The 454,223-nt window shown below is 40.7% G+C and overlaps 6 protein-coding genes and 2 long non-coding RNA genes across 19 annotated transcripts; 3 read left to right on the forward strand and 5 right to left on the reverse strand.

Annotated features, from left to right (window-relative positions):
* Positions 1 to 12,534: 12,534 nt before the first annotated feature.
* On the forward strand, positions 12,535 to 26,649 carry LOC146507690 (E3 ubiquitin-protein ligase RNF19A-like). Its single transcript, XM_085178395.1, has 9 exons — positions 12,535 to 13,545; positions 18,450 to 18,658; positions 18,802 to 18,946; positions 19,250 to 19,412; positions 20,846 to 20,960; positions 21,256 to 21,417; positions 23,079 to 23,292; positions 23,387 to 23,530; positions 23,905 to 26,649. The coding sequence occupies exons 1-9, from the start codon at positions 12,830 to 12,832 to the stop codon at positions 24,707 to 24,709; spliced, it is 2,673 nt and encodes an 890-aa protein (XP_085034521.1). The 5' UTR covers positions 12,535 to 12,829; the 3' UTR covers positions 24,710 to 26,649.
* Positions 26,650 to 26,925: 276 nt separating this feature from the next.
* spag1b (sperm associated antigen 1b) lies at positions 26,926 to 40,569 on the reverse strand. Of its 5 annotated transcripts, none has more exons than XM_085178387.1 (19): positions 40,552 to 40,569; positions 39,217 to 39,364; positions 38,666 to 38,825; positions 38,450 to 38,572; positions 38,294 to 38,364; positions 37,981 to 38,093; positions 37,750 to 37,855; positions 37,432 to 37,562; positions 37,172 to 37,278; positions 35,892 to 36,027; positions 34,522 to 34,974; positions 32,894 to 32,993; positions 32,287 to 32,439; positions 31,516 to 31,673; positions 30,668 to 30,809; positions 29,830 to 29,956; positions 29,531 to 29,689; positions 28,434 to 28,757; positions 26,926 to 28,334 (listed from the first exon to the last, which is right to left on the reverse strand). In XM_085178387.1, exons 2-19 carry the CDS (start codon positions 39,360 to 39,362, stop codon positions 28,206 to 28,208), a joined length of 2,838 nt encoding a protein of 945 aa, XP_085034513.1. In that variant the 5' UTR covers positions 39,363 to 39,364; positions 40,552 to 40,569; the 3' UTR covers positions 26,926 to 28,205. The 5 variants fall into 5 exon arrangements, with proteins under 5 accessions (XP_085034513.1, XP_085034516.1, XP_085034514.1 ...); XM_085178390.1 differs by lacking the exon at positions 40,552 to 40,569 and adding an exon at positions 39,644 to 39,790 and having other exon boundaries at positions 39,217 to 39,332; XM_085178388.1 differs by lacking the exon at positions 40,552 to 40,569 and adding an exon at positions 39,644 to 39,757 and having other exon boundaries at positions 37,172 to 37,218.
* Positions 39,778 to 44,662, forward strand: fbxo43 (F-box protein 43). 3 transcript variants are annotated; one of them, XM_085178397.1, is made up of 6 exons: positions 39,778 to 39,901; positions 40,974 to 41,821; positions 41,900 to 42,655; positions 43,002 to 43,104; positions 43,766 to 43,960; positions 44,075 to 44,662. In XM_085178397.1, exons 2-6 carry the CDS (start codon positions 41,031 to 41,033, stop codon positions 44,318 to 44,320), a joined length of 2,091 nt encoding a protein of 696 aa, XP_085034523.1. In that variant the 5' UTR covers positions 39,778 to 39,901; positions 40,974 to 41,030; the 3' UTR covers positions 44,321 to 44,662. The 3 variants fall into 3 exon arrangements, with proteins under 3 accessions (XP_085034523.1, XP_085034525.1, XP_085034526.1); XM_085178399.1 differs by having other exon boundaries at positions 39,807 to 39,905; XM_085178400.1 differs by lacking the exon at positions 39,778 to 39,901 and adding an exon at positions 40,647 to 40,757.
* Positions 44,663 to 44,839: 177 nt separating this feature from the next.
* On the forward strand, positions 44,840 to 59,289 carry rgs22 (regulator of G protein signaling 22). Its single transcript, XM_085178444.1, has 24 exons — positions 44,840 to 45,116; positions 45,206 to 45,234; positions 45,332 to 45,394; positions 45,475 to 45,657; positions 45,749 to 45,834; positions 46,643 to 46,758; positions 46,880 to 47,606; positions 47,713 to 47,874; positions 48,075 to 48,237; positions 49,004 to 49,126; positions 49,548 to 49,649; positions 50,164 to 50,216; positions 50,607 to 50,775; positions 51,267 to 51,359; positions 51,863 to 52,035; positions 52,134 to 52,296; positions 53,691 to 53,855; positions 55,692 to 55,763; positions 56,280 to 56,438; positions 56,849 to 57,028; positions 57,114 to 57,302; positions 57,372 to 57,596; positions 57,852 to 57,948; positions 58,489 to 59,289. The coding sequence occupies exons 1-24, from the start codon at positions 45,095 to 45,097 to the stop codon at positions 58,644 to 58,646; spliced, it is 3,672 nt and encodes a 1,223-aa protein (XP_085034570.1). The 5' UTR covers positions 44,840 to 45,094; the 3' UTR covers positions 58,647 to 59,289.
* On the reverse strand, positions 58,882 to 376,308 carry vps13b (vacuolar protein sorting 13 homolog B). Of its 5 annotated transcripts, none has more exons than XM_085178380.1 (69): positions 376,172 to 376,308; positions 374,805 to 374,963; positions 373,502 to 373,645; positions 354,255 to 354,284; positions 352,650 to 352,767; positions 343,096 to 343,263; positions 342,024 to 342,205; positions 341,212 to 341,386; positions 335,970 to 336,229; positions 332,113 to 332,208; positions 330,604 to 330,726; positions 330,011 to 330,148; positions 328,050 to 328,137; positions 325,961 to 326,146; positions 323,887 to 324,056; positions 322,860 to 323,054; positions 319,537 to 319,658; positions 305,018 to 305,202; positions 292,209 to 292,343; positions 291,244 to 291,423; positions 255,108 to 255,217; positions 252,751 to 252,883; positions 241,148 to 241,281; positions 227,024 to 227,258; positions 224,071 to 224,288; positions 220,049 to 220,252; positions 215,030 to 215,201; positions 212,173 to 212,287; positions 208,163 to 208,304; positions 207,037 to 207,309; positions 206,580 to 206,736; positions 206,208 to 206,319; positions 187,442 to 187,645; positions 181,678 to 181,804; positions 180,239 to 180,382; positions 165,285 to 165,626; positions 164,230 to 164,650; positions 163,869 to 164,006; positions 157,321 to 157,716; positions 144,478 to 144,680; positions 143,053 to 143,269; positions 141,328 to 141,512; positions 131,572 to 131,768; positions 129,772 to 129,953; positions 129,208 to 129,428; positions 128,983 to 129,114; positions 104,920 to 105,081; positions 90,634 to 90,789; positions 87,416 to 87,682; positions 83,518 to 83,601; positions 83,145 to 83,320; positions 80,268 to 80,438; positions 77,103 to 77,310; positions 75,769 to 75,957; positions 74,624 to 74,770; positions 73,177 to 73,463; positions 72,206 to 72,333; positions 71,910 to 72,106; positions 70,646 to 70,764; positions 69,585 to 70,035; positions 69,182 to 69,340; positions 68,785 to 69,013; positions 66,907 to 67,083; positions 65,609 to 65,779; positions 62,980 to 63,156; positions 61,794 to 61,896; positions 60,236 to 60,404; positions 60,052 to 60,132; positions 58,882 to 59,821 (listed from the first exon to the last, which is right to left on the reverse strand). In XM_085178380.1, the coding sequence occupies exons 2-69, from the start codon at positions 374,949 to 374,951 to the stop codon at positions 59,573 to 59,575; spliced, it is 12,213 nt and encodes a 4,070-aa protein (XP_085034506.1). In that variant the 5' UTR covers positions 374,952 to 374,963; positions 376,172 to 376,308; the 3' UTR covers positions 58,882 to 59,572. The 5 variants fall into 5 exon arrangements, with proteins under 5 accessions (XP_085034506.1, XP_085034509.1, XP_085034507.1 ...); XM_085178383.1 differs by lacking the exon at positions 208,163 to 208,304 and adding an exon at positions 209,093 to 209,159; XM_085178381.1 differs by lacking the exon at positions 376,172 to 376,308 and adding an exon at positions 376,001 to 376,165.
* On the reverse strand, positions 63,522 to 65,602 carry LOC146507695 (uncharacterized). The gene is made up of 2 exons (XR_014876988.1): positions 65,314 to 65,602; positions 63,522 to 65,249 (listed from the first exon to the last, which is right to left on the reverse strand). It is a non-coding gene; the product is annotated as an uncharacterized LOC146507695 (long non-coding RNA).
* LOC146507696 (uncharacterized) lies at positions 363,842 to 373,495 on the reverse strand. The gene is made up of 2 exons (XR_014876989.1): positions 372,529 to 373,495; positions 363,842 to 372,450 (listed from the first exon to the last, which is right to left on the reverse strand). It is a non-coding gene; the product is annotated as an uncharacterized LOC146507696 (long non-coding RNA).
* Positions 376,309 to 379,081: 2,773 nt separating the features above from the next.
* Positions 379,082 to 384,477, reverse strand: osr2 (odd-skipped related transciption factor 2). Of its 2 annotated transcripts, none has more exons than XM_085178429.1 (4): positions 384,186 to 384,477; positions 381,448 to 382,131; positions 380,998 to 381,097; positions 379,082 to 380,695 (listed from the first exon to the last, which is right to left on the reverse strand). In XM_085178429.1, the coding sequence occupies exons 2-4, from the start codon at positions 382,092 to 382,094 to the stop codon at positions 380,513 to 380,515; spliced, it is 930 nt and encodes a 309-aa protein (XP_085034555.1). In that variant the 5' UTR covers positions 382,095 to 382,131; positions 384,186 to 384,477; the 3' UTR covers positions 379,082 to 380,512. The 2 variants fall into 2 exon arrangements, with proteins under 2 accessions (XP_085034555.1, XP_085034556.1); XM_085178430.1 differs by having other exon boundaries at positions 379,084 to 380,613; positions 384,186 to 384,469.
* Between the last annotated feature and the right edge of the window lie 69,746 nt (positions 384,478 to 454,223).

A 454,223-nucleotide genomic window follows, 5' to 3' on the forward strand; every position in this document is an offset into this window, starting at 1 on the left:
CATGCGATGTGTCATTAATTTCCCCCTCCCAACCGGAAAATTTTCTACCTGGCCCAATGCATTGAGCATGCGTGTTTATATACTACCAGTTAGGGGGGGAAAAAATGGCGACGGCCGGAGTTCCAGACGAGCAAGGAAACGAGACTTGCTGTCATTTGGATTTCACAAGGAGGGTGTCGAATAAAATGCGGTAATTTGCAAAACGTGGCATAAAACTATTGCTAAGAATTTATTCTACCAGCTGAAAAGTCATTCTCTGCAAAATGAAGACTGTTTTAAACTCCGCATGTCAACGTCTCCCCACACACCAAAGAAAATAAGGTTAAATAAACCTGTTGTGATACCTGTGACTGTTCTTGGTGAGTCATTTTTATAGTCACTGCTACATTTTTTTATATAAGTACAAAAGAGCAACTTTTTAATTTAAATTGTTGTATTTTGTCTTATGAATTCTTGCTTGATGTAAAAATTCAAGAGACAGACTGCGACATAGTCATTTGTGAAAAACCTCTGTGCAATGGTTAGAAAATGGTTAAAACAAAACACTTCAAATTATTCAGATTTTTTTTTGTATTCAAAGTAGAAAAAAAAAATTGAATGGTCAATTTGAAGGAGTATATCAGTGCAATTTTGGGCACCATATGGTTGAGAATAACATTTGTTTTTGGAACATTGCTTCGCTCCGTATTGCAGGACTGTTTAGGACTTAAATATAACCTACCTTTCGTCCTTTCTTTCGTCCTTCCTTCCTTCGTTTCTAATAAATGTTTTTGCTAACATTAATACTTACCAGCAGCACATTCATCCATAACAGCCGGTATTTTAAAATGTATTTCACTTTCCAATAACAGGCCTTACAGATGGACATTAACTGCAATAATAACATGAAAGACTGGTAAGCACTTGGTGAACATTGCAGTCATAATCGGTTCTTGTTAATCCCATAAAATACTGTCCAGTCGCATGCTACACCTCATCATGCACAAAATGCAGGGATTCTCTACTAGACCATCTTCTTAAAGTGCCCTGCATGGTTTGGTAGATTCTTCACAACACTTGCAAACCACTATCCTCTTGTAGTTGCACTTTTCTGTCACCATATGGCAGCGTCAAAAAGAGAAGGAAAAGTGAAACATGCTATGTTGTGGACTAATCTTTTTTGCTTCTTTAGTTTGATTTTTAATTTAAAAAAAAACTTTTTTCACCTTCCTTCTCTTTGTAATGAACTCCATTTTCTTTCTCTTTCCTGTTCAGACAATTAGCTTTCTGCCTACACCTAGCATTGTTGCTATCAGGCAGCGGCCCGTCAATGTTTTGGAGTGTATGTAAGCATCAGTGCAATGGTTACATACCCATAATCCTTTGTTATGGCAAAGCTACAGAAACGGAAAATTTTGAGAGACAGTAAATATCAGCCATATCTATATTTTGAGTAGTGCTGCTACTCGTTCCTCCGGCACATTACTTTAACATATTGAGTAATCTATTACTCAGCAGGCCTGCTGTAGACATTTGTGTTTGCTAACTATGAGTGGCTGATTGCTATTCATGATAAATGAAAATGTAGTGAAGGAGGTTATTGAAGTCGGACTCGTATTTAGATGCTCTACATATTCCTTTTTGATCTAAACATGTATGCAGTGCAGTCACAATTAACATGTAGGCCACCTCTTGGACTGCTGTGAAAGACAGATTTACATGGTTTTAAAAGAGTCGCTGATATCAGAGGTTTTTCTTGCACCTCTCTGGCATGGATTTTAAATTATTATTTTCACCCTGCACAGTATAATAGAACTATTTCCCTACTTCCACTATAATTTTGGATTCTTTTGTGTTGCATACTTGCAATTTACTCATTAATTTCTCTCCATTTCACACCCTCTTCCTGAGCTGTTAGCTCTGTCAGCTGAGCAGAAATGCCAGGATGCTTACCTCATCCTGCTCCCCTCCTTTTGAGGGAAGTCTGAGAGGTTTGGGGGGTGGGGGTGGGGGAATAGGCAGGCAGCTGGAGACTGTACTGGCTTTGTTGGGGTTGGAAACTTTTCCCTTTCTTCTCCATGTCTGCCTGCTAGCCTCTCTTTGTACATTAAACAATGCCTTCCCTGTTCACACTGCTGTTGTGATTGTTCTTTGCACTTTTTTTAATTCTTTGTATTGCTTAGTCACAATCTGAACACAATCCATTGAGTTTTTGATGTTGTACACCCCATAAGTCTTCTTTTTCCTTCGTCTTTTTAGGTGGCGTATATTACATACAATCTTGCATATCATTTTCTGCTACATAGGAAGATAGTCAAATAATCATGCTGGCATGTTTTAAATGTCTTCTCTGTTCAAATTAGTACAGTTAAATCTACCAGCTCAATACACACACCTCCAGACTTCAGCTTGCTCCACACTGTGGCATAAAGGGTGGAACTCTGTTTGACTTTCATCCCACATCACTCAGTAGTGGTTCAGCTTGTCTGCCAGGATGTTGCTCGGTGTCTGTTCATGATGTAGTGGAACTCTTAGTTCTGCATTGACTGTCCCCAAGCCCATAGAAGCCCAGGAATGTGCATAGAGGCAACATTACACATGAGACCGGCAGGCCAGGAATGCAGCTGCAGTGAGACTGACTGACTACACTGGCTCAGCTGTGTGATGTCCGTTTCTTTCCTGTCATCACTGCTAGTTGACATAGCTATATCTCAATATACCTTTTCATCCATTCATCTTTAAATCTTCTGTCTTCACTTGTCTGTTGTCTATTTCTGTCTCTTTGTTTATCTACAATTCTCAGTATACCGTGTGCCAATCAGTGAGTCCACATACTTTTTGTGTGTGGTTTTCCTTGCCCTTTCATATTAGTCCTTCACACCCTGCTTGTCAGTTATTTTAAAAAAAAACAAAAACATCTCACTAGTTAACTTCAACAGGTAAAGTTTTTTACTTGGTAGAGAATCCCAGATGTGGAAAGATTAGCATTCTTCTGCGGTGCACACAGGGTTGTCCTGTCCTTTCTGTTGCATCAAAAGAAGGTGCTTTAACCTCCATGGCCTCAATGCTTGAACATGATTTTCCTTTCACCCATTCTGACTGAGCTTATGTTTAACCAGAATGTCAACATCGGAGGAGGAAAAAGAAAACACATTGGGACCTTTCAAATATTTTGTCATTGTTTAGTTGTGTATGTATCTTGTGATGCTTGTTCTTTTCATATCAAGAATTCAATGTCATTCTTTTATGGCATAGGTTAGAGGTTACAAATATAAGCAAATGCCGCACCCGTCTTATAAATCTTAAATATGTGGAGTTTAGTCATTGAAGTATGTGCAAACAATTTGGAAATTCTTAAATCATATGGTATACAATGAGACGGTATGTCTGTGAAATAATGATGATGATTACATGGAACTGTCATCAAAGTCATATGTCTGGAGATGGTTAAATCTCTCAAGCATGAAAGGAACTTTAACACAGTTTTTAGTGAACTTTTTAGGTACATTAAACAATGCCTAGATATGTAATAGATTCTTGTTAATGCCTTTTGGGTGACTGTATCGGGATGTTTTTGCACATACATGTAAGAGATTTTAAGTATATGGGAAAACATGAATCACTGCCACAGGAAATCTGTGCTGTTGTTGAGTTTATTGTACCCATGGTTCTCAGCATGTATTTAATGTGAGGCGTACTCTCCCAGGCTGCAACAGGTCAGTTGAGGTCAGTACTGGATCTGGTCTCTCTCTCTGTGTGTGTGTGTGTGTGTGTGTGTGTGCACGTGTGCGTGCGTGTGTGTGTGTCTGTCTGTGTCTCTGGAATGCCAAATAAACTCAGTCACCAGAGAAATCTGTGGTATATCCACTATCCCTCATCTTTCTATGTGCTGTCACTTTTTTTTTTTTTTTGTACTTAATCAGGGATGTCGACATTACATTGACTAAAAGATTTTTCTAGTTAACTTGCATTGCCTCTTACTGTGTTTTGTTGCTAACAGGTGTAACAATAAAGTTAAATTTTAACAAACTAAATGATAGTGATTGTAGCAACTAATGTTATAAGCAGAAACCAGCTCAGTTTATGCAACTGTTCGTTCACTATGGGAGTGTAAACAAGATAATTTGTCTTTGTGAATGTTGTCTGAATGCTTCTGAGTCTTTAAAGTGGAACCAGTGCAGAAGTATGAACAGGAGGCAACTCTTGTTGTTGCTGGAAAAAAAAAACAAAATTGGCTCTACAAAGGTCTATGGTGAAAATGGCCCTTTGCACTGTAACTTCAACACTTTCTTGATGAGCTTCTAGTTTTAATAATCTTAATAATAGTTTTGTAGTTTTTGGTCCTGATAGGAGTCATAAAGGAGGCTAAAGCTGCACATATGTCTGAGTGTGCTTATCTTGTGAGCACAACACATAAATGCAAATATGCAATGTCTTGGTTTTACAGTCAGAGCTTCTCTTGCTGGCCACATCCAGATTCAGGACACCCAACATGTAAAGGCTCAGGTGTCCACTTTGTTTAGCATTTGTTTGTGGAAGATATATTTGTTTTCAAGTTAGGTTTTTATTTATACATCGCATAAAATGCATCTGTGATGAGACTAGATTCTCTCCATACCTTTTGTTCTGCATTTCATGGGGTGTGAATAACCTTTATTCCAAATGTGTTTAAATATATTTTACAAATCCGTTTTACTTAAGTCTGAGAAAGGATCAAGGCTGCAGAACCTGTGTGGAAAATGAAATGAGCTTGTGAAGATGTAAGAATCAGTTTTAATTTTTTTGCCTATTAGTTTTCATCAATTACCTGTGAAAACAAGATGACTAGATCCAATCAGAATTAAGTTGTGTAGTGAAATGGGAGGCAGTGATCCAACCAGAAGTAATCTCCTTGTGTAGCAAGTTTAGATTTTCCCAATTTGAACTGCTGTCAACAAACAAGGTGGGAGGCTCCCGGCTTTTTGTTTTTTGTGTTCAGGGTCTGGCTGCATGGCTGAGTTCAGCATACACTTAGGTTTAAAAATCACTCTGGGTTCTTAACTAGCTTAGTGTTAGCATGTTGTCTGTGTAGAGCCTTGCAAAGAGCTCAAGTTCTGTTAGCAGCATAATGCAGTTGTTTCTGTCCTGGATGCATTTTGCACTTTACCATTGCACATATCTCAACCATCCCATCCTTAATATAGATAAAAGTATTGTCCAAGTCCACACTGTAGACTGCACCACTATTTTCCTCCAGCACATAAACTGAAATCAGGTGATTGTAGTGCAAGTGAAATCGATAAGCGGATTGGCAAGCAGACTAACAATTCCAAGGAACTGAACTACTGGGAACCGGTTCTCTACAAGTTCTTGATTCCCATACCTATCTATAATAGAAAAGGCCTGGACTAAGAATTACTCCATATTTTTTCTGCATCAGTTCTTTCCCCTATCTCTCCTGGATTTCGCAGAAAAACATCCCACACACGGGTGTGTTTTATTGTATGGATGGAACACACACACAGAAAGTAATGAAACATAAAATAGAGATTAAAGACCAACAACCAAACACACATCAACAACAATCTGAGAACAGAGGACAGATAACAGCAAATTGAAAAGTTGGTGAGCTTGAACTGATAGAGAATAGATGTCTGTCCTGAGCCTATGAAAATGCAAATGGTCCAAGTCATTACTGAGCCAGCTCGCTGCAAAGTCGGTGTGATGCTGAATTCCACTGATGTGTGAACAGCACAGCCAGTATTCTGTGTGTTCACTGCTGGTGAGTGGGTGTCATATGTGCTTCGTTCTCCATGCTCTATCAGGCAACTCCTTCACCTAAACCACAGAGTTTTTTCAGTATTGCAAATACTTTCGAGACGGACTATGTGAGAAAGGAAATGGTGGAAAATAATCTATTTTTTCTGATATTATCTGAAATTCATGGATGAAATTATATTAAATAGGCTTTTGCTTTATTTTTACTTTCTGTTTGTTTCTCTGGGGTGGAGAGAAACCAGCTTGTTAATAAATAAAAAAACAAAAAACAAACCCTCAGACTAAAAATACACTGAAATGAAAATGCATATAAATTTAGTTTGCACATAAATTAAAAAACAAAACGGCTCTCTTTTTGGGTGACGAGATTCATTGGTAGTGTGGACTGTGTTAATGTTAATGTATTTACCGCACGATAAGGCGCACATAAAATCCTTAAATCTTCACAAAAATCGACAGTGTGCCTTATAATCTAGTTAGCCTTATGTATGAATTTTGGTTTGTGCTTACCGCAAACCACGGTACACGATGCTCAAAAATCTGTCAAAAAAAATTTTGTGCCACTTTTCGGAGCATTACGGTTACTGTTGCAAGGAGCCTCACGGAGTAATACGTGCTGTGCTTCAACACAATATTACCGTGTTGTGTGTGTGTATAACGACTTCAAAATGGCGCCTGCGAAGAGACACGCTTACGAAGCGGATTTTAAACTCCGAGCAATCAGTTATGCAGTAGAAAATGGAAATGGAGCAGCTGTGAGACAATTTGGCATTAATGAGTCCATGGTGCGCAAGTGGAAGAAGCAAGAAGATGACCTAAAACAAGTAAAGAAGACCAAAAGGAGTTTCTGAGGGAACAAGGACAAAATTGAACAGTGGGTTATTGAACAGAGAACAGCAGGTAGAAGTGTCTCTACTGTCTCTATTCGACTCAAGGCAACAGCGGTAGCACGTGACATGCAGATTAACGACTTTGAGGGGGACCTTTTTGGTGCTTCAGTTTTATGAAAAGGCATAATCTCTCAATCCGCACAAGAACTACTGTCTCACAGCAACTGCCAAACGATTACAAAGAAAAGTTGGCCATTGAACTGTACTGTCAAGAAAACCGGGACCAGTATGGTATCTATATGCACCACGGGGAACGAGAAGTCATCCTTCACTGTAGTTCTGGGCTGCCAAGCTAATGGCCAGAAACTACCACCCACGGTAATTTTCAAGAGGAAGACTTTGCCAAAAGAAAAGTTTCCAGCCGGCGTCATCGTCAAGGCTAACTCAAAGGGTTGGATGGACAAGGAGAAGATGAGCGAGTGGCTGAGGGAAGTTTATGTCAAGAGACCGGATGGCTTTTTCCATAAATCTCCGTCTCTTTTGATCTATGACTCCATGCGCGCCAATCTCACAGAGGCTGTCAAAACCCAAGTAAAGCATATTAATTCGGAGCAGGCCGTCATTCCTGGTGGATTAACCAAAGAACTATTGGTGTCAACAGCTCGTTCAAAGTTAAATTACGAGCTGCGTGGGAGCATTGAATGACAGAAGGCGAACACACATTCACCAAGACAGGGAGGCAACACTGAGCGAGTTACGCCACTATCTGCCAATGGATCGTGGATGCTTGGGCTAAGGTATCAGTCTCAAGTGTCGTCCGAGCTTTCATGAAGGCTGGAATAATCACTGAACAGCTAAGTAACAGCAACGAGACTGATTCAGATAATGATGCGGAATGATCTGGGCATGCTTGATGCTGAAATTGCCCAGCTGTTTAACTCGGACACTGAAGGTGAAGAGGTTGATGGATTTGTGGAAGTTGAATGAACTGAAAATGTAAGTGTATTGTTCAATATTTGATGTTTTACAGCTCAACAACGTTAATAGTTACTGTGAATGAGTTGTTTAAAGTTTAACTCATCTGATTGTTTTATTTTGCCGAATGCACTTTAAACGCGTTTTAATCCAGCGTGAGAAGGATCCGGGCATGCTTGATGCCGAAATTGCGCAGCTCTTTACCGTAACCGTGAAGAATTTGATGGAATTGTGGAAGTGGAATGTACTGGAAAGAGTTACTGTGAATGAGCTTAATAAAGGTCGAGTTATCTGTTTTGTTTGTCTTAATGCACCTTATAATACGGTGCACCTTATGTATGAAAACAGACCCAGTCTTCAACAGTGCGGCTTATAAACCGGTGCGCGTTATAGTGCGGAAAATACAGTAAACTGACACACAGAGAAACGCTTTAACTGCTGACCACAGTTCGGGGCCAAAAAGCTGACATAGGTGTTTGATTTTGTGAGTGTCTTACCCAAGGTCTTGAGATGAGACTGCTGGGCAAGTCTAGCTACATCATCAGTCCTCTCATCACACACATGCACACACAGCTATCTGCTCAGCAGCGATAAGCCCAGTCATTCACTCCTTGGCTGATTTAGATGCGGTGGTAGCTTTGTGACAGACACCAAGGTCAGGATAAAGCACCTGCTTTATCCTGACCTTGGTCGTTTTCCTTTTCATGGGTGAATGAAAGTTATTAGCCTTTGTCATCCAGTGCACTTCACACTGTACCCTCATTTCTTTCTGCTTTCATTTCTGCTCACAATACAGTGCACCTACATGTAGCAGTAGTAGTATGGGAGTTTGTTGTTTGCAACATATTTTAGAGTCACTGCATATGTAACTGTTTTAACAGTCTTTCATTGGTCTTACAATGGTAGAAAGCAGGGTTGCAGCCAGCTGATGTTTAAGCTGCTACAGTAGAACTGTGTTGCTATAATGCTAATTCCATGTGTGTGACAGAATAGCAAATCTTGATATTCTGTGCAGGTAGGAAACGTGGTGAAGTTGATCTGTGCCCCAGTGTGAAAAGAATGTTATGTGTACATATGTGACAGCAAATATGATTTAACTTTGTAAATATATTGAAACCATATTTAAAAGCACTGAATGGTTTAGCCCACCTTTTATTAATAGACAGAAATGTTTGGATATTGGCTAAGGAGGTAAAATGGTTATAATTCCTAACATTTGTCTGGTTCTGTAATAACTTTCTAAACTCTTTAAGATTTTCATGCTCTTTCAGGTGTAAACAGGAACAGTAGGCTAATTTACAGTTATCCCTTTTGTCTTTAAATAAATTCTGGTGGGAGGTCATCTTTTACCTCATTGGCTACTGGGCTTTTTATACATTCGTTGAAACACCGGGGGGTTTTTCTTAATCTCCAGCATGAAGTGAAGCAATATACTTAGCATAACATATATATATGTTTGTCATACCAAGTTGAGAGAAATGAAACAAATCTTCATCCAGTCCCATTTCTTTCTAACTGATGTGTCACTACTAGAGATGGACCGATCCGATATTACGTATCGGTATCGGTCCGATACTGACCTAAATTACTGGATCGGATATCGGAGAGAAATAAAAAATGTAATCCGATCCATTAAATATCAAAAAAGCACCTCACAAAACTTGCGACACGGCGTAACTCGGCTCATAACGTAGCACGTCGGAGCAGTGTGGTCACGTGATAGAGCGGCTGTGTGTATTTGTAGCCTGCTAGCAAACATTTCATCTCTGAGGAAGTTATCTCAGAGAGAAGTAAAGCAAGTGTGTAAGTTCATCTCTGAATGTTTGTAAAGCATTCCCGCGTTAAGCTTAACAACCGATATATAGAGCAACTGCCTCTCTCTCTCTCTCTCCTGCTGCTACTTCAATCGTGAAACTGCTTAATGATCAGCTGATCGGCTTTTCTGTTGTGAGTCCGTCTCTCTTCTTTGTTTTTGGCCCACTTTGCACCAGAAAGAGGAAACCAGCGGCTGAACAACAGCAGCACGTTTAAGCTTGATCAGCTGTTGTTAGAATTTATTTAATATTACTTTCTACACCAGGATCCTTTTCTAAGCAGCTGACAGCTGGTAACTGTGCAGGGGCGGATCTAGCAAAGTTTAGCCAGGGGGGCCGATAGGGCATGAACAGGGAAAAGGGGGCACAAAGACATACTTTTCTTTCTTATTCTCATTTAAAATGTCTAGCTTTTAATAAATAATTATCTGACCCCTACACCCAAAGTTTTAATCTGATGTAAAATGTATAGAAGTCCATTACTGTATATAGTAACTGTTAAGTCTAATATACCCTAGTAAGCTATAGTACTTTTTCCTTTGGGAAAATACCATCTATGCAGTCTGCAATTCTGTTGAAGAAAGATGTTGAATCTATTTAATTATTCTTGAAAAATAATTTATTTCTGTGAATTTTTTTTTCACCCTGCATCAAATTAAAGTTGATTACATTGATTAAGCATCATGAGGAAGAGGGTGGGGGGTGGTTCCCTATTTTCTTTTGCTGGGAGTTTGCAACCCTATTAGTTAGGTTGCTTAATATTTCTGCTAAGTACTCTTTAAAATACCAGAATAGGGAGGATGGAGTAGGTTTAACTTTATTAGATTGATCAGCGTTGCTGATCTATGAAATATTTTGGGTGCAGTGTGTTTTTTTTACATACAGGTATAACAGAATAGCTTTAGTGTTGTTGTTGTTTTTTAACTTGAGTATGAACTTATACAAAAGCAAGATATTAAAAAACAGTTTTATTGATTAAAAAACACACTATATCGGATTCATATCGGTATCGGCAGATATCCACATTTATGATATCGGTATCGGTATCGGACATAAAAAAGTGGTATCGTGCCATCTCTAGTCACTACAGGCCTACACTTCCTCTTAAAAAAAAAATACACAGCCAGTCCTGCCTGCCACTTCAAGATTTCCTGTTTTCTGTCCCAACTCACAGCTAGAAGAGTCAGACTTGTGGAACAGGGAGAAGATAAAAAGGATGAAATTGTGGAGAGAATGAACTGCTTATGTTTGAGAGGAGCAAGATGTTGGTGCTGGTAGTGCCAGTGGTTTGGTTGCAGCTGTGCAGCTGTTGTGCGTAGTACTGAGTGCTGCTTTTGATGTTGGGGTGTAGTGATGGTGGTAGAGATTTGTGTACTATAGTTTCAGCTCTTATGAAGTATGCACATGGATACAATGGGTGAGAAAACATACTTAGCAGCTCTTTACTGTTTAAATTCCTACTACACAACTACTGTGTGTGGGTAGTTTTAGGGGTATGTGTATATCCCCTGGCAATACTCTGCATGTGTTTCCATTCCTCTGCATAGTTCATTGCCAAGGTGTAACCAAAGACACAGATAAACAAATACACATTCAGGGATCGACACACAGCAAGCAAATTGTAGCTCCGTAGCAACACTCTCTGAAAATAACAGACATCCTTTATTTATCTTTGTCATCAACACTCCCAGAAACACATGGCATAACACACGCAGAATCAGTATGGATAACTGGTGTTCTGCTGTTTTGAACTGCGATACAAAACTATCGGGTAAAAAATTGCACCTATGCAATTTATAATGGTTGCCCTTTTCTTGCTTGTCTTACAGTTTTGATGACGTTTGGCGCTACTACTCAAAACATATGATATGCATTTTCTCTCCTTGAACATTTTTCCAGCTGGATAAATGTCTTAAAATAGACACTTTTTTCTAGCAATTTAAGATGTTAATTATAAATCAGGACATTTATTTCTCCACAAGCTGTACGAATGCACAGTTTAATGGAAAGCCTCTTTTGAACAGTTGAACAGAGGGCTTATATTGTTGGCTATTGAAAAAGGAAACTGCTTGCATAATTACAGTTGATTACAGCTGTGTGTAGCATTACAAATGAGGAAACATGCTTTCACTTACATCTGTTATTCAACAACTAGAAACCATACTGCTTCTTTTTTTAAATTCTTTTGTACATTTACCGAGGCAACGTCAAGCAAGTGCACGTTGTATCAAAACCCAATCCCAACTTCCAAAAAGCTCATTTTGGTTGCAACTTCTTTTGCCTTAGCATCTCTTTACATAATGTCTCTCAGTCACCCTCTCTTTTGGCTGTGTTTCACTCACACCTTATAAACACGCCAAATTCTTAAGGCCTATTATACTTGCCATTCTCGCCCTCGTAAACTGCACTATGTGCCAAAAGTGATGTCACAGCCACTGGCCAAGCCACACTCTGGTTGCTGCAGCTAATTTGGAAACATGACTTTGTAATTGTGTCCGTTTCTTTCCCCTCATTTCAATGCTACATCACTGGAAAAACTCAATTATTCATAGATACAAAGTTTTAAATAAGTGGACTTTCTGAAGAAAACTGAAAAATACTTGAGATGTCTGTGCTGCTTTTATTCCTGATGTGGAGGTTTTGTCTGAGTGGTAACACTCGCTGTTTTGGATAATACTGCTTTCAGATACCCATGCCTTTGTATAAATGGTTATGGTGATCACTGTTGTCACTGTGAGTGACATGACTACTGTAGTGACCATAATGGGTCCTTTAAGTCGACAAAACATCTATTAGATTAGGTCAGAAGCCATCTAAATGACTAAAAGCATAAACGCACTCAGAGGTCACATGAGTCACTTTTTACAATGAGAGAACCATCTTTGTGTTGGCTAAGGTGACCCTCTGTATTTCAACAATTATGAGAGTAACATATTGCTTAGACTATGCTATGAAAAACTACACTTTAGCAGCTGTTATACTGATTAAGCAAAATGTCAACAGGTAGCAGCTGTACAGGAATACTACAGCTCAAAAGAGCAGATTTTAGAGGAAGTTAAATGATATTAAAAATATTTTAAATTCTTAGAATTTGGACTTACATCCAGCAAGACTGTTTATCCTTTGACTGCTTATCTTTTCTAAACTATAGTATACTGTGTTGTTTTTGCTTTCTCTAGGTTCTGTTGCATCGGTTTCACACCAGTTGGCCCCCACACCTCCGCCAAAATCCGGCTATTAGATGTGACCACGAGGTTGATCAGGAGAAGCCATCATGTCTTAAACACAGAAGGGCCCTCTGGAGCCCTATCGCCCCACCGTGGCCCGCCATCCCCCTCCCCCTCTCCCTCCCCGGTCCACCACTTTACCCCCTCTCCAAGCCCCATCCAAATCCCAGACCTTTCTGCCCATGTGAGAGACAGGCTACCCAACCCTGGCTCCCCACTGGCGCATCCCTCCCCTCCCACCGGAGAGATGAGCTTGCAAAAGCACCTGCAGCTGGGGCACGGAAGTGGTGGGGTAATGGGTTCTGATCGGGACCTGCAGTCCACTGCTTCCTCCATCTCTCTGCCCTCCGTGAAGAAGGCCCCCAAAAAGAGGCGTCTCTCCCTAGCCTCGCTTTTTAGGCGGCGAGGACGAGAGTCTAAATCAGGGCGCCAAAGGTCCCGAGACCTGCAGCATTCTGGACCCGGGGGGCTAGGAGGGGTGGATGGCATCGCCAGTATTGAGAGTATCCACTCTGAGATGTGTAATGATAAGAACTCTGCCTTCTTTGCTGTGGCTGGGACCGGAGCTGCCTCGTCTGCTGCTGCTGCTGCTGCTGCCTCCACCTCATCTGCCTCGGGGCCTTGTTCCTCTACCTCCTCATCCTCCAAGGTAGGGGGTGGGGTTGGGGCAGAGCTACTGGAGTGCCCGCTGTGCCTTCTGCGTCACTCCAGGGAGAGCTTCCCTGACATCATGACCTGTCACCACCGCTCCTGCATTGATTGCCTGCGCCAGTACCTACGCATTGAAATCTCAGAGTCCCGTGTCAACATTAGCTGCCCTGAGTGTTCAGAGCGCTTCAACCCACACGACATCCGTATGATCCTGGGAGACCGCGCACTGATGGAGAAATATGAGGAATTCATGCTGAGGAGGTGGCTGGTGGCTGATCCAGACTGCCGCTGGTGTCCTGCACCAGACTGTGGGTAAGTAGTTAATTAAAATACTTGGGATTTAGTGGACCATGGAAATTCAAAGTTTGTTACCACCCTCAGTGAAGGCAAACAAATGTCCAGTGTGTGTGTGTGCGTGTGTGTGCGTACGTGCGTGCGTGTGTGTGTGTGTGCTTGTGTGTTCCCAAGTCGGCTGCTGAGTGTGAGACTTGTTTCTAATTGCAAATTACTTAAATTTATCAACAAGCTAGTTGTGCAGTTTCAGCTGAGTCTCAGTTCGCTGCTTGCTCCTGGGGGGTACCTAAATGGTAAATAGTTCTACTTTTTAAAAAAATAAAAAAGTTATCCAAGTCCAAAAATTAAGAACTTAATAATGATCAAATAAATAAATATTGGAATAGTTGGAATATTGACGTTTTTTTCATAATGTCTAAAGCTGCATTCACACTGCAAGTCATTTACTCGGCAAACATGACTGTGACCTTTTGTTTTAACCTTTTGGTGTATTTGCTAACAGGTCAGCTGTCAATCTGCTGTTTGTCATTCTTATTGTATGTCACCTAAGTTGCTCACCTTGAGATTGAGAAAGCTTATCTTGGGTCCCGCCTTATGCATAGTTGCTTGAAGTCACAGAATGTCGTTCACTTTCTGGGGTCTCTGGTCATCAAGTCACTTCCTGTGTGGATACTGCTTAAAGTACACGTGAAACACCACATATACTAAGGGTAAAATACACTGTCATAGATTTAACACTGTCTGTGAAGCTGGATTTATGAAAAAAAGCATTTAAAGTTTTTAGACCACGTCTAGCGCCATTGTGTCAGTACAGAACTGGTAACTCGGTTGAAAACAAGGAAGCTAAAACTAAAAAGCAGTACAAGGGGGTCACTTTTGTCGTGTTAAAAAACAAGTGATATACTGTCCATTTTCACGCTGTGTTGCTTAAGCAGTAAGTAGTTAATCGTTATTCGGCTAGCTGAAGAGAAACGGAAAAATCCACCTATTAGCTCTAATGCTAGGGTTTGTAGAGGACTCTATGAATGAGGTCAGTATTGAGGAGAGCCTGTTAGAGTCAAGTACACCAGTGGTTGACCAGACCAGCATTGAGCACTGCAGTTATCTGGCAAAGCAAGATGTCAGTACATTAAATTAGTCTTTGTTTTTCCAAGAACATTCAAACAGTTTGCAACATAACTATTACATGTGCATCACACCACAAACATAACAAAGCTTTCTTACTGAAGCACAATCAGAATCCTGATCTCCATCAGTATATTCATATGGGAATAGATTAAAAAATAAAAGAGAATAAAAAATTAAAACAAAACACTTGGGCCTCGGAGGAAGAGATGGTATACTTTTAGGAGCCCTAATTTTCTTGTTTAGAAATTCTTATCTCATATTATCTCACAGAGTGGATTGCTACTACTACTAGAAGTGAGAAAAATGTAGGTGAAGGAGAGTGTAACATAGCAAGATTTGTTTTCATTTTATAAATCCAGCTTCACAGACAGGGGTAAATCTGTGGCAGTTTCTGGGTATAAATTAGACTTAATACACTTTTAGGACTGGCTTTACAGCAGGTGAAGAGTGATTGGGTAACTCTAGATTAATATAAAAAAACACTTAAATTAAAGGTGTCCAAGAAAATTGAAAAATTTGGCCGATTTTGTATATTATTGTGTCAGCTTAATCTTAATCGGTCCTTTTCAAGTGTACAGGAGCATTGAAATTTTTGATTATTCGAATACATATATCTGGCAATGAAGGAATTAAATAAAAATAACTTCGAGGAAATAAGTATTGTTGCATAAATGGAGAGATTTTTTATAAAACTGTAATAATAATACTGTGGTCCTCTCTGGCAGGAAATCATTTTCATCAAGAGGATATTCTGTTCATTAAGAGGTCATGGTGGAAACTGATCATTGACTTGACTCATTTTGTATTTAATACTCCATTTATTTTGATTTGCTATGGTTAGTCATTATTAACCCCCCGTCTTTCTGTCTGAACGTATTTACTTCAGCTCTATCTCTGTGACTCGCTCCTTGTCCCTTCTCCAGTAATCCAGTGGTGCTGGACTGTTTTTCCTGTTTAATCCTCTCTTCCTGAGTGACGGCTCATTGGGCTGCTTCCACCCAGCCCCCTCCCCCCCAACTGTCACTGCGTTGTCACTTTGTAGAGGCCCTGCAGGGTCAGTGACTCTCACTCACTGACAGATCAAATCAACAGCTCATTAATATGGTTCTGAGTGGACATCTATCTACAATTTCTTAACTGCAGACAGTTCAGAAATCCATATTTGACATTTATGGAAAAATGGCTGAAATGTTAATTTCCTCGCAACGCCAAATATGTGACGTGGAATTTTGAAATACAGTTCATTTTTCCCATCTTTTTTGTATATTAAGAAGCAACGCAACAGAAGTTGTTTTAACTACTCACCTATTTAGGAAAATCATTTTCCATAAGCAGGTTTCTCTGTATCATGGTGAAAGACTCTTGCTCTCTCTCAGCCATTTCCTTTTCTTCCAGGAATTGTTTGCGGTCTGGAAAAAAAAAAAAGAATTCATCCCTTCAGACTTTCATAAAGTACTGTTTGTACTTTGTTCTGAATCCCTAGTAACCTTCAAAGCTTGGTATGTGTGTTTTCTCCCCTTGGATGTCCTGTTTTGTAAACTTGGCCATAATACCAGTTTCAATGTAGAGAAGGTGGCATGACGTGTTTGTTTTTGTTTTTTCTTCTTCTTTTTTTTAAATTGTTTTTTCCATTCACCTCAGCTAAGGTAGCAACACAAGACGCAAGTAGACTTTAATCTTGGAGTAATTTTCCTGCTTAGAAATATGTACAGCTGGACATGTGATACCGTATAGCTTTTGCCATATAGATATCCCTTTTACATCAGTGTGTGATTTATTTGCTATTGCTGGTGTTTTACTGTCATCAGCTGTGTCTTCAGCTAATGTCTCTTTTTTGTCAGTCATTAGAACAAAGTTTATTCTTTCTTTTCCTTTCAGAACAGAAGACCAATGGGCAGGAAATTATAAATCAAATCAGAATGACATTTATCAGGAGCTGCAACCTTTATGCAGATTACAGCGTATAGTGGCCATCTGGTTGCTTGGCTATTAATTCTGTAGTGTAGTGTGTGATCACTAAAGGTGTTTTATTGTCGTTAGCCACTTATTCATTTTTTCTCCATGTTTGTAGAAAAGAAATGTTTCATTCTTGTAGGCTTAGATATTTATGGGGCTTAGATATTTTCCCCCTCATTTTGGTTCAGAGGAATCTCCAGTTTCCATCCATTTTCATTTTCCCCTTTTCCTGCTGCTTTTCTATGCTCTGGCCCTTTCCCCTCCTGCAGGTTAGAGGTTATGGACACTGCTTCTGCATTTTCAGAAGAAGTGGAGATGTAGATGCTTAACAGAAACATTGATTTTGATAATGTTTAAGTGAATGCAACTTTTCATGTTGTTCCTGTGGCTGATTTAGCAGTCTCAACAGTGGTGAGATTAGTTGCATGACAGGAAGTTTGAGGCCATTTGCTGTGCTATCTCTACAGTACTTAGGCTGAATAGTGCTAAGTGCATATCATTTTAAATGAGACATGCACGTCGCTGTGATTCTGTCTGCATTGTAAACACAGTTCTAAACGGAGTACACCGATCCCCAGTAGAGGAAGTCTCCCAGGCTCTCTGTGATTGAAACTTGATCCTTGGGTCAGTCCCAGAGGGTCTGGGAGACTGCTGCTACGCTCGGATATAACCATGTCACACACTCTTGGGTTTCCCCAAGAAATTGGCTAGCTGGTATTTTGCAGCTGTCATCTTTAAGCTTTTTACTTTCTTAGTTTTTACCATCATCTCTTTGCAAGGGCTCAAGACTGTCGTGTTAAAGCATGCATTATAACACTTCCGCTGTTACTGTGTCCGACATGCATTGTTGGAGAAAAGGTTAGTAAAGAAACCAGATAAGGCAGACAACAGCTATAAATTCTGGCCCAGATTTTATACAGTAACACTGCCTGAACTACGTAAGATACTCCATCCAGCCTAAAGGGGACCTATTAGACTTTTCTTAAATTTATCTCATAATGTTTGTTTGTTTGTTTTCCCCCCTCCCTTTCTTTACTAGCAGCTTCTTGGGTGGTCTGTACCTCACAGCATTCCAAGAAACACAAACAGCATAAGGTGTAGTTAGCGGAGGTGAGACATCGTATCCAGCTGCCTGTAGTGGGACATCTGTCAGTTCAAGTTATAGGCGTTGATTCACTTTTTGACCTAGACTTAACTTTTTATTAGATAAACTGCAGTTTTTGGCACCTAGTTTCTTTTTTAGCCCTGGAGGTAACTACTTCAGTTAGTCAATAGAAGCGTTTTTCTGTGTTATATCTGGGTGTTTAAAACTGTATGAGTAAATGAAACATCAATTTAAGAAAATTGGTTAAAATATTTTTATTACAATCTTAGTGGGTTTCCTTGGGAGTGGCAAAAACTGTTGTAAGGCAACCAAACAGTCACAGATATTCAAGAGAGTTATTGAAGATGGCTAAAGCATAATTCCTGTAAAAATGTACTTGTGAGACGATGGAAATACAGGAACATACTTTTTTTTTTAAAGCCATCATTGGACTTCCTGCTGCAGAGTTCAAGTAAAAAAATGAACACCATTCCACATGACCTTTTCTCAAATGTCAGCTTAATTTTCAGCATCTTCATTTTCATCACTTTCATTTTTGTCTAAAATTCTGGTTAGAAACATTTTGCTGCTTCTGTATGATGCAGTTGTTTTCCTTCATAGTAAAATCCTTCAAGAACCAGAAGCCTCAACATTTGGCATGTATCGACTTTACATGTGACTTAAATTCAGATTCTTTGCGGGCACCATGGTGTAGTGTTTTGCCTTATGACTTTTTTTGTGCATCCCCTGGCAGGTATGCAGTTATTGCCTTCGGGTGTGCCAGCTGTCCGAAGCTCACCTGTGGGAGGGAGGGCTGCGGCACAGAGTTCTGTTACCACTGTAAGCAGCTGTGGCATCCCAACCAGACCTGTGACGCAGCGCGCCAGCAAAGAGCCCAGAGCCTTCGCCTCAGAACGGTGCGCTCATCCTCCCTCAACTACAGTCAAGAGAGTGGAGCTGCAGGTGGGCTGACTTAACGATTTTACACAACACGCTTATTAGAAGGAAAAAAACCCAAAAGAAGACAACTCTGATCATCAGTCCTCAATGAGCATTCCCTAACCCATATTTCACTGTTGTAAATCATACTTTGTTGTTACTTCTAGCTGATGACATCAAGCCGTGTCCACGCTGTGCTGCTTACATCATCAAGATGAATGATGGCAGCTGTAACCACATGACGTGCGCTGTCTGTGGCTGCGAGTTCTGTTGGCTCTGCATGAAAGAGATCTCAGACTTGCACTACCTGAGGTAAGCATCTTAACACATACAGTATATACTAATAGACATAAAGTGCATGCTGTTGGACCAACGGTTTCACTACAAGTATTTTAAGAATTTAGCAATTAAAAAAAAAAAGAAAAGATCCTGCTGTGATGAAAACCTGTTGGTCATGTGACACCCTGTAACTACAGCACATAGCTAGTAGTTGTTCCACCGTTTATTTGCTGGTTAACTTCTTTCCAGATTGGTACCTGAGATTAGAAGGCTATCCAGCGCTTGCTCTTCCTGTGAACATTTCTCACTGTTTCTGCTTGTCTTTACCTCTCTCAGTCCATCAGGCTGTACTTTCTGGGGAAAGAAGCCGTGGAGCAGAAAGAAGAAGATTCTTTGGCAACTGGGAACACTCGTGGGTGCCCCTGTTGGCATTGCACTCATTGCAGGCATAGCTATCCCTGCCATGATTATTGGTATTCCTGTATATGTGGGAAGGAAGGTAAGGCCTTGCGCACACATACCTACACAGTAGTTTGGGGTATATTTCGGTTTTCCTGCTCATAGTTTTTACTACACGGATTTTGTTTATTATTGGGATGTGTCTCTATGTAGATTTATAGTATTATAAAGTCATAATTCATTCTTAGTGTTGCGTGTACCCTTTAATCCTTTCAGAATGTCCACATGCTTGTTGCATAACTTTATTCATGTCACTGCTGTCAGCAATCAAAGTAAACATGGCGAGTAGCCAGAAACAATCACTGCAACAATCAGTAACCAGCTAGTTCTACTGAGCGGCCAATGTACCCTCAGTCATCTCATTTTCCCAGACTCTGGAGTTGATCCGAGCCAGCAACAGTCATGTGTTACTAACCTGTGTGTCTGTGCACTTGTTTTGTGTTACTCACAAATGGTAAATGGACTGATTCTTATATAGCGCTTTTCTGCTCTCTCGGAGCACTCAAAGCGCTCTATACAACATGCCACATTCACCCAATCACACCCATTCTCACAAGCACTTTATCTATACTTAGTGCTATATTTAACTACATTCACACACATTCACACTCCGATGGATGCATCGGAGAGCAACTTGGGGTTAGTATCTTGCCCAAGGATACTTGACATGCAGACTGGAGGAGCCAAGGATCGAACCACCAACCTTCCGATCAGTAGGTGACCTGCTCTACCTCCTGAGCTACAGCCACCGCCACAAGTCGGGATCTGTTTAGAATAAGAACTTCACGTTACAATAAAATGAAACCAGTTGGTCTCCAAAATTCCCCACGAAAGGCTGCCAACAAGAATCTTGAGCCAACTGACTTTTCTTCTCTGCAAACATCCAGAGCACATTCAGAAGAGATCACAACATACACGAAACATTTGAACATGAATCACTTACACTGCACAAGCTCCAAAGTCAATATAGTTATCTTTGAACCATTCTCCCAGGTGTTTTATAGGGGCTTTTTGCCACTAGCACTACCACATTTGTATTGTTTCTGCAATGAGATGCGGGCAGTGCAAAAGAAAAGAATGCAACAAAGAAAATGTCAGCCAACCTAAAGAAACAGCATTCATCAAAGAGTCGTCTCAGTTGTGGTTTCTTAAAGAGGAAGTTGATGGTAGTAAAAATTTACACCAAAAGGCAGAGAGGCAGACAAGAGTTCTGTCTCCTGCAACAGTAGCTCAGTAAAGATGTCATATTATTGCTTTACATGACCAGTGCCTCTAAAATAATTTCTGAGGAGCAACCAAAAGGTAAAAGGCAAACAATAAGCATTTTTATTGTTATTGTAGAAATCTGCTCCACAACAACACTGTGAATCATACTTTTTCAGTGGTGCCTTTGAGGACTCAGCTCATACATTAAGTGCAAGTTCACTCTCCTCTAAATGTGTCTCTCACATTTGTGCCACTTTTCTCTCTCAGATCCATAACCGCTACGAAGGCAAAGATATTTCCAACCACAAGAGGAACCTGGTGATCGCTGGTGGGGTGACTCTGTCTGTTATCGTGTCTCCAGTAGTGGCTGCAGTCACTGTCGGTCAGTCTGTGTTCTAACCTGCACCCTCCTAACTCTCTAGTTCTCTTCTCTCTGGAGATCTTTAATGACATGCTGTGCCTGTGTTTGACTTTGTTGGAATCAGGAATTCTGTTTAATGTTCAAGTTCAGATTATACAAAAGTTTATTTTCACTTATCATTTCTCATGAGCTATTTTGTAAACATGGGAAAAATCAAAGAGGGATGGTCTGTTTTGTTTTTTATTTTTATTTTTTTAGTGCTCTGACCTTATTTGACCCTGGTGTGTCTATGTCTCTCGACTCTTTCACCTCTTAGGCATTGGAGTTCCTATCATGCTTGCATATGTCTACGGCGTGGTACCCATCTCTCTGTGCCGTAGTGGTGGGTGCGGTGTCTCCGCTGGGAACGGGAAGGGAGTTCGCATCGAGTTTGATGATGAGAATGACATGAACGTTGGGAGCGGGGCAGCTGCCGCTGGTAAGGTTCGATTTCCAGTCCCGATCTGAACTAGCCCACCACCCAAAACCAAGAGGGCGTGTTATGCCAATCGACACTATTTGTAAAAATCTTTTGCTTGCTTCACTCATGGCAAGTACTCTTTCCTTCCACAGTAATCTGTACTTCCTCTGCCTCTTCACCTTTCCAGGCCTATAGTTGCTTTGAAAAGTGTACTTGGCAGTATACTTTTATTTTAGTTTTCCTCTTTTCACGCTTCAAAGGTGTGTTTGAGGATTAAAATGCTAGTTTTAGGTAAGGGTTAGGGTTGGACAGTAACTTGTGATGGTTTAAGTTAAAGAGTTCAGTTAAAGAGAATCATACAAATGTGCCTGACTGTAGAGCTGGGCGATATATCGAGTTTTTAAAAAACATCGATATATTTTTATACGAGATATAAGATGTGACAATATCCTTTATATCGATATAGTCTATGTTACGTTATAACTATACTTGTGGAGCCGCAAGTTTGCCTCTCTTTCGTCCACTTTTGTCTTTATGTAACGTTACTCGGCCTCGCCTCTCCTTCACTGAACACAACTCCCCCCTCCTTCCCCATCACTTCACCTGCAGGAAGTGACAAGATGGACACGGCAAATCTCCGTTAACGAGTTGCTGCACATCGCCCCGTGCGTGGGGCTGGACGCCGTCAACGTGTTGACGTTGCCACGTTGACGCGCTAACCACGCTAACGAGCTAACCGAGCTAACGCGCTAACCACGCTAACGCCATGCAGCCCAGAGGCGCTGCACAGCCTAAAATCCTTTCATTTTCTCAAAAGTTGACAGCGCGCCTTATGTATGAATTCTGGTTGTGCTTGATGACCGCGAACCGATTTTATGTGGTACACAGCGCTCAGCAATCTGTCAAAAAATGTTTTAGTACGACTTTGGTAAGCTACGGAGCTGCACCGCTTGATGGATTGTCGGAGCATTACGGCTACCGAGGAGCCTCGCGGAGTGATACGCACTGTGCTTCAACGTAATATTACCGTATTGTGTGTGTATAAGGGCCATAAATGGCACCTGTTAAGAGACGTGGTTACGAAGAGGATTTCAAACTCCAGGCTGTCAGTCACACGGTAGAAGTTGGGAACAGAGCAGCTGTGAAATCTGTCTTTGTTACTATGCTCAGCGTCTGTTAGTTTACATTTTGACTGCACAATTGTGAGCTTTTTGTTATGCACAAAAACAACATTGTTTTCTTTTATTTATGGAGCATTATTATTTAATAAATGCTCATAATTTATTTTTGAGTAAATTTTATGTACATCTATGCTCTATGTTAATAAAAGTGCCTGTGTGACATCTGGGACACAGCTTTGACTAAGAACTCTCTTTTTGTTCTTACTTTATGGCTTTAAAAAAAAATCGAGATATATATCTTATATCGCCGTCCAGGTAAAAAATATCGAGATTATTATAATATATTATAATAATCTATTATAAGTGCAGTGCCAAGTATCCTCATACTTGGCACTGCACTTATAATACACAAACTAAGACTGAAGAGAGTCTTCAGTGAAAACCTGTCAACAAGATAAGCAAAGAACAAACGGATGAACAAACTGATATGTTTGATATGTTTTGTTTTTTAAATTCCACGCTGATATATTATTTTGTTTTGTTTCATGTTCTGTGTAGATACTACATCAGTCGCAGACGCCAGGAACAACCCCAGTATAGGTGAAGGCAGTGTAGGTGGGTTGACAGGCAGCCTGAGTGCAAGCGGCAGCCACATAGACCGTTTGGGGGCCATTAGGGACAACCTGAGTGAGACAGCCTCCACCATGGCCCTGGCTGGAGCCAGCATCACCGGCAGCCTGTCTGGCAGCGCCATGGTCAATTATCTGAACAGGTAAATGTGTGCTGCAATATTTAAATGTGGTTGTGACTTCAGTGTGCTCTCCTGCATTGTCATTGTCTTATTTTCGCTCTCTCTCTGTTGTCAGGCTGGAGGTGCAGGCGGATGTGCAGAAGGAGCGCTGCAGTCTTAGTGGCGAGTCCGGCACAGTGAGCCTGGGAACAGTCAGCGACAATGCTAGCACCAAAGCAATGGCTGGATCCATTCTTAATGCCTACATGCCTCTTGACAGGTGAGCATCATAGGTTTGGATAAGTTGAGAAAGCATGGTCTTCTGTTCATTAGCATGTTTAATCCAGTTCTTTGTAGCTTCATAGTGTGAAACAGATGCAGTGGATTAGTGAATAATACCTGTATTATTGTAAACCTGCGCTCACGTCAACTGAACACAAAGTATTATTCCTTATATCATCATGTTTTGAACCTAGCCTAATTTCTAACCTATTGTACTAGTTGGTAAAAAATTAGGCTAGTGCTATTCAAAGATAAAATGGTCATCTAGAATCTATAGTCACTATATGTTATGAATAACAGCCCTCTGATGCTTAATTGTGCTGAACACAAACTACATGCAACTCATGTTTCCTGTGTCCTCTCTTCTCCCAGAGATGGGAACAGTATGGAGGTGCAGGTTGACATTGAATCCAAACCTGGCAAACTACGGCATCACAGCGGCAGCAGCAGCATTGATGACGGCAGCCACGTTGGTCGCTGCGGCTGGACCTGTCCCTCTAATGGCTGCACCTCTGCAGAGAGCAAAGGAACCTCCACTAAGTGGGCCAAAGAGGCCTCCTGCTCCTCCTCCTCCAGCTCGGGGGGCAAGAAGAGCAAAGGCAAGCTGCGGAAGAAAGGGGGAGGAGGCACAAAGATCAATGAGACACGGGAGGACATGGATGCTCAGCTGCTGGAGCAGCGCAGCAACTCCTCAGAGTTCGACTCTCCTTCGCTGAGCGGCAGCCTGCCATCAGTGGCCGACTCCCACTCCAGCCACTTCTCTGAGTTCAGCTGCTCCGACCTGGAGAGCATGAAGACCTCGTGTAGCCACGGCTCCAGCGGTGGCGACTACCACACGCGCTTTGCCACAGTCAGCCCCCTGCCTGAAGTGGAGAACGACCGCCTGGAGACCTGCCCCACTTCTTCATCCTCCTCCCAGGGACAGAGTGCTGTGGCCACCCCCAACTCCCCCACCTCCACCACGTCCTCCCTGGGTCACGGCACAGAGCTCCCCCCTCTCTGCTTCATAGCAGAGGAGAATGTCAACCTGGTGTGCCCCACTGAGCCGGACTCTCAAAGCAACACCGGAGAGATGTTGAAGGAAACCAACAACAACAACACCCAGCATCATCAACCACAACAGCCAGCCCAGACGCAGCATCAGCTCAAGAACTCCTGTATACAGACTGATATTTAAAATCTCAATACCATAAGTGCTGCACACGCATCGTTTCAACATCCTTTTCCTCCACTAACATAACAATCCTAGCTTAAAGTTTAACCTGCATTTTCTGTTATTCCCTTGTAAAGGGGACATGTTACTTTTGGACTGGACATCCTCGGTTGAAAAGCAGCCACTGAGTGAAGTATTAAAAAAGGCTTCTGCAGTGCAGCCGCATGAGAAATTTTAAGGTTATGAATGCTGATGTTTCTCCCTGTGCTGACACATTTTTGTCACTCACTGGCCACCTGTAACAGAAGGCAACCCACTGACTCGGGTGTGTCACATTTATCTGTGTAGACTAAAGTAAAACCACTGTGCCAGTTTTGCTAGTATTTGATTTTGGCCCTACTGTCTGGATGCAACACAATAAGAGAAGTTAACCAAGCAGGGACAAGGCAATACAACGTATTTTATTTTCCCCAACACATATTAGTTAACAGAGGGAACCTGAGAGTTCTCATCTGTATTTATTATTAGACTGGTTGTTTTTTGTCATGGATCTGTGTTTGAAATGAAATTGTAGAAGACCGAGGCCTGGGCTCAATGTCCTGAATCATTTTAGCTCTAAAACTGACTTAAAAACAACTGAGATTGTTTTTAAATCGATGCACACACAGCTATTGTCCCATTGTGGGCGATGGTGCTTTATGGTTTTTTTAGCAGCTCGCTAAGAAACGATTTGAGACCTGTAGCCTAATTCAGTGCATGTTCTAGCACTAAGGTGACTCAGGAAGCCTGGGCCTCATCTTGCTTTGTGGAAAGTTTGTAATGATATATGTTGAGGGTGTGGGCGGGGGCTATTTTTTGATTTGACAAAAGGTCTCTGGAAGGCCGTAGATGTTGAGATAATGCTTAAAGTCATTATAATAACATTAACCAATGGGTTGGTCAATTCTGTGAAATTGTACAAAGAAACTTTTTGTCCTGTTGAAAGGTGATTTATTCAGGCTGATGGTTTCGCCTCACTGAGTAAGAGAGAGCTTTGATATCTTTCTTTGTTAACTCATGGTGCCTTCAAGAAGCTGTTTGTGTTCCGTTTATCTCCACCGTGTCTTCTAGATTCCAACCAACAACCACAACAACTCATTGCAGAATGTCTGACTGTGTAGGAGGGATGCTCCTATGGTAGATCTGGTAAATGAAGACTTTTCAATTGCCTACCAAAGACAGCACTCAGGCTCTTGTTAAATCTTAAACCTTTGACTTGTCAGCTGTAGATGCAGTATTGTGCATCCTTTTGAAACCACAGGGATGAATGATATGATCCGAAATTATACAGACACACAGACTGCTGTTTTTGTACATGCTTCACAAATGCTACGCAAATAACCAGGGCTGTACAACGGCCCGAGGCACCTGCACTGTTACCTGTATTTCTTATGACATTGATGTTTTGCAATGCACAAAGGTTAATGGGGATGCAGAGGTTGGTTAATGGTTACCTTCCTTATTGATTTGTCCTGTGAGTTCCTGTTTGTGTTGCCAATCGGTGCTGCTGAGCAGACTTGAAGTTAAGTTCTTCTTTATTTCAGTGTTTGCTTAAGCCTGTGTTTACCGCTCCGTGGTCTGCTTTACTGGGGGCCACCGAGTCAGCTCAGGTGAACCTCAACCATTGAATGGTATCCTGACCCAGGTCTGTTACAGAATTAACTCTTCGGTTCGGTGGATTCGGCTTCTGCTGCACTCCTTCCCTGCATTACAGAAAAACAGTTTTGTTCTTCCCCCTTAGTTCGGTTTCTCATTCTTCACCCAAATTCCAGTTTCTCAATCCTAAATTGAACACTAGTGCCAGATATAATTTGTAATTTGTGCAGAATTGCATAAGGTATTTGTATATTTGTTTGGTAATTTGCTTTACTATATGCGTGTAAATGCATATCAAAAAAATAAAAAAAAACTATATATGAAATGTTTACGGTTTCCCAGTTTTTAAGTTAATAAAAGTACTGTAAATACACAAAGTGGACCTATTATGATCATTTAAAACTTCATATTTTTACTATTAGACTCTGTTGAGAGAGGTTTTGCATTATTCACTGTTCAAAATAATCCTTAGCTGTTATATTGGGCCTTGGTATGGCAAACACCATCATTACAGCGTATGAAAGACACAAAAACATCATGTCACTCCATCTTTAGTGTCTCTTCTGAAACTTTCAGTTACTTGTTATGAGCTAAAGAAGGAAAAACACGTTTCCCAGTTTATTGAATAGCCCTCTGTGAATAGAATACACAATTTTTACAAATCTACTGACACAATGTTAAAAGCCACTGTGAAGAGAAGCTGTGGAAAATGCAGAATTACTCCCTCCTTCCCCCAAATTTACATCCTTATGCTAAATTTTACATTCATGTAGATTTCATGAGAAAACAAAAAGTTTGGATTCAGGCAGTCTTTAGATTCACAATACAGAAAGATTGATATTTATTACTTATAACATGGACAGAATGACTTTAAATAGCAAATAAATTACACATTTAAAACAGTTCTGAGTTTGGAGCCAAGTGAATATATATGTGTGTGATAAAGTCATTAAAGAAATTTATTAAAGCTACAGAATGATATAAATAGACTTGCTCTTTACGAGTACCGATATGCTCACCACACTAAGTCGACCCCTAGACTGAAATCCAAGGCACACATCTTATAAAGATGCTGCTTCTCTCCAGTGTGCTGGCATCTGCTGTGAAGCTGATGGTGCAGGTAAACAGGCTCAACGGCACAATGTCATTTCACATGGTGAAGACAGAGACTCGCCTTTATGAATGGAATCAATACAGGAACACAGAGCTACAAATTTGCATAGACGAATTAAAGGAGAGCAAGAATTTTTTTTTCCTACAACATTGTAAGTTCTGTTGCACTCACATGAACAGCAGTGAGACATGCAGCTCTCTTTCACCCATTAAGATAACACCATACATGTGGTCATATTAAAATAGTTACTTAAGATGCAGCAAAGACGCACTTTTAAACTTGGAAGGAAATTAGCTTTTTGTTTGTTTATATTTAACATGCACTGAATAGCTTTTGGTATGTGACAGCTGGTCTTTTATAAAATGATTTCAGAAAGCGACTGGGTTCAAAGAGCAGATCAGCTCGATGAAGCCTGTCCTAAGCAAAAGCTACTGCCTGGAGTGAGGAAACACCTGCCTGCCGTGTTACACAACAGCACATTGGACCTCGTTTATTAATACAGTACGGTGAAAGGTCCACTGTGTCCCACTGTTGTACAATGCAAATGGTGCATGGTGTGTACAAAAGTAAAACTGCATAGCAAAATGTTCTGGAGAGAAAAATAGATTTTTTTTATATTGTCACAGACATTACAGACCAGTAGAGTGAATCAACTCGGTTCCATTGTATTGCTCATTCTGCAGCTTCCTGCCTTTGTGTACTCAGTTCTTGTGCAGTGTTTTGCATAGATCCAAGAGCAGTGGTGGAGCAGCTCATGCAGAGAGGGGAGGGTCAGATGTATTTGTTGGCCAGGTTCTGAACATCGTTCTTAGTGAACTGTGTGCTCTGCACGGCTGAGAGATGCTCAAACAGCTGAGTCATGTGGTGACGCTCGTCCTTCTCCAGCAGCATTAGTACAACCTGCAAACAGTGCGTCAGCGTTTGTCACCACACATCTTGATTGCAAAATCTTACAAACAAACTTCAGCTTTTCAGACCATATTTGCATGCTAATCTTACCGAGAACCTGTCAGCAGTGTGCAGATGGTTGAGGTGTTGGTAGACCAGATAAGGGTCTTTCTCCAGTAGGTGTGAGTGCAGGGCCTGCATGATGAAGTTGATGGTGTGTCCATCAAGCTGGGTGCTCAGGAACTGGGGAAGCATCTCTGGGGCCGTGGAGGCCAGTAGTTCCGCGCAGGCCACTGTGTTTCCAGAGCTACGAGCCGCGTTCAGGGACTGGCCAAATTCATAGGCGCTGGCCGGCTGGAGGTTGATGCTGATGTCTTCTCCTTTGCAACTGTTTTTGGAGTTAGGGACAGCGGTCACATTCTCGTCATCCTCAACCTGTGAAGGGAGACGGACATGGGTGAAACATTTACACAGGAAAGACAAAAATGGAAAAAATGGTCTCTGTCAGTGAGTCACAATCTGGGAAATCTGCACCACCTATTGCCTTAATTAGGAATAATTTGTCTGGGATGCAGTGATTGGATCTATAAGCTTCCATCTTTACCTACTGGTGTGCTGAACCTGAAGAAAAGGAAAACAAGAGCTTCATAACAATCTGTAGCCTTTTAAACTTGGAGCACAGCCGCTTTTCACTCTGGTGTTCCCCTGAAACTGAGACTGAGTTTTGAGACCCAGATAAGCAGCATAAGATGCATGGATACAATTTTACACTTTAGCTTTCTCCGTGTTCTCTTTTGTCTGTTAACAATAAACTGAAAATGGTACATCCAGCCCCACTCAAGCTTTAATTTGGTGCTTTTATTCTTCATTAGATTATTAATAGTAAATGAGGATAGAACACAAAGACGAACGGTACACAACAGCTGGGAGCGCTGAACTTTATGATCTGTGCTAGGCTAGAATAAAACCAGAGCTGATCAGATTTCACGCGGTATCCCAGCAGGTGTCAGGAGTAATCAGCTAAAAACACACAACTATTCAAAGGACACTTGTTGACCATAAGTCATGATTCTTCAGTCCCCATCATTATAATGCCTCTTCTTCCTAACCACACGCGTAGACTCTCTAAAGTCAAAAGTGGATATGTCTGTTGGATGCAATAAGGGGAAAATATTTATTTTCAATGAAAGTGAATAAACTGTACTCACCTCTGTGATGGGGACTGTCTTCCTGGGTTTGTTTGGTGAAGCGCTGGCCAGACTCTGTCTGAGCAGCTTGGTGGCCTCCTCCAGCTCCTTCTCAGCCTCCTGCACGTTGGGATCTTGCTGCAGCACTTCCTGCAGGTCCGAGCTGCAAGCCAGGTAGTCCTGATGGAGGGAGACACCGAAAAAATACAAAGAGAGCTTTATGTATGAAATATGTGAAAGGGATATTTTACTCCTTAGCCACCCAATAAAAAGAAATCACTCCCTTAAGGCATTAGCCATTAAAGTCCAGCTCTATTCACCTTGAGCCCTTTATTAGCCATGGCTCGTCTGTAGAAGGCCTTCTTATTGGTTGGCTCCAGTTTCAGTGCTGCATCACAGTCCTGCTTGGCCTCAGCGAACCTCTCCAGCTTCAAGTAGCACAGAGCTCTATAAACACACACACGTCAATTGTGGTTTTTATTTTTGTCACTGGCACCTAATCACATTTGACACGTAACTCAGAAGTATCATGAATTTGTGACTCACTGCGAATCAGGTTTTATAATAACAGCTGAAGTCATGCCATCAGCATTAACAGAACAGAACATTTTCCTATGATGATGAGATTTACGATTTACACCTCAGAGATGTGCTTCTGGAGCCCCTTTTCTAAATGAATCTTCATGTTTTTAATTTTTTCAAATGGCTCTCAGCAGCTGTGCACCAATGGCGTATGGATGTTTGCTCTGGTGTGGCTGTACATACAATCTGTTCTCACATCAGAGCTCCACATGCACATGCAAACACCAACACACAATAGGAAAACATTCACGTCATCAGTTTCTTCTGTGACCTGATCAACACCATCTACGTACCATTGTGTTGTGCACCAATTTACCACCAATACACACTAATTTGGCAGCAGTGACAGGTGGCGCGACTGGATAGGATTAAAAACAGAGCCGAAAGCACGGCTGACAAACAACAGCTGGGTGTCGTTAATCAGCCTTTTTTAAATTCAGTTAAACAAATTTTGGGGATTTTCAGGCTGTTTTCCCACATCAAGGTGAACCAGTGGCAGAAGATGTGATGAACAGAGGGGAAACGAGACTGCAGGAACATGTCTGTTCATATTAACGTGAGAATTAAATGACTAACCTGTTGGTGTAGATAGCGCATTCCTCTGGCTTTAGCTTAAGGCATTCTGTGTACTTTCCCAGAGCATCCTGGTATTGGTTCTTCTTCACAAAATCGTTCCCTTCTTGTTTCAAAGCTGAAAAACGGACTTCAGCTTTCCTCTCTAGAAAACAAAACAAAGTGGTGATTGCTAAACATCGCTTACTCACACAGACACGAAGTCCAGTCTCCTCCATTTCGACTTCATATATCCACACTGACACTTGCAATACATTTTAACTGACCTCGCTTTTATAAGTCTGTGCTACACAGCTGGAGGGTTTAAGCACTTGAAATTAATGCTGTGCTAGCTGGACATGAGCCACGAGAGTTAAGTCAGCAATCAGTCCCGGTGTGGACCGAGGGCTAATCAATCTGCTGCAGAGTGTCTGCAGAGCGTCTTCAGGGAGGTAAAATTATGCCAGCAATGCTATTCTTTCATTAGAGTCTAAAAATAGCATAGGTAGAAAAGCCCTGGGAGCAGAGAAACTGCATGGTCAGAGGTGACACGTCCACTTATATAAAAAATAGGCCTTTCAAATTTTCCTCCAGTCACAACAGGAAGACTTTTGTTCCTCCATCGCTGTGGTTCAAAAACCGAACAAAGGTGGCTATAATGTCAGAAGAAAGAGCTGCTCGAGAAAATGTTTGTTAATGCTGGATGTAGTCAACATTAGATTTTATTCAGTCATCATAACCGCTGTATGTATAAATGTCCCAGCTACTCTTCTCATTGTCCCAGCTCAGCGATCAACACTTCTGACCCTGACTAACTCTGTGTTTCTGGGGACAAACATTAATTAAGCATCATGACTCTAAAAACAACAGACCTGCATCCCTAGCAGCCTTCTCTGCTCGAGCTTGGAGGACCTCAGCGCTGGGCGGCTCCTCTCTACGGTGCTGCTGAGCCGACAGAGGCACCAGAGGGATCTCGGGAAGTTTCTCTCTCCACTCTGCCCCGTCTTGCTCGATGAGCAGCCGGGTGATCCTGGAGGAGGATGTGATTCAGTCATTGTTACAGCACACAGATGAGAGACATTGATAAGGCTTACATGGAGTGTTAAAGATGCATCTAATCCGCCCAGTTCCACAGTTTAGGGAGTTTATGTCTTATTGTGTAACTTTGTAGATAAATGTGGGGATGAATGATATCTTTGACCCTCTGGTACTCCTGAACACAAACCACCCAGGTGAGTATTGCGTAACAGGACACACAGTCTGAGAGACATGATTAGCCTCTAGCCGGAGCTGCTTTTGACCAGCTAAATCTGTTAGTCTCTAATAAGCCTGTGTGTAATGGTTACCATGATTTGCTTTGATTTAGTCTTCTAAATATGTTATAATTCCATTTCTGGATTTCAATTATAGAACATTTTCAAATTTTGAAAATACAGCAGGTAGATAGAGTAAGAAAGTCTCCATGTCTCATCTGTCTTTTTATTTCCTTTGCTGTAACAGCTAAAGATAGTCTGTGTCCACCTTGTTTAAAATAGATGAGAAATGCCCTGCCATAGACATGGGTGCTGTAAAATTCAATACTTGCTTTTGAGATGCCAAATGTTAATGAGTCTGTTAGCTGAGGTGAGAGGTGGACATTATACCTGTTGACACTGTCGTGAGCTGCCTGCACGCTCACGTCTATCTGCAGCACAGTTTTGTAATCCACGTAGGCCTTTCGGTAACGCTCCAGGGACTCATAAGCCATGGCACGGCGGAGGAGGGGCTTGAGGGAGAATGGCTGCAGCTCCAGGGCTCTGATTGGAATAAATAGATGCAATGAGACAAGAGCAAAGGATCGAGTCTGGTGCCCCTGCTGTCGATGCTAGGGCAAAGGATGTGTCTATACATGTTGTTTCTGAGGTAGTGAACAAGTCTAAAGGTGTGATTCACGTTTTCTATAACCCCATCTTTCTGCAAACACATCAAGTATATTTAAAGGCTTTCATATGGGAGGCTCCCTTAAGTTAGCCCAGTCTGCTGCTTATAAACCACTTCTAAAGAGATTAATTACAATCCCTTACGACACACCCAAGTGCAAATCCCCTCCCACTCATAAATGATCTGAGATCCTCTGCTGAGACTGGTGTATGATGATGCTGTCTGCAGAAATTTGTAGCAGTTTGATCTTTAAGATGAAGCGTGCATTTGCCTTCCACAACTTTTCACATATCTTGCTGAACACTGGTAGAGTTTTATCAGTTCTCTCACCTTGTGCAGTCTTGTATGCAGTCTTGACTGTTGCCATCTTTCAGGTAGCAAGCTGCTCTGTTGGAATATAGAATACAGAGATCTTCTGGACTATCAATCCCTGCATAGAAAACAGAGACCAATATCAGAAATGTAATACACGGCTTGGAAACAGCACGCATAGTTCTGCAGTTATCTTGGGGGTGGAATACAGAATATCTGCAAAGACATCATGAACTCAAAGTTTGAATCGTGTACTTATTGTCTAAATCAGACTGTTTAATGTGCTCTCTGAGCAGCTATAGAAGCGCTGTAGAAAGTACAGAGTTCCTGTCATGATGAAATAAAGAAACTTCAGTTATTGGAAGATACTGAGCTATCATTTCTTTTCTTTCAGATTTATGAATACAAAGTGGCAGACACGCATACACACACATGTATGCTTCTCTCCACCTGCCTCACACTAACTTAACAGTGTTTTCTTCACTATCACAGAGTTAAGCAAATCACACAGGTCTACGGTGCATGTTTCAAACACAGCAACATTATCCTGCTACACTAAATACATTCATGTCATTGTGCTGCCTCATCAGATGAAAACAGATTATGGATGATGACACAGCGTGGCAGTGATGATGATGCCTTAGCAACTGAGAGCACTTAGCGAGGTTATTGTGACAGTAGATCATGTAAACTACAGCAACTGTGTGCATAGCACAACTACGAGACCTGTCAAAGTATCTTGAATGTCTCGTTCAGTTTCATTTCTACTGAAAAGAGCCTTTTTCACAGATCGGAAAAAATTCTGCATGTGTAGATTAGGTCACATCTGTTGTGCTTCCCACAGTAATCCAGATAGATGATGCCCAGCGACTTTCACAGTCTTAACGGAGTAAATTGTGGCTGTCCACAGAAAGAGACACAAGGCCATATGTTTAACGGAGAGTGAGCAGAGGTTTCTCTTCCTCCATCAACTGCTCGTCGTCTCACTCTCTGTGAGAATTATTGCTGCAGTCCTACAAATTCAATTTCACAGTGAGTGGTTAGAGGTCATGTGACTTGGACAGACCTGAGCTGAGAGGCTTAGCACCAGACTAAAACAGCAACACTGTCTCCGTACAGCCACAGTCCCAGGGATAAGTCACTAAATATTAACATCGTAATGGATCTTACTAAAATTTTGAATACTGCATATAAACTGTTCACACAAAAATGTGAAGTCTGTGGACTGAGAATTTGAAATTGTTTATGAGGACTTATTTCCATAGGGAAAATGATTTGTATTGCTATCCTGTTTTCATGTGTAAGTCTCTGCAGTGTGTTAAAGTGACAAAAATAAAGACAAGCACTGACATTATAGCTACGACCCTATGACCTTTGATTTAAAGTTAAATTAAAGTATGACACCATAGAAAGCTGTTATTAAAATATGATGATGAATAAACAGCTGAGAAAACAGTCGATCAGTTCTGATTCATTTGTCAGTTCATAACACACTGATATGAGTAGAAATGTTATGATTACTGACACAGTGGCACACAGGTAACTTCTAACCAGCAACCTCACTGTATAAAACTAATTAAATATTTTTTTCTTAATATTCTAAAATATTACAAACACGATCAACAGTGAGTGCCCCTGAGGCTTACCTGAATCTGTATAGCCCTGAATGGCTTGTGAGTATTTCTCCAGTGCATCGGCAAACTGTCCATTTTTAAACAGCAGGTTTCCTTCGTTCTTTAGCCGGGAGAGGGGTGGGGGCAGGGCCCCACATGGGGCATCAAGGTTGACAGTTTCTCCAGCATTTCCTCCAACTGGAGTTGCCTTACCGCTGCCGCTCTGATCACCCTGAACCGAAGCTGTCGAGCCTCTCTTGCTTGATCCATTGGCTATCTTTTCCTTGGAGTCCTGCGGGACTTTGTACTTGTCTGAGGTGCCTCTGTTCCTCCTGTGTTCTTGGTGGGAGCTGTTGGACTCGGCGTGTGGACCCCCGTCCCCTCTTCCGTGGGGCTTTTTATGAGCGTTTCCCATGTCTCCCCTTTCGACAGGAGTAGCTGATCTCTCCTCCCCTCCCACGGGCTGGCTAGGTTGAACCAGACAAGCTGGAAGGGAGAGGGAGGGAGGGGAGAAGCAGAGGGAGAGAGACAGAGAAGGGGAAGTCACACCCACAGGAAAGAGTCAGCAGTTACATCATCGTGTGGGAGGAGAGGAGCACATGACACGGAGCCACTTCAAACAGGGAGTTCCAGGAAGTAGAGATACCAAACAGTGACTTATGAAAGGGCTGTGTGGGGGTAGGGCAGAAAACACATGCATGCACTGTTCCTTCACCCAGAGAGACAAGAGGGGAATTTCCTCTTTCTATAGGACAGCAGACAGAAGGGGATGTGACTAAAGCACTACTATTACCAGCAATGTTGGAGCTTCCTAACATGCTCTGTATAAATCGTGACTGTATTAGAGGGCAAATCCTTCAACCTTTAAATCCAGCACAGCTATAAAGACACAAAAAACTTTCTGCTATAAAGTTAAAATTTAACACCTCATTCAAGTTACATAAATTAGAGTAGCAATAGATTTTTGAGTCCAGTTAAGTCAGTGGAATGACTTAACTTGTTACTTTTCACTAAATGAGAATATATATAAAAATATATCTCCAGTAAGGGAAAAATCTCATCTGGGAAATCTGTACCACAGTCTACTGGTTTACCTCATTCACTTCCTGCTAGTCTTGCTAGTTTTTAATATGAAATCAACAGTGAAAACAAAACATGTCAAATAAAGGATCAATGCACACTTTTGACAAAAATCTAAGTTTCCTCTGAACTCATAACTTACCTAATCTTGACTATAACTGAAAAACTATTTAACTGCATGTTAAATAGAGAGTAGGCAACATTTAAATCAGTTGATTGATTTTTGGATGCAAATGGGTTATCATAAATGGCCATTAGCGCCGTTATAGTCTCTATGTCTGTGTTTAAGGATATTGATTGTTTTTAGTAGTTCAAACAATCACCAGTTTTATGAGCTTTGTTGTCACTGTCAGTCTGGTTATCTGCCTCTTCTATCTCTTGGATGAGGATTTTTTTGCCCTTGCGTTGCTTCTCTTGTTGGCATTCCTCCATCTTCTTCTCAATTTGAGACAAAAGTTGCTAAAACACAAACAATTCATCCATTAGAACATCTCATGTTTTGTTTGTCACAACTATTCATATCACAATCTATGCTAGATTACTTAGTTGTAGTGACTGGTGTATGTATAACTACAAAAAGGAACATTTTCTTCCCATTTACACCTAAATTATACTCATTCATTTTCTCACTGCACAAATTATATATAAAGCAATAAATAACCTGCTTCCTGACAATATTCTAAAAATGTTTTCTAAAAGGGAACGGGGATACAATTTGAGGGGGGAATTAAATTAAAACATCCTCGTATCCGTACAACATTAAAACGTTTTTGAGTCTCTGTGTGTGGAGTGAAGCTGTGGAACAGACTAAGTAAAGATATGAAGCAATGTCCGAGCATGGCACAGTTTAAAAAGCGGTTTAAGGATATGGTTTTTACAGGGTACAGGGACGAGGTAGAGATTTGATAGGGTGTTCTTGTCCAATATTTTCATGTGTGTGCGGGTGCACGGGTATGTTGGTATGGGTATATATATATATATATATCTGTAGGTTGTGTATCCTTTGAGGTGTTACTGGGGTTATTGAAAATGTGTATATGTGCGTATGTGTATATACGTATGTATGGATAGATAGAAACATATATGTATATATATAAAAAAATGAATAATAAAAAAAAATACACATGACATATAATGTAATTGCAAGGAGGTATTTCTGTAGTCTATTGATTACTAGATAGTGGAAAAGGGGTGGGATTATGCTTCTTCCTGCTACTTTTTGAACATGAAAGTTATTTGTAGTTGTGGTTGCTCGTTTTCCTTCTGTTTTGCTTTGTTCATTTGTCTCTTTTAATTCTATGTTGTTGTACTTTTTCAACATGTTCAAAATAAAGATTCAATCAAATCAAATCAAATAAATAGAACCAGAAGTTAAACAATGCAATTAAAGGGGACGGCTAAACACAGCACATCCTGAGCTGTTCCACTGATACAGATCTGTTAAAAAAGCCACATCATCCTCTATTTACGGTAATGACATAAATACACGAAAGACTTCCAGTGAAAGACTCACTAAATCACTCAACTTTCACAAATACAGTGACACCTAGTGGATGAAAGGTAGACTGGCGCATGATGCACATGCCTCAGTACTATCACCTACAGTCGCAGCGGTGTTCTGTGGCTCTTCCCTGAGCACCGTCCTCAGGTCTTCAGTGGCCATGTGGAAGTTGTCCATATGATTATAAACAACAGCACGATGAAGCAGGGCTAACGAAAAGAAGTGCATTACAATATGTAGCACATACACTAATGCTGCTGTAGCTAAAGTGTACCACATCATATAAATACATCTAAAAGTGCAGGTGTATTTATTCTGGAAGCATTATTGTGTTAGAAATTATAGAAATAACATTAACACACCTTTCAGATTGCCTGGTTCTAGCTCGAGCACACTCAGGCAGTCTTTCAGGGCATTGTGCCAGTGCTCGAGCTTGATCTCTGCCTGGGCTCTGTTGTTGTATGCAGCCACAGATGTTATAATGGAAAGGCTCCTGTAATGGAATAAACAATAAAGCAAGCCTCTATTTACAGTGAGATTATTGCACAAACACTTACTACTACAGCTACAATGAAAGATGACAGTCTACTACTTACAATATATACCAAGCAAAATGATAAAAGCCCTTTAAGAGGCGCTAAGTGCTTTCTGCAATGAAGGAGTTGTTTAAAGAACCTGACCTGGAATAGTATGTGACCGCCTCCTCATAATCCTTTGCTCTAAAAGCTTCATTGCCTTTGTCTTTTTCACGATTTGCCAGGAAGAGCTTCTCCTGTTGTGACAGCGCTGGATGGATCACAGGGGAAACCTTACATGTTACACAAAAATGCCAACACACCTGATGTACGTTGTATGCTTAATAATTACTGCAAAAAAACGAAGACGAACACTTTCTATCCACAATAGATTACATGAAGTGTCCACTTGAGTGTTGATTTTAGAATGTCCTGAGTTTATAATTGCTGGTGGATCAGTTTTGTCCACATCCTCCTCTATTTTCTCACATTCTTTTTCCACATCGAACCTGGAAAGAAGGTGTAAAATATACACTTAAAGGTCAAGTTTTTAAACTGTGGATCACTGTAATGGAAGCAGTTTAGCTTTAAAGCCCTTTTACAAAGTAAAAAGACTTGGGAAGCTTTTATGCACAGAGAATTCAGCTGCTGCAACAGTGGGGTCTTTCTTCTGAATATAATAGACAAATGTGGAGACAGCATGACTCACTTGTCCCATTCTCGGTAATCACGTGGTAGGGCGCATTTTGAGGGTTTCTTTCTTTCTTGTGGAACTGTTTTCTATCATGAGAAAAGACTCTGAATATTTGTCTTCTATACATATATGTAACTGGTTATGTACTGTATATGCCTTGATTTTTTTTACCTGGCTCAGAGGAACGAAGCAATTGGAACCTCTTACAGGTGGCATATTTTCTTTCACTAGATCATCAAATACTGACTGGTGTTTCAGGGTTGATTCAGTCTTTTTGGTTTCTTCTTGCCATCTCTGAGCAAAGTATTTAGAGAAACAGCCATGTGAGAACAAAGTACACAGGATTTACTTATTTTTTTAAAAGAAAGAAAAAAATGTGTACCATACTTTCAACTCATCCTCAATTTGGCTCCACTCATCTTTAGAGAGGCTGGCTGCTGTGGCTACAGGCATTTCCTTCCTAAGAGCTCGGCTCTTAGGGTCCAGTTTCTCCAGGTGACTCTCACAAAACTTGATCAGGTGAGGATAAATGCCCTCTTCGCCGGACCTTTAACCAAACAAAAAAGAAAAATAAAGAATAGCTTTTTTTGCAATATTTTTCATTCACATTTTCCAGCCTGTATTTTGTTATGACATGCACTATTATCCCTCTGCAACTGATGACAAGTGTTACGTAATCTATTTGCAATATTGCACATACATCTTACCATCTCAGTGGAGAATGAGTAAAACTTGACATGATGATGAGTTTATAACCTTCATAAATAAAAACCTCACCAACTCTATAAAGGGACTGGACTGACTGATTGCTTTATTTTGAGCATGTAAATATAAATACCATTAAAAACAAGCAACAAACGTCCATTGAACACAGGTAAAGGAAGAAAAGAGACAGTGAGTTTCCTCCAACAACACTATATCGCTCAACAGACAGTTACCTCAGTATTCTCAGGATCTTCTCGAGGTATCTCACATCTTTACATTTTTCAATGTAATCGTAGTCCAGGTGCTCCACAGGAACCTTGCCCCTGTAGTCCACAGTGGTGGAGTGACTCTGAAGGGATAAAACTGCGTCTTCACTCATTTCTGGAAAGAATTTACACAGTCATCGTGTCAAAAAGTGTTTCATAAAAGGGAGACATGGCAGTTCTGCATTATATTTGTATAACTTACCAGCTTTTTAGCTAGCTACCTTAACTTTACTGGTAATTTTAATAGTTCGTTGGAAACAGCTAAGTTCTATATTTAGGTAATGTAACATTCAGCAAAGGCAGACTTATCTCAAGTGTCTCTTGAGTAATTAATGCAAGATCACATTAATGTTAATAATGTTAAAAGTGTTGCCGTTAAGCAAAACTAGTTTACCTGCTCCCGTTTGGCTGAACGCTCATCGACAATGTGGCGTGTATTGCTATGGTAACCACACACGGACGGAAGGCTGGTAGCGCCGAGAGGAAGCACGTGACGCAGCCAACGGAGGGCTCCAAATTTGAAAACGTGGCTGGTGAACATGAGAAAACAGGGACAACAGCGGGGGACAGCTGAGGCCTGGAAAGAAGCCTGAGGAAACAACATCGCCTACGGAGGCCACGGCTTTTTGGAATAGCCCCGTTTTAACTTCAAGTAGGTATTTGTTAAATATTAAGCGCGTTTATTCCCGAAGAAGATTATTTTGTAGAGCTTAAGGTACAGACAGTGTGCGTGGAATTCACCGACATTACCTCGTATTGGTTCTAGTTTCAGGAGGCTAACAACGTTATGTTAGTAAACGTGGATGGCACACAGTCAGCCACATTTTTCTTTAATTATAACTCGGTGTTTGACGGGTGTTTTACGAGGCCCTCCGTTTTTGTTTTGTTTTTTGTTTGTTTGGTTTTTAATGGCAATCATTTTTGTATGGCATTTCAGGGCTAACACAGGTGTAACTGATTAGTCATTCACTGTGCCATTCCGGGTCCCCTTCAGTCACATTAACAGGAGGCTATTTCAGCTTTGACGGAGCATCACTGCTTTTAATTCTGGAACCGGTTTTTATCCCGTCGTGTCTTGTTAAAATGGCTGCTCTGACCCTCTGAACTAGCATAGAGGGTTACACTATAAAATGGGCACGCACTAAACGTCGTTGCGTTTTTGTTTTGTTTTGCTTTTGGATGAATTTTACTAAAATCAGTTTTGTGTGTGTTTACCAAATAATTTTGCCTTGTCATGTTTCTTCAGACGGAATTAAGTGTGAAAATAACGAGGAGTAAAATGATGTTAAAGGTGGTGTATACCGTCAGTCGGGCTCTGCCGGTGTCTTTTGGCGGTTATCGAGCTCTTTAAAGCGGCTATCACAAAGGGCACGAGACTGGGGGATTTAAATCGGCAGCACGCGCTCTCATAGCAACGCGGATGAAACAGCTGAGAAGGATCAGAGATAAATCAGTTGTCTGTCGCTTTCTGATATACAAACTACTACTTTTATACACTGAAAACCACCGTAAGATTCGGGAGATAACTTTTATTTTACTATGATAAGGGAGTCCAGCATGAGACGCCTTTTAAATATATCGTTTTTAAAAGTATTTAAGCTAGCGTTGCTTAACTCTTGTTTAAAGTTATAATCTGTGACACTTGTTTATGTATTTACGGTCTCTTTAAGTTCATATTTGCTGTGCTGAAGTAGTTCTGTTTATTATATTCTGTTTTACTCCAGGTGACTTGTAATCCCCCGGAGGCCAGGCTAAGGTTTGTTGGCGCACTCAGGAGGAAGATGCAGTGCACTCCTGAATCTAGTCTTTATCTTGATGGCTATAAAGGGCAGCACTGCTACGATGACTGCTCTGACAGTGGATACTCAGGTTTTTTCCAGAGCCCACACAGCACCAGTGGAGCTGATTCATGTAGATCTTTGTCTCCGGTGGAACTGGATGAAACGCCCAAAGAGAACCTCCGGGTTTCTGTCACGCCAAAGAAGAAGATCCGAGAACAAGTCAGATTTTTGGGCAGAGACTCCAGGAAGGTTTCAGCCGTAAGCTGGTGTGAAACTCCTAAAATATGCAAAAGGGATACCTTGCTGCGACAGAGACTTCTACTGTGTAAACCCACTGCAGATGTCAAAAATGACAACACAAGATCACCGTGCACCAGAAGGATTGAATCCCCTGTCAGTGGGTCTGAACCCTATTTCAGTACATCATTTGACTCTGTAGACACTGAGATGGGGGCAGCAAGCGCTTTAAAAGTGGACCAGGACCTGCCACTATCAGGCAGGAAGCGCCGTGTTCTGTTCATGCAGGTGAGGACCTCAACTCTTGAAGATGGCAAGCATAACTGTTGTCACCTTCCCAGTTTTGAGAAAGAAGCCTCACTCACAGATCTAGACATGAGTGAACACATCTTTGCATTTGGTCAATGTAATGTCAAGACTCCAGGCTTCAACGAATTCCTGCCCATCTCTAAGGAAAACTCTCAGTCACCGTTGGGCAGCATGACAGATAATCTATATAATGGCTCAAGTGTCTTGTGCACACCATCATCTGCACATACACCCAGCTATATCAGGTATGTGTTTTATTGACGAAGAAAATAAAACTTTAAAATATTTAAACTCAGATTAACGCCTTTCTGACTTTTAAACAGGTCGTTGAGTGAGGACAGCGGTTTCAGCTCAGTGACTCTTGATAAATCGCAAGACTCCACAGTGGACCATGATGGCTCGTTCCAGGAGCTGCTGCTGTCCGCCTCCAAAGGAAACTCTGAAACTCCAAATCCAACAGAGGGAAGGCGCCGCTCCCGTTTGCAGCGTCAGCACAGGCTGTCTACGCTTAAAGAAGGTGGCTCTCAGTCTGAGGAAGACCCAACGGACAGAAAGCATCAACATCCTTATCAATGTTACAGCCATTCTAAAGAGGATGAGGTTTTTGCCGAGGATATCACCCCTCTCAGTGTCCTCTCTGTTAAATGTGGTAATGCCGTGAGCTCTGATCGCTTGGGCTCAGCAAAAAAAGATTATACCACCCCACAAAGAGTGACTAAAACCAAAGCACAAAACATGACCCCTTGTTCTACAGAACTTGGCAATCCAGATATCACACCACTCAGGATGACTCCAGTTAACCTCTCTCTGACTCCAGCGCTGCAGCTGGTTCAAGCTATTTGTCAGCACCATGCCCAGATGTTGGCTGGTCAAAGTCCAAGCCTGAAAGAGCAGCTGAAGTCTGCAGCAGCACTGACCAAGACCCCAAGCACTCTTCGGACCACTATGCCATTGGCAGGGCTGATTGGCAGGAAGATGGGCCTGGAGAAGGTGGACATATTCACAGAGCTGATGAAGAGGAACCTCAGGCACATCCTGGCTGTTATTCTTTGCCAGATGGACTCTGAGAGTGTCTATAGGTGATAAATCATGTTTCCAAATATACATTTTTATTCACACAATGTTTTACAGCGCATATCATCCATGCTTACTTGCCACAGGTTGCGGCTCCTTTCCCATTTGGTCACTGATTAATAAAATCATGACTACATTTTTAATGGAGTAAAGAATAATTCAGAGTCCTGTAGAATGATCGCAGGGTGATTAACGCTGAGCTGAAACATACATGTCGTTATGACAGTGTTTATGTTGTATAAACGATGCAATTTTTAGTAAAATCAGTGGAGTTTAGCTTGCACTACAAACTTGTGTTGTCTAAAAAGTTTAGTGAGCTGAAAATATTTCATACTTTTTTGTTTTTCACAGGTGCAGCTGTGTTTGCAAAAGCTGGAATCAAATTGTCCAGCAAGACAAGCTAGCTAGCACAATGAGAAGAAGCCACCTGAGTCAAGTGGAGGCTGCTCTTGAGGTAAGAGCCAGGCTATGGCTAAAGGTCTTATAAGCAGGGGTGCACATAAGTGGTGCGCAGGTGCGCATTCGCTGTCAAAATAAAAGACGCGCCACCAGATAAGAAGTTGCAACGCGCGTTTGCGTAAGATTTTCTGGAGGAGGACAGACATTTGTTTAGAACTCTTAAAGATGTCGAAGAAGCAAACTCCTTTAAGAAATTACTTTGGTGTTCCTCCACCTCCAAAGAAATGTCAGGAGTCCAAACCGCAAAAGAAGCGCGTATTCTCGGAAAAGTGGTTGCAGGAGGTGAGCTGGCTTCAAACAAATGATGAGCGCACAGAGATGTGGTGCAGAATATGCCGTGAAAATCCCACTCTAGCGGACAAAAACGGTGCCTTTTATATGTATGCAAACGCGCATTGCAGCAGCTTATCTTATTCGCTTCTTATTTTGACAGCAAATGCGCACCTGCGGACCACTTCTGTGCACCCCTGCTTATAAGTGTTTGTTCAGCTCTGAAGCATTTAGCTTTCTGTGTTTTCAGTTAAACCCAACATCTGTTATCACAGTCTTTGCTCTGTGGTCATCAGTGCATACGTACTTCAAAATGAGTCGGTGTTATCACAATCTCCATCACTGTCACTGAAATGACTCTGAACTTATTTGCTGTCGTCTTATAGCTTGGTGCTGCTGTCCATGTCGCTGATGCAGAGACCAGAGCCATGTTGCTTAAGCGATCAGCTCTGAAGACAGTTCAGGCCCAGTCTAGGACCTCCAGCTACTGCACTCCACAGTCAGGAAGCAGGGCTTTAACGCCACTGCAGCTCAGCGCCTTGCATTCAGACAGCAGCAGCAAACGGGATAAATTTCTGGAGGCAAGTTACAAATCCATTAAATTGCATTTTCTTGAACATGGTACAGTCATGCTTTGAGGCATTTCTCATCAAACATTTATCAACTTTATTTTAATAACTTCTTTTTCCTCTCAGGTTGCTAAAACCCTCTTCAATGATGAGTGCCTCAAGCCTTGTCCGAGATGTCAGCATCCTGCAAGATGCCATTCAGGCAAAAGAGAGGGAGTGTGCAGCAGAGCTGACTGTGCATTCCAGTTTTGCATGTCATGCTTGTGTACTTCTCACGGCTCTAGAGAGTGCGGTAGTCAGTCTGCAGGCCGTCGCAGAAAGGACATACTTCCCGGAAGCGCTCAAAGCAAGCGCAATGTTAAAAGACTATGAACAAATTATTCCTGCTTCATGAAGTCACTTTAATAATATCTATTTTTTGCAAGTTTATAGATGGAAATAAGCAGCGAAGAAACAGATGTGCAGTACGTGCACAGTGTCTGTACTCTTCAATGTTTGTTTGTATTTCTTTACTTCTCCCATCCTACCCCTTTCCTTTTTTGATATAGTTCTTACTTGTATATTTTTTTTAAATTATGCACTGAAGGAGGTTTTACCAGCAGATAAAAGGATTTTATTTTACTGTTGTATTTTTCTATGCACTGACTGTACAGCACGTTGTTTTTTTTGTTTTGTTTTGGAGCTAGACTTTCAGCTTTTACTAACATGTTTTCTAGATCGGTTTTAAAATAAACTTGATATATAGTAAAACCCTTTTTTTCCCTACCCGTGTGCTGCGTCTCATTTGTGAGGATTGTGTATGTCGCTGTAACCTGTACAAATCAGTCTTTGGTGCCACCTAGTGGTTTGACACTTTCACTGCGAAAGGAGTTTCATTTAAACTCCCCCCAATATATACATATCTTAGATACTTAGAACTTTAAAGTAATCTCTGAATTATCTCGAATAAGTCGATCCTGGGATATTAAAGAAGAAACTCTAAATTGTGTTATTTTCTCTTGTCCTGTCTGGTTAAACTTTTACTGCCCCCCTGTGTTTTGAAAATGCGTCCACTTCCATAGCAACCTGGACTCAGTTATTGAGTTTGACTTTCTGAGTAAGCCCGTCTAAAAGTACTGTCTGCCCTTTTTATTTTTAAGGAAAAGCATGTGTGGATTAATTTCAACAGGTAAGAGCAGCACTTTAAACACATCTCAGTTTACTTATGTTTTTACAACTAGCGTGTTGGAAATTTGAGCTTTTCTTTCTCTTTGCAAGAGTTTCTCCGCCTTACTGTGGACAGTTTTGTGAGTAAAAGTTTAGATTCCTCATATTTTCCCCAGTCTGTTACAGCTTGGACAGAATGTTTGTTTTTTAAGCGTTTTAATGTTGATCTTCACACAGGAGAGCTCTCTGGCCTCTGATGATGTACTGGCTCACTTCTTCAATGATTTCCTAAGTGCGCCGGTAATGTAGGCCTGACATAGATATGCAGAACTTTGACATGGCTCAAAGCAGTTTTTCTGACCTTCGCATGTTTTTGCCAGTCTTTCCCAGAGGCTTTGCGGTACAACCGGGAGACGGCGCTGTTTGAGATGGCGAGTAGAGCGGCAGCGTTTGTCTCCACAAGAATCCGATCAGCTCTTTACAACAGAAAATCACAGCTTCTTGCTGTTGACCCGTCACTGCTCACCAAAATGCCCCCAATAGACAATCATTACACTGTCTGTGTAAGTAGCTGCTAGCAAAATGTTTGTGTGTTTGTATGGAGGGGTAGAAATCTCTATACTGGATTTAAGAACTTGTACCTGACATTCACAGTGCCTGGACAGAGAGCAAGGAATGCAGTGGATCAAAAAGGAAAGATTCCCCTTTTTCCTTCAAAGTGATTGTTATCATGAATACAGGTAAAGTGTTAAATCCTGTTGAAACAAATGTGTTTTAATGCATTTGTTTTGCAGGCAAGTTTCATCTAATTTTTACCTACATTTTCTCTTTACCTATGAAATGTGATTTCTTTGCAGTATCCAGACAGTGTGCTAAGATGCCTTAATGCAGACTTTGCTGTCTCCTTATTTTATGATGAACAAGTAAAGTCTGGGTCTCTTTTTAGTGCAATTTAAAGACTACACATTAAACTTTTTTGTCAGTGATCTTTGACTGGACTTACATGAAGTGTAATAACAAAGTGTTTTAACTTCTAAAAGAAGTATCAATTTAAGATTGCTACTTTCAGATCTGAGACTAATCTCTTCTCCGTCTTTTAAGAAGCCTAAAGGCTTCAAGAATCTCTGCAGAGAGATCCATGCTAACTTATAGGCTGCACATAGAAGCAGCAATACAACAGCAGCCATGTAAAGGCCATTCTTTTGAATCTTTTGTCTTGTCTCTCTGCCTCACCAGTTGTGGCACATGACTGTGCCTCCCTGAGGCTGTTTTTTTTCCTGGAGGTTTTTACCTGTTGTAAGGGAGTTTTTCCTTTCTACTGCTGCCAAGCACTTTCTCATCAGGGGTTGTCTGATTGTGGGGTTTTCTCTGTATTATTGTAGGGTCTTTTTCTTACAATAAAAAGGGCCTTGAGACAACTGATGTTGTAAATTAGGCTATACAAATAAAACTGAATTCAATTGAATTAAAAAAAAAGATTGTTTTTAAGAAATCTTGCTTGTGTATTTTCCAACTGGCAGTGCCTCCTCTCTCTGTGATTTTCCCCAGACTAGCCAAGCTTCTGCTTCAGCGGGACCCAAACTTGTGTATTCACAGAAGGAAAAGCAGTTCAGTTCGGACCACCCTGTCAGCCCCTCAACTGCGTTCCTTAAAATTAAACACGGGTAATAATAATGTAGTAAATGTCTTGTCCTGCAGTGCAGCAAAACAAAAATGTGTATGTATCCTGTGAGTATAAAAATAAGAACTATGTGTGTCCCATGTTTTTATTTCCTCACACCTCAGGGTTTATGAGCACACACAGTCTTACATGTCTAACATCTCTGCAAAAGGAACAACTTATTCCAAAAAGCAGTGACTCAACCAGATGTTACTCCAGCTGGTCTGAGCCAGAAAGCCTGTGTTCCTTCCCCCCTTTGTCCTCATCAGGTTTCTCCTCTGCTCACCTTCAAAGTGGGGAACCTCAGGAACTTAAGAGCTCACAAACAGAGCTGGGTGTCAGCTCTGGGCTATCATCTGTTAGTAAAGAGAAACACCTAAAAGAGATCAGTAGCCTGGCATCTCATTCTCCCGAACAACACTTGGAGTACCTGGCTGTCCAAGTGACTGAACAGGTGCTTAAAGACACAATGAATGTAACGGATGGTCCGAACCAGGCAGACACTTGGGAGTGTTTCAGCAAGTCAGGAGATCAGGAAAACTGTAGCAGCACAGACAGATCCTGTAAATGTGACCTTAACCGACATCTCAACAGAGGAAGACTGGAGGGGGAGAAAGAGAGAAGTCAACGTGGCAAGAGGGGGTGTGGATGGGATAAGAAGGATCAGGAAGAGGGGAGCAGAGCCACAAACCAGGAAGATGTCCTTTATACTTGTTGCAATGATACAGGTTTCTATGGAAGCTTGGATAAGTTTAGGGAGTTTTTACAAGGAACGTCAGGAGAGAAGCTCCTTAATCTCTGGATGGATATAGAGAGACTGAAGGCTACACAGGACAAAGAGCGGAAGCACAGGTAAACACACCTGTCTTATTCTGCAGCTCGAAAAGTTCTAAATATTCAAGCAGAATTTATTGTCTTTTGTTAAGTGAAATCAATATTCAATGCGGTATTGTTTCAGGTATTTGGTTCTCATGAGAAGCTGCTACCTGCTGAGCAGCAGTCAGTTCAGTCTGAACACGGAGCTGCTCTCCAGACTGGGACTCACTACCTCCCCCTGCTGGACAGAGGACAAACTGCGCTCAGTTCAGACCTGCCTCACTGAGCCTCTGCTCCACTACTGGTGAGATTTGCAGTGTTTATCTTCTAAATGTCAGTGACTGTGTCTAGAACGCATCCATAAAAATGACCTTTACATTTACTCCTGTATTACATTTATTATTTTGTTGTCTTGTATAATTATTGATTGTGTTCTGTATAAACTGGGATTTCATATGTTATAATTTTGCACGTGTCTAAATCTTCTCCCTCTCTTTTCTGCAGGGTTCCTCGGTTCTGGACATCTCTGTGCCATCAGGAAGACCATAGTAACTCCTCTGATGTGGAGCTGAGGACAGGGTGGTGTTACAGCTCTTCTTTGGGCTCACACAGGCTCTTACGAACTGACACCTGCTCGCCCCAGTCTTCCCATACTGTCCGTACACAGGCAGGTGTATTGAGATATATATTACTATGTGCTTATAAGCTTCATGGCAGGAAATCAAGCCCACAAAAGCATCATGAAGCAACAATAGTGAAACCCAAACACATAGAGAGCTTTATTTTGGCTCTGCTTGAAAATGTGGGATAATCATTCAACTGCACAGCAATATGCTATCACAGTTAGCTTTGTGGCTGTGTCCCTCTTTGGGAGCTGAAAAACAATCCAGAGTTTTTATCAGTCAGCAGTAAAAAAGGATTAAAAGATAGATTTTAGTGAAATAAAAATGAACATGAGAGTATCAGCCAGCTCTTTTTTATACTTGTATAAATTGTACAACTTGGTAGTTTCTTCCTCTAGTCATCCATCCTCCTCCTGCATGCACTCTACACCCTGCTGGGCTCCTCTCCCACTGCCATCTCCTGGTTTGTGAACCACTGCAGGAAGTGATTTATCAAACATCTTTTCCAGTCTAAAAACATACAAAACAGAGACAAACGGGAAAACTATTCAAGCTGTGTATTTGCACGCTAAGGATTCACCTCTTTTGATAGATTTTTGTAGTGACTAAACAATGTACTGTGGGAAAATAATTTTAAAGCCAAAACAAATGAAAATCAACTAGTTTTCACTCCAGCTTTACCCAGTTATTTTATATAAACGCTATATTGCATTTAAAGTTTCAATTCAATTTAATTCAATTCAATTTTATTTATATAGCGCCAAATCACAACAAATGTCGCCTCAAGGTTTTTGTATTGTATTTCATCAGGTGATGTCCAGCAGAAGTCGACTACAGTGCAGCACAATGATGGAAAAGATGCTGCAGGCTCTTTGTGCTGAGTCTCGTGCTGGTTCATACTTCACACACTTCTGCGAACAAGCTGGAAACCAGGTACAAACAGCTGCAGATGTTAACGAGCTGTTTTAGAGAACACAAGGCAGAAAAAAAGAAGCTCGAGGTAATTTAAAAGTGGTGCCAAAGAGTTTCTTCAGCTGAGCAGCTAAGACTATTGTTTGCAATTCTCCACAGTGCTGTGCTGCTGTAGATGATGGCAGGTTGCTTTGTGCTTTTTGTTTGTGAAATGCTTTGCTGTCATTCTCCTTTATACAATTATGTGTAGCTTATGTTTTACCCTGTGCCACATAGATTAAGAATCTGCGCTCATGTATGGAAACTGTTTCTTTTTAAAGCTTGACCCAACCACTAACTTGTGCTCTAACCGTTATAAATTCACATTAATGGATTGAAGATACATAAATATAACTCAGCTGACAGCGTTTTTGACGTGTTCAACGCTGTTTTCCTGTCCCAGCTGTGGGTGAATGCACTTTACTTCTGGACTGACCTGCAGTATTACCGTAAGCTCTTCTACCAGGATGGTCTGGACCCTTACAGAGTGCAGAGAGAGGCACAGGTCAGCACACGCAAACACACAAGCTGTTATCACTGTCGGTGTGTATGCACCACACAAAGATATGACACTAATTCATTCAGTTTGATGCTAATGTTGGCTTTTTAGCACAGTTACTGCAGCAAACAAGAAGCACATGCAGTGTTTTTGCATGAAATATGAAATCTTGGGTCTGTATATTTAGGTGTATTTGGTTATATGCCGCTAATAAAAGAATAATAAAATATTGAGAGAGATAAAGAGAGCTCAATTAGAGAGGATGCCAGGAAAAAATCACCAGTTATAATAAGGTAAAGCTGAGGAGATCAGATGTCTTAAATAAGCAGCCAGTAGTTAAAAGGCAATAAAACAGAGGTTGTGTATTAGATTTTCTATTATTCTCCCTTTTACGCATACGCACGCACGCACGCACGCACGCACACACACACGCACGCACACACGCACACACACAAACACACACACCTGCCTTTGTGTACGTGATCTGTTAGCTTGCCACTCCTCTCTGCTTCTCTTTCAGCCCTCTTCACCCCCTCACACTAAGCGCAGAGATTTAAACTCCCATAAAAACAAGTGAGTCAGACCCCCCCAGCTTTGCGCCAGTCCAGTCACCCAGAACCACCGGGCCTGACTGCAGCTGGCCCAGGGAGGAAAGCAGGCAGTTCTGGTCCAGAATACCTCACAGTGAAACCTATTTTCCTTCAGTTAACCTTTAGTTCACCAGAGCAGTGACATTTAGATGATCTTTCCATAATTCTGAGGCCAAGCGGGGTCACTGACTGACATTTATGTGGTGTGAGGGCAGCAGTGATGAGCGATAGTGAAGACTGTGTGCGAGAGAGCGCAGCGGTGGTGAAGAGAAACGTTTCTGACCTTAATACAGTTTTATGACTCCTTCTTTCCTCGCCTCTTGTCTCCTCTCCTCTCTTCTCCTCAGTTCCTTTACTCCACATATCTTTTCAGCTCTGCCAGGAGGCGCTTTGGTGTTGATGAGAAGTTGAGAAGGGAGGTGTATGACAGACTGATGCCCCCGTTTGAGGAGCTGTTTGACAGGGTCGAGGAACACGCACTGAACATCCTGGTGGAGGCGTGGACCACGATGGTCAACAGGAACACAGAGTCTTTCCAGCAGGTAACCGCAGCGCTGCATTAGCACACGCTGCTTCATAAACTTCAGTTTATGTGGAGAAACTAGGCTTCCTTGAGTATTTCTGAAGGTTTGATTACACTGAGGCCTAATTAAAGGAGAGATTGCTTTAAACATGGATAAGCATCTGGCTTTTGACAAGCAAGAAAGTGACTTTCCCATGTGTGCGCTAGTGTTTATGTTGCTGTGTTTAGAAATCCAGAAAGATCAAACTGATCAGGCTTGTTAGTTTGAGGGTAAGGTTTCCTAAAGAGCCTTGCGGATTGGATTTAGATAGTTGCAACTCAGAAAGTGTCCATCACACTGTCCACTTTAATTTAAAAGCATAAAAGACGAAGAAATGCAGCGAATTCTCACATTTCAGAGCCTTGAAATATGGACACTCAGATGTTTCTGACTGTAAAAATGATTTAAATGATAAATCAGTCATGAAAATATTTAATGCTTAGTTTTTGTGTGTATGTGTGTGTGTGTAGGTAGCTGTGCAGGAGGAGGCGCGCTCCATTGACAGCTGGGAGTACAGAGAACTGCGCAGCCTGTACGAGGAATCACAGCTGCCACTGGAGCAGGTCAGATCAGCATCCAGCAGTAATAAGATCTATAAAATGCTCGCACTGAGAGTTATTAGGCAGTAAACACACCTGCGAGCGTGAAACGGCTGTGTAAACATAAATGTGAAAATGTATTGCCTAGTAACAATGTTGATTATCTACTGCTATGAGACTGCTTTACTTGGCACAGATGCATTATTTGCAATGATGTCATACCGCTGGTAAAAAAAAAAAAAATAACAAATGGTCTTTAGGGTGACTTTCGAACATCCAGGAGGCAGGATGAAGCATGGTTTGCAGGAGAAACATCATTTAGCTTTAAAGCTTTACTTTACTGAGGATTTGTCCTCAGCTTGCATTTTAAAACTGGACCTTCAGCTGGATGAATCTTTGTGTGAATGGGTGAAAATGTCTGGTGGTCTAAAGTGCTTTAAGTGGTCAGTTAGATTCGACACTATCCGTCCCACTGTCTGTCTTCACTGTTTCCATCTTCCTCTCCTCTCGCTGCATCTGTCCAGCAGGGGGAGCAGTGCAGCTCCATGCTATCTGCTTCATCTATTACACCTTCTACACACACTTCTGACTCTTGGTCCAAAGTGTCTCCAAATTACCGTGGTTACCGTTTAGGCTCCTTACTTCGTCACCGCCATGAGATCGGACACTTCATGTCTTTCCTACAAAATCAGAACGCCAGGTGAACTGCAGATTTTAGACTTTACCTGTAATATTCATAAACAGTTATAATATGAAATATATATGGAAACACCATCCAATGGATTTGCTTTTGTTTAGTATCCATCTGATGTGCTGGCTGGATCTGGAGCAGTATAGGAGGACTCCTCGGCAGCACAAGGCTATCAGGCAGGAGAGATCAGCATGGATTGCTGCCAGATACCTCAACAGGAAGTACTTCTTTGGCTCTGACAGCCCTGCCACGACAGAACAACAGAATGATGTAAGTCAGCCCATCTAAATATTTTAAAACCATGTTAAACGTACCCATGTTGGCTCAGTAGCAACTCCAAAGAATATGAGTTATTGTTATCTTCCTGGGAAAGCCTCACAGAGACAGAGGAAGTAGGAACAGGCCGCCCGTGACATGACTATTCCAAGATGGGATTTGAGCTCCAGCTGAGGATCAGCATCCAGATTTGATAAGCAGAGGCTGCTGCAGCTCTCACACAATTCCCCCATCTCCCTCCTCGGGACTCCTGCAGACTTGACGCTGACAGCTCTGACAGCGGGGTGTTGGCAGCGAGCGGGAGATGAGAGAACATGGTTGGAATTAAAAGGAGAAGAAGAGGAGAATGTTTTGGATCCAAGAAGACAGAGATGATCAGCTCCAGCAACGAGGACAGTAGGATGAAATCTGTCCTGACGTTTATAGTGGGAGATGAGGTTTCTGGGTTCTAAGATTACTCCACGAGGGTGCGGTGCGTAGAGTCAGGATGAGTAGATGGGACATGCAGCGGTTGGCGTGGTTTTCTCTTTGGGCCCACAGTGATGCTTGTTTTTCTTACGTGTTACAGGACGCAGTGAAAACTGCCACGCAAAAAGGTTGAAGTTAGATATCTTTGCCACTATTTTATCTTTTTTCTATTCATTTGTCTCATCCCTGGGTTGCTGCATACATACAGCGGTTGCAGTTAAACAATAGTCTAATGTTGTTCTTGGGTTCAGATAGGCATGCAGCGCACTTGTTGGCATGAATCTTTTGTCTGATTTTTTTCTTTAGTCACTTGTCATCCTCATCTCATAAATACCATCAGAATAAATATTTGAACTGAGGATTTGAATTAGAAAGCCAATTCCAGTGGAAGGATCGGGCCTGGCTGCCGTTCTTGCATCTCAGTGTTGGTTCTTGTCTGCGTGAGCAATGTAGAGAGACTGACAGCTTTACTGCTTTGGCCCTTCATTCTTCAGTCACTCAGTCATCCAGTCACAGATTGGCCCCCTTTCATCTGCTCACTCTCACCGCGGTGCCATGACTGGTTCTCATTTCTGAAGCGAGTGTATGCGTGCACGCGGGCCTGTGTGCGTGCAGAATGAGATGAGAGAAACTATAAAGGAGATATAAAAAGAGAGACACGGCCAAATCGATGCATGAAGACAGAAAGCAGAAAGAGGGGAGATGAAGAGAGCAGTGGGTTTGTGGGAATGAAGAAGAGCACAGCAGGAAGCAGAAAGGAGAGGCGCTGTCAGTGGGGTTTCCCACTGTGGGCAGTTTTTCTTTCTCCCGTCCACCTCGGCCGTCATGTGTTCCTCGTATAGAAATCTATAGACGTGTCCGTTCAGTCTGCTTCAAACACGTGCACTCCCTCGTGTTCTTTCCTGTGTGTCTGTGTGCAGATTTTGCATTTGGCAGGTGGAATTGAGCGTCTGAAGTTGGAGCACCTCTCAAACCCAGTCGTCGTGGAGATCCAGGACGTCGTGAGGAATCACATCGAGAAAACATGGCTGCCTCTGTTTCTGTCCACAACAGAGTTCATCGAACAGCAGAAACGCAGACCAGAGGTGGACATACTCTCACACTTTCCCTTACAAAAGACGCCAGTGAATCATCAGCTATTTGACTCATGCAGGTTATACTGAAGGTCCATTACTTGAGAAAAACAATGGTTAGTAACAGTGGAATTTATACACACTGGGAGTGCAAGGGCGAAAGTTAAGTACTGTGATTACATCAATCATAAGCTAAGGACATATTTTTCTATTCTAACTGGAATTTCTCAGGTTGGCTGCTGTGACCTCTGAAGGCATTTGAAAGATATTTTTAGCCCTATTTCTTTTCCTTTTTGCCTTTCTCAGGCTGCTGTTGTAACAGAACATGTTCTTAATGATGTAGTTAAAGGTTACATTCATTCCTGGTACGTGTTGTAGTAAAAATAGGTATTTTACAAAAGCATGGCCTGTTTGTCGCTCAGCTTCACCTGCCATCTATTCAGCAAACTGCACAGTCATGGCAGTTTGTGCACGTGCTGCTGATAACTTTAAAAAGGTTTTAAACTTTAAGTGCCTTTAATACAAAATAATCTCCAGAGTAAAGTATACAGATTTTGGTGATTCCCTGAACAGCAGGACAAAGTTTGAATACTGGATCGGCTGTAAAGACATTCCATAGGGAAGTAACCTTTGGACTTCAGCGACCTCAGCATGTTGATATTTGTAGTTTCGAGTAAAACACCTGGAAAATTCTCTTAAAGAGATCTCAAGCCTAATGAATTCAATTCAATTCAATTTTATTTATATAGCACCAAATCACAACAAAAGTCGCCTCAAGGCGCTTCATGATACAGAGAAAAACCCAACAATCATATGACCCCCTATGAGCAAGCACCTTGGCGACAGTGGGAAGGAAAAACTCCCTTTTAACAGGAAGAAACCTCCGGCAGAACCAGGCTCAGGGAGGGGCGGCCATCTGCTGCCCCTCCCTTCTCTCACCCCGGTTGGGGTGAGAGAAGGAAGACTGGATAAAAGACATGCTGTGCAACTAATGAGAGTCTAGTTGTACATAAACTCCGTCATGTTATATAATATCTGTCGTAAAGTAAATGCAAACTGTTCTCCTGAAGCCTACACTTGAGAACTGAATATTTGTTGTAATATCACTTATTGCAAAGCTTACAACATTTCCTAGTTGTCTTGTGTTTATTTGCACACATCCAGCCTTCTAATACGCTTTCATGATGTCACCAAAGTCAGCAGAGCACACTGAGATTAACGATGCTGCAGAGAAGCCTCTTTAACTAAGGTCAGGAGATTTAAGACACTGAATGATTATAAAGAGTAGAAGTGATTTCGACCCCCTTTGATCTTCTGCTTCAGCTGTACCACGTGCACGTGTTTGATTCCTGGAGTGTAATAGTGCTGAGAGCAAACTGATATAACAAGTCAGGCACACATTAATGTTATGCGAGCAACCATTATGCGCAATTACCCTGCAGTCACTCTCTCAGGTTGCCTCATCAGGTGGAAACCCATAAACCTGGGATTCTGCTTCATTATGTTATCAAGTTTAGTCACACTGATCCTCTCATTAGGTAATGAGAGGCAGACACAGGTTAGCATTACACCGTGCAGGAGGAGACGAGCGGAAGGTGGAAAAGCTGGTTAAGAGGTGACGAGGAAGACGGCGAGGTCGTCTGAGACGGATGACATCAGGGAACTAAAGAGCTCGCTAGGAGGAGATAGAAGGAAATGCAGACGTGGGGCAGGTTAAAGGTCTAAAAAAAAGAAAAAGAAGTGCAGGCAGAGCTTTGGTTACAGCCAGCAACAGGGAGCAGTCTAGTTACACTCCCTTTCTGACGTTTGACCTGTTTGCACGTGTTTGTGTTTGTGTGTGTGTGGCAGCCACAAGAGGCGGCGGGCAGGCTCTCACAGCACGTCCACCGTCAACGCAGAGCAAGAAAAGAAGCCTGGAAGGTAAGGAGAAATCCTCCAGGGGAAGCTGGATATTTTTTAAATGGATAAAAATAAGGCATTTCCTGGCCTGAAAGCATGTGCGATTTAGTTCACGACTTGGCTTTAAGCACTGGCTTTGTCAGACACCATTTTGGCCTTGGGGTTAGTTTTCTCAAATTGGATCCAGAATAAATAAGATTAAAGCATCATTACTAACCTTCCTTTAATAGTTTTTGGAGTGATTTCCACACAGCTCCGTTCCCGTCCTCTCATCGCAGGACACAGATATAAAACATGTACATTTCACATTAGGAGCAGGATGATTACAGGAAGACGTTTTCATACATGATTGTGACCATCACGTTTATGATCATGATGTCATCACTGGCAAATAACGAGTATCATTATCTCAGTATCTGTGAGCTAAGAGTGGAACTCAGAGGTCAGCCGCTGTACAGGAGAACACTGTACTGTATCGGGGTAGGTGATGGCGGACGGCGTGTCACAGATAACCCAAAGAATCATGTGTCCCTGCAGGCCGAGGGCTTGTGGATGAGTTCCACCAAAGAGATCCTGCTGTTCCGACAAATCCTGCTCAACCCTGTCACCTGCCAGCAGTTCCAGGACTTTGTCTACTCGAAGGGAGGCTTCCTGGAGAATGATGTGCTCTTTTGGTTAGAGGTGCAGAGGTACAAGGTAAAATATCTTGTAATATCTATAAGAACAAATGCTTTCTCAGTCTTGTCCTGTCTCCCTCAGCTGTAAACCAGAACCAGCCTTTGAAATGTCTGTTAAAATTTGACTGCTGTTTCTAAATGAACACTTTGCCCTGCCTCTGCTTAGAAGTCTTTATTAGCCAAACCTACTGTGTTACTGTATAGCTGAGCCAATATCTATGATTTGTGAGTCCAATTTTAAAAGCAAGTCAAAAATAATGTAAGAAATGCTTGATGTGCAGTTTGAATATGGAAAAAAAAAGCCCTAGTTTTCCTATCTCGGTACAAAAATTCCTCAATGATTGCAAACATTTGTGGAACAGTGGGAACACAGAATTGTTCCCACGTTACTTTTCATTTCTCCTTTTCCCTCTTTGCTTTTGAATGCAGGACCTCTGTCATTCCCACAGTGATGATGCCACCATCCAGCAAAAAGTCTCCACAATCATCAGCTGTTTCATCAACTCTTCCATGCCGCCGGCCCTGCAGATAGACATTCCTCCCCAACAGGCTCAGCACATTCTGGAGAAACGCCACGAGCTGGGCCCTTACATCTTTCGAGAGGCTCAGGTACTCGGGTCGCATGTGCGGGTCGAACATTTACAGACTTTTTTCTCTTGTATGTGTGCTTCAAGCTATTCTTCTCTGCCCGTAGATGTCAGTGTTTGATGAATTACTGAAGCTTTGGCCTGAGTTTCAGGAGCTTATCAGCAGCATCCAAGAGGAGCAACTTATTCCTCTGCTGCAGGAGAAACGAGTCAAGCACAGAGCCAGAGTAAGGAGACAGAGAAGGAGGGAGGAAGAGGAGGAGGAAGAGAAAAACAAAGGAAGGAGGAGAGCCCAGGTGAGGAAACGACATAAAAATCTGTGACAGGAAAAAAAAACTTAATCAAAAATCTAACTCTTTGTTCAGGAAGACATGGAGAGTCAAGAGACCAGAGTTAAAGAAGAGGATGAGGATGATGAAGATGATGAGGAGGAGGGGGATGATGATGATGAGGAGGAGGAGGGGGATGATGATGATGAGGAGGAGGAGGGGGATGATGATGATCAAGATGAAGCAAATGAACCAGAAGAAAGAAGTGAGAAAAAGCAGTCCAGCACACGGAGCAGAGTGTTGTTCACACCCACACAGACGGTGAGGAGCTGCCATGTGTTTGTCGTGCGGGTAAAGCTGAAAATGTGTTTCAGAAAAATGAATTTAAACCAAAATCAACAATATCTTTCTATGTGGGAGCACAAGATGCTAAAATAAAACTCCCTGACAACACAAAGTCCAAACAAGGCCTCGTCAGTCTCGACCACAGACCATAACGGAGAAACTCGATGCTCTAATTGAACCGTTTTTCTAATCACGTTTGATGCAACTTGATTTCTGGGCATTTGTCTTCAGCTGTCGTGGTCCTACTCCAAGTATATGGCAGGTCTGAAAAGAGAGGAGGTGCTGCTGAGACGGAGTCAGCTGGAAACCACCTTCTCCACGGCCTCAGGTACTCGCACACACACACACACCGCTTTTTCCTCTGAGCTCAGCTAGGCTTCCATATCCACGGTTTTTGACTGCTACTATCCAGATTAAATGCAGGAAACCATAACAATGAAATGACATTTTGCCTTTTTCCCACAGTAAAATCCAGGCTACATTTTCCAAGGCTTTGATATTACGCAGCAGTTGAAGCCAAAGTACTGTCAAACTGACCTGCTCCACATGTCTGAACTGTCTCATTGGGCAAAAGTTCAGCCAAAACAGCCACTTCAGCCCATCCATTAATTATCAATGTTCTGTGAACGAGTCAGTTCCAGGCCATAATGAATGAGGATACATGGAAATGAAGCATAGTGCAAATGGTGTTTTAATGGGATGGTATAGAGGAGCGATGCTGTTAGGATCACAGATGGAGATCATCACTGATGTGTGCGGCAGCCACACATGTGACACACGAGCGCTAAACACAATGTCTTTAACAGATAAATAGCCCTTCTTATTCTTAATGACTGCTGTGTTTACCGCGTCTTCCTCCCCCTGCCAGAGTCCTCTCCTAACCGTAGCATTAAGTCAGCGAGCAGCGAGCAGAGCTACCGGCAGCCCTCACAGCGCTCCTCCAGAACAAACAGCAAACAGTGTAACAGATACAACCGTGAGTGGACAAGTTGTAGAAACACTCTCTCAGCAGCCGTTTTGTCTTAGACAGGACAGGCTGGGCTTTATTTTATTATTTTTTTTAAACTGCAGGAGGTGTTAGAGCCTGAAGTGAAACCAGAGTGTGAGGAGTGACTCCGTGCAGCGTGACTTTAACAGGGGAAGGTGACCGACGCCGTCATTGGAGCGCCAGCGCTGAAAACCGAGAGCTCAGAGGCTACTGATGTATGTCAGAGTGTGTGACAAACACCACGCTGTGAAACGCAAATCTCTGACACTTGAGATAATTTCATTTGTTTAATAAAAGGTTTCTCCATTAATATATTATAGATTTAAATCTTCCATAGAGCTCAGTGGTGAAACAATACAAAAGGCAACATTAACATGTTTGCATCGTGAGGGATTGGCATCGACAAAGAAAACAGTGTTACTGTCAAACAAGTGTTACATTATCATCTTTAAAAAACATTTTGGTTTAGCATCGAACATCCATCAACAGATATATAATATTGCACTTCACATTGGCATGAGACACCGACTCATAAGCAGAATGTAAACACACAGAGCTGCTCGTGCAGAGTGAACTCTTCCAGATGGGTTAGTTAGGAAAGGCTCCGACTGCTGCGGCCTGCACATTTGTATCTGTAACGGCGACAGAGCTCTGATTGGATTTAGTGTCCACTGAAATGTTTTTCCACAATTAAAACTGATCCCGCTAATGTTCTTTGTGACTATGTGGTGATTTTTCTTTATCAGAAAATATCTTTCAAAGGCAATTTCTAGGAATTCTAGACGCGTCTAAGGCATGGTCGACCAGGTGAACACATCTAGATATAAACCCCCCTCGTTTTTACAACAAAATGTTTTGCATAAATGAGAAGAGTCAAAGTACAAGATACTTGTTTTTTTCACATTTTACATTAAATTGGAAAAATTGTTTCTGAAGCTGAAAGCCACACGTGAGTTTTCACGAATCAGTGGAATCCAATGCGTAAGGCTTTGTTCTTCACCGTGGTGAACTTGCTGACAAACACTTTTGCAAAGGCGGGGTCCACCAGGTAGCGATAACACTTGGTGACCGAGGGCGGGGGCTCTGTGAGCGTCACTGGGGGCTGCAGCTGGAGGGAAGCTGCAGAGGGGGAAAGAAACTGAGAGGCACGCATCACGTAATCCACCAGCCTCCGATACTGCTGCTCGGACAGACGCTCACGAACACCGTCGCCCTGACAGAGAGAACACACACACGGTTACACTGCTGCTGCACCTGCCAGCTGCAGCAGAGCTAACTAAATCATACATCAAGGTTTAGGAATGCTTGTGCACACTGCTGGAAGAAATTAGTCTGGTCTTAATTAACTGCGGCACGTGATGCCATTAACATCAGTGCAGGAGTTAGAGACTCTGACTCCGACTGTGTGATCGCTGCACAGCTTCATTACTTTTACAGCCTCACCTCAGCATCACTAGTAACTGTCTGCTGCTGTAACGTGAGTGTGAGCTCGCCCTGCTGTCCTGGTTCCTGCTGACACTCCACCTGGAGGCGGCAAGTGGTTTAACATTCACGTCATTATCTATAAAAGGCCCACGAGTTGTTCTCTGAGAAATGTCATCAGACTCTTTAATTCTTTGTGAGTTACCTCTGTGATGGGAAAGGCCTGCTGCTGGGTGTCCTCGCTGAGGCTGACGACAAAGAGCACCTCAGACGTGAGCAGCAGACAGCCGGCGTGCTCCTGACCTGACCCGCTTACGATGGTCACATCCAGGGACATGTGGAGCTCTGGACGCCCCAGAGACTGCAGCATTTTCCTGCAGTCAGAGAAAGCAGGGACGAGTAGACGCTATGAAACCAGCTGGGATCTTTATGTTACCCTATAATTTAGAACTATAGACACAACTCCTCCTGCATGACATTTGTGTACATGTACACACGCACAATGAAAGCCTCCATTCAGCCTGCTAACATCAGATATACACTTTGTCTATAAACACGAGACCAAATGTGTCTGCGTACATCCTGTAATTTACATCTCTGCTTGTTCTCAGTGTGGTTCCTATTACACACATACTCAACGGGGAAATATGTGAGCAGGAACTGAAGTGTTCAGTCATGTTTCTCTGACAGCGTGTTTACTTTGGAAGGCAGGTGTTCGGATTGCGGAGCAGATGTTGAGGCAAACACAGTAGGGACAGTTTGGGTCTGCTCAGTGTTACTTTGCTCAAACAGTCTGACCCCTCAAGTGTCTGGGCTACCTGTTGTAGTAAAAATAATTGATGGACGCCTGATGGAAACCAGTTTGACTTCTCTGCAACACAGGGGAGCATTATCTCAACATTTGTGTATTTTATATCAAAATATAGATTTCTTTAATCTTCCTCTAACATTAGCACAAAAAAGGCCCTCGAGTGATGAAAACTCAAGTGGAATTTCAAATTTGGAATTCTTCCTGAAGGCAGATGACAGTCGACGCTGACTGCTATTACAAGCAAATGTTTGATAGCTATGGAAACCAAACTAAATGAGAATAATTCTTCAGAAAATGCCATAAATGCTTTTTCTGCAGCTCCCGATAACCTCCTGGATACACAGGCCTCTCATAAATCTTTATGATTACATTAAGAGTTCCAGTGAGAACATACTGGAATCTTTGAAACACTGAGATCTGACGCTGTATATACAGCTCCTCGGAGCCAAAGGTAACCTGCTTGGCAAGCACATGCAACCTTTGTAAACCGAGTCTCTCCAAACTACTCAGGCATGCAAAGAAAGGTGTTCTCCCTCCATGTGAAGGTACTGGGAAACATTTCTGGATAGACTCAGAGTTAAACAACAAGAACAATTTCTAGCTGGCGGCTTTGGCAGAGTGCTTATAAAAACCTTTTAACATGGCTCGATGAGAACAAGGGAGGGCAAGCTGGCTACCATGTGTGGGATCAAGGTCAAACATCTTTGCAGGCTTGTTTGGAGGGGGGGTGGGGGGGGAGGTAATGAACTCTCCAAGGTTTTTTTTTCTTTCTTTTTTTAAACAAAACAGCAAAATGATGAGAGGTAATGGGGAGGAAAAGAACAGCAGATCCTGGTGAGAATCCAACAAAAGCAAAGAAGCAGAGGCGAGAACACATGTCCCACTTTTGAAGAAGAGCTGGGCAAAGGTAAAGGAGGAGTTGGCGGGAATAAAGAGCGGCTGCAGGTCATACCAGACATATTTAAGATGGCTGTTTGGGGCTAGAGCAGACTTTTCTTCTGTAGGCAGGTAGAGCTGTTTGGGAAGCTGCCACAGTCCTGCTCCATGAAGGATCCCTGCAGAAATCAGGACAGTTGACAGCTGAGTTTTGACAGAACTGTGGATTATACACATGCTCTGCGTCTGTGTTTCATATACTGGTAAAAACAAACACTGATTAGGATGATTTTGCGTGCGTGCGTGCATGTGTGTGTGTGTGTGCGTATTTATGCCAGTGTGAGTTCATAACCCCAGTGCGTGTGGTCAGTTTTCTTTCAACCCTCTCTAGCTGTCAGCAGAGCGATGGCAGCAGCGAACCAGTGAAGTCATCAAGTAGTTAAAACAAAGCAATAAAGAATCCAATGAGCTCCATTAATGATGTCACTGCAGTGGTACTCGGCAATGCTGCGCAGCTCTGAGTGGGTGTTTGTGGATCCATGTGATTCATAACAGAGCACAAATCAGTGAACTTGATCTGCATGTGTAACCAGATGATTGGATTTTTTTTTACTGAATATATTGTTGGAGCGAGTGCCAGTGGGTATGCTAGTGTGTGTGTGTGTCTTTCTGCTGATGATTAAGTTTGTGTGTGTGCGGAGCTCAGAGGTTTCAGGTAGATCAGAGCCAGGCCCCGGTGAGGTAGCGCTCTTTTATGGAGCTCCTCATCTTATTGGCAGTTTATGTGCTGTAGCCAAAAACTGCCAGCACACACCTCAATCTTCTATCTCCAATATAAAAAACAAACACAGGATTAAACTGGCTGTATGTAGAAGTAGTAGCATGTGTAGGCAGGCCTGCACTGTGTGTGTTTCAGCCGCTCTCTTCTGGTTCCTGGCTTTTAACCCTTAGCTCCTGCCTGAAGCTGAGAGGAGCGAGATCGTCCATGCTCTGACAAACTAACTCTAATCCACACATGTGTTCATTGTTGCTGAGAGCTCCTTGGAAGAAAGACTTAACACACAGTCTGTGCTAGTTATATCTCAATAGATCAAAGAGCTCACTGCAGGACATGATGGGCTGACAAATCCATTTGTAAATAAAGCTATCAACTTTTTCTGTCCAAAAAGTTCTTAAATCATTGGCTGGTCTTCAGAAACAAAATAAGGAAACATTCATGAATTTATTACGAATGCTGTTATCTTTGACCGTGCTGAAGTTACCGTATCCAGTCTGGGAAACCAGTTCTGCTGCTCCTCCAATGGGCTTGGTAAAAACCCCCACGATGCCTTTCCCCACTCCAGAAATCACCCCTTTGGCTTTGCTACCAGCTGAGCTCTGCATCTCCCAGTTCCTTTGGAAGTTCTGCATGGGCTGGTCCACGATGCCGGCTATTGCTCCTGACAGAGAAAATGAAAAAGTAAAAAGTTAAAGAAAACTTTAACAAAATACAAAGCGCTCAGTGACTTCAAAACACCTCTCTAGATTATTGATAAATTGGTATTAAACCAGTAAATAGAAATCACACAGGTATTCAGACATGCTTTTAACCTATAGATCGGGGGTCGGCAACCTGCGGCTCTTTAGTCCTCATAGTGCGGCTCCGTGTGGTTTGGGAAAATAAATTAGAAGTATTTAGCTGAAGTGTATTTTGATTATGTTAGTTCTTTTTTTTTAACTTGTACTTCTAAATTGGAAGATTATTGTGATAGGGCCTAAATAAATATAAAAATAAAATTATATTTTATTTTTTCATCGCTCAAAATAAGCGTCACACTCGCGGAAGCCGGTGTACCCGCAGAAACGCCGTGCATTTATCGAGACTTTCAACCCCAGGTAAGCCAGTTATGGATCTTGGGATCCACATTATGTCAGCAGCTGTTCTCCACTGTGAACTATGTTAAAAACAAACACCGCTCACGCCTCACAGATGACAGCTTACAGTCCTGCGTAAAGATGAAAGTGACTTCGTACAGCCCCGATTTGCAGACGCTGTGCGCAGAGGTTCAGGAGCAGAAGTCCCAGTGTAAACATATCACGGCAGACCCGACGATGTTTGCATGAACACGCTTTTCAGCATTTCTTTATTGACCACTTTTCACACACGGTAGCTGTACGCATTCAGCCGGCTGTAGCTTTTCAGTTCACAGCCTGACACACACCAACACAACAGCAGAGAGAGCACAGACGTAAAGGCGGCGAGGCGTGATTGCAGGTGCCGCTCAGGTGCGTCCGCCTGCCCTGCAGCGGCGCTGCAGACCACGCACCGCCACACACATTAACCTGGTAAAATACATATTTAGGCAGAATTTTGCAAATATCTATTTTCATTTTTCAGCAGCATAGTGCTTTTTTCCCAATTATTTTTTAAAAGTCAGGTCAAGGCTCCAAAAGCCCAAAGGCGATATGAGGGTGGCAACTCACAACAGTTTTTGTTTGCTGGATCATTTTAGTTCAGCTGGCTGTCTTTCCTTTTGTTATATTTCTTTAAGAGTTCAAAATGTGTTAATTACATAAATAAAATGTAATTTTCTCTGTAGCACTTCATGGATTTCATAAGCAACACACCTTAGTTGTTCACACAAAGCATAAAAGTAAAAAACAATATATACAGTGTTATCTTCATTTTAGATGTCAAAAAGTATTTGCGGCTCCCAGTGTTTCCTTTTGTGTGGAAACCGAGTCCAAATGGCTCGTTGGGTGTTAAAGGTTGCAGACCCCTGCTATGATAGATTTACAGTGCATCCACTGTGATGCAGACATGTGGGCAGCTGTTTGGTTCCAGTCAGTATATCATACATATATGAGTCTGATTTGAGACAGACTTGAGTTTTATTGCCCTCTGAATGTTTATTGTGTCCCTACTGTGCTGTCTCCACCACTCTGTGTCACAGCTCTCACCACAGTGTGAGCACCTCTTTGAGAATGTGCCAGTGGTGCCGCAGATGAAATGTGCGTAGGCAGAATGTGTTATGGCATATGAACAGTGGTGAGAAGAAAGTATTTGGCTCCCTTTTTGATTTCTTTTTTTCCCCATAAAATCTTTTTGTCACACTAAAATGTTTCAGATCAAACAAATGTTAATATTTGACAAAGATAACCAGAGTAAATATTAAGGAGAAAGAAGCAATCCAAACTGACCTGACCTTATGTGAAAAACTAATTGCCTCCTAAATCCAATACGTGGTTGTAGCAGCAACAACCGCAATCAAGCATTTGTGATAACTGGCAATGAGTCTTTCAAATTGCTGTAATCTGGTTCACACTTCTTTGAAATTTTTTTAATTCAGACACATTGGAGGGTCTCTGAGCATAAACAGTCCACACTTCGACTAGGACACTCCAGGTCCTGAAGCAGCAAAGCAGCCCCAGACCATTACTCTACGCTACCATGCTTGACTGTTGGTGTCTGAGATGTAATGTGTGCATCTCCCACAGATGCTGTTTTTGTCCAGTCTACTTCTTATTGTTCAATAATGAACTCTGACCTTAACTGAGGCAAGTGAGGCCTGCAGTTCTTTAGATGTTGTTCTGGGTAGGCTCAGAGGCCTTTTCACCTAATAAATGAAATCATCATTTAAAAACTAAATTTTGTATTTACTCGGGTTATGTTTGCCAATTAAACCCTGCAACAGACTGATGACCTGTCCAGGGTGTTCCCTGCCTCTCGCCCTAAGACAGCTGGGATAAGCTCAACCCCCCTGCGCTAACCTGACAAGGATAAGCGGAAGAGAATGGATTGTACACACACATATTGCTCATTTCAAACATAACTATGTTTTGGGGGTTCATTTATTACTTAATAAGACAGCTAACTGAGTTGTTTGAAGTTTGGTGTTCCTTCTCATATACCTAACAAGCTAATGCCGAGTCGTGACAGTCCCTGTCTCAGTCCGTCCCCGAGGCTCTCTGGCAGCTGCCGTCTCCACTCCTCCTGCCTGGTGTAGTGCTCCTCATCCAGAGACAGACGGTCCATGTTCCTTGCCAGGCTTGTGGCCAAGTTGGTGATGGAGGTTAGGGTGCCTGAACAGAAATGTGACATTCTTATGTTTTTTCAGTGTCTCTAGTGGCAAGGTAGAAGTACTTTTATGAATTAAATCACAGATTTAAAAACTTCAAATGAGCACATGATTTCCAAAAGTGCCCTTCACACTGATCTGCTGAGAAGACTGACTAAAGCTGGGCTCACACTGTGCGATTTTTGGCCCATTTTGAGACGATTTGAGTCGTGCGACCGTTTTGGTGATCGGCCCAATTTTGGCTTTTATCGTGCGTCCTGGATCGTGTAGTATACGTTGGGTAACGAGAAGCGATTAACACCTCACGACCAGCTCCCGATCATCAATCGTCGTGAGGGTGTCACCGCAGCCGCTCACACTGCGCACGCGCAAACACATAAATGTCGGTGAAAAAGACAGAGTAGCACGGCAGTGCAGCGTGTGAGCTGAACACAAGCGATGGAGGCACTTGTAGAACCTTGGAAAGCTCATCCGAGCCTTTTCCATATGGCCTCACAAAATTATCACGACCACAACAACCGTGAAAATAGTTGGATCTACACTGCTGCTCAATCACAGCTGCCTGATCAATGTTTTTCATTAGCAATTTAGCAAAGTTGATGGTGGTGTGTGCGTGTCTGTGTAAGTGAAAGACAGAGAGGGAGAGCGAGCGACAGAATTTCCGTTATAACCTTAATTTTATGGACGCACAGTGTGAGCACTCAGGTCGCATCAGAGCATCGGGCCGTATAGTGTGAGACCCTGATTGTGACCGACGAACTTCTAACCCCTGCGAGTCAATCGTGCAGTTTGAGCAGAAGCTGAATAACGCGACTGAAAAAAATCGCAGTGTTTGCCCAGCTTAATGTTGAGGTGGACACTAAATGTTGACTTGTGCTTTTAACCATGTCTGCCACAAAACAAAAGTGAAACACATCATTTTGTGCAACTTGTGTTTGTAAATGTTATTTGAGTCATTTCATTTATCACACGGGAGAAATGCCATAACTCCATGAGATAACTTAATCTGATGCTCTATAGTCTATATTTGTTGTGTTGTAAGGCTTGTGTGAGACTCACATGGAAACTCTTCCATCCTTGAGTCCACAAATAAAATAAAGAAGTAGAACAAAGACTAAGCATTTATGTTACCTTTAGAAATATGTTTGACGAAGGAGGTGGTCCCTCTGGACACTCCACTGACAAAGGCTCCAGGCCCACGTGTCAAACCCTCATATGGGAGGCGGAAAAAGTCGGATACGCCGTTACCGATGCTCCGCACCAAGCTGGCAGGACTGCCCAGGATCTCCAGAGACCCCACAACCCAGCCTGAGATAGACACAGTGTGCAGCATGGTTACATTTGTGTAGAGCAGCACTACAGCACTGCATCCTATGTGTGATGATCTGAACTAAAACAGGATATTTATCCATATTCTCATGGGTCATCCTCGTTGAACTGCATTCTGAGAAGTCCCAAAAACTCCACTTCCTCAAGGCTATGAAACATTTTAGCAAACAGTCACAAACCACCTTCATGCAGAAAAGCCTGGACTGAAAGCAAACGCTTAAATAAACTAAACTTTAACTGTGTTATTTTTGGAGTGAGTCTCATTACTCAGAATGAACATATTTTATATTTTCATGTATGATACAATTAAAAGAAGTTTTGTATTCAACAGATATTAAAAACATTTTAGACACTCGCTCTTAGGAGGAACATTCTTCACACGTGCTCTGTGGATAAAGTGTCCTGTGTTTGCCAAAAGCAATTTAGAGTGGGAGGCTCTCTCAATCACAACAAGTCACAGAGTAACTTACAAAGTATTTCACATCATGATTAGATTTTTAAGAGTTCTTATCTCAGTAACACACACACAGAGACACACACGCATGCACGCAAACTCTTGCATGAAATCACACGTGTGACACAGCACAGGATTTACAGCCTCCTACTATCTCACCTCTCTCATTAAACCATAGAGTCCCCTTCAGATGGCACGGCTCATTGATATTTATGCACTGACAACTCCATCACAAAAATCAAATAGTCATTTCTCAGGACGCCGGGCCCCGCTCGGCTCTTATTCTCTGTCAATTTGCACTTGAATGATGGACTCTAATGGTAGGAAACCTACTCTAGTGGGGCCTCGTGGTTGATTCGGCTTTATATGGTTTCCCAGTTGTGGTTTTGGTAAAGCATAAAGTCCTGACAGGAGCTGATGTTTACAGGCCTGAGTCATGCCTTTAAACACACACGTGCTAGAGTGTATGCAAAGATGGTCCTTATTGTCCATAAGGCTTCGTATGTGCACGGATTTACACATGTGGGCGCATGTCTGATCATAGCGCTGCACATCCTCATGTTAATCAGTCCCAGAATGCAATGTTTCCTGGAGCCCGGGTCTTTATGATGACTCAGGAAGAGGAGAAGGCGGTAGGGTGACGTGTTGAAATACGAGCAGAAATGAAGGTTCTAACGAGAGACAGCGGGAAGGAAGCGTCTGGCCAGAATGGTGATTTCTGATGTGGAAATGACTGGCTTAAATCAGACCATGTGTGGAGGCTTTGACTAGACAGGAGGACAGCGCAGGAGAGAGGTATGGAGCTCTTACGGGGCCTGATAAGTCAGCCTTAGACACGGTGACCGCTAAAGGATTAACCAAAACATACTGCCAACAAACTGGGTGTGAACCGTGAGTTATTGGTCAAAACTTATGATACACCACTGAATAATGACAATGACAGAACATAAGTCGTTCTCAGGACACTGGTGATTCAGGTTTTGCTTCCTGGAGCTCAACAGTTTTCCAGCAGCCCCGGGGAAAGATCAACTGTAGCTGTGCTGAGAAGAAATGGCAGAATTTTCTTACTTCATGCTGAATTCACATTTCATTTGGCAACCGACACCACAAATTGTGACACCAAGCCCATCATAAAGAGAATGTAGGAAAAAAGTGCATCATCTAGTGCGAATACAGGTGTTTGAGGGTAAGAGAAGCTTTATAACTTAGTCCTGTCTGCTACCTACCTGCTCGGAAGAGGGCTCCCGCAGCATAGTGCATGGCCAGAGCATGGACGAGCTGTCTGGCTGTAGTGCAGAATGGCCCTCTCTCAAAGAGGGAGAAGGACAGAGGAGTGTGGTCTGAAGCAATGTACAGCTTCAGAGAGGCATGGATACTAACTAGCAGGTTGACAGGTTGGATGGTCAGCTTCTGCAGCTGCACGGGGCGGACCAATGCCTGCGCTGACTGGAGAACCTGGATCACACATCACAGTTATCAAAAGAAATAATTCTCAGACATATTCCACATATCATTATGAGGTTGGATGCTGTCAGTAATATAAGGTTCCATTGTAGTTATAAAGATTGTCAGAATGTAGCAACTAAAAGCAGAAATAAAACGATCGTGTCATGAATATCGCACCTGCTCAGGGAGGGTGGAGGTTGCTCCAAGTTCTTTGCTGCACCGGGTCTCTGCAGAGGCAAAAGCATGGGTGGGGATGTAGGTGTGGAACAAAGTCTTGATGTAGTAAACAAAAGTGTCTTCGAGGTAGACTCTGGCAGGCTGGAGCTGGAAGGAGATCTGAAGAAAAAGAACCTATTCTGAGAATGGCTTCTTCACAATTGTTTGAGAGAAAGTAAAGTCATTTGGATATAGATGCTGATCTCTTACACGCCGTGACAGCTGCTGAAATGCTTTTAAGCATGATTTTTTTTGCCTCCAGTAAAAATTAAATCATACGTCAGGTAAGTTATGACAATGTGTTGGAAGGGAGAGTGCGGTTAGCAAACAAAAATGCACATCAAGAGATGGGAACTAATCGAACCTCCTCCACCGTGCATCTGTCCCCAGCCAGCGTCAGCCTCATCTGCAGAAAACAGGAGCGTTTGAACTCATTCATTGCTTCAAGGGACTCAGTGGGGTTGGCATCACGGCTCCACAGACTCCCAGGTTCAACTCCCCCTCTCTGATCTTGGCACAGCAGCACAGGGAAGTGGAAACTTGCCCGGTTATACAACTGGTTGTCCAATTGCAAACTGGAGCACCACACCTCGATGAGAGATGAGTCACACAGCAGAGCTGGGATGGCTGCTGTACCCACAGAGGGGTCAACGGCTAGCTCCGGGGGCAGGGAGATAGGCGTGGGAGCCAGGCTTAGGAGTAGTTTGGTTAATGTGAGTCTCAGGAGCTCCACCGAACTGGTGGGACTGGTGATATCATCACTTAGCACCATGCTGGCCTCACTCAGGAGGATGCAAACAGACAGCGTGGACGACCTGAAAACAAAACAGAAATATTAACCAAAAACATCAACAGGAAGAACAGAAACTATTAAAAATAAATGGTATTTACAAATGAAAATATAGCAACAGTTAAAGAAGCCATAAAATTATTTGTCATTTCTTCGGTACAGTCAGGAAACTTTTCCAGGCTGTGATTATTTGTAAAGGATAATAAGGGACCATCTACCAGAGCACTTTAACAAAGATCATTGTCTGAGGTAATTTGTTTACATTTACCTAACATGTGATTATATTAATATCCTGTTTTGCCAAAAATGACAAAGCAGCTTGCATGTGTTGATGTAATGGAATAAAGCTGTAATGCTATGTTCTACTGTACAACTAACTACGCTCATGACAACACTAGAAGCTTTTATTGCCCTCCTGTGGTGAAAATGATGCCTGTTTCTTCATGTTTTGAGTACTGCATGAAAACATAGCTGTTAACAGTAATCATAAAGCAAATGGAAGTGAACACAGTAATAGGCACAGGGGTAGATAGCTTGAGGTTAGGAACAACAACATGCATGCTTGATTTCTCGTGGCTCAATTATGTAGGGAACATAAATCGACAACAATAAAACCACTGCCTGTGCACGCATACCTGCTGTGTTGGTTGATTACAGTGTCCACGCTGCCCTCTGGTGCCAGAGACAGAACCAGGGTGCCTTTCTCATAGGTCACGTCTATGTAGAGACAGCCAAAGCCTGGCAGGAACACCACCTGAACAGCAGCAGAAAACTAATGACTAGACATTATTCGTCACATGATACTTTGAAGAAGAACTTTTACACAGTTCTAGCTCAGGTCAGTGTGTGTGTTTCAGAAGTTACACGTGTCTGACTTTAACCTATGCCACTCCAGGTTCAGAGTCATCAGACAGTCATGTGAAGAAAGGAAGCAGATCACTGCTGAACGCTTGGCTAAGCAGTCATAACAAGTCTAGCCTTTGACTTCTCACCCCTACCACACAGGTCAGACTTCACAGTAACCAGAGATACAGAGCCTCAACCACCCCACCCCCGCCAACCCACAGCTGCCTAGACACAACAGTAAACATTACACATACAGCTCCTTAACATTTTGCTAACCCTACATTACTACCCCGGACCAGACCGAAAATTCTTACCCTGGATCACCATTTAACCCCAGAACACGCACAAAACGAAAAACTAATGTTGCGTGAAGAAGGTTCAGACATACCTCTAAAACCTGATTTTCATTTGTAATGGATCAGCCACACAAGCCAAGCTTAATTGTTAACTTGTTTTCCTAATGCGAAACTAATTTAAAAGAAAAATAAGTGAAAACCTGGGTGCTTGTATTTTATCATCATCATCAGTCACAAGACTGTGACAGGGCTAATCTTCATTACCAGCAAAACATAATGAACTCTGGCTCCATCTAGCTGCTGCTGAGGTTCTGTTATCACTGACATCTGTGGTGTTAGGAAAGGTGTTTCTGTGTGTTTAGGTCAAAAGTTCAGATTGGTCTATCACTAGGAGGAGGTATGACTTAAGTCAGAGGTGTCAAACTCAAATACACAGTGGGCCAAAATTCAAAACTGGAACAAAGTTGCGGGCTAACATTAATATTTATTGAAAAAAAATCTTCCTCTAGATATAAGAATGAATCTTTTCTTATGGACTCAAACAAGTTTTGCTGAAAAACTGAATATGGAACAAGCAAAGCTTAATACTAAACAATATATATATTAGCTGTATAATACCAGTAGGCCAGCTCTAATAGTAATTTGGTATGGCTTCACGGGCCAAATGTAATTAGGCTGCGGGCCAAATTTGGCCCGCGGGCCAGAGTTTGACACCTATGACTTAAGTGGTACATTTCTTCAAATACTACTCTTTTACCTGAGTGCCAGGGCAGTTGATATCTATGGGGTCTGTCCAGTCGGTGGTGCTGTGGTCCGAGGTGTTTTTCAGCAGCAATGTGGGCAGCATCTCTTTCTGCTTGCACTCTGGGAAACTGGAAAAGTGGTAACAGAGTTCATGGTGCAGGGAACAGTTAGCAGGCAGAGCACGACAGTACACCTCAGTCCTTGGAGTTTCTGTGAAACAAAAGAGAGGAAAAAAACATGCAAGAGAAAAATTGTGAGTTTAACCACAGAGGAGAGGTTTCCAGTGTAGCCAGAAGGTGCCCTGCTTACCTTTGACATTTTCCTTTAAAAGCAGTGGGATAGGACACTTGTTGTGGATTAGCATGCGGGGACAAGGGTCTTCATTAAGGGTGATGTATGTCACTCCAAGGTGCTCCTGATAGGTCAGGACTATTGCTCTGCACGACAAAATAACACGAATAAGGTAAAAGGACAATTTGAAGAAATTGTTTGGATCGGCACAAAACTGAATACAAGTTTCATGAAGTCATCCTTTTCTAGGAAATCTTGCTGACAGACAAATGGACAGACCGACAAATCACATCTATGATGTACCTCCACCTCAGCTCTGGCCATAACAGGGGAATAAACCCATAAATAAACTGTCTCCAGACAGCTCACATCCCAGCCCTTTCTAACCACACGCAGATAAGCAGTCACACACCCGTCAACACGTCAAACGTCACATTATTGCAATGTCCATTTGCAAATCTCTAAATGCATCTAGGGGCAGAGCCTTAACTGAACCCAGGCAATGCATCATCACTGTGTGTGTGTGTCCATGTTTGTATTTGTGTTTATATCTGTGTGTCTGACTACACATACAATTATGCACAAATGAAGAAAATGAACTAAAGCTGGCCAGTTTTATCACCAAATCATACGGGTGTATCCGTAAAAAACGAAATTGTCCATTTATGAGCTATTTATCACCAAGTGTATATATCACTGTGTGTTCAGTCCCTGAAAGCCATCCAACCAGCTATCTAAATGGGCTACACTAGATTAAAAGAAGAGAAAAACAACACGAAATTCAGATGGATGAATTGCACAAGAGCAGCTGATAAACTGACAGTGGAAATGTTGAGGGGATTTCTCCTCCTGCTTCATCATCAGTGTGTAACAAAGTGTGACTAGCTACAGTGTCTCCTCTCTTTATGTCTAGTGCCAGCTGGGGTTCGGTGCCCAGCTCTAAATGGACTGTCACGGCCAGCAAACCGCAAATGTTCTGCTTCACCCACCTGCTGCTCAGGCCACCCCCTGAGTCTGGTTCCCTGGGAACAGATAAACTCTGCCTGGGGAAGTCTTGCCGGATGGGAGCGGGAAGGCTCCATGCTGCAGATCCAACACCGGCGTCAGGCCTTGGAAACAAGCTGAAGAGCATGTGTCTGAGTGGCAAAGGGAACTCCACCATTCCCTGGACGCTGGTTTGGAGGAGGTCCCAGCATGGCACTGAGCACGGTTTGGCTTGGGATGAATTCTCAGGGGGAAGAAGTGTGAACGTGGCCGTCTCTGGTATCTCACAGATCTGGGAAGAGTACATAATATAAATATTATAAGAAGGCAGTTGAGAGGAGAGAAAAAGGAAAATAAATCATGGTAAGAATATAAATAAATGACAGATGAAGGGGGAAAAACAAAAGAGACAAAAAGAGAGGGCAAGGTGACATGAGCAAATGAGAATAAAGAGGAGAAATGGTCAAACATGTGATCAGAAAACAGGATATGAGATGGGACATGAAGGCCAAGAAGAAAAGAAAGCCAGAGAGCAAAGAAGATGCAAGTGATTACAACAAAAGATACATGGTAAAACCACATTGTTATTCTACTCTATTCTTTCTCCCACTGATCTTAGAGCTAAATTGGTAGCAGAGAAGCCCTGCTGTGCTGGCTTAACAGCCAGTGAGCAGTGTGTAGTATAGGACTGCAGGGATTAGGCTCTAAGCATGATGAATAGACAAACTAGAAAGGCATTCCTAGCCTTGTTTGCGGTCTGTGTTATTGTTAAGCCCATCGCCCGCTCTTTAGTTTCTTAAGCTCTTTTTTTAAAAGGTTTTTCAGTCAATTAGTGGCAACTGGCAAGCTTTGCCATCCTTCCATAAGGGGATCTGAAAGCTTGTTAAATGACATCACAACATTGTTGCCCTCTTTAGGGACAAGCAGCAGATGAAAGCAGGAAGGAAACCTGCATCCAATTCTGGGTGTTTGTCTAATGTCCCTATGAAGTGCCATTGCCACATGGTGAGAACGGCAGAGGGAGAGAGGGGGCTGGGGGAAGGTTTGGGACATGATCTGATGGAAAACGGCTTGCAACATCCCGGGGTATGTGTGCTGGGGTAGACACACTGCGTTTGCAATGTGCATGGGGAATAAAATGTATGTTTGAAGCTTCAGGAACTTGAGCAGGCAGACAGGAGAGACATGACGCAGGACCATAAGCAAGAAAGTAGCATTGTGAAATGAAACTCTGAGTAAGAGCTAACAGTTGAGGACATGGCCAGGTGTTGTGATGTATGATGAATTGTCCTTGTCTAGTTTGAAACATACTAAAAATATACTGAATCTGCATTGCTGTGTTTCACATTTTAACATTTGTCAAAATTCTCAGCTCATTAAGTCAAAGATGATAAACAGAATTCAGAGAAACCTTCATTCCCTCCCTGTGACAGGGAAAAGCATTCAAATTACCTGGTCATCAGCTGCCAGTGCGTGGTCACTCAGCAGGGGCCTGTAGTGTATAGTGTAAGGAGTGTTGTTGACAAGAATTGTCCTGTCCTCTATCTGCAAGATCTGGATGCCATGTCTCACCACAGATGACACACAGAACTGACACAGCTACGGAGGGAAGAACAGGCAATAAGCTGTCAGCGATAAATGATTAAAGAAAGTAACAACGTTGCTTCTTGTGAGATCTGTAAGTCATCATGTGGTCACGATGACGACAAATGGTGAATAGATGGCAGGATGGATCCATGCTGTCAACGCTCCATATTCTGTGCCTATGCAGAGATTGAGACTCATCAGACAGGGAAACGTGGCCTTATTTTACAGTTCTCAGGATGGAGCGGCACTGCGTGTGCTTTTCTGTTGATGTCTTTTACCTGCTTCCAATGTCAAGGAGGTGTGTTCAGAGATGCACATGTTTTTTGTCTTTCTAATTTCACCATTGCCTCCAACTTTGTTATTTTTTCCCAGGATATTGCTAAACACTGGCTGCTTTTTCTCTTTCACATAATTCTCTGTAAACCCACTGGTGGCTGTTTGAGGAAATCCAAGTGCATCAGCAGTTTCTGAAAAACCAGTTCACTTGGCATCAATTCTAAGTCACTTAAATGACCTGTCTTCTAGACTCTGATGCTTGGTTTCAACTTCAGCAGATCCACTTGACCGTGTCTACATGCCTGAGCACAGTGAGTTTCTACTATGTGATTGGCTGATTAGACATTTGTTTCAAAGAGCATTTAAAGATGTGTATCTATCGAATTAGCCGGTGAGTTCTCATGCTGGTAGGAGCTCTGTTGATTTGGGAAATATATTACAATTATTTCTTCAAGAATTATGTATTCTTTTCCACTTGCCTCCCTAATAATTCATCAGAACTTTTTGATTTAAACCACATTATGGCTTTGTAAAAAAAGAAAGAAAGAAAAGAAAAAACCACAATGTAATTCAATAACTGGCAGAAAATAAATAAACCTAAGATATATGGACAAAACCCCCAAATTAAAAACATTTCTTGACAAATATGCCTAAACTTCACTTCAGTTTTAACAAACTATTTCACTTTCCCAGTGAGCGACTGTATATTAAAAAAGCTTTGAAGTTTCCCTCACCTTCTGTTTACCAGGGAAGGCTCCCAGTGTGATGTCTGCTTCAACATATCCCTCCTCATCCAGAGTGACCACCTCTGAGCTTGAGCCCTCCTTCCACCGAGGAGAAGTTAGGTCATGAACTAGTTTCAGGGCTGTAGACTTGTGGACAGTGTTAGTTTGGGCCCAGTAGATACCAATCTGGAATGCTTCCTGGATTGCAATGAACAGGAGTTCAGGTTAGAGAATGAAGAGACAGAGAATGAAGGAAGCATCAAAAAATTTACTATCAAATTTGAAGCTGTGACTTCTCCCCAGAAAGCTCAACTTAGTGCTCCTGTATATCAATTCATACAGTCCTCACAAAGTACTGTATGAATTCATTACTAGTAACCTCAGTGCTCCACACTGATTGTTCATCTGGCTCTGGAGCATACTGATGATCAAAACACCAGCCTTCTCCTATTAAACCAATCCGGTGTGAGAGTTGCAGCTGCAACTGTCTTCTCTCGACGTGTCGCTCCATGATAAATAGGAGGTTGCTATGGAAACAACGATGTATTTGTTTCTATTTCACAGGCTATTACACATTTACAACTTTTTATTTTGTTTCCTCGTGCTGAACCATATTAGGTCTTGTTCTTTGATACACTGCCTTCCCGCTTAGCGCTGGGTTTCTGACAGAGAAATGTGCGTATGTGTGTGTGTGTTACGTTCCAAAGGGGGAAAACCATCTGCAGGCTGTTCTTTCTGATCTCAGAAGCCAGTGAGAATGCATGCCTGCAGTATACGGTGACAGAGCTTGGCCGCAGTTAAAGACTTAGGCAGGGAATATTGTTGTAATGCAGCTCTGGTGAATGATCTCAGGTTTTGTGCTTATTAGTCGAGACTGAAGTGAGAAAAGAGCTGGTTCCATAATAATGGCTTTAATGCCACAAAAAGACATCCATGTCCTGATGTCAAAATATATATTTGCTGAATTATTACGACTATTGTCATGATGTCACAAAGACGTTGGCAAGTACAATACAGTCTATTAATGTCTTTCAAAATAAGAATGAGTATTACTGGAAATGTACTTTGAAGAAAATAAGAAATAAATGAAAGTTTGAGACTTTGTTTTGGACTCTTACTGATCTTTAAGGCTATGATACAAATCAAGGCCTGGAGACTGGAATATGAACATTAACTGGTAGCTTCAGGATGAAAAATATGCAACTAAATACAGAATCTGTGGACTTTAAGGAGATTTTTAGGGACTTGGGCTATTTTTATCTTTTGTAGCTTTGAGTGTTTAAACAACTCCCATATACATTTACATACTCCCATATGCATACAAAGATCTTGTCGCACTCTACCTTGAAGTTGGGCGGTACAATGACCTTGCCGGCTGGTATCTGCAGTACGATGGTCTCTCCCTCAAAAAGCCAGAGATCCCATTGGGAATCATTGGCCAGTAAGGCCCAGGGGAGCAGCTCCACCAGGAGCGTGTTTAGACCAGGTTTCCAGCAGGAGAGCTTCACCTGCATAGGACTGTCCCATTGTGCAAGAGGCTCGAGCACTGACCTGTTGGAGAGAACACTTCTTGGATAAATCACTCCAGCAGAATCCCAGTATGGAGAAGTTGATTTGAGGAAAATGATCACTTGAGTCGAAGGTTTGCATCATTTTACACTAAAGTATTTTAAGCACTGCTGCACCGTATAAGAATTAAATGTCTCACCCTTTCAGTCTTAATAATCAACTTTATCAAAACACTCCATAAAAATGGAAACCTTACATGGTTTAAATTTGGCAAATCTGACATATGCTGGGCAGCTTCCAAGGCTCCTGCTATTTTTAGACAGTTTCCTGGTTGTCTCATTCTAACCACTTCAACTGTGCTTATAATCAGTGATTGTGTGCACTGACTGTGATGTCACCATAGATCTCAAATTTGAGCAGAGAACAAACAAACAGGTCCAACATTTGTGTGAAGGGTTAAGGTGTGAGGTGAGGAGCGATACAGAGAGCAAGCTCGTCATTTTTCCCCAGCGTTGATCGGGTTGTGTATTATGAAGTTGACCCCCGGCTGAGACTATCGATGCAGAGCTGTAGCGCACTGAAGTGTCTGAGGAAGAACGTTCAGAGAAAATGATCTGGACTCGGAGTGGCAGCTCAGATGAACGTTAAGCTGCAGGATCGCCATTTTGAGACATGGAAGGAGTACCAGCACCCACTGCAGCTGCTCAAGTGCTGAGAGACATTCCTCTCAGTTCCACTGAGAGATCTAAAAATAGCAGCTTTGCTGAAAACAGTCCAGTGGTGTATGAGTCACTGACCTCGAACGTGAGATACGCCAAATTGAAATCTTGAAAGGCTTTTGATTTTTTTTGTTCTTGTTCTCAGAACTTTTTGATCACACCTCGTGCTGACCAATAATGTACTGACAGCAGTCACACAGGCTAAACAAATACACAGACAGAAGTGGTCTGCAAACAAGTTATGCAATACAAACAGATCCAGAGAACAGTTGACAAGACATTTGGGATCACACATGGGCATGTTGAGACACAGACAAACAGGCAGACAGACAGACTCATTTTTCCACTAATTCACTGACACGGCACTCATTTCATGGTAATCATCATCTTGTGAGCCCTAAACAGTGCTGAGTGCCAGAAGAGAACCAAACAAACTCAGACTTACTCTGAAGTTCAAAGCCATCAAAGGCGAACCAGTCTTCTCTCTCCCACAAGGCTGCCTGGACTCTGCTCAACCTACCAACCTGTCAGCTCAAACTTCTCACAAACCCAAAGACTGACTGCAGTGAAATGGGACCAAAAACACTGGGAACAGCTTTTCTTTACCATTTACTGGTGTTTATGGTAGTGTGTGTGTGGTTAAATGCACCACTGACCTTGGAGATGGGGACAAAAAAGTGCAGGGCTCATAAATCATACTGGAGAGATCACAAAACTGTAATGGAAAATAATGTGCTCAGCAGCTTTAGTCTAACCCCAGTGATTCTGGAGATTAGGGTTTTAAAAGTGTGAATTTTGAGAGGCTGCTGCTCTCAAAACCCGTACACATAGCAGCTCGAGTACACCACAAAAAGAGGGTGTTTTTTTTAAATGATTATGGAGGTGCCCCACTGCCTTTAAAAACCCAACAAAGAGAATAAAAAGAAACATTTACCACTTTAAACTTCCTTTGCCCTTTTAAGGCACAATATTTACACACTGCCTGCCAAGGAGCTTGCTTGGTGTTGGTCTGGTTTCTTGACTGTGCCAGGAAGACCGAGTACTATTTCCAAACAGCAAACTCTATCACTATTATCAGCATTAAAGAATAATATACAAATTAAACTGTGGCTTTAGCTTTCTGTCCAAGTTTTGAGTGTGTTTAAAGACAGCAATCAGAGCTATTAATCCTAATGACATCCCCCTTTTCCCTCAACATTTTTCCCGATGCTCCTTCGGAGCAGCAACTTCACAGATTAGACAAACTGCCGCTTTCTATGATGGGAAGTGAGCTTTGGCCTTGGACTTTGTCTCTCAGGAAAAATAGAGAGGCCCGATTCAAAGAGAAACCTAACACCCGATACCAGCCCTCCACACAGACGCAGTGTGTGACATTTAAAGGTGAGCGATGTGTACGGTGGTGTAAGTGCAACACAATGGTATAAGTGTGTATACACACATGTGCATAGCAACAATCTGTGTGTGTGTGTTTGCATATGTATCAAGTGTAGGGAAACCAAGGCAACCACAAGCAGACATATGGCCCACATGTCCAGCAGATCCGCTGGGACTCTTTGTAACTTGGAGCCTGTGGGAGAGCATGTGGCTGCGTCTCCTACTGCTGCTATCAAGATGATTCCCAGAATGACATTTGTAGACATATTCCCATGTGTGTCCTGCCTGACACTATACGTAAACTCATCCACGGGCCACATTTACACAAGTGCAGGCATACACATACAAGTGTATATACGATGCATGCTCTGCAGAGATGGGCCAAGCCATAACCAAATGCAAGACCCTCTCACTTGTGTGAGAAAGTGGGACTGTGACAGGATGACAGCCTTAATCTCCGGTCTGTGGGGACAGCAGTGGTATTGCTGCTAATGTCTGATGCATGGCTCTGCATTGTCTTTGCAGTTAACCGTTTTATTATGAGAACAAAGAGGGAGCAATAAAAAGAAGCTTCTTTCAATAAAGGCTCGCTTGCACAACTCTCTGCTTTGAGGAGGAATGCTGTAAGAAGCTAAGCATTAGAAAAATAACACACTGGTGGGCTGCGTATTATGAAACTTTAAATTTAATGCTAGCCACAAAAGAGCCATGACAGGGATGAAAAAAAGTTATTGATGCTACTTATTAAAAAGATCACGAGGTGTCTTGATGAACAGAAAGAAAACTGTTTTTAAGTAGAGAATGAAAAAAAAACATCTGCCAGTAAAGAAATATTCACAGCACTTTGCACCCTTGCAAACATATATCCCACATCAAATCTGCCAGGCAATGCAATGCAAAGAGTACCTGTCAGCATCTTTGATGACATAAGGCCATGGAGGCTCATTGCTTCTCTTTGGACCATAGAAATCAGCCAAGATGTTTTCTGGGTTGTCCTCGTGTCCAGTCTTATTCAGTATCTGCTTGATTAGGCTGGTGGAGATGGGCACAGCGCAGTGCGAAGCATCTTCATCTTCCCTAAAGAGAGAAAGCACAAACATAAAATCATTACAATTTCCTCAAACAGCGTGTGACTGTGACGTGTGTTCATGGAGAAAGTAGACACCCTAGATTTGATAAGAGACATGAGACAACTCAAAGATTAGGAGATATCAAGTTCAGTGAAAGTGTGATAAAAGTAAATAAATAAAGGCACTGCCTGTGACACAAAATAATTTTTTCCCAGCAAATCTGGCTTGGCAGTATGTTATTTTACACCAGAAACAATTCAAATATACTTTATTTCACTATAAAACAAGACATCCTTTGACAACATCTGACTATTCCCATTGTTCTTTTCGATGCAATTAAAGTGACCCATAGCTACACTCCACTTTTGCCCTAAAACCTTGAAGCGGGTTCAATCTGCCTTTTGTTATGGACTCCTCTTCATGACAGGCAGTCTTGTCTTACAAACACAAACTCATAAGGATCAGAGAAAAAAAGCTAAATGGCAGTAAATAACCCCACTGAATACCTAGGTCCCAGACACTGGTCAATTATGGCTTTGCAACAACAAGAGAAAGAAATCCAACAGTTTAATAACTTCTTCTCTTTATCTGGGCAGCATCCAGTTCCACTTGGCCAAAGCAAAGCAGCCCCTTACCCCAGAGCAGTAGTTTATTAATAGAGCCCATTGTGCTATAAAGGGAACACAGGGGCTATTGCTTATGGATCTGGGGCAAGACAGACGAGAGGGACAAGGTGTTGACGGGAAGCTTCTCATCCAGAGCAGTTCCTGAGGGGGAAAACTGGAAGAGGCTTCTGATTGTAACTCTTGATCTTCTAATGTGGTGGCCAGAACGAGGAGAGCAGGACATAAGAGTTCTGGTTAAGACTTGTCTGTGTCTCTTGTGCGGAGACCACAGCTCTGTTCTCTACCTCGTCCATTAAAGCCCACAACTATGCGTAATTACAGGAAGGAAAGATGAGCTGTTGACCAGCGAACAGACTGGATCTGTCCTAGGGGTTTGGGGTCGGGGGGGAAGGGGGGCCTTGTGTGCATCTGTACGAAATGTGTGTATGTTTACAATTGTGGCTTGTAGTGTGTGCTTATGAGAACGGAGAGGGATGAGGGATGGATTGAGCTGCGGGGGACAGGAGAGGAGAGTATGCAAGTTTGTGCGGTTTGAAACGGTTTAGGCAGCGGACGGATCGTAAACACGAGGAGCATTGTGGTTGCAATCTAGAAAGACAAGACACTTAGTTCTTTCTGAGCTTGCTTTTTGTACAACTGAAAAGGATTTATCTTCAACAGCAGGGGCCAAATACATTCCCAGTCACTGTACAGCCACTGCGGTTCCTTTATGGCAGCTGAAATCAAAACAAACTTTGTGACCAGATATGTAAACACAACAGTTACAGCAAAAAAAAAAAAAAAATCTCTCAGGGAGAGTCAATTACACTCAACGTTTACTCTGTTTATTCAGATCACCACCACTTGCTACCAAAAGGTTGACCCCCCCACCCCCACCCAGCACCCCCCCCTTATGTATTTGCATAAAACAACTTAAATTACATTTGGAAAGATAACAAATATAGTAGAAGCAACAACAAAACAATATGTGCATGTGGTAGCTATTTCCCTTGGGGCCACACACACTGAAACATAAACACTTCTGTTACTGAACGACACCATGCGCCAAAACACATGCCATGTACATATATATATGACATGAAATGAGGTGTAGTGGTGATGCTAGATAAAACAGATAAAATACAAATGAATTTCTTAGCATTTCTTTGATGGACTTGGCTACAATGATAAATTGCACAGTTATTGGTTTCTTACACAGAGGCTATGGGAAATATGTGCAAACACATAAGGACAAACTGGGGCGAGTAATAGGCGTAGCAATGATGTATGTGACAGCCTCTGCCCATGATGAAGTGGCATCTGTCACACTTACACTGGCACATTTCTAACCAAGACAACGACAGGCACGGACCACACACAGACACAGGGCTAGTGCGCATACATTTTTTACCTCATGCAAACATAGACATAAAAAAGTATTATTTCTACACACACAAACTGGAAAAAAACTGCTTTGCTGGGGCTTTATCTAAATGAGGTGTAACGATGGCCCCACCTAAAATATCAGAATTGAAGCTATGTGTCAGCTGCTGCCAAGGTGGCTTCCTCTGTGTGTTGGTTCTGTGTGCGTTCCCAGTCTATGTGTGAAAATTATATCTCATGCTCCCTGAACCACTCTTTCACAATTTGAGCTTGACAAATCCTGCCACTGTCATGAGAAAGAAAAATACACTAAAAAACCCTGCCATTCAGTATTTTTAGGCACATAAAGTTGCTAAACCTACACCTAAAAACCACTGGGAGGTGCTCACCTATTTGCCATGTGGTGAGGTTTTTTTTGTCTAGGCAGTGCACAATAAAGGCAGTGCAAAAGGACTAAAACAACTAAATTGGACACTGAAAATGTCCGCTGGAAGAGAATAGTTTTGGTTAAGACCAAATGACAAGAATATGAGGTTAAACTGCATCGTAGCAAGAGCCTACCACCATCATTAGGAGTGATGTCAGATGTGCAGAAATTGTAACATGTAACATGTTTGTGAAGCTGAGGTGTGTTGTATAGTGTTTCATAGATCTTAAGCATGAAAAGGTATTAGACATTACCTGAACTACTATGTCCTTTTTTGGACCAATGCATTTTTTTTTACCTGGCTTGGAAAGTGAGATGGTGGGTGAGGTCAGCTTCCGTGTTTAGCAGGGGCTCCTGGTGACCCTGTCCGCGTATTAGCTGGCTTTCTCGCAGTCCGAGGCTCCTCTTCTCTATATGAACGATTAGAGAGTCCGGCAGGTGGCTCCTCATGACAAACAGTGGACTGAAAACCACCTGGAACATGGTTTTCATACAGAACAATCAATGAAAAGACAAACTGATGAGAGCAAAACTAAATCAGGAAAAATAATGATTACACCAAACATGTAAAGTTCTTAATCTTAAGTGTTGGATAATTACTTAGTTCCCAGAGATCAAAACAAAAAGGTTTAAAATATTCTGTAACAGGAAATATTGTAACAGATGCTCACCACTCTTTGCTGCATATGAGAGTTGGGTTCGATTGTGATGAGAGTGCACAGAACATAAAGCAATGAGCCATTAGAACAAGGCACCTGAAAGGAAACAAACTAGCTGTTAGAAGATATCAATGCCAAAGAAGCCTGAAGGATTTTCAACAAACTTGACCTCTGACCTTGAGTTTGATATTTGGTCATATTTGAACTAGACTGAGCATTTTAACAAATGCTCCTATGATATGAATTTGAAAATTCTTTGTTGCCTCATTCTTGATCTATGTGTTGGGTGTTCATGCCACCCGCCTGGCTGCCTGCCCACAGAGTGGGATGATGACACTACCCCATGAGCCTTTTATGACTGATGGGAAGTTGCAACGCTGTGTAAAATGCAAATAAAATAGAAAGCAATAATTAAGAAATCTCATAATCTCATATTTTATTCACAACAGAACACTGAAAACATTAAATGCTTAAACTGAGAAAATGCACCTTTTTAAGAAAAATATTGGCTCTTTTGGAATTTAATGGCTACAACACGTCCCAAAAAAGTTAGGAGAGGGCAACAAAAGACCGGAAAACTAATTGGTACTAAAAAGAAACAGCTGCAGGAACATTTTGCACTAATTAGGTTAACTGGCAACAGGGCCGTAATGTGAGTGGATACAAAAATGCAGGATTTCTCAGAAGAAAAGATGGGCTTCGTTATGCAATCTGCAAAAAAAATGCATCAATAAAGTGTGTAGCAATTTCCGAATAATGTTGCTCAATGTGAAATTATGAAGATTATGAATATTTCATGCAGTATCATCAAAAGAATTAGAGAATCATGAGAAATCTCAGGGAGCAAGGCAAAAGGTTGAAAATCAATAATAGATGCCTGTGTTGGTTAGGCCCTCAGGACGCGCGGCGATAAAAAAAGGAGTGATTCTGTCATGGAAATCACTGCAGGAGCTCAGGAACACTTCCAGATTCATTTTCTGTGAACACAGTTTATTGTGCCATCCACAAACACAGGTTAAAACTCTATCACGCACAGAAGAAGCCATATGTGAACATGAGCCAGTAATGCCAGTGTCTTCTTTGGGCCAAAGCTCATTTAAAATGGACTGAGGCAAAACTGCTCTGTGGTCGGATGAATCTGATGGTGTGTGGGTGCATTATTACCTATAGAATTGGTACCTTGCACATCTGGAAGGGCAACATGAATGCTAGAAGGTTTTAGAGTAACTAAAATCGAGGCGAATTGTGGCTCAAGAGTTGGGAGTTCGCCTTGTAATCGGAAGGTTGCTGGTTCGAGCCCCAGCTCGGACAGTCTCGGTCGTTGTGTCCTTGGGCAAAACACTTCACCTACCGCCTACTGATGTTGGCCAGAAGGGCCGATGGCGCGATATGGCAGCCTCGCTTCTGTCAGTCTGTCCCAGGGCAGCTGTGGCTACAACTGTAGCTTGCCTCCACCAGTTTGTGAATGTGTGTGTGAATGATGACTGGGTGTGTAAAGCGCTTTGGGGTCCCTAGGGGGGACTAGTAAAAGCGCTATACAAATACAGGCCATTTACCATTATGCTTCCATCCATATAACCTCTATTTCAGGGAAGGCCTTGTGTATTTCAGCAAGACAATGCTAACTGCATATGCATCTACTACAACAGCATGGTTTCATAGTAAAAAAGTCCGGCTGCCTGCCGGTTCTCCAGTTGACAACATTTGACACACCATGAAATGAAAAATACGACCCAGGACAAGAATGGGTAACATTTCTTTCCCAAAAGTCCAGCAACTGATCTATTCAGTTCCCAGACCTTTACAGACTGATGTTAAAGGAAGAGCGGAAACTACCCTAGTCCAACGTTTTTGAAACCTGATGCAGCCATCAAATTCAAAATGACCTTTATTTTAATACTTTTTTAATTATAACCTTTTTTTCTAATAATGGCACATGCTTGTATTTAAAATTTACGCAGTACTCCAACTTCTTTTGGGGGGGGGGGGATTTGGGTTATACTATACTAGAGTGGATGTAGTATTTTAACACTTGCAATCTATTCCAGTTATTGTAAAGACTACAGACAATAGACTGAGAGATCAAGGACACTAGCAGCCAAGGACACTTTTTGTGTGGTTAAGATGTAAAATATGAATAAACTGGATAAACGTTAATACTTTTGCTCCTTTTTACGCCCTGGCATGATATTTACTGCCTCCATCAATGATGTTTTGTCCTAAAAATCTTTGTTTCTTGGCTTCTTTCAGCAGTTAAATGTTAAGTCTCCCTAAAGCCCTGCAACACAATACTATAGCTGTGAGGACTGACAACTGTTAGTGCCAGATAGTGGCCCATTACAGTCAGTTAAATCTTTGCAAGATTTAAAAGCTGAGAGTGTGCCCACCAAACACTAAGCACTCTTAATGTGTCACTGGTGTTTGTCCCATTTACTCTTCACTCCTCATTAAAGTCTTGGGATGCCAATTCACATTACAAGCGGTTTAGTTTATGACAGCCTGGGGACTTCATTTACTGGTAGGGTCAGCAGAGCAGAGCAAAGAGACAGGGTGAACATTCAGTTTTAATATACAGACCCTTGCAAAATAGACTTATTTGGATGAGGGAGTAAAACTTTGGCAAGCAGATGCTCTACTGTGATCAACTGAAAAATGCTCACCACTGGGATAAAGTCGCGATGACCTTCTGTGCTTTCTCTAAAGCTCACATGCTTAAAAAATGTTGAAAATAAGATTTAAGGATGAGGAAGATGAGATATGAAAAAGGAGATACCTCAGATGGATTACTGATACAGGGAATCATCAGGCAGAGTTTTAAAAAAAAGGAAGACAAACACTGAAAATGGAGGGATGCAGGACAGGTGGACAGGCTTGATGCCAGACGATGAAGTAAAGAAAGGAGTTAACTAGAAGATAGATGAGTGAGCCAGTGTGTGGGCGAGAGGGTAAAAGGCAGGGAGGAAACAAGCGAGTGAAATAGCAGGAGACAGGCACAGATAGAGAGATCTAAGAACCCAGCTACTAGTTCAGGCAGCTCTCTCATTTGGAGCCAGCCCTCCAGATGTGCAATGAATCGCTGATCCTACGAAAAAAGATAACAGTGCATGCTGGAGTGCAGTCAGAGATGTTCAGACCCCCTTTTCCAAAACACACACACATACACAGGAGCTGGAGTGGTAGATGGCTAGCTGTTAACAGCGTGAGGCTTATAAATAAAAAAAAGAGAGAGGCAGACAAAGAAAGACAGTACAACAAAAATAAAGAACAAATACAAGAACAGCAGGGAAAAAAGCACAAGAAAAATAAAGAGCAAGCGCAAGAACAGCAGGGATGGAGCTGGCGCTTATCCAGTGGTGTGAAAGTGCCTTCAAAGCCTTTCCCTGTGCCCACATATCAGCTAGTGTTTCCTGTCTATGGTTAACGTTGTTATGAGAGAGCATAAACAGTATTTTCTACCTCTCAACATGGCTGGGTTATGGGTTGCAGGGTCTTTGTAAGCCTATCTGAGGGGAAGATCTCAATCTGTTCTCTAACAGTGAGTAGCAGCATGGAAGCGCTGCCACTGTGGCCACCCAGGAGAAGAGGATCCGGTCACAGTTGGTGGTCCAGTCACTGGCTCCAAACATGTTGTGTGGATGGAGAGCCAGTCAGAAGTAGTGGTGTGAGCAATGTGTGAGAGAAACTCTGTGTGCGTGGCTAGCACATCCGACAGCTTGCAATTGGACACACACGCGTGCTCCAGGCACAGTGGAGCACGCGTGTGCATTTTAATCTGCTAGTATGCACACGCAACAAATTGTAACTGATGTAGCTTCTGATTGTAAAGACATGTACAGACAAGACTCTGGAAACTAAGTGGGAAGCTTTACTGGATATGTGGAAGGCTTACTTAAAGCTCTACTTGTGTTACCTGTACAACAAAGCTGCTGCTGCTCCTATCCCTCCGTTCCAGCTGAACATCCTGTGACCACTCATCGTCTCCTCGAGCCCTTACACACAGCTCTGTCATCTCTGCATCCTCCAGCACATAGGATGGCAGCTTGGCTCCTGCTTCCAGGCAGTCGCAGTATTCCCTGACTACCGTCTGGCTATCGGGCCCCACGTAGTGCTGCACCACTCGCAGCTCAATGTCTTGAGTCAGGTAGCTGCACATGACCTGCCGTCCACAGATTATTACCTGGGGAGAGGGTTGTGTGACAGAATTGTCCAAATTAGAAATAAAGATGTTTAGTGCCTTATAATTAACTTCTAAAATTATGAGATAAGTTTTACAACATGTCACTGGGAATGTCGGAAAGTCACGGTTTTCAAAAAGACGCCTTCCAACTAAGATCAGCTTTGACTTCTACCTGAATAATTTCCAATTCCCAGCGGTTTTATAAAGGGTAACTTTCCTCATTGCCTTACAGTTTAAGATCACTAACATTTCATATACATCCCCCATTTTTATAAGTTTTGGATGTTGTACTAAACGGGAATAAAAAAAGAATGTAATGATAACGTCAAAACAGAGAAGTTAAGAGGTGTGTTAAAAAACCTTTCTCTTTCTTGCAGTATTTTTACTTTAAATGATGTGTAAACCATTGCATTCACATCTTAATTTGCATTTTATTCCACATCTCAAAGGTGACATACAGACACACACCCTTACATCAGTTAACAGAAATACAGACAATCTGTACTGAAATGACTTATGTGTGAATCAATGTAAACACATATGTGCACGCACACACACACACACACACACACACACACACACACTGTACTCTGTGTGTGGAACATCTTATTGTGCTTTTTAAAAAAAACTTGTAGTATATGCATGTGCATGGAAGATCTGGACTCACAGTTAAAAAATAAATAAATCAGTGAGTTTAAAAAAAAAACCTCAATCAGGTTGATTTCTGACTGGACCAGCGATTCTGTTCTGTTTCACTCCGTCTGTAGATTGACCTGTTTCATGACCCAATTTGGGCCAAGCTTTAGCTGTTGGACAGATGACCTCACAGCTCACTGACTGTAAGGTGCCCAGGTCCTGTGTCCACAAAATAAGCCCAAATCATCACCCCTCCACCACTGTGTTTGACAGATGGTAAACCAAACACAACCAAATGTGTCATCCTGGGCATTGGGACCAGACATCTCAACATTGGTCTTCTCTGTCTAAAGGACACGACTCCAGAAGTACTGCAGTGTGTTCAAATGCAATTGAAACATAGTAACTTTGCTACCATGTTCTTTTTCAGAGAAGAGGCGAAAAGAAGAGGCTTTCTCCAAGCAACCATAACAAACAAATACGTGTTCAGTATTCTTCTAATTGTGCTGTCACGAACTTTAACCTTTAACATGCTAATTGATGTCCGTAGAGTTTGAGATACAGCTTTTGAAGGTTTTTTGTAGTTCTTCAAGCACTGCACTGGGTGAATTTGCTGGGATGTCTGCTTCTGGGAGGATTGCAGCAATGAATGCTTCGGAGCTGCCAATGATCAGTTAAACAAGACCATTTAATTAACATCACATGGCTCGTAAGTCCTGTGAAAAACTCTCTTTTCCATTTAACTATATAGACAGACTATCATATCAGCACATACCAAAAATGAGAGAAAGCTGGTTTCGTAGAGAAGATTTTTTTTTGTTTCACCTCTCTTTTTGAACACACTGTAATGGAAACAACATGAAGCTTTACTCACTGTTTCCATGTTAAAGATGAACCATTGATCAAAAAACAATCAATGGCTTAAGTGATCCTGACAGTAATTTTCAGTAGCAGGCCTAATGCACGTGCTTTTACAAGTGTTCTCCCTCTCAGGCATCCATGTGCAGACGCATGTGCGTATGGGCTTGTACGAGGGAGATTAATATAAACTGCACTTTATAAACGTTTTTAACAATAGGTGCCAATATGAACTAAAAAGGTGAAAATGAAAAGACCATAGAGAAGCAAGAAAGAGGGTAACGGAGAGGACATGGTGTGGCGCTGAGGACGAACCCCACCCTCCAAAAAGAAAACCCAGACTGAGGTATACTCATGCGTTTCTCTGTAGTGGCAGCTGCCGTCCCGTTCTGGGGTTTTTGTTGTGAATTGGATATGACCAATGTTCATACTCTATCACTGCATCCAATGGAAACAAGATGTAATCAAAGTTTGGGACAGATGGTAGAAGGAATGCGAGAAGCCGAGTCTGTTTTGTCTGGAGGATGAGTGGGAGATGTGTGTGACACTTGACACTGTTTACATAACAAAGTGTCACAGCTACAATCTGATGGCATCTCTGCATTTTCAGGAATATGAAGACTCTGCTTTTTATTTGTGGAAAAATTCCAGCATGATTCATTCCTTTTCTTAGAGCGAAAAAAAACAGACAGTTGGTGTATGTATTTGGTTTATGCTGGTTTATGATTTGCTGTGATCTTCTCTGTGGATTGATGGGACACATTGTGTTTTTGGATGGCTTAAAGTTCATAAGCTTTTGTTTTATTGCTCTAAAACAGATTACAAAAACTGACAAAGACAGTCTGTTGTTAGCTAAGCAACTACTAAATCATAACATACAAAAGCAGGGGGGAAAAAAAGGAGATTAAAAAGCACTCATCCTGAAATGAGTGCTGGGAAAAAAGCCAGGCTTTTGTGTCACATAGAAGAAATCAACAGGCGTAATGCAGCAAACATGTTCCTGCTTTCAGTGTAAATGTTTAACAGGTTAGCAGCAAGATAATCTGCAGGATCCCTATAGTCTTGATTATGTTGAGAACTCTGGTCCTGTTTTGTTACTGCGGTGTATCTGGGCCATAAATCATTGCTTGTCAATTATAAAGAGTCTTGCACCTGGAATCTTCTACAAATGAAATCTGGGGGTTGGTAATGCTGTTCACCATCTTTTCTTTTATCGCTGCAGCTAATTATAAAGATCTGCTAAAATCTATTCACATTAACTCTGACCCAACGACAAGAAAAGTAAGATGTTTAACTTTCTGGAAGCCTTTGACCTTCATCGGAAAATACCCGCCATAACAACTACATGGCCAATGAGTAATATTTCTTTTATTTAAAAACTAAAACTAAAAAAAGACAAACAAATCTTTACAAACAAAGAAGTCAGTAAAGGAGTAACTACTAAAAAGTGACAGTACCTGTTTCTGGACACCATTGAGCTGTATGACCTTGATGATGAGAGAGGCGGTGCGTCCTTTGTACTGAATGGTCCTAAGCAGAGTCCCTACGTTGTCCACGCTGAAGGCCTCTGACCAGCGCCAGTTCCCCCATCCTTCGATGCAGATGTGCAGCAGCTGGAGGACAGCACAGAGCAGAACATACACACAAAAACACAGACAGAAGTTAGCAGACATCAGAGGTTAGCCTTCTTGCCCTTTATTTACCCCGATCAAAAGGCAAGTAAACAACAGGACTGTGTTTGGGAAATTCTGGTAGGGGGGGGAAAGAACAACAAAGTTCCTGTTTACTGTTGCCGAACAGGCCTGCTGCTGCTGGAAGCACAAATGGAAGGTCGCACACAATAAACTGGCTGGTGGAAAACAGCTGATGTGGAAGATTATTACAGCAGTGTGTGTAGTGACCAGATTGTTTGTGCGTGTGTACTTGTGCGGTTGAATGTGGAAGACTCTTTTCTCCACACATCTAAATAAGAGGCACATATTTTGGCCCCCGACCATTTGAGCTGCATATCCATCACTTCAGTGTGGAGCACATCCATGTGTGTGGCTCGGTATAAACACACAGGCTCAGGATAACAGTAATAAACAGATGCTTTCCTTTCTTTTGACAGTCAAACAACTTCAGAGTGGTGACAATTTCCCCCCCAACCATTTTCCCCATAATTCCTTAAACTGTGCGCCTCGACATGGTAGCGGGGCTAAAAATATGTAAAGAAGCAGCCCGAACAGTGCTGTTTTGCTTTCACCGATACACAAAATACACACTGCAATAAGCTGACTGGGTTTTAATTAATGCATGATGCAGTGATGCAGCATTTACTGGGTGCTGCCTCCACCTAAATCCACAAACATTCAGTACAAAAACCAAGTGGTCTGGCCAAACGCCCATCACACCTGTGCTACAGTGAGGTTATTCACAGATCATCCGTCCACTTCTTATCTGAAGCTGCTCAAAGCTGCATGATAAGGAAACTCCTTTGTCAAACAGTATGATTCTTCTCATGAGATTTTGGTCATAATACAGGAGCAGAACCATAAATACAGAGGGAGATCTAAAGCCTTCTCCCCTTCCCGAGGCAGGGGGGCTGACTTTCTACAGCACCGAAACTCTGTGTCAACCCTGCTGCCAGCACAACATCAAACTCGCAACAGTTGAAAAGGAAGGGGAGAAAACATGAGAAAGACAAAGCATGTCATGGGACTATCAAGACAGATGGGGCGGGGGCAAGCAGCAGAGTGAGATTCGGGGTCAGTGATCCCCCAGAGGAGTAGCGACCAGACTGAAACACTGAAAATTTGAACATTTACACTTTGGGTAGTTGCTTCAACATGCTGAACATTTACTCAATGTGTTTAAAGAAAAACAAATTACTCCTGAGGTCAAAGGGCACGGGGGGACCTTGGTCAAGACCTTATGTGCTTCTCAGCACTGCGGTCTTTTCTTAGTGTTTGAAGACAGATTTTTTTACAATAACATTCTTAATCAAACCCTGAATTCACTCTCTACAAGATCTGTCATCCTCGCTGTCAGCTGCGTGGAAATGAGCTACATTTCTGAGATCTCCTACTTGGTGCACGTACTCAGAGGGGTCTTAACAGCCAGGTGGCAGAGGTTAAGTTTAAGCCTTAAGGTGGAGAACTATATTACCGAACCAAGCCTTTACTACATTACACACAATTTCATAATCAAGCCCAGCTAAGAATATTGTGATCTGAGGAAAATTGAGAAATGAACTGTAATGTGTTTGGCATTCTACTCCCATGACTTAATACTGATACCTTTTCACTTCAAAGCTCACCTCAGGTCCTACAGATTAGAACTCAGTATTTGTATTATAATCCTTTCATTAGAGTAGACTGGTGACAATAACGGCCCAAACCTTGCAAATCTTGTGATGGTGAAGCCACTGGAGACCTCTGCTGTGCGTCAGCACCATGCGTGAGGATGGATTTGCAATTTCAACACTTCTCTCTGCTTTAGCTCCTCTGGCCCTTCCTCCCCCTGTCTCTGTGCACTTTATCATGCCTGTGGCTCAACTTGACCTTTAAAGAAGAAGTCATAATAACATTTCTCCTCAGACTTCAAACAGTTACTGCTGCTTTTGTTTTAATTCATCATGTCTCTGAGTCAAGCAGTAGAAGAAAAAAAAACCTCAAGCAGTGACACATATGAACTGGATGTGTAGGACAACAAGAATGAAAAATAAGAAGTTGTTTTGCTCTCTCTGTGACGTATTCAACTGTTGTGACACAGAAAACCCAGCCAGCCACATGTGGCCGATTTATACACACGGATTAAGCCTCGCCTTACACCAACAGTGTTCAACTGAATAGAGACTCAGCATTTATGGGGAAAAAAAGATTTTATTTAAGGCAAAATTTTTTTTATTAATCACACTGTTCTTTAATTAGCCAACTTAGCTTAATAATCTGATTTACTTTATGTATCGTTTTATATAGAATTGTATTGGTACACATACTGTAGGGAGCAAGGTGCAAAATAAAAGCAAAAGACGACTGTAACACATGGAGATGACCCTAAATAGAGAAAGAGCTCATCTTTTATACTTTTTTTTCCATACAAGTTGTGGCAACCCCAGGCATGTTGACAAACCATAACAACTGCCTTATAATTTGAAGATCTCTGACCTCACGAAACAAAATGATGACATACACCGCAGGGCTCGAAATGAGAGTAAAGCCCAGTGATGCAAACTGACAAGACAAGGCCGGTATGCCAAGGTGAAATAAACTGACAACTGAGTAAAAGTTAAAGGGTCATTGTTAACCCTCCACCCCCCCGACATGTAACTGTCTCTTATATCTATGTCAAAAACCAGAGGTTGTGCTGTAGCCTTCAGTTAAATATGAATCTCATCTAGAAATAAATATTTTAACAAGAAACTCCAACACTAACTTTCAGCAGCTGGCCCGAAGCAGAAGATTGTTTTTTGTCCAAAAACAACTGAAGACCCATTTATTATATTGCGATAATTTCCCAAGAAAGGTATTAGGTGTGAAAGAAATGTGAAATTGAAATCTCACCCTCACTTCATTTCCCTTTAATCCTCAGGGGGAGAGTGTGATTATGGCTGATGATGGACACTGCTTCACTCCAGCACATTGGAAGGCTCCAACTATGCTAAAAGAGTGATCTTCATGGGAATAATTGAATGTTTGTGGATGTTAGCAAACTATTGCTATTTTCTGACAGCACTTTGATGTACTCTAAATATTCTGCCACGTATCACTTACGGTGCGTAGATTTTAACCACGGTAATGTCTTTTTTATTTTTTAGTTTCCAATAATAACTCTGGCTTCAAGTCACAACATAATCAAAATACAAGCAATTATCCAAATTCCTCAAATTTTATTTGACCTGATAGATAAATAAAACACTTTAAGTAAACATATTTTCTAGTCATTAAAATAATAAAACAATTACCTGTCTTGACTGTTTGGAAATTACTTTACTGTAAGTTAATCATATGTCTTTAGGTCTGACAGTACATCCCGGTTATATCAAAATGATGAGTGACATGTTTGTCCAAATATGCTAATATAACTAAGCAACCGATTATTCAGCTCGGCTCCATGGTGATGACTCATCTGACAGATATTAAAATAGGTTCAGTCACTCTTGCTTGAACTACATTAACTCTGTTTTTTACTCTGACATCTTCGATCATGCCGCTTAAATGTTTTTGTAACTGAGTTGTGCTGGTCAAATATGGTTGTTCTGGATTTTTCCAAAATGACCACACTATTTGGTGATGTCTTACGAGTTTTGGGAAGACTGAAACAGTCAGGCTTGGTGAAGCATTTTTGGGACATGACGATCTGACCATCTTCTGTTCGGTGTTTTCTTTTCTGCCTTTTTTGGAAACTTCAGTGACAGACTGGCTACTTGCTGTGTGGGGTGTCACTGTTTCCCCATATATTAAAGCTGAAGTTTTATATGGTTTATAAATGACCACCTCACCACTGTTTACTTACTTTACCACATTCAAGAAAAAAACAAAAAACAAAAAAGAAGATAAAGCAATACTTTCCATCCAAAAAATCCACAATGAGAAGTGCCAGTGCCTCTACACTGAACCGGACTTTCGGGTTAAATCTATTCAGGATTCAACCAAAGTAAATATACAGTGAGGTCCAGTGATGTTCTACCAGGGCAAGCAAGGCAGGAGTGCTTGTCCGTTGAAATTTAAAAACATTTAAAATCACCGTCATTGTCAAAGTCTACAATCAAGAGACACCTGGAGACACAGAGACCGGCTTGTATGACTTCCAGAGGTATAAGGCTACTAGATGTCTGATAAAAGTGTCAGGATCAACTGTTAAGTGTACAGGGCCATATTCTGCGCTCAGATTCATCCAAATGCTGCAAAACTGATCAGACAGCTCTTCACAGTGCAAATGGATAATGACCCAAAACTGCAAAAAAGACTCAAAAGTTTCTAAAAGCAGGGAAATTGAGTATTTTTCCATTGCCAAATCAGTCACTCAATCTCAGTCCAGTAGAACAAGATTTTACGTACTGAAGAGCTAAAGACAAAGAGACCAACAAACAGGCAGGAACTGAAGGTTGCCTAACTAAAGGCCTATCCAAGCATCTCAAGGGTGGAAACATTCCACCATATCCATGGTTCACAGACTTCAGGTCACAAACCACAATTTTTTAGTATTAAAACCAATCCTTATTTTTAAAATGACCTCAGTTCATCTGTTCTATTCATTTACTGGGGGATGATATGTAAAATATCAGTACATTTTTAGACATTTGAATTAATTAATGAATTAAAGCTGAATTTGGTTTTATAGTGAACCAGATGAGTATGGTAACATTAGCAAATATCTTGCGTTGAAGTAAATTCCCTAATGCTAAGTCAGTGCAAGTTCCTTTTCTGTTTTAATGCCACACATGGCCTGCATAAAAAAGGCTTCAAAAACTTTAAAACGACAGGTCTTCACAGTCACCGTGCACCCACTAAACTTAATAATGGTGCTTTGACATATGTTTTCAAAACAAAGAGTTTGGTGAAATTATGACTAATCTGCAAGTAACAGAGAGAGTGGACAGAAGGATGAAATTAAAAACCACACATAATATCACTGAGACCAAGTATGGTCTTAATACAAGATCAACACCATGTAAACGTTTTCAAATCACATCATCCACATTTTAGATTACCATGGAAACTAGATGCAGAAGCCAAACATATGACCAACACATTTAGTGGTGTTAACTTCTTAGAATCACCACCCCCAACTTGCTAAACTGTAAATTATACCCAATGAGTCACTCAAACCATCAGCCTCCCTAATGTGTACGATGTCATGTCTACTGCCCAGTTCATCGCTTAATCTTTTCCCAGGAGAAAATCATTACCAACCAACTTTCCTGTAAAAGACAGTAACAGATCTGTCAGTCACAGCCAAAGGACTGACTGTTAACTTCCTGGTAAACACAGACTCATTGCGTACTTCATATGGCAAACACTCAAGTGTCTGCTTTGATAATGTGGGTGTCGGGACCAACATAGGAATCAAACACAAACGGTAAAACATACATGAAATCACTCTCTCTGAGAGAGTTTTAGAGAGACATTCACATAAATGTGCACACACAGAAACACCATATACCCTATGACCCATGCGCTACTCTAGACAGAATGACTCACTCTTGCCACTATAACCACTATCTGTCTATTGTCCTCAACAGGAATGTGCTTGGGTGCACACAATACAAATTAAGTCTATGTCTGCAGCGGATATGCAATTGGCATTCTTCGATGCTACACAGACAGGCTGACAAAGCTGCAGTGGTCAATGGTTGTCTCCCCATTAATACCATTCCTTTATTTCATCTCTCTCAGACTATAATAGGAGATTTGAGACATGTGGAGCAGAGGTATCAGCACCAGTAGCTTTGCACACACGGTCCTATAAAAGGCCTGAGGAAGCTGCGGCATGTCTTAGATGGCTGATTAAAATCATGTGAATTCAATGTCATGTGACAAAAGTTTAAAAATAGCTTGACAAGTCTCTGTAGTGCCTATCTTATTTAATATAATACAGACAGAGATGAAAAAAGAGGGATGTGGAACAGAGGCCCGTCTTGTCTGGGAAAATTACTTTGGGACCAGGGAGCTAGCTGGCCACCTAACAAATGAGAAACAGGTTTCTATCCAGACAACAAAACAAAAGAATACGTATTACTTTGCCCTTTAAAAAAAGAATATGTATTAAAAGAGAATTACGACAGAGAAAGACACAACAGCATCCATGCCAGGGCAGTGAGGGCGAACCCATGTAACATGAGGGAATTATGGTGGCTTCACAGCTGTCTGTAATGCTTCTCTCCTCCTTGGCTCCCTCTTTCTGACAAAAGAAGCAAAGTAGCACAACATCAAAGCTCAGATTTGCAAGTCTAAGAAGCGGTTTGAGAGCTCGAAGAAGCTTCGGAGAAAAGGCACTGTGTGGGTCCGTGGTTGACAGATGGGACATTAAGAGATTTATGCTTGACTAACATACTTCAATAGTTTTCCCTTGGTTTTTTACTAAGGCATCTTAGACATGCAGGGCCTCAAGTCTCCAGGAGATGCAGACGCGGCAAGTGCTTGAACCAAATGAAGAGAACTGACAAAAGGAGCTCTGTCTGAGAGGAGGGGATAAAAACCGCACAGCACTGGGATATGTAAGTCAATGTTTAAAAACCCCTCAGCAGGACATAAACCTCAGTGTCTATATACACTCACTGGCCACCTTATTACTTAAAACTGCCCATTACGATAAACATCTTATCAGCCAATCATGTGACAGCAACTCAAAGCATTTAGTCATGTAAACATGGTGAAGCCAACCTGCTGGTCTACTGCGATTTTCCCACACAACCAATTCTTGGGTTTACAGAGAAGGATCCAAATAGAGAAAACATCCAGTGAGCGACGGCACTCTGGGTGAAAAGAGGCCTTTCCGAGTCTCAGGGTCATGTGTGATGTGTGTGAGGCCACTTGGATAAAACAGCCATGCAACCCAGTGGTGCTCCTGTGGGACTAGCCATAAAGCACCAGGTGCTGTCCATGGTGCTGAACCCAGAGCAGCACCAGAGGGACCTTAATAATCACAGTCTTCACCTGCACCTCCCCTATGGTCTGCTTTAGTAGAGGATCAAGACGAAGGCTGGTTCAGGAGCATTAAGCACAGAAAGAGGGGCTAACTGAGGTCAACTCTTTTAGGACAGCTAACCTGTCTGGAGTGATGTCCTCAGCATTGAAGAGCATATTAATTGGATGACGTCCTACCATGGAGGCCACATAAAACCATTACTGTTAGTCGTACAAGCGCATTCAACCAAGGAGCTGATCAAAATAACAAAACTTAGTTTTAGTGCCATTTTGTACAATTACTGCATCCAAAATGTTCCATTTCTCTAGTGAAAAAGAAAAACGAACCGGGACTCACTGAAGTGAAGGGGTTTCATTTGGTGTTTTGAGTGTAATACTAATTACATTTTTGTTTAAGAGAAGGATTTAACGCTTCTGTAATGCTTTAAACAGCATTTTAGTGAAGACCAAAGATCAAAAGTCTTTTGATACGCGGTCAACATTTATAATGGTTTATATTCTTTATCAGTGTTTAACTCCACTGTCTTGTATCCTGTCCACACCTTATAAAAACATCAGCTGTGGTGAGGAACCCTATTCTGTACCTGAAATCACAGCACAATGGCGGCTGGTATATTTGTTAAAACTGGGATCCCAAGTGAAAAAACTCTGTCATCAACATGTGGCCCAAGATAATCGAAACATACCAACACGTTTTTCATGTGATGATCAGTCAGTAACGGTTCTGCTGCACAAAAAAGGGTTGCACGCATTGCTTAAGAGCCTTTGTTGTCATTTCAAGGCCCAGGATTTGATGTAGAGGATGATATAATTTGTAAACTGCTAACACATTGGAATGTTAAAAAAGATTTACAACAGAGATTCCAGCAGCACAGTGCTCATCAACATGGTAATTAAATTAATGTCTTAATATCAGAGGAAAAGCTTCCTTTGGGACAGACTACACAGGCAGTAGAATTATACAAATATACAGTCTATACACAAAGAGCGTCATGAGAGACATTAGTCTACATGAGTGGAATCATAATAAAATCTCCGAGAGTGTCAGTAAGAATGCAAAAACAGACTCCCCTAAATCCTTGCTTGAATTTGGAAGGAAGAACAGGAATGACATATACAAAGGCAAAAAGAAAACATGTGGTGAAGGAGAAGTCCGTCTTCACTGTATTTCTCATGAAAATCTTGACTTTGGCAGCCGTGGTGTAGAGCTGATGAATGTAGTACTTTTTTCAAGTTGAACGGAGACCAAAAGGTGGGTTGCAGAAAGCTGATAATGATTCCCCAGAATATATTCAAAGTAAGTGATTTGAAAAAATTACTGGCAACCACTGATTGCCGAAACATTTTTCTTTGTCTGTGCAATGTAACGGGGTTGAGGTTCAACTACTTGAGACATACCAATTTAATCACCAATCAAGTGTGCTCCCAACAAACACTGCTGGGGATAAATGTTTCATCCCTCCAGTGACATTTCCTTAAAACAAACACTAACAAAAGCAAAACTTTCTCAACAAAAAAAAAAGGCTTCTTGTCCTGCCTGAGAGTTTAAAAAGGAGCAAGAAGGGAAATGGGTTAGAGGAGATATGTATACGGGCCTACTGGATGCTGATGCATAGAGCACTAATACGCACAGTAAACTGATATACCTTTGAGAATTATTAGACTTGTACACTGGAGGTCCAACTGTAGAAGAAACTGCTGGTGGGATGAAAAGGCAAAGGAAACTTGGAGGTAAAGTGTAAGATTTGTGGTCTGGAAGGAAATTTTTTAACCATTCAGGGAACATGAGATTACTAATCACCTTTGACCTTTAGGTGTAGTGATTAATGTAGATGTAATTCCTTGTGGCATCTAGATACAAGTAAATCCCCAAAGAACTGTGTTAAGCTGCCTTAAAGGACGCAACAGTGAATTGCTGATGAATTGAGCAAAGTGTATAACTACTAAACACATATGCATCATTATATTCACGAGTATGGATGCCATCCATACAGAGAAATTACAAGACGTTACAGCAATAGCGAGACAAAAAAAGAACCTTGCAATAAATAAACAAACTGGGAAAGTGCGTGAGTTTGGCTCGCATAGTGTCATGTTCAGTGTGGACCTGGCCAGGACTACCAGAGTATGCACAAAGCTGATCATCATGAAACCAGATAGTGTTAGTGAGCTGACATGGAAGCACGTGAATACATGTAAGAAACAGTATCTGTATATCCAAGCATACAAGTTAAAAGGATAACTTCCAGCCTGAAGAAGAAATGTTACAACATGACACTGGTTTCAAACACACAAATGTTTAAAGCACCCTGGGGAGGAATTTCAAATCTACCATCACAAATAAAGGTGGATTAAAAAAGTATTATTGTTTTACAGAGGAATGTTTAGCAATGTGCTGCAACATCTCTTCTTGTGTAACTCAGTGTTACTAAATGGATAAACTTTTTCTCATAATTCAGTGTTCATCTCCAACTTTTTATTTTCTTCTCCTATTTATATTTTAAGGTAATGGCTACAAGCAAAAGTCAGTGTGGAAAGATTACCAAACACGGATCTAAGGATAGACAAAGAGTCAGGGTTGTCTTCAGGGATTAAGACGGAGAGCACTGCCTTTTCTTTTAGTTTCCTCACGCTCAGTCTGCAAGTGGGTGAACCTGAGCGGAGCTGAGATAACCCCTCAGGGTCAACTGCAGTTAAAGTGGCAATGTTGGATGAACAGCATGACTAAACCACTTCACTTGAGGGCAGTGTTTCTTAATCATTGAGTCTTGATAGATTCCAGCAAAACACCAGACACATTTTAAGGACGAGATTTGTTTCTTTTGAATGACGAGCAGCAAACAATGAACCCTTCTGAAAACTTAAAACTTGTACAAAACTGCGACACATGAGCAACAGGGTTCACACACAGACAACTATTCATATATACATGTTCACACACAGCTTCCACTGATGTATCACTGCTCTCTCGCTCTCCTCTGCCTCTCTTTCACACACCCTCTCACCCAAAATACCACCCTGTCATGCCTGCTTCCAAAAACACGGCCAATCTCACCGCAAACTAATAGTCCTGGGCTGCTATCTTCCGCACATTACCCCTGGGAACCGCACGCACGCACGGCCAACACAACACTGACACTCCCACACAAACACTAACACATGGAGCAACACCATACATCACAGACATACACAGACACACTAACACGCAAAGACATGCATTCAGAGACACTCTACTGTAGAAGCCTGCTCGTGGAGCAAATCACAATTTATTCAAATAGGGAATATTCCTTGTAGGCACTTAAAAAGTCCTTCTCAAATCCAGGGGGCTTTTTACGCCCCTCTCCCTGCTAACCACACTAACCACAGGGATTTCCATCAGCCAGGCTGTATCCTGTAACGAGCAGCCAGATATTTCAACCATCCACACCACACGCCAGAGCCTTGAAAAACAGCAGGGTGGGGATGGTGAGTGTGTTTGTGCGAAATATAAACTGCACGTAATTAGAGAAAGATCGTGTAGTTGTATGCATGACCATCCTGAAGGTTTTTAACAGATGTATTAATTTAACTGTATGTGTTCCTTTATCCGCTTCTCTCTCTATTACGTGACACGCAGAACATAATGGTACACTGCATATAAAAATTAGGGAAATTATGTGTTTATAAACATTTTCGCATTGGCCAGGAAATGCTGGGGTGTGAAGGCATGCTAAGCTTGAAAGGGATAGACTATACTGAGAGGCCTGACAGACTCCAGGCCTTAGGAAACATTTTATTACAGTGTGTATGTATGTGTGAGTCTGAGTGTCCACACACGGGTATGAATTTGCTCAAGTGTTAGGCGAGAGCGGGCTCTAAGGACGTGACTGCCTCAATCGACCCTTTTAATAAGTCTCATGGTTATGAATGACAGGAGAGATGGGGTGGTAGAGAAAGTGGAAGGGAGAGAAACAGAGGAGCAGTGAGAGGGAGTGTGACCTGAGCTTAGGTTCATGTTTCACTACGAAAACACACTACTTTAGTGCTCTTCGGAGAAAAGCGAGATACTCGAAGGTATGACAACACCGTATGAAGTGTACATTGGTTAGATGGCTCAAGATTACACACATTAAACACCTCTTGTTCGTACAGGAACAATATAAAGGAGATTGCGGCACTTTAAATATGCCTCGCTGTCTGAGTTCAAGCTGAAACAACAGCCTGTCTAATCATATAAATGGCCTTATTCCATCTCTGACTCTTTCTATATGTATGAACTGGAGACAGGAAGGGAAGACTTCAGGTGCAGCAATGTACTCGTGATAAATAGGGTTGCTTGTGCATCATCAACAGACAGAAAAGCCAAAGAGAAATGGGAAAGGTGGGAGGAACAGAACAGATAGTGAGCAGACATGTTTTTGGCGGCGCTGCCATTGTAGAGGAGTGTTGAGAGCATGGCTCATCTTTTGCCCCTGCTTCCATTTTTCCATGTCCTCTTGTTTTTCTCAAGTAGTGCTGTGCAATATCCCCTCTGACAACTCTGTGCTACTCTCTTTTTGAATTTTTCATTTTTTCCAGGTGATCACTTCCACAATCTTTTTCTCTACCCATCCTCCTCTTTTCAAGAAGACGTCATGTCTCGTGTGTTCTCAAGGGAGCTCGAGAGAGGAACAGGCATAGATTACTTTACAAAAGCATATTAGAAGCTGTGGCTTATGAGTGTGTGACTGCCTGTGCAATTCAACTGGGACACACACATCATACCAAAACCACGAGGACAGGTCAATGGCCTTGCTCACCGACATTCCCCTGGCCTCCCAGGAAAGACAATACTGCATGTACAGATACATAAAAACTGGGATAGTAGTTTGAGGGTTGATACACTGGATTGTAAAATTAAGTAAGGGCGTGCAATGATATTGTTAGGAGACTGGACAGAGTCAAACTAGACAGAAAGATGTGACCATGGATAATGTCAGCAAACTGAGTGGAACACAAAAGCAACTGTATGGACCAAATAGAAAGGAAGTGGAACAGCCGCAAAACTGAAAAGTGCCAAGCCTTCATGAGTAGTTCCCTTCCAGAATCAACCATATCGACAACACCTACTGGGATGAGATGGAAACTAAAAGGACAAAGTTGCTTTCTGGCCAGTCACAGGACAGACAGGGAGTCAGCACCAGGACCAACGAGCTTAGCCAGTATGGATGTGAACATCAGAACAGATGTTCAACTTCAGGAGAAAAGGAAAGGGACAAGTACTAGTTGTGCATTTGGGATGAGAACGGCACAATGTCTAAGACCTACAAACAGTGTAGGAGCCAGAGACTGTGCAGGTATACTGATCTCATATTGGACTATAGAAACCAGGACTGAGCCAGCAACAAGGGAATGATTGCTAACCTATGGCTCAGGGTGTGAGGCCTGGAATGGATTTTGGGTTGTGTTTGGTGGGTCCTTGCAGAGCATGGAAAGAAGAGACACAGAACTATGCATAGCATTAAAGTATAACCAGTATGAGTGAGGTAATTGTACCGTGGCTCCCAAGCTGCAAAGTGCTAATGGATATAATTTGAAAAGTTACAGCAACAGAACATGGTGATGACAGCGCATGAAAAAGTGGAGTGGAACTGATGTATAGCGTGGTTATTTAAAGTTAAATCAAAGTGATACGCTGTGCCTCAATGCTGAGCAGGGTTAGAGTATTCGTCAGCGTGGGGGAGGGTTAGGGGATGAATGAGAGAGGATTTGGTGGTAGGATGTTATAGCTAAACAATTTCCACATTGTATATGTATACTAATCCTATAACAGTAAAACTGGACACATTTAAATGGGATACGCAGACAAGAGGACAGAAGATCTTGAGTTGAAGTCACGAGCAGACTGACAGATAGAGGAAAACTAGAAGATGATGGTTTGTGATGGTCAGAGTCGTTCTAGACGCTCCACGGCATCGTGGGACTTAAACCACTTACATCTCAGCCTGGAAACTGATTTGTAATAGTGAAAAAAAAAAGAAATACAACCCTTTTCCTTATCAGTGTCACTATTATTATAACCCCAAAATGTAATTAGGAGTGTTTGCTACAATTTGCTGAGGCGGACACATTGGCAAGCTTTTTATCGTCAAGCTCAACGTTAGCTGAGTGTTTTTGGCAAAGCTGCACTATTTCTTATTTATCTAGTTTCACAAATCATGTTCATCTTGAGAACACATATTTCATATACCACAAACACATGATGGAATAACACATGACAGAACTATCTTGGAATCGCATTCTTCATCTATGATGACATTTGGCCCATTCGGACAATTCTTCATCCAAAATATCCTTGAAAATACCGAGGTCATTTTGACTCACTGCAGGAATTAAATGTGGTGTTCACTGTGCTGATATGCCAGATTGCCACTCACGCACTGCGTGTGTGTGCGTGCGTCTGTAAGCAAGAGTGAGGTAAGAGCACAGATTAACCATGGTCGATGATTAATACAACTTGACTTACTGACTTACTGCGAGCAATTATGGCCATGTCTTTTCTCAAGCTTGACTTTCTCACACTCGCTGTGGAACGCATGGGGGTCCTGAAACATGTGTGCACCAAACACACACATATGCCACAGATCGCCAGCCCACCCTCCACTCAACCTCAAAACCACAAAGGGTTAAATATAATCAATCTTCTTTAACAATGCTGTCAGGGCACTGTCTGAGAACACTGACAGAAACACACAGATACCCGCTGCACAATGATGTGTCTGGTGTGTGTGTATACACACCTCTTACAGCTTTTGCACAGAAATTGTGTGTGAGCCATTCTTTTTACACATATGTACTGTATGTATGTATGCAGTATGTGTGCATTCAGGTGTCCATTTATATAAGGTTCAGAGTGTGTGTGTGTGCTCACTGTTTCCATAATTCTGCACAATGTTAACGCTCTGCGTTCCAAAGTAAATATCTTAATCATGTGTTCCTGTCTTTTATGACGACCGCTGATATCCAAAAGATTTGTGTGCAGGAGCATGCATGTGTGCATGGCTCTATTCAAAATCAACCAAAACAAGTCTGTCGGTCATCAGACATTTCATTAAGTATGGGCTATGTATGCTTGCTCGGGTGTGCGCATGTTACCTGAGGGGATTTGTGGGATCTCCAGCTGTACTGGTGGCTATGGAGGCTGGCCAGGAGCACGTTCTCATCAGTGTCCACCTGACCAAAGCGCAGCGTCTCATGCGTATCATTACAAATAACATAGTGGCTGTAGAGCAGCTCCTCAGCCTCTGCGTTTCCATTCTGGCAGAAAAAAGAGAGATGAGCGGATGAGGTGGGAAGACAAAGAAGAAAGGAGAAGGAACAGGAAGTACATTAAAAAAATGCATTTATTTGTGAAGTTTGCATTTGTTGTGGGTGTCAAAACACATATACATGTGTCAACAATGCGTGTATTTATAGACTTAACAATGAAGAAGGAAATTAGTGATATTATCAGAGGAGACAACAACATTTTAAATGGGGAGTGGTTCATCATAGCCTGACAGGTATTCCAGCTGGACCAATCTGACCTCTGACCTCTCCAGGAGGCCCGTCACTTTATCAATCCCTTAAATTTTTAAAAATCCTTTTTTGAACAGCTAAATGTTGCCAGTTTGCACCTCCTGGAAACGAAGTGGGCTTCTGAGTAGGCATCCCTGTTAGTAAGTATCATCCCTATACTGTGTGTGTGTTGGAGGAAACAATATGATGGAGTCTGGCCCACCTACAACACCGAGTCAATTTGAGAACCGCACAGAAATTCTTGCGAGTCATACGGGGATGCTGTCCACTCATACGTCACCTTGCATGCAAGAAGGGAGAGCTAATTGCCTGCTATTGAAAATAATGGTTTAACCAAGAGAGAGAGAGAGAGTGGGGTGTTTCTCCTGCATTCAGGAATTCAAGCACATTCAAAACAGCACAAACTATGGCTCTGAGCTGGATAGGGAACGCTTGGGTGCAAGGGTAAGCTTTACTTGAGTTCTTTCCAAAGGCTCTTAGGGCTCTGATGGGATCTCTTCTGCACACTCCTCCTTGATTCTTGACGCACATGAATGTAGTTCAGACAACTTCTCAATAACTCCTCAAGTACCCCAACAAAGAGGGACCTCAGCCTGCTGTATACTTTTAAATGGCTTGGGGGTGGGTGGGGGGGGGGAGTGATGGTTGATGGTTAAAAGAGGCTGGCAGTAAAATCTCAGAGTTTCACTGCCAAGCACGTTCAGGGTCCTGGGGTTGTTGATGCTATTGAAAACGGATGGGAAAGTTTACACCATTAAAAGAACACTTGATGATAGATGTGTGTGTGAGAGAGGTAGAGAGAGCAAAATATAGATGGGACAGCTGCAGCAGTGGCTTTAAATCCATTTCCAGTTTTATAGTGGAACACTATCTGTGCTCCCTTTCCAATGTGACACTGCGATTTACAAACTTCCTGCTGCCATCTTAAGATGCCATTGCTAAGCCCGCTCTTTGAAGGTATCGTCTTTCTCCTCCGATTCACAAGGCAACGCGATACAGACATCAGAAAAGCTTCCTCTGGTAATCATATTCACTCGCTGACTGTCTCCGAGTTAAACGGACAAATATAAAGACAAAGATATTTAAACAGTCAACATATCTTGTTAAAAAGCACAAGATGACAGCTTTTTCAAACATCGTCAACAGTATCAAAGGATCCAGTTTCCATAATCCACCCAGATACAATGACCTAGCTTTTGCAGAGCCTAACCCGGATCTGCACTGCACAACGGCTTACATATAAATAACAAGGTAACAATAAAATGTCTGGAAAACAGATTGTAAATAACGACACCCATTTAAAAGAAACACTCGTGAAACAAGACACCTTTGAGGTGATAATGAAACCTGTAAAATGAACATAATGAAACACTTATCAGTTCTAAAATCACCAATATATTTCTGTACACATGACCAGAGCCTAAGAACCAGTAACATGATCTCTGAATCGTTTTCTTTCCGGCTACAAAGACAAGAAGAGAATCGTTCAAATATGGGAAGAACCCCCCCCCCCCAAAAAAAAAAAAAAAAAATACGAACAGGGGGAAAATTCCTGTTGTTGTCTCAATTCCACATGTAACAGTCTGTGAATGTTCTGTGAGAAAGCAGAGTGTGTAAATACTACTGGGCTTTTGTGTGGCTTTCCACCAAAGCCACTTCCCTGGGGTTAGGGTCTGAGGGTTAGGGCAGAGCAAAGTCTCATGGTGGGGCTGGGGGCTGAGAATTGAAAATAGAGGGCCATGGGGCCTGAGGTTAGAGTGGTGGGGTGCTGAGGTTTGGGGCACATGGGACTACTGAGTGCAAAGACAAGAGGCAGAAATATGAAGGAAGATAATAAAAAAAATCACATTTTCCTCATCTTTGGTTCCAAGCAACCAAAAGACTCCAGTACACCTCAGTCTCTTATCTCTTTTATATTAAGACAAAACTCAGTGAAGGCTCAACTGATGTTAGAGCCAACAGCAGCTCGGTTGGGGGGATGAAAGTAAGCCTGCTTACTTGGGGACATGCAGTATTTTACAACAGCCATAACATACGTTCATGTTGATATTAATGAGACGCTATTTGGCCTGTGGACTTGCGATTGCCAGAAATCCTTTGTGATGTTATTATGGAAACAAGAGCACTTCATTTACCATGACTACAACTGTGTATTATTACAGACTATTGCTAAATGAGTGAAAATCACAAACATGTACTACACTCGAGTGCTATGCATCTGGAAGTACTCCAGCTGTTCTGGTTGCGGTGGTCTCCTATGACCACGTCTGGGTTATGAGGTTTCAATTGTAGCTGAAGAATCTTCTCTATGTTTCGATGCTAACCCCGCAGGCCACATCACAACAGGCCTGCCTGCCAGCCTTGACACAAGGAAACATGAAAATCACTGAAATAATTACACACATTAGGATACCTCCCTCTGCTGTAGAAGGACAGACACCCTTAATATTTCTGACTCTTCCTGATTACACTTTAGCTTGGCTCACGTTTTTCCATACATGGACAATATGGGCAAAGAGAATGTCTATCAAATCAAATCTTATGTTATCTTAAAGAATCTTTCCCTACAGTGCAGGATTTCACCAGTCAGAGGGTTAATTGCACCCATAAATGGTTCTGTCATCAAATACAAGACTTTGTTTCACTGGAAACCCCAAAAATGGAAACAATGCTCAATTATCAAGGAAGTTTTCAAATCTTCTGAAGTGGACAAGAACTTTTTTCTTCAAGAATCTGCCTTTCAAACTTGACCTCTGTCTACCCCCTTACTCCAGAACTACTGTAGCCACATGCAGCACATTTGCCTTATAATTACAGTGTTTTTCCCTTGTGTTCAGCAAAGTGGTGAAGGCTAGAGGTAGTTAAAAGGTTCTGTAGAAGTTACAAGGCTGCTGCTGTGTAGACCAATAAAGACAGCACAGCAAACTTAATCATTTAAGAATGAACGTGTAGATGCAGAGTTCAGTATTTGTATTTGACTAAGTCAGTCTTTAAAGCCAACATTTATGCGAGTATGCATTGTAAAGCTCGGTTTGGGGGTTTAAGTCGCTGAGCCAAGATAGCATTCACACAGTCAGTATCAAATGAGGTGCGCCTGAGATCATAAGACCAACTAATAACCCAAATAATCACACTTGGCATGTTGGGTAAAGCCCAGCACGGATACCAACATGTCTGTAACACTCCAGTAAAGCTGCAATATGACCTTTCATTCTAATAAGACTAATGCTCTCAAGTCTTATTTATGACTAAAATACTCAGCAGAAATAGGGAACATTAACTAGCTTGTGTTAAATGATGCGATCATGAAGCATTGGGTCAAATATGACCAATAACCTAACACAGTCGGTTAAGCGCTTTCGATGAGTCAGTGATGCCCCTGAGTGAAAACAAAGGTATTAAACCTGCTACACAGAACAATCATTTAATATTATGTTTTCTATATAGCATGCCTAATTTTATTTTATGCAGGTAAAAAACCTCACAGCTGTTCCTAGGAAAACAAGAACTATTATTTCTTTCACCTGGCAGTGAGTTTTTGCATGCATGTAAAACTATGAGAGTGCCTCATGTCTCCAGAGACCAGTATATGAGTCAGCACAGCGAAGCTGAGCAGAGCAATGATAGAACATACAAAGCCAGGGAAACCAGCATGTGTGTGTGTGTGTGTGTGTGGGTTTGTGTGCGTGTGGAATAGACAAGTGGGTGGAGGACTAGGGCCAGATGAAGTCTTGGCAGGTGTCACCACTCAAGTTTTACCATGTTTTAATGGGCATCACTTCACACACAAATATCCTGGCTACCAGAGGCAGTGCTGAGAGCTGGGAACTGAGAGATGACGAGGACCATAGAAGCACTAGAAGCCCAAGAACAGACACACTTAGTCAGAGTTTACACCAAACACAAAGGCAGTTCCATCCTGCAAATTTTATTACCACTGGCATCCAACCAAAACCATTCTCATGAAATCTACTTCGTTATTAGTTTGTTTAGCTGATACTCCATCTGGGACAAAGGCATAGTTTCGAAATGTACATGCATTTTCTAGAATTTCCTCTACAGACTGACTAGTCCCTGGCTCTAAATCAAATAACCCTACGCTAATGTTAGAATCAAACATCAGGGGAAATCCCTTGTTGTGTGGATGCTTTAAGGCATCCACACTATTGTTTTCCTGTTTCTCTTTATTCTTTATACTTTATTGTGTGGATGCTTTAAGGCATCCACACTATTGTTTTCCTGTTTCTCTTTATTCTTTATACTTTATTGTGTGGATGCTTTAAGGCATCCACACTATTGTTTTCCTGTTTCTCTTTATTCTTTATACTTTATTATTATTATTCTAGTTGCCACTTTTTGTACTTTTTTGGCACTTAACTACTTCCACAATTTTCAGCCGATTTTCACCGTTCAAATTTTAAACTATTTTGCTATTTCTGCTAATGTGCGCTATGACTTTTGCTATTTTTTGCTATTATACTTTTTAAAATATTAAGCTTTTTTCCTTTAATTTGTCCCATTGAAATGAATGGAAAACTTCCGCAATTCTGCTAAAACTTGCTTGTTTTTGAAACTTAACTACTTCCTCATACTTTCACCTAGAACAACCATTCAAACTTTAAAATGTTCACAAATTATTGGGCTATTCATGCATGATTCAGCTTTTTCATATCTGTTACCGTTTTCATCTTATCCCTCTTTAAGTTTTGAGTTGCAAAATTGTGATTTTTCACAAAATACATGGGTTGTTATGGTTGCTATGCAGTTGGTTCTAAGTGAGCTGCTGTACCTTTGGCAATTTTCTCTTCATGTCCGAACAACTTCTTGCTACTTGCTCAATTTTCACTAAACTTCCACAAATTATACATCAAAACGTAGGTATTTTTGCTGGCTTTCAGAAAATGTCATTATCATTGTTGTGGGATTTATAGAATTTTGTCAAATCTCCTCAGACCAACACAAAGTCTGAAAACACTCCATAGAAAGTCAATGGAAAGTTTGTTCAAAATCACCGCTTGATTTCTGTAATGAGAGGCATATTCGAATCGTCATATCTCCCTAACGAAGCGACGTTAAGACATAAGGCTTGTCCCAGTATATCTTCAGACACTCCTGACGCTCACAATTCAAGAATTATTTTCTCACCTATTACCGTTCTGAGATGAGTTAGACTTGTTTGAGGGTAGGAAATTCGTCCTTCGCTCAGATTTCTTCAGATTTCAAACTCTGGAAATGAGGCAATTTTTTCTCTCGTCATATCTTTTTTTTGGATTTCCACAGAGACCTGAAAATTTCCATGACTGTTCACCAAAGCCTGCTGTCTCTTACGGTGAAAGAATGATATCGATACTCCAAATAGATTTAGAGTTAGAAAGCGTTGTTTGAGGGCAGGTCAAGGCAGTTTTCGCTTGCCTCTACTCAGTTATGGTGCATTACAAGTCAAATATCTTTAATAATTCATATTTTAATGATAAATTGTCAACACTTGAAGATTCCCCCATCTCTTCTGAACAAAACGGTGTAAGAATGACCGTTCTAGCCCCTACGGTTAGGAAATTATGGCCATTTGTTTGGAGGGTAGTCCTCACTATGAGAAATAGACTGCAAAAATCCTCTCTCTGCTGCCTGTGTAAAAACGGCTGCACCTGTTTTGGCGGGAAAAAGTACACAGCCTCTCTGATTGGTGGATTCAAATTCAGCAGCTCCCAGGCTACTTGACTGACATACAAGCTTGCTTCTTTCTCTTTCTGTGTGTGTGTGTGTGTGTGTGTGTGTGTGTGTGTGTGTGTGTGTGTGTGTGTGTGTGTGTGTGTGTTTAGTGAGAAATAGAGAACTTTACCCTTATTTGGCAGCATATATTATAGTATTTCTGCTTTTTATAGTATTTCTGCTTTTTATAGGATTTGTGCTTAATATAGTATTTGTGCTTGATATAGTATTTCTGCTAAATTATAGTATTTCTGCTTAATATAGTATTTCTGCTTTTTATAGGATTTCTGCTTTTTATAGGATTTCTGCTTTTTATAGGATTTGTGCTTAATATAGTATTTCTGCTAAATTGTAGTATTTCTGCTTTTTATATTATTTGAGCTCAATATAGTATTTCTGGTTGTAATAGGATTTGTGCTTAATATAGTATTTCTGCTTTCTATAGTATTTGAGCTTAATATAGTATTTCTGGTTTTTATAGGATTTGTGCTTAATATAACATTTGTGACAAATACTGTTCCCTTTAGGCTCTGTGTATGTGTGTGTGTATCAATATTTCTCCCATTTTAAAGTATTACTCCTCCATAATTGTATTTCGGTTAAATCAAAGTACTTTTACTACATCTTAGTACTTCTGCTCAATCATAGTATTTCTGCTAAATTATAGTATTTCTGCTTTTTATAGTATTTCTGCTTTTTATAGTATTTCTGCTTTTTATAGGATTTCTGCTAAATTATAGTATTTCTGCTAAATTATAGTATTTCTGCTTAATATAGTATTTCTGCTAAATTATAGTATTTCTGCTTTTTATAGTATTTGTGCTAAAACATAGTATTTCTACTAAATGTAGTATTTATGCTTAATTATGCTATTTCTATATATTACTGCTAGGTCCCCAGGCAGCCAATCCTCTCTGAGGACAGACATTCAAATTTACAAATCAGAGCCTTCACGGCTTCCCAGCCAGCCAATCGTATCTGAGGGCTCAGGCATTCAAATTTGCATATTGGGGCCTTCACGGCTTGTAAGCCAGCCAATCATATCTGAGGGCTCAGGCATTCAAATTTGCATATTGGGGCCTGCAAAAATCCTGTCTCTCTGCTGCATGTGTAAAAACGGCTGCACCTGTTTTGGCGGGGAAAAGTACACAGCCTCTCTGATTGGTGGATTCAAATTTAGCAGCTCCCAGGCTGCTTGACTGACCTAAAAACTTGCTTCTCGCTCTTTCTGTGTTGTGTTATAGTATTTCTAAATTATAGTATTTCTGCTAAATTATAGTATTTCTGCTAAATTATAGTATTTCTGCTTTTTATATGATTTGTGCTCAATTCTAGCATTTCTGCTTTTTATAGTATTTCTGCTTTTTATAATATTTGAGCTTTCTGCTTTTTATAGTATTTGTGCTAAAACATAGTATTTCTACTAAATGTAGTATTTATGCTTAATTATACTATTTCTATATATTACTGCCAGGTCCCCAGGCAGCCAATCCTCTCTGAGGACAGACATTCAAATTTACAAATCAGAGCCTTCACGGCTTCCCAGCCAGCCAATCATATCTGAGGGCTCAGGCATTCAAATTTGCATATTGGGGCCTTCACGGCTTGTAAGCCAGCCAATCATATCTGAGGGCTCAGGCATTCAAATTTGCATATTGGGGCCTGCAAAAATCCTGTCTCTCTGCTGCATGTGTAAAAACGGCTGCACCTGTTTTGGCGGGGAAAAGTACACAGCCTCTCTGATTGGTGGATTCAAATTTAGCAGCTCCCAGGCTGCTTGACTGACCTAAAAACTTGCTTCTCGCTCTTTCTGTGTTGTGTTATAGTATTTCTAAATTATAGTATTTCTGCTAAATTATAGTATTTCTGCTAAATTATAGTATTTCTGCTTTTTATATGATTTGTGCTCAATTCTAGCATTTCTGCTTTTTATAGTATTTCTGCTTTTTATAATATTTGAGCTTTCTGCTTTTTATAGTATTTGTGCTAAAACATAGTATTTCTACTAAATGTAGTATTTATGCTTAATTATACTATTTCTATATATTACTGCCAGGTCCCCAGGCAGCCAATCCTCTCTGAGGACAGACATTCAAATTTACAAATCAGAGCCTTCACGGCTTCCCAGCCAGCCAATCATATCTGAGGGCTCAGGCATTCAAATTTGCATATTGGGGCCTTCACGGCTTGTAAGCCAGCCAATCATATCTGAGGGCTCAGGCATTCAAATTTGCATATTGGGGCCTGCAAAAATCCTGTCTCTCTGCTGCATGTGTAAAAATGGCTGCACCTGTTTTGGTGGGGAAAAGTACACAGCCTCTCTGATTGGTGGATTCAAATTTAGCAGCTCCCAGGCTGCTTGACTGACCTAAAAACTTGCTTCTCTCTCTTTCTGTGTTGTGTTATAGTATTTCTAAATTATAGTATTTCTGCTTTTTATAGTATTTCTGCTAAATTATAGTATTTCTGCTAAATTATAGTATTTCTGCTTTTTATAGGATTTGTGCTTAATATAGTATTTCTGCTTTTTATAGTATTTCTGCTTTTTATATGATTTGTGCTCAATTCTAGCATTTCTGCTTTTCATAGTATTTCTGCTTTTTATAATATTTGAGCTTTCTGCTTTTTATAGGATTTGTGCTTAATATAGTATTTCTGCAAAATATAGTATTTCTGATTAATTATAGTTTTTCTACCAAATCATAGTACAGTATTTCTGCTTTTTATAGTATTTATGCTTAATATAGTATTTCTGCTTTTTATAGTATTTGTGCTTAATATAGTATTTCTGCTAAATTATAGTGTTTCTGCTTTTTATAGGATTTGTGCTTAATATAGGATTTGTGCTTAATATATTATTTCTGCTAAATTATAGTATTTCTGGTTTTTATAGTATTTGTGCTAAAACATAGTATTTCTACTAAATGTAGTATTTATGCTTAATCATACTATTTCTATATATTACTGCCAGGTCCCCAGGCAGCCAATCTTCTCTGAGGACAGACATTCAAATTTACAAATCAGAGCCTTCACGGCTTCCCAGCCAGCCAATCATATCTGAGGGCTCAGGCATTCAAATTTGCATATTGGGGCCTTCACGGCTTGTAAGCCAGCCAATCATATCTGAGGGCTCAGGCATTCAAATTTGCATATTGGGGCCTTCACGGCTTGTAAGCCAGCCAATCATATCTGAGGTCTGCCGTTTCTTCTCTCGTCATATCTCAGCGACGGATGTACAAAGAGCAATGAAAATCTCAGTCAAAGTACACCAACGTCCGCTGATTCACCCAGTACAAGAATTATGTTTCTAGTCCACCTAGTTTTTAAATTACACGACGTTTTGTAACTCTCACCGCGCCTCTCACCGCGATCTAATTCTGACTGCTCATGACCCTGTTTTCCAGTCACCTGTTCTCTTCCCCAGTGGCGCAGTTGGTAGTGACACGGGCCTGCAACCCAAAGGTCGTGGGTTCAATCCCTCCTTGGTCAGCATGTTTTTTCCCCTACAAATTAATACACTATCACAGACAAGTAATTCATATTCATCATTTATTATAATTCTGCAAACTTTTATGATTTTAGCAGCTTTTTTGCCAAATCATGGTTTTTGTGCCAAATCATAACAGTTGTTTTATGTTATAGTATTACTACTAAGTGGAGGAATTTCTGTCATGTTACAGTATATGTGCTGATTACAGTATTTCTGCTAAATCATACTATTTCTACTATATTATATTTTCTTTCTAAATATAGCATTTCTGCTATATAATTGTATTTCTGCCAAATGATAGTATTTCTGTCAAATTATAGTATTTGTGCTAAAACATAGTATTTCTGCCAAATGATAGTATTTCTGTCAAATTATAGTATTTGTGCTAAAACATAGTATTCATTTAAAATTACAATATTCATAGTTCATCACAGTGTCTCTGGTAAAACACAGTATTTCTGCTATGTTGTACTATTTTTCTAAGTCATAGTGTTTCTGTAATGTTTAAGTATTTTTGGCTAAATATATTCTTTCTGTTATCTCATACTATTTCTCCTAATTTCTTGTATTTTTGAGAAGTTATCATGTTTCTGGTAAGTTACAATATTTCTGCCAAGTTCTGCTATGCTATTGTATTTCTGCCAAGTATTATGTTTCCTCTAAGATATTGCAGTTCTGCTAAGTTATTACTTTTTAGCAAAGTTCCTTTGCTTCTGCAAAGTTTTTACAATTTCTGCAACTTTTCAGCTTTTTCAGCTACTTTTTGCAGACAGCTTCAGCTTTAAAGCATCCACACTGCATTTTCGCAGGAAATGCAAATTTTTCTAGTTATTATTCTAGTTGCCACTTTTTGTACTTTTTTGGCACTTAACTACTTCCACAATTTTCAGCCGATTTTCACCGTTCAAATTTTAAACTATTTTGCTATTTCTGCTAATGTGCGCTATGACTTTTGCTATTTTTTACTATTATACTTTTTAAAATATTAAGCTTTTTTCCTTTAATTTGTCCCATTGAAATGAATGGAAAACTTCCAAAATTCTGCTAAAACTTGCTTGTTTTTGAAACTTAACTACTTCCTCATACTTTCACCTAGAAAAACCATTCAAACTTTAAAATGTTCACAAATTATTGGGCTATTCATGTATGATTCAGCCTTTTCATATCTGTTACCATTTTCATCTTATCCCTCTTCAAGTTTTGAGTTTCATCTTTGTGATTTTTCTCAAAATACATGGGTTGTTATGGTTGCTATGCAGTTGGTTCTAAGTGAGCCACTTTAAGTTTCGCAGTCTTCTCTTCATGTCCGAACAACTTCTTGCTACTTGCTCAATTTTCACTCAACCTCCACAAATTATACATCAAAACGTAGGTATTTTTGCTGGCTTTCTGAAAATGTCATTATCATTACTGTGGGATTTATAGAATTTTGGCAAATCTCCTCAGACCAACACAAAGTCTGAAAACTCTCCATAGAAAGTCAATGGAAAGTTTGTTCAAAATCACCGCTTGATTTCTGTAATGAGAGGCATATTCGAATCGTCATATCTCCTTAACGGAGCGAAGTTAAGACATGAGGCTTGTCCCGATATATCTTCAGACACTCCTGACGCTCACAATTCAAGAATTATTTTCTCACCTATTACCATTTGGCCATGAATTACGTTTGTTTGAGGGTAGGAAATTCGTCCTTCGCTCAGATTTCTTCAGCTTTCAAACTCTGGAAATGAACCACTTTTTTCTCTCGTCATATCTTTTTAATGGATTTCCACAAAGACCTGAAAATTTCCATGACTGTTCACCAAAGCCTGCTGTCTCTTACGGTGAAAGAATTTCATCGATACTCCAAATAGATTTAGAGTTACAAAGCGTTGTTTGAGGGCAAGTCAAGGCAGTTTTTGGTTCGCCTCTACTCAGTTATGGTGCATTACAAGTCAAATATCTTTAATAATTCATATTTTAATGATAAATTGTCAACACTTGAAGATTCCCCCATCTCTTGTGAACAAAACGGTGTAAGAATGACCGTTCTAGCCCCTACGGTTAGGAAATTATGGCCATTTGTTTGGAGGGTAGTCCTCACTATGAGAAATAGACTGCAAAAATCCTGTCTCTCTGCTGTGTGTGTAAAAACTGCTGCACCTGTTTTGGCGGGAAAAAGTAGACAGCCTCTCTGATTGGTGCATTCAAATTCAGCAGCTCCCAGGCTGCTTGACTGACCTAGAAAGTTGCTTCTCTCTCTTTTTGTGTGTGTTTGTGTGTGTGTGTGTGTGTGTGTGTGTGTGTGTGTGTGTATTTCTGCTTTTTATAGTATTTCTGCTAAATTATAGTATTTCTGCTTTTTATAGTATTTCTGCTAAATTATACTATTTCTGCTTTTTATAGTATTTCTGCTTTTTATAGTATTTCTGCTTAATATAGTATTTCTGCTTAATATAGTATTTCTGCTAAATTATACTATTTCTGCTTTTTATAGTATTTCTGCTAAATTATAGTATTTCTGCTAAATTATAGTATTTCTGCTTTTTATACTATTTCTGCTTAATACAGTATTTCTGCTAAATTATAATATTTCTGCTTTTTATAGTATTTCTGCTTTTTATTGTATTTCTGCTTCTTATAGGATTTCTGCTTTTTATAGTATTTGTGCTTAATATAGTATTTCTGCTTTTTATAATATTTCTGCTTTTTATAGTATTTGTGATTAATATAGTATTTGTGCATAATATAGTATTTGTGCTAAATCACAGTATTTCTGCTAAATTATAGTACTTCTGCTTTTTATAGGATTTCTGATTTTTATAGTATTTCTGCTTAATATAGTATTTGTGCTTAATATAGTATTTCTGCTAAATTATAGTATTTCTGCTTTTTATAGTATTTCTGCTTTTTATAGTATTTCTGCTTAATATAGTATTTCTGCTAAATCATAGTATTTCTGCTTTTTATACTATTTCTGCTTAATATAGTATTTGTGCTTAATATAGTATTTCTGCTAAATTATAATATTTCTGCTTTTTATAGGATTTGTGCTTAATATAGTATTTGTGCTTTATATAGTATTTCTGCTAAATCATAGTATTTCTGCTTTTTATATTATTTCTGCTTAATATAATATTTCTGCTAAATTATAGTATTTCTACTTTTTATAGGATTTCTGCTAAATTATAGTATTTCTGCTTAATATAGTATTTCTGCTTAATTATAGTATTTCTGCTTTTTATAGTATTTCTGCTAAATTATAGTATTTCTGCTTTTTATAGTATTTCTGCTTAATATAGTATTTCTGCTAAATTATAGTATTTCTGCTTTTTATAGTATTTGTGCTTACTATAATTTAGCAGAAATACTATATTATTTCTGCTTTTTATAGTATTTCTGCTTTTTATAGTATTTCTGCTTAATATAGTATTTATGCTAAATCATAGTATTTCTGCTTTTTATAGTATTTCTGCTTAATATAATACTTCTGCTAAATTATAGTATTTCTGCTAAATTATAGTATTTCTGCTAAATTATAGTATTTCTGCTTTTTATAGGATTTGTGCTTAATATAGGATTTGTGCTTAATATAGTATGTCTGCTTATTATAGTATTTCTGCTTTTTATAGTATTTCTGCTAAATAATAGTATTTCTGCTAAATTATAGTATTTCTGCCTAATATAGTATTTCTGCTAAATTATAGTATTTCTACTTTTTATAGTATTTGTGCTAAAACATAGTATTTCTACTAAATGTAGTATTTATGCTTAATCATACTATTTCTATATATTACTGCCAGGTCCCCAGGCAGCCAATCCTCTGTGAGGACTGAGACATTCAAATTTACAAATCAGGGCCTGCACGGCTTCCCAGCCAGCCAATCATATCTGAGGTCTGCCGTTTCTTCTCTCGTCATATCTCCGCGACGGTTGTACAAAGAGCAATGAAAATTGCAGTCAAAGTACACCAAAGTCCGCTGATACACCCAGTACAAGAATTATGCTTCTAGTCCACCTAGTTTTTGAGTTACACGACGTTGTGTAACTCCAAAAAACTGCGTTTTTCGCCTCTCACCACGATCTAATTCTGACTGCTCATCACCCTGTTTTCCAGGCGCTCACTCTCTTTCCCAGTGGCGCAGTTGGTAATGACACGGTTCTGCAAGCCAAAGGTCGTGGGTTCAATCCCACCTAGGTCAAAATGGTTTTTTCCCTACAAATTAATACAGTATCGCAGACCAGTAATTCATATTCATCATTTATTACAATTCTGCAAACTTTTATCATTTTAGCAGCTTTTCTAATATGGACCTCAGATTCTTGTTAACACTCCATGGCACAAATACTGTTCCCTTTAGGCTCTGTGTATGTGTGTGTGTATCAATATTTCTCCCATTTTAAAGTATTACTCCTCCATAATTGTATTTCTGTTAAATCAAAGTACTTTTACTACATCTTAGTACTTCTGCTCAATCATAGTATTTCTACTTAATCATAGTATTTTTGCCAAATCATGGTTTTTGTGTCAAATCATAACATTTGTGTTATGTTATAGTATTACTACTAAGTGGAGGAATTTCTGTCATGTTACAGTATATGTGCTGATTACAGTATTTCTGCTTAATCATAGTATTTCTACTATATTATATTTTTCTTTCTAAATATAGCATTTCTGCTATATAATTGTATTTCTGCTATGTTATAATATTTGTGCTAAACCAGAGTATTTGTGCTGAAACATGGTATTTCTGCCAAATGATAGTATTTCTGTCAAATTATAGTATTTGTGCTAAAACATAGTATTCATTTAAAATTACAATATTCATAGTTCATCACAGTGTCTCTGGTAAATCACAGTATTTCTGCTATGTTGTACTATTTTTCTAAATCATAGTGTTTCTGTAATCGTTAAGTATTTTTGGCTAAATATATTCTTTCTGTTATCTTATACTATTTCTCCTAAATTCTTGTATATTTGAGAAGTTATCATGTTTCTGGTAAGTTACAATATTTCTGCCAAGTTCTGCTATGCTATTGTATTTCTGCCAAGTATTATGTTTCCTCTAAGATATTGCAGTTCTGCTAAGTTATTACTTTTTAGCAAAGTTCCTTTGCTTATGCAAAGTTTTTACAATTTCTGCAACTTTTCAGCTTTTTCAGCTAGTTTTTGCAGACAGCTTCAACTTTAAAGCATCCACACTGCATTTTCGCAGAAAATGCAAATTTTTCTAGTTATTATTGTGTGAATGCTGTAGGCATTCACACTATTGTTTTCCTGTTTCTCTTTATTCTTTATTATTCTTCAAGTTGCTTCCGTACGTTTTTTACTGTTCAACTACTTCCACAATTTTTGTGCTATTTTCACCGTTCAAATTTTAAACTATTCTGCTATTTCTGCTAATGTGTGCTATGATTTTTGGTATTTTCTGCTATTATACTTTTTAAAATATTAAGCTTTTTTCCTTTAATTTGTCCCATTGAAATGAATGGAAAACTTCCAAAATTCTGCTAAAACTTGCTTGTTTTTGAAACTTAACTACTTCCTCATACTTTCACATAGAACAACCATTTAAACTTTAAAATGTTCACAAATTATTGGGCTATTCATGTATGATTCAGCTTTTTCATATCTGTTACCATTTTCATCTTATCCCTCTTCAAGTTTTGAGTTTCATCTTTGTGATTTTTCACAAAATACATGGGTTGTTATGGTTGCTATGCACTTGGTTCTAAGTGAGCTGCTGTACCTTTGGCAATTTTCTCTTCATGTCCGAACAACTTCTTGCTACTTGCTCAATTTTCACTCAACTTCCACAAATTATACATCAAAACGTAGGTATTTTTGCTGGCTTTCAGAAAATGTCACTATCATTGTTGTGGTATTGACAGAATTTTGGCAAATCTCCTCAGACCAACCCAAAGTCTGAAAACTCTCCATAGAAAGTCAATGGAGAGTTTGTTCAAAATCACCGCTGGATTTCTGTAATGAGAGGCATTTTCGAATCGTCATATCTCCTTAACGAAGCGAAGTTAAAACATGAGGCTTGTCCCAGTATATCTTCAGACACTCCTGATGTTCACAATTCAAGAATTTTTTTCTCACCTATTACCGTTCTGAGATGAGTTAGACTTGTTTGAGGGTAGGAAATTTGTCCTTCGCTCAGATTTCTTCAGCTTTCAAACTCTGGAAATCAACTACTTTTTTCTCTCGTCATATCTTTTTGATGGATTTCCACAGAGACCTGAAAATTTCCATGACTGTTCACCAAAGCCTGCTGTCTCTTACGGTGAAAGAATGATATCGATACTCCAAATAGATTTCGAGTTAGAAAGCGTTGTTTGAGGGCAGGTCAAGGCAGTTTTTGCTTCGCCTCTACTCAGTTATGGTGCATTACAAGTCAAATATCTTTAATAATTCATATTTTAATGATAAATTGTCAACACTTGAAGATTCCCCCATCTCTTCTGAACAAAACGGTGTAAGAATGACCGTTCTAGCCCCTACGGTTAGGAAATTATGGCCATTTGTTTGGAGGGTAGTCCTCACTATGAGAAATAGACTGCAAAAATCCTGCCTCTCTGCTGCGTGTGTAAAAACGGCTGCACCTGTTTTGGCGGGAAAAAGTACACAGCCTCTCTGATTGGTGGATTCAAATTTAGCAGCTCCCAGGCTGCTTGACTGACCTAAAAACTTGCTTCTCTCTCTTTCTATGTGTGTTATAGTATTTCTAAATTATAGTATTTCTGCTTTTTATAGGATTTGTGCTTAATATAGTATTTCTGCTTTTTATAGGATTTGTGCTTAATATAGTATTTCTACTTTTTATAGGATTTGTGCTTAATATAGTATTTCTGCAAAATATAGTACTTCTGATTAATTATAGTTTTTCTACCAAATCATAGTATAGTATTTCTGCTTTTTATAGTATTTGTACTTAATATAGTATTTCGGCTTTTTATAGTATTTCTGCTTAATATAATATTTTTGCTTAATATAGTATTTCTTCTTTTTATAGTATTTGTGCTTTTTATAGTATTTCTGCTTAATATAATATTTTTGCTTAATATAGTATTTCTTCTTTTTATAGTATTTGTGCTTTTTATAGTATTTCTGCTTAATATAATATTTCTGCTTAATATAGTATTTCTGCTAAATTATAGTATTTCTGCTTTTTATAGTATTTCTGCTTTTTATAGGATTTGTGCTTAATATAGTATTTCTGCTAAATTATAGCATTTCTGCTAAATTATATTATTTCTGCTAAATTATAGTATTTCTGCTCAATATAGTATTTCTACTAAATTATAGAATTTCTACTTTTTATACTATTTCTGCTTTTTATAGGATTTGTGCTTAATATAGTATTTCTGCTAAATTATAGTATTTCTGCTTTTTATAGTATTTCTGCTTTTTATAGTATTTCTGCTTAATATAGTATTTCTGCTTTTTATAGTATTTCTGCTTAATATAGTATTTGTGATAAAACATAGTATTTCTACTAAATGTAGTATTTATGCTTAATCATAATATTTCTGACACAAGCAGCATCTGTGGTGTGTGTGTTTGTGTCTGTGTGTGTCTGTGTGTGTGTGTGTGTGTACGTGTGTGTGAGAGAGAGAGAGAGAGAGAGAGACAGAGAGAGAGAGAGAGAGAGAGACCCTTTTTTTGGCAGCATCTCATTGTAGGATATAAATTGAACATATTGAGGCTGGTTGACAGGCATAGATCCTGTGTGTGTGTCCCTCTGTGCATTTGTGTTTCCATATGTGTCCATATTTGTAATTGTGTGTATCTGCTGGCTGTTATTTTTCTTTCTTTTTTTGTTTGTTTTTTAAATTTCTGTTAATTTTTCACAGTTGAACAAGTACACTTGATGGAACCTAACCATGTTTAGCATTTTTTCAGCTGTCCATTTTGCTTTTCCAAAAGTTCTACTTAAGTTATTACTATTATGCAAACTCATAGTATTTCTGCTATTTTACTATTTGTACTAAATACAGTATTTCTGCTAAGTCATGCCATTTCTGTGTGTGTATGTCCCTATTTGTAAAACATTGCTAGGCATGTCATTTTTGCCTTAGCTTTGTGTATCTGCTGGCAGTTCCTTTGTAACTTTTCTAATGTTTCTGCCAATTTTTCACAGTTGAGCAACAACTAATGTTTTGAGGGAACTTCAGCTTTTTGAAGCTGGCCGTTTTGCGTTTCCAATATTTCTGCTAAAGTTATTACTTTTCTGCTGAATTATACTATTTCAGCTCCTATGTTGCATTTCTACTAGGTGTTACTATTATACTACTGTATGTTAAGTTGTACTCTCACAATATTTTTCCAAGTTTTTAGGTTTGTGCTACATATTAACATTTCTGCTGTATTATAACACTTCTGCCATGCTGTAATATTTCTGCCAAGTTACTATGTTTCTGCTGAGTTACAACATTTCTGCTTTTTTCTCCTTTGATATAGTATTTTTGCAAACGCTTTATGTTTCTTCTTAAGTTTCTGCAAAGTTATTATATTTTGGCTCAGTTGTTATTCATCTACAAATGTATTACAATTTCAACAACTTTGATACTGACTTCAACTTCTTCAGCTATTTTCAGCTTTTTCAGCAGTTTTCAGCAGACAGCTTCAGCTTTACAGCATTCACACTGCATTTTCGCAGGAAATGCAAATTTTTCTAGTTATTATTCTAGTTGCCACTTTTTGTACTTTTTTTTGGCACTTAACTACTTCCACAATTTTCAGCCGATTTTCACCGTTCAAATTTTAAACTATTCTGCTATTTCTGCTAATTCCAGCTATGACTTTTGCTATTTTTTGCTATTATACTTTTTAAAATATTAAGCTTTTTTCCTTTAATTTGTCCCATTGAAATGAATGGAAAACTTCCAAAATTCTGCTAAAACTTGCTTGTTTTTGAAACTTAACTACTTCCTCATACTTTCACCTAGAACAACCATTCAAACTTTAAAATGTTCACAAATTATTGGGCTATTCATGTATGATTCAGCCTTTTCATATCTGTTACCATTTTCATCTTATCCCTCTTCAAGTTTTGAGTTTCATCTTTGTGATTTTTCACAAAATACATGGGTTGTTATGGTTGCTATGCTGTTGGTTCTAAGTGAGCTGCTGTACCTTTGGCAATTTTCTCTTCATGTCCGAACAACTTCTTGCTACTTGCTCAATTTTCACTCAACTCCCACAAATTATACATCAAAATGTAGGTATTTTTGCTGGCTTTCAGAAAATGTCACTATCATTGTTGTGGAATTTATAGAATTTTGGCAAATCTCCTCAGACCAACACAAACTCTGAAAACTCTCTATAGAAAGTCAATGGAGAGTTTGTTCAAAATCACCGCTGGATTTCTCTAATGAGAGGCATATTCGAATCGCCATATCTCCTTAACGAAGCGAAGTCGAGACATGAGGCTTGTGCCAATATATCTTCAGACACTCCTGACACTCACAATTCAAGAATTTTTTTCTCACCTATTACCATTTGGCCACGAATTACGTTTGTTTGAGGGTAGGAAATTCGTCCTTCGCTCAGATTTCTTCAGCTTTCAAACTCTGGAAATGAACCACTTTTTTCTCTCGTCATATCTTTTTGATGTATTTCCACAAAGACCAGAAAATTTCCATGACTGTTCACCAAAGCCTGCTGTCTCTTACGGTGAAAGAATGATATCGATACTCCAAATAGATTTAGAGTTACAAAGCGTTATTTGAGGGGAAGTCAAGGCAGTTTTCGCTTCGCCTCTACTCAGTTATGGTGCATTAGAAGTCAAATATCTTTAATAATTCATATTTTAATGATAAATTGTCAACACTTGAAGATTCCCCCATCTCTTCTGAACAAAACGGTGTAAGAATGACCATTCTAGCCCCTACGGTTAGGAAATTATGGCCATTTGTTTGGAGGGTAGTCCTCACTATGAGAAATAGACTGCAAAAATCCTGTCTCTCTGCTGTGTGTGTAAAAAAGGCTGCACCTGTTTTGGCGGGAAAATGTACACAGCATCTCTGATTGGTGGATTCAAATTCAGCAGCTCCCAGGCTGCTTGACTGATCTACAAAGTTGCTTCTCTCTCTTTCTGTGTGTGTTATAGTATTTCTAAATTATAGTATTTCTGCTTGTTATAGTATTTCTGCTAAATTATAGCATTTCTGCTTTTTATAGGATTTGTGCTTAATATAGTATTTCTGCTTTTTATAGTATTTCTGCTTAATATAGTATTTCTGCTTTTTGTAGTATTTCTGCTAAATTATAGTATTTCTGCTTTTTAAGGTATTTCTGCTTTTTATAGTATTTCTGCTTAATATAGTATTTCTGCTAAATTATAGTATTTCTGCTACATTATAATGTTTTTGCTTTTTATAGGATTTGTGCTTAATATAGTATTTCTGCTACATCATAGTATTTCTGCTTTTTATAGTATTTCTACTTTTTATAGTATTTCTGCTTAATATAGTATGTCTGCTTAATATAGTATTTCTGCTCAACTATAGTATTTCTGCTTTTTATAGTATTTCTGCTAAATTATAGTATTTCTGCTTTTTATGGTATTTCTGCTAAAGTATAGTATTTCTGCTTTTTATAGTATTTCTGCTAAATTATAGTATTTCTGCTTTTTATACTATTTCTGCTTAATATAGTATTTCTGCTTAATATAGTATTTCTGCTAAATTATAGTATTTCTGCTTTTTATAGCATTTCTGCTTAATATAGTATTTCTGCTAAATTATAGTATTTCTGCTTTTTATAGTATTTGTGCTTAATATAATATTTCTGCTAAATTATAGTATTTCTGCTTTTTATAGTATTTCTGCTTCTTATATTATTTCTGCTTCTTATAGTATTTCTGCTTTTTATAGTATTGCTGCTTTTTATAGGATTTGTGCTTTTTATAGGATTTGTGCTTAATATAGGATTTGTGCTTAATATAGTATTTGTGCTTAATTATAGTATTTCTGCTTTTTATAGTATTTCTGCTAAATTATAGTATTTCTGCTTTTTATAGTATTTCTGCTTATTATAGTATTTCTGCTAAATCATAGTATTTCTGATTTTTATAGTATTTGTGCTTGATATAGTATTTGTGCTTAATATAGTATTTCTGCTTAATTATAGTATTTCTGTTTGTTTTTTAGTATTTCTGCTAAATTATAGTATTTCTGCTAAATCATAGTATTTCTGCTTAATATAGTATTTGTGCTTAATATAGTATTTCTGCTTAATTATAGTATTTCTGCTTTTTATAATATTTCTGCTAAATTATAGTATTTCTGCTTTTTATAGTATTTCTGCTTTTTATAGTATTTTTGCTTAATATAGTATTTCTGCTAAATTATAGTATTTCTGCTTTTTATAGTATTTATGATAAAACACAGTATGTCTACTAAATGTAGTATTTATGCTTAATCATACTATTTCTATACATTACTGCCAGGTCCCCAGGCAGCCAATCCTCTGTGAAGACTGAGACATTCAAATTTACAAATCAGAGCCTGCACGGCTTCCCAGCCAGCCAATCATATCTGAGGGCTCAGGCAATCAAATTTGCATATTGGGGCCTGCACGGCTTCCCAGCCAGCCAATCATTTCTGAGGTGTGCCGTTTCTTCTCTCGTCATATCTCAGCGACGGATGTACAAAGAGCAATGAAAATCGCAGTCAAAGTACACCAACGTCCGCTGATTTACCCAGTACAAGAATTATGCTTCTAGTCCACCTAGTTTTTGAGTTACATGACGTTTTGTAACTCCAAAAAAATGGCTTTTTTCAAAAGCCTCTCACCGCAATCTAATTCTGACTGCTCATCACCCTGTTTTCCAGGCACTTGCTCTCTTTCCCAGTGGCGCAGTTGGTAGTGACATGGGTCTGCAAGCCAAAGGTCGTTGGTTCGATTCAACCTTGGTCAACATGTTTTTTTTCCCCTACAAATTAATGCACTATCACAGACCAGTAATTCATATTGATCATTTATTACAATTCTGAAAACTTTTATGATTTTAGCAGCTTTTCTAATATGGACCTCACATTCTTGTTAACACTCCATGGCACAAATACGGTTCCCTTTAGGCTCTGTGTATGTGTGTGTGTATCAATATTTCTCCCATTATAAAGTATTACTCCTCCATAATTGTATTTCTGTTAAATCAAAGTACTTTTACTACATCTTAGTACTTCTGCTCAATCATATTATTTCTGCTACTTTTCGGTACTTGTGCTAAATACAGTATTTCTGCTTAATATAGTATTTCTGCTTTTTATAGTATTTCTGCTTCTTATACGATTTGTGCTTAATTTAGTATTTCTGCTTTTTATAGGATTTGTGCTTAATATAGTATTTCTGCAAAATATAGTATTTCTGATTAATTATAGTTTTCTACCAAATCATAGTAGAGTATGCTTTTTATAGTATTTGTGCTTCTTATAGGATTTCTGCTTAATATAGTATTTCTGCTCAATATAGTATTTCTGCTAAATTATAGTATTTCTGCTTTTTATACTATTTTTGCTTTTTATAGGATTTGTGCTTAATATAGTATTTCTGCTTAATATAATAGGATTTATGCTTAATATAGTATTTGTGCTAAATTATAGTATTTCTGCTTTTTACAATATTTGTGCTAAAACATAGAATTTCTACTAAATGTAGTATTTATGCTTAGTCATACTATTTCTATATATTACTGCCAGGTCCTCAGGCAGCCAATCCTCTGTGAGGACTAAGACATTCAAATTTACAAATCAGAGCCTGCACGGCTTCCCAGCCAGCCAATCATATCTGAGGGCTCAGGCATTCAAATTTGCATATTGGGGCCTTCACGGCTTGTAAGCCAGCCAATCATATCTGAGGTCTGCCGTTTCTTCTCTCGTCATATCTCAGCAACGGATGTACAAAGAGCAATGAAAATCGCAGTCAAAGTACACCAAAGTCCACTGATTGACCCAGTACAAGAATTCTGTTTCTAGCCCACCTGGTTTTTGAGTTACACGACGTTTTGTAAATCCAAAAAACTGCGTTTTTCGCCTCTCACCGCGATCTAATTCTGACTGCTCATGACCCTGTTTTCCAGTCGCCTGCTCTCTTCCCCAGTGGCGCAGTTGGTAGTGACACGGGTCTGCAACCCAAAGGTCGTGGGTTCAATCCCACCTTGGTCAACATGTTTTTTTTCTTATAAATTAATACACTATCAGAGACCAGTTTTTAATATTGATCATTTATTATAATTCTGCAAACTTTTATGATTTTAGCAGCTTTTTTGCCAAATCATAGTATTTGTGCTCAATCATAGTATTTCTGCTGAATCATAGTATTTTTGCCAAATCATGGTTTTTGTGCCAAATCACAACATTTGTGTTATGTTATAGTATTACTACTAAGTGGAGGAATTTCTGTCATGTTACAGTATATGTGCTGATTACAGTATTTCTGCTAAATCATACTATTTCTACTATATTATATTTTTCTTTCTAAATATAGCATTTCTGCTATATAACTGTATTTCTGCTATGTTATAATATTAGTGCTAAACCAGAGTATTTGTGCTGAAACATAGTATTTCTGCCAAATGATAGTATTTCTGTCAAATTATAGTATTTGTGCTAAAACATAGTCTTACTTTAAAATTACAATATTCATAGTTCATCACAGTGTCTCTGGTAAATCACAGTATTTCTGCTATGTTGTACTATTTTTCTAAATCATAGTGTTTCCATAATGTTTAAATATTTTTGGCTAAATATATTCTTTCTGTTATCTTATACTATTTCTCCTAAATTCTTGTATATTTGATAAGTTATCATGTTTCTGGTACGTTACAATATTTCTGCCAAGTTCTGCTATGCTATTGTATTTCTGCCAAGTATTATGTTTCCTCTAAGATATTGCAGTTCTGCTAAGTTATTACTTTTTAGCAAAGTTCCTTTGCTTCTGCAAAGTTTTTACAATTTCTGAAACTTTTCAGCTTTTTCAGCTAGTTTTTGCAGACAGCTTCAGCTTTAAAGCATCCACACTGCATTTTCGCAGGAAATGCAAATTTTTCTAGTTAATGTAAATGTCTGAATGCACCAAACTGATTAAATACACAAGTGAAAAAATCATCCTCCAACATGTTCTAACCAAAGCCATCGCATCACTAATCCTTTGGTCGCAGCCACTTCCTCTTGCAGTGGCGAAATTTTGGCTATAAAAATTTCCCATAAGAAAATGTAACCTCTTTTGCTTTCAACACTAGCTTTAAGTACAATAGACGAGACACTGAATGATAACTTCTGCTTTAAGAACCCTCAGAATCACACAATATTTTTAATCACCAAAAGCAATATCAATAATCTATAATCGACAATTAAGCTGACTTTTTAATTAATTTTTATTTTATTCTTTGGAATATGCCTGTTATGCAGCTGAAACATCTGGTGGAGTATATGAGGAGTGTTGCAGTTACCTGTTGCCAGCTGTGCAGGGCAGTGTCGACAGTGTGGATGGCATACTGGCTGACATTAAGTGCCACTGGATCCACAAACACATTCACATCAAAAGAGGTGTTTTGGGGGCAACAGGTTGCTGTAGCCTGGCCCTGAAATACAAATGAAAACAAATGAATATCAACGTTTGGGGAAAAAAAAACTTTTGTAAAGACAGAAGAACTATGTAGAAAGCTGAGCTCAACCTGTAATAGACACGGCTGTAGAAGCTGAAGGTGTGTTAAGTTTCGGTACTCCAACAGCTTGCAATCTAGCTGAGAGGAAAAACTGAACTCCTGACAATGACGTGGTCCGTAGCTCCACTGTCGCAAGAAGACTCGTGGCTGCCGAGCACCTATCCCCGTGAACTCTTGCTCTTGAGGCAACTTCCGGTCTGGCAGGAAGGGATGAAGCTGTCGAGATGGAGCTGGAGGAATGAGAAACATAATTTTTTTTACTTAATATACTGAAACAAGTAACAAAGATTAAACACAAAATGGATTAATGTAAATTAAATCCACATGTGCACAGAGGTCAATTAATTCCATTAAGAAAAAGGACACTTAAGCTGTCAATCAAACAGAAGGCTGCTGAGGTAACAGATGATATCTGAGTGTACTTTACTGCTACCATGAGAGATCAAACACAGAACAAGGAAAGGTAGAGTTTTTTGGAAGTCAACTTCTCGAACACCTAGATAATCCCTCTTACTAAACCCAATATACTTCAGACTTGGAAGAGATTTTGTTTTGATATATTACAAATCTTACCTGTACCCAGCTGTTCTAGGTGATGACAGAGGTGAACTTCCAGGTGTGCTAGTTGCAGGCACACACCCAGGGACGGGACAAACCAGGGTGCAAAACACGAGTCCACTCGGGTACAGGCTGCCAGTGCAATCGGAGAGACCAGCTGATCGCAGGGTAACTGGGACCCACAGTCACTATCCGAACTGGAAGGGAAACGTTGATAGAGAAAGCCCACAAGATTTACAAACGATCATTAAAGAGACTGCAATAAATGAGGAAAATTTTAAACTGACAGCGCCCTGTGAATATAAAATGATTCCATACGGAAATAATATCGAGAAAAAGATCCTAATATATGACTGGGATTCAGTACTTGACAGTTTTAAAGAAAACAGTAAATGATTTTCTATCAAACTTTGTTTTTTTTTAAATAACAAAAGCAATGGCCCAGCTGTGAAATAATGGTCACAAAAAAAAAGAAGAAAAAAAAGGAAAACCAATGGACTTATTAAAATAATCTGATTCTTATTAAGAGTGGAATGCTTTTGTGTTTGTGTACAAATTGTGTGACATCCATCTCAGGAAGCACACTGAGACCAGCCATACAGTTACTGAGAATTCAAAAAAAAGAAATGAAATAAGGTGAAATGTGAAAGAGCTTCCCCGCTGTTAGGAACATTATTACACATGCAGTTTCCAGGAGAAGCCCTCCGTGGACATTAATTGCATGTCATGGTTGATGATGTTGAATGGAAGGTAATTGAAGTGAATGACCATTTGCTCTGTAATTTGCTGCTACCATGATCCACCATAAAAACTCCAGCAGGAAACGCTCAAGACCTGAAAAATGCTGGTGCAAGCAGAGTACTCCTTAAAAAGATAAGCATCATATGTTGACAATTTTCATTACTTCCAGTTGGCAGGGCAGCCAAGTTATTTTTCTGGTGGAAACTAAAGTAAGGCAGATGAAACGAGGGAGTAAGGAAAGGGGGATCAATTTTGATCAAAAAAGACAAATAATTTAAACATAAAGGAAATGTAGTGTTCGGAATATGATTGTAATGAAATACAGATGTATATTTTGCTTTACACAGTATCTGGTCCTGAAGATTTTTTCTGTTGCTTTTCTTACATGTTTTCTTATTCCTTCCTCTCTGTTTTTCTCGAGCTCTCTAAGCCACACAGAATGTGGGCTCGGCAATGCTCTTCCGCTAAAAGTTCCCTAAATCCCAGATGGAAGTAAATAAGGGGAGAGAAAAAGAAAAAAAGAGATTAAAAGAAGACGAGGAAGGAAAGAAAAAAGAACAAAAAGAAAAATCGATGAAGGTCGGAAGATGTAACAGTAATGAAAAGAGGAAGCGGTGGCAGGGAGTAAAAGCACGCTCTTTGGGGTGCTATAGTATCTTGCAAGCCTCGTCCAACTCATCCCATCCTAGCTCAACCCTGCCCAGCCCAGGCCAGGCCAGGCCTAAGAACGTATGAGCCAAAGGGGGCCTGACTACTCTCGCTTCCCGTGAGCTTCCCCTCGATTAGATACACTCAAGGTAAGCAGGAAGGAATCCGGATGGGCCCTGACAGGCACTTGGTGTGCTGGGAAATCTCATTAGGCCGATCTGAACGCCTTCCAAGCCCGCTCCCTGCTCCTGCACACCAGATGTGGGGCGAGGGATACATTCTACTTCTTTGAGCTCAGCAGCCTGGGTGCACTCTCCTTCTGTTTTTTCTCCAACAGGACGGCACACGGTCTGTAGGTTCACACACATACCAGTGTGTAGACATAAACACGCTCTCATATGGACGGTTAAAGCAAAATTTCCTCACCTCTGTTCATCTCCTCCATCTCCATTATGATTGAGTACTATCCTCCACAGGTCTGAGGCCACCAGCTCTTTCTGCTGGTTGGTGAGGCTGAGGCTGGGCAACTGCAGCTGGCAGGCACAGCTCTCTGATAGGCTGAACTCCCGATATGGAACAAAGGTTTGCTGGAGCTCATCCCAGTACTCTAGACTGCATGGTACCTGAAAGCAAAGTAAGGAAAAAAATAGAGTAAATATATGTAAGTATATATATATATATATATATATATATATATATATATCGATCGTAGCGCTTGTAGAAATTGAGATTTCTGGAACTTTCTGGACTCTTTAATCATTCTTTGCTTCCTGTTGCCCCCACACAGCCAGCCTGTATGTACTACTCACAAATTAAAACTATCGCAGGTAGTTCAGAGCTTTGACAAAACTGTGAGGAAACACATTTCACAATGACATCATGAGGACCTATTTAACCAACAAGGCTTTTTCAAAACCCTCTGGGTTTCCTTATAGCATTACAGTTATACTGAGCAATTTTCTGTTAAAAATACTAACTTAATTTCTTATTGTTTCTATTGAATTTGGGCACACAATCAAGTGAGACCTCGTTATATATAATTTTTTCTATTGCAGATGAATGCCACAGATTCCTCTCTTAAACAGTTGCTTTTGATCCATTTAATAAAAGCATTTAACTAACTAATCCTCCATTTGGCCTCCTCTTGAGAAGGACACTTAAAACTTGAGTTTAGGTGTTCAATTGTTTTGAGAGCCAGGATATTCAATTCAATTCTATTTTATTTATACAGTGCCAGATCACAATAACAGTCGCCTCAAGGTGCTTTATATTGTAAGGTACACCTTTCAATAATACATACAGAGAAAAACAGTCATATGACCCCGTATGAGCAAGCACATTGGTGACAGTGGGAAGGGAAAAACTCCCTTTCAACAGGAAGAAACCTCTGGCAGAACCAGGCTCAGGGAGGGGCGGGGCCATCTGCCAGGACCAGTTGGGGTGAGAGAAGGAAGACGGGACAAAAGACATGCTGTGGAAGAGACCCAGAGATTATGACTGAGGGTTAACAGTTTCAGCTGGGGAGTTTTTAATCTCTTGGTATTTGTTAAGCATTACATAGTTGGCTCCTAAATCCCTACACACACTAGCTGTTTTTCATACTTTTGGGAAAGTTTAGTCTGCTATTATGGAACAGAACAATTGGAATTTAGGATAAAACATCCTTGATTTAGTTATGTACTATAATAGAGTATGGAGTGAACTATAGGTGAATGAAATGTACAGTGTAAGCGGTCCCAATAGATAAAGCCACGCCCACACTTAAACTAATTAACCATTTGCTGTGAGATAACAGGTAATATTTCTGTTCTGTGGATCCCCTAGCTGCGCATTAAGCTACAACGATAGTCTGCTAATCGTTAACCATTGATTCTTTACTGACCCTTAAAAGACATGGGGAATCCCCATTTCAGAGAACAAATGAGCAAGTGATTTCTTTTTATGGCATGTGCATTTCAACCTTGAATTTTACTCACTTCAGACACAACCGATCTTTAATCTCTCGTCTAGTTGGAAAAAATGACAGCGCTTTGACCACAGACCACCAACACAGCAAGCTGACAACTCATCTCCATAACAACATTTCACGACCACAGCATAACTAAACACCCAGCAACAGCATGCTGCAAGACGGCCATTAGCATCGAAGTCCTGGAGCCGTTTCTCACACTGAATAACAATCAGTTTTTGAGTGTTTTCACATTGAGTATCATTGATGTGATGACTGGTAGGGCTCCATTCATTCCTCTCACACTGCACCAAAATTAACATAAAGGTGTCTGGTACCCTCAGCGAAACCAAGCACCTGCAGATATTGGCTACTGATGGATCAGTAGTGGCAGCGCACTGAACGTGAACACAACTGAGGAATGCGCGTGTATGCTTTGGGTGCATTAGTACTGTCGGTGTGCATATGTCACATATGACAGTCCACTTGTTTACCGGAGGCATGAAACTCCTGAGACAATTACCAAACTCCTGGAACTGTCAGCAAGTTTGTATGTGTCAGAAGCCTTGTGCTCACAAAATGTGTGCATGCATCCATATATTCATGTGCAGGGCTGTACTGTTACAGAGGAATGGATGAGGTAACTGTAGCTTACATCATATAATCAATGTCACACAGGTTTTCCTGGAATCAACTTCTCATAATTGCACCTGACAGAGTTGTGCACCCGCAACCCCCAACGCTGAGCCACTGGAGCGGAAACTAGCTGAATCTCCACGGAGAATTCCCTGAAATGCATTGCTAAAACACCAGGCGTGCTTTTTTTTTCACCTGTGATATTTTATACACATGACAGCATGCAGAAAGGGATATATGAGGTGTATATATATGGTACAGTAGAATACATTTGCATGGTTGAATGTACGTCATGTTCCCCTTCACTTGTGGTGCAACTTTGGAGGAACGTCGAGATGAAATCGATAACTAAATCCAAAAATGTCAGAATGACGGAAAGAGGAAAAAAGGAGTTTTCTTAATGTGTAAGTTGAACATCTGGCACTTGCTTTCAGGAGGAGAAGGCACCTATGTATAATTCAAATGGATTGTGTATATGTGTTCAAGAAGAAAACGATGTATAATTGTACATATGAAAGAGAATATGCATGTATACGTATGTGTATACACAGGTGTGCGTATGTATGTGAGCGTATCATATAGTCTGGGCAGTGTCAGTTTCCGCTGCCTGATTGTGTGTGTATCTTATCTGATAAACAACATGTAGCCCTGAATAGCTGACATTCCCTTGGCTGCATGGGTCGAGATTGTGTTTTCCACAAGAACTCGACAGAGTAGGCCTGGCACCACGACCGCGGGCAAAACATACGCCAAAAAACGATCTGCTATCCTAAATTCCAACTTAATGTTCCATTTTGGGTTTGCTTTAAATCCGTGAGAAGCTACGGTACTGTGCAAAAGTCTTGAGTCACCCCTCATTTCTTTATATTTTGCTTCCAAGAAAACGCACTGTCTTGTAGTTATTTAAGATGATCTTGAGAAATGGTTCTCTAGTCTTTCTGAGAGACCCGCAAAGTTTGTCTTTGTCCATTTTCCGCTTTTTAAATCACTTTTAGTCCAGTCCTTATACAGTACCTGACCTTTTATTTTGGGTTGAGACATTTAAGATTGACCCATGAATCACTTAATGATTAAAAGAAAAAGGCAACTAACTCAAATGATGAACCAGTAACAGAAAACTTATCGAGACCATTTTAAATTGTATTTAGGCACTTGTTTTTTTTTTTATTGCAAAAACACATAATTTGTTTGCATTTCTTTAGTTCAATCTATGAAAAATTCTAAAGATAACAAAGTTTGAGAGAAATAAAATAATACCACCAATAAGATGAGTGTTGGTAGCTGGAAACTTGGTATATGTTCATGGCACATGGTGTGCAGTATGTCCTTAAAACATCTGAGGAAACTGAAGAAATAGAGGATAAGAAAAAAAGAAGAGCCAGGCCTAAGAGACTATCTACAGCAGATGAACTGTATCTAAACATCATCTTGTTAAGAAATAGGGAAAAAAATCTAGCAAAGATCTGAAACAGGACCTGAGAGATGCGTCTGGATTTTCAGTTGATCCATCAACTGTTTGCCAAAATCTCATCAGTAATGGTCTCAGTGGAAGGGTGCAAATCCAGTGAGAAAATGCTAAGGTATGCCACAATACACAAGAGAACTGGACTGAAAATCAGTGGCAACAGGTCTGATGGACGAATCCAAATTTGAAATTTCTGAGTCAAATCATTGTCAGTATGTAAGGAGGTGGACAGGCGAGAGGTACAACTGTGAGTGTCTACAGCCATCTGTAAAACACAGGTGGGGGATGTTGAAGGTTGTGTTAAAATTAATGGAAAAGTATCATCTGATTTTGATGTTACTGGAACGTACTCTGATTGGCATCGGTTTCACACTGCCAATGGAGTAAAAGCATACCTGGACAGCACAACACACAGTGAAACCCTATTAGTCATGGGCTGGCCTCCCTAGAGCCTGGAGCCCAATATTATTGAAGCAGTGTGGGATCATGTTGATAGAGAATGGAACAAAAGGCCGCCAACATCCAAAGAAGACCTCTAAATATCCTTTGTGAAGCCTGGAGAACTATTCCTGAAGACTGCTTAAAGAAATGACAAGAAAACTGCCTCGGAGAGTTCAGACTGTGTGAAACAATAAACATGCTCATACCAAATATTGACTTTCAAGCTTGTTAGACCTGTATAAACTCTGCTTTTGCCTTCTACAAAAAAATGCTGTATTTCCATGTATGTCTGCAGATGTTTCAATAAGTCACTGCACCCATTTCAGATTTTCTTGACTAAAAAGAAAGAAACGTGACTCAAGACACAACACTACATGTTAAGCACTTTTTAAAAACTATTTACAAATGTTATATTCAGAAGTGCTGGCAGCATTGTGCACGTATGGATGATATTTCCATTCATATAATTCACCTTTGTTTCTGAGAACTGAGGACTGTTCTCTACATGATTGTACTTCTCTCAGTCTGACTGCACAGCCACAATTTCTCTAAAGGTTAACTAAAGGCAGGCAAACTAAAGCAAATACACAACATACAGAAATTAAGTCAATTTCCATCACCAACCCAGGTGTGATTGCTACAAATTCTCAAGTATGTCTGTGCAACTGAAGACTCCCTCAGCTCGCTCTGGGGCCGTGGCTGCTGACATCCACAGCCATGTCTGCCATTACTTTTATTAACAATATCAACAGAGCTATTAGGTCTTCTGTTATTTCACTGATGCCTATATGTCTAAAAATTCCACTGCTTGCTACCTCTTATCAGCCAGCAGACAAATTGAATTGACATCAGCTTGAACAAATGTTTATTCAAGAGATGTAATAAAAATTGTAATGAAAATGACTCCTGCTATGCTGTCTCAGGTGGGCTGATATATGTTAACATTAATCAGTGTGGAAAATCAGGAATAAGCCCATGCAGAGATCTTCATGCTCACTCTTTTTTTGTGTTTTTACTCTGTTCTGCCAAACTCTTATAGGGAGACTGGAGATTTTAGTGGATGAGGTGCAAAAACTCCAGATCAAATTAACCACATGGACAGTCTTTTATTTTTATAGTGCATTAGCTGTGACTAATGCAGGTCCGCTTGAGCACTGTCCTGCTACAATAATAGTTACCTTGGCTAAAATTCCACCTCACTATTTCTGGGTAAATGTGTCGCTCTGAAGTAAAATACCCAGTTGTTTTACCTTCCAACATTTCTATTCATCGGAGAGAACGAGTGCATCGGCGGAAAGGGCGTGTCACAGATGTGAAGCTGATGGTGGACCTGTGTTTCATATAACATTAACAACGACAAAAACAAGTTATGGCTGAAGGTTGGTGGCTCATCTCAGGCTGCAGTGTTTTTATGATACCGCTCGCAGGCCAGAGGGGCCACGATGGCATAACGGAGGCCTGCTGGGACATGAAAGGCTATCCCCACAACGCCATGCACGCAAACAGCAGGGGAGCAGATGGTGTGATTTTTTTAATAAAGTCAGAGTAATTTGGGCAACTTCCTTCAACAGAGAGCGGATGATCACAGTAACACAATTGCATATTGTGAAAAGTCGGCATGGACAAAAGGCAATTGAATGAGACAAGACATTTACTTTACTGGATGCTGTGTCTGAACTAGAAATTTTATTCTCTGCTTTAACATGCTCCATCTCCTCCAGCTCCCCTGAGCTGGGGTCAAGCTGAATCATAGCTCCTGTGTTTGCTCCATGGTTCCCAGGCCCCACAGAAGCAGGAGGAGGGGAACACGAACAGGATGGACAGAAAAGAGAGGAAGAAGAACACCTGCTTATGATTCAGAGAACTGACTGCATGTAACAAGAAGGTGACAATGAGTCACCTTTCTCTCTTATCATCGGTTCATTGCTTCGGCACTCCACAGGTGGGAACCTGCGGATGCTCCATTAGGGATCAGATGCTTTTCAGCGGCAAGAGTCCCCCCCAACCAACCACCAAATTCTGACATTGCTCCCCTTCAACCGTACGTAAAAACAACTCAGGCAGCAATCTGACTTTGAGTAATGGAAGGAGGTTTGAATTCCCCCTCCGAGATACTGGAACCAGTTGGGAAACCACAACTATTTAAATGCAGGAAATCTTGATTTTATAAAATGTTAATATGATCTGCTCTGGGGACAAGCGAGCAGCAAGGCTCAGAGCAGGAGCCCCCCCCCACGCCAGTACAACCCTTCATTTATTCTGAAGAGCAGGGGAAAGTGGGGAAGGACTAAAGGAAAGGAGCAAGGGGGGAGTGTGACAAAAGGAGGGGGGGAGTGAGGAAAACCGATCGGAAAACCTATTTTTATTTTGTTTACATGCAGTCCTCTGTCCACCTGCTGATATGTTTAAAAAAATGACTTCATAAATGACAGAGAGCAATGAACACACAGCTTAATGCTGACTATCACTCGCCCATAACTACTTATTTCTTTTCTTTCCCTATGCCTCTCACTTTCCATTTCTCAAAATCTATCAGCCTCCATCTCTGCATAGCCACATGGTAATTTTAGAGGCCTGAGAAATTATGACTGCCTTCTCCCTCTCTCTTTCCCTCTCTTCAGTCTTGATGTAAAGTAAATGAAATTCCTTTGGAATACAAACTAAGCCATTACTGTGTTTTGGAGTTTTATGGCTGCATTTCCGTTCCCCTCAGCTGGACTTTCTTTCTGGTCCTGGGAGGAATTAAAAAAGCGAATTAAACGAGACCGCTGATGTTTCCTAAAAGGCAGCGCGTTACCATTATGTCACTGGGGCTACAATTAATCAAACCTGGGACTGCAATAACTTTGGCTGATGACCAAGAACTTCAGTTAAAATAACAACCGTAAATGTAATTTATCTGTAAACAGATATCCAATATCTTAGAATTACTTTCACGTCTAGTTTAGCTACAACATATTTAGCAGTGTTCAAAAACGTACAGGAATAGCGTTTAACACCGAATTTAAATCAGTTTAAACAAACAAACAAACACATTGTGTGTTATGTCCTACATTTGTACTACTACCAGCAGCTCTATGAACATGCTGCAGCATCGTTTACATGGATAACACAAAAACAGCAGAGAGACTCATTGCTTACTTTTTGATCCTTTACAGCTGGCTCAGCAGTTTTACAAGTTCTAGTCCTTTCTAATAGAAGACAACTAATGTTGCACAATGTGCTTTATAGATTTCTCTAACTTGTCAGAAGCAATGGCTTCCATTGCTTTTCTCTGCAGATGCTGCATCAAATCCCCACATGAAGGAGTTTTAACAACAGTTGTGTGCTCGGGGCCTCCTCTTTTCACCACTATCCCTGCAGTAGCCTCAACACCTGATTCCTTTTAACAGACTTGTCAGAAGAGATAGGACCATGCCACATGACAGGGGAAGAGGAGCAGAGTGGAAGATGTGGAAACCATATGTTCATCAACCACTGGTTCCATAACTCCTGCTGTGTAATACACACAACTCTAATACACATGTCTGTAGTCACAGGCATTATCGTTTACGTACTGGCACAGACATATGTAGTAATGCAGACGTAAATGCATGCTTCTTATTGACATCTGATATACTACTGTCCTAGTGGCTCACAACACATTGTGAATCAGTGTTATTTGTGTAAATGTGATCTGAAAACGCATTTTCTGTGCACAGGACACATGTGTAATAGTAACACGCATTATATTGCAGAGTATACATCAGGAAGGACGTACAGTTCATTTTTTCTGCCTGTCATTTCCAGCAGCTGCTAAATAATCAACATCCTCTTCCTTGGAGTAGAGAAAGTGTAGCATTGTCACACAGATCCTCTCACACTGAGGCTTCTGTAGGCATTATCAGAACTGCAAAAGACACCACCCCCTCTATGGTCATATATATATATTTCTTTAACCCCCTTTCACTCAATATTCTTTCCTATTCCTCCACCCACAATAACCCCTCCCCCCATTCCCAACTCTATCATCACATCTTCCTCCAACTCTCTCTCCTCTACACACATCAGCTCCCTCTTATTCTCTACTGTAACTCAATATGTGGCCAATCAGCTCGAGGGTTTGCTCAGGAGTTTTGCTCATTACAGACTTTACAGCTGTGGGGCCTCGCTGAAAGTCAGACATCTGCAGCACCTTCCAAAATCTTTCCTCTCCTGGGCCAGCACACATAAACAGACAGAATCTGTACTGTAGGTGAAATGGCTATGGGAGTTCAGGAAAGAATGTGAAAGATAAAGAGAGGAGATGGGGAGATGAGAAACCTATGCTGCAGCCGGAGAAAAATAGGAGAAGGAAAAGACGAGGACATCCAACCCCAAACCTTCAAACTGAATAAAAAAAGCTAAAAGCCAGTTGGGAATTATTTTGTCATAGTAAAACTTTGTACACTTACAATCACGAACTAATGCTAAACTGTTGTTACAATAATGTAATCTTTGATCGGCTGTCTGTATTTATGTACTTGACCCATCCTTGCATCATATTTTGAGAATCTAGTGGTAGATCATTTATCAGTCGCTATACAGCTGCTTCTCAGTCACACAATTGAATTTAAAACCACAATAACAAGGCCATTCAAATAAAATCAGACCAAACACAGATGGTTTTGACTGGGCTAAGAAGAGAGGGTGACAAAACATGTTTTGCATGTTCTGTTCCCACAAATTCAATTCCTAAAGGAATGGTCAAAAATATAAATCCAACCGACTGTTGCAATGACACTATGAGGCACTGAAAAATGTCATATTTCTGTTTCAAGAAAAAAAAAGAGAATATGGAGGAGGATGCAAAAGAACACAATTTGGGATGAATCTTTTCTTTAAGAATGAAAAGTTGGAAAGAGAGGATGGGGAAATGAGTGATAGGAGGAAAAGTGGGATGTCCTGTCCCCCACTGAGGCCCCGAAGGCTCGGTAGCTGCTGCACCCTGCCAAAATATAACCTCATCTGTGCTTTGAGACACCTGGCTATTCACACCAGAGCATGCACGATGACTTCCACAGCTGTCTGACCATGTATTACATGTTTGGAAAGACAGCAGGGGTCTCTGTCATTCAATAACATGCAGTGTATAGGAGTTCTCATGACTCATGTCAAGGGAATTACAAGGCCCCCCCCGGTCCAGCTCTACGACGCTTTATTTCCCTTTTAGTGCAGGTGATGTTAAGCAAAGACTACTGGCAGAGGTTTGTGGCTTCTCTCCTAATCTTGCATCTTAGTATCTGACTATAGCATCAGCACAATGAGCTGGACCATGGATTGGTTAATGCATCACTGTTCTTTGCTTTTTTGGAGTAAAGGCAGACATATAAGACATATACTCTCTATATACTATGGAAGGGACATAATATAACATAACATAAGAGGAACGGCTATGAAGAGAGAATGCAAATGCTAAGTGCCTAATACCTGCATTCTCTCTAATGGCCACCAGGGGGTAAAGCCTGCAAAATACTTCTGGTCCTGCAGAAGCCTCTAGGAAAATGTCACTTGCACCAACCTCTGTGAAAAACCTTTCCTGGTGGGTTTGTGGGCTCATTGGATGCCTATTTTGAAAACTTTGGTTATTCTAAGTATTACGCAAAAGGCTATCTTTTTGATTGAGAATGTTACTCGTCAGATTTGGTTTCAAACCCCGGGCGTCATTTTCTACCTGCAAGACATCTCCCAGGTCTGCAGTGCTGATCTCAGGGTCTTCTGTGGTGTTGAAGGGAACAGGTGTTATCCTGACAAAGGTAAGGACACGAGGTTCTGGGTATCTCCACAACATCACTCCTGGGGTATCGTCTGTCTCGCTGTAAAACACCACCTCATGTGGACCTGGCAGTCTCTGTGAAGCTGCGAGGAAAGAAAACAAAACAAAACAAAACAAAACAAAACAAAACAAAACAAAATAAAACAGGATTTTATTTAATTTGTCAGTGATTTTCTGTTGTGGTTATACCTCAGAGCAAGACTTACAGACTAAAAAGAGAAAACACATGACGAGTAACAGAAAAAAAGTGGCAGAACTAAAACAGCAAAAAGTAAACAAGGGGCAGAAAAGGATTCTGGGGCAAAAACCCGCTGATACACTGAATTGAACAATTATAAGAGTGGCCTCTTCCCCCCCGAAACATAGGTTAAAAAAAGCATTCTTTGCACTTTTTCTCCTTTTGGTTCAAAGGGACTATATTTAACTTGTATCCATGTTTTGTGTAGCAATGTTTGTATGGTTATTTGTACTATGGTATCTGAAACTACCAAAACAATTTTGCCTCAGAAATTGCTGTGGATGTTTCCATGCTTTCTGAGTGTTTATATGCATAAGGAGCCCTTCATAAACAGAGTGGCTAAGTAAACATTTTTGCTATTGAGTAAACGGCCATTGATTGAACCACGCCAAGCACCTGCAAAAGCTGGAGAACGCTGGATCTAAGCCTCTGAGTGGTGTTTTGACTCACTTTGTGGCTGCTGCTTGGGATTCAAGTCCTTTGGAAAAATGTTTATTTAAAAAAAAAAAACAGTCAAGCAGTGAATTTCTGCTTTGTTTGGTTCCAGGGCTTCACAAGTTGAAACTTTTGGTTTTGTATAAAACCATTTCTTGTCTGTGCCCTCTTAGAGGTGGACAGCATATTGTTCTTCAACAAAAAGGGCAGATGAAAGAACAGGCACATACATTCATGAGGTTTTGCTTTCAACTGAGAGAAAGTGGGTTAGAGACTCATTGTGCCCTCGTTTCCACCAAGCTTTCATTTACTCTTCCTGTCTATCTACCCCATCTATCCCTGTCAGACCTGGGGAGCGGCACTTCCTGGTCTCTTTGCTCTGGGGCCCAGTTGGACAACATGTTGCAGACAGATTGTCCTCTTGGTTCTAGTTCATTACTGTACTTTTTTTTTCTGCTTCAGCCAGAATATTAAATGCATCAAAGACCAGTTGAACAGTGCAACAAACAAAGACTCAACCACAGCTGACAGAGTGGACGGTTGGTCTACAGCCAGAGAGAAGTTTGATCCTCTGTGTATAATGTTGCTGTGTGTGTCTAAAGGACAGCGCACACAAAGCACAAAGAGAGGGAATAAACACCATGTTACTCAGAGTGGAAACAGGCAGACATGTCTGATGAAACTTCTTTTCACACAGGGCTTTGATCTGACTTTGATTTAAGTCGATGTGTATCTTAAGTGACATCTCACTTTGTCACAAAAGCTCTTTTTTTTAGTTTGTCCAACTCACTTACACGAATATATGAATAAACAGCCATTGTTACTGTTTATCCTATGGACCGAAAGTTATCAAGAAACAATTACTACTATTATTATTACATTTCAATCTCTGTTCTATGAGCCGCACATCATCTCTACATCAGATCAACATACAGCACATTGACATTCACCTGAGTCCTGGATATACTGGAAATGTCCTGTGCGTAAGTCATCTGAGCTGTGCTCTGTCCGAGGAGAGGGAGAGCCTGGAGACGGAGGTGGCTGGGTGTGGCAGGCCTTGCCTTTAGCACAGCTTTCAGCTGAATCCCCTTTCTGCAGGTGGAAGTAGGCACGGAGGTGCTCCTCTATCAGCTTCAGGCAGTTCAGGTGTTCCTGGCCCCAAAAGACCTGTTGTTGGGACAGAACAAAAAAGGTGAGATGACTGGGAGAAAGGATTAAAAGAGTAAAAGAGGAGCATAAGGAGCTCCAAATGGGGACAAGTCAAAAGAAGTTAAATAACAGATGAGCATGAGGATAAGGCTACATGTTACAGACTTCTGGCTCTTTCTTGAAAAGCTGCATCAACACTTTCTTTTCCAAAACAGGAAGAGAAGGAGTCAGGATTACCCTCATCATAACCCATTCACAACCTTACCAACATTACCCAACACAACCTTACGTCTTCCCCACTTATCCGCGGCATTCCCCTTCCCCTGTTCCATCAAAGCAAGTCTGCCTGGGGTTTGGACCAAGGACCAGGAATCTCTGAGTCAAAAACGCTTCACACATGGAGCTGCCCGACTGCTCGGCCGCCGCTCACTAGCTTTGCAAGGGTGGGTTATGACTAAACTCTTAAAAACAGGAAAATTTGGGGATTTTTTTTTTCCCCCAAGTTTTCGGAAAGAGAGCACGAAAAGAAGGAATCTGAGGGAATTCCGGTGGTTTTCGTACAGCACTTGATTAAAACACCACAAATGCCAATATTTGCAGAGGGAAATGTATGATTACGTATTAAGTGTTGAGTTGCGAGTGATGTTTCTGTTTGTGGGCACGCAATAAGAGCATTAGAGAATCATTGAATAAAAGGGGTCAGGGGGTTCCCCCTGAGCGAGTAATGTGGAATAATACACTTGTAATAATGTGCTCAGTCAGTCACATTGAAGAGGGACTTTTCAGTGTGGGCATTATGTAACTTGTGACAGGAAAAAAGCCACACATATTCTCCCCCACTTCCCAGCCTCTATTAATAGCTTTTTAATATTCCACCACTTAACCAGTAGATATGACTCAAATGTACAGTGAAATTACAGCATGTAATTTCTACTGTCATCGCTTCACTCCAAAGAGGACAGAAGCCATGGTGAATTAAAAAGGAATATCAGATTCAAGAGGAGTGTTCAGATTGTGAGAAGCTATGATGTGAGTGGGTGTCAGCATATAAATGCTGTATGGTTTAATTTGGAAACCAATGACAGTTAAGCGGCTGTTTTAGTGGGTGGTAGGTCTACCTTGAGATTAAGACTGGTGTTGAGCAGGAAGAAGCTCATTAAAACATTTACAAAGCATTCTTCAGAGAGACTCATTTCCATCTGCCTAATAATTAAACCTATACAAACCTGCAGGAGGCCTCCATTCAGGTCTAGTAGCAGTTTGGGGGGGCCGGGCTCGGGTCCAGGGCTGCCACTGTGGCGACACCAACGAGCCTCTAAGGAACTGCTGCAGGAAAATGGTCCCAACAGTACACGGCTCCGCTCCTTTAGTCCAGTTCTCACCAACACATCTTTTACCTCGAGCAGCACAGAGGCGGCCTGAATGGCATCTTGGAACACAAAAGAAGTAGCAATAAATGTCATGCACAGCACAGGGCAGAACTAAAGAGAGAAAACAGAAGGTAAACGATAAATGGTTTGTGGGTAAAGTAGAAGCAGGCGCTTAGTAATTCTACAATGGAAAAAAGGACAAAGGCTCAGACAAATGGGGAAAAGTTGAAAATCAATCCGGGTTTCAAAGTGAAATATCGATACCTCTAACGATGTAGAAAAACTAACACTGTTCATTTGCAACTGGGCCAGACGAAATTAAAAGACATAAACAACTGAACCTCAAGTATCAGCTGCACAAATGCTTGCCTCCATGTTTTTGCACTGGTCAATTACAACAGTCTGGCACTGTGATAACAGAGCAGCAAAACATACAATGCAGTTACACCAACCACATCCTCCTGGATATTGTGCTCGCCTGATGTTAATGGCATAAATACTTGGCTCTCTGGGGACGGAAACAACATTACTCTTCGCTCAGAACAGGCATATGTAAATGCCTTGTACCTCGTGTTTTGTGTGCAGATAACCAGCTAAACTATATTCAGTGTTAAGCCACCAGAAACACTGGGATTAGACAACATCTGGGTGTAAAATGTACAACACAGAAACATTAGTTAATATGATGGGGCTCCATGAGTTCATTTCATGGACAGAGGCACACTGGGGTATTTGAAACGGTCAAACTAATCTGAAACTGCATATCTTCGTCTTTATATTGTAAATTGCTAAAGTAAAAGGTTTAGCAGACACGTTACAATGAGAGAAAAGCCAAACACCCACTCATCCTGTAAGCCCCAAAGGTAGCAAAAGCCCCAGCTTAATAAGGAAAGCTTGAAACATCATCTGTCCTTTCCATTAAAACTGAGACGCATCATTGTGGTCACAAGCTCTCCTGAACTTGTAGTTTTGCTGCCATAACTCACTATACATGACAACTAGCTGTTGATGTGGGAGGGCTGATCAGGTCAGTTATAGCTACAGTGGTGGCAGCCCATTTGGAAACCTCAACACTGGATGACTAATAATGCCCTGAGAAGTGGTTCTTCAAACATGTCTTTTAACTTGAGACATTCTCACTCCAGCTGACTTGGCTGTTAGTCTGGGAAAGTCAAAGAAAGCAACACCTGTTTCTGCGTCTAGCAGGAAAACAGTTTTTGAACTTTGTCCGACTGTTTAATATTTCTTCATAAATGTGACCGAAAACATCATCGTTTTTTCACACGACACCTAAAAGCCAAAGAAAGAAGGAATACAATTAATGAAATGTCATAAAAATATTACTCAGTCATTTATCTGTTAAGGAAAATGACCCAGTATTACAACATCTCTGTGGAAAAGCATGAGAAACTCTAGTTTTAGCATTCGATTTTACGGTAGATGGGAATTTTTAATTGGTGGGAGAACAATCAGGTGGGAGTGGGCGCTAACTGGGCTTTGAGGAAGTTGAATCATAGCACAAACACAGGAGATCGCTAAGGACTTCAGGAAAAAAAAAATTGTCAATGGCTTGCCAGGCTGGAAAAGGTTACACAACGTTCTCTGAAGAGTGTGGAATCCACTGATCCACAGTCAGACAACATGTGTACAAATGAAGGGAATTCCAGAGCATCGTTACCCTTCACAGGCATGATCAACCATGCCAAGAGTGATGTGGGAGATCATACAGAAATCCCTGGTGGCTTCTAAGTTACTAAAAGTCTCTCTTGCAAGAGGTCATCAATGCAGCATCAATGAGGAAGACAAACCAATAATAATAATAATAATAATAATGGATTGCATTTATATAGCGCTTTTCGGGACCCTCAAAGCGCTTTACAATACCACTATTCATTCACTCTCATATTCATACACTGGTGAAGGCAGCTACAGTTGTAGCCACAGCTGCCCTGGGGCAGACTGACAGAAGCGAGGCTGCCATATCACGCCATCGGCCCCTCTGGCCATCACCAGTAGGCGGTAGGTGAAGTGTATTGCCCAAGGACACAACGACCGAGACTGTCCGAGCCCAACTCTTGAGCCATGATCGCAATGAATCATATCTGTTATTAACCTCTGTCTCTCTTCCACAGCATGTCTTTATCCTGTCTTCCTTCTCCGCCCCTCCCTGAGCCTGATTCTGCCGGAGGTTTCTTCCTGTTAAAAGGGAGTTTTTCCTTCCCACTGTCGCCAAAGTGCTGCTCATAGGGGGTCATATGATTGTTGGGTTTTTCTCTGTATCTATGAAGCGCTTTGAGGCGACTTTTGTTGTGATTTGGCGCTATATAAATAAAATTGAATTGAATTGAATGAGGAAACCAAAGCTCTCCAAACACAACACTGCTCCCTACTAGCAATTCACTAATGATAATTAGGACACCCCAGAAGGCTGTCCTGTATAAAAGATAGCATTTTTGGTTTAAATGAGAAGCCTCTAGTTTGGTAAAAAGGAAACACCGCACTGCAGCACAACAACCTTATTCTATCTGTGGAACAAAGAGGGATGGGGTTTGATTTGGGCCTGTTTACTGGATCTGGGCCAGGATGGCTCACCATCATTGATGGAGCAATTATTTCTGATATTTCACATCCTAGAGCCAGGACGTGAAATATCAGGATCTCAGAAGAAAGTGGGTCATGCAGAAATGTGATGCTTAGCAACAAAATGGTTAAAGAAGATGAAAATGATGCCTTGGAAAAGCAAAGTCAAAGTCCTGACCCTAATCCAACAGTTCATGGGAGAAAAAACCAATGATGTTTTGCACATTAGATTTGGCTAATGTTGCTCAAAGCGGTGTTCAGGACTGATCGGGAGAAAGGTTTAGCTGCAGTTATGAAAGAAATTGAAAGCAAGTCTTCATGCTTCAAGATATTTTACATTTCAGCAATAAGGAATTCAACCCAGAACTCAGTGGTTCAAAACTGGCCATAGGTGCCAATGTAGGATAAGATCTGGGAACTGCGAAAGAAATATGATTCATATCATTTTCACACTCAAACAGTTCAGTTCCCGTGAACAGGGACACCATTATCATGGAAGACAGCAATCCCATTAAGTCTCAACATAAGATAAAGGCAGTCAGAACAACTGTGCATTGAACTGCAGTGATACCTCTTTTTAAGGAAACAAGTAGACATGTAGCAAAAAGCTGCCAACAGCATAACAGAGGCAATGTATGGTCAAACATTCAGGATTTACCTCTATGATACTATAAGCTGTTTAAAACATGGTAAACCCTTGGTTAACTCAGAATTAGCACCCAGAAATAACAGTAGACAAAAACGCACTGTGCATGACATGATGTGTATGGAGCAGATGGCAAATTACACAGTGTTTGGATTGGCAGGCTACACTATCGATATTTTTCCATAAAAACCAGACCAAAAATAAAACTTTTTATTCCTTATATTTGAAAGCTTTAGGTAAAGACAGCCTACTTGGAGCTTGCGGTTCACTTGGGGTAAAGCAAAAAATAAATGGGGGTTGAAGGAGAGATGGAAAGGCATATGAATTGGGGGACTGGGGGAGGAGGTGACAAATGAGGAGATGAATAGATATAGACACGGATGGTGGGAAAGAGTGTGGAGACGAGAACAGAGGATATGAGAGAGAAAGTGAGCTATGATGTGATGAAGATATGACACACAAGGATACTCAAATCTTTCCAGGCTTGGTCAACTGACTAAGGAACATCTTATTCAACATTAAAGTGCAATAACACAACATGGGGTTCCAAAGAAAGACAACTTCTATTGCATAAGACAATCTGGGGTAAAAGTTAAACTGGGATGACTCATTTCTTTCAGGAAAGACATTGTTGATACAAGTTGGCAGCTTACCTGGTAATATCTCCTGGTGCCGTAGCACAGACAGAGCTTGGATATTACTTACTCAACTGTGGACAATGGGTTTATTTTCATGGCTACGATTTATTACACAGTTCAAGGGAACTCCCAAACTGGGTTGTTAAGATGAAAATCTTTCATGAACACACATTTAGGTTAAGTGCAGTCACACATAGGCACATTTAGCAAAGTAGAGCCGAATGCCTACATCCATACAGATGTAAATCCAGACGTTTACCATGCACAGCCAGGTGAGCAAGTGGAAATAAATACACACACATGCACATAGTCGCACGCACAGAGTGTGTAGCAAAGCATTTCCTCCCGTCTCACCATGCGTCATTTACAGCCCGGTTGACCGCAGCATCCTGATGTTAAAGCCAGCAGCAGCAGCAGCCAACACTTTCAATAATCAGCCTAATTGGGAGTGGTTTTAATGAGGGGGAATCCCTTTCTTTCTCCATCGCTAACTCTGTTCTTGCTTTCATGCTGAATAATAGTCAGAAGCACATTTCTTCAGCCTGTTCCCATCCTTGCCTTTGCTCTTTATGACCATATTACCACTTTGTAGGTTTGTCTCCAGAGACAGCAGACAGCCCAAAGACATTACACAGCCGGACTGTGAAATTCTGCCACAAGAAGGAGGTAACATATTTCAATACTGGTGAGACGATTTGAAATATGGGCTTTGTATAGCATATATGCAATATAGTTATAAATGATGAGTATTAAACACACAGACAAAACCAAACAGTGACACAAGAAGGCCAAGAGGAGAAGAGAGAAGTAAGAACTTGATTAATAAGGAAGTAAATATAGGTGCACAGGCAGCTGTTTGGACTGTCTTGATCTAAGACAGAGCTGGTAAGAGAGGTGATCAATAAGGCCAGAGGACAGATGTCAGTGAATCACCTCTGCCCGATTTACATACAGTACATCGTGGTTACAAATAGGGGAAAACAAATTAAGAAGTTGAGTAATACTTTTTTTCCTTCACATCTATAATAATATACCGTCTGGTTATTTATTAATTTTGAATAAACCATTGAGCCCTAATGAACTATACACATAGCACTGGTCTTTATATATCCCCTTAGGTGACTGCTAGAAACATCAGAGCTGTAAAACAGCTGTAACAAGTGAGGAACAAATACACAGCTATAGTCCATGGATGCATGTGTATGAATAGCACTGACAATTGTCCACGTTACAACTACGTGGACAATTAAAATGTCTAATAAAATTACTGAATATAACACATGATTTTGTGTTAAATTATTAGAATGGAGTCAAGATAATAAACAAAGCCCATTGAGAATTAATTTGGATTTCTGTACCTAATGCTTTCACTGCTAGTAGATTAGTAAACTAGTGCACACGTACACACACACACACACACACACACACACACACACACACACATATATCTACTGCAGGCAAATGCACAACCTATGACACTCGAGGAACCAAGTGGGTGGTGGGGAAAAGTTTGGGTAGAAATCTTCCTGAAGTGAAATACATCTCTGGCAAACATTAGATAGATTAGATAGGATCGGAGACTGATTTACCATGTTGGTTTCTCCCTGGCAGCCGTTATCTGACCACTGCCTGGCTGATTTATACTCAGCGACGTGCTGGTATCAATTAGAAGAAACCTAAAGGAGTCATTACATAACCAGGAGAGGCCCCTGAAGACCTTCTGGGATGGTAAGAGTAATAGGAGTAATATACTGTCACTCACCACAGAAATACACTACTCACTCACCACAAGACCACTATAGGACACTAGAGGAAACTGGTTTTGTAGCAGGGGACTCTATCGGCCAAAATAGCTCAGTGCAAAAAGCTGCATGTCAGCCAAGCCATTACAAATAGAGTAAATATGGGTTCAATGAGAGCTGCAAGGCGTAAGCAGATCGTGTATGCAAGATATGCATTTATTCCAGCACTAAATGTAATTTCTCATAAGAACGCTACATATGAAGCTAAGTCTATGTGCTACATACACAGAATGTTTTTTTCCCCTAAAAGTGGAAATTCTATTACATGATATTCTTTTAACCAGCCTAAGGTTCTGACAAATTATCAGGTTTTAAGCTGACTTTGAGAAATGTTTTTCAAACAGCTTCGGGCTCCGTATGGATGCTTTCAAATGTAACTCAATAAGAAATGCCTCTTTTTCTTTGGCTACTCCAATGGTATTTGTGTGTGTGTGTGTGTGTGTGTTGGTTGGATATGAACAGAAGTAGAACAATTAAAAAAAAGAGTTGTGTGGCAAACTAATGGCAAGTAATAAAAGATATAAAGCAACAACTGTATAAATAGTAATTTACCTTATTCATGAAGATGTACACTTGCTTTCTCTTACAGTTACTTAGTCCAGCGATTCCCAACCCCCGGGCCTCGGACTGGTATCGGTCCGTGAGTCGTTTGGTACCGGGCCGCGAGAGTTGAGGCTCAGGTGTGAAATGTATAGTTTTCAGGGTTTTTATCGTTTTTCAGCGTTACTTTGTTATCGTTTTTATCGTTTACTCGGTTTTCCTTGGTCTTTTCATGTGTGTTATGAATAAAATTTCTTTTTTTTCGGTACCGGTACTAGTTTTATTTTGTTGTATTTATCCGCGACACCTTAAAGGCCGGTCCGTGAAAATATTGTCGGGCATAAACCGGTCCGTGGTGCAAAAAAGGTTGGGGACCGCTGACTTAGTCTATCTTTCTCTATAATCGAAAAATGTGAGGTAAATACCTGAACAGAGCGGACCCCTCTTCCTCACGTCTTCTCTGTGACATAGTATTTCTGTTATTAATGTGCTGAAAATAATTTATTAGTATAGCGAGCGTGCCAAATCACAGCAGATAAATATAAATCTTTTCTTGGCTTGGCTTAACTCAGCTGCTCTTTCCTGACCACTGAAGCAGAAATAAAGTGATAGATGGACGAGAGTGGCTTTCTTTCAGCAGAGTAAACAAACTGACATGATCATAATTCAAAGATTGGCCAAAGAAACAAAATAAAACTTGAACTGAAAGATAAAGACAGGACATAAATAAACAATGGGTAGCTTTCGCTTTGTTTCACAATAAGAATTTTTCATTTACAAGTGCGCTGGAGTAAAACGCAGGGAAGAAGAAGCTGGAGGTCCACACAAGAAAGGGATTGAGAGCAAAACTTAGCCTGTATGCGCAAAAATAAAGCACGCTATAGGAACAGGGTCTATGGACGTGTGGGTGTGTGCATTCTTAGGAAATCAGGGGCACTCTATGAGCAGTCAGAGAGCTGAGAGATTAGGGAGGGTCTTGTTTCATGGACCCCAAGACATCTGTTCTCTCTCTTTTGCACACCTCCTTTCTTTCTTTCATTGAACTACAAATGCCCCCCTACCTTGGGGAGTGGTGATTCGTGGATGGAGGGAGGAATGCGGGCTTCCACTTGCTTTTCATTAACACAGGATCTGGTAACACACCTCACTGTCAACCTAATCCCCTCTCTCTCCATCTTGTCCCCTGGCAGAGAGGGGGTTCCCAAGACCAGGTACAGAGCCCCAGATGTTGCATGGATGATGAAGACAGGGTAGGATAAGGTGAGCGCAATGACAAATATTGGGGAGATCTTGCACTGGACACAGTGTGGCCTCCCTGTCCTCTCTTATATATGTCTACATGTGCCTTATGCCTCTCTCTTATGGCCTTATGGCCTATCTTCTCAATCCATTTCCAACAAGCTCTTTTCTCAACTCCCTTGTTCCTGATTTAATTAATCTGCTTTAACTTTATTCTCCCTCTATTACTTTATCCTCAACACCCCTTGCTTCTCTTCTTTCGCAACTTCTCCCTCCCACTTCCTCCCTCTCCCATTTCTCCTTACACACACAGGCCTCAACGCGAGGTCTGCTCAGGATTTGCTCCATCAGTCTTAGCCTGCCACTGAGGACCAGCACAGCAACAACAGCAGCAACAGTAGTAATACATACTGTAGAAGCAGTCGCACTACATTCTCCTGTCTTACATCTCTCATGTTCAGCTACTCCCAGGGGGGTCATTCCTGCTGACTTATTGTGGCAGCTCAAAGGCTCAACCTTACAGAATGGGAATCCCAACCTTTATCTTTGGAAAATTCCAAGGTATTCGCTTTCCAAGGCACAGAGTAGGCCAGAGTGGTGAGTGATGGAGGCAGTGCAGCTAAGGCTAAAAGTCAGCAGATACATCTAATGTCACTAGTGATCAGTCTGTGTAATTGGAGACAGTTTGTCTCCTTTCAGTGGCAACAAATCTGGAAACGCTATGTGAAGAAACCCATGGGGGAAAAAAGCCGTGTGTGTTGTGATCTATAAGTGTGCTTAAGTTGTCAAGTAAACAAAAAGAAAAAAAAATCCGCATGCAACTGGGTGAGATAAACATGTTATTCAGTTTGCTTTAATGTCTTACCCCATATAAACAAGAGGCTCTTTACAGGCATTTAGTGCCACGTAAACTTCCCAAGTCTTACTCAAATCATGGCTCAGCATGTGCTCTGAGAAAAGGCGCTGAAATGAAATATCAGTCTTTAATGAGATCTGTACAGAGGATCTAAGATGTCTCAGGTATTTCACAAAGCACTCAGATATGATGTAAGAGGAGTTGAGTAAAACGTCTGCCATACATGATGACAGCATTAGTTTTATGGCAGTTGTTATAATGTCTTGTTCGGAACAGACGCGCATGAGGTTATGTTTTTCGAGGCGTAACAACAACCAGTATTTCAAGACGTTTAGAGCCAAACTGAGGATGAATAACCCAGTCGATGTCAATAAACACCAGCGGTCCTGATCCCCATATTTTTTATTTGCATCAAGTCAGGCTCTAATGGCTTGCTTTCAGTGTGCTGGTAATTGTGGAGAAAACAATACCCATGAAAAGACAGTTCACGGCAAATCAATCTGTACTTCCTGTGTTTAAAGTAAACAAATCAAAGAACTATTATGAACGGATCTCTTGAAACGTATTACTGAGTGCAAAAGAAAGAGTAATAACTATAAATAGTAGAGTCATTCAAAAGCACAGTGAGTGGGACGGGATTAGCTTTCATACTAGCGCTATTGTCTCTAAACTGCTTTGTTTCCACTGCCTTGCACACACAGTTTCAACTGTGTTTATCAAAGTCAACACATCAAAGATGGATGAAAGCTGAAAGCTGGTGAAAATCAGTTCAGGGCAGCACTGCTGAGTATTGTGTCACCGTGCAGTTATGCAGATTCGAGTAAACAAAGTGCAAATTGTTTGAGGTTTTAATTAACATTTTTGACAATCATTTTATCTGAAGTAACCCTATATAACAACATCTGTAAAACAGATGCAGGCACTTAGGGAGCCTTGTTTCAGCTTGTCCTCGTTCTTCTGCAGCCCCAGTAAACAGAGGACGTGCCGCTCAGGGCACAGAGGTACAAAAACATCTACCTGAATGATAATGAGAAAGTCTTCATCTCCATCATGTCACATGCCATCTCCTCCCCCCTAATCCCCCCCCACCTATTTTATCCTTCTGTTTCCATCTACTGTCCAATTTAGAAGACGTGCCAAGAAACAGCAAAAGTGAAAAACAAACTAAAAATCCCTCATCATCTGTTATAGTGCGCCGGCTCACACCCAGCTGCACAAAGAAATTGGAAGCTCTTTAATTTACATTAGCATTAGCGGTTCTGATTGTCATAATGGAAACACCGTGAAGCCTCCTGGATAATAGTCAGTGTTGATGAAGGCAGGGTTTGGTTCTAGCACAAAAACAAACATCTTGCCCTCAAACACATTCATACATAACTGCGTGAAAAAAAACTGTCTCTCTCATGTCCAAATGCACACATACCCACGTAATCAAATACACCCAGTCCTACAACTTTAGACCCAAGACTAACACAAACATCTCACTTCACAGTTTACTGTCAAACCCTGTTGTTGGCAGATGAGGACTTTGCTCGCACATGTAAAAAACAACAATATTCCAAATAATAATAGAAGCAACAGTGCGATCTGATTCCCAGTCTTCATCACTGGGAGTAAATGACAGAATGTAAAACCTTCCAAACAGGCAAAGACATCATACAACAAGCATGGAAAGAAAATACTTTCACTATTGGTATGCAGTGACATAGTGACAAAGAGGCACACTCACCAAAACAATGGTTTAGGCTTTCGCTGTTGAATTAAACATATTGCATTTCAGGCATATTTTTTAATTTGAAGGAATAAAAAATGTAATCGAGGTGAGCACATGAATGAACAATCTGTTCTATACTACATTTGTATAGGATATCTGGAGCACTTTGCAACTGTACTGTATTTTCAAGGTGCCTGGATTCATTGCTCTCTTGGCCCAAATGCTGAGTTCGGGTACTAGACAAATGACACGCCACAGAAAAGCATGTACATGTACAGAGTATTACAGAGTCTTAAATTTTGGTTACTTCTGCCAAACAGGGTGAAGTCATGACAGATGTTTCCAACATAGCTCCACCTGTTTCAAGAATTTCCTTGAAGCAAGTAGCCATATCTTGAAATATAGCAGAATGAAATGGATCACATCACGAGTTTGATGTTTTTCAGTTTTCACAAAAAGAACATGTAACAATGAGTCATTTAAGGTCCAAGCCCATTTTTAGCAATCTGCAAAATTATGACTCACGGTTCTGTTTTCCTACTTAACTTCCATGTTCACAATGTAAACTGTGCTTAGGCAATACCATTAAACTGTTACCCATTAGCTTTCCTTCAAACATCAATCGCTATCCCACTATGAGAAGCACCTTATAGTGTCATCAATCACAGAAGCTCCATTACCATCAAGTCTGTCTAAAACAGACCAATCACTTCAAGGACACAGGATTCGCCAACTCCCTTTCTAATAGCCTCTGGCCCCAATCCAGACATTCTTGTTTTCTTCCTGGTAAGATCGCTAGAGCTCCTCAGCAGACTTGGACAAGGATTATTAATTTAACTGTTCACAGACGCTACTGTCAATCTAGTCCCTAATTTTTTTTTTTTGGTTTCAGGATTAGTTTTTTTTTATGCTGTAATTATATTTTTCTTACAAAAATTAATTTGCTTCTTGAATTGTTGCAGGTAGTACATCTGGTGAGCTTGTGTTTGTGTAGCTGTTTCGCTAGCTGTCAAAGTTGAGCATTAGTGCTTCTGACTACTGGTAGATCCTCTCAGGGAAAAGCCACTCTCGCTAAGGTTAGGGACTTCGTGCGGGTTGACCATCTTAGGGAAAAGTTCCCGTCACCTCTACATCGCCTGTATGGGTGTCAAATATGCACCATCGCTAACAGATTCCATCTCTTGTGAGCATTACCATGCAATGATAGGAAGAACCCTGTAGCGCTGTTTGCAAGTGTCGGTAGCCTCAAAAGCAAATTGCTGCTTTTCCAGTACTGTGGCAAAGCCCAGTGACAAACCAAACTCAGCTGACACTAGCTGGGTGGACACGTTCGAAGACTCAGAGGCCAAATTTCTTTGTCTTTCCAAACAGCTCCTCGACTCCAGAGAGGAACGCAGAGAAGAAGTTGAGCTTGTTGACTGATCCCCTCAGAGACAATAGCGACGAGGATGAGGATTCTATTCTCCCTCTGCCCAGCGATCTATCACCTTCACATCATCTCCACCTAAACCATCAATTCACATTCACATCAAGGAGCCATCCTTCCCAAGTAACATGGTATGTTTGAAAGCCTCCATGTACTAATATGGTCACCCTGATCTCAGCTTATTAGGTTGAATTGTTTCAGGACATAAGCCTCCCACTGGATGACTACAACTTGGGAGAAGATATGTGTTGTTATTGAGCTTATTCTCTGGGTTTCTGGGTTTCAATGTAGGACTATGGCTGTATCATAGGCCTGGCCATAGTAGGACAGAAATCACTGTAGTTCAATCTCTCCAGCCTGCTTGACAAGCAAGTCAATATGGATTCCCCATATGAGCTTTCACGTGCTAAGGAGTTGTTTAGGGGAGGCAATAACCACTGAGCAGGGTAGTGACTTGAGGAAGAAGCACAGTGATGCTTTTGACCTTTGCCTTCCCCACAAAGTCACACCGTAAGAACCACTGCCGGCCTTCCCGGTCTTCACAACGACAGAGTGCAATGTAGACTTCAACAATGTAGGCTTCAGAGGGCTGGAAAGTAGTGTCCAGTCCCCCGAGGAGCAAGTGTCCTACTGGCCACAGACACAACAGTATTACAGTTAAACATCTTTCACTGGCGTTGTCACCACCCCCGCTGCTGCATCAAGCCATCATCCCTTCCTCTGGAGGGAAACAAATGACACACAATATATGAACTGTGGTTGCTGCCAGAAGCACAGCAGGCAGCACTCATGGAGATCCATGCCCTGAGCACTCGATGGATTATTTATTGTTCCTTCCTCCCCCAAAGAAGCAGCGTGAGGAAGATGCTTCGTTCTACACTAAGCTGTGTAACAGCTAACAATGTTTTCCCCATTCACAGTCAAGGAAGAGCACAAGTTCCCTCATTGTTTCCTGTTTATTCACCTCCCTTCAACAGTTTGTGGGATCCGTTCAGAGAGAGAGGTGTGTGGATCAAAACAAAAAATCACTTTGAAAGATTTTTCAAAATCCTAGAAGTCATTAGTCCGTCTTAGACAAGTTAGTGAAGCTTTCATGGTCATGTTGAAATGCGCCTCCCATCATAAGATACCTTGCTTGGATATTAGAGAACAGGGGTTGCCCTGGTAACCAAACATTACATGCACATTCACTGCTGGTCCCTCTGGTTCCTGTTAAGTTGACCTGTAATAACCCCCCCAAAAAAACAGGTTTACTCACCTTCTATCCTAGACCCTGGCTTCATGTTCAGACTTCCTGCCATGGCCGACACTGATACCGTCATGCTGGGCCTCATTGGATGAGTGTCAGTCTCCATAACCACTAAAATCTGAGCAGTCCGAAGAGAAACCTTGTGAAAGGTGAGTGCCAGCGCTCCAACACTGCTGGCTTTACCCAGGGCTGAGGCCTGATGCTGTTTGTCTGCACGGGGAGGAAAGGCCCTGTGAAGTGTCTTTGCAGGGGAAGAATGAGGGGTGGAGGAAGCAGACGGTGGTTTACTTGAGCTGTCCCATGTATAGTTCGGTAGGATTTTATTCAGGTAAGCTTTGGCCTGCTCCAGCTTTGCCAAAGTGGGACTGATTTTCAAGGGACGTGATAGCTCCATGTTCAGTTCAGCTGTGGAGAGAGAAAAAAACCAGATGACAGACAACAAAGCAAAAAATAAAAAAGTAAAAAAATAAAATTAAATACAAAATTAAAGAGTGTTAGTGAATCTGTGCTGTTAGCAAACTTTACAAACAACGACGCCCTCTGTGGACATGTGCTTGTGCACATCCTGACTTATATTTATGAAGTGCTGAGTGATACAGAAAACTGGGCTGGAAGCAGAGAGAGCAAAGTGTTTGAGCAAGTAATAAAAACATAACTTATTAGTCAGAAAAAACAAAAATACATCCTGATGGAAACAGACTAACTAGGTCTCTATGGGAATCTGTGTGTTTTGTTTGCACACACACACACACACACACACACACACACACGTATATGTGTATATATATATTTTTATAATATAGTAACAATTTAGGCTTGTCCAATTGTAGAGCAGGGCCTCTTAAACTATGTCAAAATGGGAACTAAAATTGAATAAATTCACTGTTGGCTGTGGTCTTTGGTCTTTAAAACCTGCTGTTGAAATTTGGAAAAACATCATAAATTGGATAAAATCCATTTGGGAGCTTTAAGACAAGGCAGGCTTCATCAATGTCCCACTGAGCAGATTTTCAGCTATCTGACCCATGGGATACTAAACGGTGCTGTGTCTCATAAATCAAACTTCTCTCTTCTAATCACTCAACTTTGCATGCAAACTGTTAAAAGGACAGCTGGGCCCAGTCTCAATCTCTTTCTTCTCCTCGTCTTAGATGGACACATATGCACGCACAAATCCCTGATTGTCTCGTTGTAACATCCTAATCTGACACTGCGGAATAGCAGAAGAGAATGTTTTCTTCGTGCCAGCCGCGTAAATCTGAGACCACTCTCTCCTGTTCAATCTCTCTCTCACTCTCTGGTGCTCTGCAGCCTTCAAACACTTGACTGGAATATACAGAGACACATGAATTAACTCAATGCCGTTTTACACCACTTCCATTATCCCATTTTTCCACTTGCTCATGATGATGGGAGAGGGAAGCACCCCCCCCCCCCCCCAAAAAAAGAAAAAAAAAAAAGAAAACCCAAACCAAAACTAGTGCAGCTGTTTTTCATGGTCTCATCAAGGCCCCAGTGTTTACAGCCTCTTAAGGGTTTTAGGCCCCCTGTCTACCTCCTCTCCAGGTAAGAGCACTAAATGACATGAGCGGGAACACTGCCAAGAGTGAAAGGCCAAAACACACACACACAGACTGAATCTGCCTTTGGGATACTTTCTATTTTAATTCAGCGGAAGTAAAGCACATGGTCAAATGGAAGGATAACTGCAGAGACGAGCTGGAGGAAGGATAGGTGGAATTTGCTGTGCAATGTAGCTTATCATTTCCACTTGACTTATCACCAGGAAACTTTACAGTGGTGAAATAAATAGCTGTACGCAGCTGTTCATCCAGGTTCCTCTGTTCCCCTTCCCATGTTACTTCACCAATCCATTTTTTCCCCGTCTGTTTCATGTAAGCCATCTTTCTGCTTCTTCTCTCTTGCTCAGTCATTTCTATCTTTTACTCTTCCTCCACCCACAACCTAATCAACCCATCCCTGTAATCAAGTAAAGATGTCCCTGATCAACCAGCCAGAGCTAGTGCCATGGCCTGGCTCCCGGCACATGGAGACCTGGTACTCATTATCATTGTACTCACTCCCAAAGTTCCTTTCTACACCCTACCGGTCCTATCCCCCCACCAACGGCAAATCTGGAGTGATGGCAAGGTAATTCTATTTTTTTCACTAATCTGAAACTCACCAACTCAAACTGAGTAGTGCAAGTCGATACGGCTAACTATAACCCAGACTTTTTAGACTGGAACTCATGGTTATAGTTATCCTTCTTGCATGTAAGGCCCATGTCTGAAATAAGGTACTAACCTTTTAAATAACGATGATCAACAAAGTATTCCACTAAACTGTGCATTAACTGTATATACTTTTAAAGAAAAGTTAGATTTTAAAGAAAAGTGAATAAATTCCCTCCTGCTCGTAACCAGGATGTCATAATGTATGGATATTTATTGTTAAATATTAAATTTCCATTTCTATATTTAAGCATTCCTTAAGGAATGGTGGGAAAAAGAGTAAGTTTCCTCCTTTTTATAGTGTGAAATGATTACAGGCCACTGCTATCTATCGGGGTTTAGTACTGTGAAGAGACAGCCACAGCATCTGTACAGCCTCCAGTGTTTTTTTGCAGAAGTTAATCAAATTTCCACATATCGAACAAAACGTGTTTTTTTTCTTTTCTAGAGCTGATCATCTGTGAGAAACAGAGACAGATGTAGGAACATGTGATTTCACTAGGCAAAGATGACATAAAAAGAGGAAACTTTAACCTCAAGAGGGAAAGAAAGGCTTTTAGGTTTTACAGACTAAAGTGTAAATTCTGTATTTATGGATTAAGATGTGACATCCGATAAAGCCTTCCCTCAACCATATATACTGTAAAGTGAAGGAAAAACATAAATGTCACTCTTATTTTAAACTGCCAGCAGCGTGCCAGCAGCGTGCCAGCAGGGGCCATGGGTGACTGGGATTTTCTTTTTTAAGGCAAGAAATATAAATATTGAAAGAAATGTGGTGAAACCTTTGTCACCAAGCAGGGGCACTGAAAAAAGTACATTAACAGCAATGAGATTCATATATACGAATGATTTAGCTGAAAACACTCTGACGTTTGCCCTGAATGTAACAAATATTTTAAACTGGCGACTGTCAGTAGAAGGCTTGTGCAAAGAGCAAACGTCCAGCCTGAAGGCTGAAAGGTGGTGCTTGCATACTTTTAAATAACAGGCCTTAATGTGAACAGGCTGCAGGGACTCACAGACTGGCCCTTCTCAGGTGTCAGCCTCTATTAGCACTGGAGAAAGTGGAAGATCAAGGTCTAACAGAGGTATACACACACGCACAAACACACACACCCCTCTGCAGAGTAGTGTGGGAGATCAAATACGTTTTACTACCCAGGTTACTGTGGCTTTTTGGTGAGGTCACGTGTGATGCTGTCCCCACTTTGAACCTGGCGTTGGTATATGTGATTATGCGTAACCACCAGAAACATTGTTTTCATTCCCACCCCCTCCCCTCTGAATTCTCTAGCTGACTTTCATGCTTGACACTTGACAGTGGAAAGCCTGTGTCTGACACAGGTGGCAATGTGTCAAATTACGCGGGGCCTGTATGTGAAGGGCATGTGTTTCTTTCTGGGTTCGGAAGGGCAAACAATATTTTGGGGGGTACCTGTTGCTTCCCAACATTACAAAAAAGTCACTTAGATGACTTGAATCAGAGAGGGTCTGGATGGTTCGGAGGGGCACACCCTTGTATACAGTAAATGACAACATTTCTACAAACTCTGGTTTGACAGAAACCAGGGACAGAGAGCAGTGTTTCCAATTTGTTCAAGCTAATCTATCACCTGCTCCTTCTTTACAGAGGAAAGGCGAATCTCGACTTCGAGTGGTAGCAGTTACGATTCTGGACATGACTAACAAAAAATGAGCAGGGAGGGAAAGTATGCGTATTTGTGTGCTCACTGGTTACTGCTCGAGTTGAAAAACCCCCCGATCCACTCAGGACTTTATCGTCTATGTCTCCGCTGGTCAAGCCTTGAACTCAAGTAGTTCTGAAAAGGCTGACGTTCTGTAAGCATCGGCATTAGTTGTGTTTATGTGAGCGCGCGCATGTATTTGATGAGCAGCTGCTGAGTGGGGGTCAATGCTGAAACACCATCCAGTTTACAGTACACATGTTACAAGTGTTTCCCACTCAGCATCCTTGGGAGGGCCGCTTTGATTGGTCTTGCTGAATAAATGCTGCTGAAATTGCGAGCATATTGCTGTAAACACACAGCAAGATGTGGCCTCACGGCTGTCTTCTCTCCGTCTGTGCTGGGCTGAGATAAATTAAATGTGAAGAACTGTCAAATTAAAGTCGGGGCCGCCAAACATGATACACATAGCAGCACCCACATAGTTACAGAGACTTACACACAAATAAATCACCTGTAAAAACAACAGAAGGACAAATGAATAAAAGGCTAAATGCATTTGTTCTTCATAATCCAGTTTTCAGCTAGTCAATCCTAGTCAAGGCATTTCTTGAAGTACTTAGTGATTCATTCATGAATTAGAAAATAATTTTTCAGTGTCCCGTCCAAACATTTTGTGAATAACGGTCTTCTACAAAAACAACCTCCGGTATTGGGATTCTTCTGCTCTGTGTAACTTCTTCCTTTTCTCCCCCGACCTTGAAGACGATAATTATCTTCCCCAGAGGGTTATCCAACTAAACAACACAAAGCTGAAAGTGTGTGTATGGATGCATGTGTCGGAGTGTGTGACTGTGTGGTTGAAGGGGTGAGGAAGAACCAGTAGCATGTGTGGTCAATTCTCGAAATTTCCAGCAGAGCCTGACCCGGAGCAACCTCACACTGAGCCTGGATCCTGTCTGAGTCATGTGGTATGGTTTTGTGTGTGTGTGTCTGTGTGTTTGTGTGCAAAGAGAATGAATGTGAGTGATTGTGATGCAGCTAATCCTACTGAGAGAGAGAGATAGCTCATCTCTTTATTAGTTCAAGGGAAACACCTGACTGTAATTTCACATTATTGGCATCTCCACTTCAGCTGCACTCAGGCATCAGATATAACTACAGTATAATTATCATTAGAGACATAACTCTGTTCAGTGAAAAGGACAGGGCTTCTATAAACAAATCAACACTGAGCCATATACACTTTTTAATAACCTAATAAACAAATAAACTGAATCTATTTAACCCACCATGCACCTGAGCGATAACTGCTCCTCTTTCTTACCCTTTTCCACAGGCAGATTAAAGCATACCAATGTTGCAGGACACTCTCTTTCCACTCCTTAATGTACATACTGTGAAGTATCATTTATTACCATATACCTTAAAATCTGTTAAAACAGTTATGCAATCTGGACTCGTGCAAAGGTCTCACTCATTGGTTAGTGGCGTCACTGATGGATCCGGTTGTGTTTGCTTGTACTGTGTGATTGTTGGGGTGTACATAGAGCTGCATTGTATTGTGTTGTGGGCCTCCAGGTGGACAGAGCAGCTAAGGGCTTTCAGCTGACAGCAGGAAGTAAAGTGTGTGGGAGCAAGGGAGTGATATGCTTTGCTAAACTATCATCAATAACACCTACAGTCCATCCTGTGCTCCCTGTATACACGCACAGTATATGTTCATGATTGTATGCATGTGGAAGAAAGACGGGCTATATGTCAAAGTATGTCTGTAGTTAGGTGTCAGTGTGTATGCATCTGCAACATCTGGCCTGGGTTCAGGGAGCTGAACTCTGGAGGATGTTCTGCGCCTACACACACTCACAGGGATAAAAAGGTTGTGCACACTGAGACTCAAAGGCCCACTCACACTTTTATTTATTGCTCTTGTATTTGTGTAGAATGTCAACCACACCCTTAGGTCAAAAACCTTAGCTTAAAGCTACTCATATGGATATCATATCAAGTTAAAAATAGAGAACCAAACACAGTGACAGGCAAATTCAAAGAAGCATGAGACTACGGACACCTGCGATATCAGTGGCTTTCCGAAGCAAACATCCATAATGTTACTTATAATTTTCTCATCACGTGCTCACACATGTGTTTACTCGTGTGCAGTATATAGAAAACTGGCTGTGAAATTGCTGTGTTTAAGGATGACAGTTTGAACTGCTGTTATAAGACTAAACACAGAAAGAAAAACAAGAACTTATGGATAAAAGTAAAGTGACTAAAATGAACCCAGAGCTGAAACTGGATTTTTGGATGGTATTATACACCAGAGGATGTTGTGCAAGTCAGTGCTAAAAATGAAGCATGTTGTTGTTTTAACTAAAATACAGCGCTGTGACAAAGTATTTAGCCCCTGAATTTTGTATATTTGTCCCACTTAAATGTTTGGGATCATCAAACAAATTTAAATCCAAGTAAATACAGAATGATGATTTCATATATTGAGGGAAAGAAGCCATCCAAACGTACTGGGACCAGTGTAAAAAGAAACAAAAAAACCTGCCCCCCTTTTGTTAAATCCCACCCACCTTTTTTGCATGAGTACACAAAAGTGTGTGCGTGTGTGCACGATTCCCACCTGGTCCATTTAAGAAATCTTTAATCTGGAGGCAGAGCAGAGGGGGAGGAATCCCTGTTTTACTGTCCACCTCTCCTGATACTGTCTGCAGCCAAAACACATTGTAGTCCAGAGATTCTGGTAGAGTCTTTCCCGGGTCTGAACAAAACGAGGCAGATAAAAACATGAATAGAAAAATAAAAGGTCATACATGTCAACATCAGGAAGTTTCACATTTATTAGTTTGAGTGAATATGACTCATGGGGGGAGATGGAAGTCAATTTGTCCAGGATCTACAGTTTAATAACAAAATTTGAATCCATTTAATCTTTAAAAGTATCCCCAGCCAATCAGTGGAACATATTTACTTATCTCTCTCACCTAGACACTTGTAGTCAGCAGCTACTCCTCTTAAGGACACATCAAACACAGACAGCTCCATCCTCTGTTTGCGGTGGTGACAGCTGAGAAGGGCAGAAGGTTGCATCACCTGTAGGTACAAGAGGGGTTCCAACACCTGGTCGCCAGCCCCTCTTCTCCCAGGCTGCCTAACTATGGTTACACCAAGTGCTTGACGGGCTGAGGAGCGTGTCGGAGTAGGCAGGCCATCCAGGGAGAGCAGGCTGCCTCTCAGCAGTGGAGAGGCCGGCTGGGAGGTGTTGCTGTTGAGGATGTCCTCAGCAGTCAAGCCAGCAAGTGAACTCTGGGTAGCTGGAGGCAGATCTGGAGTTGGGGATGCCGAGGCTGAATGTGACTCAGACTGGAGGCTGGTCTCAGGCTGGTTGAGGGCACTCTTTCCAACCTGAATCAGATAAAAAGGAATCTCCTATGAAATCACTGGAATTTGAGGATCTTACTTTGGTTCTGTTGACCTTATACATATCAAATCGGGCTGTTTGGTGCTGCTTATAAAAACTTGAACCAAAAAACATAATGTGCACTCTGTGTAGATGTGAGCAAGTTTAATTTATCAGCTCCAAATGCACAACACGGTTATTTGTTTGCTTTTCTATCTTGAGTGGGCTTATGTTGAACTGGTGCCCAGATGTCTTTGAGTTCCACATCTGCTTAGACTGTGGGAATCTTTTGAAATGATTTATCAGCATAAATACACACACAGTATATTAATGTTATTATGTGGACAGATGAGCACTGATGGTCCATGTTGCACTATATTAAATTGAGTTGTTATAATTTAGACTGTATGAAACTGCTTTTATCAGACACACAAAATAATTACAAATTCTATTTTCAATTAGACAACTGTACAAAATCAACCTGCTGCAAAACTCAAACATTATAACTCTTATAATAACATAATAACACTGCATGCTATTGAGCATGTTTTCTATTATAATTCTAGACACGTGGATAACAAAGAGATCCAGAAACTGATGCGTGCAAGAGCTTCCATGTGACAAGCTTTTATTATTTACCTTATCCCCAGGCTGCATCTTTTCCGGTGTGCCAGGAATATCCGACAGAGAGGGAATTGCCTTTGGAGGGCTGGAGCAAGCATAGGTCATCACAGACAGCCTACTAGCGGTGAGAAAGATGTCAAAGGGGATAAAGCTTAGGTTCTTGGTAATGGTGGACTTGTGGGAGGGTCTGGCAATGCAGTGGTGACTGGCCCCGCTTTGTTGCTCAATTTGCACAATACGGATGCGAGCGCTGTCACTGCCGAAGCCGCTGTCCTGTCCAGTCCCACTGTGCCGCGATGAAGAGTCAGCGCCCGCTACGGGGTCTCGACCACCTCGCGTCTGCTCATGCCGACGCAGCTGTATATAAAAACATTGAAGGGAAAGCCATGTTGACACAGATGCATATGTTCTTGGCAAAAAAAAAGTGCAAAGGTTATTAGCATTAGCAGGACGAGGAAAAAAAGCTTTTGTGTTTTGTGCTTCTCACCAGAGCACAACAAGCTTCGCAGAAAATTAAGGCGATTAAAAGATTAGTAAAACAGCAGAACTGTAAAAAACTGTTGAAAAAGACCAAAATGCTATTTTTCAAAAGTGTAAAATCCATCACTAGAATGAATGCAAACCAACTGAACTGGATAAGCAGAGGAGGATGGATGGATGGATGGATGTACTAGTACCTCCACCCTTGTAAGGGCGGACCTGTTGTTCACTGACATGCAAAGAAAGAAAACCATAAAAGTCTAGGTAATGTAACTTAGCTTTATCATGTTTGCTTTTTGTAAATTGATAACAGCTATCAGCAGCTAACGTAAGCAGTATGGCTACTAACCTGTGCAAGCCATGAAATTATAAGGTAAAGAGTGTAAATACACAATAATAATTACCACTTTATGATAAAAAATTATGGTTTAAAAAAGAGAAGTCTGTTTGCAATAAAAGACATGACCTTATCTCAAACCAAAGCAAGCTGGTGTGTTAGCATCACCATGGAGATAAGGGAAGCAAATGAAACTGGAGAACATTTGCTGTTTTGTTTTTTTAAATCTGTAAATCAGTTTCTTGTGTCGGTCCTGGCTTTATGAGAGAACACAAATCAAATAACTCATTTGATTGAATCCATGGACAAATTGACCAAAGAAGGGAAGCATCGTACAGCCACAGAGACATTAAAGGCATGCTCTGGGACTTTTTACTGTGGTCTAAAAATCCTTTTGCACTTCTTACAATATTGGAAATGTCTACAAAAAAAGAGCCTCACCCCAGCAAATCAAAATGTTTTGTGTAGTTACTGTGGTATTATGTATGAAGCAGCTGAGATTTTATGCTTGGCTCCAGCTAACGGATGTCGGGAAGGTTCCAGCCGTTGTGGCAATAAAAAGCTTGCAGTGACAGATGATATAAATCAACGCGAGCACTGTTGCTGGATTTCAAGTGACAATGAAAACCGGCATCTTTATTCTGCTACCAAAGAATGCCATCTTCCAAGGCTACAAAGAAGCTGCCATTAGCTCCCATGGGATAGATATGAGACAAATAACTAAAACTAAATGCTACCTACCAAATCCCTTACTGGACATGTTTCCAGAACTGACATATATATAGCTGGAATATCCAAATGATTTGACTTTTTGAAAAAATTCCCAAATGTGTGGAAACATTTCTAGATGCTAAGAAAAACTGTTTGGATCACAACACACAGAAGCACTTTGTTAAAGTGGAGCAGAGGCTGACGTAAGAAAAAAGGAAAAAATGAAAGAATGCAAACAGGTCTCATGTAAGCATATAAGGTGGGTCTGGTGTGTTTGACCACTACTTCACATCAAAAAAATCCCTCCTCTTATACTGTACAGGTTTGTTAGACGCAGCATGAGTAGTCAGTTACTCACCAGTTCCAACACCAGTTACACCATGACTGAGGCCTATCCCCAGTGTTTCCCATCCATGTAAACAGGAACAGCGTCAGTTTCGATTAGCTACTGCTGTCTTTTGAAACATGATGAATTGTAAAACACAGGAGACAGACCCAAGGTGTGTCCCATTCTCTCCCACCCTCATCTGCTCCAGTCTGCACATGGTTGCTATTACAGCATGTACTCTCAGCTGCCCCCTCTCTTTCTCTGCATCACTCCCTTCCACACACTCCAATGAGAATTTTAAATGTATATTATTGCTGTGGCGGAGATAGTGTTTCAAGACCTCCAGGCAAACACTAAACCCACTGGCAGCACATTAGACAGAATACTTGACTTATTAGATATTTCCTATTCTAAACAGTGTCATCAAAGGCTAAGAACAAGAGCCATATAAAACGCAGCAGCATGCCTGCCTGCCTGTTCTGTTCAACTGGCCTCATGTGTGGGGCTTCCATAGGATTGGCCTAGCCAGATCCCCTTCCTTTCTCTGCCATAATGAGGACAGGATGTGTGCATTTCTTTTCTGTAGAAATGTCAGATTTTCCAAGCAATGAGGAGGAGAGAGAAGGCAGAAAGGGCCTGGACTTGTCTCCATGTGTGTTAAGTTAAGCGAGTGAAACTTGCACTGAGGTAAGGAGGTATTTGAAAAGGTATTCAGCAAAGGCAAAACATCCCCTCCGAGGAGCACCCGACATTGGAAGGGACAAATAAGCTGCATAGCAGCTGGGAAAGAGAGCGTGCCAGCAGAACCTGCCAGACGCTCTTTATGCTTTTCTCCCTTCCCAAACGTAGGCTGTACACATGCATTTACAATTACAGCAAATACCCCATCTTCTCTTTAACCACCACTACTAGCAGAGTGCCCCCTAAGCAAATTTTTGGTCTATATTTAGATGTGCTTACAAGTGGAATAAGGGATGATGGGGAACACAATCAGAGCCACGCAGGAAGAGAGACAATGAAAAAACGTGCCAAATGCACAGTGTTCATAAGTTCGTGCATTCAATCAGTGTATTCACAAACATGTACGCATAAACACATGAAGTCAGTGGCTATTCAATCACTTTAACTTGCTGCTTCTTCTTCTTGCAGCTTAGTTAGATCCCTATTGTACCTACTAACTGGAAAAAAACAGCATGTATACAAAGAAAACATATACCTCTATATGCATTAACTTTATACCAATTTATTCAATTATTGAGGGCAATAAATTTAAAATACAAACATTGACTGTAACTACAGGACCGGTCCCAGCTGGAATCCCCTTTTCCAGCTATTACTTTCTATTATATTATATAATGGCTTCACTGGAAACACTCTTTCCAGATCCCAATGCAATCTTCCTCTGGACTTAGGTGATCGTGATCATGAACGTGCAACTACGCACACATACACATCCCTCCACACCCGAACCCCCACCAGCCAATCGTGAGGTCATCCCATCAGAGTCTCCAGGCAGAGCATTCTGGAAAATGAAGGATAATCCCCAAAGTGTGAAACCATGAGTCTCCTGAGTGCCAATCATATCACAGTGCATCTGTGTGACTCCTGACCCCATTTCTATCAGTGTAACTCAGAACAGCTTGCTGAAGAAAGGCTAACACTCGGAAGCAAGTGTCACATCATCCAAATGCCACCCGTTCACAGTGCTGGCTGGCTAGTCAAATATGACAGCATACTTTTTACATTTGAATATCACATATGCAGTTGATGCTTTCCAGATGAATGAAAAGAAAGTTGCCATTCGGGATCAGGGATCATGAAAATCTGGATTTTTAAGATGGTAGGGAAGTCCATGGTAGTCGACAGGAAAGAATAAAATAAATACGATCCAAGTAACAAAGGTGACTATTATTCCTTTCAAGACGGCCCATTTAATAGCCACATATCCAAACTGTAGTCCAACTACATTCAGGTTCGTATAATACAAGGATTCCCAAAAGTTCCCAGACTGAAATGGTACAACAGGATAAAACCCACAAAAATAGCACTAAATGAGACTAAAATTCCTTTATCCCCAAGAAATACACTGGCCACGTTTAAAGCAGCCTGGATGAATGGCTGATGAGATATGTGTAGAGCACTCAGAGAGGCATACAGAGATTTCTTGATTTATTAGTGAAATGCTTCAGCTTGAATTCCTCCAGTGAATGACAGGCTGTTGCAGTAGCCATAGCAGCCAGGTGAGGTCAGCTTAGGGAACTGAGCCACTTTTCATGCATTTTTAGTAGAAAAATGGTTTATCCCATTTTTCCCATGTTCTCTTGTAACTCCAGTAGAATTCCCATTGAAAAACACGGGAAGTCATTACTAAATCTTTCTGACAGCACTATTCAGTTCAGCTACTTGCTTGCAAAATGCCTACATTGAAATTAACTTCTGTATCTTGACTACATCAAAGTTTATATGTTAAGCCCCTGCTGTGCTACCCACTTTTGTTTACCAGAAGCATAAAGCTGATAGCAGGCCTCTGTGTTATTGTGCCAATGAAGGAAAACTTCAATGCAGCAATACCTCATCTTAATCAAAATAACAATAATACGTTACCACATGCCATTAGAAACCACAACTCACTTGCTTATTTTCTTGAGGGAAACAGAGGAGGGAAGACATTTATAATATGAAGTCACTGCTTTGTACGCCATAATGCAGAGCAAGAAAGGGCATCAAAGGCAGTCATTTAGCACACTAAACTTTGTTTCAATAACAAAGGCAACCTGCTATGCACTTTAACTGAACCACAACAAAGAGGTAAAGGAAGGTCGTGACCCCAGAGCTCGCAAATGGATGCCGAGTGCTTCGGCGTGACTGTCGACTGTACTTTAAACAGTGTACTCCAAAGCTCAGGGCGCCAAGTGGGGCCATTTTAACAAGCTCCCTCCACCCAGTAATGCTGGTGGGTGGGTTTACTCCGCCAGGGTTTAGCAACATGTTTCTCAAAGGAACACGAGAGACAATATCCGAACCATTTTGTTTTTTCCTTCCACGCTCCAGGTCCCCAGATAGCTCTCCTTACTCCATTTCTCCATCTATTGGTGTGGACCAAAGGAATAACAATGTGGGAATATTTTGCTTACCATGTCAGAGAATCTCTCGCTCCTTTGATGCCACGTGACTCACGGGGGGAAAGCAAACACTGCGGTGACAGTAATAATTTATGCATGTTGACATTCCTAAAGCACTGGGTCAGTTGGAACACTTTTCATCCGGAAAGACCGACTGGGGCAGAAGCGAGGAGATGGCTGGTCTAAACAGAGGAGCATGAGAGAGGGGCTTGTGAAACACCTAACTGAAAAAACAAAGGAAAGATGAACCGACAAGAACATGAATGCAGAGATGATGTTCTTTGGTTTCCAGCTGCCCTATAGTTTGGAAAAGCTCTGGCCCAGAAACAAAGATGCGAAATGATAAAGGCGGGAGAATGGAAAGAACAACTGTAAAGAGAGCGAGTTAATGTGGTCCATGTGGGGAACTACAGTTTGCTTCTCAACAAAGACCTGGCTCTGGAAGATGTGGCGACCAAAGCCTCTGTTTTATAATTGAACTTCAAAAACGTTTTTCTCTCATGCCTGCTCACGACATTAGCTTGCTTACAAATATTTTGCTACAAATAGAATGCAGATTGCCATTGCTCAGTACATCAGAGCTGCATCCAGAGCGCTGACATTATGCAGGCTACAGTAGTGTGCTCAACACGTTGAGGCCTTCCCAGTGTGACTCCAGGCCCTTGGAGAAGCTCGCCAAACCCACCATGCCCCGCTCCAAATCTCTGGCAATCAAGAATGATTTAAAAGGTTTGACAGACACCCTTAAAGCTCAACAGGAGATGTATTGCTTCAGTCATCCCCGTCAGATCCACCATCTAAACCCAAATCCTGACAATTATGTCGCACCAATCAAATCTACTGCTTAGGTTAGGGGTGACTGTGAGGACGTGCAGGAATGACCCCATATCGCAACGATAGCACAAGCTCTTTATATAAGCAGGATGCAATGCAGTTGCCTAACTCGCCGAAGGAAGCGTTCAAAAGACGGCACAAGACAAGTTCTAGATTAACACCACAAGCGTGTTAGTGAAAACAAACAAAGGAGGGAAAGCGGCCCGACCGTCATGATGCAAGTATTCAGAAATGATACACAGAGTCTCTCTGCTCATCCGACATAATCTCTTGGCTGCAATCAGACACTGCTGAACAGACTTTATCACCAAACGCTTCCATCATTAATAATGAACATGATACAAGATAAACTAAATAAGCAGAGTTACAAAAGTGAAATTTTAAAGCTAAATGGAGGACTTGGCAGCTCGAACACCGCTGATAAATGTCGTCTGATGGCCTTTATGCACTTAATATGAAAACATCCATACCGACTCCTGTCCGATATACTTAAACAACTGCACCCAGGCTCGTAACATTTTACAGGGTACCTGTTTACAATAACTTGAAGGCCAGATGAGGGGGAAAAAACCATGATGAGAAGTCACAGTGAGACAGAAGCACCCTGGGGTCTGTCTTTTCTCTGAGCCGCTATGATCCTAGCCCCCACAGCAGCAGAATATTAGACGTACTTTTCTTCTGTTTTTCCACAGGGATGGAGCAGAGCACAACTGGCTCTCGTTAGGCCTCGCCATCCCTGTTTATTTTTGAGATCTGTGTGGGAGCAATTTTCTAATCTAAAATACAGGCTCCAGTATATGCCAAAAGTCCCTGAGTGAGGTGAGATTAACGGTGGTCAAAGTTGTTTCTGAAAGTGGGCATAAAAGTCCCTTTCGCTGAGCTACTGTGAGACATCTCGGAGCTTTAGATGTTAGACCAGTGGTGTCTCTGTGAAGACACTGGCAACGATTTTGCGTTCTTGACGCATCTCATCGCTCGCTACATTTTCACTGGCAAAGCAAAGTGTGACACTCATGGTCCCACAATAAAGAATAAAGCAGCAAAGTACCTTAAGATTTCTCATCCGAGGTTTTGGCCTAACGTCATTAGCTTTGGCGCTACGTTTTCAACAAACAAACAACAAAAGAAACCACAAACTGCATTGTCTTCAGCATGACCTTGGCGGTTCAAGAAAGCAAATGTCTAAGAGACTTCAAAAAGCTGCAGAAATGCCTTTCATTAAGTCGTGGAGTGTTCTTCTGAAACTTGTGCTGCTTGCCAGCCATCTCTGTATTCTCTGCTTTAGTTACAAGTTTGTAAGCAGAGAGTAACAGCAGGGGAAAACAACAGAGTCCTGAGGTGATGCGAGGCTGTTTGGAGCAGGACAGGGTGGGAGGTGTAGGAGGCAGATGCTCACCAGGTGGTCTTATAGAAGATTGGGAGCGATGCTGCTGTGATCAGCTCACGCTCCAGGAAGCCCGCACATACACGCTCACAATTTCAAAAAGAGACACAGTAAGAGCGCACCGCTTCATAAGTGAGGAGACACACACAAATATGCACTTAAGACTGCACTGAAAACTCAAAAGTGGCTTGAAGACAAAACAATCCTGGCTCTCTGTCTATTTACAGCAGGAGGACTGAAGTAATCTTCCTGTAATTTGTGCCTGGATTAGCTACGAGGGTCGAGTGAGACAAAAGCTCTCGGGTTCTGCATGTTAGGCTCTCAAAGGAGAATTATGTAAGACCCCCTATCCCCTGACTTGGCTGACCAAGAAGGACCCTGATAATGGAAACATAGTGTAGAGGACAAGGCTAAACTAACAAAAAAAATGATCTGCAGACAGAAAAATGAACATGAACGTAGCTCAAAGGCTCATTTTGGGAGAACAAACAATTTCACATGTTCAAAGTAATGATAAACTGACTGCATGGATGGGTGGGGGGATTCAGAAGCAGCTTACATGGAAGGAAACACCTGTGTGAGGGGGCATCTGCTGATTCATTTTTGACATGTACACTGGAGCTCATCCAAGAAGACAAACTGAAGCAGGTGAAGTACAAAATCAAGCCCACGTCCTGATTATTTAAACCATCTGAGCTACGTTTTTCAGTTGTGTCTCCGGTGACTACATGGAACTTACCCGTGCATATCTGTCATTACCTTGACTTCACGTGGGTTTTACACGCTGCTATCAGATTTCAGTTCCAGTCGCAAACTTAAACATATTCAGTTCACAAATGTACTGATAGATAACAGTTCATGTATACATGGAATAATGCTCGGTTCCTCCATCACTAACATTAAGAACACATGTGGCACAATAACTCACGCCATAATGCAGTACACATAACAACTACTCTCGTCGCTGAATGACCTCTTGTGAATCTTTCAATTAACTGAATTAAGGACGTCGCGTTTTGTTTTAGCAGAACTCAATGCTACTGCAGACCATAACGCAAAAAGACAAGAAAGAAAGAGGAGAATAACAAAGACACTACACACTCACACTTTTATTGCAGTGTTCGAGTTACTTAATCTTCCCCATCACCTGTTTTTCTAGGTGGAATCTTGCTTTTACAGGTGGATGGAAGAAAAAACACCCCCACAACTATTTCCTCTTTTCACTTCACTGGACAAAAATTCTGTGTTTTTACACTGAACAAAATCTACCATAGTGTCTGCTAGCTGGCCTGGTGCACATTGCTTTTACTAGTCCCCTGGGTTTATGACCCTGTTTCCCTTGCAGGCAGAGAGAGAGGGCACTTCTGCTCACCTGAGTTGTCACTCGATCTCTGGGTTCACGGCGGGGGCCTCCTGCCTTTCCTCAAAGGCACCATTTGTTTCCCTGCTCTAACAGAATTCCGAGCTTTGTGATTTTATCTGGAGTTTTCACGCCAATTTTGCCAAAACCGATTGAGGAGAGAGCAAATTCAGCTGCTACTGATCTCAAATAGATTGAGTTTCCAAGGGGCCAATTTAAGAATGTGCCACGGTTATGCTCTGAGAAGAAGGTTGGTTGGAGTGCAGAGGCTGAACAGGGAAGGTGAGCTGTTATGACTGGCTGTCAATTAGCAGTTGATTCACACAGAAGGGTCAGTTAGACACAGGGAAAAAAAAGAAAAAGATATGGTTTCATAACAAAAGAAGGGCAGCAAGATGAACATTGGCTATGAAAATATGTATGTTTAAGATAAGCTGAGACGACACTTACTTTACAGATCTAAGGCAGCCAAAATGGAAAAGGAGACAGCTGCACAAGGAGCTTTATTTATTATTCCTCTCAGCAGCAACCGGGCGAATGAAAATAGTGCTAAGCAGGATGGGAAAAGGTCAGGGTGAAAGGAATCTGGCCCTCAGAGAGGGTTAATAGCCAGGTTGACTGGTTAAGAGCTGACCTCTCAGGAACATCAGCTCCCAGCTTTACAGACAAATTCTTTGGACGGAGACAGGAATCAAAGCAAACACCACATTCAGACGCTGTACTCTCACTCTGTAATGGCTCATCTTTGAACATTTCTTCCTTACTCTCTTCCTTCTCCTCTCATTTGGCAAACCTCTCTCAAGCCGTCTCCACTGTCTGCTCTGTTACTTTTCCATGCTTTAGATTTTTACCCTCGTTTCATGTCTCCTTATTTCTGTTGGCCAGCAGAGCACTGAAAAGATCCTCTGACACCTTACTGTCCTGGAAAGATCAGAGGTCAAGAAAGATACTCGAGTTCTCAAAGCTCAACAGCTACAAGACAATATGAAACACTCATCACAAAGAGGAGTGGCTTGGGAAACGGTTTACTTTAAACATATACAGACGAGGATTCGGCCGCAGGTCGCTCGCTGAGCCAAGCTTGTCAACAGCACCGTGGCTAAGATAAGCTGTCCTACGTGCTTTTGACATCCAGCTAACACTCCTACGTGAAAGAGAGCTACACACAGGCCATCAAGCTTCCATGCTCCCACAGTAACATTTAGCAGTATTTGGTAAGAGTGAGTTACTTTTATTTGGTTATTATACTTAACATTATGCAAAATTTTCAAGATATTTGAAAGGATGACCTGTCACAGAACTGTATTCTGTTTGTTCGTGTAATCCCAGACTAATGGGAGCTCTGAGGAGGCCCCATCACGAAACAGTATGGCACATACTGAAAAAAAAGCCACTATGCCTCCTTAAGGGTAGACATTTAAGACTAAACAGATGTAACAGCACAGTATTATTGTCTCCAGAGGAGGAACCCTGCCCAATAGCAGCCATTTAGTCCAGTAACTAGCTAGCTATGGAAGAGCCAACACTCTTCCAGCAAGCAGACGTGCCAGTTCCACGATGGAGAAAAGATTGAATGGGATAGACAGTGTGGGAAAGAAAGTTGGACAAGGTAAACAGAGAGAAGGCAATAATGGGTGACTGGGAACCTGATGTATTTTTTAAGATTTATACTTCAGACAGTCCAACCTGATAACATCTTGTAAACCTGTATACAACCCTTTACATGTTTGTGTGTGCACTGGCATCAGTGGGGATGTATGTGTGTTTGTTTGTGTGTGTGTGTACATGAGTGTTGGAGGAAGTCTAAATCCCCGTTTCCCATGCGTGTAATCATCCCAGGATGAGGTGGAAGATGAAGCCGACCGGGACTTCCCCTGCACCAGAGGGTATTTTCCTCTAACACTGTGGTACGAGCACATGGCTGACCCGGGCTGCCTCTGTATGTGCTTTTTTTTACTATGTGTGTCTGTGTGTGTGTGAAAGAGAGTGATAAAAATAAAAAAGTATTGTTATCACTGCTAAAATAATATGTTTGCTTATGACTGTAGCAAGCGTATAAAAGGCACACAGTAAAATCAGAAAATGACAGAATAACTGAAAGACTGTCAGGAACAAACTTGCACACTTTCACACACTGTCATCTAAATCTCTTACTCTGTCTTCTAGAGAACAAATAACGTCATAGCAGAGCTGACACACAGAATGCATACACACATGCGCACACGCACACACGCACACACACACACGGGTCAGCTGTTCAGTCATAAAGAACCATTAAGAGTCCTGGCTCCCAAATAAAAGCAGAATACAGTTACCATGTTGAGAATGTGGAAACAATGTGTATGGCAGAGTGTGTGTGTGTGTGTGTGTGTGTGTGTGTGTGTGTGTGTGTGTGTGTGTGTGTGTGTGTGTGTGTGTGTGTGAGTGTGTGTGTGCGCGTGCGCGTGCATGGTATGGGTCTGCATTTCTGTGTTGCTTGGTGACACAGCTGATGACATAGCAGTGAGATGAGTACCACAAACTGCTCCATCATCTATTCATAGCTCCCTGGCTGAGGGTCGTCCTGCTGCCTAAACTGAACTCAGCCTCACTTTATCATCATTAACATCGAGCACAAAAAATGACGGATCATAATGCTGCAATAAACATCCCTACGATGAAGTGATTCAAGGAGCAACACATCTGCTTATCTAGTGCTTAGGAATCAGCTGTTCGGTCATAAAGAAGCACATGTTTTGCATCTCAATCATTTTAAGTGGAAACTGGTAACTGTCGATAAAGCACAATAAGAGGGTATGAAAGAGATTATGAGAAAATAAAAATCGAACATCTGTATGGAAAGGCCATAACAATGTGTATGTGTGGACAGACTCCTCTGAACACAGCACAGTGTCTAGAAATGACTGAAATCACACACAACACTTGAACGAGTGTCTTGCCTCACCACTGCCAGGGAACCCAAAAGCCCCTACAAAACAAATTCATTAACCAAGACAATAAAACACAGCTGTGAGGGGCAATGGAACCGTTTGAAATGAGTGCCTGGGATTGTGGAGAATCTGTTCAAGACAAACAGCATGCTAAGAAAAAAGAAAAAAAAAATCAGAGGAAAGGATTTGGAAATAAGAGAGAGTGAGTAAAGAGCAGTGTTTAATTTAAACTCTAGCTGGGGACAGTGCTGACTGTGAGAACGGAGATGGTTTGTTGGAGCACAACAAAAAACAACTCCCCTGTACCAGATGCTTGAGCTCTGGGACCTGGTTTTAATTGAATCTTTTGAACAGGTTGTATAAAATAAGAACAAACAAAAAATGCCAAATTCTATAAATATCATTACTGAAGCTGGGATTGAATTAAAAAAAGACACTCCAAATCCAGTTTCTAATACTGTGAAAATTACAAATGGAAAGACATCTGAACTTTATTACATGAAACCTGAAGATTGTAGACTCTACCTGTTCTTAACCAACACTCTGAACACTGTCAGGGTATGTACTTCTGATATTCTATGATGACAGTGGGTGAAATGTGTTAGCAGGGGGTGGGAGTGGGGCCTAAACGCCTTAGTTCAAAACACCACTAGAGGGCTCTGCAGCTTGTGAAATGGGTTTTTGTAGATCCGTACACACCAGACCTGATCATGTCTAAGTCATACTAACCTCCCTGCTGAAGGGCCAAGCAGCCGGACAGACTCAGCTGCCAAAAGACTTACGACACTGAGATAGATGGAGGTACAAATAGTTTTACAGAATGTCCAGAAAAGTCAAAGCCAGACCACATTTATTCAGTATAACCTCCGTGCTCTGCAGCTGCACAGAGGTGAAGACACACTGACTGAGCTCACTGTTAATGATACTGTTATGCTGTGTAATGTCACCGCTATAAAACAGTAAGGCACACTGTATCATGCATATGACATAAATAAGGTAAAAGCAGAAAAGTCATAATAGCCTCTCCTGGTTAATAACTGTGACCAAAAGAATTTAAAAATGCATGTGTGGAAATACATGAAAAAAACATGAACGCTGAACCATCACAAGTACATCGCTCTAACTTCTCAAAAAGCAGTGATTGATATTACATCATTCTGGACCTTGTGGCTAATTTCTACTTCACCTAATCCAGATGAAAAAAAAAAGTAATAAAAACAGTCGGATGCATATTTTTGCACAAAAAATTGACAGCTCCTAAACTTGTATAAACTAGGAAAAAGCCTGGGGGTAAAAACATAAACACAGCGGCTACTGTCACAGTGTCCTTAACATTATTTGGACTCTCATCTCCTCCAGCTGGAGAAGCTCAACAAGAAAACCAAATTCACAGAGGAATGTTTCGGGTGCATGTCAGGACTGCACTGCGAGCCAAGGTGTTGCAAAGCTGAGCAAAACTGATGCTACATCATACATTACGTTGCATTACATTTCATTGCTTTTAGAGATTAATGGAAAAAATAAACCGTGATGAATCAAATTTAAATTACCCTTCTTGAAGGGTGAACCCTAACAATTCTTTGGGGGGGGGCAGGTGGGTGGATAACATATTGCAGTTTTCAAACAGTTGCCAATAGTCCTCCCAGAATAGCTGCTTAAATTTCTCATCCTGCCTTGAACCTGGATGAACCCTCTGTAGCCGTTAGCTGCCCCTCAACAGAATCAAGCCATGAATCATTACAAGTCAAGGGTGAGGGCTCAGAGATCACCCAAATCAAGACCAGATGCACAGCAGGCACCTCCCATGGTCTTACCGTGCAAGTAACAAATGAAGAACAAAAAAAAAAAAATAAGGAAACTTCACACTGCGCCTTTCTCTTATCCATTTCTACAGGGTTGTATTAGTCCAAGTTGTCCTAATCCATTTTAGATTGTACAACGATTACATGATTACAAAGTTTAACTTGTTACTTTGCCTGAGAAAGTCTACTTCAGGTTACAGAGGCCTTTATCTGCGTCATCTGACGCAGTCATTGCACTTAAGCACACATCGTCCCATAAAGAATGTTAAGAGGAGATAACAGTAAAATCACTCTATCAACTCACTTCACTTCATCCCATTACCCCCGTTCTTCTTTCCCCTGTCCCCTTCCCTCATCTACAACTCCCATCCTCACCACAGCTGGTAAATATTTTTATATTGTGTTCCATTAGAAGGCTTCATTAAGCGGTCAGACGGGGCAAATGGCGCCTGGGAGCTCCCTGTCCTGTAAACAATAGGAAGGGCCCTGAAAGCTGCAGCTGAGCAGAGCGCAGTAAACTAAGCCCACATTAGAGAACAGCCTTGCTCTGAGTGAGTAAATATTTAAATGTGTTGGATTCACCCAAAATAGTCACGGCTAATAGTTAAGAGCACAGTATTGGGAAATAATAATGATAGATTTTTGAGCAAACAAGCATTGTGCTGCTCAATGATTAGTCATTGGCTTTATGTGAATTTGTGGCAGACTAGTGGGTAAAATTAATAAGCCATAATTGTATCAACAAAGTGATCTTTTGGCAGATGTACAGTATCCAGCTAATGTCAGCACAGCATATATCTACAGGAGAAGTTCCTGACAGAAGAGACAGTGTAAAGCTTTAGTATTACAGAAACCATAGTTAAACTACTCAAATAACCTTACTCCAGCTAAAATGTCCGTACTATGTATGTATGTAGCTTTGTTTGTCAGTATGTAAGTGCCCATATGGACCAAGACGTTTGTGTTGTGCATGAATGTGTGAGTCAAAATTCCACCTGATGTCACTGTGACCTGAGTTGCATATGTTTATGTGAGCACTAGTTGGTGTGATTTCACCCACAGTCTACAGCATGGGTGGGCAATTCCAGGCCTCGAGGGCCGGTGTCCTGCAGGTTTTAGATCTCACCTTGGGTCAATCACATGATTAATTTGTCACCAGGCCTCTGGAGAACTTCAGGACAAGTTGAGGAGCTAATTTAGCCATTTAAATCAGCTGTGTTGGTTCAAGGACACATCTAAAACCTGCAGGGACACCGGCCCTCGAGGCCTGGAGTCGCCCACCCCTGGTCTACAGGACCAAAGGAGCCAGGCCAGGATCAGGAGCCAACCAAGTGCATGCTCATTCTTTAACATTCATGGGTGATCACTGCAAATCTGTCCTCCAGTGCTGACATGTGCTGTCCTCAGACATCTCGGGGAGAAGATTCAGTGCTAACCATCTGAATCCACTCACTAGATTTGACTCCTCTAAGTTAAATTGAAACCAAAATGGAGGAGATCCAGAATCGCAAGCAGTGTGAGATTATGCTCACAGACACAGGACTTTCAGGTAGACAGAAGCACTGAGAACTGTGTATTGCTGCACAAGTGCTGCACAAGCTGACAAGTTTAAACATCTTTAAGTTTAAACAGGGGGTGGTTTTGATTTTGTATGTAGTTCTGGAACGTCACAATAATGTACCTCAAAGCCTTTCTCTGGAGCGTCCATCCCCACCATGTTGTCTCTGAGAAGCTGATGAAGGAGGTGGACCTGAGCAATACTGAGGTAGAAATCCAGACTGCTAGTCACATTAACCTCCAGAGAGTGGCCACACACCACCACCTCCTAGAGAAAAAAGGGAGTTAAAAAAAGGGGGGGACAAAATGAACAGAAGAAGTAGGAGGAGAGAACAGGAAATGCATTGAGAACATCTTTTCTAACTTGTATACTCTTCTATTTACTTTCCATCTCCTCACTATCTTTGTATCTTTACTTAAGTCTGTCTCTTCTTCCGCTCTTCCCTCTGTGCTCTCAGGGGTCCCACCCACAGCCAGCAGTTCAAAACTCAGGCTGGAGGTTACATCTAAAAGGATATTACTCACCAACACTGTGGACTGAACCAAACACGCACACATGGCAGACCTAGCGCAATAACCCACAAAGGGTATTGCCACTGTTTTTGGATTTGATTTTGTCAATTCTGAGCTTTAAATTAAAGTCACCACTGTCTTTTTTCTCATTTAGATTTATAGTAACATAAGAAGTGCATTAACATTATAAATATTAGTAGTTCTGTTAGCGGTCAAAGTGACTGGTCGAACATGTTAAGGTTACAATAACAGTTACAGAACAGCCTGGCGAGGAACAAATGTAAACCATATACTGCTATAATACATTCAATACATTAATGGTTCATTAGCAATAGCTTTTACATTTGTGTGGGAACCATGCATAAATCTGCTAACAGTAGTTAGCGGTTAGACAAAATGAATATGATTTTTTATTATAGAAATTGTTCTACACTACTTAGTTCAAAGTTGTGTTTTGTTGTTCCTGGCTTTGAGTTTCCATATCTGAGGGAGTTACACAAATCACATTGAGAGAGAGTGTGTGTGTGTGTGTGTGTGTGTCTAAGCACAAACTATGGATTAGCTGTTATGCATTGTCAAGGGGCACGTTAGCGTGGTCGGATGAGGCATCAAAGAGGCAGGAAGTCTCAGAGAGCGGTGCCAGAAAACATCAGCTGTATAAGCAGAAAGGTTTGAACTCTCGGGGTCAAAAACCTCCCATTACATGGTGGACGGCCGATTCCTAATGAGTAAGTTACTGTACGTTAGGAGGAAAATGTAAATACTTTTGACATCTCACATAATCAATGTCTATTTTCATATGAGCAACGGATTGTGAGAGTAATGGCTGCAGTCGTAGTTGTAACAGGTCGCGGTCAAAGGGCACAAGAAGAATCTTTGTCTATTCTCAGACTTAAACTTTGACGTTAAAAATATCGATATAATTTTCCCTAGTTCTGGGAGATTTTAACTTTTCTACAGTGCAGAGACATTTTCATTCAGAAAATCTGAATACTCTCTACAGAAATAATTCATGCGCAGTATTTCATGTAGCGCTGAGTGGATGCTCACCTCTGTCTGTCCGCTGTCAGGGGACAGGTTCTTGCTGAAGATGATAGCTGGAGCAGCAGTGACCCGGACAGAGAAGTCAGTCAGGATCGGCGTGAGGATGGCCCGGCGCTCCTGGTGTCTCCGGATGCTGTACAGAGATCAGACACCTCATCAACTACTATTTTGCTACTGTTGTTCTCAACCATGAAAAATGTATTCAAGCTTTTGTATACCTTACAGAAACTTAAAGGACTTTTTATCTTCACTAAAACTCCCCTCCTTTTGTTTACCAATATCTTTTCATGGTTAGCACTTAAAAAATCTTTGCGAGACTGTCCCATCTGCCTGGGGATGACACGTCAACACCACACAGTCGAAACCACAAAAAGTCTTCACAACAGAGTTTTATTGTCGTGCTGACAGGTTGTTCTAGGTTTTCAGATTCAAAGCATTATGAGGAAAAGCTAAACTTGACAACAGAGACTTCAAAATTGATCTTTTTTTCTTTCTGAATTGATCGTAGAAACAATCCGTAAGGTTTTTGCCATCACTGAGATTTTTTACATTTCTTCTTTTACGCATTTTAGTTGCAAGCTTGAACAGAGACTGAGTGAGACGTTATTTGACAAGTCTCATTTGGGAACAGCTCTTAATTGTATACACACGAACGAGCTGAAACCTTCTCATATCAACTCTCCATTTCACTAATGTTCATTCCCACAATCAAGTCATATTTGTGGGAACATTTGTTAGCAGTAAAACAAATATACAAGTGGGCTTTATAAGGTGGTGTTAATTGCCACATCTGCTGCTATTAAAACAATCAAGCAGTACAGCTTCCAATATTTATAGTTGGCTGGGATTATAAAAGGCCCAGTTTCTAGGTGGCCTTGAGTACAGTTCTTAACCAGAAACAATATCATATTCACTTCTGCTACACAAATGTGCATTACCAGTGCCCTTAAGGGATTATTTTCTGACACATTTCTTTGAGTGGGGAGTTCGAGGGAGGACTAATTCAGAGGTGAAATGATCTGTGAGGCCAATTGGTGTTGGCTAATCTCCCTTCAGACGGGGATTGAAACAATGAGCGTCTCGTTGCAGGGGACAGGTGCTATCATTCACCAGCAAGGCTAGGAGCCCCGAAGCTCAGTTTACCAGTATTATGGAAGTCTCTGAGTGGGCTGGAGAATCCTGTGGTTCTGTGTATGTGTGCGTGCCTTTCAATGGGGTCATTACAAAAACAAAATATGGAAAGATTGACTCTTGTTTCATTCAGTGGGACGCAGAATAATCAGTAAATTGGAATATCAGTGGCATGAACAAAAGGAAAGCCTGCACTGGGCGACTGATAGGAGGGGCGATGGGAAGAGTTCGCAGCTCTGTGACACAAGGTCTTTCCTAGCCAGCAACTACAAACTGTGATGAGGACAGATCCTGTCAGTGGATCCACAGTGCTGGAATTTCCTCACAAAACCTCAGGAAGCAAACTGAGGCCACTGCAGATCAGCCGCTACTGGAATTAAATCCAAAAAGCAGCAGAATCAACATACCGTGAGTCTAAGGCTGGGGGGAGAGAGAGGGTATCAATGTAAAGAAAAAGGAAAAGGTGTGAACTTTAGAAGTGGTGTGTGTCAAAACTTGTTACAACCGAGGTGGTGTATTTCTGTTAATGATTGCAGCAGACAAGTAAAGCTGTGAACTTGGCTCCCCTCTCAGTGTCCTGGAAGTTTCTCACACATTCGGCTATGACTTGGTAGTGTTGGTAGCTGAGGCTGAGGCGCAGCACACTGCAGTGCACCAAAGCCCTGCCGAGCTTCTAGTGCTGTTCCTGCTACAGCGAGGGGAGTCACATTGCTTTAAGGTTAAATGGAAGAGCTGGGATGAGACCCCAACATCACTACTGGCTTTGGCCTTATCAGTATGACCATAGAGACACACCTGCCTATAAACGTATACCTTAATTATGTAAATGATATCTTACGGAGTTAAATGGAAAAAGAGGAAACATCAGAAAAGAAATCTACGCTAAAGAAGAATGACAATCCAGTGATAAGGAGCTAGGAGCTTCTGATTATAAACAGGAGTCAAACTTTAGTGACCTTTACTCCTTAAAAGTGGGTGTCAATCCTCTTGAGTGCAAAAAGAACTGTTACATATTAGGTCATACAATCATCAAGTTTGAAACAGAAATCCAGACCCACTCTAGTATGTCTTACGACAGCTAAATCTATGCTAAAGATTTTTAGCATCTTCTGGAGTCCAAAGTGAGAGCCCAGAATGTCACCTCATTGCCCTTTCAGACAATGTGGACTTGGCACTAGGCCCATTGCAGAGAAACATATTGAGTGAAAGAAAGAAAGAATGTGACTGGATTAAACATCAGAAGCCCCTTGCTCTTGTGAGCGTCTCTGACACAGCAGTAAGAATGTAAGACAAATATAGGCCCAAGTCCACTACCTACAAGAGCTATTTTACAGCTGACCTGGCCAGGATTGGAGGATTAGAGACGAGCGAATAAAAACTGGTGCACAGACAACAGAAAAACATCAAGGTGGAGTTTACATCCCATGCATATACTCCATTGTCTTCTTGGAAAGGGAACACAACGGTTTAAGAATTTTTATCTTTTCACAATCCAACAACAAACAGAGGAAGTTTTTGTTATTTTCAGCACCACATCTTACTATAATACAAAGAATCTCTGTGTGTTTGTTTCTGTGTCCATGATCTCTTTATAGAGTTGAGCCACCAATCAGATACACAGATATATCTTAGGTACTTGATGGTTTTTATGTATATCAGATTATATGACATGTTGTCTAGCAACCACATATTGACCGACTATTTATACTAGGGATGCCGCGATACCGATACTGGTATTGGGTATCGGGGCCGATACTGTAAAATGTGTGTGTACTCATACTCGTAAAAGTTAACCGATACCATGAACCGATACCAACTTATTTCATTAATCAGAGGGTGGCTTGTCATTTCTGTTGTAGTTTTTTAGAATGGCCACTAGGGAGCCAATTATTATTTTATTTATTATTTATTTAATAATAATTATTTCGTTTGTTTGTTTACAATATGGACACTCTGCAATAATTTAAAAGTTTCTTTTATTTGCAAACCTAATTTGTATTTATTTTATTCCAAACAGAAGTGTTTATTTATTATTCTGAAAGCTCGAGACAGTGCCAATAGTTCAGTGGTATTTTGTAAAATTACAATGTGGACACTCTGCAATAATTTAACAGAAGTGCTTTTCACTTGAAATCTTTTTGTGGTCATTTTTATTAAGATATTATTTATTATCGACGGGGAATATAATAAAACCTGTCTCCCAATTAATTGTATTTGTGTGTGTGTGTGTGTGTGTGTGTGTGTGTGTGTGTGTGTGTGGTAGAAGTATCGTTTTTTGTACTCTGTATCGGCAAGTACTCAGATCCAAGTATCGGTATCGTATCGGTTTGAAAAAATTGGTATCGTTGCATCCCTAATTTATACCGCTATAATACCTTATAATCCATTGCTTTAATTTCACATTAACATTTCACTTATATCCACAAAAGTTAAATAATGCATAATATATTATGATAAATCACATTACTTAGTTGTCACCCACCAAAAGGCTAAAATGACCCATTTTTAAGATATAAACAACATTTACCCCATTATTTTTACTTTGCCATTGTGCTTTAGTATATCTGTTTGCCAACAGCACAAACAGGCCAAACAACACTGTACAAAGTGTTGTACAAACCAAAGGAATAGAGCTGTGCGATATGACCAAAATCTCATATCCCGATATAAGAATTCTATCGTCCCGATAACGACATAAATCACAAAAATGTAACATTTTCTGTGAATTCTGTGAATTTTCTGTAAATTCGGGCAGCTCGACTTGCGGGAAGTGTTTCCAGCTGCGCGTCATGTAGCTGGAATTGAGTGTTTTAACAGATGCATGAAACTATACATTTTTAGACATAAGTTGTAACGGCCGCCGTTTTCTTTGTGAGTATTTATTACACGGTGTGCTGCGGGGAAAAGCCTGTTCTAACGTTTGAGTCTAAGGTTTATGTTTTAGCACCTGGCGGCTCTTTTTACTTCTCATCCGTAAATAATCTGCTCTTTCACGTGATTCAGTTTATTTTGAAAAGTCTCAACAGGATCTTGAGCTTTATTGTGAAAGGTTTATGTGGAACATAAACAAGCGGACATGCGATGCTGTTACCGTCGTTGTTGCTAACGACAACGCATAAAAACAGGCGCTTGTCCGTCTGTAGTGTGGTTATATTAAATATAAGAGAAATAGAGAACTTTAATACATTAATATAGCCACTACAGTGACCATCAAAACGATGAAAAAATATTGCCGTAAACAGTTTATTTTGTGACACCATGAAACAAACGATAGCGTAAAATGAAACGATAGACGTTTTTATATCTTCATCCGATATATATCGTTATATCGAACAGCCCTACAAAGGAAGCACATAAAATCAAGCAGTGCTTGCTTTTATGAGAAACTGCGGCAAGATGCCTTTCAGGAAAAAACTGAAAGAACAGAGCTCCCATGAAATAAGTTTGGCTGTCACAATAAAAAGGTCTTATTGGAGGTCTGAGAGCTGAGGGCTGAGCATCACTATCATGTTTTCCAAGACAGCATGATTGTCTTGGAAAAGTCTTCTTCCAAGACAATCATGCTGTCTCTGTGTGTAAGAAATACAATAAAGAAAACAAAAATATTCCTAATGAGTATGTATGACTGTTTGCTTGTGTCTGCATTGGAAATCTATGTGTGAAAGGTGTGTGTATCTCAGCCAGCAAGTCCCGATGACCTGAGACCACTCGGTCTCAATCAGGCCCGTGTTGATTTTGCACTGCATTCTTCCACGAGGCTTATTTTTAGTTGACAGGGAACAAATCTGGAACCTTTGCCTATGATTTTGTGATTTTTGGTCCTGTTCCCTCTCAAAACATGAGCAGAAAAAAGGATGTGGGGCCAAACAGGCTGTTAGACTCATGCTTGTTTTAGCTCCCGAGTCTAAGAAAAAAGTGACAGGACTTGTAATTATGAGCGTGCACGGAGAGGCTGCATGATAGGGAGCTAACTCAATAACTACACGGTGCAGTGACATCAAGACGAACGATATAAATTACAAGACTTTCTTAGCAGATTAAACACATACACCCACACATGCACCTACCTGACTGGGGTGAAAATATGACATTTAAAACCAGTAAGATTCAAACTCATGAAAGAAACCAGAAATGAAAATAGTAAAAAAACAAAGATCAGAAACACTAGTAAAACATTTTTTTTTTAAAAAGCCACACATTTGTAGGCAACTTCATCAGACTTGACCTATGCATATATATTCTTCCCATGTTTACCAACCATCTATAATTTTGTCATCATGGTTGTTCATGCAGTTGCTTTTTGTTTTTGTTTAGAAAAAGAATCATCTCAGCTGCTTTTCATGAGGTTTCTATTATTTTTCTTATCTGAATCAAAGGTCCAAGACAAGTAGAGGTCAAGCCCTTGATGGGTAAATTAGGTCAATATTTGATCTTTGATACTATCAATAAAACATAGATTAATTTCCTCCTAGTGGGATTACAAAGGGATATAGGAGTGATCACCTCTGGATCAAAAATGTGAGAAGTGTGACGAGTCAATTAAAAAAAGTAATTGGTACAGAGACATCTACCTGTGATACACACAAGACAGAATTAAATTCGCCACAGCAACTCATGAAACATCCAAGTGGCTCCTGACCTGCTAGCCATGTTCCACTCCAGCGCAGGGTTCTGGGAGCTCCTCTCACTCTCTGCTGATGTAGCTCCTTTGATTCCCTCCTTTTCTGGTTTAAGCTGTTCCCACTGAGCAGTCCCAATGTTGATAGACTGAAGATCGATCTGGTATTGACGATCCTCCACCTCTGAGCCCGGGTCACGAAGGATGCCAAGGTTCAATGCACGACTGAGTGAAAAAAAAAGTTTGAGTCAGTATTCATATTAGGGCTACTTTGAGGTTTGGATGTTCAGTAAGTCATCATGTAAGAAGGAAAGAGTAAGACACATTAAATGCAATTAAGTTTAATTTCACTTGTGCAATATACTTTGCATTAGATTCAACAAGCAGGTGCCGATGCCAAATAAACTAAATGCAAAAAATATGACTATTATAGAGGTTCAGTTGATTCAGGCTGTACTTTATATGCTTGGTTACGATAAAGTACGTGAGCCTAGGGGTACGCCAGGTAGTCTGTTGTAGTGAACCAGTAAAGATGTTCTGGCTCTAGGCCCTAACCACTACTGACTGCTTCTCTCTGCTTTTTCAGTGGTTTAGTAGCACATTTTTCTCACGGGATGATTTATGACTAAATGTAAGCCCAAGGAATTGTGCAGTCAGACCTCAGATAAAAAAAAACCCTCTGCAGGCCTCAGGTGAAATCATTTGCCTTTTATAAAGTTTTGATTTATGCCAGCTTATCACTGGCAGTAAACATTGTTTAAACCCTGGCTGGACAGCACGGTAGTCTGGAGAGTGGCTCTTACTGCCTTTGGCCTGCTGTTTCCGTCTCCAGAAACACAGGACTTGTACAGTGTACACCAACTGTAATGTGGTAGAGGAGATGTAGAGATATGTCAGGAGTGGGCAGCGCTGTGTTTGTAGTCAAACTGCTACAGTCAAGTGAGCAAAGACTGTCCCGTCAGCGCCAAGAAAAAGTGATGTCATCTATTTTGCCTTTGAGAGACAAGATCCTGACGAATTCATGAGGCAAAAGGAATAATCAAAATTCAACATCTGTATATGACATCAGGGCTTTTGGTTCATTATGATATGTTTATTTGTGCTGGTGAATTCAAATGAGAGCTTAAATGGTATAAATAAGAGCTTAAAATGGCTACAGATGTAGCAGCAGCATGAGTAGTTTTATTTGTTTCGGCAACGTCAATGGCAATTTTCATATAGCGTTTCCCCTGCTTAGCGGCTCTGGAAAGGTCTCTACCGGAGCGTGATGTTATGACAATAAGCACCAAGTACAAAAACAATGGCAATGGGAGATCAGAGGTGTATAACTGGATTTACTTGGATTTGTTGACATACAAACAAGTGAAACAGATCCTTAATCAACATTTGGAACCACATTTATCAACAAAGTATAATATAAATCAAACCAAGGGCTGTGTAACATTTGGGTGGGATGTGTCAGTCTAGATTCATTAGGGTTTTTGTAACAGTACCTCCATCACCCTCCCTGTGCCTAAACTGTATTTTTCACATTAAAGAAAACCACAGTTACCTCATATGCTTTCCAAATTATCTCCTAACGTTAGCTTATTTAGGAGACTCTTACTCATAATCAACATAACATGAGCGTCTGCAGCCAAGCCTCTACATCGCCGAGCTGCAGGGTCATCTTCAGTGACATAAATAAATATGATAAACATTTGTCTTGGTCATGCAGCCAGTGGAAACCGGTGTGATTTAATATCAAAAGACATATTTCAGCAAATCGCAGGAAACGAGAGAGCTTCATTTCTGACAAATGAGGAGGGGAGGAATTTTGGAAGTTCCCCTTGGGGTGCAATAATAATTGAAGCCAGATTTTCTTGTTGTACATGTGGGGGGAAAACACTGGTGGTTTGACATATTTGATTGGTAATGTGAAGACCACACTGCTTGGCCAAGAGGAGTCGGGGAATGCTTTGGGAAAGCATGACATTCACTCTGCCCACAGTATAAAGGACCGACTGAAAGCGTGCAGAGAGAGGCAGGTGGAACACACCCTTCTGCTCTGTCTCACATCCCATTATCAGACATCTGCTTGCCACTACCACGCAGAAAATCTAGAGGAAAATGAAAATAACAAGTCATAAATGACATGCTTTCACAGATGAGGAAGGCAGGGAAGAGAGAGGGAGGAAGGCATGGAGGGGAGGGGCATTTTTCTCAAGCACAAGTACTTAGTTTTGCCCTTGTTCCTCGGCCAACCTTATTTTAATTGCAGGAAAAGACCACAGAAACATTATTTTTTACGACAAAATTCTGCTATTTATAAAAATGGATCAAAAGCTCTGCAATAAGCATGTTCTGTTTCACAGCGTTCATGGCTATTATTTTAAAAAACATCTCTCCCTCTTCTGACACTATTTAAACCCAATTTGAGTCCAAAAAGCCACTGGGCCGATTTTGCATCAGAGCTGAAATATGAAGGCCCCGGTCCAACTTTATTATGGCCCAAAATCAAACCCTCCACCCAATGCAAGCCCTTCAGTGGGAAACAGCAGACAAAATAGCAAAGCCATGGCAGTGTTTAGTATCCAAAATGCAGGACTTGGAATAAGATGTTCACTGATACTTCATCACTGAGAAGAAGAAGAAAACGATGTTCCAAATGCCTTTTTACAGGAGATACTCGGATAAATTAATAAAAATGGGCGATTAAGTGCATTTTCTGTTCCTCTGTTTAGCATTCTTTGGGTCTATGCATGTGCTGGGCGGAACATCGGTCATGATTTGTGTTAAGTGGACGTGTGGGAGGACAGAGTCCTTAACGTGAAGCAGATTTGGCAATGGGATTCATGAAAAAACTTTACGGGCAAATATATAAAAACTTATTATGCACGTTATGTAACGTATATACTGATAAACTACGAGTGACTTTGATGGAAGCTTGCACGAGACGAGAAAGTGGGTTGCAAGAAAAAAGTAAAATACATAAATATAGTGCTATAGGGATGAAGAATCATTAAGCTAAGCAAAGGGGTGAATAAGTAAAAAGATTGCTGAAAAAGAGCAAAAGTAGAATTACCATAGTGAGGGCTTGAAGGCCAGCTGTGGTTCAAGGTTGTAAAACAAACCACAGTGGGATCTGGTTCAGGCTCATGGCCCAATGCTAGGAATGTGGGAGCTGTGGGCTGCGCTAAAGCCGCTTGCCCAGGATCCTTTGGGGCAGGGTGCATCGTGGCCCATGGCTTTGAACGGTCTCTCACCTTCCTCTCTCAACCCCTAGCTACAGATTCCCAATTCCCATCCCTGGCCCAGGGCCAGAGGGCCAGGAAGCACCGGGGTAATACCAAGCGTCACTGGCTTCTGGATCTCGTCACTCTGAAACCCGCAATCTGAACCCTCAACCCCAGACCTGTGTTTCACTCCATTTCCCCAACAATCACATGCAATACATGTCTACTTCCATGCTCAACAGAGGCAGGTTTATATGTAAATAGGAATATGGGTGTGTGTGCTGAGAGAGATGAGGCCCTGCTTCTGCTCTCCTGATAAAACATACATACTGAGTAGAAATTTCATTGAGATCTCAAGCTTAATTCGGCAAAGTCAAGCTAAATTAGGCTTGTAAACAGATGTTCACAAGTTTTCCAAGTACTAGGTTTTGAGCAGCATATTTAAAGTGAAGGAACACATGCTACACATGAAATAGAAACACTGCATGCTTCGGTGTGTTTTTTCACTTGGGCTTAACCACTCTTCCAAACGCTAAAGTAACATCCAAGAGGCAAACTGTTTTTCTGACACCAGCACGAATACTATCACTCATCCATGAATTATTAAAAAAAAAGCAAGTGTTCAGTTGAGGTTTTGATCATCTCTCTCCCTGCCTCCAAATGTTATCGGTCAAACACCATTAGCACCCAGCAGCTCCTCCGTGGTATTTCTGTCGTGGAGAGCTGCCGAGCTCCACAATCAGCTTGCCACGACTCCCATCGGCTTTAAGCGGAGTCCCACTGGGCTTGTGTGTGTGCCGAGGGGGAATTCATAAGCATTATGATTCATGAAACCAGCAATTACTTAGTAAGTTAAGCACCCCTGCCTACGGTGGTCTGCTCTGAATTGCCAGAAATTCGGCAACTTCTGAGGTGTGGATTTATGACCCCAGTCAAGTCCAATTGCTCTTAATTTGCATCTACCAATTATAGTAATTAAGGCTCCGAACTAGAATGCAGAGTAGCTCTCAGAGCACGAGGGGAAAATGATGTTGTGGAATAAAGCAAGTCAGCAGAATCTAAGACGCAGTCACTGAAGGACTTTAATGACACTGCTACTAAAATGATTTTTGATGACTGGAGCTTTTTCAAAAGGAGTCGAACACAGTCGCGAGAAACAAAATATCCAAGACAACAAAACCAAAACAATGCACCTAATTTGTCACAGTTGGCAATAACAAAATACTTACTTTTTAGCCAAGTACAACAAATCCAATCTTTAGCTGATTGATTTTTTTTCTCACTGGCACAGTACACAATAAACAGAAATTGCTGCTTTCCTGAATTGTGTATTGGCTTTGATGTACTGACAAACTTCCATGACAAAAACTCAATCTATTCTTTTTTATTTTAGCCCAGCAGCATTACTCATCTCTCCTGCTACTCCCAACAGAAGCATGTTATTCATTACGTTGATTGCACTTTAAAGACACTCATACTCGACCAATTATATCATATTTATACAAGATCTTAGGAGGAAACTATTACTTCTATATACAATACAAGCTGGGCTTAGTTCGAGCTCAAACCACCCTCGTGACAGCCGTACGCGATGGTAAGACGTTAAGAGAAAGCACTACTGAAGACGGGCCTCTGTTTACAATGACATGGTGTATACTAAAAGTCAGTGTTTGCACTTTGATTTCAACATATCATAATTACAGAAGTCATTTATCTCCCATGCAGTTTACATGTCAGAGAAGTTATAATGTTATAAACAGTCTGTTAGGCGTAAAAGTCACTGGATAACATGTGCTCTCCATGATGGCATGTTAAACATGACAGTCTGGCCGGTGTAATTTATAGGCTCATCACGCTCGTAATTCAGAATCGGATTCTTGCATCAGATCTCCATGTTGCAGAAAAAAAACAAAACAAAAAACAAGCCATGCCTTAAGACTGAACAGATATTTCTTTTGGCTTCAGCAGATGTGCATTTCATGGAATTCACACACACATTCAGTGACTGCACAAATGAAACTGCTAATCTTTTGTTATATTCTAAGATTTATTACACAGCTCAGTAAGTTTTCTACAGTCACATGGTGGATACTGACTCATTTATTAACACATTATATCAAAAGTATTTTTAAAGACGTACTTATTGCATATCCTTGGCTACACATCAGTCAGAACTTTGATGCACCTCCAAACTTTCAGTCTAAAGTACTCTGCAGTTTGTCCTGGCTAATAGCACTGCAAGGGCCATTTATTGAAATGCACAGATGTCGTCCTCAACCCTACTGCTCCTGTTCTGCTTCGCCTTAGTTATGGCCGCACGCACGCATGCATGCACACACGCAAACAGACACATAGCTTGCCTGGTCTGTTTAGCTTTAACTCTGCTCCTCTGTCGCTTCTGCTGCTAGCTCCAAGCACAGAGCATTCCTGGGTAACAGGGACAGTAATTCAGTGACTTTTTAAGGGCAATGACTTCTTATTGGATTGCTTCCTACAGCAGGTACATCTGCAAAGGATCTAGTTGAAAAGGGTCCTTGGATCCTCAACAACTGAACCTGCAGACCTGTGTGCATATTAGTCCATCTCAGATCCTTTCCAGCAATACACGCTCGAAGCTGACGCTGGTAATAATTGCATTTGTGTGTGTTTGAGAGTCTACGTGTCACAAAGGGACAACCCTACGATTTCTCCCACAAATCTGAATGGGCCAGTGCTTGTGAAATCACTTCCTCTCTTAGCAGCAACAGATTTGATATGCTTCCTCTCTGCTCTGAAAATGGACATAATACTGCTTTTATAAAACATGTCAGGCTGAGTTTCAGCAGTGGGTCCCTGATGCCGAGGTGTGAGGGGAATGCCTTGCTCACTTCCTCAGACCTCAGATTGAAACCAGATTTGTGTCCCCACCAAGCAATTTTCAAAGTGACGTAATCCCACCACCATTTTAATTTGAGAGGCCTTATCTCTAATTAATCGCTAAACACATGCACGGAATAGATTATTCATAACTGGATGCAGCAGCGAACATGGCAGGGGTGGTTAAGAATCTGGCATACCCTTACGTGCAATCATCTTCATCAAGTTAAAGAAAAACAGGCCCACACCTCGGTGTTACTTTTACACCAATTATTGGAAAACTTGGAAGGAAGAAGATTCCTGATCCAAAGCTTGCTACAGGTCTCTGGCTACCCCTGTGTGTTCAGTAGGTCTGACTGACAAAGCCTGAAGTGTCTGAAACCCCTTTGATATATAAAGGATTTAGAATGACTCGGGACCCAAGCCAGTGCAGTTGTAGGTAAAATAGGTGAAGCAGTGATGCATACTGAGTAGAAATACTTCAAGACCACAGCCACTGCACACACCATCAAGACAGACAAGAAGCAGAAAACCAAGAAGTCTCTCACAAAACTGTACGAATGTTTCACAGCACAGCGTTCAGACACATAGGCACGCGATAAGCATCCAAAATCGAAGTTTACTCCTGCACAAAAAGAAGTCGTGCTCCAGCAAAAAGAGTGTTTTATGGAGCTGTAAAATTAAGCTCATTTTATGGATCCAACTGCATGAACCACTACTGTTTTTTTCCACTTGATATTGATTAAGTGGTTCAGTATTGCCAAGCTGGTTCACATTAGTACAGAAACAGTTGTGTTGTGTGTATTTTTGAAGATGCTCATTTTTATCTGTGAAAACGAGTCTCTCTGGCAGAGCCTTTGAAGTTGATTACACTGTGTTTACAGCAATTATTGAATTCTGACAAATGTTTAAAGCAGCCAGATTACATATCAAGGCCCTATCCTTCTTCAGACAAAGAGCAAAAACTTTCCTAAACAAAGTCAGGGAAATGATGGCCATATTTGATTAGGTTAACGTATGCTACAGGTTAAGCAGACAGGCTGAACAAACATGTAATTGGATAACTAAAACAGTAGGTCCTTCTCACTGACGTTTGCCTCGACCTTAAACAACATTTTGTTCTAATTCAAATTTCTTTTCAGCAAACAAAAGGCAGAATGAAACAAAATACAACAACTTGCTGCTGGAAGCGCCACACATAAAGGAATTAAAAACGTATGTCTAAATCGCGAGCTTAAAGGAGAGACGGCTCGGACTTTGAGAATACGAGAGCAGCTTAAAAGCCTCTGGTGCAGCCCAGGACTGCAACACTGCAACTGCTTTCTCGTGAGATAGTATCCAAATACTTTTATGTCAGCAAGGAAAAACAGCATAAAATAATTACAATAATCTGGGGCACACATGCTTCCTACATCAGCTAATTCTTCCTCCTCTGCGAATGACTGTGGAGCCAATGTTTATAATTCTGAAGCGGATCTCAAATTCATCCAGACCTCCAAGAGTATTTACACAAAGTGACATTTCTATATGGGAGATTTCCCCTTTTCCCTCGCTAACTGAGGGAATCACACAAGGGGAGAGAGCTCCTGGACTTTTTCAGTCATTTTGAGTTGTCAGTGTAGGGAAAGTCAAGGTGTTACTAGGTTAAGTATTGCTGGGATCCCCTGTATCAACTAACAACTGAAATAGCGTTTCACAGAACTATAATAAAGGCTGTGTTCAATCATTCGCATCTGGACCCACCATACTGTACATGTGCAGTGACAGTGTTCTCGAAGAATCAGCACGAGATGAGTCGTTTCTGTCTGTTTGGTGGCAAAGACCTTGTTCCAGGACGAAGAACACGCACGACTTGAGAAACAGAAAATGGGAAAAAACCCAAAAGAATGGGAAAGAAAGATGAAACTGTTGTGTGATACACAGACTGAGTAGAAATATTTAACTCATACAAGTACAGAATGAATAGAAAATCAAAAACCTGCAACATCTCATCTCTGTTCAGTCTTGTTTCACATGTTGTCTTTACACAGTTCCCAACAAAGTCACTTTTTTGTCTTTTAATAGCCTCCTTCACTCTCCCCTCTCCTCTCTTGCCAGTCAGTGTTTTGGTACAGTGACTCCAGAACAGTGAGAAGGAAGTGGCCCCTGCAGGCCAGGCTCCTGACAAACCACAACTCTAAACAGGCAGTGCTGTGAAAATATGGCATTCAAACAACACAATGCCAAAGCTTCTGACCGCCATGCCGACATCCTAAACAGCTGCAGGCACAGAGAACATTGAATAGGGGGAAAAAAACAACGGGAAAAGAAACACATAGTAATAAAAAAAAGTAGCAGAGAGGGGGAGATTACAATCAAAAACATGCAAAGTAGATCTTAAGCAGTGTCTGAGTCAAGCTAGTAACTGGACAGGGCTGCTTTTTTTTTAAAAAACAACAACAAAAAAACGGGGAGTTAAGAGATGAAAAAGATCTGATGCCAACACAACAGCCCCCCGTGACTCTATGGATATCTGAAAAACATATTGGACAAATAGCATGCTGTGCAGTCAGAGGCTGCGGGGAGAGAATGAAAAAATGGAGTGAGGGATGGTTTAGGAAGGAAGGAAGGAAGGAGTGGAACAAGTAGTGCTTCTGTTGAGCAGAAAATCTGTGCAGAAAAGAAGTCCAGGTGTAAAGAATTAAAGGAGATGGCACATCAAACAGAGGTTCACTGTGCCTCTTTCCTGTCGCCCTGGTGGCAGGAAATGCTCTAAAGCATCCTGTGAGCTGACCAGAGAGAGACAGACGAGAGGGCGCAACAAGAAGTAAAGTGGAAAGTGAGGAACAGACGAGGGCAAATGTAGAAAATGTTCAACAACATCCTGCAGAGAAGTGGGAGATTAGAGGAGAGAGAAGCACATGGGAAGAAATAATGGGGAAGGGGGAGGATATATGGAATGCTGCAGCAAGAACAGTGCAGAGGAAAAGGAGAGACTAAGGAGAAGTAGGAAAAGCTTCAATAAATGCTATTTGAGATGACTTGGCAAATTTGTGTATTGGATGTTTTTGTGTTTCAAATATGTGTGTGTCTGTGTATATGTATACATATGTATAGCTGTATATCTCCAGCTGATATCATCCTTCAAAAAAAACCTTCTTCTGCTTAAAAACTATTTTGCAGCTTTTAAAAACTAACAATACCAGCCCGTTACTGACTGCAGATAATGCGAGACCTGAAAAAAAACACACTCTTAAAATCCCTGCTTAGATTTAAGAAGAGGAGATGGAATACAAATCAAGGGAGGACAAGATTGCTTTAAACACTGGCTCATCTTCATTACAGAGGAATGAAGGGGAGGCTTTGCCAACAGTTGGACATTTCATTTCAGCATAAAAATATGGAGCAAAGCATATTTGCTTCACTTAATAATTTTTGCCCCGGTAACGTGTGCGTAACAAGAGCAGTGATGATAAATTGACATGGGTGGGGTGCTGATTGGAGGGCTGTTGTGCATGTGTGTGTGTGTACACGGGTGTGTGGGAAGTTATAGAGGGAAGACAGGGGACCACACACCAAAGTTGTCTATATGATGGCTTCACATTTCCCTCAAACCTGCAGCTAAAGTAACATGACTGACGTTCTCACACACAACGCAACTAGCTGTAAAACTGGCCCATTTTGATCCCATGAATAAATTCTGGGGCGAGTTCAACCAAACACGCACAGCAAAGTGTCCGCGGCAGCCTCGGGAATCTAATCTACTGTGTCTGATTCATGCAGAACACAACTGATGTATGTAAACATTCATAATAACTCAATGGCCTCTCTAAGTGAAACAGATCGTTAAGCTAAAGACCTGTGTTCATATGCTGGGAATATATCTATATCTATATATAGAGAGAGATATAGATATATACACACATGCACACATGCTCACATGAACATAACTCAGGACCACATAAAACGCTGAATTTGTTTATTTAAAAAGAAATGTTCTCCTTCTAAAATCAAAGTGAAAATAGAGTTGTAGGGGGAGTAATTAAACACATTAGTTTACATTATATACATTAAAACAAACTATTCCAAGCAGTAAGGACTTTAAAAACGGGTAAAGACTGGGAGGAGGAAGACAAATCTAAGCCCACTTTAGTGCCAGCTTCTTGTTCTTTCAAGTCTAGCCGGGCCTCCTGGGGTTGTAATGTGCCTCTTGTTACACAAGCATTAGGCAATTATGCCACTGGTTTCTTACTGGCTTCCCAGAGCCGCAGCAGAGCTTGTGGCTTCACACATGGACATTTGAAAGCATCTGCACATTCCTGCTTTCTCGAGGTCGACTTCTTTTTTTCCCCTCTGTTGTACTTCAGTTGGTTCTGCTCTGGTGTGATGTTCGACTATGTAGCCCATTGATAACTTTGGCGGGAGACTACTGACCACACACATACACGTGTGCAGATATACATGGGTGAATTATTAGAAAAAAGCAAATGTGTGTAAATCTGGTGGCCACATTATGTTGTAAACCTAATGAGCACCACAATTATAAAAGTGGATTTCAGAAACGATTCTATTATAGAAGTGAACTACTGATAATTGTAACAACACTACAGCTACATGTAGCTTCACTGCTATAAGAAAAAAGGGGCTATAACTCGTCCTCCAAATGCACTTTGTGAAACCTCTTTGTGTATCTCGACACATGGCCCAAGTTCAGCTATTTCTGTGTTAATTTTATGGAGGAAAAAGAAACTAGACAAAGTAGAGACACACTGACTGTCAATACTGTATTTCTGAACTCCCCTGATAGTCCACCTGGCCCCTGCTACTGCTGTGTGACTGGCCAGTCTGAGTCTCATTGTCATTAAAATGACAGCTTCAAACCAACCACGCAGGATGCTAGAACATCAACATGTCATGAGCAGGCAGAAAAGGAACTAAAACACAATTATGCACAAGGCTGGGGTCTGCAAATGCACATTTTCAGGCACACACACACACCAGAGCTAGAATGTGTATATCGCACGCTGCAGTTGAGCACAGAGCTTCCGAGGCAGGGTGTATTCTTAGAACCCTAATATCCTGCTTCAGGATGAGCCATTCGCACACACACACACACAATCACTGAGGTTGGATCCCTGTGGTCATGCGGTCAACCCCTGGATCAGGCCCTTTATGAGTGAAGGACAGCTGAGGCATGATCCCTCTTGCCTCTGTCAGCATGCATCCCGAGCTGACTGACAGTAATATGCCAAAACACATGAACAGTTTCCGGGAAGCTCTGCATTAAGGTCTGTCACCTTCAGTGCCACTGAACAAAGCATGCAGAAATCCATGTTGCTTCCAACACAAAGTTGCAGACAGATGAGAGGAAAAAATGATCTGCGCTGTATCTGTATGGCTGTTTCAGCTTTATAATGAAAAATAAAATGGAAGGTTTTAATGAGCTCATTTTGGGTGTTTGGGGAAGTACAGTGACATACACTGCACACTTTTAGCGTTTATTCTTTATAAGGAGTTTATATTAAATTCTTTTTGTTTAATTCAAACCCTGCAGAAACACATCTTACTTATCCTCAGACATCTTGTTCACAGAGTTGAGATTTTGTTTCTGGTACATGCTGAACCCTTTGATTTAAAAAGTAACATGTTTAAAATGAGCTTAATCTGAATAAGATGCATAAGCGGTTCAGGAAACAAATACATGGATTATAGACTAAATGGACAGTTTTGGCAACTTTACCCAAAATAATAACAATGTATCCCATTGGAACAATTCTATAACAAATTGACTGGATAGCTGTTCAAACTTTATTAAGACCAACGTGTTGGCGTTTGTCTTAGGAACAAACGGGCCAGCATCACTATCTCACTGTGCCAAAAAAAGAGGAGGAAAATAAGTTGTGGTTTACTTGTTTGATTCCCTTGCGGTGAGTCCTAATACTCCCTTCTCTCTATCTTCTCCCCCTTTTCGCACACTACATTGGAGTCATATGCATAAATGGCCATAAAAATGTATAGCTGGGCCCAGGCTAGGGTTTTCTCCCTCCTAATCTCCCTAAACCTCTAACTGCAGGCTGAGGAATACAAGTGTTGTGGTACAATCTTCTCACAGAGTGGAGGGCCTGAGAATAACATCACAGAGGCCACAGATATTTATGGAATGAACCACAGGCTGTACACAGAAGTCAGCAGACACCACAACACAGCACACAAGATGCTGTATACAGCTCCCTGCTCATAGGCAAGACGCTGCCAGCTAAACAAAGTGCAATGCTGTCGTCAAAAGCTTATCAATGACATAGACAATAGATCTGCGGGGACAGAAAGAGGTATATAAGTTAAAAATCCTGTACTTTAATAAGCATTTACATTACTTTTCTTTGCAATAATCTGTTCAATCGCCTATTGTTGGACAGAAAAAGGATTTCTGGTCGTCAGCTGTGACACTGTGGAGTAAACCCTTAAGTCAACTATCACCATCATAGTTTGAAGCTTGAACACAGTGGTCAGCTACTCTGAATCACAGATCAAGAATCAAATCCAGTGCGTCAAATCTAGTATCCTCTGCTCTACGCTCAAAACATCAGCTCTGCAAACACAAACCAAATCTTCCCATCTCATTTACAGCTTTACAGGCAAACAGAATTTTCTTCCTTTTCATCATATCAACTATGTGTATCTGATGTGTTTGTGATAGCGTCTGAGAGTTAGAGAAATTCTTCCATGACCATAGTTGCAACAGCAAATACTGAGAAATAATTATCTAAAAGAAAAAAAGAAAATAGGGGGAAATAATCGAGAAAAAGCTGCAGCTTCAGTGGCTGAATCTAAACTTCCTGTTCACATTACAACATGTTGTCTGAGAACTGTTTCAGCGTGAGACCCTCATCCTACTCCCAAGTCTCATTTGTCGACTCTGTGCAGGCTATCCTGTCAGATTCAAAGCATAAATTCTGAGGCAAACTTTAATAAAAGGGGGACGTATGATTTACTCTAGGTAGTGTCTGTCCCCATTTTTAAAACAATTTGATGCTGCATTAATTCTAAACGTCAAGGCAATGTGAAATATGTCCTGCATTTACCAGCACCAGGTGTTTCATTTGCCGGAATGACAAAAAAAATGTTTATTCTGGCTGACCCTCCAATCCCCGCTTATTTTATCTTTTTTTTTTTCTTGAGAAGAGAGAAAGAGGGCGAATAGATGTATATCTGAAGTAAGAGTGCAGAAAAGAGATCAAAGAACAAAATGGAGCTACGTGATTTAACGTTAACCAAGAAAGTTTCATGTCTAACAATTTCAATTAAACTGTCTCATTCCTCTGCCTTTAAGGCCCAAACAGAACACAAGTGCTGTTGTTTCACACCATCAGCCACTTCACCTACGTTTGCCTGCAGGGTGGATCTGCTGTAAGAATCTTCTGTTGGTTGGCTGCGGTTCAGCATGCTCACACGGATCAGTGGCATTTCCCTTTTACGTCGATAACAGCTTAGACTGACCACTATTGATTACTGAAGTACACCATAATGATTGATCGTCTGCATTTAATGCATTATAACAGAATGCAGATAATCACGGAGTATCAAAAGGAATTGGTATAAAAACGTGTATTTAAACCAGTCATAAAAGAAGCAGCAATGACATGAATATACACACATGAACTAACTAAAACATCAAAACAGCTACTTAGCCAAAAAAAAAGAGCAGTGCAATTAAAGAGATTTAGTGAGTTGGTTTGGCTTTTGCCCGCAGTTCTGTGTTAATGACATACTGAAATTTTTTAAAAAAAAATAGGAGTGAAGAGTGTATACTAGGAAAAGATGATCCAGTATATTTTTAAATCCTAAAACTAAAGCTGAAAATAGATCAAAGAGAACTTTTATTCACGTGGTCACGTCTGGCTGGGCAATCCCCAGACACCGTTTTCTAAAATCGTGCTCTGTGTAGAGATAAACTTTAACAGCAGGGACTAATTACACCTAAGCTTCCTTAAACACCAACAGAATTTAGGTGCATAAAAGGTCGCCTCTTATGAAAGCACCTGATTGTTTAGGTAGGTCAATGGAGGTGTCTAAAAGAATCATGATAAAGAGTCCTCTTATTCTGGCGAGATATTACGATTACTGCCATCGTAGCTTCTGAACCGAGTTCATCATTAAACCTGCGCAGCAGCCAGGGAGTTTTTAAATGAACTCGGTGTATATAAGAGTAGGTCCTGGGTGTCACTGTGTGTGGCCTGAGAAGCTCCTCTCCGCTGCGGCAGCGAAGCAAAGCTGGAGCACTTTTCGCTGGTGTAAACAAATGGGGAAATGGGGCACTTGGCAGCCGAGTAAAGTGAGTGATGAGGCAAGTGTGCGCTGAAGCATCTAATGAATCATTTACTGGGAATGTTGGGTTTTATGAGCAAAAGACAGATGAGGAGGAAGACAAGAAAGAAGGAGACCAGCTGAGAGCATCGAAAAAGAATTACTTTTTTATGAAAAGAAAAGAAAGTTGGTGAGCTGCAGCTGTCATGGAGACACCTGAGAAGATCGGTCAATGTTTTAACCCAACGTGAGGACGAGATTAGAATACATAAAAATAATCCTTCTGCTAGCGCAGCACCAGCAGCGTATGAACCTCGCTGAATTTACTGAGGTGGCTGCTGACGCTGTGACAGGTTTGCACCTTTGAACAGAGCTGTTGTACTGAAGGCCTATAAGCGGTCGTATACTCTGCTACGTTTTTACACCTCCAAGGAGAAACAGAATCGCTACCTCTGCTTCTACAACTGAGTGAACAAATATCCAGAGCAGTGAGTGAAATCGCTCTTTATTATAGGACATGCACAAAACATCTTGGAATTGTAAAACTTTTTTTTCCCCCCCTTTGGCAACTTGTATTCCTTTATCACTTTATTCACACACTCCCATCCATGGAAAGGATGCTACTGTGGGAGATGGGTGCATATAATGTTCTGCCAGGGAATTTTATTAGTAACAGGCAACGTCCTGGCTTCACTGGGCTGTGTTTATCTGTGGAGGGGAGATCCCCATCACAACCACTTATTAGGACATATATGTGGCTTTAACCAGGCAGCCATTCAACAGCAATAAGGAGCTGGGTTACTGACCACAAGTAACTGGGAGTGGGACCATTTTAACCAACACCGAAGCAAACGAGAGAAAACGGAAGACAGGAAGGAAATAACAAATACACATAGAAGCACAAGGGAAAAGAGAGACATTCAGCAGAAGGCGGTAGCATGAAGAAATGTCATGTTCTGGAAACTCAATGTGGAAGAAAAAGAGACAGGAGTACATCATGTCCATTGATACAGCCACATCATGCTGACTAGATTCTGTATCACCGCTCACGCACAGCTTTCCCTGCCGTTACTGTAGAAACACGAGCGTCAAAAATGTGGCAGCTGGATGCTTCATAACTCTCCTTTGGAAAGAGCATGAGGTAAATGAATATGTGATGGAATCTAGAGCTGTGTCCTCGAGATGTGGGGGTGGTGGGAAACACGCAGGATATTTTAAGTCTCAAACACACGCTTACACATGTCCAAACATGTGCAGACACACAAATGGAGAAGGCAAATTATATTTAAATCGCTTCGGTGCAAAATTTTAAAAGTTTCATTTAACAACAACAAGGAGCAAATATTAAGCGTTTTCCTGTCACTGATAAATGAGGAGAGCTTCTTTGTCTCTTTCTATATTCTCAAAGTAAAAAATGAGTCATAAAAACACAAATGAAAGCCATGTGTAGCCATAGTGAGACTTTAAAGATTAGCCCTCTTTCAGTCAGTCATGTCTGGTTGCCCTTTCAGATTTGCCAAATAATCTGACAATCATGTATGTTTTATAATTTAAAATATGAATATACTTCCTTTGTTTTTTAATTTAATATTATGTTAAAAGACAAATTATCTTGGTATTTCAAAGCTGTTCCCCAGCATAGAAGAACCTTTCAATACATCGTTCCCCGAGTTCTAAAAAACATCTCAGTGGAAAAAGGGGAGTGAAAGATAGAAAGAGAGAAAAATGGGAGCAGGGAGTGAAAGACATGAAATTTTACAGAGGCACAAACCACAACAAAGTGAGGGTTGAAAGTGTGCTGGACATTCCCCGGGCTGGTGCTCGTACTTGGAAAAAGACGGCCTTTTCAAGACAGGAAAATGATTACAGCTGTGTAAATTGACAGCGGCCTTGTAGCTGAAGATGAAGAGGGCGAAAGACGGGAAGCCTGCAGCCCCGTCATAACTCCAGCTTGGTCTACAAACTGCTGGGGGTCGACTCATTTGGGGGGGGGGGAAAAACATCACACGATCAAATTAAATGGTGTTAATTGCTCCCAAATCAGCCTGGTGGTGGCTATCAACTTAGCTTAACAGCATTCCAGTCAAACGCGTTTGTTTTTCCATCTCTGCGTAAATGCTAAATGCACACCGTGCTGTGAACGCGGAGAAGCTGAAAGGCACTGAAGTGTGTTGGAGCTTAAGTAAAACATCAAGATAAGCTCCATCAAGATGTTTACACAGTTTCACTATTTTAGCTCGCACTCTTCTCTCTTCTCACGTCTCGTCTCCTAGGGTGGCATTACAGTAAATCTTGGTTTTAGACATTGTGAGGCAATCATTTCAAGTACAGTAGACAATAACAGCATAGCTACTTAGATCAGTCATTCAATTGTGACAACAGATGTGATTAGTGGTAGACTTTAAACAGAATTGCAGCAAATGGCTACTGGGACTCACAGACATATTTCTTCCTATAGCCACAGTTTGTTAGAGATTGTAAACACACTTTGGTTTGCATGATTACAGACTCTCCCTATGACTTTCTCTATGCAACCTGGGGGAGCACACGCAGTAGGATTCGGCACAGATAAATCGCAATATTATGTCAACAAGTCTTTGATCTCAGGGTTATCAATCATGTGACTCATAAGTGTGATCGTTCTAAATTGGAGGGCAGATGTGAACAGTGAAGGTGGTGAAGATAATGCCTGGTTAGGAATGGACGAATGAACACAGAGAGTGGCTCAATGTAATTCCTGGGTTTTGCTGAAGAGAGGGAAGTGGTGGCTCTTGGCTTCTGTCTGCAGAAGTTAGAAGACAACTGGATGTGGGTGTGTTTGCAGCATACAAACATACCATGCCTGCTGCTAGTGTTTGTCACGTAGTATGCCTATATATTTGTGTACCCTGCACATCTGGGTGGGAAGTCATGCAGAAGGTGATCGCCTCTGTGACTGTATGTGCCCCCCCTTGACAGCATGCACAGTATGTCCATGTCCGTGTGTGTGTCCATGTCTGCCTGGGTTAGGGTGGAGCATCGTGCGATGAAATCTGGTGTCTATGAGCAAATGTGGGCACCGCAGCCACAGAGCCACTAGTCCTCTAACTACTAGAGGTAAAACATTACTGGCCAGTATGGTCTGAAATTGCATGGCTGGTCTAACTGGTTTTTCGGGTGAAAAACAGAGAAAAACTCCAGATTATTTTCCATGCCCACAAAGACATCATTTATCATCTGACAAGATAACAACATAGCCAACATGACAACAAAATAAATCTATGCAAAGTTGCCACAGAAACTGAGCAGATACATCCCATTAGCTGTACTAACTTGTACCAAAACAAACAGCAAACATTTCAGCACAGCACACTGTGTGAATCTCATGATGCTGGTGATCGATATCGTTCTTGCTCCATTAGCTCAAATACAAAAGTGAGACTGTGAGGTTTGGAAACTTTGGGTGAAATGTGCACAGTGAAGGACCGAGTGCAGGATTTTGTACATTTGAGGGCTAGGCCCTCTGAGACTCTGTGCTTTTTGCAATCAACCTACTTGTGACACGTACACCAAGCGAAAGTGGCAATGAAGCCTAAAATGGCCTCTCTTCTCCTTTTGTTAACCGCCTAACTTTTTCCTCATTTCAAATCAACTCACATCGCACTCGCAGCTGCACAAAGCATTAGGCACCACTTTTATCTTCCTCATTACATGTGTTTGCCAGCTCCATATCTGCCCATTCGCACAACTGCTCTCCCTCTCTCTTTCACACACATACGTGCTGCAGGGCTGTGGTTTTCAGGCAGCTATGACACAATCCAGATTCTTTTAGCTGCTTATAGCAGGGAAATGTGCTTTGTGCGGAGCTCTTTCCCTACCAAGTCCAGATTTTCCCTGCGTTGCAGCTTTGATCCACATGGCACGAGGGGCTTGTGTCAACAGTCTTGTGTTTCAGCTGGAGGCACGGCAGACCGCCAAGATGTCATTGAATTAATTTCAGGGACAGCTTTACCACTTAGAGGTGCTGTTACCCACCACATCCTCAATCCCCCCCCCCCCCCCCCCCCCCCTCCAAGGTAGCCAGCATCCTGAGAGACAGGTGAGCACCCATATATATGTACATGGCTACCAAGCATGTAGTTCCAGGAGGTTTAATGCTGAAGTCGTATGTGTGCTTTAAAAGTATTACATGTTAATGCAATCTAAATGATTAAATTCAATGACAGGAAGGAAGTGGGAAATATTTGCCTAATAAAAGAAGAGGAGAAGAAATTCAAGTGACAAGAAACTGACTGAATTATAAAAAGAAGGAGAATTAGATACAAACAACCTCATAGCTGCTGTTTTAGAGTGATTGTGTAGCACTTAGCTAACAAAATAATAAAATAATATTTCAAAAAAGATAAATGAATCATAAATTATAAAGGAGATTTGGTGGCAAGAGATTGGCTTACTGGTAGATGTCTTTTCGCAGCACAGTGCGGGTCAGCGGGTTATCAGCCTGAGGAGCCATACTGAGGGAGCCTAGCTTCAACACCAAGGTGTCTTCCTTCTTCATGTGGGAATCTACCAGGACACATACAAATACACAGAACACAAAATTAAGCACTTATGAAGGAGAAGAAATGGTTTGATGCAGAAAAATATATTGCTGATTTATAAAAACAAATGAAGTCAAAGCATATGATAACTGATACTGGCAGAATTCATTAGCGTTATTATTTTTACAGTAATAAACGTTTTACACAGACCTCATTATATATACTGTATCTTTGCATTCCGTTGTGGAGGCTCTATAATGTCTTTAAACAAAGTAATTCTCTAACCTGACCCAAGCTGTTTGTCTTGTGTCCCAGGGCAGAAGACCCTGATCACACTTGTGTTGATGTAGATGAGAGGAAGACATCGAGAGGTCAACGTGTGGCTTCTCATTGGCTGACCTGCTGATTTCCCACGCTCTCTGTAGCGTCTTGGTACCTTCGCCTGAAAATTTATGAAGCCAAAAGTACAGGTGATGTATTCGGAAGATCAAGGTTAGCTGGCTTCTTAATCTGCATCAAATTATTTGAACTGGCTTATTCTTATCCAATATATTTCATCTATTAATGTTAAAACTGATTAAAAATCATCAGGGTTTCAATTCCTGTGCCCAATACTTTTTATAACTATATTACAAAAGGCTACACTTAAATAAAAAGACATTTGTGATGCTGTTTATTTCCCACGTGGGGCCAGCGTTAACAAACTTCACAGTTATTAGGACTGACAGACATTTTTTGCTACCTGGAACACTCCTGCTACAGTGGCCAGTAAGGGACAGGACAGAACCACATCAAACGGCTGGGCTGTCAGCAGGATTTCTCTCAGGTACAGCGGCGAGCTGTCTGCCAGAGGATCAGTGGTCACCTGCTGATTGGCAATGGTAGCACTGCTGCGGGTTGGCCGCTCAGGCCGAGTGGTGAGTTTATGACGGACATTTTTGGTGATAGCTTGCGTGTAGGTGATTGACAGAAAGCCGTGCTGCTGGTGAGAGCCCTCCAGGACTTTAGCTGCCGTCTGGCCGGCGGTAAGACAGGACAAATCACACATGAGCGATATCACACAGGAGTCACACGCAAATAAAATTCATTGTTTATTGTTTAGACTAATTTTGTAGGTAAAGGTTAAACCAGAATAAAAATAAATGAATAACTTCTTGAGCTATTTTTCTCAGATCGCATTTTAATTTGAAATATTTTTTGCCAAAAAAATTCAAGGGAATCACGTTGGAATCGATGATCTATTTAGTTTAGAGGATTAGATTTACACTTTCCCCTTCGATTTCTGAAAAACCTGACATCACTTTTTCATATATAGCTCAAAAAGCATGCAAAGCTTCCATTTTATTATTTATTTGAAAAACAATCATGGGGTGAAAACAATTAAATACAGAGTACCTCTGAAAAAAGAAGTTTCATTCTAAATGTTTAATGATTAAAAGACAAGCTGATTGATTATAGGCATCAAGGTAAAGTGCTACAACATCCAGTAACAGTGGATTAAATAGCTGCTGACAAAAGGATTCATTAACTGATCATTTTCTAAGTTCGGCACCCTTTTAGGAGACTTCCTATTAAACCTAAATAAATACAAAGAGACCCAAATAGTGATGTTCAGACTATCTACCTGATCTATTCCTCAGAGACAAAGTGCTGTATGTGACTTTTTGTAGTTATTTTAATTACTTAAACTATTTTTTTTATCTGTTGTTGTTCATAGAATGACAGTTTTGTACTGTGCTGGTTTAAAAGCATATTTAAAATTGATTTACATCAGAAGCCTTCGATTCTGAAACACCTCTGAGGAACATACAGAACTCTATTAAGCCACTGTTGATGGAGGGAAAAAAAAAGAAGAGCGGGATTCTTACAGGAGAGAAAAAGCCAGAGAAGTGGCTGAAAGACTCTTGCTTGCTGACGGGTCGAACCAACACAGTGCGCCTGTTCAGCTTGTCAGTGCAAGAAAGGACCACTCCTCCACAGCCGCCCGAGCTCCGAACACCCTCCTCCATACTGGAGGGAAGGAGAGAAAGGAGATGCAGAAAAGAACAGAGGAGAAGAAGTCACACAGAGAGGGCGGAAAAGATGAGGAAAAAAAGCTATAACTAGAAGAAGATAATTAAATATAGAATAAACTGATTAAACCCACAGGAAGCTGCTCCAGCTTGAACCAACTGAAGTATTACATTGTCATGGTCTTATACTATCCAGCAATAAAGATGTTGAAGCAACTGTTTAAGTTGTGTTTTGAATAAAAAGTACACAAGGTACCCAAAGCACTTTAAAAAAAACGAAGATTCAAAAGTTTTCTTTGCTTTAATGTTTAATAATTTTAGTTTCTATTCATTATCATCTGACTAAACCGCATAATCATGGTCAAATCTGTGCTAACTGACACATTTTCATTTGCTTGCCAGTTTAAGACCATCACCAGAATGAAATTTGTCAACAAGAAAAGGGAATGCCCATGTTTTAGTCTCATCCAGCAGACACAGAGAAGAAAGGCTCTCAATATTTTTCATTGGTTTGATTATTCAGCTAGTCAGAATCACTGGAGAGACAGGTGAGTGTTACACCATGAGCAAAATTGAATTCTGTGATTATATTTCCACCTGTTTTGATGTTATTAATGTGTTCATCATAGCCAAACACAATATTTTGTCATTTATCTTCCTTTAGCTTCCTGTCTCTCCAGCACGAGAAGAGATAAGTGACCTTGATTAGGAGCAATAAGATGGCGAGGCGCAGTATAAAGAGACCTAAGGCTGCCATAGCTGTTCTGAGATAGGCAGAGGCCTCACCACAGATGTCTCCTTGCACTGCAGAAGGAGTCCTTCATAGGTGCCACAGTGCCAGACCTGCCCTGGCCTGGAGAGACACACAAGGCCCATCTTAAAACAGTACCTGGGATTACTCGTGTTGCTGTGCCAGGGCCTGAAAATGTCTCATCAATGGCAAAATACAAAAGTGAACCACAGGCCGATGCTAACATTTTTATCAACCTTTGAGATACTAAAGTTACACACCCATATAAATTTTATATACTAAGATTATTTGATCTTTTCATTTATCACTATAGCCATACATAAGAAGCAGAAACCACAAATAACATGAACGCAGACATAACAACACAACAATTACCATCCTCAATTTGCAGTCCCACAAAAAAACAAACATAAAAAACTACCCCAAATCTGGAGAATGTGAAACACACACAAATAGTATCAAATGGTGCACAAAACATTATGGCAAAATGCTTCGCACAGTGGAAATGGTTCAATACCATCAGCATCTTTCCTTTTAGTAACCCTCTCACTCACCTTGCCCACCTCTCACTTCATTACACCCCATTAGTATACTGAGAGTTCAGCGAGAGAGGAATGGTCCCAGCGGTGAGTGTGTTTCTGTGTGTTCCCTGCATTGTTACATAGTGTGCATGTTCTTTCTTTGCACACTTGTGCCAATATATCTTTGTAATCTGCTCTCTCACTTGTGAGAGTAACTAATCGACACACGGACCCCCCACGGCTCCTCGGCTCTCTTTTCTCCCTCTGTGCTTCCATCCAGTCATCCTTCGCTGCCTCCTATTTGTGGAACAGCTGGAAGACATCAGCTCCAATTTGCGTGAGATGCTCAACAGAGTGAATAAGGGTGCACTGTATCTCGGGAGCATCTCTGTGCTACAGTTAAATGTACGTCTTTCCGACAACATGGCAAATAGCCTTACAGAGTCCACCACTCTGCCGCCTTTTTGCCTTCATCTCACTTCAGTTTCCCTCCTCAGCTTTATAATAAGTGAGCCCAGTACCGATGAGGTGCAACACCCACCTAATTTGTCCTCCCTACAGACTACTTCTGTCATTTTCCTTCCCTCCTGCTCACAACTCCAATTTTGATACAATCACAAAGTCAGTTATATATTTACCTCCCATATTTACTTGCCCTATCTAACTTTCCATTCATTTTCCAGCAGTGAGATAGCAAAGGCCAGATGAGGCATTTTCTCTGTCAAGCTTGATCTAATCTAACCCACTGCACACAAATAACCCAGGTTGGGTGATGAAATACCAAACAATTATCTGTTCAGAATGATTAATATGGACTCCACTGGATGTGGGCTCTCTTGTATTTGTGGATGACGGGGATTAGATTGGGCCCGCAGCCCAGAGGTCCTCCACTGTGTCCTAAACAGCCATGACTGTAACCTGGCTTGGATAATAAAGTGCTTCTGCCTGCCAGAACATTGTTCAGTGAAAGTGTGTTGGGACCACGTTGTTTAATTCACATTAAACTGAAATAACCTAGAAATGAGAAAATTGACTTATTATCTACTTAGGAAGGCATAGAGGTCTAGTAAAAAGATTAGGCTTGGCGCTGCCTCAGAAGCAATTAGACACACACCTGTGGAGAGCAGAACCGCACGATATAATGACCCAAAGCACCTTCACTCTCTAAAAATGTCTAACCGCTGACTTGGTCCTGGCTTAAACTGTTACTCAATACTGTACACAACACATGTGGCCTGACGGAATATAAATTAACCAGCTACAGCAAAACAGGGAGGTCTGTGAGACGCCTGCTAGACAGTCAGGTTCACAGCCAAGGCAATCAACTCAGTCCCTCTTTGACCTGTAGTGACATGCCCAAGATCCAGATAAGATGATTTTAAAATCTGGCAAATCAGCATCGGTAGCTATTATCATATCGATGCTGAGACCGTTGATTGCTAATGATGGGGTCCAGTACAGGCTCAGGGCCCATGAAGATCAATCTCTCTTTCGCTGTCTGGCTCGATCAGAGCATGAGACACTTACAGGGGTGTATCTACACCGACACTTATGGACATACACTGCAAAATACACACAAAAATAGTCTGCCCGCTGGATGCAACATGCAGCAGTGTTAGATCGCTGTTTCATTATCTCCTCAGACAGAGACAGGGGGAATTGCCTCCTGCTAAGCGGTCTCTTCCCAACAGAACAAGACTTCAGGCACGTACAAAACGTGCCTTTGGAACTGCTGAGTTTATCGCCGAGGGATGAGATCGTAGCACGGAGAGAGAAAACTAAGGATTTAGACACTGAAAATAAAGTCCCTCTTCAATTAATGGGAGACACATGTATGTGGGGCATGGGAAAAAATCTGTACTTTCATTTCAAGCTCCTCCATGCTACAGTATTTTCTTTCATCATTTCAGAACCCAGAGCTAAATTAGCCCATTGTGACTGTAACTTGACATGGGGAGAGATTACCATAAAGATGCAGTGGAACGTCGCCCAGTGGTTTTCCTCCCCTAACAACGTGTTAATGTTTCTGTGAATCAATTCAGACACCGCAGACAGAAAGAAAATGACTGACGGACTGACTGAACTACCGCTCTGTGAGTCAGAGTTGGGCCGGCCCAGAATCCATTCAGCGCGTCTATCTAGTCAGTCGGTCCATCTGTCTGTTAGTCTGTGGTCAACACCACAACAGCTGTCTGGAAAGACAAGGACGTTGAGGCGATAATCCAGAAAATTATATGAGCAGAAGTGGGAACAGACCAAAGTGGCAGTACTGGTGGTAAAAGTGTGTGTGGGATTGCAAGAGCACAAGCGTAAGGGGGCTGCATGTTGTCCTGGTGGATAAATGTGGGATCCCAGGTTTTACTGCAGTTGAGTCTACATAAATTACTTACAACATTTACTACAAAAGCTTGCAGGCTAAAAATCTGTGGGGGAAAAAACCTATGCAGACCTATCCAAGGAAAAATCAACAAAGCTCCTTAGTAAGACGTCAACAACAGAACAGAACATCAGATATCCTTGCTGTAAGGTGCCAGGGGTTCAGGCTTTTCCTTTAATTTGCTCTGTCTCTTTACATGCAGTAGATCCCCTCGTACCTGCATATGTAGTGGTCGATGTTGAAGCTGCCAACTTTACATTTGATCTTTGTATAGACATCTTGGACATCCACAGAGGCACTCAGGTCTTCTAGTTCACTGATGACGCAGATCTCTGGCAAAGACAAAAACAGAAGAGAATATAATATAATAATAAAGACATACATTTACCAAGAAGCTCCAATTTGCATCAACTCTTAGTTTGCAATATTCTGTGGCCACCCTAGCACTTCACAAACAAGCATTACAGCTGAACTTGGACTGCATGAGAGGAAGTTTAATCTGTGCGAGTGAATTTCATTAGCCTATCCAGGTCTTGCCTTTGGCCATAATCCGGCTGCTGTGGTCAGTTCCTGCACAGTGGATGCTCAGTGTGTTTTTGAAGCTAGACCAGTGTTGCTGATCAAGACTGAAGCCACACAGATACACACACACACACGCACACACAGAAAAATGTGCAAACGCATGCAGCATTTGTATTGGTATGCCTGGCTGTGTTTCAGTGCTCTGTTTGTATTTCAGAAGGCAAAGCATCTTCTCAGTTTAACACGATATCCAACTGGCCCCAGAACCCTCAATCTGTCTTAATGAGGAAAGAGAGGGTGAATGTGTATTTACGCAATATTGAAAAGCCTGTGGACTCTTCTGTGTGTATTCCTAAGGTTGCATGTGTGTACCTCTGAGCACCTTGTGTGCAAACAAAATTCACCCACTGCAGGCAGAGTGAGTAAGGTTCATAGAAGGACTGATTAACTTTGTACTGAACCGAGCTTGTGAGCTTAACTGTTGAGTCGCTCTCATTGTTTCCACTGAGAAAGTCCCACAATCACAGACTAGCTTGGGAAATTGGACATTGTACATCTGAAACTATGGTTGCTGTTGTACTGTTGCCTTGTGGTAACTGAGAAATGTAGATGTTCCTAATAGCTTATTAATATTGAAACACAAGGCTTTTCAGCTTTATTGTGGATACCGCGTGGAAAAAAAAAACCTCTCCCAAGTTGTTTGATACTCAAAAAGTCATAGTCTCCAACACAGTGCTGATATTGATATATGAGTTTTCTAAACCCACCCTGTGAGAGTACTGGAAACCCTTAGTCCCTTCATCTTAGAATGGCTCATCTTGAAAGGCAGAACGTGTACCACTGATTTGTGCCTTCAGCAAAAGCCTCTAAACACTCACGCTTCAATTTCTACCTCTAAACTTCCAACACATAAAAGCATAACATTATACCGGAAAACCAATACGTCTGGAACGGCTATTTTTCCATTTCTCTGGAAAGACAAGAATGTGATTTCCTTTGCAGCTGAAAAACATTACATCATAACAGTTTTTCGCAGTCTTATATGTGGTTTATCTCCAACAATGCATTTGTGATAACAAGCGTCTAAAAAAAACTGCATGCGCACAATTGTTGCTTTCAATTAAATACTTAATGTGCTGCACACAGAAAATCCACGGGTAAGATCATTTTGCAACTCAGATGGCACATATTAAGCCCAAATCCAAAGTAATGCCTATTTAGGATGTCTTTAAATCAAACCATCTCTGTGAGGTCCTCAAAAACATTCCATTTCCACTATTAAAGACCTTAAGCTGGGTGATCTGGTTGGCAGATGCTAAATATTACAGCCACCAATTAAAGGTGAATCTAGCCTTTCATCGCCCCAGTAAATTTAAAAGGACAAAGAGGCAGTTCGCTTGGGATTCATCACCCATTTATTTATCTTTCCCCTCCACCCCCTCCTCCCCAGCTGCCTTTCCCTTCTTAGAGCTTAACATATGACTGAGAAAGCGGGCGGGCACCGATCCTTTTAAGTGTTAATATAGAAAACCTTTGAATACTGTTTTGCTCTCATACACAGCAAAATGAAACTTTTTTTTTCTTTTCGTCTGTCCCGTTCGGTTCTTTTGCCATCAAACTGAAACATTTTCATGAAAAACCTTCCCCCTCTTTTACACTTGTTTTATTGTATAATTTCGATAACATTTTAAGGAGCTTGGAAAGAAAAGCATCTGGACTCAGGGTAGTCCAGATGCTTAATCACCCTGCTTAATCACAGAAGCCAAGGTGTAAAAACGGGTGTGGGTCACAATCAGCCAAGGTTTCGGGTGACCTAGCCCCACCCTATCATGTGACTTTCTGAGGTCAAATGGCCCAAGATGTGAGTGGGCATTAAGGCATCTGAAAAGGGATCGCAAAACTGGATTATAGATGGCAGACAGCTGGTTTTGTAAACCACCGCCTCTGTTCAAAGATGGTCGTCTACAGTGGACATAGATGGCTTCTTTCACTCCTCTTTCAAACCATCTGTCCAAAACGTGAACATTGGCATCCTCAAAAGAGGATGTCCTTTGTCCTTTAGATGTAGATGAACAGCCGAGTCTTGTCGAGGTGAGTCATCTGTTGTGCGTTTATGAAATGGCTGTTTGATCTTTCCAGTGTAGAGGTCTGAGCATTCCTCGCTACACTGTACAGCGTACAATACGTTGTTAATTTGGTATTTGGGATGAACTGAAGAAGCTTCTCGGATGAAATGAGGTGAAACGTCTTCAAGAAACTTAAAGAAGTCCAGACGCAAAGCTCCTTAGACTACGATGAGCTGGATGATTGAGAACCTTCATAGACATTTTTAATAACAGTTACTAAACATGTTTTTGTGTAGTCGGATGTGGTGCTGTTAATGCTAATGCTCCCCTGCTTCTTTTTCAGCTATTTAACACACACACACATACAGACATCTAACACATATCATGTGTTTAGAGCAGAAAGTCATTAACTTAACACCTTAAGTTTGTAATATTCAGCAGAGAAACCGCGGTGTTTCTCTGCTGAATGATGTTAAGGTCAGTTACCTGTCTTTTTGGCAGTGGGATCAGGAGCAAACAGTTTAACTGTGACCTTGGGCAACATCCACTGCATCCAAAGGCTGACCTTCCCACTGGTTCCACCAATGCTGCTAGTTTTCTGCTCCAGTGTCACCGTGTCTGCAAACGGACCGTCGTCTCCTGCAGTCACCGAGTCGCCCTAGAGAGCCAAAGCAGAACTGTTTTGTTGGACAGAAGAAAATGGTAACCAGCCAACAAACTTGCGCCAACACAAGCTTGAGGACCATAATGTAATTCACACATTAATATTGAATTCTGATATTTGTCCAATAAATCTAGTACAGATAAGGAGAGAAATGCCTGTCGCTTAAAATGTCAATTAGCCAATTACAAAGCACATTTCAGCCAATATACTACATAATTTGCTAAAAGATATAACAACTAAACACAACCAAATAAGAAGAAAAAACTCAAAGAGCATTTAACTTAAAATTCCTGTTTGTTTCCCATCATCATCGAGGACTGTATGCTTGAGTGCATGTGTTTGTCCATGTGTTTGGTGAATGTGTATGTTTGAAAGTGTTGTCGCTGTGCATGTAGCCATAACAAAGCAACCACCAAATATTGAGCCTTTTAGTGCATAGATGACATCAGTGTCTGGTGAGCAGAACCCCACGCAGAACAGAGAAACGTGTGTATGTCGGGAGGTGGGTGGGGGGGTGCATTGTGCAAAGCTGTCACCGGTGTTAACCCCAAAGTAAGCCACCAGCACCCACATGGCCTCCTTTCACTCAAGTGCGCCAGGACACACACGTCTTGCAACCTGGGAGAGAATGGGAAGCGAAGACCGGAGGTGGGGGCGGGAATGGTAGGGGGGGGGGGGGGGGAAGAGTGAAGCTGAAAAGCAAGCAGGATGCGGTGGAGCAGGATGCCTTCTGTGAGCTCTCAACTCATTACTGGGGATTTGGCAATGCAACGAAAATGACAGCACTGGGGACAGTTTTATGTCTCAGTCTCTTCCCGGTAAATATGTTTTCCAAACGTGTACAGTATCTGTGCGGCTCGCTTGGAAAGTGAAAAGCCTACAAACAATATTGCAATTAGGAGTTTCATTTTTTCCGCAGCTTCTCCCATCGCAGTGTGGTAATGACAGATTGTGTCATGGTTATCAACCGTGGCTCTGTTTGGTGAGGAGGTTATCAACCATCTCAATTAGAAACCCCACAGCTGCTATGCTGATTACAGTGTTGTAAAGAGGATCCAGATGAGGAAACTATGTCCTCTTTCCACAGCTGGGGGGAGGGATGAGGGCCCGAAACTAATTTGCAAATTTAATTTAATCACACAGTTAAGGCTGGTTGACAGCAGAGCATGATAAGAACGGATGACAATAATATAAATAAATTAAGGATTATGTCGATTCAAAAATAGATGCAACGTCACAGTGTATGGGGACCACTAGGAACTGATGAGAAGCATGTGCTTCACACACTAGTTCACACTGTAAGAAAAGGAAAGCAACAAAACACAGGCGTGAACTTATCTAAGAAGATGAGGATTTAATTCCTACCTTTGATAAAATAGCTATACATACACTTATGTAACTAAATAAACAATGAAACCCACTGAAAATCGGGAACTTAAATACCATCATTATTGCATAAATGCCACAGTGCTAACTACACTAAATCTTTTGTGTTTAATTTACTTAAATAATGACTCTAAAAGTATCATTAAGTGTCTTCATCAAACTAATCTGTCAAGTTCCGCAAATGTGTGCACATATGTGAATGTGCGTCCGTCTTTCTGAGTGTGTAATATCGCTGATTGGCAGTGAGTAATATGAGACTAGCAGTAATGGTGTTCAGTCAGTCTCAATGAGAGATATTCTGGTGTCAACTGCCATTTGGGGACTAATTATTGTTGAGATGAAGTCAAAATATGGCTCTCTCTCTCTCTATGTGTGTGTGTGTGTGTGTGTGTGGTTAGGATTGTTTAGTTTACAGTTCTAACCATTTGGTAGGATTAGTCTCTGTAACATCATGTGTGGAAACAGGAGCCAGTTGCTGGCGCTGTGGGAACCAACCACCATGTACTGCAGCGTGGTTGTGTGCGAGCATTGGACACTCGACTGCTTAAAGCTTCCAGGCCAGAACTACTGCTGTCATCTTTAGAAAGCTTTTCCTCGTGTAAACCACAACAGTCACAAGTAACAAGTAATTATGAGCATTTTAATGTCATTCTTTTCTGCCATGTCAAATTGCATGAAAAAAGTACTGTCTATATATTATTAAACATGGAAAAAATTTAGTACAGGTACTGTAATTTTTAAACAAGGGGGGAAATAAGTTAGACTTTAACTATACAACATATATTAAATACATCTTTATTTTTAAGGGTGAAAAAGGGGAATTCAAAAATAGAAATGATATATTTCTTCTTTGAAAGTGACAAACAAAAAAAGTAATGGTAAAAGTTGAACTTTTTTTAGTGTCTTATCAAAGTGAGGTCTTGGTGTGGTTTTGGTGACGGTGGGCTCTGCTACGTCCCTGAACTGCCAGATCAGGGCCCCAAACAATCACACACTTTCTAGAAGTATTTTCCCACACCTCCGCAAGCCAAGTTGTAAAGTATACAGTTTAATTCCTGGGCCTCCGTGCTATAAACGGGCTGAGGATCCGGGTTTATTTTCTCTGCAGAGTTTGTCTTTGCTCATCAGAGAGATCCAAACACTGGAAGACAACAGCAGGCTGGGACGTGTCAAAGGAAGAAGGAAAAGGATGATTATGAAAAAAGAGAATGGCTCAGGCACAGGTGGAAGGATCATTTGGAGGAGAGGAAAAGGAAACTTTCAGACTGAAAATAGTACAGAAAGAAATAAGAGTGCTGCTTGATACCACTTTAGATAGAGAAGCAGTGAAGAATAAGAAGAGGGAGAGCAGAATGCTTGGGGGCACAATAGGGTGACAAGCAATTACAGACATGGAGAAAGCAAAAGAAGAGAACCTGGATCTTTGACTGCTAATGGTAGAGATGTCTGCTTTCTCTTCGCCTTGTGGTGCTCAAATAATGCTTAAAACACAGTGGCAGTGTTTCCAGAAATCATTAATTGGTTAAACTTTTAAACCTCGTTGTGACCAGTTTCATGCAGGAACTATTTACTTTCTAACAAACAACTCCAGCAAAACTTAGCAGAAGTTACCCCCTTGGAAGATTTAACACTGTTGCTTTAATGTAGTGAGAATTATTAATAGTGCAGGTAAACTACTGGTGGCCAGACGAGCCACACAAGTTGGCGACAAAAGTTGTAAAAAAAATCTCAACAGATTAAAATCCTCATCAGAGGAAAGAGAGCTAAAAGGTACGATGAACAGAAAAGTGTGGCGAAACAATAAAACCGCTGAAAGGGGAATGTCTGTTTATTAAATACTATGCTGTGTAAATTAATAAATACTAGTAGAACACTTGTTTACAAAATACAGAAGTATGAATAGATTGCTTTATATTTTTACACAAATGGGGAAGAAAATATCTGGGAGGACAGTAGGGCAGAGGTTTTTGTGGGTGTAATGTGAATGTAGCTAGAGAAAGAAAGGGTGGGGTGTTGGGGGGAGACTGCCGCCACTACTGCTGAGACTTATCAAAACAGCTCCTACATTCTTGCTCAATCACTCGGCCTCCCAGAGGACTAAACACTTCTACCAGTGTTTGTACTTAGGTAAACAGTGACAAGTGGGCTGTCAGGGGCCACTGTGGCCTTGCTATAGAGGCACTATACCAGGTTCTTCACAGTTCTACTGAACTGCTGCCACTTCTCCAAGTTCCACAAATGACGCAAGAACACCCACATGTCGATAGCAAGGAAACAAATGTAGGCGCAGATGCACACTGACATATGAAACACTTTTTTTCATAAGCATGTACACGCTATTGCCTCTTAGGCCAGTATGGTGGTTGTATTGCGATCCCTGGGGCCCCACAGTGGTGACAGGGAGCTGCTGGTCGAACACTATTATAGCCTAGACTAGTTTCCACTATGCCAACACTGACCGGCACTCACTATCATTTTTATAAATGCTACATTTATGCTTCACAAAAACACACACAGACATATTATCCAGTGTCCTGGTGGCCCCAAGGCCATGGATCCCCAGCACTGATTGCTGCTGCAACAGTATTACACAGCAGGAAAAACTCCTGCCACATTAACTAAAGCTGGGATAACTGCCACAACCATCTAGAGACAAAAGGGAAAAAAATCATATTTGAGGCTACTCCCTAAGAAAATATGACTTTAATAGCCTTCGTTATTGCACATACATATGCACTGCTACATTTCAAACTCATGTCTGGGTCTGATTTTTAATCTGAGTAAAAAATGTAACTGCAGGTAACTATTTTCCCGCAGTTAAGAGGCAAGTTTATCCTCCATCAAGGCTGAGCTTAAACGAATCAAACAGCACTTTCTGCCTAGCCTCGAGTATAAAACCTCACCGAGTGAGAAAAAATCATGTAAGAAACACAAGCAGTGATTTATATTTTTCCACCTCTAAAGTTTTTCCAGAAACAAAACATTTTTTTTGACAAATCACATGTGTTAAGAGTGACTCAGCTACTCATAACAATAAAATAACAATATTTGCACTTAAAATTGTAAATCAGCACCAGAATTATGTAAACAACAATGGCTTAAATGGCATTTGTTACTGCATGACTCACAGCAGCTAGCTGAGAAAAGATGGGTGCTGGCAGGCTGTCTTTAGGTCGCATATTAAAAAAGTAACACAACATTAAAGCTGGAACACTGATTCTGACAAAGGCAAAGTTCATAAGTGACTAAGCCAGTGCTATGTATGGACAGACATTCAACTGAATGAATGAGTGAATGAAATAACGGACCACTTTATGTGTTTTTTCCCCTGATTATGAAAAGAGGTTTGTCTGGATGAAAAAAAACAAAAACAGTGTAGATGAGCAGATGATTCCCATAACTCATATAAACTCTGAATTGACATAATAAAAAGTGTAACTGTGAGAAACTCCAACCTCAGTGGGGGAGCCAAAGTCTGCAGAAGGACTGCAGGTGCTGGTGTCAGGCAGGGCGGTGCCAGCGCTGCTGCGTACAGGGGAGGATGGAGCGGCGCCGGCAGGCGGATCTGGGATGTTGGACGTCTGACGCAAAATGCCATGTCTCTGGAGACGAGCCCACGTTGAGCTCCAGCTGAGGAAGAGCTCATACAACAACTGAACCTGGAGGGTGAACCAAGCAGAGATAAACAGAGAACATTAGTTTTGTATTTTGTAATTATGGTTGAAAACAATTATAAAGACAGTTTACCAGCGAAACAATTTTTGGTTTCTCTGTTTTGGGGGAAAAACACTCATTTTGAATGGGAAGTGAGGACTGTTTATCACTATGTTGCATCATCTCCTTGTTTAACAGCACTTGTTCGGAAACTGAGAACATATTAAACACGTATCATTTAGTTTTGCCAATTAGCTTCTATACTCTGAAAAGTATTCTGTGCCAACTGAGTGCCTCAAAAGATAACCCTAACACACCACAAGTAGTCAAAACCAAATTCAAATGTATATTTTTTTTGCCAAGGTCTGACTCAAACAGCTGCACTGGGGAGTTCTCATGTAGTTCTGACTTCTGAGGCCATTACCATGATTTGGCTTGGCAGCTTTGTTGTTATGTGACACTAAACCTAGTAAAAGCTGAGAGAGAAGGAAAGGGAGAAAGAGGAAATATTAGCCAGAAATGGACTTCTATCATTCTCATTCTTTCACTCTCTGACTTAACATACTTCTGTACTTGTCACTCAGAGAGGCCTCGTTTCACAAAAATGATGTAAAACCTATGCGTTGGTGTTTCTGTTCGATGGGTCACACTTTGCGAGGCGCAGCATGCTTACACACGTGCTTCACTGTGCAATTTGTTATCCATAACAACAAAACTTCCAAAGAAACACCCTCAGAGGAAAGTTAAATTCTGTCATCAATTTCCTGCTAAAAACTCACCACGATTAGGAAAAACTGAAGGCTCTGCGTCAAGTGTTCTCAGCTATTTATCATGTGTTCGCATTGAAAAGAGCCTTAGCTTTAAACAACAACAAAGCCAAAAAAAAAAAAGAGTGGAAAACATGAGACGAAAGCAGGGGAATGTGATGTGATGCTTTCGGTTATTCATGCATTCACTTGGTGCTTTTTAGGAGGAAAGAAGGGAGAAAAGCAACACGCTTTCACAGTGAGCTAATTTCTGGATTTCAAATGCTTCGCTTCTGCAGCCAGCTAAGCCCGCAGCCCCCACCACTGAGGGTCCCTTAAACTTAAAGGTGCACAGGCACATGAGCACACATACGAAATAGACTCTGAGCACATTTTTACTCTCAGAGTCTCGCTCGCACACATGCTCTCCTGTTAGCGCACACATTGCAGGGAGGTCTTCCACAAATAATCATAAATCAAATTAGAAGCACCACAATACATTACAGCTGCGCCATTTCAAACATGTCCAGGAAGAGCTGCTACGCCGATTCAGCCGCTGTCCAGGGACAGGGCCAACAGCTGTTTGCCATACCCAACCAAACTGCACTGCCGGCAGGGGAGGTACGGCACCGTGCTCCCTTCTCTGAGAGTTGGGGCCTGGAACTCCAATCAAGCACAACAAGGCCTACTGCACTCAGTAGCAGATGTGGAAGAAAAGACTGAAGACTGCTGAGCAAAGGGGAAAAAAAGGGAAAATGTGTGCACAGTGAGATCAACACGAAAATGAATGACAGGGTTGTTACGTGACCTCTGTATTAGCATCTGGGATAAAGACTTGTCCTTAATTTTTTGATGAAAATTAAGCGGAGCTTGAACTCCTTTCCATCCAACTTTTCATCATTGATCTTCATTCTTCATCTCCTACCTTCCCTCTGTTATTTACCCTGTCCTATGTCAACTTGCTGCTGCTGATATTTCTGCTTAGCAGGGTTAGACAGTTTAGCTCAGCTACCGCTATTAGGGTAGGTTGGGCCATGAAAAACATGCACACACACACACACACGCTTACATGAGCTTATAATACAGATGCAACATTTCATGAGTTGGGGAACATTTGGAGGCCTGGATTCTCCAAAGGCCTGTCATCTGCAGATCAGGAGGCCTGTTTGGGTGCAGTACTACAAACTGGAGACTGAACAGAGGCTTCCAACAGTCATTCATAAAAACACACAGATGGAGAGGGACAGGACAGCATGCAGATGGTGAGTGTTTGTATCCTTTTATCTAGCAGCAGTTTATAGAGAAACTTCACAAAAATGACATATTGTTGAGTATGTGTGGTAACTCTTGTGTACACGGGAACAGGTGTGTGTATGTGTGTGCATATCTGTTCATTGAAATGCTGCACAGTTATGTGCCAAAGGTTAAAGCAAACAGTTGCGGTGTGTACGCTCGTTCCAAGGTGGTCCTGATAATGTTAAAGCACAACTAGTAACCCCAACTTTCAGACAGCCAGTCAGTCAGTTTGTTGAAGTAATATGGAGACGTTTAACTCCTCCTGCCCAGACTGAAAGGCATACAAGTGTCATATGGACTGTATTGGTTTCTCATTGCACACACTTTTGCGGACGTGGCTGAATCTATATACCTGCAAAAATTCATTAGGAAATTTGCATCTTCACGTGTACTGTCACAGTCACAGATAAAAATACAAAATACGACTACGATACTAGTTGCTACCTGTGAAAACGCACCACGGTGTTTGCTTGAAGGCTCGACTGTTTCACCACACTGTCTAAAAATACTTTTGTTAGTGCTATGAAGTAATCCATCATGTAATGGAAATGGAAAATCTGACTTAATGTGACAAACATGCAGTCGAGTAGCCGTGGGGAAATTTAAGGGCCCAAATTTGTTGCTTCGATTTGTTTACTTTAAATGTATTAATATCTCAAAATCAGCGCTGTGATAATTTATTTGTTTTGAAACGGCAGATGTAATTTTACCCCCAAAATCCAACAACCATTGTACTTATTGTACAGCAACTGTGCAGCATTCTGACAACCCCGTATATATATTCCCCCAGATGGCAACGCTAATTAGAAAGACGATCAAGTAGTGTAAGGTCTCTTTTGTTCTGGCGAGGGTGGGGTTGCTCTGGCAGCAGTTCTTAAAAAGCTGCAGTGAGACTTGAAACTGCATTAGCTTATTACCCCCCTCAAGTCAGAAATTTTACACAGAAGAGGGAGGTGAGCAGATGGGACGACAGAGCAAAGGAATTATGATTTTTTTTTATTATAATGGCATCCAAAAACTAATAATGACTCATCATATAATCACAATAAGCCTCCCCGGCTTTGCCAGACACCAGCAGCATACTTGACGGGGAGAACAGAGAAGCAAGAAAATAAACTTTCCCTCAGTAAAGTTCTTCTCATCTCTGGGAAACTTTTCACCGCAAGCAGATTAAGGCCTTTAATTCGTTTCTGGTACCAATTCCCCTCAATATCACCATGGCTCATCACTGTGGTCGAAGACATTTAACAGTGTGACCGCTCTAAAGGTTGACCCAATTAAGTGTTTACGGAGGAACTTAATTCAATACAGCTAATTCAATTGTGAAAAAACAAAACATGTGTAATGGTACATGTAGATGTGATTCTACGAGAGAAATGAAAAACAACACAGGGACCTAACTGGGAGACAAACATGTTCCGTTTGCAGTACGTCCGTATTCATCACAGTCTCGCTAAAACATAATAACATGCTGTAAAACAATGATGGTGAGTACTGCAATCCCTTACTCTTCTTGACTGAGACCTCAAAATGTTTTACCAAAACAAACAAGGCAACACTCTCATGTTTACACTTCCATTTTCATGAAAATTATACGAGTTCAGAAGATGAGGCAGTTTGTTTACTGGACTCAATCTATATCAGAAAATCATGCGGAGGCAGGATCTTCTTGCCAGCGTTCGTGCGTTCATATTTCAGGAAAGTTTACAAGGGGATGATTTGTATAAATATACATGTAATTCTAATGACTACTTTGTGACTGCGAAGACTGTCTGACTGACCTGAGGGTTGGAGCACTTGACGTGGACGGGCTGTAGATCAACATGGAGGCACACTACAAAGGAGTGCCTTCCTTCAGCAGAGCTCTGCAGCTTATGGGATGTGACAGCTAGTGTGGAAGTGCAGCCCATCGGCTCCAACAGGCTCAGGCTTTGCTGTTGGCCCAACAATGTGTATATGCTGAACTGACTCAGGCTGATCGTCCATGGGAAGGCATCACCTGGAGTTAGACATAAAGAAAAAGCAAACGATATATGAAAACAAGTACGTATATTGCAAATGGCAAAGTGTTGCAAGGATGACAGACATTATGTGATGTGAGGGCAAAGAGCACAAGCCAAGAATTTCAGAACGTTCTTGAAAAAGGTCAAGAAGTAGAATGAGTGATTATCACACTCACTATGGTCTCTGGAAAATTCTGTGTTATCCCATTTAACCTAGGTACTTCTGATTTGGACATATTGTTCTCCATAAGACATGAATAGACCATCTTTCTATGGCGATCGTGGCTCAAGAGTTGGGAGTTCGTCTTGTAATCAAAAGGTTGCTGGTTCGAGCCCCGGCTCGGACAGTCTCGGTCGTTGTGTCCTTGGGCAAGACACTTCACCTGCCGCCTACTGGTGGTGGTCAGAAGGGCCGATGGCGCAATATGGCAGCCTCGCTTCTGTCAGTCTGTCCCAGGGCAGCTGTGGCTACAGCTTGCCTCCACCAGTATGTGAATGGGTGGATGACTGGGTGAGTAAAAAGCACTTTGGGGTCCCTAGGCGGGACTAGTAAAAGCGCTATACAAATACAAGCCATTTACCATTTCTACAGATGTGCCATACTGTTTATGCCATATGAAAGGCAACAGTTTTATCCAATATACACGTGTCACACCATAGCACAGAATTCGGCATATTTTGGTCTCTAGAGGTAATAAGGATTGTGTTGTGTTCCCTTTTTGAGAGACTCTGTCACTTAGATTTATTCGCTGAAAATAAATTTGCTAATGTCTCTTCAGTGTAACCACGTCTATTTTCAATATTTGTATAGTTTAAAACTAGTATGAATCATAAGCTATGAGCTAAGGTCTAGCTTGGACTTGTTACAGGAAGAAGCAGCTACTTTTTGCTGTTCCCTGGTCACGAGGGCTCACCACAGCGGGTAGCTCCGTATGTTTCATTTGGCAGAGTGATTTTTTGCTGTACGCTCTTCCTGACACAACCCTAAAAATTATTTATGGCTCCAGCTGGAATTGAACCAGCAACTTTGCCAAATAAATGTGTAAACCACTTCACCATGAGGTCATCACCTGGTATATCGTGCCACTTAAACTTTGCATGTGGAATGCTGTGGATTGGTAACAGCATAAATACATATAACAAAAATGAGAAGCTGTTTACTCCATGGTATAACGAATGGCGTTTCCAAATTCTCAGTCAGAATTTGAATCCGGAACCCCTAAACTTGGATTTCACACCCAGAAAGTCGGAGCACCCACACCCATCCCGAGTTAACAATCCAAGATGGTGGCAGTGAAAGTAAATCGAGGTAAAACTGTAAACTGTATTTGTGACTCAACTAAATAAGCAGAGCACTGACCGGGCTTTATCTTTGAATGTGCTGCAGCACTGTTTTTAAGGCCCCATAAGCAAGTATTATATTGTATAGCTAGTGATGTATAAATCGCTCTACCTTGCAAAGAACCAAAACAAATCCTGTTTTTCCTCGCTTTTCTTGGAACAAGCTTACTCAGGAGTGATGTCATTCCCAAGTTCTGAGGTACCTGGAACGTGGGGGCCTTCTTCTCATTTTTCTTCCTTTTTGTTAAAATCCAGCGAGGGCAGCTTTGCCAGATCTTGACAGAGTCTGATTCTAAGATACCTTTAGGAATCCACTTATTTAAATTGTCCACCATATATGGGATCCACAAAATAGACAGTGGTGTGGCTTGAGTAAAAACATTTTTACTGCACATGAAAAAAAACTTGGACATTACATAACCTTTTACTATTGTGAAATGGAAAACCTGAGAAAAGGAATACTGAATAGCTATTTCATCTATAATTGATTACGCCACATCCATTAACCAGATACACAAACACAGTATAAATTGAAGGCTTATATTAAATCTGTGAGTCTGAAACAGCATGCAGCACTGGGAGTGCTTGAACCAATGAACTTGCTGACCCTGGAAGTACCATCTTACAGGCATGAGGAACAGGTTCATTATCACAGGGCCACAAAGTGCACTTTTACCAATACGCCCTTGGCAGGCTGCTTTGATCCCGAGCATTGAATATGAGGGATGAAGACCATTTCAAAGAGTAGGAATGAATTACTAAAAGCATGGGTTGTTAATTTTCACTGCAACATTGACAAGGCAGCTGATGTCACTGTTTTTGCTGTCGTTTTTCTTTCTCCTCTGTTTTTAACAACTGCATGCCCAATGCTGATGTCATTAAAAAGTTTGGAGAAAAGAAGTGTGCCCCCCCTTTTTTCTCCTCCTGAAGAGAAAACATTGCTCAACCATCTAAGTGTTGCTTGTGTCAACTCCACCAGGTGTGCACACCACATGTGCACGATCTATCTCTCAAAGTCGCGCTACTTAAGTTTGTTTGTCTTTTGTCATGGTAAATGAGTAGCAGTGGGTCAAAGGTTTGCTCAGTGTTGAAAAGACTATAATGATGATGAATTGACATTATATATGCTATTACTATTGTGAAATCATACATTTTAATTATTAATAAAAATTTAATGAGTTATTTAAGTGATTGAGTCATATTTTCTTTCTCACTAAATGGGATTAAATTCCCAAGATTTCCAATTTTAGCTTATGCATCTATCACCACCAGTGTTTCAGCTTTGAAATCACTCTTTTTGACATCACTGTGTATCTGGATGTATGTCCCAGAGTATTTCAATAATTCTAATGAAAGTTTAGATTTCATTAGATGTGGTATGAAAACCTACCTTCTTCCAAGATGGGCTTTGAGACCACAAAGGGGAGCTCCTGTAGTGGTTCCATGTACTTATGCCCAGCACTGAGGATACTAATCTGAGGCAGGCAAACTACCAGAGTCCCAGGCATGGAGGTCTGGTTGTGGTACCAGCTACGCACAGTGCCGGGAATGTCGCCACAGATGATAGTGCTCGGAGAAGGGAGGCTGTCATTGGGGAAGAACACACAGCAGGGCTGCAGCTCCAACTTGAAAAAAGGCAGAAAAAAGAGGGGAACATTAATCATGTTAGCCAATTCAGCCACACTCGTCAGTAAACAAGCACCTGTCTTATGCCATCCAAGTGCACCAAAGTTCAGTTTTTTTGCCAGTATTACAGAACTTGGAGTGTGATGGAAAGAATAGAAGAAAAAAAAAAGTGCAACATTCTGGGTGTTGCTGGAAAAGCCTGAACATGGTGAACAATACTTTCCTTGGTTTAAAAAAGAAAAAACCCTACATTTCGTCACACACAATAAACCGTCTTACAAAATGCACATTACATACATTACATTACATTTTTCTGAGCATCCATTTAAAACCACTGTGATTTTCTGAAACAGAAAAACAAAAAACTTTGAGGTTTCGTCAGTTAAATACTAAAGTCTTTTTAAAAAGCACTGGAGATCAGTCCCAGCTGCACAATGTCCCAAATAATACATAAATAAATAAATAAACAAATCAAATAAAAATCAGAAGCCATTAGATGAGTAAGCAGTAGCCGGCAAGAGTGCAAGCAACAACTTTGAGCAACAATATTGTTTTGTGTTTTTCCATTTTACCATAACTTCACTGATTTACTAGCCTAGTTAATGAAAAGCAAAAGGGTCCAGGGGGCAGACAGCAGGTGTTGCCAGATACTTGTGTGTGGATGTGTGTTCACTTCTGTCAGAGAGACTACTTCTACTTATTTTTAGTCTCACTTATTAGAGAGGTGGATACTCTATGAGCAAGTTATACTGCAAGATATGTTTGGCATATCTTAACACGTTACGCACACATTAAGACACACACCATCAAAATTTGCATATGCACTTGTATGATCTTTGGCTATAACTGCATGGGCCTGGAAACCGTCTCCAAGTTTTCATGGGAAGTGAAAGAGAAGGCGAGACAGAGAAAAAGACTTTGAAAGCAGGATCAAGAGGAGGAGAGTGAGACACTGAGAAAGAGAGAGAAGAAGAGATATGGTTACACTTTCATCATACTCTGCTTCCTCTTTTGATTATTCTTTAAAGGGTGGTTTGAAATGGGAACACTTTTGCACAGTGACACATAAGCTTTGGCCTTTTTAAGAGCTGGCACGCAGAGAAAAAAAAATCACCGACACTGCCTGGGCTGTTGCAGATCTAAGCAGGGTTAAGCTGTAAAGCAGGCTGACATACGGAAAGTGCCGGCTTTAATACCATGACTCGGGCCTGCACTTTGACGACGGTGCCTGAGGCTAATGCTATCCTGCTGGACATCTTGAATATATATATATAAACAGATATGTGCCAAAGTCCTCAACCATCAAATATCGTCAGAACAACTATATTGGCTGATGGGTGTGTTGGTATAAGGAACACGAGGAAACAGAAAAAATAAGAGCAATGGCTTCAGTTACCTATACTGTAATGTCAACAAAAAAGCATTACAGCAAAGTTTATTATAATAACTAGAAACCAGAGAATGAGTTTGTTTTAATCACTGTGTGATAGAAAAAATGAAATCACATCATGTGACAGTTTGATTAAGCACCTGGATGATCTCAGGGCTGATTTAATGTAAAACGAAGCTCAATTATAATTCAAAGGGATTTTGTATATCATATTTCTAAGTAAGTACACAATAGTACAATATCATAGTAATTATCGATATAAACATTTTACTTATTATTTACTTTTTTAAATATGCCATCTAGACACAGACTGTAAATAACTATTACAGAACCATGCTGTGTCTGATGATTGACCGAATCTGTCACCATACATCACGTTCTAGGAATTAAAGTTTTACACATAATCAGAGAAAAATATTATGAACTAACATAAATCATCATAGGTTCAGTGAAATTAAAAAACAATGGAAATATGTTTGTTTTTGAGAGGAAACATCTGTATCAACCTCTTTAGTATAGAATTGTGGGAATTTTATGTAATAAAAATGATTAAGCAGGTGATTTTTGTTCATTTAAAAGGGTAGTTGTGACTATTACAGGGTAGAAAAACACAGGCACCTATCTGTTACAGTGAATGTGAACAAATAACACAGCACCTTATAATGGTGTTTGCTCAGGATTTTAAAGTGCTTATGATGGAACACAACGATGATGTCAGGTGTACGGCAGTCATAGTCTTGCCACATTACACAGAAATATACTAACAATAAACAGATAATATCTCACAGATGACGACAGATTTCTAGATGTTTATACATAAAAGCACAAAATGTTTCAAGGGGCAGAGTATGTAATGGAAAAGAAAATGGCACAACAATCCTAAATCTGGGCGATACAAAACGAATCTTTGGTTGGCTCTTTTCTCCTTTCATTCCCTTTTGATGACAGTTATTAAAAGCCACAAACACAGAGAAACAAACATGTTGTATTTACCAATGGCAACAGTACACAACAGTACAAGTCCATAGGGGGACAGTGATTAAAGCAAAAGAGCTTTTTTTCATGAGTGGAGGAGGTTTGGATCTAAGGAGCATTTGATGCTCTGGTGACCAGTGAGGACTTGTTGAGGAATCCCAGTTGCCCGAAAGTGGATGACAGCACAAAAGAGCAAATATTACTATGCCAAAAGAAAACAGTTGTACTGGTTGGTAGATGTCTTGTGAGTTCAAGTACAATCTTTTAATAATCCACACTTATTCTGGGTCACAGCTGTCAGGTGTTCAATCTGCATCCAAGACAAAGTGGGCAAACATCTCCAGTAAGATCAAAATATAACAAAAATCTAAACTTGTTCTTTTTAATAATATAAAATACTTGGGACTGTTTTAGCATATGAAACTTTGATGCCAAACAATTTTTGCTGAAATGGCCTTAAAATGTCAGCGAACATATTGGAAAAGAATCGTAAATGCCCGTCCTTGTGACCATCCTGTTACGACAGTGTCACGTTATTAGAAACGTGAACTCAGAACTGGACGGCAATCCTCCACCCAGTTCTCTGTGCTACTGTTAATAGCAGGTCACCCTGGTCACCTCGCAGACCTTTCCAAAGCCCCCCATCTGTGGTCTAATGCTTGAGCTGTGACTCATACACACACACACACACAGGGAGACAGACATACAGTATCCAAACAAAGACGACAGGGGCAACAAAGGGCAAGAAAGGGGAGCACTGGAACTGCTGAGCAGTGCTGACAGATCCAAGAGAGAAATAGTCTGAGGTCAGAATGTCCCATATGCATCATTGCTTTTATGACTGCCAAAACCACTGACAGCATCTCTTCCCTCTGACCAACTCTACAGCCCTCTATCCCTCCATCACCCCAACCTCCCATGCCTCTGTCCTTTTGTCCCTCTCGCTGCTGAGCATGCATTGATTCAAGGTGGAAAATCTGCGTTGAGATGTGAGAGGAGAATCGTGGTGTTCATGGTTATGGTTGACATGGCAACAGACACACAAAAAATGTTGCCCGTAATCACAGGTCAAAGTGGAAAGTGAGAGCATGTATGTGTTTTATGTCTCAACCCCAGGTGTAAAAGTGCAGTTGAGGTTGTGCAGGGTCGTGTTTGGTATTCCACACAATTGTGTTTAACAGCTCTGTAACAGGCCAATAAACACAGCACTGGAAGCAGTTAGTGTGTGCGACAATGTCCCCCTCCCACGAGCTGAGGACCAGGCCAAGTTCATGTATGTTTGTGTGTGTGAGAGAGAGAGAGACTTGCACAATGTCCTGTGACAGGAGGAAACTGACAGGAATACCAGGCTGCCCTAAAACTCATTATGTTCCGTCACATGCTTGGGTGGCAGCGGGCCACATTTTCACTACTCACCAGCCAGCCACAAGGCTCAGCAAACTAAATTATATTTTTATCCAAAATAGGATAGTGGAAATTTATTTTCTGTTAGTGTAGACCCGTGGAAAGGCGGTGTTTCCAAATGCAGCTAGAGGAAAATTCTGAAATGAATTTAAAAATAGAAATGGGCACAAATAATATGTGAAAGCCAGAGGCATAATTGCAGTGTGGAATATCTGTTACACAACTTTACCCTACTGGGTTTAAGGGTAATGTGGAATAAAACTGCAGCAAAAACAAGACAGATAGCCCCTGGAAATGACTCGGGCACAACAAATAATAAAGTGTATGACTTATGCTTCAACAGCCATGTAGTTTATACATTTATTTCTCATTATTACATGGATAAATAGGGCTGACGGTGTTTGAAAGGGATTAAAATTCAGATTCATATTCAAGTTGGGCCAAAGTTCAGAATGGCAGATGGTTTCATACAATATCTGTATTATTATAGAAGATTCAGTGGGGAAAAGAGAAATCAAAGATGCATAATTATCCGTTCCTTTTGTCCAATGACATCATGTCCTGTCAAAGTGAAACAAAATCTTTCAACATAACAAATGGAGTTAACGCTCAGCAACCTGGGACCATACTTTAGTTACCTACTGCCTCCAATAACAGATTCAGTCAGGAAAATAACACTGACGGACAATTTGAGTATCTGTGTGTGCGTGTTCGGGGGCCGCGGATCACATGGATCACTTGCAACACATTCACAAACTTTTTTTATTAATGTGAAAAAAACACTTTTCAATTTCGACCAGGAAATCTCAGTTAAACAAGAAACGAGACTGAAGCCAATCAACTCCTTATGAGGCTGCACGTGCAGGGATTTTACTGTGAAAACATGCTCAAATGACATACTTAAACATTTGCAGAAGCATGCACACACATACACTGTGTGCTTGCATGTTCTCTTGAAAAACTGAACACGTACACAATCATAGATCACATCCCCCCTGCTAGCTGCAGACAGCAGTTACTTAAAGAAAAGATTCATAATGAAAAGCAGTTTAAGAGGGGAAAAAAAATTCACAACAGCAGTCAGCTCAAGGTGTTAGATTTTTGTAAGGTTCAGACCTTGCAATATTAAAGTGAAACCCCCAACAATCAAACCTATAAGCAATCCCCTATAAGCAAAAACCTGGTGGGGTGCAATGAACACGAAAAGACTGCTGGCACAAGCAGGCTCAGTCAGGGGAAAATAATAGAGAAAATGAGAGCATAGAGAGACCACAAACAGGACATGACCCAAACTGGGAACTGGTTCGAGAGGAGAGGAGCCTGTTAGCTACAGCGAATGCCTCCCATTCTACTTCTGGAAACTAGACTCTCCAAGCAAGCCTGCTTATGAGAGGGAAGTGCTCTACTGGGATAAGATTATACTCTGAAGTTGACAGGATGGCCCCGGTCATCAGTTGAGCTCTGGTCTCAATAGGGAGCCAATTAAAAGATGATATTTCTGTTCAGTTCACCAGAATGGCTGCTGCTCCTTGCAAGCTTGCCCTGACGGTAAATTCTCCACAAAAAATAGTGCATAAGATCGCCTCTTTTTACACACGTACACCAGCGCAGACACTGCTTTGTGAATCTGACACAGAGAAAAAGACTGCATTTGTTACTTGTGCTCACACAGATGAATTTGTCTCAGCACATCTCTGATATGCAACAAGATTCTCTCTCTGCCATTCAGTAATGAGACTGAGTGGGTTGACAGGGAACAAAGCTAGCTGAAAATAATGTGGGGACGTGTCACCTTGAATGATCTTCATGAAACTAGCAGTTAAAGATTGTTCAAGTCTCAGTATGGATGCCAACAAACAAGATTCAGTAAAAAAGCCCCAGAGAGTTTGAATTTTTGAGTGACAGCCTGGTTATTTATTAGGTGACCAGCGCTTATCCATAGATTTAGGTACTGAGCCCTTCCTCTCAGCCCTCTAAATGAACAAGGATCTGCTTACACTTTGATCTACAATACACAACCATAATTAAATGTAGGTTCTGGGCTGGGAGGCCACATGCAGCCAAGAGTAAATACTACTAGAAAAAAGACAAAAAGCTAAAAACATTAAAAAAAAGGGAAAGTATATCCATTTTGAGGTTATTTTGATTAAATTTTAAGATGCCCAAATACATTTTTCCCTTTGTTTCTTTTCTCTCATCCCTATCTGGCACCAGATCACAGAGTTCTAAAAATGGGGTCTTCTTCGTGGGTTGTGTGTTTGTGTGTGTCATGCACGCAGCAAGCTCTGCTCAGTTTTATTCCCGATCACTTCTCCGCACCATCAGATAGGGTTCAGAATACAGCCACATGTGCCGACCCTGTTTCAAATCTTTGGGTCTTAATACCCCTGAAAAGCATCCCTGACTTCATGCTCTTCTGAGCAGCAGTGAGAGTGCATGATCTGTCTTGTGTCGTACTTCTCCCTTGAGTCTTTGTGAGGATGGTTTATCTGGTTCCAGCAGAGCAGGTTCTAATAGAGAGGAAGCTGAGGGCCAAACACACTCAAGCTTTAAAAGGCTGAGGCCATGTGGAAATGGCCTATATAACCACAGGAGGCTCTTAGGATCTGCCGGGCCTCGCCAGTAAATGACAGAACAGTGAGTTAGATGGAGGACAGCACGTCTACTCTTAAGACCAACTTAGAAGCGCAGCAGACAGTATATTACTCACCGATAATCATTCATAGACACAGCTATATGTTTCAATCATGAACTGACAGATTATAGGAACGAGAGATCGGCCTTGGCCAAAAGAGGGATTCAAAATTTTAGCACTCATGACAAAACAAAGCAAAAATACATTGCTACTGTTTACCCTCAGTATTTAAAAATGTAGATAAGATGTTAGAAAACTGAACTGCTCCATTGTATGAATGGGTTAGCTGTCTGAATCTTCCTGGAGTGCCATTAATGAAAATACCATATTTTGTACTGTTCGTATTATATGGTACACATATGCAGCACAGCAGTCATGCAACAGAGTACTTGCAAGCACTACAAGCAATTACTGTCACCCTCACCTAACTCGACCCAGGCAATGAAATACGTGTGATATCAGTCCTGCGGTGCTGTACAAATCCGCTCTTAGGCTTATTGTTTTCATATCACTGTAGGGAAGAGAAACTTGGATGCCCTAACTCTGTACAGACCTTAGCAGAGCACAGACTTTGTAGGTCAAGATCACCCCTCTGTAGAGAGACCCACAACATGTGAAGGCCGCACGCGCACACACTTGCACATTTAAACACGTACGTACCGACAGATTTTTCCCACTATTTTTCTACACACAATAATAAAGCCACGACACACAGGAAATCACCCAGAGATAGAGGAGAGGAAATTAGAAACACCCTCTCAGCATCCCCAATGAAAACATTTGCAACTCTGGAGCAGAAAAATCTCAGTGGAAGGATCGGCAGCAAACGGAAAACACATCCCTTTGTTTTAAAAACCTGATACCTCTCCAAATGTAATCTTCCTGTGCCTGCACCAGACGGGACACTGTGTTTCCTAAGTGGCCGGTCAGATGAACAGAAGGTCCTCAGAGCACAGAGCCCACTACCCCACCCACCCACTCTTAACCTTCTGCTCCCCTTCCTTCTTCACATCTTCCTGCATTTTCTGTTTGCTATAAACCAAAACAAACAAAGAAAACAAACCCCCAAAACAATAGTCAAAAAGTGGGTGTTATAATACAAACTGGATCTTTAACATTTTAACATGATTAATGTGTATACCTGAAGATTCCACTACGCAGATGTATCCTGGGGTACATGGATAGAGATAGAAGTTTTGCTTGTAAACCTCAGAGAGCAGATTTATTTCCTGATCTTCATGAGAAAAAAACATTTAAGCATGATGCCTTTTGACACCAGATAGGCTGTGTCTCACCCACATGCCACCACAAGCAATAAGATCGTGGGCTGGCACCGCACAACGGGCTAGGCAGCCAGCCATCTATGTGGCCCTGCATTCCTCTCTTCCAACACTGCTTACAGAAGCTGACAAGCTCTGGAGGTCTCCCTGGCCGAGGTGGAAATCTGCAAAAATAAACGCTTTAGGTGACATGAAGGCTTTGTTTGTTTCTGCTAGCCCAGCTGTTTGTGTTAGCGCGGTGGGTTAATTGCGACTTTGATCGCTGCGTTTATTGATCCAACAGTGGCCTTAGGAGCGCGGCTGGCCTGGCTCGCCTCACCTACTCCCACCCGTAATCTCAAACAATCACCCCTCCACCACCTCAGCATGGTGAGCCAGTACAGATGGGGCTGAACATGGTTCTCCATTGGCAGAATGCTAGCAGTTTGCATGGAGCTACAAACAGTCAATCTACCTGCCTAGAGCATCTGTTGCCAGATGGAGGCAGTGTCCAAAGTATGTGGTAGAACCGGCCTGAGCCTTACCCTACCTATCAGTGTTGCTGATCCCTCAGTCACCCACAGAAGAGAGTGAAGTTATAACATCCAAAGAGCTGAAGTAAAAGACAACTCAATAATTAATCCATTTGTGCCGCCACTGTCTATACACTGTTACATAATTTTGATATTTTTTCGTGCTTCTCTTGTTCCTGGTGAACTCTGGAATGGGTGAAGGGTGTCAGCGCCTTTCTTGTTCTAGTCTATATGTCAGCTAATCAACATTCAACCTAAGCACAACTGAGCTCCATGCTTTTAAGGTTTTGGGGGACTGCACGGACCCAGTAGGTTAAAAACCATTTTCTGCAGTGAAATACCTACACAAAAGGACAACTGTGGCACCTCCAAAAAAGCATAAGTGGGACCCTGTCAAATTAAGGCTGAATACATCACTGATGGTTGAGCAGCACCAAGGATGGGCTAGATTATTCTAGGTGAGAGAGATTGCCTAAAGGTTAGATTATAAGTGATGAAAGATTCATGGAATAACTGACAGCTTAGAGCAAAGTCCTCAGATATAAACACGGGTTGATTAAAGTTTGGCCAAAAGCAAGCTTGGCTTGGTTTATCTATAGTGGTGACTGTGTACCCAGACAATTTTGCCTTTGGCTAACTGAAGAGAGTCAAGGTGGCTGTGATAATGTTATGCAGTATGTAATACAGGCCAAGTTGGATCAAATGGTGATGGACTGCAGATGAAAAGAGGATTCAAGGGCTAACTCTGGCAGATTTTCACCACTACTGATTTATACAGTGTGACCCAGTGAAGCAGGCCAAACCGGGCTGTTCTAAACCCCAACTGATCTGATTCGACCTGTGTTTGGCACGGCTTCCTTCATTGTCCCAAGACAAAGGGTGGATGTGCGCTCCATCAATTTAACCCGATTCCCGTCCAAACTAGCTTTCCAAGACACATTCAGCAGATCAGGGCATGAACTGCACATCATTTTTCTATGACAATTTTAAAACATCCCAATTCTGTCAGCAATTGCAGCTCCTGTGGCACATCTGTACTCGCTGTAGTGTATCAGGAGGGTTTTTTCAACCAAAATCAGTTCCAAGTCTCTAAACTGCTGAGATTCAAGAGGCTAAAAACACAGGAGAATCTCAGTAAGCGCTTTTCCAGTACAGTCCGGTGAGAGGGTCAAATATGTGAGTGCGTCTATAATGGCTCTGAGGTCATTAGTGTATTGACACAGCGGCAGATGATGGAATGGGATTCTGGCCACACATGCACATTAACACACACTCGTCAAGATGTGAACGTGTGCATACATACACCCACGCACAGTGTTCTCACTGGGTAAACAGCCAATGACATCTACTTTTGCATTGTGGGCTCTTGATTTAGATCAGGCGATACTTTCTTTTTGTATTTCTTACATAGTCACTAACTACCTCACCCTGTGCCACTTTCAGTCCTTCTCTCGTTCTTTATTCTTTTGCTGTCATCCTCAAATCGCTGAACAGTCTTGCGGAGACTTAATGTTAGAAGAGACTCCTTCTGTCCTTAGCATTAACCTCCCTCTCTGTTTGCACTCAGCCAATCAGCACTTAAACAATCAGGAACTGCAAGCAATTATAGCGGGCTATTCATTTTCATATGCTGTTCATATGCTGAAACACAGCAATTCATTTTCTATTACATCGCGGACTCTCATATGTAAAATATGTGTACCTCATTCATAATGTGTGCATGTATTATTTAAATGCTAATAAATGTGAAATATATTATTTGACATCATATTGTTTGGGATCAAATACTCTAAGGAGTGTGTGGGTAGGTTTCGTGTGTGAGGTGATAACAGGTTAGTTAAATTGTTTCTTTTTTGCTTTGTTTTTTTTAAGCACATCCGTTTTAAACAATTTCATTGCAAAATGATAACATTTATTTTTTGCACTCAGATTTATCATGCTAAATGTTAGTATATGGATTTAGACTTGGTGTATAATAGAAGCCTGAATTATTTTTAGTATGCCATATCTACCAAATTGCTTATGATTAAGATGAGCCAGCATCTCTCAGGATTTGTAAGATGACTGTCAAGTTTAAAAGCTAACAATTTATCTCTCCAATACTGAAAGAAACATGGTGTTTAAAGTGGCCCGAAATTAAAGCTGTAATTACAAATCACTTGGAAATTGTGGGTTCTGACAGACAGGGAGGATGAGGTGTTGAATGGAAGGATGATATGATGAAGGGAGGGGGGCAGAGGATGAAGTAATGTGCCTGCACAAAGCACTCAATCCGGGGGTCAGATCCTGTTCATGGAAACCATCTGGCCAGCTTGATCTGAGCCACACCAAATCCAGTGCACATGATTCTCCTTTCTGTATATCTCTCACTTTCCTCCTGCCTTCAACCTCAGCTTCTTCCCATTTTTATCCAGTATTCTTCCCAGCTTCCTACACCTCCCTCTCCTTTCCACCGCTTTACCTTTTTTACCCCACTGCTTTTTTCCCTCTTTTTCTTTCTCAAAAAGTATCCTACTCATTAATGCATGGCAGCTGCAGGGAGCAGTGTTACTTCATTTTTCCATGGCAACGGTCTCTCTGTTTCAGCAGATCCCATTTCAGTTTTGGTAACAACGTGCTCTGTTGCCAGTGCTGAACACATTCATGTGTTAAATAGAAGGAATCATTTTAAAATTCCTGAAATAGAATCACCATCCTGATCACTTGCAATTATTATCAGAGCCAAAAAAGAACATGGGTGTCCTCAGGAGAATAGGGTGGAGAAGGGGAGATGGCTGGGTGAAAAGTGCTACGGCTGAGCAGTGGGGGAGAAGAGTAGAAAACAAGAGGGAGAGTAAACACATAGAACGCAGAGCTCGGGAGATGTGGTAAATAGCAATGACCAGAAGCACAAGAAGAAAGAAAAGCTGTGGGTGAAAGCTCCAAGGATGAGTGCAGGAGCCACTCGTAGACATTTCACGCTACTCCAGCCTACGTAACATTTACAACAGTGCCCAATGTCAAGTGACTATTTAAAAAAAATAATAGAAAAACATATTACAACACCAAAAAACAAAGCATGCAGAATTAGGATGATGTGTGCTGGACAGAACACTCTGAGTCCATCATGCATGTTGCAGTGGACACTCTAAGCGAGTGAAAGACTGAGACCTCTGTTCATCCAAGAAGTAATTAACATAGGTAATGTGTAAACTCCATTTGTCTACGAGCCAGCAAGCTTTTCTGTTTTCAATATCAGCTGCCTGACTTTGTCATAGACAGTCTCTTTACTTTTTTGATGGTGCTAAATTATTTATGAATAATGACTTGGATATTTTCATTGTATGTGTCATCTATTATTCTTAAACAGGTACGACTCTTACAAACTGAGATAGCTAGGACTGCACATAATTTAAATCGAAGAGATTTCACAGGTTAGAGTGTGGCAATATGAGGGCTCGGATTCAGATAAGCTGTGTTTAGGAAAGTATGTTAACATAGTTTGTTGGTCCTATTAAAAAAGGCAAATATGGTGAAAAGAGTGATTTTAGAGCATAAGACTCCACACAGAAACATGTTCTGTTTGTCCAGCTGCTATTCTGGGTTCATATTTGAGAGGGATAAGACATTACATAAGCTTGAATATTCAAATAAGACTGAGACGGAGGTAAAGTGAACAGTTTATTTTTTCTAAATTACGTTAAGTATCAATTATAATGATTAATTACTGTACTGATGGCATCTCCAGACATTTTCACTTTATGCATCAATATGTTTGAATCTCATTCCTATTAAAATGAAAACACTTCCAGTCAGTCGCTGTGCATTTGTAAGATGAAAAATAATGCCACAGCAACAAAGCATCACACCACATTTCAGACAAGTGCTATGGATTAAAAAAAATTAGAGGTTTACACTATCACTAGCTATCACATCTTTATGTTCTGGTTAAACAGTCTTAAGTGGTCTCAGAAGCTAAGGAATAATAAATACTTTGGTAACTTTGTATCCCCCAGTCTCATTAACCCAACCTTTTTTCTGTCCTTCCTGCTCCTCTCTCTTCTGTAAAAGTCAGAAAGAAAGCCCTGCATGTTAAATCGGGCACATGTGCAGCAGAAGTGTGAGCCATTAGGTATTCTGTTTACACCACACTAAAATAAATGGAGTGGTTCAAGTTTGGGGATATCCAAGACCTGGGGTACCAGCTGTTGGGGTTTTCGGTTTGGTTCGCTTCCACTCCCATGTCAACAGGACAGAGTGTTTCCTAATTACTGCTGCAGTATGTGGTGTGGTCCCAGTCACACAGCCGAAGGGGACAGAGGAAAGTGGAGGCAATGACGGGCTCAGCAAACTATTAGAGGGTTGAGTTAACTCTTGTGAAAGTACTGTAAACAGCTCAATGTACTGACATGGGACGCCGGTTCTGGAGAATTATTTCAATTCACATGGTCTCTTTCTGTCTGAATGACATCAGATTGTGTGGTCCAAGCAATAGGAATTAAAATAATTTGAGAAGGGTTGTTTCATTTATGCCTCAATAGTTATTGTTTACATGCTCATAGAAACTCACCTTAAAGCCCTACTCAATTTAAGGAATGATTCAGCTGTGACTAAACCCTGAAACTGAATAGCCACATTGCCCACAATGAATAAGCCCACTGACAGAAAACCCCGCTGCACCTGTGATGACTTACATGCTCACAACAGTATAACTATTACTACACGCAAAAATTGAATCTTGTTCATTTATGATGCCCGTTGTGACATATGACATATGCTTGCTGACAGTTAAATGTAACCATAACTTTGAGAGCTAGTAAGAGGAAACACTAATCTTTTAACAGTAATGTAGCTGCAATACTTGAAATTAGTTATTGTTGTTTACTGTGGTTGGATTAATACCCCAATAATTGATGAACAAACAAAAAGAAAACACAAGATTAAAACTTTGGACACATGTGGCCAGCATTTTCGGAGTAATACTCACATACTGTAGTTAATCTGCCAAAACTGAGCCTAACACATTACTGAACTGAAAGATATCCATATGTACCATGCAGTAATGTACCCCGCATGATTACTATGCGCAGGGAAGCCCATATGTGCACACACCATGATGTCCAGCTCTTGCATCAAGAAGAGGCCTGCTAGAGAGTTGTCAGCACTTCCTGATGTGCTTCAGATGGGGCTGGTTGTGATGTGGTCTCTACTAACTAGTCCAGTCAAGATGCAGCGAACAGACAATCGATGGGAGCATTTAACTTCCCAGTTAGACACTTAGACAGACAGGAACATCCAAGACAGCCAGCAGGCCAAACGGAAACTCGGCTTGCCACAATGGGACATGAGACACTGTATATGCATCTGTATGTAAAAGAGGGTAATCAGTTAACAACTAACAGAAGTCCCTGGATGCCATATGGCTTCACAACAGAGAGCACAAAGCTGGGCTGGGATGAGCTAAATTTTAATATATTATACCACAGAAATAGGAGAGAAATAGGTGGTCAGGGAAAAGCATTGCTGGTCCCAGAAGGCGTACAAACTTTTATCCGGGTACGCGTTCGTACGCCAGAAGACCAAACGTAACACTGAGAGACTAAAAAACTGTAAATAATCTTAATGGACAAGATCAATGAACTTTCATGCAAGCTCAGGGGAGTAGTAGAAATGTCTTATATATCTGTTCCAGTACATAAAGACAGTTTGGTACCTGCAGAGTGAGCCGTTTAACAGCATCCCAGGCGTGGGCGATGAGCTCCTTCATTTGTTCCTCTGAGGTCGTCCATGACTCCGCAGCTGTGGTGTCAGGCATCACCCTCATTGGGATGGACAGTGGACGTGATTCTGGGAAAGAAAAAAGTGACAGGCGTGACATTGTAATGAAGCTTTTAAACAATCAGCGCCATCATTTCTCATAGTGTGCTTGTACTGCTGATAGACTTGCTGAAACATTTAGCTGACTCCTGAAGGAACCGCTACCACAGAAGTGAAGCGGCACCTTGTAAAGTCTTAAATAAAAACGGTTTTAGTTATTAACATGAGAAAATTTTGCCCTGCATTTATCCTTTATTTCACTCTCTTCATAATTCACTGTTATTTTCATTTACTGTAAAGTATCATGTTATATGATGTTTAACTGACACTTCATTGAGATGATGTAATGTTGGCACTCAGGTTTCTTGTCTCCTACAGCAGGAGAGGGAACTATGAAACTGAGAGAATACGCACGCACACACACACCCACACACACGAGAACACACGCACACAAACTTCTAGACATGACATGTTCTGGTGTGCCTGCTGTGGTCCAGACGAGGGCTGATTGTCTGTGCTGACACTCATGGCAACAGTCAAGCACAAAAATCACACAGCAATAAGCATATTCAATTATCCATTCTACTAACTATATGAACTAAAGCACACCTTCACTGTAAGAGAACCAGTTATCGATAAGAAGACGACAGGAAGCTTGAGACAGAGTGTGAGAAATATACATAGATACGGTGAACGAGACAAAGGCATCAGGGCATTCTAGCAGGTTAACCCGAGGTCTGTGGATGTTAAAGCCATCAGGGCGTCAGAGGTTAGGGAAGGGGGGGTGGGGGGTCTCTCTAAAGACACATTAAGACATATTCCATGATTTAAAGGTCTGCCTTGCTCAGCAGCGCTAACCCACAGTTTTCAAGAAACAGCAGTGATGTCACAGCTGTACAGTGTGCCCTCAGACACCATGTTCCCAGATATCTCCAAATGCGTTGGCATGGCAATAACAGCATGTTGGTGGGGAAAATGACAAAAAAGGTGGTTAACTAACCATTGAGCCACATACCTTGATCCACTTTTGTTGGTCAAGGTATGTGTGCATATCACTGGGAGACTTAGGCCACAGGTATGTGGACGCTGAGCTGTGTGTGTGTGTGTGTGTGTGTGTGTGCGTGCGTGCGTGCTCGAGAACATGTGCACAAGTGGAAGAAAACAAAACTGATAATGGGTCTGGACTCTTGAACAGTATTTTCTCACACTCAAGCTGCCTCTGGCACTTGGGGACTATGAAATGGACTTTTTGTCATGATTCCTACAATCAGTGTTGCACTTGACATTATTTTTACATTTGGCAATTTCCAGTCTACCTTCCTCACTCTTATTCGTCAGTTTTTTTCCTATCCTTGTAATACTTCCAGTGTTGTCCTACTAGATGCCCACAAAGTGAAAGATGGCAAAAATTGACTTTGACAGGTCAGATTGTGTTTCATGGGCTGACTTTTCATTGAGTAATATGAATAGAGTGCTGCATAAACTGCTGTGATATCATTGAGTTGTCAATAGAGTTTTATTGTGAAGGGCTGTGCATACGTTGGACTTTTCCTGTTACATGGCATTAGAAAAGTATCTCATACTTTGCAGGGGATCAATGTAGACAAGACAAGGGTGTGTAGCTACCACTGTAAGTCATGCAGCTGTCTAGACTAAGGAGACATTACCCCAAGAACTGGGCTTTCCCTGTGTATGTATATGTATGTGTGCAAGTTTCTTCAAATTTTGGTTAGTGCCCTGGTTATCTCACAGTATACATCCTATACTATCTAAACAACATTTTACCACATTAGAAAATACAATAAAAGCATATACCACAAACACAAGCACATTTAAACACACTCAATCTTGACAAACATAAAAACCATACACTGAAATAGAACCCATAAAGAGCTCACACCCTCACGAATCATCACTCATGAAATGTTAAAGTAAATACAGGCCACTCTTCTGAGCTCCAAAAACAGAAACTCATACACAGTTGTACCATCTCCATCCAATTTACAAAAATAAGAGAAAGTTACTTGAGGGTGGAGCGGACCTTGCATGACAAAAAACTGAGGACTAGCTAACTGTAAGCATGTATGAGCTTATGAGACAATGAAACACAGCATGCAAGATAAACCTGCATAATTAATTCCATAATGCACGCACACACACACACGCACACACACACACACACACACACACACACACACACACACACACACACACACACACAATGTATGTCACTACAGATTCCAAAAATCTGTGAATAAAGGCAGCCATGAGCATCATCTGGACTCTTCTGACCTAAATCACTAATACTCAAAAATATTATTCTGAGTCATTGTTCTCAACGAGCCCATCATTTCTTAAAATTATTCCTTTTTTGGCAAAGCGACTGTCCTAATCCTTGCTAACTTTGCCGTGAGAAAGCCCGATGGATGAGTGGATTTCTGATCATCTATTTTTGAAAGCCTTTTTTTCGTCTTTTTTACTTTGGGGGTAGGCCAGACTGTGAATGTTCTTCCCCAGAGTGAGTCTGTTAGCCCAATCAGAAAGTGTGCTGAAGTGCAGCATAGGCAGTAACAATGGATGAAGCCTTGTGCTTGGTTTTAAATACCATTCCAGGTCTCTGTTTGTTAATCCTAGGGTCATTATTTGGAATGAAACTGCCATATCTTGTTATAGTGACTTGGCGCCTGCCATTCCTGCAGGGAGGGGATTGAGAGAGAGCGAGAGGGAGCGAGAGAAAGAGAGAGAGCGGCAAGCCTAAATTCAAATGAAGGAGAAACATGACAGAAGAGCCCAAACCTCTTAAACCTGCCCAGGCCTAACAAGTCCTAGGAGTCCCTTTAAAGTGGGGTTATTCCCCCTGCCTCGTGCCATCTCAGCCATGTCCTCATTTTCACCCTCTCTTAGGCCATTAGGCTAATATGTTATTGGCCATACTCTGGCCATACACCCTCTCTCTTACCTTCTCTCCTTTGTTTCATTCTCTCTCCAACCACTCCCTCTTGTCTCTCTCTCTCAACTGGTTTGTGGAGCTGCCAGTCCAGTCCCTTATAAACATTCTAGTGTTCCGATGGTGGTTATTCATCCTCTTTAACGGCTCGGTTAAATCTCACAGCAAATGGAAGGCCACTGTCTTTGCAGCCCACGGCTGCAGTGTCAAATGCTCGGAGAAAAAGAAAAGACCAGAACCCCGTTACAGTACTTTGACTTCAGGGCGAGAAACAAATCAGCGTTGCCTCACATCACGATGCAGGTTGCAACACTGCCACGGCACAGTAACGTAGCTGTAAAATGTGTGAGGGTGTGCGGTGTGGTGAGTGTAAATCGCACATCATTCAAACGTGCGATTCGCAGTTGCAACTGAACGCGTGTTTAAATGCGCACAAAGGCACTGGCACACCCACACAGAAACACTAACATCATATCAGTGCCAGTGAACTTTCCACTACACATTTAACAGACTTCACAACAACAAAGGCGCAAAGCATCCATATCTTTCCCGGGTGGTTGAGTAACTCAACCATAAAAACAGCCTCATTGCAGGATCCCGGCATTTCCTCATGCCGCCTGCTATCTTTCTGGTATGTTCCCTATTACAAATGGTTTACAGTGAGTTGAAGTGTTGTATATTCTGCTACAGCTGCGTGCAGAGGCAGCAATAGGGCTCTTTAATAAACCTGCCCGCCTATTTGTTTTGGATGCAAGTCAGTGTTTATTTAAATATTTACGTGACTCCATTCGTTACAGCATTATTGAAAAAGCGCTGCTGTGGCCAGGCTCACTTGAAGGGGTGAGGAATGTGTAAGTGGTGGCAAGAAGACACAAAAAAATCACCCTTTTATTTCTACACATACTCCTCTAACACTACAAACTGCATGGTTGCTCTTTCTTCCAGATGTGCTTTAAGAAGACCTCTAACAGGAGGAAAACTCAGTCAGACTCTGATGCCTCTGGCAACATGCAAAGCAAGAAGAGAATAACAAATTTCACTACATAAGTGATAATGACACAGTAATGCAAACCAATTTTCACTTTATTCGGTAAAAAGAGCTGAAGACTTGTGCCAGACCGACCATGATAAAAGCACATAAAGAATTGCAACAGCACATGTTCTCTCGGTGACATCAGGAACCCTTGAAACATCTCATGTAAAAAGCAAAAAAAAAAAAAAAAAAAACCCATCTCAGCTCAGTGCCCAACCTCCTCCCATTCCTCTCGCATCCTCTGTCACTAAACCCCCTCTAGCCCCTCAACTAATCCACACTACATCTGATGAAACACAGCTCAACCCCAACTTCCCTCTTCGCTCCTCTCACTTCAACCTCAGGTCCCACGGCCAACATCCACAGTGCATAATACCCTTATCATTCATGAAAGCAGCAAAGGGATACATAAGGACACATATATTCCCCACAGACCATTCAGTCTGTCATGGAAGCTGGGGAGAGGCTTGTATGGACTCATCTGTGTGTGGAGGCAAAAGACGTTCCAGCGTAGCAAGTAGGGTCCCCTCAAGACTTCGACCATTCTTCTACGAGAGGTGGGGGTTTCTATCTCATTATTCCTCCTCCTTCTTGTTTTCTTTCCCCACTCCAACCATCATTACCTTGATAAATTATTGACTTTACGAGAAAAATTAAACTATATAAATAACTCCACAATGAAAATATTATCCCCTTCTGAAAAGCAAACAGCAGCCAATAAAAACCCGCCTGACTTCCATCAGGCTACTTGGGCTTGGATTATAGTAATGTATGACTGCGTAGTTCTGCCTGAAGTCTTCGCATCAGTTTCCTCTCGCTCTTATAGAATTGTGTATGCATGTGTGTATTAGTTTCTCTCTAAAATATATTCATATACGTCTCTCCATAATATATATTTCTAAGCCATGTGTCTTTGCAAAGTTCCAAACCTCCTTTTTTGTCGATGCTCTACGGTTGAGATCACAGAAAAGCCATCAGTGCTAGAACGTTTTTGTGAGCAGCACAACCTCGACCATAACCTGATATTTGTCCTACCTTGCAGATTAACAGCAAGTGCAAATGTTTCCATTTTGTCTCTTTTTTTGTCCTTCCAGTAAACAAGAAAATTACATTTAATCCCATCATGCAGACCACAAGCAGACAGGAACAAAGACAACAGTTCTCATTCCAACCTTTAGGAAGCACAGCCAGATAGGAAAGGTTTCTCAGCAAATGAAGTATGTTCTCAGAGTGCCAACAGCTAATTTTAGGATTGAAGCAAAAAAGAAAAAGAAAAAGGCGGTGAGATCATTACTCTGGTAGATGTTAGAGAACAATAAGAAGCTCGGGACTTGGGAGGCTCGTGATCAGAAACACGGTGCTGCTGCCAACAAGAACATTCATTAGGGACAAATAAAGAAAATACTTAGAGGCTAGTTTTATGTGAACCAATTTGTGGCGTAATTGTGCGGGCAGACAGAAATCGACCTCAAACTGTGGAGAAATGACTTGTTTTCAAAATCGTCTTTCCACGGCCTTTCTTGTCGGATAATCGCACAAAAACAACTGTTAACACTTCTGTGATGATGTTACTAAGCAACATTCAAACAAACCTGTGATGTGAATTGACCAGAATATTTTGTTGGGCCATATAATGTAACCAGTAACAAAATGAAACAAAAAAAACCCAAAAACGTGCTGACTGACAGAAAAGCCAACCATATAACTGTAAAAAAACAAAACAACAACAACAAACAAACAGCCATTCGTAAAGTTAAACTAGTTTAAAGTTTCGTCGTATAAAGAGTTTTTGAGACGATGTGATTTTCTTTCACCGAGACACAGGCTTTAAATCCAAGTCTCTGTCATCCACCAGAAGTGGCTTCATTCCAACTGAGCCTGAACTGGTTGTGAAAGTCAGCGGTGTCTTATAACACGTGCCCTGTATATTTAACATGTGTAATGACCAAAACCAGAGAGGAAGAGAGAACGGTTGAAATATTGTGTTGCCAGATAGACCCGAGTGCTTGTGGGTTATGAGTTTCAAGCCGGGCAGGCCCGGTCCCAGTATGATATCACCTTGCCCTCAGTGCTTTAGGGGAAATGATCTGCAGAGAACTGGTTCTGTGTGTCTCTGTACATTTGCCTACACATTAACAGGCACCTTCCAAAAGCCAGCAGGAAAGTCCCCCTTGATTACTATGAAACTGTAGCTAGGCTCAGTGTGGTAACAAAACAACATAACACTCTCTTTAAATCATAAAAGTGCCAGGCATGCATTCAAATAACCAATTGGAAGCAGGGACATCTAGCTAGTACAATTGTTCTGAGGAGGCTTTGAACTGCTAAAAGCTCTAAAAATGATTTTCGTTTAGTGGATTATGATTTATTCTTTTTAATTCCCTAAGGTGATTTTGTGGGAAAATCAATAGCTCCAGTGGAAAACTATGATAATCAATAGGCACAGACATAGACTCCACTTGCCAATTTATGATCAGGCGGAACAAAACAAGGCTCCATCTCAGTATTCCATATATCCAGCACTCTGGGTCATTTAATCCTGTGATAATATTTCAATCTAGTACACTTTTGACATGCAAGCTATTAGCTTATATCTTCAAAATGACCACTTGAACGCAAGGTTTTCACACACACCGTGGGCTTTCTAAGGTCCCAGAGAAGCAGCCCAGCAGAGGTTGGGAAGCACAATTTCACAGAAAATCTTCTTTGCATTACATTTGCAGCTTCTACAGATGCTTTCTGGAAACGAATCATCTTGTTTTTCCCACTGTGTTTGAAAAAGGTGTAAAACAGCAGCGTCGAGGCACCTGGAGCTCAAGACTTGAGGGAAACCTGAAAGAAGTACCCAGGATTTAGCAGTACACATAAGATCCAAATACTCCCACTAGGAAAAAAGCCTCACCCATCTTTCCTCTGTTTACCTAAACAAATGACCCTGAGTCCCCTGAGAAAATATATGCCAGCAACTAAATTGGACCTTGTCACATAGTCAGACATTTACTTGGAATCAGGTTGAAACAAGGACATTTGAACTATCAAGTAAATGCCAAATGATAATTTAGTAAAAAGATGGGAAAAAAAAGAGGGGATAACTTGGACCATTTCAATTCATTTCTTCTAAACGCTATTTCTCAGCACATTTATTAATTTGCCTGAAATCCTTGCTCTGTCGTAACTGATGAAATTAAGTTCAATCAATATCAATCAACAACAGTCATTTCTCTGCAACTATATTCGAATCAGCTCTATCCTTCAGCAAATCATTATGGCTTATTGAATCAATCCAAGCTAAACAGCTGGACTGGATGTCGTGGGGTAAACACGCAGCAATTACAAATACATTCTGAAAGAAAAGAAAAAATGCATCGCAACATTCAATAAGGCAAAATGGCTTTGACATGAAATGCATCATGCTGACACGGAAAAGAAGACAGTTTTATGTCCAGCTTAAAGTCAACTTGGTATAAACACCGCACGCAAACATGCTAAACTAATAGGACTGAAGGACTAACCATGAACAGTGATTGTTTGTTTGTTTCTTTGCCTAAAAAACAAACAAATGTGAGAGCTAAACCAGAGGGAGCTGCTTAAATATCCCGGTCCTTCTTAGTGCTCTCCATGCATGGTAAAACAATTCATAAATCATCTTTAGAGAACCAAACTCCAACCACAACATGCTAGATGTCGACAGCTCTGATGGGGAAGAAGCCCTGGTAAGAAAACTTTACGCAGAAAAATACAAATTACGGTTCATTTAGTTCAGCTGTGTACAGTTACAGGGTTAACGCACGTCATTTCTATTTTGGGGTGGATTTTACCTAATGTCCCAACAAACAGGACTTTCCACAAGATTTCAGCATTAAAAAAACATTAGTCTAAGCAGGACTAAATATCAGTGCAGATCTGTTTACAGATCAGGTATCTGCAGCAGGTATTTACCCCATAATCATCAGCCAAGGAATATTAGAAATTAACATCCCATTTATCAGCCCCCAAATGAATCCCAGGAACAACTAATCAAGAGAAACGAGGCAGAACACAGTCTTAGTTTATGAACCTATGTGCATCAAGTTTCACCACAATCCAACAGGATGTCAGGAGTTCACATCTGTCTTTACGCGGCCATGACGTCCAGTCATTTTTTTCTACATACACAGAAACAAAACTGTAAAATGTGGAAAGAAGGCAATGTTATTGTGTAACTAGGTACAAGTGGAACTGGAGTCGTGGGATGAAATCAGCAGAGTACCTGCTGTGCTGTATGTCTCCAGTGCTGAGCTGTGGTCTATCAAGATCTTATAACCGTAGGGAAGCGTATTATTTCACCATGATTGAAACCACAAGGGCGAAATGACTCGGCCATTTTCTTCTTCTGATTGGTTGCGGAAACAATTTGTAACTTTTCATTACATCTTCTCCTGTAACACCACAGCAATTTCCAGAAAAGATGCTATTCATTTGCTTACAAGCTCCACTCCAGCGTGGAGAACTGGAGCGGGGGCACCGAGGGCTACATTTTAATAAAATGCAGTATGAGCACCTGGTTACTAATGTCTTGTTTTCACTTCACAAGAGAAATATTTGGATGGAGCATGAGTCTAAAAAGTATATGTTTGAATAACTAATGGAGCCCAACAATTAGATGCCATATACAAATGTTGTGTGTCTAACAGTAAACACACCCACATGGAGAATTTGTGGCCAGATTTCCAATCCACTTAACATTTCATAACAACCAAAATACTACGTGTGAAAGCATCAGTGTTTGAGTGTTGTCAGATCTAAAATCTGGTCTTTTATCGACTATTTTCAAAAACCTGATGGTGGACGGGATGTCAAAAACAAGACAGAAAAGATGAACAAAGGAAAAACAATTACAAAAAAAAGGGAAAAAAACTGAAATAAAGTCACCCGGTGAAAAATAACTTCACAGACAGAAAAACAAAAACTTAGATAGAAAGAGAGACGACCAGTCAAAGAGACAGAAAACACACTGACGGACAGTTTACTCCAGTCAGCGAGTGTTGCTGACAAACTACAGTCTGATGTTACTTAGTATGGAGTGTTGGAGCCAAGCTGATTATTTACTGACAATCCTCTAATGAGACAATATAATTTTGGAATGTGAGTAAGCAAAGATGCTTCTTTGTGGAAAAGCCATTAGTCTAGTTTGCGAAAAACATGAACCAGAGGGGAAATCAGGAGGAAACGGCGGCATGACCTTTCAGCTGTGAGCTCTTTAAACAAGCTAGGAGACAACCCTCATGGCCTTTGTTTAAACTCTGAAATGTCAAAGGAGCATTTTTTTCTATCTAAACACTTGACATGGGAGAAAGTTATACACATCCAAAGCTTTTTGCAGCTACAGAGATGACTTCACCCAAAACAGACACTTATCACTCCTGCTGGGAAAACATTTCCCAGGGACTTAAAAAAAGAAAGAAAGAAAAACGTTGAACGACTTGCTTATTTCCCCTGACTCATCACTGTGATGCTTTAGTAGAAAATGTAACAGTGTTTATAGGAGCCTAAACACAGTGAGAGTCAACAAAGTACAGACTATGAAGAGTTTTTTATATTAATTAGGACGGACGGACGGACAGATATTAGGGGTGCAACGATACTCGTATCAATATTGAACTGTTCATACAGTGCTTTCGGTTCGGTACGCATATGTATCAAACAATACAAAATTTTTTAGTTATTTTATCAACTTTTCTTCTGAATGATGCGATGCTGTCTGTGTTGAGCGCTCAGTGGATCTGCGTTCGACTACTCCGCCTAGGCTGCACTGTCGAGTGCAGATCCACTGAGCGCAGCACAAGCTAGCAAGACAGAAGCTAAGCTCGCTGCAACATGGTAACTGCCTCAACGCTACCCGAAATTGAACCTCCCCCACCCTCATTCAGATCTGGCGTTTGGAACTGTCTTGGTTTTCATGTGAAGTATGACCCTGATGGTAAGCGCGTCATGGACAAAAGTAAAACAGTATGTTGGATGTGCCACGCAATGCTCAATTGGTGGGAACTAGTGCGTTAGCGCAGTTAGCTCGTTAACGTGTTGACGCCGTCCAGCCCCACACACGGGGCAATCCGGTAGCTCGTTAACGGAGATTTGCCGCGTTATGGCGTTAATGTCATTTTGACGAGATTAACGCTGACAGCACTAGTGGGAACACAACAAATATGACTGCACATTTACACTGACATCATCCTAGTGCAAAGACAAGTGGAAGCAGACAAAAACAACAAGCACGCATGCTACAAACTTTACCCGAGTCATTTAGACAGCCGTTAGCACATGATTCTCCTTATGGGGACCTGATATGTTTAATATGCTGCTGAGAATATAGCCCAGAAGAAGTGTATAGTATAGCTTTTAGTTTGGAAAGAGCCATTTCTCTGTAATAAACTCTCTTTTCCAAAGATGAGTGATTTCTTGATCAGATAGATTTATTTTTTTATTACTTTGTTGTTTCAGCAACATTAAATTTAAAAACTGTTCTTTTGAGTTAAAATATATATTTATAATTTTAATAAATGACAAATTAAAAAGGCATGAACATTTTTTTGTATCGAAAAAATATCGAACCGTGACACCAAAGTATCGAACCGAACCGTGAATTTTGTGTATCGTTGCACCCCAGATAGATAGATAGATAGATAAATAGATAGATAGATACATATGAAAACCAAATAAAATATTAAAATCTATAATAATATGTTTAGTTCATGTTTCAAGTCATTGTAGGGTGTCCTCTGTCTTGTGCTCATGTTAATATAAAACTATTTAAAAAATGATAAAAACACCACTTGTTCTCTTCATTTATACTCCTTGATGAATTGCTGATAACCTCTTTACCTGTCCTAATACCACCAGCAATAACCTAACATCTGATACTGTTGGTGTACTTTGCAGAAATAATAAACCCAGTAGGCATTTTCAAGAAAAGATTCATATTCCTTTCCTTTCCTTTCCTTTCACACACACACTCCTTGTGTGTGTGTGTGTGTGTGTGTAGACTTAAGGCATTCATTTGTGTGTACTGACAAATCCATGTACTCTGCAGACTTATATATGTGCAGCAAATATGTTTTTTTCTGAAAAGGGGGTCCTGGAAAGTGGAAAACTGGCATAGAGGGAGGCTACACATAGCCAAGCCACTCATCTCTTCTGGGCATGAAGAACCACAGTAGTACTACCAGAAGAGAAAAACAGAGGATGACATGTCTGGAGATGTGGTGTCCTGAGAAACGGGTTCACTCAGGTGTCAGCACATTGTAGCATGTTATGTAACAACATAGCAGCTTAAATTCAGTCCATACAAACAACATTACTACTATTAATATACCAATGAGAAACGGCTAAATTAAAACACTGAATTTAGTGACACGTGGCATAGCTTTCCGTTACGTGCATGACTTAAAGTCATGTATGATATGCATTTGCCAGTGCAAATGCATTATATTCATTATCATTCATTATATAAAAAAGCACATACTAGAATTGGTCAACCTACCTGTCACAGTCTTAGTTTTGACTGGGCTGCTGGCATAGTCTGAGGCCTGATTGGAAGATTGTTTGACCAATGGTGTGCTCCCTACTGACACCTCGTCCTCTCTCCTCTTGGCCAAAGGAACTGCACCAGGATTCTGCAAGGACATCAAAGCATGAGCACCTATACGGCCATGGACAGGAAAATGCTGCGAATGTAAAGTATGAAGTTATTCACTTCTTGAAGGGAACAATTGAGACTGAGATTTAGTCAGCTCTCAAGATCTCTGTTAATCAGGAGAAACAATAAATAATGCAACTAAAGACAGAGATACAGGCAGAGAGAGAAAAAGAAAAATGCAGTGGAACACAAAACCGGACTCCAAGACCAACAAGGACTAGTGACAGCTCCCTGCTTTTTTTAAGCAGTCTCCCATGCAGGCCAAACACACACACTCACACACTGCTGTCAGTGAGATGACTGAAAGACAGAGGAGTGGAAGGTTGTTCTGAAATAAGGAAACCCCATTAGCATCGGCCAGCCAATACCAATCGGCTATGATGCAGCTGCACAAGGCCTCAGGCCAAACACGTACTGCAGCCTGTGTAAACATGCACGCACACACGTGCACACACACACACACACACAGCTGCTTTTCAGTGACTAGGTTGGGACCTAAATGCTGGTTGTGGTTAAGATTAAAAATGCCCCGCCTAAATTACATTAGCAATTGAAGCTACTGACTAAAGTATGATGCCAAATCTTTTCTATGTTCTTGAAACTTTGGATAGAGTAAAGAAAATACTGCAGGTTCATTGCCCAAAGTAGTTTTTGACTAGAAAATTCTCTGTGTTGACAATTAGATCTTTCAGATCGCTCTCCTTTGTATCTTTTGTATGCATGTTTTTTATCATTTCATTCCATATCTCTTCACTGTGTCTCAAAGACACCCCCCATGCGCCTCCTCCACTGTTAATGCTAATCATTTCTTTAATACTCTCATTTGTCCTCTCATCAGCCTTACTTCCACTTTGGCTTTCTCTATGAAGTCAAAAGTTCTACTCGCACACCTGTCACACAAAATGAACTTCCTTCTCTCTTTGTCCATACCTCAAAATGCCTTCCTGCTAGTCCTGATTTCCTTATTTTCCAGCATTTCCTGTCATCTCGACCCAAACCAGTCAGTGTCCTTTCCACTGTCCTTCACATGCTGTTGACTGGCCTTCAGATACAGGCCTTGTCTAATCCAGCAAGGCCTTGAGAAGTGGCCCTGACAGGCAACTGAGGTAGACATTCATACAGAAACACACACACACTGGCTGCAGCATGTCTACATAGACACACACCAGCCCATGTTGTGTATCCTTCACATTGGCTGTAGTTCAACTCATAACATGTATTTACCCCCTTACAGTAACAACCTCTAGCACATGGAGCTGGTGCAGTTAACTCCTGCTCTTTGTTGAATACAGACATACATCTTTTAAAACTGCAAGGGGCATAAAACAGAGCAACTCAATGGGGGGAAAAAAGCATAATATATTCATTGACAATATATATATTTATGTGGCTTTATGGGGTGAAGCTGTGCTATATCCCAGGCAATCACACCAAGAATGTCTATAAGTGTGCATGAAATGTGTGCACAGAACATTCAATGTCCATAACCATCACTACGACCCCTGTCAAATAAACAGAGAGAGACTGGATGGAAGACAGGGAGCAGAACACATGGAAAAAGGTAGCTGGGAAAGAGAAGGCAAGTCTGAAGGAGGAAAAACTGCAGACATTTACATCCACTTCAGTCGATTAACTAAACTAAGTGTGTGAGTGCCAGCAGTTTACAAATGCACATTACAAATGCCTGTATAAAGGTGGAGTTCCTTATGAGGATGGTAGTTTACTTACTTACTTTGGTTACAGTGACTGTAATCTGTGCAGAACTCAGATTACAATGGCACCAACTATGTATTTGTCCACCACATTGACATAGAAATAACACTTCAAGATAAAGTAGAGCTACAAGAGGTGTTTGTAGCTGTTCACATTTTTGAGTAACAACCCCAATAATGCTCAGATTATGGCAGACAGATTCTATATCCTCTCTTGCCCAAGAATACCTCGGGATCCAACTCAAGAAGGAGTTCCAAAACATTGCTGCTCTAATTATTTTATTATATCTTACTTAACTTTTATTTATACACGTAGTCCAATTAAGATTGTTTCTCTCATTTACAAGAGAGACCTGTGTTTCCCAGCATTACTAGTTGGCTGTGCTCTTGTTGTGGCTTCAGATAAGCAGCAGAAAATAGATGGCTAAACTGACATTAGGCCTGGAAGAGAAACTGACAGCCTGTCTGAGAAGACACTGGATCAAGTACCTGTTGCTGTTGTCTGCTGCTCGCTCTGTGAGGTTGATACAAAAGCCATGTGCAGAAGATTGGGTCCACATTGATAGCTATTCCCTGGACACTGACCAGCAGGACTGCACCTGGAAAAAACACATACAGAATCAGAGTTTTAGTAATATAACACAGAAGACAAAGACAATCAAACCAATGATAAATTGCTATGTTCCAAAAAAAATAAAATAAAAGACAGCAAAGTATAACGTCTACATCTGTTTGCTTTTACAGAATGAAATTTGCTGGAGACCAGTTGTTTGACAGCGCTCAAGCCATTTTTTGAAGATGTTTGACTTCAGCAATCAATATGACCTAGTCAACAGAATCCAGACTAATGTGGAGACTATGCGAACATGGACAAAGTTCTGATACTGCAAACTTCTGCAAAGTAAAAGGAATACTGATGTGCAATCAGTGTAAGATAATATAATCAGCAAGTTAAAGTGGCTTGAAGTGAATCTTCTCACACTGAGTGTCAGGTTCCTCCACTGATGTACATAATGCAGTCCAAATGAACTGCTGGTGGGTATCGAGCCCGCTTGCTGGAGTGCAGCGAGGAGGACAGTTTGTTTCAATTGCGCTGTTCAAAGTGGTATCAAGCTAAGCCAAGAATAACATTTTCTTTTGATAAATTTCTATGAAACTCAAGACTTTCTCTGGGTTTTGGTTTACTCTTAAATAATAATCTTTACCAACAATAAGCGGACCCTGAGGTAATGCATTAGGATCCTATCAATAATGATTCCCATGCCGGCAGGATTAGCATAAGGTCTCTGGCGTGCCGTGAAACGTCCCAGCATGACGATGGGAGGATGTTTCAGCTCTAGAAGGACTTTCAGCAGTTTAAGAGAGCTTTGGACAAGACCCGAGTCTTCTGTTTCAGGCCCTGAGGCAAGGTTGCGTGTGTGTGTGTGTGTGTGTATGTTTATATTTCACCTCCAACAAAGCTTGATTACCTGCTGCTTTGCCTAACATTTTAGTGTCTCCAAAGCATGAACAAAGTTGAATTAGAACCACCCATTCCCCAGCATTTGTGTGCTCACACACACACGGACACATTTTTGTTACACTAACTTTGCAGCTTGGCAGAAACAACTCCCTCTTCCATTATTCCTGTGAACAATACAAATAAAACTGTTCTAATTTGCTGCACTTTTACAACATTTAGTGATTTATAGCCTGTGAACTTGTGTATGCGTGCGTGTGTTTGCAGTGCAAAGTAAAAGTGCATGAGAGCAATGTGAAATGTCTTTGTGTTCATACTGTCAAATATGTGGCCGTGTGTGTATGCAAGGTGTGAAAGCTTTAAAACGTACATCCACAATATAGTATTTTATAGTGTATGCACAAGTCAATACTAGGCTTTGTGCGTATTATTATTATTCACTGGGTGCAATTTTATTCCTCAACCATGATTTATTACTAGTATACAATCCTTTCTGGGCAAAGGGGAAACATTCTCCTTGGATAAAGTCAAACTGACTCAGAGTTCTTCCTCTATTGCTTCATCTATGCATCCATCTTCCATCAACTCCATCCCAGTGTTTTCACTGTTTCCTCATCCACCTCTCTCCCCCTCCTGATGAGGAATCATAACCTCAGTCCTGTGGCTTGAACTTCTATACCACACTGTGGCTTCTTAATAGGCTCTGGCTGTGGCTGTAGTTCTGGGGCCCAACTCAAGTGGTTTTGCTGCAGCTCAGAACAGCATGAGCTGTATAGGACCCAGAAGGCTGGGAGCGAGATGAAATGTGAAGATGTACTTAAGACCCTAAATCATGGTCTATAAGATGGACTAGCACATTTAGCTGAAATCATTCATGACTGCATAAGTCATCTAACACTGCAGATTAATTGTGTATGTAACATTAAAAGGATAAATTAAAAAAATACTGCACCCATAGATTCATTTTAAAGTGATCACTTGACACAACTGAATTTTCATAAAAATGCCTGTGAGCCAGAGGAACCAGAATTTCACCCTATGCCAGATTCAGTAGAAAAAGCAGAAATAAACTCAAATAACTTTTCATTACTTATCAGATGAACTCAGTTGTCAGCTCCAGTTTTCCACTTTGGCTGCTTAAATACCTGCTGTGAATCCCACAGCGTTTTCAGTGTTACGTCAGCAGCTGTAATCTTACTGCGGCTGTGCGTGATGTCTGCTTGGCATCTGTTCAGGACAGCCATGATCATGTCCATACATCACAGCACCACTCAAAAACCTCTCTTTTTAAGACTAACAGAGCAAACAATACTCTCCCCCCCACCTGCCAGTTTGATGGTGACACAGAAGTAAAATATGTGTTGACCTTGCTGCTGAGGCTTTGAAAACCCAAGGCTTTACAATACACACGGTGTTCTTGTTTCATCATTGTGTTGACATAACTACCAGAGAGTGGCACCTTCTTTGAAGCATGCAGGACCATGAAACGGCCCGGGGTGCTTAGAGGGTGACCTCGGCAGCAGGCTAACTGTTGTTTTTCCTCCACTCTAACAGGGTGGCATAAGGGTAATTACAAAAAGTGATGACAATGATTACAAAGGTGTTTTTCTTACTTCCCAAATGAATCTTCAAGAAAACACCTCAAAACTCCTCAGTGGCCTAGATTCTGAAAATACATACAACCGCAAAATGCACACGCAGACGTCTGTGAAGACACACTTACCTTGACTAAACCACAGTGGGCCTATTAATGTCAAAAGTGTTTTTTTTCTTCAGTGGCTTAAGACCAGTTGAGTTAAAAGTCAGCATAAGGCTGTTGGTGTTGTCTTACTGCTGCCTAGCATCAGGCCTCACACAGCCTGAAGCAACATTTAAGTAGCCCTGACTGAGAGAAGGCCTCTAACGTTTAAGCCCCGTCTATGTTCTTGTCAGTCTCTGTATTTATGGATCTAAAATCCCACTAAACCTTCAGCCACGCATTTTTACATCTTCATAGTTTTTTTTTTAATCAGTCCACTTAGTTTATAGATCGACTTCTCTGAATATAAAATCTGCTTTTGTTCAGTCACTGCAACCATGAAATTTAATCAACAGGGAGTGGTTAGGTCAGTGCAAGTTCAAAACCAAGTCCCACAATGGAGACCAAAGCCCTGATTGGGGGTTGCAGAGGGCACAGCCTCTCAACTACAGGGCAATGACCCCCAACATCAGAGTAACAGACAGGCAAGGTGGGAGGTGCTCTCCAATCACCCCCCCAGGTAGACAGTGGGGGGAGGATTCGTGTCTCAGCCAGCTAATCGCCCCCTCAGAATCACTTCATTGTTGGACGGGAGGCAGTGCAGGGACCCTGCGTCCAGCTTCTCCAACAGAAAATAAATAAATATAGCCCAGCCCGCATCAGCCAGATGACTTCTGACAGGTTTGGTTAATTTCGAAGCCAAGTAGCAAAACAAAACATTACGCCAGCGTGCGGGGCCTACACTGCCTTTAATTGCTTTTCCGATGAGCTCATGACTCGAAGGTGTCCTGGAGTGAGCCGTGCAGTCCGACAGGTGTTCTACTGGTGTGTGTGTCAGAGAGAGAGAGAGAGTTGGAGCTGCTGACACCAATGAAAAGGGACTCAGCTGTGTGTGGGTGGGTGCAAGGAACACTGTTTGCAACATGTGATTTTGCACAAGTGTTTCTGTTTGGATCCATTTCAAACGAGCTGTCCAACAGTGAACATCCCCTGTAACCACACACTATTTAGCTCTCTCACACACACGGACCTTTCTGCGGTTCCCCTGCTGAGCTCCGACCCAGCAGCCCAGGGCAATGCCGCCACAGGAGCCCAGGGGCTCAGGAAGGACACAGGCAAGTTTGACTGGAAACAGACCCTGCTCTACGGAAAGCCTGCTCTCACTCTGCGCCAATTGAGCCCGGGACTGGAAGGTGGTATATACAGTATGTGCATGTGTGTGCGTGCGTGCTTTTAATAGAATATATAAGGCTACAACCCTAAGTGGCCCAATTGCAGTAGCTTGTAGCTGACAGGCTAGACCCACCTCGTAAAGGTTGACTATAGCTGTGGGTACAGTAACGGTAATAGGGAGGAAGAAACTTGTAAAGTGACTAAGCCAGCAAGAAAATCAGGAGAAGTCAGAAAGAAAAAGGTGAACAGAGGCAGAAATAAGTCTTAAAAATGAACTAAAAGAAAGACGCACATTCAAAGGAAACAAAAGACAGAAAAAGGGAGACTGAATAGATACCGAGATGCAGAACATCAGCAGAATAATGAAAACATGTAGGTGATAAAAGAGTAAAATGTAAAGAAGCTAGTTTCCTAATCTTTATGATAAGTGAGTGTCTCAGTGAGAGTCGGTCAGTGTGTCTACTCGTTATTCAGTATGATTTATGGAATCACTGAAGTGCGTCTCCATACAAGCAAAGTTCTGTAAACTGGATGTAAGATATACATATAAGTCAGGATAAGAAGTAAAATGTTTATTTATATTTTATATTTATAAAATGCATATGTGTGTCTCTACATTAGGACACTGTGTCTCTCAACAAGTACGTGAATAATCATGCAGTCATGTAGTGAGTACAGGGCTCATTCAGAGAGAGAGGTCAATCCCCGTTCCCACCAGAGGCTCCTTCTATCCCATCCACTGTGTTTTGGTGAGTCATTGTTTTTAGTTATAAACCCAACATTTCTCAGGCCAGCTGTTTTGTTCCAGAAAACGGAGCATGCTGTAGCTCTGTTGTCAGGACACTTCTGGGTGGTGCCTAAGTCAACAGTAGCACACTGTCCCTGTGCATGCATGTGTATGCTTCAGTGTTAATATGCATACATTTTATTTGCATCTCGACACAAAAGAGTCATTTCTAATTGTTCTTCAGAGTCTGGAGGATCTGAAGCAAATAAAGGTGCATTTCAACAAGTGAACGCAAGTGCATGTAAACTGTGATCAAGGCCACCGCTCGTTTTTATCTCCAATTTAGAAAGATCTTCTGTTGGGTGCCTTAAATATAAAACAGACCACACAGTAAACAGCTGACATTTGAACATCTATAGGGCATGTTGTAGATCAGCATGATATGGTGTAGAGGTCAGATGAGGGGGTTGAAGCAAGAGAAAAACAGCAGCTCTGTAAAGCTCCAGATGTTGATAAGAAGCTCTATAGTCATACATTTCCCACTTCTACTCGACTCCTAGCCTTCATAAATCCACTTCAATGGCTCACAGTGTTGAAAAGACAACCAGACACAGCACAATTGGTGCCTATATCACTACTGAAACCTAACCAGCCCTGATTTGGAGTATTCCAGCTGTTGTCTCTTTTCCTGGTCTCTCTCACCAATAGAAAATGCTTATAGTCACGACCAAATGTGACCTGGCCCTTGTCAGCAAGATAGCTAGCTTTCTTAATGAGAGACAAAACAGACTTGGTCCTGATTGCATTAATGTATCATTACCATATCCATCATGGACATACAGTGCACTGTGTGAACTCTAAATGAGCCCCAGTATAATGTAAGGGGAACAGGAGAGACACTTCTGAGCTCATTAAAATAAACAGACTTCTGCTTCTGCTGCTGCTTTCCCACAGAAAGCTTGAGTTTTGCATACTTACCTTGAAAAGTCCTTATCACTGCTATCATTTAGTTGGCTCATGGGCTTTCTCTGCAGTTCAAGCCGAGTTCTTTCAGTTTGTCATGAGGAAAGGGGGAGTAAAGCATGTTAATGTCTGCCATTAGGTGGGGTTGCTTCCAACTATTTTATATGAATTACACTAACAAATTGAAAAGGCTATTTGCAAATGGCAAAATGTTAAGTTTACGTGAAATTGCAATTATGTTATACTCTCGAGGCTAATAATGTCCATAAAAAGGAAGCATATTGCCAAGTAATGATGTAGGCCAGTCTTCATACAAATAGTAACAACCCGGGGAAAAAAAAAATTGGAAACAGCCTCCATGTCAAAAACACAGCAACTCTTAATGATGCTCACAAATCAAAGTAAGCGTGAAGCTGAAAGCAATATGTAGCACAGAGCAGAAGAACTAAATAGCTTGTATGTGTACAACAAACAGCAACAACAAGAAAGTCATTTCCCAAGGAATGTGCAGGTCACCTTCAGTCCACCATCTATCCTATGGGTGTGGGTGTGGGTGTGGGTGTGTGCGTGTATGTGTGTGTATCAGTTATCTGGCAGTGGGATGGCCTTTTTGTCTCTCTGTACAGAAACTGACCCGCTTTATAATCCAACTATGTTTTGGATTTGGAACAAACATCCAGATGACAAACACCCAGCCCCATCTTCTCCAGTTATTCCCCTTCAGCTCACTTCACAGCTCTCAGCCTTCTAAAGAGCAGAAAATAAGGGACAAAATGTTGCCTTTATTACTTTCAAGCCTTTCCAACTCTCTGCAGCTTAGTTTCCCCCAGTCGCTCAGCTTGGCCTCTTGTCAGTTCAGTAGACTAAGTAATGATCTCAGTGACAGATCAAAGTCTTCTGCCTAAGATCTGCGTCGCTTGGGAAGCTGGGAATGCTGCTTTTCAGAAACGGAGATTAGCATAGTAATATGTAGACGATCGTCTGTATCTGTCTGTATGTTGGTATGGCTGTCATCCACTCAGCTACTCTGAATATTTCTGTCAAGCCATTGTCAATTTACTCCATGAAGGAAGTTTAGTGCCTTTGAAATACTCTTTCATTTTGGCAGCACTTGAGGTGATAAGAGTCACTGATGAGACATTTTTACATTACACTCCTTAGAGAATAATAAGAGAACACAGCAAGCATTAAAAAGTGTTTTCCATGGATGCTCAGTTGGTTACTGCTCATGTTGCTACTGTATTCCAAAGAAATCTGTACAGCTGCTGCCAGAAATTGTTGGGGGGTTGGGGGATTTCTTCCTGGTAGATTGTACAAAATACAACGTAAAATCCTTTAGCACACAGAGAGAAAACTGGGATTTTCTTTAGTGGATACAAATAAGTTCACTCAAGTCAATTATATGACTATTAATTTACTAAACATGTGCTTTTACAGAGAACAAATCAGCATGTTTGCCAGTGGATCGGGGCTTTGCAACAAGCAGTTAAAGTTAGTCTCAGTTCTACTTCACAGCTGCCAAGCAATCAGTGTAACACTTTGTGTTAAAATTATGAAATTGATAATTTGTCACTTATTCTGAATACAGTCTTTATATGAAAATATGTGCTTTTAATTTATCATAATTCACTTTTATCTACTTGGAATCAGTGACATAAAAGATGTATACGCAAGTATGCTCTGTTCTTAACTCCAGTACTTCCCATTAGTCCAATCTTATACTTTCACTCCACACCTACAGCTGAATGATGAATACAAAAGCTGGATAGAGGAATATAAAGAGAAACACGGGGTTGTTTATACAGAACAGTTAATATCTCTTAACCCCTTCTTCACTCTCTCTTTCATTAGTTTCATCTTCTGCTCCTCTTAGTTCCCCATCTGACTATCCACCCCATCCTCTTCTTGCTTGCCACAGTAGATTGAAGATTACTACTCTTAAAGACATAGTCTTAAGTGGTTGCACATTTGAACCATTTAGCAATTTGGTCTAATGGTTTCAGGATGAGCTATTTTTGCTGCTATGCAGGGTTGCATGGGTAGGGGGATGAATGGGTGTACAGTATATTGAAATGCTAGTTCTGATTGGCTGCATTTCCTTATCCAGGAGGGGGTCACTGCAGTGTCAACGCTATGAGGGATGAGCTCAAGCAGAGATAGGATGATTACAACTGAACAATTAGAAGCTAGCAGATGCTGAAAAATATTCCAAGACACGACATTAAAGTGAAGAAAAATTATATACGGCTGTTTTAGACACATGATGATGTTTTCGAACAGTAAGCTTGTGGCTAATGTGGTATACTGGGAATCTTTTTGGTTGATTATGACAGACATACTGACTAATATTCTCTCACTGGCATATAAGGTAAACCCCAAACCTTCACCCTTGCATGAAAAGACATCTAGATGACAGTAAAGACATGTAGTTTTGAGCGTGCGTGTTTCCTGGAGCATCAGAGAAATCACCTTTGGCCTGTTATTATCCACTGCTGAATGAAGCCATGATTTGAACACTCAGCACCAACAGGAAAGTAAAGACCAAGTGTGTGTTTTGTTGTTGGAGGATGTCACTCCTGTCTGCACACACACACACTGATGACAAAGAAGAAGTGTTTATACCCACCAGAGCCCTATTAAATACAGTCAGACGTCACACATGCAGACAGGCATGTACTTTTGCACACACGCATAAATAAAGGATGCTTAAGCCACCTGCGACACAGGACTTCCAAACTACAATCAGCTGCCCTACATTAACAAACCATGGCACAAAAGCAGCGATGAATCAGCTACTCTAAACACATTTGAAATGCTCTTCAGATCAGCTTCTTGCAGACCAGTGGGAAAAATAGAGAGGGGAGAAAGATGGGGGTGGGGGTGGGGGAGGGGGGGATGATAGCAATGAAGAAGATGAGGGTGGGAAAAGGGGACAGAGAAAGGAGATGGAGGGAGTGAAAGGAGAAAGGGAGGGAACTCAGATGAGATAACTGAGACAAGTCTTTAAAGGTAAAAAAGTAGCAGCAGCAATTGCAAAATAGGCTGCTTTTATCCTTCAGCCTCAAAGCTGCAAAGGACACAGACACCTTCTTAGTTGAAAGGACACATACTCAATGTGACTAAGATCCTGGTTTATGTCTATGAACACATAACCATGCCATGGTGACAACTCATTTCCCTTGTTCCATTTGTTTTTCAGCTGATAAAAACAGACGGGATAAAATACTCTCTCTGGCCATGAGTTATCCTCCTTTTGTCTTATTTCACTGTGTGCATAGATTCAACAAGGTGCTGGAAATATTCCTCAGAGATTTTGGTCCATGTTAATATGATAGCGTCACACAGTTGCTGCACATTTGGCACCTGCACATCCGTGATTCAAATCTCCCCGTTCTACCCAAAGATTCTTTGCTGGCTTGCGACCTGATGATTTTTGGATCATTTAAGTATTGTGAAATAATTTGTTATCTTGCAGGAAGCGACCATGAAAAGATGAGGACACTGTAGTCAGGAAGGCATGGACATGGTGAGCAAGAGTACTCAGGTGGGAATGGGGCGCTTAAACAATGCTCACTTGGTACTAATAAAGGGCCCAAAGTGTCCAAAGAAAATATCCCTCACCCCATCACACCAGCAGCAGCAGCAGCAGCAGCAGCCTGAACTGTTGATAAAAGGCAGGATGTGCTTTCACACTGTTTTTTTTTTTTTTTTTTTTTTTTTTTTTTTTTTTTCTTTTTTTTCGCCTGTCCCATTTGGTTCTTTAGCCGTCAGAATTGTTGTCTGAAGACCAACAAGGATACCCAATGGATTTATTTTGCCAAATGGATCATCATGGCATTGCCGTATTGGTCCATTTGATCGACCTTTGTTTTTATTATTTATTTTATTTTCAGTTGTTACAGACGGGACAGACATGAGTGAGGGATAGGAGAGGGAGAAAGAAAGAGGAAGGAAAAGAAAAACAGAAGGGGAGAGGGACAGTGAGAAAGGGGGGAAGAAAAAATATCTCCGGGATCACCTGTTGAGAGAAAAAGAATAGAAAACAAGCAAAAAACAAAACAAAACAATGCAACATACTATACACAACACCATCGCATTAATCTAGCTAAGTGAAAACAGCAGTAAATACTAAATATTGAATGTTGTTGTGCAGCACGCAGGACAGACAGCGCACAATGTGCTTTGAAGTAGCAGCCAAGAAAGGTGTGATTTAAGTCTACGAGTAGTGAACACCCATGTGCACACCTGTGTGGATCGGCGCGCTTGTATTCAAATGGTTTCCCCATGTAATGGTCTGCTAGAGGATGTAGAGAGCCATAGCCCCGTCCCCCAGGGCATGAAGCAGGCATGGAGGAGATCCAGGCCCCAGACATCCAGAGGCCCCAGAGTGCAAGAGCCCAAGGAGGACCACCGGAGGGGCATCCGTGCCACCTTCATGGGAAGGGCTGAGGATCCCCAGATGAGGGGTCACCCAGTAGCCACCGGGCAGAAGCTAGAGGGGGCTGCACCGGCGTGCCCGCCGGCTCTGCCGGCAGCCAGCTGTGCCAGAGTGAACCGAGCCGCAGGCACAGAGGCCGGAGGCCCGAGGGCCCCCCGCGCCCCGGAAGAGGCCTGACCGAGCAGCAGGCGCCAGGCCCCGCCAAGTAGTCACCGGGAGTGAGCTGGTACATACCTGAGCGCCCAGCCCCGGACACACTGTTTATGCCAAACTCTGATCCTACCATCTGGATGTTGCAGGAGAAATCCAGACTCCTCAAGCAGGCAATATTGTTTTATCAAATCTTCAAATTTTTCAATTTGTTGAGCATGTGGAAAATATAGTTTATAAAGTTATCTTCTGCTGCTCTAGGTTTGATATGTTGTGCATTCAGCGATGCTCTTCTGCATACTTCATGCAGTAGAACATAAGGCCATTTGAGTTTTTATCAGCACAAACCATTTTCATCCAAAGAACTGATGTTCACTGCATAGTTTCTCTTTTTTAGACCCCTCCCTAGAGACAACTGCATGGGAAAATTCCAGTTTCAGAAGTTTCTGAAATACTCAGACCATTTATTATAACATTAATGTTAAAATAACTGTGATAATACAACAAGAAAACTACCTCTAAGCCATATCTGTTCAGTATTACATGCTATGATAGCATTAGCTAAAGCAAACTTAATATAGACCAAGATTTGGAATATTTGGATAGAATCCACACCACACATTTACTGCTCACACCAAGATTGCCAAGAAAATAGGTTGTGATATATTTTCTTGTGATACCATGTTATTGCGCGATTCACACCTTCATAAATCTTGTGGCCTTACATCGACCTGCTCTTTTCCAGATACAGTTGCAAGCCTGATAAGCTAACGAAAACAACTTTACCCCCAACTTCAACATGCCAGTGTACCCAGGGCCTGCATTTATAATAAAATGTATCATTTATATATAAATTGTTTGTATTCACACAGCCTCCTAAATCAGACATGTTCACTTGTATAATTTATGCGAACTGACCAGGACTCACTTAGCTTTTTTTAAACTTCTGTGCTGTTAGTTTCCAGGGGGAGGGGGGGTGGGGGTCATACCTGAGGGAGTAACAATTTTACATTTCAAGTTCAGAGTTCAAGATGTCTACTATTATTAGAAACCCTATGAATATGGTGGCTCAACTTTTGATTATGAGCCAGAGGAGGTTGATGGGAGCTAATGTCTAGTGGCTATTAGTGTCGGGAACGAGTCCTTTCATCTGCAGGTCTTGTATATGCTGTGAAGGGAAGAGAGCAGTGCCGGGGCTGGCTGTGTTTACTGCCTGTTTATCTAATGGGCATGTGGGGGGCTGGAAGGCCATGAGAGGTCAAACCACACACAGCGAGAGGAGCCTGGGACCCCCAGAGGACCACTCAAAGTGATGAGATTATACAACTACTGCTTGGTCTATGACTACTGCTGCACACACACATTTGTAGTAACAGTCTGGCTGACACACGCACACTTGACTCAGAGTGATGATAGTTTATTACTACTGTGTTGAGACTAAGAGCCCCAGGGGCAGGAAGATGAGTTGAGGGTTCCTGTGGACCTAAAGGCCCCCAAGGCAAAGTGAGGAAAGCACTGCTCTGAGGGGGCCAAGTATGTATGCAATATTTTTGCTTTATATCACACACACATTATAGTGCACTGAAACACATGCATAACTTACAGCGAATATTTACCTACCAGCTGTGCAGGACCAGATGCATTATTTAATCATATGAAAACCACAAATTTAAACACACAGGGGAAAAAAATAATGTGTTTACTGTGTAAAATTCAGAAAGCAGCAACCTTAATCACCAGCATCAGACTACAAGTTTAACGCTGCACGGTAAGTAAATATATGAGGGAAGTTTCTTCCATAGCAGCTTGTTATACTACTGCCACCTGCGTGATCTCAATCTTTAGTAGCGGCACTTGTACAGAGGACTGCTTTGTCCCTACAAAGGGAAAAAGAGAGTTGGGGATAGTTAGAAAGTCGCTAGCAACCAGCAAATCAAAGGCAAGCAGTCTGGTTTGTTTTCTCACGGTACAGGGGCTGAGTGGAAAAAAAATTACAAAAAAACGGCTAGGTAAAATAAACCTTTAATTTGACTGAAATTGGAGGCAACAAGCACTGCTGTAAGAAAAGGCTGTGAAGTGTGATTTCTTGCGGTTTGGGTTAATCCTGATTGAGGAGCCCCTGAGTTGAAATGTCAGCAATATGAGACTAAAACAAAAATAATTACATCCAAGGTTAATGAACACAACTGCCTGAGGCAGTAGAACGAAATGAGAGGGGGCAGTGAGAGAGAAAAAGAGAAGGTTTACGAGAAAAAAAAAAGATTGAGAGTACGCTAAAGAAGAAGTTTAAATTTGCTCTCATTTCTCAAAGAGAAAGGGTCAAAAACATCTTGTCGAACAATAAATTGCAAATGATCGCGCTGGTATTGTGATACAGGACCATCCATCCCAGACTGTACTCTGCCCAGGGTGAAGTTACCTGTCGAGGTTAACGAATTGTATGGCTAAAAGGCGAGCCTTAAAGTTTGGCAACAGCATACCTTCCTTTTAATCTACTGTCATGCTGTGCAAGGTCATACCATCTCTCTTTCATCCTGCTTTCATCTTTACTGTTATGTCTACACATTCTATCTAAGCTGTGTGGGGAGCTGCCCATTACAATAACAGTGGTCGATGCTAGAAGGCACCTGCACGTTGTACTGCTAAACCTTGTCTGTGTGCATGCTCTGTATGTGAACGTGAAATAGGAAATTAGTGTTGGATGGTGGGCATGCAAGTGTACATTTTTGGTATCTCAACAGTATGTAACATTCATTCATATTCATTTATTGTCATAAGCAAGTATTGTTTACACACACACACGGCCAGCAGAGTGTGTGTGCACCTTAGGACACTCACTCACTCGCCCTTTTTGTCTCACCCCGGACAGCTGGCTGCCCAGTGCACAGCTGCTGGAGGGGATGAGTCCAGGCAGAGAGCCTCAGAGGAAAAAAACACAATCCACATCAAAGGAGTTCCACTGGTTGAACATGATTATCAACCTTTATCCCCTGAGTCTACAAGTCCTCCCTCAACTCCAAGCATCACTCACATAGGATGGGAAGTGAGGGGAGATTTGCTAAATACAAGCTGACCACAAACTGATATTACTCATGTCTTCCTTTACTCTTCTGACTACTTCTCTTTGTTCTGCACTTCTTTAAAGACTTTTACTATAAACAGGCAAACACAGACAGATAGCAGGAGCCTCACAACGATCTCATCCTATTTATACTATCTATGCATTAATGGCAAGTTCATGCTATACTTTTAATGACTTGAAGTATTATTTTTGTGAGGCTTAGATGACGTACAACGGGGTACACACTGGCCACAGACAAATTACAGCATCCATCTTTTTGCCATGGTTAATACACAACATACATTGAGATTTCATATTTTGATAAAATTAAAATCAGCTTAGGTTGCAAATGATTCTAATTCAGTTTTTGGACCATTGGTGTAAAGAAATTTCTTCCATAAACAAGTCAAGATGCAGATGAATTGATGAATATGATGATGACTCTGAGATAAATGTCAGATTAACTATTACAATATAATCTGTGGGTGTAGTACCTAAAGTTTTAAAAGGGTCTAGCAGTGGGAGCAAGTCATTAGTTTCATGTTTCCACTTCTTTGCTTATTTTTGTTTTTTGCTGCATAAAGACTTTAGCATGGAAAATGTGTGAAAGAGGGTCCTAGGATTTTACTCGTCAGCATCATGGAAATGTTGTGGATGCTGATGTCACACAAGAGAAGAGATGGTTTAAACAACTGACACATGCCAGCTACTTTTCAATTAAATTCAATTAGATTCACCTTCATTTATATAGCGCCAAATTACAACAACAATCAAGTCAAGATGCTTTAGATTGTGAGGTAAAGACCATATAATAACACAAAAATCTGTTTATATTGCAACAGTGCTAAAACAATGCCAAATGCAGCCTTCACTTTTGCTAATTGTGATATAAAGCAGAAAAAAATAATTGCAGTGATGTTTGACTGCCAGTAATCATACATTCACCTGCAGGCAGGCTCTATAACCTCAGGTAGCTGATGAGTTATTGTGAAACAATAATTATAAAAGACCATGCTGATTTCCAGGAAGTACTCTAACCCTCTTTCCACTTCATGTATTCGCAGGTGGTCTCAATGCCAGAATTACTTTTTTTTTTTATTATTTTTTTTGCAGTGTGTCATTTTGGAATGACTTTGATTCATTTTGTTTTCTTTATAATAAGTAACTGTGTTAAAAATTAAGAGCATTATGTTACATTAAACAGTCTTTGCAATCCTGTTCTCATTCGCTGGCAACTTATCTACCTAACCCTCCCCAGAAGCGAGGGGAAACATTATCTGAGTGTTAAGACTGTCTTACTTTCACTGTAAGAAGACGGGCTAATATGAATCTGGTGATGATGTGCTTTTGGGAATCCCACCCCTGAGCTGGGTGCAGCTAGTAAACTCTTTGAGCTCCAGAGGAGCGGAGTAATAAAGACCAGACAACAGGCTCAAATGAACTGATCTCTCTTTCAAAGCCCAAGGGATGGTCAACAAGGGTCCTCAGTGCATTACCTAACTTTAAAAGATTCTGTTCAACTTGTGTTTTGGTTGCTGTGAGGTCAGGACGCTGAAACAATGTTAGATCAAACAGAAGATACTGTTGCAAAATAGGAGCTTTGCTGAAGCAAAGCATGCGAGACATGAACCTTACCCTCATGATGTCACATACCTGGCTCAAGCTCCAAGTCAGGAACAATGAGGAACACAAACTATAATCATAATTTACACAAGCATTGCAAAATGCATAACATTTTTTTCAGACAGGGCTTTAGAGTTAATATAAAAGCCATATTTACCTAGTATGTCCTAAAAGAGTGGATTTGATTTATGGTTTCATTTTGTGGAGCTTCTTTCTCAGCTTTAAACTCATTTTTCGAAATATCATTCCAGATTACTCGTGTAACTACATGTAGTCAGTAGTATTACATGTAGTTTTAAATGCTGTATCCTTTATCAGGAACATGCTTGGCAGTTACTGAACACATCTACTTTATGTATCTTGTTGGAGGGGTAAAATATCACTTACACTACACCAGACATTAGGTATCACCACACATGGACACACACACTCCAGAATGTAGTGGAATAAAAAAATATGCAGTCAATGCTGTGGATAATGGACCTGACGTCAGGCAGCCCTATAAACCCAGCTCAGGTGCAGGTTTATTTTTCTTGGACTTATCAGACAAGTCATGAAATAAGAATCTCGCTGACAGACTCACAGCTAAACAATAAATCGCTACTCTCACTTTCAAAAACGTTAACTAGAATTGCTATTTAAATAAACCCTGGCATCTCCTCAGGCACGCAGGCTATCGTGCCATGTGACAGATCTCTCTGCCTCACACTACAGACCATACCAGTGTATGTGAGGGCCAGCGCATTGTTGGTCCTCTGCTGAGGTAGAGAACATCTGGACAGGGCACGAGTGGTGCTCACTCACTGTGAATAAAAAACCTTTTCTTAAACACATTTAAATGTTTACTCATTCGCTGCTGAGTCATAACCAACGGGCATTATGAGGCTAAGAGTCGGCATTACAGAACTGATTACTTATGTGCCTTTGGGTATAATGAGCTAAACATTTTCAAAAATGCTTCATTACATTATATTACACAGCTGCATACACCCAGTTATAATGTGAGGTCTGGCAATGGCCTGTTCTTGGTAGACAGACTTATATACTGTGTATGCCTTAAAGTTCCATGGATGCCCACAGATTAAAAAGCAAAAGTTTATATAAATGCTGATAAATAAAGATAACTGCTGGTACAGATGTACATTTTTAAATGTGAAAAGATCACACACGTAGCTAACTTTGATCACATCTCCAGATAAACTTTTCATGTTTAGGGTTTTCAGATGCAAAGCCTGCCCTCTGCTCCTCACCTCTCTCCAGCCCTCTTAGGTTTCTTCTCATTCCAACGCATCATAAAGTTAGGGAGTGTGGACATAATCTGTGAAACTGCTGGCTCACCCCAATATGACCTGCTTCAAATACTTTAGTTCATCTGATTACATCTATTGCTGTCAACCACAAAGGAGCTGTGACAGGGGCACGCACATAACACATTATGTATCTTGCAAGGTAATGTACAACTGTGGTAAAAGGGTACCGAACAACACACAATTCTCAAATTGCCAGTCAACCTTTACTTCATGCCATTCGTTCAAAAGACAAGCGAAGTAAACAACACTTCTCTGCTGGGTGGCTCTCCTCCTCTACACCACAAAATACAAAGTTCACTGAGAACTTGCACTTACAGCCACCACACCTTTGTGCTGAGCTGAACCAGATGATGTAGCCTGGACACCAATAGGGCCGTCTCAGTCATTCTAGATTCATTTCTTGTCTTGCCTAACCTGCAAGTCTTGAGGATTCTTTGGGAAGTGTTGGGGTAAAACTGCTTTCACACAGGGTGCAGTATGCGGTCCAGTCGCCACTTGGTTTAGCATATCATAAGGGAAGCCACACAGGACAAAGCAAAAAGGGAGCTTAAAAACCTTTAGTGAGATTTTAGAGAAACTCCAAAGCTTTAAAAAGATTCATAGAAACATAGAAACATATGACAATTTTAAGCAAAGTTATATTGCTGACCTACAACGAGTTACTTGACGTGAATGAAGCAGGTTAATTGCAAGAGCCTGATAAAAACTCAAACTTGCTCTATGATTTAGTGAATTTATGTGTATGTGTGTGAGAACTCCTTAAGAAAAAAGTCCATTTACTCTGTTCAATCAAAAACCTTAGGACAAAAGCTGAATTTTAACATCTTGTTTCTAATGATGTAAAAGACCAATATAAATTACAGTGGGCAAAAAGAAAGTTTTTTTTTTTTAATTTACATTAAAAAGTTAACTAACATTTAAATGACGTTTAGCCTGAGAAGCAGTTTGCAGTTCAAAAAGTTCAATTTCTGTACCAGACTTTCAAGTCATGTCTGGTTCAGATTTCATAAAATACTACAGTAATATCACTTTGAACTCTAGCCAGTGATCTCAAGTAGTGATAATTTTACTGAGGAATATTTATGATTGTTAAAAAAAAAACATGGCTTTGTAAATAAAACAAGACCAAACTTATGAAAGAGATGCTCGAAGCTATTAAATTAACTTAATGTGGACACTGTTTCAAAATTTATTGTGAAAGAACAAGTGAACAAGTAACCTTACAGTAAAAATAATTTTATGAAAGTTGTACAAAGGCCTCAGTTGACAAGAAACAAAAACTGTTATATTTAGAAGATCTGAAATTTTCAAAAGTCAAAGATCCTAGCGAGAACACCTGCAACATTGGCTAATGTAACTAAAAACGCCACAAACATTGTCATTATTATTTCAGACTCAATAATATTCACTCATAATTATTATTGTTCTCTCCACTTGTCTTCATAAGCATATACCACTCTATCATTCTCTATTTTTTTGCCGTCAGACATCTGGTCCCCCCCCACCCAACCCCACATCACCACCACCACTACTGCTGAGGTTTATTTGACTAGAAAATTACCCTACTCGTGTTTAACAAATCTCCAATATTGTCATCACCAAATATTTATTTGTAGAGGAGAGGAATTCTGAATGGCTACATTCCTCCTGCTTTGTGCATTTACACATTTTTTGCATGAGCGTGCAGCCAGCCACACACACACAAATATACACAGCAAACACAAGATATGTTTGAGTGCGTTTCCACGTAGCACATTTATAAGGTGCCGTATGGTTTCAGTGAAAGTCACACATAATGTCAGACATAATCATGCAAAGGTTATCTGCATGATTGTGTCTACTACCTCTTGTTTAAACTAGTGCAAAGTTAGAGGTGTGAGCCAAAGTAATATCCACAATAATACGAGGACCAAAGGTTTGCTAGCTTGCACTGGATTGGAATGAGATGAGATTGGTTTTGTGCACTTAATGCATCAGTGATTTTCATGTTATGCCTGAATAACACAGCTTTTTGTATGTAAATTATTATCAAAGGTTTTTTTTGACATTACCAGTAATTTGGTCTTCTTGCCTACTTATTTGTCAGCCTTTTCTCTTCATATCAAAAACATTTCATTGCAATGACTGTTTGATTACCCTTAAAATAATTTTACGGGTTTTAAAGAAATGATTTAATTACCCTTAAGTAAGTCTTTATTAAACCCCTTAACGCTTCACGGACTTGCCTATGTTATCCACACTTGGCCCCATTAAATACCACTTCAGCTTTATTTTAATCAGGCTGAACAGTCGGTCTCAAGACATTCAACTCGCTGACTGTAGCGTACCATCAAACTGACAGTGGGGAGCTCTCAAGCGAGACAAAACACCACAAGGGGGCAGTGATGTAACAAGGACGTGGAAAAGGTCAGAAAGAGTTTCTCATAAACAACAGTGAGAGCAGGGAGAGCAGAACAGGGAACACGGGGGTGATAACTGAAGGGAAAGGAATAAAGTTTGGGTCGGAGAGATGAATGAGGGAAAAACGAAATGGCAAGAGCAAAGTCAAATTATCAAAAAAAGAAAAGAAAAGAAAGATGAAGGAGAAAAAAATATGAAGAATGGACAAAGTACAAAGGACCTCTATGGCATATATACAAATATTAAGACAGGAGGAAATAACACATAAGATTAAGGCCACGGAGTGACAAACAAAAGCAAGCTGCTCAAAAAAGAGAAAAACGGTCAAAGACGTCCCTGATATCAATCACACGTAAGCTAAAAATGCTTGGGATTCATTTACACGCATGACTTTTCCACTTTTTAACAAACACTTCAGTTCAGGAAACTAAACTAGAAAAAAAAAACCTTTATCTGGACAGTTTACTAAATATATCTGTCTGCCACCACTCTTTGAATAGTGATGCAGATAAACACAGATGTGAAACAAACTCAAATGAGAACTATCGGCCTCCCAGAGAGCTGCCCCACTAAAACCACAGATCCCAGAGGGAGGCGCTCCGGTATCTTTTAAGTGACCCATTCTTTAAACTTACTTGGAGATATTTTTACTAAAGAAGATATTTGTCAGGAAATCACTGCAGAACAAGACTTCTGGGCTATTGCTTTCCACACCATCGTTGGTTTGACCTGCCGACCACAACATTTCGTCTGTGGTTAACTCACAGTTGTGTAGATTTGTTTGGTTAGTTGCCCTCTTAGCACTTCATTTACCACTGTACATAAAAAGACAACAAATAACAAGACTGAGTCAGAGCATATACTTTGCTAACAGGACACATGAAATCTAATTACCCATTTCATAGTAACAATATCATTTACTTTTGCTTTTCTATCACACATTTTGGATCATATTCCCATTTTATGTGTGTACAATAATCTTCCAGCACATATGTACACACGCTGGCCCGCCTGTCTGCCCTTACAGCCCATACTGAACTCCACAGTATCTGCCTCATACCGTTTCCCCCCCTGGCTATGGGAGCTTGCAGAGGGCAAGCCACAAGGATGAAGAGCCTGATGACCAATGTAACACATGTGGCAATGCAAAAACACACACGAACATAAAAGTCTAGTATTTCTGAAGAACTCGCAACCAAAATGCAGCCAATTTGAACTAAACTCACACTCACCCCACCCAGTGCTGTGTCATTCTGACAAAGCAAGGCCAATAAACAGTTCAGCATAGTACAGTCACGCAAACACACAAAAGTGTAAAAATCTTTGGACGAAAAAAAAAAGTGCAAAATTTAAACAATTACTTATTAAGTATAAAAACAGATCACTTATTACTCCGTGTTAGAGCTTGTCTATACTCTCACACAGTAATTGGTTTTTCTGTGACATTTTTGTGTGTTCACCTCAAAAGCTGCTAGTAATTACTCACATGGATTAAACTGGAGACCACAAACGGCCGTGATGCTGCGCTGTTTTCAAGTTCCAAGTGGTGTTTATTAAGCTGATGTTTCAGGAACAAACGTTCACGGTCCATAAAGTGTAGAATTTGAACTCTGTGACGGTCTGCTGCAGTGGTTACTCATCTTTCTGTGATCTCTGTTTATCATTTGTATACAGAGCTCAGAGTAACGTTTAGCATGATTCATAATAAATCACACAACAGGTTTGTCATAATTCACTCTGAATCTATTTAAAGGATTCAGGATCAGTTACGGTATTTGGTCCATATTCACAAAGAAAAAGTAAATCTGAAACTCACTGCTGGACTTTTGACACAGATGGACCTACTACAGGTGAGCTTAGAAGAAGGTTTAAATATGTAGTATGCAATGAAGCAGTGGTAATGGAGCGAGACTATCTAACCACTGTCTGTCCGACAACCGTCTCCAGCACCCCACTGCTCCTTCCCTCCCCTGGCAAGGATGACCCCGTGTTCACACCAAGATAAGTGCAGGGGGACTCATCCATGCCTCTGAAATGCCCCTCTACATCTCTGACACCCCAGTAGCTCTCTGTCAGACTACTTTGTGTCCACAGGTTCATCCTACCACCTATTGTGAAGGCACCAGCTCAGTGGATCTGTTGATTGTCAGGATAAGGCATCTTCTTTTTAACAAGGTCATTTCACCCCAAATCCCTAGATTACATTAGATTACACTAAATTACACTGGATTTAGGTAAGAAGACAGATTATGGAAGCCTTAAAATTCTGAAATGAGAGACCACCTAAGAACTAATGGGCACCATGTAATGTACGGAGACCAAACATGAATCTCATTTTGAAATAGTGTCTTTCTTGAACACTGGTTTAGTCTTTCTGGCTGTTTTGGTTTCCCTTTGGCTGCAGAGGAAGCTCCAGTGAAGGTTTGTGATAGCAGAAAAGCACTGGTGGCTGATAAGAGAGGTGTGAACAGCAGTGTAAGCAAGCCATTGCAGGGGGTTGGAATGATTGACCGTCAGAGGTTAGAGGGTTACAAGACAAGAGAAGTGGACATAACAGAACTGCGCCGTGCCAGAAATGAGCTGAACTGCATGTGCAGTGGATCAACTGTTACTGTTACGAAAAGAGCATTGCAAAAATTAGCATACTTAAAAACAATACGGTAGCCCACATAAATGATTTCTACACATATAAAGTTGCCAGTCACAGCTGGATATACTGAATATAGAATGAAGGAGTTTATTATTCAACAAAAGCATATCCACCAATCACAAACAGCACACTTGGTATACAGTTTTATAACTAGATAGAGCTTTTTTATGGCTGGGATAGGTGTAGTACATTCACTACAGTACTAAAGTAAGTCTAAAAGACTACGATCGAAAAACATGTCTAGGGCCTGATGCAACACTTTATGCAATTCTACTGAATCAAAAATCCACCATGTGACTTGATAAGGTCCCTTTGCTGAACCTCCCCCATCTGCTACTTATCACACTGCCCCCGCCCCAAACACACACACGCACAGACACACACACACGCACGCACATGCACACACACAGACAAAATGTGGACTGGTATGACCTCTGACACTTTAATCAACGGGCATTAAAGAGACTCTTAAACAAAACTGACGCACTGCGCAGATTGGACTGACAGGGCGACTGGCTGGCTGGCTTAGAGGCTAAGTGGGATCCAGAAGCAGCGGCTCTGAAAGATCGTTGCCAACACTTTGGAGATTGCAGAGGTGGTGGGAGAGTGTTGGCCATCACAGGGTTTACAGATTAGCCTGGTTTATTAGTTCACTATAAGGATCTTCCACCCTTTAAGGTTTGTCACACGTCACTTTCCTGCCTTGTTCATTTAGGCCCTGTCTAATAAAGGCAGGGTCTCTGTCAGTCAGACACAGATGGAGGAGAAAGGGTGAGAGTGATTTAATGATCCTGTAATGTTGGAGAACATAGCAAAGCCGCCAAAGCTCTATAACAAAAAACATCACAAATCTGTACACCCACTTGCGTAAGAAAAAACACAGACACACTCACCAAAGCACAATGGTTTTGTGCAGATTTTCACCACAGCGCTCAGTATTTGCACATGTCCACGCAGATAAAAGACTTTTCCTTTTGAATTTTAATGATTTGTAACAAGCGGTAAAGTGACAGCATGTGAAAAATATGCAAAGTGCACCAGGAGGACAATGGTGCAGTCACAAAGCATGGCAATTAATCAGAGGGAAAATGAGAATTAGATCAATGTGTTGATATAGCTAGAATAAAGGAGAAAAAGTCTATAACTTATTCTGAAAGAGGGTAATATTTCTGATTCATGTTAGAGCGTAATAGTGACCAAGCCTCGGGTCAACTAACGGTTAGGCCACCTAAGGGATTTACAACAAATCCACAAGAAGTTACGTTTCTCTGAAAGTCTTGAAAAGGTGCTGCTTTCCTGAAAATAAAAATAACAAATAAGTTTTGTCCCCAGATACAGGCCAGGGAAAAAAACACCCCCATCCACCTTTTGTGTCAAATCTCTGCTATAAAACAATGCCATCCTCACAAATACATTGTTTCTTTGAGGGCTTTTGACTTCAAATTGCTGGATGAAGTGTTGAATTTGTACTGTAGTGTGTTAGGGTTCGGCTTTGAAGTAAGAAATCTTAAAAATATTAGCTAAAATGAAATGCATGTTATGGTCAGTTGCTAAATATGTGTTTTTTACCTCCACATTACAAGCTGTGACAACATTAATGCTCCGCTGATCACAGACCCTCTGTTAGCATGTATTGATGCATTTATAATGGTGCTCTCCCCCATAAAACAAAGACCAGCTAACACAGATTCAAACAATCTAGCTGGTCTCTGTCGAGAGATCATGCTCAGGTACTAGTTTATTTTTCAAGCAACATTTGAAATAAAGGCTCTCCTCTTATAAAAGCCTGCTTTGCATAAAGGAGGAGGTCACCCAATCTCTTGAAACTGTATAAAAGTCGATGTGATACAGTGTGAACAACGGCAAGCTTGCAGAGATTCTATTACTTTCAACAAACCAATGATTTGTTTATCAGAAATAATGATTTACAGTTTCCAAGATATCTCTTAGATATTACTTACTGAAAAAAACACCTGCTTTTATTTCCTGTCTTTAATAAGCACACAGTCATATCCAATTTTCAGCACAAGGTAACAGGCCTCCATGAATTCCGGCCTACTGCATGCAGCGCACCACACATGCAGCCAAGTCATCCATCTCTCCGTGTGTGGAGAAGCCGGCTGAATTTAGTGTCTGCACCTGGACAGGAATCTTCTGCTTGTCCAAAATCCAGGCCTCGCAGTGACACTTTAAAACAGAGCAGACTCATTCAGCAGTCAATCAGCAGTCTTCACTTCCTCTGCTCATGTTATCTGTCACAACCCCCTCTCCCCCTTCTCTGCTTAAATACACTCATCCGTTATCATTCTAGCTCTCTCTACTGTTTTGATATCACTAGCGTTGTGTCAACATTTCAGGAGGCTGTGGATTCATGAGATGAGATTTTCCATCAGCTTCAAAATCTCAGACAACACATATGTTTATCTTAAAAAATATCTTAAATTTCATGAAAAACTCTACAGCAAAGCAGAAAATACCATGTAAAAATATCACGTAGTAATAAGCCTACACCTATAATGAGGGAGACCCAGTAAACTTACAAACATCTATACACTACATGCATACACAGGCAAAAACAGACCACAGGATTGGGTTATATGTAACTCACTGCATTCAAAATGTCCCCAGTTAGATAAATTTGCTGCCCTTTAGTAACTGGGAAGTTACACAGCTAATACACAAGACACTGACATGCTTATATTTAGGTGAACATATACATATATACATGAAACCAGTTTCACACTCAGATTGTATGACGCCAGTGTCAAAGGTCTGGTCTGTTTTCCCCCAGAAATACCAGAGAAGTAAGGGCTTAATAGTGCTGTCAACCATGGAACTGACAGAGGCCTAAAGCCTTGGAGCAAAGTCGCCACCTTGGCTGTATAGTTCAGCCACACAGAAGCAAAGATGTAGCCTGTAGGTTGGGTGTCAGGCCTCAATCTCAGCCCACACAGTTTATGCTGATACTACACACTGTGAGTACAGACTCACATTAGTCACAGCTTTCAAAACACGGCATCATATTTCATGGTAAATAGTTTTCATTATTAATTTTGGTAAAGAGTCTGTTACCAGGATGGTACGTCTGCATTTCTCTCTGTCTCTCACTCTTATTTTTCCTCTCACATAGGTCTAGAAAGCAAAACAGTGTCGATGGGTCATAATAAATGATAACCCTTTGATTTTAGGTGGCTCTAATTAAGCCTTTATTATTTCACCCTGAAATAAGAGAGCTTTAATGGCCATTAAAAATGCTGATGGTGAGAATGAATGACAAAGACTGACACATGTGTTTGAAATATAGTTAAGAGGCTACAAAATGGAAAGCCATTTCATGGAAAAAAATCAGCATACAAGTGACGAAATTAAGGTCGTGACTGGACATGTTTGGGCCTGTCTCTAAACTATATCATGTAATAACAATGGTAAAAACGGGCACAGAAGAGAAATTAATAGGTGCTCAGAGTCAAAATGACAACTGGCAATAAAAGTTTAGTTGAGCTGGAGATGACCAGTCACAAGGCCTTGCCTGGCCTTCAGAAACAATAAGGCTCAAGTTACCAGGAGAGGCTGAGGGGCAAAGGGAGGAGGATGCTCTCTTCACCCACAACACCATAACTCTCACTGGGCCAGAGCCTCTGTCACTGGATGCTGCTCTGGTTGGAGCTCCCAGTAACCTTTTAAATCAGGTCCCACTGACAGCTTCCATTAACATTCCTGCCCAGCCTGGCAGGCAATTGAACAAAGGTTAAGTGGGGCAGAGCAGAGCCTAGACTTTGGGGGTGGTGGTAAACTCTGGGACCAGGAACAGAAGAGCACATGGGTGCAGGACAGAAAAAGAGGAAAAAGCCACAAAGTGAGGGAGGGTAAAGATCAGAGATAGTGACGGAGACGGGGAGGGTACGGAGTGGAAAAAACACTACAACAGGGAAGGGATCTGGAACTGATTTGCATTTGTGTGTAAAGTTCTGAATAGGTGCTTATTTAGGCTCTGCCAGAACTAGTTTCTACATAATGCCGTTCAACCAATTTTGAAATGTTTATACCTGATCCCAAAAGCCACACTCAAAGTTGAAGTGTTAAACTTAACAACATAAAGTGCAGGGAAGATATGGTGTTGATTAACCATGGAAATAAAAGTTAAAACAGTTTTTTCCAGACTGACATTCATGAACAAATGAACAAAAGCAACTGAAGAGAGTTCAAACCTAAAGCATACATTCTCACAACAGGTTCCAGGGAATTGGCCTAAACATTTAAGGTCATATGTCTTGTATGTATAAGTGAAATATTAAATGAAATAGAAGAAACCTGCACAAAAATGAGAAAAGAAAAGGCACAGATCAATCAGTGGCTGACCCTCCCGTCCCAGGTCAGAGGTAGACAGCATGGGTCAAGTTGATATAAACCATACTTTGTGCATGCTGCCTCGAGCCATTATAGCATAGTGTACTGTGAAACAGTTACAAGGCGTTTGCCCATCATTAAAGGGGCGTGTGCATTAAATCATGTTTTGCCAGCTGAAAAAACCAGACACTCTTCAAAAGAGCCACCTGAGAACATTTGAGAACTCTTTGGGAGTGCAGTGGTTTTTATTAGCTATTTATCATGACACTGTGGTTGCTATGACACAAAATATACACAAAAGAGATGTGCTGGACGTACAAGAGTCTAACTTACTTCTGATTAACTAGTGGACCCACAGCGAGCAAAATGTTCCTCCAAGTATTAGTTTCATATCAATATTGTGTTAGTTTGACACACTTATAAATACTCACAGAGCTGAGGCATTAACGTCTGCTGCAGCAAGAATAGCTGCTGCATTCCTGCAGCTAACAGGGAACTTGATAAACTAAACTATCCATTAATGTTAGGATGTGGCTGGTGTAGTGTATATCCTGCCCTTTCTCCAGCTGGCTAAATAAATGTAATAGTGACAAGAAAAAAAAAAAGAAAACATCAGTGCACAGCAGGCTGCTCAGCATCTCTTAATGCTGCTGGCATTTTGTTCTTGTAAAAATGTGACACTTGCATTACAAAGAGGACTAAAAATGTACACCTGCCTCAGTTTAAAAAAAAAGCAAAGAACCTTTTGGCACAGATGCCCCATAAAAAAAAGAAACTCTGTTTTTGTTACTTACTGATGACCTCTACACTAGTTCTGCTCAGTGTGGTGTATTAAAAATCACCACTAGTCTCTAGGAAAAGCTACTGGCAAAGAAACTCTGGTGACACACACACCCACAGACAGCTGGTCAGTGGAGGATCACCAGTACAAACACTAAAACATGCTCTTGTCATCTTTTATGCAGTTGAAAGGTGCAGAACATTACAGACTGCAGCTTTAAATCTTTAAATAATTTCAGCTGCCAATCATTCTGCTGGTCAAACCTGCATATACTTAGTCATCACAGCATGACTGTTGGTTCTTTTATGGGAAATGACGCCAGTGATGTTCCTGTGTGGTCTGTGGGAGGACTTTGAAGACAAATGAGAGCTCTACATACAAAACAAGAAGAATTACAGAACTCTTAAGAGATAAATACATGACGATACAATAAAGACTCTGAGAATCCATTTTTCAGTCTGTCTGTCACTGCAACAAATCACAATGGTTTTCAGTGACAGAAAGAAATATGCTTTGAACAACAGTAGACCAGGATATGTGGCAAACAAAACCTTGCAGAGTCCAATTTTCAACTTCCTTCTATTGCTCTCTAACAGATGATGCTGAAATGTGCTCTTTGCCAGGAGCATTTATGAACAAAAGCCAGCCTAAAAAAACCCCTCAAGAATCCTTGTAATTGGTACTATTGAGAGTTCTGTTTGTGTGAATAAGTGTGTGTGTGTGTGTGTGTGTGTGTGTGTGTGTGTGTGTGTGTGTGTGTGTGTGTGTGTGTGTGTGTGTGTGTGTGTGTGTGTGTGTGTAAGCATAAGCCAGTTGTATGGGAGAATTCAACATTAGTGAAGCTGGTGTGTGTCACATTCCATTCCTGACTGAGCCTCACTCAACCCACCCCCCTGGTCTGGTTCCTACCGACTGATTCTGTTAATTACTTTGCCTTTTTTATTCTGAGAGAGCTGTGAGAAATGCCTCTCACCGCCGTCCCCCCCAGAACCCTACAACAACTATTAGCTTAATTACTTACATCTAACGTACTTCTCCAGTAATAATGTCCACATCAGCATCAAAGAGATTTCAAAGAACATCAGCTCCTACCCCTTCTTAACCCTATACACCACTTTCCTTTCAACTCATTTTTTATCATCACTGCTGCCTGATGTGAGAATGCACCTTCTGCACTAATTTTTAATTTCCCTTGTATTCTTTGGAAGAGCTGATACTGCTATGGTTCTGTGTGGTTAAGCTTTGCGCACTGTGCGCACACAGACTCATTTGGGCAACAGCATAGCCTGGGAAAGTTTGTGCGGAGCACATAAAATAGGGGAGTGGAGGCGGAGGAGTGCCGTGTTGGGGGAATGAGAGAAGAGGTGAGGAGAGGGCTTGGTACGAGGGAGGAGACGCGCCGCGGCAGCTCAGCTGTGTAGAAGCTAATGGGCTCTCATCCCCTTCCCACGACCACCACGTGTTTTCTGATGGGCACTCAAGCGGCGAGACACATATTGGTTTGGCTACTGACACAGAACCCCAGCCAGCTCGCTTCAGTACTGCTCTGCTCTGCCTATTCAGCATCTGTCTGAACTCTGGTTAGCCTGTATATGACTTTAGGACTGGCAGAGTATGAATCAGTAACCAGCCTCTAATAATGTGAGGAGGTAGTGGTTGATCTCACTTGCTGGAACAGCAATAATGAGAGATGAAAGACAGAAGTATGGCTCACAGACAGACAGTGACACTGATAAACTGAGTGGCGTGATGAACAGGGAGCCACCGCAAATTGATGTTTGTCTCTGTCAGCAAAGAGAAAGAAATTCTCCATTATGGGGCATCTGCTAAACTACAGCCTCTCACATCAGCACATGTGTATATTTTATCATGAAGCATCACAAGGTTTAATCTTTAACATAAATTAAAAGATATCTTTGGCAGCTTTGGCGAGGATTATGCAACAAATTTTATGCACAGAAATGTATAGAGTAAATTGTAAATAGCTTGAAAGTTGAGGAAACCCTCTTAGTACCAGTATGATTAAAGCTAACTAATCCAAATGTGCATAACTGAAGACAGTGTTCAGGCCCTCCACAGTCCGTCTGGACATTATCCCCTCTAATTTGTGAGAATAAAACTTCAAGCCCCTGATTAAGTGATCCAGGGTAGCCAATTGTTGTGACTGTACTGTGTGATGTTTGATCTGACTGTGTGGAATGTGGCGACCTTTGATCCAGTGACAACATTCAATTAGATAAGGTTAAGTAAATTGACCTCCTCCATCCCAGCTACTCAATCCAGAGCTGGATAAAGTGTAAACAGCTTGTATGCAACACAATGAACCAGAGTTTACAGTGAGTGTGCCCTGTTAACGCGTTGTAGTGTTGTTCTGCCTTTAAAAACAGCAAAACGAAACTCCTTCGCCTTTCCTGCAGTGATCACTGAAGAGTCTCTCCCTATCTGCCTCTAAGGAGCTTAACTTGGAATTACTTGTTGTAATAACTCAATAATAAGAAAGCGTGTGTCACTGACAGACCTTAAAAATAAATGTACCTTAGTGGTAAAATGAGTCAGGGAGCCCCGGGAATTACATTACACCCAGTAGCTGACAAGCTAAATCACCATGTTGCAGCTGTGGAGCAGAAAGCATCATCAGAAAAATGTGGGGAATTTAATTTCTTCATGTACTGACTTAACTTAATAGAACATAAAGCTCAGCACTAAATGCTTCTAAAAGTAGGCATTATCAAAATCCATGCAGTATCATTGGAATGCTTTCACGAGTATACTGTTCATGTGCCTTACAGAGGCGATTTACTTCCTATTTCAGTGTGGATCGCCAAAGTTCACCTAACAATCTGAATGAAGACATACAAAACGTAAAACGCTCACATCTATATTGTAAAACCTTTAGACATTTAAGATTTGTGACTTCAAGGAGGATCCACATTTATTATGTAGCCCCAAACACACAGGTAGTTACAAAGAAACACACCAAACATAAAGTTGAGTTCAAACTAGTACAGAAACATTACTACACTTTAGACTTCTGCCTAAATATTATGCCCATGTTATTTCTAAGTGCTATAGACTTTTCATCTGGAAGTGACATTCACACTAATGTGATACGAGCTCCTTTCACAGCCATTACAAGCACTCATTACGCCTTTCAGAGATCACGCTAATGAGACTGATTAGGTAATATTCTCTCCACTTTCACATGGTGAGAAAGGCTAATTGCTTATCTCCTTCCCTACTCTACCTTACCTAGACAACAACCTTCAGAGGTAAAATAGCAGTGACCCACAATGACCTCTTTTCACACTTAGAGACTAAATCTTCTACAGCTTCAACCCCTTAACTAGGCAGATTAAAGATCACTAACTAACCATTATTATGACTGATTAATGTTATTTGTGTAACGGTAGCAGTGCTACATCTCATCTTCCCAAAATGTTATATTTCTACTTTTATTCTATAATCTTTTATTTCAATTCTGTTACTTTACTGTTATTATAACAGAAGTTTCCTGAGTGTGTCATTTGCACTCATTAACTACGTGGTGTAAACACAATCCCATCTTCTGTTCATATTGAATCCTGAAGGGAAGATATAAAATACTCGCATTGGAGCTGTGATATCATTAGAGTGAGGACTAGCATCACTATCTTTAGTCTGAGTCACACTCCAACCCTACCCCATCTCTAGCCTTAGCCCTCATCCCGTTGTGCCCAATCTGTATGTTCGTCCCTCTGCCTCAAATTTCACCCAGGCTATAAGAACTGTGAGACTGGCCTAAATAGCCCAACACTTCACAGATGAACAGCTCCAGTAATGGGCTGTGATTGACCTCGACAGCCATCTCTGAGAGGATTCTCTGGGGTCTAATCTCCAGATTACCTGCGTTGCTACATACATACACAAAACATGATGAGAGTAGCTGCCTTGGTGATTAAATACACTATTGTGGAAGTCACTGGGTGCTTAAACAAACAAACACTTGGGATAACGTGTTTTGGTCGAGTTTCATGCCCTTGATTCTAAAATTGAATGGCAAGACTCATTTTAATTTGCATGAGGCAAAGCCCAATGAGTATTTCCAAGTCCTGTTAAATTCTCATACTCCTTAGAATTGTATGAATGCACACTCCCAGACATTATCTGAAGTAGCTACTTGTCTCTTCATTTATTCACAGTCATCTCTTGTGAAATTTTGATCAGGTCCCAACAGCTGAAGAGCTGGTCACTTCATTTATGACATTTTCCTAGTAAATTGCTTTCTGAGGTTTCTCCCAAGCATGTACAATAAATGTATTTTTAGTACCATTTTGTCTACTGTAGATCTATCAGCCAGAAAAAGTTCAGGCAGCAGCTTAAAGCCATCAAGTTTCTGCCTGAAACCAAGCCATACTGTTGATTTAACACTCTATGGAGTGAGTGAACACATGCAAAGGAGGGGAAAAGAGCATGATAGATGGACATATGAAAGTACGGCAGTCCTTTGAAAGATTGTAATGGAGGAGGCTACCAAGGGAGATCCCGCTTCAGTTCACACCCCATCTACAGTGTCAGTGCAACCCATTCAAAGGCTATCATTTCAGTAAAGAGGCAAACAGAGCATTTGCACGTGCATGCACTGACCAGTGAGTATAATGGCATGCATTCATGTGCTCGAGTCGAACGGTCAGATCAAAGTCAGGTGGTGCTCCAGTGCCACCTGCTCTCATTAGTCTTTGGGTCTGCAGACTCGAGGTACTGTAGAACCCCACCTGTTTCTGACTGCTGTGGACAGGCCTCTCAGGACACTTACATAAATGGGCACAAATACACACCAACACTTATATATAGGTTCTCATGAAATGTCACTATAATGCATGCAACATATATGTAGTATCTGCTCTCCTATAATAAATATATAATAAATATGTTTAGACTTAATTCAGAATAAACTCCGAAGCAGTTTCTTCCCCCCATTTGTCTAATTTTAAAGCAGTAATTGAGAAGAAAACAGCTTTAATAACTATTAGGGAACTAAATGTGTTCAGTATTACAGCACTTTGGGAATTCGCACAGGATTAATTCCATGTAGCTTTCATTATTCCCTTCAATATGTTAAAATTGAGATTAAAGATCACTTTGTTCCTCTATTCTCCCTGCTCCCATGGTATGGTAAAGAGATCAAAACTGAAGGGCTTTATAGGGAACATCTTTAACATTTGCTCTGCTCTCAGTGTGCTTGATTAAATGTAACATTTTGAGATCCCAGAGTTCTGAGAAAAGCATAAATCATTGTCTCGCAGCTGCTGCCGTGCCTAGGGAAAACACATGCTATCCCTCACAGACTCACACTCTCCCTCTCTCTTCTACAATCATAAAACTCACTCGAGCCATTGGTCCCTCCCTCCTCTGCTGAAATCACAATGGTAAAGTGAGTGTGTGTTTGGGGTGGGGGACACCTGCAGGCTGCTGCTTGCCCCACGGTTCAGCATAAACCCCAGCTCCTCACACGCCCTCTAGCCCTTTACTCTTGCACACTAGCCCCATCCAAGGCCCCTTAGTCCTTCCCATCCATCAGTGATGACAGACCCAAGACTGAGCCAAAAGCACATAGTCAGCCAGCCAGCCAGCCACTGTCCAGGGATCAAAATGATCAAACTGTCTCTTGAGTACCAGTGATAATTTACACTCAAAGTAGCACTAGAGGTCACTGTGAATGACATGGCCAAGGATTTCTGGTCCCAGTCACTAAAGGCACTGCTCTACTCTTATTAAATTCAAAAATAATTTATAGATCTAATACCAGAGGCATCCATTCCAGTGCATGCTGGTGAATGATGACATGTCCCTGGCTCTCAACTAGGCCCATGTGGAAGAAAAACCTATGCCCTTCTGATCCTGTCCGCCAACCTGGATTGCTGTCTGCCGTGACTTAAAAGCAGCTACCTCACTTGCACCACAAGTCTGACTCTTCGCCCTGCAGACTTGCATGTTTCCATTGTTGATTTATTGCAATAGTTTATCTTTTATTTATTTAATTAAAAAGCGGCGCTGACATATTTTATTATTCATGTCTCATAATGCAAGTTTGGTTATTTCAGAAGAAAAAAGCATTAAAAGGATATTGTGGCTATCTGGGTCGACTAATCAACATGGAGAAAGCCTGTGGGACCGTCATGTTGTAATCTAAAGGGTTAATGGTGAGAAATAAAATTACTCGACCCTTTTGGATCCATAAAAGAGGACACTTCAAAGCAGAGCTGCTTAGTTCTTCTGCGTAAAAACCCACGCCTTTAATTGTGCGTAATTTATTAGAATGTTCCAACCTCAGCTCTGTTAAATAAAAACACATTATTCCCGATCTGCAGGAGTTCTACAAGTGTACAGGGACTCCCTCCAACCGCCGACCATAGCCACCCAACCCACCCTCTTCATTTTCTAAGTAAATTGGAATTTTGTTTTAGTTCACTGGTAAACAATTAGACAGAAAACAGATGTCACTGGCCATATTTAAAAGCTACTCATCTCCTTAGATTAACTTTGAATAAAAGCGTTATAAGGAGTGAGAGAAAGAATGAGACAATTAAACGTGTCAAAGCTTCCATTAAAATACTGGACTACAAATAATTCAAATAAAACAATAATATCAAAACAACCAATTTATCTTTACTTTAACACTGAAAATGAACATTTCCCCTGGAGATATGAGCCTTTCCGAGCCCTGAGAAATTAGAAAGTGCATGGCATTGAGGAAATGGCTTCTGGGATGAATTAAAGGATCTATAAGGAAAGTGCTGTTGATTTTCAGAGCCTGTCACAAGCTCTAAGAAATGACACAATGCAGAGATCACTCATACATAAAGGGGCAGAGGCAAAATATGAAAAAGCAAGACTTCTCTTGACTTATAATCAACTGCAGTCAATCAAATAAAGGTATATGAATGTATATATATTTAAACACTTCACTGACTACACCCTGGTAGCTTAATGGCAATTCCCCCCATTCCCCCCCTCCCCCGTTATGCTTTGAGAACTGGGCAGAAATCGCACATAACTCTGCTGTGTTTTCCACTGCATCCTACTGTCAGGAGTCAGCTTTTCTCCCTACCCCGGTCGTATACTCAGTGTATAATGATCACACTTTAGGAATTTGGTAAATGGACTCAGCGGAACCACATGGGAAGAATAAAGTGTGTTTGATGCCAAGACCAAGTGCTCCAACAACTGAGGAATGTCATGATCACAAAATGTTGAACCTCTGAGCTAGCCCTGTGGGAGCAAAGTGTCCAGCCTATTTAGAGCAGTGCCACACCACCTTTCATCTCTTGCTGAATGAGGCGTTGCATCCATCATTCTATTAACATTGCTCCAACAGGCTCCTAGTCACCCTCTGGATGACAGCAGGGACATGGGACATGTGGGCTAACCAAAGGCTTTGATGTAAGCCTGACCACCATACAAAACACAGAGCTTTAAGAGACACCTCAAAACCCTGTGTACACACACAAGTGTTATCCTCAGCAGCATGTTAGGAAAAATACAGAGAATGAGAAAAACGTTCCATGTGTGGTAAAGTTGTTACAGTCACACGCTGCTGACCCCCAGCTTTTACTACACATTTGATTATTAGATCAATTAGATGTCCAGGGCATTAATCGTTTAAACATTCCAAAAACAAAAGCAATTGATCTGAGACTGAAATGCACAAGGGGCGAAATACAGCTCTATCTTTGGTAGCACGCTGCAGCACACACACACACACACACACACACACACAATGTTTGTGATTCTCGTTTTCAAAAGGGTGAAAGCTATTTGCAAATATGGCACATATCACAGCTGATTTGTGGCTTTTCTCCGTCATTTAGACACATGTGAGTGACACATATTTATATAAGTAATATGAAGGTAAACATGCCCCAAGTCTGAATGGCAGCCAGTTAACTGACTGATGAATCCCACACTGTTAAATATCGTATGTCTGAAAAGAGACAATAGAGACGTTCAGACAGTGAGAAAAAAAAAAGAAGAGCGATCTGAATTCAAAAGACGGGGGAAAAAAGAAGAGAGGCAGTGATGAGAAGTAGCACAGACCTGCAATGCTCCACATCTGCTGGAGATATATTCAGTTCTTCTGGGAGTCAGCCCCCCCACCTCCTTTTACCTTCATCTCCTTTCGCTCCCCCACTCTCTTTGCTTCCTTTTGGTCTTCTGGTTTGTGTTCAGATCAGGTTTTAATATTCAAAAATATGTACTGTCTTTATGAGCCATGCTTTACTGAAATAATATGGTCTCTAAATCACAGTAATGGTTTGAGGCCATGGACTAAACAGAGTTTACCAGAGCTCCTAAAAGTATCTATCTACTACATGTCTGAGTGATCGTTTACGTAAACGATGGAAGAACATCTCGTCGGAAACACTGATTTTAAAAATCTGCCTTTCTGTCACTGTAACTTTCAGGAAATGTATTCAGTGACTGTCCTCACATTTATCAAACCATTACCTCTCTAAGAAATGTCAGCCTGCCTTTTATTTGCAATTTACAGTAGTGGCACTTAGTTCACTAGAAATGGGACAGTAAATGATAGAGTGAAATTTAAAGAGCAATAGGGATGGTTAGGGATGACCTCCAAAATCTACTGTCTCTAAACAATACTTTTCTTCTTACTTTCCTGCACCCTTAGCTACAACTGCATCTTCTTCTCACAGTTTAAACTACCTGAGGCCAGCTCTATACACACCTCAGAGCTGACATGTTTAAGGCCTGAGCCCTGATATGATTCAGGAGTTGGCAGTTTGCACAAATCAAGGCTACACAATGAATCTCTGTAGTCCGGTATTAAAAGTAATGTACAACTGTGACTCTGAAGACAACTCTGAAAACAAATACTGGAGCTGTATTGTTTTACCTTGTCACCCCGGGCTTCTCCTGTATCTGATCTTGGGAGAGGGTTGCAGGAAAACAGCCCAGAATGTACTTTAAGCTCCCTACTGTGGGCTTTTAGAAACTCGGGAGTGGCTAAAGGCCATGACATAGCAGAGACTGTCCCATACTTCGAGAGGTATCAGTTTTTCTCGGGAAGAACATTTTTTAAGTTGACGGTATGAAAAATATTAATAACACACTAATATCCATGGTTATATCTATTTCTAAAAGGTCATACAGAAAAATGAGGGCATCCTTGGTGACATGTACAGATGTGATAATTAATATCCTACTTACTAAATCAAGCACTGCAGCACTTTAAATTTTGGAATTGGTTTGCATTTTTAGCTCTTTGGAAAGGCTACTGAATAATCCCACTCCCTCTCTCAAAAGGCACATGCATGCACCCACACACCCTCACAATGACACAGGAAACATAATCTGTGGTCTAGGGATGCAATCAAAACTGCAACCTGACATCAGAGCAGCCGTCAACAGCAATCCTCAAGTGGTTAGCTGTTGTTAGCCAGCTCAGCCCAGCGCTGACAGAGACTAACTGCTGTTTAGAGAAATCACACTGCCTGAAAAGAGATGCAGGGCTGCCAACCCTGCCTCAAGGATAGCAGAGTGGGAAACACTTATCGGCTTTACTAAACAAATAACTGAAAGGGGGCACTACATGACATTATGAGAGGAAGGAAAATATGACAACCTAAACAAATGGAGACTCCTGAATTCACCAATAGTGCAGATATAATCAGTGCCTGTAACAAACCCAAACACCAAAACCACAACCAGAAAATGAACTAAAACCTGATTTATAAATGAAGGGTGGGGCGGGGTGGAGAGGAGCGGAGAGGAGAAAAGAGGGTAATCCATACATTTAAAACACTTATACCTGAGTTCCTGCAATCATCTCCTTGCTGAGGGACCTGAATAGAAAATGCCAGCAGGTCAGGGGCCAGCAAAGATTCAGGCTTGCGAATCTCGTTAAGCCAGCGGCTCATATGTAGTTCTTTAGTGTCAGATGGACCCTGAATCAGAGGAACCAGCTTCTCCTTCACTCCCTCTCCTGAACCTGAAAGACAAGAGTAATAGTTTGTAATATTTTACAAACTCTCCACTTCTCTCAATCAAGCTATAATGACTCCCATAAATTGGAAAGCATTTCTGAAATAGGAATGACCAAATGTACACATAAAATAAAACATTTGTAAATGTTTCATGTATTAAAAACAGCCCTTTATTTGAACTTCCTTGTGATTCACCTTGAAGTAACTGCAACAGCACTATTTGGTTGCTATACAGAAGGCAAAAGGCCTAATAAAAAATTATGAATTATTATTATGACCACTCCTGTGCACCAGTAAAGCCATGTTTTGTTAATTTTTCACTTTAGTTGTAGAGCTCATAGTCCAAAAGACCAACTTTGCCCTCCATCGTCATTTTCACTTTTCACTCCTTATGTGCACATATTTTTGTGACTCTACAATAAATGGTCATTTTTAAATAAGGGCATTAACTGCACATGGTTTGCTTGTATTTCTATATTGACAGCTGCAATAGATCTACTAATCTGACCCACATCATGTGCAGCTTGACCTTGTGAACTCTGCGCTATGACACTAGCTCCAATAACATCCTTGCCATCAAAGACATGGCCACAGCCCAATGACAGCGCCCCAGGAGAAAACAGCAACTGAATCGCATAGCTGGAAAGAAATCAGCATAAAGACTGAGCAGCAAGACAGAGTAGAGTGTGTAAAAGCATAAGTTAAAGAAAGTAAAAGAAGAGTCTAGTCTGTCTCACTCTTTCCCTCCTACACAGGCAGTAAAGTTTTAACAGGGCACAGCTGCACACACCTGGGGTCCTGGCGCACACTTTTACAGCTCCCACGGTTCCTGAGGCACATTTCACCGTCGCACGGCTGCAGAACTTCAGCTCCAGGTTTTGGACCGAGCCTTCGAGAGTCGGTGACGGGCCTGGATATTTCACACCTAATAAAAAAAAAGTGAAAAAAAGTGAAAATGAACTGCAGTCCGGCAGATTTAAGCACCGCTTCTGTGACTTAGTTAAACACCTGATTGGCCTTTAATTGTTCTTGACCAGCTAGTTGCTCTTAAACACAGAAATCAAGAAAAGGTGTCCTCTGTTTTCAACAGTATTACTGATAGTGCATCTCTTTGACATATAATCTGAATTAAAATACATTTGCATATTAAGATCAGCTATAAACCAGGACAAACGACACTTTTCTAAAATACATGATGCACCTTCTCAGTTTTAAAGTTTACGCCAGTCCATACTTAAAGTTATTATTTTATTTAATGTTATATTTTCTTGTGAGTACAAGCGGACAGGGTCTGAAAATTTATAGAGGTTATCTTTGTTTATTATTGCAATTTTTGTTTCCTGTGAAAACCTTTAGATCATTTTGGATACAAGACAGTCTGAACTCACACCCACACTGTTATGCCTAAAAATCATGATAAAAAGAGATCTAATTAACTTGTCGTGAGTAATCGTTTATTTCCAAAACAATATTCCATGTAGTCACGCTTGTATTCAGCTTAGTGTCAAGTACAGCTCACTTCACACCAGCATTACATCACAGGAGCCTCAAGTGTTCCTCACTCTATGATTACTTCTCTTAATGGCAGCCTAGTGTGGAAGAACCTCCTGTCTTCCATCTTTCCAAAATGAAACTGTTTGCAATGTGACAAGGAATTACATATTCTCTATTATATGTCAGTGTTATTTCTATGGTGAGAGGCTATTTCAAACACATAACAGGAGAAGCAGGGAGACATAGCTGGATGACTAAAAGATACTGTGGAGTTAAGGAAGTTATGTGCCAAACCGCCTGTTGAGAGAGGAGAGGAGGATCCATTCATCACATGCTACATTCTTCCAGAAAGCTGGAACTGTCCAAGGGAATCACATTTAATTCTTGCATCACCTGTTCCAATAAGGCTTTCCTTCTCAAATAATCCTCTCATACAGTGATTGTGCTTTATTTCCTACAAGTGTCCACAGCACTTTTTCAGTCGAGTTTACAACTTACTGGGGCTTTTTCTGTCGTGTGTTGGCCAAGGGACGGTAAAATCACTGAGCAAACGGCAAAAAAGGTTCAATATCAACATAAATAAACTCAAGTTTAGCATACAAAACACTTTCTACTGCAAATCTCACACACACACGTACATACAAGCGCTTTATTCTATGCAAAAGCACTTTTAACTTAATGTTCACTCACACCAATGGATGCTTGAAGGGCAACTCGAGGTTCGGTAACTTGCCCCTACTGAATCATCCCCTTTGCAAGTATGCAAACTTATGTCTAGATTTGGTCACTTACTCAGCCCAGGATGAATACAACCTTAGATAAGTGTAGGACGAGCTCTACTTCCTGAGCCACTCTACTAGTTTTATCCTCTCAAACTCTTTTGTATACACACAGATATTATATAACAAATTTCCTTCTTACACAGGTGATTGAAAAATTAAACACTGTATAACCAGTGCTAAATTGGATGGGCTGTTTTACACCAACATAGCACACAGTATTTTTCTGATCAACTAAAAATTAAAATGTAGTTTCACCGTAAATCAGCAGTGTGAAGTAGGGCATGTTTGAGTAGTCACACACACGCACACTTAACCGGGGGAATTATTGAAAATTGCTAAAAATCTCTAACCACCGACTTCCCTCCTCTCTCTCTCTCAGACAAATTGCCCATCAACCTCTTCACCTGCTGTCTAAGAGGCCCTCTGTGAGACCAGATGGAAGATGGTTATGTTAATAACCCTCCTTCTGTCTCTCTGTCTCCCACTTAATATATCTGCAGGTCAAACAGAGCAGTGCTGTACAACCACTCTGTGCATTTAGCTGCCTTATTCTGTTTAGGCTGAGGCTGTAATACTGGCAACCAGTAATATATATCTTTGTCTTGGAGCCACTTTCTATTTACACTGCAGTACAGTTTGACAAACGTATAATATATATATATATATATAATTCTTTTAAGTAGATGGTAATGCCCAATGTAAACCTTGTAAAATAAAACAACACCGCTCTTCATGTCTTCAGCATGCTCTATTGCAAACTAATGGCATCCAAATGATGACGGTGATTTTGCTCTTTATACGGTTTCTTTCCCACTCCTAATTTTAACCTAAGAATCAGCAGAGCTGCAGAGTCGGCACCTTAATTATCAACCAAACACTAATCAGTGAGTCTGTGCTCCACGCAACCAAGGGGGTGTCCCAAGTACACAATTTCAGTAATCTTATCTTTTCTATATATTTTTTTAAACCAGGGAAGCAACTTTGGTCTTCAAAGAATGTATGTGAAAATTCCCATAGATTTATGTTCATACGGATATGCGTGTATATACATGAAACACTGATTTCTAGATTAGTTCATGTGGCCAAGGACCAGAGGGAATGACTAAAAGTGATATATGTACTACATAAAGTTAGGTTCACTTCTCCCACTAGAAACAATATATATAGTATAATTTGTATTTGTCATAAAAACATTGCCCAAGACATTTGGCTTTATCACTGAGTGTATCTGAGTAAACCTAAAAACACATGACCCATCTACCCTGAAAGAGTAGCCTATTCATGGAGAATGAATAACCAGACTCAGTGACCATTTGGCCTTTTTCAACACAGCACTAAAAGAAAAATGACATCAACAATGATGAGTTGCCCCGACTGTTCCCCAGAGCCTGGACAAGACGAAGATGTTAAAAGTGCAAGCCAATCTGTAATATGACAGGGGCCTTTTCTTCTACTCGCTGTTCTCTTTGATAAATGGCACTAGAGGTATCACTATAACATATCCCCTTGCCCACATAGATGTCCTAAGGGCACTGTGCACCTGCTGGGTTGGTGGTTGTTGCATGGGGGAGCTCCAAGCAATGTTTTGTCCAGCTGTTAGGACTATAAAATGTGGGGTACACAGGAAGAGTAAAAACACAAGGGTAGGTAGTTTGTTGGCTTAAACAGCAGTATCCCGTGTGATTCATGTGTGTATGTTGGGTTAGAGTGTGTATAGAGTGTGTCAGTGTGACTGACTGAGTGAGTGAATGTGTGTGGTACTGTTACTCGTCAAGCAAAGGCAGGTGCAAGAAGTACATAAACACACAGCTAGGGGCCAGAGAGTATGGCACTCCATCAAACACTAAGGGCGCAACTGTGGGCAGCTGGATTTGCCATAGAAAACACCAATGAGAAAGTGCGGAGAAGATGAAGGGAAGGGGGCCTGAAAGTCAATAAAGAGGGGCAGAAAGAGCTGATGCAAAAAAGCAGAATGCACACACTAACACATGCACCGTATGGGAGGTGGAGGGTACTTTCTTTACTTTCTGCATACCTCAATAGTTGGCGTGTCCATGGTTCAGTATATATGTGCAGCACATCTGCAGGCTTGAAAGCCATGCTTTACACATTCCAACATGTCCTGCTCTCACAGCTTTGGGGAAGGCTATGGGAAAGTTGTCTGCCTATAATGGTGGACCAGGCAATATTCTACCTCAAGATGCGAACCACTTCTTTTAGTCTATATTCACAAAACCCAGAAATAGTTTTACTTTCATTTATGATGCTATATAAAAAATGTTTAGTTTTCCTATTCTTCAAATACTACACCGTATAACAAGTCTGAAAAAAATCCCAAGACAGACAAAAAAAGAGATAACGATACAAAATACAGTATAAACCAAGCTATAGGACTTGTGGTAGAACAACTATTAAAAGCTGTGTTTTGATTACGCTCCCTCTTTGCAGCTACATACTCCATGCATTAATGAGCAGCTTTATGTGTGATGGAAACAAGTTTTAAAAAAAAAAGGATGTAAATTATCTCAAAGCCATAAAGGGCAGGTGAAAAGACAAAGACAGACAAAGAAGGGAAAGAACCTAAAGTATTAAAACCTCCAAGGTTGGCAATGGGCCCACAGCAGCTAGGGGGCTGACAGAAAAAGAGGTAGACATAGACAAGTTGGGTAGCCTGAAAGCAGCCAGCTGAGCCATTAAGTGCTGATGCAGAAACAATAACTGTCTCTCCTAAGTCAGGAGGGAAGCAGTAGAAGCAGTAAGTAGGAGCAGGTCTGCTGGCATCTTGCCCAGAACTGACACACAGCAAAAATGCAGACACATGCTGAGAGAGTGGGACAGGAAAACAGACAAGGTGAACCAGTAGTGGTTTGTTATGCAGTTAAAGCTAAAAGGAGAGCAGCTTTGTTACTCAAACAAAGGTCTGCATTAGAGAAAGAAACAAATCGAATTACTACGATAACAAGAACTGATTTTTATGATAGTAAAAATGACATTGAGGTACTTTTGGGGGATGCATTAAAAGTTCATTATGATTCCATCAGAGGATCTTTCTTATGAAACTGCGTTGATATGACACATGTTGTGATTTAACACAACATAATAAACTGAGCTGAGCTAAATTATAATTGATATTTGAAGGGATTGCAGTTAGAAAAAAAATAGATATCACAACTACTATTTAGCACAGGTTAAAGCTGTAAGAATATCTGCACACAGGAAGAATATGCATGTTTGATTTCAAACAGATGTAAACAACAACAACAGCTGTTTGTAGATAGATGAAGGAGCTGGGCAGTTTATATAACCAGTAATTGCTGCCAGAGTTTGGGTTGTTTTTTGAGGGGGGCTTTGCATATTAGGAAGAATTGTTTTTTTGTTTTGTTTTTTTTAAAAGTTGGGTGGTGAGACAGAAAACAGAAAAGCAATCCAGCAAGTGTCTGTAAACAAAAATAATGGGTTTCCTTACACATATGACAAAATCCCAGTCAAGCTGCTCCTACCTCACTGAATGAAGGTTACAGCGGTGGTTACAGGTAGTGGTGTGTGCAAGCGGTACTCGCTCCCTATAACCGTCATGGTATAAAGACAATGATGGGGTATAAGTGCCGGTGGTAGCAGAAGCTGGGGGTCTAATTTTCTTGATTTCCATCCCCTCCAGGTGCTGCTGGCTTTTCTGTCGGCCCACTGAAGCAGTGACACATGTTCTCCACACATTCAAACTGTGGTTCTCTCTGCCACTGAATTACCACAATTAAGGAGTCTTCATGCGGAAGCAATTTGGCCAATACTAATGTGCCTAGGCAGTGAGGTTTGGAAGACAGTGGTTGGATGGGGTTGGGGTGGTGGGGGGGTTGGGAGGAAGGGAATGAAGAGCAAAACTGAATGGAGAGTTATAAAAGAAGTAAGATGAGGGAAAGAGAGAGAGTGTGAGAGAAAACGGGGCGACAGATGTGCTAAATGTGATAGACAAACATGTGCTGTGACATAGAGGATTCCCCCATTGCCACTTGTAAGGAAATGATTAGTCGGTGGTAAAGATAGGTCATTAAAACACAGTTCTGGTTGAGAAGGTCTGCCTCTCAATCTTCCATATCCCCAGCCTAATGCTGCCCTGACAAATTTGGTTAGCATAAGAAACAGGGGCGTTCTAGCTTTGAAGCAGATGCCAGGATGGAATACCAGTGTGGTTTCACCATGAGAGATGCTCGAAACTACAGACCACAGCTAATGACGCTAAACCAGTCCCCTCTATTGCTGAAATCCAACTCTGGATTACTATCCGTTCTCTCTCGCACTCTCTAGATCTCTGCATCTCTATAACTTATTCTTGTCCTCTTTCACAAGCTTTCCCCTCCTCACTCCACTTCCCTTATGAGGCGAGAATTAAAGAGAAAACGAGCAGAGCATTCTTGTTTATCAATAATCCAACGAGATCAATATTTATGTCTGAGCTTTGCAGAGGCTGACTGTGTCTGTGTGTGGTGGTAGCCAAGACGTGACTGGGGTTTTGGTGCTGCTGAGACACTTCAATGGGAGTTACAGTGGAAATTTATGGCTCTGTGACGTGGAGCTATGTGCTCAGTCGGCACTAGTCACTACCCTCAGATGGGGTGGTTGGCTCCCAGCAGGGAGCCAGCTCTGCAGACACTACCAGATGACATAAATACAAACAGATTTATTTGAGGCTGTCATTGATTGGTAACATTCAGAGAGTCTGCTGCGAGATGCTTTAAAGTCTATTAGTCTTTTAGTGTGTTTCATTTAAAGTCTCAGAGATATTCTTCCCTTTAGTGTGTGCTTGTATTTAGTTTTTATTAAGAATGACCTATCTCTGTTATCGAAACATTATGCTGTAATATGTGTAATGTCACTCTTTTGATTTTTATTCTTCATCAAAGGCTCTAATAGCTTTAATGTTTACAATCAGTACAGTATCCATAAATGCAGAACCTTTATTATATAAACACAACACAACAGTCTTTAAATAATCTATACTTTCAAAAAACTGTTCACACTTTGGGATCTGTTTATCACATCATCTCATATTTTAGAGGCCAAAAGGGGACAAGTCTACGTGGGATTTTCATATAATTTTTCAGTTTAACACTTCAGGGAGAGATGAGCTCATTATCCCAACTCTAATGGGCAAAAGCTTAAATCTGTAGAAAATGTTCTTATCCCATGTGTGGCATGCTTAGCAGTAATCAGGCTTCTAAAAGGTGAAGTAGTTCTTTAAATTAAGCACTAATTCAAGTACTATAGTGCGTGTCAATGCTCAGTTGGATTTAGTGTTCAACTAAATGAAACATCCAACATTCATATCAGAGAAGGAAGAAATAAGTCAAAACTCAGAATTCCACATTCTGCACTGGGATCGTCCATGTTCCTCAACATGCCTGGAATCACATCTCATTTCCCATGATAGAAAAAGTGAGCTACAATTCAAAAAAACAAGGGGAAGAAACTACTTGGCAGAATTTCAGCTAACTTCTGTGGACGGTATGAGGAAAAGAGGCATGATAAATGGACAACCGTGGTGAGAAAAGACAAGCATGATGTCCCCCTATGAATGCTTAAGCTCACCAAACCAACTTTGATGTGGAAATGCGTATACGTATAGATATTTTGCATCTGTGCATACATGTGAAAAGCAGTTTAGTGAAAGTTACGCTTGATATGTTATTGCAACCAGACCTCAGGCACTTCCTGTCCTTCTCATCCCATTAAACGTATAAATTTCCGCGTAATCCAATGTTTAATTGTGGGACTACACAGCAAACTTCTGCTTTGCATCGACTCCGCTGGCCTCTCTGATTAGCTCAGGATTAAAGTGAACAACAGAGAAAGAGCAGAATTCTTCATGAAGACACAAGAAAAGCAGGGAAGTCTGGACTGACTTAAAACATCATCACAATCTGCCAGGAGTGGAGCGAGCCCGTCTGTAGCTCATTGAAGTTTTCATTGACAAGAAGCGTCTCAAGTTCCAGCCAAGATTTATTTATCAATTCTCTGATGCTGACACGACGTGTTTTTTATGTAAGGTTGCGTACGGATGAAAAAAAGCCTTCTTTCTTTCTTTTCCTCCTGCTTTCTTCCTGTCCTGATGTCAATCCGTGAAGAAGACAAGTCGACAGGCAGAAATTTCTCTCAAACCAATAAGTTACCTCTTCAAAGAAATATGGATACTTGAGTGAGAGGCCAGGCCACGCTGAAACAGACATCTCAGGGTTTTCATTAAGCTTCTCAACCCTTTACTGACATTTGTGACAACCGCAGACCATAAAAAGGGCTGTTGTCCTTCCTTTCTTCACAGGAGAACAATCAAGAGAACTATCAAAATAATCTCCATGAGCTAAGTGTATGGGCTCATTAGATGACGGGGCAAAGCTGCATGTTCCTCTGACTTGTCTTGATTAATAGATGAGAAACATTAAGGTTGTGAGTAATAAGCCTGTGTCAGCCAAAATCTACACAGGAAAACAATGAAAAACTGAGAGAGTGCAACCTCCTGTGTTCAGTCTTATAGCCAGAAGCATGCTACCAACAGCTGCATTATTAGTGGCGCACAAGAGAGAAAAAAACAGAGGAAGGAGGAGGTAGCAAAGACAGATGGGCAAATTCTGGGACCAGAAAACATAAAATCTAAAACATACGAGGCATCAGATTACACAGGTGACAGGACGATGTGAAAAGTTTCCCCCCCCCCCTTATAACAATGAGCTATTACCGATATTTGTTGTGCTACAGCATCACAGGCAGTTAGATCACAGGGATATAAACTGCTGGCCATGACAAGAGCAGCCTTTATCATGCAGTGCAAAAATGCGTAAAACTATTGTTGATGTGTCTCAAAGATCATATTTGTTTCCAAGCAACGGGAGATATCAGTGTGAAGAAAAGCATAAGTAAGTCTCACTAATGTGACCCTGAATGGACTTGGGAGTTTTTTTTCCCCACAATCGTTTCCCCAGCTTTGTCCCCCCCCTCCCCTCACCTCACCATGGTAAGTGTAGGGAGAACTAAAAACAAAGGGCTTGTTTTAATAATGATACGGTTAAATGAGTGAGAGCATACGTCTCTTACTAACATTAACAACATGCCTGTAGTTGCTATGCAGTGAGAACATAGTCTTGATTATTTGCCTTAAATGGGATCATATGTTCAGAATATATATATATATATATATATATATATATATATATATATATATATATATATAAATAATAATAATAATAATAAAATATATATATATATATATATATATATATATATATATATATATATATATATATATATATATGAATGATCCATTTAAGATGGAGGTAGGAATACATTGCATTTGCAAATATGCACGATTCTCTGCCTGTGTGCCTAAACTGACACGCAATTAGGTGCCAGAGCTGGGATTAATAAAGCACGCCAATGACCAGTTATATTTCTGGGCACAGTTGGCCCCACACTCTCACCCTCTTTATTTCATTCTGTCACTTTTCCCTTCAACCTTTATGTTCCTTTTTCTTTCATTTTTCATCTTGCTCATTATATCATTCACTCTCTCGTCCTCTGTTCTTTTCCCCTCATGTCTGTCACGCTAAAGCTATGTCACAGCTCGTATATCACCCAGCAATCATCTAAAGCATGACTGGTGACCACCACCAACCAACTTTTACCAGACCTCCCTCTTTTTGTCGCAGTCCAGACCACCACAGAGCTCCAAGGCCGGAAAACCAGCTGTGGTAGCTACATTAAAGTTCAATCCATCAATGGTGGAAATGCCAATTTTATGCTAATTTAAATTACTTTGATCTTTTATCTTTCAAATATAGCCTTGTAGAGTAAAATAAGGAAGTGAGAACCAAAGTTACAGTCAAGGGCAAAAGTCTGGACAGTAGAAAGTTTATACTGCTCACCTATAACTCAAATAAGACAAGTTAAAAAAAAAATTACTTTTGAGCGTTTTAAACACCGCTCATGTTTAAAAGAGGTGCAGGCAAAAAAGAAAAAAAAAAAAAAAACATCCATTGTATAAAATTTGTTATGTAAATGAGCTGCTCTAAGGGTGTGCACTTGCGGTATATGGAATTGTTGCTCTCATGTGACAAAGACAGAAATACTTAACTACACACACAGACTTGAATGAAAGCAGGAAAGGGCACAAGGCATATTCATAATTATCATCAAATCAGGCTTTGTACCAGTGCTGAGTGTAAACTGGTTATTCATTCAGACATTTAATAAGACCGCTTTCAATAATATATCCTTGAGATGTCAGTAGAAATACATGTGAGAGCCTAATGTGATCAGCAATTAGCAATGACAAAAATAATCTGGGTGGATTAAACTTTTCCACTACCAAAATTAGACACATAAACACAATTCTTACGCACGGTGTATTTTACACTCACACAGACCTGCACAGAGTTGAGTAAGATGTGGGAGGTCACTGTGGTCAGTGTGTTGCCGACTCTGAGGTTAGTAGTGGGTAAAAGTATTGGTAGACAGGAATTACTGGCTACTACTATTACTACTGCTGCTACTAAAAACCACAGTAACATGCATGATGTATTTAAACATTAGAACACGCATATGACATAGAACCGGGAATTCTGACAATTACAAAAAAAGAGGAGAATACAAAAGAGGAGCTAGTGACAAATCCAAAAAGAATTGGGAACAAAATAAAAGTTGTCAACAGAGAAGACTTAAAAGCATAAGAAAAATACATAAATAAATTGAGATGAAGCTTAAAGGGGAAAATACAGTTATGAATGAGGAGTGAAGTAAAGTAGAGCCAAACCAACACATGCTAACCTTCTGAGCACAAAAGCACATAGTCTAAGCGTGCATGCACTGACGCAAGCACATATGGGCACACACCTGTCCATTTTCAGCTAGAGATACCAATAATGACATACTGTTTGCTGCATGGCTCACCAATAAAATACAACACTAGTGTGGACTTCACTGGAATGCAAAGGAGAATGTTGGAGTAATGTCCAAGCTCACTGGAAATCAACAGTCCCACAGACAGCTGTGTGATAAACCATGCAGACATGCAATCGAGTGACAAGGAAAATATAATTTTACGGTATGTTTTCTTATTTTAGTCATATCTGGTCTTGTGAAACACAGATTACACTGGATGTGCTGTGCGCTGTGTTATTCCTGTAGTTGCCACTGAGCACCACAGTAACTCAAAGTATTACAAGTCCTAGCGGCTGTGTTCCAGTCAGCTGCAATGAATTTTAGTCTCTGAATGTTGCTCTTAATATTTTTCAATATTTTACAGTCTGTCAGTGCCTTGAGATTAAAACTGAAGCTGTTGAGTTTGCCCGTGAAATGCTGAAATGTGGAATTTCTTTTGGACAGCAAATTAATTCTCATACCTAAACGTTTCCCTCCCGCGAAGGACACTGACCATCTGTGTTATCAGCTAGACTTCAATATGAAACACCTTCCCCTATTGAAAAACTTTGCAACATCAAAAGGAGAGAAGGGAGGACAAATTCCTAAAAGAATGAAAAAGCATATGTTCAAAGTGAACAGCGTTTGTTTGCCGTCTTCAGCTTTTAGCTTCAGCGTGTATCAGTTGTGTGCTGGCAATACCTTGATGACTGCTACAGCAGTTGGGGACACGAGAACAATCTCATGGTTTAAACCCAAATCTTGTGTTGCATTAGATCTGCCACCTTTACCACAAATATCTGCAGCCAGTGAGCCAGTAAGTCACACTTACGGAAAAATAGCAGCTGGTGTCGCCGTGGCAAACTTTATTTTCTTACCAACCGCACAGCACACATCTCCCTTAAGGTATGAGTGTTCCCGAAATTGCAAAAGCAGATACAGTACTAGACATTTTTGGTTATATCATAGGAATTATTGCTGAGTATTTTCCCTACATATACTTACCCAGCACACCACCTATTCTCCTCTAGTCTCATGCCTTTTAAGCTCAAACTTTCTTTTCTTCTAAGCCCCCACTGCTCCTTTTCTAGCCTGCCAGCACATGGACCAGATGTGCAAATGTTTCTCCATGTCGCTATTCAAGCCCCGTTCCAAGAGAAAGGCAAAATGAGGGGAGAGGAATATTTGACTTCACTCCACGGGAGACCAGCTTCATAAATTTTGGCGGCTACACAACGGTGAAAAAGGTAGCTTGGCTGGCTTGACTGGGGGAGAATGTTGACGGCATACCAAACAACATGATCCTAATGAGTTGGAAAATCCCAGGCCCTCCAGAGGACTGTCCAGATGCTACCGTCATGAGAAACGCTACTGTTTTATTGAATTCAGACTCCCCTACCTTTCTTTAACAAGGGACAAAATTTATTATTTGACCATTAAGACACCCTAGGTGACATGAAGCATTTCAGAGTTAATTTGGTCTCAGCTGCAGGTCCAGCGGCCCACATTGGGCCCCAATAAGACAAGTTGATCTTCAAGTGTCTCGTGTGAAGTGTCTTCAAGTGTCTCCAAGTATACTTGGAGAACTTCAGTTCTAGATACATACATGCCAATTTGCCCAGAGTTCAATGCTATCGAGTTGGCTTGTTTTCCCATCAGTGACAGTCTGACAAATGTACTGTGCCCTCAGAAATAACTGGAAAAGTTTTCATAAGAAAGTCAAATCACTTTTAATATTAGCCAGTTCAATATATCTTTCCTGACAGTTTACTGGTACAAGTAAACAAAGGACGATAAATGAAGTTTGCGAGGACAAACGAGAGTTATCCTCAAAAAATGTTCAATAAATCAAGAACAACAATGAATGCCTTAACATCTAATACTCTGGTCTAAAAGAGACCAGATGAGTATGTTTGTTCTTTGTTCCATCACTACTGAGCCATTAAAACGATATAATAAATCAAGTGACTTAGCTGCCATTGCAGAAATATTGCTACCTTACAGTAACATATTATAACAACTAAAAAACAGAGCGTTCCCCTGGTGCGCAATTATAAACATGTCTACTCTGATAACTCTTCATAGAAAGAAGAAGTCACTGTACAACTAGTGTCAGTGTAAGATACACATGCACAAATAAGAAACAGAAGCAAATTCATCACAAGAATCCAACTAGAGGTGATTTTCAGTGTTGAGAAGATGTTTTGAAATGTATTTGAGTCCTACTCTGTCTCCTCTCTGTAGACAGGCCTCAAACTACAATCACTACAGTGTAAGCAGATCAAAGAGCAGTAGAAAAAGACTATTATTATTATGAGCTTGGTCAGGGGCAAGAAAAGAATGAATCTGGATTTCTGTGTTAAGTGGTTTTGCTATTAGCAAAGGCAAGGCAAGCTTCGTATTGTCTCGTGTTACTCACCTGGAGCCTTGTACACTTCAGTAAGCAGACTTTCATTAAGTGTCACTGGCGCTCCGTTGACCATGCTGTGGGTCCAGCTCTGACAGATTGTTTGGAGCAAAAGTGTCTGGGCCCTTGTGGCCTGTATAGTGAAGTGGGGAAGTTCAAAAATAAACTCTGTGGTGGGGACTGAAGACCTTTTGCTCCTGCAAGAAAAGGGACAAGACAGAGTCAGATACACATAAATGCCTATACGCTCTAAATGAAACAGACACTGGTGGAAACAAATGGTTCACAGCTTCCACAAATCCATCAATATCACATCACAATATAAAACAGCTCATTGATAGCGCCAAGGGCCAAATAAGCAGAACTACATTCCAATAGTAAATTGAAGAAGTACCAAGTGTGAGCCAAGCTTTCCTTAGTTACTTGGCAGGTAGGTTTAGTTTGTCGACCCTTCCCTCCCCTCCGTCAAAACTGTGATGATGATTTATGTGAAAAGATGTACAGCCCAGAAACCCGACCCTGAAAAGAATCTCTACGCCTTTAATATTTCATCTGTCTCCAAGAGAGTGGAGGGAGCGAGTTTGTGTGAGTCTGCGCGTATGACGAGCTGATGAGTTGAGCGTTCAGGGGGATGAGGTAACACCACAGTCCGACAGAGTCCTCCAGGCCTCTGTCCATCAGAAATTCAGCAGAGCATGCTCTCATTTCTCATCTGACACACACACACACACACACTTGCTTTTTTCATTTTTTTTTCATTTACAACCCAGTCTTCAAAAAAGTTAGCATGCTGTGTAAAATGTAAAAAAAAAAACTAAACAAAATAATCAAAACAGATTTTGTTTCATGACTTGTTTTTAATCCAAAGTTAATTACAAGTGTTTATTTTTGCAGCAGAACTAAAAAGAAAAACAATGATTTAAATGAGAAATGTGGGTTTTTTTATGTTGCAAGCACTTGGTACAGAGGCATGTGTCACAATGATGTTGCATCAACTCTTTGTTTAACAAAAGTGTGAGGGAGTTAAGAACAGCTGCTTTGGACCTTAAAGCCAAGCCTTTCCCCATTTTTCCTTGATGTAAGATTTTAGCTGTTTAACAGTTCAGGGCGTCCTTTGTAGCATTTCTCATTGTATAATCTGGCAAATATTTTAACGTGTGATGTGTTTAGTCAGTTTAGCATCTAGACTAACTGAAGAGCCGTGCACTTGTAGAATTGTCCAGCATGTGGTTTGGGAATGTCTTGCTGAAATAAACAAGGCTCTCCCTGAGAAGGACATCATGAGCAGGGGCAGCAAGTATGTTGTTTCTGTTTGTGTCTTTCAGCATGAATAAAACCATTGCAAGAGAACCATAGCCATATCTACCACTATACCATTATAGTTGCCGGCTTTAAACTCTGTGCTGATAAGAAGCTGGATAGCTCCGCCCCCCTTCCCCCCCAAAAAAACACAGCATCCATGATTTCCAAACAGATCAGAGAACAGCTTCACTCCATCTCAAACAAACTGTGTCCCAAAGTAGTTGGGACTCAGTAGTTTCTAGGTCTGGCTTTTGACTTTTCTTTTTTTTTCTTTGCATGGTAGAGCTTTAATTTCCACTTGCAGATGAAGCAATAAATTTTGTCTAACCCCTTAGAAATCCATTGCCAATGAATTTCTCAGAACAAAATGTCTGCATTGATCAAAGATCATTGCCATTCAATAATGAGTTCGGCCTTGGTCCTTTGCGTACAGACATTTTTCCAGATTATAATAATCTTTTAATGATATCGTGTAGCACAGATGTTCAGTATTTGTGATTTTACATTTATAAATATGTCATTTGATAAGATGAAGAAACCTTCCTATCTTTACATCGGAAATTCCTTCAGGGATGCTTTATTTAAACACCAAATCACAGCCTAACCTAATCTTTGCAATAATTGGTTGTGATGTTCTGTCGGGTGTTTTGCACTTTTCTTATTAGAAATTATTTTAATATCAGAAACATCAGAAATGTTGTCGTTGTGCTTTTCTTTTTACTACTTATAGCAAAGCCTGAGGCTAGGCAGGCTGAAGTAAGCACAGTCAAACAAGTCTCTTTAGTTCCACTCCTGTTTTCCTCTCATGTTCTCAAGGCAGGAAAATCGGAGTGGAACTAAAGTTTCTTGGTCTAGGATTTTGAGGACTGGCAGTGCCCCCAGCACCGATACCCATCTATGTATTGCATGTGTGTTCACTTGAGTACTTATTGTAATAGAATCTGCCCTACGAGTGGAGGTTTCATTGAAAATAGAACTGTGACTAATTCAAACGATGGCTGCAGCGTGTCAGGAGCGAGCATCACAGTTCATTTAATCACGCACCCATTTTGGTCTGGTCCCAGTTCTGAGTGTGGGACATGTCACAAGGCCTTTCTCTGCGCTCAGCAGCTCTGCAATCATTTAACTTCTCTGCTTCCCTCCCTCTCTTTCTTCAAGTCTCTTTATCTTTCCCTTTCTTCTGCTCCTGGGTGGTTCGGCAGGGTGACATGAGCAGTTAGCTGCACACGGGCAGACCCAGATTTCTTAAGCATCTGCTGTGTCTTCTACGAGACAGAAAGTGAGAGCGCGTTTGATAAAGAGAGATGTAAGGCTACAGGAAAAACACAGGAAGAAACGAAGAAAGAAAATTCAAACCTGATTGGGTCAATGAGTTTACCTTGACGGCACACATATACGTTTCTGTGCCTACATGTGGTGGATTTGGCAACATAGGAAACCATGCCATGTCATGCTTTTCTGCTAGTAAAAGTCACTACTGTTGTATGCTATACAACAAGACATCAATCAAAGAGTTTCTCATGTGCTTTTGTGCGTTCAAATATGTGCACACTGTGTGTGCACATAGCAAGATACTGCAGCTGAACAAAAGAAAGTGAAGGGAAGCCGGCAACAACAATGTCCCCACATGCAGAGCAAATGTGCCTGCAAAGCCACTTCAATGAGAGGACTGGCAAGGGATGAAAGTTTGTTGCCTTATTTGAGTGTTTATAGCATTTAAGGGGAGCTGTCATGTGCATGTGGTCCCCTAAAACTTTAATTATGCACCTGTTTTTATTATATTATGCCCAATTCTTTGCGAACAGCAACTTGGATCTTGGATTCAAATGAGAAACAGAAACTCTCATTAGGGTGTTTTGGGAATGCTGTATGCGAAGACAGCCAGGCACTCATCGGATTTCATTAAGTAGCTGGCACGGTCAGTGTTTCTTGCTGCAACATGGTAAACAGCTTTCTGGCAGGCAGTGTTTCACTGTTGCCGCAAGCTTTGTGGGATATAAACCTCAAAAAGATTCAAAATAACACCTGCAGCATCACCTGCAGTAACAAACAACATTAAAATATTTGCCTTGAAACATACATTAGCTATGCACAATGGAACTAACAATAACTAACATGTATTTTACTGTTATAGTGCAGAATGCCTATTAGTCTGTAGCTTGGGGAGCAAAACTCATTAGAGAATACTATTCTATACTATAATGTGGAGACCTACCAGAAGGGGGGCCCACAACCCATTTTAGGTCCTAACTCAGGCTCTTGGCTTTAACTTCGGTGCCTCATTGAATAGCCTGTCTCTAACCTCACAGTGGTTCTTTAAGTCAATAACTTTTTCATTAAAATGCAGAGGCCATCAGGAATGTGTTAAAAGAAAATTAAAATTAGTCAGGAAAAGGAGAAAATTTGGTATTTCAATTTCAGCTGTCCTCTGATGTATTTCAGAGGAAAAGCTCCAACGTATTTGAGAAACATTAGGCCATATTTCCCATCTGTTCCCTGTTGGAGTCAGAACTAGACCAGGACTAACACATCCTGACCTTCCTGGTGAACAACTAGTTGACTGGCTGGAGTCTCAGTCCAAATCAAGCAAACAGGGCATGAAGTTGGGCTGAAGCATGAGTCAGAGCTAAAAGTACCACACCAGCTGTGGTACTGTTTGCCTAGCTTGTTTCCTCTGTGCACAGGACCAAATCTGGACACGAAGCAGGAACAGATTAAAATGTATATTTTAGCCAATAAAAGAATTATTGAAACATCATAGAAGCTAGAAAGAAAATAACATGATAACCAAATACTTTGGTTAGCATCCTTAAATTTTTTTGGAAACCCACAATAAATATTTCACATAATCATAGTTGGCATTCATTTACGCCAGTGGTCTTAATGGTGCTAATCAGCATCCTGGTCTAATATGACTGTGGTCACAGCTATATTTAGACAAGTACAGCTGGGGTTATAGCTATCAAGCTTTAACTGCTGCTTTAGGCCACACATAACCACAAAAATGCATATACCTGTCCAGACACAAATAAATAATGTTGGCAAAAGTGCACATACATCTGCATGCTAACACATGGTGAAACACAAGCTTTGTAACACTATAAACCAGTACGAGCAGGTTAGTTGGCCAGAGCATAATGAGCAGGAGTAATGAGGCTACAGCTGACAAGGGCTGCTGCTCTAACAACCTGCAACTGGAGCAGTTATAAAATTAGGTGCCAACACTTAAGGCTGAAAAGATGCACTATGCTAAGCATCTATAATACTGAAAGGTAGCATGTTCTTCAACCAGAGCGAAACAAGGGGAAAAGAGTAAAAGAACAAGAAAAACACGATTAAGCCATGCAGAGAACACAAAAAAGAACAAGGGGAAAACAACAAGCATATGTAGCATAAGAATACAGACTTGCAAGTCTATGTTATTCTCCAGGTAAAATAATACATTAAATGGGAGTCTCATTAAAGGAAGTATGTGGAAAAGCTCCAGTACAAACTCAAGCAGGAATAGATTATGTAACTGATATGTTGTTGCTTTGTACTTTTACAGAAAAAAATGAAGGTAGCATAATTAAAGAAAGCTGGTTTGTGTTGCATAAATGTTCAGTAATTGGTTCCAATCCTGATATGTTGGCATTGGTGAAGAAGTTTCGAAAAAGACAATAAGTGAGAAATGCAAAAAAGCAAGTCCTCATGTTACAAGAAAATTCATTTTTTAAAGATCAGCATCTTGTGAGATTGAAGGACTATTACCAGGTGCAGCTGGTCCTAATGGTTTACATAGTGTCCCAGAATACAAGCTTGGAACCTGCGCACAGTTTCCAGAACCTACATTTTCTTATTACTCATATCCTGTACAGTACCACAAATCAGTTGCCTCACTCTTTCCAAAACACAACAACATAGACAGCTGTGGGTTCTGGGACATCAGCAGTAAATGTGGAGCAAGGTGTCTGGTCTCTCCATAGACCACAGAAAAAGAAAAGGGCACACTCGCACAGAGACCCATTCCCTGGCACAGAGGCATTTTTTTTTCTCCAAGGGGGCTAAATGGGAAGTTACTCATAAAAACCTTCACCAATATAAGCTGTTAAAAGTGCAACATGATGAATGTTAAATTAAAGGCAGTTTAAAAAAAAAATGCAAATAGGACAGTCAATTAACTTTCCACAAGGCTGACAATGTGAGACTTTCTCTTGACTTTAACTTATCTGAACCTATTTTCAAAGTCCACAGTAACACCAATGCAATCCATTACGGGCTGACATATTTGTCTGATAGATACAACAGATAGCCACTGTCCTGAGACCAGTTATCTAAAGTTTCTTCAAATCATTCACTGTCACACCTCACCTTAATTAACCAATACAAACATTTCCCAACTCAACTAGTTGACAAAATCCTCTACTACTATTTCCAGAGCTTCTATGGAGGGATTTAGACTTCAGGTGGAGGGAAGGGAAGACTGACAGCTTGTACCTTTTGTCCTTTTTTCTTTGTGGTGCAGACTGATCTAAAGTACTGGAGAATTCCCAATCTCTCCGAGCCAAGGTCACTGACCCCCTCTTGAAAATAACCAGAGTGACTTATGGGCTGCTCTAAAGTCCCCTCTTTTATCATACTACAAAAGACACACTACAGTGTCTTGCAAAGCCTCCAAACGAAGATTATAAATCATGTAAGCACTTCACACTGAACAAAAACACCTAAGTGACCAACTGGGGAGGAGGGGAAAACTTTTTATCATTTTGCCACCTGGAGGTCAATTGGGTTAAATGGCTAGCATCTAAAGAGCCTGAAAAAACACTACTACAGAAAAGTGATCCAGTCAAACATGGATAAATAAACCTCTTGAAAAATGATAGACAAGAAACTCATTTAAAGGTACCGTTAACTCTCATAATTCTTTCCAGTAATTTATTTTATTGACCATACATGGTCTATGTCATTGTTCTTGTGAGAAATGTAGCTGCAGCTGCAGCTAAGCCTCATGTAGAAAGAAAACCTAAATTATATTTTTAGCAAAACGTGGTACAACTGAAAAATTTTATGTCCCTTAAAATTTATGTATGATTATGACTTGAATTTTGATTTAAACTGGGCTCTGGATTCCTCAGTTGTGCAGATATATAGTTAGTGTAGTGATCAATAAGGAAATATTTTAAATTAAATAATCTTTAGATTATAGAGTGAGGTTACACATTATGCGTGACAAGGAATTTCTTTTAAAGTTCTGGTGTTGCATTGCCTTCACCTTCCTTTGCACCATATTCAAGGTATTTTCAAGTCTGTCTTATGTTGATTTGTAACAATCAGCATTCTGTAACATAGCCAGCGTCTTTAACAGCTATGCAGAGGGTCAGCGAATGAGTCAGCGGTAGACGTGGACTGTACGTGTAGCCACGGCTCAAAGTTTTGCAGTTCCTTTGGGTCAAAGGTGTTCAGTGTGTGCATTTCTCAGTCACTGGTCCTGAACAGTCGAAACTCTTCACAGAACCCAACACTCTCTCTCGTCTCTCACACATAGACACAGACGCAGCCCTCCCGTTCCTCCCATCTGGAGCACCCCTGACCCAAATCACACACGTATGCACACAACCTCACATGGACACACATGAATACATGCACTGAGATCCATTCTCAGGAGAGGGCTTCATTACACAGGGATTACTAAAAGAAATGTTTTAATCAAGTTGTGCAGACAGCTGCAGACCGCAAGGCGAGAAAATGGCAATGACGTGGTTCATCAGGCGTTAAAGGAAAACATATCAAGAGGCCTGTGTATGTGTTTGCATAATGGGGTGTGTGTGTGTGTGTGTGTGTGTGTGTGTGTGTAGCTTCCTGCCTCTGTCCAGCTGTGGTAGACATGCGGTTTTTGTCAAGGACACAGATAGATAGAGATAAGAGAATCTCAACCTACAGACTGCAAACCTAATAGCATATTTATGCTATAAAGATTTTGTTTTGGACTGTCCCGTTATTGTAACATCTGCAGCAGTCAATAAAGCACTGCTTTTCCTCTCACAATCCTTTTGTAACCCAAGTGAATGGACCACCTCCTCTCCTCCATTGTCTTTGACCTTCATGCGCATGACAAGAAGGAATACCAGTTTGTATTATACATTTTTTTTTTAAACTCCACGCTGCTTAGCTAAATAAAGCTTAGACTTTATTATGGCGACACCATTCATTACTCCAAGCCTTATTACTACTTGTATTTTTCTTCTCGTGCAGTAAAAAGTGAACGAGCTTCTTTCTAGGAAGCAGTGGATCAGTATTATGGGCTGGTGAGGAGGAAAGGACAGTGGAATGCACACCACAGTAGATGATAATCCACTCAGAGCTGATAATCCATGTATCCTTCCCCATTTCCCACTGTTTTCCCTCCCTCAAGCTTCAGTTCCTCAGATGACTAATTCAGGAATTAATAGAATCTTTCAGTCAACTGAAAACATCTACAGCTGCTCCTGAATCCACCATTTCAGCCCTCATCTATATATACAAATAAAGTTTGTGGTTAAGTTTAAATTCAACAGATATTCTTGGACTGCAAAATATTGTTTCTTGAAAACATAACATATCCTTTAGCGCTGGTTCTAAACCCATGTTGATTTAAGCCACCAAATGACACTTGCAATCACAGGGGTAAGTATATAGTGAATATGATTATACTAAGACGGACCAGTTTGACTGTCAAGACCGGCACAGAAGTCTCCATAAGAATAGGAATATCAATCACTACGAGCACAAGTCTTGCATTTGCCAATACCATACCCTTAATACAACGTTTTTCAATACATCCACTGATCTCCGTCAAGTAGAAAACCAAATAAAAGCATCTGAAAGCAGATGCAGAGGAGAAAAAATCCTTACCACAAAGTTGGCCAAAGAAGTTTATAGACTGTGCCACAAGAAATATGATGTTTTACCCTGCAGCTCACAATCCTTTACAGTCAGATGCTTCAGAGTTAAAAGTGGAACAATATTACATCATATGTCATTCCAGGCTTTTAATGCACACCTGTTAATACATAAAGACTACTTTGTTGCAGTTTATGCCCACGTCCATTCGACTTCAACATGTGAAAATGTTCGGAAAACATTTCCATGTTTCTGCAAGAACAGGGAGCATGTGTTGCCTTGTTGAGCCAAATGAATTCCCTACTGCTCCCGTGGCCTCCGAACTACAACTCAAAGCTGAGCATGACCACAGGAACCACATACTGATTTGAGGTCATTCAATTATCCTACACCATACAGTGACAGCTCACTATAACATTAACCCTGCCCACACAAAAACCTTGATGAGCAAGGTCTTAACTGAGGCCCTTTTAGTGATTCCTTGATTAGGAAATCAACGCTTCTCAAAGGTTAGTGGAACAACACAATGGTTGATGCAGTAGCTGCATGTATGACATCATACAAAAATCATTATAATTTGTAATTAAAATGTATACTCAGAGCACACAAATGTGTTTTCCCCAACCAGCAGCAACTCCCAAATCAGTCTTCTCTAGCCAAAATGATTAACCAGTTCAACTTCTTAATGATATTGTCTGCCAAAATGGCTATTGGACAAATATAACAGCCACAGTCAATGTTCTCAGCAGTAAATGCTGTTCATGTATATTTGCTAAATTTGAGTTGGATCTCTACTCAAGGACACAGAAAGCATTTGTCCTCCTGTTCTTGGCTGTGCTTGGAGACACAGACCAGGAGCAGCTTGCTATGACTAACTATGAACAGGAGTAATGAGGCATTACAATCACACCAGAAGCCTCATGCCTCAGATGCCTCAAGCAGCCTTCATAAATCACAACATGAGCTAATCTAGAGTCTAGACTACTGGTCCAGACATAGTAGTATGTACTTCTCAACTTCACATAAAAACCCTACTGGTAGTGTTAAAAGCTGAACTAACTATTGACAGTGTAATAGACTTGGACCAATAATTAGATATCAAGGGAAAACCAACATTCTTTTCTATTCTGAACCGTTTGCAAAGTAACTCAGCTTTCTGTGGCTATATAACATGCACCTGTAATGTCACATACTTTAGGAAATTATCCCCTAAGAAATAGCTGAACGAGTAACAGGGGCTGCTAAAAATGCCACATAAAAGCTGGCATGGGCTTGAATTATGGCCTGCAATGCGACGAACCACACTAAGCTGCTGCTGGTTTGTTGCTTGGTTGGTTGGTGGGCCCCGGCCTTGGCCTGTCTCCATATGTTGCTGCAGTCAGGTGGCCCTGCATAAGCAATATTATATGGTGTGAGCTCAAGTGTGTGTGTGTATGTGTGCTCATGTGTCTGAGTGAGGTTAGATTTTGGAGAGATCGATGCAGGTGGCACTTCTAACATTCCCTTCCTCCTCCCACTCTTTTTCTATCTTGAATAACAGCTTTAACAGCCAAACCAATTGAGACATGCTGCAGAGTCCTTGTGAAGTTGGGGGCCAATATATTGGCTTTCACTGAACAACCCGACGCCTCTTGGCTGCTCCTTAATTTACCAGGACTAAAAGTGCATTTTAGAGGGTTTTTGGCTTTTGGAAATCTAATGATTTTAATTTGATTAGTTCATGCTAGTGTATATTCATGAGCATGAACTTTAGATAGAAAGCACTTAGAAACTGTGTAGAAAAAAGTGCTTGCGAATGGGTGTGATTGAGTGAAAGTACAAGTTGTGTAAAGCGCTTTGAGTGCTCAGATTGAGTAGAAAAGCGCTATATACCAGTCTATTTACCATTTACCATATTAAGAAGAGAAACTTCTTCCACAGTTCTTTGCATGAGTTTGATAGATTGCAAAGTTTGTTTAACAAAAAAGTTTAGAAAAAACGAATGCGACTTGACCTTTTGATGCTCTTCTTCTCAGCTATGTTCAGCTTATTACAGTTTACATTTTCTAATTAGCTCTTATTTCTTAATTTTGAGTTAGTTTACTTTTTATTGATATTAGTTGTAGTGTCTATAATTATAATTATTTGTCAAGGGCCAAGTATTACAAAGTATTAGTATTAACTATGACGATGCAGCTGAGATTTTTATTTCTTAAAGTGGACCGGAAGAAACAGCTGATTTAATCATATGAAGTGGTCCAATGTATATGGTAGGAGATCAACCTTAATAAATGAGTGACACATGCTATATATGCAAAAGCTTTCTATTTGTATTCTCTTCAGGTGGGTAAAGTTTGTGGTGGCATCGTTAAAGACATATTATCTCAGTGTTTCAGCCAGCACCTACTGTAAGAATTTACCTCTACACCTCAGCCTGAAATCAAGTGACAATGATCAAGTAGACCTAAGCTTAATGTTTACCAATAAGACAGCATTCACTTGTAGTTATATATTACTCATTAATGGTGTCTAAACACACTGTCATGGTTTGGCTAGAGAGCAAACTTTGTCAATGTTAGGAAAACCAACAGACCAGTTTTTTTGTGCAGTTTTCAACCTATTCAGTTCAATCCAACATTTCTACACTAACACAACAAAAATTCCTCCATAGCATTAAGCCAAGTGTACAAGGCTAAAACAACACAAGTGAGTGCCCATCCTAAGTAATGCTGACAAGAAAGGTTGTACCAACCACCTGGATACTTCTTGGACGTTTCAACCAACAAAACAAGAAGACATTTGGCTGCCTTCATGTTAGGTGATTTCAGCATGGAAAACTACAAGGTCAGAGTCTGCTGCAGAGCAATTATACTTTCCTAAAATTTCATTGTATTTAAAAACTGCAGAGACAAAGTCCCAGAGGTCTTGCATACATATAACCCCATGCCCAACGAAATCCAAGGCAGACAGGGAGAACATGTCAAGGCAGTGTAATTTCCCCAGTGAAAGCCCCTTGTTACCAACTGTGAGAAGTGGGAGCCTTTGTGGTGAGACTGAAGGAAATCTGAGCTATGCACTCATCGGCCAGCTCATCAGCAGAGGTGCGTGGTCTTCATAGACACTCAGTGTCCCTCAAATCTCCCATGATTACCTGGCAGTCATACATACTTAAGCAAGAGCTGGCTGCCTACTGGCACCTGAGTGTGTGTATGTGTGTGTGTCTCCTACTCCGACAATGCTCCACACTTTCTGTTATTTTAAAGCGTTCCCTGGCATCAGTAGTTTCCTTTAAACTTCAGAAGCATGTATAGCTCTGCTCAGTGTCTGGTCAGAGAAGAAAACATCTTGGAAAGGGATATTGTTAAAGTTGCATCAGCTATGACAAGCCCTCCCAAAACAAATACCAGCGAAGTTAATTTAAACACTACCACCTGGTGGAGTGCATCTTCTGGGTGTCATAGTGACCCAGTGTATCACTCTTGGGCTCAGCTTTTTCTGTTGTAAAAGGAAGCCTCAAGCTGTCAGTTTTCCATGAATGCATAAAATCTATAACACAACTCTGCCATTAGACGTGGTATGAGTTTTAATTTGAGATGGGGCAAGAGTTTAAACACTCTGAGGCCAGAGGTCAAATGAAATTAAGACCAACTCTCAGTCAGTGACCATTTCTATCTTTTCATTCTGACCCATAAACGAGTATTCAACATTATGAAAGCGACAGAAAAAAAAAGAAATGGAAAACATTAATTCATTTTTTGACTATTCAAACATTCCAACTGTGAGCAGTCAAACAACCACTCGCATATATCTCTTCTAACTACTGTCTGCACTCTGTCAAACCTGTTCTTCATCATTCTTCTAGGAGCAAACTATCACATTGTGTTTATTAGTTTCTGCCTTGCAATACACAGCTCAAGAGGCAGGCTTTCTTGCCTCTTGCTTAGACGAACAGGGTCAAATGGAAGTCACATTACCTCTGAAATGACAAAACTAACAACACTAAGCAGCAAATCCAGCCCATCTAAAATACAGTGAGTGACAGTAAAATAGACAACTGTTAAAAAAAAAAGAAAAAAGTGACATGAGTGAAAGTTGTTTGGTAGCAGATATACTGTAGTGCCTGGAAACGAGGTTGGTAAAAGTCAAAACCATCTGCAGCTCCGACAGGTTTAGATCTCAACTAATTGGGGTAAATCGGCTTCTAAGCTTGTGCTCTTGCACAGATTTCCTACTATAAACACTTAATTTGCGTAGACAAGTGTTGCATGAACAGTATATCTTGGTGGGGACTTTAACCTGACTGTACTCTAACCCATGCGAGCTTGTGTGGGTTAAGGCTTGGTTTTAGAATTGTGGTTAGAATCAGGTCTTTGTTTCTTTAGATCATAGCATGATATACTGCCTTTCACCTGCTTCACTTTGCCAGACAGGTTCTATTTAAGTGATTCCTTGATTCATTGAATCTAGTAGTAATTAGGCCTCAGTGTGGGAAGTGAAACTGAATCATAATCAGAATATTTTATTAATATCTAAAGAAAGGGCCAGGTGATATTGGATAGGACTCTTAATTTTAATAAATATAATCATCAGTTAAAAACTGTATTTTGTATTTACTAGGGTTATCTTAATCTAAAATTAAAATTCGATGATCTGAAACGCATGAACAATATGCAACAAAATTAGAAATGAAATACAAAGCACTATGTATCTTCAAATTCACGATGTCACTGGAAGCCCAAACTGGGAAATATGTATAGTGACTGACAATTGTGTGAGGCAAAAAAAACCCTGACTTTTAATGCACTGCCACAGCATATATGATGACATGTACCACAGTTCAGGTCAACTGCACCAAAGGTTTGCCCTCAGAACACTGTTAGTAATCCTGGGCATCAATTCACGGCGTCCAACATGATTGATGAAAAAGTGACAGGGATGCTCCTGGTTGCATTTATGACCTGGAAAAGCCTACTGTTCTGGTGCTCATCTTCATCTTTATTTCAGCTATACATTTGTAAATTTTCAGTATACAGAAGAAAAAAAATCTGTTTGGTTTCTAGATTGCAGCCAGAGATTCAACTCTCATCAGCTCAGCTTGAAGCTTGGGTTAGTTTGACACAAGTTGATATTTGAAATTAAATATGTATGAGGAAGTAGCAGGACTTCCAGGAAGAACAGGTCAAGTATTACTGCATAAGGATACCTTTTAGCCATTTAGGAGATAGTAACTACCTTTAAACAAGGCAATGATTTTGTTTTTTTATCAGCAGAGCTGCAGAGCTTTATTTTATTTATTTGACTGGACCTCATGACTAATAGCGTTAATAGAGTTGTAGTTAAAAACTGTTTATTTACCTTAAGCATGGAAAAACTAAGAACTGTAAATTATTCCCCCAATTCTGTCTACAGTCTCCACATAGAGTGTTTAATGCTGTACCAACAGTTCCTCTTCCTTTCCATCTAGGGGCAATCATGGCTCAAGAGTTGGGAGTTCGCCTTATAATCGGAAGGTTGCCGGTTCGAGCCCCGGCTTGGACAGTCTTGGTCGTTATGTCCTTGGGCAAGACACTTCACCCGTTGCCTACTGGTGGTCAGAGGGCCTGGTGGCGCCAGTGGCGCCTCTGTCAGTGCGCCCCAGGGTGGCTGTGGCTACAATGTAGCTTGCCATCACCAGTGTGTGTGAATGGGTGGATGACTAAAGCGCTTTGGGGTCCTTAGGGACTAGAAAAGCGCTATACAAATACAGGCCATTTACCATCTTTACTACTCTCACCGCTCAAATCCTCCATGTGTCCAACTGTTCCATCCTCAAACTCTAAACATTGTCTCCTTTTCCTTCATCCCTTTTCTTTAACTTCTGAAGTCTCTTCCTCCCACTAAGAGACATCTCCAATGAGTCATCTGTCTGGTAAACAACAAAAAAGAAAAGAAAAAGAAAAAAAACGGGAGCAACTTTTTCATGTCCCTAGACACCACTGTCTTTCTTCTTCTTGTGTTTCAAAGTAAGGAAACTGTTGCAGTTATTCCACACTGACGGTCGTTCTGTTTTCCCACATGACTGCTGAAAAACTGCCTCATCCATCACTTTAAATACCCTCAGATCCACAACCCACAAGAGATTGCAAATCTTTATATATATAGCCATATATGTGTGTGTGTGTGTGTGTGTGTGTGTGTGTGTGTAAACGTTTTGCCTCCATGATCACACAATACAGAAATGATGCTATCATTATTATGTTAATTTTTTTTGTGCCTCACACAATTGTTACAGGCACTGGCTGGTGAAACAAAAAAATTTCTATTTTCATCAGAACTTGAAATATACCCTGCATGTACACTGGGCTTTTAGCAATTTGCAGACTTAATCAGTTATATAACTGCTAAAAACTCACCACAATGCAGGCAGCTGAATCAGTTTTCCATAGAGTGCTGTACTAAACGAAGGGATGATGGGGATGAGAGGTAGAAAAGATCCTTTATCCTGGCATGTCAACCCTGCCTGGAACCCAAACACCTGCAAAGACATAAAGGCAAAGAAATGAAGGGAGAAGACAGAGGGGAACTAACACGCTGAAAAAACACTGAATTCACAAATACATTGGGAGAAAAAAAGAAGATGATCATGTGATAGGATCACACCAGCACACACCAGACCCATAACATGCAGACCAAACCCACAGTCAACCTTGGCCTTCATTTTGACCTTAAATATTTGTGACATTATTTCATCGACAAGTCTCCATAGACGGACCTATAAAAATGTGTCAAGGTACTCAAAAGCACATGTGTGGTAGTCCTTGTTACAGTAGGCTTCTCCATAAAATTTGCACTGATTAAATCTATATTCAGTCAGCCAAATAGCCCACATTTTTCCAGCATGGAGAAAGTTTTGGTTTGTCTTTTGTCCCCTAATTATAAGATTTAAATAAGATGCTGCATGATTTCATAATTATTAAATTATGGAAAAAGTACTTCTAAAGTAGGTGGCAGAGGGTGTCTCTAGGAGGAGGTGATGACAGTTTTACCAGTACCAGATATACGATCTTGGCTGGAATTTTTTTTTTAAATGTCCAGTTTGGTGGACTTATGGCCCCCAATACAATACAGACACTCTTTAATGAGAACACATTTAATATACAGTATTTAGCATATTCAACACCCCAACTTTCATTTCCTTTGACCCTTACTACACAATTTTGAGACAATCTTGGACATTGCAGCACTATCCCGCTGAACATAATCTGTCCATAATCTGTATAGAGAACTGTATACTGTAGCCACAGTACTCCTCTCACAACGACAGTTGGTTTTACAAAATAAAAATGATAAAAAGGTTTACTCTCTTGAATTTGCATTAAACCCAATTTAACTTTTTAGCCTGTACTTGACCTGTCACAGTTAATGGGGATAGGGTTAATAATGAGTCTTTATCACTTTTTATCAGGCTACAGTAACAAATATATGAATGTACAAAGTAATGTTTTATAAAAAAAGATAAAAATGATAAAGACAGCAACAGTACTTAGAAAAATAAACCACTGCCTAACTCTGCTGTTTGTCATAGCAGGTGTGGGTCTCACAATCTCATTATCTAAGCTCCTGGAAGCCACATATAATATACTCCCAGCCCAGTGTTTACATACTGTTGATAGCACATGGTGGTAAAGTCCTGTTTAATATTGGAGGTAAGAGATGATGGCTGAGCCTAGCTGTCCAGCATCCAGCTGCTCTAAAGGTGTACTAGATCATTTTTATGTGTAGATCAACAAGCCAGCAGACAAAATGCTGGAAAACAATAATTTATTTATAATAGGACAAATGGCCTATGGCTCTAATATATCAATTACTAGATAAAGATGTAGAAATAAAAAAAGTCACATTTAAATTCAATTGCCCAAACAAAACACTCAGCTTTCTATGGGAAACTAGATTTCTGATCGCTATTCAGCAGTTTCAGTCACGATTCAAATAAACCAAACTTTAACATGACCATTAACTTCTGTGGTCTCTTGTTGAGCAAACAGACTGACTTAAAGCTTTTGCCTGCAATCATGTAAAAGTAGGACAATGGCTAACACTACCCTCAACACAGATACCTAAGCTCTGACAGCCAGCGTCAATAAAACACAGATTTAGATAAGCCTTAGTTTATACCCTTTTCAAATCACTTCCTGAATTGGGTGAATTGTAGCTAGAATGACCTCCACCCTGTCATGATCCCAGTGCAAAAACCCAGATGGAGACTGAGAACCTTAATGGTTACAGACAACGATTGGCTGATTGGTCACAATGATCCTTGGCCACTGACCAGATGACTGTTAACCCTGCAGTGACCCTGTGATAAGGACTACCAGCATGACGTACAGTAAACATCCTGCCTTAAAAACACACTGAAGCAATACCAGGCCAGAATGAAAAGATGACAAATTACACCCAATCTATTATCCAAACTCCCGAAAAAGTTGATTGGATTTTTTAGCAAAATCCTTTTCTTTATTTTCTTTTGGAAATGTGTACTCAATGACAGACTAAGGACTTCAGGTAAACTGAAAATCAGAGGTTACAACCTGAAAACAAACCTAAAACAAAGTGTTTACATTTATTTTACTTTAGCCATAGATTACTGGACATGGATAACTCTAGTATACAGGTTAAGAAGTCACACTTTGGTAGAAAACTACTATTTTCTGGAATGTTATATGCAGTTGTTTATTGAAGCTCATCTTATGATGCTAGGCAACATGATAAAAGCTTGGCTGACAAATAATCTTGTCCCGTGGTTTAAAACGATTAAGAAAATAAAGCTTTTGTCTTTTGGTCCCAACTTCAAATTATAGTACTACCAACTTTAAATTTCAGTGACAGTGAATGTTATATTTTCATCTTCAAACTAGCAGCTAAAACTGTAAAACCTTTATAGTAACAGGGGAATGTCACAGCTGCATAATACAAGTCTCTTGCACCCTATTAGTTGGCAGATGAAGCAGACCAGAAATGTACTGGTGCTCATCAGGAAACTGAGTGCTGAGATTTTTATGACCAGGTGAAAAGGGTCATCAAGGTCATTAAAGAGGTCGGCCCGATCATTTCAAAGGGAAGATAAGATCACAACTGTGACTGACCAATTAGCATGCTATTGTGCACAAAAACCATACTCTAATAAATAGTAGATGCATCGTTTTGGTCAAACTGAAACATAATAAACAGAAAGACAAATGTATAATAAAATAAAATGAAAATACCAACAGAATCAAACCAAAGGAGTCTTGGCACAGTACCGGTTTCCATATTTATATATGAGGCTTAAAATCATGAGACAAACAAGAGAACAAGTGTAAGGTGCAATTTAAAACTGTTTTATTCAACTATAGTTTTTGGGGGGGTTTGATAGTAACTGACATTTTCTTAGTTTTCATATATTGTTAATGAGCCTGATTGCCTTTAACTTAGCATCAACTGTGTCCTTAATGGCAACAAGAATGATCTTAATCTGAATCAAATTCAATTTTAATTCAATTTCGCTTATATAGCACCAAATCACAACAATCAGATGACCTCCTGTGTTGAAACACTTGGTGACAGTGGGAAAGAAAAACACCCTTTTAACAGGAAGAAAATTCCAGAACCAGGCTCAGGGAGGGGCACCCATGTGCCACTACTGGTTTGAGAGTGAGGAGAGAGAATACTATAGAGTGCAGAATATTCTCATACTTGCCTTGAGGTAGAGGTGTGCATAGCAGTGATGTAGCAGGTTGTCAGAAGGCTGGCTGAGACTGCTGACAGTGGTTACCAGCTCTGGGGCATACATTGGCACAGAGTGTTCAAAATTCACCCTTTCCACTTGGAACTGTACTGAAGGTAGTGGGCGCACTGGCTGGAATTCTGCCACAGAGACCAGACATGGTGCCACCTGGACAGTTGAAAATATAGAAAGGTTTAACAATTATTGTCAGTGACAACAAACATGACACATATTGATCATACTGTTGTCCAAGTCAAAACCAACCAAACAACACCCGAGCAAAAATACTTCTACTTTGCATTAATTTCAATACTACAGTTTTCTTTTCAGAACAGTAACATCAGCTTTACGGTTAACAACTCCTGTTCATCTCCTTCCACCTTTTCTTAATTTCAAACTTGGATTCTCAGTAAGGAGACTTGTCATCAGCCTAGAATGATGCAGCGTCTGTCCCTGTGTGTTTTGTCTTAAAGTGGTGCAGCTGCAGGTGGACTGGCCCAGTCCTCTACCAGCTAGGAAGCAGAGTTCACAGAGCTTTTCCTTGCTTTGGAGAAAACGACAGTCAAAAGCCACCGGCCCTTATTCTTAGATTTTGTCCCCAAGCTAGCCATGCCATGATTAAAGCAATGTCTACTTATGGCTCTGTACCCAGCTATAGTATGCAGAGCAGGCTAGGTCAGTCAATCCTACGTACCTATATTTACCACATTCTGCATGTGCATATATGTGACCAGGATCATATTTGATTGTTATATGTGTTCGAGCAAGTGAACTGACTGAAAGGGAAGTGTTGTGTCTATAACTTCTGTTCTCTCAAGGAGAGGAACGAGGTATGACAGCAGGTTGCCCTGTCATGCAGCTGGACAAGGTGAACTGAGGGCTATCGAACTAAGGAATGACTGTGAGGAGTGTACATGATCAGGTGGGGCTGTACATATGCCATCGTAGGTCTTCTGACTTGATCTGGTGTGGTCTGAATTGAATTTACTGTTAGCACTACCTTGTGTCCCATGATGACAGGCATTAGTGTATGTAGGAGGTTGAACTCTGCCATTGAAACAGTGACTGAGACTTGGAACAGAGTGAGACAAGTGAGTCGAGTTGGGATGAACTCCTCCAAATGTGAGATCTCTTCTGGAGTAGCTGGACCACTGTTCTCTTCAGTCATTTCTGAAATGATAATGCCACGATAACAAGAAACATGTTAGCTTAAAAAAAAAACCTTAACATAATGTAGAGATAACATTCTAAATATTAATACGAAAACAGCTGTTTTTCTAACCATAAGAATGCAACCTGAAGTGCATTACATGAAATAATAGTAAGGGAGTGGGATAAGCCAAAGATATTTGGATTCAAGACCCAAAACTGTTTTACAGTGGAAAGGGTTAGCTGTAAAGCACACCAATTTCTTTGAGTGGGTGCCGTTCCTCTCCAGCCACTGTGCTCCTCTCATAGCATTAAAACAACGAAATGGTCTTTTCCAACAAAAACCACCAACTCAAACACTAAATAAAAGAGACGTGGACTATAAAAGTGCTGGCATCTACATGTGCTATTCATTACAATGGCTGTTTCCCAGTAGCATTCTTTTTGAACTATTTCATAAAACCACTCATTCTGTCAATAACCAAAGAAATACCCAAAGAGCCAAGAAAAAAAGTGAAATAAGTCAACGTGAACCAGAGGCTACTAAGATCAATACTCACAGTAAGGAGTGACCAGCACAGTGATCCACTACACCAGGGTCAAAGGCAGACCAAACCTAAACCCTATGGCCTTGGGTCTGGTCCCACGTATGGGTCAGTGTCAGCTCTGTGGAGGTTCTGTTGGGCTAAATTTCCAACTACAAGGTGGGCTCGGAATTTGATCTCAAAGCTGCTTTGATCTTTGTCCTAAAGCTACACCATTCAGCTTGATCTAGTACTGCTATGTCCAATCAATTCATATGCCAGGGCTCAAGTCAATACCCACAGTGAACATTTAATTTACAACACAGATGGAACTCCCATGATACACAGAAACATGACTATGGACGCTAAAAATAACGGAAAAAGAAAACATAACATAACATAAGTATATTGCTGTTTAGAAATATCCTGTTCTAGCTCTAGTTCTCAAAGTCCTGTTACTTTTATTGTTCGTTTATTGTTTTTAGACCATGTAAAGAACTTTTATCCAAATGAGCAAACTAAATGTAGTTTATCTTCTCAACAGGGCAAAATGAAGCCAATAAAGCATCCATTTATAGCTAGTTTGGGAAGGAAAGTTTTTTTAGTTCTTGGCAATGAATATAAAAAGGAGCACAGACAAAAAGGACAGGATAAGTTGCTATAGATGCAAACTTTCTCCAATCAATAATGCATACTAGATGTAATGTTTCTGACTAAGAAACAGAGAGAAAGAGCTTTTATTTAAGGTAACAAACTGTTTAAAGTGTTAGGTTCATCACAGCTAAATCATAATTTATCGTATCAAAATGATGAATGGTTGCTATAAATCCTTCTGTAATAGCAACCTTGACTTCCTCTTATCTACTCTCAATCCACCCCCCAGAGGCTCCAACTATACTGACCCTTGAGAGTACAAACACTTATAGAAACAGGAAGGAACACGCTGACCTACTCCGCTTCAGACAAAAACTGCTACAGTAATTACACCATCGTCTATTATCTATCACAGATGCTGAAACAACCGAAACCTACGGATGTTATCATTTCACAAAAATCTTTTGCAAAAGAGTTATTGCTACAGATATTACATACAGACACACATTCCATGTTCTTTCACAACATCCCAGAGATGAGCTCATCAATAGCTGTGCAGGGATGATCACTAACAAAAGGTGTTTGGCTTAACCTCCCTTACGTGGTTCAAAAGGTCACTACTTTCATGTACAGCTGTGTGTTGAAGAATGGGTTGTGCAAGGAAATAACAATGCGATGAGAATATTATAAAGTGAAAACTGTTACAGTTTCTGGTCACTGAAAAGTATGACAAGAGATGTGAGTAAAATACCAGACCAGAGAAGGTATATTTTTTAATTATATATTTGTATAATTTTGATCTCTGACCTCGCTGCGCTTTGCAGTAGGGTTCATACTCGTGGTCCATGGCACAGGTGACCATCTTGAGAATGCGATGGATGGCGCTGCTATGCAACCGGATGTCTAAAGGTCCTACCACCAGCCTCTTGATGGACGTCTCTTGAACTGCAGGCACTACCTCTTCCATGCTCATCCCAGAGAAATCCTGAGAGCCTACAAGTGGAAATAGACATATATACATAACCTGATTAAAATATATAATGTATGTACTTATAAACTTAAGGACTCTTGTCTCAGTCAACAAAATTAAAACATATTTCCAGCTTTCATGCATATAAGGTTTTTTTGTCTGTTTGTTTTACATTAATATTTAGCCAGAAACATTTTTCCCATATCTCATTTCTTAATGAAGTATAAATATAGAATACTGTCATCTGTTGGGCATAAACCCAAAAAAGATAGATGTAGTGTAATGCAGCAGCAGGAGGCAGCTCACATAGCCGTGACCCACAGAAATGATGAATATTCCAAATGTCCACTTCCCTCCAACAGCTGTCCCTTCATTCATCGCAGGCCCCTGTTCCAGAGGTCCACTTAAAAGACTCAACTCTCTCGCAATAAAAAGGCAGAAATTAAAAATAAAGGAAGGGGGTGGATGAATGGCAGTGAGGGAGGAAAAGGACAAAGGGTCACAACTGGCTTTATTCCATTTACATTCCACCACTGTGCTGAACATTAGTACAGCTCAGAGTCAACAATGCGAATGTAACTTCTTTTTTTTTTTTTTTTAACTCAAAGCAATGAGGGTGTAACTTCCACTAAATTTTGGAAATTTAAAAAGGGCAACAGGCAATGCCACTTCCCCTTCCCTTCTGTGAGATTTGGTTGCAATGGATTAAGCCTAATATCAACCATATGGCTGCAGTTAGAACGCTCATTGGAATGATGAGGAGGCTGAAATTAGGAGGATTTAGACTATTTAAAAGTGTCTCAATTTCCAAAGATTATAAAAAAATGTTTTTAATCTGCAGCGTGACTCTAATGTGAAGTCAATGGTAAGAGTGACCTGGGTCGGTTACTATTTCAGTTGACTCAGAGTTTATGTTAGACCTGTGGCAATGCAGACTAATTTGTTTAGTTGACACTGGATCTGGTCCGTATCCGTGAAGAACAGAAACACTAACAGAAAAGAAGCATTCCAACTGGCAAGGGTAACCACAGCCATCCCAAAGAGACTGACACTTATCCTGCCGTCAGAAATGACTTTGACAGCTCAGAATGACAGTATCAATGTTTTTTTTAATTTAGATTATTATCTGTAGATGACAGCAGCTGAGGAAACAATAGCCAAGTCATGAACAGCTAAAATGAAACACAAAAAAGAGGGAGGTACGTAGAACAACACTGGTGACATACCATGAATAATAAATACCTTTTGAGTTATTGAGTTTGTTTAACCAAAGCCAGTCATTTCTACTTTATAAAGCATGATAGCCTAATAGCATTTGCATATCAATCACAGCCAATAAAACTGCCTTATTATATTTTTTCTGATTTTAATAAAGAAGTTAGCATTTTGCACTGAAGGAAGCATTATTTATCTCTCAATGTGATTGTCAGAAATTCCTAACTTGGAAAAACAACACTGAAAGTTGCAGCCAAAGAATGAGGAACGCTGTCTGTCTTAAGGCTTCTGCCAGGAAGAGTGACATCTAATTAGGCAAGAGAGGTCTATTCACTTTCTCAAGAGCTTACAGGTAAAGAGACAGAGGGAAAACAGTGTTTCAACAAGCACCAGGGAGAGAGAAACTCAAATATGTGTCAACACAGACTAAACACTTCTGACAGTTGCCCTCCAGGTAAGTTTAGGGTGAGAGTGAGGACAGAAAGGGTCAAGGACCAGGTGGCTGTGACTGAAACAAGACAAGCTCTTTCTTCAAGTCTCCATGGGGCTTGTTTGACAGGGAGGAGAGACGAAAAGAGATGGAAAGAGCGAAAGAAAGAAAGGGTGAACCAGGCAGAGAAAATGGGAACATGACAGATAAAAAGAAAAAGAGAGAAGAGGTGGCAAGGTGACCAAACAAGCTCTGCGAGAGAGAATGAACTAGAACAATACCTTTGCCACTGCTGTCCTCCATTGTGTAGAGATAATCCATGTAGAAAGCACCGAAACGGTGCATGCCCGCTATCTCTGTATAGGTCTCCTGTCAAACAAAAGTAGAGCTGGGTAAATATCGCAGTAAGGGAGCAAACAAGCAGATAGCCTTAAAGAGTGGCAATGACTGGGGTCAAGGGAGATATGGTGATGGGGGTCAAATTAGAGATAAAGAGTTACTAAGCACTGATCCACTTAGCTGGATATTTAGAGGGTTTTTTGTTTATTTGTTTGTTTTAGGGAAGTCCGTAATATTACTTGTATTAAAAAGTGCTAACTTAGTCTGGTTTCTTTGACTGATTTTTTCGTGCAAAAAGCAGTACGTTCATTCATAATAACGATGCTTAAATAAGGAATTGACCAGATACCAAGTCTATTATTTATTGAGTAAAAGGCTACTGATAAAAGAAATTGAAAGTTTCCTCATTCAGCTGGATACATGCCAAAGGAAATATATATCTTATCTACTTGATGATAAGACTTTTTCCTAACAAATCAAAGCTGTATGACTGTGATTATGGTTGATGTAGTCATTATGAAAATTGTGAAATGTTATTCATAATTTATTGTACAAGCTATTAATAGCACACAATGAACCCGTAAGCAAAAAATCTGCAGAACATAATGAATTATTCATAATAACAATGAGTTTGTAACTAAGTTACACAACAATTAGTTTAATGTTTAAAAAAAACTATTAAAAAATGTAAAAAAAAAAAAAACACATAGGGCCTACAGTCCATGCAAAGAAGAACATAGTGGACACAGAAAGACATATACAGCCCACTGAGAAAAATCCCAGCTGGTCACATCAAGGCTTCACCTGAGTGACAAAGCTAACTACTAAAGCATTCTTACATAGCCATGCTATTTATTTTAGGTCATTATTTACAAATGAAAATGAGATATAGGATAAAAACATCCAATTTATCTCATTTTAACTACCTGGGAGTTAGTGTATCGGTCACGGCTCATCATCATTAGTCTGCAGGTCAAGAACAACTGACCTTGTCTTCCACAGTATTTTTATATTTCTACACCACACTAAACCACTGATAAACAGTCAGAATGAGTGAGCAAGCAGGAAACGGAGACAAAGAATTACACAGGCCCCCCTTACACATTTAACACCCCACCCCAAACTTGCCCACAGTTTCTCTAAACAGAGATTTCAGACTAGCCTTATCAGGCTGGCAGGTTAATGAGTAATATTTATTAGGAGGTCCCTAATAGCTCTTGCATTCTTATGGATCAAAGCCATGCTGGTTTCAAAACGACTAATGAATCAACATTGAAACCTCTGAGTTGTAGGCTTTATGCATGAAGAGATGGATGGCTGGATTTCCAAACAATTGCAGCATCGAGGGTCATGAATATTTCAAAGTAGAGTCAACACTTGAGCTGTAAAGGCTGATGAAGTGAGCTGAGAGCTATCAGAATGATGGCTTCAGCAGCACTACTTAGACAACCAAAAGATTCCTCTACTACATTAAATTAGTATTACTATATTTTAATAGATCAATTCAACTTTTGTAGAAGAAACAAACAATATAAAAACATATAAATATTAAATATAGTTAAGCTATACTCTATTCAAAGAGTAAAGTGTTTCTTTTTGGGTGCATGCTACAGGTGCTTCATTTAATTAAAACTGTGTAAATGACCAGCAAAGGTCAGAGAGCCTTGTTCCAGCCTTTATTGCATTTGGTTAAATACTTGATTGCAATGCTTGTTTTACTGTTTACTGTAAGTAAGGTAGATGTTTTCTGAGTATCGCAATGTGAAACACATAGTCTGCTACTGCATTTTGTCCATCTATCCCAGAAAAAGGCAGTAATTTCCACTTTGTTTTTTTTCTGTTGGGAGGGGGGGGGGGGGGTATATTTTTGGGTAAAATAGCACAGACTTCTGGTTATTGTGACCTTGTGATTAGCAGCATCCAAGATAAACTCAGCCCTGACTCCATTGTTCTCTGGGCTCCGATAGTCAAAAAGAGAGTTGGTGAGATACGTCATTCCTTTACTACTGAGACTGTCCCCACAGCTGAAGAACACTGCATCCTGTACACAAAATGACAAATTCAAAGACAAATGTGAATAGCAAAGAGGACACATTTCAGGCTGAAGAAACGATACAATCCATACAACAAACAAAATTCAGAAAGCTCTTTTAAAAAAAAAAGTTTATATACTCATCAAACACCTAAAAAGCAAAATCTGATCATTTATTTCATATTCATAAAAAAGGGAAAAAGGCTCAGTTGATCCCATTATTGATTTAATATAGCCAAAATGCAAATTATATATATTATAACATATTATATTATATTCCGTTCTATATTTCTTTTAAAGGGGGACCTTGAACTTTACTAAAAAACAACTTCCTGACACTGGAGGCTGCTGGGACATTGCTTGAGTGTTTGGGGCTATTTAAATTCTTTTAGTATTTCTCAAAGTTCCTATAATTTTAACTCTCAGTTAACATTAATGTGATCTTTTACAAATACTTTCTTCACCTCTTCACGGCGGTTCATGTTTTCCTCAAAATCTCGTACACCCATGATGCTTTTCAGGCAAAGTGCCTGACATCCCACAAAACCGATTTGGCAATCAAAGAAGGGCTCCCCCATCATGAGCACCTGAAATAAAACCCAAAGAAAGACTCAGCTCAGATTTAACACCAAGAAAAAAAATTAAATTAAATTAAATAAAATTATATATATATATATATATATATATATATATATATATACACACACATATACATATATGTATTATAATTGTATTATAATTGTTTATAATCAACAATAATAACTTTACTAAATAATGAGGGAATTTATTTGTTAATCTGCAGAAGTCTCTGCCAAGGGAACACCAGGCATCTATGGGCCTTAAAACAATCCACTGACACCAATGGGAATAAACAACAGAAGACTTCAATAATTCACAGATGTTCTTTGACCAACTTAACTACTACATTATTATAGATTTTAAATGTATAATGTAGTGTTGACAAAATAGTGGATACCAAGACTAGTCATGCTATACTGGTTTGTGGTTATATTGAGGTTGCGGGCTCATTTTGTCATGATTAAAAAAAAAAAAAAAAGCAAGGCAGCTTCTCTTTTCGACTGAGAGTGATGCATATTTGAGTGCAGTAGCAGTCCAGCAGCTACTACAACCACAAAGGTGTGGTTTTCCCTCTCTTCTCTCTGTGTCTTTGCTTTACCCAGCAGATAGCTAAACAGAGAATCTAATAAAACATTTTATGTTTCCCCATACAATTATTATAAGGCCTAGTTTCCCCTTTTTTTCCGCCCCCTTTCCTTTCAACACTCATATTTAGTTCTAGTTCAGGCTGCTCGACTTCTCTCGTTGAGACTAGGCATAAATTATAAAAATTGGAACTGGAAAACTCTGGTAGAAACACCTGGTAGAAATCTCAGGGGCACAAAACCCCTTTCTTACTCCAACCAGGTAATCAGAGAAAAGGGTTTAAAACTATTCTCTATGAGGGAAAATGGGTAAATGATCAGATGTGAGCTTGATTCAGACTCCGGTGTGTGTACAAGAAGCTAAAGATTAGTGAGTTGGCAAGGCTTTGTTCATGTACTCATTGAGAGATTTAACAGGAACTTCAGCCAAACTGTGACTAATGAGTAAGTAACTAAATAGTATCTTTACTGATCTTCCCATGCCATGATAGATAACAAAGCTGCTGAGGACAAAATTCAGAGTGGATAATAGTAAATGTTGTGGAACAATTCATGGTGGGGGCTGAAATCTACACCAGGATAAAAACTTCACATTTTCCTTAAGAATAAATGCATAGAATTTACTTTCTTTTCTCTCATTTCTACAATGACAACATCAATTAAAAATTACAATATGCAGATAACTCATTAGCTAAAAATTGTAACAGTTTAGTGTAACTGAGTATAGTAAAATTCATATCTATCTCCGTTCAGCCCCACAACAATGCACTACATCACAAATGATAGGGGAAACTATAAACTTAAACTTACCTCAATCGTGATTCCCTCTTGCTCTAGACACAGGACTTCCTTGGATTTGACCTTTTGAGGACTATAGTAGCTACTCTCTGACTGAGTCTCTGTCAACTAAGAGAAAAATAAAAATAAAAAGACTAAATATAATTTATACATAAACAATAAAAGTACAAGAAAAGAATAATAATTTTTTTTCCATCTTCTTTTTTTAAATTAAACAGTAATATACTTGGTGTCCCCAAAAAATGAAAGTATTGGATGATGAATACTGATGTCTTAAGTAGTTCACCTGCTGTGATTTGGCAGGATCAAAAAAGGACTGCAGCAATAAACTTGAAATAACAAAATTAGATGAGAGAAAGGCCAGTTTATTCAAGGTGAAATTTCACTGCCTCAAAATGTTAGCCGAGGACATTAACGGTTTCACCGACAGTTAAAACAAATGCATGATTTGAAAAACAAGCAAAGGTTTTGGAAGTGTCCGATGTGAAGAACTAGAGAAAAATAATGGTTAAAACCACCAACAACGACATCCAAACAAGATTTTCTTAGATTAGAGACTAGATGCTAGCTGTAGTGATGTTTGGATTCCAAGAACATTCATCAACCCACAGGACATCCCCTCTTTGCTTTTGGAGGAGACTCTGGCGTTAGTGGGATGACTGTAAAACTATGACTAAAGCGATTCACATACCAAGGGGAAAATGAAATGTGCAATTTATTGTATTTGTAAACTGACTATAAAAGGGGAATGGTTCAGCAGAATATTAATTTTGGTTGTTGAGTAAATGGAAGTAGAGAGGAAGAGAGAAACTGAGCACCTGGTCAAAACAGACCAGGCTTAAGGGCCACTGGGGAATTTCTCACTCACTTCTTTGGCCTAATAATTCAAACAGTGATGTAGCCTGGCCAGTATGTATGCTGCTTTAGAGTTGAGCACTATGATCACACAGGTGTGAAATATCCCCGCTCTGTGAATACAATCAATGTCTGCCAGCTAAGAATATATGTATTGCACCACACAAGCTTATCTCCATATATCTTTAAGCAGAGCTGAGAAGAATTGCATGACAGCCAGCAGACAGAGAGAGCACCTGGTCAAAGCTAGTCGGTCAGGGTGAGAAGGGTTCAACGCAATGCTTCTGAGGTTGGCTACTTTCAAAACAGTGGGTGTAGTGCAGAATGTGCAGACCCTAACCCATTCAACAGGAAGCAGGTGTAGAGGAAAAAGCAGCTGTGCCCTATTATCCATACTGATGGAGCAGACTCTCTCGCCCTCATTCCCTTCCCCTTTTTTCAATTTTGATGGTTTAATCACGTGCAGGGGCCACCTGACTCCAACCTGAGAGTCCCAGTGAGTAATGGCAAGATCTGTCTGCCCAGATCAGCGTACAGTGGCACTGACAGTAAATCACTGCAAATTAGCAGACAAACCTTATGAATGTACATCCAATAAGAATATAGAATTTCTCAATCTAGTCTGTTGGGGCATTTCTGACTGTACCCAAGTCTGAGATGACACAGCTGACAGAAGACGTGTTAGCAGCACAAATACACAAAGCTGCAGCTGCCAATATCTTTCCTATAAAGTCCCATTTATTATAATTTAGAGTAGAATGCAATCAAATTATTCTCTATGAGGTATCTTTAAAATGTAAAAACAGTGAACACTGTCCTTGTAACATGGATCGATCACTGGTTTGGTTTTAAAACCAACTGTGGAAGCAACTGAATTCGACTATTGGCTCAATAATTAAGAGAAACAATCTAAAGAAACAATGTTTCTTCGAATGAAAAATGGCACGAGGTCTGGCATGTAATGAGAGTTTGGCAAGTATGCAAAAGTAAAAGAGGGGAACAAATGGTCAGTGCTAAACTATGCATTATGTGAGTAAAAGTCATTAAATTACACTGCCAATGTTTCTAATCAAAGAGATCTGAGGAGTAATGCGTCAGCAATCTAAAAATACCTCTCTGATTTCACATTCATGTCAAACTCAGGTTGAAGCAGTGGCTGTTCAAAGACATGAAAATTCCTTCATACTAAATACTTTCTTGTAGGAAAGAGACAAGAACGCTTTAAAAACCATCCTTTCAGCTGTGTGCAATTATTGCAGATGAGAGGCAATTAATTGATTAAAAGAACTCAAACAATACAGGAACAATTTAAACATTATTAGAAAAACACCAAGGTCTGTTTGGCCTGAGACAAACCTCCCCTTTACTGATCACACCGTCAAGTAATATACGCTCTCGCACACAAACGCATGCACGCATGCACGCACACACACACACACACACACACACACACACACACACACACAAGACCAGTAATGTGATCTAAAGTGCCTGAATCTGACAGGAAACACAGATGAATTCCAACTATTCTGAGTGAGCAGGCAGGATTAAAGCTTGGGGTCCATTTCTGAATGGTCATCATACCATGAATAATGTTTAAAACATTAATGTGACCCGAGACGCTAGTTAGCGGTTATACTGCCCTCCCCTATACCGCACACAGAAACACAAAGAGGATTGGGGCTTCCTGAGGATCAAGCAGTTTTTGAGACTTAAAATGAAACTGACCATTAAATTAAAATATGCAGCTGTGTGGTGGCCAGTTAGAGTGACAATAATGCACTGAAGACAAAAAATTCTAATATAAAGGCATCCTAAATGTAGAAATCATAACAAATTCTTGACAGATTGGTTCTTTTACACTGGCAGAGTGGCAAAAAAATTACCTCATGTCCGAAATGTACGAAAAGCAAGTCCCCCCCCCAGTGAAAGCTTTCAATGTTAAAATAAGTTAACAGAAGTAAAAGGATTATTCAAGGGTAGGGAGTATGGTTTTGAGCTCGGTGCATATTTTCTCTCTTTGTAACAACTATAAAGGGGGTGATATGGGGGGGGGGGACAGAGATGCAGATACTGATAAGGCTGAAAGTAAGGATTGTGGTTGCTTTATTGACAGGTGTGCCACAGGCAGCTGTAGCCACAGGCAGCTGTCTGATAGGCCTCACCTTCAATATTTCGAGTGACTAAAATAAACCTCTCGACCCTGCTCGCGATGTTGGTGCAGTTTGGAGCATTTATATGGAAAACTATATAGGTTCCTGTGTGGCACGGATCATAAAGGAGTTTGTGTTTCATTTCTGCCAAGTGAAATTCTAGTATTTTACTTGACTATACTCAGCGCTAACTAGCCAGCATCCGGGTCTGTGCATTGCACCCATACAATTTATGAATCCAACATCCAAATATGGTTACTTTGGCTCCAAAAGAGCCGAAACAGCTTAAACTCAGGCTTTAAAATTGAGACTACAGAAGCCAATGGGTTACATATAGTCCATGACCCTTCATGGTCAGTACTTAGTAAAACCTCCTCTAGGAAAATATCCTAGCTTGTAAATACTTTTTGTAGTTGTGAGGAGTCTTTCATTTCTTGTGTATGGGATTTTCTCTTATTCTTGTTTCAAATGCTTCCAGTTCTGTATTATTTTGATTGATATTTTGTTGGGAGGCCTGAAGGCCATTCCAAAACTTTCAGCTTGAGCCTATTGAGGCTTGGTTAGGATCATTATACTGTTGTAGAGGCCATTCTCCTTTCATCTTAAGCTTTTTTTTTCTTTCCTTACAGTGCGACGGTTACTTCCAGAATTTGCTAGTATTTAGTTAAATCCTTTGTTTTAAATGATAAATGAACTCTTGCTATATTACAAACAGCAGCAGCGTCACAGGCTTAACACAAGTCCAATGAATGCTTAAACCACTGCTGTGGAAATGGACATTTATTTCATATCGAAACATAATTTTGTATTTAAGTTATGATGGTGATGTGTTTATTTTATTTTTTCAAACATCTTATTTACCTTGAAGGTAACAGAAGCTTTGGTGCAGTAGAAGCCTATGGAAACAATGGGGTCTTTGGGTGTGTGGTGTTGGGAGCTGTTGGGGATGCTTCCCATCTCTCGCTGCTGGTAGAGACCATCCTCTCCTTCTTCCTCTGTGCTTACAATGGCTGGAACGAAGGACCAAGCCCAGGACACCCAACCTTGGTTTGCTTCATCAGGATTACCAGACTGTATGTAGAGGTCTTGGCTAGATCGCCTTTCCATGTCTACATCCATTCCTGAAGGAGATAAAAGTCTTAATTAGATATCATTTAAACATAAACTTAGGATTTTACTGCAGCTGAATTAGCTGCAGTAAAAGAGAAAAATCTATATATCAGCAACCCCCCCCCCCCCCCCCACACACACACACACACACACAAAAAATCCAAAACAAAACAGTGACATAATTCCTTTTCAGCACACTTTTACCCCAACAGGTAAATGCATTTAAAGTGGCAGTTTCTGAATACAACCTGGTTAAAGAGAGGGGAAACTTGCAGATAATGGAAGTGTCTGTATGCAGGGCGGCACACTAAATTAATTTACCCTTTCCTTCGGGGCATTTTAATTCTAGCAAGTTGTTTCAGCTGTCAACAGAACACACAAAAACAGCAGAGAACAAGGAAGTTTCACAGTAGTTTCTGCCAACGCTCCAGCAGGCAGGTGTGTAAGTATTTGTGGGTTACATGAACTCAGTGCTGCATGAATTCCACAGAGCAAGAGGAAGTTCATTCCAGCAGAGGCCAGAGGGCAAAGGCTGTCAGCCAGCATCCTGACAGAAGAGGGCTTTGACTGGACCCAGTGGTCAAGGCAGTCTGTGCTGGACCCAACAGCACAGGCCAATTTCAGTTATGCGTGTGGTAAAATCACATGTTTGGTAAGAAGCCAACTACTAAAATGGAAGCCATGCAGGAGTCCAGGTAACTATGAGCCACTAGCATAAACACTGCTTGGCTAGGAGCGTAGGTGAAACTTAGCAATAGTGTTAACTATAAGTTTGGGAAGATGGGGTGGAGCTGACTAAATGGTAAATGGTAAATGGACTGGTTCTTATATAGCGCTTTTCTACTCTGTTCGAGCACTCAAAGCGCTTTATACAGCTAATTCATTCAATTCATTCATTCAAACAAGCACTTCTAAGTTTAAGTGCTGAGTATCTAATATTCGTACACATTCACACTCCGATGGATGCATCGGAGAGCAACATGGGGTTAGTATCTTGCCCAAGGATATTTGGCATGCAGACTGGAGCAGCCGGGGATCGAACCACCAACCTTCTGGTTAGTGGCTGATCCGCTCTGCCACCTGAGCTACAGCCACCCACTAAAGCACTGGCTACTTTGTAGAAAATCCACAGAGTGGCAAGTTGTCGGGGTTGGTTTACAAAAACAACCAAAAGTCTTCACTTTTTCTCCAATTACCATTTGAGCAGTCAAAAAACCACCATGCACCCATCCATTCCTGATCCTGACCCCTGAACTGGTCCCATCATGTATGTTTCCATACACATTGGGTTAGAGGAAGCTGATGTCAATACATAAGAATGTGTAATTCCATTCCTTGTGGCCTCATGTCCTCTACGAGAAAACAATATTGTCCGTGAGGTCACAACTTAGGAATCCCAGAGGGTAAGGCGGTGAAAATTATGACATATTTTAATTAAATCTTTCACTTTGTGAATTGGCAGCTGGAAATCCCATGTTATGGCTTTTTTATCTGTCTTTCCATCCCAATCTCCCTGTCTGATTCCATCGCTCATTCCTTTTTTTTGTTTTTACTCAAGGAAGCCTTTGAGGTGTCAGTTTAACAAGTTAAGCTCTTTCACTTCACATCACAGCCTGACGAAGTCTACATTTGAATTACAAGGCAATCAAAATAAAAGCACAATTACCAATCAAGTGATCAAAACAGAGCAGCTTAAGGACACTTTGAAGTATTAAGCCTTAGAAGTGAGTGAAAAATTCCCAAACGGTGATGTAGTCTGGCCAGAATGTATGCTGCCTTGGCGTTGAGCACTATGACCACACAGGTGTGAAGTAGCCCTGCTCTGGGAGTACAATCAATGTCTGCCAACTAACAATGTATGTATTGCAGCACTCTATGAACATCTGTCCATATATCCTTAAGTAGAGCTCAGAAGAACTGCATGACAGTCAGCGTCATGTATGGTTTCTCTTAGTCCAGAGTCTTCAAGCAGCAGGGTAGGTCTAAGCTAGGAAAGGATTCGGTGTAAGAGACAGTGACACAGAAAGTGAGTGGGAAGTAGTAAAAAGAGGCAGTGCTCTCACAGGCCAGTAGATGTCCCTCCATGTTTATAGAGGGAGAGGTGGACTGTTACCTGACCATTCAGTGAAGGCTACTCCTATCTACTGATTGTGCAGGTGTTTGTGTAGACATGCATACATGTTAATACTCAATCTAAGCTTAACAGATAACCACTGATGCAAAAATACATACCATAGTGCAATGCATTCATAACGACGTTTTTTTTTTTCATAACTGAACTTACGTACATCATTTTTGCTACCAGCATGACATTAACATCATACTACTGTAAAAGCAATTTTAACTCTAATAGCAGAAACCACTAAACCACTAAATTCAAAGGTCATCCCATGTTCACAGTAACACTACAAAAAACGAAACAATGACTAAAAAAATGTCCTGTCATACCAATGTATTATCACTAGAGAGCTACTTGAGGTTAGCAACACTGACACAGCCTGTGGTTTCTGGTTGATTCCTGTGTGAAGGTCTTTTCCATTCAGCACACTTCAAGGGACATGGAGGCTAAGCCTTCCTACAAAGCAAACACTAAACACCAAGTCCCATCCACATGCACATATGATATTGGAGAAAAGTACACAAGTAACAAGTATAAGGGCTCGTGTATGTTACACAGAGATGCACATACCCTGCCACACTTCAGCAGCCACAGTCCTCAGTTCATAATTCTTCACATACTTCTTGAAACCATACAACTCTCACTGCTGTGACCAGCTGGTCCATCCAAGCATGTTAGTCATCTATGTTTCCAACCACTTAATTCTTTAGAGTTTTTCTCAGACTTTACTGAATTTCAGACAGTAAGAAAACTAGCCATGTAATCCTAACCGAAGGGTTGTTTTGGTTAGTGACACACAAATATCGCACAATCTTCACCTAACAAGCCTATTCATTAATGAGACATTGGCTCTTACCTAAAAGGAAACGATTCAAACAAACAACATGCAGCCACAGTGAATCATGGGCACATAAACACATTACAAGGCTTTTTCCACTTCAATAATTGGCAAAAAGAAAAACACCTTCACATGTGGGGAAAATTAATATTCCCTTTGAATTTTTTTTTAAAAACAGACCACTTAAGTCATGGCTTATTAATACATTACACAGTAGATACAGAATTTATTCCTTACTCTCAACTCAATCTTTTGACCACATATATACACCCTCACACAAATAAACCTCATTTTATAAAAAAACAAACAAAGAAACACTAGGAAAATTCAATCGGTGCAACAGTATCAGTTACAAAAGCCAACTCAAAGTAAGAGTAAATAAATGAAACGCACATACAGGCCAGTGGAACCAGAACATGCAGCAAAACTCAAGTAGCCTATGGGAAATCAATGAATGTTATGAAGTACTATGCACAATGTTGGTATCATATTCCAGCAATCATGTAACAATGACGGTTTCCTACAAACTATAGCCCACGAACAATAAATATGCATGAAAGCCAATTCAGTCTCTACAAGTGTAGTGCTCCGACTCAATGTATGGCTGTCTGTCCTGGTTTGGAAAATTATATTTTGTCATTAAAAAGAATAAATCATTTTAGCTTTATTGTTCTTATTTTTCCAGGAGGGAAAAAAATCAGCTTTATTTCATAAATCTGAAATGCACACATTTAAAATCATGTTTATGAATATGTTTGGAGCCCTCTCAACACACACACCTACTTATTACAGTGCATATACACACAATTGCCCCCCTGCCCCCTCCAGCTTCTTCACTCTGACGATTACTTCCAGCATAACAAGATCTGGGGGTGCTCAGGTTCCAAGAGCTGGTCCCCTCTTGTATATTTTTGTGATGGGATACTAATTCATTCTCAGAGGCTCCGCATAGCAGTAGCATGACACCGACTCTTACATCTGGCATTGGACACTGAACTGGAAGCTGCGCCAACTTGCAACGAAAGTTCCACGCCAAGAGGCAGGGAGCAAGTTAGAGCGAGCGAGGAAAGGGCCGTGTGTGGGGCTGTCTACGCTCCCCTCTGCCCACTACTTCTATTCCACCATAATTTGCTCCTGGTGCTAGAGAGGCTGATTTAGCCCAGAAGGACTTGACACTTCATACATGAGCATTTTAAGAGATGGGTGTTCAGGGGAAAAGGGATGTCTTTTTTTTTTTTTTTTTTTTAAATAACCACAGTTATTCAAAGTATACTGTATAAATATATGTAAATGAGTGCAGTTTTGTGAGTGTTCACTTTTGTACAACTCGGTGTCTGCCTTTAAACAACTGCACCTATGCGTTTTGCTTCACAGCTGGACATAAGCAGTGTGATTTACCATGTGCTCCAATTAGAAAGATAGAGGTGGACCTGTGTTTGATTCAACCTAGTTTCTTCTCCTTATCCTGCTTTCTCCTGCTTCCAACCACATGGAGGTGATCAGGCCTGATGACAATGGTCTGTATCGAGTTATACGCTCCAGATTTTGTTTGTGGAAAAAGCAGGAGGAGCGCACACCATGGTCAAAGCGATGTTAAATGTCCCATTTAGGAATAACAGCAACATATAAAAAAGACAAAGCCCCTGATCGGAATAAGGCAACATGCAGAGTCACGGGATGACCATGAAGTAAGACCATGCAAAATTTGATTTGTTTTGCTTTGTATGTCACTTGAGTCAAACATGCTATGGTGATAAGAAGCATACTTAGCCACTGAAATGTTCATAGAGCAAAACATACGTATGCTTTAGCTGTTGTTAGTGATTAAGTCTAAAACTGAAATTCAATTAGCTACTAAAACACGATAATTTCTTTAGAACTATTATGATACTGAATTATAATTAATTACTATTATGATACTGATTTTTTGTGGACTTTTGTGGACTGTCTTAAAACTTGTTTTAAACATAAAACATTAACAAACCAATCAAAGTGTTAGAGAATTACTGTTGCTTTCCATAAGAAATCTCACTCACCAGGTAAACTTGCTCCAGAATCCCTCGCATGCCCATTGCCTTCTTCACCCTCATCCTCTTTGTGTCCTCCGATTTCCCCATAGTAAAGAGCAATGATTAGCTCCAAGATTCGTATAAACATGGGTAGCTGCTGATCGGTAATGGACAACTTCAGGCTCTCCACCATGGTATGGATCTGAAAAATAGTTAGCTATAAATTAGATTTTGATATTTGATCCGATTAATGCACAGATTTATATGAAAAATACAGAATGCATCTATCATCTTATCTTAGAATTCCAGTACTTTTTAAATATTTGTTCTAAACAAATCTTAGTGTAGAAGAGCTTTTGTCCAACTAGGTGTTCGCAGTTATACAAAATGGATGAAATTTCTTTAACAAATCTTTGTTAAGGTGCTCAAAGTAGGATTAGTACCCCCAAAAAGTATGTACTAACAGCACTTGACTTAAAATTCTAACACCGATTTTACTTCAGTCGTGTCTCAGATCATTTCTAGTGGTACCTTAGATTTTCATGAAGAAAGTAAAATCTTCCCAAAACAAGCAGCTGTTTCCACATATATCTAAAGTCACTGGTTGACAACAATTCACTGATATTAGTCATTATCCTGCCATTGATGTGAGAACAGCTGCCCAAACAAAAGTCAGCCACATTAATCTTTGACATCTGTAAACTGTTAATAGAAATGTAAGTTTTTCCATCATACGGAATCTTCAGACAACAGCATATTGAAATTATATTAACCCCTAACATTTCCTTGAGCTTTGCTAAAATGATGGCAGTTATTCCTAAAATCACAGGCTGGCTCACTTTTATGACAGATGGGATCTTAGAGTTGATGTTGTCATATGTAAAATGGAGGCGTGTTCTGAAGGAGCATTTGTACAACAGCGGGTCCTGGTAAAACTCAATTTTGCCGCTAGCATTCCGTTTGTCCAAACACACGGTGCAGTCAGCAAAGTTGATCAGTTTCCTTAGGACCAACTCTGGAGCTGCACAAAGAAAAAAGCAAGAGAAGAAAAAAGGATTAAAACAAAATGAGGTATCATTAAAAACAAACAAGTTAAATTATGCACACACTAACAGAGAGCAGCTCCTGACAGCAAATTCTCATTATCAGTGATCTAGTTAAAATAGAGAGCTAGCTCAGAGAGTTTGTTTGTGTGTGTGTGTGTGTGTGTCTTGGTTGGCCACACATCATCAGGTTCTCACTTGATACTGACTCACTTACCCTTGGCAGAATGATAACAGGATCTATTCCCAGAATTATTTCACTGTCTAAACAGTGCCAGTAACCATTACAGTACTCACTAGTTAGTTTCAAGAAGTATGTGACGAACACTTCCTCTTCCCAGCAACTTCCATGAACTTCATTGACACTTGAGTTGATGTTGGAGGATTCACATTAGCAGCCATTATTTTTCTAGACAATTCTAGCACTCTTTACATAGGGCTTATTCCTGTTAACATCACCTGTGCTAAACCCAAACAACAAATGATGATGTACTTTAAGGGAAAAGCTCTCCCTCTGCTGCTGTGCCAGAAATTTGAACATTGTTGTCGGTCTTTTAATTGCTATTTGCAATAATAATAATAATAATAATAATAATAATAATAGACAACATATACAGTAAATGCATATGAGCACAAGGCCTGAAGGAAACAAGCTACATTCACATATATTGTACATACATGTGCATACTATATCTCAATCTGCATACTATATCCTTCTCTCAAGTATTGGCTTTAAAAATGAGACATCTTTACATTTGTTTGTCCTTTTTTTAAAACTAATTATTAAAATGTTTACTATAGGGGCTACTATCTCAGTATGTTTACTAGTTAATCTAATTACCAAGGAATTTAAGAGGCTATTGCTCACCAGTAATGTCCATGAAGGCTCTTTCCCATAAATCATCCACTGTGTAGCACTCTGCTGAGGTGATGTTGACTGACAGCACAATATCATCTTCCACATACTTAAGGATCAGGTTGTTCACCACAATGTTCACGTTGTTCACCACACGTCTGATCAGACTTTGGACATAGCCTACAAACACACAGGTTAAAACATAAGAATCATATTAACCCATAAAATAAGTACACAAAGACACAAAGACAATAAACCTAATTACCAGGACCCAAAAACGCATGGACAAGGACATATTAGATATATGAAAGATTACATTTGTGTTGAGACACAATAAAGAGTAAAAACTAGAGCTACATTCCACAGTGTGTAGTGTAGACGCAGTACCACTGACCCCTGCCATCCTTATGGACTTGTAAATAAGAGACTATCCTGGCATGTTATTCTTCTATCCAAAAAAAGGAAAGAAGAAAAAAAAAATCATCCTCAACAAAATTTGCAGCTCTTTAAATCACAGTGTATTAATAAATCTGAAGGACTCTACTTTCTCTCAGATGTAAAATCCTGTTTAACTCCAAATTATGCACATATTGCAATGACTATATCCCTTCCAAGCTCATTAAACTACTGAGGCACCTTTGTGTCCACTTAAACACAACCAACTTTCACTGAATAAGTACTCACACACACTCATACATAAAAATATGGGTCTTTATACATACACAGAATAGTGCAATTAAAAGCACAATAAATCCCTGTCATAGGAATCTCATAATATGAAGGGGAAAAAAACAATTTATTTAGGAACTTATGAACTCCTCAAAGGTCAGGATAATCAGGACTGGGCATTTTTCCAATGTTTCCCCTTTTCACAAGTAAAAGGACACTAATGGAAATGGGTTGCTTGGTGAGGGGTGGCACCTGGGCAGGACTTGCATATTCCCACTTGCTTGATGTGAATTCTCCAAACAATTACCTGCAGTTTTCTCACATGGGTTCAATCAGACATTACAGAGACTCTGTAGCAGAGAGCTGGTAGCATAATGACTGTTTAATGTCCAGTCCAACTAATTCTGACATTTGCAGAATTCTCAAAAAAAAAAAAAAGGCTCTGTAGGTATTACCAAGAAAAGATAAGGGCTGCAGTGTATGTATTAATATGTCTCATGACAAAAATCTGCCAGTAATAAAAAGAGCAAAAGAAAAGAACCAATGAGTGACCTGCATAATAACTATTTAGTACACTGTGAATTTACACTGGAAAAACTTGGGTCATAACTTCTAGAAATGTAATGCATTAATTAATTTAAAACATTTGAGAGTGTGACTTTCACATTTTGAGGCTATGAAGAGAAAGGATTCTCAATTATACATAAAACTAGAAATTACAGAATTCAACTTTTTTAAAGGCTGAGGGAGGTGAGGGTGACAGTCCTTCTGTTGAGGAAGTGGGTGGATGTAGTAGCCTAGAGCAAGCACAAGAGAAAAAGCAGCATGACAGATTGGGTTTCAACAGAGCTGAGGGAGCCATCCTGCAGTGTTACCAGTACCTCCTAATGGCCACAGTGACGCCCAGAAACAGAAGCTTTGCAGGAAAAACATACATGGTAAGGTCATTACTCAACAAAGTAAGAAATAACTTAAAATATTACAGACAGGGGAGTTTCGACCATAAAAAATGAAAATATACAGCAATAAATCCTCCTAACCACAGGACCAATGGCATTATTCATTCCTCCCAAGTACTGTTAAACACAGTCACTACAAGTTAAAATATATAAAGCTTTAATGCTTTTCCCTTATTTTCCAAACCAAATGTTTTTCTTCCTGTATCTACATGCCTGGCCCAGGGCATAACAGAACCAATAATTAAGTAGAACAAAATGGTGCTGTTGATGAAAATATTTATATGAATTGGTTAACTGTTCTGCCACTTGTACACAGGCCCGACTATGTATTAGCATAATCCAATTGACCAAATTCTCATGAGTTAGCTGCCTGACCAAACACAGCAGCAGGAAGAGAGGATGACATAATATGAACTCAACTCATACTTAATGTGTGTTCATGACACTTGTGCGTGGCCTTGCATGCATGTATGTGCTTGTCTTGAGTGGAGCTGAGTGTGTGCCTGGCAACTTCCTTACATGCATGAATGTGGCTCTGTGTGTGTGTGTGTGTTTCTGGGGTCAGTCAGAAAGCCGATGTTGCACCTGCAGCCTGGGCAGTAAAACCAGCACTTTACCCCCTGCTATTTACCTCTCTGGATCTAATTTACACATGTCAGGGTGTCCTTTCTTTCTCTCTCGCATGCTTGTACACTTGTTATACCTCTTCTTGCCTTGTAACAAGTCCAAGGCCCCAATCCATCTCCCTGTGAGCCATTGCACTGCTCTGAACTTCTGTAAACAATTGACACAGGCAGCACCTGTGCTGCAGCCCACAGGGAAGAAGCCCACTTAAAACTGTTCAACCATAAAATGGCTGGAAAAACCAGCTCCTTTATGTGATCTAAGAACAGGCCAAGTGGTCTCTTCTGTGCAATACAGGAAAGAAACACTATACTGTACATGCTCACCATTTTCCTGTATATGGAAAGTATTAGCAACTTTGCCACAGTTATTAGCCATAAAGAAAAAGACAAGTCCATAAGACACTAAATATACTGTGAAGTTGTATTGCTGTGTTATTTAAAATGGTATTAGCACTATTGCCAATGTGACCAGAAGCATAAATACAATTCCTGTTGTGGAACGCGGCATCTTTAATAAAATACAGTAAGCCACTATTAATTTTCAGTTACGTAAAAAATGCAAAGACAGTAGTGAAAGGATCTCACTTCCGCTGAGGTAACTTTCCAGCAGTACTATGGAAACACATTAATATATGATTAGATTCTTACTAAAACAGCAATATAAGCCGTCTAATTATGCTAACTATTCAGTTAGCTCTAGGGCCCCTTATAGTAAAGTGGGAGATTCAAGGAACTCATGCATGGTACAGAAAGGCACCAAAGCAGAACAAAGACTCAGATGGAGAAATTACCAGCCTTCGTGTGTATGGGTTATTTTCTTTCCTTAGTTAGCAGTTTCCACTAATACTATAAAAGCTTCTGTATTTACATTATGGGTAAATGTCCCAATACTCTCAACAGCTATCAGTGCTAGTTCTTGTTGTGTTGCTGCTTCGATGTGCAAGGTAGAACGTCAGATGAATTATGTCTGAAACTGCAGGTTCTGGTTAGACTGGCTGTCCAGCTTACAGCGGCTTTCAGGGAACAAGACAAAACAAGAACAAGGACTATTATCACCGGTTGCCGTCAATGACAGCAACCGGTGATAACCAAGTAGCTGGGCTACTTGGTTAGCTGCAACTACACTTTCAAAATAAGAGTGAGGGGATGGTCTTAGTAAATTAGTGAACTGTATCGCTGCAATCCAGTATTGAAATTTTTTCTTTCTTGCTGATATTTATGATGAGAGGATGCTGCAATTTGTAATATTTGCATTAAATGCAGGTTAGTTTCTAGATCACTGTTAATGAACTCAAATCACAGAATACTATTTTTAGCTACAGTTAGTGCATTTCCTTTTTTCCTGCTTCTGGTTTTGCTCATGACATGAGTGCTGTTTACTGGTTTGAAAACTGCAGACTGAAAACTCTTATTAGGTCTGTTATTGTTGTTTCCAACAAGAAAATGAAAAAGATCTCACTAAGATCTCTATATAATGTGATTCAGCTAGATATATAATTTCACTCAGTGAAAACTGAAGAAATTGTTTCCTTTCGGTCAATTCACTTGGTACAACACATAAGTACAGGATATCACGTCCCCACGTGTCCTGGCTGACCTGTGATGACATGCACAGGCCTACTTGCACACATTACCCCTGTTATCACAGTCATCCCTTAGAAAGGTAAAGAGCATAAAAACTAAGAACACCTTTGCTAAACTGGACTAACTTGCTGCTGCTAGTTAGCTCGATTGTCTGCTAGCTTGAAGTTAGCTTAACTGCCCCTGTTGGAGTTAGCCTCCATCGTGCAGTTGTTGTGTAGGCTGCCCACGCTTCTAAATTTGAGTCTTCCTGTGTAGTGTTTTACTTTGCGTTTTGGAATGGACACAAAACTGAAACAAGAAAAGCAGAAATCTTCTGTTCACAACTGTCCTCACATGGCATGACCCTCCCCTCTCCAAGTCCAAAGACGAGGAGTATCCTGTTGATGTCCCCGCAATTATCTGGGCTGACCCCATAGAATATATTCATGGGTTAACCGAAGACAAGCCAGAACTATGCAGGAGCACTGACCGGCTTCAGCCCAGCACTCCGCAGGAAGACAATGATGTGCTGGACATCGACCTGGACATTCATGGTTTGTTGGAGGATGAGCAGGAGAGCCCAGTGTGGTGCTGCTGCCACGCTGGCCGGCCAACCACAATGGGACCCTGGGAAGCCAAGCCACCAACAAGAAAGCAGAACACACTGTTGGGGTGGGTGAGCCTCCAGCGAGAGCGCAGCCTCCTGTTCAAGTTCTAACTCAGTTGGCTTGGAGCAAAGGTCCACCTTTGGGCCCCCAGCAGGACCCGATGCCCAGGAAGCTGCTCACCTCCCTCAGTGACACACTTAAGCGCCCTATCCGTGGGTGGTGCGAACCATTGCTATCATCCACTGTGTACAGTGTACACACTGGAGTGTACACTGTACACTCTCCTGAGGTGATGTTGACTAACAGCACGATATCATCTTCCACATACTTAAGGATCAGGTTGTTCACCACACAGTTACCAGTTGCAGTTCCGGCTCAACCGCCTCAGAATTATAAACCCACTGTTTACAAGGAGCCAGCAGTGATACTCAGAGAGGAAATAAGTACACTATTCATCCCATTCTTGACCTCCGAGTCTTGAACAAATATTTATGAATGAACAAGTTCAATACGCTAACATTCTGACAGCTTTTGAATGCAGCTGGCCCAGATGATTGGTTTGCAACAATCATGTGGCTATACACCCAAACCACAGGTATGCATTCGAGGGCATAGTCTACAAATACCTGGTGCTGCTGTTCAGGCGCATCAGAGACGCCTTTGCCGAAGCTGCCAAAGCTTCTCCAGTTATGGAGTGATGGAGTGATGGAGTTCTGCACCTCCACAGCCACCTGATCAATAGTATAATCAATAGATAGTTTGTGATGACATGGACTGCAGAGTGAAGGCAAAAGGGCCAACAAGTGCTCAGCATCTCTGGGAACTCCTTCAAGACTGTTGGAAAACCATTTCAGGTGACTACCTCATGAAGCTAAATACTACCAATAACTACACATAATTCTGTATGTGTTCATTCACAGTTTTGATTCCTTCAGTAAAAATCTACAATGTAAATAGTCATTAAAATAAAGAAAAACGCGAGGGCGTAATTTCCCATACTTATGTGTTGTGCCTCTGTTCCTTAAGGGAACAGAAGATATATAGATAGAACTATTCCTTCTCAATAATCCCCTCTGCACACAATTCAATTATGTACTCATGAAAGCACATCAAGAATATTTGTTGTGTACTAGCTTCCTTCAACTAGACACACAAACAAAAAATGTAAAACAAAACAAAAAAACAAAAAAAACTCAAATCCTGAAGATCCTACTGCACTCACAAAGACAGACATGCTGTGACTTATAAGCGGACTACAGGCTTTGAAACAAAAAATTTGGAGGGCAGCTTCTGATACACCAAATTCATAGGTTTCAGTATGGCTAGCACAGATTCAAAGGGAGAACTGCCACTATTAAATCGCTTTGAAGTCATATAAAACAAACCACATTTTCAACGGCGTGAATAGAACCAAAGCAGGAATCTACTGGAACAGGCAAATGTGGTTCTCACAAACGGTGGCCACTCGTCCCCCCACAAGCAGCAGTAAACATAATCACTCACAGAATCGCCCAAGGTGGAAGCACTTGGTCTTTGGTCTTTGTGTGGCTACCAATCCCATGGCATATGAATTAACATCACTATTTTCCACCACAGAGTGAACGAGGACGATAAATCCATTCAGCATGTGAGAGCTCAGAGCTGAATAACTGGATAATTGTGAAGGGCCTGCCTTTTGGTATCACCATGTTTAGTTTTGGTTGTTTTGAAGGAGATGGGAGTTAAGGGGATAAGACGCAACAAAGTGGTTTTTAAACGCAGATACTGACAAAGATCTAAACAGGTCTTTGCGCTGTGAGGGTCTTACATCTAACACAGATCTTGCTTAAGGCTAACAAGTACACAACCATTGCCACATTTTTGTATCGTCCATTTACTCAAAATTATACCTGTCTATCACTGCCTCTGACACAAAATTATTTGCACAACTAACTTTACACTGACAAAGCACATAGCTTAAAAGATTTAGCAAGAAAGTACAAAAAGGATGTTAATCACCAGTCTTTTAAAATTCTAAAAAGTAGTGATGTATGACATAATAGCTGTAGTAGGATTAGAATACAAGTATCAGTGTGGAAGCTGTAAACTGGCTTACGGCATGATGGCAACTGAAAGTATGTAATGTATCATAATAGGTAAAGGTAAGTAAGTACAGTGTATTTATAAAGTGCTTTACACAGACATATAGTCACAAATTGCTACACAATCCAAATTTTTTTTTAAAAATTGAGTAATTAAAATAAAAAATAACAGAAAATTAAAATGCAGTGAAAAATGGTGCACAATTCTGAACAGAATGTATTTACATTACATATTTTATGCATTTACACTAAAAGACCATCAAATGCAAGATTAAGATGCACTGTTGTGTGGCTTTTTTAATATACCAGTTACAATTAGAAAGCACAGTGCAGCTTTTCAAACAGCCCTAATGCAGTACAGAGTTGTCAAACTAATTTTATATTGCGGGCCACATACAGCCCACTTTGATCTTAAGTGGGCCGGACCAGTGAAACTCCCCTTTCTGTCAGTGAGAAGAAGTTACATATGTAACTGTTTTTCTACATGTTAGAGAAAAAGCTGCTATCCTTTTTTTGTTGTTGTGGATGTTTTTGTTTTGTAGCTATAAAAAAAAAAAAAACCCAGATAAAATGATGTGGCCACATTTGGCCCACGGGCCTTGAGTTTGACACGTGAGGTAGTATATTGGCCAGTATTAGCACTGAAGAGCATATCCATATGGAGATGTATCAACTGTGCATCCATTTTACTTGTAGATCTATTATATGTTCATACAATACGGTACATGCAACAGTTCACATTCTACAAAGATAATGTATTATTTATGACTTATGTTAGGTTTTTACATGGAGACAGAGTTATCTCTGCCACAAGATTTGAAAGTCTGAATAGTCTTTGCATCAAAGCTGCACTTCCCAGCTATGTTTTAGCATCATTAATGCCAACTACCCATACAATAACTTAAAGAAACAAAAAATGACATTAAAAAAACACATGCATACCATGGCTTTTGAAGGCATTTCTGTAACTCAAAGGAACTGTAATATAGTAGTGACATGATCTTTTTCTGATAGACAACATTTCAGCACTTTAACAGATTGTGGAGGCACTAATGTTAAGCATCCCATCTCTGAAAAAAAACACCATACTTCAACTACATTAAAGCCTCCTGTCAGGTTTGGTTTGTATCTTATTCTTGGGAAAACATCCTCTGTCTGAGTCATAGCAGGTTAGTTTTACCTCATCTACCTTTTAACCTCAAGCTTTTAATTAGGTAGGTTGGGATTACGGCATTCATTTGCTTCCTTGTCATTACTGAGGTGCAGCAACCTCTGACCCCAAAGTTGTCTCTGCAGTCTGTAATGGGCTGAAATAAGGTCTGCTAGTAGAAAAGTTAAGGGTGTGCACACAGAAGAACACACTAAAAACATGGCGCACACACACACACACACACACTACTGGGAGATCTGTTGGAAGCAGCCCTAAAGGGAGATGCCTGGGTGTGAGGAACCGTGCTTTAACAGCTGGGGAGAGATATTATCTCATAATGTAAAGCCTGGAAATGGATCCTCCCAAGATACAACAAGCCAGGAGTGTAAGTTCATACATTCAACCACACCAGGGTTTGGAAGTGAAGCTTTTTTCAAGCTGACCTAACTCAGCTCATGACCCCTGCCTCTTGGATTATGTTTTTACCTTCATTCGTGCTCTCTAAACAGATTATTTTTCATAGATCTTAAAGGTTGAAAGGTTGTCGCACACCTACACACCTACTTGAAAATTTTCTTACACAAGTTTATATGTTCAGAGGTATTTGATCAAATAACTGCATCCATACATTTGAAAAATAAAACTGTCAACATAAAAGATAAGGGTAAAAAATGCATTCAGTCACACTAGGGCCCTGGTGTTCACAAGTTCTGGTGTGAAAGGTCTGTATAAATTATTTTTTTTAATTCTATTATTCAGCCACTCTCAAACAAAACCGCTCTTTGTGAGGTGCACTAAAGTGCTGCAGTAAGGTAGGCATGGAATCCGTGGCCCTGTGGGAGGCATGTGGTCAAGGAGCTTTGTTGATAAGAGCCATCACCATATGATTTATAACAGGCACATTCCCCATGCTCACTCTGGGTGATTTACACTTGTGAAAAACAGTGCTACGTGGCTCATCCCAAAATAAAAACTCTTATAGGGTAAACGGGAGATGATACATACATACATACATACATGCTAAAGTATGTAAAGTTATAAAATATGAAAAAAATATTAGTTAACTACTTTTCCTTGGATAAAATAAAACTAACTGAAGCAATTTTGTGAACTTGAAAAACTAATTTAAAAACAAAAACTAAATATATAGATATATAGATATATCCTTAGTTTTAGTGTTGGTTATTTTGGTAAAAAACAACAACAAAAAAACAACAACATCTTCCTTGATGGGGCAGTAGTGGGCATGTTTTTGAAGCTTTGGAAGTCTACAACACATTCAAAAAGTTATCTGCTTTTATTGCTATACCTGAATTAATTTTCCTAGATCTTGCCTCAGCATGTGCCCTCCAATAACAATATTTATTAAGATAATAATTAATAAACATAAGACTGAAAAAAATAATAATAATAAACTCACAGGAGAATCCCACTCTGGAAATGAACTGAAACTAAACAGAATCAAAAACGAAAAACGAAATAAAAATAAAAACTAATTAGAAAATCCAAAACAATAATAACTATAATATTGCACATACATAGTGTGTCACCAAAAAATTATTTTAAGCACACTTTGTAGTTGGTCCTAATCTATTCTAAAGTCTATTGGACTTTAGAATAAATTTAGGTAACAGGTTAATCCGGTAGTCTGAAACTGCAACTGCAGTTGAATGGAGGTTTGCAAAATTGGACCAATGCAGAGTTCTGGTCTTTGTATACTGAAGTTGTGTCTTTGTTTGCATGTTGAGCAGGGAAGTCATAGCTAACCAGAGGTGGTCACTTTGACAGTCCCATATCAGATCATATGAACTGATGTAGTTAAGGCAGTCCACTTTTAAGGAACATGTTGATGTCAAGTAGGTAGGTGAGGGAATCAGAAGAGCCTCACTGAGCCAGTTTACATCACTTACCTGGAGGCAGGTCTGGGTCACTCGGGGCAGCTTGCTGTAGGCGACGGGGCTTGGCCACAGCCTTGGAGCTGTCTGAGACACTGCGACTGGTGGAACTAGAGCCACTTTCGTGGTCATCCTGATAAAACAAAAACAAACAACAATGCCTGTGATGACAGAAGCTGGACAAAAGGGCCTCTACAAGAGCTCTGCAGTTATAAGTTATCAGTTATAACCACATTAAAGTAATAATATAACATATAGTAGTTGTGATCCTAGATTGTGCAAACTAGTTCTTGTTTAAATCAGATATGGAATATGTGAATTTTCATGCATAAAACATGTTTCTTAGATTGAAATTAGAGTAACAATATTGAATATATTTGTTTATATGTAATGGCTTAAGTTACAATTATAATGCCTTTGTCCACGACTACACCAGGGTCTACTTAGGTCCAAGCAACATAAATTTTGTTATCAGACAGTGGAAAAGAGGATCTTTGCGGCCTTTGACTCTGCTAACTTCCAAGGACAATTTATATTACAGTGTATCTGGTTACTGAGAGTAATGAAATTAATATAAACTGAGAATCTGCTCTCCTGCATCACTGGCGGTGGCAGTGATAAGAAGAAAGTTTACCATGCACCACTATTTCTTACACTAAACCTTCTGAATAGCCTTCTGAATAACCTTCCTCCCACCATTTAACAACCATCCCTGTGGCCTCTACAAATAAACTCTGGTCCTTGGATGAGAAAGATGAAGGTCTCTAGTCCATGACAGCACATGTCATCCACACTGGAGACACCGGTGGCCTGTCAAGCCCAGGAACATAAGTGCAAAATGTGTGTATGTATGTATTAATGTGTATATAGGAAAATGAAATGATCATCCCCCATTTAGAGATGAGCTTGATGATAAACAGAATGACCCAAGATTCAAGCTAAGGAGCTTATTTATTGTTGTAGCTTGTAGAGAGCCTCGGGCTTGTGGGTGTTCTGTACAAATAAAACAGCAGAGACATGAGGACAAACAGTGGAGGGGTCAGAAATAGTGGTTTTAGACTACTGACAGCCAAGGACTTATGCTGCATTCCATCTGCCTCAGAAGTCAGATGTCAGAGCTGGGAGTGACGTCACTGTTGTTTGTGTTCCAACAGCAAAGTCAAAAAGCAAGGAAAACAGGATTTGTTTTGATCCTTAGCAAGGTAGAGCCATTAATGCACCACTAGCAATACTAATATTGCTCGGCTTATTTTATTTATTTATTTTTGCTTAAAAACAGCACATTTTATTAAAGCTATTGAAGGGACAACAATAAGGTTGAGTTTGTAAATTTAATAAATTTGCCTTTTTAAGGGATTGAGGGATTTGCTAAGTCACCGTTTTGGATTGGACAAGTAATAATAAGATTCTATGGGTGGAAATCTGTCAGATCTGTCACTGTATCCACATGATAAACGTGTGTGCATCTTGGAATATATCGAGCCCTGTTGTAAAGACGAATTTAACCATAAATGAGTAATTTGGAGAATAGGGGAGAAAAACTTATCAGAGCACAAAAATGCTATGACTACAGCAGCTAATGTTGAACTCCTAACAGCTACTATGTATAATAGCAAATACCTCATATTCAAACTCATGGTAGACATAAGCCTGCAGCAGTGGATGGGATGAAGAAATGGGAAAAAAATTAGATACAGTGTCAAAGAAACAATATATTAGAAGCAAAACTGAGAAGTTAGTGAAAAGGTGGAGAGATTACGGAGTTAAAACTCAGTGTGGCGTTGATTAGAGGTTACTGCAGCACTGTAACCTTTGCACAATCAGCCTGGGTGGTAGGTTAGTCAGACAATTTGGACAAGAAAAGGGAGATCACATGTGTTTAGCATTAAAGCGTCTCAGGAGTCACCCCTTATCCTGACACATGTAAGCACTGAAGGTGTCAAAACCAAATATATTTGGCTACTCCACACACACACTTTATTTATAAATACAGAACCGATCCAGTTTAAACTGACAGACAGCCTTTGCAGGCAGGTCGCGTGTTGCAAATTTTAATACATTCATGCAGCTTACATATGTAACAGACAATCCCTGGTTCTAACACTATTTAATGACAGTGAAACTTTCGTTGTAGTTGAGTAATGATGATTTGGTTTTAAACATACTTTGCATTATCTGAGTTGCAGACACACTGACAGAAGTATCCCCCAGTGCAGTAAACACTCAATACTCAAAAGAGATGAGAGAGGCTCTGGCAGAAATATTTACATGTTACTTCACTAAAGCCCTATCCAATAGAGCTCCACTGTACAATCAGTTTTTTCCTCATCAGAGAGTGGTGGGAATTGGTAAACAGAGAGGGAGAAATAATAAATACTTCATCAAGGTTACAACGAATAAAGATCTGTGAATAATAAGGTGTAAATTTGCTGGTCATTACTCATTTCTTTTGTAGATTTGTCATCACATTGAAAAGTTGCACCTATAATATTTAAACATGCTACAATAGAAAAGGGATTGTTATTTGATTAGGAAGGTTTAAGATACACACTCCAATCTTTAGTTTACATCACAATACCCTGCTTGAGCACATTAGAGTAAGAAACAGTCTCCTTCCCCCTTTAGTCTCATATCTATACCTAAAGGAATGCATAGCCCAGCAAGCCAAGAGTACATCGAGTTCAACAACTTGAACTGCCACTATGAAGAACAAGACTGCCAAATTTGGAAGTAGCGCAATTAAGCGCTCAATGTCACCATGGGCAGTGAGCAATTCTCCAGAGGTGAAAAATGCCTTTTCAGAAGGAAGCCCTGGGACAAATGAAGCCTGCCCTCAGCTGCTGCCAAGTAAATCGATCTCTCCAATTCCACAGCAGGGCACAGCACAGGGAGGGAGCCTAAGAAGGATGGAGAAAAGGAGAAGGAAAGATACACACGAGGACCGGAAAAAGTAGGGCTGCTTCCCCTGCAGGCATGTCACCTCAGCTGTTAACCAAATATGATGGTAGTTAAAAAGGAAAAGAGAGACATGAAACCAATTGATAAGCGGGAGAAAAAACAGTGGAAAAAAAAAAAGAGAGACAGCAAAACCAAGAAAAGCTGAGGGACGTCTAGAGTGAAAGAGACTTGATGATAATGAGACCAGAACAAAGGGACAGAAACATGAAGCTGGTGGTGTGACTGACAGGTGAGGGGGACCCCCTACTCAGAGGGTAAGTGGGCACCCATAGAGGGTTAGGGCACAGGAAGGCCAGACGTGACCCCTGTCCTCCTGTAATCGTCTGACTCAGTCAGGGAGCAGGAGGCGGTGTGCTGAGTCTGTCTGGAGGGTCAACCCATATGAGCTGCTCAGCGCATTAGCTGAATACCACCACCACCTCCAGCTATTAGGAACAGCACCTCTGTAGATAAGAAACTCACAAGTTCCTTGTACAAATAATCTGGCTATAACTCACAGACACTAGAAACCAGTAACATCATATCTGCTAGTGACAATGACATATATGTAAACTAGTAAAGCTTCAAAAAATACAAATATGTCTTAAGACATTTCGTATTACGCAGGTATGTTTTATTATAAATAGATATTTCAAAGTATTTGTTCATGTTCTAAGCTTAATACAGTCGTTCATTTTTTTAGTCTGCTCAAATTAATATACTCATTATACTCCCGCAAATACTTTATAAGTATTTGCAGGAGTATAATAACACCCTTGCTACAGTTTCTTGTGATTTGAGGCTTCCTCTGACCTGGACTGGCTGAAAAGTAGGCAAATTACCAGAGTTTTTGTTGCCCATTCACATTTCTTAATAAATATTAGACAAAAAAACAAGCACTATATTTTTTTCTTTTCAGAAATTGCTAAGTATTTTCCAATTTCAGTTTAACACAAGGAGAAAAAAAAATTGGCAAGGACCAGCGGCCGACTACCTCGCTTCTCTGCAACCGCCTGATCTTTGAAACCAAAACATTTTTAAAACTGGTCAATTTCACACAGTTTCAGCACATTAATGGGAGCATGCAGACCATTGCTAGATAAACACACTCTGTTTTTGTTGTTTTTCCTCTGCAGGTTGCTGGTGAACTCATGCTGACATCAAAGCAGCAGGCCTGGATACTGGAGGCACGGCAGGGGAGGGCGAACGCCTACAGAGTGAGAAAATAAATGAAGGAAACCCAATAGGCTCCTTATCTCACACAGAACCCCTTCTCCTGTAAATCACTCACGTACTCACATAAACACAGACACACACAGAACCTCTGCCCGACATGTTAAGGCCTAGCATTCACACCTCCAAGTAACCAGTGAATCATATGATACTCAATGGATATAATGAGAATGTGGGACATTCCAGGCTGTTTTTCCAGAACAATAGTGGGGAAAAAAACACTACTAAAGAGATACACATATTCTTTTGTCCTAAAAATGTGCTTCTGTTTTTTTAGTGCTCCTAGGTCTCATCTCCCCCCTCTCTCACCATCTTGCCTCATCAAAAGCCTTCTTTGCCATCACAGTATTCATTTCACTTTTGTTCATGTTTCATCTTCTTTACCTATATCTGACATTGTCTCCATCCTTCCACTTCTTCTAGAGCTTCTCATCCCATCTATAATTAGCTAGTCTGAAGCTTGTTTTAACAGTGTTGACCCTGGTTCTCATAAGAATGGTTTCCAGCTGGCACCGAGAGAAATAAAAACATGAAAAGGGGCTCACTGTTTTAAACATAATGTCACAGTTTGGGATGGTTCCAGTAATGTCAAATGGTATGCAGCCACTTCTTTTACACTTAAGCTGTTTGAACCATTGATGACAACCCCACCGGAATTTTTGCTGAAAAGAACAGAGAACATCACAGTTGACTCAGATTACCTTTTCTTTAACGTCTCTTGGCTTCGAACGCATCCATCAGCTCGGCTAAAAATTAGCTGCTAATGGCTTTTTAATGAAACGGTAACAAATGAAGAAAGCTATTTTACCATGATTAAAGACAGGGGGTTCATTTTCTCCTCAAACAGAAGAGAACTACAGAAGCTGGAGTAGTGAGGACAGAATTTCACACAGTCTCCATCACAAATAACTGTTGGGTATTAATATTATAATAATTATGCTACGTATTGTATACACAGACATCATAGGCATATTTAAAGAGAAATATGTGCATAAAAAACACAAATGTGCATGCACACACAATATAAAATACTATACAGACCAATACTTAAGGACTAGAGCCATGCAGCTGGAATCCATAGAAGATTGGGGGGATTAGAGCCTGAAAGTAACCCAGATGAATATCACATTGTGTGACATTCTGAATAATTATCTCAATGAAAGTAGCATATCACAAAAATGTGGTCTATTTCCCCCTCCTCTGTTTCAGTAACTGAATCCACTACACAAAAACAAACCTCCATTTACTGTGGATTAACTGCACAAATTAAATATTACAGTCTCTACACAAGGTTCTGTAGCCAATAAGATGAAATTTCCTGCACCAATAAAGCACGAGGCAGAATAAGATCTGAGAATTAAACTTTTTCAGCAGTCTGAAAAAGCACAACTTACCAAGTTTGCTGTTACTATAACCACTGCAGAGAAAAACATACTCGTGGGAATTACTGGATTATTAAAGTGTAAGGGGAGCTGTGATAGGTCTGTAATACCTGAAGTGTTACTAGGCACATTCCATCCCAGCAAAACTGCTACAAAGCAAACACCTTCTTTCCTTCAGAAGCTCCAAAATATAAAGTATTCATTAAGGAGGGGGAGCAAGGACATAGAAAAGATTCCCAAGCATGTGCCAAAAGAAGAATGCATAATTACAAAAGTATTTCACTCTGAAGGGGGAGGAATCACAACGACACCGGTGATGTCATGTTGGAGGTCTCTGCCAAGAGTGCCTCTGCTCTACCCAAGTCAAACTGTCTATGTTTATTATCTGCCTCCAACATACTTACAATAACAAAGACAAACGGGGATCCCAGTTACAGAGCAGACCCATAGGGAGCTACAAGAGGTCTTCTGACTTCTGAGTATTTAATTTGTTCAGGCATTGTCCTTGTGCTGTTCTCACCAGACAGATCACCTCTGGCTGCAGTTTCAGTATAGCTCTTTAACCCAGTTCCAGTAAACATACAACAAGATAAACTTAAAGTGTAAATGGTAAAAGTAAAATGTAAAAGTCAAAGGCCAAAAATTAAGTGCCCTCCTCAAACATTTGACATTTAGGTGATTTTGGCTCTACTCTTGTTCTGTTGCACTTTCAGGTAATAGTTCAAAGTCCAGTGCATTTTATTTGTCTTAAGTAAAACCAGCAGAAACCAATCTTGTATTTACGGTACAGTAGCCGATGTTGTTCCAGTTTAACTGTCCATAATTCTACATTAATCTAATAAATCTCAAAGCTCTGTGTATTCATGCAGAAAACTGGATTCTTTGTTACAAAATCGCTTTTTGCAGTCATTTCTCCACAGTAGTAAGCAGGTCTGCAAAAGTAATAGGGGTGCTGAGGTCAGTCCTCTTTTATCCTCGCAAACAATGTTTAGCACATTTTTTTATTTAAACAAAAGACTCTGAGTCTGAGTAACTCCAATTCTGAGACTTGATTAACATCCAGGAACAAGGAATTCAAACAGGCTTGAACTAATATAGGTGCCATGATGGAATTTGGAGCCTGGATAAATAATTACAACAAACCACTGCACATTCAAAAAAAATCACTCTGTGAATTCTTTGTGCTCCTACTAGTGACCTCAACTTCAGTGTTCACAAGTAACAAGTGTTAGGGAAAAGAAGAAAACATGAAAGGAAATAGAAGAATACAGAAAGTCAACCGAAGCAAAGAGTGAGAGAATCAAAGATTAAAGAGCCAGAAGCCACGGCAAAAAAAAGAAGAAAAACAGGACTGTGACAACAGTAAAGTGGAGGCAGGAATATCAAAAGAGAAAGACACATCGAGGGAGAATCGGAAAGAGGGAGAAATTGTTCCTGATTTAGATCTGAGAGGCTCTGGTCCTTCAGATGTCTCCATCAGCTAACCACAAGCCCAGGCTGAGCATGTGAGGCATTCTGCTTACGCTGGCACAGCTACCCCCTAATGCTAATAACTGCAATGTGTTAGCTACAATAAAACACTCCACACAGATCCCTGACATACGCACTCACACACAGGCATGTGAAAAAAACAAAACAAAAAAAAAACACATCTTAGACAAGTCAATTACGACACACACGGGGAATTCCCAAACGCAGGAATGGCTCTAACTCAGAATAATCAGCAGTGCCCAGTTATTTTCCAATTATTTATTATGTAATTACTGCCAATCACATCTTTTTTACTTCACAATTATTAGTCTATAAGATCCAGATATACATTTCTTTATATATCTTATTTATCTTTATATCAGCATTTTGGAAAAATGCTGCTAACTAGTGGTCAAGACCTGATTTTAACACCAACTGTCAAACCATAACCATGCAATCTCTGGGCCTTCCGATTTTTTCATACACAAATAAAAGTTCATTATACAAAACATAAGCACACCTTAAACAATGTAAGCACCAGTTGTCCAAGAACAACGCAAGCAGCGGCTCAGGCTACTCTGACAACTTAATTGCACATGTGAGGTGCAGCTGGAAGGCACAAACTATAGAGGCCTAAGTGTTCTTGGAGAGCATCAATGTTCTGAAACCAGAAAGATAGAATAAATCAAACAGAGCAAAATGGGAGAGGACTTTCCGTCAATGTTGAGAAATACCAAAGCCTTACTGCAGGAGGTTTAGGCACGCAAGCGGAATGCAGCCGGCATTATGTTTGCATAGCTTTTATACACTGGGGTCCAAAAGCAACTAAGGTGGTGTCAGCATTCATCACATTGCTTGAGAGATGGAAAACTGTCAGCCTTACATAAAAGACAAATAATTTCAATTGCATCAATGAAACATGTTAGAATCCTAAGCTAGTCCTTATCCATAGATCTCAGGTCTCCTACTGTTTTCCGTAGCAAAGTAAAGTACAGCTCCTGGCCCTGGCCAAAAAACGTTTACCTGTTTTGTGATATATATATATAAAAAAAAGCTAAATGGAAAAATTCTATAATAAGAATAATAGAGGATATATAATTTTAATAGATTATTCTGAGATTGGTTTTGAACTATCACAGCTCATCAATTTATTGTACATTTTCATTTTCAAACCTTGCTTTAAACTTTAAACTACTTTACTTCATACTGCGTTCTGTCTCTGTAAGGTTACATGTTAACCACCTCACATCACAATATTGGTGCAAGATATGTTTTGTCAGGAAATTATAACCGAGTATCACAGTTTTATCTATATCTGCAACATACACCATGGAAAGTGTAATGCTGGGTCATTATTCATGCTGCATTTCTCTTCTCTTGCCCACACATGATAGAGGGCTGAACCTGCCATGGTAGAGGCTAGCTATACAGAAAGAATTCACTTAGTAAAAAACTGAACACATGATTAGAAAAGGTTTTCTACTAAATAGGTTGCATATGTGATTTTAGTGGTTAAAATGCCATGTCATTAACGGAATCATCATTTGAATATTGAGTAAGGGTCTACTAAACTGAGCATACACTCATCCTGAAACAGAGCACAGTTTGTGCAATATAGAAATACACACAAACACAAGGGTTACTTTTTCTCCCTGAAAGTGAAAAAATGCCCATCTTAGTAGATTACATAAAGACAAAAAGACACACAACAAAAAATAATGATCTAAAGATCTAAATGAAAGGGTACATTTCTTCTCTAAATTGCAATTACGTCTTACAGTCCTTTCTACATTTTAAGGCTTATAAAGCAAACACAGTTCCAAAGTGCAATACAATATCATCCTAGAGTTTTTCTAAGAGGACAGTACTAATGGAGTGAACATTAGTCTTAATTGCATGGTAATCATTTCCCAAACTACAATATCAGTGGGAGCACGCAGCAAATAACAAGCTGCATTGAGGGATTGCTCTAGCCCGGATGGCCTGAGAGCAGGGATTAAACTGTAGAGTAGCAGCATCCTGGCCAGTGTGTATTGATCACCACTTGATTCACTGGAATCACAAAGCCACTGGCTTTAATTTTTCCCCCCAACTGCTTTCCTGTGTCTGAGGACTGTCTGTGGATCAGAAGTAACCTCATCCCACCAGGAACACAGACCTCAAAGACAAAGCTATGGGCAATTCAGCTTTGGCTGACTCACAAGCAATGGTGGCATTGGGTAAGGTCTCTTTTTCTGGAATGACACACTTCTGCACTGCCATCTACAGATGCATTGAATCACTTTGGAATGCTGAACAGAGATCAGTGCAATGGGTCACTCTCCATTTCAGACTTGAGTAAGGGGACAGACTAGTAGTGAGACAGTGTATGATTACTAACACATATTTAGCTCACCATTAAATACAGACCTACTGACAACAAAATTTCAGCATATGTAAACATTAAAGCTGCACGTGAAACAAACCCTTCAGCAGCTGTTGGCCTGCCAACATGCAGAATACATTAAAAAAAACACTCAACTCTGAACAAGTAGTTCTACTTGTTGTCAACAGACCCAGTGTCTCCTGCAGTATTTCAAATTTTTAGTACAAATCATCAATACTTCATTGTTAAATCTATCTTCAACTACAAGTGAAAAATAAATAAACACAAGTTTGCAGAAAGCGGATTTATTGTATGTAAGTTTTCAGGCAGAGCTCACATAACAGCCTAACGATTTGTCTTGATTGCCATTACTGTACTGTCATATGTACTGTCATTTTGAATGACAAAACAAACAGAGATCCTTTTTAACTAATCCCAAGCACATGCACTTGGCTATTCTTCTGTCCTTCAGTAGTTCTCCTTTTCTCTCATCAGAATGCATGCTGCAGCTTCCAACCTGCCTAAGGAGTCAACAGTGTGCCAATATTACTCCATCTTTTTATTATTTACAGTCATGGATGGGTTTTGTTACTGCTATAGGGGGTTAGATTCGAGGAAAATAGATTCTCCAAAGCTCTGTGTTTTTGTCCTCTGTCTCCTCAGTCCTGAAGACAAGGCCCCACTGAGCTGATGATCAGATGGATTTACGGTGCAATCTCTGAAAGCCATTTGCTCCTGCTAGCAGAGAATCAAAGGCAAGATTTCCGGATGGCATTGGAACAGAGATTACCCAGTTTGTGCTATCTGATTGCAAACTTCCACAAGCTGTTTCCTTTTACGTCTTTCAACTTTTCCTTTGTATCTTCTGACTTGTGAAATTTGAGTTGAATGACCACATACACACTAGGTTTCATTCTGTCAGAGACCATGCAGTATGTACACTTAAGGAAAAACTACATTGGATTAAATGTTTTAAGTTTTATTTACGAATTCAATATAATCAGCAGATCCTTTAAGTGGTGTAAGTTGTGATGTGAAGGGGGTATGGATCAAAATTGATCCAGCACATCCCCCAATTCCCTGTCAGTAGGTTGCAGTTTGGAAATTCTTTGTTCACAGCTGATGGCAAGCAATTGACAAGCCTTGTCATTTCAGATATGATCTGACACAGTCATCACTGAGTCAGTCACAAGTTTGGTCGTGCTCAAAGTTGATCAATTTTTATTTTTTATCTGTTTTTACCCCTTCCCATTTCTCCAGCACCGTACACAATGGCTACATAAAGCTCCTCTGTACTAATCAACCAACCATCATCACACCTTGTTACAAGATAGCAGTATTTGCTTCTTCTGTGAGTGGTCATAATGTTTTTATTAATGACTTTATAGAAAGTTCACAGTCTATCCACCCAAAAAGTACAGGGTGGGCCATTTATATGGATACACCGTAATAAAATGGGAATGGTTGGTGATATTAAAGCCCTGTTTGTGGTACATTAGTATATGTGAGGGGGCAAACTCCTCAAGATGGGTGGTGACCATGGTGGCCATTTAGAGGTCGGCCATCTTGGATACAACTTTTGTTTTTTCAAGTTACAACGTAACTTTATTCTTTCGTGAGTTATTTACAAGTTTCTCTTTGTTCACAGCCATTGACATGTCGAAGAGGTTGACACGTGAGGAGTGGATCGAAATTGTGTTGATATCTGGTGAACGCAGTAACCAGGTCATTGCAGCAGATTTCAATGCAAGACACCCTACGAGACCACCCATCTCCCATGCTACAGTTAGCAAACTGCTTGCTAAGTTTCGTGAAACTGGTTCAGTGTTGGATTTGCCAAAATGTGGACGCAAGAAAACTGTCACTAATGAAGAAACATCAGTGGCTGTCCTAGCTTCATTCAGCAAGAGCCCACAGAGTAGCACTCTCCACATGTCATTGGAGAGTGGCATTAGTTGAACATCCCTTCGGTGGATATTAGCTACTCACAAATGGCACCCTTACAAACTCCAGCTACTGCAGCATCTCAACGAGGATGACCCAGATCGGCGCACAGAATTTGCAGAATGGGCAAAACAAAAATTGGAACAGGACCCTCAGTTCACGCAGAAGATTTTGTTCAGTGATGAGGCAAACTTTTATGTGAACGGTGAAGTTAACAAACAAAACCACCGCTATTGTTCTGACACTAACCCACATCGGATGGATCCCTCCAAGACTGTTGGAACAACAAAAGTGATGGTTTGGTGTGGTATATGGGGTACAACGATAGTGGGTCCATTCTTCATCAATGGAAACCTCAAGGCCACTGGATATTTGAAATTGCTACATGATGATGTGTTTCCCTCCTTATGCACTGAAGCTGGCACGTTCCCTGAGTTTTTCCAGCAAGATGGTGCACCACCACATTATGGGTGCCAGGTCCGAGCATTCCTAGATGAACAGTTTCCTGGAAAGTGGATTGGTCGTCGTGGGCCAGTTGAATGGCCCCCAAGGTCTTCCGATCTGATCCCCTTAGACTTTTATCTTTGGGGTCATCTGAAGGCAATTGTCTATGGTGTGAAGATACGAGATGTGCAGCACCTGAAACTACAGATTCTGGATGCCTGTGCTGGCATTTCTCCTGCGGTGTTGCTATCAGTGTGTGAAGAGTGGGAGAAGAGGGTTGCATTGACAATCCAACACAATGGGCAGCACATTGAACACATTTTATAGGTGGTCAGAAACTTGTAAATAACTCATGAAAGAATAAAGTTACGTTGAAACCAAGCACACCATTGTTTTTCTTGTGAAATTACCAATACGTTTGATGTGTCACATGGCCCTCTTCCTATTGAAAAAACAAAAGTTGTATCCAAGATGGCCGACTTCTAAATGGCCACCATGGTCACCACCCATCTTGAGGAGTTTGCCCCCTCACATATACTAATGTGCCACAAACAGGACTTTAATATCACCAACCATTCCCATGTTATTACTAGGGATGGGTATCGTTTAGGTTTTATCCGATACCGGTGCCAAACCGGTACTTTTGAAACGGTGCCGGTGCTTAAACGGTGCTCAAACCGGTGCTTAAAGAATGGAAAACACAAAAGTGGTCCAAAAACCTCTCGTGTTCAGCTGTTTTTTTGTAAAAAGATAACAATGTTAGCCTTTTCTGCAGCTATGGGGCATATATGGTATCATTCTTGGCTGGAAGCAGTGCTTAAACAATGGAAAAAAACACAAACTTTGTCCAAAAACCTCTCATGTTTAAGTGTTTTCCACTTTTTCTTTGGTCATTTTAGCCTTTTTGGCCAGGGTGAAGGGAGTATCTGCCATCAAACAAGAAGACAGCTGCATGTAGCTATGATGGTGTTTGCTGTTCACCTTACATGCATTAATGTAATAACGTGGTTAGCCTACTCAACGTAAATTACACACGAACAACATTAAGCTACTCACGCAGAGAAGAACGGCTGCTGCTGCCATCATCATCCGTCATCATTTCTGCTACACTGGCAGGGCTAGGGGCCAGGACTCTCCTCTTCGGGTTTTTGGGGGATGTTGCTAATTCCGGGTCCGATAACAGGCAACCCACAAGCAGTAGATGTGCTCGGTGTGAGGTCTCGCAGCAAGCTATCAAATACGGCGCATTTCTCGGCTTTAAAAAAAAAAACACTATGCGTCGCCAGGTGTTTCATCAGATTTGAGGTGTTACCTTCTTTGACAGTATCACAGTATCAGCTTAAAGCACTTGTTGCAGCTGCTGAGTTTGCATCTTTTGCTGTGAAGTACAGCCAGACTTTTGACCGCTTCGCCTTGGACATTTTTAATCTGTAGCTCTGCTCTAAAAGAACGTACGTACCTGGACCCGCCTACTATTCTCGGAAACTTAAAATGATTGGCTAGAATCTAAAGTGTATCATTCCATACCAGTTGGTGGCGGTAATGCACCTTTCAGTTGTTTGCCAACCGCCAATACAAATGTAAGGAAGAAGAAAGTGTATCACAGCTCAGGAAAAAAAGCACCGAAATAAAGCACCGAAATGTGCGCTGCTTTTCGGTCTGGTTACTACCGTTTATGTCAGAACCGGTGCCATCATGGCACCGGATACCGGTACCCATCCCTAGTTATTACGGTGTATCGATATAAATGGCCCACCCTGTATAATTACAACAGACTGCTGCTTAGTTCAGTTCAAATCAGGTTTATGGATATAAGGCTAAATCACCACCATTGCCTCAAGGCACTTTTTATGGTAAGGTAAAAACTCTACAGTATTCTGGGAAAAAAAATCCTAACAATCAAGCAACCCCTTATAAACAAGCACTTAGCAACAGTGGAAAAGAAAAACTCCCCTTAACAGGAAACAAAACCAGGTTCGGGGAGGGGCTTTCCCCTCATTCCCTTCATCACCAACCAGTTGTGTATGGAAGGGAGGAGAGGGAGAAAAGAAGAAAGAGAAAAGAAAAAACAGTGAGTGTAGGTAGAGAGAAGACAACGATTTTATGGCATGCTGCAGTGGTGTATAAACACACAGGGAGTGAAAACAGGTGAGTAGAGAAGAATTGCTCATTACATGACACTGTATCACATGAAGTCACGCAGCAGTCTGAGCCAATAGCAGCATAACTACTCTTGCTGCAGTTTTGGATAAACTGGAGGCTTTTTAGGGCACTTTTAGAACAACCTGAACTATCAGAAACAGGATGTTTCCGTGGACGGTAATCACGATCACTTTCTAGCACAACACCTGGAGCTAAGGGGGCAAAACAATCGCATGAGTGCTGCTGTTTGACTGAGGAAGAATAAAGTAGTCGTGGTAAGCCAGTCACATGACCACTTAAAGACAAAGCAACAAGGTGATATATACCAGTTTTTAAATTGTGTTGATAGGCCACGTAAAACCAGAGTCATGATAAACATTATATACGCAGCGTTTTTTTCCTCAATAGTCACTTTTACTGTCTAAGGACAGCGCAGCGAGCACTCTCTGCTTATGAGTAAAAAAACAAAAAAAAGGGGAAGTTTTAGGAGTGACGGAGAAAGAGAGAGAGAGAGAGAGAGAAAGAGCGAGAGAGAGAAAGACAGCAGAAAAAGAGAAAGAGAGCGAGTTTTGAGATGTAACGTTTAGCGTGTTTGGGGTGTGTAATTAATGTGTTGTCTTGTGTGGTTAGTGTGTAGTGTTGTGGATAGTTTTGTGTTGTGTGTCAGAACAATGAGGCAACTGCTGTCTCCAGGTAGAAACAGGAGTGATACACCTGCTGCTGTCAGACCTGCAGGGATCAGGCTGTGATTATTTTTTTGGAGTGGCACAAATAATTTGTGCTGCATCTTATTGAATGCAGAACAGCTGATTGTTCTGTAAATGGTTTAAAATGGTTATTCAAAAAAATCAAGGTAAAAGGTAAATGGATGCAAATAACTTCGTTGTTTGCAAAACTTGTGCATAGGATTTTAAAATTGACAATTTATATTTGCATTTAAGGTTATGAAATATGATTCATTAAACATGTTTGTGGTTGTTACAGTAAAAAATATAACTTTTTCTACTCTGATTTTATGTTTTTTGTCTGATTTTAGATCAATTGTGTTAATACAGTCTGTCAAAATGAAAACATAACTGTAAATGTGTGAGATTGTGCTGAAAAGGATGATACCAAACAACGCAAAGTAAATAGTTTTTAAAGGTAAAATGTGGAGGGAAAATCAAAAGTAGTTAAAAATGGCCAATTATACCCTGGACCCCAGAGGGTTAAACTTTTTTTTTTTTTAAGTAACGCAATAGTTACTTTTCAAGTAATTAATTACTTTTAGAATATTGTAACTCAGTTACTAACTCAGTTACTTTTTTGAAGAAGTACCTGTAACTATAATTAATTACTTTTTCAAAGTAACTTGCCCAACACTGTCCATGACAAACTTGTACTTTGCATTTACATGTAAACAGAGAAGGAAACAGTTCATTAAATACTCCTTTTGCATTTTGATAAATGCTACCTAGCCTAATATTAAATAAAATACAGTGTAAGGTCTGTCATTTTCAACATCCAGATGAATATTAAAATCACCCATTAGATTGATTTTAATGCTGAACTGAGTATTAAATCAGATAAAAATCCTAAAGGTGTTGATTCATTGACACTAGTGTATTCCCTCTACTGTAACCAGGTTTCAGTGAGGCAAATTAAGTCATATACTAGAGGGGACTTAGAAGAAAGCAAGCTAATGTTTATTTACCTACATTTAATTGTTTTGCTCCTTTGATACAGTTATATTTTTCTGTCTTTATGATTTTCATAATTAAAATGTTTCTTGCTGGTTGGCTGCAATGTCATGGAACAGTGGATGTGGATGAAGTGCAAGGTGGTGCTGGAAGCCGTGGAGAAGCCAAGGCAAGCCAAGATAAAGATGCAGGTTTTCTTCAAGCACCTGATCCAGTGCTCTCTGGTGGAGACTTGATGCTTCTTCTTAATGGAGGAAAGTCCTGTTCAACTCAGATGCTAAATTTGTTGGCTGGCTGGATGTCCTGAGACCGTAGAATGGAATTAAGATATTTTCTTCTTAGTTTGTGCTCTTTCAAATCGTGGTCCAGGGCTCCATTCACTGGGGAGTGGAGCTCATCTGAGCCTTTGGTTTGGCACTCAGTATGCTCCATGGATCTGAAGCCCAGGATTGGGCTGGTCCTGGCTGTGCCACAGCAGAATTAAGAAGTTGTAACAGACTATACATCCCAAATTTTCTACTTAAGAGTTTTGTGCATTCAACCCCTGGGTGGCAAGACCACACACACGGAAAGCAAAACTCCTCTACAGGTCACACTACTTTAAAACCTATTTTCACACTCAAAGATCAGGTATCACATCTATGTCTGTCTCTTAAATATTCAAAACTCAAAGTAGCATGCCTTAGCTGAGTAGATATCAGATTTAGATTATGAAATACCAACTTGGGGATTTAAGAAGTCTTTAAAAAGGGGTTTCCTTATTCACATGTATTACCCATTATTTAGGAGAAAAGAGGTTTGGTTGTGTAACCCCTAAAAATAGTTTGGAAGGAATTTAACAGAAAAAAGGGCCTAGTTGGACCATATGCCAAACCAACAAGTCTCAGAGGCACCTCCCCAAATCATCTTGAGGCAATGCATCAATCAGAACCTCCACATCAGTGGCAAATGCACTCAGCAGCCATAAAACTCCCAGATCAAGCAGTGAGCTCAGCCAAAACCAGAAAGGCTCTCCTCAGTAAACCCAAGCCCTTATCTTTGTCTCATAAAAAATAAAGAGTGTCTGAGAATATTATGATCCACTGTAAATGCTGTCCAGCCAGTTCCTCTCTGTCTTTGCTGATCACACCTCATCTTTAACATCTGGAGCAGTTTACCAAATTGTCAAGAAGGAAATTCTATTTATACTTATAATTTTCCAACATTAAGTCAATGTTAAAAATATTACTTAAAAATATACAAACAAAAACAAAAAGTGCACATTAAATGATACCTCCTACTGAACTTGTGGTCATTATCAAAAGTAAAATGAACTAAATGCTCTCCATCAGACAAAACCCATTCCAATCCACCATATAAGAGCTGAAGTCCTTAGACTGACAACACTACCTAATGACAAGCACAGAGAAAATGTCCTGGAACAGTAATCCACTATTAGTTCCTTCTACTCTATTTCTTTTAAACAAACATGACATAAGACACTAATCTGTCCCTATCCACACTGTATATAGAGGGATAGATACTATGATCACTGTATTCCACTTTGCACCTCTTGACATTTTTACATTAGTTTTAATCTGGAATGGGCTACCATCAATCAGTTCACTCATATAAACTAACTCATTAGGCCACACTAAGTGGATCTTTGTTCAAGAACAAAGAAAGTAAAACTGACTTTCAAAAATACCTCTTTATGCCCAAGACAATCTCTTGTCACATCTTTTGAGCTTTTTGGTAAAACACAGTTTAGTGTAATTTCACTTGAAAAAGTCCACTCTAATAATTAAACTCATACCAAGTACAACCATTTCAACTTTTGCACTTAAACTGAAATTTAAAAAAAACTGAGATAAGTAGAACTCGCTAAAATTAATGTAAACTAAACAAAGATGGTAATAATCTAAAAATAAAGACACGTACTAAAGAAAGGAAGTGGATTTCTATGCAAACTTCAAGATGTGATTGCAGTGGACAATAACATATATATATAAAACTAAATGTATTTTGTTTGTAAACGACCTCTAGTTTGTAAAATGAATGTCAAAAACAAGTTGACAACATTTTTTCTATTACCATACTTTCTGCTCTACAAGTCCTCATTACAGCTTATTTTAAGCAATTACACTGTCAGCAGGAGCTGTAATCTCCAACTGCTGCTAAACGCCAAAATTTCCACATTTGCTGGAAACTATAATTGTGAGCTGCTCTTAGTGCTTTGCAGATGGGTCCTATTGAGCAATCTGAACATCCCTAATATTACCCAGTTCCTCTCAAGGGGAAACACGAACATTAAAAAGGTCCAAATAATTCCGGTCAAATTACACCGGCCTTAATGAACTTCAAAAGATGTGCGGATGTTTTTACAGGCCGGGACTCAGGCTTTAACAGTAATTATGAAAACAAACCATATTAATGATATCATTTATCATTTCCACACTTTGGCCGCACGAGGCCCACCCTAATGTTTCTGTCTCTACTGGACTACAGTTAAAATATCATAATTTCCATACACAGATCTACTTTATTCATTTCTTTTCAAAAATCCTGTGGACCATTGCCCAAATTACATAAGAGTTTCAGTGAGAATGGTTATGGCCTATGTCAAAGTCCCTGCAAGCCTGCTACAACCTAGCCAAGGTCTAAGATGTGAATTAACATGAGATCTAGAGTATTTGCTAAAGGATTAAACACTTATTTCTGTGAGACCAGTGTTGCTGTCAGTCTACTGATGTTTACGTTGTAATAAAGATAAAACAAAGGAAAGTACAATAATAACAACAACAACTATTATTATTATTTTTAAGCAATATAAATGTAAAACATGAAAAGGAAGCGGGCTTCATTTTCTTGGCTTAAGAACACAGTAGTCAGCCTCCTGCCTCCCGCCAGTATAGGAGAAAACTGCAGTGGCTCATTTAAATTCCACATACTAGAAGGATTTCTGCTGTAAGTCTGGCTTTACTCCAAATTATGTCTCTTGGGTGTACATACCACTGAATAATTTGTCCAAATGTCATTTGCAATTCCCCAAAAATCTTTTCTTCACTGGAAGCTTTTAGAAAACATCTGTAACAAATACTTGTTTTGAGACCATAAGCATTACACCAGTACCGGTACTGGTACATGACCTTAAGCTGTGTACGAAGCATAAAGACAAAGTTTAAATTTCCACTGAACTAGAAACCTGATCGCATGAGCAGTAGCCACCTGCATACTATGATATTTACCATTAGTTCTAGGCAGCTCAAGCTCATGTGTTACAAATCTTTTTGCCGCAGTCTATATAATTAGCTGTAATTGACTTCCCTTGAAATGTGTTTCTTCTGGGACATCTGGCCTTGAAACTTCAACCTTCCCATAAAGGGCTGCACTGAGCTACACTTTCAATTTTTAAAGCTGCATGGGTGGCAAATTTAGAGCCAGACTTTGCTGTAAAAATAAATTTAAAAAATACCTCTCATAAAACATTCTTTAAAAATGAAAATATTTGTAACTAAACCCAACAAAGCAATAGAAAAATATTCCCCTTAAGACAATTCTCCTTAGATTTATATCCACAATGATGTATGACAGAGCTTCAAGTCACATTTCTTACCGATACTTTCTTACAGATTTAATATTATATTGACTACAAGGACAAAACCAAGCAGTTACAAAGGCTATTATTGTGCAATCAATCTGACAGAGATGCAAAAGACTATCAGCTTTTTCTGAATGTGATTCCAAGTCTTCTAAGTGTCACGAGAAATAGTCTTCACTGTTTGACAACAAAAACAGGACATGCTAAAAATGGAGGCAGCCAAGCAGTAAATAGCACTGGTCAAGTTAAAGAAAGTTGCCTCTTAATTTTGAGTTCCTTGAATTCTTCAGGTCAGTGGTCAATGAACCATCTCTCTCTTTTTTAAGAAAAATCATACTGAGTGAGATAGCTGTGCTTGTGTCAGGGAAAAATCATGAAACAAAATTCCTCAAAGCAATTACTAGTAGATACTTTATGATGGAATTAGGGATGCACTGATCTGGACTGTACTGGCCAATATTTGCCTTGCTTACTGCCATTGAAGTACCAGCAGATAGGCTGATATTCAGCAATGGCAGTTACTGATTCCTATGTGTTGTATCCCATCAAAACTTTATTAAATTGTATGACTGAATGTGTAATAGTGTGATAAACAGCAGAAATGTATTCGCTTATTTAAAACGATAACTTCTTTGCTTTCCTGGCATCGACTATCATCGGTGCATCCCTAATTGTGGTAGTTTGGATGAAAATACACCTGCAGTCCCAAGATTGTGACGTGTGTTGTTTCAACTAAAACCAATAAAAGTTTTATATATGTATAAAAATTTATTGACGTACAAAAAAAACTTACATTACTTATTGACTCACTTTATGAAGCAATATAAACAGCGATGACTAAATCACTTTTGTGTTGCATGTTTATGTGTTTCCACAAAGATGCTAACAATCCAGCAGCAATCCAGCTCACCTCTACTTTATTTAACCAGTGAACAAAATTAAGATCTGGCTGCTTAGTCTGGTTGCACATACATTGAGCTTGAGACCCACTCTGGGCTTTGGGATCTTTAGAGATACTTATCGTACTTCCAGTAAAGGAATATGCTGAGTTGTCCTGCTATGAATAAGCTGTTTCCTAACAATCTCAAGCAGTGCAGTGCACGACCAAACAGTGGGTTATTTCTCCAAATTCATGGATTATTTCATCATTTTCTTGGTTTATAATGCAATGGCACACAATGTCACCACTCCCAAGCTGGCAACACAGTAAAGAGTGTTGCCAATTTATTCCCCAAAAGCATTTTACATCATTGTTTTGAATAGCAAACATATTTTGCGTCAGTGAGGCATCAGTTTGTTTGCTTCTGGTTTCTTGGTTTGCTTTTTTTTCAATGCGTTTTTCATTAGAGTAAATAAACATGAGTAAGAAAAGGAAAAACGCAACTGCTGCTTAGCTGTGTCAAATTAACATTTGATTTTACACAAAGTCAGAATTAAAGAAGATGGCTTTAATTGTACAACAGAGTAAAGCCTGCTGCACTAAAAATGTCAGCATGTTTTTAAACAAAGGCCATTACGAAATTTCTTGGAAACACATGGAGAAAGGGAATGGGAAAGCTTAACTTTGGCATGAGGAGGACTCTCACATAAATAACAGGAAGATCTGGCTAGCCCTGTTTTGGCTGTGTATAGAATCAAGAATAACATCTTTCTCATACCAAAAAAAGAAAATGAAAAGAAAAAAAACTAACCTGGGCACCATCCCTTAGCTTCAGGATGCACTCCATGGTGTTGATGGTGATAACTACAGGCTCTGAGCCCAGCTTGGTCCAAGGTACATGGATACGTAGCTCATGGATATGACCACTCATGAATGTAAAAGGCAGTTTCAACTCCTGTGGATATAAAAGGAGTTATAAGAAAGAAAGAAAAAAAACAACAGCCAGCTAGAAATAAACAACACTAGAATAATATGGATTAAGGTGCCAATACGAGGTAGAGGCTTCGAGAACATTTTGAATCTTCATCCATCCATTTTCCAAACAGCACTTTGAAGCTAATATTTGTAGACGAGTAGATAGTAAAAACAATAGCTACAGATTACATACTGGTCACGCTTCTAACAATATAAGTCAGATATTTTCAGAGGCAGGCAAATCACTGTTCTGCATCTTGAACTACTCTGTGTGAGAATGAGTCCCATGAAACCAGACTGCCTACACACAGGCTTCACATGCTTTCTGTGCAAGTCTGAGCCAAAAAAATTAATAGCCAAACATTTTTCTGAGGGAAAAGCTGTCATGGATTTACAGTATGTCTGCTTTATAACCCCCACAATGTTTCACCAAATATTATATTAAGATGATCTCAGATTGCACATTTGAGAGGAGGTACTGTCCAAATTAAATGAAATAAAATAAATGCAAAGGTAGGACGATTTCCAAAGTTTTGACACAGCATTACAGACAAATCTCAATCCTAACACAATTCCCACTGTCGGATAGCTTGAAGCTGCTTCCAATAAGGACTTTCATCACAATCTCTTTGGGTTAAGCAGTGTTTTGGTCTGCTCTTCAGCAGCAGTCAGAACCCACTCAAAAGAAAAGAAAATCCTTTTAACTGGTGGCAGTTTGATCTAATCCAGACATGACATGAGTAAAAGAGAACACTGTCAAAATAACACTGCAGAGCAAAATATCAAAGTAAATCTGGTAAAATTCTTCTGAAATGACAGCAAGAAGATGCTGTTAGTGCCTGACTAAACAGCACTGTAGTGTTTTCTTTTACTCTAGTCAAGGCAATACAATGGAGAATAGCTGCAGACATAATATGGCAACTTTTTGTAGGGTGTATGTGCCTGCATAACCAAGGTTTATAAATGAAACTCTACAATTTGTTTACAGTAAGTAAAATACAAAACTACATTCTGAATATATATGTAGGAAGTGGGCATTTATATTTTAAACCTCTGACTTAAATATTCCCATCATTTTAACCTCACGTCAGTTTTATAAAGAAAGGTTCAAAGCAAAAGCTAGATTTAACTTTTAGTACCTGCTCCAGTACATCCAACTTCAAGTCCAGCTTGCTCAGCACCACATCACCGCCCCACAGAGAGAGCTGCAGGTCAGATGGCTTCAGATTCTTGATGTACTTGTTTACATAGCTCATCAGCAGTGGTGTGACATAAGACTCCAACATCTTGTCCTTGTTCTGTGTACACAATGAACAAAACAAAAAAACAAAAAACATGGTAATATCATTTGACTGTGTTAACATCCTTTTGTCATTATATATCTCGGTCACTAAACTAATGGCGCTCGTTCTAAACTAATTACAAAGAATATGTATTTCTTAAGAGTGTTATTTTGATGTCATAGCCTAAAAGCACAGCTCTTATTAATAATTGTCATTTCTAAAGTAGAAGTAAAAAAAAAATAAAAATATATATAATAAAATCATATTTATTATATGTATAAAGCCATAATTTATACATTAAATTATGCAGGGATAGCTTAGTAGGTAGAGTGGTGGCCCCATGATCGGAAGGTCGGGGGTTCGATTCCCCTGAGGTACGCCTGAGCGAGGTACCGTCCCTACACACTGCTCCCCGGGCGCCCAATGGCTGCCCACTGCTTCACTGAGTGAATGGGTTAAATGCAGAGAGGAATTTCCCCACGGGGATCAATAAAGTACACTTTCTTTCTTTCTTCTTATAATTTAAGATATTGGCTATGCTCGAACATTTCTTTTTATGACAGGTCCAAACACAACATTATAACCTCTTATCCAACTTGCAAACTGTGGAAGTACTGGCCGCTTCACACAAACCTCAAGCTGTTTTTTGTTACAGTTCAACAAACTGATGTCAGAATGAACTGGCACTCCTAATGACATAAATACCATATTGGCATCCAATAACTAATCCAGCTGTGCGTAATTTATAGAAAGGTTGTACAGGTTTTGGTTAATAAACTTAATTAGGTGTAAAGACAGTTCTAATTACGCTGACTTCTCACCAACGCAAATTTAACTAACCCTCCCGTAAATTATGAACATCAACTCTTCTACTTTTACGTATTTTAACCTTAAATGAAATTCACCGGAATGTCTAGCTTCCTTGCTAAAGTGCCTTCATTCCACATAACGGGGAAGCCCAGGAGCAATTATGTACTGCATTTGCAAATTAATTCCAATATAACTTCAACAGCGACGCTATGTCGTATCTTATAGTAATACATTTAACTTACTGTGAAGCACTTAGCCAGGGAGGCTAGCTCTTTCCTCCTGTCATTTAAGTGATACACAACAGCAGCGAAGCAAAGAAGCTAGGCTAAGTGATTAGAAGAAGTCGCTATAACTTCGTTTCAGCTGCCTAAACTGGCTAGCCAGAAGTCAAATAGAGAAAAGACTCTATTTACCTGACTCCCACTTGTATCCTGCTGGTTTTTGTTTAATTCTACGTTTAATAAAAGATGTTCATCCCGTTATCTAACGTTAGCCATATCGCCGAACTGCAAGAGTCGAAACGTCATCAGTAAACACCAACGCGGCTTCCGTATGCTTGGTGTTGCGTTTTTCAGTGGGAAATTTGCGTTTCGAAGGTAACTTTACATACACAACGTACAAACATAAGTAACTCAAGAGAAATTTCATTTGTGATTTGATCAGTTAACAGTCATTATCTTCTTCGGTTACAGCAAATCTGGATGTCTCCATGCCGCCAGGTTTTGATATAACAAATTCCTTTGTTCCTATTAAAACGAAAGAGTGTCTACAAATCCGGACTCTCTAACAAGTACTGGAAGGGATCTCTTCGCATAATAATCGTCATCGCTTAAGCACGCCCCTACCCCTTTTATGGCAGCGGAAGCTTACCTTTGCCGAAAGAGAGATCGCGTGAACTTCACAGTGGACAATTGCTCAGCATAGTGAACGTGTATTCTTGATTATAATTTTCTATTATTTTTATTTTTTTGTTATAATGCAACAAAAGGTTCTTATTTAACATCTTAATCCATAACAGTTTCAATTTCAACCTTCTGGGACCTTGGTCATTGCAGAAGTCAATGAAAGTGAATAGTAGAGACAATAAGAAAATGATGTTTGCATTTCACACAAGGAAACTGTGCGGATTTTAAGCATCTCATCATATATCGCAACTCTAAATATATCTCAACTGCCAGAGTAACACAGGCCTATATCTGGAGGTTAGGTGAAATATACCATGACACACTGTGACATGATAAATATCTTACATACTGGAATTTAAAATAAAGAAGAATATACTGAGGGCAACGAAAATATACTAAAATGTAAACCATTTCTGTCTTTCACGGATCTCGTTTTTTTTAGGGTCACTGGTTATTTTTCAGACATGAAACGTAGTAATGTCAATGGACAACTGTTTGAATTGCATAAAAGAACGGGTTAGACTCAACCTTTATCTCACTGTCACTTTTGCTGAGAAATGATCTTGCTAATTTGTGCGTCCAAGGAGTTCGTTGACAGATAAAATATTTCTTTTATTATTTTTTTAGTCGTAATGTTGAGTTATGTTGCTCCAGTGGTTAAGTAGGCAATCTTGTCATATTTAAAGTGAACAGCAGTCATAACATACAAGAAAAAAAAATGCAAATTATAGCAGTTTTATAGCTTAAACAACAAAAATCCAACTTCACCCTACCGTCGGTATATATCACGTCTTCATTGGTTTGCTGAATATGTTTGCATGTTTGTTTGTTTGATTTATTTATTTAATCACCTATCTTTGAGATCAGACCATCATCTGTCTTTTTTTTTCGTGATGAAAGCTTTAAAAAAGTGTCTGCCGCAGGCCGCACATAGGGTCAAAGGCACTGCAGATATGAGGTCTGGCCTATAGTGGCCTGTAGTCCGGACAGTCTCTCGTCTGCTGTAAAGCTTCTTGAGGATACAGTCCACATAAGTCGGTCAAGGATGATGATCGCCGTGTGACCGGCCACGCTTTGCCAACTATGCGTACATGTGTCAGAGTCAAGTGGTCACCCACAGTTAATGTTACTATTCTGAAGTCCTTTCTGGTCATGATGCTTTAAATTAAGACAGAAAAATATCTGATATCAAGTTATCTCACTTCTTAGACCAGCAGGTTGAATCTGGAATGCAAAGGAAACCAGCGTACTGTGCCACAATCCAAGTCTTTAAAGCCAGAGATAAATTGCAGTCTTAGGAATCTTCTGTTGTTATTCTCCACGAATGATCTGTTCCACGTAAACTGCCTAAATTAGGGGTTTTCCACTACAGCATTTCAGTTGAGGCTATCAAAGATTTATTTCCGGTTAAAAATAAAGTGTTTTTGCTAAATTCTTACAGCAATACATGGATTAACTAAACAATTAATTAAAGAATATTAAATAAATACTTCTTTAGAAAGGCTAAACGGCTTTGTTCAAGCACATGTAAAAATGTATATTTCCACTGAGGCGGACAAAAATGGCAGAAAATTACTTTCAAATGAAACTGCATATTGTAACAGATATTTTGCATTTATTCTTATTAGTCGGCTCCTGCATTATGTTACATCTGTTGTCGTGGCGTCAAAATGTTTCTTTTTTCATTAGTTTTTTTTCTTGTTTATTAAAATGGATTACAATTTGTTTAATAAACGTTTATTTGTTAAACGCTTATTACAAATTCAAACAAATTCCATTTAAATATATTCTAAACATATATATATATATGTGTATGTGTGTGTGTATATATATATATATATATATATATATATATATATATATATATATATATATCAAACATTATTATTATTATTATTATTATTATTACATGACCTTTTTGTGTGTTTTTTTCATATTATATAGTTTTCAGATTGAATTTTTTTATGTTTTACTAATGAATTATGTTTTTATGTGATTGTCAAACAGCTCAAATACTTTCCCCCTTCTTTTTTAAATTTTTTATGAGCTCGCTGGAGACGTCGCACTTTGTTGTCTTTCCTTTTAGAAAATAATTAGGAAAATCCTAGCCCACAGTGCGCAATAAAACGGGCCTTAGTTAATGGCCTTTCAGCAGCAATGAACGCACTTTTAAATCTCCTGATGTTATTATAACCACTTGTTCCAGACCCTATTTTCGAGCCCATTAGAAATAAATGCTACTTTTTCGTGCAATTAATTGCACCGTAAGGTGAAAATCAAGTTTCAGGCCAGCAGTCAGTAGCTACCGCTGGCTCTTGAAACTGGGACACAAAGGGCCCGAAGGCCAGATAACACCGAGAGACACAGAGATGAGGAGAGAGTCAGAGGAGAGAATCTCGCTTTGACTTCACCAAATGATAATAAAAAAACACCCAATACATTATAGACGAGCTCGTCCGGTTACAGGCAGGAGGCTTGGTGGTTAATCAGTGGTCGGTCAAAGTTTAGTTGGATGAAATCCAGATCTTGGTGGGTTTTCTGTGTATCTACGCAAAATTTAAACCACAGTGTAAATGAGTTCTTCCATTTTTGCTTGAGGCTATTTGTGGCTATTTGTCTCTGTATCTATGAAGCGCCTTGAGGCGACTTTTGTTGTGATTTGGCGCTATATAAATAAAATTGAATTGAATTGAATCATAAGGACCTGAGAAATAATCTTTGTATATATATTTTTTTAATTCATAAAATTAGTCTATGGCGCATATAGGCCCAAAAATTAAACTAGGAGACTCACACCAGGCCCATTAGACGTCAGCAGCTGAGTGGTACAGGTGCTTTACATTTCGAATATGGCTCGGTAACACATCAGGTTCCTAAAAACATTTCTGAACCTATCTGAGGACAGACGCAGACACGCGGCTCCGCTCATCTGCGTGAAAATGCCTTCTTAGCGCTGAGGGTTCCTTCTGCCGTTTTGCAGGTCACTTATGATGTCAGAGGTGATCTAGATAAAGACATGTGATATGGCCGCTAATGCGGCTAATATAATACTGATCAGCCTCTGTAGAGGACATGTAGCCTAAAATAATAATGGAGGCTAATAATTCTGAGACGTACAGACACTGAGAGGTGGTTGGCAGACAGTGCGTAATGACTGACCGTTACATGGTCATAACTTTTATTCGAAGAAAAATCATTGTAAACTTTATGATCAATTATCACCCGCGATGGCACACAGGATTGTGCTTATGAAGTTATGCTCTTTTCCGGGAGCTAAAGACGTCCTCGGGGCTTTCTGTCATGTGGTGTTTCCTGCTAACTCCCTGCTAAAAAGCCCAACACGTCCGCCACATAAGCTCTCACTGCCCGCCGGCTGTAAACATACAGACTATTAACTTGATGACCATGGTAAAAGATTTCACCTAAATATTGCTTTTTTGGGCTGTAACACTGTGTCCTCTGTTTCGTGGCAGTGAAAATGAGAAATAAAAACGGGGGAAATCCAAATGTATCATGGAAATATTTATTTCTAAAATACAATTTAACATACTTTAAATTTATGACTGTTTTTTGACAACGTTACCATTTCAAGGTCAGAAAAAGAACATTAAAAAACACAACAACAACAACATGAGCAACAACATTATGTACATTTGATATTTACAGGTGGTGTGAAAGTTGGACATGGCACTGGCTCCGCTGTTGTTCCGCTTGAGGTGCAACCAAATCCCACTCTAAAACGTGCTGAAGTAAACATGTCCTCACTTGGAGATTGTCCTTGATCCAAAAGAAAAATGTCGCTGATTTGTCTTTCTGCGTTTTGTCCATTGTTATTTTTGTTTCTCCAGGCTAGTAGTCCTGATGTGGGCTGTGCGTCAAACTGTGCCGTCGCAAGTCACAGTTGCGCCGAAACACCTTTCCGCAGCGGCCACAGCTGTAGGGCTTGATGTCTGTATGGGTGAGAAGGTGAGTTTTCAGGTTACTTCTTTGATTAAAGGTTCTTCCGCATGTGGGGCATTTGTGTGGAGATTCCTGTTTAGATTTAAAGCAAGCAAAGGATTATTGCCTTTAATTGGATAGAAGGTCTATCAGTTCAATCTTTCAATAATCTGATAAATCCACTGTCGTGTCAGCTCTAATTTACTTGTTTACATATTATTTTTAATTTTTATTGTATTGTTTTCTGTGGATAACTGACTCACATTTTTTTGTTTTTAATTTAGTGATAGGCTTTGTGAGGCTTTCTTTTTCCACCCCCCATGCATGCAGTAGACAGGTGAATTATGATCAGAGAGTATCACACGTTAAAGGTCGCGTTAAGATTCTGAGCTTACCTGCATGTGTAAGGTTTTATGGACGGCTAGAGTTCGAGACTGACAGAATCCCTTCCCACATTCTTGACATTTGAACGGTTTTTCCTTGGAGTGGATGTATCTGTAAAACAGAAATGACACTTAATCAATGCCCGCTCATGCACGAAGTTACTTGTAAATGTTACAGAGCCCACAGTCACAGAGCCGAAAATCTCCACTGTGCAAGTTCTGAATGTCCAACTTAATGCTGAAAAGTGCTTTAGCGCCCTCGTGGAGAAGTTTTAGGGAACAGGCCTGCTTGTATTTTATAGCACAAATTAAGGAATATAATTTTAATGGCCGGTTCTGGAGAGGCTATTAACTTAAATCGAGATATCTGAGACTTGAAATCACAAATTATCATTGCTGCTGGAAATTGCTGACCCCCTCGTCCTAACCCAGTGCGCATAATATCCCATAAATCCGTCTTACCTGTGGTCTCTGAGATGGTCTTGTCTTCTGAAAGCCTTGTGGCAAATGTCACAAGTATAGGGCCTCTCATCTGTGTGGGTCCTCTCGTGGATTAAGAGGTTGTAGGACTTGGTAAAATGCCTGCCGCAGAACTTACAAATAAATTCCTTTTTAGTCTTGGATGGTAGCCTGCCCCTGGTGGGTTTTCTGTCCGGGGACAGCTTGCTCAGCTCGGAGATGGTTCCCCCTAGTCCCGATGCCAGCTTTGCCAGGTCCGCAGCTTTCGGTGGGTCCTCCTGCGTGGCAGCGAGGGCCAGGTTCGCGAAGTCAAATCTCGGCCTGTCCTTTTGCAGCGAGGGGACGCCGTGCGCGACGGTGGCTTGCTTTGGATGGAATAACTGCGCCGCGGCGGTGAAGGGCAAAGCTGGGAAGGGAATCCGTGGGTCGACCAGACCCTGGGCGGCTGCCGTGATCGTCGACCTCAGTCCCTGCATGTGTGGGTAGCCAAGAGTCCAGTGGTTCATGTGCATGGTTTGCACGGCGCTGAGGCCGTACAGTCCCTGCAGCTGGTCAGCGGGGAAAGTGTTGACGGCCTGCAGGAAGGAGTAGTTTGTGAGCTGCAGGGCTGGGTGCAGGGGGATCGGAGCGTGCAGGGCTTTGCTCCCCATCTCGGCTCAGACCTCTGCAGAAGACACGGTGATAACCCTGAGAATGCAGAACACACCGAACAATAAGCGTTGTGTGTTAATCCCAAGAACTGGTTATTGTATGGAAAGAAGAACAGAGAAAATGTGACGTCTCAGTTACCGGTTATGGTAGACTACTTAAATCCACCTGTTTGCATATACACAACTAAAAAGATTTTATTTTTTGAAATTGTAACTTTTCATTATTGTATTAAACTGATATAAATATGTCCTTTCGCAAAGGTGAATATACCCAGCCAGCCCCTCTCCCCTTTAAACCTAATTTAGGCATATATATAATGAATTAGCTTCGTTTATTTTTTGCACCTGGTTCAACGCGAGGAAGCTGATGAATAAAACGCACAGGTTAATGCGCAGAAGGATTGTCCTATATTAGCCTGTCCCGGCCTGCTTATAATATCTGAACCTCTGTTTTGCATAAGCGAAACCACTGAGGAAATGTAAAAACACAGTCGCCCCCCTCCCCCCCACCCGACACGGAGATGCGCTTCAAGTCAAAATTTAGGAAACAAATCAGTCACCGAAAGTATAATTAAATCAAGTGGGTGTAAAACAACTCATGTGGCATCGATTAACACTGCAAATTGCAATTTCAGATCACTCTGAATGAAGCACTAAATCTCACACGAGGTAATTAGAAAGCACAGCTTGGTGTGTGTGTGTTTTAAAGTTGCAGTTAGTATTTCGCAATTAAAAAAAAACAAACAAAACAAACGTAAGCAGCCCGGATTTGTACAAGTCTGAAATTTAGACAGAAGAGATGAAATATGTTATTAATTGAAGGAGCAAAACATACACGCTGTCTGTCTGTCTGTCTCTGATGGAAATGCATGTGCTTTTCATTTTTATTTTGGAAGAGTTAATTTTATAGGCACTTTTTCCTTTTAAGGTCTTTAATGTAATATTTATCTATTTATTTATTTTTTCCATATGAAGTTTTTTCCCCCTTCCCCTGGCCAAGGCAACATGGCAGCAAATGACCCCTGTGCATTTAACCTACATTTCAAAAGAATAATGTTTCCCTTAAACAAAAGCAGAAGCGAGCTCCCTCCGCTGTTTAGGACAAATGAGGTGAGCTGACAGTATAAAAATTGGCTTGTGTCCGAGTTTGTGGGGATGACAAGTTATGTTTTCCCACACAGAAAAAAGAAGATCCACCGTAGAAGTTCAAGGCTCCAGATGGTGAACGCGGAACTGGCAATAGGCCAGTTGTGCTGACCTTTAGATATGATCAAGAAAAAGAAGAACAGCGAGCTGTGTTTAGATAGTAAAATACATCATTTAGGTATCTACACTTTTTCTTTTGTGACACATCAAGCCAAATCATATTTTAACACAATATGTCAGAAGTCAGCCTGTCCTGAAACTGCCTCGGAGATTAAGCCATTATCCACACTTGCAGACTGTGAGTCTTGCGCACACGGTAGTCAGGGTAGCTACTGGTCGCTTGTTTCGGTCACGTCGTTGCCTTCAGCTCTTTCTGCCTCGCTTTCCCTCTCACCGATGGTGAGGGGTTAAATATAATTTCGCACAGGTGCAGCGTGAGACACTTGCTGTTCTTTGCCCAGGGAGTTCGTTCAGCTTATTCTTGTTCTCACCTTTGGACTGCGCTTACACTTCGGGAGCAGCCAAGTGTCCGATCTTGTTCTTCGAGTCCTTGTAAGGTTCATTTTTAAAGCTTTTCACGTGTTATTTTTGGCAGAAGGCTTTACATTTCTATCAGTCGTGACAAGTCTTCACAAACGCGAAGATCACTGTTTGTTTTAGTAATGCTGCGCGCCGTGGACGGAGGCCAGCAATGTCAAAGCGTGAGTGAACTGTGACCTCAAGTTAGTTAGTAATATGACGAAACAACACTCCTCTCTAGAACACTTAAAAAAATGAAATGTTTGGTCATTAAAAGCTGATCACTTTCTAAGAGTCTTTGAGTCTTTGCTTTAAAGCCTAGACACTAAACCTTTTATTTTCTTTTTTTAAGATAACAACTTCTAATATGTTGGTTTGGTTCTCCTTCCTCAGACATAAATCCTACCCTGCCAAACAGAATCTTACCCCAATAAATAGCTGCCAAAGGTCCTGCGGTATGTCAGTAATCCACAGTAACTATAGAGGCGACGAGCTCCAATAAAGCGTCGCTAAAAGTTTTCCAAGATCCAAGTCCATGAAACTTTCATGTAGCCATGCAGCCAAGTCTGATGTCTCGGACTTTTGCAGAGATGTGACAAGTTGTGAAAAAATGTGGAAAGAGGCAAAGTTTGGAGGAGAGACAGCAGCAGCGTGTGAGTCCCGTCCGGAGCTGGGGCTGGAAGTGTGCGGTTCTTCACTTTTTAGTGCTCCAGGACTCTCGAGCGCTCAGCCCGCCCCCCGACACGCCTCCACCCCCCTCCTCTATCATTAACTCCAATGTTCCCCTCTGTTTATTTGTGTTTGGATAGCAACTAAGGCTCCAGACCATAGTAGAGGAGCGTGCTCAGTTCGACCTGCCTCCTCTGACACCTCTCATATACCATCCAGCCAAGGCTGATAGCTTCTTTTGGAGGCATGTTTGGAAGCACGGGAGGAAACCCTGAAAGTTTCCCCCCACCTCACAGTTCCACGATTTTGAAAACGTGCTTTTGGATACTTGAGGAGCTTACAAGATTTTTTTTTCCTCCTTCTTTTTGAAACCATATGGAGGGCATATGCAAGAACCACAACATTAAATGGTTTAATTCACTGTGGTAATAATAATAATAATAATAATGTTAAAAATGACAAAGGTTTTTGATAGAAAAAGAGGAGATAAAATAAAGAGAAAGAATTCGCATTCTTAAGACAGCTGATTTTTTTTTCTTATTTTTTGGTAACTTGCGTTAAAACACCTGTACAAGGGGGCTTATTACGGTTATTACACGGTTGCAAAAACACCACAGGAATTGTTGCCTGCCTTTTAAAAAACGTTTATATGCCCATTTCAACACCGATCAGCCCAGGTGTCCCCCCATCCAGCACAAAAAATAAACATCTAGCTATACTTGACAAATGGCATACGATAAAATGAAGGGAAAACTGTGCATGTGTGTGTTCAGATAAGCATTAATCAGAGCTGGTTGTTTTAATTTAGTGTCATTATTACATCATTTATTATTCAGACGGTATTTTTTTTAAATTGAATTTATGTGCAGTGACAGACTATATGAGATTAATCACACTGGCCTTTAATTACATTGAGGTTGGTTTCTGGCCGCAGATTATGATGCAAAGTAATGAAGACTTTTTTTGACAGCCTCAACCAGAAGCTAAAGAGTGTACGCCTTTTGTGCTGCATAGAAAGAGACGTGACTTCAGGCACATGAGCAGATTGTACTTGAAGAAGTTCATATGTAAAATAAAAAAAAAGTTTAAAATGTATTTTTAATCAAGAGGCGTCTTAATAAAACTGTGATTGAGTTTGTTTTTAAATAAAATCATAAAGTCATTCTGACATACTTTTTTTTTCTAACGAGATACCCAATTCCATCAAAGGTACTCAATCTATCTATCTCTATATATACATATATTTCTGCGATCTCTTGAAGTGTTATTTTTCTCCTGTATGCCTGATACATATGAGGTGTTGGTGTGCAGCAAGACTGACAGAGGTTTGGAGTTAGTTGCGGTCCTCGTCTTTGCTGTAGACACTTTGCAGAATGCAGGTCTGCAGCGCCGCCTATTGTAGCATAGCTACAACAGCAAACTCCCCTCTTTTCTCAAGCATTCGCGGCTCTGACAGAACAGTCTCACAGAACAACTTTACATTTTCTGTTCACATCGCAGAGAAGCGCTTCACTGTGAATGGAGCCGGTATGCACAGGATGAGCTCGTAATTTAAAACGAACTAATATTCTTGAAGTGCACAGATCGGAATAAATTATATTTCTCTGTATATATAGATATATATTTATATCAAAAGAAAGGCAGACTTTAAACCCACAAGAGGGAAAATAATTTCATTTGTGCAGTGAATTCTTTTAGATCTATTAATGTGCGCCTTTAATAACCACATAAGACAGAAAAACAGAACGAGAGATTTTACTCTGTTATGGGAGAGATAACAAGTAAAGAGCTTGTCTAAGACGTTAAGTCTATCCACGAGCTCATGTAGTCTAATTTTCGTTTTCTTAGAGCTGCAGAACATCGTCTGCACACAACATGCTTGTGGTTTTTCGTTCGGTTTCATATCACCCAGCCTCCTATCTTCACTGTCAAAAACCCCAACAGCTACAGACAGAATAGAATACACACAGAACCATGCATTTTAACATTACAAATAATGGCATTTTCTCAACGTATCCAGTTCACTCTGGAAAATTGGAAAAATGAAAATTATGCTTTTGTTTTGGTTCTTGAAAAAAAAATCCGATTAAAATAAATAGTATTTTTTTCTCAAGTATATCTTGTGCTTGTCTAAGAGATACACATTCACTATTAATAAAATTGGAATTTGCCAGTATAATTTAAACAGTCTGAATTCATTAAAATCTCGTGAAATATACACACAAAAATTTCTGCTAGGAGAATACCGACTTCCTGTGGGAGTTTTTTTGTGAGGTTAAAAGTTAAACTCTTCAGTGAGACAGTCGTCTTATTATCGGCAAAATTTACTGCTTCATGTATGAGACGGATTTGTTTTTTTTTGTGGTATTAAAAAAAATGCTACACATAACTACTTCAAATCAATAATATCCAAAACTAACACGAATATTCAGTTCCGGAGGTGAACATAATGTAGCTCAATGTTTCCAATTCTTTTTGATTATCCTATGATATCACCGCTATAGAAATATGTCCCAAGTACAAATATTAAGTTTACTGCGTCGGAATTTTATCTCGCATGACAGGACATTTTGGCCTCTATTTTACAGTTTGGATTTTACAGTTGCACTAATCTGTGCTATAGGATTACTGTAGTCTTTATAGTTCGGGTAATGTCAGAGCCAGAAAGTTAGTGTCTTGCCCTTTGGCCCTGCCCTAAGTCCCCTGCAGCCGCCATCATTCTCTGTGATAGACTCCCACAGAGTATCAGTGTTGCAGCTCAGTGCAGCTGCCAAGCCTGTAATGGCCGACACTCCTCTTCCAGTAACACTGAGTGACAGCAGAGAGGACTAACAGGAATCATGAAGCTCTCCCAAATTTAAAGGAACAGAAAAGAGTTTTGGACTTGTCAAACACAAGTGTTCACAGGAATGCATCTAGAAATGTAGAAGATAAATAAATACAAATGCTATTGACACCATGTGTGACACTTTTGGGTTTTGCAATATATTTCCAACCAAACTATTTGCTTACAATAATTGTGGCGTGCCAGTCATGTACATCACTTTTAAGATAAATGTAGTTTTTTCCCCTTTATTTTATAGAAATGGTGTTAAACCTGTTTATGCCTATCCTCTAAAACAGAGTGACTAAAATGCTGTCACGGCCCACTCCTGCCACACAGCTCTTATTTTAGAGATTCACTGTCCCAGCTCTGGAGATGTGAGCGAGCTCTTGAGATAACACAAAATAGTTTCAACATGTCTGTATTTGACCTTTAATATCCTGTCAAATAGCATCGCCTCACATTCACATGCTGCTTCTTACCTCTGCCGTACCCACATGTGGAGCCCTCGACTGAAAACGTGGAGCTGTTGTCCTGTTCTGGAGGCTGACTGGGCCTGTTTGTCTCTCCGTGTTGATGTGTCTCTGTGTATATTGGCAGACAGGATGTCAGGTCCATAGTATAAGAGCAGGGGGAGGTAAACCTGTCACTGTTACCTGCCTGCTGTGGTTTCAAACCCCCCACATCCCCACCTACACTCGCACTCATCCTGTCCCAGCAGCAGCTCTGAGTATGGGGTGTTTTTGATTCAAAGACCCCCCAAAGTCACATTTTCCTCCACATCACACCCTTTTACCTGAAATTGTACATTTCTAGAAAAACGGGGGGTTATGCTTCTCTTACCTCATGGGTTCTTGATTGTTGTTATCTGAGAACGAAATGGAATTTTACTAAGACTTTCTGTTTTATGTCATCGTGTAATGAAGTTGGCACAGTGTATTGTAAATATAGTTTTTTCTAGAAACAAAACTAAAAGATACACAAACTATTAAGTATATAATTCATAGGTACAAAGACATATCTGCTTTACAATAACATTGGTATGCTGTTATTAGTGTTTGGTGTTGTCTTTTACAGCATGGACTTGGCCTTTTCTCTTTCTTTTCTTTTGTTTTAACACTTCCCCGTGCGGTGGCTGCCATGCTTTATAAACCTTCTTCTGAATTTCTGAAATTTAAAACAGGTCTTTTTCATGACATTTAAGAAAATTATCCACTCAACAAAGGTAAATACAGTTAGTGTGGACTTGTTAGAACAAGCTATCCATCTGACCTATTGTGACTTTTTAGACACAAGATACTAATTTTAACCGTCCTTTGAAGTTTCCAGTTAACTAATATCACTGGAAGCTATTATGTGAGACCGAGTTCAGAAAGTTAGTTTAAATCTGACAGGATATATATAGAGAATGGTGATTAAAAACCCATGTTTATCAAATGAAAATAAAAAATAAATAGCTGCTAAAAAAAGAAGAAAATACTGTCCCAGACTGGTTGGAGAATCCGAGGAGAAAAACATCCTGCACACTGCAAAGGATATTGCAGTGCAGCTGTGACAGCATAAAGCTTTTGCTCCTGCTTTATTGTACAAGATTGCCCCCTGTTGGATTAACCTCAAAATACTGAAACATTTTATGATCTATCATCATAGGCCGTATGATTCAGTGACGAGTGCATGACTGTCACTTTTAGAACTGGGAGCTTAAATGTCATTTATGAAATCACCACTGGCCATGAAAAAAGAATTATCTAAGTATCTAAGTATTTTTTTTTCTTCCCTTTTTTTCCATTTAGGGCACAGTCTGAAACCTCACTGAAAACATTATACTTGTTAAAACCTAGAGGAGGATCATATGCTGGCAGAGTCTCAGATATATATGTGTTGCATTCTTCTGGTCTCCCGCATGATGTTTTCTCCATCTGCTGTCCAGTGCCACTCTCTTCACTGGTCTCCTGCCATCTGTTTAACAGCACCTTTGCGTGACCAAATGCCTTTACTCCCTGCAATGTTATCCACGCTACCAGAGAGGCATAGAGAAGAAAACCGCCATGATATTGTGCTCCATCAACCAATAAAACCCACCAGTTAAAGCTGCTCAAGCCCAACACCAAATCCCATTTGTCAGCAAATAGCTTCCTCGGCTTGTCTGTTCCTCCGCTTGGCCGGGTGCTTCTGTGGAGCTCTCTGCCACGAAGATGACATTTTCAGTTATTTGTTGTCTGCTGTGACGGCAAGCAGTGAAGTGAGGAGGAGAGGGATCTGTATATGATCATAAATGTGCCTCAAAAATGTCTGATAGATCATCTGATCTTTGTCAACTCATCAACGGGTTTGACTGATAGCCCGGAAGCTTAAAAATCAGCACTATGTCAGTCTTTATATTAGTCAGTATTCATTAAAGGTCCATTTAACACTTAACTGAGACTTTTAACTGACTGTGAGCAAATTATAATGCCTGTATCTCTTTGGTACCTGTCTAGAAGCAGAAAAATTGAAGCACTAACTGACAGCCTAAGGATGAAATGATAGAAGGGCAGGAGGAGTGTTACAAAATGCTGGAATGGAAAGATTTCCACAGAAACACGGAAAAACTGGAGATTGAAATTAAGGAAACTGAGACAAAAATGATGATTTGTGCAAGCCGCACCACTCCCCACCTCATCACAGCTGTGTATGTGTGTAAAAAGCCTGCAGGAGAGCTGGTTTAGGTGAACATTACCCTGCAGGCTCTGGGCTCCGCTTCCTCCACCGCTACAATATAGGCAGAGAGGGTCATATCAAACTGTCTCGAGCATATTCTCCCCGCTGCAAGGTCACTGCATTTTTGCATTGTTGTACACTCTCGTCATGAAAATGGTATTTTCTCATAGAACGTTCTGAAGCTCTTCACGGCTGAGCTGTGAAAGCCATGACCTTTTTGTTGCCGGGTGGGGATTTCTGGATTCAGCTGCTCTGCTGGTGTAAGGGCTGTGGTGCTTTAAAAAAAAAAAAAAAGAAAAGCTTGTTATGCCTTGTTGCCCTTCAACCATTGCATCATTGCTGCTTTACCACTTCTCTGACTGAACAGGGACTGATTGGCACCTCATCTTTCAGGCCTTTCTTGGTCAAAATCTGCCACAAATCAAAACTGTATTTAATGGAACAAAAGTTCATATTGGCGACGACGGTTAGAGCTTAATGAAACACAAAGGAAATGTGCGCTTCTCTTTGAAAAGAGCAAAATCTCAGCAAACAGCCCACAAACACAGCCATTCACACGACTTTATCCAACTTCTAACTTTGCTTTCAGTCTCCTTTCTGTCACGGTTTTTCTCTCACGCTGATTTCCGCTAAAACAAGCGACGCACATTCTACTGCTTTTTTATTGAAGTTGTGTCTTTGTGGGCTCAAAGCACTGGCTCCTCTGATGTAACTATGCCTGCACTCCTTTTCTGCTGATCAGCTCCTGCTGGTGAGGTGATGGACAGTAAAACTCTCCCAGCACCTGTTTCCTGGCCGTGCTCAAGTGTTGTTAATAGGCTGATGAGAGACGTTAACAAAGTTACTGCAGCACGCTGGAAGGATAAATCAACACAGCGGCGCAGTGTCTCATCCAGTCTGTCAAAAGTGACATTTTTAAAAGGTCCCTGCGACCGCTCAGTCAGTCCTTTACCTGCGGTGAGATGGAAAGATGGAAATGGAGCAAAGACTGAGTGATTAAAGCACGGGGAGATTTAACAGAGCTTGGGTGGACAAAGAAAAGAGAGGTTTGATGGATAGGAAGATGAAGGAATGGAGGAATTACAGAATGGAAGGCGCTGCAGATGTTTGAAGAAGCAGATGGAGAAATGGGCCAGTCAAAAGGGCTGAACTGAGGAATGGAGAAACGGAGGAATGGCTTTAAAAAACTGTTGATCAAGACTACTAGTCGTGATTTTGGTGAAATCAAACCTCCTCGAAAAAATCTCTATGAAGTTGTTGGAAGAGGAATGAATAATGCAATAGACCAAGTCATTTTCCCACATCAACAGCAACAACAATAACATTCATCCTGTGTGATTTCATATAATTTCTTTATTCCCTTGCCTTTCTCTCCCTTTGTGATGTGCCAGACTTATGTGCATTACAAAGAGAGTCAGGAAATGGCTTTCCACTTAAAAAAAAAAAGAAAAAGAAAAGAATGAGAGCAGATCTTGACACTGTTACAAAAAGGACCTTTGGCTGTGAAGTACCTTCGGGACAGAGGCACTTCTCTCAGATTTTCATATGAGCATAAGACTATCTAATTAAATGTACCCACAAGGAGCAATATTTCTTCAGCGTGTTATCATTTTTCTGCCAGGGACTCACCAAGACATTACTATCATAAAAGATAGAAAAGGGGAATTGTTTTTCTTTGACTAAAAATATCCTTTCTGGCTGGAGTCCAGCCTTGTTGCTTCTCCCCCTGTGATTTCCCGCCTACTCTTTGAACTAAAATAACATCTTTCTTTTTTTTTTTTTTTGAATGGACTCTTGTGTTATTGATGGATTTCTGCTCCTCTGTGGTTTGCATTAATAGCTCAGATGCCTGTATGGTTGCATTTAGTGTGAGGACCCACACACGCATACGCACAAGCACACAAAAACGCTCTCAGGCATTATTACGTCGGCGCACACTCGTACGAACTCGCACACGTACACACACGCTAAGTAAATGTTAATATACACAGGTGCAGTCTTTAGGGAGGTTGCTTTTGCTCTCTCATCAGTCACTCGTAATCACTTCCCTTCCAGCCCAGTAAATCACCGTCTTTTACTGATGCATTTATAGGATGCATGTTCACAACTTGTAGCCAGGGAAAAAGTTTGACCACCACTAGGAATACATTATAAGCTTCTGCATCCATACAGTCACACAGTCACCGCAGTCATGCAGTCAACTCACAGACAGGAAATATTGTTTTATAAATGTCCACTTAGTTTCTGAAATGTATTTGTGCTTTTAATAGGGTTTTAAGCTGTTTACGACATATGGGTGAGAGTGGAGTTATTGGTCAGGTGGGGGTGTGGGGGGTTGGGAGGGGGGCTCCTGGGCGGCTGTGGATATTGGCAGGTTGCACGACTCCACCAAACTAGTCCTGGGGAGGTCCCAATGACCTGTTTTATACCAACACTGGTGCTTTGTCATAAAACCAGGGGGAAGTCGAGTCACAACTTGAGTATTTGTTTGAAGTTGATGGAAAAAGTCCTCCTGTGGCAAGATCGAGTGAGTGTTGTGTGCTGCTGTGTCTGATGGGAGTGGAAATGCGCAGAAAAACCAGCAACTGTGTCCTTACATAGACTTTTGAGCGGTGCCCAGGTTCTGGTAAAATACTCCCAATACCACAGAGGAAAGAGAACTACATTCCCCTCTTACTCTTTTGGATGGAAACAGGTTCTTGTCGCCGGCGTTTGAATGTTGTAATTGGACGTTGAGGGGCTTGCAGAGAGAGGTGTGAGCTCACGTTAAAACTGCTCACAAATCGCAGATTTCTCACATAAGTGGAGGTTCGCATTCAGACTTTAGCAAATGCTCAGCCGTGCCATGCTTGTTGCTGCGCCGTCCTGAATGAGACAAGTGAAGAAAACTGTCTGTATGTTTTCACAGATTTAATATTTGCTAAAAGCCTTGAATTTTACCTGTCACTGTAAAACAAAAAAAATGTGTCTTTGCATACGCACGGGGTGTCAGTATGATGGATGGTGTAAGTGTGTTCCAGGATTATGTTTTATGAAAGTTAAAGGGCCCTGGGGTTGGTCTGCGAAGCACATAATCTCAGTCAAAGTGCTCAGCTGGATGAACCGAGGCTTTATTATTAAACACCTACAAGAGGGCCTAGAGCTGGTGGAGGACCCTGAATATCCAGCTTAACGCTCTGGACGCTCTCATCACACGCCCTTGCCGTTTAGGCATGAAATTGAAACGCTTCTCAAGAATTCATTTACTACTAAGAATGAAACAGGAACGGCATTAATAGGCATTGATACATTCGAAAGCGCACTCTTTGACACCCTTTAAATATTCTGTCATTTTGTTCCTTGGAGCTATGGTTTCTTATCTTTTTCTTTTTTTTCCCTCTTGCTTTTCATAAAGTGAGTTTTATCTTTGAAGAGAGAGTATTAAAAAATAGTAATACTTTTGGCAATAAGTTTCAGATTTGATGGCACAAGTGAGAACTGGCTATAAATGATGTGGTATTGATTTCACATGTGGTGTAGCACTACCAGCAGAAAAAGGGAAAGGGAATGCAGTCCCCGGGATGTTCACGGAGGGCTTGCTGTTAGAGGCTCTAGGGGATCCAGAGCCTGGTTCCACAGCACTGGGAGCTGTTAAAAATACCGTAAAAGGTCCATATCCACAATTACTCTGACTTTTTAGATTTATAAATCTTTGTTAACGCTTATGGTGGATGCATTACTGGTTTAAACATGGAAATTGATTGCTGCCCCTCTGGTAATATTGCACTTGGTAATTCTAAATGATCCCATAAAGGCAACAGATTTTTTATAGAATTTGGCACAGTAGATTTGGTAGTACAAGGTAACCTGTGCAGGTCAGTTTGAAGCAAACTGAAAGGGAGGTTGCACAAAATTTTACTCTATTGTAACAATACATGCAGCTGATATGAACACACTTTGGAGCCGTCCAACTTTAGAATGTATTTGCAACTTTAGTTCAATTCAATTTTTATGTATATAGCACTCACCTGTGCGGTTCACCTTGGGTCCATGGGGTCCTTGGTCCTTGGGTCCATCAGCATCTGCAGCTTTTTCCCCCCTTTTTGCTGTATACTACCTGCTTATCAACAGACACTGCAGCAGACAAAGAAGCTCTCTGAATCTTATACAGAAGAACAAAACCAAAGAGCGAAACAAGACTTAATATTGGACTTTCTCTCTCCCATGTCCCTAGAGGCAAATCTCCAAATCCAGATGTTGAGCTCTACTGGATGTAGCCATTGCTGGTTAAAAACATGGTCTGGTAAGCATGATACCACTCTTTTCTGTCATCTATGGATGCTACTCAGGTTAAAGGTCTTCCCTTGGAGGAGCTTGCGAGGTAGGCTTTGTGCTGTATAGCACATTGTAACATTGCGGAGCTGCAGCTGGTCTGGACTGTGAAGCTGGAAATGTTTACCATGGTCCACATGGCTAATTTGTGTGTTTTTATTTAGCTGTTGTGTATCTGGGACTTTTGGTTGGGGTTGGTGGAAAAGGGGGGCGCAGCAACAGTCAACAGATGCTGTCAAAGTGACCGCAGCGAGGAAGTAGAGACAAATGCTCCTCATTACAGCGCTGACTGCAGCGCAGTGGCCCAGTAACTAGCAGAAACCAGCTCCATGTCTCTGACTGTACAGCTGAAGATCAGCTGATCCTCCCTGGTTTTACTTAAAGTCAAGACCCATTCTCTTTTTCTTCGCTCCAGCTAAACAGGGATACGTTGTGGCAGCCATTGCAGTACAAATACAACAGGGATGCTCAATTTAAATGTAAAATGCACAACGCAGCACTCAATCTTACTGATGTAGTGACTGAGCTGCAGCTTACCGTTATCACCTAAATGAATCCCATCCTGTCATTCACTTTCATCCCAGATCCAACCATTCCAACAACCAACACACCGGCTTTGGATTTTGCTTACAGTGCACTGAGTTAGAGACCACATCCGAGGTGGGCGGATTTCCTTGTCAGTGGAATTCTTGTATGGAAACTGTCCAGTCACATTGTTCATCTGAGAAAACATAAGGCGATGGAGGAAAATATCAACAGATTTGATTAAACACAACCATATGAGCAGCATAATTGGTATTTTCAGGCCAAGTGTGGGTAACCAGAAATTCGCTGTTATGGCGGTGTTACGCTCAGATGTTTGAGCTCATACTGAAGTGACAAGCTTAACTGCTGGCTTACACTAAATTGACTTAGATGGTACAGTTGACATTTCAATGGATAGCTTGAGCTTTGAGGCTTTTATTGCACATTCAGTGATAACATAAAATACCGTTCATTCATATATTCTCCGTGGCCCTCATGAGAATTTTGTTTGTTTCCTTTCCCTTTATGACTCCAGCTGGTCCCTGTTTTCTTTGTGATAAATTGGATGATATTATTTTTCATTATCTCAATTATCTTTTCACTCACCCTGTAAGTGCTAAAGGTTCATATGCTCATATGCTTTGTGTTATGGTGCAAAATGAGGAAAGGTTTTTTCCAGCTCCTCCTCACTGACTGAATCAACAGCACTGTACAACAGTGTCCACCAGAGTGATTTAATTGGGCTGTGAAACCAATGTGAGCAATGTTCCTGACCCCAATCAGGAGTCAGACAGCAGTACAGGGATCACCAGGGGTTACACTGGGCCCCGCTAGATGGACAGGAGGGGAACTGTAAACCTGGAAAACCAGGAGCCCAAGCTCTGTGTGTTTACCCCACTACTTTTACAAGTGATGTCACCACATTGTAAAAAGATACAGTTCTCTGCGGCCGGTCCTTTTGTTACTATTTGAGAGAATAAACACTAGATAAGTGCATGCAGGGAGATGGAAGCAGAGGACTCTTGCTGGTGGGAGAGAAGAGGTAACGCAGGTTCCCGTGGTGTAAGGTGTGTCCAAGAAGTTGAAGTGGACTGTGGGGATCTGTAACTGTCCAGGTGCTGCAAGCCTGGGCCCGGCCTCGCTGGTGGACAGGGGGATCCTGCCTATAAATATTCAGCCATCCTCTCTTTTTCTTGTACACAGCAACAAAAACATCAACTGTTACTGATCTCTCTGGGCCTTTCAGTGTGTGTCTGCATGAATCTGTGAATCACAGCGTGTGCTTTCTTTCTTGAAATAGAAGATGCGGTGAATCACATGCTCAAATTCGGCATCTGTCTTCGGAAATCGCCTTTTGAAAGCCTTTCTCATTCCAGCTCCTTTTGAATTCCATAAATATTCAACTTCCACCTCATATCCCTGCTCCCTTTTCTTCCTCTTTATGATTCTCACTCTCGCTGCAGGTCTTTGCGGTATTGCAACAGAAAGTTTCTCAACATAAGTCAGAGCACCAATGTGTGGTGTAAGTGTAGCCGTATGCGTAAAGGCAATGAAACAGCTTGTGTTTTATGTGAGCTCTCCCAGTTCAGACAGCTGGGTGGCTGCTGGGGCTGTGTTAACCTATAGCTCACGGGTCCCGGTCTGCACTGTAGTGATGTAAGTCAAGCAAGGCGACTCCAGTGCAGCTGTAAAGATAGGAAGCAAGCAAAAGCTGGATTTTAGATAGGGTAGAGAACGAAGGGACTCATCAGCTTCTCCAAAATTTTCCATGGAGTCTGTGATTTCTTTCTTTCTTTCTTTCTTTCTTTCTTTCTTTCTTTCTTTCTTTCTTTCTTTCTTTCTTTCTTTCTTTCTTTCTTTCTTTCTTTCTTTCTTTCTTTCTTTCTTTCTTTCTTTTTTTTGCTAGAGCAAGCAAATTTAAGACTGCTGTTTGTGATATGCTCCTCTGAAGTCCTGAAGGCCCATCTTTCTGTTGACTCTCATGGATGATGTCACATACACCAACAAACCTGACCACTGATTTTCTGATGAAGCCTTTGCTGCCTTGCTCCATCTGTGGGTTCAAGTGTACTTGTATGGTTCCTTGGCTTGGACTTTTATTAGCTTTTCCCGAGCCTCAAAGAACTTGGCCTAGCTTGGTTCTCTCCGGCACTTTCCCACTAATGAAGTGCACATTCTGCCGGCGCGCCTGGCTGAGCCTGGTTCCTTGGCTATCCCTTAATGGGAATTTCCCCTTCTTCCATGCATCTCTGCCTGTCTCGCTTTCTGCCCCTGCCACTCTGGTGTGTGTGACTCATGTCCTGTGCGGCCAGGGGATGTTTGATTCATAAACCTTCTCACACTTGTTTGCCACTGTTGGACTGGTTGGCTTACTGTCTGTGCAACTGGCTGCCTGAGTTGTTAAAGGGCTGACTTATTGCACAACTGGGTGGCTCAAAATGGGATAAAGGTTTAGAGGCTGTGACAGTGAGTGACACTGAGGAGTGGACTGTGAGAAGAAAGAAAAAACCCAGAACAAAGGTGCATTTTCAGTTCACTTGAACATCAGTACACATTAAGGAGTATATTTCTTGTGAATCTTTGAAGTGTGACAGTAAATCAAAGTCTGCTGGATGAACGATTTCAAACGTGATTGCATCCTTCCACATGTTTTATAATGTCTAAAATGAAGACAGACGTCCAAGCAACAGCAGCAGCACCTGTTGCCGTGTAACTGCAAAGCAACTTAATTTGCACCAACTGGAGGAGCCGCACACCATCTGAAATTTCGGAGCCTCTTAATCACTGGAAAAATAATCCTTGTGTGTTTTCGTTGCACAGCTCAGCGAGGATGAGATAGTCTACATCCTCAAATCAACCTTAAAGGGCCTGCGCTATCTGCATTTTATGAGGAAAATCCACCGGGAGATGAAAGCTGGGAATATACTCTGTGACAGGGAAGGTCATGCGAAACTGGCTGATCCTGGCCTGGCTGGACATTTGACGGTGAGCTTTGATTCCACTGGGCCTTCCACTCTCTGAAAGTCAACATAATAAAATCAGGTCTCCCTTGGAGAATATGGCATATGATAATAATTTCTGTCCACAGTGGTTTCACTGCTATTGAATTAACCTTTCTGATGGAAAACAAAAAGCTGGGAGCAATAGAATTTGGAAGTGTTTATTTCCACACAGCTTTTGCTTACATTTCACATCCAAAGAATGCAGCTTTCACAAACCTTTTACATCCCCTCATGAGCTTTAATCTTGTCAGAATCTAGGTTTACCTTAAGAAAGCACTGTAGAGCTGCCAGAGGGACACTATGCTCAGGATAGAAGACGAGAAGCTAGACTCTTCAGGCTGTGCAGTTAATTCCCATTATGAGCCATCGTCATGTTTCCAACAGAAGTTTGTGGTTTGGGCGCTTGCTGCTTACAGAGGACATTTTCCTTTTCCCACACTGGCGTATCTTCAATGCACATCTTTTTCTTTTTGTCTCTCCATAGCGATTGGCCAGTGTTCCTCTGAGGGGGGTCAGAGAGCAACTCTTAGCTCCCCGTGGGGGGGGGGGGGGGGGGGGTTAGTAGAGAAGTCTTTGTGGACGATGAATTGCGGCTGCTGTGGCAGATATACAGTACTGTGGTTTAACAACTTTAATGAGAAAGGAGAGCAAAATATGCAAATGATACAAAAGCCCAAACAAAGCAAAGCACTGAAATAGTCCAAGTACTGCTGAGGTCAGAGAAGTCAGCAGCAGAATCCTTCAAGCTCCACCCTGGCATGCTTCCACCTTGCTGAAGTGTCCTTGAGCAAGATGTGGAGTCGTTACCAGTTCCAGGAGTGCTGCTCTGACTGATCCTGAACTTTGACCTCCTTGTGGAGAAGGCCAGTAGATAAGGGAATTTCCCCTAAGGGACCTGTAAAAATGTCAAATTATTATTTTTAGATGCAAAAATAATGGGAGAGGAAGATGACACAGAGAGAAAGCACAACTCACTTAATCTTCATCAGCTTTCTTTTTGCTGAATTAAAGGCAGTTCATCTTCTGAAGACTCTGGGGATGTTTCTAACCAGAGCTGATGACCAGTGCTCGAGGATCCTTCCCCTGGTTTAGAAACCTACAGCTGCAAATAGGCTGGGTCGGCTGCCGCTGGCTGGGTGGTCTCTGGTCTATAGAGCATAAGCGCCCCATTACTTACCTGGCTGCATTGTTTTACTTTTTGGACACTTAGCAATTTTTGCTAAGCACTTGATGATTTAAAGAGATCCATAAAAACTGCAGGACTGTGACCCTTAAGAATCTGTACTGGCTAGAGCTGAGCTGGACCAAGACACTGGGAACAAAGTACAGCTATAGGGAAGGTGTTCAGGTTTCAATTTAGCATGGCTGGAATATATATATATAGTACAATAAACCATTTAAAACCGCAGGTTTAACATATATAACACAGAAATAATTTAAAAATAAAAGTGCATTGGGAGATTTTTTTTTCACTTATAGGCAACGAATCTGCAGAATTCATCATGCACGTCTCTGTCAAGGCTGTGCGGGAGGACAGAAGGACTGGATAATAAGTGTGTAATGATGATGCCTTTTACAGGGTCATCGTTGTCCTTGTCCAGGCTCCACTGGCCTATTTGGAGGCCTTTTTCTCATACAGAAAAATAGACACAGCCTCTTATGAAGGACAAGGGAAAAATATCTGTCTGAGCTGTTCTTTGTAACATGTCATATTGGCTCCTTAAGAGAAATGGCACCCAAAAGCCTGAGCAGTGGTACTTATATGTTTCTGCAGGCAGCCGTAGAGAAACTGAGGAATTCCTAACATCTCAAGTAGGTGTGTTTTCTGTTTTTACACAGAAATCTTCATCGTTGGAAGGAAAAATGTGCTAAAGCAGCCAGTTTAAAAAAGAATCTAAACCAGTTCTGATGATATTTAAGGAGGGTTAAATGGTGGCGGGGAATGCTTGCCTGAAACGTTGTCTCTTCTCTTCCTGAACTCACAGGGCTCTATAAAACTGGTGGTTAGCCTTCAAAAGAATATGTAATTTGTGGAATCAATAGTGGTATAGTATGTGTAAATTTAGCAATGTTTAATGACCAGCGAGGAGATGACATATGGCTTTTATAAGCCTCGTTATCCTTAAAGAATGCAACAATGAGCTTGAGCAATCGCATTCTCATCAGGAAAGCCAGTCTGGGAAAAAATGTCTCACAGAGATACCATGAATAAGCGAAGTGGCAAATAAATGAAGGTGATGAACTTTAAATGTAGCCCCTCTTCATGTGGTCTCGGTGGGCGTACTTGGGACTTACTGTTCTTACATCCATGTGCAATCACTGAAACACTCTCAGCATGAGCATTTTTTTATTAGATCACATAAAGTAAACAGTCCCAGTGAGTGTTTTTGATAAATGCAATTTGCTGCTATGCTCCTTTCCAGGCTGCATCTTGTGTTCAGCCTGTTGTAAGTTAATTTGCCAGATCAACTGAAAAAACAGAGAAATCTAATGGAAAACACTGCCCTGGCATCCACACTGCATACCAGTGGTTGTCTAAAGAATGGGAGCCCTTTAATGTGGTGATTGCATGGTTTCAGTTTGAAAGTTAGTTTCCGTAAAAAGAACACGCTTTTCCGTTGTGCTTTTGCCTTATTTCATCCCCATTTCCTTTCCTTTGACGGTTACATTATCAGTTTTGTGGGGGGGTTTTCAAGGTACTTATACAAAATTATCACTGACATGTTGTGAACTCTTCCTTAACTTACCTTTTTATTTGTTATTGCAAGAATGGCAACTGTAGCGGCTGCAGCTGGTTTCAGACATCTACTTTTTTGTGCATCCGTCCACATGTGCATGTACTGTGTGTGTGGGTCTGGGCCTTCATTAGGAAAGTGCTGCTAAGGTACCAGACCTTCCATAAATCCAGCAAACTTCCATGAATAGAGGGAGGAGAGCTTTGGGATTCTGGGCAAAAGTAAGCAGTTCTGGAAAAATCAAAGGCATATGGCACCTGAGGGAGGTGTATTCCCAGCCATAGTTTTCATTTATGGTTAGCTCTAGCTGGTGAGGAACTGAGTTTGACACCACCGCAGCACTGCTGTTCTTTCTCTGCGTCTTTCATGTCCTCTGGGCTGTGGGCACTTCACGCACGCTTGCTTGCTCCTACGGTGAGATGTTAGTTTCTCTTATGCACTGAACTGTTTCTCACCTTTTTAGGAAATTTTCAGTTGTTTCATCCTGGAACACACCAGAGGGCCTTGATGGCTGCAGTTTTGGCTGGTGGTTTCCTGAAGGCCTTAATTTCTGGCAGAGCTTTTTCCTCTAATACAGCCTGCATCTGTTGCAAAGGGGGAGGGGGGGCATACACGCAGCAGTCAGCCAAACAAAAATCTAGTTTAAAAAAAGAAGAAGAAGAAAACTACATTTACAAGGCCCCAGGCAGAGCTACTCTGATATAAGAGCACTATAAAGAACATGGAAGTTGTAATGACACTAAACCCAGTATCCCGCTGATTTACAAAAAACATAACCTGTTATGTCTAATTCAAGCTGAGTTTAACCGTTGCTGTCTTTCTTAATATAACCATCAAGTGCTCCTAATCATCATAATACAAAAATCACAAGTTGTCACTCTGAGGCATTGTGATGGATCTGCTGAATGTAACGCTTGTGCTGTGCAATGTCAAACGATCATGTTATTATATTTTCTCTACCTGGCATTAGGATACACACCCTGACATTCACACACACACACACACGCACACACACACACACACACACGCACACACATCCAAGCAAATGTTACATTTCATCATATTCACCGGCTCTGCTTGAATTGACATGGACGCAGAAAGTAGGCTTCCTTATTTTCTCTGGAGCACATCGAGGACTTGTGGTGTAGGTCTAAATGTGGGTTATTGTTACTTGAGAGTACGTGCTGGAATATTGGGTGTATCGATTGCTTTTTTTTTGTGTGCCGCAAGCCCTCTTGGCCAGGCCACAAAAGCCTCTTGCTGCATGCTGCCAGTAGGCCCATTTCTGCTACACTTATTTTTAATGCAAGTATTACATGACTTTGCTCTCTGAAGGTTTCAGAGGGCAGGAAATAGCAGATTGAATGTAAACAAGATTAGCCTCCCTCTCGCGGAGGACAGCCAGCTGCTGCTTCAATGCTCGACTGTAACGGGCCGGTGCAGTGTGGAGCTTTGTGCAGGAAAAAGAGGTGTCAACCCTGATTTTGTCACTATCTGGCAGCTCTCGAGGATGTGCTGCACGCCCTTCAATAGCAACATAAATGACAGATCGGCAATTTTCAGAGAAGCTTTAAGCTTTGCAACAATATGCAAGAATGTGGCGTGTATCTCTTGTGTCCCTTGTGTCATGCCGCACTGCCCTTCCTTTGGTCCTGCCGTTTACCGTCGCATGTCTTGGCTCCTATCGCTCCCTCAGCCATCAAAAACTAAATATAGCAGATTTGTTGCTCTTTCAGAATATATTCCACCTGCCAAAATACACAGGCCCTGCTTTCTTAACCTTGCGCAGTGATCTGTGTATTTGGAGTGGAAATGCAGTGAAAAGCGAAGCAGGGGTGTTCAACATAGCTGGCTTAAAGGAGAGGTAATGACACTGGCTGCTTGTGTTTTTGGAAGCTGTGAAACCACAGCAGGGAGCTCCCCATAACTGCGTAATTATAACTCCTTACTATTACTCACATAGGAGTCTTTTAGATATTGATTGCTGCTGGAATGCCCTCCATGCGGCGTTTCTGCTCACGCCGTAGCGTCTAGGCTGCGTTGGAAGATTCTGGCTTCGCTCGACTGAAGAAGAATTACAGCAAAAATATTTTGCTTTAAGAAGTTAACATCAATAACACTGAAGTGGTATAGCTCATTGAGCTCGTACCCATTTACCCTCATTTTTCTTGACACCTTCCTGTTTAGAATTCATTTTTAAAACATGAGCTATGAAGTCATACCTAAAAAGCGGTAAATGTTTTTTTGGGGGGGGTTTTCCCTTGGATTTTATATTCAGAGGGAGTAATCCCTGCAAAACATCACTGCGGTTAAACAAATGAGCACTGGTAAGTTCTGCCTTCTGTGCCCTTCCAAATGCACAGAATTTATTGAACATTTTAAGCGGTAATCAGCCACATGTTTGTGTTGTAAGAATCGCTTTTGCTCCCTTACATGATACTCTAGCAGCATTGAGTAATGTACTTCATGATATCAAACAGCTTCTCTTGCTTGGAGTGCAATCAAATGAAAATGCCTAACAGAATCTGGCTGATATTTTTAAGAAATGGCTGGGTTCCTCCTTTCCAGATGCAAAAACTTGTTCTGAGAAATGTAATCAGGCATCAGAGTGTTTGCGCTCTGTGTGTTTGCAGCATGCAAGCAAACTCTGGTGGGGTTCATCAATGATGGAATGTGACTTCACAGGGATTTTAGAAATGCACATTTCAGCTTTCACTTCAACACTTCAGGCTTGTAAATACAAATAATGTCATCATGGCATTTGAATATGATTCCATGTCCAGCTGCCCCGTGTTGCCTTTTCATATATGGATTTTCTCAATGATTAAATGCATAATATGAATATATATCTTATTGTTTGAGTGGTTAACATTGGTGCTTAACAGGAAGAAGGCTTTGGCTTCCAGTTCACCCTCTAGCCTTTCTGCGTGGAGTTTGCATGTCTTCCCTGTGTCTGCATGGAATCTCCCTCATGCAGTTAGTGGGATTAGGTTAACTGGTAACCCCAACCCATCAAACCTCATATAGATCAACATTGGATGGATAAAAGTAATTGAAATAATGCTGAATGATCAAGCAGCAAATTTACATTTGACAGCCTGGTGCAGTGGAAACCATCTGACGAGTTTCCTTTATGGCATGAACACGTTGTCAAGGGGATGAAGGTTAATGATTTTTCCTCTTGCACCATAATAGTTTCTCACCACGTATCCACTTGAGATCAGCTTCAGTTGCATTATGTGTTTGATCCTAATTTGTAAATATGTAAATGCAGTGTATGTTATCATGCTGCAGTTTGAATTTACCCCTAAACAAAACCAAATTAGATCTCACAAATTTGCTTGGATGGATGGCTTCGATGACTGCAGACATTTTTTTTATTTTGCTTGTATGTGCATCTGTTAACTAGCAAGCATAAACAAAAGATCTTCAAGGGCCCACAGTCATGTGGATTGGCCATTCTTCTGTCATCTGCCTAACAGGATGAATCCACAGAACTGATTAGACGACACAGACAGCATCAAATTTACTTTCTACGTTTCCCCCTGGCTTTTAAGATGCTTTTAAAAACATCTACACATGTTTTACTGTAATAATATTGATTTTTTTCATCATATTGGATGGATAGCAGAAATGGAAAGGATTCTCATATTGACTTTGAACATTAACTTTAATGGTTGCATTATCACAAAGTTGTTTCTGATAAAAGAAATCACAGTGTGCCAACTATAAAACACTATATCCATGAAGTATTGTTTTAATAACACTGATATGTAGATGTTAGCTGTTGTGAAGCATCTGTCATTTTTAGTTCTTCAGGCATTACCATTTTTAAGCCCCAGGTGGGAGAAATCAGAGCTTTCCTTTTTAAAGGAAATAGCATTATAAACTCATAATCACTACAAACTCAGTATGACATGACCTGTAGTTCATGTGATAAGTTTCTAGTTACAAGAATATGCTTAAGATGTCAGAAACCTGTTTCACACTCTGTAACAATGTTGTGCAATCATGTGCCACTGCAGGCTGCGAGGGTGCTGTTTTTCATTGTGAACAGCTGATTTCAATGATTACTTTGTCTTCTTTCCTCTTCTCTAATCAGTGAAATCAGCCGATATTGCCTTTGCTTGGAAGAAAACTCCGCATGAAAACCTTTATGGCACACGATTGCCTTATGTTCTCTTTTGTCATGTAAACAAATACTGTTTCAGTTATTTTAGTGGTTATTTTGTACATTGATTTTCCAGATTATGCAGCTGACTCATACATGCAAGGACTGAGCTGACATGGGTATGATTTGATCTCAGTGAGTGCCAGCCCCCCACCCATCCCACTGTGATCCGGAATATTGGGTTAGTGGAAGAGAATGGAAGGATGCACGGGTAGATGGAGCGTCTACAGTCAGGGGTTAAAGTAGGGCGGAACAATCTGGAATGGCACCTTCAGGTAATGAGTGATTAAATCCATTCTCTTCCACTTACCCAATAAGTGCCAGCCCCCCACAGTGGGATGGGTGGGGGGCTGGCACTCACTGAGATCAAATCATACCCATGTCAGCTCAGTCCTTGCATGTATGAGTCAGCTGCATAATCTGGAATTTTATTGTAAAGCACTTTGGTGTACCGCTGGTCTTTTGAACATGCTATACAAATAAAGTTGTATTGTATTGTAAATCTGATAGATAGGTTAATCAGTAGATAGGTTAATCAGAATGAGTTTATTCGTCATGTCCTGCAGTCTGGCATTAATTGCAGCTATAAATAAAGACACAGCAATAACCTGCAGTCACAACAACCCTTTTTTCCCCCTCATCTCTGTAATGCGTTCACGGTGCAGATGTAAAGTTGAGGTTGTGGTACTTCTGGGTCTAGCTAGCTAAAGAAAAGGATTGAGCATAAAGGAAGTAATTTTTTTTAAGTGCCTGGAAATTCAAATTTGACTTTCCAAGCAACTGAACAAATATCAGCAAACACACAACCTGCTTCTGTGCAGTTTGTCACAAAATGTGGGCTAAATGTGCAGCTGCAGGATTTCCCAGCGAGAGAACAAAAGGCTAATGCTCAACACCGACAAATGGAAAAAGATGTAAAAAGAGTAGAAAGGACGGGAACGGTAAAGACTCCTGCGCAAGCCAAATTTTATACACTTTATAAAATTAATTACAACATTAAGATCTAAATTTTTAAATTAGATTTTGGATCTCTACCTGATGTCTTGTTGAATTATGTGTTTGTGAAATGCTTCATTAAACAAATGGAAGTATACTAATTTTGTGTTTTTCATAGATTACATGGAAATACCAGGTGGTATAAGGCAGGCTGAATGGGTCAGTCTGATAAAATTTATAGTGATGCACTATGTTGGACTGGTTACATCTAGGGTAGGGAGCAGATGAGATTCACTTGCTCAATTCTACTTTTATACTAGCTTTATAAGTGTCTTAGGAAATCAGCCATATAGCTCACATACCATCATTCCTTTTCCTATGCTGCACTGCTACTCTTGATCTTGGGGTTCCTCCAGCAGCCAAATCCCTTCCTATAGTGGATTGTAATTTGTAAGAAAATGTTGTGCAATCAAAGTACCTGTGTAGATCTGTCTAGATGTGCGCTACAAAAACTATTACACTCAAAGGGAACACATGTAAAGTCATACTGGAACTAGAGAAGCAAGGCAGCAGCAGGACCCAGCACCCTCCTTGCCTTGAATCACTCTCGCTGGTGTCACTCCCTCCAGCCACCCTCTCTCATTCCCAGGCTCTGAATGTGGGTGTCCCATCGGGAATTCAAGTAGCACATCGGGTCAGCCACTCAATACCCCTCGTTTAAAAGGATTCATTGCAGACTAATTGGGATAACATGGCTGGAAATGTTGACCTTGGTATTTCTAAACAAGGTTTCAATTAACTTGTAATAAGGCCAAGCAGCCCAGCCCTGGACAGATCCTCCATGAGCAGGAGGAAATGTGAAACATGCCCCAGTTGATGGTTGGCTTTTCGTAACTTTGATTAATCACTCAGAAAGCAAGCAAGTGGGACTGGTAAAATAATTAGAAGGAAAAACACAGCATGCTCGCTGCAGTAGCATTTAGAACCAAGGCTGATTTACTGAAGGACGTGTAAGATGCCTTTTATTCCTCCTTATTCAAATAAATCACATTTTTGTGAAAAGAAATACAATACCTCTGTAGCTCCTGGACAGAGAGAGCTGTAGGGCAGCTCAGTCTACAAACGTTCTTTCTTTTTCAAAAGAAATCATCATCATTTGTTGTAGGAGACAAAAAAATGGCATTGTCTTTTTATTTGCTATGTTTATTTTTTTCCCTACTGAGGAAAACCTTTTCAAACCACTAATTTGTTTCTTTGTATAGCACATTTTGGTGTTTCCCCATCTTTGTGTAACACAGTCAGAAGGAATGCAGCTGGTGCCCTCTGTTGTTCAAGGTACGACTGTAATCGAGTACAGTTCAAACACATAGAACTGCAGATATGTTTGATCTGCTTTTAATAATGACGTGTCCCCAACAATCTGCCATTAATTTCTTAAACAAAAGCCTCCTTAAACCCCATGCAAAACTGGCTCTGACTTACAGAACTGATACTTTGAGGAAGTTTATTATTTCACATTATATTGTGTACAGGCTCTTAGATCTTGGTGCCAGTAGCCCCAATCCAGCAGGCCTATAAATGGGCTGCCAGAGTTTTAGATCTGGTACAGGAACTGAGTTGAGCCACCTGATGAGAGACAGAATGGAGTTCTGGCTAAAGATGGGCTCTTTCTTGCTGCTGAGTCAGCGGATCATCTCTGCGTACCAGGTCATTTGCAGCCACAGGACACCAGCTGACCTGCGTTGAATTATCGTTAATTCAAAAAGCAACAGTTGAGCGTGTATCTGTGGGCCAATGGAATGAGAAGATGGCCTCTGCAGATTAAAGCCAAACTCAATGAAATTCTCCCTCCCTTTCATGTTGCTGTGGAATCGTCAGGTTGACAGTTTTGTGTGTTTGGCTTCTTCTTCTTCTTTTTCTTTTCTGCCTTCCTCCTACTCAACTTCCTCCCTAATTCTTTTTTCCCGCTATTTCGAATGATCACGAGTCCAAAGAATGTCTTTCTGCAAGTGTTTAACACACTAGTCTTTGAAGCGCAGTCCAAGTGTCTGCTTTTGTCTGTGCTTTGTTGTTCTAAATGCTAGCTGTATTAAATCACCTCCCAGTCCCCCGGCCTGTGTGCTTCATCTCCTGCAAAACTCCATCTACAATCTCCAGGAGGAAGTCCTGTTCTGCACTTCTGAGGCTGTCGAGGGACTTGGCATATTTACACAGGTTTTTAATGCAATTCTAATAGAACCGTGACACTTTAAACACTGATTTTTGTTGCTTTTGGAGCATTTTCCCTCTGCATACATCATTACGGTGGAGACAGGAGCTGACTGAAAAAGAGCGGTTTGCTTCTTTGTCACTTCCAATAACTGGTAACATACTTCCTCTTTCTTTTCTCGTGTTTTATTTAAGCCTGCGCACATGTTGCCAAGTAGAAAATGATAGAAAAGAGATGCAGATGATTTACTGAAAGATACTCTATGTAAATGTGGACACTATATTCCATTTATGATTCTAGTGTAGAATTTGGGGAGTGTTAAGAGTTAAAAACAAGTACTGATCCAGATCCGACACACATAAGAAACCCATGTTTTGAGCAAATTCATGTCACATACGATAACGTCTCTAGCATGAAATGCATACCTCAGTTTAACCCTCTCGAGGCAGGCGTTGCAGATTTGCAACAGTTAAAAACTAACAAACTGATTACCCCACATACATATTTTATGAGTTTTTTTTACTCAGAAGTACCACTGCAGGACTTGGTTGTGCATTAGCAACAAAAAGTTTAATTTGAGCCTGAGAGGGTTAAGAGCATAATTAACTTTGCATTCATGGAAAGAACAGTGGCTCATGTTTGCGTTTATTTCCAAACATTTGCATTTGATTCGTTTTACAGACAGTCTTATAAAAGCCTGTGAAATGATGGAAGCAAAGCAAAGGACACGCAGTAAACCTGGCAGAGGAAACACACCTTTCTTTTACAGCCGGGACATAAACAGTAGTTTATGGTTGTGGATTTACTTGCATGTTGCAAAAGCATAACCTCTTTTTAGAAAAGAGGTTATGCTCGGGCTGCGGTGGATGTCTGGATCTTTTACTCCTAAACATTAATTAAATAAATGTAGGTTAAAGGTGCCCAGGAGGCACTCATCAACAAGGATTAGTCCACTCCAAGATCCCTCGTTGGCTTTTTTTTTACCCCCACATATTTTTCATTTTCATCAGAGGAAGGGTGACTAAATAGAACGAGGATTGGTTCAGTCCACTTCCCAGAATTGTTCTCTTGTTTCATGTGTTTCATGGTTGTCAGAAACAAATGACTGCACGCACAAATTAAGGTTATGATTTTCAGCATCTATTCGCTACATTTTGACCATTAGGGTTGGAAAACTGTAAAGCTGCCACAGATAACTACCTAGAAAGAGGCCCCCCTCCAACTGTCAGTGATCTGAAGAAAGATGAGCTGCTCTTATCAGCTCCCTCTGTGCAAGGCCTTCACCCCTGCCTTATACACACTGGTATCTGTCTTTTTTCAAATAGCTTCCCTAATTTTATGGCTTTACCACCCTTTGTGTACGTCTCTTCACCTGTAATAGTGTTCAAAGGTGCATCCACCCAAAGATAACAGTTTACAGTAGTTAATTGGTGATTAAACGACTAGATTTCCTTGTAAAATGTTGCTACCTGAGTTGTGGTGTTTTTTAAAAATATATATATATATCTACATTATACATTTTGGAAATATATTTTTTAAAAGGTTGGTAAAGATTTGAAAATTTCATTGGCTTTTCAAGCAAATTTTGGGTTATTTTAAGGGTTTTATAGACTTGCATGACGGAGCTGTACAAAAGCATGTGAAAACAGATGTCACAGTATATTAGACCTCAAAAGCAGTAAACACAAGATTATTACGCACTTAAACCTAAAGTGAAATTGAGAATTATTTAAATCAGCTAATTAACTTTATTAAATTGGTGTCACTTTTATTTCTGTCTGTTAAAAGGCAGCAGTCAGTAGATGGTTAGCTTAGCTTAGCACAGAGAGTGGGAACAGGGAAAACAGCTAACTCAGTGGTAACATAATCAGCCTGCTAGCTCCTTTAAAACCAGCTAATTAAAAGGAAAAGTGTAACATCTTCCATTTTTAGGAGGCTTTTTGTTTTTTTAATGTGGTGACCCCAGGTTGTTACAGGTCTCAGCCTAAAAACAGTCCTCCATGGAACATCCTGTAAAATGGTAAAGTGTTGTTTTAACACTTCAGCTTTTCTGTAATTAAACAAACTAGACTGTTGTTTAGCCAGTTTTATAAGTGAATTTTATTAGTTTTGAATGAGGCCAAGCAAGCACTTTCACTTTAAAAGAAATCATCTAACTAAAATTTGCTAACTGGCTTTGAGTTATGTTCTGAAATCTATTAGGTCGGGTCAGAGCGGTCCATTTTCTCAAGTCGCCGCCAGAATGTCAGACTCTGTCCCTGAAGTGGATGACGCCGAGTGCACAAAGGTCTTCCTCTCACCAGTCAGATTTTACACTGGCAACAGGTCTGCCAGTGTGAGATTTGCAGCCACCCCAGCCACAGCCAGAGCTCTAAACCCATGTAATTACATTTTAAGCAGCATTGGCTGGTTGAAATACCTCAAGTAATTAGTTTTGTTTTTCCACTCTTCCTATAATCTTCTCCTTTTGTGTTAGGGTTTGGACCATGAGCTGGAGAGGGAAACAGAGCAAGACGCTAGGTAATATGGAATGAATTTTAAAAAAATCTGACGTGGTTGAATGTAAGAATAGAATGACCCCCACCCCCACCAAAAATCTGCTCACACATACACATACACACATTCCCTTGGACCACCTGAAATGTGTTTTGGCGCTTGTTTCCTTTGATTAGGAGTGTTATGGGAGTGCTGTACAAACATAAAAGCTGTCCAGACGGTTTTATAGTGTTTATTTGTGGTACCACCTGTGTTTCCATACAGAAGAAGAATGAGGCTGTGATGGTGATGAGGAACATAGTATAAAGGAAGTACGGTCTCTGCCATGTGCAAGTTCAGATGGCCAGCCAAGAGCAAAAAACATGCCCATAAAGTGCATCTCAATCTGTTTCTGCTTTAAAGAGACCAGCAAATCCTCAGCTTAGAACGGCCTTTAATTCATTAATTGTTAAAAAAAAAAAATCTCCAAGGCACAGTTGTCACCAGACTCGCTAAAGGTCCTTCAGACACCTCTCACACCCCACTGCCGCCTCACCGCCCCCGGCCATCCTCCTCCTTTCCTCTGTCCTCATCTCTCCCGCTCTCCCTTCTCTGTCAAATATTTATAGCTGATGGCAGATAAGATTATTTCAGCACTGGACCTCTCAGTGCCAGCTGCTGCAGACCTTTGCTCACAATAAAGCCTAAGATGCGTTCCAGGCAGTGGGAAGATTGTTTTATTTGGAGCTCATCCGAGGCCTCTAATGATAGGCGAGTTATAGGTGCAGAAAAACAAGACACCAATGACTTCTTTGGCTCTGCACATCATCAGCTACTCTTATCTCAAAATGCTGGAATTTTTTCCCCTTTCGTTCTAAAGTTTGATTTATTCGTTTTTGGATAATAGAATATACCAGTTTTTGCGTACTTTTAAATCCCCCAGCAATAACGATAGCTGCACGCTTACAGTATTTATTAATTGTCAAGAATAATCCCTATGATGTAGTCAGAAACTTCATTCAGCACAGACTGATAGTAATGTATCCTGTAATGTCCTGTAAGTACATAAGTAAAATTTTAATAGCAAAAGGAAACACACATTGAACATATTTTACTTTAATCTTTGCTTACAGAAAATTAGAAAGGGCATTCAAAGGAATTCACCTCTAGCAATTCTTTTTTCATTAGTAATTAAGCTTACGTTTGTCCTTGTCTATTCACAAAAAAGGGAAATCTTTTATGGGTTTAGACAAATTTCTGTTTTATACATGTGCACTTGTCAGAGTGAATCCGTGTCAGTGTCTCTTTATGTAAGACACAGACAAGTGGCATGAAATGCCAGGGCTAATCCAGCTGAACACACTGCAACCTGTCATAGTTGGACCAAGAATGGCCTTCTAGCCAGTCAGCTCGTGAGTGGAAAATTAATCTTGCTTAATAAAATTAAACGCCATCTGGGCTTTGCAGTCCAAATTGTTCCAATATGTGAAAAAGTCTTCTAAAAAAAGTTTTATTAACCTCAAGCAACCCTGTAAGTTCTGTGGCTGCACAAACGGTTTGGAAGCAAAGACTGTGGCGGATGCACTGAGGAGAAAACGATAGTGGCATTTTATCAAGACGTGTTACAGCTGTGAGCAGATGCAATAAAAATAATATTCCTGTATGCTTTTCAGTCTATACAGCACCGTCAGCATAGTAGTTACTAATCATATCTCACATTTTATCAAACATCTTGCTGCTCTTGTTGTCCTCAAGCAGAGTTCAAGTAGATAGTAACTATGTATCTACATGTTCAGAAGCAATATTAGGCAATATACGAGTGTCAGTGTTGTCAACCTTATCAGCTGACTGCCTTGTGAAACGGTACATGGATGTACACAAAGACACATTGCTTTTTTTTATTGTCCAACAACACAACATTTGTTGTTGGACTGGATAGACTTTGTCCCGTGTCTTTATCATTTTCTGCTGCATATCAGCCTTTAAGGTTTATTGGGGAAAACATCAGTGGTGCCATCTAATGATCGATAGGCCACAAACCAGATAAACACAAAGTAGTGAAGTGTTATCAGAGCTACTGTCCATTGATTTCTTGAAGTGACTTTGAACCTCTTTTTCACTCTGGCTTCCTGATTAGGGGGCTTTGAGTCAATCCATATCTTCAAATAAGGGCTGCTTCACTGCAGCCTGTTTCTTTTATAAGTGTCATAAGATTAGCGCCACTAAAAGAAAAGTAGTCGTAATGTTCCTGGACACACAAACAGCAGTTCATTGGCGCTCAACAAGAGTTTATTATTTACCAACCTGACTGGATAGTATTATAAAGAAATGTTCAATTCTAACACTATCTAAGGACTTACATATAGGTAATAATTTGGTCTTTTTCCTGGATTAGAGCAATGTTTAAATTTAAATTAGTTATGGTATAACTTTTTTTCTTACTGTTTTGAGGCATTTAATTGTGAAAGGGAAATACATGACTATAAAGTATATGAAATAGTGTTTACTCTGTAAAAATCCATCCTTCTGTCTCTGTAAAAAGTTTGATTATTCAGTGTCTTGTTCAAATCCACAAATGTTTGTACTTCTCCACATCTTTCAGCTATTTTACTGGGTCACTAAAAACATAATGTATGTGTACTTCCTGCTACAGAACAGCTCTACGTGTATACTTTTCTGTTGATGGAGTTTATAACATCCGAGCAGCTTCTGTTCCAGACTGGAGCCATCGATTTACCTCGACTGTCTGATCCCCTCTTGTGCTTCTCCGCTCATACGAGAGACATATGTGCAAAAGAAATGCAGTTTACGTATTTCTGCGCCACGTTTGTAGAGCTTATGGGTAAATGCGTGCTGTTGTGTTTGCAAGAGAGATGGATTTGTGCATTTTCTCTCAGATGATTGGTCAATGACCTCCTCAGCTCTTGGTTATGATGGCTGTCATTATAACCTTTCAGAACATAAAGGCTTTGGGAGCATAAAAATGAGCTGATTGTCAGCAGCCCTGAGCAGCAGATCGTCTGTGCAGCAGATGCCTGTGATAAGATAATGATAAGGCTGCTATCTGGCCTTCACATCAGCCTCCAAAGCAATAATAGATGACAGAGTATCGGTCACCATCTACTATGTGTCCTCAGTGGCCGATGCTGATGACGGATTATCTAACAGATACATTAGAGCAATGAGGCCTACAGGAAGTGCGAGCGGAGGGTTCAAAATGTAAAGTGCACCTGTTTAACTACTCTGAGATGTAGCTGGAGTGATATAATATCGATCGAGATGTGATAAGGATGGCTTGTTGTGTCAATAAACAGTCGCTCCCTAATCCTTGTAAGTCAATGACCAAAGGCGTTCTCCCTTTTTGCTGTGGACTTTCACATCCATCTTTCATTTATTATTCCGCCATCGATCTTTAAAGAAATGTGCTTTTAGAACGGGCCTAGTTCTGCCCTGTTCACCTTATCGATCTGTGTAGAGTAAATAATGAGTGTCGCTCCTTGTTGCATGTTCTGCTTCTCTCATCTTTGCTGTGCCATCACCACCGTCACATTGACTGACAGTACAAAGGTGAACTGTTTATTGGTGCCATTCTCCATCTTCTGGAAGCTGAAAAAAAGAAGGGATTACTGGTGATTTTTTTTTTTTTTATCTATCTGAGGGTCCTGATAGCTGGCTACCAATGCTGTTAGGAAATCGGTAACTATCTTTGGTGATAAGGAAGCAAGCACTGTGGGGGTCAAAGGGTATTAGGAGCAGAGCTCATTGACTATTATTCGCAACAATCCCCACTGTTTTGCTAAATGTATCAGGAGATCATTTTTTCTGTGATCCTAAGACAGTCTTGGCAAAATAATTTAAGTTATACAGGGTACACACACCGTTGTTTTTCTTGTGACATTACCAATTAGTTTGATGTGTCACATGGTCCTCTTCCTATTGAAAAAACAAAAGTTGTATCCAAGATGGCCGACTTCTAAATGGCCACCATGGTCACCACCCATCTTGAGGAGTTTGCCACCTCACATATACTAATGTGCTACAAACAGGACTTTAATATCACCAACCATTCCCATGTTATTACGGTGTATCCATATAAATGGTCCACCCTGTACATGAAATAATATATAATGTGGAACACATAAGTCAGTTAGTTTTAAGACAACGTCTTTAGGCACCTTAGTTGTTTTTTCTGGAAGCACTAACATGTGTGTGTTTAGCGGGTAATAATTAGCATTCTCACCATATTGGTGACAATTGCTAACAACATCAGTGCCTGTAAAGAATAAACATAAAGAATTTCCTTTTTACTAGTACGATGATATTTAGTTAGATATAGGACAGATAGAGCAGTTTGCCACACAAACTAAAGTAAAATAAAATGTAGGGAAGAAATTATAAACAATTTTAAATGAAATGTGACAACCGTCTATGGATTAGTTATTGGTTCATTTCACTTGAAACTAGAAATGTTTTACTCCTCTTACAGGGGAGGAAGAATAAAAGTCAGGGCATGACTAACCATTAGGATTCATATGCTCTATTCTGGATCATACAGAAATCTTAAGTGCTACATATATAGATATTTCTTAACTAAAAATCAAATTGTCAACCTGATTGTACTAGTAGAAGCAAATCATGAATTCAAAAATGACCAAAGCACTACCAACTACCTCTATCCTCCGATCCTAAGTCAATAACTGAAGGGCAGACTAAAACATCGCTCGTTCAAGAGCATGAAATACGACAGCGAGTTGAAGGCAAAATATGCAGCAATTGTTGATTAATGCTCACCAACACAAAATTCAAACTTGGACCTTCGTCTCTGGCTCATTAACAGCAGTGGTGCTTGAGTGAATTATGCATAGAATTAGGACATGAAAGGATATTAGCAAGAACAAAGAAAATCTTTTTTTATTTCTCATTTATTTTGGAATTGTTTTGCAGCGGTTGTGTTGTAAAACAGAAACATGCCCAGAACTCTGCCCACATCCTGAACACAGCGAAATAAGAAGAAAAATATGAAAATACGTGCCGAAACCCAGGCGCCTCTGAAGATAGATGTACCGCTGCTTCTGGCATATAATGCAAGATGATTGATGCAGATTGCTTTTCTTTTCTGCTAGTATTTTTTTTTTTAAGAAAATTGCTGCATATTTGACCTTTGAGACGTGATTTTACAAAAATATTTTATTTTGCCATTATATTTTAAGGAGGCCTGCATGCATTGGGCAAGCACTTAAATCATTCTGCATTATACAGCATTTTTCTACACCATTTTTACAGGGTGAAGCTTGAGCTCAGCTCAGCTAACAACCTCTGTCGCTCAGTTGTCGTGGAGTCAGTTCACCCTGAGCCTTCATTGAGCCTCTGTTTGTGTTCTGGCTAGACATCATCTATAATGAGCGCTGATTAGTTAACTTGTTTAAATGCCTCTTCTATTTCAGTCTCCGCTGTTCAGTCGTCTCTCCATCCCGGCCTGGCCTTGCCTCGCTCGCCCACCCTCGCACATGGATGACATTCTTCAGAGGTGTCTGCACTACAGTTAGAGGCTATGACAAGGCCAAAGGGAGTTTAAGCCTGATTTTTATTTGTTCTGTTTGTGCTATTATGTTTTATTGTATCTATTTATTCTACATTAACAAATTAATCCTCAATATATGATCTTAATCAAATCTCATCTCGTCTGTTCTCTCATTGTGTTCCCACTTCCTTCCAGTTCCCTTTCCCTTTTAACTCTAACGACTGCTAGACCTCCCGAGGCCACCGACACCAGCCGGACCTCACCCTCAGCCTGTTTTTCTTTCCAATGGGGAGGCGAGTACATTTGAGAGGGGCAGGAAGGAGGGCCTGTCATGGCCTCTTCAGTCTGGGTCTGTGATCGTGAGTGGTGTTTATTTGTCATTGCTCACCCAGTGTTCCCCTTTAACACAGCAGAATCAGATGTGTCAGCAACAAAGTGGGTTTGGATTAGATCTCAGGTCTTCAAGATGAAAATCTATTTTTTTTAAATTAGAAAATTGCAGTGAGGGTGGTTTGGTCTGAATTAAATGCTGTGACCCTGCTTTTAAAAATGGTGTAGCGGTCTACAGATGCTTCTTTGGCCCTTGTACAATGTGTATTAGCACCCTCAAGGTTTCCAGTATCCACTGACAAGAGTCCTAAAACTGATGAATCCAGTATGCAGCAATCTGAGGTTAATTTTTCAGCATTACAAGTAGCAGAGAACCTTATCTTATTACTATGTCCCAGGTCTCTCTGGAGTGTTTTTCTTGTTCATTGAGTCAGTGTGTGTATGTGTGTGTGTGTTGAGTGTTTGCTCACAAGTGTGTTCCCTGACACATGGTGCTTTGCTGAACCTAGTGTTTGTGCACAGCATAAATAGGGTTTTATCTGATTGATGGAGGTACATGTTGGCGAGTGCAGCTAGGTGGAGGTGGGGGCCCGCCTCCAGAGAACCTTTAAGCAGGCCAAAGATAAAGACTCAGACGTGATGGGCTCTCTGTGATGCCCTTTTGTGGGAGGAAATTTAATGGAAGTGGTTACATTGGTAGCAGATGGAGCAGTTTCCTGGATCTCAGTCACGGTAGAAATATTAGACACACAAGCACACACACACAGACACACACACCGTCAAACTCACACATACCCCACCCTTTTAAATTTCTTCACCAGATTTACAGTACGATGGAGGCAGAGGGATCGAACTGGAAAGTGTTTATTTGCCTGGGACCTCAGGCACCAAGGGTTCATATTTTTCCTGTGCTTTTTTTCTGTCTTCTCCTTGTCTCTTGCAGGACATGTGTGTGTTTCTCCCAAGCCCCAGTGTCATCTGTATTTTTCTTTTTGGCTGCCCGTCTTCAAGATTCTCACAGTCCCTTGGTGGATCTTCAGGATGCTGGAGCTGCAGGCTGACAAATTTGGTGTAAAGCTGTTGAAGAAAGGTCCTGGTGAAAAATAAATTGATGCTCGGCTTTTGCAAACTCAAGTGTGTACGTGTGTGTGTGTGTGGGAGGAGGTGTATGCTCAAGTGAGGTCTGGCTACGTGTGGGTGGCTCAGCTGAGGGCTGAGTGGTTGGGCGAGATGACAGTAATAAATTAATTCACTTTAGGACCTAGTGACTGGATCATCAATCATGTTTATTAATGATGTGTGCAGCTGACATACCTCAGAGTCCCAGTTCTTCCTTTGTAGCCTGGACACATCCTACAGAACATCAACTAACTAAGAGGTGAACATCTGTTAAGCTGTGATGTAGTTGGCCACATAAAAACAACTGATACCACATTGAGATATCCATTACCCCCCCCCCCCCCCCCCCCCCCCAGGGTCCTCTCTCCCTCTTTATCTAAAATTACTGTGCAGTTTCAAGTTGAGGGCCGACACACAGCACAGCTAACCCCGTCCAGTGCTGGGAGCTTAAAATAACCATATTGTGTCATTGAAAAAAACATTTTAATCAAATCACATGTAGATCTGGTGTGCTTAAGGCAGCAACCATGGGGTTTGTGTAAGTCACGGTAGCGATAAGCGTAGTGTAGCTCTCCCCTCAAAACACCCCCGCTGTAATGCCTTTGTTTGTGCTGTGGGAATGGTTTCACCAACAGAATACAGCTCTGAGTATTTGCTGATGAGGATGATTAGACTGAAGAAATTAATTGTGGTGTTTTTGATGGATATTAAATATTGGAACAAGCCCAAACAAAGAGTGAGCTAAGAAGCTAATTTGGTCTGACAGTTTGTGTGGTGTTTTGTTGATATTTAAAGTACTTTGCCCCAATCTGGAAAGTGAATTCCACCGTGCACAGCGCAGAAACGTAGTTTAGCCCCAGTTGATTTGGGGTAATTAAGCCAGACTGATGAATGTTTGATGTAAGTCAGTGATTAGAAGGCTTTGAGGGCTTTGAGAGTGTTTTGAAATGAAAGCCAAACAGTTGTGCCCCTGCTCCTTCTGTAGGTATGTATGGATGTTGGGGTTTAGGGAAAGAGCATTTCCCGGCAGGTTTTCTTTTTCTTTTTCTACGCTGCAGTTTAAATGCACTAATAAATCTCTCTGTTTTTTAAATAGATTGCTCTGTTATTTACATTAGACTCCGACTGGATTTCACTGCAGCCCCCATTTCTCTTTCAGCAGAAGTGAGTCAGACGGAGCTGATTCTTCTTTGGTTAGATTGATATGAGATCCTTAGTTTAGGTGAAAAGCAGAACCAGAACAATCGCAGCGTTTGGTGGAACGAAAGCAACTTTATTCACTCACACTTAAAAACACCTGCCCTCTAAGTAGACAACCTCCATCAGTGGTCAAAACATGGCACTTAGAGAAGGACTAGTGCTGTGATATATAGCGCACACTTAGGGCAATTTCTTATCGTTTTATTGACTGCTGCTTTCAGGCATTTGACCTATAGCCATCAGCACTTCTCCCCCACTTGTTATCTCTCCCTCTCCCTCATTCTTCCGCACTCCCTTACCTACTATTCACTCTTTTTTTCTCTCTGTCTCTCATTCCTTCTACTTCTTCATTGCTGGGAATGCCAAATGTGCGACCTCTTAGGGAGGTCATAAATTTAGCGATGAGAGATAGTAGGGGTAACTCAGAGAAATGAAAGCATGGTAGCTCAGTAATCCATCAAACCCTCGCTTTTGTAAACACTTCTTATTGCCAATACTATTAAAAGTACTCCACAGTGAGAAACTCATTTTAAGAAATAAGCTCCCAATTTCCACATTGGATTTCTTCCCTTGTAACTGTTTTATATTTATAATTAAAACTTCAATTTTAATGCAAAAAACTACAGTATATTAGTATATTTTATTATAAACAAATGAAACTTTACTGCTAACAAAATTTGTGCTGATTAACTGCTTAGTGGCTCAAAGTAAATGGCACCTTCAAAACTGGCTTGCTGATGTCCTGTCAACAGATCCCGCTGGATCTATGGCTGAACTCAACAGATGAACTCACTGGGCCGAGGGTGTATGATGAACAATTTGCCTGTCTGATGTGTATTTGAGAATGCTGATATATTTGGACAGTGTGAGAGTCTGGAAATGCAGACAGGTCTGTGTACGTAACACAGTGGCCAGCACCACGGTCCACCCTTTCCACCCTCTATAAATCACAACCCAGCGTGTTCCCTCTTTGCTCCCAGATAATGTTATCAGAGCTGATAATGCCCCTGAGCCCCTCCGCACTTTGAAACTCTGGCATCCCCCACATAGTGGGCCACTGGTATCCACTGGGGTGAAGGAGAAAGAGGTGTCCCCACCCCACCCCAGCCCATTTGATCCCCATCTATCCTTTAGCTCCCATGTCTGTCTGCACTGGCCAGACTGCAGCACCGATAGACCCCAACATTAAAGCACTTCACCACCACCACGCCCCAACTCAATCAGCCAGCGAGATTCCCCAGTATACACCCTCCTCCTCCCCCCACCCCCACCCCCCACACACTGTTGTTTTGATAGCTGCTGATGTCATTCCACAAATTTTTTCACAAATTAGGGGGCTGAAATTATGGGGCCGCCTCGCCTCACTTTGACTCGCCATGTTGTGCCATCCCGACGGGAGCTTAATCCCTAATATCAAAGTCTGGCTGTTGGCTCGGGCATTGTCGGATTTCGTGGCCTCCATCCAAACCCATCTGCTCCCTCCGGCTGGTATGAAGTGACAGAAAGTTGAGTCTAAACTCCGGCAGCCGTGAGGGGTGGGTGTACGGGGACTGCGTAGAGTTGTTACAAATCACCAAATGATTGAAAAGAGTTTTGAGAGGGCGAGTTAAGGGCAAGGGAGTCTCAGGGACGTCAGTCTTGGCTGGCTGCTTTTTTCCGGGGGAGAGGGGTATAATGATGGGACATGATAAGATTACCAGGGGTTAGTGGTAGTTGTGGTAGCGGTGGGGCTGAAAAGGAGCAAGGATGGGTGACTGCTGGGGCACTTGAAACTTGCGTTCGTCATGGGGGAAAGCCCTTGGTTGCCTAGAAACAGAAGGGAAACATATGTAAATATAGCCATCCTGCATTCTAGATCTTACCGCTGATAGCTGACTATTTATGTGAATGGTATTCACTGTGTGGAGCACAAACTTTAACCGCGTGACTGTAGAATGACAAGACAGTTGACAATAAGGAACTGCAATGGTGACACTAGGCACGTAATTTCGGGTGATTTAAAATACTTTAGATAAATTTTAAGGCAAGCACAAAGTACTGGTAAAGCCCCTATAACTCAAAATAAAGAGAAGAGTTCATGGCATAAATGTGACCACACTTCCCAGGAAGACCAATGACTCCTTGGTCCACTGAAAGCCTGTAATTGCAGTCATCTTCAATATTGACTTTGTCATTTTTACAGCTCCTCTAGATGGTTCTCATGAGCACCCTGCCAAGAGAGCCTCATTGGAGGCAATGCAGTTAATGATTTGAGACATTTACTCTGTGTGCCCTGCTACACAATGTCAATGCCAGACCTGCCTGTGTGTATTGTGTGCCTGTCGAATGTGCATGTGTGTATGTTGGAAATGGCTGCCTCAGTTATTATCAGGGTAATCCTGAAATTGGAGACAATATTAGAGTTGGGCATGTCATTCTAGGGCGGGAGCCCGCCTGTGTATTGACTACCGTCGCTTCCAATTAGACAAAACATTTCCTCAAAGCCTCGCAGATCGAGAGGACTAACACGCTCCATTTTTTGGATGTTCAATACAGACAAACAGACCTTAATCAGCTAAATGAGATCTCTAGGTGATTTCAGGAATACAGCTTTGTCCTGCCTAACGTCCATTCTTCTCATTTCCCTCCTTTCCCATCTTCACCTTTAGCCCAGGCTGTTTTTCCATGAATCCTCGTGTAATAGGTATGGATATTAGTCTGGCTGGCCAGTGTCGGGTGACAGCGGGCTCAGCATTGGGCTGTACAAGGCTGCAGGCCTGTCACCGTGGCCCTTGTAGACACTGCTGATGGAGTCATTTGTTTTTGCACATTAATTCAATTCTGTCCCCAGACCAGGGTCGGACACCTGCTTTCCATTGCGGTGGAACAGTGGGGGAAGGCAGAGAGGATGGGGCTGGTTGGGCCACCTGCCGATGTTATTACAGTAGAGAGGCACCCAGGCGAACAAGCGGGTGCATGCGTGCACACACACACACACGCATGCATGCACACACTCTTGGCAGCTTTGGAGAGTTGTTTATGTGCTTGTCTTCGTGTTTGTAATAAATCACCAAAACCTATGCCCAATCTTGGCTTATTGTGTCTTCATGCTGTAATTAAATTACAGAGCCATTTTATGATATTCATTAAGGCCTGTGTGGAGTGTGACAGACAGTCCGGGCTCACATATGTTTGGTTAACCTTTTAATTTTTCATGCACCACTGTAGCTGTGTGAAGTGGATGGATTTTATTTTAAAGGCGTGCTGAGGCTGCCTCACTCAACACTTTGCCAGTTGTAGAAATTCCGTTGGTGATTTCCGCTGGTGGAGGTGAGGAGAGCTCTGGCTCTTACACTGTAACAGTCAGTCTATTGTTGGACCCGCTCACCCATGTAGAGCTTGATGGGCCTTGTGGGTTGATTCAGCCCTACAATACACTGCCCCCCAGTGCTCAACATGCCCCTGTGCCAGTAAAATACGACAGAAAATGAGATCCATGGGCACCTCCTGTTCACTGATTTAATTATAATCATCACCGAATCTCGCTGTAGTCACCCACACACACACAAACACACACACAAATACACTAAAGCAAACACAAACACACAGACGGTTAAATACGAATGCTCAGAAATGTGAACCTGTAGGCTTGTTAGAAACGTCCACATGGCGGTGTGTGTGCACACACAGAAGAGACACACACATGCACACTGGGAGTCGCACCAGGATTACCGCATCCATTTGCATCCATTAGATATGAATCGGCTCATCACCAGTAACCTGCAGCTAGAAATCCAATAGCCAGTCATTTGATTGAAATCTGGCAGTACTTAGCAGCCTGGTCCCAAGCTGCCCAACAGAGATGTGTATGGATGTATACTTTTGCACATGTTCTGCAGTGGATGTATCTGTGATAAGTATTAAAACTTTTAAGGTCTCATGCACGAAATGTCAAGAGACTGAGCAAAAGGTGTGAAAGAGAAAGCTGCATTTTTAATCAAGCTCTCCACGAGTGCAAAATAAAGAAATGAATCAAGTTTAAGGTTAAACATCCACACTCATGAGGTGCTGAATGTGCGGGTAAAGTATTTCCAGGTTCCCCCACTTCATTTGTGTGTGTAAGATTCTGTATACCTGTTGTATATGCCTGCAATCAACAGATAGTTATACACACAAGTAAACTGCGGTTATACAAAGTTTCCCCATTACAAAATACCCAATACGGAGGAGCTATTCCGTCCAGACTTTACATTAAGGGGCCCAAGGACTATAATCAGTAGCATCAGTGACTGTGTGTAGTTTCACAGTCAAGGACACTGTAATTGAAATGCTTTCAGCCCGTCTCCCTGCCCGCTCACTTTGAAGTTCCTACAGTATATACCTTTCTCCTCTGACATAAGGTAAATAGGAAACCAAAAGCTGATGTAACGTGTTGCCTACTCTGCAATCAGCTCCCTTACTACTGGGACGGACCCAATCAATGCCTGCCTGTTGGCTTGCCTGCCGCCCAGATGTAGCCTCTGCCTTAAAACCCTGCTTGTTTAAGAAAGCCCCATCCTGGAAGGAGGTTTTGCAAACCAAGGCTTCCCCTGGAAATGACCAATTAGGGAGTAATATGGACCTGGTTTCCTCCGTGCCAGTTTGAATCGGTGCGCTGGTGCTATAATGTGATACGATCTGAGAGATACATGAATGGAAGTGGTTTGGAGTAGCATGAAATGGTTCCCCGGGCTTCTCTGCTTTCCTCTCTTTCTCTCTCTGTAGCCCCAACTCCCCCTTCTCCCCCCTCCAGGAGTAAATTGGAGTACATAATTACTGCAATACCATGTGAGCCTAATTGATTACTGCTCCCCCTTGGCCATTGGCAATGGGTTGTGTGGCTGAACAAATCTTTAGTGACCACACATTCAGTTGAGGCTGCACTGATCTTCCTGGGATGTGATTTCAGTTCCAAAGTTTCTTTTCAAAAACATTCCTTCTTCCCTTTAGGAAGTACAGAGAGATACCTGTCGTCCAAATAAAGTTGTGGTCAAAATGCGCAATATTGAATTTGGGACCAAACTTGTTTTTAAGAGAATAAGATGCATAATAATAATCATAATAATAGTAATAATAGACCCAAAAATCTCTTATGCTGCAAAACCAAAACTGAAAACCAGCAAGCATACAGGATTGGGTTGCATATTTATATTTAAAATGTCGGTTTTTCTGAAAAATCACGTTATTGAAAACATTCATAGTTCACGGTTGAACATACGCGGTTCAACAGTCTGCACACCTTGCACATATCAAATTGTTTGGTATGTCAGCCTTTGCACAACTTTGTGTGAGCTTTAAGACAGATGTGTGTGTGTGTGTGTGTGTCTGCGAATGTGAGGAAACTCAGGTGGCAAGAGAAATGAGGTTTCGTATCCTGTCCCTGATTCTAACGATGTGGCAGGCATCTGTTCAGACCGTCGTCCAGTCAGAGCTGTGGTCCCTGAGCCCAAAGCGGCTCCTCGGCTTTGAGCCCAGCACCGGGTGAAGTCGGCTGGTGGTGCAGGCAATGAGGCGAATCTCCCCCTTCCAGATCTCTTACACTTACACACACAGTCATGACACGCACACTGATGCATGTGTGATCTAACAGAAGCACAAGCCTGTGTGTGTACATACGCATGGGCACATCAGAGGCCCGTGGAGCAGCCACAGCTGTTTTAATGGGTGGGTGGGTGGGGGGGTGAATGCATGGGAGGTGTAGGATTTTTATCATTCTCAAAGGTATTATAATAAGGAATTTAGAGTTTTGACAGATTTCTGCAGCTTCCTGTAACCAGTGCGAGGCTCAAATATGTAGCCTCAAACAGTGACTGCTGTTTCTATGACGATGACATCATCAGGCCTGTTCTGTCATCCCTTAAGAGGTGAAATGAACTTCTTTTGTGAATCACATCAACCCAGCTGCATGCAACCTAGCTAGTGTTACCCCAGTCCATCCCAAACCTGAAAGGCTATAGCTCACTCTGCACCACTCCTTACAGTTAAAACCTTTTCTGTCGACTCAGCGCAGCTCTGGCCAGATTATTCAGCTAAAGTCTTCTCAGCCCAAAACAAACAAAATCACTTTACCTCTGTCACCCAGTCAAAAAAAAACCCAACTCATTAACCCAGGATCTTTCTTTGTGCATTTTTTTAAATGAAGCTCAGCCTCAAATCCTGATCATATATTAAATTCCAGGTCAGGTTTACCGTCTTGATCTTGGACAAACAAACTCAACCAACAGCAAACTATCTCCCAATCCCTGCCTCAACCACAAATTATGTTTACAAGGCAGATCTTCACATCTATAATTACTTTTACTGCCTGTCACTCTCCAACAGACTCGGTGAATAGCGCGAGCTGCTGCACAGTCAGAGGGTTTTCACACCCTGATTGAGTTTCCATTTGAAGTCGGATCCAAGCCGCCTAATGTCCTTTAAATGTTTTTTCCTAAACACAGCAGCAGTAGTCCGCGCCTCAGAACGACTTCAAACAGCTGTCAGCACAACCTTGTTGTTGCATCTAGTCAGGGGAGCAAAAATCCCCCTACTATCCAGAGAGGACATTGTGATTGAGGCTTGTGGCTGCCATATGAAATACGGGAGACAGCAAAGACCAGTGTGAATTTTGCTAAGCACAGAGAATGATGGTCATGTCTCACCACAGTTTACTGGATTAGGACAGGCTTTAAATCTGTGATGAAATCGCCAAAACATTTGTGTGTGTATTTATGTGTGTGTGTGGGATTTGGTTGGGGCTCGATTGATAGGAAGGAAGCTGAGAAAAGCAAGGCAGTGGACAAGAAAAAGACATGTGGCATGACTGATTCAGAATGGACTGAATGGACCTGGTTGCACTAAATTGTCGGAGAGAATAGAAGAGGCAAGGAAAGTCCTGTAAGACACCAATGCTTCCTTGTTGCATTTGTCATGTGAGAAATAAATCCTCATCCGTATGAATTTGTAGCTCACAAAAACACATATAGTAATAGCAAGATAACAAATCCAGAAAGCCAGCAAGTGAGGAAAAGTTGATGAAGCAGCACTGAGTCAGAGTGGACAAGCAGAGTCTGGTGACAGCAGCTAAAGATGATGACTTAAAGGAAAGTTTACCTTGAAGAACTTTGCAAGTCAGCATAGATACATGTAGGAAACAGCCTTGTTATGAACTTGTTTTGGAAGATCCTGCCAAAGGAGAGCCAGGAGTCAGGACAGGCAGGCACAGTTAACATGAGGAGTCATGGAAAAGTCACTGCTGCCTTTCCACGGCCCATTGGGCTTATGATGAAGTGATGCTAAATAGCTGCTTTATTCCTGTTGAAGTCATCATCTTGTTCTGGACACATGGGTGCTCACAGCAGCTGAGATTCTGGATGGAAAACTAGGAGGCTCAGTCATTTCTTGCTCGTGGTTCAGCGACATATGCATGGGAGCTGGTGTTGGTCTATACATGGATGATCTAGGTGCAATTTCACCTTACGCCACTAGATGTGAGTGTTGCACCAGCTGTTTCTATTACCCCCCCCACCCCACCCAATAATGTGTCTTCTGCCTAATTTGAGGTGAAGTGAGTTTCACATTTTGACTGTGATTGCCCCTTCCCGACTACGTTGTGCAGAATCAGTGTTAAACAGCAGTTTGTGGGTGTTGTGATTAAAGCAACCTTACAGCTGGAAAACAGAGTAATGGGGATTTTAGGGAGGAAAACAGACAGAGATGAAGGTTATACTGAAGGAGGATTACAATTAGTAGAGGATCATAAGGGAAATGGAACAAGAAGGAAAACAGTGAGTAAGAACAAAGCTGGGACACATTTCATCTGTCATCACATCGTCATGTTACTCTTCCTTTGTTCTTGTCTGTTGGCCCACAGCTGCTAGCGCTGTAGGCGTTTCCTGACAGTGCTGACCTGACATGTGTTAGGAGGCTCTATTAAATGTTAAATAGGAAGTAGAGCGTGTTTGTTAGCGTCAGGTGTAAATGACCCATTTAAGCAATCAGTGTATCCTCGTAAGGATTGGATAGCTGCAAGAACACGACTTCACTCGCCACCTCTCATTTAGGAAAACAAAAGTTACCTCATGTTTCAGAAATGCCACCCACAACCACTCTACTAGCCCACATAATGAAGCTGTATGATTTGCAACACACACAACACAATGACTTAATTGTCCCGTTTGATTGGGGACTAATGTTAGATGATGAGAGACAGCATGACAAGGAACAGAAGAATTTGAAAGACTTTGGTGTGTTGAGGTTGTTAGAAACAGCTGGATGACTTATTCATTAAGCAGTCAGTCTCCCCTGCCTGATATGAAACTGGCCCTTGGACAGCAGCGTTATCAGTTTGTGAAAAAATGGACATTGACAAACTGCTGGAGTGTTGACGATGTGATGGAGGATCATTCTTCTGCATTCCAAAAGTGCAGGCAGTGTTTATTAATTGGACAACAGCTATTCACCTGGATTTGGCAAAGTCTGGAGAGACTGATTGCTTGGTAGAGATAGCCTGATGCAAGTATTAATCATGCAATTATGCTTCAGGGAAAATAATTTTCCAGACTGTGTAGCGGCATGCAAGATGAGCTCAGTGGTAGCCTGTGAAAATGCCTCATGCAGACTATGTATCATGCAGAGGAATGTGCACACAGCCTTACCCTTATCTGATTATTTTGGCTTGCGAGATGCTGTAATTTTGATTGCAGCAAAAAAAAAAAGTGTCTTTAACCACTGATTGCAGTAAAACAAATTTATAAGTGGACAGCCATGTGCAGCATGCCATCAAGTAGATAAAGTGTTTACCATGTTCGCCATTCTTGTTCATCGTTTAAGCAAAAAGCACCAGAGACAGCAGCTGCTGCAGACAGCAGTCATCAAATTCAATGAAACTTTGATGCTGTATTAGAGTACAGCAAATTCAGTGACATATATTTCACTCACTGGAGAAAAGATTAAGCAAATCACCAAAGTTATCCTGATGAATCTTCTAGATCCATAAATTGACATATCTGTTCTTTCTTTCTATGTTTTCATGACATGTAATCCTATTTGATCTAATTGTTTTGAAGACATTTCAGTATAGATTATACTGGCAGACTTAACAATAGACTTGGGCCCACACCCTCTGAAAACAGCACAATTGGTAGAAAAAAAAAGCTGCAATTCATCATCACTTTTGTAAAAATAGTCTTTGAAAGAGAGGATGAATCATTCATGAGTAACATCACATTAGGCCAGTGTACCTGCTGTGATCCTCAGTCCCTTTAGTCAGGTACATCTGCCCTGCACATGTCAGTCTGTATCTGCCCAGCCCCCTTCTGAGTCTATCCTTTGGGAGAGGAGGGTGTTTCTGGGACTGTGGGCCCATTACATCCAGGTGAGGGAATCTCAGACCTTCATAATCGCCCTAGGACCTGTTAAAGCCACTCAGCTCTGCGCTCCGCTGACATATGCTAAAACTCTGGGGCCCCTGAATGGATTACCAGCTGGGCTGTTTATGGTTATGGGATTTTCACACACAGATGGCGAAGAGAAAGAAGATCCAGTTTTATGGCAGATAGTTTGGGTTATGGTGGAGCTGTTTAATTTGTGTTGTATTCCTTTGTTTTATTTCAAGTATCGCTGTTTATGTTCCAGCAATGTGAAGCGCATTTGGAGAGTGCGGTTTACAAGTTACTGGAAGAGAAGGTTTATGTGTGGAGGGTAAAATTAGACTGTACCCAAGTGAGAGAGCAAACTGTGGAAATGTGTTCGTGCTGCTGACCGTGCTGCAAATACATACGATCATTTTTAATCTTCCCTTTTTTTAGATTATTGAAATCTTATTTACAAGACTCCCTGGAGAGATGCTGGTGAGCGTGTTTTTCATTCTGCATCCATTAATGTGAATGAGATGGCATCTGTGGATGCACACCCTGTTTGTGTAAGTCAGTGTGGTTGTGCACAGTTTCTCTTTCCTTTGCTTTATGTGTGTGAATACAGCTGCGTGTTCATTTATGCTCTTGCTGAAGAATCATCAGCTTTGTGGAGCCTCTGCCCTTGTGAGTCTGAGTCATCATTTGAGGTGCTCATGCCAAACGGCTGTGGAAATAATGTTGATGTTCCCTCTAGAGAGATTTGGTGCCCAGGCCAGCTAACACCTTCACTGTGGAGTTGATCCGATTACGTCACATACCCCCAATCCATTTCCCAGCTATCAGCAGAATTTTACCACATACCAGTGTTACCTCTATCACATTAATGATACCGTCACTGGCTGCTTCATTAGGCACATGTGTCCAACAGCTCATTAATGCAACTATCCGGCCAGACACATGTTAGCAACTTAAATCATTTAGGGAAGCAGACGTGATCATGACAACCACCTCAACTTCAAGGCTCGAGTGTGAATTTGGAAGAAATGTTGTTTAGGTGACTTTAAATTTGGTTGTTGGTGCTGTTCTTAGTCTTTAGAATTTAACAACCTCTAGAATTTAAGAAGGATGGGCAAAAAAAGAAATTATCCAGTGAGTGGCTGTTCTCAGGGTGAAAAATGCCTTGTTGATGGCAGAGTTCAGAGGAAACATTGGCTCAAGCTGATCAGAAGGCAACAGCAACTCAAATAGCCACTCGTCAAAACCAAGGTATGTAGAAGAGCATCTTTTAAAGCATAAGGCTCAAACCTTGAAGAAGATTGGCCACTGAAAAAAAAGGACCACACGGAGTGTCTGTCCTGTCAGATAAGAAAAGGACAATGGGGCTGGAGATGGAGAAAAGACAAATGATGATGATTTCTGGTGTGACATTCAGTGTCAGAATTTGGATTAAACATCATGAAATCATGGATCCATGCTGCCTTGTGTCAACAGTTCAGACTGCTGGAGATGGTGTAATTTTAGACTATTTTCTTGGCACAATTAGTGTACATTTGTTTACATGGCACAGTCAGGTATTCTTGCTGTCCTTCCCTTTATCACCTCAGTGAACCCATGATCTGCTGTTCATATCATATTAAACTAGTTTCTTGAACATGAAAAAGATTTCCCTGTACTCAAATTTTCTCCACAGTCACCAGATCTCAATCCAGCGGGGCAAAGATATATTGATTTGCATCATGGCTGTGCATCCGACAAATCTGCATCATGTCAACATGGACCAAAATCTCTGTGGAACATTTCTAGCACTTTGTTGAATGTTTTCCATGAAGAATTTAGACGGCTCTGAAACCCAGTGCTGAAACCCAGAGACTGGACAAAAATGGCATTAGTGCTGAACAGAAAGAACACAAAGGCTCATAAGATAAGATAAGATAAGATAAGATAAGATAAGATAAGATGACCTTTATTAGTCCCACAGGTGGGAAATTTGTTTTGTTACAGCAAAAGTGCAAAGTTAAATAGAAAACACTGAAATGCAATAAAACAAAATAAAATAAAATACTATATACAATAGAATAAAATAGAATAGAATAGAATAATATATACAATAGAATAAAATAGAAATACAAATGCTATATACAACTGAGTAAGAAAATACAAAAGTACAACTTCGCCAGAAGAAGAATTGTACAAGAATTGCACATATAGCAGCCTTATTGCATGTGTGAGGATTTGGTCAGCTGCAAAAGTCTTTGTTGTGGAGTCTGACAGCAGTGGGGAGGAAAGATCTGCGAAATCTCTCCGTCTCACACCGTGGGTGCCGCAGTCTCCCACTGAAGGAGCTGCTCAGTGCTGTCAGAGTCTCTTGCATGGGGTGGGAGATGTTGTCCAACAGGGATGACAGCTTAGCCGCCATTCTCCTGTCACTCACCACCTTCACTGGGTCCAGAGGGCATCCTAGAACAGAGCTGGCCCTTCTGATCAGCCTGTTCAGTCTCTTCCTGTCCCCAGCAGAGATGCTGCCGCCCCAGCAGACCACACAATAGAAGATGGCTGAGGCCACCATAGAGTCATAGAAGGTCTTCAGGAGTGGGCCCTCCACTCCAAACGACCTGAGTCTCCGCAGCAGGTACAGTCTGCTCTGCCCTTTCCTGTAGAGGGCTTCTGAATTATGAGTCCAGTCCAGTTTGTTGTTCAGATGAACATCAAGGTACCTGTAGCTGTCCACAGCCTCAACAGAACCGAGGGAAGAATAGTGTTGAAGGCAATAGAGAAATCAAAGAACATGATTCTCACAGTGCTCCCAGCAGTCTCCAGGTGAGCGAGGGAACGATGTAGGAGGTGGATGATGGCATCATCCACTCCAATGCCAGGTTGGTAGGCAAACTGAAGTGGGTCCAGTGATGAGCTCACCAGGCGCCGAAGCCGAGCCAGGACCAACCGCTCCAGGGTCTTCATCAGGGAGGATGTCAGAGCCACCGGCCTGTAGCTGTTGAGGTCCTTGGGGCGTGAAGTCTTTGGCACTGGAACAACACAGGAGGTTTTCCAGAGCTGTGGGACTCTTCCCAGCCTCAGGCTCAGGTTGAAGAGGTGCTCGATCACCCCACACAGTTGGTCCACGCATGCCATATTTGTGAAAAATGTTAGCCTTTTTGGAAGATTTGTATCCTGTTACATTTGGCATAAAATACCAAGAGTCAAACGTGGTGGTGGTAGTGTGACGGTCTGGGGCTGCTTTGTTTGTTTAGGACCTGGAGGACTTGCTGTAACTGATGAAAAAAAAGAAGCACTTAGAGAGCACAAACCTCTGCCAAGCTCACTCTCTTACTTTGGAAGTAATAGTATTGTATTTTTTGACTCTTCTATAGTCATTTTCTTTTCCTTCTTCTTTTTAAATGTACTTTAAGACGTTTGTAGTGCAATCAGATAAGGAGGTTTACTTTGATTACACAAACATTATGTAATGCATTGATTTGCAAATAACTGGGCATGAATAAATAGACTTCTTAACACCCTGATACAGGATTAGACACACGATCCCTGCCAGCTGCTCCTTTGAAAACCATCTGTATGTGTTCCTAGAGCCTGAAAAACTTCAGATCAAGACATCAGAGATTTCCGATAAATTTGAATTCGATGAAATAAATTTGTTTCACCTCGATATAGATAGGCACAGATGGGAATCTACAGGTATAGCTGTGGTTTTAGCCCTTTGCAGAGTCACGTTTCCGTCTGTGCTAGAAGAGTCTTAGAAAGTGTGACATTCAAGTCCATTTTTCACTCTGTGACACACTGAGAAGCTGGGGGAAAATCCTGCACGTATTACCTAAATGTCACCTTTCCAGGAAAAGAAGTTGCTTTGTTTTAATCTTGACAACTATCCATTTCTAGCTTTCTATAATGAGGTGTGCAAGGTGTTCACAGGCCCAGGGCGTTTTAACATTTTCTATATTTTTCTATACAAGAACAAAGAAGAGGAGATACACAATTTTTACCTGACAGAGCAGAAAAGACATATTTCATATCTTGCTTATACATAAACATTAACACTGACTTTACTCTTCACTTCAATCATCAGTTTCTCTTTTCTTGAGGCCTTTCGGGAGGTGTTGTGGCAAGTGAGACTAAAAGTTTCTGACGGGAAGGAAATGGGACTCCAGACAAATCAAGTCAAATAAAGAGGGAGTAGTGGAGACTGAGAGGAGGTAGGTGGGCAAGCGAGATTTAAACAGGGAGAGGAGACATGAGAACTGAGGGAGCACATGAGTGAGAGGGATCATGGGAGAGTGGTAGAAGAATAGATGTTGAAAGGAGCCATTTGTGGGGAAGAATAGACCGTAAAGTAGGCCAGGGGTGGTGCTGGGTTTAAGGTAGAAGCAGGTGAGTCATTACATCCCTCTTCTAACCTCCTCTGTTGCAAAAAATACACACAGCTGCCTCATATATACAGTAACCAGCACACTGCAGACCAAAGATGGATGATAACAAAAACAGCTAGACTTCAAAATCGGGTCAAACAGTAGGCATAACGTGGGAGGTGGAGTAGGAGACTGCATTACATACTTTCTATTTCCTTGACTAAATCCGAACCTGCTGCTTGAATGTTATCCAGGCGTGCTCTGAGGCACTTTGAAGTCGTTTTATAATTGGACATGAGAAAGAAGGCATAATTTTACTGACACCAACCGATCCACGATGTCAAATTTCTTAGAGGAAGAAATTCTGTTTAAGAACTACTTCTAGCATCATATTTACACAGAAGTTTTTATTTGGCAAGGATCTACAAGGCACACGAAACAGACTACTGATGTTTTCTAATCACATGTCCTCTGCTGTTCCCTGCTGACAATGCTGTGAAGGCCTGATAAATTCTGGTTTTGGAGTTGTTTGCATAATTTGATGCCCACCTGTGAGTAATAGCAAGATTGTTTGTTTTCAAAATTTTCTCCTGACCTCATGTAGACCTCTGCTGCACTGCTTTTGTTTATCTCACAGTTTTCCATTGTGTTGTGCTTGAAAATCAGATGAGATAAACACACGTAAACAGTTATCACAAAAGTGTATTCCTCTTGAAGAGTTACAGTAAAACAGAATCTCTTAAACTTGCCTGTATGCACTGTAAACTCTATTAATGTCACTTTTTCTAGATATTTACATTAAATGTGCCCTCAAAGTGTAATCTTTTCCTGTCAATGTATGCTTCTGCAGCAGGCCCACGTAACCCACAGATAATTTCTCTACCCATTTAAATGTGTTTATTAGGATAATATTATAACTGACAGAGCAAGAGTGTGAGGCTGTTAGCTTGTAAAGCTAGTTTTCACTGTCAGACCTCTTCAGAAAAAAATACCTATGTTGAAATGATTGAGGCAGGTGGGTGATATGTGCACATGGTGAGTTGTTTAGATTTACTTAAAAGACTGGAAGCTTTTTTACCATTAAATGAGAAAGTGCAACGGAAAATACAGGGCTTAAATACACAAGGGAACGACGAGGGAACGAGGGAATGGGAAACAGGAGGGAAACAAAGCTGGGACTAATCAGACATTATGAGACAAGGGAAAGAAAAACTAGATACACTACACACAGGACTATCAAAATAAAACAGGAAACAGGAGGCAATCGCAAAGACACAGACTTGACACTCAGACATAGAGACATGACTGACTGGGGAGACAGAGGGAACTAGAGTGACTAGACGAGGAACAGGGGAAGGCAAAGTAACAGAAAGCTAAATCCTAGGAACTGAGAATAAACACAAAAAGAAAACAATTAAGAGAACAAAAACCATGAAAAACAATAATCAAAGGATATAAATTAACCCACAAACACAAAACACTGGGTCAAAGACACAGTACCATGACATTTCCACATTACATTAATTAAAACATAGAAAATAGTCTTGTGTGGATTGGTCTGCATAAGAACACTAGCCTGAACACTAGGAGGCCTGTTGTTCAGTCCATACAGTGCGCCCGTAATAGTGTGTTTTCACAAAGTGTCCTGTGAAATGCAGATAGTTTCATGTTTCCAAAACTTTAAAAAAAATTATATTTTACATGGACTACAAAGGCATTGTGCACAATAATATTTAATATTTAAATGCCATACTGAATTTCTCTTGTCTTTGGCTCTTGTGTCCTGAATACTCACCATCTCTAGCCTGTTGTTTTGTAGTGAGTGGGCAGTATGCAGCAGGAAATGTGTGTGGGTTTTGGTGGGCAGTAGTTCTGCTAATGCTCCTGTATATGTAGGCAGAATGAAGGCTTAATAAAATAACCTCAGCACTGCTAGTGTAGAGCATGATTGCCTCTCATCATGATCTGTTCATAATAACGCCCTCTCAGGCAAATTTTATCTCAGATGGTTATACTGTATTGAAAATGTCATTGCGTTGCTTTGAGAGTGCATTAACAAAAACATTTGAAATATGGGAGCTTTCACGTCACAGAACTTTATACAACAACTTTTCCAACTCAAAACTGGAATATTCAGTGCAGCATGGAACGTGGCATGTGGCAAAGACTGGAAACTGCTGACCGGCTCTGTAGGAAGGCAGTGGAGTCTGGAGTCAGAGTGTAGACGGATTTCAGTCTTTGAAGGCTACAGTGCATGGAGTGATACTGTTGCTAATTTGAAACATTAGAGGTCCTCGTTGCTTTTGTTCCTTTAGAGGAGCTTCTTACTGCTGTGGCCTTCTCCTCTCTCTCTCTCTCTCTGTGTGTGTGCGCACGCGTGTGAGAGAGGGTGGGGGGTGTATGGTTTAAATCTGTTGCCTGTTAGCCTTTGTATTTCTGCTTCCCGCTGAGAAAAAAGTCCATCTCTGCCGCGATAGCCTTCAGCTAAGCCCTTCATTCTGCAGTGTGTATGTGCATGTGTATGTAGGATGTGCTATACGGACTGTCTGGAATAGTTGAAAGAGCTTCAGTGGTTTGAGGGGCCACAGCCTCAGTGTCTGATGTTTAAAGTAAACTGATAAGAATGTGCAAACATTAAAAAACAGATCGGGCGCCTACCTGATCTGCATCTTATAGTATGTCTGCGTGTTAGGGTGGGACGAGAAACAAATCGATGGACTTTTCATTCAGTGAAATTTACTTAACTGGAGATAAGAAATGCGGTGATGCCAATTTCCTCTGCTTTGCAGTATGTGTTCATTAAGCAGAATGGAGACATCATCTGCAGCAGTGAGTCACTAAACACCCACCTGATGCTACTGAAAGTATTCTTTGAGATCAACCTCATAAACCGTGAATCCTTTGATGCACTCGGAGTTTCCCTGGTAACTATAGGGGAAAGAAATGAATGAGTTTCATGAATTATACTGCATCTATAATTTATTAGAGTGATCTAATTGTTTGTGGACACTGATTGAGAACCTAATTGAATATCAAAGCCATGAGGTAATGTTTCCATCTTCAACACTTGGGCCAGTCCTGCACCGATGGAGATGAATACACAGGAGAAGTGCACATGCACTATCGACTGATGGCACTGTGATACTCTACAAATGAAATTAGTACATGAATAGATAAACTGATCACTGATTTGCAGAAAATTAACTGGCAACATTTTTTATAAGTGACTTATCATTTATTAAGTATAAACAAGAGAATATGACTTGTGCTATTTTCCGTAATCTTCTATAAGATTAAACTCACTATATCACATTTTTTAAAGCATTTCGAAAAATAACCTTCTATGAAGATTCATGTACTAAGTGGTAACTGTGGCCTGGAAACTGAAAACTGACTATGAGCCAGAAGGCAACCCCTTTTTTTCAGTTTTAGTCCTTTCAACATGCTTTTCATTCATAGTGGCTGAGACGACACAAAATCAGGATTGAACAGTCACAAGCAGCAAATGGAACAACTGACCTAAACATGACTTTTTAAAGCTGTTGGATTACTTGCCAAATAAAGAAGAACAGTGTGTGTGCTGGGACATATCACACTGCGGTAAAGTACTTTCAAGTAATTAGTTTCCTTTTAAACAATGTCTCTAATCCTCTCCTCTCTCATTATTTTTACCCTGTTGTATACTCTCTTATTCCCTCTGCCCACACAGCTTCTTACACCTCTTACAGGGTAATTACCAGGACTATCATTTTATCTTTAAGAAAGAGGTAAATAGCAACATTTGAGAAAAAGAGGATGACTGGAACCTGCAACAAAGTGAGCAGGGCACACGTGGTACGAATAAAGTGAGAGCATGGTCAAAAAGCAAATGAGCGAGCGAAAACAAGGAATGGGCTCAACCACGCAGTAATTAAACTAGACAAATTCTGTGAAAAGAGCTGTAAAAGAAAAGAAAAGAGCCACAAAAGACGGTTCGTGAGACAGCTGACAATCGATGCTGTCATTTATTTGCTGTGCCACCCACTTTCCTATCTGCTTGGGTGTTAAAAGATGCTGCAGCTTTACTGCGTGTCTTTGATTTACACTACAGAGACATGCAGCTCTACACACATATACGTTTAATTCACTCTGAAACTTTACATCCTTTCATGTCAGACTAATAGTCCAAAGCGGTGAATTCTCTTTCGCAATCAGTGGACAAGGATTCCCAGCAGCCATCACAGCTAAAAGCCTACAGCGAGGCTGTTGAGGGGGTCATTCGTTATAATTACAGATGCTGAGAGGGGCACACAAGTACAGACTTCCATTTGTGAGCACCTGAATGAAGACAGATGAATGGAAGAGCCTAAACAGTTTACAAACATTATCTGCTTTATTGCCTGTGAAGTTAGAAGTGAATGAATTAAGTGATGCATGCAGCGGAGGAGTGATTTTGTAACTGAATCAGTATAGATGAGCAGGTGTAGCAGGATAAAAGCAAGTCATGTCCTTAGATTTAACCTCAGTCCAAACTTATAGATCTCCATCCATCCATCTTCTTCCCCTTATCCAATTCAGGGTTGCAGGGGGATGGAGATTATCCCAGCTATTTTAAGGCGAGAGGCAGGGTAGACCCTGGCTAGATGGTGGGTTCAAAACCAGAGCCTTCTTGCTGTGAGGCAATAGTGCTAACTAGGGCTGGGTATCGTCACTGATTTCTAGAATCGATTCAATTCCGATTCACAGGGTCCTGAATCGATTCGATCCACGATTCGATTTAATTCGATTCGATTTGATTTAATTCGATTCGATTCACTTTGATTTGAATCTGGGAAATTTTGACAGTCAGAAATATTATAATTCAGATCAGTACATTTACATATTTTTGTATCTATAAAAAGGAAGCTGACACACCAAGACTTTATCAAAGGTGTGAGCATCACAGCAGAGGCCTTTGTGTCAAAGTAGCTGAGGATAAAACACAGAAAAACATGAAGGTGATTTTCCTGTTCTGGGATTTTATAAAAAATTTCTGCAGTAGATCAAAAACGAAAGAAAACCATTAATCAACACATGAACATTACCTCTGAAGTTACAGCGGTTTTATTAGAGACAAGGCTGAGCGTTTTGCATTTTGCATAATTTTAAAAAGTTTAAATTTGTTCGGTATTGAACGGCCGAAATTAGGTTTTATTTTCGGAAGTATATAAAAAAAAACAAAAAAACATCGGCCGACAGCGCTGTAAACAACGGTAGACTTGTGCATAACAAGCAAGCAAATAATGCAGAAAACAGTACAGAGAGAGAGAGGGAGAGAGAGGGAGAGAGAGCGCGCAAGAGAGCGAGCATGCGAGAGAGAGCTGTGCATCGTGGTCGAAGCAAAACAATAAAAGTCAGAGTGAATTCATGACTTTGTTTATGTGAAGCGTAGTTTGGATCTTCTTTTGCTGCTGGTTCGGTCAATATTGTTTGGAGAGAGATAAAACTAACAGCTTTAGAATCAGCGCATAAAGGGCGTGAACACAAAGCGCGGACCACCGACAGATCAGAATCAGCGCGCTGTCGGCTTTCAGCCCCGACTGTGAGAAAGGCAACATCTCACTGATTCTGATCTGCGGTTGGGCTGTGTGTTTAAGTCTTTGTGCAGAATCCATGTTCCTGCTCTCATTTACTGTCTTAGCTGTTTGGTGGTTGTTGAAATTTTGTGAGATTTCACCAGAGATTCTGGCATTTCGGGCAAAATAAATTTATATTAAAAAATCGATTCAGGATTTTAATGAATCGATTTTACGTTATCCAAGCCAGAATCGATTTTAATCGATAAATCGATTATAAAAACCCACCCCTAGTGCTAACCACTGTGCCACCGAGCTGCCCTCCCTATAGATCTTATGTTTCAAATCTTAGTTGTAGGGGTCCAGTTTATCAAACTACTAATACGTCATGAAGTGCACACACCTAAATCTAGACTGAGATCTCATGCAGAATGTAAAGTGTAGGTGTAACAAATGGATCCCACTAATAACAGTTGTTTTGTTGCATTAGGCCTATATAACCACATAGGACCCTTAACTGCACCCACTCTGTGTACAGCCACTCTCTGCACTCACCTAAGAGCATCTTAACTCTTTGTTGAGCTGTTAAACACACAGAGCACATTACTATTACTCCCAAATGTTTTAGAGAAGTGTGAGACTGATGTGGGGGACCCAGAGTTCACTCTCAGGGGTTATACAACAGTTCTGTGGGTGGGTAGGCAAGGCCAGGCTGCATGAGCACTATCAAAGAGTGGTCTTATGGTATTGTGGGGAATTTACTTGGAGATATCCTCTTCTTTCAAGCTCAGGCGTGCAAGGCGTCCTGGGCTTTGGTTGGCAGGACAGTTTAATGTTGATCTGCGCTCTCTTCTAAGGACATGAATTGTGTTTTTGCATTTAAAGACTTCAATATCTGATGAAACAGGAGGAAATTGCAGAATTTTCTTTAAATATGAAACCATTATGGATGCATTGTTGGTTTGAGACACTTCATTATACAGCAGGTGTATAATTAACTAGAGCTGGGAATAATTCAGTTTCACGTTATTCTCTGCCTCGTCCTTCCTTTTGAACCTCGTTGTGCTAATTGGAACAGCCAGCATGAATGTTGCATGTAACATCTGTGACTGTGGGAAGAAAATGATAAAGATTGGTCTTGTGTTGGTAGGGTGTGATGGAACTACTGTAACATCATGATCGCTACTATAAAATGTATCTAGGTATTTATACCTATTGTCAATACAGATAGTTAAAATCCACAATTTGCAAGAGTTCCTCAGTACAAAAGAGAAAAATAAACACCTTGAAAAAATAAAACAAGTACAAAAGGAAGAAAATTGATCCCATCAAAAGTGCCATCATTTTGATATGGATAACAATGATGTCGTAAAACTGAGAGATTAGTTTTAAAAGATAACATGCAGTATTTCACTTTTCTGCAGTCACTTTATATAAAGAACTGGGTGACATAAAAATATTATATTTCATTGTATATGTACAGTATCAAACAGTTCAAGTTAGAGTCAGGATTCAGAGGTCACAGCAAAAAGGTGTTGCTGCCTCCACAACAGCTGTGATTAGTGTTCCTGGTGATTAATAGCATCTCTCGTAATATACAATTTCTGCAGTTATTTGTAATATTAGCCTCCCTGTCTCTGAACTATCTGATTGCACTAAGAGGCCAACCTGACTATCAAAAATGTAAGTTACCTTACATGGTTTAACTTTTACGTGGATGTACATTTTCACCAATACTAAATGTTCATTACATCCTTCTCTGTCAGCTCCTCAGCACAGACCGCCTGAGAATCATATAAACTCTAATTATGTAACAAATTTCCCTAATGTTCACAACTAAAGTGAGTTTATTTCTGGCATAATAAAAGCGAGTTTTTTTCTGTATATATTTTATATTATACTTATATTGTATATCTCTGTATATTCTCTCTCTCTCTCTCTCTCTCTCTCTCTATATATATATATATATATATATATATATATATATAGAGAGAGAGAGAGAGAGAGAGAGAAAGTATATATACACTGCTTTTTTTCCCCTCACAAATGTTTGCTGAAGTACATTTGCAGGGGCTATTTGAAGCTTCTATGCTCAGCATTCTCCGTATGATTCATAACAGGACATCCTGCTCACTGGCCATTGTTCAAAAATAAGACCTGTGTGAGTTGTAGTGAATAATAGCCACAGATCATTAGTCAGCTGGAACTGTGATGAAATATCGGTAAAGATTTTGGCAGATATGAAATACAGCAGCTGACCGTGTCATCTTAGACTTCATCCAAGTTCAGATAATTTAGGCCCCTTATCCTGCTGAGTAACAGAAAAACAATGTGCACATTAATCATCAGTACATCAGTGCTACGAGGTGCATTTCCATTAAAACCATTAATCCATGTATAAAAACTGCAAAGTTTGTAATTTAGATAATGTTTCTAATCATTAGTAACGTTATTGTTGCTTTCTCATTAGTTTGTGTGATGTTTAACCTTTTAACTTTTACTTTAATCATATATAGCACTGTATAGTACTATACATATATAGTAAGTTTGTTTTACGGGCAGCTGACGCCTGTTCCCTTGTTATTTCACGCTGAATGACACAAACAGAAACTGATGTTGACTCTAATTTTAAATTTATACAGTCATGATAGAAAGAAATTATACCTCTGTCAGTTTTAAAGTTTCACATATCAAGACATAATAAAAAAAAGTATCCAGTCCTTATCAGGTCTTATGCGCTGTCTCATATCTATTGAGAGAAAATCCCAATTCCATTTGGATGAGCTCGGCACACATAACATCTTAGGTGCTATAGAATCAAACCAGACGATAAGATCAACAAATGGTAAGCAGTGAGTCTACACAAAACTAAAGCGTGAGCTAAACAGAGCATGTAGTGCAGAATCCAGTCCCACCTGTCTACTTTCATGTGGCGTGTAGCCAAAGCCACGCTTTCTATACTTCATTTGAGTGCTGAATCATTCTAAATTGGAAGTTAACCAATCGAGAGGTCACAGACTGAAGATGAACACTCAAGAGAAATATCTATGTGCTTTTGAACCATAAGATAATCTTTTACTCCAAGTGTCTGTTTGTCTTTCCACAGCTCTCTTCTGTTCTCTGCTAAGTGTAATATAACATGTTTTTATGTTATCAGATATACAGGAAATAGGTGATGACAGACCTGATCAATATTTGTTTTATCCAAGCAAAGAGCTTAAAAAAGTCACTCCAGCTAGCGATGGAGTGGGAAGCAGTTTCGTATAACAAGTCAGATTACAAGACTTTTCTTTCTGTGTATCGTGGGATGGTTGAATGTATGCAGCTGCAGTGATGAACTGACTGCCTCATGAACTGAAGAGGTGCTGACATCCTATTTTTAAATGAATGAATGACCACTGAACTGGAATGCCTGTGGAGATCTACTGATGGGTAGTTGTTAGTGGAGGATGGGGCTAAGACACAAAAGCCCAAAGAACAACTCTACGTACACGTACGTGTGCAGTATAGTTTTGACAGGGCAATGTTGCCCTCAACTTGCCAGAAATGTTGTTGCAAAGCTTGAAAGCTACTATTCGTGCTATCCACCACATTTTTGGAATATATGCAACTAGAGATGGACCGATCCGATATTACGTATCGGTATCCATTAAATATCAAAAAAGCACCTCACAAAATGTGCGACAGGGCATAATCGTTGCATGTGGGAGCAGTATGCATCACGTGATAGAGCAGCTGTGTGTATTTGTAGCCGCTACCAAACCGACATTTCATCTCCGAGGAATCCCAGAGAGAAGTAAAGCAAGTGTGTAAGTTCATCTCTGAATGTTTGTAAAGCATTCCCAAGTTAAGCTTAACAACCGATATATAGAGCGACTGCCTCTCTCCCCCTCCCTCTCCTGCTGCTACTTCAATCGTGAAACTAATTAATGATCAGCTGATCGGCTTTTCTGTCACAAGCCCCGGCTCTCTTGTTTGTTTTTGGCCCACTTTGCACCAGAAAGAGGAAACCAGCGGCTGAACAACAGCAGCACGTTTAAGCTTGATAATCTGTTGTTAGAATTTATTTAATATTACTTTCTACACCAGGATCTTTTTCTGCGTAGCTGACGGCTGGTAACTGTGCAGGGGCGGATCTAGCAAAGTTTAGCCAGGGGGGCCGATAGGGCATGAACAGGGAAAAGGGGTCACAAAGACATACTTTTCTTTCTTATTCTCATTTAAAATGTCTAGCTTTTAATAATTCTCTGAATCTTACACCCAAAGTTTTAATCTGATGTAAAATGTATAGAAGTCCATTACTGTATATAGTAACTATTAAGTCTAATATACCCTAGTAAGCTATAGTACTTTTTCCTTTGGGAAGATACCATCTGTGAATTCTGCAATTCTGTTGAAGAAAGATGTTGAATCTATTTAATTATTCTTGAAAAAAATGTATTTCTGTGCATTTTTTTCCCTGCATCAAATTAAATTTGATTACATCGATTAAGCATCATGAGGTGGAGGGTGGTTCCCTATTTTTTTTTTGCTGAGAGTTTGCAACCCTATTAGTTAGTTTGCTTAATATTTCTGCTAAGTACTCTTTAAAATACCAGAATAGGGAGGATGGAGTAGGTTTACGTTTATTAGATTGATCAGTGTTGCTGAACTATGAAATATTTTGGGTGCAGTGTATTTTTTACATACAGGTATAACAGAATAGCTTTAGTGTTGTTGTTTACTTAAACTTGAGTATTAACTTATACAAAATACAGCAAGATATTAAAAAAACAGTTTTATTGATTAAAAAACACACTATATCGGCTTCACATCGGTATCGGCAGATATCCAAATTTATGATATCGATATCGGACATAAAAAAGTGGTATCGTGCCATCTCTATATACAACACAAGGATCCTCTGACGACACATATTAGTGACTTCACTGCAATGAAGAAACAATTTAACCAGCATAAACACCAAATAGCACCACAAAAAATTTCATCAGTGAGTGAAAAAATGGTTTGCTAGTTAGCATTAGCATTGCTATAGCAATGTATCCTTTTACTGGCTTAAAACTGTTTAGTGGTCCCTTCATTTCCACTAGATTAGCATCTTAGAAGAGTGCAGTATAAATGGTGGGATGAGAATTCGGTGGAAGAAATCAAATTAGCGCTGGTTTCAGGATAATCTTACTTGGGTAAAACTGATGTACGTTGTTCTGCTCTCACCTGCAGATTTTGGTACTGGTTACAGATTTGGATGTACCTTTGATATGATATGATATGATATACCTTTATTAGTCCCACAAGGGGAAATTTCATAAGGCTGCCGACCTATTGCACGCAATGGCGGCGCCATCTTACCCTCCGACCATACATACATTACACAAAACATCACATGGGGAAGACAGGTCAGAGAGGTATAACGATGGAAAATGCACCACATGAGGAAAGATAAGGAGAAAAAAATAACTCCCCCCCCCCCCCCCCCCAGACTGAGCTCCAACAGGGAGATCAGTTTGAGAACAGAAAAAAACACCTCTGCACATAGCACATGAAAAAACTCTTAATACACCAAAGAAACACATGACAAGCAACAGGGGTGGGTAAGGGGTGAGAGACCGCCGAATTAGACAGAATTAGATCCCCGTCAGCATCGAAAGGGAATAAGCGTCGAAGGGAGGGGGGATGAGTGTGTGCATATCAGTGTATATGTATGTGTGTGCGTGTCCAGAGTTCAGCTGAGACAGTGTCCTTCGCCCTGCTAGGCTAAGTAAACAGTCTTCCAGCCAACCCAGGTGGCCTTGAAGAAGCCAATGTTATTATTCTTTATGGTCTTCAATGTTGTGAAATAGTTGACTGTGACTGTTTAATCACAGAGCTGAAGAAAATATCCGTGTGTCTCCGTACATGTACAGCAGGTTCTGCCAGCCCCTCAGTCAGCCAGGACTGGTCAGGACACACTAAGTTATTCCAGTCAGAGGGCACAGATGGGCAGAGGCGGGCAAAGACAGATTTTAATAGCATATTGATTTTGCAGACCTCATCAAGCTGCTCTCCTCCAGTGCTTGTGTTCTGCCTAATTTGTTTGGAAACGAGAGATCAGAAAGTGACTCATCAAAACATACAGTGTTCTCTGTCTGGGAGCAGAGAGCCACCACCCCTTAATTCATCCTTGATCATCATTTTCTATTCATTTCAGATCTCTGTCTAGTTAAACTGTCCATTATGCTAACAGCTCAAGTCATATTTCATGTTGTCATGATCAATATTTAGACTATCAGAATAACTGTATCTCAGGCAAGAACAATCCAGCTATGATTCCTTGCAAATGCCCTTTTGCTAAAAAAAAAAAAAGTAGTATTATGTCACCACAAACTCCTTTTTTGTAAAAAATATTATAGGCCCATGTCCTTTGTGCCAAAAATGTCCTTTCATGCTCTCATTCCTGGTATCTGTATGCTTCTCTAACCCACAGGGAAAGAGGCTTCCCTACCTAGCAATATTAAATCTTCTCAATTATATGCTTGGGCTGCTGCCGGTTGCTAGTCTTGGAGAGGGCCTATTGTTTTGATGAAAAATGTAATCAAGATACTGTCTTTCACTCTCAGCGGTTGCCTTCTTGGCACGTCCCTTTGGAAAAACTATGAAAAAAGACAGGTGGCTGATTAACTGTCTTTCTGCCCTAACTGCTGCCAAGCACACATGTACGAATTGCATGTGCTGTTAGGGCTGTGCGGTATGATCAAAATCTCATATCCCGATATAAGAATTCTATCGTCCCGATAACGACATAAATCACAAAAATGTAACATTTTCTGTAAATTCTGTGAATCTCGACTTGCGGGAAGTGTTTCCAGCTGCGCGTCATGTAGCTGGAGTCGAGTGTTTTAACCGATGCATGAAACTATACATTTTTTAGACATAAGTTGTAACAGCCGCCGTTTTCTTTGTGAGTATTTATTACACTGCGTGCTGCGGGGAAAAGCCTGTTCTAACGTTTGAGTCTAAGGTTTATTTTTTTAGCACCTGGCGGCTCTTTTTTACTTCTCATCCGTAAATAATCTGCTCTTTCACGTGATTCAGTTTATTTTGAAAAGTCTCAACAGGATCTTGATCTTTATTGTGAAAGGTTTATGTGGAACATAAACAAGCGGACACGTGATGCTGGTACCGTCGTTGTTGCTAACCACAACGCATAAAAACAGGCGCTTGTCCGTCTGTAGTGTGGTTATATTAAATATAAGAGAAATAGAGAACTTTAAGAAATTAATAGCCACTACAGTGACCATCAAAACGATGAAAAAATATTGCCGTAAACAGTTTATTTTGCGACACCACAAAACAAGCGATAGCGTAAAATGAAACGATAGACGTTTTTATATCGTCATCCGATATATATCGTTATATCGAACAGCCCTATGTGCTGTATTATTGAAGTGCACACTGCATACTTTATATATGCATATATTTAGACCTGCAGGTTTAATATGTACAATGGCTGTTAAGATTTTTAGGTTTGAATGAATGTCATCGTCCTTTATGTTTTCTTTCACTATTTATTATCTTTAAGAAAATATCATATGATCACTATTACTTATTTTCTAAATATGTAGTTATACCCTAGGGGTTGTCAAATACACATTATACAGATTTTCCTACTGATTATGACCACCTCCACGGTTAGTCATTCTACACCAAAGTAATTGAGTAACAGATACACAATTAAATAACACTTTTCTTCACTGCAAACTATAGAAATTCATGTTGTTGTTCTTTTAATAATGTGTCCAAAAAAGAAGGACCTTTCTTGTAAATTAAAAACTTGATGATATAGGATTATTTTTCTGTAATTTTACAGATTTATTTCTTACAGTTTAAACCCAAAGAGTCATGCTGAAAGATTTCATGTACTACAGCAGAATTTCATTATCATAAGGAAAAACGGAGACAGACTGTTGCACTTCTCTTTCTCTTATTAAGATTTAAATGTATAGTTAAACTTCTTTTCACTGACAGAAAGCAGAGCTTGACTGATCAGGCTCACTTAAGATTAAACTAAAACGAGTTTGGCAACCCTGCTATCTCATATGCTTCTGCTGACATTCATACTTGCATGCAGGTCTTAAATAATCAGGCCCCATCTTATCTTAATGACCTTGTGGTACCATATCACCCTATTAGAGCACTTCGCTCCCGCTCTGCAGGCCTACTTGTTGTTCCTAGAGTATTTAAAAGTAGAATGGGAGGGAGAGCCTTCAGTTTTCAGGCCCCTCTTCTGTGGAACCAGCTTCCAGTTTGGATTCGGGAGACAGACACTATCTCTACTTTTAAGATTAGGCTTAAAACTTTCCTTTTTGCTAAAGCATATAGTTAGGGCTGGACCAGGTGACCCTGAATCCTCCCTTAGTTATGCTGCAATAGATGTAGGCTGCCGGGGGATTCCCATGATGCATTGAGTTTTTCCTTTCCAGTCACCTTTCTCGCTCACTATGTGTTAACAGACCTCTCTGCATTGAATCGTATCTGTTATTAATCTCTGTCTCTCTTCCACAGCATGTCTTTTATCCTGTCTTCCTTCTCTCACCCCAACCGGTCGCAGCAGATGGCCGCCCCTCCCTGAGACTGGTTCTGCCGGAGGTTTCTTCCTGTTAAAAGGGAGTTTTTCCTTCCCACTGTCGCCAAAGTGCTTGCTCATAGGGGGTCATATGATTGTTGGGCTTTTCTCTGTATCTATGAAGCGCCTTGAGGCGACATTTGTTGTGATTTGGCGCTATATAAATAAAATTGAATTGAATTGAATTGAATAGATTTAAACAATGCCATACAACATATTAATGGCAACACAATGACAAATGATTATATTCATCCATCCATCCATTTTCTTCTGCTTATCTGGGGCCGGGTTGCGGGGGCAGCAGCCCAAGCAGAGAAGCCCAGACCTCCCTCTCCCCAGCCACCTCCTCCAGCTTGTCCGGAGGAACACCAAGGCGTTCCCAGGCCAGCCGAGAGATATAATCTCTCCAGCGTGTCCCGTGTCTGCCCCGGGGCCTCCTCCCTGTGGGACATGCCTGGAAAACCTCACCCAGGAGGCGCCCAGGAGACATCCTTGTCAGATGCCTGAACCACCTCAACTGACTCCTTTCGATGTGGAGGAGCAGCAGCTCTACTCTGAGCCCCTCCCGAATGGCTGAACTTCTTACCATATCTCTGAGGGAGAGGCCAGCCACCCTTCAGAGGAAGTCCATTTCCGCCGCTTGTATTCACGTTCTCGTTCTTTCGGTCACTACCCACAGCTCGTGACTATAGGTGATGGTAGGGGCGTAGATCGAGAGAGCAGAAATTGAGATCTTCACTTTTACACTCAGCTCATCACTGCGGCCGCTGCACCAATCCGTCTGTCAATCTCCCGCTCCCTTCTCCCATCACTCATGAACAAGACCCCAAGATACTTAAACTCCTCCACTTGGGGTAGGAACTTGTCCCTGACCCGGAGTGGACACTCCACCCTTTTCCGGCTGAGGACCATGGCCTCAGATTTGGAGGTGCTGATTCTCATTCCCACTGCTTCACACTCGGCTGCGAACCGTTCCAAGGCGAGCTGGAGGCCACCAATATTAATTTATATTTATTATTATTTAATGTTGATTGATGTTTTTCTGAGAATTCTTCCACTGCCTTACTAAGAACGACATGATATTACACAGAGGAACAGAAAATATGTAGGTTTTAAAAAGGGGGAAAGTCCCTGAAAAGCACACAAACCAGAGCATCCCACAGAAAACTGTTCCTATTCCAGGTGATGAAGTATTGAGACTGCTCTGGTTGCCCTGGTTCTCTTTCTTGTAGTAGTGCAGTGTTATAAGCATCTAAAGTGTCATAAATGCAATATTCTGTTAATGTTCACAATGGACCAAACAAGTATGGGTTGTATGGAAGCGGAAGCAGACTACGGGAACAATGTCTTTTGGACAGATGAGCCCAAAGTGCAGATGTTTGTCTGTAATGCACTCACCACATTTGGAGAAAACAAAACACAGCATATTAGCACAACCATCTCAAGTGTGCAGCACAGTTGTGGAGGGATGATGATTTGTTTTTCTTTTGTTGCCACAGGACCTGGGCACCTTAGAATCGCCGATTTGAACATGAACTCTCTGCAATGTGAGGCCATCTGTCCAACAACTAAAGCTTGGCTCAAATTAAGTCCTGCTACAGGACAATGAATCATGAAATGTACTCACAGTCAGAGTCCTATGAAAACTGTCTCTTTTACGTGACTGTAGGTTACAGTATCGTAATAAAATGTACAATTATTAACCACTTTCTTAGAAAATATATTATTTTGTAAATGTTAGAAATATTAATTACTTTGGCCACAATTGAAGATTGAGGCATAAATAGAAAGGACTTTAAACTGTTGGGTAAATCTGCCTGCTAGTTTGTCAGTATGGCAAAAAAAAAAAATGTGTGCAAGCTGCTCTCTGCTTTACACCTTATAAGTGCAGTTGTGTAGGTCTATGTAAGTCAAAGGCTTAAGCTTTGGCCCTTACAGTGTTTACTGTAGAACAGTTGGTTCTTTAAATGTAAAGGACTTCACCTTTCTGGCTCTCATTTTTCTTAGAAACAAAAATCAGCCACTGGCAGGGAGTGTGGTGAGGGGAGATAGGCCTCCATACCTCGGAGAGCCTGAGATGTTCCCAGAGAGGTGGAGTCTAAGACCCAAGCTGACATATAGACACAGACGAACAGGCGCACGCAGACACAAACGTGCATTCCCACCCCCATATACACAAACAAATACTCAGCACTCACTCGACGTGGAGACAGACACAAATAGACACTGTACACAGATTCATACTCTATATCCCAGGTCCGGGTACCCCTGCCCCCAGATGGGCAAACCGTACCCAGACCCAGGAGATGTAACCCTTCCCTCCTTATCTGCAGTAGCAGGGAGGCCCCGCATCCCAGACCCCAATCCGACGGCCAGCACCTCCTCCCAGGCCCCCAGCCCCAACTGATGCCCTCAGACATTGGTGTGTTGTGTCTGGGGCTGGGCACTCATGTATGTACCGACTCACTCCTGGTGGCCGATTGGTGGGGCCTGGCACCTGTGGCCCGGCTGGGCCCCTTCCGGGGGGTAGGGTGACCTCAGGCCTCTGGCCTCTGGGCCTGGGGCCCAGTCCTCTCTGGCACAGCTGGCTGCCGGCAGAGCTCGCAGGCACATCACTGCAACCCTCTCTGCTTCTGCTCCGTGGCTGCTGGGTGACCTCTCATTTGGGGCTCTCCTCAGCTCTTCCCCGGAGGGTGGCACGGTTGCCCCCCTGGTGGTCCTCCTTGGGTCCTCATATTCTGGGGCCTCTGGATATCTGGGGCCTGGACCTCCTCCATACCTGCTTCGTCCCTGGGGGATGGGGTTATGGCTCCCCACACTCCCTAGCAGATCGTTACATGGAGAAACCTTTTGAATACAAGCGTGCTGATGCACACAGCTGTACACACGGGTGTTCACAGACACAAACTACACCTTTCTTGGCTGCTACCTCAAAGCACCTTGTGCGCTGTCAATCTTGCGTACTGCACAATAACATATAATATTTAGTATCTACTGTTAACTTCTGTTAGCTAGTTTATTGAGATGGTGTTGTATTTATTATGTTGCTCTTTTTTGTTTGTTTTCTCTTCTGTTTTTTCTTATCTCCATACAGGTGATCCAGGTGTTTTGTTTGCATTTCTTTTTTTTTTCTTCCCCCCTTCCTCACCATCTCTTCTCCCCTCTGTTTTTCTTTCTCTCCCTCTCTTTCTTTCATTCTTTCTCCCTGTCCTATCCCCCAGTCATGTCTGTCCCGTCTGTAACAACTGAAAATCAAATCAAATAAGTACATAATTATAATAAAGGTCAATCAAATGGATCAATATGCAAGGCCATGATGATCCAATTGGTAAAGTAAATCCGCTTGGCATCTTTCTTGCCCTTCAGACAACAATTCTGATGGCTAAAGATCCAAACGGGACAGGCAAAAAGAAAAAAACAAAAATGAGGTAAAAAAAAAAATCTGGTAATTCTTTGTTTTTACTTTCATCGGGTCCCAATCAGCCCAAATATCAAAGAGAAATAAAAAATGCATGCCGTGGAAGAGTTTGGATCTTAGGAGGTTAAGGCTCCTAAGATCTGGCTGAGATAGGCTCCAGGCTTCCCCCACGACCCTGAAAAGGATAAGCGGGAGAGAATGAATGGATGGAATAGTGTTGCTCTCTGAGAAGAGTGAAATTCTTGTCCAGGTTTATGGAGAGGTTGTTGAACAACCATTGGCTGATCCTGTGGATTCCTGTGTGGTTCATCTGTAAGCTGTGAAACAACTGATCAATCTCTGTGGATATCAGAGCAGCCAATTAAAGCCATGGAACAGAGATCCATCCAGCTCTAGACAGCATGTCGATAGCTGTGACAAAGCAGTGACAGGCTGTGCCATTTTTAGGTCGATAATGCTCTAGATCTGCATGAACTCCCTGTGATAAACTGCTCCACATTTCTCCTCTAATGAGCCAGTCAGTCATTGTGTGTGTGTGGGTGCGTGCGTGTGTGTGTGTGTGTGTGTGTGTGTGTGTGTGTGTGTGTGTGTGATATCAGTAATATGCATTCTGACTTGTATTGGTGTATGTATGTCTTGTATTGATAGCCATTCTAATCAATTCCTTTTCACATACGTTGTTTCTAAATACCAAAATAAAAATAAATTACCTTTTTCTAATGATTTGACTTCAATCAAAAATATCATGTGGAAAGATGTGAAGTTCTCAAGTAAAGAGAAACGTAGTACTCAGAAAATCAGACTGAACTTGCAATAGGCTCTCTGTCCTGTTCATTGTGTTTGTCCTTGGGCGAGACACTTTACCCTGCTGCCTACTGGTGTTGGCCAGAGGGGCCGATGGCGCGATATGGCAGCCTCGCTTCTGTCAGTCTGCCCCAGGGCAGCTGTGGCTACAACCGTAGCTTGCCTCCACCAGTGTGTGAATGCGAGAGTGAATGAATAATGGCATTGTAAAGCGCTTTGGGTGCCTTGAAAAGCACTATATAAATCCAATCCATTATTATTATTATTATTATTATTTAATAATTTATCAGTTGAAGTTGTTGATGACATGACTCTACAGCATTGAAACTACAATTTTTTGAAGATGGACTACAAAAAGTGCATCTTAGGCTTCCTCACCAAATGTGTTCATATTGGGTTGTTCCATGCAGGTCGTATAAAAGCATAAAGAAAGCAAAAACCCACTTCATTAGGCTTAAAGTTAAATAATAAAGTAATATACAGCCTGTAAGGTTAAATTAAATCCTTGTCACACTGAGATTAGCCCCTCACACTTTCTCTTCTAGCTGGAGTGATGATCCGGTGTAAGACTATGGCTTTTAACATTTGTGATTGAAGTCAAATTAATCAGTGATAATCCTAAAGGCTGGCAATACAGCAAAGCTCAAACTGGGGAAATAACTAAAACATACTAAATTATGGTAAACCTTGAATTCACTTTGATCATTTTAATGTAGCGCTTGATATTTATTCATGCAGCATTTGTACACAGAAATCTGTTCTTCAAACAACACAACAACTTTCTAAGAAGCAGAGTTTATTACAGCAGCATAATGTTCAGAGTTCACCTGATGTGGCCTTTCACTGGAGATTCAAAACATATCAGCAGAATATGGCATGAAACAGAAAACAGATTACTAACTAATATTCAGTCATGTTTACAGTTTGCTTTCATTAATGGTCTAATAGTGCTTGTAATGGAGAATAGGGATTCCATTAACCTACATTTTTACTAGTTCATCAATGACTGATACTGGAAGCTAAGTATACACACATTTATTGTTTGGTGAGTCTTTACTCAGTTTATTTGATATTCTGGGAGTATTAGTGAGTTTATGGAAGGTGAGGGAGCAGAGGTGGACTGGCTGTCCCACCTGCGTTGGAAAATAAAATAATCATAACTCTTCACACGGTCTAATTATTTGTCTTGTAAGCCTAAATTCTGTGTTCCATAGTTTGTTGTGGAGCAAAAAAGTTCAAGGAGCTCAGTCACTTGCTTAGGAGGCCCTGTGGCAAATCAAAAGCGACAGGTTAGAGGTATCTAGAATATGTGAATAACTGATTAACGATTATGTGCTCTTAAATTATTATTTTGTGTTTGATATTGATTTATGGAGATATTTAGCTTTTCATTTTGTAACCATTAGAGTTCAGCTATTCCAGACATTCACCTGAAGTAATAGAGTGTAAAAGGAAGACTATAATTTTCAGAGGGTTGATGTGTGTTGGTGTGTAAATTCTGATTCTACTAAAAAGGGACAAATATTTGTGGATATTTTGTTTTCAGTTTTACGTCTCTTTGTTTTAAACCTGAAGCTATGAACTGTGTGCTAGCAGTATATCTTCTTTATTTTTATACAGTATAGTCCAGTGCATTTTATGTTTAAGAAAGTTATCTGTATTGATAATAATTTAAAATTTGCAATACTTATTAAAAGTATTGTGCAGGGAACAATAATATAGTGCTTTTTGGGACCCCTCAAAGCGCTTTACAATACTCACATTCATTCACTCTCACATTCATACACTGGTGGAGGCAGCTACGGTTGTAGCCACAGCTGCCCTGGGGCAGACTGACAGAGGCGAGGCTGCCATATCGCACCATCGGCCCCTCTGGCCAACACCAGTAGGCGAAGTGTCTTGCCCAAGGACACAACAACTGAGACTGTCCGAGCCGGGGCTCAAACCAGCAACCTTCTGATTACAAGACGAACACACAACTCTTGAGCCACGATCGCCCCAGAGAAAAACATTACTGACATGGCCAAACCTTTCCACCATCCAAACACATAAGCATGCACTAGGTTAAAAAAGCCTTAGTACAGAACTTGGTGGAAGTCACAAGCTCTGAGTGACTTTTGTTTTCATGGAAAACTTTTTTTGTGAATTATTGCAAAGCGCTACAGGAGCCTCCCTGAACCATGACCTTTTTCAGAGAGGCAGCAGTTAGCCTGCAGCATAATAAACAATATCAACTTATGTGGTTTAAGTCACATAAGTCAACACAGCTGCCCTCCATTGTATTGGCCTTTGTAAAGTTAATACCAATAGATTCTATTAATTTAAAGGTGGTTGGTGCATTTTCAGGTGGGCATTAACTGTTATGTAATAAAATGCTGTCAGCATCTGCAACACTTTAAGTTCACCCAGTATTACCGACACTGACAGGTTAGCCAATATGAATTATTCTCATTTAATTGTCCCATTTAACAGCTTCACTTTAAGTAGTGGCATTCATTTTCATTATGTTCATATGAATGACATGTCTAGCTTAGGTGAATGGGGAGCAGACACAGTGTGTAAGGAAGCAGCTTTAGAGAATGCAAGTCTGCCTCCGTGTTGTCAGAGCTCATGTAGGTGGGATCCAGGCTGTCTCTCCTTTTAAATCAGGTTTTCCAAAGCAAACATTTTAAATTGTCTCTACATAACTGTCTGTGAATTATCTGTAACATTAAAAAAAATGGTCTGACACTCTAGATTTGACATGCAATTCAAAAAGTCACCAGACCAATTCGCTTACAAAAAGTGTGCCACTGATCATAAAATGTGGATTTTATGATTCACAAAGAATTAAGTGCTGGAATGGTTGACCCCATTCAGTGGACTTTACCTTCTGCAGTACAACAAGTACGACCCCTACAACCCCTCAGAGACCCTGATCAAATTTGTAAATGTGTGACTTTTCACCAACTCAAGACATTAACTTTAAAACTCATTATAGAATTTTACCCTCTGATACACCGCATGCTTTAATCCTCAAACCATTTTGCCCAGTTGACTTGGATCTGTTCTTTACTCTTTCCATTCCTCCATGCAAAGTGAATAGTGTAGTTTGTAATTGTCTGTATTGATTATAGCGTGTTGTGTCTGTCTTGCATGATAGGATTCTGATTATTCCCAGCAGCCTTGAGCTGAAAATTAGCACTGACACTGTGACTACAGTAACTTCAACTCGTAATGACTGCACTGTCTTGGAAGAGTGTACAGGTTGTGTGCTGCATTCATCTATTTATTCATCCAGAACGAATTGACTAGTGCTATTTTGTAGCAGCGCCCTGAATTACACCTTGTGAGTAACCCCACAGCTGAGCATATTTCTAACACTGTTTGATTTTTTCTAAAAGCAACTCTTTGACCATTAAGGTTGGCTTTGTGTCTGGTTATCACAAATCAGTCACACACTTCCAGATTATATTCAAACAATAAAGCCAATGCTACTTCAATTCTTCCCAGTGTTCTACTTAAGAAATCTTCAAAATATGCAGAAAACATCTCATGTTATTGTGATCAGGCAATGAAACATTAAGCTAATAGCACAGTATTATAAAGTAGCAAGGAATTGACCTCAATGGCTTTTATAGCTCTAAATTGTGTGCCTTCGAATGTATGCCTTCAACACTACAATTACA

The sequence above is a fragment of the Neolamprologus multifasciatus genome, chromosome 11 (assembly GCF_963576455.1).
Source record: "Neolamprologus multifasciatus chromosome 11, fNeoMul1.2, whole genome shotgun sequence".
NCBI lineage: Eukaryota > Metazoa > Chordata > Actinopteri > Cichliformes > Cichlidae > Neolamprologus > Neolamprologus multifasciatus.

Bases quoted from the DNA above. Each gene is read 5' to 3' on its own strand.
- osr2 (XM_085178429.1), bottom strand. From the start codon at position 382,094: ATGGGGAGCAAAGCCCTGCACGCTCCGATCCCCCTGCACCCAGCCCTG. The intron at 381,098-381,447 runs GTAAGACGGATT...TCTGTTTTACAG, and splicing joins GACCATCTCAGAGACCACAG to ATACATCCACTCCAAGGAAA. The intron at 380,696-380,997 runs GTAAGCTCAGAA...AAATCTAAACAG, and splicing joins ATAAAACCTTACACATGCAG to GAATCTCCACACAAATGCCC.
- vps13b (XM_085178380.1), bottom strand. From the start codon at position 374,951: ATGTTGGAGTCTTATGTCACACCACTGCTGATGAGCTATGTAAACAAG. The intron at 336,230-341,211 runs GTGAGTGAGATT...TATCTCCTTCAG, and splicing joins TTCTGGAGCAAGTTTACCTG to GAATGGATGTAGACATGGAA. The intron at 181,805-187,441 runs GTCAGGAGCCAC...ATCTCTGTACAG, and splicing joins GAGTGGAACATGGCTAGCAG to CATCCGGAGACACCAGGAGC.
- fbxo43 (XM_085178397.1), top strand. From the start codon at position 41,031: ATGCAGTGCACTCCTGAATCTAGTCTTTATCTTGATGGCTATAAAGGG. The intron at 41,822-41,899 runs GTATGTGTTTTA...ACTTTTAAACAG, and splicing joins CATACACCCAGCTATATCAG to GTCGTTGAGTGAGGACAGCG. The intron at 42,656-43,001 runs GTGATAAATCAT...TGTTTTTCACAG, and splicing joins GACTCTGAGAGTGTCTATAG to GTGCAGCTGTGTTTGCAAAA.
- spag1b (XM_085178390.1), bottom strand. From the start codon at position 39,790: ATGTTCACCAGCCACGTTTTCAAATTTGGAGCCCTCCGTTGGCTGCGT. The intron at 32,994-34,521 runs GTAAGCCTCAGG...TTTTCTATGCAG, and splicing joins TCAGGGCTATACAGATTCAG to GGATTGATAGTCCAGAAGAT. The intron at 30,810-31,515 runs GTCTGTTGTTTT...TTTGTTTTCTAG, and splicing joins GAAGGCTGCTAGGGATGCAG to AGAGGAAAGCTGAAGTCCGT.
- rgs22 (XM_085178444.1), top strand. From the start codon at position 45,095: ATGTGTGGATTAATTTCAACAG. The intron at 45,395-45,474 runs GTAATGTAGGCC...TGTTTTTGCCAG, and splicing joins ATGATTTCCTAAGTGCGCCG to TCTTTCCCAGAGGCTTTGCG. The intron at 49,127-49,547 runs GTACAAACAGCT...TTCCTGTCCCAG, and splicing joins GCGAACAAGCTGGAAACCAG to CTGTGGGTGAATGCACTTTA.
- LOC146507690 (XM_085178395.1), top strand. From the start codon at position 12,830: ATGAGCTTGCAAAAGCACCTGCAGCTGGGGCACGGAAGTGGTGGGGTA. The intron at 13,546-18,449 runs GTAAGTAGTTAA...ATCCCCTGGCAG, and splicing joins TGTCCTGCACCAGACTGTGG to GTATGCAGTTATTGCCTTCG. The intron at 19,413-20,845 runs GTAAGGCCTTGC...TTTCTCTCTCAG, and splicing joins CTGTATATGTGGGAAGGAAG to ATCCATAACCGCTACGAAGG.